The sequence below is a fragment of the Arvicanthis niloticus genome, chromosome 24, assembly GCF_011762505.2.
Source record: "Arvicanthis niloticus isolate mArvNil1 chromosome 24, mArvNil1.pat.X, whole genome shotgun sequence".
Lineage (NCBI taxonomy): Eukaryota > Metazoa > Chordata > Mammalia > Rodentia > Muridae > Arvicanthis > Arvicanthis niloticus.
In genome coordinates, this window is record NC_133432.1 from 6,081,468 (window position 1) to 6,553,511 (window position 472,044).

Below are 472,044 nucleotides of genomic sequence, written 5' to 3' on the forward strand. Positions count from 1 at the left end.
ATGAATAAAACAACAACAACAACAAAAAAAAAACCCAACACATTCCACAATTCCCTTCTCCTTCACACACATATACACACTCAAAAACACAGACACAACAATCCACTCATATTATTACACACTAATGCACAACATACACACTTCACACACTAACACACTCATACACACCGACACACATATTCTCACGTAACACATATTCACACATAACACATTCACACAACAACCCACTCACATAGCTACACACTAACACACAAACACATTTCACACACACTCACACAACATACACACTCACATACTAACACATAACACATATACAACCCATTCACATACTTACACAGTAACACACAACATACACACTCAATACACACCACACACACTTACACACTAACACAACAACCCAGTCACATACTTATACACTAACACAATATACACACTTCACACACATTCACACACTTAAACACTAACACACACCATACATACTAACACATAATACACACTCACACACTCATACACATTTATACACAAAACACACACTCACATACAGAAACACACCATCTTACTGGGCACAGTAGTGTACACCTGTAATCTCAAACTCCTAAATGTAAAAGTTGAACTGCCCAGACTTTTAGCTCTCTACCCCCAGGTCTTTTCGGTCTACACCACACCTGACCCAGTCATTCCTCTGGCAGTGGCTATTCAGAACCTTTGAACACTCAGTGTATCTCCATAGTGCGTCATCTGGGGGCTCGGCTACGGCCTTTGTGTCTTTTGATTTTTAACTTGCTATTTTATTTTATGTGTGTGCGTGTAGTGATCAGGGTTCTCTAGACTAGCAGGTCTCAACCTATGGGTCATGGCCCCTTTAGGGGTCGAACGACCCCTTCACAGGGGTCGAATATCAAATCAGATATTTACACTGCAGCTCATAACAGTAGCAAAATGACAGTTACGAAGTAGCAATGAAAACAGCTTTACGGCTGGGGTCACCACGAGTTAGGAAGATTGAGAACCATTGCTCTAGAAGAAAAGAACTTATACAATGAATCGATATTAAAAGGGGACTTATTAGAGTGGTTGTGATCCCAGGAGCCCAACAGTGACTGCCTCCCAGCAGAAAGTCCAAGGATCTGGTAGCTGTTCAGACCAGGAGACTGGATGTCTCCACGGTCCAAGTCTAGTCCTGGAGGCCCAGAGAGATGGTAGCCTGCAGCTGCTGCTGAACTTCAGTTTACGTTGGGATCCTGAAGAAGTGGGGTCTGATACCAGCAGAGGAGTGCCTCTGCAACAGGATAGATGAGCTTGCCAACAAGAGGGAGGGCAAGCAGGCAAAGAGCAAAAGCTTTTGTGAAGCCCTGGCTGCCCCGGAAGTAGCTCTGTAGACCAGGCTGGCCTTGAACTCACAGAGACCCATCTGCTTTTGCCCGTGTGTGGCCAGAGCTCACTGACAGGTGGCGTTCCTCGGTAACTACCCACCTCCAGTTTTAGTTTCATTCTTCTTGTTGAGACAGGGTCTCACATAGCCCAGGTTTGCCTTAAATTTGCTATGTAGCCAAGGACAGCCTACCCCTCTGCCTTCCCCTCTAAAGCGCTGTGGGTACAGGAATACACCACCATACACGTTTTACACGGTGCTGGGGATTGAACCCAGGACTTCGTGCGGCTAGGGAAACTGAAGCTACATGCCCATCAGTACCTTGTTTCTTGAGACAAGCGCTCTTGCTGGGGCTTGGGCTTGAAGATTTAGCTGTATTGGCTGGTAAGTGACCCTGGGTAGGGAGCTGTCGGTATTTTTTGTTTTGTTTTTTTGAGACAGGGTTTCTCTGTGTAGCCCTGGCTGTCCTGGAACTCACTCTGTAGACCAGGCTGGCCTCGAACTCAGAAATCCACCTGTCTCTGCCTCCCAAGTGCTGGGATTAAAGGCGTGCGCCACCACTGCCCGGCAGGAGCTGTCTGTTAATACTTCCTCAATGCTGGGATTGCAGATACTGGGCTCAGATCCCCCCCCCGCCCCCCATACACACACACACACACACACACACACACACACACACACACACACACGGTGGGTTTCTCTGTGTAGTCCTGGCTGTCCTGGAACCCGCTCTATAGACCAGGCTGGCCTCAAACTCAGAGATCTTCCTGCTTCTGCCTCCTGAGTGCTGGGATTAGCGATGTATGCTACCACAGTCTGGTGGCATTGTATATCCAAGACTGAATAGACACATATCCTGAGTGTGTATGTACGTACAAGCCAGAGGAGGATGTCGGGCTTCCTGTTTTGTTCCCCCACAGGGCCCAGTGAGCCCAGATCTCAGTCGGCAGGTAGATTGTCTGGTCAACATGCACAAGTGATCCTCCTGTCTCAGCCCCGGCCCCACCCCCAGGCTCAGGGTTCCAGGCACATGTGGCCTCCCCCAAGTTTTACTTGGATGGTGAGCAAGCCCTCTTACCCTCGGGCCGTCCGTCCTCTGATCTCCACAAAGCATCCAATTCCATTTGAAGAAATGTTCATTTTTCTCTTCCTGATCATATCTCAGCGATCTGTCATATACAGTTCCATGATTTAATAACGGGGGACTGATGACAGCCCAGGTTCAGCTGATTACCGGTAAACACAAAGTCGCATCTGAAATCAGCTCACACTGGAGATGAATCCATCAGCCCCTGTGGGCATCACTTCATCCTGAAATGTACAGGATACAGACAGGAGCCAGTGCGTGGTCTGACGTGCGGTAAGCAAGCCAGTTCTTTCTGTTGTCTTTCATTTGCATGTATTTCTTTGTGCACGTGGACCCGTAGAGGCGCATGCGCCGCAGAATGCGTGTGGAGGTCGCTTCTCTTCTTCCACCATGTGGGTCCCAGAGTCTTATGTAGCTGAGATTGGCCTTGATTGCTGGCCTTCCAAGCCCTATCTCAAAGGCTGGGATTACGTGTAGGAGGTGCCAGCACACTGGACTTACAACATCCATATCTTTGTTGTTATACCTTTAAAGTGGGTAAGAGTTTCGCCGGGCACTAGGGCTAGAAGTTAGGACACACACACCCTACCACAGATCCTAGAACAGGGGTTCTCAACCTGTGGGTTATGACCCCCTAGGGGGTCAAACGACCCTTTCACAGGGTCGCCTGAGACCATCAGAAAACACAGATATTTACATTTTACGTCATGATAGTAGAAAAATTACACTTATAAAGTAGCAACAAAAATAACTTTATTGAAAGGGTCACAGCTTTAGGAAGGTTAAGAAGCCCTGGAAGGTTTGGTTTTTGTTCCCTTCTTCTTCTTCTTCTTCTTCTTCTTCTTCTTCTTCTTCTTCTTCTTCTTCTTCTTCTTCTTCTTCTTCTTCTTCTCCTTCTCCTTCTCCTTCTCCTTCTCCTTCTCCTTCTCCTTCTCCTTCTCTCTCCTTCTCCTTCTCCTTCTCCTTCTCCTTCTCCTTCTTCTCTTCCTCCTCCTCCTCCTCTTCCTCCTCCTCCTCTTCTTCCTCCTCCTCTTCCTCCTCTTTGTCTCTTTCTGCTTTTCTTTGTAAAGACTCTAAGGCTACAGGATCCTATAAGCTGAACGCCAAAAGGAATTATAATAACCTTCCAATTCCGGGAGTCCAGCCTTTTCTAACGGGTTGGGCAGGACACAACCTGCCTAATTGGAATAATGGCAGTGGGGAAATCTTGGTTGTCAGGCAACTCTCAGTATTCCTTGGGCCAGTAACAGCAACATGACCTGGGAATTGGTGAGAAATGTAAATTTTGGGGCTCCACCCCAGGCCTGCTTCCTCAGGCACTTTGAAGGGGGGTGAGCCTGGCAGCGCAGCGTATGTCCCAGCATGCCCTCTGAGCATTCTGGAGTGCCCTCAAGTTAACGAATGTTCACATCCTAGGCTTAGGTACCACTTAGGGGCTGTGTGAACTTGGACAGGTTGTTGCATCTCTCTGGACCCTTTTTCTCTCTAGAAAATAAGAATGATAACAAAAATAAGACGGTCCATGCAAAAAGTGGGTGCACCCAGCTACAGGCTGGGGGTATTTACTGTTAGGAGTTTGGTACTGACATCCGAATTTTGGCAATAAATATTTGAGAGGAAAGCGAAAAGTATTTGAGAGTTAATGTAATCTCAAGCAGCCATCTTGACGTCTTTCTATCTGCTAATAAATGGGCCAGAGCAGAAGGCCCTGGGATAGAGTCACGGGCCACTTTACAGACATGGACACTGGAGCTAACAGACAGCTGTGAAGCAGCATGGTGGGGACCCATCCACACCCTGCACCCACCCCGCCCCACCCTGTCTCAAGCAGATGCAGGCCGACTGTCTGCTCCCCAGGGTTCTCTCCAAACCATCTGCCCTGCAGAATCTGCCCATCTCTGCCCCTCGCCTGGACTTTGCTAACGCAATTGCAGCGGGGTTGTTTCCGGGGCTCTAGAAGTCACAGGTCAAAGATGTCAAGCCTTTCATGGGGCTGAGGTTCTCTTGGCAGAACACCTGCCTAGCACACACTAAGCCCTGGGTTTGATCCTGTGCATCATGTAAACCAGACAGGGTAGCTCATATCTGTAAATTCAGCCTGGGGAGACCAGGGTAGCTCATACCTGTAAATTCAGCCTGGGGAGACCAGGGTAGCTCATACCTGTAAATTCAGCCTGGGGAGACCAGGGTAGCTCATACCTGTAAATTCAGCCTGGGAGACCAGGGTAGCTCATACCTGTAAATCCAGCCTGGGAAGACTGAAAGCAAGAGAATGAGGGATTCAAGGTTAGCCTGGGCTACATACTGAGTTCAAAGCCAGCTTGAGCTTCATGGAGTCTTTACTTCTGCAAGGCTATTGTTGGAGTCTGTATGTTTTAGGGAATAAGATTCCAGGGAAATATTTGTTTTGTTCAAATGGGTTGACTCATTAGGCAAGACTGTCAAAAATTCCATGCCTGTACACATCTCTTAATCCCAGCACTTGGGAGACAGAGGCAGGCAGGTCTCTAGGGCTTTGAGGCTAGCCTGGCCTACATAGTGAGTTTCAGGTTCAGGTTCGCCAGAACGACATAGTGAGGCCCTGCCTGGATGAAAAAGTTTTATTTGTAACTATGTGTAAAAGGTTTGTGCTGGCAAGGGTGGTAAGCTGGGACAGGTGCTTGCCACCAAGCCTCATGTCCTGGGTTTGATCCTCAAGACCCACACGCTAGAAAGACAACCTGACTCCTGCAGGTTGTCTCTGGCCTCCACACTCAAAGCTTGCATGTATGCGCACACAAACACAACACATAGTAAATGTAGGGAGTTTAAGTTTTCAGGGTTGGTGGAAGAGCTCTGTTGGTTGTGCTAGCAGGGGCTTCATTCCTTGCACTGTGTAAACTGGGGGTGGTGTGACACACCTGTAATCCCAGCACATAGGCGATAGAGGCAGGAGGATCAGAAGTTCAAGGTCATCCTTAGTTACGTGGGGAGTTTGAGGCCAGCCTGGGCCATATGAGCTGAGCATAGCAGTACGCACACACACACACACACACACACACACACACAACACACACACACACACACACACACACACACACACACACACACACACACACAATCTTTCTTCCTTCCTCCTTCCTTCCTTCCTAGTACTTAGACAGTAGAGGCAAAAAGATCAGAAATTCAAGGCCAGGCTACTTATAGGAGACTCCATCTTAAAGAAAACAAACAAATAAAAAACCCAAACCAAACCAAAAATAAAACCAAATAAAACACTTCATACAAAATTCTCAAAGAACAGGCCAGGTATGAGGACACACTCCTTTAATCCCAGCACTCAGAAGGCAGAGGTAGGCAGATTTCTGTAGGTTCAGGACTAGCCTAGTCTAACCCCAGGATAGCCAGGGCTACAGAGAAACCTTGTACAGGGAAAACAAACACAAACAAAATTCTCAGAGAACAAATAAAAAAAAATTACAGAAATCATAAAGGAAAAATAACTTAAATGAATAAATAAAGCCAGGGTTCTTGGAGTAGGGACCTTTAGGACGTAAAATTCTCCCAGTCAGTTCTGTGAGTTCTGAGCCCTAATTCTGTGGGTTATCTTGGGGAAACCTTCCCCTTCTTAAGTCTGAGTTTCTGCATTCATAAATTGTGACCCCATTAACACACACACACACAAAGTTTCATTTGTTTATGAGTTTGTGTGTGACCCAGTGTGGAAGTTAGAACACAACTTTTAAGAGTCAGTTCTGGGGCTGGAGAGATGGCGGTTAAGAGCATCAGCTGCTCTTCCAGAGGTCCCGAGTTCAATTCCCAGCAACCACATGGTGGCTCATAACCATCTGTGCTGGGATCTGATGCCCTCTTCTGGTGCATCTGAAGACAGCTACAGTGTGCTCATACATAAAATAAATAAATCTTAAAAAAAAAAAAAAAAAAAAAAAAAAGTCAGTTCTGGTCTGTTTCTAACCTGTGCGGTCTGGGACACAAACAGGCTCGCCAGAGGGCACCTCTGCCCACTGGGCTATCTCACCCACCTGGAAGTTTATCTCATGTGCTTTCTCTCGTCTTTCTAGTCTTTCTTTCTAGTTTGTTGGAACTATTCCTAGTCAGTCTTTGTCTCTCTCTCTCTCTCTCTCTCTCTCTCTCTCTCTCTCTCTCTCTCTCTCTCTCTCTCTCTCTCTCTCTCACACACACACACACACACACACACACACACACACACACACACACACACACACACACAAAGACATTTTTTGAAGCCTCTTGTTTCTCAGAGGTTTTATTTATAGGCCGGCTCCTCATTGTGAACGTGAAAGGGAGAAATCGCAGCCCGGGGTAGACCTTTCATGTGTAAATCAGGCCGGCCCCGAGCGCGGGGTCACCGGGAGCGGGATTTCACTCTTAATTACTCCGAGAGAAAGCGGCGGGGCGGGCGGGAGCCCCCTGCTCCGCTCCCCTGGGCAGGGCGAGCCCCCGCCCCGAGCCTTGCTGTCTGTGAAGCCGGGCGAGCAAGGCGCAGCTGCCCCGACCGAGCTCCCAAGTGGCTTTCTTTGGGGGGCAAGAAGTTTGGAAGAGTGGGAGGTATCAATGGATGTTGCCAAGGAGCCAAGGAAAGGGGAGGCGTGTGTATGTGTGTGTTAATTACTGTTTTGTTTGTTTGTTTGTTTAAAACCTCTCATTGTTTCTTTTCCGAAGTACAAATAACATGTTCTAGGGAAAAAAAAAAAAAAAACATGGAAAGATTCCTATTGCACAGTTAGCATCCTTGACCCCGGGGTGAGTCTGGAGGAGCATCCTTTGAAAATTTTTGTTTTTAACCCGTTATTCTTTATTTTATTTTTTGCCATGCTGGAGAAGGAACCCGGGGGGCCTCAGCCCTCTACCACTGAGCCACACTGCCGTTCCTTTTTTTTTTTTTTCTCCCTAGATTTCTTTTTCTTTTTTAAGTTATGCGTGGGGGGCGGTTGGGCGGTTGTGCGTGTGCAGGCGCCCACAGAGTTCAGAACAGAGTGAGGGATGGTCTAGAACCGTAGTTACAGGCGGTTGAGGTTGTGAGCTATCGGATGCGGGTGCCGGGAATCTAATCTAGTCCTCTTCCAGAGGGGTCCTGGCTCTTACCGGAGAGAACCGCAGCTCCGGTCCGTAATCCAGATTGTGTAATGTTGAGGAACCTTATCTGCAGTAGGTAACACCATCCCCTCTTTTGCCTTTTCAGTTCTTTTCTGTTATGGTCCAGATCTACCCCAGGGCGCATGCTCTGTAGCAGCTCCATCCTGGGCAAGGATCCTGTTTTGAGATGGCATGTTTCAAGTGCCTCAAACCCTTTGCTACAGAATTGTATAGGGCAGCCTATTTGTGTTTTGTTTGTTTGAGACAGGGTCTTACCATGGAGCCTTGGCTGGCTTGGAACTTGCTATTTAGGCCAGGCTGGCCTTGAACTCATAGTTCCTGGCATCTGCTTCTGCTTCCAGAGTGCTGGGATGGCCGGTATGGACCACCGTTCCCAGCTACTTTTTAAATTGGCAGTTTTTAATTTTAAAGGCAGAGTCTTTAACGATGCTACCGTAGAAGACAAGAAGCCGCCCTCAGCGGTTAGGTGGTGGCTTTGGGTGGTAGTCTTGTTTGTTGACCTGTTTTTGAGACAGGGTATATTAGTTCAGGCTGGCTCCCCCAACTCAGTATGTAGCTCAAACTGGCCTTGACCTCTTTGTCTTCTCATCCCCACCCACTAGGTGCTAGGGTCACAGGCTTGCACCTCTATGCCCAACTCATCAGAGGGTTAACATTGAAGTCTGTATGTCTGTTATAACTTCACCAAGTGGATGAAATCTAGTTAGAACAAAAAAAGACACTGACAGGTAGGTAGATCAATGAAGAGTCTACCCAAGGAGTGATTGAGAACTGACACAGACAGACAAACAGACAAACAGACACACAGACGTTCAGTAAGGGACTGACACCACTGAGGTGTTTTCAGGATTTCTATATAGGCCCTATCTTTAAGTTGTAATTGACACAAATCTTTCAGTCGATATATATATATATATATATATATATATTTTTTTTTTTTTTTTGAGACAGGGTCTCACTATGTAGCACTGGTTGGAATAGAACTCGATATGTGGACCAGGCTGTCCTTGAACTCAGAGATCCACCTGCCTCTGTCCCCTGCCTCGCACACCCAAATGCTAGGGTTAAGTCATGTACCATCATTTCTTTCTTCCTGTAATAGTACACTTACTAAGTGGTTTTTATGTATGCAACGTTGGGGATGAAATCCAGATTTTATACTAGGCCAGGGCTCCATAGTAAAACTGCGTCTGCAGCCCAGTGTTTCCTCCTTCAAAAAGGAATGGGCCAGCTGGGTGCTGGTGGTGCACGCCTTTAGCCCCAGCACTCAGAAGGCAGAAACAGGGAGGTAGCCATGAACTGGAGGCCAGCCTGGTCTGCAGAGCAAGTTCCAGGATAGCCAGGATTGTTACACAGAGAAGTTTTGTTTTGAAAAAAAAATAAAAATAAAAATAAAAATAAAATAAGACAAAAAACTTATTTTTTTTTGGCATGGATTTGTTACATGGACCTCTTTCTAGATTTTTCTATTAATATCTCTTGCTGGGTGGTAGTACACACCTTTAATCCAAGCACACGGGAGGCAGAGGCAGGCGGATCTCTGAGTTCAAAGCCAGCCTAATCTATGTAACAAGTTCCAGGCCAGCCAGGATTTCATAGTGAGACCCTGTCTAAAAAAATAGTAAAACAAAATAAAGATATCTCTGTCTCTTCATAATAAAGAGAGTTTTCATTGCTAAGGGTTTTAATTTTAAAAACTATTATTATTATTATTATTATTATTATTATTATTATTATTATTATTATTATTATCATTATCATTATTTTGTTTGTTGGTGTTCTGGCCAAGCATGGCTGTGTACCCTGTACCTGCAGTGCTCCTGCAGACCAGAAGAGGGTGTCACATCACCTGGAACTAGAGTTGTAAGCAGCTATGTGGGTGCTGTAAGAACTGAACCCAGGCCCTCTGCAAGGGCAGCCAGTGCTCTGCTGAGCCGTCTCTCCAGCCCCACGACTTTTTACTGTAGAGAGGTATCATGAACTTGTAGCTGTTTTAGCAGCCTGCTGCACTGCTCCGGTTACAGCACCAAGAGCTTCAGGTGTAGTTTCCTGGAGAAGAGGAAAAACAAAAAAAATTGGCCCTGGTTGAAAACACCACATTAGCGGGTTTTAAATATTAATCATTGTTATTTTCAGTTCCTAGTTAGAGAGTCATGAAACTGTGCTGTTCTCCAGCCTCAGACTGCCTCCAACTTTTCACATGCCTTGTAGTTTGTTGTTGCAAACCACAGATCTTCAGGGCAGTTGTTCACAGAAAGGTCTCCGCTGTCCTCATGGGTGAGAGCAGCCCCCAGTGTCCAAGCTCTTTGTGCAAAGGATGTTTTGAGTTCACACTTGCTTTCCTCCCGGGACTCTAAAATTGTGGTCTGCACCAGGTGAGGCTGCCTGTGTGACCAGCCTCCAATAAAAGCCCCAGGAGAGAGAGGGTGGCTAAGGAGAGCAACCGTGGGCAGCCCTTGCTGGGTGAGTTGATGCCTCTATGACTTCCCTGGGAAGGGGCCTTGAATGTGTGTGTCCTGTTTTCGCTGGATTTTGCCCAGTGTGCCTTTTCTCTTTGTAGATTTTGCTTTGCGTCTTTTCACTGGGACAGTCATGGTGACTTATCAAGGCTTGGAGGCACAGGGATGGAAAGAGTAGTAATTGAAGAAAGTAAGGTTTCTGCCTAGGTAGGCGTAGCGTCCGCAAAGCCTTGCATATGGGCTTGTAAGGTGATTTAAGGACTGCATGGGACAGAAGATTCTAGATGTACGAAGTAAGACTGGCCACGTGTGGCGGTGCACATCTTAAATCCTAGTACTTAGGGGCAGAGGCAGGTGGATCTTTGTCAGTTGGAGGCCAGAGTTCCAGGTCTCTAGAGTTCTACAGAGTGAGTTCCTGGACAGCCAGGGCTACAAAGAGAAACCCTGTCTCAAAATGAAGAGATGGGGTCGGGGGGGGGGGGGTCTGGAGGGACTGGAGACAGGAGTTTGTGTTTAGGAACTTGGCTGCTCTTACAGAGGATGTCGGTTTGGTTTCCGGCGGCCAACACAGCACCTCACAATAGTCTGTAAGTTTCATTCCGGGGATCTGACACCCTCTTCTGGCTTCCACAGGAAACAGACATGCAAGTAGTACATATGCATACATGCAGGTAAAACATCCATAAATAATAATAATAATAATAATAATAATAATAATAATAATAATAATAAATAATGAGAAGAAGAAGAAAAGAAGAAGAGGAAGAAGAGGAAGAAGAAGAGGAGGAGGAAGGGGGAGGAAGAAGTAGAAGAAGTAGTAGTAGTCAGGTGGTGGTGGGTAGGTATGTCTTTAGTCCCAGCACTCAGGAGGCAGAGGCAGGCAGATCTCTGTCAGTTCAAGACCAGCCTGCTCTACAGAGTGAGTTCCAGGACAGCCCAAGTGACACAGAGAAACCCTGTCTCAAAAAAACAACAACAAAAAAACCAATAAAATAAAATAAATTAAAAAGTAGATTGATGGGCTGGAGCGATGGCTCAGTGGTTAAGAGCACTGACTGCTCTTCCAGAGGTCCTGAGTTCAATTCCCAGCAACCACATGGTGGCTCACAACCACTTGTAATGGGATCTGATGCCCTCTTCTGGTGTTCTGTCTGAAGACAGCGACAGTTGACTCACATACATTAAATAAATAATATATATATTTTAAAGTAGGTTAATCCAGGTGTGGTGATGCATGTCTTTAATCTCAGCACTCTGGAGGCAGAAGCAGGTGGGTCTTTGTGAGCTGGAAGCCAGCCTAGTTTATATCTCAAGTTCTAGGCTACTGTCCCAAAAAGAAAGAAAAAAAAAATTGAAAGAAAGACACGATAAACAAATCTGAAACTTAGAAGGTCATGTCATGGCCGGCAGGAGACTGAAGGCAGCAGTGATCCTGTCCAGGCTGTTTCTCCTTGAAATACCACCAACAGACTATGGCTTGGTTTGTGTCGACCTCTACGGAGCCTACACACTGCGTTTTTAAGTTAAGATTCTCCATTTCACAGTTAAAATTTACGGAAACCTTTTTTTTTTTTTTTTTTTTAAAGTATGGAATAGAGTTTATTTAGGGCATGCGGAGGGGAGCTGAGGGGGAAGTGGAGACAGAGAAAGGCAAAGAGAGAGAGAGAAAGAGAGAGAGAGAGAAAGAGAGAGAGAGAGAGAGAGAGAGAGAGAGAGAGAGAGAGAGAACACGCCGGCCAGGAACACTTGGAGAGAGGAGGGTGATGGGAATGGGGAGAGAAGGGACAGAGAGGGTAAGGGAACAAGGAAAACTTAAAAGGCCCGATGAGTCAGAAAACCCTTGGGAAAAATGAGTCCTGTCAGGAACCTTAAAGATAAATCTTAATGATGTCACGCGGGAAGGAAGAGGGGGTATTTACTCCAACAGAAGGACCAGCGGAGGTGATACTTAGCAAATGGTACTGATGTCAAGCAGGGACATGAACTTAAATACATGTTGTACAGGCAATCGGAGGATGGGATAAAGTTTTCTGTCTGACAATAGCCAGATACTAAACGGGTTCAAGGTGGAATTACGGATTTGTAGACATGGCACTGAGTCTGGGGCTGGGTCGGCTTTTACCCTTCCTCCGTCAGGAAGATGCTAGTGAGACAAGAGGAGGCCATTCGGCCAGACCAAGGCTGGGGCGGACAGTGAAGGCTCCTGGCTTGGTACTTACGGCCTTAGCTGCCCTTTGAGATGTATCACATGTAGGTGCCTACCCTTCCAAGCTTTGCCATTTCTTCGTTTTCTCCTTGGCAGGGTGGCTATGTATTGCCTTCTTAAGTTTAAAATGGGGTCTTTTTTTTTTTAAAGAAAGAAAGAAAGAGAGAGAGAGAGAGAGAGAGAGAGAGAGAGAGAGAGAGATAGCCATGCTTTTCCAATTACAAAAGTAACTTAGGGCTGGTGAGATGGCTCAACAGGTCAAGACACTTGGCACAAGGCCAATGACCTGAGTTCAATTTCCGGGATGGGAATGGTAGGAGAGGACCAGTCAACTCTGGACAGTTGTCTTTAGACCTCCAAATATGAGCCATGGCGTGTTTGTGCCCACACACATGCACAATAAACAAATATTGAAAACAAAGTGTGCTTAATTTTTTTTTTTTTTTTTTTTTTTTTTTTTTGGTTTTTTGAGACAGGGTTTCTTTGTAGCCCTGGCTGTCCTGGAACTCACTCTGTGGACCAGATTGCCCTTTTGAACTCACAGAGATCCACCTGCCTCTGTCTCCCAAGTGTTGGGATTAAAGGCTTGCACCACCACTGCCAGGCTTCAATTTAAATTTGTTTTTGTTTTTGGTTTTTGGTTTTTTGAGACAGGGTTTCTCTGTGTAGCCCTGGCTGTCCTGGAACTCACTCTGTAGACCAGGCTGGCCTCGAACTCAGAAATCCCGCCTGCCTCTGCCTCCCAAGTGCTGGGATTAAAGGCGTGAGCCACCACCGCCTGCCCGGCTGTGTTGTGCTTAATTAACCCCGTGGGCCCCAACAGCTTGAGTGTAAGATTCTGGTCCACAGATACATTTATGTAGGAGGAAAAGGCCACAGCGGAGCAGATCTGTCACCACTCCAGTGTTTATAGCAGCTGCAAGCGCTAAGGCTCCACCAGCAGGGGATAATTAAAGTACTGAGTAACATTGTATCAATTCAGCTTCTACTATTGTAAGGCCCGGAATAGTGGCACACTCTGGTAACCCCGATACTCAGAACGGGAGACAGGAGACTACACTAGGCTACATAAGGAGACCTTGCCTTAAAAAATTTTTTTTTAAAAAAAAAAGAAAGACAGAAAGAAAGAAAGAAAGAAAGACAGAAACAAAGAAAAGGAACGTGAAGAGAAGAGAAAAGAAAAGAAAAAGAAAAACAGGAGAAAAGTATCTGTCAAAAAGCTGGGAGTCTGGGGCTGTCAAGATGGTTGTTCTTCCAGAGGACAGGAGTTCAATTCCCAGCATCCACATGGCCGCTCACAGCTACCTGTGTCTTTGGCTCTAGGGAATCCAATGCCTTCTGACCTTTGAGGGTGCCCATACATCACACACACACACACACACACACACACACACACACCGTTTAAAGAAAGAAGTGTAGGGTGGGTCTTGCCTAGTGGCAGAGCATATACTCAGCACAGACAGACTGAGGGTTCACTCCCTAACACCCCCACATCATATGTCATAGATAGACATCAGGAGATTCAGAAACCTTTACCACATTAAATAACAAATCACACATCAAAATAAGTGATTTTACAGCTTTTATTAAAAGCATGTTTATGCGGGCAGTGGTGGCGCACACCTTTAATCCCAGCACTCAGGAGGCAGAGGCAAGGGGACCTCTTGAATTTGAGACCAGCCTGGTCTACAGAGCAAGTTCCAGGACAGCCAGGACTACACAGATAGAGCTTGTCTTGAAAAACCAAAAAAATAAGGTTTTTTAAATGTATTTTTATTGTATTTATGTGTGTCTGTGTGTACATAGGTTCAAGTCAGGGGGCTTATTACATTTATATGTGTGTGTGTCTGTGTGTACACAGGTACAGGTCAGAGGACAACCCATGAGAAGTGCCTAGCCACTTCTAGTTCAGTCCACTTTCAGGGACTGAACTCAGGTCACCAGGCTTTGCAGCTGACATTTTATCCACTGAATGGTCTCCCCAGCAGCTCTCAAACAAAGACTATTCGTCCATTTTTTTAAAAAAACACTTGTTTGCAGAGGGCCTGGGTCCAGCTCCTAATACACACATGCTGGCTTATAACCATCTGTACCTCTAGTTCTAGAGAAGCTGGTGCCTTCTTTTGGCCTTAGAGCAAACATGTAGTATATAAACGTATGTGGATACAAACCACTTACACACATAAAGATCAATAAATCTTTATACTATAAATATGTATGTGTGTATATATGTATACACATATTATGTATGTATATATATGTGTGTGTCTGTGTGACACACACACAGACACACACACACACACACACAGAGAGAGAGAGAGAGAGAGAGAGAGAGAGAGAGAGAGAGAGAGACTGCTCTTGCAGAGGACCAGGGTTCTAGTCCCAGCATCACATGGTAGCTCGTAGCCACCTATAACTCTTCTGGATTTTTAATACAGTGTTGATTAAAAGAAACAATGTCCCTCTACCATCAAAGACATCCACTGTTTTAATTTATTCCCTTCTAGCTTTATATTGGAAACGGCCTCCCCCTGTCACTGAACCCTCATATCTTCACCCCCGCCCTCTATACATGTATATGTGTATACATATACATATATATTTAAATTTTCATTTATTTTATGTGTATGCGTATTTTGTCCGTGTACAGTTCTGTGCCCATCAAAGCCGGGAAAGAGCATCAAATCCCCCGGGACTGTTGTGAGTCTCCGTGTGGGTCCTGGGAAAAAAAGCATCCGGTGCTCTTAACCACTGAGCCACCTCTCCAGCCCTTCACATACACTTTTGTGAGGAAGGGTCTCATGTAGCCTAGGCTGGTTTTGAACTTGGTATGTAGCCAAAGATAACCTTGAATTCTTGATCTTCGGTCTCCAAATCCCAGGTTTTGGGATTTATTAGTGTATACCACAATCATGCCCAATCTCTCTCTCTCTCTCTCTCTCTCTCTCTCTCTCTCTCTCTCTCTCTTTCTCTCTCTCTCTCTTCTTATTCTTTCTTTTTTTGGGGGGTGGGGGAGATTCAAGACATGGTTTCTCTGTGTCGCCCTGTTAGTCCTGGAACTCACTCTGTAGACCAGGCTGGTCTCGAACTCAGAAATCCACCTGCCTCTGCCTCCCAAATGCTGGGATTAAAGGTGCGCGCCACCACTGCCCAGCTAAGAAAAAAATTTAAGGAGTGTTTTATAGTCTTAACTCCCTAGATCCATATTTTGGGAGTAGACTGTGGAACATAAGGGGGAAGTCCTCGTAGGCTGTGTTATTTCCCTGACTTTGAACCACTTTTCCAGGCCTCAGTATTTCAACCTGTAAAACAGGAGTCTGAACTTGACAATTCATAAAACGGGAGTTGGATTGCCTGACTGTAATCTCCACTGTACCACTTGCCTGCCACATGATTTTGGGAAAGATGTTTCGCTCTCTGCCTCACTTTCCCCATCTTTAAAATGGGGATAATAAGATCACCCACTTCATAAAGTTTAACTTAAAAAAAAAATAGAACTTCTTCTCTAGGGCCTAGCCTGATAAATGTAGTTCTCACACTGCATCAAGTAAACATCTCATTGCAACAGAGAGAGGCCATTACAGAAAATCACAACCAATCAAAATATAAAGTTGTGGAGCCCAGTCCCAATGGATATATCCAAAATACAACTCCTATACCTGAGGCTCAGAGGCTCAGGGATCATCACAGAACGAGGGACAGGAAAATTGTGAAAGCCAGAGGAGCAGGGAGTTTTCTGTGAGACTGCTCACCAGCAAAGTCAGAAGCTACGTCCACAAAGTCTCACCAACATGGCTGCCTACACTCAAGGTGAACAAGGAGCACATTAACAGCCAGGCTATAGAGGAGGCAGGAAGGCACATGGGGGACCAGGAGGCCTCAACCCTACAGGCAACTAAGAAACTCAGGCTGCGAGCAAGAGAAATGGTCTTCCCCAGGGAAGAGTCCACCACTGAGTAGGTTGTTGCTTTTTTTTTTTTTTTTTTTTTTTTTTTTTTGTTTTTCGAGACAGGGTTTCTCTGTGTAGCCCTGGCTGTCCTGGAACTCACTCGGTAGACCAGGCTAGCCTCGAACTCAGAAATCCGCCTGCTTCTGCCTCCCAAGTGCTGGGATTAAAGGCGTGCACCACCACTGCCCGGCGGTTGTTGCTTTTATATGTAGGAATATGTATATAGATTGTATGTATATGAGTATGAGTATATGTATATAAACATATAATGTGTATCATTTGATATACATACATGTGATATGTATCATATGATGTATATACATGTAATGTATATCATGATATATACATGTGATATGTATATACATGTGTATCATATGATGCATATACATATGATGTGTATCATATATGTATATGCATATGATGTATATCAATAGATATATATACGATGTGTATCATATGATGCATATACATACGATGTGTATCATATGATACATATACATATGATGTGTATCATACGATGTAGATACATGTGATGTGTATCATATGCATATACAAGTGATATATATCATGATGTATATACACATGATGTGTAGCATAGGATGTAGATACATGTGATATGTATCATGACATATACATGTGATGTATATACATATGTATATCATATGATACATATACATATGATGTGTATATGATGCATATACATATGTTGTGTATCACATGATGTAGATAAATGTGATGTATATCATGTATATGCATATGATGTGCATCATATGATATATATACATACAATGTGTATCACATGATGCATATATATATGATGTGTATCATATGATATATATATACATATGATGTATATCACATGATGTAGATACATGTGATGTGTATCAGATGATGCATATACATGTGATGTATATCACATGATGTAGATACATGTGATGTGTATCATATGATGCATATACATATGATATGTATCATATGATGTAGATATATACAATGTGTACCATATGATGCATGTATATCATATGATGTATATATATATGTATATATATATATATACAATGTCTATCACATGATGTAGATACATGTGATGTGTATCATATGATGCACATACATATGATGTGTATCATATGATGTAGATACATACAATGTGTATCATATGATTTATATACATATGATGTGTATCATATGATGCATATACATATGATATATATCACATGATGTAGATACATGTGATGTGTATCATATGATGCATATACATACAATATGTATCATATGATGTATATAAGCAGTTAATGAAAAGAGAGGCCATGGGCTTTAAAAAGAGCCAGGAGAGGTATATGGTAGGACCTAGAGGGAGGAAAGAGAAGGGGAAATTACATAATTATCATCTAAAAAAAATTTTTTTTAAAAAGCAAATGGAAAAAATGTGCATAAATAATCTCAATGCAAAGTTAGAAGCCTAATGCTACCGACGCCTTACCAGTTACCAGTAATCGCTGTTTAAAATGTTTGTGTATAAATGGAACTTTCTTCTGAGGTTTGGGGTTTTTTTCTTACGATTTTATTTTTAATTACGTGTGTACGTGTCTGTGGGTTTGTGCAAGGCGAGAGTATTGCCATCAGATCATGTGGAGCTAGCCTTACAGGCGTCTGCAAGCTGTGTGGTGTGGCGCAGGAGACGGAGCCCCGGGTTCTCTGGAAGGACAGCAAGCACTCTGAACCCCTGGGTTTGTGAGAGAGTTAACTTTTTGCTATTTATACAACCTCTTTTGCACACATACATAGTTGCTTTGTACTTGCTACTGTAGGTCCTTTGATATTTTTTTAAAATATGTTTTTCAGTTGTTTTATAAGCAATTGGGAAACAATTTAGTAAATCTAAGTCAGGGCTGCAAAGGTTGGAGCTTTACTTACGTGTCCTCCTGCTAATGAACCACCAAGCTGCTTCCCAGGCTTTGTGACTACAGACAACTCAGGGGACTGTGTCCACTTAGGTTTTCTTCATGGCAGGCAGTGTCCTCCTAGAGGACACTGGGCTAAAGGGATTAGGGAAAAGCTTTTGCTTTTTTTGAGACGAGGTGTCTTACTTAAGTCTCATCCTGGCTTTGAACTCCCTATGCAGCCAAGAATGAGCTTGGACTACTGACTGTCTTGCTTCCATTTCTCACGTACTGGCCTCTGGGCCGCCTATCTTACGTACAGGCAATGCTCTTTCCGGGCTTCTGAAAAGTGTCGTCCAGTTTGGAGTGGTTGTCATTCGTGCCTGTCTTAGACACTTGGGAAGGCGAGCCAAGCTTGAGGCTGGCATATATATACATAGCCAAACGTTATCCGTGGGGGATGGGGGGTGGGGGGCGGAGGGCGAGGGGCAAGGGGGTAGGGGCTGGGGGGCTGGGGAGAGGAAGTAAAGCAAAGGAAGCTGGGCATGGTGGTGGGTACCTGTAATCATAAAACTTGCAAGCTACAAGCAGAAAAAGGTCGGGAGTTCAAAGTCATCCTTGGCTAGGTATTAAGTTCAAGACTAGCCTGGGGTACTAGCCCAGTGAGACCCTTTCCAAAATCATTTCTCACACATATTAGACTTTGTAGCTGAGAGGCAGTAGACCAGAGAATTGCTGAAAGTTCAAGGCCAGCCTGGTCTACATAATGAGTTCCAAGCCACCTCAAGAGGAAAAGAAATTAAAGACAGGGAGGTCAGGTTGGCATGCTAGAGGGAACACTTAATATTTAAATAATCCCCTCTGCCAGCCAGCTCGCCCCATTTCCTCTTCTCTGACTCTGCGGCAACCGCCACCAATTACTGGGCCTTTCCTCGGCTCCTGGCTTGATGCCTTCTGCTCCTCGTGTACAAAATCATTTGTTTCCCACAAGAACTCTGTGAAGTTGGAGATCTTATCATCCCCATTTTACAGATGGGGAAAGTGAGGCAGAGAGGGGAAACGCCTTTCCCAAAGTCATGTGGTTGGCAAGTGGTTCAGTGGAGATTAGAATCGGGCAATCCAACTCTTCGTTTTATGAATTGGCAAGTTCAGTCAGGTTGAAATACTGAGACCTGGAAAAGGAAGGGCTCAAAGTCAGGCAAAGAACGCAGTCTTTCTAAGTAGTCTGTAAAACACTTACTAAGAAAATGTTCCTGTGGGACCTTTGGGTTCCAAAACCAATCTTATAGCTTGGACAGTGGAGATTCAAGCCTTCAATCCCAATGCTCTAGCGGCAGAGGCAGGAGGATCTCTTGAGTCCAGCCTGGTCTACAGAGTGAGACCCTGTACTTGGGGAAAAAAAAAAAAAGTCTTTCAGAACCACAGCCCAGTGGTGCACTCCCCTGGGGCTGGGTACTGCCTGTCAAAAAAAAAAACAAACTGGTTTAAGCACCACATGCCCAGACAGGGAGGAAATCTCAGAGCTAGAGACATGCTCGCCCACCGCCATCCCATCAGGGGGAAGAGAGCATTAGATGCCCATCAGAGAGATGAAGGAAGAAAGAGGAGAGACCTGGGGCAGAATCCTAAAGCCAGGAAGAGGCTGGAGAAGGTTCCCGGGAGATGGGGGCTGGAGAAAAGTTGGCCGCACACAGGGGGAAAGCTAAATTCCTGGCCAGAGATCCTTCCAAAGAACTGTAGCGCGAGTGTCTGGCCTGGAAGTTTCTACTCCTGGTTACTAATTGTTTTGAGGCAGGGTTCCATGTAGCCCTGGTTGGCCTCAAAGTCACCATACCCTGAACTTCCCCAGTGCTGGGATTATAGGTCGTGTATTACTACCTCCGATTTACACTTGGCCACCTGAGCTACGCGCTCAGCTTTTGCAGTGAGACAGAGCAAGCTTCCCCAGGCCACGCTGCTGGCAAGTCTGGGGTTCCACCATTGCCTCTAAGCCCGGTCCCTCTGTCCTTTCATCCTCCCTGGGCTGGAGGTCAGAGCTCTCGGAAGGTAAGATTCTCAGTCCTCACAAGGACGGAGCTGCACTCCCAGTAGATACAGATATGGACCAAGTTGCTCTTGTGTCAAGGATGGATGGGCAAGCAGAGGTTGGAAAGATCCAGGAACCTAGGTTCCCACCCATTGTCTGTGGACCCACCCATCCTTCTGATGCTTCTCCCACTCATGGATTCACAGGAGGTATCCACCATCAGTGATAACGGTCATCACAAACGCAGGCTGATTAACACACTTCCTTTTAGGCTGAAAGGGATGGCTCACTGGGTAATGGCATCTGCCATCTGCCTGACAACCTGAGTTTGATCCTCAGAACCTCAAATGGTAGAAGGAAAGAACCAGCTCCTACATGCTGTCCTCTGACCTCTACACATGCACCATGGTACACTGACCCACTTACATCTCTCTCCCTCTCTCCCGCTTTCTCTCTCCATAAAAAAGAATCTTCCTAGGCTCCGTGGTTACACACACTTACCCATTTTGCAGAGGACCGGAGTCGGTTCCCAGCATGCCCATCAGGTGGTTCACAACCACTTGTAACGCCAGCTCCAGGGAATCTGATGCCCTCCCGGACCCCAGGACGCCTGTACTCACACATGCACATATACACATGTTGGGGTTAGTGTTGTATAACATGTATTAGAAGCTGGGTTCTGTGCCGTGGATGGTCCAGACTGTAACCTGATCTTTATTAATTAATATTATATATTAATTAATTAATATATTAATTAATATATTAATATTATATATTAATTATATTAATATATTAATCTATATACTGTAAAGAATGCTCCCCTATATTCTCTGATTGGTTAATAAAAGGCTAGAGCCTGTGATTGGCCTGAGACATAGAGGAAGCTGGTAGTATGTAACAGGACCAGGTCAATAAACTTGTAGCAGAACTTAGAACAGAATAATAGGATGATTAAATTATAAACCAGTTGGAGAATATAGCTAGCTATGTGGGCTAGGTTTTTGTAAATATATTTGAGTCTTGGAGTCATTATTTCCATAAGCTTGGGGCTGGAAGAAAAAATACAAAAAAACTCCCCACTACATACACATAATTTAAAATAAAATAAATCTTTTTTTTTTTTAAAAAGTTCTTAGCTAGGCATGGTGGCGCACACCTTTAATCCCAGCACTTGGGAGGCAGAGGCAGGTGGATCTCTGAGTTCAAGGCCAGCCTGGTCTACAGAGTGAGTTCCAGGACAGCCAAGGCTATACAGAGAGACTGTTTAACAAAAGAACCAAAGTACTACGGCCACCAGTACTACTAAAGTTCTTCCTCTCTTTCTCTCTCCTTCCTTTCCTCTCTCCCTCCTTTCACCTGTTGCTTTCTTCTTAACCCCTAGTTCTGTTTTGTGACACTATGTAACCCAGGCTGGAAGCCAGTGTTAACCTCCAAACACTGAGATTACAGGCATGCACCGCTATTCCAGGCCGGCCTTCCTTCCTCCCTTAAATTTATTTTTTTATGCGTACCAAATGTTTTGCCTGCATGTGTGTCTGAGGAGGCCAGGAGAGGCACCAGATCCCCTGAAACTGAAGTCAAAGACAGTTGTGAGCTGGTTGTGAGCTGGTTGTGAGCTGGTTGTGAGCTGGTTGTGAGCTGCCCTGTGGGTGTGGGTGCTAGAAATCAAATCCATGAGCAGCCGGTGCTCTTAACCACTGGGCCATCTCACCAGCCTCTTTCTTTGCTTTTCTTTCTTTTACTTTTGTTCTTATTTTTAAGATTTATTTTATGTATGCATGCTCTACCTGCATGTACACCAGTGTGTCAGAAGAGGGCGTCAGATCCCATTACAGATGGTTGTGAGCCACCATGTGGTTGCTGGGAATTGAATTCAGGTCCTCTGGAAGAGCAGCCAGTGCTCTTAACCGCTGAGCCATCTCTCCAGCCCCCTTTCTTTCTTTTTAAAGCAGGGTCTTATGTATCCCAGACTGGACTTGAATTTGCTGTGTGTCACAGAGAATAACCTTCTACTCCTGATCTTCCTGCCTCCGTCTTCCAAGTGCTGGAATTGCACTTGGTGTTTCCTGTCTGTCTGTCTGTCTGTCTGTCTTTTTACAAATGGGATCTCGTGGTTTCCCAAGCTGGTATTGCCTGCCTCTGCTTCCCAACTAACTGGTACTCTGAATGAACACCACTGGACCCACCCAAGCTGAGTTCTGCAGCCAAACCATGTGCATCATAGTCCTGGGTCCGGGGCCTGCAGGAACCACCAAGTAGGTAAGATCAGGAATTTACGACTTTAATCCCAGCACTCGGGAGGCAGAGGCAGGTGGATCTCTGTGTGTTCTAGGCCAGCTTGGTCTACAGAGAGAATTCTAGGACAGCCAGGGCTACACAGAGAAACCCTGACTCAAAGCCACTTTGGGGGGGGGGGGGTGGAGAAGGAGGAAGGGTGGGAGGGAGGAAGGGAGACAGACAGACAGACAGACACAGAGAGTAAGAAAGACAAAGAATCAGAGAGACAGACAAAGAGAATCAGAGAGACAGAATCAGAGAGGCAGAGAGATAGGCAGAGACAGAGAGTAAGAGAGATAGGCAGAGAGACAGGGACAAAGAGGCAGAGAGACAGTCAGAGACAGATTCTGTCTCAAACAACCTTTAAAATCCCTCAACCTCCTTCTCACATCTGTCTCCTCACCTGTAAAGCACAGACAATCACACAAAGTCCATCTTGCTGGGTTATTGTAAACTTTGAAATATGTATAGTACATTTAATATAATATAAAATATTTAATATTTCATATTTATATAAATATACAAATAGAAAATATCTAAAGTTAATCCTAATTGGATCACATCTATGGATAAATGCTTGTTAATATTGTCAATTATCAATCAAAATTGTCCTTTAATGGGATCCTGGGCTTGACACAAGTTGCCATCACGGACTAAAAAGGCAGGCCCAAAGAGCTGTGTTGAGAATCGAGTCTAAGAACACGGGGGCTCCTGTTCCCTGACTCTGTGTTTAAGGGACACTAGCACCTGAGGAGACTCCATTGCGGAGGGGTGGAGGGGGGACAGAGCCTGAGGTATCATTTAGACCGAGAGGAGACGCGTATTCCTCACTTCCTGGAGGTGCTGCTGGTCACTGACAGCTCACACAGGTCAATATCGCTCTGTGACTCAAAAGCCAACCACAGAAAAAGCCACGCCCCTTGCTTTCTGTCACTCACAGCCATGGACTGATGAGCAGAAGTCTGATCACTCAGCCCCCTCACGGCGACTCAGGTCAACCCTCATGGACCCATCGGAGCTTCAAAGCCTCCACTGGGACTTCATACAAGCCCACTCTTCCCTCCACTCTATCCCCTTCCTTTTCCCTCCCTCCTCCCCCTCCCCCACCCCCTCCCCTACTATGTCACCTCTTTAGAGAAGGTCAGATCTGGACTCTTGGAGCATCGTGGTCTCTATTGACCCATGGTGTCATGCGGACTGTGGAGTGAGTCATTTTCAAGCAGATAGCAACCTTAGCCTCTGGTTCTATCTGGCCTTCCACAAGGGTGGCTGGTGTCTCCTACCACAAGGAGGCTGTGTAATTATAGTTAAGAGAAATAAATTATGGGAGAATCCCTCCCATCATGCATGAGACCATGGGTTCAATTCCCAGAACAGTACTTAAAAGGGGAGAGGGGACGAAATCGTGGCAGGCATGCCTGTAACGGCTTCTAAATTTTTATTGTATTTATTATTACTGTATGTATAAATATGGTGTGCGTGTGCATGTGCGTACTTACACGCGTTGGTGCCACGGTTTGCATGTGGAGGCTAGGAGACAGCTTTCAGCAAGGCAGTCGTGGCGTACGCCTTTAATCCCAGCACTTGGGAGGCAGAGGCAGGCAGATCTCTGAGTTTGAGGCCAGCCTGGTCTACGAATGTAACGAGTTCCAGGACAGTCGGGGCTACGCAGAGAAACCCCCATCTCAAAGAACAAAAACAAAATAAAAGAGACTCTGAGAAACATTTCCTCCTTCCAACCTGAATTCCTTATCAAATTCAAAGGTTGTTGGGAGCCATCCCCCTACCAACCTATCCTGCCAGCCCAGAGGCTTAGGATGCTAACTCATGTCAGGCAGAGAGAGAGAGAGAGAGAGAGAGAGAGAGAGAGAGAGAGAGAGACAGACAGACAGAGACAGAGACAGACAGAGACAGACAGAGACAGACAGAGACATCGAGAAATGAAGAGACAGAGAGGAGAGGGGAGTAAGAGTGTGGGAGGAAGAAGAGAAGGAGGAGGAGGAAGAGGAAGAAGAGGAAGAAGAGGAAGAAGAGGAAGGAGTCTGAATCTAGCAACAAACAGAAGCTGTTGGAATGAAAATGTTGGCTTCAAATCCCCGCTTTGCTCCTTAGCTGTGTGATGTTCAGTTGCTTGTTCCAGGAAAAACAATGTATTGAATAGTGTACAGGGGAGGTCAGGCTGGACGCAAAGAAGCACACAGATAGCAAACCTGAGCCGTGACCTCTCTGATCCAGTCCATATAGTAGGATTAATATACGTTGACTTTGTTTTGTTGCCTGAGACGGGGGTTTCTCTGTGCATCCCAGGCTGTTCTACAACTGTAAACCAGGCTGACCTCAAATTAGGATCTGCTTGTCTCTGCCTCCAGAATACTGAGATTAAAGATGTGCAGGACTACCACCTGGCTTATATTGTAGTATTTCATTGCATTTATGTGTGTGTGTGTGTGTGTGTGTCTGTGTGTGTATGTATGTGTGTATGTATGCATGCCAAGGCTCATGTGCAGAAGTCAGAAGACAACTTGTAGAAATAAGTTCTCTCCTTCTGCCACATGGGTCCTAGGAATTAGGTCTTTAGGCTTAGTAGCAAGCACTTTAACCAACCGAGTCATTTTTGCGGTTCGTGTAAGGTGGGATTTTTATAGCCTAATGTTGAAGGGTTTGTCGCAAGGCTTCAGTACCTCTTCCCGATGAGCGAAGCTCAGAGAAGCTTGATTTCAAGCAGTGGTTCTCAGCCTTCCTGACGCTGCCACCCTTTAACACAGTTCCTCGTGTGATGGTGACCCCCAACTCAGCCTTCCTGACGCTGCCACCCTTTAACACAGTTCCTCGTGTGATGCTGACCCCCAACCATAACATTATTTTCATTGTCAGTTCATAACTGCAGTCTTGCTACTGTATGGAATTATAATGTAAATATTGGTTTCCCAGTGTTCTTAGGAGCCCCCTGAGAAAAGGACTGGTAGGCCCCAAAGGGGTCACGACCCACAGGTTGAGTGCGACAGATCTAGAGGAAAGTGCTTTTGTTAGACACTGGCCTTAAGAAGTAGGTGCTGGGGGCTGGAGAGATGGCTCAGTGGTTAAGAGCACTGACTGCTCTTCCAGAGGTTCTGGGTTCAATTCCCAGCAACCACATGGTGGCTCACAACCACCTGTAATGGGATCCGATGCCCTCTTCTGGTGTGTCTGAAGACAGTGACAGTGTACTTACATACATTAAATAAATAAATCTAGGAGGAGGAGGAAGAAGAGGAGGAGGAGGAGGAGAAGCTATCCCTACCGTTTTATAGACACGGAAACTGAGGCCCTGCAAGGGGAAAGTAACTTGCTCCAAGTCACACAGCAAAATCATATTTGAGATGCTGACCTGATTCTGGTCTTCCTTGCCACCCTACAGCCGCCCTTCTGTCTGACCCAGGAACTTCTGGGTTGGGACAACTTACCCCATACACTACTTTATACAGATTTACACTGCCTTCATCGGTGACTCTCCAGGCACCTAGAGCATACATCTGGGTTTGCAGGTGGCCAGAATTGAAAGGGGGAACGAGTGTTTCTCTTTGTGCAGAGAGAGATAGCTAACCTGGTTGAGTGGGGACTGGGGGGCAGGGAGTCTTAGAAGGAAGTCGGAGATGCTAAAGGCAGCATGCTTCTATCTCAGACCATAAACAAAGAGTTAGGGCCCTGCCAGTACCAGCCGCACAGACAAAAGGCAGACAGAAACAGCTCACACAAGGAAGCAGGACAGAGCCTACGCCCAGAGTAGGAATTAAATGTTTTCCTGAGAGCCGAAAGAAAGACCGTGGTCAAAGCCAAGCCGGGCCTGAGCCCAGTGACAGCATGTGTTAGTGAGTAAAGGCCCTTAATTTGTACCTGTGCATTGTGAATTCTTTCTTGACCTGACTGTGGGAAACAAAAGTAATAGTTAGGACTGAGTCGCCAACGCACACTGTTATTTGAAAGATACGTGCATGGCTTTTATATTTAGATCGATCTGTTTCTGGAGAGACTCTGAGAGACTCTGTGCTGGCTCAGGTATATTCGTCAGAGCTCTTGGTTGGCTGAGAGAAAAAAAAATAACTCAAACAACAACCCCGTGTGGTGGCCCATACCTTTAAAAGTCCCTGCACTCTGGAGGAAGAGGCAAGCAGCTCTCTGTGAGTTCGAGGCCAGCCTGGTCTACAGAGTAAATTCCAGTGCAGCTAGGGTAACATAGTGAGACCTTGTCTCAAAAACAAATGAATGATGTGATAATTATTCTGTCAAGTGTGGCACCACAGGATTGTGGTTCTGGCACTTAGGATATAGAAGCAGAAGAGTTAACTGTTCAAAGCCATCCTCGGCTTCATAGCAAGTCTGAGGCCAGCCTTGGCTACATAAGACCCTGTAATAATTATTCCTTACTAGCCCACACCTGGATCCAGGAGCCCAAAGATATGAATGTCCTTACCGGATCTGCCCCTGCTTTTCCCAGTGGGAAAATTGCAACTCCCAGGAGCTAAATCCCAGGCTCCCTGTCATTGGCTCTAACTAATCACATGCGACAAAGTCTCCAACTTTGTGTCTCAGTTGAGCTATCCAACCTAGATACAGAGGTTGTGAAGAGGAAGCGCCATTGAAAGCAGAGGGGCTTGGCACAGGGGAGAGGGGTTTCCTAGAGGAAATAGCAGGGCTGATTCCGGAAGCTCATTCCTGTTAATCCTCCTGAGGAAAAGCTATCAGTAGTGATGATGATGACAGTGATGACCTCATTGAGCATCTACTATGTGCAAGGCACCCACTGTGTGCTAGGCATGCCAAATACTTAATATGAATTCAAGGAATTGGCCCAAGTTCATGTAGATAGTAAGTCGTGGAGTTAGGTAGTCATTTTCCAAACCCTAAACTCTTAGCTTCTCTGGAACCACACAGTCTCTGGTCTGTCTGTCTCTCTGCCTGTCTGTCTCTGTCTCTGTCTCTGTCTCTGTCTCTCTGTCTCTGTCTCTGTCTCTGTCTCTGTCTCTGTCTCTGTCTCTCTCTCTCTCTCTCTCTCTCTCTGAATTGATAGCTTCATGTTGAAGGAGATGCCCAGGGCCTGCTAAGAGGTCACTTTGCAAGCCTATAAGGAATGTGAAGATGGCAGACCTCATTCTGATGACCACAAAGTGATTTATGATCCCAGAGTGTTTGTCTTGAGGAGGCACCTGCACACCTGAAGTTGACACCAAGAGAAGATCAATCCGAGACCATGAGGACACAAGGTCTGCATGCCTTGTTACCATCTCACTGACCACCAGGAGCAGTGGCCAAGGGTGTGCCACGCAGGGATGTGCTCAGGCTGACTTCCCGTTCTACTGACCAGTTTGCGTCCTCCAATAAACTCCCATAAGGTCTGCCAGACTCAACTCCCACATCCACTAAATGGGCACAGTGGCATCTTCCTTAAGGGTTATGGGAATCTCTTATTATTATTTTTCCCCCACTCTCCTCTTTCTCTCTGGGGTCCTGGAGATTGTAGGCTGATCTTTTTAAAATAAGAGTTTCTTAGGTAGGTGTGGTCACTCCCATCTGTAATCCCAGTACATATGAATCTGAAGCAGGAGGATCACCATAAGTTTGAAGCTAGCCTCAAAAAGAAGTTCCAGACCACCCAAAGCTATACAGAAGAGTCTTTGTCTCAACAAGTTAATAGAGTCTGCCAATCGCCCCCCTCCCCACAACCTCCCCACCTCACTACTGCCATACCATCCCTTTTTCTCCTCCCTAGGAATACTTAGCAAGAGCAAGCAGAAATGGCTCAGTACCTTTTGCCTTTTGAGGCAGCCCGCTGGACCTTTTCTCCGGCAGCTATACGTGACCACAGTGCCATCGGATCTCTGAGCTCTGAGTTCAAGTCCAGCTCAGCCTCTCTCTTCCTAGCCTTGTCTCTTCCTAGCCTTGTCTCTCTTCTTCCTTTCAGGTAAGAAGGCAATCCCCACCCCACCCCCCACCCCCCACCCCCGCGCCCCATGAGATCTGATGCAAACCCTGACTAGAAAGCTGCCTGCCCCATGGGGGTTTGTTTATTCACTGGGTGAGGGGACAAGGCTGAGTGAGCCTGGCGGTGGCGGGCAGAACCAGAGAAGGGTCCAGTAAGCAGAGGGGCCCTCCGAGGCTACTCCACTTCCCATCTCCTGAATAATTCATGACAAAAAAGATGACTGGGCCAGACCTGGGCCCTCCCTTCTCCTGACAGGGAAGGGAGAAAAGTTTCTAATTACAGATCAGCCTGCCTGGTTCCCCCTCCCGCCCGGGCCCCTGGGCGCTGCACACAGGGGGTATTTATGGGACGAGACCCGAGGGGAGGGGCTCTGTCCCTGCCCCTTTACTGAAAGAACTCAACCCCGTTTGAAATTGTAGCTTTGCCCAGACAAACTGCGGGGAGGGCCGGGGGTGGGGTCGGCGAGGAAACTTAGAATCCATGGGCCGGAAGAGGAAAACCTTTGGAGAGGAGCGGTCCGGGAGGATGCCTCCAGAAACCAGCCCCAGGTCAAGGGGGAGCTCTCGGGAAGATCCCGGGAACAGGAGGGAAGAGATTTGCCCAAGTCCTTTGTTAAGCGGTGGCATCTGCGTGTCCTGCCAAAGCCAGTTCCTTCACAGTGACCTCACCTGTAAAATGGGAGCGTTTCCTTCTTCACATCCTGCCTGGGGAGTTTACAAGAGTTGATGTAGTGCAGTGCCTGGTACTCAAACTAAAAATATACACCTCTGGGGAGGTGGCTTAACGCGTAGAGTGCGTGCCACGGAAGCATGACGACCTGGGTTTGGATCCCTAGCACCCACGTAAAGGCTGGGTGTGGCGGTGGTTGCCTGTAATCCCAGTGCTGGTGTGGTGGTGGTGCAGGAGGTGGTGCAGGAGGTGATGCAGGAGGATGGGTGGAGCCTGGTGGCTGGTAAGTCTAGCCAAAATGGGTTTGCTCCGGGTTGAAAAGGAGAAACTGTTTTCTAAAAAGTAAGCTATCTAAAGCCACCTCTGACCTACACACACACACACACACACACACACACACACACACACACACACACAAACGAGCAGATGAGCCCACCTCCCAGAACACGCACATACATATACAAGCATGTATATTAGCAATAGTATAGTTACATGTTAGTGCATTCATGTAACAGTAGATGCCTGTGTATATTACATTATACTACATCCCCAGAGAAGACGGAGAGATGACCAAAGGCAGGCTGAAGGGAGTTGTTGGAGAAGACAAGGCATGAGGCAGTTAGCACGGTGATTCAGCTCACGGTGGGGCCTCGGTCAGAGTAGAAGTTGAGACCAGTGTAGATGAGTACAGTACATTCCTGGCATGTACGCGGCTCTGGGTTCCAACCCCAGAAACCCCTTAAAGAAAAGGAAAAATGATCTTCACCCAGGCATGGAGGCACATACCTTTAACCCCAGAACTCAGGAGGCAGAGGCAGGAGGATCTCAGTGAGTTCAAGGCCAGCCTGGTCTACAGAGTGAATTCCAGAACAGTCAGGGATACACAGAGAAACCCTGTCTCAAAAACCAAAAAAAAAAAAAAAAAAAAAAAAAAAAAAAAAGAAAAGGATAAGGAGAGGGCTGAAAAAAAAAAAAAAGATAAGAGGAGGGCTGGGGAATGTGGCTCAGCTGATAAACAAGCACAAAGCCCTGGATGGATCTCCAGCACCATGCCATGCACATCAGGGATGGTTGCCACACGCCTGTAATCTCAGAACATGGGTGGTGGAGGCTGGAGGATCAGGAGTTCAAGGTCATCTTCAGCTACATACCAAATTTAAGGAGACCTTGTCTTTAGAAACAAGTAAACGAATCTGTTCTCCAGGATTAGGCTGCCTGGTTCTTCTGTTAACTCTGACTTTTTCAGGCTGTGTCATCTTGGGGAAAGTTACTGTCTCTCTGTGTATCTCTGTCTCTCTCTCTCTGTCTTTCTCTCTCTCTCTCTCTCTCTCTCTCTCTCTCTCTCTCTCTCTCTCTCCTCCACCCTCCAAATCTTGATTCATGGAAGACAGAACAAAACAAACATGGCTCTTCCCTAACTTAAAGTCTTTAGCAGAAGAGTTATACTTGACGGGCAATGGTGGCACACACCTTTAATCCCAGCACTTGGGAGGCAGAGGCAGGCGGATTTATGAGTTTGAGGTCAGCCTGGTCTACACAGTGAGTTCCAGGACAGCCAGGGCTACACAGAGAAACCCTGTCTTGAAAAACAAAACAAAACAAAAGTTATACTAAGCAAGAACATTTATTGAGCACCTACTGTATACAGGTTCAGTGCTCCCCGTAAGCCTGTTCTCAACTAAATCAGGACATGTCCACCTTCTCTGTCTGCATGAAGAAGCTGAGATTGAACAAGCACGGGCAGGGCACTACACTGAATTCCCAGAATGAACCAGACATGAAGGGGTTCCTGTAGGATTCTGTGTCTCCAAAGTTCTAGAACATGCAAACTAATCCATAGTGACAGAAAACAGATGAAGGGTTGCCTGGGAACAGGAGGGAAGGACACAGGCTGTCAAGGGCACGTGGGGTATTTTCAAGGAGATGGAAATGTTTTTCATCTGACGGTGAGCTACTCTGGAGGGTGTGCTTGGTGCTTGTCAATGTTCATCGAACTGGACACTCAGAATGGGTATCTTTCCTTGCTTGTAAATTATACTTCAGTGAAGCTGTTTTTTTTCCCAACAAGGAAATATATATATATAATCCCTGCAACGTATTTTGCACTATTTGAGAGTCTGATTTCAACCTCATTTTCGGGCAGAAACTGTATTAGATTCCTCCTCATTGCTCAGCAGAATTCTTTTTTTTTTTTATTTTATTTTATGTGTGTGTGTGTGTCTTAGTTAGGGTTTCTATTGCTGCAATAAAACACCATGAGCAAAAGCAAGTTGGGGAGAAAAGTCTCCCTGTGTAGACCAGGCTGGCCTCAAACTTACAAAGATCCAACTGCCTCTGCCTCCCCAGTGCTGGGATTAAAGGTGTGAGTCACCATTCCAGGCTCAGCAAAGATTTTACCTCCAACCCCACTTTTAGTGCTGAGGACAGAGCCAGAGCCGGAGCCGGAGCCAGCTAGGCAAGTCATCCACCACTGGGCGACATCCTCAGCCCCTGACCCTCACCCTCACCTTAGTTCTTAAACCCAAGTTAAGAGCAGGAAATAGCTTACAGCCACCCAAGTCTTGCTGGGTGCCGAGGTCACCGCTTCGGCATTGTTGGAGAAACAGACCAAAATGGACGCATGGACCCAGCTAGTTGTAACAGATTTGCCCCTTCTTGGCTATGTGGCTTTGGGTGTCACCCCCGCCACACACACGACTCCAGCATACCAGCCTTCATTTCTGTCTCTCAAAAATGGAGGACATCCCAACCCAAACCTGGAGGGATGTTTTATGAGTTATAGGAACCCTGGAACGGGGCGTATGGTAAACGTCTTCAGAACAGGGGGATTACTGCTTTGAGGCCAGCCTGGGCTACAAACATACTAAAGTCCCATCTTAAAAACAAACAAACAAAAAAGGAGCTAGCCACGTCAAATGCTTGGGAGCTGTAGGCATAGTAAGTGCTAGGTAATTGTTAGTTGCCCCCATGGTGACTGAAGAGAGGAAGCCGCCTGGGAGGGCACAAGGTGACGGGGTGGGGGTGGGGGGGTGGGGGGGTGGTGTCTTCCCAACCTGAGGTGGGAGATGGTCCAAAGATGCTTTCCCAGAGAGGTGATACTTTCAGAAGGGACTGACCAGTTCAAGTCGTCTTGGGTGTGGGGGGGGGGGGGGAGGGAGGAATGGGAACAGCTTGGAGCAAACGCTCAATAAATATTTACTCAATAAATAAAAGTAGAGGATTCAAGGAGGCCTTGCCAGTAACCAGGGGGACAGAACAGACCTGCTAGCTAGAGCGGACTGGGGGGTCCTCAGGAGGCAGAGTCTGGGTGGCTGCACTATGGACACTTTTCGACCCCACCCTGTCCCCAGATAGACTCGGGACCCCCACCTCCACCCCCAGACCCGCGTCTCAAGCCTATAGAAGAGATGCTGCCGAGGGCTGGGGACCAAGGGTCCTCAAGGGCCTTCGCCCCTAATGAGAATAGGCCGAGTCCCCACGAGGCGCCTCTCCCGTTGTCCTCAGCCACAAAGGAGAGGGATCAATGCGAGGCGGGAGCGACCGAGGGGCCTCCTCTTTGTGCGGCTGTCTCGGGCCTGTTTGCGCCGCCGTCTCCGCGCCCCCATTGATCAGGCATGTGGAAAGATTCCGCCTCCCGGGTTCCCTTTGTGGCCGCGTTGCCAGGCTGCGGCCGGCGTGACTGCGGCGCTGCGCGGGGCGCTCCCCCTGCGGTGGGCACGGGCTTGCGACCGGGCGGCGTCCCGGGAGGGGTCCCCGGAGGGTGGCGATAGCCAGATTTTAGTATGCGAAAATCGAGGAGGCCCTGGATTAAATTCCTACTTACGACAGATAATAAAAGAAAAGAGGAGTCCCAAATATTGTACAGGGGATGCTTACACCACGTGTTGTTTGTCTGACATTCAAACTTCCAGTATCTTGGATCTTATTTGGCGTCCTAGGAGACAGGGAGGCCGGCATTTACCAACATCCTGTGGGATTTTGTTTGTGAGCTTGCTGTTTGTTTTGACCACTTGGGCACACACCCTCTGAACTCCACCCTCGTCCCACCCTCCACTCTCGCCACCCTCCAGCCAGGCCACTCCATGTAACCCTGGCTGGCCTGGTACCTATAGTGTGATCCGGACTGGCTTCAAATTCAACTTCCTGTCTCAGCCTCCCAGGAGCTAGGATTACAGGCCTTCGAACAGTACCTAGCGAGACTAAATCCAGCTCAAAGTTTTTATTATGCTGCGGATTGGAGGATCGAACTCTTCTCTCTCCCTTTCTCCTTTCCCCTCCCCCTCCCCCCCACCTCCCGCCCCAAAGCCCCCTGCACTGACGTGGTCATATCAAAGGATGCCTTTGAATTCCTGGTCCTCATGTTTTCATCTCCCAAGTTCTGTTTTTAACTTTTTTTAAAAAAATTGTTGCTGTTTGACACAGGATCTCACTATGTAGCATGTAGCCCAGGCTGGCCTACGATTCTCCATCACCCTGCCTCTGCTTTCCAAGTGCTAAAATTATAGAACATATTTATAACAACAACAATAATAAATAACAGCAACTATCGTTATTATCGTCGTTGTTTGTTATTGAGACCAGGTCTTACTATGTAGAGCAGGCTGGACTCTTAACTCACAGAGATCCACCTGCCTCTGCCTCCTGAGTGTGAGGATTAAAGGTAGATGCTACCACATTTGGCTAGATTGAAATATTTTTTTAATTTACCTTATTAACAATATAGTAACATATATGTATATGTTAATGTGGATCTCTCTCTCTTTCTTTTTTTTCTTTTTCTTTTTTTTTTGTTTTGTTTTGTTTTGTTTTGTTTTTCGAGACAGGGTTTCTCTGTGTAGCCCTGGCTGTCCTGGAACTCACTCTGTAGACCAGGCTGGCCTCAAACTCAGAAATCTGCTTGCCTCTGCCCCCGAAGTGCTGGCATTAAAGGCGTGTGCCACCACTGCCCGGCAAAGATTTACTTATTTTTATTTTATGTATGAGTGCCCTGATTTCATGAACACAAGAAGAGGGCACTGGACTCCATTACAGATGGTTGTGAGCCACCATGTGGTTGCTGAGATTTGAACTCAGGACCTCTGGAAGAGCAGCCCAGGCTCTTAACCACTGAGCCACCTCTCCAGCCCGTGGATGAATTTTTAAAGAAAGATTTATTCTTCATTTACGCATATGTGTGTGTGCGCGCGCGCGTGCGCACGTGTGTGCTCACACACATGCTCTAGGACCTAGTACAAGTTCTCGGACACCGGAAGAGTACATGAGATACCCAGGAGCTGGAGCTATGGGCAGCTGTGAGTAGTGTAATGTGGGTGCTGGGAACTGAACTTGGGTCCTCTGGAACAGCAGCAAGCACTCTTAACCGTGGAGTCCGTTTTCTAAACTTGGATAAATTTGCTGGCAAGATTTTACCTGCGGGGACTGCTGAGCGACTGCATCCACATCAGGATATTATAGAATGTTCCGGTTGTGCTGGAAGGTTCCCTGGGACTTGATTGGCACTCCCTTCCCAGGTAACAGTCACTGGCGTGACGTCTGTGCCAAAGTTCCCAGTAGATGTTCTCGAACTCGAGAACTCGATCCGAATGGAACTGCCCAGTCTGTAGCGCGAGTCTTGCTGTTTTTCCTCATGGCCACCTCTTAGGCTTTATGCGAGCCGAGGGTTGGAGCCACCTCTGCGGTCACAGTTTGCTTTCCCATTCTCCAGGTGAGGAATGCCTAGCCTCAGCTCTTTCCAGGGCGGTTGTCTTTTTGAGACAGGGTGTGACTGTGCTTACGTAGGTTGGTTTCAAGCTCGGAGATCTGCCTGCTGGATCAAAGGTGTGCACTACACCGCCTCAGCCCTTTCCCGTTCGTTCGGCTAGGACTGCGTTTGTACTAAGTCGCTGCAAGGACTTCACCGAAGCCAAACGGCTGTTCAAAGACTCCAGAGCCACTTTCATTTCTCCGCCTGCACATGAACTCCGCCCGAAACTGTAACAGATTTATGTGAGTTCTGAGACTGCCTTCTTCTGTAGAGCCACGGTCTTACTGGAGATTAGAAGTTACTGGAACAAACAAGACCGGAGATCCAACGTTAGAGCACTTGCCCAGTGCGTACAGAGTCTCGGCTGGCACAGATGTGGGGTGAACCCCAAGCAAGAGAGACCCTCCGCTCCTAGGTTTGTCCATTGAGTGAAGGTGTTAATCTTCTCCCTAGGTGGCTAGAAGGTAAGATGGGGTAATGCCTAGGAAAATGCACAGCAGGGCATGGTGCTGCTGTAATCCCAGCATGTTGGAGGCCCGAAGCTGAAGAAGTCCATCCTAGACTTCTGAGCCAGCCTGGGCTACATAAGATCCTGTTTCAAATCAACAACAACAAAAAACCAAACCAAACCAAACCAAACCAAAACAACAGCAACAACAAAAAAAGGAACAAGGCTAGCCAGAATAAGAGTCACTATCAAGTTTTTATTATTGTTTTCAATAATTACATTTCTTTGTTTAATTATCACGGGGGGGGGACACTTACACACCCACTCGTGTGCTGTGGTGTGCGTGTGACAGAGGAAAACTTCCGGGAGTTGGTTCTTTCCCCTCACCACTGGGATCTTGGGAGTGAAACTCAGGTTGTCACCCTTGGTGGCTAGAGCCTGCTTGTTGACCCATCTTGCAGGCCCTTATATCAAAATTTCCATCCCAAACTGGTGAGCTGGGCTTTATCCCATCAAGCCTTTTTGAGGTAGATATTATTTTCACACTCCCATTTCACAGATGGGCAAACAGAGGCAGAGGGAGGTCAAATCACTTGCTAAGAAGGCATGATAAAGGGCACAGGTACCTCACAATGTGGTCTCCTAAGCCAGGTGCCAGAGGGATATGGCTCCTACTTACAGAATAGAACAGGTTATAAGGATGAGCTGTCTACTTCCTTCCTCCCGCCTCTGTCCCCTACTGGTACCTACCTCAAAGGTGAGTGGTTATTTGGAAGGTGGGTGGAACTTTGATAGACTTTTTTGGGGGTAGGGGGCGGCAGACTACAGGATAGCAGGTAGGTGGGAAGACTGGCTGGAGGGGAGGACGCAGGAAGCAGGAAGCAGGAGGGAAGCCTATAGAAGCCAGGCCCTCCTCCAGTGGCAGCCGCTCAGAATCTACCTGCTACCTGAAGGACACAGAGCACAGGGCACAGAAACTGATGATCTCAGCGGATTAGCGGAACAATCCCGATCCGATCCTGCATCCCAGCGCTGGGTCTGCACAATCCCATTTCAAGCCAGCTTTCTTTAGCTACTTAGGGAGGGAACATGGGGCCACAACCTTCTTAGAGGACCTCTGCGTCCAAGGCCCTGTCTGGAGCTCCGGGCTGAAAACAACCTGCTGACAATCCCTTCAGCCTGGGGGCACCCCGAATTCTCCCCCTCAGCCCAGACAGTACAGGGCACCCCAAATCCTTCCCCAAGCTGAAGTGAAGACATGCTCCCACCACAGAGTTCACTGGGTTTTCTCTTTCCGTTACCTTTAGTTCTTCTCTGGCACAACCATCAGATCATCAAGACAGAAACACCATAGTTACTAGTACTAGTAACCCCTGTACTAGTTAGGGGTTTGGACACACTTCTCTTTTCCCAGGCTGACCTTCAGTTCCTAGGATCAAAGGAGTCTCCTGCCAACACAGGAGAGACTCTGAAATAAACTTTCTTTTTTTCTCTTGACACGGTGTCCGTAGCTGCAAGCTGGCCACTAATTCCCAATAACGCCAAAGATGACTTTAAACTCCTCGGGGCCTCCTCAATGCTAGGAAGGCAAGGATGCGTCCCCAGGACCTCTGGGTTTATGCAGCGCCGGAGATTAAACTCAGGGCTTGTACATACTAAGCAACCATCTATACCCTTAGCCTCAAATGTAATTTTTCAAAAATATTTTTTACTTTTAAATTCGTTTTTTAAATTTGTGTATAAGCAAGTGGAAGGAAAAAAAAAATCCTGAGAGAGGGTCTCACTATATTGTTAGTATCAGGCTCCGAACCCAGTGACATCACATCTAGGCGACCCCCACATCGTTGCCAAGGCAACCGCCACACATTCCCAGAATCCACCTGGCTACCTCATCTTTACCTGGGAGAGGATACGTCACCACCCATATAAAACAGGCAGAACCCCCTGACCTCACTCACTTCTTCTCCCGCCCCACCCCTACCCCATCTTTGCCCTATCTCCTGAATAAACCCTACGTGGAACGTTTGGTCTGGTTTGGTCTGTTCTAAGCCACGCATGGACGTCTAACATATATAACCCTGCCTGTCCTGGAACTCACTACATAAACCAGACTGGCCTTGAACTCACGGAGCTCCTCCTGCCTCTGTGTCTGAGTTCTGGGATTAAATGTGTATACCCACGAGACTTGGTCTCAGTTACAAACTTTAAAGGTAATGAAACCACAGAGCCGGTGAAATCACAGAGCCGTTGGTATAGAAATCGGCGCTCTATACTATAATAAGGCCTCGGGCCAGATGCTGATGCAGGGAACTGGGGTAGCCCCTCCAGTTCTTCCTCGTGAGACTTGGGTCTCAACACATGCTGCCCCTAAGGCTTCCAAGCGTCAGAAACCAAAAAGGGCACCAGAGTATAAAGAAGCAAAACACAGGCTTTGGGATGAGAGAGGCAGCTGCAAATCCTGTGTCTGTTCCTTCCTTCCTCAGATTACTTTATCATCTGTAAATAGGGTCGATCAAGCCACGCTGGGGGCCGGATGGGATTGGCTGTATAGTTTACATGGTAGTGGTAGAGTACTTGCCTAGTGTACTCAAGACCCTAGCCTGGGTCTCCAGCATCACAGGTAAACAAACAAAAAAAAAACTGATTCAGAAATTACCTACCAAGCCAGGGTGTTCCACATCTGTAATCTCAACACTCAGGAGGCTGAGGCAGGAGGATCAGGAGTTCAAGGCCAGATTAAGCTGTATAGCTAGATGGTGTCTCAAAACAAGGGCGAGGGAAGGAGGAAGAAGGGGAAATGACGTCAGAGGCTTGCCCAAGACACCCACCTACAAAGTTTCAAAGACAGGGTCAAGTCCACCTGACTCTAAAAACAATGGCTTTTCCATGGAGAGCCATGGAAAGCCACCACCCTTACCCCACTTAGCCAGGCATGCATGCATCCATGCATGCATGCAGGCAGGCGGGCAGGCGGGCAGGCGGGCGGGCGGGCTCTGGTGTGGTGTGTCGATGTGTCACCACTATGAGAAGCACCGCGGTGACCTCTGGGAGAGAGCTAGGCACAAGATGGATGAAGCATAGCAGGTTTCTCTCTTCCCTCTGAGGGGGTGGCGTCTGGGATTACCGGATCAGTGTAATCCTGTGGGTGGGTGGGAAGCAGGTCAGGTGGAGGGAAAGGGCAATGGCAGAGGCCCAGAGGCAAGATCCAGCTCGGGGCTTAGAGGACCTGCAGGGCAGGCAGCCATTGGTGCTGAGAAACAGGGCAAGCCTAGGCCAGGCAGGATGGTGGGTGCACTAAGAACTTTCTAACCGTATTATTTAGCTTGTCTTCTCCTTTCTCTTCTCCCTTTCAATGCCTTCTGTTTCTCAGGCAGGGGGCCCCAGTTCTTCTCAACACCCCCCCTCCCCTCTTCATCCTCTTCTGAACAGCTGCCCCGCCCCCACAGGTCCAGTTCACACCCACCCCTTTTCCCTCCCCTCCCTTCTCCCCCCCTCCCCCCACAATGAGGACTGAACCCTGAGACCGGCTAACCAGGGCATTGTCCCTTTAAGGAATCCCGAAATCCGGACACCCCTCTCCTCCCCCACCTGAGAACCAATTTGGGTTCCCGAATTCAAGTAGAGGCTTTTGTGTGTCACGTGTTTGGGGAACAAAGCCCTGTGCGGCAGGAATAAAAGCGCCCATTCAGGAGCCCGTTTGTTCTCCTGCTAAACGGTTCCACTCCAGCCTCGCCTCTCTCCCGGGTTCCCAGGGCCGCCCGGCTGGGCCTCACCTTCCCGCCTCAGCTTTAATGCCCTACCCAAAGCAGGTGGCCACAGACCCAGGGCTCTGCCCACCTTTTCTTCCCGAGAGATCAGATGACACCAGCTGGCCCGGAGCTGTGTCCTGCCTGCTCTGTGCCTCTCTCTTTCTCTGTGAACCTCCTCAAGGCATCTGAGGAGACTGAGGCTCACAGGGTTTAGGTAGCTGCCTGAAGTCCTGCAGCTGGCCAGAAAGGGAGTCTGGACACTTAGCTGGCCCTGAAAGACAGGATGACTAAGTCAAAGCAGGCAGCCTGTGGGGTCAGTCGCCTGCTGGGAGGTCACAGTCACAGGCAAGCCTTGAGGTAGATAAGTTGGAGCCTCATCTTTGAGGGAAATAGTGGATCGTTCGGGCGGGACCACTGTGGAAGAGCCAGAGAGAAGAGGAAGAGCCAATACTTGAGGCATCTTTAACCCCAGCACTCAGGAGGTAGAGGCAGGTGGATCTCTGTGCAGTTCAAGGCTAGCCTGGTCCACATAGCAAGTTCCAGGCCAGCTGTGGCTACATAGTGAGACCCTGTCTCCAAAGTAAAACGGGAAGGGGGAAATATATTGATCTGAGATGTTCATTGATACATTCCCAGGAAGGTTGGTGAGTATAGTGTAATCCCATCTGTGTAAGGCAAGGAAGGGGCTGGAGAGACGCCTCTTTCCGACTCTGTTCTAGCAATCACATCAGACAGTTCACAACTGCCTGGGACTCCAGAGAGCCAATGCCTCTGGCATCTGTGGGCACCTGAAATCACATGTACACATTTTATTTATTGTAATTCTTCCCGCTTCCTGCTGCCTCAGCCTCTGTTGCTGCGGTTGCAAGTATACCTGGCAAACAGGATTTCTTCCCCCTCGTTCTGGTACTGGGTGTTGAACCAGGGTCTTTCACAGGCTAGGCAAGCCTCCTACAGAGGGGCTGCATGCCCAGACCCCATCAGCCACCTCAAAGTGTGTATCTTAGGCTCTTTCCAGTGCCGTGTAGCACCAATTCCTTCCAGTTCTGCCTCTCTTCACCTCAGGGACAACTATGGCTCACTTAGTCATCTCTCTCTTCTGCACCCTGTCACGGCAGCTCCTGACCTGCCTTCTGCTTCTCGAGATCTGGCCCAGTTTTGATATTTCAGGTAGATGGAAATCCGTGGCATTTTTCTGTCTAGCTAAGCAGATCTGTGTTTACTTAGCATGGGTTTTTTGTTTATGTGTGTATACATGTGTGTGCATGTATGCGTTAACAGTGTGTGTAGGTGAGAGGGTCCCCCCATGCTGAGTGTCTTCGTCAATCACTGTTTTGTTTTTATTTCATGTTTTGTTTTTATTTAGTTTTAGTTTTTGTTTGGGCTTTTTGGTATATGTGTGTAGTGTGTGAACATATGTGTATGTGTGTGCTCACAAATGTGTGAGCTCACATCTGTGCTTGGGTGCATACGCATGTGTGCACGCATGTGTGTATGTGTGTGTGTGTGTGCATGCATGCGCATGTGTGTGTGAATGTTCATGTGTGTGTGCACACCTGCATGTATGTATGTGTGTGCATGTGACTGAGTGTGTGCACACACATGTGTGCATGTACGTCTGTGTGTATGTGTGTGTGCACACCTGTGTGTATGTGTGTGCATGTCTGAGTGTATGCATGCATGTGTGTGTGTGTGTGTGAGCCTATGTGTATGTGTAGATGTGTGTGTGTGTGTGTGCGTGCATGCTTGTGTGTGTGGGTGTGTACTAACGCTAACATCAGATGTCTCCCTCAACTGCTCTTCACATATTTCCTGAGTCAGGGACTGCGCATGAACCAGGAACTCACTAGTTCTGGCTAGTCTAGCTAGGCGACTTGTCCAGGCTCGCCAGGTTTTATGTGGGCTCTGAGGACCTTACCTCCAGTCTTCACACTTGCATTTGTGAAAGCAAGCGTTTGATGCACTGAGCTGTCTGCTGAGTCCCGCTGCCTCATTGAGAAGGGTCTCTCGCTGAACAAGGAGCTTGCTGACTCAATCAGATGTGCTGGCCAGGAAGCCCCAGGCATCCTCCTGTCTCTGACTCCCGGCACTCCAATTCCAGGCAATGAGCCTCTATGCTCAGCTTTACATGGGTGTCCTGGCTCCAACTCGGGTCCTTAGCTCGTGAGGCAGACACCTCCTGGGCTGAGTCTTCTCCGGAGCCCCCCGGCTTATGAGTAGCGAATACAGCACTCTGTTCTCCCCATTTTTTAGCCTTCTCATGCTGGGACATAGAATTCAAATCAGACAAAACTTTTGTGAGGCTGTGAGCTCAATCCCCAGTAAGTACCACAGCAACCAAGTTACCTTAAAAAATTAAAAACAAAACAACCTAGTGGGGAAAGAACCTTTTAAGTGCTAGGGAACCAAACCTAAGATCTTTTTTAAAAAATTGTTTATTTATTTTATATATGTGAGTACACTGTCTCTCTTCAGACACACCAGGTCAGGGTGTCAGATCCCATTACAGATGGTTGTGAGCCACCATGTGGTTGCTGGGATTTGAACTCAGGACCTCTGGAAGAGCAGTCGGTGCTCTTAACCACTGAGCCATCTCTCCAGTTCTGCCCTAGTTCTTTTTGTTTGTTTGTTTTTGTTTGTTTGTTTTTTGAGACAGGATTTCTCTGTGTAGCCCTGGCTGTCCTGGAACCCACTCTGTAGACCAGGCTGGCCTCGAACTTAGAGATCCACCTGCCTCTGCCTCCCAAGTGCTGGGATTAAAGGTGTGTCCACCACTGTCTAGATCAACCCCAATTCTTGCATAAGCCAATGAGCAACACTCTGAAGTTGTTTTGCACTCGCATGCACACAGGTATGTGTGTGAATACAATGTGCATGTATGTGTGGTATGAATAGGGTGTGCATGTGTGTGTGCGCGTGTGTGTGAATACGATGTGCATGTGATCATATTGAGTGTGAATATGGTGTGCATGTATGTGATGTACTTGGACATGGGTTGTCCACATGCCACCCCTTGTCTGAGGGCAACTTAGATGTGAGCCCTCACCTCCCCTTTGTTTTAGACAGGGTCTCTTTGTTGCTTGCCCACTGTGTGTGTCGGGTTAGCTGGCTCTCCAGCTTCCATGGAATCCCCTGTCTGCACCTCTCATGCTGGGATTACAGATGCTTCTAAAAACTCCCAGGTTTGATGTGGGACCAGCGGACTTGAACTCTGGTCCTCACACTGTCAGTTAAGCGCTTCTGTGCAGTAGGCATCTTTCCCAGCCTACAGTTTTGTCTGGTTTTGAGGTAGCGTCTTGCTGTGTAGCCCAGGCTGGCCTCAAACTGGCTATCTTAGCTGAAGGTGACCTTGAAGGTCCTGGTCTTCTTGCCTCCACTTTCCAAATGCTGTAATTACAGATGTGCATGCCCACACCCTAGTCAAAACAAAACAAAAGAAAACAAAATAAAGAACTGGTTTTCGTTTGTTTTTGCTTTTTCATCAAATGTGAAGCCTGCAAAAAAATGTATGACTGTGTAAACTTAAAAATAAATAAACAAATATAAAGAATACGTATTGATGACCTAGGCTTTTCTTACTGGATCGTTCTGAGTGGCTCCCAGGGACTCTGGCTTCTCCAGAGCCTGCTGATGCTGATAGCCCAGCAAGATCAGCACCACTCTGGGGACACCTGGGTCACTTATAGTAAAGAAGAATCAGGAAGTCTCCGCTTTTCCAGTTCAGCCTCTCTCTTCTGGGCCACAGTCAGAAGGACGGGCGTTTGAACCTGCTGCCTGCTCTTAGTGCTATGATACTAAATTAAGGAGTTGCTCTCACAGGCTTGCAGATCCCGAGATGGCAGCTCTAGAGTTCAAGGCAGAAACCCCTGGGTGGAGGGAGCTAAGGGAAAGGACAGTGGAGGACAGCATGGACTCAAGCAGCCAGCCCCACCCTCTGTGAGGTGGCACCAAACGACTGGCAGAGTATAAAGGTGTGGGAGAGCCCTAGGCAGAAACCCCACTCTTCTCCTTAGATGCTTTGTCATTTTAGCCGAGGGGTGGCATGTCTCTGAACCTCAGATACTCATCCATCCTATGGATATACTAGTAATTAAGACGGCATCATAAGTTATCCGCTGAGCCAATGAAATAGCATGAGAAACTGCTTCGGCTCCTCCAAGAGCTCAATAAACCACAGTGGTCATTATTATTATGTCCAAAGGCTTAAGGAGGGCAATGTGTCTCCCGCACTGTGCTTTCAAGATGGATAGAGTGCCTCACGAGCTAGCCCACGCCAAGGGGAGTGAGAGAAAATAGCCCTAACTTTCGGGAAGGAGTTAAAGAGCCTGAGATGTAGCTCTGTTGGTGGGGCACCTGTCTGATGCCAGTCCTGGGTTCCACCCCCAGTGGTCCATAAACTGGTTGCGGCTGTCGTGGGGAGATGGAGATAGAAGGATTCCAATCAAGTTTGTCTTCAGCTACATATTGGGTTTTAAGCTAGCCTGGGCTACATGAAACTGTGTCTCAAGGAAGAAAAGAGCGGAAGAGGTGGAGGGGAACAGGAGGTAGAGTATTTCTGACATCCACCGACCATGTGACATATGCACACACTCACACAGGTACCAAAACACACAATTGCAGCAAAGGCTTCTGGGAAACCAAAGGGGCAAAGGAAATGGAGCAGAAGGGTGGACCTGGGGGTGTCTCTGTGGGGGAAGTGACGTTCATGGAGGACACTGAAAAGGCAGAGGAAGTTTGTGAGGCACAGCCTGGGGACGAAAGCTCAGGCTGAGGCAGGATGCCCAGGCTACTGTGAGTTTGTCCATAGCAGGAGGATATTGCCACATGGGGAAGAATGCCCCAGGCCAGCAGTTGTCAACCTGTGAACTGTGACCCCTTGGGGGATGGGAGGCTGAACGATCCTTTCACAGGGGTCTCCCCAAACCATCAGGAGATATAGATATTTACATTACGATTCGTAACAGTAGCAAAAGTATAGTTATGAAGGAGCAACGAAAATCACTTTGTGATGGGGGTGGTGGTGGTCACCACAGCACGAGGAGGAACGAGGAGGAACTGATTTAAAGCCTTTGTGGCGTGGGGAAGGTTGAGAACCCCTGCTCTAGGCAGACAGAAGAAAGCTCCAGAAGAAGAGTTGTCTACCTTAAACTTAAGGGGCGAGGGTTGTTTAAAGGCCCTGTGCCTAGGATGAGTCTGGTGATTTGGTGATTTCCAGGCTCGATTAAAAGGCAGGGGTGCGGTAAGGGGGGTTGGATCAACAGCTGTAGGGCAGATAAATCAGGGGTCAGGATGGGGGCGGGGCGGGGCGGGGCGGGGCGAGGGCGGGGCTTTGTCTACTGGCAGCGTTGGGGATTTGTTCTATCAGTGAAAGGGAGCTACAGAGGAGTTTCAGGTAGACACACGAGGACACTGGAAGGTCGCCTATTGTCCAATCTCACTAAGTAGTCTTTTTACTTTTCTCTCTGTGTGTCTATGCCTGTGGTTATGCGAGCGTTTGTGTGTGCACACGTGCGCGTGTGTGCGCGCGTGTGCAGCCGAGAGGCCCATCTCAGGCATCTACCTCTGCTGTTCTCTATCTTATTTTTTTTTTTAATGTATTTTTATTTTATGTACGTTGTTGTCTGACTGTATGTATATCTGTGTGTGGGTGTAGGATCCCCTGGAATAGGAGTTACAGACAGTTGTGATCTGCTATGTGGGTGCTGGGAATTGAACCTGGGTCCTGTGGAAGAGCAATCAGTGCTCTTAGCCGCTGAGCCATCTCTCTAGCCCTCCATCTTAATTTTTGACTCAGTCTTTGCACAAAACCCAAAGGTCCCTGAATCAGCAAGACTATCTGGTCAGGGAGCTCCAGAGATCCCCATGTCCCTGTCTCCCTAGTGCTAAGATTACAGGTGTGCACAGCCAACTTTGATTTTTATTTAGTAGCTAGGGAACAGACGAGAGGTGCTCACACCCTTGGCCCTTTCAGGGACCAAGCCAAGTGTAGCCACACTAGGCTAAAATCACTGAAGGACCGAAGCTCCTGGATTCACTAGACAGACAGACAGACAGACAGACAGACAGACAGAAGGGATTGGATTCACGTGTGACTTAGAGTCTGCATCCAGATCCAGGCACCCTATTTCTTTGCTATGTGGTCTCAGGATTCTATGCTTGCTCTCTGGGATTGGCTTTTCTCTGTTGTGTGAAGTTAACAGGAGCTGAGGGTGTCAGTTCCTGCTGGAGAACAGGCTTGGTATACTGGGGTCTGAGTCCCAGACCCCCTTCCCCAAGCCTTTGTTTGTTTGTTTTTGTTTTTTGTTTTGGAGTGACTAAATGATTCAGTTGGTGTAAATTGCTTAGCGAGCCCATGGGATATTTTATAAATGTCTGCTGTAGTTACTTAAGTCAGGAAGAAGGGAGGCCAAGATGGGATTGGTGGCCATTGGTGGACTTGAGTCAAGTCCCAAGGATGGCACTTAGTAGCAGCTCCTCCCCACAGGTAGGCCTGGCAACAGCCAGGTAGGCCTGGCCCACTATAAAAGGGGCTGCTTGTTACTCTTTTCTTTGTTTGTTTGTTTGTTTTTTGTTTTTTTTTTTTTTCGAGACAGGGTTTCTCTGTGTAGTCCTGGCTGTCCTGGAACTCACTCTGTAGACCAGGCTGGCCTCGAACTCAGAAATCCACCTGCCTCTGCCTCCCAAGTGCTGGGATTAAAGGTGTGCTCCACCACTGCCTGGCTCTTCTCTTACTATCTTGCCTCTAGCTTCTCTGTCCCCTCTCTCTCCCCCTTCTCTTCCTCTCTCTCCACGTGGTCATGGCTGGCCTCTACTTCTCTTCTTCCCTCTTCTTCCCCCCACCTTTGCCCTATCTCTTGAATAAACCTCCCCCCTACCCTTGGAACCGTGTGGTCTGGAGTGGTCTGTTCTGCGCTCCGGTCAGACTTCTAATGCAGCCGACTAACACAAGGAGTGCTCTGTTCTCCATGTTTGCCTTTCCGAGTCTGCTCAGATGCCTACCTTCTTTCCTCTCCATCCCAGGGTCTTCTCCTTCCTTTGAGTCTTCAGGTTCCCCGAGGATTCCATCCTCCGTTATAATTTATACAAAGTGTTCTTTAATTGGAGATTAAGCTCGGTAAGAACCGGTGGGAAGATAATGGGGGTGGGATTCTGCTAATGTTAACTGTCATGGTGTATTGAGAAGGTGAAATCGGTCCACTGAATGAAAAATGGAGCCCCACAACAAGCTAGCTGTGCGACCTTGGACTGAATAAACACTTCTTCAACTGGGTCTTCCTGTAAGTCAGGGGAGGTGGCAGAACCTCTCCCCGTGGTCATGGCTCAACCATTTTGAAACTGGTACACACACACACTGCTGGGTGGTAGTGGAGCACGCCTTTAATCCCAGCACTTGGGAGGCAGAGGCAGGCGGATTTCTGAGTTCGAGGCCAGCCTGGTCTACAGAGTGAGTTCCAGGACAGCCAGGACTACACAGAGAAATCTTGTCTCGAAAAACCAAAAAAAAAAAAAAAAAAAAAAAAAAAAAAAAAAAAAAAAAAAAAAAAAAAGGAAAGAAACCGTTACACTAAAAACTGACAACCTTCCTTGTGATACAGGTCCATGGGTATTCCAATAAGGGAACCGGAAGTTCTAAGTAACCCCAGATCCATCTCCCCGCCAGAGAGCTGTCTAAAGGCCTGGCGGCAGGCAGGAGTGACGTCGGACATAACCTCCACCCCCTCCCCAAATTTGTTTCTATTCCTCTCTCTCTTTCTCTCCCTTCTCTCTCTTTCCCCCTTTCCCCTCTCCCATCCTTCTTCCCCCCTCTTTATTCTGTCTTCCTTCCTTCTTTCCTTCCTTACCTTTTCAATATTCATCCTTCTTTCCTTCCTTACCTTTTCAATATTCAGCAGAGGCAGTGACTTTAGAGAGATTTTTTTTAGGGATTAAGGGCACTGGCTGCTCTTGCAGAGATCCAGAGTTCAGCTCGCAGCACCCACACGCTGGTCCACGACCACCTGTAACTCCAGTCCCTGTAGATCTGACACAGTCCACTGGCCTCCAAGGGCATAAGGCACTCACAAGGCACACGTACCTACCTGCAGGCAAAGCCCGAACACACATATAATAGAAATAAACTATCTTTTTGTTTTGGAGACAGAGTCTCCCTATGCATCCCTAGATGACCTGGAGCTTGCTGTGTAGACCAGGCTGGCCTTGAACTCACAGAGACCAACCTGCCTCTGTCTTCTCAGTGCTGGGACTAAAGGCATGCACCACCACACCTTTGTGTGTGTGTGTGTGTGTGTGTGTGTGTGTGTGTGTGAACTGCCTAGGTTTTTTTGCATGTGTGCATATGTGTAGGCCAGAGATCTGGTGTGTTTTTCAAACCCCCCCCCCATCTTGTACTCACTGATACGAGTGTCTCCCAGCCTGGGATTTTATGTACATGTGCCCAGGGTTTTCTATGAGCAGAGATGATTCAAAGTTAGATCCTCATTGCTTCGTGGAAAACACTACCAACCGAGCCGTCACCTCAACCCTGGCGTCTTACTATGGAAGAATACTTCCCACCCACAGGTGGTACACGCCTGTGATCCCAGCTCTTGAGAAAGTGAGAGGGAAGGATTGTAAATTCCAGGCTAGCCTGGGCTACATTGTAAGATCCTGTTTCAAACATTTTCCTCTGATGGAAACTTTTGCCTGCTTCCAAGCCTGTGATACCTGCTCCTTCCTCCACAGAGGTAAACAGTACCTCAACTTCTCTTCCATGGGTTAGTTTTGTCTGTGTTAGAACTTCACACGAATGCCTACAATTGACGCTGATCATGTATGGTTCTATACACCGCGGATGTACCCGGAAAGGTTTATAATGACTGACAAACCCATCAGCATAGGGTTGCAGATGGTAAAATGGACTTATTTTGTGTTAACATAAATATGGATTTTTTTTCTGTAAATACGAATGCATCTTAGCAACCAGAAAAAAAAAAAACCATAATAAAAATGGTTTGAATCATACTGTGAAAGTGTAAAAATTATACTTGATTTTTTTGCAAGTTTTTCCTTTCTCTTTCTCTGGTGTGTGTGTGTGTGTGTGTGTCTTGTCTGTCTGCCTGTGTATGTCTTCTTTTGTTTTAAACATATTGTTTTGTCGGGCAGTTTCGGCGCACGCCTTTAATCCCGGCACTTGGGAGGCAGAGGCAGGCAGATTTCTGAGTTCGAGGCCAGCCTGGTCTATAGAGTGAGTTCCAGGACAGCCAGGACTACACAGAGAAACCCTGTCTTGAAAAACCAACAAAACAAAACAAAACAAACAAACAAATAAACATATTGTTTTTGGGATTTATCTGTATTGTGTGAACCAGTCAACTCTTTTTTTTTTTTTTTAATATTTATTTATTCTATGTATGTGAGTTACACTCTAGCTGTCTTCAGACACAGCAGAAGAGGATATTGGATCCCTTTAAAGATGATTGTGAGCCACCATGTGGGTGCTGGGAATCGAACTCAAGAAGATTCAAGCAAACTCAGAACCTCTGGAAGAGCAGTCAGTGCTCTTAACCGCTGAGCCATCTCTCCGGCCCCAACTGTTTCTTTTTCCTTTTGTGTAGTATTCCATTGTATAAGAACATCATTCTTTACTTGTTCTGCTGCCGATGGACACTTGTAATGTTTCTGGTTTCCGGCTTTTGTGAATAACGCTCCTGTCAATGCTTTTAGACAGTCTTTAAATAGCCCGGTTCAAATCATCTTCACTATGGATTTTTTTTCTTTTCTTTTTTTTTTTGGTCGTTAAGATGAATCCATATTTACAGAAAAGAATCCATATTCATGCTAACACAAAATAAGTCCACTTTCCCTCTGCAGCCCTATGGTAATGGTTTGTCAGCCAATATAAATCTCCCCAAGTACTTCTGCTGTGTATAGAACCATATATAATCAGTATTAATGAAATTATCACTCTGGCAGTTCCTCCCTCGGCTGCGTGATTCCGGGGGTGCTGGTTTACATGTTCGGAGGTTCAGTTCTTTATCTCCGTGGTGGGAAGCATGGCAGTGCCTAGGTAGACATGGTGCTGGAGGAGCTGTGCGTTCTCCATCTTGTTCCGGAGGCAAACAGGAAGAGACTGGTTTCCAGGCAGCTAGGAGGAGGGTCTTAAAGTCCACACCCACAGTGACACACCTACCCCAAAAAGGCCACACCTCCTAATAGTACCATTCCTATGGGCCAAGCGTATTCAAACCACCACAGTGCACATGTTGAAGTCAGAGGACAACTTCTGGGGTCAGATTTCTTCTTTCTACCATGTATTCCAGGAATGTCAGCCTTGTGGGTCAAATGCTTTTACCCTCTGTCTTAGGTAGGGTTTTACTTCTGTAAACAGACACCATGACCAAGGCAACGCTTAGAAGGACAACATTTAATTGGGGCTGGCTTACAGGTTCAGAGGTTCAGTCCATTATCACCAAGGTGGGAACATGGCAGCATCCAGGCAGGCATGGTGCAGGAGGAGCTGAGAGTTCTACATCTTCATCTGAAGGCTGCTAGTGGAAGACTGACTTCCAGGCAGCTAGGAGGAGGGTCTTAAAGCCCACAGTGACACACCTCTTCTAACAAGGCCACACCTCCTCCAACAGGACCACACCCACTCCAATAAGACCACACCCACTATAACAAGGCCACACCTACTCCAACAGGGCCACACCTACTCTAACAAGGCCACACCCACTCCAACAAGGCCACACCTTCTCCAACAGGACCACACCTACTCTAACAAGGCCACACCCACTCCAAAAAAGGCTACGCCTACTCCAACAGGGCCACACCTCCAAATAGTGCCACTCCCTGGGCCAAGCATATTCAAACCATCACATCTGGAACCATCTTATCAGCCCAAACCCTGTAAGTCATATTTACCCCTAAGGGAGCTGTGTGTGATGACTCTTGCCTATAATCCCAGCAATTGGGAGGCTGAGTAGGAAGACTGCAGAGAGTTTCAGGAGCGTCTGGGCTACCTAGCAAGTTCAAGGCCAGCCTGGGCTACAGAATGAGACCCTTTCTCAAAAAGAAAGGATGGGGCATGGAGGATGCATGTGGCACGTATGAGTGCTTGCTTAGTATGCACGAGGCACTGAGTCTAATTCCCAGCAACAACAACCACAACAACACACACACACTCACACACTTTTAGACCACTGTATGTTAAATTCATGTAAATCCTTTAGCTACTGAGGGCTCACCGTGTTTAGGGACATCTTGCCCTATTCCCCAATTACCTGTATCCATGGCAGACATTGATAATCAATCATAGATTTCCATCCCCACCCAGCTGCAGCCACCGCCAGTTAGTAGAAAAACCGAATTCAATTTCCCATCTCCAGTATAATTTGGCCACTTTCCATTTTGCACATGAATAAACTAGGACTCTGGGCGGGGAAGAGCCTGCTTCAAGGTCAGAGACAGAGCCCCAGGCTCCGGCCTTGCTGTCAAATGCTTTTTCCACTGTGTTCACTGACTCCAAAAGCTATTTTCCCTGGGACTACTGAAAACCTGATCTCTAGGGAGAAGGCAGAGAGTAGGGGACCCTGCCCTCTAGCCAGCCCTTCATCTCGGTGCCCCAAAGTGTCATGGAAGCCCCTGCCAACAAACAGCCTGGCAGCCCCTCCCCCACAGGCACGGGCAACAGACCTGTGGTTTCTCTGTTCGGTTTCCCAAAATAAACACTGATTTTTTTTTTTTTTTAAATAAAGGAAGTGTGCTTTTAGCATCTTCTTGTTCAGACCCTGAATTGTGGGATTATTAATTGACTAGACTAAATCAAATAGTTAATTACAGGCAGGAGGGCAACTTCAGTTGCTGAAAACAGAATTCTGAAAGTACACACACACACACACACACACACACACACACACACGCTCTCACCAACACATCACACTCGCTCCGGTTGTCATTGGAAGCGACGGTGAGAAAGTGAGAGTCAGCAGGTCTGGACAGACTGGGTGTCCTCAGCTGGGCAAGCAGAATCATCTAATTCCCTCATGTCAGGGCGGGGCAAAAAAGCAAATATTTGTGATGTTTGAGTCTGGTACACATGGGCTTTTGAGGGGGCCGGCCGGCTTTGTGACCTTGCCTGGCTTGTCATTCCAGTTGTCTCAGCCTCAGTTTCTTTACCTGTAGAATGGGCACAAGGATATAATCTGTATATGCTAGATCCCCAAGGGATATGTAGCTATAAACCAGTGAGACAGCTCAGTGGGTAAAGTTGCTTGCCACTAAGCCTGACCAGCCTGAGTTCCACCCACAGGTCCAACATGGCAGAAGGACATAAATGACTCTTGAAACTTGCCCTCTGACCTCCACATGCACACGGTGGCACAGGTGCCGGCATGCACACATAAACGTGTAAGGTATGCACAAGTGCTGTGTATCAATTAAAGCTACAGTGACGAAGGGGGGATAATGGTCACTGATGGTATCCTGTGCTTCTCCCAGCTACTGATGATGCTACGGCAGGAGGCTTGCTTGAGCCGAGGAGTGAAAAGCCCTCTGAGCAACAGGGTACAGCCTCCCCCATCTCAACCAAACTTAGACGTGCACATGACACCTGAGGCTGCGGTATACATCAGTGGGACAAAGAATGCCCAGCGTGTGTCTGTCTATGGATTTGGTACCCAGAACCAATCAAATAAGGTAAACATAAAAAAATACTTTGAGAGAGAGGCAGGAAGACGGAGAGAGGGAGGGAGGGAAGGGAGGGAGGGAAGGATGGAGAGACACTGTATCTATTACATTGCAGTGATTTTTAAATGACCTTTTTTTTTTTTTTGAAAAAAAATTATTTGATATTTTATTTATTTACATTTCAGATGTTAACCTGGTTTTTGTTGTTGTTGTTGTTGTTTTGGCTTTTTTGTTTTTCTTTTTTTTTAAGTACAGTTACAACTATTTAGGTGACATACCCTACCTTCCAAGCCTATAGGAAGCTGAGGTCGGAGGACTGGGATATTAAGGTCAGCCTGAGCTACACAAAGAGAGACCCTACGCAAACCTGGCTTATACAAACAAGTACTGTCAGGTTCTGCTTGCTTTATTTATTTGTTTATTTGTTTATTTATATGCTTTATTTTGTTTTGTTTTGTTTTTCTTTATTTTTTGAGACAGGGTTGCTCTGTGTAGCCCTGGCTGTCCCGGCACTCACTCTGTAGACCAGGTTGGCCTCGAACACAGAAATCTGCCTGCCTCTGCCTCCCAAGTGCTGGGATTAGAAGCCACCACTGCCCGGCTTTATTTTGTCTTTGTGACAGGTTCTCGTGAATCCCAGCTGGCCTTGGACTCCTGCCCGCCCTGCTGCCCCTTCCAAGCAGTGAGATTACAGGTGTGTGCCACCATACCCAGAACTGTCCTTACGGGCTCATGGCACAGTCATACGGTACATGTGTGTAGCATACATGCTTCCTAGGCAGGCTCACGACAGGCTACTGGCATGCTGGCCCCTAGGATGCACTGTACCTCTTGCTGTCTTTGGTTATTCACTCATTTCCTGGTATTAAAGACTGAACTCGGGGTCTTCCCACCCACAAACACTTGGCAACTGCGTTACTGATTAATCTAGTTTATTTGTACGTTGGCGTAGAGTTATCTAATGGATCATGGGCAACTTATCAATAGCCACTGTTCTCTTCCTGTCCCCAGCACCAGCCAACTGCCTGTAGCTCCTCAGCTTGGGGTGGGATTTCGGGAGCCTCTCCCATCCATGCTGGGTTGGATGTTCCAAGATGTTCCCTGAACCGTGTGTATGTGTGTGTGTACATGTGTCTGTGTGTCTGGGGCGGGGCGGGGGGGGGGCTTGTGCATGTGTGTCAGTGTATATGTGTGCGTGTGTGTGTAAATGTATGTCTCTGTGTGCGCATGTGTGCACATGTATGTCTGTGTGTGTCTATTTGTATGTGCCTGCCTGTGTGTCTGTGTGTGTGTGCGTGTGTGTTTGTGTGTATCTATTTGTATGTGCCTGCTTGTATGTGTGTGTGTCTGTGTGTGTGTGGTGTGTGTGTGTGTTTGTGTGTGTGTACATGTGCCTGCGTGTCTGTGGGGGGCTTGTACATGTGTGTCAGTGTGTATGTGTGCATGTATGTGTGCATGTGTGTGTAAATGTGTGTCTGTGTGTATGCATGTGTGCATGAATGTATGTGTATTTGTATGTGCCTGCCTATATGTCTGTGTGTGTGTGCGTGTGTGTCTGCGTGTGTCTATTTGTATGTGTCTGCTAGTGTGTGGGTGTGCATGTGCCTGCGTGTATGCACATGTGTGTCTGTGTGTGTAGGCATGTGTATGTTTGTGCCTGTGTGTGTGTGTGTGTGTGTGTGTGTGTGTGTGTGTGTGTGATAGAGAAGTCCCGTTTAGGAACAAGCACTTACTCAGCAACCACTTTGACCAGTGTGGATGTCTATTGTAACTGCTGAAACAGAAATTTCTCTAAGAACAGCACCGACCTGTGGATATAGACATACGTGTCTTGAAGGAAGTTCAGCAACACGCATTTAATAAAACACCAGCAATGGTTTCCCTCTAAGGACTGTGCTCTCCCCAGCACAATCAGATCAGAATCACAGCAGGAGGCATAAATGCCCTCCTGTGGAACACGCCTCAAAGCCAATCAGGATGTGACTGGTCGCTCTCTGGACAGTAGAACCACTATTGCACCTGGCCTGTGCATCTTGCCTGGCGGTGGGTGAGTTTCGGGGCATGCAGGATCCACCCCTGAGTAAGACCACGGATGACTTCTCTTCCTGAAGTGACTATCATCTTCCAGCACGATGCAGGCTAGCCCACAGGGAGGAGTCTCGGTCAGCTCCAGGCTAGCCCGCAGGGAGGAGGCATCTAGGTCGGCTCCAGCTTGATTTCTCTGTGCTCTGTGAACAAATGTGTCTTCAGCAATAAGGTCTTACCACCTAGTTCTGGCGGGTGACCCAGAACAGGAGCAGTGGTCTGTATGTTTCCTAGGCCTTTGGTGTTTCCCTGGGTGACAACTCATAGAAAGGTATCCAGGCTTGATATCAGAATTTTTGTTTAATAACTCGTATATTATAAACAGTATCCACCCATACAAAAAACTTCTGTTCAAACTTCTTTGTATGTATGTACGTATGTGTGTGTGTGCCTATATACATATATGTATATGTGTATATGTATGACTTAAAGGAAGTTTGACATGCATTTAGTAAAACACCAGTATATGCACATATATACGTATACATATGTGTGTGTGTGTGTACAAACTCCATACATCTTTTTCATCCATCCTTACTTCCGCTTAACCCTCCTGACTCCCATCTCGTTCTTGCTTAAACCTTCCATCTCCAGTATTTTCCCCTTCTCCCTTTCCTTGCATCCCCTCCCCCCACAACTGGTATTTCAGAGCCTATTCCTTCTACACACATATAAATATGCATATAATTTTTGGGTTTTTTTTTTTTTTTGGTTTTTTTTTTTTTTTTTGAGACAGGGTTTCTCTGTGTAGTCCTGGCTGTCCTGGAACTCACTCTGTAGACCAGGCTGGCCTCAAACTCAGAAATCCGCCTGCCTCTGCCTCCCAAGTGCAAATATGCATATAATTAAGGAGTCTAGAAACTTAGGGCTGGGTGGTAGTGGCGCACGCCTTTAATCCCAGCACTTGGGAGGCAGAGGCAGGCGGATTTCTGAGTTCGAGGCCAGCCTGGTCTACAGAGTGAGTTCCAGGACAGCCAGGGCTACACAGAGAAACCCTGTCTGAAAAAACAAAAAAACAAAAAACAAACAAAAAAACAAAAAAACAAAAAAAAAAAAAAAAAAAGGGGGAAGAAGGAAGAGGAAGAAGAAGAAGGAAGAGGAAGAGGAAGAAGGAAGAATGAAAGAAATTACACACATATATGCATATTAACTACTTTTATAGTTTGCTGTGAAACAATTGGCCGTGTTAAGCCATCAGGACCCTCACATGCAGTGTGACCTTGGTCACACCAAGGAAACTCACCAAATGATTGGCTATACCGTTAAGATCAGTAGTTCTCGACCCCTTTGGGGTCCCATATCAGATAATTATGATTGGTAACAGCGGCAAAAGGACACTTACGAGGTAACAATGAGAATAACTCTATGGCTGTGGGTCGCCCCAGCCTGAGGCGCTGTATTAAAGGGTCTCAGCGTCAAGAAGGTTGAGAACCACTGATTTACGTTGTCACTCACACAACGAACCCCTTGACAACTCACTCCTCAGAATGTATCATCGCTGCCGTGAAGCGACACGTGACCGTACATAAACCTGTGCTTTCGTTTGGGAACGCAGCGATAGCGGGCTCGCTCGCCATCCCGAGATGACCTTGAACTTCAAATCCTCCGGTCTCCACTTCCTGAGGGCTGAGATGGCAAGCATGTGCCATCATGCTCTGTTTGTGTGTGTTTTGGGGGGGATTAAACCCAAGACAAGTACTCTACAAACTGAGCCACACCCCTACCTTCAGACCCTGAACTTGTGGTGCTCTTGTCTGCACCCCAGCATGTTGGGGTGACAGGAAGCAGTACCATGCCTGGCCTCTGGGCTATTTCATAATGAAGTATATTGCATTAAGTGCACGGGTCTAAAGGGTGGAGAGAGGGAGGGAGGGAAATTCAGAATTCAAAGAGGCTTCGCACAGGGTCCCTGATCTCACTGGCTCTCATTCTAGCACAATAAATAGACAATCCAGAACCATCTATAATTAATAGGTTTATTGTGTGTTCTTTAAAGAGGTGTGTAACATGGTATAGCGCTTTATGCCGGAAATAATGACATTGTGAATATGTCTGACATCCTCAGCTCACCCACTTGCTGTCAATCTGACGTTTGTTTGTTGTTTGACGTGAGGTCTCACTGTGTAGCCCAGTCAGGCCTCAAGTTAATGATCCTCCTGTCCGGGGCCCCAAAGGGCTGATGCTTGGTTCCTCTTGATGGCTCAGGACATCCTTGCACTGAGATGTTCTCGTTTATTATATGACTTTTTGCACCTGTTCAGTAAAATAAAAAATAGAGTGGCCAGGAGGAGGGAATTGGAAAATCCTGGGAGGTGCTTCATACCATGTCTGGCAGGTGAGGAAGTCACATTCAGGTAATGACAATGAAGAAGAAAGTGTGTCATGGTAAGAGTGCCGCACATCTGTCCTGTGGATAGGCCCTGGATTAGGGAAAGGGTCACCCTAGGTAAAATGACAGTTTTTGGCAACATCTTTACTGCAGTGTAATTCCCATACCATCCAATTCACCCACTTCCATTCTTAAAATAGACTCATGGAGTTTTAAAAACATCACCATAATCAATTTTAGAACATATTCCAGAAAGGAAGCCCAAGCCAGGTGTGGTGGCACAGCCCTGGAATCCCAGCACTCTGATGTGAGAACCAGGAGCATTTCAAGGTCACCCTCAGGGACAGAGTGAATAAGAGGCCAGCCTGAGGGCCAGTGGTGCGGCTCAGTGGGTAAGGATGCCTCCCGCCATGGTCAAAGATGAACTGTGATTCATCTCCAGAGATGAATCTGACCCACAAGGCAGAAGGAGAGAAGTAGCTTTTGAAATTACTTTTACATTACCTCTACATATTTGCACACACACACACACACACACACAAAATGTAAGAAATTATAAACAAGAGGCTAGCCTGTGCTACATGAGTCCATGTCTCAAAAACTATGATAAAAAACAACCAGAACAGAACTGAGGAAGTGGCGGCAGGTGGATGTCTATGAATTTTAGGCCAGCCAGGGCTATATAGTGAGATCCCTTGTCTCAAAGACAAAACAAAACATGTGTCATATATCCCAGCACTCAGGGGCAGAAGCAGGACCCTTTGAATCCAAAGCCAGCCTGATCTACGTAATGAGTTTTAGGCTAGCCAGAAGTATATAGAAAGTGTATTTTTTTTTCCACGAGACATCCTCAGCTCACCCAGTTGTGGTCAATCTGACGTTTGTTTGTTGTTGTTTGACACGAGGTCTCACTGTGTAGCCCAGTCGGGCTTCAAATTGATGGTCCTCCTGTCTCTGCCCCAAAGGATTGACACTACAGATGTAAAACATCATACAACTGGCCAGCCAGAGCTATGGGGGTACATTTCCTCCTCCTCGGTGCTTCTGTCTCTTGGTCTGTAAAATAAGAGTTTTATTCCATCCCAGAGCTGAATGAATGTGCTGGTGGGTCACTGTCAGCCATAGATGGATGGATGACAGATAGAAAGTCCTAACCTAACTGTTCCAATTGTGTGTGTGTGCACGTGTGTGCATGTGCACAGGAGGTGTTACAGAGGAGAGAGAGAGAGAGAGAGAGAGAGAGAGAGAGAGAGAGAGAGAGAGAGAACTTGCTTTGCAGGAGTCCCTTCTCTTTCTACCCTTAGGTCTGGAGAATTGAACTTTGGCCGTAAGGCTTGGCAGCAAGCTCCTTTACCTGCTCACCCACTGTGCTGACCCAGGGGTTCTTTGTTTGCTTTTTAATGCTGAGGTAAACCCAGGATTTCACCCACTCTGAGCACATTCTGTAGCACTGAGCTTCGAACCCCTGAACAAGGCAGTTTCGCTAGTGGCCCAGGACCCTCAGTGCCTCCCAGGAATCCATCCATTTCCATCACTCACTGCCCCTAAGGAGCTCAGGGGCTGGAGTCTGTTGTGGACCCTGCTGTAGGCGATGTGGGCCGGGTCTGTGATCCATTCTGAAATGTCTGCCTGCTGATGGGTGCTCAGGAGGTTGAAGTCCTGGTCCACATTAAATCATTCAGGATGGCGGTTTGAATTCTCAAACTACGGGACCACCGTCCTCACGAGCCCCAAAGCTCAGATGGTATCTTTGAAATAAAACTGCCCAGAGATGGCGTTGTGACCTTCCAGCTCCTTCTTCAAAGCCCTTGAGTTTGACAGCCCTTGGCCCCGCTCCTCAGCCCTTAGCTCCTATGCTTTGCCGGCCTGTTGAGGTAGGCAGCATGTGGTGGCAGAGATGGCAAGCCCCCCGGGGCACGCAGAAGCCATCCTAGGAGAGGACTTGCCTATTTTTAATTCTATTTTTAATTGAGCCATTTACTTTTTGGTTAATGAGTTGCCTGGGTTGTATATGCATTCTAGACATGAATCCTGTATTACATAATTATTTAGTGTGTATGTGTAGTGTATGCATAAACGTGCATGTATATGCGGGTGTGGGTCCATATGAAGGCTTGGTGTCAGGATGCTTTCTATTGACCTTCACCCTGTCTCTCTCTCTCTCTCTCTCTCTCTCTCTCTCTCTCTCCCTCTCCCTCTCCCTCTCCCTCTCCCTCTCCCTCTCCCTCGCCCTCTCCCTCTCCTTCTCCCTCTCCCTCTCCCTCTCTTTCTCTCTCTTGGACAGGGTTTCTCCATGTAGCCCTGACTGTCCTCCTGAAGCTCACTGTGTAGACCAGGCTAGCCTCAAACTCAGAGAGATCTGCCCGCCTCTGCCTCTTGAGTGCTGGGATTAAAGGCATGTGATACTGTGCCTTGCCTGCTATTCACCTCTGATTTTGAGGCAGGGTCTCTCTCTGAACTTGGAGCCCCCTCTGAACTTGCTGCCATCTCTCTCCAACCCCCCCATGGGGGTTACAGAAGCAAGCTGCCACACCTAGCTTTTACCTGGGACCCCTTGATCCAAAATCAGGTCCTCTTATGCTTACATGGCAAACCCTATCCACCGAGCCATCTACTCAGCCCCTCCCACTGTCTTTCCATTTCATTGATGGAGATCTTTGAAACACACACATTCTTTTAAAAGTGAAAATTAACACCGGGCAATAGTGACCCACACCTTTAATCCCAGCACTCAGGAGGCAGAGGCAGGGGAATCTCTGAATTTGAGACCAGCCTGATCTACAGAACAAGTTCCAGGACAGCTAGGACTACAAAGAAACCGTCTCAAGAGAAAAAAAAAAGTAAAATTAAATTTATGTGCGTGTGCACAGCTATGTACTTTCCTCCCGTTTCATACGTGTCTGCCATGGTGCACAAGTCTATAATTTTAAATTTTGATGTTGTCCAATTGATCTCTTTTCTGCCTAGTATTTAGTTCCAGCATTAGGCTTTTGATCCATTTGGGTTCAACATGTGAGGGTGGAGTGGGGTGAGGTATAACTTCATTTCTTTGCTCGTGGATACCCAGTTGTACAGCATCATTTATGGCTGCAATAATCCCTGTCTCAATACCCTTGTCTGATCTGAATGGACTATAAATGCAAGGGCTTTAAAAAAAATAATATTTTATTTTTAATCTGTGTGCATGTGTGTGTGCATGTGCGCACATGTATATGGGGTACAGGTGAGTGGGGGTGGCCTCAGGGACCGGGGATGTCAGATCCCTAGAGCTGGAGTTACAAGTGGCTTTAAGATGCCAGATGCTGGGAATCGACTTCAAGTCCTCTGGAAGAACAGTGCGGGTCTTTAATGGACGAGCCCTCTGTGCAGCCCAGAAGGGCTTATTGCTAAATTGTCAGTTTTCTCCTATTGATCTGTATATCTTGAGGCAGGCTAACACTACACATGGTTCCTTTCTCTTTCCTTTCCTTGTTTTTCCCCCTCGGTGCTGGGATTGAATCCAGAGGGCTTCCTGTATACACTAGGACTCCTGAGAGCTGTCCACTTCCATCTTGACAATAACTGAATATGAACTGGGCCAGGGAATGCACAGAGCGCTCCCTTATCTTTCCACACAATTCAGAGTTTCGGGTTGCTTCACCGCCAAAGCCACTCTGAGAAGACACAGCTCAGAAGGCTTCCCGGTGAAGTCCTAGACCCATCCAGGGCAGCTGAGACCCTGGGACCAATCTATGGGGTCATCTGACTCCCAGTCAGCTGCTGTAATTAACCGGGCTTATTAATTTCTGGTGGAGTTCAGAAATTTGAGAAAAGGAAAAAAAAAAAAGGAGAAAAAAAGTTAGAACAACCACCCAAAAAGCAGATTAAAACCTGTGTCCGCACACCGGAAAAGTTACACACCACTAACTTGGCAGCTTCATTTATAAACTGCCCAAACTTAAAAGCAGCCACAAGGAATAAACAGGAACACGCAAGAAATGGAATATTACTCAGCACTGAAAAAAAGTGGGCTAGGCATGGTGTCACATGCCTTTTCCTGAAGCTCTCAGGAGGCAGGCGGGGCAGAGATATCTAGGAGTTCAAGGGCAGCCTGGTCTACAGAGAAATCTATGTCAGGTGAGCTACGTGATGAGACCTTGTCTAAAATTAAGTAAGTAGATGAATGAACAAATGAATGAATGAATGAATGAATGAATGAATATCAGGAAATGAAAATGAATGGAGGAAACTCAAATGTGTACTACTACTCCAAGGATAGCAGCATGCCTTCTAGAAAGCACTAGGCATTCTAGAGGAGAGGCAGTGGAAGCAGTGAGGAGATCAATCGTGTCTGGAAGGGAGGAGTAAAGACCAGAACTTGGAGGACTCTTGAAAGCAGCAAAACTACCTTATTTGATACAATGCTGGAGTCCCACGGATACTGTATCTGTACACATTTGCCTGTTGCTACAAATGAAGTTGGTGGTGGCCATGTTGATGTGGGTGCTGGGGTGTGTGTGTGTGTGTGTGTGTGTGTGTGTCCTCCAGGCATGTATGCCAGTGTCCGTTCCTTCTGATCGGCGTCGCTGTGAACCCAAAACCAGTCGGAAAAATCATACTGGTTTTACTTTTTTTAGATGAGGCGAGGTTGCTAAAAGGCCTGGTCCTATGTACAGGTACGCCAGCACACCTCTGGAATACCGGCACCTGGGAGGTGGGGTCGGGCTGATCAGGAGCTCCAGGCCAGCCTGGGCTCTAGGAGCCACTGTCTCCAAACAAAACAGAGCAGGAGAAGAATTAAAGACAGGAGCTGGGAAGATGGCTCTGTCAGTAAAGTGCTTACCCCTGAGGATCTGAACCTTGCAAAGATGCCAGATGTGAGGGGCAGCGATCAGGATGTAAACTGAACAAATAAATTAATTAGTGAGAAAAAAAGGTGCTAACCTCTGGGCTAGAGAAGGATCAGAAATTCCAGGTCATCCTTGCTCTGTGGGCTAGCCTGGACTACATGGAAACTCTTGCCCAGAACACCCACCCCCAAAGTTGTCCTTCGGCTTTCACATGTATGGCACAGTGTGCCCACACGATCCCACCGGACACAACAAATCAAAACATTTTAAACTAAATCCTACAAAAACTAAAAGCAAACACATTAAAATTTAGCCTTCAGTTTGGCAGTTGCTCTCAGAAGCTCGTTAAGTTTATTTTAAAGTCGTGTTTCCCTAAAAACCCGCCTTAGGGAGACCTCAGCTACTAGCGTCATAGCAACCTCCTTAAAAGCTGCAGACGTTGCTGGGTGGTGGTGGCGCACGCATTTAATCCCAGCACTTGGGAGGCAGAGGCAGGTGGATTTCTGAGTTCGAGGCCAGCCTGGTCTACAGAGTGAGTTCCAGGACAGCCAGAGCTACACAGAGAAACCCTGTCTCGGGAAAAAACAAACAAACAAACAAACAAACAAAAAAAAAAACCCTGCAGATGTCAGACTTCTACCACCAGTCGTGGTAGAAGTCTCAATAGATGGTAATTTCTTGTCTTATACGAAGCCCTGGGTATGATTCGAGAAGGGTCAGAAATTCCAGGTCATTTTTGCTCTGTGGGCTAGCCTGGACTACATTTGAGCTCTTGCCCAAAAGGAAAAAAGAAAGAAAGAAAGAAAGAAAGAAAGAAAGAAAGAAAGAAAGAAAGAAAGAAAGCTGTATGGTTGTGACAGACACTTTAATCCCAGCACTTGGGAGGCAGAGGCAGGTGGATTTCTGAGTTCGAGGCCAGCCTGGTCTACAGAGTGAGTTCCAGGACAGCCAGGGCTACACAGAGAAACCCTGTCTCGGGAAAAAACAAACAAACAAACAAAAAACAAACAAACAAACAAAAAAACAAAAAACAAAAAACCCTGCAGATGTCAGACTTCTACCACCAGTCGTGGTAGAAGTCTCAGTAGATGGTAATTTCTTGCCTTATACGAAGCCCTGGGTATGATTCGAGCACTTGGGAAGAAAGTAGAGAAGGGTCAGAAATTCCAGGTCATTTTTGCTCTGTGGGCTAGCCTGGACTACATTTGAGCTCTTGCCCAAAAGGAAAAAGAAAGAAAGAAAGAAAGAAAGAAAGAAAGAAAGAAAGAAAGAAAGAAAGAAAGCAAGCAAGCTGTATGGTTGTGACAGACACTTTAATCCCAGTACTTGGGAGGCAGAGGCAGGCAAATCTCTGAGTTTGTGGCCAGCCTGGTCTACAGAGTGAGTTTCAGGACAGTTAGGGATACACAGAGAAACTCTGTCTGGAAAACCAAAGCCAAAACCAACCAAACCAAAAAGTTCTGGCTAACACAGAAGATTTCTATAGTCCACTCTTCCCTTACGAGTGCTTTGCTGATTTAAAATTAATAAAAAGAGACAGTAAGACAGCAAAAACATCTGCTGCCAGACCTGACTTTTCCCAGTTGGGTCTTAAGGATCCACACGATGAGAGGAAGTACTAACTTTTGAGAACGGTCCCCCGGCTCCCTTCTGTGGACCACAGTGTGTGTGCTCAAACACTAAATCAAATACAGAAATCAAAATCGGACATCAAATCAAGTGTGGTGTCTCATACCTGTAACCCTGGCACTTAGGAGGCTGAGGCAGGAGGATCATGAGTTCAGAGCAGGCTGGACTGCATAAATAAACACACCTGCATCTCTCCCCTTACCCTCAACCTCCCATTCCTTCTCCTCAACACTTAACGGTGCCCCTACGTATTTATCTGATTCTTGTCGGCACAAATCAACCTTCATAATCGTGGCTGTGGCGCTTACTGTACCTGGGGTAGTAGCTAGAAGGTAGGTGTTCTATAGATACTTGATACAGGCTACGTCATCTCTGGTCGGTTGCTGGGTGCAATGCCACTTGTGCGAGATGTCTTTCTCAAGAGGACTGAAAGGCATCAGAAAGCAAATTCTTTCATTTGTGGGACGAGCTTGTGTGTGTAGTCCTGGAGAGAAGGAGCTGGGCTGCTTCTTCTAATCTCCCAATTCGAGTCTGGGCCCCAGTGATTGAAGGATTGTTTTTTTCCCCCTTAAAACTGCCCAGATCCTCAATTTACTATGAGGATCATGCATTGTTCCAGGAGGGCCACCCCAAGAAGGATTTGTTGCCCCTTGTGAGCAGAGCGAACTGAACCAGTTAGGTAGCAATGAACCCGCTGTGGGAGTGGACTTGAGTCCCTCAGTACCACTGTGCTACAGGCTAGTTATCGATACCAGGTAATATAAGCTTTCCGCTGCAGGGTACTGAACGAAGATACCAATAAAAGGTGCTATCTCAAGCTGCTACTTACAGTCTTGGCTGGCTCTAAGCAAACCATATCTACTTTTTCCCAGCCTCTGAGCCACCTGCCAAAAGCCTGGGCCCACAACACTCACAGATCCGCCCTTCCCGGTGTGTCTCGGAACAAGGAACCGGAAGTTCTAGGGAGAATCAGGTCACTCACACTGGGCACAGGGAGTGGTTACCCGCTGACCCTCATCTCTCTCTCTCCCACGACACACCTCAGGTTCCAGCTTAGGTTGAGATGGTAAGCACACGATGCTCTCCATTCCACCTCCCAATCCAGGGGATGCTGAGAACCTGGGAGAGCCTGAGAAGAAAGACAAACAGGGAAAAGGCAAATTTGTTTGTACCCGGTGACAGGATGTACCTGCTGGGCTTTCCCACAAGGTTCCTCAAGGAAACTTAAAAGGGGCTCACTCTCCCTGGTGCTGTGATGGATGGGGGAGGGGTGTGTGTTAAGAGGAACAGGGTAGCACCTCTAGGTTGGGATCTAGGATGGGGCACCCATGATCACAAAAGTGAACTGAGTGCAGGATGGGTACACAGGTGGCTACGGGGTTACACTGGGTGGAGAGATAGGGATGTGGGGTAAGGTGGTAGGGAGGGGCTTGTAAAGACACCTTAGTCTCCTGTTTGGACCATTGCTAAGGTGGTTTCAACCGGGGAAGTGAGGGCATTCCTTGGGCTTGAGTGAGGAGGGTGGACCTGCCTCTTGTCATATATGAGGGACTTTCTTGGTCTTCCCAGGTTGTAGAGAAGGAGTTTGGGGGTGAATGAAGTGACATGGGGATAAAGTACTAAGAGGAGATGCTAGAGAGCCGTTAGAGTTAAGAGAGAAGGCAGGAGTTTGGCTTCATAGAGGGAAATGAGTTACAAGAGAAGTTAACTCTAAACCCGGTGGTTAGGCAGCCCAGGTTCTTCTAAATCAGATTGAAGGGAGCTAGGACCCCAGATGACCGGGGTCATTCGGAGGGGAAGGTGCAGAGCCGCGTCACAGGGACCCCTGCACTGGGACTTCTGAGACACAGACTTCTCTTGCCGCTTCATTGGGGATCCGGCCGGCGAGCGTCTGGAATCAGGTTTTCCCCCTTCTCCAGACAATCCGAAAGGGGCTGGAAGTGAGACAGGAAGAGGTGCCCTCAGAAGGGCGGGCAGGCGACAACCTGAGAAACCTGGCTCAGGGCTAGGCATTCTCTCAACAGACCATAGGGGTCCCAGGCGTGGAGAGAAGAGATTTAGGGAGTGTCGAGGCACGCTTAATTTGGACAGCAAGGGGCGAAGAGAAGCAAACAAAACTGGGAAAGATTCTACTGTGTGCAGATAGATGCTCCCCACTCGGGACGGGAGGCACTGCGAGGGCTCCCCAGATTGGACGTGGGAAACTAGGAGTGGACTGGAAGACTGTTGTCAAGGCAGTCTAAATTAGGTTCAGGAGAAGCTGGGGGGGCTCCAAGGGTGGCTTCTCACTCGGACTGGGAAAAAGAGATTCTTACCAGTTGAAAGATGTGGGGATTGGGGGGCACTGGGCTATCCCCAACCCGACCCAGGAAGATTGGGGGCATCGTCTAAATTCTCAATAGCGGGGACCTGGGAGGAAGGACTAGGGAGGGTTCCCCGATCCGAAGCCGAGCTACCTTGAACGCACCGGGAAGCGCTTCATCCCGGGAGGGCGTTCCCCGTGGCTGGGCCCCCCGCGCCGTGGGTGAGGGGTGCGGCCGCGCCCCAGGCCCGAGCCCGCACCCGGAATCAGGGGACCTCGCTCGCCCCCCGGACACACAGGAACCCCGAGGGAGGGGGGGATCCCGGCGCCGCCGCCTCCGCGGGCGCCCGGGCGCGCGCCGGGCTTTATGCGCGCAGGGCGGCGGGGGGAGGAGCCGGCAGGTCGGCCCCCGGCGGGCCCTCCCCTTGGCCGTCCCCGCCCGCCCGCCCGAGCGGGGTCGGGGGAGGGGGCAGCATGGCCTGTCCGTCCGGCCCCCTTCGCCGCGCTCCTCATCTGCCCCGCGCCGAGCGCCGCCGCCGCCGCCGCCGCCGCTCCGCTGCCCGCGCCGCCCGCGGCTCCCGATGGAGACTGACGCGCCCCAGCCCGGCCTCGCCTCCCCGGACTCGCCGCACGACCCCTGGTACGGTCCGGCCCGGTCCGGCCCAGCCTGCCCAGCCCGCGTCCGCCCCGGCCCCGCCAACATGGCCGATCCGGGTCGGGCCGGGGCCTCCCCGGGGCCCGGGCCCGCGCCCCCTGCTCCCTGGCGCCCGGCGCTCACGCGGGCCCTTTGTGTCTCTGCTCCTCCCGCAGCAAGATGTTCATCGGAGGACTCAGTTGGCAGACCACGCAGGGTGAGCCAGCCCGGGGATCGCCCGCCGGCCCCCGCACCGCCACCCTGCACCCCTTACGGCGCCCCAACCCCGGACGCCCCTGCCCGGCCCCGCGCCCCGCTGACCCCGGGCGCCCTCGTGCCCTCTTCCGCGCCCCGCCCCGGGGACCCCGAGAGCGCAGCACGCTCGGCGAGCGCGCACGGCCCGGCGCGGGTTGGGGAGCAGTTGGGGGGGGTCCAGGGGGCATGGGGGGGCGGGCTGGGCCCCCGGGACCCGCCAGCGGCAGCTCCAACTCCGCTCGCACCTGCGGCTCAAACTTTTGTTGAGGCTGCTCCCGGAGCGGCGGGAACCCAACCGGAGCGGTCCCCCACTCCAGCCCGGCCCCGGCCCTTGCCTTTCAGAGGCCCCGGTGGGCGCCAGGAAGGCTCCGCGGGAACCCCCCGGCGAGGGCAGGGGTGGGGGGGGGCGGCCGCGGAGAGCGCGCGCGGGCAGCTCGGCGCGGGGGCGGCGGGGCCGCGCCGGGGTCACCGGGGGCAAAGGACGGGGGAGGAGGGGGAAGGGCTCCGGGCCTGGGCTGGTCCGAAGGCGAGTGTGTGGTTACAGAAGGGCTGCGCGAATACTTCGGCCAGTTCGGGGAGGTGAAAGAGTGTCTGGTGATGCGGGACCCCCTGACCAAAAGATCCAGGTGAGTCCCGGAGACCTCTCCTGCCACCGGGCTCGCCCCTCCCGCCGAGGCCACTCGCTGTCCTTGTAACCATCTGCCTCTCCCTCACTACGCGGCGCAGGGGTTTCGGCTTCGTCACTTTCATGGACCAGGCGGGGGTGGATAAAGTGCTGGCGCAATCGCGGCACGAGCTCGACTCCAAAACAGTGAGTGTGGCCCTCGGGGTTTTGGGGGGGGGGTGTCCTTTGGGAGAGGAAGGCTGCCGGAGGAGAGTGATCCGGGACTCTCTCTCGTGGGGACAGTTGGATGCAGTTTGCTGAGTGCGAGAGCTGTCATGCCCTGAAAGTTTGTTCGTGGAGTTGGGGACAGAGGGAGGAAAGGGGGGGGGGGAATCTCAGGCCTGGGATAAGATGCCACACACCCTACCTCGAGTATTGGTGAGGGACGCAGCAACTACTACCCTTTCTCTGTGAGTACTAATCTTGGTACTTCTGGCTTTGGGGTGGAGCCGGGTGCCTCTCCTACCCCAGATTGGGTGAGTCAGGGCTACAGTTACCCACTGTGGCTTCTCTGAAATCTAACTACTATTTGACTCTGTGACACCCCCTTTTCCATTCCAGACCAATGGTAAAGCATCACAGAGCCCCCCAACCCCCGCCCCCTTTCTCCTTCCCGGACTTTGGTCAATGAACTCCTTGCTTTTATAGAAGACACGGACCTTCTTTATCCGTACAGGGGATTTATGAACAGGGAGCTAGCATACGTGGAAAAAAATAGTACTCTGCGGACCAGCTCTTAGGAGACCCTGCCTGCTTGGCATTCAAACTCCTGGAACATTTTGCTTCTTCCCGGTGTTCCCAGTGACTTGGACCCTGCAGGGGGCGCTGGCGGAGGCCAGCTTGGGGGTTCCAGAAGGAAACAGAGAAACCAGAGGAAGGCTCACTTGATGAGGGGGGGTGTCTGTCTGCCAGGGGGGGCCGGGACAATGTGACCTCTCTCCACACTCCCCCATTCTTCCCCAGTCCTGGGCCTCCTTGCTTGGGCCAGTTACTGGCTCCTGTTTACCTGCAACAATGGCTGGTTGTGCCCAAGAATTTGTTAAATTACCGTCTGTCCCCAACTCCTGTTATCTCTGCCCAGTGGCTCCCACTCCTTCACACAGTAATGAGCAAATGAGGCCAGGCCTCTACTTTGCCTGTTCTGAAAGGATCTTCTTGGCTCAGCCCGACTGACCCAGGCTGGGAAAGAAGAGACAGTGGCCTATTGTTTTTGACGATTATCTGCTGTCAGGCTGCCTGTTCTCTTATACCCTACCGTCCCCCTGTCCTCAGAGTGCACCGATGGCTTCTGCTGCTCTCAGGAAGCTGAGTGCTGAGGTGGGGGGGGCTGGGGGCTGGAGGTTGGAGGTGTCCAAGATTGATAAGGGGGTGGGGGGAGGATGCTGAGATGGGCATCCTTACGATACGGAGACTGCCAACCGCAAGGGCTTTGTCTGTGTTTAGCATCTCTGGGCTGGGGAAGGGGGCGGGAAAGAGTCTATTTTGGGTTCTGAATTTCACCTTTTATTTACTTGTTGGGTTTTATTTATGTTGCCAGCTGTGAGTCAGAGTGGAGGTGGAGTGTGTGTGTGTGTGTGTGTGTGTGTGTGTGTATGTGTGTGTGTTGGGGATTTGCTGTATGTGGGTCTGGGGGACCTGGGTACTGTCTCTCCATTGGGGTCTGTGCAGGAGGCTGTTGAGGTTGGTGGCTGGGGAGGTTACATCTGGAAGAAGGAGGGTGAGGCTATATGAAATCACAACGTCAGATGAGCAGTGGGTGGAATTCGGTTTCCCCTAGAGATCACAGGACCTTGCTACAGGAGGGACATTACCCTAGTGTAGGCTTTGGAGATCCATCTTTGGGCAGACTCCAGGGGGGGAGCTGGCCGAAGGCAGCTTCCTGGTTCATGCCATGTGGGCAGAGGGAAGCTGGGGCCAGTTGTCTAGAAATCTGAGTTTTGAACAGAAGGAACTTTGTGAAAAAGATAAATCTCGCCTGTGATTGGCTGGTAACTTCTAAATGATGTCCATCTGTGTGAACAGCAAGAATTGTCATGGCCAGGCCTCACGGTTCCTGTCTCGGTCACAGACTGTCTCGTGTTCTGTTTCTTACTGTCTGTCAGCACGGCTAGAGTGCCTAGGAATGGTACCCAGGTGTGTCCTGATTTCGTCAAGGGCAAAGGTAGCCTGGTAATGGCACCTTTGTTTGTGCAGTGGAGGGACGTTGACAAAGGGCTGCTTTCAACCTTTATCTCATTTGAATCCCCCGCAGCCGCCCTCTGCAGGAGTGGGTGTGATTGTCCCCACTCTGCAGATGCGTGGACTGAGGCTTAGAGAGGCCTGTGAACCTACCAAGATTACAAGCTTGGCCTGTAGCCCAGCGTTTCTAAGTTCTCATTCCCTCTCACACCACGAAAGACTGCACTCAGCCTCACCTGGAGCCTTGCTGTCCAACAGGAGCTGTTGGCTTGCAGCCCCTAAGGAGGTTCTGTCAGCGGTTGGAGGTAGTAGGAAACAGTACTGAACTTCTTCCTGGTGGGTCTGGACTCTGACCTTCACATCCTTTTCAGGCAAAGACTAGATAGTCTTGCAAAAGTCTTGTTTGCAAAGTTAGAATTACACGTGCCACCTTAGGCGGTGGGTACCGACGCTGACACCCTTGTGGGGTCCGTTTGGCGAGGCCTTTGGTGTATCTGATACTTGGTGAAATCAGATTTAGGTTGTTTTGGGTTTTTGGTTTTTGTTTGTTTGTTTGTTTGTTTGTTTGTGTTTGTTTTGTTTTGTTGCTGTGGGCTAGACACCAGGTTACATGCTCTGTGGGCTTTATCTGAAGTGATCTGTGGACGGACCTTTGGGGTAGGTAGTGGTTGTCGGGTTATCAGGTGAACTTGCCTTGAAGCTCTGAGGGTCTCACAGTTAGAAAGCTGTGTGTGTGTGTGTGTGTGTGTGTGTGTGTGTGTGTGTGTGTGTGTGTGTGAAAGAGAGAGAGAGAGAGAGAGAGAGAGAGAGAGAGAGAGAGAGAGAGAGAGGCTTGCTGTAACCACTCTGTTGTCTTACCTAAAGTTGTTGTGGTTTCTCTTACTTCTGCGTCCTGGCATGAAGGAAGCTGGAGGTTGTGTGGCCACCCAGACTATATGTGATACTCAAGACTACTAATATGTCCCTTCTTTTACAGATTGACCCCAAGGTGGCCTTTCCTCGGAGAGCACAGCCTAAGGTAGGTGTGTGATGGGGGATAAGGAGCAGGGAGGGGGTTGCTGGGAAAGTTCCTTTATTCTGGGCAAGTTGGGGTAGTGTGGTTTTCCCAGCATGCTCTTCTGTGGCAGATGCTTCTGGAGCATCTGTTTGGAGTGTTTCTTGAATGGGCAGGGGTAAGGAGAGAGAATGTCTGTTGCATAGAATTAAGACACTACTCTTCCCACCCATGTGCTGGGGTGGAGAGCAGATATGGAGGGATTGGGACTTGCTTTGTTGTTCTGTGTTTGAAGCCAATACAGTTTGGATCCAGAGTATAATTCTGGCCTGGTGGACCACAACCTCTGGATGTTGAGCCTTGCAGGGGCAAACACAGGGTGGGCTTGTCCTAGGCTTTGGTGAGGGAGCTTGCCTCTGACTCCAGATCACCCTCTTGTCTCTGGTTTGAGGTGTGTTGGGCTTTCAGAGGGGAAGGGGGGCAGAAGCTTTTCAAACCTACCTGTTGGGTTTTCACGTGAACCTCTGTGGCTCCGTAAAAGATTTCTGAGTGGTTGGCTGAGCAGAGGGCGGGCAGGATTTGTGATGCAGGGCAAGGGACCTTAGATTTGATTCTGGACATCATGGCAGCTGGCCAGATCTTAGCTTTTAAGCAGTTGACTTATGAGGACTGGAAGAAAGGCCAAGTTACAGTACCAGGAGTCTAGACCTCCACATTTGTTTGTTGAGATCATCCCAAGTCTGGATGTTCCTTCTCCTGGAGGTCTCAGTTTCTCCCTTTGATGGCAACCAAGGTGCTCTGAGATTCTGAGCCATGAATTCCATCAAGGCTGCCAGCTCCTACTGGGGCAGAGGGAAAGGACCAAGTTCTAGAAGACAAGAAAGGGGCATCCTTGGAAAGGGTCCAGCCTGAGGTTCTGAAAGCAAATTATGGAACAGGTATTCGAAGGAAGCCACACCAGGGAGCACATGGTCAGAATTGGGTTAATTCCATTAAGCAGTTTGGTGACAGAAGGTGCCTCAGTGTTAGGACGGGGCTGGGAATTGCCTGGGATTAGCCATGCCGCTCCTGGGGTAATTAGGACCATGTGGTCTTCCTAAAACAGGGCTGGGGGCCACAAGGCTGCCAGAGGTTGGTTTGGGAGGGAGGTTGAGAAGAATGTTGGTGTTACGTTTGGTGACACCCCGTGGTAGCTTTGGTGTCTCCCAAACTGGTGCAGTCTTCATGGTAGGCAGAGAGTCTAGGCTGTTGGCATGCCCCCCTCTCCCTTGTATGGTTCCTTAGGAAAGGCATTTTCCATACACAGACCCCAGGGAGGGGGTATACTCAAGCCAGCCAGGGTGTGGGGCACACAGCTGCCTATGACAGCCTTGAGGCAGGAGTCCAAGGGGGAGCTTGGAAGGGGGCCTTGGTGAAGCTGGGGCCACAGAGAGCTTGTCAGCTGCCATCCTGGCAGGGGGGATCCCCCCTCCACAGGCCCTGCTGGTGGCCGTAGGCCACGGGACTCAGATGCCCACTTTCTCCTTCCTCCCCCTGACAGATGGTCACTAGAACGAAGAAGATCTTCGTGGGGGGTTTGTCTGTGAACACCACGGTGGAAGACGTGAAACACTATTTTGAGCAGTTTGGAAAGGTAGGTCTTTCCCTGTGGGTGGTACTTTGCCTGGCCTGGGAAAGCACCAGAGTATATAGATCAGGTGGCAGTCAGATCACCTCAGTTACTGTGAATGGCGAAGAAGGTTCTGGGCCTCTTCAATAGAGTCTCTCATCACTTTTCTACTCTTCCTCTGTATTTTTCTCCTGCTTCTCATCACTCTCCCGAGGGAGGAGGTGCTTCTGTAGCCAGTTCAATCCAGCGCTCCCCTCCCCTTGCCCTCTTGGGAGTTTGCACCTGTCCAGACCACAGGCAGCTGCACCTACCTTCCCCTCCCCTCCCTTCCTAGGGAGACCGATAAGAAAGCAATAAATAAGGACCCTATTGCGTTTGGGTACCCTGCTTAAACAGGTGGGGAGCTAGGGATGGCTGCCGATCCGATCCCCAGGTATTGGAACTGAAGAAAACGCCCTCGAGTCTGCTCCAGCCCCTGAGAGGTCACTAGCTCTCAGCTCTTGGGTGTGTCAAGATTTAATTTCTGGGCCTTGGGAGACGCAGTCTGTCAAAGAGAGATGGGTGTGGTACCACCCAGACAATAAAGGTATCCATACAAAAGCAAGCAGGGTAAACCTCACGGTTCTATGGGGGCATGGCTAAGGGGTCTGTCTGAGGTGCAGGGATGCAGGAGGAATGATTGCCCGCTACAGTGTTTCAGGTGGTCTGGGTCCCGTGCCCACTCCATCATGGTATGTGAATTCCCCATCAGGCCAAGCTGGACCAGGCTTGGGAGATGGGCAGTGAGCGGTGGCTGGGTGGGGGGTCTGCAGGCCAGAGGATGCTGACGTGTTGAGGCCAGAGGCCTTGGCTCAGGCGCCTCCTTGGGGATCTGGGTCCAAGACGCAGGGCAGGCAGAGCCTGGGCCCCAGAGGGAAGGGCGCTCCTGGGAAGCTGCAGGCCCGGCTCGGCTCCGGCGGGGTGTCTTTGTGTCTGAGCACCGAGCATTAGAGCCCGCACTAATCTGATCCAGCAGCTGTGATTGGAGGCCGCCTGCCCCCGGGGCCGGCGTTGCCATGGCAACCGGGCCCCAGGAGAAGCCGTCAGCGGCCGCGTCTTTTGTTCGGGCCTAAATCGGCGTTGGCATGTGAAACCGGCCCGGGGAGGCCAGGGGGAGCTGGAGAATAGGCTGCCAGGGAGCGAGGGGGACAGCCGGGAATGCCAAGGGCCCCGCGGCTGCCCCCCCACCCCGCCCGGATCGAGGGGCCGCCACCGAGGGGGGAAACAATGGTCAGCCGCCATGGCTGCCACTCAGGCTTAGCCGCCGCCGAACTTGGCGGCTCCCACTGGTCAGCAGGCCTCGGTCGCCTCCCCTCCCCCCTCCGGAGCCCCCCTGCCCCCAGGTTCCCATGGAGACCAAAGCCTATTAAGGACACTGGGCTGGGAGCCTCCCTCCCCTCAGCCGGCCCCAGGAGGGGACACCACTGGTGGGGGTACCCCGACCCCTAGCCACTTTCCTCCGGTGGGAGGGGGGCTGCCCTGGCCACAACCCCACCACAGCGATGGGGGTCTGTCCAGCTAAGCCCAGCTTGGAGGATGTTGGGGACCAGGGATGTTGTGTGGAAGGGAACCGGAAGGACTGGATTTGACCTGAATCAGTTTGTGGGTCAGGCAAGAAACTCAAAGCTAGCAGGATTAAGGAGGAAGGTGTGGCTGGTTTTTCTGTTCATTCACTCATCCATTCAAAAAATAATTAATTGAGCACAAGTCAGGATGCTTGGTAGAATAGTGATGGCTATTACAACTGAAGCAGCTGTCCTGGTGGGACCTGGGAATCCTCCCCTGTTGGGACTGTGGGCAAGTCCCTCCATAATAAAGATACCAGCTGCTATTTATTGAACGTACCCTGAAACCCAGCCCTGGAAGTCGAGTGTTCTACTTACGCCTTACACCTAACTCCTGTAGGAAGTAATCAGTATTATACCCATTTTACAGACTGAGGGATCAAAGCCATAGAAACCTAAAGCCATTTACCCAAAGACCTCCAGCCAGCAAACACAGTATCAGATATGCTAGCTTTTAGCTCGCCCTATCTTCGATGGTAGACCCACCCGGGTTTCCATTTTTCAGTACCTGAGACGTGCTGAGCCTAAAGACGCTCGGCCTAACTGGCTGTTTGGGGTTAGGAATAAGAGTGTGGTCATCCATCCGCTTGAGAGCGGAAGATGGCATTCTGGTGCAGGAAGCCATCATTTCTCTGAGATTCTCCAGGAACCCCACTGCCTCTTAGTTCAGGGTGGCCTGGTCTAGATTAGTCCCTAAGGAGAGCTTCCAGGTTCTCCAAAGAGATCCACTCTAGTTCTGGGTCTGCTTTAATGAAGAATGAGAGACAGATGGGGAGCCTGGGGTTCTGAGGGGCTAGGCTATGCCTCCTCCTAGTCTGAGGACTTCCCCCTGACATTTGGAGTCAGGTCAGTGGTTGGAGTGGGGTGTGAAGACTTAGGGGGTCAGAGATAGCCCAAGAAGGATGCAGAGGGGATGCCCTTGGTTGTCTCTGTGTCTGAGAGGATTCCTGGAGGGAGTAGCCAGGAGCCACGGCTGGGGTTCAGGGGAGTGTAGCTAATGTAGACCCTCCCCCTCCCTCCCCTCCCCCAGCCAGTGCAAGGCAAGCAACCCAGGCAGTGAACTCTGCTTGGTTTAATTACAGCCTCTAGCCAAAGGAAACCTCAATTAGAGCACAAGGCTTTAACAGAAGGGAGTCTGGCTGCTGGCCTTTTCCAAAAAGGGAAGAGGCTTTGGTTTCCCCACCTCATAATCTTGCTCCCCGTATTTCTTTCTCTAGCACCTACTTCTTCTGTGCCTTTTTCTCCCTGGCTTCATGCAGGGCTTGTTGTGTGACCTTGGGCGGGCGACTTCACCTCTCTGAGCCCATTTCCTCAGCTATACAGTGGAGACGAGCATGTGCAAGGAATGTTGGGATGATAGAGGCAGAGTGCCGGGCATATATTTGGAGTTTAGTAAATACAGACTGATCTGTTAATAATCTGATGGTTGTCTCTGGTGTGCTTCGTGTCTAGGATATCATCTCCTGGAGGGCAGACAGGAGGGGTGTAGGTTTTGGGGTGTCTGGTGTCTGTGGGGCTAACACAGAAGTCTGTGTTTCAGGTGGAGGACGCCATGCTAATGTTTGACAAAACCACCAACAGGCACAGAGGTGAGTGCGGCCCCTCCCCCTTCCCAGGCTGGGCCCAGGACCCTGGTCAGCCAGGGGGCTGCAGGTCACAGCTGCCCTTTCATGTTGCCTCCTGACATGCTATCCCTGAGGGTCTGCATCCTCTCCAGGGCCTGGCTTACAGAAGGCTTTTGTCTTCTCCTCCCCTGCGTCAGAAACTTTGCCAGTTGCAGAGGAGCCGAGGACACCCCCAACTTTACCCTGCACCCCTCCTTGGCTCAGTGTCTGCTCCGGCCTGGGCTCACCTTATCCCTGGAAACCAGAGCTGAGGCCAGGCTGCCCCAGGGTCAGACTGACTGTACAGCCTCAGGCAGTCTGGTTCACTACTGCTTCCCCGCTAAGCCCAGGCTCTGCTGACCCCTTCCTTCACCCTGAACCTGGTTGCATCTGGGCCTCTATACTGTGTGTGTCCTGCCTGGTTGTTTTCTCCCAGCACTTTCTCAGTGACCTCGGGGTTTCAGGGCTTTTAGCTTCTTTGAGCAGAGTGGTGTGTGGGTCATGGTTGTGTAAGAGGTGTAGTGGAGGTGGGGGGTGGGGGGAGGAAATGTGCCAGGTACACCACTGCATGGGTACATAGAGTGCCCCCGAGTGTCTGTGAAATGGGGTTTGCGTGTACACTATAGAAAGGTTTGTGTGTGTGCAATGAGGGGACTAAAAGGCCTGATAGGTGTGAGGCCATCCTTCTGTTTCTGTGGAGTTTGCTTTTTTGGGTTCAGGCAACCTCGGTTTAAAAATGATTCCCCGCGGCCCCCCCCCCAAAAAAAAAAACGATATCTGAAAGGCTGAGGATGGAAGAGATACCAGACCCTAGTTGTATCTTCAGCACAAAAGGAGAAAGCTCCCAAGTCCTGACTTACATCTGTACTCAGCAGGTACAGATGTTTTCCTCTCATCCATTCTCTGGACCGCAGAGTGTAATAGCATGTATGGACCATTCGCAGAGTGTAATAGGATGTATGGACCACTCGTGTTGAGGATGAGAAGTTCACAGGAGGACATGAATGGATTCTATGCAAATATGCCGATCTGTATAAGGAACTCGAGCCCAGCATAGATATAGATTTGCAGGGGTCTGGGCAAGCACCTAGGACCCTTAGTGCTCTGATTCCAAAGGATGGCGGCTCTGCCACTTTAAAAAAAAAAAAAAAAAAAAAAAAAAAGATTTGCCAGGCAGTAGCAGAACAAGGCTTTAATCCCAGCAGAGGTAGGAAGGCAGATGGCAGGCAGATCTCTGAATTCAAGGCCAGCCTGGTTTACAGAGCTGAGTTTCAGGACAGCGAAGACTACCCAGAGAAACCCTGTCTTGAGAAGCTAAAAAAAAAATCTTATGTATGTGTGTGCGTGTGTGTAAATGTGTGTGTAGCTATGTAAGTGTGGGAGCTCTCAGAGGCCAGCTAGAGTTACAGGCTGCTGTGAGCTGCCCCACAGAAGCGTGGGGGAAGTGAGCTCTGGTCCTCTGGAGGAGCAGTAAGTGCTCACAGCTACTGAGCTGTCTGTCCCTCCAGCCCCAGTGGTACCCGTCTCTAACTTGTGTGACCTTGGACACGATAGTTCACCTCTCTGAGTCTCCGCCTGTTCATCTGTAATTTGGGACTTGAAGCCTTGACTCAGCCAGTAGTTGAGATGCTCTCAGGCTACGGGCAGAGCCTTTCATTAACTCTCAGACATTTGCCCGCAAGAGATGAGCCATGGTGTGTGTGACGAGGGGCTGGGTGAGGACCATGGCCCTGCTTCTGACCCTGCCCCACCCTTGTCCAACCTCTAGGGTTTGGGTTTGTCACGTTCGAGAGTGAGGACATCGTAGAGAAAGTGTGTGAGATCCACTTCCATGAAATCAACAACAAAATGGTAAGCTGGGAAGGGTTGGAGGTCGGGGTTCTGGGAGACTGGGACTCCAGGAAGATGCGGTCAGGGAAGCTCTGGGGTTCTGTAAATAGGCAGAGGTGGGACTCTCCCAGAAATCAGCAGAGTCTGTCATCCTGAACCTTTCAGGATGCAAACATGAAGTGAGTGACTTGGGATGGTCCCTCTCAGAGCCCAAGTGTCTGCTTTTATATGGGAATCCTCGGCCTGGTGGCAATGGCAGTGAATGCCTTTTGTCCAGCCTGGTCTACAGAATGAAGTCTAGGACAGCCAGGGCTACACCAAGAAACCCTACCTAAAAAAAAAAAAAAAGAAAGAAAGAAAGAAAGAAAAAGAAAAGAAAAGAAAGGAAAAAGGTGAGGGGAGATGGGAATCTTAGCCCCATGTGATAGAACACACCTATAAATCTCAGCTTTCTCGGCAAGAGGATTGTCACAAGTTCAAGGCTAGCCTGGTCTGTATAGCAAGTTGCAAGCAAGCCAAAGCTACACAATAAGACCCTATCATACAATAATCAAAGTTAATTAAAACTAAAAGTAAGTCAAATAGGAATCCTAATGCTTGTTCACGGTAGGTTTGGTGCGGTCACTCAGCGACCGGACTAGTGTATGTAAAGCCCTTTTAGGCATAGCGAGCATTCTGCAAGCGGTAACTGGAATGAGGATAAAGAGGCCTGCCATAGAAAACGGAAACTCTGACCATCAGCCTTCGTTACAGGTGGAATGCAAGAAAGCACAACCAAAGGAAGTGATGTCTCCGACTGGCTCAGCCCGGGGCAGGTCTCGAGTCATGCCCTACGGAATGGATGCCTTCATGCTGGGCATTGGCATGCTGGGTACGTGCCAGGCCTACACTTGTGGCTTTTTCCTGCCTAGTCCTGCCCCTGGGGTTTCTTGAGGGGGCTGGGTGGGTGTGACTTCTCCTCCATGGTTTGCCCTTCAGTCTGAGTCAGAGTAAAGGCAATACTGTGCTTCAAATCCGGCAGACCAGCCCGAGGTGGACAGATTGGTGTGGAGCACTGCCCCCTTGTGGTTGTCGCCATGCACTGCAGCCGCTTTGTATTATTTGGTCTGTGTCTATTCAGGTATATCTGTATCTGTCCCGTGTTGAGCACCTTATGCGTGTCAGGAATTCCAGCAGTGATTTTCCTGAGCTCAGGATGAAGTATAGGCTACCAAGAGAGTGTGGCCATAACGAATTGGAACCAGAAACTACATAGAAGTTACTCTGAGTCTGCAGGTTGGGTGTGTGCCCGAAGCTGGTGGTCATGGGGAGGAAGGCAAAGTGTACCAGACACAGGAAGTAGCATTTACAGAAGCCCAGAGGCCTGAAAGAAGGCTTCCTCGTCTCACTTAGCTAGTTTTTACATTGTTGTTTTTGTTATGTTTTTTGAGGGGTAAGATCTGCCGTCACAGGGCTATGGTCCAACTGAAAGACAGGAATGTCTCCATAGAGGGACTGGAGGATGTGGGGGGATCAAGGAGCCATCTACACAACCATGGGAGGCTCCCTGGAGTAGGGGACGGGACTGGCCATGAGCCTTGGGAATCCGCTAAGAGTCAGCTGCGCCTTAAAAAGCACCTAAGGGACTGGGGCGATGGCTCAGTGGTTAAGAGCGTTAGCTGTTCATTCAAGGGACCCAGGTTCAATTCCCAGCACCCACATGGCAGCTCACAACCATCTGTAACTCCAGTTCTAGAGGATCTGACCCCTTCAAGCCTTCATGGCATTGTGCACCCGAGGTGCATGGACACACATGCAGAGAAAACACTCGTGCACACCAAAGAAAAATCAAATTTGCATAAAAATATTTTCTAATTTAAAAACGGAGGAGGCTAAAGAGACAGCTCAGCGGTTAAGAGCACTGACTGCTCTTCCAGAGGTCCTGAGTTCAATTCCCAGCAACCACATGGTGGCTCACAGCCATCTGTAATGAGATCTCAGGCCCTCTTCTGGATCACAGGTGTATGTGCAGATATACATTAAATTTTTTTTAAAAGTGATTTTTTTAAAAACAGTGCCTAGATCATGAGGTGTTATATATAACATACATGGTCAGCCCTTAGGGAGCACATGTGAGAGGACACACACACACAGAGACACACATGCATACATACAGAGACACACACACATGCTCACACATACATACACAGACACACACATACACATATATACATATATATGCAGAGAGACACACATATATACACAGACACACACATGCACATAAATACATACTCAGAGACACACATATACATACATACACACAGAGACACACATACTCAGACATACACATACATACACAGACACACAGAGAGACACACACATACTCACACATATCCATACATATATACACATAGAGACACACACACAGACACACACAGAGAGACACACACATACTCACACATATATATACACACACAGAGACACATACATACATATATACACACAGAGACATACATACACACACACAGAGACACACACATACTCACACATATATATACACACACAGAGACACATACATATATACACACAGAGACATACATACATATACTCCCACATACACATACATACCTATACACACATACTCCCATATACACATAACACACACACCGGGTAAACAGGGAGCAGAGAGCTAGCTCAGCTCTCCCGTATTAGCTGCCTTTGTAGAGATCCTGGGTTTCGTTCCCTGCCCTCACACGTGGCCTCACCTCCAGTTACAGGGGACCCTGCAGCTCCTCACCTTCTGTGCAGGTGGTGTGCACAGAGCAGACACACACACAGACACATACATAAAAATACAGTGAAAAGATGAACATGCAGCCCGGGGGGGAGTTAGTGGCTAGCCTGGTCCAGGACGAGGCCGGGGAGATGGGTGTGTTGCTATGAGTTCAATCGTCTTACAGAGGACCTGAGTTTGGTTCCCAGCACCTGTGTCTAACAGCTCATGCCTGTGAATCTGACCCCTCTTGGGGCCTCTGTGGGCATCTGAGGGCTTCCACACACAGTCACGCTGCATTCATGCTAATTAAATTATAATTTTAAAATATAAATTATAAGTATAAATACAAAAATAAAAATTATGCCGGGTGGCGGTAGTACACACCTTTAATCCCTGCACTCAGGAGACAGAGGCAGGTGGAGTTTTCTGAGTTGGAGGCTAGCCTGGTCTACGTTGAGTTCCAGTATTATAACCAAGGCTACTACCTCAAAAAATTTAATAATAATAATAATAGAATAAATTTTATAAAGAAAGTGCTGAACCATCTCTCCAGTCTAGTATGTGTGAGTTTTTCCTGAATCATTTGAGGGAAAGGTCTTTCCTTAAAACGACAGGGGTTTTTTTGTTTTGTTTTGTTTTTTTTTGAGACAGGATCTCTTTATCATATAATTATGGGTATCCTGGAACTCACTCTGTAGCCCAGGCTGGCTTTCAGCTGATAGAGATCTGCATGCCCCTTCCTCTCCCTCCAACTGTCTAAATGGTTTTTTTAGTTTTTTTTGTTTGTTTGTTTTGTTTTTTTAATCTTTAAAGTGTGTTATTGTGAGTACATGCAGGGTGTGTTACAGATTACAGTTTTATGTTGATGAAATATTTACATCTAATGTACTATTTTCTACTATTATTAGTTGACTGAAATTTTTTTTGCTATTGCCAGAATGTTTGTTTGTAGCCTTGGCTGTCCTGGACCAGGCTGGCCTCTGATTTACAGAGATCCACCTGCCTCTGTCTCTCAAGGACTGGGATTAATGGTTTGTGGTATCATGCCTGGCTCTATTTATTTTTATTTTTTGAGATGGACTAATGTAGCCCAGGCTGGGTCTAGAACTCACTTCGTAACCAAGGATGACCTCGAACTCCAGATCCTCCTAAGGTGACCAGCAGGCTTGTGGTCCCGCCCCCACCCCACCCCCAGCTCCAGGGCTGTTCTCTAAAGCAGATCTTGTTCCTACTGGGGCTGGAATGAGGTGGTTCGCTGTCTCCAGCACTTTGAGAAACATCTTTGTCTGTTGTCTGTCATTTTTTTGGCTAAAGTAATTTCAAACAACTAAAGAAAAAAAAAGTAATAAATAGTGCTGTCAGTCGGGAGCTGGGGAGCTGGCCCAGTGGGTAGAGCGTCTGCTGCACAGTTACCTCAAGTTCTTGTACCCAGCGCCAGCCTGAAAGCATGCGTCTGGAACCTTGGTGCTGGGGACTCACTGGTCACCCAGTGTAGACAGTGAGGAAGCTCTAGGTTCTGTGAAAGACCCAGCCTCAAAATAAAATAAGGCAGAGACTGGCAAGAAAACACACTCTCGCTGGGCAGTGGTGGTGCACGCCTTTAATCCCAGCACTTGGGAGGCAGAGGCAGGCGGATTTCTGAGTTCGAGGCCAGCCTGGTCTACCGAGTGAGTTTCCAGGACAGCCAAAGCTATACAGAGAAACCCTGTCTCAAAAAAACCAAAAAAAAAAAAAAAAAAAAAAAAAAAGAAGAAGAAAAGAAAAAAAGAAAACACACTCTCGTGAGCGTTATACACACAGACACACACACACACACACACACACACACACACACACACACACACACGCTAAACCTCCGAGGCTGGTGAGGAAGAACCAGGGAGCTAATGGGATCTGAACTGGCACTCCATTGGCACTGACAGAGGGGTTTTCTTCTGGGCAATAGAATGTCCGCCCTCAGAGGAATTATGGGATGACACAGGAGAGACTGTATCCTCCGTGCAGAAGGACTCGTGTGGGGAGACCTGTCTGACGGTAGCGTAGCAAGCCCTCAGTGGTCTCGTGCAGAGATCGCAGTGTGCGAAAAGGCCCTGGGCTGCATCTCTTGCATCCCGGAGAAGCAGCAAGTCAGGGCGTAAAGGCGGGAAGAAGCAGCCCAGTGTGAGAGACGAGGAGCAGAGGAATATGGGAGCCAGGGTGGGAAGAGTTGGGCAACAGGGTTGTGTTACTCTTGTCTAGTGTCTGTGCCTCAGTTTCCATGTCTGTTCATTGAGGCCCCTCACCGGGCCTCCCTGTTACAGCATGTCTGAGGTTTAATGAGGTGAGAAAATGTATGCCCTGCCCAGCTCTGGGCTTGGTGCACAGAAGACTTATGGAAACCTGAGGATTATCTGTGACAAGCTGTAGGGAGACTATGAACACCTCAGATCCAAGCTGGCCGTGCCCCAGACGAGGGCACGGTATCTCATATTGTCCCTTCGTCCCATCAGGTTACCCAGGTTTCCAAGCCACGACCTACGCCAGCCGGAGTTACACAGGCCTTGCCCCTGGTTACACCTACCAGTTCCCCGGTAAGTCCCCCTGGGTGACTCTCCACCTCCAGCATGTCCCCAGTTCCAGGGTGTGACTCCTCCAGGTGGCAGCATGTAGAGTGCATGGCTGAATGCTTGGAAGGAAGGGGGGTGTCTGAGGACAAAAAAAATCCTCTCGCCCCTTTCTTTCTCCCACCCCCTCCGTCGAAGCCGGGAGTGTGGGGTTCCTGGTGTGGCCCTGCATGGTAGTTTCCACCCGGGGCCATTCGTTCTCTGCCTGTCTTCTGACTTTCTCCATCCCTGCTGCCCGACTCCAGAATTGCCAATCCCTCCAAAGACGTCACTGGACTTGGAGTGGGGGCTACCCCAAGGGCCAGTGGGAATCACCTCCTCACAAATGTACTTAAAGGTGCTGTACTGAGTCTTTCCGAGGTACTGAGAACTTCCAAATATGCCGAACCTTAGAGCTGCAGCATAAAGATAGCACCAGACCTATTTTTTAAACAGAAATTTTAAAAAGAAAGAAAGAAAGAAGAAAAGAAAGAAAGAAAGAAAGAAAGAAAGAAAGAAGCCAACCAACCAACCCTGGGCTGTCCTGTTACTGTTTAGTATTGTTTTCTGTTGAGTTTCAAATCATTTTCAGGCCCTTGTTTGTTGGTCTCTGTATCGCCAGGAGCGGACTGGACCTCATACATGCCAGGTCAAAGCTCCTGCAGAACCACACCCCGAGTATTGTTCCTTAGTCTTTGAAACAGAGTCTAGGCCTTAAGTTCACCATGTAGCCATGTACTCCTCTTCCGTGCTGTGACTGGTTACAGGCGGGCATTGAACCCAGGGCCTCAGGAATGTTAGGCGAGGGCTGTACCACAGAGCTACACCTCCCAGTCCATTTGGGTCTTATTTACTAGAGAGATCTCTAAGCATTTCTGTCCCCTGCCCTTGGGCTGTTGAGTTTGAAGTCCTCAGCACACACGACGCTTAGACTCTAAGGTATCCTGTTGTGTAGACTGAGAGAAACCGGAGGACAGAGACTTGCTACAAAGATTCAGCTGGGAGGTGGTGTCACAAGGAACTAACCCCACTTAAGAACACTGGCTGTTGCAGAGGTGGAAGCTTCAATCCCCCAGCACCCTATGGTGGCTTGCGACTGTCTTTTGGCTCCTTTTACAGGGGATCTAGAACACTCTTCTGAACTTCAAAGGCCCCAGGCATACACATAAAATAAATAAACCTTTAAAAACAAGACAGCCGGGGCCCCGGGTTCAGATCAGTAACAAAGTGCTTCTCTGGCTTGTGTAAAGCCCTGGGCTCAACTCTCAGCAGCAGACCTCGGAAATCCCACTGCTGGCATTGATTTGTGCCCAGGATTAGTTTCGTTCGTTTTCCCTTTCATTGCCTCCCTCTTTCTCTCTGTCTGTCTGTCTGTCTGTCACCCCTCTGCCCCACCTCACCTACTGGGACTGTGCACTTTCCAATCCCAGTTCTTGAGTCCCGTGCATGGCCTGTCCCCTCGCCCATGGTCCCTGTGGGTGCATTTCTCCCCGCCCCCCCGGTCATGCCAGAGGGGTTCCCGTACGATTTCCTAAGCTGTTTTACGTTTCATTTTAGAATTCCGTGTAGAGCGGACCCCTCTCCCGAGCGCCCCAGTCCTCCCCGAGCTTACAGGTCAGTGGCTCGGGATTTTGTACATCTCATAGGGCCACGTGGGGAGAAAGAAGGGGAGAGGGACCTTCCCGGGGTAAAGGTGGCAGGATGCGGCAGACTGTACCTGGGCTCTGGCCAGTTGCTTCAGTTACATGGCCCTCGAGGGTGGGACCGGAGGCCAAGCCAGGCAGATGGAGATAAAGTCACTCATTCATCCATTTGACAAATATTTATCTAGTGTCTCCCATGTGTCAGGCACCATGGAGGCTCTGGTGCCCAGTGGTGAACAGGCCAGGGTCACAAACTTGGAGCCCAGTGTGGGCTAAGAGGGATTTTATCAGCAGAACTGGGGGTGCCTGTATCTAGTGCCAGCCCACTCTCAGGGGTCCAAGCATCACATCCCATTTCTCCCGAGAAGCTAGAACCCCTAACTTCAGTCTTGTAAGAACGGTGCAGTCACACCCCAAGTTATCAAGATACTTGGGGCCCAAGTGACACGATTCCAATGGCCCCATCTGACCCCAGGGATCCCCGTGGGCTCCTTCTAGGAAAACGAGGCCAAAGCGTTTGACCTCAAAGGAGACACAACTCCTCTCTGGAGCTGGCCGGGCCTAGTGGTGTGCACATGAGGTGGGCCACGAGGGGCTTCTCTGTCCAACCCGCTTCTCTTCCACCCTACCTGCAGACTCTGTCCCCACCCTGGCTATGTGTGGGGAACCTGCTTCAGATCTTCCTTCCAAGGGTGCAGCGGGAGAAGAGAAACACGGGTATAGGAAGGGGAGGAGGGAGCAGGGGTCGGGCCTTCCTCTCTCCTCATGTAAGACCTCTGTGTGAGGACCTACTGTGTGCAGCATGTACCACCAGGCTACCGGGCATGAAAGCAGGAGTGCCCAGGCCCTACTCTTAGCCAAATGCACAGGCCAGCGAGGCAAATATCTGTTATGCCAAGAGTAATTATTTACTCTGCGATAAGCGCTCAGAGAGGTTGGCTCCTTAGGGTTTGCTTTGTGAAGGGCTAGAACCCCAAGACCTTAGCGCCCAGTGTCCACCCTGTAGGCCTGCGTCAAGAAATGTCAATGCCGAAGGCGTCTTGGCGAGGAGCACACGGACTCCAGGACTCCCAGCCTCTGCGGCCTTTTGGAGTCTGAACTTTTTTTTTTCTTGGCTTGGAACGGAGATCTGAGTATTTCTTTTATGTGTTCGGTACATATTTATCGTGCCGATGCTTGGCCAGGCACTAGGGGTGAGGGTGGGGGGGACACACACATAACCGAGCAGATAAGGCCCCCCCTTGCTGGTTTCTAATAGAGGCGAGTGGATTAATTAAGTCAATTGGAGGTGGGAAGATAAAAGAACTGAAGGGATAGGTCAAAGGTGAAGGGGCGGAGTCTCAGTGAGAAGAAGCCCATTGGATGGTTTAGAAAAAAGTGGATCCAGAACTCAGGCACCACAGTGTCATGGGTTTGGGTCTTCTGCTGGACAACTTGGCTAAAGGTCTTCAGGGTTTGGACCAGGGATGTGTTTATCTGGTAGTCTGCCCCCAGCACTGTATAGTACCAGTTTGTTACGGTGGAGCATGGCTATACCCTGGCACTTGGGAGTTGGAAACAGGAGAATCAGAAGTGAGTTGGGGACCAGCCTGGGCTACATAACAAGGCCTTGTCTCAAAAAGAAGACCCCCAAAGAAAGCAGAAGTCTCTTTTACCTTTTTAGTGCAGATATTTATTTAAAGTACCTACCTTATACAGAGCTGCAGAACTGAAACAGGAAGACAGAGGAGGAGCTGGGGGACTTGGAGGGGACACTGGTCATTTTTAGCCTGGTAGTCAGGGAGGCCCTGGGGACCGTGAGAGGATGCAGGACACACAGCAGCAGGATGTTGCTGAGCTGAGCTGGGGGCTCGTCAGCCTGACACTCCCCCCCACCCCCACCCTCCCAACCCCGACCCCAGAAGAGCTCTGTGGCTCACAGTCCTCAGGTGGCCCTGCCTTGAGACAACCAGCCTGGCTTCTGTGCCCCGGGCCAGTTAGTAACTAGCTCCAAAAGGGAACAGACCAACAGAGTCAACTAACCTGGACCCCTGGGGTGCTCAGAGTCTGAACCACCAACGAAGGGGCCTACCCGGGCTGGACCTAGGCCTCCCCGCACATATGTAGCAGATGTGCAGCTTGGTCTTCATGTGGGTCCCGAACAACTGCAACGGGGGTTGGGGGGAGGGAGTATGTCCCAAAAGCTGTGGTCTGTCCGTGGATTATGTTCTTCAGTGGGAGAGGAAGTGCCCAGCCTCACAGAAACTTGAAGTGCCAGGATGGGGGGGGGATACCCAGGCTGTCCTCACCCACTCAGAGGAGAAGGGGAGGCTGGGGGAAGGATTGTAGGAAGGGAGAAGTGAGCAGGATTAAACTGAATACATAAAAAATAATTTAAAAAAGAAAAGGAACCTAACACCCGGGCCCCTCTAAGCCAGACAGCTACTGTCCTTCCGAGGGCCCTGTGGAGAGGTTCTAATGCCCTGTCCACTGGAGGTCAGGACTGTTTTCCTCAGGCTACTCAGGTACGTTCTAGGGTCCCATATGGAGACTGAGGCTGGGCTGCTCCCTGGGACACATTAGGTCAGGGTGCAGAGTGGCTGTCCATTCTGTCTGTGCTTTGATCCCCTCTCCACGCTAGGCCTAGGCAGGAGAAGTGCTACCAGGCAGTAGGGTTCTTCCCCTCATCCGCTCTTCCTCCCGCTCAGTGTGCCCCCACTTTGTCTTCCAGCCATTCCTCTCACTGCTTATGGGCCGATGGCGGCGGCGGCAGCGGCGGCGGCTGTAGTCCGAGGGACAGGTGAGGCCTTCTGGGAAGGGAGCACAGGAAGGGGCCAGAGGAGTCCAGAAGGAAGAGAAGAGGTTCCTTCCCTGCCCCATGACAAAGGGGTTTGCTTGTTACCCAAGTATTGGCTGAATTGAGCCTACGAGCCAGCCAGGAATGACACTGGCCGTGTCCCCAGAGCACATAAGCTGTGGGGTGCCCGCGTGCAGGGCGTCACCACCCTGCAGATCACTGCTGCGGCTCTGGGGACACTGGGCACTAGAAGAGTTGCCAGCTGCTGCTCTAGGGAAGGCTGAGCAAAGGCTTATGGGAGAGACATGAAGGAAACAAGGGTTGTAGGCCAGGGGACAGCCAGTTTGCACTGGTCAGTTACAGGAACAGGGAGCGAACAAATGGAGTTTCAAGCAACATTGACCATAGGCCAGCCTTAGAAAATGCACTAGGCCGAGAGACAGAGGAAGACTTGGGTGGGCTCAGAGGGAGGGGAGGCCGCCCAGCCGTCAGACAGGACATGGTGGAGGCCACAGAGGATGAACTAGGGCAATCTCCAGGGAGAGGAGTCTCAGGTCCAGGGCTGGGATGGGAGGGAATTGGAGTGGGTGTGTGGGGTGGCCTTGGGCACCCGGGCTATCATTCTGTTCTTTCTGGGTTGCTAGGCTCTCACCCCTGGACGATGGCTCCCCCTCCAGGTTCCACTCCCAGCCGCACAGGGGGCTTCCTGGGGACCACAAGCCCCGGCCCCATAGCCGAGCTCTATGGGGCAGCCAACCAGGACTCGGGGGTCAGCAGTTACATCAGCGCCGCCAGCCCCGCCCCCAGCACTGGTTTCGGCCACAGTCTTGGGGTGAGTGGCCAGGCCCGATGGCCTCCACCTCACCCCCTTCATTCTGGGAGACGTTGAAAACTAGGGGCGGGAGAGGCCTTGTCTATCTTGGGGGGGGGCTTGAGGAAGGGTGACAGGAGGAAAGTAGCTATAAGGACAAGAGGGTGTCCTATGATAAGCTTTACCCTGGATGCTGTCCAGTGGCTCCAGGATGTTGTACAGATGCAGTACCATGTCCTTTCTGTGTGGTCAGAGTCCGGCTCAGGAGCGTCCCAGTTTTAATGAGGGAACTGGCTCTACACAGGTTCCCAGCCTTGCACACGAGAAGATCTGTACCATTAGCCAGTCGGTACCAGGGAAACCCATGCCAGCCAGAAGAACCTGTGTCTCACCATAGGAGTCCCACTAGGATGGCAGGAGCCCCCAGTCTGTCTGAACACACCCCAGGATCCTAGGAGTCTAACTCTTTTCTTTTCAGGGTCCCCTGATTGCCACAGCCTTCACCAATGGGTACCACTGAAGCAGGGAGGAGGTGGCAGGAGGTGAGGAGATGGGGAAAGGGGTGGGGGGCACTGGGCCACCAACCCTCAGCTATGCTATCAGGAATTCGAGCCCCGTCTCCACTTCAAAGACCATGGCAGGAGACAGGCCTGGATGCTTAGCCTGCCACGGTGTGATTTAAGTTAAACCAGGCATGGTGGCACATGCCTGCCTATAATCTGAGGCCAAGGCAGAAGGATTGCTTTGAGTTGTGAGCCAGCCAGGGGTACATGGTGAGGCTCTGGGGAGATGTCTGAGTTGGTGCAGTAACTGCTGAACAAACAAGAGGACCTGAGTTCGGATCCCTAGACCCCACAGACAGATGAGCACAGTGGCCCGGACCTGGGACCCCAGCCCTGACATGTGAGTCCCTGACATTCTAGCCAGCCATTCTAGCCCAGGTTCACTGGGAGTCCCTGTCTCAGAAAGTGAAACTGGAGAAGGCAGTTACTACCATTGACCTCCACATGCACGTCCACATACATGTACATACATCCTCACGTGTACATGCGTACACCACAGGCATCTGCACAAATAACCTTTATAAATTAGCCCAGCACAGGGGAGGCAGAGGCAGGTAGATTACAAGTTCAAAGCCAGACTGGGCTATGCAGTGAGCTGCCGGTCAGCCCGCTGTGCGTAACAAGACCCTGTGTTAAGAAGCCCAGTATTAGCGAGACACAGAGGTGGTGGTACACACCCTTAATTCCAGCACTCGGGAGGCAGAGGCAGGAGGATCCCCCTGAGTTCAAAGACAGCCTGGTCTACAGATTGAATTCTAGGACAGCCAGGGCTACACAGAGAAACCCTGTCTCAAAAAACAAAAGAGAGAGAGAGAGAGAGAGAGAGAGAGAGAGAGAGAGAGAGAATGTAATAAATATGTAAATGAAATACAATTAATCAATATTTACAAATTAGTCCAATATTTCATTGGACTAACAAAGATTTGCTGACCTCGAACTCAGAAATCCGCCTGCCTCTGCCTCCCAAGTGCTGGGATTAAAGGCGTGCGCCACCACTGCCCGGCCAAAGACTTTTTTAAATGACACCCAACATTGCTCTCTGTAAACTGGCTCCAAGTTCCCAGGGGACAGTTATGGGCGGAGATTTTTAGTTTGTGCTGGCATTGAACCCGGGCAGGGCTTGTGTGTGCCTAGCATGGTCTACACTCAGTCACAGCCCAAGCCCCATGTGGGGGTGTTTCTGTTTAAATTTATCATATCTGTATGAGTGTCTTAGCTGCATATATGTATGCCCACTGTGTGTGTGTGTCTATGTGTGCGCATGTCTGTGTGTGTGCATGTGTGTGTATGCGCATGTCTGTATGTGTGTGTCTGTGTGTGTGTGCGTGTTTCTCTGTGTATGCACATGTCTGTGTGTGTGCACGCGCGTGTCTGTGTGTGTGTGTGTGTGGTGCCTGCAGAGGCCAGAAAGGGGCACCAGAGCCTCTGCAACTGGAGTTACAGGCAGTTGTGAGCCGCCACGTGGGTGCTGGGAACCCAGCTCCTCTGCCAGAGCAACAAGTGTCCCTAACCACTGAGCCAACCCTCCAGGCAGGTCTTTAAACATCCATATCTTTTGACGCAGTAATAACCGCTTCTGGGCATTTATCTTGAAAACTGCAAACTGGCCTGCAATGGTGGCTCACACCTTTCGTCCCAGCACTCAGGAAGCAAAGGCAGGTGGATCTCTCCGAGTTCAAGGCCAGCCTGAACTACAGAGCTAGTTCCAAGCTATCCAGGGATACACAGAGACCCTGTCTCAAAAAAGAAAAAAGGAGGAGGAGGAAGAAGAGTGTAGCTAGACACACACACACACACACACACACACACACACACGTATATCGGCATACTATATATGCATACTATAGGAAATTACACAGCTTCTAAAATAGGATATAAATTAGACTTATTATATGTGTAATCTCAGTGCTCAAGAGGCTGATGGTGGAGCCCAGCCACGAACACATAGTAAATCTTTTTAAAGTTGTAAAAGCAATGGCCCAGGAGAGATGGCTCGGTGGTTAAGAATGCATACTACTCTTGCAGAGGGCTGAATTCACATCAGGGGCCTCAAGACCTGTAACTCCAAGCTCCTGGGAATCCAGCAGTGCTGTCTCCTCTCCACAGGCTCCTGTACCCTTGCACATACGTGCGCACACACACGTGCACACACAAATGAACATCATTTTTTATTTTTTGAGACAGAATCACACTGTAGTCATGGCCGGCCCGGAACTTGGTGTGTAGAGCAGGCAGAGCTCAGATCAGAGATCTGTCTAAAGGACATCACCGCCACACCTGGCAGTGTGCATAGTTGAACACATAATAATAAATAATAATGAGGTATATGAGAACATAATAAGATTAAAAGTAACAAATGAGATAACTTCCAAATAGTTTACATGGTGCCGTTTTCAGTGGGGCTCAGATAAAGCTTCCCAGGGAACATGACATAAACCCAGCCATTCAAGGTCTGGGGAAAGTGCCCAATGCCATCCCTGCATGTAACAGGAAGCAGAAAATCTGAACAAAATTCATCTAGGAAGGGAATAGGAACGGCAGCGGGCATGCCTGGTCTGTGGGCCCTAGAGACCGAGACCGAGACCGGGTCGGGTCAGAGCCCCCCAGTATCCTGTGTATTGCCTTTCAGCGCCCCAGCCTGCAGCTGACTGAGGACCAGAGTGAGCCAGCAAGGGGATTGGGACACCTCAGCCGCAGCAGCCCAGCCCCTTGGCTGCAACTCGGACCGCTACTGCCTGTCCCTCAAACCCTGGGCCCAGCCCCCCGCCCTGTCGTCCCCACGTCTGGCCCCGCCTACTAACCTCCCCTGTTCGGACCTTGCCTCCTCTTCCCCACCTGCCTCTCTCCCTGTTCGCTTTTATTTATTTTGGATTAGCCAGTTGCCCTTCCCCCACCAGATCTGCCCTCTCGGGTCTGCCCCATCCCTCCCTGCTGCCTCCTTTAGGACACCCCCCAGGAAGGCTTTTGTATCTGCATAGCTGGAGGGCGGGCAGAGGGGGCCTGCTACAGAACGAGGCCCCAACCCGGTTTTGTTTTTTGTTTTGTTTTTTTTTTTAATTCTGGCTTTTCCCTCTTTTGCTCTTTACTTTTTTTTTTCTTTTTTTTTTTTTTTTTAAGAAACTGTTTTTAAACTATTTCTAGGTTTGTGAATGTGAAGCCCCGAGGCCGCAGGGGTCAAGGGGCCAGGTGCCCCCCCACCAGCTGAGAACATAGTGTCTATGTGGGTGTGGGTTCCTGGCCTCCTCCCTCCAGCCCTGGAGAGGAGGGCAGGGCTGCGGGGTAGGCCAGGCCGAGCCCCTGGAACCATCCCGTCCTGTATCATATGTAAATACTGTGAGGTGAAGTCCTACCCCCACCCTTCTCTAAGACCCCTTGGGGTGACAGCGTTTGCCTGACCCCACGGGGCAAAGGTACCCTCCCCCTTCTCCCTGTCTCTGTCCCTTCCTCCTCAGACACCGTTACTGTAAGCTTACAGACCTCAGCCCTGGCCACGGCAGGCCCACACTCTCAGGCTCTCCCCGGGTTCAAGGCCTTGGGCGGACTCTTCCCCCAAAACCCCCCAACTTGGGGGGCAAGGGGCCAGGGAAGAGAAGGGCTTGCCTAGAGCCACTGCTGGGAAAGAATTGGCTCTCCAAAGGCCCCTCCTGGCCCCTGCCTAGGTGGGACCTTCATGGTTTCTGCTCTGAGCCCCCCACCATGAGTGGGCATTGGGAAGCGCTTCAGCAAGGAGTAGATACCAGGAAAGCAAAGGGCTTCTCAGGGAACCCCCACATTCTCACTGAAGTGTCCCACCAGGATAGTCCCATGACCAGAGCCCTTGGTAACCCCCCCTACCCTGGAGCCCCTTTCAGAGAAAAGAGACAGGCTCAGGGTGTGAACTCGAGGTGAGACCTGGCATGGCAGGGCCGAGTCTACCTGCCATCGCCCCCTCTGTCCTTCCCGAGGCTGGGGGCTCAAGCTCCCTTCCCCAGCAGAGCCCCCCACCCCGGCCTTCAAAGCCCCCTTGGAGAGTTAACTGTCCGTGTGAGGCGCTCACTCAACCAATAAACCCTGAGAACTCAAAGCAATAATCTTCATCACCGAGATGTGCGGCTGTTTGCGTTTGTTGTTGGGTTTTTTGTTTTTTTTTTTGTTTTTTTTTTTTTTTAATATTTCCTAATAAAAGAGAAGCTGCATTTTATTGGATTTTATCTTTAATTTTTCTACACTGAGCTGAGACCCAGGAGACTTTGGCTTCCTTTTCTCCCCCATCCCTGGACCCTCTCACCCCACTGGGCCTAACTGAGGTTTAGGGACCCGGATTTACATTTTTACATTTCTGATTCCTTTGAGGAAAAAAAACAAAAAACAACAACTTTTTTCTTTTTAAGATGTTACATGGTGTTTTGAAGCCAGCAAGTACCACCCTCGGTGTCTTTTCCCTCCGCATCTGTAACTTCTTTTCCAGGTTTTATTTTGTTTTAAATTCCTAATAAATTATTTGAAAATACTTTGCCTTTATTCATGTGTACATGGATGCACACGCGGGCACACACAAAAACAATACAAAAAAAAAAAACATGTTTATGAATCATAAGGCCAGGTTTGGTGTGTGCCTATTATCCCAGGAATCGGAGACCAGAGCAAAAGAATCATAAACTCCAACTAGCATGACTCCATAGTGAAACCCTGTCTCAAACCAGCAGGAAAAAGCCAGGCACAATAGTTTGACACCACAGTCCCAATACGTGGGCTGAGACAGGAAGATCACTGCAAATTCAAGGTAGGTCTGGACCACATAGCTCCAAGCCAGCCAAAGGTACACAGGTCCTGCCTCACCTCCCACTGCAAACAAAAGCCCCAACCATGAAACATTTTGGTAGCAGGGCATGGTGATACACATCTTTGGTTCTGGCTTCCCGGAGACAGAGGTAATCAGAGCTTTCTGTGAGTTCAAAGCCAACCTGGTCTACATGTTAAGGATCCCATCTCAAAAAACAAAACCCTCTTTGGTTAGCCTTTTTTTTTTTTAACTTTTGTGGTTTGTGGCGGTTGGACTCACCGCCACATCAGGCTGATATGTCAAGCGTTTTGACTCTGTGAATTCTCTCATTTGCCCAAATGAAAACTTGAAAACATTAAATGACTCAAGTGTGTCAATGGGTAAGGGTGCTTGTTTCACAGGCCTGGTAACCTGAGTTAGCTCCCTACAGCCCACGCAAAGATGGAGGGGGAGCCGACCCCATAGGGTTACCCTTTGACCTCCAAAAGTTTTCCGTGGTAACACACACTTTCTTTTTATTTTTTTAAAGGCTTATTTAATTTACTTGTATAATTAAGTATACTGTCACTGTCTTTGGACACACCAGAAGAGGGTGCTAGATTCCATTACAGACGGTTATGAACCACCATGTGGTTGCTGAGAATTGAACTCAGGACCTCTGGAAGAGCAGTCAGTGCTCTTAACCACTGAGCCATCTCTCCAGCTCCTAACACATGATTTTTTTTTTTAACTACCCTTGTCCTGACCTATTTTCCTCCTGGGAATGGTCCTGATTTTCCACTTGACCCAACTTTGTTTCCAGCTTCTTGACCAACCTCAGAAATTAAAAAAAACAGGAAAAGAGCTGGGCAGTGGTGGCGCACGCCTTTGATCCCAGCACTTGGGAGGCAGAGGCAGGCGGATTTCTGAGTTCGAGGCCAGCCTGGTCTACAGAGTGAGTTCCAGGACAGCCAGGGCTACACAGAGAAACCCTGTCTTGAAAAATCAGAGAAAGAAAGAGAGAGAGAGAGACAGAGAGAGAGAGAGAGAGAGAGAGAGAGAGAGAGAGAGAGAGAGAGAGAACTAGACAAGCCCTGGACCATTTGCATCTCTGATGGGAATGTTAGCTGTGTGGCTGGGCTGGGGGGAGGGGGCTAGCCTATTCTATTTGGTAGAATCCTATATGAAGGATCTTAATCAAATCTGTTGAAATTGCATAAATGGGTCCTGTGGTATAACTCAGTGACAGAGGACATGCCTAGCGTGTGGGGCCTGGGAGCTCTTTCCCCAGGTTCACAAAGACAAAAGCAAAACCCCTCCAAGACTACGGCTATAATAGTTGTCCGTGGCTAGGAGGGAGTGAGAGGATTTCAGAGGTGTGGGGTGAAACCTTAACAACAGTGAGTAGGCTTCGTACCTTTGAACCATCAGACTAGAAATGAAGATGATTTTTTCCTCCCCCCCACCCCATAATAAAAAGGTTCTTGAGTTAAAGAGGAGTGGGGATCCCAATGGCTAAGAACACTGTCCCTCTTGCAGAGGACCAAGGTTCAACTCCCAGCACCCACCATGAACCTCCTACAACCTCCTCCTCACCGCAGTCCAGAGCATTTGGCATCCTCCTCTGGCCTCCGCCGGACTCCTGCATGTGCCTGGTACATGAACAGATGGGCAGACGCGCACACATGCGTACAAATAAAAACTAAACAGTCGATAAAAACGGAAGCAGTAGAGCTACCAAGGGTGGCAGTGGGTACCACACAAGTCTGGGGACCCCAGTTCTATCCCTAGATGCCTGTGAAAAAGCCAGATATGGCTGCAAGGGTCTGTAATTCTGTAATCTAGGCACTCCTACCTCAGGAAGAGCAGTGAGGAGACCAGAGAATCACACAGAGGCAGGAACAAGATGGAGGAAAAGAACCAACTCCAGAAAGTTGTCCTCCAACCTCCACATGTGTCCTGTGGCACACGTGCAATCTCCCTCCTCCCTCCCTCTCTCCTCCCTCCCCTTCCTCTTCCCCCTCCCTCCCTCTCTCTCTCCTCCCTCCCCTTTCTCTTCCCCCTCCCTCCCCTTTCTCTTCCCCCTCCCTCCCTCTTTCTCTTCCTCCCTCCCTCTCTCTCTTCCTCCCTCCCCTTCCTCTTCCCCCTCCCTCCCTCCCCTTCTTCTTCCCCTCCCTCCCTCTCTCTCTTCCTCCCTCCCCTTTCTCTTCTCCCTTCCTCTTCCCCTTCCCTCCCTCTCTCTCTCTTCCTCCCTCCCCTTCCTCTTCCCCTTCCCTCCCTCTCTCTCTTCCTCCCTCCCCTTCCTCTTCCCCCTCCCTCCCTCTCTCTCTTCCTCCCTCCCCTTCCTCTTCCCCTTCCCTCCCTCTCTCTCTTCCTCCCTCCCCTTCCTCTTCTCCCTTCCTCCCTCTCTCTTCCTCCCTCCCCTTCCTCTTCTCCCTCCCTCTCTTCCTCCCTCCCCTTCCTCTTCTCCCTCCTTCCCCCTCTCTCTTCTTCCCTCCCCTTCCTCTTCTCTCTCCCTCCTTCCCCTCCCTCCTCTTCCTCTTCTTCCTTCCCTCCCTTACCTTCTCCCTCACTCCCTTTTCTTCCTTCCTCCCTCCCTTTTTCTCCCTCCCTCTCACCCCCTCTCTCTGTCTCCCTCTCTGTCTCACACACACATACCCTTACACAGCAATAATAAAGGAAAAGGACGTGACTGAGGTGTGACCCCGCTGGAAGAGGGTTCCATTAGCCTGCATCTGCTGCAGTGCCAGGTACCTACTAGTCTAGAACCTGAGAGGTAGAATTGGGACAATCAGAAGTCAAAGATCATCATCCCTGGCTGCGTGCGTGTCAAGTCACCTGGAGATACACTGAGACCCTGTCTCAACAAACAAACAACCAAAAGTTCAATGTGGAGAAAAAAAATGAAGAAGAAACAAAGGAAGAAGGAAGATTGGGAAATATTGGCAAGAACTGAGTTTGTTTTGCTGTCTTCTCCTCTGCATGCTTACATTGCTTTGTTCACTGAATGTTCATGCGTATGCAACAAAAATTAGAGAAAGATGGATGTTCGGCTTTATTTTGGAGATGGAGGCCTCACTATGTTGATGGACTTTTTTTTTTTTTTTTTTTAACTCCTAGGCTTACTGGAGACTACATTAGCCTGCCAAATAGCCGGGACCACATGCGTGTCATACCACCACTCTGTGTGTGTGTGTGTGTGTGTGTGTGTGTGTGTGTGTGTTCTTCTGTGAGTGGAGTGGACACATACACGTGTATGGGTGTGCAATTGTATGTGAAAGCCTGAGGTGACAGTCTCCCTCCTCTGTCTCTCTCTATTCATTTACAAGGGTCTCTCAATTGAGCCCAGAGCTCTCTGATATAGAATAGCCAAGCTAGCCAGGTTGCTGGGTGGTGGGGATCCCCTTTCTCCAACTGGCTGTGAGTTGCAAGAAGGCTATCATGCCCTCCCCCACTGCCCCCCAGCATTGAATGAGCTCTGGAGATTTGAACCCTGTTCCTCTTGCTTGCAAGCAGTTATTTTATTCACTGAAGTGTCTTCCCAGCCTTTCCCTCCCTTTTCATTATTTTTCTTAGTTTTACTTTATATGTAGAAAAGGTCTTTTGCCTGAATGGATATATGTGGGCCAAGAGCATGCATGCCTCGTGCCTGCAGAGATCAGAAGAGGCCATACGGGTATGGGAATTGAACCTGGGTCCTTTGGACAGTGCTTTTAAACTTCTGGGCCATCTTTCCAGCCCCTGCCCACCCACCTTGTTTTCAGACCCGGTTTCACTCTGTAACCCAGGTTGACTTGGAACTCACAAGTCCCCTGCTTCAGCTTCCCAAGTGCTGGGATCTCAGGCCTGCAGTACAACCCCATCACTCTTTCAGCCTCCATCACTTTCAGGCTGTTTGACTTTGAACAAATTATCTAACTTCTCTGAGTCCACTTCATCCTGTCAAGTGGGGACGATGACGTCCATAATACTGTCAGGAGACCTGTTGTTGACCTTCAGGGGCAAAGTCCACCGCCTTCGGTGCCAAGCCTATGGGAGTGCCTAGCCGTGGCAGCATGCAGCTCTTTTAAGCATTTCCAGGAAGCAGAACCTTATCCTTTGAGGGTGCAGCAGATGTGACCTTGACCTTACTGGAGTGTGGGTATGCCGGCACCTGAAGGAGTCAAGAAGCTATCAGAGGCTGTACTTTCCACTTGAGATTGGTCCCCCACCACCCCCGGGTGGGGAGAGGCAGTGTTTCACACACCTGTGCGTGGATCTCGGCCAGCAGAAACCAGAGCACAGACTGCAAGAGCCTTGGAGGTCTTCAGGGAACTTCTGCAGGGACTGCGAATGATGGCTGTCCCTTATCATGGCCTCTCCACTTAGTGTGGCCAGGAAAATTTGTCCAAAAACCTGCAACACTCACTGCCTTGAATATAGTGACTCTGGTAACACACACACACACACACACACACACACACACAATGTGCTCCTGCTGACTACACACACAGACATTAACTAACCAATTAAAAATCAAATTTTGGGGCTGGAGAGATGGCTCAGTGGTTAAGAGAGCTGACTGCTCTTCCAGAGGTCCTGAGTCCAATTCCCAGCATCCACATGGTGGCTCACAACCATCTGTAACGGGATCTGATGACCTCTTCTGGTGTGTCTGAAGACAGTGACAGTGTACTCATATACATAACATAAACAATTCTTTTGAAAAAATAGAATTTGTAACTGGATCTACCTCAAAGGCTGGATCAGGTTCTTAGGAAGACTTAGCACTTGGTAAGTGCGGTCAGCTTGGAGGACTGTGGTGCCAGCTCCCTGTGCCTTGGACCACACATTTGCTTCCTTTAGCATCTTCCACTCCAGGAGCAACGTCTACCTCTCTATCTTCTTTTGATCTCATAGCATTCACAGGGGAAGGAGTTGGCACTTTGCTGGTCCCTGCGTTTGAGATGTCATGGGGTCTTGAGCTAGCCCCTTTTCTTTTTTTTCTTTTTTTTTCTTTTTTGGTTTTTCGAGACAGGGTTTCTCTGTGTAGCCCTGGCTATCCTGGCACTCACTCTGTAGACCAGGCTGGCCTCGAACTCAGAAATCTGCCTGCCTCTGCCTCCCAAGTGCTGGGATTAAAGGCATGCGCCACCACCGCCCTGCGCTAGCCCCTTTTCTTTGCTTTATCATCAGCATGGATTCAGGCTTCGTGGCCATCTTCAGTAGCTCTGTCAGTCAGCACTGTCTGTGCAGGTGTATGCATTCTATGTGTGAGCTATGCACACAGTAACCACGGACTGCACACTGTCAAAGCACAGCTGGAGGAGTAGGAATGGTTCTGTAGCCCAGGCTAGCCTGGGACTCTCAATTCTCCTTCCACAGGCTCCTGAGTGCGTGGATTACAGTTACACCCACCTTGCCCATTTGATTTTCTTTGTGTTCATCTTTTTTTTTTTCTTTTTCTTTCTTTTTTTTTTTTTTTTTGTTTTGTTTTTTGTTTTTTGTTTTGTTTTGTTTTGTTTTTGTTGTTGTTGTTGTTTTTTGGTTTTTCGAGACAGGGTTTCTCTGTGTAGTCCTGGCTGTCCTGGAACTCACTCGGTAGACCAGGATGGCCTCGAAATCAGAAATCCACCTGCCTCTGCCTCCCAAGTGCTGGGATTAAAGGCGTGCACCACCACTGCCCAGCTTTGTGTTCATCTTTGTGTGTGCATATGTTTGCATGAGTGTGAGCGTGTATGTGCATGTGTGTGCATTATGTGAGGATGAATGTGTGTGCATGTGCATGCATGTATACATGTATGTGTGCACGTGCATGCATGTATGCATGTCTGTGTGCGTGTGCATGCATCTGAGTGCATGTGTATGTGCACATGTGTGTACATTATGTGAGGATGAGTGTGTGTGCATGTGCATGCATGTATGCATGTGTATGCACATGTGTGCATGTGAGTGCATGCATGTGTGCATGTGTATGCACATGTGTGCATGTGTGTGCATGTGCATGCATGCATGTGTGCACATGTGTGTGCATAAATGCATATGAGTGTGTGTGTCCAAGCACACGTGTGCACATGAGTGCATGTGTGTGTGCATACAAGTATGTGTGTGCATGTGTGAGTGCATGTATGTGCACATGTGTGTGTGCACACAAGCCTGTGTGTGCATGTGTGCACACGTGCATGCATGAGTGTGTGTACATTGTGTGAGTATGTGTGTGTGTGTGTGTGTGTGTGTGTGTGTATACAATGCTAGGGTTGAACTCAGAGCCTCACACAGGCTAAGCAAACACTACAACACTGAGCTTAGCTGTCAGCCCTGGCGCATCCTCAAGGGCTGGGATCGCAGGTGGGCAGAGGTCAGAAGAGGATTATCTCTCACTTAGATGAGGGTTGATTCTGCCATGACTCCCACATGACAACCTCGCTCAAGGTGGAGGAGGATGGTTCGGTGAAAGCTGCAGGTATGGCTATTTCTAGCTCTGCCCCATGCTATGCCTGCTTCCCCACCTGAAAGCAGTCCAGCAGAACATGTCAGTGTGCTTAAACAGTACTTGCTCCCACATCTCATCTCCTGGTGCATCCTACAAGATGCATCCCTGCCTGACCGGAGCAGCTCAGAACTATCAACGCCACAGCATGAGAAGGCTGGGAAGCTTCCACGTTAGGATAAAGCACACATAAGAACCTGTGGGAGGATAGTGCCACACATCTGTGGTCCATCGTTAGGAGGCAGAGGCTGAAGGACCACTACAGGTTAGGGCCAGCCTGATCTACATAGATGGTCCATACCTATAATCACTCAGTAGGCTGAGGCAGGAGGATTAGGTAGTTCAAAGCCAGCCTTGGCTACATAGAAGACCCTGTCTCTAAAACAGAGAAAGGAAAAAAAAAGAGAGAAAGCCTGGGGAGATGACTTAGTCAGGAAAACACTTGCTATATGGGTATAAGGTCCTGAGTTTGGGTCCTGAGATCCATGGAAAAGCTGAGCATGGGACACAGAGACAGGAAGATCCCTGGAGATGGCCACTCTAGCCAAACCGGTGAGATCCAGGGTCAGTGAGAGACCATGTCCCAAAGCAATAAAGATCAGAGTGACTGAGGAATTTCTGGTATCCATATACACATGCGTTCATACACATACAACATACACAGTTCATACACACACACACACATGTGCACACCCTGGATGCAAAGTACACACAGGCAGGTGTGGTAGTGCATGCCTGTAATCCCAGCAAGCTGGAGGAGGGGGAAGGGGATTGGAAGTTTGAAGCTAGCCTGGACTACACAGTGACCTTGTCTCAAAGAGAGAGAGAGAGAGAGAGAGAGAGAGAGAGAGAGAGAGAGAGAGAGAGAGAGAGACTGGAGATGTAGCCCAATTAGTAAGGCATGTTACTAGCAGCTGCAAAGCCCCGTGTTCCATCCACAACACCACTGGATATGGTGGTCCACACCTACAATCTCAGCACTCCAGAAGTGGAGGCAGGAGATCAAGAGTTCAAAGTTAGCCAGCCAAGGATGTGTGTGCCAACACATCTTTAATCCCAGCATTCAGGAGGCAGAGGCAGGAGGATCTCTGTGAATTTAAACCCAGCCTGGTTTACACAGTGAGTTCCAGGACAGCCATGGCTACATACATAGTTGCGAGGCTGTAGCTCGTGCGCACACGTGGGTGTGGGTCCTGTTGGGCTGAGTTGTGGTTCCCGAGTGTCTGTCAAGGCTCAGGGTGGCAGAAGCACGGGAATTTGACTGAGTTCACTCCACCCAGCACCGGGTGGACACTGGGCTGTGAGAAGCTGCCGGACTTCGCCCGGATGTGGAGAGGTCTCAGCCTGAAGTCCAGCGGGGGTAGACCTCCTGAGTGGGGGTCTCCGGGCCGAAGCGGCTGACTAGGAGACCAGTGGTCTCTGCCCTTAGGCTCCCAGCTGCTGCTAGGAGCTGCAGAAGAACTGAGATGGAGGGCATAGGAGAGGAACAAGAGAGAGAAACCCCCGACAGCGCCCCACAGGGTGAGAGACTCTTGGTTTCAGCACTCACTTGGCTGGGTCAGCTAGCTTGCTTGAGTCTGCAGGCCTCCGCAGTGGGAACGTAGAGGGGAGATTAAGCAGCAGCTTGGTAGTCAAAGAAAGGCCTTCTCCACAGTTACCCACGCAGAGCCCCAAAGACACGAGGAAGTCCATGGTTTTAAAAGGTTTATTGTTGGGCTGGAGAGATGGCTCAGATGTTTAGCAACCATATGGTGGCTCACAACCACCTGTAATGGGATCCGATGCCCTCTTCTGGCTTGCAGACCTACATGCAGGTAGAATGGTGTATATATAATAAATAAATCTTTTTTTAAAAAAGGTTTATTGTCATGGTGGAAAGTGCCCCCTCCCCCAGACCTCAGGGCAGACCTTTGGTTAAATACCATTTGTAAGGAGGAGGGTCTGGGAAGGAATACTTAATTGGCTATGCCCTGTGGCCTTTAGGTATCTCATTAATATGGAGATCTCTTGAGGTTCTGAGGCCTGTAGCCACGCCCTCTACCTGTGGTAGGTGACACAAACTTCTCTTTGGGAGGGGCTGTAGGGGCATTGCCCTACCTGACTGAAAGGCGCAGATCAATGGAGGTCCTCGGCCGCGTGTCAGGAGCCTGGAGTCTGGGAGTGTGGCGAAATGTATGTTGCCCCTGGTAGGGATACCCACCGGGTCTCCGGTCATCTCTAGCCAGTGCTCCACCAGAAACCAAGCTATCCTTTCACAGTCCCACACATAGTGAGACCCTGTCTCAAGGAATAAAAATAAATAAAAGAGTTTGAGGCCATCCATGGCTAAGTCCTGAGTTTGAGGCAGGCTTAGGATACAGCTTGAAACCCTGCTTCAAAAAAATAAGGATGGGGAGAGGTTAGAAAGATGGTTCATTAGTGACCGTGGACTGCTCTTCCAAAGGACCCAGGTTCAATTCCTAGCGCCCACATGGCAGCTCACAACTGTCTGTAACTCCAATTCCAGGACACTGATGCCCTCTTGAGGCCTCCCGGGGTACATACACCATACACAGATAGATGCAGGCAAAACACTCACACTTATCAAAACAATAAAATTTAAATAATAAGAAAACATTGATGAGCTTGCTTGTCCGTTTAATATACTATAGTTAGCAATATAGTTATGTTTCGTTAATCGTGGGATGCATAAAAATCTAATGTAAAATTATGATTAACTAGGGGAAAATGTTGAGGGAAATCTCTGCTCAATAAGAACGATCAACTGAGGAGATAGATAATGTGATAAGGTAAAAAGGCCCAGGCTGGGGAGATGGCTCAGTGGTTAGAGCCGCTTGCTATTCCTGCACAGGACCTGGCTCTGGTTCCGAGTACCCACTCGGCACCCTTGAGCCATCTATTTTTTCAGTTCCAGGGGATCCCCCAACACCTAAAATATTTTGGTTTCAAATATTTGGGGTAAGGGACACAGAAACATGTAATATGTAATATCATCGGGGGACACTGTCCTCCAGGCAAGACAGAGCTAACACCATTGTGAGTTCAGAGCAGCCATGACTACCCATAACTCAAGAGAACTTCATGAGATCAGGCCTGGATGATGATAGAAAGGACATTGGACCCTCGTCTGCAATTCCAGCTTTGTGTTCCTCCCTCCCTGTCCCCAGAGGTGTGTAACCCTGTCTGCTGTATGTGGTCTCCAGCAGTCCAGGGGGGTGGTGTGTGGGGGCACGGTGGGGACTGGGACCGGATCTATGGAACCTTTGAAGATCATCACTCATGCCGAGGTGGGAGGTTTTGATGGTGTAGTTGTTTGGGGGCGGGGCAGGGGACACCCAGGTTCCTGTAAGCAAGCCTTGTGAACTCACTGGCTCACCATGCTAGCCTCAGGCTGAATCATTCCTACAGGTTGTTGTTACTATGTTACATAAAGTAAAGAGATGTTAGTTCACAATGCCCCAAGAAAATCATGTGACATTTGCAATGGATTAACTGTGCTTTTCTGCACTACCAGTCCAGGTGTTTTTCAGGTTTTGAGTGTGTGTGTGACAAGGTATCTTAGGTATGGAACCCAAACCTAAAAATAAAATTCATGTATATGCTATAAATACTCATACATGTAATCTGGACGTAATAAGTAATTGTATACTATATTTCTTGTGCACCTGAGAAACCAGTACATACAGTGAATTTCCTAATTGTGGCCTGGGGTTGGCTAGTGCTCAAAGTTTTGTATTCCGTTTTTATTTTTGTTTTGTTTTCAAGACAGGCTTCTCTGGGTAGCCCTGGCTGTCCTGGAAACTGGTTCTGTAGACCAGGCTGGCCTCAAATTCAGAGATCCGCCTGCCTCTGCCTCCCAAGTGCTGGGTTTAATAGCGCCACCCACTGCCTGCTCTGCATTTTGCATTTTAGACATTTTTATATTTATTTTTGTTTATGTGTTCTGTGTGCATGTGTGTATGTGCACCGTGTACATGCCTGACTCCCTTGGAGGCCAGAAGAGGACATCAGATTCTCTGGAACAGGAGTTATAGACAGTTTTGAGCTGCCATGTGGGTGCTGGGAATTGAACCTGGGTCCTCTGGAAGAATAGCCAGAGCTCTCAACCCCTGAGCCATCACTCCAGCCTGTAGATTTGAATACAAATATTCAACATGTATGCAGAAATTGCAGAAGAAAGAAGCCCACGGGGACAGCACACAGTGGATTAGTTGGGAAGGCAGGGGTTGGGAAGAAATAATTTATCAGGGAGAACAAGATTTCTTCTTGTGATGATTGACATGGAAACTTAAGAGTTCTTCGGAAAGTTGGTTGGATGCTGTTTTGCTGGGGCAAACAGGTGAAGGAACGTTTAGCTGAAGTGGACACAGCTGTGAAAGGCTAAGGCAAACTTGTGAAGGAACGTTTAGCTGAAGCAGACACAGGAGAGAGGATGTTCTGCTAAAGCAAGCATGTGAAAGGACACGTGATGAAGGATTCTTCGATAACAACACGAAGGCATTGGTCCGCCTTACTTTGTGTAGTTGAGCTGCGTTTGTCGGGACTCCATTGAGAGAAAAAGCACTAAAAAAAAAAAAAAACCTTCCTGGTGGTGTGTTGTAGTTTCTTGCTGCTCTCACAGACTCAGGCTGATTGGCAGAGTGACGTCAGCTGAGACAGACACACGTGCTGAGGCAAGATCCGAGGAGGACACGCAATGTTTGGAGGGTGTAAAAACAGAACCCAACGGACAGTGACAGAGGCTGAGCTAGGCTTGCTTGTAGAGCTAGCTGTGCGACGCTTGTGTGTGTCGCATCTTTGCTGAGAGAGGCACAACCGAGAGAACTTCTCCTGGCATTACTGCTAGTCCCTCCTGCTGACTGGTGGCAAGGATGAGACCTGGCTGTGTCTCTGGGTGCTGCCACCGCTGCTGATTTGCTGATTCGTGCTTGCTATCCGGAATCTACCGCATTGGAATTGGACTGCAGGTGTATCTGTGAAGTGTTTGTGAGCGGACCAAGATGCCGCGGCCGACTCCTGTGAACTGAACTGCCGATTTCCTGACAATGCAGATGAGATTTGCTCCAAAGAACCTTCCTAACCAGGCCCCCTCCCCCATATCCTTTCTTTCCCACTACGTCCTGCGGGCGGTGGGCTACAAGGGAGGTTTAAGCGTTTAAGAACCACCATTAAAAATAGGTTTTGAAAAAAACTAAAGTTACAGATTCTAAAAATGTTCTGTAACTCATTAAAGGTTGTGGTTACACACATAGTGAATGCAGTAAGTGCCCCTTATACACGTATAGCAGCTTATGTTACGTTGTGTTGTGTTATATAAACTGTGACCCGAAGTGTTTGATATTGGGACCGGTCAGAAGGCTCAGTGGCTGAACACACTCTGGGCCCGGACTCTACCTCAGTTTGATCCCTGGAGCTCACATAGTGGAAAGAGACAACAAATTCCTTTAAGTGGACTTCTGACCTCCACATATACACCATAATATACATGCACACATAATAAACAGACAAATAAATGTTTAGAAAATGTAATGCCACACACGTATTTGACGTAACTGTACTAGAACTCTTGAGTAGTCTGTAAGTCACACGCGCGCGCCTTTAGAATTCCACGTCTCCAAAGTTTTCTCACAAACCTGCCTATTTCGGGAAGGTGAAAAGATGATGTTTTCAGAGTGTGAAGAAATTAGGATTCGCGCCTTGGAATCCGACAGACCTCAGCTTGAGCCAGCCTTGCCTTGCCTTCTCACAGTCTGTGTGACCTCAGGCAGATGATTAAACCTCTCTGAACCCCTTTCCTCATCTGTAAAGGGAACGGGCAGATAGAATCATTGAATGACACCATCCATGCAAATCCAAGACGCAAAGGCAGCGGTCATCTCCAGCCTGGTTCCCCTTCTCCCGAGTGTCCAACAGGAGAGTTGGCCCAGGAGCGGTGGGTAGACGCAGGAGTGTATCAGAAGCTCAGGGTTAGGCTTCAGGTTAAGATTTTACCGCTGTGGCAGAGTCCCAAGTTCCGTTCCCAGCACTCACGTCTGTGTCTCACAACACCTGTAACTCCGGTTCTGGGGACTCTGACGCCCCCTTCTGGCTTCAGTAGCATCTGCACTCACACATGCGCATACAAGGGGGCTAGTGAGTTAGCTCAGCTGTTAGAAGCATCGGGTGTGCTGAGGCTTTGTCTTTTACCATCTGTTGTAACGCTAAGTGTGAGCCCCCAAGACCTGGAGTCTGCGCATAGCCCCTGTGACCCTGCCTCAACTTATTTCTGATTGGTAAATAAAGATGCCGGCGGCCAATAGTTGGGCAGAAGAGACAGGTGAGGGTTTAGGTTTTAGACTTAAGGTCAGAGAAGAATGTGAGGAGAGGAGGAAGCAGAAGCTATCCTGGGTCAGGAAAAAAGAAAAAACGTCATCACCAGGCAGTGGTGGCGCAAACCTTTAATCCCAGCACTTGGGAGGCAGAGGCAGGTGGATTACTGAGTTCGAGGCCAGCCTGGTCTACAGAGTGAGTTCCAGGACAGCCCGGGCTACACAGAGAAACTCTGTCTCGAAAAAACAAAAAAAGAAAAAATAAAAAAAAAAAAAAAAGAAAGAAAGAAAAGAAAAAGAAAAAACGTCATCACGTGGGCTGGCCAATTGGAGCTAAGAGCAGCCCAGATGAAGCATAGTAAGTAATAACTCGGGGTTATTGATAGGAAATTAGATTTTAATAATACAGAGGGTAGGCAGCTGCCCAGCACCTGTGCTGCTTGGGGCTTATTGTAAATATAAAGGTTGTGTGTGTCTGAGAGTGTAAATGGCCTAAGGTGGCATAGAAACCTCGGGCCGAGAGTTTTGTTTTGTTTTGGGTTTTTTTGAGACAGGCTTTCTCTGTGTAGTCCTGGCTGTCCTGGAACTCACTCTGTAGACCAGGCTGTCCTCGAACTCAGAACTCAGAAATCCGCCTGCCTCTGCCTCCCAAGTGCTGGGATCAAAGGCGTGCGCCACCACTGGCCGAGATTTAAAGTAATTTCTACAACAGGCTTTTCTTTCTTTTTTCTTTTTTCTTTTTTTTTTTTTTTTTTTTTTTTGTTTTTTTTTTTGTTTTGTTTTTTGTTTTTTGTTTTTTGTTTTTTGTTTTTTGAGACAGGGTTTCTCTGTGTAGCCCTGGCTGTCCTGGAACTCACTCTGTAGACCAGGCTGGCCTCAAACTCAGAAATCCACCTGCCTCTGCCTCCCAAGTGCTGGGATCAAAGGCGTGCGCCACCACTGGCCGAGATTTAAAGTAATTTCTACAACAGGCTTTTCTTCCAGAGGTCTTGAGTTCAGTTCCAAGCAACCACATGGTGGCTCATGACTGTCTGTAATGGAATCCGATGCCCTCTTCTGGCATTCGGGTGTACATGCAGACAGAGCACTCGTACATAAATGAATAAAATTTTTAAAAATATATTATTTTTAAAAATCTAAAAAAGAAGTTCATGGTTATCCTCGGCTACACAACAAGTTTGAGGCCAGACTGGGCTAGAGACCTTGTCTCAAAAAAAAAAAAAAAAAAAAAAAAGTAGCCGGGCGGTGGTGGCGAACACCTTTAATCCTAGCACTTGGGAGGCAGAGGCAGACAGATTTCTGAGTTCGAGGCCAGCCTGGTCTACAGAGTGAGTTCCAGGACAGCCAGGACTACACAGAGAAACCCTGTCTCGAAAAACCAAAATAATAATAATAATAATAATAATAATAATAATAATAATAATGAGTTCAAAGCTTTTCTCAGATACCCCATGAATTCCAGGACTGCCTGAGACTTGTCATTATGGAGCGGGATTGGGGGATGGGGAGTAATAAAAGATTCCAAGATCTGAAAACCATCCCCTTGGGGAGGAAGTGCCAGGCACAGATCTGTGACATTATTTTCAGTCATCTCTTACAGGCAAATCCTTCTAGGGATTTGTTGTTCCCTGATAGACCCAAGGCCAGCCCAGAATGGCTAAGAGCAAAGCAAACAGCCTTATCTTGCCAGCGTGGGGCCCCGACTATAAAGAGGGAAATCGCTGAGCCCTCCACTAACCCAAGATGAAGCTCCTTCTGCTGGCTGCTCTGCTCACAGGTAGGACCCTCCGTCGCCTTCCTCCGAGTACCTACTTCATAGTCTCCCCTTCTCCAATGCCTCCTTCCCGCTGCTCATGCTGGAATTGTTTGGGGTTCCCATTGGGGTTGGGGTCCCCTCCTCACTCCAGTGTTTAAGGCATTTGTTAGCTTCTAGGTCTGAACTTAGATGACCCCTTCGAAAAATCTCCCCTATTTGCCTACCCAAGCAAAGAAAGCCCCCTTCTGCCTCTGACGACTCACTCTGGCACCACTTTCCTCGGCCTTGCCAGTGTCCTAGCAACGTGTTCTTTCTTTTTCTTTTCTTTCTTTCTTTTTTTTTTTTTTTAAAAAAATTAGCTGGGCAGTGGTGGCACACACCTTTAATCCCAGCACTTGGGAGGCAGAGGCAGGCGGATTTCTGAGTTCGAGGCCAGCCTGGTCTACTGAGTGAGTTCCAGGACAGCCAAGGCTATACAGAGAAACCCTGTCTCGAAAAACCAAAAAAAAAAAAAAAAAAAAAAAAAAAATAGTACGTGCTTTTAATCCCAGCACTCAGAGGCAGGAGGATCTCTGTAAATTCAAGGCCAGCCCTGTCTACAAAGTGAGTTCCAGGACAGTCAGGGCTACACAGAGAAACCTGGTCTCAAAAATATGTATATTTTAAAATTTTGTGTGTATGAGAATTTTGCCTGCACGTATGATATAAACTCTGTGAACAGTGTCTGCAGAGGCCAGAAGGGGTCCGATCCTGTAGAACTGGAGTCCTAAAGAGTTGTGAGTGGCTTGACATACAGGTGCTGGAACCAGACCTGAATCCCACACACGAATAGCAAGTGAGCATGACTTCTGAGCCATCTCTTCAGCCACCCTCTCCCTCATTATCATCGCCATCCATATTAATTATTAGTATGTTATGGGCATGACCTTGCTATGTAACCCGAGATGTCCTCCTCTCTGTAGGATAGCCCAGACTTGAGACCGTCCTCTCTCAGCCTCCAAAGTGTTAGGATTCCATCCATGCCTCGTGCCTGCCTTGAGTCTGAAATTCTCTCTTTCTTTCTTTCTTTCTTTCTTTCTTTCTTTCTTTCTTTCTTTCTCTCTCTCTTTTAAAGATTTACTTATTTATTTTATGTATATGAGTACACTGTATCTGTTGTCAGACAACTAGAAGAGGGCATTGGACCCCATTACAGATGGTTGTGAGCCGACATTGCTAGGAATTGAACTCAGGACCTCTGTAAGAGCAGCCCACTGAGCTACCTCTCCAGCCCCCAAGTCTGCAGTTCTTATCTTGTTGATTCATTTACATTTTCGGGCACCATTGACACGCAGGCATTACATTCCGGCTCCATGAACATAAACAGACATTTTTGGCATTGTGCACTGAGTCAAATATATTTGGCATGTAAGCCATGCATATTCATCCAATGATGATTGACACCTGCAAGGAGTCAGGTTGTAGACTGAGCCTCAGAGATGAAAGAGCCGTGAAGCACATGTGTGTGCACACACACGCACACACTGTGCATTACTTATGACCGTGAAACTAGCTTCTGCAAAGCATATGTCTAGGTGTGTCACAGAGGGATACAGCCCCTATTGACTACCACCACAGGGGTCGCTCACAGTGTGAGGCAAGCCAGCTGCTCGCTCCCTCTCTTTGTCCCTGGGTTTTCCCCTCAAATGCTTAGCCAGAATGAGCCCCAAAAAATGGAGAAAAAGAAGAGTAAACTGGGCAGGGTGGTACACGCCCTTGATCCCCATGCTCAGGAGGCTGAGGCAGGGGGATTTCTAGTTTGATGCCAGCCTTGTTTACATAGCAAGACCCCGTTGTGGTGCTCACGCCCATAATTCTAGCTCTCAGGAGGCTGAGGCAGGAGGATTGTCATGAATTCAAGGCCAGCCTATTCTACAATGTCAGAACCTGTCCCAGAAAGAATGAAAGAAGGAGGTCAAGCATGGTGGTGCAGGCCTTTAATCCCAGCACTAGGGAAACAGAGGCAGGCTAATCCCTGTAAGTTCAAGACCAGCCTGGTCTACATAGTAAGTTCATGCCTGCCAACTCACTACCTAGTGAGACCTTGTCTCAGAAAGATAAAAAAGAACAAAAGAAAGATTAAAAGGTGGAACCGGACATCGTGTGAGATGATAAGGCAGTGCTGGTGACTGAGGAGACAGGACCCCCAAAGTCCCTTGTTCTCTGTGTTCTTTATGAAGCAGGACTCGATGCAAGCGGGTGAAGGGCTCTACTCCCCGAGCTTGCTCTGCCAAGCCTGTGCTTGCTTTGGGGAAGCACAGTCATGGGACAGGTGTGCTCACTCATTCAACAGAATTTTATGGAGCATCAACTATGTACCAGACACATACTTCCCTCACCAAGTTTATTCATAGTTTATCTATATTCTGCTCATCACATACACACACACACATGCATACAAACACACACAGATATACAAACACATCACACATACTACATACACACAAACATACAAACACAGATATGCCACACACATGCATACAAACACACACATACAAACACACACAAACACATACAAATGCACATACACCACACACACACCACATACACACAAACACAGATATACCACATACACCACATACACAAGCACACACACAAACATATACAAATACACACACAAACACATACCACACACACAAGCACATACACACAAACATATACAATGCACACACATATACATGACACACCACACACATAGACACACATACCACACACAAGCACACACACACAGACATACACAACACAGCACACACAGACACATACATACCACACACAAATACATATAACACACAGGAAGATCTCTAGGGCTTGCCATTCAGTCACCATAGCCAATCGGCAAGCTCCCAGCTCACTGAGAGACTCGGTGTCAAACATAAGAGAGTGGATTAAGATTCCAGATGTTGCAGGGCGGTGGTGGTGCACGCCTCTAATCCCAGCACTTGGGAGGCAGAGGCAGGCGGATTTCTGAGTTCGAGGCCAGCCTGGTCTACAGAGTGAGTTCCAGGACAGCCAGGGCTACACAGAGAAACCCTGTCTCGAAAAACCAAAAAAAAAAAAAAAAAAAAAAAAAAAAAAAAAAAAAAAAAGATGTTGAACTCTGCCCTCCACCTACACATGCACACACACACATATATGAATCCAAACACAAACGGAAGTACTATGAAGCAAAAGAACATGCGAGAGGCCACAGCAGAGGCACTGCTTGGGTGTGTGGCCCGGAAGGTCCTCTTTAATGGAGAAGCATTGGGGCCAAGCTCTCTCTAGCCATTTAGGAGGTCGAGGCAGGAGGATTGAGAATTTAAGACCAGCTTGGTCTATATAGACAGACTTAAAAAGAAGGAGGAGGAGGAAAAGGAAGAAGAAGAGTAAGAAGAAGAGGAGGAGGAGGAAAAGAAAAAGATTAAATAAATAGTAACAATTCAGTATTTAGTCCAGGAACTCTCGGAGAGTGGCTCAGAAGAGGTGAGCTTGCAGTACTTCTGGCCACTTGTCCATTGGTGACCTGGGCAGGAGTGGAAGCAGAGAGAAAGAAGAGATGAAGTGGAGTCCAGACCTTTGGGAAGGAGAAGCTTCAGGCTGAGGTTCAGGACCAACACTGGGACTGAGGGAAATCCAGGGCATCCGTGTATTTATGAACACAGTCCTGAAGGGCACAGTGAGACGAACTCAGAATTGGCCCACACTGACCCAGTCTCCGCATGGACCTGCTCACCTACTGATCACCTTCTTGTTGGCAATTCGTGGGCGTGGGAGGCCCTGAGCACCACACCTTCTGATCATCCTTGCCTCCTCCACCATGAGAAACATGTAGCCCAGGCTAGCCTCATGCTCACCATTCAGTGCTACAGAGGGAAGGAAGCCAGGAGTTTGTGCATACCTGGCAGCAGGCACAATACCAATGGAATCCAGTCCCCAGCCCTTGTCTTGCTTGATTGAAACAGGGTCTCACATAACCTGAGAAAGCCTTGAACTTGCCTTGTAAGGAGATAACCTTGAACTTCTGATCCTCTTACCTCAGCCTCCAGAATGCTGGGATTACAGTGTGTGTACCACCATACCTGGCTTCTCCTTCATTCTAATGCCCTTCAAGAATCCCACAGTAGGCTGAATCCTGACATTCTTAACTACTCCTCAGCTGATGAACAGTATGTTATGTCAATATGCTGACATCACAGAGGATGATCTGACGATTAAACTTGTATATTAGCTGCGTGCGCCCATGCCACAGACTCCTTCTAAATCTGCCAGTGTAAAACGGTAAGCATGGGTGTGTTGGCTTCTTCTGGGGCTCAGGGTTCCTGCTAGGGCCATGAAGAAGCCGAGTGCTGGCCAGGGCTAGGGTTTCACCAAAGTTTGAACAGGGGTAGAACTGCTTTCTGCTGTTGGCCAGAGCAGAGCACAGTTCTCCCCTCTTCCAGAGACCACGGGGCAGCTCACGGTATGGTGGCTGTCCTCCCTGACAGTAAGAAGGCAAGCAAAGCAAAAGGCAATCTTTATATAACTTGATGTCGGAGGGGTATCCCAGCCCAGTTCAGTGGTGTTCATTTATTTATAATCCTACCACTCGGGGAGGTTGAGGCAGGAGAGTTGCTACGGAGCCCGAGGCTAGCCTGAGTAACAAGGCAACTCCCTGTCTCAAAAAAAGGTAGACACCTTCTTGCTCAGATCTGACGACTTAGCTCCAAGACCTACATAATGAAAGGAGACAACCAACTCCCTAGAGCAATCCTGATGAGGCGCTCGCACCTATTCATGTTAGTAGGCTCCTGGGAACTGATGCAGCAGCTGATAGAAAGATAACAGACAGGCATCAGACTCCCAGGTAAAGCGATGAGGGATGGATTTGAATGTGCTATATACTCTTGCAGCAGGCGCTACTGCACACAGCATCAGCCCTCGGGCTGTGTGGCAGTTCCGCAATATGATCAAGTGCACCATCCCCGGGAGCGATCCCCTGAGGGAGTACAACAATTACGGCTGCTTCTGTGGCTTGGGCGGCTCAGGCACCCCAGTGGACGACTTAGACAGGTGAGTGGTCCACCGGTTGGGAGACTGGAGTGTGGGCACCGGGGTGGGGCCAGAGAACAAGCCAATCACGTCGGATAAGCAGGGAGGGGAGACATGCACAGTCACTGAGCATCGTGTATTTTCATTTTGTTTAGTTATTCATTATTTACTTTTGCTTGTTTGTTTCCAATCAGGGTTTCTCTGTGTAGCCCTAGCTGTCTTGAAACTCTCTCTGGCTATGAACTCAGATATCCTCCAGCTTCCGCTTCCTGAGTGCTGGAATTAAAGGCGTGCATCACAACGCCCAGCATATGTTTTTACCTCTTGTCATGTAAAAAAATCGGTCCAAGAGGACCCCCTGTATCTAGTGGTCCCAGAAAGTGGAAAGTGTGAATGTAAAGTGTGCGATGCTGCCATCTAGCGGCAGAGCCGGGTACTGCCAACCATCTACGTGTCAACCTTGGCTTTAAAAAGTCATGGCAACTTCAGAACTTAAAATTTCACTGTATTCCTGCAGCTTAAAAAAATATAATATATATAATATATAATATATAATGTATAATGTATAATGTATAATGTATAATGTATAATGTATAATGTATAATGTATAATGTATAATGTATAATGTATAATATATAATATATTGAGACAGAGTCTTGATATATACTACTGGCTGATCTCAGACTCAGAGATCCACCTATCTCTGCCTTCCAAGTCCTGGGATCGAATAAAGGCGAGCGCCACCATACCTGGCAAAAGTTGTTCTCAATAAATATATGCTAATAGAGATCACAGATTCTCGAGTCATTCTCGAGCCATTGCTTCTGGAACATTGTGTTCAAGTTAGCCTCGCGTGTTTGAGAAAGACTGCAAGTGAGAACCGACCTCCAGCGGGTCCGTATCCCTCCTTCAGCTGTTCCGTCCTCTCTCCAGGTGCTGCCAGACTCATGACCACTGCTACACTCAGGCCAAGAAGCTGCAAAGCTGTAAATTCCTCGTAGATAACCCCTACACCAACACGTACTCATTCAAGTGCACCGGGAATGTGATCACCTGCAGTGGTAAGGTTACCTTCTGGGACGTCTGGACTCTGCCTGGCCTTTCGCAGGTTTGGAAGGGGGAGAGAACAGGGACTGTCACCGTTTAGTGCGCCAACATTTAAAAAAATGTTTCTGTATTTATGGGAGGCATGCCTATGACACAACACACCTGTGGGGGTCTGAGGACAACTTTCAGGAGTCAGTTCTCTCCTTCGACCATGTGTCCTGGGGATGGGACCCAGGCTCAGACTTAGCACCAAGCCCCTTTATTCCCTGAGCCAGTTTGTCTACCCAAAGTGTCTCCCTTTAACTACTATGTTATCCTGATTCTGTATTTGCTAAACACGTGGAAGCTGTACCATTGCTTACAGGCCAAACACTGAACAAAACATCTATTCAGGGGAAGATTTACCATTCCCATTTGGTGAGGATTCAGAGGGCTGGGAGTATAACTCAGTTATAGATGCTTGTCTAGCATCCACAGAGCCCTGAGCTCCGTCTCCGGAACCCATAAATTGACATGGTGGTGCATACCTGTAATCCCAGCAAGTAGAGGGAGGATTGCATTAAATTATAATTATGTAAGTGGTAGTTGATGTAACAATTGATATTATAAATGAATTCGGGAAATTAATACAGCGGCAGGTTTTCTTAAACCTAGCTAGTTCCCCAATTATGACATGGAGACTAGGATTTATTTGTGATTTAAAAGCATAATAACTAGACATTAAAATTCTATTCTAACCCTCTGGTCTAACCTTGCTACCTCCCAGCCAAACTCCCCAATCCTTGTACTTAGGGCCTTCCATGCTCCATGTTGAAGTCTCAAGCCATCTCCTTCCTCCTGCCCAAATCCCCCTGCCTCTCTGAATCCTTTCTCCTCCCACAAGTCCCTCTCTGTTCTCTCTGTTGCCTAGTTATTGGCTTCTCCAGCTTTTATTGACAAGTCAGAGACTAAATGGTGACCCTTGTTTACACAAACTTGAGACGGGATTCTTTTTTTTTAAGATTTATTTATTTATCTGATGTATATAAGTAGCTGTCTTCAGAAGAGGGCTTCAGATTTGATGTACAAGTATCTGGAGGGCCTTAAGATCTCATGGTTATGAGCCACCATGTGGTTGCTGGGAATTGAACTCAGGACCTCTGGAAGAGCAGTCAGTGCTCTTAACCACTGAGCTATCACTCCAGCCCCCTGAAACAGGAGACTCTCAATATAAGCCTTGCAGTACCGGCTCCAGATTGATGGTGAGATAGAGAGACCAGCATTTGAATACTACTATGAGGGTCATCTTTGCACAATTCACAAAAACATTATTACAGCCACATATTTGTACTTTTCTGATTTTTAGGTTTATATGCGCATGCTTGTTTATTTTTCTTTTCTGTTTATAATTTTTCCTCTTTTTGTTGGTTTTGTTTGTTTGTTTGTTTGTTTTTTGAGACAGGGTTTTTCTATGTAGCCCTGGCTGTTCTGGAACTTGCTCTGTAGACCAGGCTGGCCTCAAACTCAGAGATCTACCCACCTCTGCCTCCCAAGTCCTGGAACTAAAGGTATGCGCCACCACACCTGGCAATGTTTATCTTAAGTTGGCATCCCGGCGTCTTCTTCAATCACTCTTTGTCATATCTTTAGTGACCGGACCTCTCAATAAACATGGCACTCACCTGTAGCTAGCCTAACTGACCAGCAAGTATTGGCGATCTGGGCTCTTCACTTACTGATAGAGTTACAGGTGCCCCAACCATACCTGGCTCTTGTGTGGTAGCCAGTTTACCCACTGAGCCCCACACAAGAAGTAAATTTTTATTTTAATTTGGCAACACCAACGTACTTTTTTTTTTTAGTTTTTCGAGACAGGGTTTCTCTGTGTAGCCCTGGCTGTCCTGGAACTCACTCTGTAGTTTTGTTGTTGTTGTTTGTTTGTTTGTCTCTCAACCCTACGTCTGCAACCCATGGGACAGCCAGCCACCCGCTTCTTTCCGTTCGGTCATGTGGGGTCATGGGCTCCACTCGATTCTCTGTTCTTGTTTCTCTCCAGACAAAAACAACGAGTGCGAGGCGTTCATCTGCAACTGTGACCGCCAGGCTGCCATCTGCTTCTCGAAGGCCCCCTACAACAAAGAACACAAAAACCTTGACACCAAGAAATTCTGTTAGGCTGTCCCCTCCCTTCCCTTCCCGCCTACGCCGTCCCCGCCTACGCCGTCCCCGCCCACCTTGCTGTCTTCACACCGCGCCCTGTAATAAAGTACCTGCTGAAAGAGCCTGGGTTTGGTGACTGTAGTCTCTGTCCACCGAGCATAGCTAGATAGCTAGATCCTCAGAGGAAAGCAGTCTATCTAGCCTTGGAAGCTGAAGATGAATGAGAACAAGTTTCCAGGAATCAAGCACCTTGTAGATAGAGTGAGCAATTATCCCGGTGATGGTAGCACACGCCTTTCAACCCGCCACACAGGAGGTAGAGGCAGGAAGGCCTCTGTTGAGTTTGAGACCAGCCTGGGCTACAGACTTGAGTTCCAGGGATAACCATCTATCTTGGAACAAGATGGTAGGATGGGGGTGGCCTCTGGAAGTGGGTTCGATTCCCAATATTGAATAAAATTGGGATGGGCGCACGCTTATAGACCCAGCACTCAGAAGGCGGGGACAGGGGGATCAGAAGCTTCCGGCCGTCCGCAGTTACATAGTGAATTAGAAGCCAGTCTGAGATACACGCGGTCATCTAGAACTTTTATATCATGCAATCCTATGATCCTGTGCGCACAGCCAGGTTAATCTCTGGTTCCCTAGTCAACAGGTTTCGGAGTCAGATGTCTGATTGGCTGGTGTGAGGTCACGTGGTTCCTGATCTCTCATTTTCCCTTAGTTACCCACCCCTTCCTTCCCAAAGATCAGATCCCGGCGCCCGCAGGTGCTGCTACAGCCGCCTGCGCAGGCGCAGTGACCGGCAGTAGCTTGTAATGGCTGTCCAGAATCTGGCTGGAAGGGTAATGGAAACTGAGCATGAACCCCTACATGGTTTTTATCCTGGTAAGAGGTGAGGAATGGAGGAAGGAGGTGCTGTAGCGTCAGGGTGCTGCATGAGAGATGGTTGAACGCACAGGCAAAGGCGAGAGGGCATTGGGCCAGCAGACATTGTTCGCCAGCCACTATATGGGTGCTGAGAATTGAACCCAGATCCTCTGGAAGAGCGGAAAGTGTTCGTAACTCCTGAGCCAGCTTAACATACACTAGGGAAAGGAAAACCCTCTCTAAAGGACTGCCTCTATCGTATTGGCCTGTAGGAATATCTCTTGGGCATTTTCTTGATAGATGAAGGAGGGCCCAGCCACTGTGGGCGGTGTTATCCCTAGGTAGGCGGTCTTGGGCTGTGTAAGAAAGTATTCCTCCGGAGGCTGGAGAGATGGCTCAGTGGTTAAGAGCACAGGGTGTTTTTCCAGAGGTCCTGAGTTTGATTCCCAGTAACCACATGGTGGCTCACAACCAACTGTAATGGGATCTGATGCCCTCTTCTGGCAGGCAGGTGTACATACAGATTGAGCACTGATAGAAAGTTAATCTAAAAAAAGAAAAAGAAAAAAGAAAAAAAGAAAGTATTCCTCCTTGGCTTCTGCTTCAAGCTCCTCTCCCGGCATCCCTTAGTGGTGGGTAGTAATCTATAAGGTAAAATAAATCCTTTCTCCCCAAGTTGCTTTTGGCCATGGTGTTTACCACAGCAACAGAACGCAAACTAGGACCATGTTTCAAGATTCTTGCTTTTCAGGGGTTTGTTTTGTTTCGTTTATGATGCCATCAATGAAACTTACCGCTCCACACACCTGCCCTCAAGTAATATCTTTCAAAAGAAATAATAGTATCTGTTATTATATATATATATATATATATGATATATGATATATGATATATGATATATGATATATAAATTATATAGCATGGACTTGTAGGGGCTGGGATGTGAGGAGATGGGTCATAAAATGCTTCCTAAATGTGTTGTAAATGTTGAATATTTTCCTAAGGGGAGGGGTCTTCAGTTTGTTTTGACTCTTTAATGTTTGTATTTGGTGCTGTTGTTGGTTTGCTTTGCTTTGCTTTGCTGAGGCAGGGTCTCTCTGTATAGCCCTGGCTGTCCTGGAACTCACTCTGTAGACCAGGCTGGCCTCGAACTCAGAAATCCGCCTGCCTCTGCCTCCCAAGTGCTGGGATTAAAGGCGTGCGCCACCACCACCTGGCTGTGACTTGTTTTTAACTAAACTATATAAAAAGGAAATGAAGGGTCTGGAGAGATGGCTCAGGGGCTGAGGGCATTCATTAGCTGCTCTCCCAGAGGTCCTGAGTTCAATTCCCAGCACCACATGACAGCTCGCCATCTACAATGGGATCTGATACTCTCTTCTGGTCTTCACATGTACATACAGACAAAGTACCCATATACTAAAATACATAAATAAACGGATCTTTAAAAAAAAAAAAAAAAAAAAAAAAAGGTTGGATGGATATGTAGTACATGCCTTAATCCCAGGAAGCAAAGGCAGGCAGGCTACAGAGATGGCTCAGCAGTTAAGAGCCCTGCCTATGCCGGGCAGTGGTGGTGTATGACTTTAATCCCAGCACCTGGGAGGCAGAGGCAGGTGGATTTCTGAGTTTGAGGCCAGTCTGGTCTACTGAGTGAGTTCCAGGACAGCCAGGGCTACACAGAGAAACCCTGTCTCGAAAAACAAAACAAAACAAACAAACAAACAAAAACAAAAAGCCCTGCCTACTCTTTCAGAGAACAGTTTCCCAACATCCTCATTTGGCAGTTAAGAGTTGAGATTGGTCGCAAGGCTGGTGCAGGATAACTCTGACATGAATCTTTCTGAAGTACTTAGTGTGCCTCCCATGTGGGGGGTACACTGATTCTATCCAGTGAGGTCTGTAATCAAAAAAAGTCAGCCAAAGAGCCCACAGGGAATTAGCTGTTCTCTCTACAAACCAGGTTCAAGGTAGGCATCACCTTTGGCCAGCTAACATCAAGTAGAAATCTCTTTCTATAGCACAGAAGCATAAAGCCCGCTTCCTTCTTAGCTGGTTAATATATATATATATATATATATATATATATGTGTGTGTGTGTGTGTGTGTGTGTGTGTGTGTGTGTGTAAGTTCACAGTCCACACACTTGGTATGCTAATAAAATAATTTATTATTTGGTGAATAAAAAATCCGTGTTTGTTCTTGCTCATGTCATCAAAAATATCAAAGTGCTTCAGCCAGACACGACCCATTTGGAATTATGAATGAATTATAAATGCCCTTCTGGTTATGCCAGAGTGAGTGAGATCTTCACGTTGCCCCTCACAGACTGTTGTGGTTTACAGACTTCTGACTGATCCTTCTTCCTGGTGACATGAAGGTGACACAGCTACTCCATCAAGAGCAGGTACTTCTTTGGAAAAGTCTTTCTTTAGGGAGCAGCTCTCATCTCTGTGAATAGGAGGGTGCAGAGATGGACTGGCCTCTGGGCGTGGCTCTGCCACCTCTATAGATGCAGATAGATGCAGTCAGTAAGCTTCCACTAGTTGGAGGGGGGAAGGGGGAGTCCTTAGGGATCTGAAAAGAAATGAAACAAGTTAATGCCAAGATAAGTAAACTGGAAATGGAATAGAAGAAACATCCATCCACCTTCCCATTAAAAACCAGGTGGCCAGGCTGGAGAGATGGCTCAGTGGTTAAGTGCACTGGCACCTCTTTCAGAGGTCCTGAGTTCAATTCCCAGCAACCACATGATGGCTCACAGCCTGATGCCCTCTTCTGGTGTTCTGTCTTGACATCCCCCCCCCCCCAAATAAAACCATCACTGTATTTTTTAAAAGGTCATTTTAATTAAAAAACAGTCATATGTTAAGAAGTGTAGAATCTGGTCTACAGAGTGAGTTCCAGGACAGCCAGGGCTATAGAGAGAAACCCTGTCTCGAGAAAAAAAAAAAGTGTACACTTGTCTCTTTTGTCTGGCACCTGACTACCCGGTGGGTGCCTGCCACCTGGCTTTTGTTGCGTTGTTTGAAGTTAGGGTGTCATGTCTATGGTCAGATCTACTGGCCTTGAGCTCCAGGTCACTCGCTTTCATCAGCCTCTGAGGGCTGGGATTACAAGCAGGAGCCACTACACCTGGCTAGACCCTTTCGTATGAGAAGGTTTTCTTTACCTTTAGCAGCGGGAATCAAAGGAAAGTCCATTTCCAGCTTTTGAACATCAGAGTGCTGTCTCTGCGGGTCTATTAACGGCAGCAACTCTCCACAGCGGGAATCCAGCTTCAGGCAAGCTAAATCATCAGACCGTGTGGGTCCGATGTTCAGAATGGCGATCGGGAGCTTCTTCTCCCGGGCAGTGAGGATGAACCTGTAACCGGAGTACACCTGCCCGGGCAGATCGGAGTAATCGCTCTAGATTGGGGGAAAAGAACCACCCCGCACCCTCAGAAACAAAATGAACAAACATAAAAGGATAAAGAGGAACCGAGGGGCTGGTGAGACAGCTCAGCAGGGAAAGGGGCTTGCCACCATGCCGGCTAACCCGAGTTCAATCCCCCAAACCCCACACGATGAAAGGCGAGAAGAGGAGCCCTGACCCCCACCAAGTTGTCCTCTGACCTACACACAAACATACACAAACATACACATACGCATGCGCACACAAGCACACAGGCGCGGAGGCTGAGAAATGAAACCCAGATAAGAGGGTACCTCTAGTTCTCACACTGTAAGATGGGTAAGGGCAAATGCCACCCTGACAGAGTCAGGTACCTGCAGCGACGATCCCACCACCAGCAGGGAGTCGGCCTCTTTCACGCGCTGGTGCACGAAGTCAACCTTATCTGGGTTCACTGTGTCCCCAAAGAAAACGACGTCCGGTTTCAGAGGGCCGCCGCATCGATCACAGCACGGGACCCGAAAGCTCCGGACCTGCTCCTCAGTGAGGAACACGTCGCCATCGGGGGCCACCCCCTGCGCCTCAGCGCTCCAGCTGGGGTTCAGGGCTTGGAAGCGGTCCTGCAGCTCCCTGCGGGCAGTCTGCTCCCCACAGTTCAGGCACAGGACTCTAAAAACAAATATGAAATCCGCTGAATATAGTTCCTGGGGGATACGAAGCTGACAGAGCAACCCGACCATTTTCAGCACCCACCCCACATCCCCCGCGGGTGTGTGTGTGAAACCAGTCACTTTCTTTTCCTAGTGCCAACCTCCAAACCCGCCCCATCTTAGGGCATCCAAGTGTTCTCCTTTCTCTCCTTTGCAAGCTTCTAGAATAGTGGTTCTCAACCTGTGAGTGGAGACCCCCTGGGTCACCTAGGACCATCAGGAAACGCTCATAGTGGGCTAGCCAGATGGCTCAGCGGTTAAGAGCACCGGTTGCTCTTCAAGAGGTCCTGAGTTCAATTCCCAGCAACCACATGGTGGCTCACAACTATCTGTAATAGCATCTGATGCCCTCTTCTGATGTGTCTAAAGACAGCTACAGTGTACTCATAAATAACAAATAAATAAAAATTAAAAAAAGAAAGCATGTATACTTACATTACGATTCATATCCCCAGCAAAATTACAGTTACAAAGTAGGCTGCACCATAACCCAATGTATTAGAGGGTTGCTGTGTTAAGGTTGAACCCCACTGTTATAAAACAATGTACTCCATTTGCATGGTTTTGTACAGAACATATCAACATATACTCTACACTCATCCCCTTAGTACACAATCCCCTGCCTCCCCACACTTGCTCTGTCAATTACAGTAACTGTCACTACCACTCCATTTAAAGACACTTTTTGAAGGGTTGAGATGCCATTAGGTTGGCAGCATTCTTACCTACTATGCACAAAGAAAGCCCTGGGTTGGATCCCCAGCACCCCCTAAAAGCTAGGTGTGGTGCCCCACACTTGTAACCCCAGCAGTCAGGAGGTAGAAGCAGGAGGATCAGAAATTTCAGGTTACCTTAAGAAATTAAAAGAAGACGGCTCACTTGAAAAACTGCTTGCTGTGCACACAAGAACCTGAGTTCAGACCCCAGCACCCATGTAAAAGGAAAGGCCTATTGCCTCAACTCTGGGGAGCAGAGACAGGAGGATACCTGGGACTTGCCAGCTGGTAAACTGGTGGAGACAAGGAAGGAAGACATTTCCACCTCTGGTCCCCACACGTGCTCACATACCAGAATATACACAAATACAAAGTGTCCAGATCATCCTTAGCCATGAAGCAAGTTCCAAGGCAGCCAGGGATATATGAGGCCCTGCCTCAAGAAAGGGGGCCAGGAGTGGTGGTGGCGAACACCTTAATCCCAGCACTCAGGAGGCAGAGGCAGGAGTAACTTTCTGAGTTCAAGGCTAGCCTGGTCTACAGAGTGAGTTCCAGGACATCCATGACAGAGACACTCTGTCACAAAAACAAACAAACAAACAAGAAGAGGAGGAAGAGGAGAAGGAAGAAAAGGGAAGAGGAGGAAGAAAAGAAGGAGAAGGAGGAAGAGGAAGGAGAAGAAGAGGAGAAGGAGGCGGTGGAGGAAGAGATAATTCTTTTTTTTCAAACCAAACTCAGGGTTAACAACACTAGCCACCATCCTCACGGTGGCTCTTTCTGTATAGATAACTCTGAAATACATTCTAGATGGAGAGTCACCACAGGATGCGGCCCCACCCACTTTATTATCTCCCTAGTGCTGGGAGACTGAGCCCAGAGCTTTGCACGTGTGAGCACTGCACCAGGGGCCACGAGCCCGCCAGAGAGCATCCTCTCCTGGCTTGCTCTCTCTCTCTGCTTCCGTCCCTACTTCCTCTCTCAGTTCACTGGGCCTAACTCCAAAGCCAACAACTTGCTCAGGAAGCTTTTGCTCCAGGTCGAAGACAATCTAAGTCCAGACAGCCAGGGGCCGTTCCCCTGGGGGACCACACGTCTTCTTCTGGCCAAACCCTGCGGACTTTTGCACCTGTGCATGCATCCGTGGAGCTCCGTCAGCCTCTGATTCCCGGCCTTGGAATGCAAAGCATCCACGTTCTGGGTCACCAACCAGTGTAGCTTCCCAAGTTTCTCCCAGTTGCTCAGGGCCCAGTGTGCTGGGTTGGGTTGGTGAGAGGAGAACTGAGGCCAGCCCACAAAGTTTCGGGCCCAATACCGCTGGCGGACCGGAGCACTGCGGATGAAATCTATGTGCTGGATGGGTCTCCGGTCAGTGCGGGCGTAAAGTCCCACCTTTTCTGACCTGTAGTCTGGGATCCCGGACTCGGTGGAGATTCCGGCGCCAGTCATCACTAGCAGTCTCTTGGAAAGGCTAATAAAGCGCTGTAACTCTTTGATCTTTTCAGGGTCCAAAGGAGGGCTGGGCGGTACAAATAACCCCGTGGATCCATGAGACCGCGGCCGGCTGAGGTGGGTGATCCAACGGCCCTTTGTCGGCCTGAAAGTCAATCCACTCATTCTTATTCTGGAGAAAAAGAAATCCATGACAAAAGCTGAGTTTTACAAATGGACAGATGGACAGACAACCTATCCACTCAAGGGAGTACCATTCAACTATGAAAATTTTGCCACGGGGGCCCATGTCTGGAATTACAACACTGGGGAAATAGAAGGGAGGTTCTTCCAGAAGACCAGGTGCTGGGCTCAATCCTCAGCGCCTGAAATGGTGGCTTACAACCATCTTTAAAAAAAGATTTATTCCTTTATCTCATGTATGTGGGTACACTGTCGCTGTCTTCAGACACACCAGAAAAGGGCATAAAATCCCATTACAGATGGTTGTGAACCACCATGTGGTTGCTGGGAATTGAACTCAGGACCTCTGGAAGAACAGTCAGTGAGTGTTCTTAACCACTGAGCCATCTCTCCAGCCTGCTTACGGCCATCTTTAACTCCAGTTTCAGGTCCTCTTCTGTGCTCTGCAAGCAACGTTAACAAAAGTGGTGTGCAAATACATGTGCAGGTAAAATACCCAAACACGTAAAAGAAAATTTAATTTAAAAAATGAAGTATTTAAAAAAAAAAAACAAACTTTTTAAAATGTCTGTTTATTTTATGTATATGAATGCTCAGCCAGGCAGTGGTGGCCCACGCCTTTAATCCCAGCACTTGGGAGGCAGAGGGAGGCGGATCTCTGAGTTTGAGGACAGCCTGGTCTACAGAGTGAGTTCCAGGACTACACAGAGAAACTCTTTCTCAGAAAAACAACCACAGACACCTGCATCCCAGAAGAGGGAATCAGACCTCATCAGAGATGGTTGTGAGCCACCATGTGGTTGCTGGGAATTGAACTCAGGACCTCTGGAAGAGCAGGGAGTGCTCTTAACCGCTGAACCAGCTCTCCAGCCCTAAAAAAACACGCTTTTAATAGCCCATTATTTTTCACCTGTTACTATGTAAACATGTTATAGTAATATTTATACTTTTGTTAATATTATCCCTCAAGGGACTGTTAGTTCTATAACTCTACTTGGTTTAAATCAGATGATGATGGTAATTTGAGACAGAATTCCCTGTAGCCCAGGTCAAGGAATACAGGGCACACCCAACTAAACTGAATTATCTCATTTCTCCAAGAGATATTGGAATTCTAATATGTCAGGGTTTTTTTTTTGGGGGGGGGGGGTTGTTGTTTGTTTGTTTGTTTGTTTGTTTCTACACGGTGCTGGGTATCAGATCCAGGGCCTCTGGGACGCTAGGTAATCACTCTGTTTATCTTGCATTGTAAATTCTGCTACTTGGACACAGAAAAAGACAAGGCACACACACTTGCCTGTCTGGTTTTCTAGTTGTAAAAATAAGCCTTTGACACAGTCTTTGATAGAATGCAGGAATTATCTGGTTGACAGGCACACGTTTTAGGCTACCCGTGAGCTCAGGACCCTGTTTTCTCCATGACACTCCCCAGCTACACGGGAACAGCTAAACAGTCGGGTTTTGCTGAGACAAATCCTCCGGGTCCCCTCGAGAACAAAGAGGACAAATGAAATCCCTTGTGAGAATGCTCAGTGGGAAACCAACAGCCAGATCAGAACACTTACCTTCTCACCCAACAGTGGGACTAGCTTCTCACATGTGCATCTTGGGAAGTGTAGTCCACGAAGCCGATATAATTGGAGGAAAACTACAAGTCCCAGAATCCTACGTGTCTCCCACACCAAGATTTTACAGGCGCTTCTCCATCGACTTCCGTCTGTCTTTCCTGCTCAGCTCGGTTAAGGTTTCGAGTGTGCTGCTGACACCTGAGGCAATGATTGCCTTTTGAGGTTTTTGTGTTTGTTTATCTGGCTTGGGTTGTTTGCTGAGAGAGAGTTTCACGTGGCCTAGTCTGACTACAAATTCCTGATCCTCCTGGCTCCACCTCACCAGTGCTGACATTAGAGGCTTCTGCCACCATGGCCCGCAAAGAAGTGGTTAATATTTCCCGTGTTCTGTGTGCAAAATAGGATCCAAACGGACCTAATTTAGGAATTCGCTCTCTTAAAGAAATTCTTTTACTGGCAGCACAGGACAATAACCTCTGCAATTCAGTAGGCTGAGGCGGAAGAATTACGAGTTCAAGACCAGTCTGGGTAATTCAGTGAGACTTGGGTCTCAAAATAATACTGTAAGAGAGCTGGGGCTATAACTCAGGGGTAGCGCGTTAGCCTAGCCCTGGGTAGGTCTGAGTTCATACTAATGGGCATTTCTCCACCAAAGACGCTTTTTTAAAATAGATTTTTTTTTAAATGTGTGTGCGTGTTTTGCACACAGGAGCTCCTAAAGGCTGGAAGACAGCGTCAGATCTCCTGGAATTTGAGTGACAGCCGGTTGTGCACTGCTATGTAGGTGCTGGGGATGGAATCTGAGTCCTCTGCAAAGAGCAGTGGTGCTGTTAACCTGTGAGCCGTCTCTCCGGCTTCCCCCTCTCCTCCCCAAAAGACCCTTTCTTTTTGTTTTTTGCTTTTCGAGACGGGGTTTCGCTGTGTAGTCTGACACTTTTAATAATAAATAATTGCCCCCTTTCTGTTTTGTTTGTTTTCTTTTGTTTTGTTTTTAAGACAGGTTCTCACTGTGTAGCCTTGGCTGGCCTGGAACTTGTAGACCAGGATTGGCCTTGAACTGATGGAGATTCGCCTGCCTCTTCTTCCCTAGAACATCCATGAACAGTGTGTTCATCTGTCACCACGGTCGGCAGATTTGACTTGTTTTCCTCTTATAAATACCCATGTTCTCTTCCATTACAAAATAATTAAATTTCCTGCTATAAGTTAAATATTGATAGGGGCCTGCCAGGTGTCTAGGCAGGTGAAGCTTTGACAGGAGCTTGACAACCCAGCTTTGATCCCTGGGACCTACATAAGTGTGCGAGGAGAGAGCCAACTCCGCTGTTGGCCGACATGCACACACAGTATTTTTTATTCTAAAAAGCAAAATAGATCATGGGTGCTAGAGAGATGGCCTTGAGGTTCAGAAATAAACCCAACCATGAGAATACGTCTGGATTCCAGTACCCGAGCAAGCACAGAGAGATTGGATGGCTGGTGCTTGCTTGCTCTCAGCCTGGTGGAAGAACTGGAGCTCTGTGTTTCTAGAGATGCTGTCAGATTCTGTCTCAGAAAGAATAAAGGAGGGAGTGATAAGGGGATCCCTGACACTCCCCTCTGGCCTCCGCTGATTCCCCAGCACATACACAGTACACCCCCCAACACACAACCAACTTGGATTATGAAGAAGTGTGTCCATGATTTGAAAATGGATGCTTTGGCAGCCAACACGAGCAGAGCCAAGTTTAAAGTACAGAGACTGGTACGTTCCCTCTCTTGACTTCGGAATTCTTTTTTGGCTTGCAGAGGATGACCTTCAGTTCTTCATCCTCCTGCCACCACCTTCTGGGTGCCAGAATCACAGGTGTGCACCAGCTCAGCTTTTTAACATTATTTCTTATGCTTTTTTTTATTAAATGAGCAACACAATGACTTGGTCTCGCTTACAGATTTTTATTTTGCTTTGGTTATTTACTATTATATTATTATTATTATTATTATTATTATTATTATTATTATTATTATTATTATTTGGTTTTCGTTGTTATGGTTGTTTTGGTTGTTTGTTTTGACAGTGTTACTCCACAGCCCAGGCCAACTTAGAACTCACTCTAGACCCAGGCCAGCTTCCAGCTTGCAGCTGTCCAGGCTGCCTTGCCGGGTTCAGGATTCTGACGTCATTGATTTAAAGGGAGGTCTGGGAATCTGCTGACTCATATTTTGGCCGCTCCTGAAGTAAAGCCAGCAAAATCTGCCGCTTTGTAACATTACTTTAAAATCAGACACCGCTAAGCACTTACCTTTAAGAATGTGAAGTGGCAGGGACCTTGTTAGACAGCTGCAGGACCCTTTCTCCCTATTCAATAGCTGATTGGGTGGGTCTTTATACTCAGTCGGGAGCTACGGGAGGAACTTCTGGTTTTCCCTGCTGTCTTCTGTCTTCATTGTCCGAAGGTGACTTCCCCTCCCTGTGAGATAAACTATGATCTCCAGAACAGGGGGCTTTGGGACCTGGAAGCAGACAAGTCCTGAGTCCCAGACAGGCTCTATTGGTGATGTTCATTTCATTTAGAAAACCGGAAAAAAAAAATTGGCCTTGAACTTTAAAATTCTCATAATGAGGGGCTGGGGAGATAGCCCAGTGGTTAGAGCACTAGCTGTTTTTCCAGAGGTCCTGAGTTCAATTCCCAGTACCCACATGGTGGCTCACAACCATCTATAGTGGAATCTGATGCCCTCTTTTGGCACATACATTGTACATGCAGAGAGAGAGAGAGAGAGAGAGAGAGAGAGAGAGAGAGAGAGAGAACTCATATACATAAAATAATAAATATTTTAATTTTTTTCTCATAATAAAACCAAAGGGGATGAGAGTGCCACTATCTTAATAGTCTCATAGATTTTTTTAAATATTTATTTACTGACGGTGGGCGGGCATACACATGCTGTGTGTTTCATCTGCACAGAAGTCAGAGGACTACCATCGAGAGTTGCTTTTCTACTTCTACTGTGTGGGACCCAGGGGTTGAACTCGGGCTTGGCAGCGGGTTTCTTTACCCATCTAACCACCTCACTGGTTTTCAATTTCCTGTTTAGTTTCTTTTTTGAGATACTTGAAATTGAACTCGGGGTCTGAAACATGGGATCTGAAGCATGCTCCCCAAACACTACCACGAAAGCTTCATCCCATGGGGGATTTGTTGTTGATTTTTTTTTGTTCAAGACAGGGTTTCTCTGTGTAACCTTGGCTGTCCTGGAACTCACTTTATAGACCAGGCTGGCCTTGAACTCAGAAATCTGCCTGCCTCTGCCTCCCAGGTACTGGGGTCAAAGGTGTGCGCCACCGCCCGGCTGCTCTTGAATTTTAATGAACAGCAAAGGTCAAGATCAAAGTGAGAAATATTCCTCGGGAAAGAAGTTCAGACACAGGGTTTGAACAGCTTCTACTTGCCAAAGTGAAAACAAGGCGGAGAAATTTACTTCATATTTCATCTGCTCAAGCATTGCTGGGTAATGAAGCCTTCTAGCTTCGGTCCTCAGAATTAAAGTCTTTTCACGGAAGGCTTAGGAAGCCCTTCATGTACAAACGTACATGGATTTAATTTCGTATACCACAAAAGACGTTGGGGTTGGTTTGGAGGCCTTTAATCTTCAGCCCTGGGAAGGCAGAGGCAGGAGGACAGCCTGGTCTACATAGCAAATTCCAAGCCAGTCAAGGCTACACAAATAGACCTTGTCTCAAAGCAATAAACAGAAACAAAAAAATCTTCACTTAGAATTGAACATAGAACTCCTATATAAGCCAGCGACTCCACTACTAGTATATACCCCAACAATTGAAGACAGCCGCTGGGCTGGTGAGATGGATTATGGGTAAGGCTTCCAAGCCTCCCCTGAATTCAATCCCTGGGACCCACATGGTGGAAGGAGAGAACTACTTCTCACAAGTTTTCCTTTGACCTAGGCACACTTACACACACACACACAAATTTAATAAAAAAAAAAAAAAAAGCCAGGCGGTGGTGGCGCACGCCTTTAATCCCAGCACTTGGGAGGCAGAGACAGGCGGATTTCTGAGTTCGAGGCCAGCCTGGTCTACAGAGTGAGTTCCAGGATAGCCAGGGCTACACAGAGAAACCCTGTCTCGAAAAACCAAAAAAAAAAAAAAAAAAAAAAAAAAAAAAAAAAAAAAAAAATTGGAGAACAGGAACTCAAACTGATACTTGGGCATCAATATCGGCATTATTTGTATTAGACCAAAAGTTCAAACAATCCAAGGGTGCACAGCCAATGAGTTTTACCTAAGGCGCCATTATCGCCGATTGAAGAATGAATGGTAAATAAAATTCCATTAGACGGAATATTATTGAACCATAAAAGGCATGAGATACCAGTATGGTCAAGTCATAAAAGGCTGAAGGGGCTGGAGAGAGACGCTCAGTGGTTTATGGCTGCTCTTGCAAAGAACCTGGGTTGGGCTCCCAGCACCCATATGGTGACTCACAAACGTGTAACTCCAGTTCCAGAGGATCTGATACCTTCTTCCGACTTCCACGGACACCAGACCTTCACTTGAGGCACACATGTACAAGTAAAACTCATACACATGAATACATCTTAACATAGGGTCTCTCGCGCGCGTTCTCTCTCTCTCTCTCTCTCATTTCTCTCCCTGTAGACAGGGTCTTTGCTGGCCTTGAATTCAGAGAGATTCATCTGTCTTTGCCTCCAGGTTCTAGCTCTTAAGGTATGTACCACCACGCCCAGCTTTTTGCAGCAAGTGAAACATAAACACTATGTGTTTTCAATTGTGTAAAGTCTCTAGTGTGAGAGCCTTTGCCACAGGCTGGCCATGAAAGTGGGCTAGGGAGCTCAGAATTTAATGCCTACGGAGTTTTAGTTAGGGAAGATCAGAAGGTTCTTAAGATGAGTGTGAGTGTAGGCAACGACACTGAAATTACCCTTAAGATAGTTAAAACTGTACATTTTATGTTATCTAGACTTTACACGCATATTTTCTAATGTATAAAGTCATAAACAAGAAAGCCTGCTTGGAAAAAAAGTGGTAACACTGAGCCAACTTAACTCCTTGACTCGGGCAGTTGCCTCCGGTTTCCCCTTTGCAGGCTCTGAGCCGAGTCTATTAGCATGTTCGCTCCCATAGTGCTTTGCTTCATTTCCTCCACGTAAACCTTAAATAAAACCAAGCACCTTCCTCCTTTCTATCACATAAAGAGCGCTATAAGATTGTATTTCTCGTTCTCATTTCCAGTGTTGCGATCATTGAAGGTTTTCCCGGTCGGCCTGAAACCCCCTTTTTGAAATAGGATCCACGTCTCCTAGGAACGCTGCGCTGGCGGGCCCGTTCTTCAGCTTTGCGCAGTGGCAGTATCGTAGCCAATGAGGTTTATCCGAGGCGCGATTATTGCTAATTGAAAACTTTTCCCAATACCCCGCCGTGACGACTTGCAATATAGTCGGCATTGGCAATTTTTGACAGTCTCTACGGAGACTGAATAATTGTGGTTAAAAAGAAAAAACCATTTATCTTACAACGTTTATCTGCATTCTCTTCTCTACCTGAAGCTTGAGCCTTATTTCGCTAGGTTTTTCTTTTAAGTCGTTTTTACTTTTACTGTAACGTTTTGTACTCGCGGTCTTCCGAAGGGTTATTTCCTTGAGATTTCCTCTTTTCAGTTTGTTGAGAACTTCTGTTATTCCTGGCTGCAAACAGTCCTATCTGCCTCCACCACTTTGAGAGACTCAACTTTGTATCCACGACTGGCCGGACGCTCGCAGCAATCCTCCTGCCTCCTTCCCCGGAGCGCTAAGGTTACAGACACACACCCGAAATCAGCTTCTGCATCGGACCACACATCTCATCTCATCCCTTCTGACTTACCCTCCTCCCGCCGCGGTTGCGCCTCCACCCGGGCCATCGCGATGACGTTAGCTCGATTTGCATAAGAGTCCCCAGCATCCCCAGCGACTGCCGCGTTGTTTGCAAAAACACGGACGTTCGGGCGCGAGATAACCCACGGACAGGAACATGTCCACGCAGATGACTTAGATGAAACAGCTGGGCTCGGTCCCCGTCACGGGGCTGAGCGTGGCGGTTGCGCGTGGGCTGACGCTCACCGTGACTGAGATAAGGGTTGTCAGGCCTGGGAGGCTGAGCGAGCACGTTCACTCGTCAGCTTTGCGCAGTGGCAGTATCGTAGCCAATGAGGTTTATCCGAGGCGCGATTATTGCTAATTGAAAACTTTTCCCAATACCCCGCCATGACGACTTGAAATATAGTCGGCATTGGCAATTTTTGACAGTCTCTACGGAGACTGAATAATTTCTGTATAAAAGTTAGGTTAGAAGCTTATTTTGCACCAATCTATCCTTTAAGTGATATTTCACTTTATATGGGTCTACTGTATTGATTACTTTAAGGCATTGCTTTGCTTTTTAGAGATGATGTAATATATAGTAAATATTATATTACAAACATATGAATACTGCAAGTAGTAGGACTTCTTATATCTTGTGTTAGCTCTTCCCGTGTGGACGCCGTTGTTTTGTGGTTGTACGTGTGTTGTTCTCCCTTCTTCTTCATTTGGGGTGGTGGGGATTGGATTGTATTTGTGTTCATCCCCCTGCCTCTGCATTCGTTTTTGGGGAGGCTTGTATTTGGCTTTATTCCTCTGCTTCTGCAGGCGGTAGGAACTGAGCCACCGGCTTGGTTTTTTTGGTTTTTTGTTTTTTCTTTCCACAATGCTTCCTCGCTAGCCAGATTTCCTCTACCTTTATTATTATCTCCTACCCCTTCCTCTTCCAAACCAGACCTGTGTGGGACACTGGTGTCTCCCATCAGGAGACTCCCGGGGTGTGGACGTTCGTGCCTGTCATCTCAGCACTTGGAAGACAGAAGCAGGAGGATCAGGAATACGTAGCAAGTTCGTAGCAAGTTCGAGACTAACAACAAACAAAAGACGGTCCTCTGACAAGCAAGTATTCCAGAACCAGCCAAAGTAACACTGCTGATAATTTTAAAAGTGATTAACCAAACTAAATGAGCATCCCGATCTGGTACGATGGCACAGCCTACATCCCAGGAGCTCGAAGGCAGGAGGATCAAAGCTCAAAGTTGACCAGGTAAGAAGAGTTTGCGTCAGGCCTGAGAGCCTGAGTTCCATCCTCAGCTCCCACAATGCGGCGGGAAAGAATGGGTCTTGCAGTTGTCCTCTGAGCTCCACATACGGACAGCGACGCAACGGCGCTTACAGGCATGTGCACACACACAATAAAGAAATAATCGTATGCTTAATTTTTTTTTTTATCTAAAATAAAGAACTTCATGAACACCAGTGCTTCTCACAATTAGGATAAAACATTGATTCTGGTGCTTTAGACTACAAATGTCTTCCTGACACACTCGAGTATTGGGCTCGTTGGATGTCAGTGAAGCTCTGGGACGGAAGCCCGAGTTTTAAAAAGAACTCGACAGGACCTCGTCATGTAGCCCTGCTTGATCCGCCGGCCTCTGCCTCTCAAGTGCTCCACCTTGAACACATTCTTTTTTTAAAAGAGATCATTAAAAAAAAATTTTTAAGACGTTATTTAAAAACAAAATATGAAAATACAGAGGTAACCGGCGAGGTAGCTCAGTGGATAGAAGTGCAAGCCTAATTAATGCCTGGAACCCATGGAAGAAGAAACTGGCTGCAGCCAACTGTCCTTTGACTTCCACACGTGAGCACCTGAACTCACACACTGATAATAATAAACAAAATTAGTAATAGTAACAGAGAGGGCTGGGCTATATCTCAATGGTAGAACACTTGTCTCACCTGCCTCATTAGCATATCACTGCTAAATATGGATATATAATTAACATATGCACCTAAGGCTGTCTCTGGTGTCCCACACTTTCAATCCTAGCACTGGCAAAAGCAGTCAGATCTCTGTGAGTGCAAGTCTACAGAGTGACTTTCAGTGAGATCCTGTCTCAAAAAAAAAAAAAAAAAAAAAAACAAACACGGGCTGGAGGGATGGCTCAGTGGTTAAGAGCACTGGCTGCTCCTCCAGAGGTCCTGAGTTCAATTCCCAGCAACCACAAGGTGGCTCACAATGGGATCTGATGACCTCTTCTGGTGTGTCTGAATAGCCACCGTATACTCCTATACATAAAATAAATAAATCTTTAAAAAATACACACACATGCGTGTGTGTGTGTGTGTAAAATACAAATACACATATAATACAGAAGAAAAACTGCTTGTGGAAGGAATATAGAAAAACCACCTTGGAGAGGAATTTGCAATATCACTGAAGGATCAATGCAAGGACCCAGGTGAGATGTTTTTATTTGGGGTACATAACTTAAGGGGTGACAAAACGTTTCTCAGTAATATTAATAATATATTAATAATTAATATATTGTATATCAATTGTTTATATTTATATGTAATTAACAATATTTACATATAATTAATTATATTAATAATATAAAATATTAATAATATTTTTAGTAAAATGAGTCGAGGAGGCTAAGGGCTAGATATGCAAGGACAGAATAAGATTCCTTGAGAGGGGGTCTCACTACAGCCTCCTCAGCCTTCCAAGTGCTGAAATTTAGAATTGTGCGAGCTTTTTTTTTTTTTTTTTTTTTTAATTGTCCCAAAGGACACACGGTTTACTAGGCAGCTGCTGGGACATGAGCGGTTAGACTTGGCCACACACTCCTGCCTGCTTCTTTCCGGCGTAGGCGTCGGAGGAGTCCTCGGCGGCCCTGCTGAGCTCATCCTGAAAGCACTCCGCAAGGGTCTGGATGTTCCGGAAAGAGTCTGAGGAGCACCTGCGCACAGCAGCCAGATGGCCTGAATCACCAGGCGGGGACACACCCACAGCCCGCAGCCTCCGGTCCCGGCTCATCCAATGCCTGTTGAGTCTTCCCCAGGGGCCACTGCGGACGATGGCATTCATCAGGACCTGCAGAGGGATTTTTACCAGTGAGCAGGTGGGTGATCTCAAAGGCATGCTTGATTATGTGCACAGTCAGGAGCTTCGTGCATCACCACGGAGTTAGGGAGGTGCTACAGGATGGGAGGGGGTTCTGTGCTTTACATACCGCCCTCCCGTGGGGGTGGGGGTGGGGGTGGGGGTCTGTGCTTTACATACCGAGTGTGGGGCAGGAACTTTTCCAAGGCAATATAATCCTGAAGAGGATTGTGGATCTGCGCGTCATAACTGTTCCGTTTCCCAAAGAGCTCAATGCCCAGCGTCTCCCACTCGGTCATTCTGAGGACATAGACTCACCGTCCCATGCTGGCAAAAGTGGCTTAATTTACTATTAATTAGGGCTCAGCCTCTGGGAAGTTCGAGTTATACTATAGCAGATTGAGAATTCCAAATTACCTCTATCCACCTCAATGTGATTTCATTTTATATTATATTATTTTTCACAGGACATTAACTAGTATTTTGGGGAGGTGCTTTTTTTTTTTTTTTTTTTAAAATCTTGTTGCTAGCCGGGCAGTGGTGGCGCACGCCTTTAATCCCAGCACTTGGGAGGCAGAGGCAGGTGGATTTCTGAGTTCGAGGCCAGCCTGGTCTACAGAGTGAGCTCCAGGACAACCAGGACTACACAGAGAAACCCTGTCTCAAAAAAACAAACAAACAAAACAAACAAAAAAATCTGGCTGAAGGCAAGCCTACAGGGCATGTTCTTAATTAGTGATTGATGGGGAGGGCCCCGCCCATTGTGGGTGGAGCCATCCCTGGGCTGGTGGTTCTATAAGAAAGCAGGCTGAGCAAGCCATGGGGAGCAAGTCAGTAAGCAGCACCCCTTCATGGCCTCTGCATCCGCTCCTGCCTCCAGGTCCCTGTCCTGCTTGATTTTGTGTTAATTTTGTTTTGTTTTCTCAAATAAGAGACGGGGAATGAGATTCCCTGTTAGGAAGACAGGTGGGCCATGCTAGGTGATAAAGACAGCAGAGTTCCAAGATGGCGGATGGCTTCTTCCTCAAAGAGAGCAAAGTATGACAGCTTTTTGTCTCCCATCAGCAGGGGCTGCCCATAAACTGCCTCCACAAGTTTAAGGACATATCAAGACAGGTCACACAACAGTCTGGGGCAATCAACCATCCTTGCTTTCTTCAAACTCGGGAACCCTGAAGTAGGAAGAATCTTCTGGGGTTCTTTAAAACCCCCAGTCCTAAAGAAGACTGGAGTTTTCGGCTTCCGGAGTGGCCCCTCTGCTTTGCAGGGGTAAAAAACCCTATGTCTGCTGATTCCTCGATGCCCACGCGTGTGCTTCTGTCCGGGGTGCCTGAGTTCTCTCTGATTCTACCTGCTGTACTTCAGTTTTTCCTGCCTTTGAGTCCTTTAACTTGCAGAGAAAACAAACCCGAGCCAGACCTGCCCCCACCCCCAAGACTATCATTTCAAGACTATCAGTTTCACTATGTGGTTCTGGCAGGCCTGGGACTCACAGAGCTGTCCTTGCCCCACCTCCTACCCCACCACACCTGCCTATGGCTGCTAATACATGTTGTTTTACAGTGTTACAACTTCCACTCTCTTCCCACCAAGCCATGTGTCTTGGACACATTTTCCGTGTCAGCAACCAGTTTGGCTTTCTTCCTCTGTGGCTGCATCCTGCCAAGGTTAATCCATTCTGTTGATGGACATTTTTGTTGTCCAATGGGAACGTTGTAAGCAATGTTACAATGAATATCCTTGTGGCTACGTCATCCCTATGAGTCAGTCCCTCTGTGTGTGTGAAAGTGTGTGTGTGTCTCCTTCTCCCCCCTCTTTCTCTCCCTCTCCTTTTCCCTCCCACACCTCCCCCCCCACACACACACACAGTTTCTTGTAGCCTAGGCTAGCTTTGAACTCTCTATGTAACTGAAGATGGCCTTGAACTCCCGATCCTCTCACATCCATCTCCCAAGTGCTGGGATTACACACTGCGCCGGGCTTCCTTGTGGGACATTTTGTGAGGAATTTTCTATACCCGAGATTGCCACTTTAAGGACCATGTGGGGTTTTTTTGTTTTGTTTTGTTTTGTTAAGGCAGGCACACTTCCAATTTGGCATCTGAAAGCTCTCACTGATATATTTGGGCCAAAAGCCGTGAATGGAGAGATAAACACGGATATATAACACATATGGTTTTGTGTCTGTTTTAAAAGCCAGGGTCTTGCTATCTAGTCTAGGCTGGCCTTGAACTTCTGATCCTCTTGCCTCAACCTGCCAAGTACTGGGATCTCATGTGTAAGCCGCCCCCCCTCCCGCCCCCACCACCATTCTGACAGATCTGGGGAGGTCCGAAATGGAAGTTTTCTGTAGCTGTAGCACCTTCCCCTTGGAGAGTGGGAGAGCGAAGAGAACTGTACCCTTACTGTACCCGTACTGCCGCCTGTGAGATTAAGATCCCTTATCTGTTTGTCCTCCAGCGCCTTTCCAAGCTGGGAGCAGGGAGGAAGGCTGCTGGATTGGATGAAGTAATCTTTGTCTCTGAGGGAGGAGGAGGAGGCTTGGACCCATCCCAAACTGACCCTCTCCCCTTCATCAGGCACACACACACCTCCCACCTCCCACCTCCCACCTCCCACCTCCCACGCCGCTGTCTTCAGAGCTTGCCTTGGACCCACTGACTGACTCTGGGAAATGGGAACGGACTGGCTCCAGGGCTACCTCAGCGGAAGAAAGGGCCCAGCAGCCCCCAAACAATTTGCTCAGTGTTTAAGTGACTGCAGGATGTTTGCAAGAACCAGCTTCTAGGTTAAAAATATCCCATGCTGGAGGGGGCCTGAGTCTGTCCCAGAACAGAGCTGCCCCACAGCCTCAAGGCTTCTCTGTCACTCGGGGGAACTGAGGAGATCAATTGACCCCCGCCCCCCAATCACACTTTGAAGTCAGACTTTCTGTGTTCTAATCTGGCTCCATTATTCACTCACTCAGTGACCCCAGGCCACACAATTAGTGTCTCTGTGTCTTGGTGCCCGTGGCTATAGAAGGAATGTCCTGGTTCTCTCTCAGAGGCCATGGGCCTCTACCCTGTCTGCCAATTGCCTACAGGGCTTTTATTTTTTATTTTTTTATTTTTTTTAAATCCTGAGACACAGAAGAAGAGGAGGAAGAGAAAAAAAATCCTAATACCCAGACTACATTCCAGACCAATTAACTCAGAGTGTCTGGGGACTGGGTCTGGGCAAATAAGATACAGATAATAAATTTCCCAGGTAGTGATAAGGTGCCTCCAAGGCTGAACCATGGTGTGCTGCATAGGGAAGGAGCTTGCAGGAGCCCTGCCTAGCCCAGTGGAGAGATCGAGGAGCCAAGAATTCAAGTTCCAGTGGAAGTCCCAGAAGGCTGCCTGGAGGAGGGGGTAGGCAAGCTGTGAACTGAAGAAGAAGAGGGAGTTACCAGGACAAAGAGAACAGGGTGGATTCTTGCAGGGTTTTAAGCGTCTGGGGAGCCAGGAGTCTGGCTCTGGGAGGAGGTTCGTTCCTCTGTACTGGGCTCGAGCTTAGGGATAGAATGAAGTCTTTCTATGTCCTAGGTTCCAGATTCAGATCCTGAGGCTGGAGGTAAAGCAGAAGAAAGAAGGAAAACAGGGAGGAGGTGTGAGCCTCCGGTCTTCTGCTGAGGTCAGAGGTCATTGAGCATTACTGAGACCTGCTCTGGAAGCACAACAGTGATGTAGACCAGGGTTTTCAGGGGAGCCAAGCCCTTTCCAAGTGTGAGACAGCCTGGACTTTAGCCCGGCCTTCCCCCTTGTCAGCTCCGTGGCTGTGAGCAGGTGACTTCACTTATGAGCCTCAGTTTCCCAGTATGTAAACTAGGTGTGAACTGGGTGTGAAAGCCCAGGCCTATGGGAGACAGAGACCCTTGTGCTCAGTTAGGCTCTAGGGGAACCTGCAATGTTAAAGGGGGGGGGGGGGGAAGGACAGGGGGCGTGGTGTGGAGAGATGGGTCAGTGGGTTAAGAGCACTAGCTGCTCTTCCAGAGGACCCAGGTTCAATTCCCAGCACCCACATGGTGGCAAACAACTGTCCGTAACTCTAAGATCTGACACCTTCACACAGACATACATGCAGGCAAAACACCAATACATATAAAATAAAAATAAATAAATTTAAAAAACAACAACAACAAAAGAAAATCCACAAGCTTGTTTCTTCAAAGGAAGGGATGCACAACCGTTGTCCACCCATAAGGCTGGGAACAGACATGGTTAGTAGCCTGGTGACTTTTGCCCTACCCTCTGCTACACAATTATCACAAGCTTGTCAATCTATAGGCTCTATCTATATGTGATATATCTATCTATATCACATGTGGTCAACCTATATAGAACCCATCTCTATGAAGGATGCCACATGCAGTTTACAAGTTTTTGGGTTTTTTCTTATTTTATTTTCATTTGTTATTATTTATTTTATTTGTATGAGTACACTGTCGCTGTCTTCAGACACACCAGAAGAGGGCATCAGATCTCATTACGGATGGTTGTGAGCCACCAGGTGGTTGCCGGGAATTGAACTCAGGACCTCTGGAAGAGCAGTCAGTGCTCTTAACCTCCGAGCCATCTCTCCTTCCCAGTTTACAAGTTTTGATGTAGTCATGTCTTTGCTTTATTGTGCATATGGGATTGAGTTAACTGTCAACAGAGATGTTCTCATCAAACTGTGCTGTGCCTAAATATTCCTAAAATAGACTACTCGGGGTCAGACTCACAAAGCTTGAACCAGCACCAGCTACTTAGTCATGTTGCTTGCCTTCCTCAGATTGTTACTCTGCCGCCGGTGTGGCTGTCATGGTTACAGAGACCCCTGAACAGGCCTGTGATCCAGCATTTAGGAGGCTGAGGCAGGAGGATTGCCTGGTACAGAGAGAAGCTATCTCAAGAAGCTCCCTCTACAAAACAAACAAAGGGTATAAAACCTCTAGTAGATTTACATATTTATTCATTAGTTTATTGGTTGACTAATTTTTTTCATATGTTTAGGGTGTTTGTTTGCTTGTTTGCTTGTTTTTTTGAGACAGGGTTTCTCTATGAAGCCCTGGCTGTCCTGGAACTTAATCTGTAGGCCAGGCTGGCCTTAAACTCAGAGATCTGCCTGCTTCTTCTGCCTCCCAAGTGCTGAGATTAAAATTGTGTGCCACCATGCCTGACGTGTGTATAGGTGTTTTACCTGCATGTATATCTGTGTAATATGTGGGTTTCTTGGTGCCCACAGACATCAGAAGCAGGCCTTGGGTCCGCTAAAACTGTCGTCATGTATGGTTGTGAGCCACCATGTGGTTGCTGAGAATCAAACCCAGGGCTTCTGGAAGAGCAGCCAGTGCTCTTAGCCTCTGAGCCATCTCCCAGGACCTATAAGAATGTTCGTCTTTGAAACAGGAACTTCAAATAACTCAGGATAGCTTCTAATTCCGTGTAGAGAAAGACGACCTTGAACATCTGATCCTCCTGCCTCCTGCACATAAATGCTGAGATCACACAGGTCTGTGCCACCCAGACCTGGTTTGTGCGTGATGTTAAGGATCAAACCCTGGGGCTCTGTTTGCTCTGGAGGAAGTACTTTCTCTCAACTGAGCTACATCCTAGCTGGGAAGGAGGCTTTTGTAATCTCTAAGATTAAAGCAAGCCAAGCGAGACAGAGAATGTTCACACCATGCAGCTGCTGAGTCACCGGCCTGCCAAATCTCACTCCCACTGTGTGGATGAGAAAGTTGAGGCTTGCATGGGGGAGGATGTACAGGCTTATGCTTTTGTGGGGTTGGGGAGGGGGAGGATGCACAGGTGGCAGGCTCAGAGCCAGGAATCGACCCTGACCTGACATGAGTTTTCCAGACACTAGGGGATTCCTCCAAAAGTCAAAGTCTCCATTAGAATCTACCCTTTGAGTGACAGGGCTCCTTCTTAAGATGAAGATATATATTTTTCTGTCTGTCCCTCCCTCCCTTCCTTTCTCCTCATTATTGTTGTTGTTGTTATTTTAAAGATCTATTTATTGGTTTTACATACACAAGTACACTGTCACTTTCTTCAGACGCACCAGAAGAGGGCATCACTGGATCCCATTACAGATGTTTGTGAGCCACCGTGTGCTCTTAACCACTGAGCCATCTCTCCACCCCAGTACTTGCATCTCTTAGACCTGAGGTGGGACTTCCCAAACTCCAGCCTTAGCCCAATTCTCTTTGTAATCTCAGCTCTGTGGAAAAACAGTCTTGGTCTGTCCACCGTGGCCACTCTGCTTCCTGTCGTAGCTTTTGCTTTCCCTGGGCAGACAAAAGGTCCTGGCCCTCGCACTGTGCCGTTTAGTGGTGTGATATGTGGCTTGCTGCTTGCCACACTTCTTACAGACAGTCTGGCAGGCTTTAGGAGCAGTCCCCATGCCCTCCTCCCCTTCCCATGCCCTCTTTCCCTTCTTCAGGAACTCTCTCTTCCAGTATAAACAGCAGGAGTTCCAGTGTTTCTAGAAAACATTGCTTTTACCTACCCTGTTCTACCTGGATGGCGTCTCCCACCCCACCCCCACAATGCTGGGAATTGAACACAGGACCTTACGCATGTTAAATATACACCTTCCTGGTGATCTGGGACCGTTGCTGTTGTGCTGTTTAAAAAAAAATAGTGGGCTGGAGAGATGGTTCAATGGTTAAGGGCACTGACTGCTCTTTCAAAGGTTCCGAGTTCAATTCCCAGCAACCACATAGTGCTCACAACCATCCATAATGGAATCTAATGCCCTCTTCTGGTGTATCTGAAGACAGCAACAGTGTACTCACATAAACAAAATAAATAAATCTTTAGAAAAAAACAAAAAAAATAGTTTCAATTTATTTTCAAAGTATGTAGATTCATGTCAGGAACCAGTGACAAGGCTGGGCAGTGGTGGCGCACGCCTTTAATCCCAGCACTTGGGAGGCAGAGGCAGGTGGATTTCTGAGTTCGAGGCCAGCCTGGTCTACAGAGTGAGTTCCAGGACAGCCAGGGCTACACAGAGAAACCCTGCCTCAAAAAACAAACAAACAAACAAAAAAACAACAACAACAAAAAAAGAAGGAACCAGTGACATAACATGTGTGGCTCAAAATTGAAAGGATTCAAAAAGCTGTTTCCCAGCAGGCCTGGCAGCGCAGGCCTATGGTTTCAGAATCCCAAGGCAGAAGGAAGAGGGTTTTGAGTTTAAGACCAGCCAGGGAGAAACAGCAAGACTCTGTCCCACAAGCAAACCGAATCAGGATAGAGTGAAAGATGTTTAGTGAAGACTCTTTTCTACTCTGACCTTGGGCCATTCTGTCCCTAAGCCCTACCGTGTGACTTCACTGTTTCTACTTTCCTAGCCAGGCTGCCTTCCGGTGAGCATTACTTATATTTAATATATCATACTCTTCCTGTCATATTTATATACACTTTTATATACGCTTCCCCACTTTCTCTCACAAATGATTCAGATAGCATTACCCTGCTCGTGTGTATGTGTGTGTGTGCATGTGTGTATATATATATGTGTGTGTGTGTGTAGATGTATATATGTGTATGTGTGTGTGTGTGTAGTGTGTGTATATATATGTGTGTGTGTATGAATATATATGTGTGTATATATATGTGTGTGTGAATATATATGTGTGTATATATATATGTGTGTATGTGTATATATATATGTGTGTGTGTGTGTGTGTATGTATATGTTGGGGTAAATCTCCAACCCAAATAGGACTGACCAAAGAAAACACAACTCAATGATTATGAATACAAACTGCACACCTAGATTGGGCAGATTTACCACTACCCTATTTTATTCCCCATCTATGAGAGCCCTTATAACTTGTGGTTTTTCAAGGCTAAGTCCTTTTCCTCCATTGTCCTAACACCTCTCTCTCCTCTGGTCATCTTCCACCTTCTTTCCAGTCACCTCCTCCCCTTCCTCTCATTCTTCCCTCCCCTTCTTCTTTTTCTCTCCTCCCCTTCCTCTCTTCTTCTCCCAGCTCCACCTCCTCTTCTACTGCCCAATCACGGAGCTCCACTGCGAATACAATGTAGCAGAATAAGTATCTTGCTACATGTATGTATGTGTGTATGTATGTATGTGGGATTATTTCATTTCAGAACATAACAATCTTCCTGAATCTTTTGTGTGGCTGCATAGTTGTCCATTTTGGAACTATATGTCATTTATTTGACCAATCCTCTAATATCCAGGACTGATAGATATTTGGATTGTTAATATATCCATTCACTTTTTCTGAGGCAGTATCTTTTTATGTAGTCTATGTTGGCTTTCTCCCTCAGCTTTTGTTATACTGAGAGATCAGATCTTGGGTTCAGACTCCATCCTAGAGAACCTGACCTCAGGTTGAACTCTCTCGCACCAGTTTCCAGGTTATCGCGCCCCCCCCCCCCCCAAACTTGTGCTTCCAGGTTACAAGCCTGCCCCTGGCACTTCACTTTCTAACAACCACCAATCAGAAGAGCAGAAGTTAAGTTTATGGTTTGGCTCCCAGCACCAGCCAGTTATGTTAAAGGCCAACCAAGTTCCACAGTGGCCCCTCCAATCAGATGTGCGCCAGGATAGAACCCCCTGCTTACTCACCAGTTCCTATAAAACCTTACCCTGCTGAGAGCTCAGGCTTCACACACACACACACACACATCCCCCTGCCCCTCCAACATCCTGCTGTGTCAGAGAAGGCAGTGTATCCCAAGCTCAACGATTGCACAGGACCCAGCTCCTTGGTGGTCTTTTGGGGTTACGAAACGGGCACAACAATACTGGAGTTACTGACCTTTGCCACCATGCCCAGGTTTATCTTTAGCTTTTAAACACACTAGGAGCACTGGCTGCTTGCTCTTCCGGAGGACCTGGGATTGATTCCCAGCACCCACATGGCTGCTTACAACATCTGTAACACCAGTTCCAGGGGACCCAGTGTGCTCACAAAGGCACACAGTGAAAGCAAAACATCCATGCACATAAAATAAAAAGAAAGAAATAAAAAGAAGTTATATATATAAAAAAAAAAAAAAAAAAAAAAAACAGTTGAGCAGTGAGTAGTGGTGCATGCCTTTAATCCCAGCAGAGGTAGGTGGATGTCTAAAGAGTGAATCCTAGGACACCCAGGAACACATTCTTCTCAGAAAGAATGTCTCAAAAAAAAAAAAAAAAAAACCAAATAAATAAAAAATAAAAAAGCCAAACAGATTAATTAATTAATTAATACAAGACATGTCAGATGATGAAGGTAAACAAGCCAGGATAGGGAGGTGTGTCTAGTGAGGAACACAGACAAGAATCTTGAGGTAAAACATCTAGGATTAGAATGGCAGGACATGAGCAGCCAAGCAAGATCTCTGAAGAATATTTCAGAAAGAAAGTGCTCAAAGCTTTGAAGGCACTAAGTTAGAGCAAGTTTTCTGGGCTGAAGCAGCAAGACACAAACCAAGTAAGACAAAGAGTGCTTTCGTATACACGCATGGTGACGTGGGATTCAGCGCCACCAAAAATAAAACAAGAAAAGGTTATGAACCCAGAACTATGGCCATTTTAAACTAATATTGAGGGATTCTGCTACCTGATGGGAGAGTGTCATGATGGGAAAAGGTATGAAGTCTGAAGACATTGCTTTGGTCCTTGGATCAATCCACGCCTGAAGCCGTCTGAGGGGAATAGTGTCCTCTATAATAGATTCCTGCCATAATGTATGTACCTGGAGCAAGAGAGCAAAGCAGCCACACAGTGAAGATTTTTATCCCTTCAAGAGATCCTGGGAGCAAATCTCCCCCATGAGGAACCTCCAGATGAGGATATGGGCAGTCAGTACCCACACCCCAGCAGAGGTCACACACCCTGTGTTCCGCTCCTGAACACGGGAAATTGGGGTTACCCATCCTATGACTGTAAACTGCTAAGTGTGTGGTAATTTGTTGCACAACTGTAGAAATCAAGCCAAGGGATTTGAGGCCTGATGCCAGAAAGAAAAAAAAAAAGAGAGAGAGAGAGAGAGAGAGAGAGAGAGAGAGAGAGAACTGACTTGCTGTGTTTGAGAGACGTCAAACAGGATGAAGACCTGGTTGGCCCCAGCATAATGAACTGGGGAGACAGGATAAAGACCAGGTTTCAGATGAAACCCTGTGATCAGTTTGGGTTTTATTCCAAATGTAATGGGGGGGGGCTACCAGAGTAGAGCTGCTGAGACCTAATTTGCATTTTTCCAAGGTTGCATTGTAAGCCAGTTGTTTCAGTCTTAGGGATTTAGCTGAGAGAAAGGAAACCATAGGTCCACACGGAAACTTCAAATGGGATAGCAAATTTACTCCTAGTCGACCAGGCTGGAAAAACCACCTCAGTGTTCATCAACGGCACAGTGCAGAAACGGGTTCTGGTATGTCCATACAATAGAGTACTACTGAGCAATGAAAATGAACAAACCACTGATCCCTAACACAGATGAAGCTCACCAACATGCTGTGCCCAAGAAGGCAGACCTCCCCCCATGAACCCCAAAAAGATACCCACCTGAAAAAACATAAAAAAGAGAAAATGCAAAGTGGACACGGAGGTAAATTCAAGAGATGGAGAGGCAAGAGGCTCAAGAGGTCTGGGTCATCATTGGCTACATGTGGAGTTTTGAGGCTACCCTTGGCTACGTGTCTGAAAAACAAAACAATCAGAATATTCAAACTAATCTATAAGGACAGAAAACAAATCAATGATGATAGCGGAGAATGGGAGAAGTTGATTGCAAAGGAGCAGCAAGGGCAGATGGAATGTTCTAGAACTTGACTGAGATGGTTACACAAAGCTATACTCTCACTGAGCCCCGTGCACTAACAATTGCTGTTTGTTCTGAGACAGGGTCTCCCGATGTCGCTGAGGGCTGACCTCCAATTCACGACCATCCTTTTGCAGGGTTGTTTACTGCATTTACTGCACTTATTACTGCGCAAATTACATCTCATTAGGTACAAATTATACCTCAGTAAAATGGCTTTTAAAAACGATGACATTGTGGGGTGGGCGTGGTGGGTCACGCCTTTTAATCCTAGCACTCAGTAGGCAGAGGCAAGTGGATCTCTGTGAGTTCAAGACCAGTCAGTCCAGTCTACGCAGGGACTTCCTTCAGGCCAGCCAGGGCCACATAGTGAGACTTTGTTTCCAAAAAAAAAAAAAAAAAAAAAAAAAAATCGTAGGCAATGGTATCCTTTAATCCCAGCACTTGAGAGGCAGAGGCAGGCAGATCTCTGTGAGTTCAAGACCAGCCTGGTCCACAGAGTGAGTTCCGGGACAGCCAGGGTTTCACAGAGAAACCCCGTCTCAAAGAAACAAACAAGCCAAAAAAAAAAAAAAAAAAAAAAAAAAAAAAAAAAAAAAAAAAAAAAAAAACCAAACCAAACCAAAACGAAAATAAATAAATAAGAGCTATGGTGCTGGCTTCTTGCTGGGAAAATAAATAAATAAGAGCTATGGTGCTGGCTTCTTGCTGGAAGCATCCAGTTCAATTTGAAGGTTAATTAATTGCCCACGCAGGAGGATGACAGAATAGTTAGAGAGAAAAAACAGAAAGTAGAAGTAGAAATGGCGGAGCGATAGAGGCTCAGGGGCGGTGTGCCTGGCAAACACGGGGGCCGCTCTGATACAGAGGCGACTGAGGATGGAGTGTTGGAGGTGACTCATCTTCCCTCATAGGGCCATGTGATCCTTTTAAGGATTCCACTGTTTGGTCTTGGGCATGCTAGGCAAGCCCGAGCTATCTAGGTCTCCCAACGAGCCACACATCCACACCCCTTACGTATAACTTCTGACCCAGCATTTCCGCTTGTAGGAATCAATGACCTTCTTGAAGACTATGCTCCAAGATTTAGCTACAGGGGAGGTCTCCTCAGCCTCGTTAATTACGGAGCCGGCGAGGAGAGAATTCCATTTAACCAAGGCGTTGGTTAAATAAATGCTGGCTCAGGCACACCCCTCAGCACTGCTAGGTCGCGTGCCCAGTAAGCCCGATCTACAGCGTCGTCGGTTCTCAACCATTCGGAATGCAGTTAACCCTTTAACACAGTTCCTCATGCTGTGGCAACCCCAGCCATAAAATCATTTTCTATGCTACTCTATAAACTGTAGTTTTGCTACTGTTATGAATCAAAAATAACTGTGTTTTCCGAGGGTCTTAGGCAACGCCTGTGAAAGCGTGCCAAACGGATCGACGAGACCCACAGGTACTGTTGATCTAGAAACTGGAGTTGGGGGTTGGGTAGCTCAGTTTATTTTATTTTATTTTATTTTATTTTATTTTATTTTTTTGGTTTTTCGAGAAAAGGTTTCTCTGTATAGCCTTGGCTGTCCTGGAACTCACTCGGTAGACCAGGCTGGCCTCGAACTCAGAAATCCGCCTGCCTCTGCCTCCCAAGTGCTGGGATTAAAGGCGTGCGCCACCACCGCCCGGCTGGGTAGCTCAGTTTAGTGTTTGCCCAGCGTTTACGAAACTCTGGGTTCAGTCTTCAGCACTGCACAGACCCAGAAATGGTGCACCACACCTGCATTCTTAGCACTCTTGCATAGCAAGAGGATCAGTGTTCAAGGCCATCCTTGAATACATGTTTGCTTTAAGGCCATCCTGGGATACATGAGACCTAAACCAAAACAATAACAAAATAAGATAATAGTATAAAAGCCTACTGGTCACATTATTTGATTATAAATAATTTTAATTTTGTCTCTTAGTTTATTTTTTTTTTTTAAGATTTATTTTTCGGCTATGTGTGTGTTTTGCCTGCATGTATGTGTGTGTATCACCTGCATGCAGTGTCCACAGAGGCCAGAAGAGGGCAGACAGATATTAACAGCCATGTGAGCATTGAGACTCAAATCTGGGGTCTCTGGTGGCCCCCTCATCCTGCTTGCCTAGCATGCCCAAGACCATAATCCCCAGCGGGATCCTTATTGTTGAAACCTTTTCCCTACAGTGTGTGACTTCCAGGAGTTTACTCTCCCAAATTTTTTTTCCTTAATTCCCTCTGTCTTCCCAGAGTCAGTTAGGACATTGCTGATGAATGGGTGTTTAATACATGTAATCCATACACTCATTTAATACATGTAATTCATACTCTCATCAGCTCAAGACAGATGCTCACTCTGTAGCCTTGGCTATCCCAGAAGTCACTACATAGACAGATCAGGCAGCCTGTGTTTGCATTGCTCCTCCTGCCTGCATCTCCTGAGCTGGATTACGGGTAAGCACCACTCGGACCACTTTTTAGTTTAAGAATTTTTATTTATTTTATGTGTATGAGTGCACTGTCGCTGTCTTCAGACACACCAGAAGAGGGCATCGGATCCCATTACAGATGGTTGTGAGCCACCATGTGGTTGTTGGGAACTGAACTCAGGACCTCTTGGAAGAGCAGTCAGTGCTCTTAACCACTGAGCCATGTCTCCAGCCCCTAATTTTAACTTTTTAAAGATAGCAGTTTACAGCCAGGCAGTGGTGGAGCACACCTTTAGTCCCAGCGCAAGGGAAGCAGAGGCAGGCAGATCTCTATGAGTTCGAGGCCAGCCTGGTCTACAAAATGAGTTCCAGGACAGCCAGGGTTACACACAGAAACCCTGTCTTGAAAAACCAAAAATCAAAAACCAAACCAGTCAGTGAAACAAACAAACAAAAATAAAACAAAGACTAGCTGTGTGTTGTGATCCGTGCCTTCAAGCTCAGAACTCAGGAAGCAGAAGGAGATGAATGTCTGTGAGTACGGCTAGTCTGGCTACATAGTCAACTTCCAGTCCAGTCAGAGTTATAAAGTGAACCCTCCGGAGAGACAGGGTTTCTTTGCAGCCAGTCAATTACAAAGTGCACCCCCCACCCCCCCAGGGTTCTCTGTGTAGCCTGGGTTGTTCTGGAACTTGCTCTGCAGACCAGACTGGCCTTTAACAGAGATCCATCTGGCTCTGTATCCCAAGGGCTGGGACTAAGGTCTGTACCACCACCACCCCGCAACTGTGGCTCACACTCTGTGGTTAGTGGATGCTGTTTAGTTCCCAGTGCTCACTGGGGATCTGGGCTGTGGCTCAGTGGTATTGTTGGTCTCCAGGTCTAGGGTCAGCTCAAGACACAGGGACTTTGAGTCGAGACTGCATCTTTCTGAGTATTCCCGAGGCAGGCAGTTTCCAGACTGGACTTCTGCTAAGGGATCCAGGTGTCCAGGCTCTCTGGTGGGCTGCTCTGTGTTTGTGGGCTCTGAGTTTCTGCTTGCCCCATCCTGTTTACTTCCTCCTGGTCTTTCACAAGCATCGAATCCTAATTTGATCTCTGTCTGCCTGGAGAACCTGGTCTGACGCAGAAGGACTTGGTGTCTTCATTCCTGAGAAAGAAGAGGGAGCTGAACTTGTGTGTGCGGGAGTTTTCATATACAGTCCACAGGCTACTACCAGCCTCTCTCCTTTATTTTTATTTAAATTACTTGTCTTAGTTACCTTTTCAATTGTGACAAAACACCGTGATCAAGGCAGTTTATAGAGCAGTTTATCAGAAGCTTGCAGTTTCCATGGGTGTGCCCACGATCATCAAGGTGGGTAGCATTGGCAGCAGGCAGTTGGGCTTGGTGCTGGAGCCATAACTGAGAGTTTGGGTCTTGATCTATGAAAAGGAAGCAGACAGAGAATAGGCTGTTGAAACTTAAAAGCTTGCTTCCTAGTGACACGCCTCCTCCAACAAAGACCACACATCCCAGTCCTTCTCAAACAGTTCCGCAGGCTAGGGAACCAAGTATTCAAATATACAAGCCTATGGGTCCAATCTCATTCAAACCACCAGAGTACTCTCTTTCTCTCTATTATTAGGAGTGGGAGTACTGCAGATTAAACCCAGGGCTTCAGGCATTAGGCAGGTGCTTTGTCACTGAGATAAAAAAAAAAGTTTTTGTTTTGTTTTGTTTTGTTTTTTGTTTTGAGACAGGGTTTTTCTGTCAGTCCTGGAACTCACAGAGATCCACCTGCCTCTACCTCCTGGGTACTGGAATTAAATGTATGTGCCATCATGCCTGGCCAAGAGTTTAAATTTTTATTTATCAATTATTTCAGATAGAGTCTTATATAGCCCAGACTAGCCTCATAATTAATATGTAGCCAAGGATGGCCTTGAATTTTTTATTCTTCTGCTTCTACTTCCTAAGGGTTAGGATTAAAGTCCTATGTCACTATGTTGGGCTGGTCTTGCTGCATGCATGTAAATATGTATGTATGTATGTATGTATGTATGTATGTATGTTTTGAGACAAGGTCTTATATAGCCCTGGCTGGCTTTGACCTGAACTGACTGTGTTAATAAGAACGACCTTGAACTCCTGATTGACAAGAGACTCTAGCTAGTAAATTCTTGGATTATAGCCTTGTACCACCACACTCAGTATGTGTGTGTTTATTTTAAAAAGTTTTCAAAGTTTTGAAATTTTAAGACAGGTCTCTCCATAAGTTGCCCAGGTTGGCCTTTACTTTTTCTGTAGTCCAGACTAACCTTTGAAATTTTGCCTGTCTCTCAACTAGCTGAGATTATAGGCCTGAGCTACGACACCAGGCTTTTATCATCCAGTTTCTAAGAGTAGCGGACCAGAGCCCCCTAGGCAGCCTTGCCAGGTTCCCGGAATGACATTTTGGTAGTTTTTGCTTTTCTGTAATGTGGGGTATCTCTGTCCTGTGCAGAATTTTGGCAGTCTCTAGGAAGGGAGAAGCGGAAAAAGGGGTAAAATGAAAGGTTTTATAACCTCCGAAGTACTGGATCTGGGGTCAGACTTGGTCGCAGACACTGTAGATCTTAGCAGTCAGGAAGCCGGGGCAGAAAGGTCTCAGGTTCCAGGTCGGCTGGAGGTACAAAGAAATCCTGTTTCACAAAAACTACGTCTCGGATTCTACTCTGGGGTGATTGTCACTGCCATCAGTACAGAGGGCAACCCAAGGATCGTCCCAAGGCTCCAGGCAAGCCTATTTAATCCTCCTGGGAGGTGACCTACGGGGACTCTAATAGAGGGACAGGTGGACAAATCTGACTCCCTCACCGAGTGACAAATCTGCCAGAAGGTCGGTCAGACTGAACAGAGGTTCATGGCCCGGAGAAGCCTCCAGCCCGTTTAGCCGCCAGGGGGCGCCACCATCACGCTCAGCTTTCGCCCCCCACCCCCCGCGGGATTGGGCGTGCTCCCGGTCGGCGGCGGGGCGTGGCCAGCGTGCGCGCGGGGGCGTGGCCAGCCTGCCTCGGGCGCGCGCGGCGGCTGCGGCGGCAGTGGCGGAGGAGGCAGCGCGGCAGCGGGTTCCGTTCCGGGCCGAGGCTGGACGCGGAAAAGTTGCGGGGCGGCGAGGAGCAGCCCCGAGACGGGCAGCGAGGGCGACATCGAGCCGGGGACCGGCGTCTGAGGACCAGCCATGGACGACCTCGGTGAGTGCCGGAGGCGGAGGGCGGAGCGGCCGGGGCCCGGCGGCCGCCGATCCCACCCTGGCGCCCGGCTGGGCTGCGGTGCTTGCAGCCCGGGGCTGTGCGGGCCGCTCTTCGCTGCGGTGCCTGAGGACCCCCGATCTCACACTGGGGTTCAGGGACCCGCCTTGTGGAAAGGCGCCCCGCTCTCCGGGGCAGACCTCCTCAGCTGCGGGACCCTCAGTTTGCTTCCCCGCTTCCCCACCCCCACCTCAGAGCGGCTGCCTACGGACTCGGTCTCAGAGGCTGTTTCTTCTATGAGCCCCCTTCCCCCGCTGTACCCTCCAGGCCACCTCCTACTTTACAGACCGCCCCCGCTTCAGGGATATAGCCCACCCGTTTCATATCACAGCCCACGGAAGAGCTTGTGAGGACCACACCCCCATTCTAATGACAAGTGTCCCGGGCTACTGCATAGACACCCCCCCACCCCACTGCTTCAAGTCTAGTCACCTTGTATTACAAGATCAGTCCTCCTCCTTCAAGTCTAAACTTAGAAAGGCAAGTTTGGGGGGTGGTGGCTTATGACTCCCCGCCTCTCACCCACCTTTCCCAGACCCTGGTGAAATGCCAGAGGAATGAGCAGGGGAATGGGCCTCAGGCAGTGGCCATCACTGAACGTGTCCTGGCTGGCAAGGTCCCCCACCCCCAGCATCAGGACTGCTGGAAGTCGCACAGGTAAAGAGGACAGGATACCCAGAACAGAGTTTCACTGTCCTCGTGTTATCAGAGCCCGATGGCTGTTCTTTTCAGTCCACACTTGGTCTGCTGTTAGGACAGAGGAAAGAAAGACTCTCCTGGAAGTGGATTTTAAACCCAAGGGAGTTGATTCAGGGGTTCTAGGAATGCCCTGTGTATCCCAGAGTGAAGGAGTTCCCTGTCTTTCTCTCCCAGTAGTGCCCCTCAGTTGAGGAGGTGTGTGTGGGATAAGTTCCTTCTCTGTAGGAGCCTTGTCTTCACTCTCTGGACTGTGGATGGCTTGTGTGGCCACTGGTGCCATCCGTGTCCCTGGCTCTGAGGAGCAGATTCACTAGATAAGACTGAGGGGTCCTCTCAAGCAGCACAGGGTACCAAGTTAAGACCGGGCGTTTCTAGTCACTGGCTGCAGTTTTTTTGTGGGACCAGGGAGCCCCTGAAACATCCTGGAGCTAGGGGGGAGGGGGTTGTTTGGTCTTGCTTGTTTCAGGGAGTGGGCCCGCTGCCAAGCATAGTTACGCCTTTGGGTCAGGCTTGGCACATACATTCCGAACGCACTCAAGGTTGGCGTAGCTTCCAGGCAGGTATTTTTCATTTTTATATTCTTCCACATAAAAATACCTAAGCCAAAAAGAGGCCGGGGCGGTGTGCTGTGGAGGAGGCATCTGAGAGCGACAGTGTTTCCCCTGGTGGGAACTAGAGCTGAAGCCTCGTCACAGCACCTCAGATGCCTTGAGGACCCTGCTTGCTTCTGGACAGTCCCCGTGCTGTTTGAGGGACTGAGAAAGTCTTTGTAGTCACTGCAGAGTCCGGAATTCCCGGCTTCTGACTGACTGTCTTCCATTTAGGGCCAGCACACTGAGTTGTCTTTGAAAGGAAAGAGTGTGTTCTGGCAGACTGGGGACTGCAGGGAGCGAAATGGGCTGTTTATGGAGTGAGTACTTACTTACCCATGCCTGGCTTTGTCCTGTCCCCACAGCCATTGCCACCACCATTACCTCTTTTTAACAAACCGAGAAGGAAGAGACCAAGAGAGGCTGATTCTCTGACCCAAGGCTGCACAGCCAAGAAACAAATAAGTCTGTGCCCGGAAGGGAAGCCTGGTCCCTGGGCAGCTCCTGTGTACAAACATATACATTCCTTCCCCCCCTACCCCCCCCAGAAGGGGGCGAGCAGGCGCTGGCAGTAGAGGTGGCAGCTGGTGGTGGCTGCCACCTGTGACTTCTGCTGCCTTCTCTAGACTCGCCAGTTGCTTGATCCATGCTACTCCACTTCCTTGGTCTGAGCTCTCAGGGGGCCGTTCTGCCTGGCTGACCGGAGCTCAGAGTTGGGGGAGTTGATGTGCAGGAGGGGAGAAGAATTTGCTTCTCAGCCCAGGCAGTCAGCTGTCTGGATGGCTGCTCGGCTCCCTGCCCCCCTGCCCGTCAGCTGTTTTCCTAAGTTAGGACGGGCTACGATGACCGGCCCTCTTGTTTTTATTTGTGTCTCAAGAGAGATCTCAACCCCGAACCTCCTGGTCACTTCACGTGGGGCGATAGTTTAAGGTGATCTCCCTGTGGCAAGGCCGTGGGGTGTGTACCTCCATGATAGCTCTGTTTTTTGGCTTGAAGTAAAGACAAAAAAAAAAAAAAAAGAAAGAAAGAAAAAAAAAGATAAACTGAAGGATTCTTCCCCTCTTCATAGTGGCCAGTGAGAGAGTCACCATGTGCTGTTTAATAAGTTACAAATTTATAGCTCATTTTGCAGGAAAAAAAAATGTAAACACAGCGAGTCCTGCCCCCTCCGCTCGTTCCCTGCGTTTTGAGCTCTTTGGTGGCTTTTCTCATTAGAACTTAGACGCTGGTTTGGCCCAGAGCTCATTCTGTTCAAGTTCTGGCCGGAGTTTCCTGGACAGAGTGCTCACAACACAGATGCACTCGGGTTCTGCTTCCTGCCCTGGTTCTCCTCTCTCTCCATGTTCACGTTGGTAATGTATTTGGGGAGGCCGTGACCACAGTGAGGCCTGACAGTGATCCCTCCTGCTCCGCTGGAGACAGGCCCTGTGCACAGCACTTTTTTTTTTACTACCACAGTTGAGAGGGAGTTTTTTTTTTTTTTTTCCTCTCTCTTTCTCAGATGGAGAAACCTGAGCTGGGATGTTCTATGGCAGAGCTGGCTGGGGTTTGAACCTAGACTGGTCCAATTCTGGATCTGGTTGTCTTAATCAGTAAAGCAGCAGCAGGAGCTGATACTAATCAGGGAGTGAACCCAGAGGCCTGCTGAGTAACTGATAGTTACCTCTAAAGTTTCTGTCCGGCTAGGCTGGGAGGTCCCCAGGAAATGGCTTGATAGCTTGGCCCTCTCCTCCATGATGGAGGACACAGCCAGCTGTTGGCAGTGTCAAGTCTGCTGGAATCTGGACATGTCTCATTTCAGCTCCTCAGCAGGCTTGACCCTTTGGAAAACAGAGCCTCATTGTGTTTGGGGGTGATGCTGGGGGGGGTCAGGGAGCTGCCTGGGGCATTCCGGGCTACAGAGCTGCCTAGTCTCCATGGAAAATCTGGCCTTAAGGCTTGCCTGTATGTGGTACCTCTGTGTGTTAGGCCTGGGCCAGGGCAGAGGCTAGACCTGTGACATCTAGTGGTGGGGCAGCAGTGCCCTGCTGGTAAGGATTCCCGGCTTGGATTCAAACCTTAGGTTCTGTTTGATTGCAGATAACCTTTTCTGATAAGGGCACCACAGATGGGATGGATAGGATGGAAAGCTGTGGGCTCTGGGCGGGGCGAGGCTATCACCACGGCTATCATGCAGAGGGTGATAGTTTTCTGATGGAACGCTGCGTGTTCCTTCTTTCTGCTTCTTCAGGGGTGGCCGTGTGTTGCAGAGACCGGGCCAGTCATTGGCTGGAAGGGTCTGACAATGGCCAACACTTGCTGCGGCCCTGTGTGGCCTCTTTCCTGTGTGCTCATCTCTGGTGGAGCGTCTTGTGGTCTTTACCTTGTCTCGAGGCCAGAGGTGTTGAAGAACTTCTTCCAGGCATCACACAGCCTTTTACTGAGGCTGCTCTGGGCTCAGGGCCTTCATGAATAAAAATAACATCTATGGGGCACATTTAAAAAAAAATTGTTTTTAAAGTCAAGGTTTCTCTGTGCCGCTGTAGCTGTCTTGGAACTTGCTATGTAGACCAGGCTGTCCTCAAACCCACTGAGATTCGCCTCAGCCTCCCAAGTACTGGAATTAAAGATGAGTGCCACCGGGTCTCACGTACGGAACACTTTAAAAACCACGTGCACAGCTCTGTGACAACGCAGAACGCTGTTTTAAAATCCACACGTGCAGAGCTCGCTCCCGAGACATTTCTTTTGTACTTTCGTGCAAGCACAGCTGGGCATCTCGCACCAATGTCTGCCACACAGCTCCTACGGAATAAGCTCTCTTGTTCTTAGTAGTTACCACTACCCACTGCTGAAGGAAGGCACTGACACGGGGGGGTGAGCCCCTCGCCCGGGTGCTACAGGTAGTGAGGGGCAGGATCAGGAGTCGAGTCCAGGTCGACTGACTGTAGAGTAGAAATTGTGTTGATCGATTGATCTACCATCTATCCATCTATCATCTATGTATCATCTCATCTATCTGTCTGTCAATCATCTGTCATCTATCTGTCATCTATTTGTCTATCATCTATCTACTTATCTATCATCTATCTATCTATCTATCTATCTATCTATCTATCCATCCATCCATCCATCCATCCATCCATGTAGATAACTGTTTTGAGATAGGGTCTACCTTGTCTTGGTTGTCCTGGGAGTCCCAGAGATCCACCTTTCTCTGCCTCCCAGTGCTGGGACTAAAGTTGTGCGCCACCATCGTCTGACTTTCTTTTCGTTTTGTTGTTTAGATAGGGTCTCATCCTGTTGTCCAGACTGGTGTTGAACATGTGAACCTCCTGCCTCAGCTTCTGGATTAGCTAGGATTGTAGGTCTGTGTCCCCAGGCCTGGCTCCAGAAATCTTTTCTGTTCGTCTCTTCCCTCGGTCCTTCCATGGGGACTCAAGAGGAGCTGAATGGCACTGGTGGCTGTTGCTAGATAGAGGCCTCCATTCAGCCCTCGCCAGCCACCGTCCCAGTCACCTGTACCCTTGACACAGAGCTGTGGGCTTAGAGTCCAGCTGCCAGAAGTCAGTGTCTCCGGGGCAGCAGCTTTTCTCTCTGAGCCACAGGTCCTGGCCTATCCTGCACGGACACATTCTCTGTCTTCATTCGGGTGCACACACTCTCTGTCACTTGACACACTTGTTTCTAGTGGGCAAGCTGTTAACAGTGTCATGGTGGGCTTCGTGTGATGACCTAAGCCTTTACCATAGTAATCTGGAGGCCGAGGCAGGCAGCTCTCTGTGAGTTCCGGGCCCGCTTGGTTTCCATAAGGCGCTCCAGGCCAGCTGGGGCTCCGTAGTGAGACCCAGGCTCAAAAGGAGAAAGAAAATGCTGAGTGAAGAAAGAGAATGGGGTGTCTGTGGGGATAGGAGAAATAGGGGGGTGGGTGGGAGAATTACAAAGCTGAGATGTTGACTAAACAGCTCACTGGAAGGAAAGGCTGAGGTTTGTTTCTTCTCCAAGTGTAAGCCCCTCTCCGCTCGCCTCATGGCTGGCCTCAGTAGACAGTCACACCCGGTAGGTTTCCAGCTGACTGGTTGCCTAACCAGTGGGGCTTAGCGCTGGCTTCCCTAGAGAGGCCTCGGACACCGGCCAGTAGCAGGCAGATATGCCATTGGGAAGGCCTCCCACAGCCCCAATGGCCCCATCTTCCCTTGAAGATGGCCTTTAATGCTTATTTCTGGTGTGATTGTGGTATTGTGGTTTGTGGGATCATCTTTCTTAGGGGAAAGTAGGAGTGTCATGAAGCCTACACTGTTTGTTTGTTTCCTGGAACTTACTATGTAGACCAGGCTGGCCTTTGAACTCAAAGAGATCTGCCTGCCTCTGCCTCTGAGGGCTGAGATTAGAAGGGTATACAACTACACCTGGCTTTAGTTTTAAATGATATAGTAAAAACAAAACAAAACAAAACAAAACAAAACAAAACAACTCAAAGTCTCACATATCCTTGGAATCTGTAGGGGATTGGTTGGTCCAGTGCATCCCGGCCCCTCATCCTCAGGTCCAGTGCGTCCCGGCCCCTCATCCTCAGGTCCAGTGTGTCCCGGCCCCTCATCCTCAGGTCCCTATAAATGCACCTTTGTACGCTTTTTCTAAAAATACATTTGTTAGCATTTATTTACTTTATGTGTATGAGGGCTTTGGTTACATGTATGTCTATGTGCCATGTACGCCCTAGAAGTGAGTTACAGGCTGCCGTGGACTGACGTGGGTACTGGGAATCGAACCTGGGTCTTCTGTAGGGACGGCCAGTGCTCCGAACCTTCAGACCCCGATGTGGTTTTTTTTTTTTTTTTTTTTGAAGATAGTGCCTTATAGTCCAGGTTAGCTTCAGAATTCAGCCTCAGGTCCTACGTGGTACAAGGAGAGAGCCCCCTCTTACAGATTGTCCTCCGAGCTCCACAGATGTGTGGCAGCATGTGTCTCAGTGTACTACCCCCTCCCCCAACAAATTAATGTTCAATTTAAAAAAATAACGGAAAACCCCACCCTGTTCAACCTCTGATCTCCACATGGACTCAGACCCTTGCACGTATGAACATATATTTGCATGCATGGACCCTTCCCCCAGCTTAAAGCATTTCTGGATTACTTAGAATACCTGATTGATGTCAGTGCTTGTAATTGGTGACTGTACTGCCTTGTTTAGGTTGTTTAGGAAGGAAGAACAAGAAAGAATTCTGTGCTCAGTTAGCAGATGCAGTGTTTTCCGTATTTCCCTGTCCTCCGTTGTTGAATCTGTAGATACAGCACCCATGCAGGGGGCCGATTGTACATGGGTTTATACCTGCACGTATGTGGATATGTGTGCACGTAGAAAGCATGTCCCATACATTTGCATGGGGTGGCCGAGTGTTCATGTCTGAATCTGAGTGGTAGGTACACGCTTGTGTGGTTTTCAGTTTCTCCGCGTGTTTAGACACAGATGACAGGTATTGGAAAAGAGTTCAAAGGCACCTTTTCCATGGTGAACTCTGAGTTGTAGGGCAGTGGGGGGTGCTGGCTTGTGTCTGCCTGTGTTGGCCTTCTGGGCCTGTTGGTGGTGGGAAGAGAACCAGATAGGAGGTATATTGTCAGCTGGGGAGGTAGGGCACAGCGCTCCCTCAGCTGCCTCACATGGTAACGTCTTTAGCCTGTGGGCATGGGGCCCTAGCTTTTACTTGCAGCTTAGTCTGGCCCTTCCGGTTTTCCAGCAGTCTCAGCTCTCCTGGAATCTCCATTCCTCAGGTCCCTCTTGTGTAGTGTACTGAGTCAAAGTTGGGCCCCTTGGGCCTCTAGCTTCTTGGCTGGTGACAGTGGTAGTGTGGATGACTAGAGTCTAGCTCTAGGGGCCCTGTTGGCTCAGAGGCAGAGCTGAGGCCCTTGTGCCTCGCCAAAACCTATTGAGCTATCAACAGGCCCTCTGGAAGTCAGTGGCTCATGGCAGGAGGTGGGGTAGGACTGGGTCTTTGTCCATCAGCATGACTGCTTGGGAGGGGATTGTGGGGGCGTCCTAACCAGGCCTGGATGTGGATGAGGCCTCATACTGCCGATCTCCCGAGTAGCCCTGATGTGTGTTTTATGGGGGAGGGGATGGGGCCTGGAGGAAGCTTTATGTAATCCTTGGCTGGAGCTCAGGTAATTGTTTTAATGAAATGGAATGCAGCTTATTCAGAACTTGCTTGGCAGAAGCAGCCATGTTCTGGTCTGTTTTCTTGTTGAGGAGCTCGGGGTATATGTTTCCAGCTGTTTTGAATCATAGGCTCTGGGTGAGCTGAGCAAGGTGGGCGGAAGCCACTGGGGCGCTCCTTCCTCATGGAGGTCAGGGAGCTCCGTTCAGGCTGCCCCAGTCTTTCTTGGGTATCGGTACATCTCCTGTGTTATTGGGGATCCAGCCTGTGGCCTTGCCTTTGCAAAGCATGCCCTCTGCTACTGAGCTACCCCACCCCAGGGCCAGTGTGCCTCTGTGAATGAGCCATGGAACTTCTGACCCTGAGATAGAGAAACCCTGCTGGAGGCCGGCTGTGGAGGACATGCCAACAGAACACAGGGTGGATGCTGCGCACACAGCAGAAGGCCCTCCGAGAACACTTTGTTTACAGTTTACCCTCACAGCCAGCCCCCCTCCCCTTTTTAAGCAGGTTGATTATTATTTTTTATTTACCGTGTGTGTGTGTGTGTGTGTGTGTGTGTGTGTGTGTGTGTGTGTGAGCGCTTGTGCTTGTCTGTATGTACACCAACTTTATGCAAGTGCCTACACAGGCCAGACGTGGCGGTCACATCCCTTAGAGCTGGAGTATAGGCCCCTGTGAGCCACCTGATGTCATTGCTGGGAATTGAACCTGCATCTTTTGGAAGAGCAGCCAGTGGTTTTAACTGCGGAGCCTCCTATGGGCCCCTTCTCAGGGAAGTGCCTTTAATTTTAAAATCACTCTTATTCATTTACTTACATTTATTCATAAATACATACATTTACTTATTGTGTGTGTGTGTGTGTGAGAGAGAGAGAGAGAGAGAGAGAGAGACAGAGAGACAGAGAGAGAGAGAGAGAGACAGACAGACAGACAGACAGACAGACAGAATGTGTGTGGAGGTCAGAAGATACCTTGCTTGAGTTTTGAGTTTCCCCTTTCTTTTGTGGGTCCTGCGGATTGAACTTTGGTTGTCCGGCATGGGTGACCCTGACCCCACCCAGTGGCATCAGTTTGGCCTACTGTCCCTTGGGACCTTTCGGTCCCAGTCTGTCTCTGTCTTGGCCCCTGATCTGGTTTCCTCTTTTTCAGTTTTTGACACAGCCTGGGACATCCTTGCCCACTTGCTGACACACTTCCTACCCCAGTGGGTGTGTTTTCTTTGCCTCCCCTTCGGTTGCACGTGTCTCTACAGAACCTTCCTGGTCACTTCTCTCCGTAGGTGCCTCTTGAGTGGGAGCACCTCCCTGCTTCCCCTGAAGATTTCTCTGGGCTGGTTTCCCCTTGTTTATCTGCTTCCATGACCCCTTTTAGAACTTTTGTGCTGGCAACTCCCAGAGTTCTGTCTCCACCCCTGACGTGGATTCTATTGTCCAGATTCTTCCGGTTTGCAGGCCAGCAAAGATCCAGCTCATTTCCTTTCCAGTCTCTCTCTCGGAGGCCTCAGCTATTGTGGGTGCTGTGTGCATGGCCCTCTGCTCTGCTCTGCTCTTGGCCTCTGTTTAGACAGTGGACATAACATTTGAGGTAGGAGGCAGTTATCCCAACCTACAAATGAGGAAGTGGAACTGAAGCTTACAGGAATTTGGGTGTGGGGACACCCTCAACCCCGTGAAGACCACAGGAGGGAACTTGACCTAGGCTAGGGCTTCTGGGGCTCAGCCCTCTCCTTCTGAGCTCCCCTCCCGTGGGGGTTGGGGTGAGACAGAATCTTGACGCTTAGGCCAGTTTCAGACTTGCTCTATAGCCAAGGATGACCTCAAATTTATAATTTCCCTTCCTCTGCCTCCTAAATGCTGGGATTAAAGGCATGCTCTACCACCAACTGGCATAAAACCCTGCTTCTTTGTCCCCCCACCCCCCACCCCACTTTGTTTTTTCAAGACAGGGATTCCTTATGTAGCTTTGTAGGCTCAGGCTAGCCTTGAACTCAGAGATCTGCCTGCCTCTGGGAATGCACCACCATCAGCTGCCATAAACCGGGGACCACCACTCAGGAGGCAGGCAGATTTCTGTGAGTTCAGAGTTCCAGGCTAGCCAGGACTGTTACTGTTATACAGAGAAACCCTGTCTCAGAAAACCCAAAAAACTAAACCAAACCAAAAAACAACAGCAACAAAAACAACCACAAACAAACAACCAAAAAAAAAAAAAAAAAAAAAAAAAAAAAAACCAACCAAAAACACAAAACCAGAAAAACAAAAACAAAAAAATAGCAACACCCCCCCCCCCCCCCGACTTCTTTTTGTCCTCCTCCTGTGAGCTTCTCAGGACAGGGCGGCCTGCTGCCTGTCAAGTGTGCCAGCCACCACGGCCTGCTCTGTGCTCCCTGCAGTTGCTAGGTAGATGAGTATCTGACGGCGATGGATGATTAAATGGGCAAGAACTGCAGGTACCCATTGTGAGTCTAGACCTCCAGCAAACCGCTTCCTCTCTGGCCCAATGGAGTGACCTTCTCTGGGTTTGGGGTGGTGAGACTCCCCAGCCTCGTCTGGATTTGTGGTGGTGGTGCTGCTGCCGCTTCAGCAGGTCACTCTGTACCTAAGCCTCTGCCCGCACATCCAGAAAACAGGAACTTCCCCTGAAACAGCACTTTATTCTCTGTTGAGACATTTGTTTTTAATTTATTTTATTTATTTTAGAGTGCCGGGGGTTAAAGTCGTGTTCTGCCTCTACCACTCCAGTCATTTCTAATGTTTTAAATGTGTGTGAAGGTTTTGCCCATGTGTATGTGTGTATGTGTGTGTGTGTGTGTGTGTGGTGTGAGTGTGTGTGCGCGCGCACACGCGCACTTCATGCCTGCAGAGGCCAGAAGAGGGCATTGGATTCCCTGGAACTGGAGTTATAGATGGTTGTGAGCCCTCATGTGGACTCTAGGATTCGACGTCTGGTCCTCTGGAAGAGCAGCCTGTGCACTGAGCCATGTCTCCAGCCCCCATTTTTTTGTTTCTTGAGACAGGGTCTTGCTTTGTAGCTCTGGATGACCTCAAGCCCGGAGTAGTTCACCTGCCTCAGCCTCCTGAGTCCTGGTGTTATAGGGGTAGATACTCCACGGCACCCGGCTTAAAACCCTCTTGAGTGTTGGGTCAACGGTAACGATTAACTTTGGCTCCTAGAGGCGTCTAGACTCTACCCCAGGGTTTGGCCCTTGGCGTTACCCTCAGTGTTTTAAACTTCTACCACACATCTGTGGCCTTGGCAATGGGCACCAGTACGCCTGTGCCCACTGGGCTCTCCAGCTGCCTGGAGACTGTGACTTGTGGTTCCCTAAGAGAACATAACTTGGCCACCTCCTGGCTCCATGGTGTTGTGCCCTGGAGGTGTACAGGTCTCACCTCAGTGCTGGCGGTGTGAAGTTGGTTTCCTTATGTGGTGCTTCTGTTCTCCTGTTCTCCTGAGCCTCTTTGGTGGCTTAGAGGGGAAGGGAGCAGAGAAGGACGTTGTTCCTTAGCTTGGCTAACCCCTCACCTGACGTTGGTTTCTGAGAGCTGCTACAGCTAGCTGTTCCTGGGATCCATTTCCGGCTCAGCCTTGGGCTGTGACATCCATGAAACCTCCCAGAGTATGCTGGCCACCGAGGCGTCTTAAGCATAGGGAGGGCAAGGGAGCCATCAGCTGGGTGTGGTGCATACAGCATTATCCTAGCATTGGGTAGCGGAGGCAGAGGCACTTCCGTGAGTTCCAGGCCAGCCTGGGATACAGAGTGAAACCTTGTCTTAGAAAGAGCAAAACAACACGGTCTGAAGAGACAGCTCAGCAGTTGAGAGTGCTGGCTGCTTGTGCACAGGACTGGGGTTTGGTTCCCAGAACCCCCATGATGGCTCACAGCCATTTGTAATTCCAGTTCCAAGACACCCAGTGTCCTTTTCTGGCCTTCATGGGCACCAAGAATGCAAGTAGTGTACATACATACATATATACATACATACATATATACATCATACATATATACATACATCATACATACATACATACATACATACATACAGGCAGAATAGTCATACAAATAAATAAATTTTAAAAATTTTAAAAGGGGAAAGAGGGCATGCTGTTTTCAGGACAGGCACTTAGAATGGCTGTGGGTGGCTGGACACAGGCCTGACATGGGTGCTGGCCCAGGGGCCATCTTATCTCAGGGCAGTTGATCTTCTTGGGGGCTACCCTGGGCTCTGTTCAGGTTTAGAGTGGTGTAGCATCCTGAACAAGCTTTTCCTGTCAGTTCCTAGGAACGTTCCTCTTCCTCGGGTAGAAATGGGAGTGTTGGTGGTCACACTCCGTGCCTGTGGCCTCCTGGCTCCTCGGCTGCTCAGGGCACCTTCTCGTCCCGATGAGCTCTGGGGCAGCGGCCTTGCTTTGGCTTCTCTGGGGCTGGTGTGAAGGAGCGGCTACGGTGCCTGGACCTCCACACTCATTCCTTGGCTGCCAGTCTGAGCTCTTTTGGTCGTCCGCTGGCTGTCCAGGAAAGTTCTCTGCCGCAGGAGTGGATGTGTGGTCTCTTCACTCCCCTGAATGTCAGCCGGGCTGCATGCTTGGGCTGAGGCAGCTGCTGCACTACCCGTGGCAGCTCTCTCCTGCCTTTTTACCTCAGATGGCCTTTACTGCTGAGTCCTGAGCTGTTCAAGAACTCCTGCCCCTTCTCGGTCTTTAGAAGTTGGTTGGCTGAAGGGGTCAGGCCGGAACAAGCAAGTGACACCTGGAGGTGGTTGTCACGGCTTCCTGAGGTCTCTCTAGTCATCAGTTTCCAAACATCCTGTTTGTGCCTGTGGAGTACAACCATTGGCCAGGAGGCAGGTCATCTGTTCACTGCCTCACCCATCCTCAGGCCAAGTGTGGGCCAGGGTGTCAAAGGTCATCCTCTCACAAAAGGGCTCGGTGTGCAGGTTGTGGCTGTGGCAGACTGTTGAGCATCATCCTCTCCTTGTTCAGTGCACTGGTTCAGTCCTCTCCTGGTCCTGTACACCCTCCTCTCCCTACTTTGCCTGCCTGGGACATTTTCCCTGAATATTGTGGCAGCTGGATGCTGACAGCCCTTCTCGGCTCCCAGAACTGGGAGTCACTTGGCTTCGCCTTCTTAAGTCAGAGGGCCTTAACTTCTCCTTGTGTATGTGTTGGGCTTCAGAGGGGTTGGTGGATAGTCCTTCTGTTTCTGTTTTTGAAAGAGGATCTTCACGAGTCACAGGAGTCACTGTGTGCCCAAGGATGACCCTAACCTCCTGATCCTCCTGCCTCAGTGTTGGGATTACAGACTTGACGGACTTATGTTGTGTCTGTTGTTGGCGGTGCTGAGAATTGAACCCATGGCCTGACAGCACTAAGCCGGTGCTGGGATACATCAGCTGCTGTTTGTTACTTTTATTCTTTCTTTCTTTTTTCTTTCTTCTTCTTCCTTTTCCTCCTCTTCCTCCTCCCTCTTCCCCCTCCTCCTCTTCCTCCTTGTCCTCCCCCCCTTTCTTCCTAGTCCTTCCATCCGTCCCCCTGCCTTCTGCCAGCTACAGGGTTTCTGTGTGTAGCCCTGGCTGTCCTGAAACTCACTCTGTAGACCAGGCTGGCTTTGAACTCACAGAAATTCTCCGGCCTCTGCCTCCCAAGTGCTGGGATTAAAGCCCTGCACCACCACCACCCAGCTTGGGGATTGTGTTTTAACCTGCAGGCCTACACAGACCCTCTCTGCTGTCACAGTGTGACCTCTGGTCACACTGGACTTTGATTCCCACTTGTCATGAGGGAGGGGGTGGCTGGCGTTGGGGGAGGACATTTTGGGGCGCATGCACAAGTATATTTTGTGCATGTGAAAGTCTTCTGTGGGTCGATTGGAGCTTGCCTGGCAATGCTGCCTTAAGGCAGGGGCCCTGGCAGTCACAGGAGGGAGAAGGGAGTGTGTCTGAACCAGGTTATGAAGTTAGGAGGGAGCAGGACACCGGAAAAGTCAAGTGTGAGCTGCTGGGCCTGGGGGTGGTGCTGGGTGGGTGGGTGGGGTCAGCTTTTCTGCTGCCAGCCGGCTTCCTCCCCCATGCCTCAGTGAGGAAGGCACTAACAACCCTGTCTTCTTGCCAGTTCTTGAGTCCCTTACTTTTTCTCTCTGACTTTGTTTCTCTTTCCCTTTCAGCTCTGAGACTTCTTGCTTCCGCTGCTTGGAGCCCTGTTATTGCCTGACACACATGTAGAATGGTTACTTCTTCAGGTTGACATAATTACAGTGTGTCTCTTTACGCTGGAGTCTTAGCTTGTGTGTGACTAACAGAAGCTCCTCGGGCTTTCTGTCCTTTTCCTTCCCCGTCCCCCTTCTTTCTTGCTCCTCAGTTTAATAAAATAGTTGTTGGGTGCACCTGCAGAGATGACCTCAGCCTGGACGCCTGGCTCTGCAGATGGGCATAATGTGTAGAATGTGTCCCACAGCGAGGGGACAGCGGATCGGGGCCTCGGCTGCAGACCCTCATCTGGAAACAATCCCACATCTGACAGCCTTTCTCACAGGGAGTTTCCTTTGTTGTGGTAGGCTTCCAAACTGATCCTTGAACTCGAGAGACTCTCCAGTCTCTGAGTAAGTCAGCCCACGCCTCCTCCAGGGTGGGTTTTTTTTTTGGGGGGGGAGGGCATTGTGGCTCATAAAGTCATTGTCACTGGATGAGTTGTCACTCCTGTTCCGTGCTGTCTCTCACAGCCGGCTGCAGCATGGCTCTCTGAATGACCTGTTCTGGGCCGCAGTGAATGACTGCAGGCAAGAGCTCCCTCCAGCTGCCACTGTGTCCTCCTCAGAGGGCCACTTTAACTTTTTCTTTTGGAAGACAGGTCCTCCCCATGTTGCTCAGGCTGGCCTTGCAGTCCTAGGCTCGAGGGACTCCTCTGTATCAGTCTCTCAAGTGCCAACCTGGGTTGGACACAGGTCGTGTCAGTTATACTCTGACACGTTTGGAGGGAGGAGCAGAGTTGTGTTAAAAATAATTTGGGTGTTAGATCATTTTGTTCCTAAACAAAAGACATATGTATAAGAAGCCTTAGCAGCGCCGGGCGGTGGTGGCGCACGCCTTTAATCCCAGCACTTGGGAGGCAGAGGCAGGTGGATTTCTGAGTTCGAGGCCAGAGTGGTCTATCGAGTGAGTTCCAGGACAGCCAAGGCTACACAGAGAAACCCTGTCTTGAAAAAAACCAAAAAAAAAAAAAAAAAAAAAAAAAAAAAAAGAAGCCTTAGCAGCACTGGAGCTGGGCAGATATCAACCCTGGGCAGATATCAACGCTGTTTGTCTTTCCTGTCAATAACCCCAAGATCTCCCTTGCCCCATTCTGATAGGCTGACCCTCATGGCCGCCCTTTCCTTCTTTTCTCCCTGAGACTGGAGACCTGGGGTCCTTCAGCACCACCTTCCTCTCCTCTGCCCAGCTACACAGGCTGTAGGCATCTTTATTAACCAATCCTGGATAACTTGGGGGTAAGGTCTACACAGTAAAAGCTGGTATCTAGAGCATCCAGGTCGGGATACAGTATCACCAGCAGACCCACCCACTGCTGCCCAGGGCTTCCACCATGGACTGTCCTGGCCGCCGGCCTGTCCAGCGTGGGAGTTTCGCCACGTCGCTTTTGAATCTGTCTTTATCTTCAGAGTTTGTTTCTTATAGCCCGCATAATTAAAGTCGAGTTTTAATTAGTCTGATGACATTTAACTTTATGTTGTAGGCTTTGACCTCTAACTAACTGTCAGTAGTGTAAGTCCCTGTCTGTCTGTCATTTGTCCTGCCTGTCAGTGGTGTAAGTAGGTCCCGGTCTGTCATTTGTCCTCTGCTCATACCTTCTTTCTTTCTTTCTTTCTTTTTTTTTTTTTTGGAGACAGGGTTTCTCTGTGTAGCCCTGGCTGTCCTGGAATTCACTCTGTAGACCAGGCTGGCCTCGAACTCAGAAATCTGCCTGCCTCTGCCTCCCAAGTGCTGGGATTAAAGGCGTGCGCCACCACTGCCTGGCCTGCTCACACCTTCTGTTCCTTCTTTTTTCTACCTTTCGGGATCATTATTTTTAGGATTGCGTTTTCTCTTCTCTAGTCTTACTTAGCTAGAACTCATTGGTTTATTATTTTAATTATTTGCAGGTTTAACTTATCAGTTGCTTTTAAACCATATTCATGTTGTTTAATCTAAAAAATGTCTTATTATAGTAGATGTTCATTTCTCTCCCTGTGCTTTTTTGTTGTCATAATTCTGCCCCTGCATACATTATAACACACACACACAGTGTTGTCTGCCCTTTGAAATTTGTTCTCAGTTGCCTGGTGGTGGTGGCGGTGGCCGCATACACCTTTAATCCTAGCACTCAGGAGGCAGAGGCAGGGGGCAGGAGGCAAGTAGATCTCTTGGTTTGAGGCCAGTCAGGTTTACAGAGGGAGTTCCAGGACAGCTACCTAGTGATACCCCCTCAAACACACACATGCACACACACACACACACACACGCACACACACGCACGCACACACACACACGCATGCACACATACACAAGTGTGTATTTGCACGGGTGGGCAGCGTGGGGGCGGCTGGTATCGTACCTCATTGTAGTGTGCAAGTTTGGCACCTGTAGATCTCTGGGTGCAGTCCTCCGCACCAAAACCAAATAAACAACAAAACATTCTAGAGAATTTAGCGTTTTTTTTCTTCCTATCCTTTCCAGTTTCTGGTGTAAAACAATGTCTTCCTCCCTGGTCGAGGCCTCCGTTCACCCAGACCCACCTTCTGGGGCAGGCTGGGCTGCACAGCCCTCGGGAGATGCAGGCATTCCAGCAGCGTGCGGTTCCTAAAACACAGTTCAGCCACCGTGTTTGCTGTCCTCTGCCTACCAGGATAGGTGTGACCAGCCCCTCCGGACGCTAGGCTGCCGCCGGGCAGTGCCCTCCCCCTCAGCGCCAGGCCTGTACCCACATTCCTGAGCATCAAGCTCCCCTCCCCCACTCTGAAGGAAGCCAGGCAGGCCACACAGTGAGCTGAAACCTTAAGTCCCCACAAGGGGCTATGGTCCGGCCGCAGAGGCTTGTCAAGTGGTCCTTGGCTTTTTTTTTTTTTTTTTTTTCCGGTTTCCTTCCTCTTTTTTTTTTTAGAGTGAGGGGTAGTGTGGTTGGAGAGAGTGAGTAGTCCTAGATCACAGTAGATGGAGCATGTCCTGTATCAGGACGGAGAGACCGCTTCTCTGACGCTCCCCTACTCTGTGCTTCATGTATCCTGAGTGCTCACGGAGAGTCGGGGTGGGGTGCTCACAGAGGGTCAGAGGGTCAGGAGGTAGGGTGCTCATGGAGGGTCAGAGGGTCAGGAGGTGGGGTGCTCACGGAGGGTCAGAGGGTCAGGAGGTGGGGTGCTCACGGAGGGTCAGGAGGTGGGGTGTTCACGGAGGGTCAGGAGGTGGGGTGTTCACGGAGGGTCAGGAGGTGGGGTGTTCACGGAGGGTCAGGAGGTGGGGTGCTCACGAAGGGTCAGGAGGTGGCCTGAACTGAGGTAGAAAGGGCAGACGTCTGCTGCAGCAAGAGGCTTGGCCAGGGTCATTAGCTCCTTCCTTCTGTGGTGTTCACTGAGCATCTGATTGTCCTAGGCTCTGCGCAGTGCTCAGGGGGCCGAGGGATGTGATGAGCGTGCTGCCCCTGCCCTCCCTGGGCTGTTCAGGAGCTGAGGGATGTCAACACACAGTCCATACTTTTAAGAGCTGATGCTTTGGGAGAAGCAGGGCCTTAAACCGAGTACAGAGGCAGGTCAGGGACGAGTGGCTCTTTCTGCTACTTGTTCCAGCTCATTTACTTAGCGTGGACGTTTAGAGGAAACAGGTTGTCTTGGGTGGCATTGCTGTAACAAACATGGACATTTAGAAAGGCTTTCATCTTTTAAGGAGATGGCCGTTCCGGGATAATATTTGCGAGCTTCTAACAAGACGTCCCCGGCCAACACATTCCTGTTCCGTTAGGTAGACAAACTGAACCTTACAGTCCTGTGTTGCCAAAGGAAACCGAGGTGTGAGATTCAGCAGATAAGACAAGCTTTCACCTGGTAAACAAGATTGGAGGGTGGTCTGTGGAGGAGGGTGGCAGACACAGAGGCCTGGAGGGAGCTGGCACATGTATGTACCTGTGTGTGCTTGAACTCACTGTGCGATTTGGTCACTCACTGTGACTTGGTACCCTGAGTCCTCCTGGTTGGATCTTTCTAGCAAGTCAACCAGCCTGAATCATGAGGCTGAGGACAGTCTATCGGTCTATGCTTCCTCTACAGAGTGGCCTTTTAGGGGTAACCTTGTTACAGCAGCTGAGCTGAGGCTTGGACATGGGTGTCTGTCAGCCATGGGGGGCTGAGATTATGTCCTGGAAGGGCCTCTGGGGTCAGCTTGTAGCAGGAAGGACCTGGCCCCCGATACCGTGCTTGGCTGAGCCTTCTTCCTGGAAGAGAGCCTGTGGACTACTGAGACTTTCCTCAGTGTAGTTGGAGCAGGCAGAGAGAGGGGACCCTAGTGTCCCTGTGTGCTCTGAGAGTCCTTGGAGCAGGGCACGCACAGCCTCTGGAACTTTCCCAAGGCCTGGCAGTAGAATGACCCATCTTCAGCAGGAGACAAACTGGTAGTAGGGCACCATCTTTTTCCAAATTACTGCCCAGGCCCCTGGATCTGCTTCCTCCTGTTTTTTTCCGTCTCAGCTGGTGGCTGTCTGTCTGTCCTCCTACAGGACACGTGGGGGAGGCATCCTTCCTCCACACCCACCCAGTCAGCAGGTCTGGTTGATTTCTTGTTTCATTTAGAGCACGGCAACGTTTGTTCTTCCGACTGTGCCCTGCCTCCCTTCCATCCTGTACACACTGGCTGAGCAGTCTTAAGGCAGGCCTGGGCCTGCCTGCCCCTGCCAACTAACTACCCTCTGTGGAAGTCCTTGGAAGTCCAGACTCTGCAGGCTGTGGTCCTTTGACTCTCCTCTGCCATGCTGGGACTTGCACTCTGGGCTTCATTCTCTGTCCTGACCCTTTCCCAGGTTGTTCCTACCTCTACCTGGATTCCCCCCCCCCTTCCCCGCTCCCACTACGTAGTGCTGTCTGGTGCAGACCCTGTGTCTTTATTCTTCCTGTGCTCAGTGGAAAGTATTGGGGCCACCAACTGAGTATTGAGTTACTGAGGCTGCCTCCTGTGAGGGATGGAAGACCTCAAGCAAGCAGGTCAACCAGGTACCAAGAGCTCTGTGTGGACACCCTGTGGGATTGGGGCCATTCTGTGCTGTGACCTGTGGTTGCTTGTGGAGTGAGCTCTGCTGGACATGTCCCATTCCAGGACTTCCCTTCACCTGGGGGGGACATGACACTGGATCAGCGTCAGCCCCAAGCACGACGCTTGTCCTGACACGTGTAGCAGTGAGGTGTGAACACAGGGCCATGCCGTTAGCCAGGCCGGTGCTTTCTCATCTCCTTTGCACTGTGACTACTGGGAGCTTCCTCCCCAGAGTAATGTGGTGGGGACCCACATACAATATGGTTTACAGATCTGGGGGTCATCACGATGTCAGTTGCTGTTGTAAAAATCATCTTCCTTTCTGGTCTCTGGGGGAGGAGCTCCATCCTTTCTCTGCATGGAGCTGTGTGCAGGCATGCACCACATTCAAACACACACACTTGTGCAACACACACACACACACACACACACTGTGCTACCCTTGACTCTTAGGATAGAAGTCACTGGTATCTTTGTTTTTTTATTAGCATACATTAAATATACATACTATGTTTAGCTATGGCATTTTATGTGTATATAACATCTTATCAAATTCCCCCTATCTCCCCTCCCCCCCCCCCCTTGCTGACTCCCACTGATCTCCTGGTGTTTGTTAGTCTTTCGGTGAGCTACCAAGTTCTAGCAGGCTTGCTTACAGGAGCGCAGGTAAGGGGTCGTTTACTGGGGCACGGACACTTTCTCAGTGGCTCCACCGTGGAAGAGTGTCTTTCCCTTCCCCAAGCATTGATTACCTGTAGATCCTCAGGGGAGCGTGGGAGCCTCCTTACCCTATTCCCATAGTGCCTTTTGACAGAGGACCTGGGTACTGGTAAGGCCAATGTTACGGTTCTTTGTGTCTGGGTTTGAATTTGTCCTCATTTGGAACAGGAAATCTTGTTTACGGTCAGGGAGTTTGGACCACTCTTATCCCAGCTTGGGCATCATCTAGCTGTGTCTCAAAAATTGGAGTGGGCCCTCCACCAAGGGATAAGATCCATGCAGGCAGGTATCATAGTTTGGGGTAGAGCATGAAGGAGACGAGGGCAGAACCTTCCCTGCTTCGTAAGGGAGACATGACTTACCTCAGACAGGTCAGTAGTGGAGCAGGTGACTGATTGATCAGCTCACTGACTTGTGTGGTGACCATTTCCTGTCTCCCACCAGGGTGGGAGAAATGGCTGCCCTGGCTGACAGCTTTGTTCTAACAGAGGTCACCTCCTTAACTGCTGGGCCCCTGACTCACACATGCGAGGGAGTTGTGGGGTTCACAGTTGTCCCATTTGTCCTAGAGTTTACCAGGAGTTCCACACGTGGCTGAGCCGGCAGTTCAGGTGCTGTAGGTGTAGTCCAACCTGGCCCAGCCCCAGGTGAGCTGTCACTTCCACACTTCATTCTGGACAGCATGCTGTAGGACACAGCTGTGGGTCAGGTGACGTGACAGCCTACCTGGACAGTTGCCCAGCTGCCCTTCAGAATGTGGCTTCTTTTAGAAGACTGCCCCTATGGTTCAAAATCCAACATACAAACAAGCCTTTGGAATGCTCCCTGTGTGTACACTGGGGACTTCCTGTGTGATATTTCTGGGCAGGCGCTGCTTTTACCATCTGTCCTCGTTCTGCTGGGTTGGGTTCCCTGAGCCCCAGACTGTCTCCTGCAGTAAAATCCAAATTGGGGATGTGGTGGGTCCCACCCTGCTCTGCCCCCGTTGATCTCCTGGGGTAGCCAGCTGGGAGGGCAGGCTGGCTGAGCCAACCCAAGCAGGAACCTTGAATCTGCCTCTGAAGCCGGTGCACAGACTCCCTCAGTCAGAGTATCCATGAGGGCTGGCATGTGCTTGGCTTGAGGCTCCGGCTCTGGGTTGGTGGGCTTCTTGTAGGCTGGTCACATGACCTTACTTCCTCCTCCCCTGCATCTTCCTTCCCCCGGCATGTGAGCCCTGTCGGCCAGGCTGAGCCCACAGGTCCCTGATACATTTTGTTTCAGGAAAGCCTATTTTCCGTTTTCTCCTGCGTGACTTTGCAGCCACCATGTGCTTCCTCCCTGTCCAGGAAGAGGCAGATTTCCCACTGTGAGAGTTGGAGAAGATCTGCCCTTCTAGTGGGACCTGCCTTACCCCTTTCAGGACAGGGACAGGCTGGAGCTGTCCCCTCTTTGTGGGAGGCACTGTCATCCCACCAGGGCCTTACACTGAGTTTGCAGGTCACCTGTGAGCAAGTGAGGTGCGCCTGTGGGCAGGAGACTGGGAAGAGTCCCCAAGCCTCTGTGCGTGGGATGGCTCTTTTTCAGGAGGTGCCAACTGTCTGTGGTGACACCAGCTGTCAAGGGGCCCCGGCATTTCCTGGAGTTCTGAGCTCAGCAGATGGCTTCCTAAAATTGCAGGCGAGGAGACCTGGGGTCGGATGGTGTCAGTTCCTCTAGGGAAGCAAACATGTCATTGAGGGTTGGTGAGGGAATGCTGGGGCAGCCGGGCCGCCTCCTCCTCTGCTTCCTCATTTCTTAGAGCACCTTGGCTATCTAAGATGGCTGTTCCAACTCAAGTCGTGACGCCGAGGGTGTGTGTAGGGTCCTGAGGTCTCCGAGCTCTCTCTTATTCCACACTGAGGTACATATGAGGAGACTTGATGGTGCCATCTTGAACCCACTTATTGTCACATAAGTCAGTACTTGATGACTATTGGCCAACCGTGGGTGACGCTGCACCGCTTCATTGATTGTGCATCAGGTCAGGGTCGAGGCCAAGGTTAGCTCTCGGCTGAGTCCTCTCTTACCCAGGCATGCTTGTGACCTTTCGGGAACAGCATTTATAGAGGACAAACCCAGAACTACCTGATGTGTGTGTGCGCGCGCACGCGTGAATGCTGCGTGCTTGTGTTCAGGCCAGCTGTCTGTCTCACCCTTCTTTGACTGGTGTGGCGTATATAGGAGAGCTCTGTCTGTCTGCGTCTGTCTGCCTGTGGACCGATTGATCTGTGAGGCTGCGGGTCTGTGCCTGGGAACCTTGTTTTGCTTGGCAGTGCTCAGACGGGAGCAGCTGCAGTGTGATTGGGGGCCAGGAGGAAAATGCTTGTGCAGGTTGACCTGGTGTACTGTGGATCAGGCTGGGTGTGCTGAAGGGTTGTTCTCCCTTGCTGAGCAGCTGCTTCGCCTTGTAGCCCTGCCCGTGCTCCCTCTGTGGCGACTCTTCCTCCTGCTTCTTCCTGACTCCCTAACTTCTCAGGGTCTTTGGAGCTTAGGCAGCTCCAGTTCAAAGTCACAGGGCTCCCAGGCCCAGCTGCAGTGGGGAGGAGTGGGGAGGAGTGGGGAGGAGTGGGGAGCACTGCAGCCCCCCCCCCCCCGGCCCTGCCTCTGCTGGGGAGTGAGTTGGAGACTGCTGGGCTCAGCTGATGTTCTCTGAGGAGGACTTGGAATGAACCCCAGGCATAAACGGGTGAGGTCAGTGGTTTGCTCAGCAAGAAGGCCCGTTAGTGACGACCTGCCACAGCTCCCAGGATCCCTGGCTGCCGGCCCTGGCTCCAGCTCCTTCCCTGTGCTGTTCCAGGGGACATGGCCATCAGTGATGCAGATTTATGTACCGTGTGCCTCTCTGTGAGAGTGGGAGGCCCACATCATCTTACCGCCAGCCACCATGATGGCTTTCTCCAAGCCTCCCACCCATTCTCACAGTGAGCTCTGTGAGGTAGGTACCAAGTGGTAAGCGGAAGCTCCTAACAGTCAAGTAAACTGCCACCAGGCTGGTGAGCAGTGGACCCAAGTCAGCTGCTTTCCCACTGGGGAGGCTGTTACCTCCATTGTGGCACAGTGGGGGGGGGGGTACCAGAAGGGTATACAGAGAGCCACGTGACACCAGAACAGCCCAATCTGTGACACAGTGTGTGGCTTTATCTGTGGACAGTGGGGGCCTTGTGGTGCTTCGTAAAACTGTGCACTGAAGGCCCCAGTGTGTGCAAAAGACTCTCGGAAGCCTCTGTCTGTCTGTCTGTCTATCTGTCATCTCATTGCCTTTAGAACCCAGCCTGGCTAGTTTGAGTCAAGGCAGTGATTTCAGCTTCTTGTTTCTGGGTTGACTTGGTCCCCAGAGGGCCTTCTGGGTTTCCCTGAAGGTTTCGTGGGCTCCTGTCTCCCCTTTGTCTCCTGGGGGTATTTGTAGGGAGAGACCTGGCAGGGAAAAGGCAGGGAGGGGGCGTCAGGGGGGCTGGGAGGTCCTGGTCCTGCTAAAGAGGAAAGTGGTGATGGAGGCCAGAGCAGGGAGTGAGGGCCCTTTGGTTTCACTTTCTGAGAGGCTCAGAGATGGGACTGTCAACTCCAGGGCTTGTCCTTACACTTGGCAAAGGCGACGTTGGTGGGAGGGTGTGTCCTCCATATCTGTGGCCTTATACTTGAGGGTTCAGAACTATCTGGAGCCAGAAATCGCAGCTCAGTGCTGCTGGTCTTGCGTTGCATGAGGTCCTGAGTCCTGCACTGGGGGAAAAGAGGAAAAGAAATATTTTAAAATCACATCTATTGTATCTGGAGAGACGGGCTCAGCACTTAAGAGTATGTACTGCTCTTGCAGAGGACCTGAGTCTGGTTCTCAGGACCGTCCCTCAACAGCTTCCCACCACCTGCAACTGCAGCCCCCCGGGGAACCTGACGCCCGAGATGGACTCTGCAGGCACATGCACTGTGACCAAGCCTGGTTCCCTAACTTACCTGCCACCCATATGGTGAGAAGAGAGAGGGACTCCACAGTTGTCTTCTGACTTTTACGTGTGCATGTGCGCATGCACACACACATGATATAAAAGTAGTAAATAATTTTTAAAAGGTTTGTTTTATGTGTGTGACTATTTTGCGTACGCATGTATGTGCACCATATGCATGCCTGGTGCCTGAGGAAGCCAGAAGAGGGACTCAGGCCCCTTGGGATTTGAAACCTCACATGGGTGCTGGGAGCTGAACCTGGGTCCTCTGCAAAAGCAGTGCACACACTCTTAACTGCTGAGCCGTGTCTACCATCCTTTAAAAAAATGTAAAGCAGAATAGTATTTAAGTCTACTGGGCATGGTGGTTCAGGCTTGTAATCCCAGCTACTCAGGACGCTGAGTCTGGATCGAAAGTGGATGGCAGCCTGAGGAAGACAGAACCGTCTCAGGACAGAAGCGAAGCCAAACCAAACTGTTACATCCTCAGGAAGGTGTGCTTGGGCTGTATGCACACACCACACCATTCCGTATAGAGGACTGAGCACACACTCTCCCCAGCCCTTCCCTGAGAGGCCAGAAAGGGTGGGAGGAAGTTCACACAGAGAGCCCGAGTCTGGGGAGGGAAGGAGGGAGGGAGGGGTGAGGGTGAAGTGTGGACCCACACGGGAGGGAGAGGTGGGCTTTTAGTTGGGAGTGGTGCTGTAGGCTTGCTATCCTAGCACCAGAGCAAAGCAGAGCCCAGCTGAGCCAGGGCTCAGGGCCAGCCTACACTGTGTAAGGAGCCGTAGCCTCAAAACAGTGTGTGTGTGTGTATAGTTCAGGAAGTTCAAACCATTTCATCTACTGGAAGTGGGCTTAGCAGAACCCAGAGAGGTGACGGAGACTCTGAGAAGGGACTGAGCCTGGTCTCTGATGTTCTAGACCATATTGTTGGCTGCAGATGATACAAAGAAGGAGGGACTGTGACATGGGGAGGCCCAGCGGGGACCAGAGGAGGGTGGCCAGGTGAGCAGAAACCTGCCACTGGCAAGCGGGGAAGCCTTTCTCAGTTGTTTCGGGCTGCATTCACCAGTTAGAATTTGCTGAGTAAAGAAAGCGCAGAGGAACTGGTGTCTCTGCGTCGTAAACACTGTGGAGAGACTACAGCTCATCCCAGAAACAGGCAAACTTCTGAACTTTCTGTTCAGGTCTCCATGGGGCCAGAGATGACTCACATCGGAGAGAGCCCCTCCTAACCTCTGTTGGTGATTAGCAGGGGGAGCAGCCGAGGAGCCGCCCTGCTCGCTAGGCTGGAGACTCATGTGCTTGGAAGAGCCCACATTGCAGGAAGGGCCTGGAGTCATACTGGAACAGACCAGGGACATTTCCAGAACAGGAATCCCCTGGGCGCCAGTCAGCAGCAGTGCACACCTTTAATCTTGGTACTTGGGAGGCAGAGGTCGGCAGAGGTGGGCAGATCTGAGTTCAGGATAGCCTGGTCTACATAGTGAGAGCAAGTGCCAGGGCTCTACAGAGAAACTTTGGGGGGGCGGGGGGGAGAAGAGTGTGTGTCTGGGGGGTGGTGTTAGAGTCTGTGGGTGAGTTGAAGAGGTACATAAGATCTGACCAAGGAAGTGTGTCTAGGGCATATTCTGGGGCTGAGGAGGAGGGACTCTCAGGATGAGTTCTTAAGGTTGCTGCTTCCTCACCTGGGTGTGTGGCTGGATCTGGCTCCAGGCCACGTACAGACACTGCTGCAGTCTGGGGTGTGTGTGTGTGTGTGTGTGTGTGTGTGTGTGTGTGTGTGTGTGTGTGTGTGCTGAGTACCTACTTCCTAAGAGCCCTGGTAGAGTTGGGCTTCTGCCTAGAGCTCAGGGGAACCTCACAGAAGCCCTGCAGCTTTTGTTGTCTTCTGTCTCCTCTCACCTGAGCCTTGTGCCCTTGAGGACAGTATCCAATAAAGGGGAGCTGCCTGCACACTCCGGGATCTGCCTCTGGCAGACAGGGCTCAGCTGAAAACTGGAAGTGCGCCTCTGGCACGCGGGAGCTGGGAAGAGGCAGCTGTACCAGGCGGCCCTGCCTGCTGCAGGCTGGAAACCTCTAGACCTTTTCCCCTGGTTTCCTGTTTGTCATCCAGCCCACACTTCCTTCAGGGCAGCTCCTGTTGAGCAAGGCATGAGTCAGCTAGGGAAGTTTGGTGGGGCGGGCGAGCCTTCACAACCTGCAGGCATGGCTGTTAAATATTCAAATGGCTCTATGGTGTGGAGCTGGCTCTCCTGCCCTCTGGGGTTCAGATCACAGTAATGCCTTGAGTGAGACAAAGTCTTGAGGAACCAATGGCTGTATAGATCTCATCTAATCCCGTTTTCCTCCTTAGAACCTGCCCAGAAATGGGGGCAGCTCAAGACTGTCATTTTACTCGACAGGACCCTGGCCAGGCAGACTGCAGCAGGATGGCCCAGTTCCTCCTTTATGCTGGCGGTCCCGGTCCTTTCCCGAGCAAGGTTGTCTGTCTCTAAGAGATTAATTCTCCGAGAGGGGACAGTTGATGAGAGTGTAGAGGGAAACTCGCTCTAGAAGGTTGGATTCCTACGGAGTGTAGAGGCCTTAGGTCCCTAGGCTGGGTAGGTGCAGAGATCTGACTTCATTGTGTATTGGTTCTTGCTGGTCACAGCCGTCTTCCCTGAGGATAGGACAGACCAGGATAAATATACCCAGCTCTCCATTCCTGGGGAGTTACTCACTGAATAAAAGTACCCCGCTGTGGGTTAGATTACCTCTGCTCTAACTGTTCTTGGGCTCTGGCGGCTTGAGGGGACAGGGACTGGGTGGGAGCCACGGGCGGGGGGAGGGGCGGGTCCGCCGCTTGCTCCTTCCTCCTTCCAAAGGAAGAAGTCTCACCCGAGGGGTGAGAAGGTGGATGTCCCCTCGCTCCCCCTCCCCTCGCTAGCTCCTTCCTTGGTAAGGCTGGGCCCACCCACTGCATACATCCCTCTGTCTGAGCAGCTGTAAGGGCCCTTAGGTTACTACCTGGGCTGCCCAGGTGACCAGCAGGGGACTGAGCCCTTTTTTGTGCATAACAAGGTAGACATGCTGTTCAAGCCCCCTCTGGATCCAGACAGCAGGTACTTAGGAGCCTAATTCTGTCTGGCTGAGAGTCAGGTCTCACACAACACTGCAGGCATGGACTGCAGGCCCCTGGGAAAGCCCCCAGCTGTGCAGCCCCTTGCTGCCCAGGCACTCAGGAGGCAGGCACGTGACTGCTCCTTCCATCTGATGCAGGAAGGCCTTGGGAAGAACCGCCATGGATGCCCCCTGGCCAGGCCTCAGGGGTACAGGGCATGGTGAAGTGGGCCTGCCTGAGAATCAGCTCTCTGCTCCAGCATGGAGCTGTGGACAGTGGGCCCTGGCGCGGCGAGGGCCTAGGCAGGGCAGCCTAACTGGAAAGGGATGAGAAAGGTGGCTCAACGCTTGCGGTTCTAGCCGTGGGCTCAGAAATAGAGATCTGATGGGAGGTGTCAGGGTTCTCCAGAGGAACACAGCTTGTCCAGTGAATATGAATACTCACATATTCAGTATATATGAATATATAAGTCTACATATATATTTATTCTTATACTTATTAGAGTGACTAACAACCGTAGTCCTGCTAGTCTGACCATGGCTGACTACCATCAAAAGGTCTAGGAATCCAGAAGTTGTTTAGTCCACAAGGTTGGCTACCTTAGCTGGTCTTAGGTATACATCAGTGTGGGGGTCTCTGCAAACACCGAGGCAGGCAGAGTAACTCTCCTAACTGTTCTGTAGCTTAAGGGCCTAAGGGAGGATCTGGTGTGGTCTAGGTCATTGGAGAGGCCACCAAATTACAAAGTACATGTGACATCTCCCCTAGGGATGGGTTTTATTGACTGAGAAACAGAGTTCAAGATAAAGGCCTAGAGAGGAAGAGGCTGGGATAGGTATAATAGTCTGGGGGATCCGGGTATGGGCTGGCCTCACAGATCACCTGGATGTTAACTACACCCACCCCCAGCCTTCTGGGTGGAAAAGAGTCACACATCCCTTCCCTTGCCGAGATGAACCTGTGTGTGTAACATTCCTGGCTTCCCTGGTTCAAGGACCTTGTGTCCTTTACACGCCAGAATCCCCAGGAAGAGTAATGCCAATAAGGAATGGACTTGCCAGCAGGCGGGGGCAGGGGAAGAGGTGGTGGGGGCGGGCGGGGGAGCCTCCTTCCTCCTCCTTCCTTATATAGGCTGCCAGCAGATAGTGTGGTCCAGGTTAAGGGTGGATCTTCCCACCTCAGAAGATTGAGGGGCTGGAGAGATGGCTTAGTGGCTAAGAGCACTTCCAGAGCCTACTGGTTCAAAATTTAAAAACAAACAATCCAGATTAAAACTGGGTTTTTCTACTTCAAATCATTTAATTGCGGGAAAATTCCTCACAGGTGTTCCCCTGCCTGGGTTTTAGTTAATTCCAGTCAAGGTGACAACCAAGGACAGCCACCGCAGGTCTCTCCCTGAGGCCTTGTTTTGGGCAGAATGATGCCCTGATTGCTGTCCCAGCACCAGATAGGACGTTCTTTGTTCTGAGTTGAGGGTCCTCTAGCAGGCAGGGAGCTCCTGCCTGCCCAGTACCTCCCCAGTGCCCAGTAGGCACTTTACACTGGTTTTCTTTGATCCGAATCCTAAGCTTAGAATTCCTGGAAACGTGGGGCAGGTGAGGGAGCTGAGGCACAGGCCCCTGTCCAGGCAGTTCAGCCAGCAAGCAGTCAGCATGTCTAAATCCCCGAGGGCAGGCTGTAACAGCCAGACACCTGGGGAATAGCTGGGGCCCCAGCTCCGGCCACTTGAACCACGGTGGGTGGACCTGGAGCTTACCGCTTTTGGCACCTGGCCAGCACCAGGACACTGCCCTTTGACAGATTTTATTACATACCTAAGATGTGCCTGGGGACAGCCAGGACAAAGGGGCACAGCTTGGGGAAGAGCTCTGCATGGGTGTTGGGGTGGGAAGGCTTCGCAGAGTCTCCCCTTGGCTGTCCCAGGATGGAAGGGAGGGAGGGGTGCTCCAGACTGAACCGAGGCTGTCAAACAAGAGTTCTGAGGTGCTTACTACCAAGTCTGACAACCCAAGTCCAGTCCCTGGGTGCCATATGGTACAGGGAGAGAACTGCCTCCTTGAAAGTTGTCTTCTGGCCTGCACGTCACCCCTCAGCATGCACATGCTCTTCCTCCTCCACTGAGTGCCGTGCTCCAGTGCAGGCTCCCGGCTTGAAGCTGGTATTGTTTCAAGCTGTAGACTGAGCAAGGCACAGCTATAAAACAGAGCTGGGCTGCTTGTGCCCTGCGTTTGCAGAAGAGGTGGTGGAAGACACTGAATGTGTCCCTCTGGGTCTGTGGGACTCCTGAACTTGTGCCATGCTTAGACTGCACCTCCAGATGTCCCAATTTGCATGCCCAGGGTCTTGGCACCCAGGCTAGTTTCTATGCCAGCTCGGTGCCTCAGGCTCTAGTTTTTCTTGAGACTGAAACTTCCCACTATGGCTGGGGACTCCCTAGTCTTTCCCCAGCTCAGCAAGAAAATTCTGCGGTTACATGAGGTTACCCCCATGGCGGGAAGATGGTGGACCAATGGCTCCCTCTGGTGGTCAGCAGCAGGTGGCCTGCACGCTTACTCAACAGTGCATAGCGCTGTGATTTTTGTGCCCCTGGCTGGTACTTTGGACCCTGCCCTTTGCCCATCCATACCCAGGGCTGCAGCGTCCTGCCTGTCCTCTGCTTTTCCCCTCCAGTGGGTTCAAGCCTCTGGCTCAGGCTTTAGTTGAAATGGTGTCAAGTCCGGACCCAACAATTTAGTGGCGTGACGCTGAGGCACTTTGAGGCGCCCCAGCACTGGGTCCTTTAGCATGGGAGAAGCAGGGTGGAGGTGGTGGTGGATCTGTGTCTGACTTCTGTACTAAAGGAAGGGGCCATTTCGGTGTGAACTGTCTGTTTAGAGCCAGCAAAAGGTGGCAGCCATGGCTGAAGTCGGGAGTCCTGGCAGGTAGGGAGGCTGCTTCCCGAAGCCCCATCCTGGCTGTGTTTACTCAAGCCAGGGGAGGAGTTTGCTGGACTTTAGCCTTTACCAGTTTTCCACCTATGGGAAATGCTAGGCACTACAGCACAGGGCCCAGAGCCTCAGGGTCTATGTTTCAGCTGCCTCCTGTATTGCCTGAGCAACTAGTGAGGGACCCTGGGGCACGGGGACACCAAGTCCTATTCAAGCCACCGGGTAAGGACTAAGTAAGGGTACAGAGAGAAGAGGAAGCCATGTCAGAGGTTGTGCTTGGGTAAGCACCGGCTAAATTTCCTTTCTCTCAGGTAGTCAAACATTTAGAGGAGATTGGGGAATAGTGTGCTTTCTTCTTGGCACACGCACACGCACACGCACACGCACACGCACACGCATGCGTGCGCGCATACACATATATACGTAGCGTTTTGAATGGTCCTTTCTTTTTGTGTTTTGTTTGCTGAGGCAATGTTTCTGTGTATAATCCTGCCCTCCTGGATCTTGGTATGTAGACCAGGCTGGTCTTGAACTCGGATCCTCCTGCCTCTGCTTCCTGAGGGCTAGGATTAAAGGTGTGCACCACCACACAGGGCTTTGAATGCTCCTTACTTACTCTGTGGCTCTGGTCCAGACTGTTCTCATGGCTGAACCCGGTTTTACTCAGGAAAGACTTGTTTTTAGATGTCACAGAGTAACTAGGTCTGACGTTTGGCAACTGATGCATGTTTACCGTGGGCCAGCCCTCGTAAATCTCACTGATACTGCAGGGTGAGGATTATTCACAGCGAGGGCCAGAGAGATAGCTCAGTGGGTAACAGCATTTGCTAGGCAAACCCGACATCCCCAGCTCCTGTGTGAACCCGGGCAGTGGTGTGTATCTGCTGCCCCAGCACAGAACCTGACATGGGAAGGGGAGAGCGGGCGCTTGTATGCAGTTCCCTGACCGCCACACTCATATACAAATGCACACGAAAAAATAATAAATAAGATAAAATTGAAGATTGTTTTTACGTGTATGAGTGTCTTGCCTGCATGTGTATAAGTGGATCAAATGCACACAGTGCCCACAGAGTCTGAGAGGGTGTTGGATTTCCCTGCCACTAGAGTGACAGGTTGTGAGCTGCCTCGTAACTGCTGGGAACTGAACCCAGGTCCTCTGCAAGAGCAACCAAGTGGTTTTACTATGGAGGTATCTCTCCCGACACAGATACCTGACTGATTAGACTGGGCCTTAAAGACAAAAGGTCAGTAGTCCTGGAGTGGAGCTGGGCCCGAGTTCAGGGCCCGCTCCTTCCATCTGGTACTCACATGGCAGACGCTCTTCTGTAAACTCTGAGTGAGTCTTTTTCCTTGTATTTAAGATTGAGTTTTAAGTATGTATATGTCTCTGTGTTTGTGTGTGTGTGTGCAGGTGCCTGCAGAGGCCAGAGGCTTTGAAAACCCCTATAGCAGGATATAAGCTGCCTACTGTGGGTGCTGGAAACCAACCTTGGGGCTTCTGCATGAACTGTCTGTGCTCTTAACCCCCAAGCTGGTTCTTCAGCCTCCTCTTTTTCTTTTAATTATATTGTGTTTAATGTGTGTGTTTGTGTGTGTGCCTGCATGTGTGTGAGTGTGTGTGTCTATGTGTCTGCGTATATGTATGTGCATGTGTGTATGTGTGTTGGTCAGAGGACAACATTCAGGGGTTCTCTTTCCTTCTCCCATGTGGGTTCCAGGGATCCAACTCAAGCCATCAGGTTAGTAGCAAGCATGCTAAGCCATCCTGCTGGCCCCAAACCTTTCTCTCTCCTTCATAAATTGGAAGGGAGGGAAGAAGGAAGGAAATAAGCAATCTGGGGAGAAAGAACTCAGCGGCTAGACTGCTTGATGTGCCACCCCAAGGACCAGAGCTCCTCAGCTCCCACTGCAAGCCTCATGCGCGTGCTGACCGATGCACGGCTGTAACGTCAATGCCATGCAGGTGGGAACAGGTGGATCCCAGGGACTCGGTGGCCAGCCAGTTTAGCGAAACCCCTTCTCAGAAAACAGGGTGTGGAGGCTAGCCTGGTCTACATAGAAAGCTCTAGGACATCCAGGATTACCTAGAGTGTCTATATGTATCTTTAAGAACAACAGAAGCTGAGTGGTTGAGAATGGGAAGGGTAAGCCTGGTGACCCAAGGTTAACCCGGAACCCTACAAGAGTGGGAGGTGAGGACTACCTCCACAAAGTTGTCTCAGGAGCCAGGCAATGCTGGGGCATGACCTTAGTCCCAGCACTTGCAAGGCAGGTGGATCTCTGAGTTCAAAGCTCTGGTCTACAGAGCAAGTTCTAAGACAGTCAGGGCTAAAGAGAGAAACCCTGTCTCAAAACAAACAGAACAACAAAACAAACAAAAATAAAAAGTCTCACTGGGCAGTGGTGGCACACGCCTTTAATGTCAGCACTTGGGAGGCAGAGGCAGGTGGATTTCTGAGTTCGAGGCCAGCCTGGACTACAGAGTGAGTTCCAGGACAGCCAGGGCTACACAGAGAAACCCTGTCTCGAAGAAAAAAAAAAAAAGTCTCAGACACATACAATATAAAGAAACAAATCTTTAAAAAACCAAAACAACAACAACAACAAAAAAAACCCAACCATCTACAGAAACAAAATGGAACAGGATAAAGAACATACCAGACCCCCGACTTCCAACCTCCACACGGCTCGAGCTGGTGAACACAGCAGGTGTGCATGAACACACCCACACACACCACACACACAGGAAAGAAAACAAACACATGGAAAAAGCTCGTGGAAGCTGAGTGTGATGACTGAGGCAGGAGAATTGAGTTTGGGGCCACCTGGCTCACATAACCAGGCTTTGTCTCAACCCTAAGCGTTAGGCTGTACCCTTGGGATACTGCTGGAGTCGACTATGTATGGGACTCTAGGGTCCATCTCTAGCATCATAAAAATAGAATAGAAAGAAAAAAAATCAAGCCAGAATCCAGCTCATACAGTAAATCCAGACACAGGATCCCAGCAAGGTGCCAGGCACAGGGAGGTGGTACGGGCAGCGGAATCCCCGATTCACTGTCTAGCGGGGTAGCTTTTATCTGCCTTGGAGGGTTCAGAGCCCAAGGAACTGTTAATGGAGAACTTGGGAAACGGGGACTCAGCTTAGCCCACTGTGTCACTGTTGGGGAGGATGACTGGTCCCAGAGGTGACGCTCCTGGCCCTGGTAACGGTTCAGGACTGGAGCTGCTCTTGCCAGCCCACCAGGGCTGTATCTGTTGCCTTCTCTGTGGCGGACTGCGGGGTTTCCCAGTTGCCTCAGTCCAAGATGGAGAAAGAGGGGTTCCGCCTACTGTGGGTTGGGCCCAGAGGAAGTGGACAGCAGGTGTGGCCCTAGAGACACCTCTGGGATTGGCCCTGGATGTTAGTTCCTTTTATGCCCTTACCTAGACGCATATAGACTACCCCGTACTTCCGGTTTGTTGGAGGCAGGAAGTCAGAACTCCTCCAGGGGACCTGGAAGGGGAGGGGCCTCAGGAACCGAGTATTTCCAGCAGTAGGAAGCTGGGACCCAAGGTCTGGGCCTCGGAACAGCTTCTCTTCCAACCGTACGGCAGGAGCCAGGGGTAGGTGTGCCCACCTTGTGATGTTGGTAAGCAGGGCGGCTGGGAGAAAGCATGGTCTCACAGGCTTCATGAGTCCTTTCCTCTGAGTGGGAATGGGGCCAGGGACAGGGCTGCAGCAAAGGTCAGACTGACAGCCCAGCCTCCCTAGGCTTGGGGTCTGGAACTTGGGGAGTCTGAGGAGTCATGTGACCCTGTCCTTTCCTGCCCTGTTATCTGGGGCAGGTACCCAGAGCTTCCAAGTCCACTCCTCAGCTCGAAAGAGAATACTTGTAGCTTTTTAGGTCACCAGAAGGGTCACCTGTGACCATGTGTAAACACCTCACATGGTGCCTAGTAGACGTGATGAATGCGGTCACTGGGTTTGTGATTGTCACTCAGGAGGGCCAGGGAAGCTGGTCACTAGAGGTTGAGCGCAAACAGGTCAGTGAGCAGTCCAGGAGGAGGAGGGTGTGGCATTCGGGGCTGGACTCTATCCAGGCCATAGCCCTGTGGAGGGTTTCAGCGCAGGAGGAGTAAGGCTGGAAGGTCAGTACTTCTAGCTCCTGCCTCTCTAGCTGCGTTCTTCCTGTCAAGAACCTGAGCCCCTGTAGGGCTACCGCATGCCGGGGCAATGGTAGCTTGCATTTGAGGGCTGATTGGGCCCCTGTGTTACAGTTAAACAGTCTGGGGCCCTGGAGCCTCTAGGGCTGGGCTCTTTGCCAGTTGGCAGAGGCAGTCAGCAAAGCTGCCTTGCCCCCAGTTGAGGGGGTGGTGAATGCTGAGCTGGCTTCATGCCAGCCCCCCAGCCTCTCTGCATACCTTACCCGTAGCCTGGAGCCTAGGGAGGGGCTTAGGGCATGGAATTCTGCTCTCCCCCTCACCCCCCCCCCCAGGACAGGTGTACCCTAGGTCCACCTCCTGGCCTGGCTCTGTCTGCACAGCCCCTTCCTGTGCTGTAGTGTGATTTGGGGCTCCCCCTGTCTGATTCCCCAGTCACCCTGTGGTGTCAAGAGTTCCAGGTGGGCATTTCTAACTTACAGCAGCCTCAGCAGAGCCTTGTCAGGAGGGATGCAGAGCCAGGCACCTAGCCCCTGAGGGAGGAGCCCAGAGGGAGCCTCCGGAGCAGATTCAGTCTGGGCTGGGGACAGGGCAGCAGATGTGAGGACCTGAGGTTCAGGAAGGCAGGGCACTGTCTGTTCCTGGGAAGTGCCCGGTAGGGCCGGCTCTCACTGGTGGGCACCTCTTCTTTGCAGATGCCCTGCTGGCAGACTTGGAGTCTACCACCTCCCACATCTCCAAACGGCCAGTGTTCTTGTCAGAGGAACCTCCCTACTCCTACCCAACTGGAAACCACACATACCAGGAGATTGCAGTGCCACCTCCGGTCCCACCACCCCCATCCAGCGAGGCCCTCAATGGCACGGTCCTGGACCCCTTAGACCAGTGGCAGCCTAGTGGTTCCAGATACGCTCACCAGCAGGTAAGGGGTGGGCATCTGAGAAGCCCTCAGGGACTTAGGGGTAAAAGGAGCTGACCTACCAAGGACTGTGTCAAGCCACTGGAGAAATGAGGCCGGGGGAATGGGCTGTCCCCAGGCATACACAGTCCTTCCTATGTTCCATGTGAGAGACCAGTGACCAAGTATTAATCACCTGACCAGCCTGCGGAAATTCCCTGGTGAGACAGGCTGTAAGCAGGAGCTGCCTGGGGGCCGGCTGCTCCTGGCTCCTGTTCCTGTCTCTCTTCAGGGACAGGCCTGATTGCTCTTCCCTCCGCAGCCTCCATCCCCGTCGCCCGTGTACAGCTCCAGTGCTAAAAATTCCAGTGCCTCCAACCCCCAGGACGGCGTCGGCTCCCTTTGTTCCCGGGCAGGCGAGGAAGAGCACGTCTACAGGTACAGAGCCAGCGCCCACACCGGCCCCGCTTCTGGGAACCTGTAGGTCATTGGCTTAACTACAGAGATCCTGAGGCCTCTACCAGGCCCTGTGCTTGTCAGCCGGCTCCCTCTGCCACCTCACAGGGGTGGGCTGGGCTATCACAGCATCTGTGTGGTTGAGGAACTGAAGCAAGGCTTCCTTCCTCCTCACTCACCACATTCTTTCCCTGCCTTCCCTCTGCCTCCTCCTTGCTGAGGAGACTTGTGACGGTCCACCTCTTGGGCCTTGAGTCTGGGGCCTGCCGCATCCAGTGTAAGGCGGAGAGGTCTCACTCCTCTCCTCTGCTTCTTGAAGCTTCCCCAACAAGCAGAAGTCCGCGGAGCCTTCGCCTACCGTGATGAGCTCCTCGCTGGGCAGCAACCTCTCTGAACTTGACCGGCTGCTACTAGAGCTGAACGCGGTGCAGCACAGTCCCCCCGGCTTCCCTGCAGGTACGGCTGAGTGTCCAGGCCGTGTGAGCCTCCGGGTCCCTGGAGGACTGAGGGATGAGCAACCATGTTGTCTCCTTTTTTCCAAGATGAAGCCGAATCAAGCCCCCCATTGCCCGGAGCCCTGAGCCCCCTTTATGGCATCCCAGAAAATAACAGTCCCCTAGGGGGCAAAGCGGGGCCCCTGATGAAAGAGAAGCCAAAGCGGAATGGAGGCCGGGGCCTGGAGGATGTGCGGCCCAGCGTGGAGAGCCTTTTGGATGAACTGGAGAGTTCGGTGCCCAGCCCTGTGTGAGTATTCACTGGGCTTTCCCCACGGGGAAGCTCTTGAAGGTCCTGCCCAGACAGGCTCTGGGCTGTAGTGCCCGTCACTTAGTCCTAGAGTCACCTGGTCCCCTTAAGTGCCTGTTACTTGCTAGGCCCTAGGGATACAGTGAGTCACCGGGTACCACCCCTGCCGCACCAGCCATCAGTCAGCACTGAGCTGGAAGCCATCTGTGGCTCAGACTGTTAGCACAGGTTTGCTAATGCCCCAGCGGGCTTAAAAATCTTGGCTGTGCCAGTCACTACTTCCAGCTCTTGAGTCTGTCTTTCCCTCCGTAAGTTGGAATAAGCTAACTCGAGGTGGTCACGATGCATGGTCACAATCCCAGCATTTGGGAAGTCGGGGCTTGGGGGAATCTCGTGTTCAAGGCCAGTCTAGGCTATATAGTGAGTTGCGGTCAGTCTGAACTGCATGAGAATGTAAAGTAGGTTAAAGGACAGGGGTAACGGGATGAGATGACACAGGTAAATTGATTGCACAGGTAAATGTCTGCAGAGGCCTGGCTCACAGCTCTGGTGCCCACAGGACACACCTAGTAATGTTAGGTCTGGTTTGTTCATTCTGAGGTAGGGTCTCACTCTACGGCCCAGACTGTTTTAGAACTCAATATGTAGTAACCCTCTTGCCTCAGCCTCCTGCATGCTGGGTTTACAAGTGTGAGGCACCGCACCTGCCTGTGTATGTGCTTACTGATGTCATTATGTATAATAACCTCACGTCTGCGTACAGTGCTGTAGAGGGGACCTAGTGGTGCGCCCTGTGTTTAACTGGTGGGCTTGCCCTGCCCTGGTGGGGTGTCTTCCTGTAAGGGTGCTGTCTGAGCCACCTGCCTTTTTCTCTGGTTACCTCCCTTGGCACAGTCTCAGCCAGTTGTACTGGCCAGGGAAGAGGGTCCCTAAGGTAGTGGGTGCTGGAGACCCGATTCCCTATTTAGCTTGAGTCTGGCCCCCAGGCTCCCCACTGACACAGTGTGCCTGCCTTGCAGCCCGGCCATCACTGTGAACCAGGGAGAGATGAGCAGTCCCCAGCGAGTCACCTCCAGCCAGCAGCAGACCCGGATCTCGGCCTCCTCTGCCACCAGGGAACTGGACGAGCTCATGGCTTCACTGTCAGATTTCAAGGTGCCCTGTGACCCCTCTCTTCAATTGCCGCCCCCCAATCCATTATCCGACCTCAGTGTAGCTGGCCTGTGGCTCCACGGCGCCCTGGGGGAGAGAGGCCAGCTAGGAGTGAGACTGAGCTTCTTAGCAGCCAGTGAAGGCAGAGAAACCAGAGCCTTTTAGCTGGGACATTCCTCCCTCTCCTGGTGTTCCCAGCCACCCAGGTCAAGGGGATCAGGAGGCATGGACACAGGGACAAAGAGCCCCTGTGTTGATAGCTGCTCTTGCTGGAGGAGGGTGTGTCCTGCTGGGCCTGTGGGATCAACATCCCATGCCTGAGAGGTCACTTGCCCCAGAGCTGTATCTCCCACGCTAGCTGTCCTCAGAACACCGCTTTCTTTCTGCCAGTGGGGATGGGATTTACAGACCTCTGCAGCCAGCCTCCGTCCACCCTCCAGTGTTCTCCTGGGGCCTGAGTCCCCAGAGCCCGTCTTTGGGAAACCCAACCTTCCAGGCCCTTGGCCCATCAGCAGGCAGTGTCCCACCTTCTCCTCCCAGGCTCTCCAGACCCGCCAGTCCGTGGTGTTTTATTTAGAAAATGTATTGCCTTGATAGAGCTTAATACTGACAGAGCTCTCCAGTAGTTGCTGACTTCAGCTCCGTGTATGTCAGCCAGAGACTTCTGGGGCGCAGCTTAGGGAATATGAGAAGGGAGCCAGGCGGTCTGTCCATTCTTGGCCCAGAAAGGTGCCTCCTATCTCTCGTCAGCCGGACTCGTGCTTGGAGCGCAGAGGCGGATACTGGGTGCCCGCTCAGTCTGGGCTTGTAAACCTTGTTGCCATGGTTCTGAGCAGTGGGAAGCAAGTCGGGATCCACGCTGGCTCTGCTGGTGCCTATCCCAGAACGCTGAAGTTACTTCCTTAGACCGTGTAACCCAGGCCCCTCAAGGAAAAGCCACACCGCTTCTTGCCAAGCACTGGAGAAAGGACTTTCGATAGAGAGGAGCTGGGGTGCACTGGGAGGGACAGCTGCGTGGGTAGTGGCCAGCTTCCCCTGGGTGTGCACCTTGTTGTGAGTCCCCATGCTTAGTCTGGGTGACTCGGTGAGCATGGCTTTGTGGCTGTCTCCTAAGGTGCAGAGGAGACCCAGACCAGCTCAGACAAGCATTCCTGGGGTTGGAGCCTTTCCAGAGACCCTGCGCCTTAGTATTGCATGGGTGTAGATGGCAGTTCTCAGACACTAGGCCACACCTGCCCCTGCTCACCTCTCCCCGTTTTTCTCTTTCTCCCTCTGTCGTTCTCCTCCAGACTAGCTCTTCCACTGTGGTGCTGAACTCCCAGGGGCTGCCGCCCATCTCCTCTCCACCCCCACCCCGCACCCTTCCTCCTCCTCCTCCTCCTCCCACTAAATCCTCCTCTGGAGACCACGCCCCAGAGGCCCTCTGCACAGAAGGAAACAGTCAGGTCCTTTTACCTTCTGTCGCTCCCAGATGGCTTGGTTTGGGTAGTCTTGAGGAGACATCTGACACCCAAAACTTGAGGTATCCTTCTGTCACGGCTTCTCAGCAGTCATGTGGTGCGAAGAGCCAGGCTCAAGTGGGGCACGGGCCGATGGACTCCATGGGTCCCCCCTGTGGGGCTTCCCCATGCCACACTCCACCCCCTGCTGGGAGCACAGGATCCCAGGGGCCACAGGCCAACCATGTGTGTTCACAGGAGACCGGGGCTCCCATTTGGAGACAGCCACAGGCTTTGACAGCGCCAAGGCCTGAGATTCCCCATGGAGTGACTTATAGCTTTCAGGAAGGGCTTGAGCCTCCTGCTGTGGCAGTGGACCGACAAGCTGTCCTCCCTGACACCTGGGCTCTCACTAGGGACTGTGCCCTGCAGGAGAGGGCACAGTCAGAACCAGGGGGCCTGGGAAGCACTTGTCCTGCCCCCGGGGACAAGGAGCAGCTAGGTGGGAAGATTCCCCAGAAGGGAAGCCTTGGGGGACCCACTGGGGCACTCGAGAACCCAGGGAACCTAGAAGGTGCCACTGAAGCCGCTCTGGAGGCCAGGAAGGAGCAGCCGGAGCTTTCTCATGCCATGGCCATGGGGACACCCAGCACCACGGAGAGGATTTCCACCTCTGGCCAGGCAGGCACCAGCTTGTGCGGTCACTAGGCATGGCTCTGGCAGGACTTGAGTGTGGGCCACTCCTTGCTAACTGCATGCTGCCCTTACGAATGTCTGCCTGGGCAGAAAGTGCCAAGGGACGACGGCCCTGAAGGTGCGTCTAGCAGTGATCCTGGGGGACCAGCTTCCTGTCATGCTCAGCCTCCTGCTTCTTAAGATGTCCCTTAGAGGAGCTGCCCTGGCATTTCAATGTGCAGAGCAGTTAAACACGTGGATTTGCGACCCAAGTGGATCTGCACAACACTTGCTCCCTTTGTGAACTTGGGGAACCACCCAGAGGCTCAGTTTTCCCTTCTGTAAAATGGGAGCACCAATAGCGCACTTCCCAAGGTCACGCAGAGGTTAGCTGAGATAATTCCTGGAAAGTGGATAAAACATGTACATGGTTTTCCTTCCGTTCCTGGCTGTCCATCCTGCCGTAGCCTCCTCAGTGCTGGGATTCTAGCCGCGTGCTACCATGCCTGGCTCTTATTTGTTTCCTGTAGGATTCTGACTTTCTGCCTTCTTCACAAACCGTTTCCCCCAACACTACAAACGAGTAAGCTTAATTATGAGTAGCGCATAATCCATAAACTACATACAAACACGGGCTAGAAGGTGTAAAGGAAAGAGGAGCCCCCATCTTTCTATGTAAGTCGTGAGAGAGTGAGGAGCGTCAGATAGTTGCCATGTGAGTCAGGAGAGTCCCCCTGCCTCTGTTAAGGAGAGAGCAGCTGGCGGCTTCCAGGTGTTTTGTCCATGGTTAGAGGCTGACTTGGGAGTGAGCGCTGGGCCATAGGACCCTCATCAGCCTGTCTGCTTCCTGCTTTTACCTGCCTCAGCTTGCCTCTTGGTTGTTCTGCTTTGACCTCGTGTGACCCCTAGGGTGGACCTTACCAGGAATGGGATGGTGACGGCTTTATCCTCCTCCCCCAGATCCGCTCTGTGATCAGGAGGAGCCGGGAGACAGGCCACGCACATCCCATGTCCCGGGAACCCTCCCCTCGCCGCAGGCTGGACCCTGCCACCCTGAGCAGGAGCCCGTCCCAGGAGCAGCTCATTGCAGAGCTGCAGGGCCGGCTGGGCATCCGGCTGGCGGCGGAGGAGGAGGCAGGGCCCTCTGCGCAGGACTGGCTGACGGAAGGCGTGGTTATCACCGTGCAGCCGCGTGGGAGGCGGGCCGGGGGGCAGGTGGTAGAGAAGGTAGCCAGCCGGTGTGGCCGAGCCGGGAAGTGGGGGTCTGGAGGTCCCTCAGCCCTAGTGCTGGCTGAAAAAGATTTTGGGGCGGTGGGGTGGTTTCTGCATTTTATGGCCTGATGACAAGGCTAGCCACATCACCCCCTCCACCCTCTACTGCATGCTGGATTCTTACCTTTCTCTGTCTTTACCCTCTCTTCTTCCCAGGTTGTCTACCCTCCTGACTCCCCCATCCCCCTGAGAAGAACCATCTCTGTAGTGGCTCCTTCTCCTCCTCCTGTCCCTTTGCTCCAGGATCACCCTGACACTCTGGCCAGCAGCTCTCCTCTCCAGCCCAGCTTGCCCACTCCCTCCTGTCCAGGGCTCTTGGCTGGTTCTTCTGCTTCTTCTGGGGTCCAGACTGCAGGGGAAAAGCCCCAGGAGGAGGGTGGGCGTGGCCCTCCTGGTCTCACTTCTGTACCCCACACCGTGAGGTCTGTGGGCTGCCAGACCAATGAGGACCCACTCTTCCACCCGATGCAGGCAGGCCTCCTGGTACCTTGCCCTACCTGTGCCCCTCTCATCCCGAGCCACCTCCCAACTCTTGAGGATGCTGCAGAGGCATGCATTCACACAGGCACTGAGGCTCTGTCCTCCATCCTCAGCCCTGACAGTGTAACTTGAGCCCCCTTTAGAGCCTGACCCTGCATCCTTCTGAGCCTGCTAGCTAGGCACCACCTCAGCAAATCACTCCGGCCCATTCCCTCGGGTTCCTCAGCCGAGGAGGCCATTCCCACACTTGGAAACTCCTCCATCTCTGCCCTTGTTGGCCTGGGCCTGCTGTTGTCAAGGCCTCAGTGTTTACCTGTGTGGTTCACCCCCTCCCTCCCCTTCTCCTAGGCCTCTATCTTCTGTTCTCTCTCCCCTCTCTCTCTCCTCCCCTCCCCTTTCTCTCTGTCCCTAGCCCCTATCGTGTTTTTTTTTTTTTTTTTGCAATTGCCAGTAGGGAGAGATCCTCTAACTCTGTGTGAAATAATCCAGTGACGAGGCCTCTCAATCTTAGTTTTAAAACAATGTCTTCTCCTCCTCTCTTTCCCACCTAAGATGCAGGGCCTGGAACAGAGAGCGGATGGAGAGCGGCCGTGGGCAGCCGGCTGTGCCCCCAGCAGCAGGCAGAGCAGCCCTGAAGGGCAGGACGAGGGAGGGGTCAGTGCTTGGGCTGGGGGCTGAGTTCTTCTTTGGCATGTTGTCCCTGGGCTTGGTCATCCAGCTGGGTGCTGGAAGCCCTCCTCAACCTTTGGACTGCCTGCTGATGTTACTCCCCCACCCCCCCCAAAGGACAGTGTGCCTTTTGCCTCAGTCAGCCCGTCTGTTCAGGACAGAAAGCCTCATGGGTGTTACGCTGTGAGTTGCCCACATTAGGCCCTGGACATCTGACTGACTCTCTCTGTGTCCACAGTTCATGGCCCAGGGGAAAACTGGGAGCAGCTCTCCTCCTGGGGGACTCTCAAAGCCGGGGAGCCAGCTTGACAGCATGTTGGGGAGTCTGCAGTCTGACCTGAACAAGCTAGGGGTCGCCACCGTTGCCAAAGGGGTCTGCGGAGCCTGCAAGAAGCCCATCGCTGGGCAGGTAAGCACAGGAGGTAGGCACTGCGACATAGACCTTGGCTCCTGACCTTACCCTGAGTGACTTTGTGTCTGTCTTGTCAGGTTGTGACCGCCATGGGGAAGACATGGCACCCCGAGCACTTCGTGTGCACCCACTGCCAGGAAGAGATTGGCTCCCGGAATTTCTTCGAGCGGGACGGACAGCCCTACTGTGAAAAGGACTACCACAGCCTCTTCTCCCCACGCTGCTACTACTGTAACGGGCCCATCCTGGATGTGAGCACACGCGTGGCGGGCAGTGGGCTGTGGTGGCTGGGCTGCCTCTCTGGGCCCTGTCTGTCCCTTTCATCGCCGGTGGTCTGCAGTTTTCTTTCTAAGGAGGGTCAACCCCAAGGCTTACACAGGCAGGAAATGGTAGGGCAGGGCTGAGAGTCTGACCTGGTGACTCACAGCAGCCCAGATGTGTGTTAGGTGGCTCCACCTCCATCCTGGAGTCCTGGTGTGGAGGCCCAGGCATTAGGAGCCTTGACAGACAATGGGCTGGGTGCCAGGTGTCTCGCATCCCCCAATCTGCAATGTTAGGGAGCCTCTCCAGAGTCTGTTCCTTTACTTATAAAGTAGGAATCACAATAAAATCGGTGAACCTGTAAGTTTGACCGGAAGTTTGAGGAGAGAGGTGGGTGTATCGCATCCCTCAGCAGCTCTGAATACTTAAGTGTTTGCAGTTAGGAGAGAGCTCTCTTTCCATCGGCTGTGAGCAGGGTGAGGTGGGAAGGAGAGCCTTTGGGAGTGCCCTGCTCCTTTTTTCTGCTTCCACAGAAAGTGGTGACGGCACTGGACCGCACGTGGCACCCGGAACACTTCTTCTGTGCCCAGTGTGGAGCTTTCTTTGGTCCAGAAGGTACGACTGGGCTGGAGGGCCTGCCTGTCATGCTCTGGGATGTCTCAGAAGGAGGTGGGGTGACCTCACCAATGGTGGACTCGGGGTGGCTCTGTGTCTCGCTCTGAACACCACCCACTTCCGGCCCTCAGGGTTCCATGAGAAGGACGGCAAAGCCTACTGTCGGAAAGATTACTTCGACATGTTCGCACCCAAGTGTGGCGGCTGTGCCCGTGCCATCCTGGAGAACTACATTTCAGCCCTCAACACCCTGTGGCACCCTGAATGTTTTGTGTGCAGGGTAAGGGGCGCCTCCACTCAGCCGGAGAGCCTGGGAGCAAGCAGTGGGAGAGGGGTCTCCCTTGTAGTGCTTGTGTTTAGGGCTCTCAGAAAGCGAGCAGGGCTGGGGTATGTATGTATGCTTCTTCAAGGCCCAAAAGTGCTCAGCTGGGGTTGAGACAAGGAGCAAGGTAGAGGTGTCCTACGCGCCAGTGTGCGGGCCTCAGGACTGGTCACACTGGACAGAGCATGTGACAATCAAATGACATGTAATAAATCCTGGGGCTCCATAGGAGTGGACAGTGCTCCTAAGCTGGTTTGTGGGGTAACAGGTCTCCAGCAAGGGCTTCTGGACAAGTAAACCGGGGAACACTGCTGTAGGCCTGAGCCTTTCATACCTGCACACTGATCCACAAGTGGGGCTCCAGAATGTGAAGTTTAAGCTCCGCTCACCCCTTTTACAATTGTGTCTGTTTCTGGCAACAATGATACGGCCACCTGCGTAGATCCAGAGCCCACCCCTCTGACTGTAGGCTGTCCACTTAGCAGCGAGCATGGCATACGTACCTCTTCTTCCTCCAGGGGAAAGTTAAGCGTTTAGCCTAGCTCCCAGGAAATGATGGGCAAACAGGGGTCATTACAAGGGTGACAGTCCTTGGAGCCTCGCCCGGGACGGCTCCTGAGCGCTCTCGTCTTCTGCCTGGCAGGAATGCTTCACTCCCTTTGTCAACGGCAGCTTCTTTGAGCACGACGGGCAGCCCTACTGTGAGGTGCACTACCACGAGCGGCGTGGCTCGCTGTGTTCTGGCTGCCAGAAGCCCATTACCGGGCGCTGCATCACCGCCATGGCCAAGAAGTTCCACCCCGAGCATTTTGTGTGCGCCTTCTGCCTCAAGCAGCTCAACAAGGGCACCTTCAAGGAGCAGAATGACAAGCCCTACTGCCAGAGCTGCTTCCTGAAACTCTTCTGCTAGGCCACTTCTGTCACCTGCCCTCTCCAGCCAGCGCCACCAACGGCTACTGTGACCCAGGGGTGTCGGGCCCATCAACAGAAACTGGAACCTTATCCTCAGCAGGTGCAGGTGAAGGGCAGGACACTGTGGCCGTCCTGCCTGGTTCCCATCCCTAAAGGGGCCTCTTCCCCCTTCCGTGGCTCTCCTGGGCTCTCCGTGCACTTCATCTTCACCAGAGGTGGGAACTGCCGCCCAGTTGTCCCATGTGTGTCCCCAAGAGCCAGCACCCCACACTGGAGCCGTTCACTGTCACCCTTCAGCAGTGTGGTCACTGGGAGGGCAGAGAGGGTCAGCCAGGGGCTTTTTATCCTTCTCCAAACCCAATTACCCTAGTGTACTGGGGACACCAGGCCCCTCTAGACAATGCCAGCATAAACTCACCCATACACCACCAAAGGCACTTTGGGTGCCACCACCCAGTCTCCCAGAGTCTGGGCGGCTGCCCCATTCATACCCACCCCGGGTCTCTGAGAAAGGCTTCTCCAGCAATAACATTTTATATAGACACATGCTTCATCTCTGGGGACGGCGTGAGGTGGGAGTGTCACCCACACCTCAATCCTGTACCACATTTGATAGATTTCTACACTGAGGGTCAACTTCGTATTGCTCAAGTTGCTTTTATGTATCTCTACAAGATGATTTTGAAGAGATTTAAAGAACGCCCCCTTTTGTACTCTTGTCTGTCCACTGCCGCTGGCTCAGCCCGTGGCCTTGGTTTTGGTATGGACTTTGCTTTGTACTGAGGGCTTGGGACGGGGAAACAATTTGTATCTTATTTTATTTCTTAGCACAATGAACTGGGAGCAGCTCGGTGATGACTTCTGTAACCTCCCAGCTCCCAGGACTGTTTTTAAACTGCTGTATTTTCAAGCCCTTCCCTTACTGCCCAGGCCAAGGGGCTCTTCACTAAGAACTGGTCTAAGAAGGTTCAGCCCTTTGGACCTGGAATTTTGAACCTCATGTGTCCTGTTCCCAAGGGAGGCAAAGGGGAAAGACATAGTTGGGGTCTGCTTCCTGCCTAAGTAAGCCATCAGGAGCCAGCCTCCGCTCCCTGTGAACTTTCTGGCAACAAGGAGAACCCACTGACCTTCTCAGCCCCCTCATTGCTTCTTTGGGGCTCCCTCTTCTGCCTTCTCAGGAAAAGCTGGTGTCTGATTTTGACTAGGAAGACCGTAAAGGGTCTCTGGTCTCCTTTCCACTGGGTGCATCTCTCCCTCAAACTTCCTGGTGACCTGGGCAAAGGTTGTTCCCTTTCACAGGTGGGATTCATGTTTGTGGTGGAGGGGGTCTGAGAAGAACGCCCCAAGTTGGTACAAGGGAGCTCAGTAGGATTTAGGGCAGAGGGTCAAAATCCTGTTAGAACAACAGGAAGTCCCGGAGCTCCCATTCCAAAGGACGAGACGGGAGCAGCCAGCTTGGAAAAGGCTGGAAGAAAAGCCCCTGGAAAAGGCACTCCAGGGGATTCCATAGGCCAGGGACCTACACATTACATCAGCTTCCGAGTAGCGGCCCAGTGTGATGGGGTCCCAGATCCTCAGTCAGGGCTGGGCTAGCAGCAGCCCAGGACAAGGTCAGCTCTGGCGCTGCAGACACCTGCACTTCCACCCACAGGCCTTACTGCTCTGTTTACAGTGACCTGCTCCAGGCCCCTCCAAGAAGAGACTGGGGTATCTGGAGCTCCATTCTCTGGGTCAATGGATATGTGATCATTTGATATATATATATATATATTTTTTTTTCCCCTTATAAACTTCTAACCTGGCTTTTCCCATTTCAACTCCTGTGATTTATGCCAATAAAGTTTGCCATGATTTTCACCCGAGGTGGTGTTATTTCTTGGGAGTTGGGTCTTAGTTGCCACAACAGAGAAACGAGAATCTCTCTAGACTCAGAAGAGTCATACAGAGAAGGCGAATAATCGATGTTTTCTTCCTGGGGGCAGAGAAAGCCAGAGAATGGGATCCTGGAAGTTTGCTTGTGGCCATAGGTCCTACTGAATCCAGCATGAGCTTTACTAGGGAGTACTGTTGACTAGGCCCACAGGGGGCAGGTCCTGCTCTAGGGCTATTATGTGGATTCACCGAGGGTATCTCCCTGTGGGCCTGTTGGGTGACCTTTCTTCACCCACTGACCATGGAGAAAGAACAGAGTGGAAATCACAAGTTCCAGAGAACACCTTGGTCTAAACTATAATCCTTTCCCTATGGAATGCCAACAACTTCTTGCTGCTGGTCAGTCTCTACTGCCCCCTTGTGGTCATGTCCATATATGCATGCTTTCTCTTGTCTGAACTCGGGACCCCCAAATTGGATGGATGGTTTCATTCGGCCAAAAGCTGCAGCTTCAGTCTCCCTGTCCTTTTGAGCAGGCTTCCAGGCAGCACTGTAAATGGTATTCTGGATGACAACTCTATTACGGTGATCTTGGAAGTGGCCGTGACCTTTGACACCCACTCAGAGAGAATGACCTGGTTTCTTTTCCCAACCCTCATGTCTCATCCTTACAGAAATAAGTGTAATTAGCTTTCTCGGTAGTGTTGTGTGGATACCTTCCCACGCCACTGGATATAGATTTGCACCATTTCTGATGGCTTCATGGCATGATGCTATATTGGTATATTACAATTAGAGAGGGTATTTATATTGTCAGAGTCAGGATGTCTTTGGAAATGTACCATAGTCGTATGTATGCGCTTGGAAAAAGAAAAAGTGCATTTAGAGAAAGACAGACATAGGGTTTGGATTTGACTGAGTAGCACAGTGGGGCCCATGGCTTTTGAACCTGTTCCTAGATCCTTCTTCTGAAGTTGTCAGATGATTTAATCTCTCTGGGAGCTTTCTTGTGGATAAAGTACTGCACCTCAGGACTGAGGGAGACGGTAACATCAGGAATGTGCACACACAGTGCTGAGCGTGCAAATCTTTGTCATTAAAGAACCACCTCAGCAGCCACACCGATTCCAGCAGTTCTCAAACTGGGCTGGTCTTCAAAGGCTCCAGGAAGCTTTAAAACAATGGACTGCTTGTCCAGCATGAACAAGCCCCTAGGTTCAATATCTTCCCCCATATATACACATTTATTTATATATGGATATTTATTTATTCATGGGTCTGGAAAGATAGCTCAGCAGTTAAGAATAAGTGCTGCTGTTCCAGAGGCTCTGAGTTCAGTTCCCAGCCAATGTTGGATAGCTCCCAACCTGGGGCCCCAGTTCCTCCTGTCAAAATGTTCCCTTCCCCCAGGCTGGCAAGGGTGGTTCTGATATCCAGTCCAGCCAGTTTACTGCTGCTTTCTTGAGCAGGAAGACACCTTTTTGCACTGCAGTTCCCAAACCCGAGTGAAAGGTCTGGGAGCTTCACAGACGTGTGCATTCCCAGCTCCTATCCAGCCATAATCGGCTGGAGTAAGTAGAACCCAGCTGCGGGATATCAGAGAGAACATTAAAAAGTAGGCCTCAGCTTACTGTGATGGGCACTTGGTTACAGGGGAGCTTGAGGGAGGCACGCCCCAGAGTGAGACTGTCTCAAAGTAAACCGATTATCCAAATAAATGTTGAATGAATGTACACACACACACACACACACACACACACACATATATAATACAAGAGGCTTACATGTATCGATTTTCTCCTGTATCCCAGGAAGGGAAAGTAGATGGTCAATAAAGTGGAAGTCCTTCTGTAGACAGCATAGCAAGTGGCAGAACAGAGTTATGGATCTGGGTCTCATCTGGCCGCATACCACTCACTGCCTGGCAGGCACAGAACAAAAATCTCTGCCATTGTGGCGCTTACATTCTTGCAGGGAGAACCTGACAAACATAACGTGGTGAATTATACAGGGAGTTAGATGTGTAAGGGCTGTGGGAGAAGGAAGGAGAGTGAGGGAGGGTGGGTTTGGTTTTACCCCCGCCCTTAAAATTAGAAATGTACAGTCAGGCCGGGCGGTGGTGGCGCACGCCTTTAATCCCAGCACTTGGGAGGCAGAGACAGGCGGATTTCTGAGTTCGAGACTAGCCTGGTCTACAGAGTGAGTTCCAGGACAGCCAGGACTACACAGAGAAACCCTGTCTCGAAAACAAACAAACAAACAAACAAACAAAAAAAAAAAAAAAAAAAAGAAAAAAGAAACATACAGTCAGGGCGGGTCTCCTTGAGTAGATAGCATTTGCAGCAGGACTTGGAGGAGGTGAGTTTCTCTGGCCGGCACTGGCCAGAACTTCCTGGAAGATAAAAAAGTTGTGAAAAAAAAAAAAAAAGCCCTAAAATAAAGGCATACTCTGGGTGGGGGTTGTGGGGAAGGTTGGAAGCAAAAAGATCAGTAGGAAAGCAACGAAACCAGATGGCGACAGTGGAAACAGTCGTGCAGGACCTTGAAAACAGTCTACGTTTTAGGCTTTTACTCAGTGAAAACGGGAACCTTTGATGAGTTTTGTGCACGTGAGGATGTTACAGGAGGAGAGTGGAGAGCTTCTGCTAGGGTTTCCCGGAAGTTGGTTTTGCTGTGCCTTGCTGTACTGACTTAGTGACGCTGCAGGGCGGCTCCGAACCAGCAGAGGGCAGCAGCTCTGGGAGCGCTCCTCACGCAACAGGGTGCAGTCTTTACTTCCCCGACTTGCTGGAGTGGCAGCGGTATCAGCCAATGGATGCGTATATTAACTGAGCGAGGCGGGACGGCTGACGGCGCCAGCCAATAAACATAGACGTCGTCCTCGGTTTACGAGGCCGCCCGGTTCTCCTATAAAAGGCACGCGCGGGCGCGCGGCCCTCCTCTCGCCAGGCGTCCTCATTAGAGGTTAGGGTCGCGCGTGTGTGATTGTGGGAGGGCGGCAGGCGCATGGGGACGCTGGGGTCGGGAGCGATGGGCTCGGGCAGCCTCGGGGCTGGGCTGCCCGTCCCGTCTGCGGCCTCGTCTGCTCACCCGCCCGCGCTGTCGGCAGCGGCTGCCCGGGCCCAGCTCCCGCGTGGCCGGCTTGGCCTAGGCCTCAGACCGGGGCTGGTGTTGGTGTTACCGGGCTTACGCTGCCCCTCTCTCCCCAGTGACATCGTCTTTAAACCCCGCGTGGCAATCCCTGACGCACCGCCGTGATGCCCAGGGAAGACAGGGCGACCTGGAAGTCCAACTACTTCCTTAAGATCATCGTAAGTGCGGAGCGGGCCGTGGACGCGCCGCTTCCGCCCCGGTCTTACTGGGGCGGTCATTTGCTAGGCGCTTTAGCAGAACTAGTCGTCCTGGGAAGTTCTGTCATCTTCGGCTCCTCTGGTACAGAACTAGCTCACTCACCCGGAGGCTCGTCTCGTAGAGCCCTTCCCGTGTGTGCAAAGGGCTGAGACTGGAGCGAGTCATCTTAAGTAGGCATCTTGTACACTTGAGACCTGCCCGTCAGGCTGGTATCCAGTGACTTGATTACAAAAGGCCTTCGAGGCGGCTTTTAACCGGAACTGCCAGGCTTTGTAGGCATGAGTCTGATTTAGTTAACTTTCAGACACAGATTTTGGGTACGGTAGTACCTTTTATACTAAACAACCTAAGGCCCCCCCATCACCTCTATAACTCGTTCTCTGTGCTTTTAAGTGTGTCTCTCATTCTGATCACAGTCACTTTGGTCAGCCAGGCCCCTATTTAAAAAGTAAAACTAAGTTTTGTGTGAGGTAGGGCTTCCCCGTATAGCTCAGGCTGCCCTGGAATTAGCAGTTAGGCTTCACCCACCATCACAGGTGTGCCATCACACCCAGCAAAAAGTTCATTTTCGGCGGTGACAGGAATTTGTGCTGTTCAGAACTAGCCAGTGAGTTGGGTGAGGTAAGACAGGTGACGCTCAGGTGACTGGCTCCTAGTAAGAAGTGTCACGGCTAAGCCTTGGAAGCATGAAGCCGCAGTGTGGAGCTAGTGGCTGCACAGTTTGGGTTTTGTTTCCCTCTGACTTGGTTTCTTCCTGGCTTTCTTCATAGCAACTTTTGGATGATTACCCAAAATGCTTCATTGTGGGAGCAGACAACGTGGGCTCCAAGCAGATGCAGCAGATCCGAATGTCCCTCCGGGGGAAGGCTGTTGTGCTGATGGGCAAGAACACCATGATGCGCAAGGCCATCAGGGGCCACCTGGAGAACAACCCAGCTCTGGAGAAACTGCTGCCTCACATCCGGGGGAACGTGGGCTTCGTGTTCACCAAGGAGGACCTCACTGAGATCAGGGACATGCTGCTGGCCAATAAGGTGAGGGGACAGATGGGCAGATGATGAGAGGATTCAGCTATCCTCGGGTGTACCAGTGGAGAGACTTGACCGTTGAATACCTTTGTTTAGGTGCCAGCTGCTGCTCGAGCTGGTGCCATTGCCCCGTGTGAGGTCACTGTGCCTGCTCAGAACACTGGGCTGGGGCCTGAGAAGACCTCTTTCTTCCAAGCCTTGGGCATCACCACTAAAATCTCCAGAGGCACCATTGAAATCCTGGTGAGTGGACGTGGCTTGCAGTGGTGGGGCCTTTGGACTGGGCCTTCTGAGTGTCTAGAGTGTAACTGCCTGCTGTTCCCTTCCTCAGAGCGATGTGCAGCTGATAAGGACCGGAGACAAGGTGGGAGCCAGCGAGGCCACCCTGCTGAACATGCTGAACATCTCCCCCTTCTCCTTCGGGCTGGTCATCCAGCAGGTGTTTGACAGTGGCAGCATCTATAACCCCGAAGTGCTGGACATCACAGAGCAGACCCTGCACACTCGCTTCCTGGAGGTACGTCCCAGTGCCTCCCTCCGACGCTGAGTGAGACACATGTGTACTGAACATCTTCTGTTTGTCCATTGTCTCATCTGCAGAAAACAGAAGTGACTCTACAGTCTGGCGGGGAGGTTGGTGGTTCAGTGAGTTGCTTGTGCTGGGAATCTAAAGGTTGTTACAGCCTGTTGTAACCAGACACTGGCTGTGGGGGCCGTATCTTTATTCCCTGCAGAGGCAGGGATTGTGAGTTTGAGGCCATCCTGGCCTACATAGTGAGTTCTGGGAGTTAGAGGATGGTCAGGTCCACTTAGACACTGGCCTGAAACAAAACTAGTAAAACAGATCTGGGGTTGAGATTTTGAGTAGTGAGTCTATAAAATTGATTACCTTTTTAAGGACTGTCATTTCCCCCACCCCAGGCTCTTGCCAGATACTGCCATTAAATTGGCTTTTAAGGAAAATTGTTTCACTGAGTGAGTAACTTACTGAAATTATATAACTGGATTTAGCATTTTAATTTTTTATTAGCATTTTTTGAGATGTTTATATAATTTATACTTCCAACTCCTACCATGCCTGCCCGCAATCATATTTCAAGATTTAAAAATGTTCCATCACTGGTAAATCACATCTGGGGATAGGTCAATATTCTCTCCGCAAGTGCTCAGTAACTATGTTAACAGCTTAGGCTGTCAAGTCATAGGGTGTATTGAACACCCAGGGCTGGAGGAAGGCTGAGCACAAAGTGATGGCTCTTGGCCCTGCCCAGAGCATCTGGTGAGCTGGCTGAGACTGAGGTGAGCTAAGATGTCATCTGTCCCCCCTGCAGGGTGTCCGCAATGTGGCCAGTGTCTGTCTCCAGATTGGGTACCCGACTGTTGCCTCAGTACCCCACTCCATCATCAATGGGTACAAGCGTGTCCTGGCTCTGTCTGTGGAGACTGATTACACCTTCCCACTTGCTGAAAAGGTAAGGCTGTCCTTTGAGGACCTGACAGGTTGGTAAATGGCAGTCTGCTGAGTTGGCGTGTTCAGACTCATCCTTTCACACCATGTGAGAAAAGACAGGGTTTCATGTAGCCAAAGTGAGCCTTTTCTAATGGGGAAACTGCATGTTTTAGTGATGGGGACAAGGGTATGCATGCTCTCATTAAAGGTGTCCCAGCTGCCTGGGGGAGGGGGGGTGGCACACGCCTTTAATCCCAGCACTTGGGAGGCAGAGGCAGGAGGATTTCTGAGTTCGAGGCCAGCCTGGTCTACAGAGTGAGTTCCAGGACAGCCAAGACTACACAGAGAAACCCTGTCTTGAAAAAACAAAACAAAAAAAGTGTCCCAGCCAACAGGCTGTACCCAGACCTGATGGGGAGCTTCACACTGGAAAGCTGTCACCAGCACTGGCCTTACTTAGGAAGGGTGCAGGTGGTAGAACAATGATCACCTTGACTGTCTTTTCTCCCTCAAGGTCAAGGCCTTCCTGGCTGATCCCTCTGCATTTGCTGCTGCTGCCCCTGTGGCTGCTGCCACCACTGCTGCCCCTGCTGCTGCAGCAGCCCCAGCCAAGGCTGAAGCAAAGGAAGAGTCGGAGGAATCAGATGAGGATATGGGATTCGGTCTCTTTGACTAATCCCCCTCAAAGCAACCAAGTCAGCCTGCTTAATTTGAGAAAGATGGAAATAAAGGCTTAATTCTCTTAAACCTTTGTCTGCATTTATTTAGTTCACTTAAGCAGTGCTAAAAGACAAAAACATGGCCAGGCAGTGGTGGTGCACACCTTTAATCCCAGCACTTGGGAGGCAGAGGCAGGTGGATTTCTGAGTTTGATCGGCTGGTCTACAGAGTGAGTTCCAGGACAGCCAGGGCTACACAGAGAAACCCTCTCAAAAAAACCAAAAGACAAAAACATTACTATTTAAGGATATATTTTGTGTTGGCATCTTTGTTTCTAAAAATAAAGCTACTAGTGGTTTTGTGGAGGGGGGTTGGTTTGAGACAGGGTCTTTTGACCTCGTAGCCATGGTAGGCCTGGGACAAAGATTTTCCTGCTGGGAATTAAAGGTGACCTTTATTAGGTAGTTCTTGTTCATGGGGGATATACATTGTATATATTCTGAAATCACTGGTTAAGAGACCTCTAAGTCATACCAACCCTGTTCAGTTTAACCTTGGTATCTAGGTTCAAGCCAGTGTTTGTATCAAGTACCCTTATTGCTCCAAGCAGGTCCAGAGCCCCCTTGCTTAAGGCTGAGGCAGCGTTAGAGTTGTTTTAGTGAGGGATGGTTAAGGTCTGAAATCCCCTGAACATCCAGGTCAGTCATGGGGACTGAACTCAAGTGCCTGATTGTGCCGTTTGAGATGAGAGTTGGTTTAGCAGTGGATCTGCCTCAGCCTTCAGGGTGCAGTAACTACAGTCACTGCTGTGTAATGATGAAGTTAAAACTAATTTAGATGTGCAGTTGAATCTCCATTTGGAGACAGTGGTTTTTTTTCTAGTTAAGAGTATGGCTTACTTGGATACAGTTAACTAGCCGCTAAGGTGTGCACAAAGAGTTGCTTCATGTTCTAGTAGGAAGGGTGCAAACTATTCAGAATAACGTGCTATGGAAAGGCGGTTGTAAGACTTCCTAAAATACGTTTTCAGTCCTGGAGACGGCATTCTCAAAGCATACTCTAGAGTCGTAGTAAAAATTAAATCATTTCTCCAAAGCCACGAAGCTCTTCCTCACCCCCGTCCCCAGCGGTCTGCAGCTGAGGCTCCCAGGAGGACCTCGCAGCAATCCCAGGGCATCCCTGCATCCCTGCATCCCTACCCCGTGCCTCATCACCTGTTCTAACCCCCAAGTCTTCTCTAGACTGCAGCCTCCTGGGTTCATTCCTGGAGCCTAGGAAACAGCATTCAGTGGCCTGGAATGGGGGTGTCGGGGCTGGACCCGGGGATCCCCAAGGATGCCGGAGCTGCAGGGCGTCGCCCGGGAGGCCAGGCTAAGGAGAGCCCTCGTCCGGCGGCTGCAGATCGCGACCTGCGGCCGCCCTCCCGCCCGGGGGCGCCAGGCCTCGCCTTGCCGCGTGGGCCCCGCTGTGACCCGGAAGCGCTCCGGAAGCGGTTCCGGAGTGGGCGCCGGCAGGATGGCGGCGGACACGCAGGTGAGGCGGGCGGCCGCGGGGCCAACGCGGCGGTCGGCGGGGCCGGAGCGCGGGCAGCGGGGGCGGGATGGCCCGGGCGGAGGCCGCGGCGCCCACGGCCGTGGAGGGCGCAGGAGGAGGCGGCGGCGGTCGGGGGCGGGCTCCTCCCGGCTCGAGGCTCGCACCGGCCTGGGCGGGCAGAGCGACCCCGGGCTCGAGGATCTTGCCATCGGCTTGGCTTCGGGGCAGCCGGCGCCCTGTTGGGTCTGTTCCCGTGCGGGCGGTTGCAGAGCTTGCACTCGGAATCTGCCACGGTTCTCCAGAGCCCGCGGGGCGATGCGGAGGCCCCCCGACTCTGTGCCCGCGCTTGGTGTGTAGCCTTTATGTCCATACGCGTTCGGAGTTGAGTCTCTGCTCGTTGGTTTCGCTAAGGCAACTCGATAAATGACATCACCCCTCCAAGTCTCAGCCCTTTTATATAGAATGGCGTTGATAATACATATTTCATAGGGCTCCTGGGAAGATTTCGTGAGACAAAATCGTAGGGGCCCATGTGGGTGGCTGGGTGTTGCTGGACCCTGGATGAGATCCCAAAATGTCTTCTTCACTGGGAAGAAGGCTTGACACCTTTGTGTGTTCACACCTGTGGGTACATTGCAGTTCAGGGAGGCGTTGAGGATACCCCTTCTCCATCGCAGCCTCGTTTTGTAGCCTCGTGGGAGAGTGAAAAGGCTATAAAATAAGAAACGTAATTTTTTTATCTCCGTGTCCGCATCCCACCCTCCCTTTTCAAAAGTGTAGATCAAGGCCAGGCAGTGGTGGCACGCGTCTTTAATCCCAGCACTGGGAAGGCAGAGGCAAGTGGATTTCTGTGAATTTCCCAGGTCCAGCCTGGTCTACAGAGTGAGTTCCAGGCAGCAATAGGCTACACAAACCCTGTCTTGAAAAACATCAAAAAAATGTACCGTGAGTTGGCCATGAACTTGGCCACGTTGCCTGTCCACCCCCCCCCCCCCCAATGCGGGGGTGAGTGGGGGTAGGGGGGTTACCCTGCCTGGCAGGAATGTATTTAAAAGACAGGTCTCCTAGGTGAAATTAATTGATTTTTTTTTTCGTTTGATCCTTAAGGCTAACCAGAAGGGGGCCAATTAACCTGAACATTAAAAAGATATTTTGCAAGGGTTTCCTGTACAAGGGTCTGGTAATTTGTTTAGTGAACCCTAAGAAGGGAATTTACTTGGTGTTTCTGAACATTTAACATCGATGGATACTCACGGGTTTAAGAACCTTCTCTAGAGACAGGCAGTGGTGGCGCACACCTTTAATCTCAGCACTTTAGGGGCAGAGGCAGGTGGATTTCTGAGTTCGAGGCCAGCCTGGTCTACAGAGTGAGTTTCAGGACAGCCAGGGCTACACAGAGAAAACCTGTCTCGAAAAGGAAAAAAAAAAAAAGAATCTTCTCTAGGCTACTCTTAACTGTGTTATCAAAATAGCCATAAGGCTATTAAGTTGGTCAGAATTACATGAAATTAAGAATTCAGTTCTTCACTCGTGCTTCAAGTGAATTGCCCTTTGCAGCAGTCTCATAAGGAGAGTGGCTGATGTGTCACCCTGTCATCTCAGAAAATCCTCTTTTCTTGGGCAGTGATGTCTACAGAGACACCTGTGAACTTGGAGGGTGTGACAGTTGATCTTTCCAACATCCAGTGGGACTCTTAAAGGATCTTAGTATATTCCTCTCAGTTTTGTTGTGACAAGGTTTCATGTTTTCATGTTTCCCTTCGAGATGAGGCTGGGAATCCAGCCCAGGGCCTCATGCTTGCTGGGCAAGGGCTATACTATAAGCTACTCCCAGCCAGGCAACTTCCGATGAAGAAACAGAGAAGCCTCAACTGCTTTTTCAAATATGAAAAGTTCCTGCATGTTTGTGAGAGAGCTATCAGTATGAATTTAATGCTATGTTATTACCCAGTGTAGTGGCACAAGCCTTTTAGTCCCAGTACTTGGGAGGCAGAAGCAGGAAGATTTCTGTAAGTTCCAGGCCATCTAGGGTTATACTGTAAGAAGACCTGTCTCAAGAGAGAGAGAGAGAGAGAGAGAGAGAGAGAGAGAGAGAGAGAATTTTAATGTTAGTGTTAGTGTTAATATATTGGAAGGCAGAGAGTAGTATATACATGTATCTATTTTTCCTATTTTCTCAAACCTCACTAAGATTGGTAAAGGATTTAAAAAATTATAATATGGGGCTGGCAAGACGGCTTATTACTTGGGATGTACAAGCAAAATGGCCTGAGTTTGACCCCTGTATCCCTTGGTGGAAGGAGAGAACTGATTCCGGAAAGTTGTCCTCTGACACGCACATGCACACACACACACACACGCTCTCTAGGCTGTGGTTGCCTCAGTGGTAGGGCATTTGGCCAGCATTCACGAGACCTAGGTTCTATTCCTAGCATCCTTCCTATAAGCTATTCTAGGGCTGAGGGCAGGTCAGTGATAGAGTCTGTGTTGGCATCTACGAAGCCTTGTGTTTGACCCCAGCACAGCAGAGCCAACCCAACAGAAGGCTGTGGGTGGGGATGAATGAGGTGATCGATGCAGACCATAGGCAACTGTAGCAAAGTCTGGAAGCTAGGAAGTGAGAGGCGATACAGTTTGGGTTCTCTGTGGAGCCCTGGCTTTACTGGAACTCTATAGGCCAGGCTGGCCTCGAACTCACAGAGATCTGCTTCTGAAGCCTCCCAACCCTGGTAGCAAGAGTGTGTACCACCACCGCCCTGTGAGATACAGATTTTTGAACACTGAAGGAAATGAGTCCTGATCCATGAACTAGGAAACTCAGGATGCAACCTGAAATACACTGCAGAGTCTCTGAAAGTTAGAGTTCATGCGATCAGGTTTCCCCCACTGATGGAGAGAGATGTTGCTAGACCAGAGTCCTCAACACAGTGGATAAAATAGACTTACAACAAAGCATATGACTATGAAATTTCAGAATCTTAAAAAAGAAAAAGAAAGAAAAGACCTAGAAGCTTCTAGAAAGAAAATCTGGTGCCCCTTTCAAAAGATCAGAGCAGAACCAGGCATTCTTAGAACCCCAACCCAAGAGCATTAGAGTTGGAGGCCTGCCTAGATACACAGTGAGACCATGTCTGAACCAAACATGTTAGGACAGCTTGGGTCCTCACAGCCCTAGGTAAAGGTTAGCGTTCAAGTGGAGAAATACAGTTGCTTCAGTATTCTGAAGGACAGTGACTTCAACATAGAATTCTGGGTCATGACAAACTTGAACATGAGGCTAGAACCTTTTCACGGATACTGGGGCACTTGTGATGGTTACCTTACACACCTTTCCTCCCAGGGGATCTCCAGCCAAACTGGGGAAGGACAGACAACTCAGGGAGACTCCGGACGTAGGGCAGAATTTTCCGGAATGGAGACACACAACCAAGAGTTTGAGTTGAATAATTAATAAGATTAGGAAGAACAGAGCAAACAGGATCGTGGGAAGGGCAATTATTAACTCCAGGGAACTAGATATGCTGGGCGGAATGAGGAGCAGCGTCGTTAAATGGAGGTCGGCACTGTTTACGTACAGTTCCAACGCTAACCACCGCAGCTGGCTCCTTATAAACCTGAGGACTGCTGTTGGTGGGATGGAGAGAGAGTGTTAGGGTTAGGGTACAAAGGCCATATGGTGGTAAAACAAACATCTAGAGTCCCAGTGCAGGCACCTGCCTCCATGTTTCCAGATGGTGGAGTGCTGGCCAGGTCAGGTTTGGGAGACAGACCCAGAGCTGGGCTGTTTACCTGTGTGAAAGTGAGAATAAAGGACACTAAAATAACCAAAGCAAGCCAGGCGTGGGACACATTCCTGTCCTTCCAGCATTTGGGATGCAGGCAAGTCTCTGAGTTCAAGGCCAGCTTGATCTGTATAGTGAGTTCCAGGACAGACAGGGCTATGTAGAGAGTCAGTCCATGTCTCAAGAAAACCAAACCTAACCAAAAAAACCACATCCAAAAAAAAAAAAAAAAAAAACCCAAGAAATAATAAGTTTGGATGCCACTGTGTTCATTGTCTAGAAAATTAGGCCAGGAATTTAAGCATAAAAGAAAAAGCAGGACTGGTAAGCCCAATCCTGGGACCCACTGTGTAATCTCCACACTCACACACGCCCTTCTTCAAAATACATGTGAAAAGAAAGCATTGTTCTTTGTCTGCGCCCTTGACTCAAGTTACTGATTTAAACTTCCTGTGAATGAGCTCCCCTCAAAAACAGTGTCCTCTTCCTGGACCCGCAGCCTGCCACGGGAAGTTTGCAGACTGCTGCTCTGGAGCAGTTTTCCCGGGTTTCAGAATGTTCACTGAATTGCTCAAAACCAAACGCATCTGTGCTGACTGAGGTGAAGGAGGCTGTGGACCTGTCGGTGCCCTTTTATAGATCTGATGAGCCGGTTTCAGGGTTAGTTTTGAGAACACAGGTGCTGTGGCCCTTGGCTCCACTTTGAGGCAGAGACTAGTGTTGTGGGAGTGGGAGACGGGTCTGCTGATGCTGCCCTACAGCATCATTCATGGTGGTAGGCAATTTTCTGCTTGCAATGAGAGCGAATTAATAGCCATACTGGTCCCATGAGGTAAGAGCTGTTAACTGCCTTAGTTAGAGAAATTGAACATTAGAACTGACAGTGTTTGACTTGGTGTCCACAGCTAGTGAGGCAGATCTGGGGTCCAGCCTCAGTCTTCCCCCATTAGCGAGCGGTGTGTGCTTCTCTTCTGCCAGGATGGCAGGGGCCTGGCGTTCTCCCTTGGAGGTCAGAGTGTGACTGTGGGAAGGGAGAGCCTGCTGGGTACATAGTGGGTCTTCTCTACACTGCACAAACTTGGTTTGCCCTGTCTTACCCAGAGTTTGTTTTTTTTTCTCACGTAAGAGATTTATTGGGGGTGGGGAGTACAGAGAAAGTTGCCTCTGAGAAGGGATGGAAAAGAGCTTACCTATAGTTCTTAAATTTACTCAATTTAAAATCAGAAATCAACATTTTAATTTCTGCTTAGTTCTAGATCTCTGCCTAACTAAACAATTGCCTGTTTCCTGGGATTGTGTCCAGGTGTTTGCTTTATTTTGGTTTTCAGGATTTTTGAGGTATAGTTTACATGTTAAAAAAAAGTACTGCTATGTATATATGTATGTACGTACGTATGTATTTATTTATTAATTTGAGACAGGGTCTTTTAATGTAGACCAGGCAGGCCTTGAACTCACTGAAATTCTTCTGCCTTCTGCAGAGATTAACGGCTTATGCCACCACACCTGGTTTGTATTGTCTTTTTAAATTTATTTGTTCTGTTAGACTGTTGTAATCTAGTGAGTGCATCTTGGTCATACCTACCCCTCTCTCCCACTCACTCCTGAGTGCCCCAGGACAAACCCCTTCCACATTCATGTTCACTTAAAAGAAATCTTATTTCTTATGTATGTGTGAGTGCCTGCCTGCCTGCCTGCCTGCCTGTGCACTCTGTGTGTCTGCAGAGGCCAGAAGAGGGCGTCAGATCCCCTGGAACTGGAGTTACAGATTGGCTGTGAGCTGCTGTGTTGATGCGGAGAACTGAACCTCAGTCTTCTTTCTGCCCGAGCTACAAGTGCTCTGGACCCCTAAGCCACCTCTCTAGCCCCTCCCCCTTTAATACATGTATTAAATACATGTATTCATTTTGTGTGGGTGTGTATGTGTGCGTGAATGTGCTCTTGTGCACCCATCCCTCATTGTGTGTGTGGAAGTCGAAGGACCGACTCGTGGGTCCGTTGTCTCCTTTAGTGTTTGGGTCCTTAGGTCTAGCGTTTGGTCCAGTTAGTGCTGCGGAAGTGCGCATGGGCGTGGGACCGCTGGAGCGGGAGCAGCTTTCCAGTGCTCACCTCTCTTAGGAAAATGGCTCCCCATTGCCTACAGTCATCAACCAGGGGTGGACATTTGGGGTACTTTCTGTCTAGAGGTTTTTGGATTCTGCCTTGCCTTGCCTAAGTTCAAGAAATACATGTTGACTGGATTAAAACAGTGTATCTAAACTGAGAGTGATTTTTGTTCCCCGTCCCTGGAGGTTTTATAATGTCTGGAGACTTGATTGTCACAACTGGGGCAGGAGGAGGATGGGCTGCTACTGGCTGTGACTAGTGGGCGGAGCTGAGAAATGCTGCTAAAATCCCATAATGCACAGAGGCGGCTTCCTATGAGTCGCTGTCCAGCCCCAGCTGTCAGGAACGCGGCCGCTCTGCCCGTGCACACTCCGTGCACACACACGCCCTCAGCATTTGTCATGTCTGCTGAAACTTTCTGTGGGTTTGGTCTTCGCAGGTTTCCGAGACACTGAAGCGCTTTGCTGTGAAGGTGACCACAGCAAGTGTGAAGGAGCGGAGAGAGATTCTCAGTGAACTGGGGCGATGCATTGCTGGGAAAGGTGTGTATTTGCCCGTTTGCCTGCGCTGCGGCGTCTTGTGGAAAGTCAGAGTGAGCTGACTGAGCTGACTACACCTCTCAGTCTGCTTCTGCTGGTGCCTTTTTTTTTTTTTTTTTTTTTTTTTAATGTGCTTCAAAACAGTTGAAACATTTTGGTCAGTACAGGTAGGTTTGTTTTTGTTCTGTTTTTTTTTTTTTTTTTTTTTTTTTTTTTTGAGACAGGGTTTCTCTGTGTAGCCCTGGCTGTCCTAGAACTCACTCTGTAGACCAGGCTGGCCTGGAACTCAGAAATCTGCCTGCCTCTGCCTCTGCCTCAGGAGCACTGGGATCAAAGGTGTGCACCACCATCACCTGGCTGTTATTTATATTTTTAATTATGTTGATTCCAGATGTTTCTAAAAGATACATCAGTCTTTCTTGAGTGGTACACTGGGGACACAGATATTTTCTTTAGATTTGGGGCACTGCTTTTTGTATGAGAGGATGGTAGCGGGTGGTTTCCAGCTAAGGACCCTAAGTCTTGCTGAGATTGAGAGATCTGTGCTTTCTAGTGCTCCCTGAGAACATTTACTACAGGTGTTTGAGGTTTACTAACTTCTCTTTTTTGGGGGGAAGGGGGTGGTGGTTGTTTGAGAAAAGGACTCCTTAGAATGGCCTTGAGTTGCCAGTTGCCTTTCTTAGCACTTAGTTCCGGAATTATAGGTGTGCACTACCACACTAAACTCGCCTACCTTCCCTGCCTTCCCTCCCTCCTTCCCTCCTTCCCAGACAGGGTCATGCTGGATGGACCCAGCTGGCTTGTAGCTCATGGGTGTCCTCTAGCCCCAGCCTCCCCAGTACTGAGCTTACAGATGTGAACATCTGGCTTTTCCCACCAGTCTTCCCTCACATTCCCACCTGTTATTCAAACCTACTGTTGCCTGGGTAACAGCCACGCTTGTTAAAGCTGTAAGTGATGGCAGTGCGGCATGAGCTTCTCCACTGTCCTGTGGGTGAGTGCTGTAGTGTATAATTTTATGCTCCTCGGAGGTGACGCTCCCAAGGCCCCTGTCGGTTAAGGCTGCTGTGCAAAGATGCCAGATGCGTGTGTGTACTGAGCCGTACTGGTTGGATTTCCCTGCAGAATAACTGCCAAGTACTGCATCCCTCATCCCCGTTTATGGAGTAAGTTTGACTTGTGCGTCTCAGTTTATGAACCACTCTGAGTCTTTAGAGGGTGGTTTTGCTTTCCTGGCACCCTGAATGTACAGTTCAGAGTCAGCTGAACTTGTGAAGTGCTCTGCTGTGACCACCCAGCCTCCTTCCTGGGACCTGGAGCTTTCAGTCCTCTAAGACTCTGAGCCCGAGTTGAACATGAGCTAGTGATGCCTCTCAAGGGTTGGTGAGATGGGGAGAGAGCATCTGCAGCTCGTGGCAGTGGCACACTAGCAGCAGGTGTTTCCTGTCATTGTCCCTGGCCCGACTGTTTCCTTAGTGCTGAGAGCTCCGCAGGGCCTGGGTCTCTGTGCTGTCCTTGTTTCCTCCCCATCTCTGGGCCCCTGAAAAGGGAAGTGCTGAGAAAGCTCCTCCTGGACTGGATCCATCTCACACAGGCTGGGTTTCCCCAGACAAGCTTCTCTCTGCTGGCTGCATGCTCTGGTCTGGCGGGTAGTGCTTGTCCCAGCTGACTCTCCAGCATGCCAGGGCATTCTTGTTCTGCCAGGCTGCCCCTCTGGCTGGCCTGCTTGGCATCCTGTTTATTTCTTCCTTGGGAGGTAGGTTTATGGCAGAGCCCACCTTGTGGGTCAGGTGCCTTGATGAACAGGAGTCTTAGAACAGCCTGAGTTCTGGGAGCTCTCAGCACACCCTGCTGACTTGTCTTCTGCCCTCTCTGCATTTCCTGCTGTTGACAAATATAAGTTGAGACGTTCAGAACCCGTCTAGTTACAGGTGCCTTTCCCGTCCTGGCTCCTCGTGGTTCTTAATCCCCCCCCCCCCCCCCCCCGTTTATACTCCCACCCCACCCCCCCCCTTTTTTTTTTTTGAGACAGGGTCTCTGTGTAGTTTAGGCTCTTCTTGAGCTCAACTATGTAGACCAGGCTGGCCTAGAATTCATAGAGATCCACCTATCTCTGCCTCCCTGAGTGCTGGGATTAAAGGCATGCATCACCACTCCTGGCTTATGGTACTGTAAACATTTTTAATTGTTATTTTGTGTGCATGCCTGTTTGTGTATGGTATGTGTTGAGATGCACACATGAAGGACAGAGAACCTTTTGGAGGCAGCTCTCTCCTTCCACCTTTACAGAGGTTCCAGGGGTCAAATTAAAGTCAGGCTTATAAAGTGTGTACCTTTGCCCACTAAACCACCCTGCCCACCCGTCTTGTTTTGTTTAGTTTATGAGACATGGTCTCTGTGTCACCCAGGCTGCCCTCAAACTTCTGGGATCCTTGGACCTCAATCTCCTGAGTAGCAGGAAGGGACTGCAGGCACGTGCCAACTCATCTGGCTTATGCTGTCTGTCTGTCTGTCTATTTCTTTTTGAGGCAGTTTTCACTGTGTAGCTTTGGTTGGCTTGGAACTCATTATGTAGGTGATGCTGGCCTTTAATTCACAGAGATCTGCTGGCCGCTGCTGGGATCAAAGATGTGTCTCACTACCTCTGGCCTTTATGCTAACTTTTAGACCACTTATTAGGCTGTATGTGAGCAAATACCTGCCAAGCATCACAAACTAAACAGCTTAGTGTGAAGCCAGTGCCCAGCCATGGAACAGAGCAGCCAGTCGGAGCCCTCCTGGTCCTGCTCTGTAGCGAGAGGGGAGGTACTGAGGTCTGTGCTGCTTCCTTCTCATTGGTTTAGCAAATGCCTCCTGTACTCTAAGCCTTTCTATACCATGTGTCTTGTTTCTCCTTGAGATTTTACAATGATACGGGCCTTACTGGGGTGTCTGGTGCCAGGATCCTGTCTGACAGGACTGATGGAAGCGGACGCTCACCACTGTGCTTGTTGTTGAGTTTCTGTAAACTGTGCTTTCAGATCTGCCAGAGGGAGCAGTGAAGGGGCTGTGCAAGCTCTTCTGCCTGACACTGCATCGCTACAGGTGAGTCCCACAGACACCAGGGTTGCCGTGAGCCGCCTGCTGTGGGTCCTAGATGGCAGTGAGTAGAGCCAGACTCTTAGGTCCATGCTCTTAACTACTGGATCCTGGGCAAGTTACTTAGCCTCCCTATGCCTCAGTTTCCCCATCTGCAGAATGGGGATGGTAGCATTTTATACCTCATGGGAAGCCATTAGTGAAGGCCTGGGACAGTACCTACCTTATTATAATCTCTCAGCATATGAATGCAGTCATTGATTGCACTTATAAAGCTGTGAAGCCATGGGACTACACCCTGAGCATAGATTCTGCCCTTCTTGTCATCCTGTGCTCTTTCTGGGATGAGGTGTATTTATCTGGTTCATCTCCATCACCTAGGACCCACGGGAATGTAGGACCATGAGTTTTTCCCCAGGAAGAGCAGGGCTTGGCTTCAGCAGTCCTGTCTCTGCCGAGGTCACATGTCGCTCCCCGCTTCCTTCCTGCTCTAGAGACGCAGCCTCTCGCAGGGCCCTGCAGGCAGCCATCCAGCAGCTGGCTGAGGCGCAGCCAGAGGCCACCGCCAAGAACCTCCTGCACTCTCTTCAGTCTTCAGGGGTCGGCTCCAGAGCATGTGTTCCCAGGTAAGGGCTTAGGGCTGCATACCTCCAGGGGTTGGTGCAGTCTTCCTCAGGTAGGCTGCTGGAGAGTGCTGTGAGCATGCCTGGCTCGCTCTGACCTTTTCACTCTGAATGGCACTAGAGAGTGCCCCTGTGTGGAGACAGGAGCAGATGAGTGGAGAGAGCACCTTTACCTGAGGAACAGGGCTGAGCCAGTGGGCACTGGATGGGGAAAGCCTCATTTGTTTATATGAGTCTTATGTGTGTGAGTGTGTTACCTGCGTGTGTGTCTGTGTACTGTGTGCATGCCTCGTACCTGAAGATGCCAGGGGATGCTGTCAGGTCCCCTGGGACAGAGGGAGCTGCTGTGTGGGTGCTGGGAATTGAACCTGGGTCCTTTGGGAGAGCAACCAGTGCTCTTAACCCCTGAGCTGTCTTTCTAATCTCATCTTGTTTTTATTGTTGCAAATGGCAAGTGATGGGACTTTAGCCAGTGAGGCCTGGACTCTTGTCTTAGTTGTCACTGGTGATGTTGGGGGACATGTTTCTGTACCATTAAGATGAAGGAGGGTTCACACCCCATGCTGTGCGTCGGGATGCGTGGTTGTCTCCACATGGAGGCTGGCACTCTGCACTCAGCTCTTCTCTCTCTCCTCCCTTTGTAGCAAAAGCAGTGGCTCGGCCGCCTTGCTGGCTCTGACCTGGACCTGCCTTCTTGTGCGAATCGTCTTTCCCTTGAAGGCCAAGCGGCAAGGAGACATCTGGAACAAGCTGGTAGGTCGCTTACCTTTGGAGCCGTGGGGGTCGGCTTTTCCCATGATGTTCAGGCGCCCTCCCATCCAAGTGCTCTCCAGAGGCAGAGGCACGCGTCTGCTGGTGGGCAGAAGTGCAGTAGGAGTCACATTCTGTTCACTAACGTTCCCGGGTGGCTCTGTGTCAGGCATGATGCTAGGGCCGTACCTTCATGAGAAGCCAGACTAGGTGAGACAACCGAAAGGCAGGGTGTCAGAGGCTACAGTGACGTCGTCTCTCACCTGTGTCTGGATTTCAGGGTGGTAGAGGGACACCCTGGCTGCTGTCTTGGCCATCTGGTCCCCTCCTCTTTCTCTGCCTGCACCTTGCACATTCTCTGTCCCTCCTTCCCACCTGTCTGCTAACCTGGTAGGCCTTCTGGGAGCTTCTCTTGATGTCTAGGTATGTTAGTACAGGCCAGGGGGAGTGGTCGATGGTTCTGAAGGAGGCTTGGAGGTGATGTTATGGGTCTAATATCTGGCCATGAGATTGACAGAGCCACTTAGCTGCGCACCTCAGAGAGGTGTTCCTGAGAGCCTTGCAGTGGCCATAGACGCTGTTCAGTGCATGTACGTGTAAATGACTAGTGTATTACAAACCTGAAACCATCTCATGGTGAAGCAGCCAGCCCGCCCGGCAGACAGATGGCCTTCTGTCTGCTTTCCTACCTTGACTGTTCTTTCCGTCCCCTTAGAGACAGCTGTGGAGTGGCCTTTAGCAGTGGATTAGCGGTGAGCTAGAGCTCTGACATCTGGTAGTGATTGGGATGAGTTTGACTCTGGAACCCTCCAGAGTGTGGCTTTCCTTGTTCGTGAGTGGCTTTCCACTGAGGTGGTTAATCACAGGCAAGGACCCTGGCTTATCTCTGTTGAGTACTACAGCAGTCACCTGTGCGACGTCACCAGCTTAGTGAGTAGGAGGGTCGGCCATAGCGTGTTGTATTGTAGGACAGGATGCATCAGTGTGTGACTTGTTGCAGTGACTAGAATCTGGGCTTGTCCTCTGCTGATCCTGTTGTCTGTTAGACACGTGACTAATGCAGCCATTTACTGGCTGGCCCTGTGCTAGAAGCCGGGCTGCTGCGTAGGTCGTAGGTCGTAGGTCGTAGGTCGTAGGTCGGGCTGAGGAGCCCTTCCCTGCTGTCGAGGAGCTGCTGATGCACTGCTGGAGAAGACACAGGTGTGGAGCGGGCAGTGCTGAGGAGAAGTGGGGTGGAGGTGGGGAATGTGGCCGCAGGGGGGCGGGAGGGGGGAAAGCAAGGCTTTGGTGAGGAGAAGGTGACTCTCAAGCGAGGGCTGGGTCATCTCAAGAGGGAACCCAGCAGGATTCTGAGTGATGTGGGCAAGCTTCCCTGGCTAATACAGCAGGTGGAGAGGGTGTGCTGTGAGCACAGTACATGAGGAGATACTGGATAGAAGGTATGACTCCCAGCCGCTGTGGTCTCTGGCGTTACTAGTTTTTGTAACTGTAGAAATGTTTTCTCTGATCTGATCATTTATGGCCTAGTAGTGGAGATTTCCCTGGTTGCCCTGGAACTCAGATCCGCCTGCCTCTGCCTTTTGAGCGCTGGAGTTACAGGCGTGTGCCGCCTGCCCACTGTTACTCTACTTCCTGCAAGCACTTAACATACCTGGTATTCAGTTGCTGTTGGCAATATCTGTAATATCTATGCTTTTTAATTTTTTAAGATTTATTCATTTGTTGTTTTTGAGATGTCGTCTCACTTTGTTGGCTGGCCTAGAACTCACTGTGTAGACCAGGCTGACCTGGAACTCACTGAGATCTGGCTGCCTGTCTCCTAAGTACTGAACACAGGAGTCCACCATGCTTGCCTGTAGAATTTGGTCTTAATGAAGGACACGTCTAGGCAGATAAGCACATTAACTCGGACCGTCTGTTCTCTTTGTGAATGGTAGCTGTCTTACTGACATTTGTTGAACATTGTGTCTTTCTAAAAATTGTTTTTTTTTTTTTTTTTTGGATTTTTTTTGAGACAGGGTTTCTCTGTGTAGTCCTGGCTGTCCTGGAACTCACTCTGTAGACCAGGCTGGCCTCAGAAATCCGCCTGCGTCTGCCTCCCAAGTGCTGGGATTAAAGGCGTGCGCCACCACCGCCCGGCCTTAAAAATTGTTTTTGTTGTGGGTGAACTTGGGGCTTCATGCTGCTGCTCTGAGCTACATCCCCACTGTGTCTTTATTTGTTTAGTATAATTCTCTGAACTAGAGGGTGCACGAAAGCACCTTTTCTCCTTGCTCATAGTAGGTAAATAAATGCAAGAATGAGCAGTGTAGGTAAAAAACAGGATTTAGAGAGTTGGGGAGCTGGCTCAGCAGTTAAGCGCACTGGCTGCTCTTGTGGAAGACTCTGACTTGATTCCCAACACCTACATGGTGGCTCACAACTGTCTGTAACCCCAGTCCCAGGGGATCTGATAGCCCTTTCTGTCTTCTGCACACATAGATGCAGCGTACAGACAGACAGGCAGGCAGGCAGACTACCCATATCCACTAAAGAGAAGGGGCGGGGATGTCGGACAGGGTTGGTAGAGAGAAGGGGGCGGGGATGTCGGACAGGGTTGGTAGAGAGAAGGGTGGGATGGAAGAAGTCTAGTGGAGATGAAGCTGGATCTCGAAGCCTGGTGTCTGTGGCAGACTGAAGGTCACAGGAGGCCTGTGTCTACGTCACCCTGATTAAGGCATTTCCTTGTCCCGGCAGGTGGAGGTGCAGTGTCTGCTCCTGCTGGAGGTGCTGGGCGGCTCCCACAAGCACGCTGTGGACGGCGCGGTGAAGAAGCTCACTAAGCTGTGGAAGGAGGTGAGGGAGCTGGTGGGAGGTAGGCAGTGCCTTGTCTGCACCTCGGCTGCCGTCTGGCTCACCGCTGTCTGCTTCTCTTCAGAACCCTGGGCTGGTGGAGCAGTACTTCTCAGCTATCCTGAGCCTAGAGCCCAACCAGAACTATGCTGGCATGCTGGGGCTGCTGGTGCAGTTCTGCACAAGCCACAAAGAGATGGACGTGGTCAGTCAGCATAAGGCAAGTGTCCAGCGTGGTGACAGTGGGTCTGCTGCATCGGGGTCTGGAGGGAAGGAGCGGGAACTTACTTTGTCCCGCATCCTCTAACCGTGGCTCCTGTGAATCTTGCTGTAGACACTGGGGTGATAGTTTACTCTTCAGCTCTGTGGGCCTCTCCCATGCACCAAACACTGCAGAAGACTTGTCAAACTGAGTCAGAGATTGTTACCTAGTTAATCCCACCTGATAAATGTGTCAAAGGAAATAGGCAAGTTGGAGGCCCTGACTTAGACTGCATCTCTGCAATGCAAGGACTGAGGGGTAAAGAAGCCGGCCAGGAAAGAGGTGGGCAGAGCCAGCAGGAGGGAACATCGGGAAGGCGAGTGGGCTGGTCAGTGAGTGGTGAGGACTTCCTGATGAGCAGGCTGGGCCGGCAGAGCCCGGAAAGGACTGTTCCCCCCCTTCAGTGGCCAGCACAGGAGGGTGGAGAGCCCTGGGAGTGGGACCTCTGCCTAACGGAAGCCGTGGACCTTCTGTTCTGTAGAGCACCCTGCTGGAGTTCTACGTGAAGAACATTCTGATGAGCAAAGTGAAGCCTCCCAAGTACCTGCTGGTGAGTGGACCGCACACCTGCCGCCCAGACCCTGGCAGACCCGGCTCCAGTCTGGATGCTGCCCCGCACCTTATTCCTCCCGTGAGGCCGGGTGCCTGACTCTCTGTCTTTGTAGGACAACTGTGCCCCCTTGCTCCGCTTCATGTCCCACTCGGAGTTTAAGGATCTGATTCTGCCCACCATACAGAAGTCCTTGCTGAGGAGCCCGGAGAATGTTATTGAAAGTAGGTGCCTGCTGAGTAAGAGGTTGGGAGTGCAGTCCTGTTCCTGTTGGCCTGGCAGCAGGAGGGCTTGTGCTGTGTGTGTGACATGTGGTCACTGTTACCTGGTGTGGGCCGGCTGTGCGCACGTGCGTGCGTGCGTGTGTGTATGCACGCGCGTGTGTGTGTGTGTGTGTGTGTGTGTGTGTGTGTGTGTGTGAGAGAGAGAGAGAGAGAGAGAGAGAGAGAGAGAGAGAAAGAAAGAAAGAAAGAAAGAAAGTGCACATGCCCACAGAGGCCAGAAAAAGGCATCAGATCCCCTGGAACTGGAGTCCCTGGCAGCCGTGAGCCGCCTGCTGTGGATTCTGGACGAGCTGCTGAGCCGGGGCTGTAGCCCCAGCAGGCGCTATCTCGTTAGAAGACTTTGGAAAAGTATCTACTTAGATAACTTTAATTATTGAGCTCATAATTGTCGAGGCTGGAGAACTTTCTGGAGACCGTCGAGAGTGGTAGCCCTTTCTCCAGACAGTTCAGACTTGATGTGAAGAGCAGAGCCTGGCTCCAGGGTGTGATGACTTTGTGGCCTTGTCGAGGTGAAAGGCAATCCTGTTACCACACAGCTAACCAGGCTGTGGCGTTTGAGGGCGGGCTGGGCAGAACGGGCACCAGCACTTGAAACTGACAGCTCGTGCTTTCTGTCCCCTCAGCTATCTCCAGCCTGCTGGCTTCAGTGACACTTGATCTCAGCCAGTATGCTCTGGACATCATGAAAGGCTTGGCGAGTGAGTGTGCGGCAGACCTCTGCAGCCCCAGGCCCTTTCCGTCTGCTGAACTTGACAGTTGTCTGTTGAAAAGGGAGCGGGCAACAGCTGCTTGGGTTAAAGGTGGACTCTGCCAAGCGTGCAAACCCCATGATGAAAGGAGAGGACCCACTCCCACAGATGGTTCTCTGACCTGTACGGTGTGCAGTGGCAGCCCTGTCCCAGACAGCACACAAATGTTAAAAAATGAAAAAGACAAAGGCTTTTACTGCCAACAAGGGAAGGGGGTTCTTTTCTGAGGTTGTGGATAGTGAGGCCAGAAAGCTGGGGGTCAAGAGCCAGGACCACTGGGAAGAGAGTAAGGTCTGCACACTCGGCTACTGCTACTGCCCCTGAGCTGTGGCTCTGTGTGTCCAGATCAGCTGAAGTCCAACAGCCCCCGCCTGATGGACGAAGCGGTCCTGGCGCTGCGCAACCTGGCCCGCCAGTGCAGTGACTCCTCCGCCACCGAGGCCCTGACCAAGCACCTGTTTGCAGTCCTTGGAGGTGAGCGGGAGGCGGGCACAGGAGGTAACCAAGGTTGGAACCAGGTGGGGTGGGAACTTGATCCTGAGCCTGCTCCAGGAGAAGCTGTGGATAAGGGCACATCTCTGCACATGTGAGCAAAAGCACACCACACAGAATGGAGGGCAGTGTCCGTGTCTTTCAGACTTTCTGTTTTTGTGTGCATGTCAGAAAAGAAGGAAGGAGACATGGTGGTGGTAATGATGCCTTTGAGTCGTAGGACCATGGAATGTAATGCTTTATTTTAGTCAGAAAGGTTATAAAATGCTGTGTTAGACCCAGTGTCGCACCCGTGTCATCAAATGGGGGCAGTATGAACAAGCACTTCCATTTATCTCCTTGCAGGCTCAGAAGGAAAGCTGACTATCATAGCCCAGAAGATGAGTGTCCTTTCAGGTAGGGATTCTTCCCAGGTAGTGGCAGTGTTCTGTAATAATGGGGGAGGCTTAACCTGACTCTCAGGTAAAGTACATCCCAACAGGAGGCCTGGCCTCTGTCAAGGACAGTCTGGAGGGAAGCAGAAGGAGGGTCTCTTATGGCCAGGGTCTCTTATAGCTGCTGGCCCCACATGCCCATGTGGCAGTCGCAGGAATGCTTGTCCTATGGCTTTGTGCAGGGGTGAGACCAACCAGAAAATGTGCCTTTCAGGAATTGGAAGCCTCAGTCATCACGTGGTATCCGGGCCTTCCAGTCAGGTCGTGAATGGGTGTGTGGCTGAGCTGTTCATCCCCTTCCTCCAGCAGGAAGGTACTTCCTCGTGGCACGGGGAGAGGACAGCTTACACCATTCTCTTACTCACTTTACATCCCCATCACAGCCCCCCCCATAAAGCCCTCTCCCCACCGCCTACTCCCCTTCTCAGAGAAGAGAAGCCCCCTTTTGGTACTACTCCACCCTGGGGCATCTAGTCCTCTCCTAATGAGGCCCAACCATCTTGACCTGGTTTTCAGTCAGCCTCCTTGAGTTAGCAGGGCTGGGATTGTCTGATGTGTCACCGTCTCCTCCCTTGGGACTCTGGCTTACCTTGTCACACTGCTTGTACTTGTTTGATGTGGTTGTAAGACATGAGACCGACTGGACTTGTGCCGCTTGCCCTAGTGCACGAAGGCACCTTGGTGCACGCCGTCTCCGTCTTGGCGCTCTGGTGCAGCCGGTTCACTACAGACGTGCCCAAGAAGCTCACTGACTGGTTCAAGAAGGTTTTCAGCCTTAAGACCTCCACCTCTGCAGTGAGGCATGCCTACCTGCAGTGCATGCTGGCCTCCTTCCGAGGTGAGCTGCCCTGCCCGCCCCCTTTGAAGATGACTGAGCCCACTCCCCACAGGGCTCTCTCTTTGTGTGAACATTCATGACGATAATTCCCAGATATCACAGTAGTGACCTCTTCCCTTGTTGGGCTTTATTCAGACAGGACCTACAATCAGGACCTGTTGTACTGAGACCACCAATGCTATTGTAAACTTGACTTTGAACCTTGTTTAAAAAAATGGCCACTTCCATCTCTATGTGTGCTAGCTCTCCTCCTGCTTTAGAGGTGGCGTCATGGTTGGACATTGTGGCTCAGTCCTGTAATGCCAGCCTCGGGAGAACTTCTAGGTCATCTTGAGCTGTGTACTGAATTTGAGGGCAGACTGAAGTATATGAGTAGTTAAAATAACAAAGTGACTGTGTTTAGCTCTAGTTGTAACTGTTTTGTAAAAGTTTGCTTATTTATTTTGAGATAGGGTCTCTACATAGCCCTGTCTGTCCTGAAGCTCACAGAGATCAGCCTGCTGGGATTAAAGGCCTGTGCTACCACAACCAACTTATTTATTTAGTGGGTTTATTTCACAGGTCAGCAGCTTGGTTGAAACTTTGGGGTTTGGGTCTAGAGGTTGTCTGGTGTGGGAATAGCAGACTGGAATTGGTAGGCTTGAAGTTAGCGGTGGTTCTTGGTCAACCAGCTGTTGACAGCTCTGCCGTTCACTTAGCCTCCGTGTCCCTGTCCAGGGGAGGAGTAGCTGGCAGTCAGATCAATAGAATTCTTTTGTCTTTAATTTTTTATTTGTTTTGATTTATGCTTATAGAATGTAAGTTACAGATTCTTCTCCTGTTCTTTGAGATATTTGGCAAGTTAACTGGAGGATGTTAGCGTGTTGACACCTAGGGGGATAATGTCTTCTCAAGTAATGGTGTCACCCCTGTAGACCAGGATGTCCCTAAGGTGCTTCTCTCCACAGGTGACACCCTCCTGCAGGCCTTGGACTTTCTGCCCTTGCTTATGCAGACAGTAGAGAAGGCGGCCTCCCAGAGCACTCAGGTTCCCACGGTTACCGAAGGGGTCGCCGCAGCCCTGTTGCTCTCCAAGCTTTCTGTGGCCGATGCACAGGCCGGTAAGGGTCCCAGGTGACAAGGCTCTTTTCATAGTCCCTGATCCTTCAGCTTCAGGGCTGACTGTTGTCTGCAGGAATGAGCTCAGGAGTGCAGCCAGGGAACCCCCCTCACCCCCAACTGTCCGTGGTCGCGACTCCAGTCCTCCAGGCTGTGGGCTTGTTTATAACATCGCTAGGTAGGACTTTAGGCCTTGTTCCATTATTGTTTTGTTTGTTTATTTGTTCCTGTTTGTGTGTGAGAGGCTTTTCCCTACATGTGTGGGCATCACAGGCATTCAGTCCACAGAGGTCAGAAGAGGGTGTCGGATTCCCTGTCACTGGAGTTACAGACGGTTGTGAGTTGCCATTGAGGTACTAGGAACCCGGGTCTTCTGCAAGAGTAGCAAGTGCTGTTAACCACTGAGTCATCTCTCTAGACTCTGTGTCTTAATTACTGACATATTCATAGGATGTTCTAGTTCATTTCTGTTGCTGAGGGAACACACCCTGACAAAAAGACTCTTAGGGAGAAAGGAGTTTATTTCAGCTTCAGTTACATCACAGGCAGCTAGTTACATCACTTCTGCAGTCAAGGGCAGAGAAGATGTGTACATGGTCACTTGCTTGTCTTTAGCTGGATATCTTCTTTTATATAGGTCAGGATCCCCCAACTAAGGAATGGTGCAGCCCACAGCGGGCTGGGCCATGTCCAGTCAATTAGGAGAGTTTTCTGCAGACAGGCTGCATACAGGCCACCCGACTCTAGACAATCCCTCGTTGATTCTCCTGATGACTGTACACTGTGTCAGTTAATGATGAGAGGTGACCATTGCATGGGGTGTAAGATTCATAAAGTTGGAGCTAGAGAGGTGGCTCAGCAGTTAAAAGCACTGACTGCTCCTCCAGAGGTCCTGAGTTCAATTCCCAGCACCCGCATCGTGGCTCACCTGTAATGGGATCCGATGCCCTCTTTTGGCATGCAGATAGAGCACTCACATCCCTAAAATAAATAAATAATTAAAAAAAGAAAAGATTCATAAAGTCCAGGTGGAAGGATGGCTCGGTGGTTAAGAACACTTACTGCACTTGTGCCCACGTGGTGGCTCACAAACCGCCTGTAAGTCCAGCTCCCGGGTTTCCTGTGTCTCCTGACCCTGCTGGCATTTACATAGTACACATATACTCAGATATGTGAAATAAGTAATCTTTGGAAAAAAAAATTATAAAGTACCAAAAAAGTAAGTTGTGAAGTAATAGTTTTCTTTCAGCCCTGTGTTCCAGCCGATCAGCTTCCGTGTGGATAGGAGTGGCAGCTTCGTGTCTGTATACAGTTGGTGTATAATGAAACAGGCTGGATAACAAACATACTGTATACAGCATGTCACCTACTAACCACGTGTGCAAACAAAAGTTCAAGTCAGCGCCTTCCGTCCTATGATCCTAGAATCCTACCCGTTTTGGAGCCCTCTGTGTCAGTTGGTTTTGTCAGTGTGACAGTCCTTGAGAAATCCAGCTTACAGAGGAAAGATTTGTTGTGGCCCATGGTCTTAGAGGTTCCAGTCACATGGGCGGGCGGGCGGGTGGCCCCTTGTGTTTGGATGGATGAGTGTTAGCTATGGAGTATGTGGCTGAGCACAGCTGCCCATCTCCTGGTGGCTGGGAGACAAAGAAGAGAGAGACATGTCTGCTTCTCTTTCAAAAGCATGTGTCTACCGACCTGATGCACTCCCACCAGGCCCCCCTCCTGATCTGCCACCTGCCAGTGGTGCCATAAGCTGGGGACAGGTGTCTAGCATAGGAGCCTATAGAGCCTCCCTCCTTGCGCGTGGCCTTACCTGGCCGTGCGTCCATGGCAACAAGTAGGATTCTTTGTCTGTGTGCTGCTGCCTACCACTGTGTGTGCCAAGGCCCTCAGCCACCTCATGTGGAGATACTGTGAACACAGCCTCAGCTCTCAGCTCATTCCGGAGTGCATCAGGGTGCATGCCCTCTGGTAGGGGTGTGGATGTCTGGTCACTTGAAGGAGCATTTGATGTTTGTTTGAGGAGAGAGTGAGTGAGTGAGTGAGTATTGAGGGAGTTTTAGATAGATCCCTGAGAGCCTGGGAGGACGAGAGTCTCAGGAAGGAATGACCCCAATTAGAGAGAGATGTGTTATGTGACCCTCGGGTGACCCAGCCAGGTCCATGTAGGTGGACATTCCAGAAGACAGGCTGCAGGCAGAAGAGAGCCCTAATGTTTTCCAGACTGCAGGTGAGACCAGAGGACTGACGTTTGGTTTCAGACTAGGAGAAGAGTGAGCCTAGGAAGGACCCTCCATGGAGGGTCTCACAGAGCCTGCCTAGCAGCTTCAGCTTGGAAGGCCATGACGTGGGGAACGATGCACTGTGTCGTGGGGTGACCTTTGGTTTTTTTTACAGAGACCAAACTGAGCAACTTTTGGCAGCTGGTTGTGGATGAGAAGAAGCAGATCTTCACATCTGAGAAGTTCCTACTCCTGGCTTCAGAGGAGGGTGAGTGTCTGGGTCTCCGACAGGTCTCTGGGCAGGACCCGCTTCGGAGCGCCTGCTTGGCCAGCAGCTTGGCTCTTTGGTTTTTGGTTTTGTTTTTTTGAGACAGGGTTTCACTGTATAGTCCTGGCTGTTCTGTAACTCTCTCTGTAGACCAGGCTGGCCTCAGACTCACAGAGATTCACCTGCTGCTGCCTTCTGAGTACTGGGATTAAAGGTGCAGGCCACCATCGCCTGGTTAACGTGGCTGTTTCTGAATGAAATCATTCGTGTGGGCGAGTCAGACTCAGTAGAAAGGGGGTTTGGGAGGGCTGTAGAGACAGAGGTGCCGCGCGGAGCCGCAGCGCAGCTGTAATTACAACTGAGTGGGTAATTGGTGCTGTCTGGGTGGAGTTGTGGCAGCTCTACCCCCACCAGGCGACACAGAAACTACTGGTTTCTATCCTGGCAGAAAAGGAACAATGATCTCCAACTGTATGTGCAAAATTCTAGGTTGCCTCACGTGAGTCTGCTGCTAATTAGTGATTTGAAAAGTCTTTTGACTCATGAATCACAACATCCTATTAATGAGCTACAACTATTAGTCACTTTCTGGCTTAAATTTTTTTATAGTTAGGTTTTGATTAAGAACGACGTTCCGATAGTTCAAAGACAAGGTAGGAGGGAGTGTGCACTGAAATCTCCTCCTCGATCCGTAGTCAGGTTCTGCAGCTTCTGGGTCCTTGAAGTTACACATGCCCGTCCCTCTGTGTGTTCTCTCCCTCTGTCCACAAACAGCTGTGTGTCGGTCGCTGTCACTGCTGTGCTTCCCAGGCTGGGAATCAGCCCCTCATCCCTGGACTACAAGTCCGAGCCATTGACTCGATGACCCAGCTTTCTTACAGTGAACTTGTTTTTTTCTTCTTTCTCTCTCTCTCTCTCTCTCTCTCTCTCTCTCTCTCTCTCTCTCTCTCTCTCTCTCTCTCTCTCTTGGTTTTTGAGACTGGGTTTCTCTGTGTAGCCCTGCTCTGCCTCCTGAGTGCTGGGTTGTAGGTGTCATCATCACCACCATCCAGCTGTAACTCTTTTTAACATTTATTTTATGCGTATGAGTTTTTGCTTTCATGTTCCTGGTACTCTTGCAAGGTCAGACGAGGGAGTTGGATCTGGAGTTAGAGATGGCTGTGAGCCACTGAGTGGGTGCTGGGAATCCAACCCAGGTCCTCTGCAAGAGCAACAGTTGCCCAGGCAGCCTCTCTTCTTTTTTCTTCAGAGATAGGATTATATTGTGTAGCCTAGGCTAGCCTTAAACTCCTAATCTCCCTGCTTAAACCTTTCAATTACTAGAATTATAGGTATGTACCACCATTCGTAGGTGGTAATTTTTAATAATTAAAATCAGTATATACATATACATATACTATATATATATATATTAAAAGAAAGTAAAAATGAACTATAGTTTTATATAGAATCACATTTAAATTTTGCTGTTAAATTTTTAGTTCATTTTAATTTTCGGGTTTGTGAAAAGAATACATTTATTTAGTTACTTAATTTTTGTGTGTATGTATGGTGTGGTGTGTTTATGTATGGGTGCGCTTGGAAGTTGGAGGACAACTTTCAGGAGTGGGTTCTCCTTCCGCCCTATGGGTTCCAGGGACTGAGTTTATGCCATCAGGTTTGGTGGTGACTTCCTTTACCCACTGAGGCCCCTCACTGACCTCGTTTACTTGTCTTAAATAAAGACTTGCATTGTCTCTCCTTACAGCCCTGTGTACTGTGCTGCATCTGACTGAGAGGCTTCTTCTTGACCACCCCCACAGGCTCACCAACAACAAAGTCCAGTATGTGAGCCCTGTTCACCTTGTCTTGGGTGTGTGGCAGGTGTGGCTGTGGACAGCCCTCCCCGGCTTCCCAGGAATGTGTGTGTGTGCGCAAGTGTTTGCTTGCAGGCAGTACTATCGGGTCCACCATGGCTGTGGACAGCCCCACCCCGGCTACCCAGGAACGTGTGTGTGTTTGTGTGTTTGCAGGCAGTACTATCGCGTCCTGGTGGCTGTGCTCTTGAGCCGTACCTGGCATGTGCGCAGGCAGGCCCAGCAGACAGCTCGGAAGCTGCTGTCCTCTCCCGGGGGCACTAAGCTGGCCAGCGGCCTCTTGGAGGAGCTGAAGACTGTCCTCAACTCTCACAAGGTGAGGGGTCCAGGTTCTGCAGTGACTCAGTCAGCCTGTTTGCACTGTACAGTGAGTTTTAGCTTGGCCTGTACTGGGATGTTATCTCAGGCTGGATGATCCCAGGACTTACTGCCCTACCTCAGGCTGTGAAAGCATCTTTGCCCTTCTTCCCTTTGAAGTAGTTCAATCGAAATATTTTTGGATATTTCTTTCTTTCTTTCTTTTCTTTTTTTTTAATTTTAAAACTATTTTATGTATACTGTAGCTATCTTTGTACACACGAGAAGAGGGCATCGGATTTCATCACAGATGGTTGTGAGCCACCATGTGGTTGCTGGGAATTGAACTCATGACCTCCGGAAGAGCAGTCAGTGCTCTTAACCACTGAGCCTTCTCTCCAGCTCCTGCAGCCTTCTTTTTTACACTAGCTTTCTAGGCCCTGAGATGACCTGTCTAGATTGTCTCATGCAGTGCAGGCAGAAGCCAGAGACAATAGAGGCCTGGATCATTTGAGTCTCTAGGTGCCAGGTGTCAGTGATTTTTTTTTTTTCCCCTCAGTGGTGTATACCTGCCCTCCACATCCAATCCCCACTCATTCTCGTTCTTTAGGTCTCTAGGTGGCCTGTCCTGGGCACTGTCTTTCCAGGCATGTCTCATAGGCAGGCATGACTCCTGGGCAGGAAACGAGGTATTGGGTTGCACTCCAACAGGGAGTCCCATTAATTGCAGAAGAGGTTCAGGCTGTCTCTGTGCACTGCCCTGCACAGGGCTCTGAGCCCTGACAACTCATTTGTTCTCTGTCTACAGGTGCTGCCCCTGGAGGCTCTTGTGACAGATGCTGGGGAGGTAACTGAGATGGGCAAGGCCTATGTGCCTCCTCGAGTTCTGCAGGAAGCTCTGTGTGTCATCTCCGGGGTTCCAGGACTGAAGGGTGACGTCGACAGCACTGAGCAGCTGGCCCAGGAGATGCTCATCATCTCCCACCACCCGTCTTTAGGTCTGTGGCTACGGGGGAGTGGGAGAGGTGGGAGACAGTAGTCCAAGCAGAAGGCTTCACGAAGCCCCTCTCCTTCAGTGGCAGTACAGTCTGGACTCTGGCCAGCACTTCTTACCAGGATGAAGATTGACCCTGAAGCCTTCATCACCAGGCACCTGGATCAGATCATCCCCAGGATCACTACACAGAGTCCCCTGAACCAGGTAATAGGTTGGGACTTTGGGATTCTCCTTCCAGGGCATAAGATGTGAGGGCTCAAAGAAACAGGAGGAAGGAAGGTGAAGTGTAGCCTGCCCTCTGTCGGGAGACAGATGGGTACTGTTTGGAGCACAGAAGGGAGCTCAGGGCCTCATTTACAGGCAGTGTCTGAGGAGGTGAGTCCCTTGGACGGTGCTGTCAGGTCAGCTGGGGCCCTTAGGACAGGAGAGTTGCTGCCTGTCCTCCTTCATGAAACGTGTCTGTTCTCCCAGTCACTCTCTCTGCTTTCTAGTGTCTGAGCCACATTTTCAAATTCCTGCTAAGAAAGAGTTTTGGGCTCACACCTTGTCCTCCCAGCAGTTCCAGTGGGGAAAGTCTATATTTTCTAGTAATGTCTGCTGACATGGGGTCTCATTGCCCGCCCCGGACCTGTTCCCAAGACTGTCCTTTTGGTTAGGGCATGCGTGCCTGCCTTTGCATGGTGCCCCTGGACCATGGAGTTGAGTGGAGAGTGCAGGCCAAGTCAGTGTCACAGCGGAATGAGGGAAGGCATGTGTGGGAGTCAGGCTCCGACTGCAGTGAGCCCGGTGCTGGCCGATACTCAGAAACACGGGCAGAGAGGGAGAACCTGTTGCAAGGGTCATTTGGGTGATGTAGAGCCTGTTTCTGACGCTGGTTATAGTATGTACTGATGGTGTCTGTCTGTCTGGCAGTCTTCGATGAACGCCATGGGCTCCCTTTCCATCCTATCCCCTGACCGAGTCCTCCCTCAGCTCATCAGCACCATCACGGCCTCTGTGCAGAATCCTGCACTGTGCCTTGTGACTCGGGAGGAGTTTGCCATCATGCAGACCCCTGCCGGAGAGCTGTTTGATAAATCCATCATCCAGAGGTGAGACTTGGTTGCTTGATGGTTGCTCTGTTACTTCTCCCCAGCTCTGTTTTTCATGCGTGTTTGATGGGTGTAGGGTTATTGCGAAAAATAAGCAAAGCAGCCTGTCTGTCCCTGGTAGAAATGCCTGCTTGTGTCCAGGTCTAGTGCTTAGGCCTAAGATATCGGTGAATCCACTAACCTGGCACATGGCACTGAAACGATACTTAGGAGCTGGGTGTGGTGTTGCACGCCAGCCTAGTCTGTATTGAGACCCTGTCTGCAGAAGGCTGAAGAGATAGGTCTGAGTAAAAGTCTTGCAGGCCAGCCAGCCTAGTGAAAACTTCAAGCTGGATACAGGTTCGTTGAGATTACTTGTCTCAAAAGATACAGTGCAAAGTGATAGAGGGGGATACTGGAAATTAGCTCTTGGCCTCCAGTCTCCATATACATGTGTGAGCGCGCGTGCTCACACACACACACACACACACACACACACAGAGGAAAATAAAACATTAAAATTTCAGCAGGACTTGGTGGCTGTCATGAGGGCGCGGAGACCGGTGCCTCTTTTTAAGCTGGATAACTGCCTTGCCTTCCCTATATTTCAGTGCCCAGCAGGACAGCATAAAAAAGGCCAACATGAAGCGAGAGAACAAGGCCTACTCTTTTAAGGAACAAATCATCGAGATGGAGCTGAAGGAGGTGAGTCCATGGCGGTGTCATGCACTTGGCTTAGTGTATGAGGTGCCGTGTTGAGGTTCCCCTTGGTTCTGAGGCGTTCCTCTGTTCCCCTGACCTGCCTCTGGTCCTCTCCAACGTTCTGGTCTCTCTCACGTTCCTCTGTGGCTTCCTCTGACCCCGCTCAAAGGAAACCAGGGTTTTACTGGACATTGCTGCTCTGTCCTGCCTGCCCTGACTTTGTAAAGACAGGCCTGTTTCTACTCTTATAGCAACTGCAGGGCCTGGGCTCCTAACAGGACAGACAGAGTAAGCTCTAAGCAGAACTGGTTCTGACAGCTCTTGCCTGTCAGCCTTTCTCCCTCTGTCTTCCCCAGACTGAGTGTTATTGCCTTCCACATCTTATCTCCTGCCCTTGCCTGCCTGCCTGTTCCCGTCCATAGTATGCGTCACTGTGTAGCTTGTTGCTTTTGCAATAGTTAGTGCTCCAACGTCATTTTATTAACTATTTGTTTATTGTCTAACTTTACTTGCTAGATTGTGAGCTTTGTGTGGGAGAGGTTTCATGTATGTGCGCGCGCACACACACACACACACACACACACACACACACACACATACATTGTGTCTGTAGCATCTCCTACAGTTCCTGGCATGATGTAGGTGCTCAGTAAATACTTACCGGAAGACTCATTGCTCTCTCTGTACCCAAGCTATTCTGAAAGGGCCTTAAGTGTGTCTGAGGGCAGGCTAAAGTCTTCGCTCTGAGGCCATGTGGCCACAGGAGACCACTGAAGGAGCGGTTGTTTCTCTGACATTTCTCCCCTCATCTTTTGTAGCAGGGAATCCTGTTTTAAGATTTGCTTCTTTACTGCTCTCCGTTTTGAAGGCATCCAGGGGCTGTGGCCTTTATAGGGGTGAGGGTGGGCATGGAGTGGGCGTGGGGGCCCTGGTCCTAGACTTGAGGCTGGCCTAGAATTCTTGGAAGCCAGAGAGCTTTCCTCCGATGGGAAGGTAGATCTGTCTTGTGGATATAGAGCTGTTTTTTGACCCTGGTCCTTCAGGAAATAAAGAAGAAGAAAGGCATAAAGGAGGAGGTACAGCTGACCAGCAAGCAGAAGGAGATGCTGCAAGCCCAGATGGACAAGGAGGCGCAAATCCGGAGGCGGCTGCAGGAGGTAAGAGGCCGCCACTCACCATGTGCCACATGCCGATGCTGGGAAGATGCTCTGCCCCCGCCCTGCTTTTTGCTGTCTCCGTGGATCCTACTGACCGTTTTCTGCTGGCTCTGCTTGCAGCTGGATGGGGAACTAGAGGCGGCTCTCGGACTACTAGATGCCATCGTGACCAGGAACCCATGTGGTCTGACTCAGTACATCCCGGTTTTGGTTGACGCCTTCCTGCCCTTACTGAAGTCTCCCCTGGCTGCTCCCAGGGTCAAAGGCCCCTTCCTGTCCTTAGCTGCCTGTGTCATGCCCCCTAGACTCAAGACCTTGGGTTAGTCCTTATTTGCTGGCTGTGGGGTTATCTCGGGTGTTTGTGCAGTGGGCTGAGGTGCCTGTGGGTGTTCTGAGGAGACACGGTGATCTAAGCTGCTGAGTGTTGTTTCCACATGGAAGCCTCCTGTGGAGCTCACACTGGATGTGCCTACGACAATGAAGTGGAGGCTCTAACCTCCACGTATTTTCCATGAAGTCAGGTTCAGTGGCAGTGAGCGGGGCTGGTGTGCTATGCTGGTCTTTGTGCCCAGAGCTTGTAAGCAGCATGTGCCCGTGGTTTGTTCTCTGTTGGCTCTGAAGAAACGTTAGCCAAGCAGGAGAGGTGGGAATTATGGTGGCCTTACTCTTCTCTTGATGGGGCTGTAGTCTGCAAGCTGTTCTGAGAGGAAACATGAGCCGTTGTGTAGCCTGCCAGAAGCATTAGTTGTGTCTGATGAAGGAACTCTGTCTGTAGCTGGAGCTTCACTGTGGGGTGAATAAGTCTTGGGTGGCTCGTGCCTCGGCACACCGAGCTCTTAAGTATCAAAAGTATCAGCCAGGAAGTGGTGGCAACGGCGCACGCCTTTAATCCCAGCACTTGGGAGATAGAGGCAGGTGGATCTCTGAGTTCGAGGCTAGCCTAGTCTACAGAGTGAATTCCAGCACAGAGAAATCTTGTCTCAATAAACAAACAGACAAACAAAAAATATCAGCTCTGTCAGGCAGACATGGTACTGTAAGCCTGTAATCCAGAAATTTGGGAGGTGGAGGGAGGAGGATCCTGAGTTTTAGGCCAGCCTGGGCTATGTCATGATACCACCATGTCCCTAAACAAACATCATCCCCCCAAAACCAAAGGGCAGCTGCTGCCTCCTCCTCCTTCTTTTGATGCTATCATAAAGTCTGAGAAGTTAAGACATTTTGGGTCAACAGTGACAGAGACAAGGCTGCCTCTGTCCAGAGCATCTTCTGTGTCTTTGTGGGTCATCTGCTGCCTGTCTTCTCTCATAAGGCACCTTGGTGAGTCATGTGACCCTGCGCCTGCTGAAGCCAGAGTGTGCTCTGGATAAGTCCTGGTGCCAAGAGGAGCTGTCTGTGGCTGTCAGGAGGGCTGTGTCGCTGTTGCATACACACACCATCCCGAGCAGGGTGGGCAAGGGTGAGCCAGGTAAGGGACAAGGAGCCACTCCATCCCGGGGCAGTGTGAGCTGATTCAGAGGCAGGAGCCAGAGCATCCCTGAGCTTCCTGTACCTTTGGTTTTGGGAGAGTCCTCCTGCCCCCTGCCCTCTCCCCCCACCCCTTGGTTTTCCTCATTTGCTTCTGTTCAGTGTCACATTCTGGAACTGGGCCAGACTGTGGGGTAGAAGCAGGGCTGGTTTAGCAGCAGGCTACCCACCACTGTCCCCAGCATTGTGCTTTGTGCTGGGAAGGTTGCTAGCCTCTTCTGCACCAGCCCTTGGCCTGCTCAGTTGCCCCAGCTTGTCTGCTGTGCTTGCTTGTCTCCCAGATGCTGCACCGCTGTCTGCACCGGCCTTCTCCTTGGTCTTCCCCATGTTAAAGATGGTGCTCACTGAGATGCCCTACCACAGCGAGGAGGAGGAGGAGCAGATGGCCCAGATCCTTCAGATCCTCACTGTCCATGCCCAGCTGAGGGCTTCCCCTGACACGCCACCTGAGCGGGTGGATGAGGTTGGCAGCGATCTCTGTTATCCGCGATTTAAGGGTGTGGGGATGCAAGGGCTCCCGTGTTTCTTTGGGTTCCGGTGTCTTATCATAGCAGCAGTCCACATAAGACAACAGGCTCTGCTGTAGAAAGGGGTCGTGCTGCTGCATTCAGACTGTTCATAGGTCTCTGTGTGGATGCTTGAGATCCTGTGCCTGCATACACTGTGCTTTATTTAACTCGGTGCCTGTTCATGGCTGTGTCAGCGTCGTGTCTTTTCCTTGACCTGAACAGCACTGTGTGTGTTTGCACGTCTCTTGCATATCTAGTATATGTTGGTTTGCAGTTGCTAGGATACATGGCATATACTGAGCCAGCCTCTTACCAAGTTCCTTCAAAACTAACCTAGGCTTTGTATGAGTCTTAGTGAAAGTCTTATTGTATAGCCTGCTGGCCTTGAACTCACAGAGAACTTCCCACCTCTGCCTTCAAGCACTGTGTAAAGGTGTGCACCACATACGACATCCATGAGTGATGTTTTATTTGGCATTTCTTTTCTTTCCTTGTCCAAGTGAGTTTCTCTTCTTGGGCTCTTTTGGTCTATCTATCAGTTTACTCTGAGAATCAGGCAGCTGCACAGCTTGTTAGCTAGGTTAGCACCTATGGGCTTGCCTGTAAATAAACCCAAGGAAGTTTCTACAGTGACTTAAGTCAGTTCTGGGACCCAGAAGGTTCTCCCATAGGTGAGGAAAGGCCAGCAGACTGTCTGCCAGGCATAGGTACCAACTTTCCCTTCATTATTTTAACTTCTTTCTCGTTCTCTTCCAGAATGGCCCGGAGTTGCTGCCCCGAGTGGCCATGCTGCGTCTGCTGACATGGGTGATCGGGACGGGCTCCCCTCGCCTACAGGTGATCCACTTTCCAGTTGGCCTGTTCTGTGGCTTTTTGTGACTCTGCCCTCAGGATGAGTAGTCAAGACCTAGTCACTCTTGGCACTCTTGTTAGAAGGGTTGCCAGTGCCTGGCTTGACTGTGGAGTCTTAGCCCCAAGGCGCCGTGGGGTGGGTTTTTAAGTGCGCCCATGCAGCTCCCTCTGAACTGAGCTGCTGGGCTGACCCAGCGTATTGATGTCGTCCCCAGGTTCTTGCCTCAGACTCTCTGACCGCCCTGTGTGCCAGCAGCAGCGGGGAGGATGGCTGTGCCTTCGCAGAGCAGGAGGAGGTGGACGTGCTGCTGGCTGCCCTGCAGTCCCCGTGTGCCAGCGTGCGCGAGACTGCGCTCCGGGTGTGTTCATGCTTCCTAGTTACTCTGGGCAAGTGTAACATGATGAGCATTGGGCAGTGTCCTTTACCCTCAGACAGGGCCAAGAGGCAAAGAGAGGAAGGAGGTCATGGCGTGGGTTAGGGTCCTGAGCTTGTCATGATGGAGCACCAGGAAAGACTTCATCTGATTGTCATCAGTTAGGTTGTAGCTGTAGGTGCAGCTACAGATAGCTTTTCTGTTTTTCTTTCTTTCTGTGTATTGATAAAATATTCTGACAAAAGCAATTTAAGGGATTAAATTTTACCTCGTAGTTCCAGGTTATAGTTCACTGTGGCAGGGAAGGCATCAGGAGCTTGAAGCAACGGGTCACATTACGTATGTCATCAGAAAAAGAGAGCAGTGGATACATGCATGCCTGTGCCCAGCCTGCTTCCTCCAGTTCTCCAGAGTCCAGGTTCCCCTGCCTAGGGAATGGTGCCACCTGCAGTGAGCGGGTCTTCCCACAGCAACTAACATAATCAAATGATCCCTCACTGGCTTGCTCAGAGGCCCATATTCCAGGTGATTGTAGATTCTGTCAGGTTGACCTAACTGACAGGATTAGTGCATTTGTTCAGCTCTCTACCTCTGTGTAGATTCTCCGGATGGCTTTTAGACTTGGTTTCCTCCTCCTGCTGGCACTTGGTAAAATATGGGACAAATAGTGGCAGTGTGGTTACTTTTTGTATTTTAATTAATTCAGCAAACACCATTTGAGCTTGTCTATCATGTTTAGAGTTAAATTAGTGATTTTTACCTTAAAAAGTTCTTAAGCTGGGTATGGTGGGTATGGGATGTAGAGGCAGGCAGATTTCTGTAAGTTCAAGGCCAGCCTTGATAGCCAAAACTGTCATAGCTATATAGTGAAACCCTGTCTATAAAGAAAAAAATAAAACAAAATTTCTATCACTGTTCACCCTTCTTTCTATACACAGAAAGAGCTGGTTTGGGATGTGTGGCACATGCTCTGAACCACTGAGCTAGATTCCTGGGTCCCCCAGGGTGTGTGGCACATGCTCTGAACCACCGAGCTGGATTCCCAGGTCCCCAGAAAGCTATTGGAGGAGGCTGAGCAGTTGACCAGTTGAGCTGACTCCCAGCACTGTTTAGAGCAGCTCTGTCTGTGTTTGCAGCGAGTAGGATGCTTCCCACCTGTGCTGTCTAGTGTGGTAGCCATGAGCGTAGTGTTTTCCGCCCAACTCTCCGTCACATGCAGCTTCTTTCCCTTTAAGTAGCCACATGCAGCTAATGGTGGTTCTTGGGATGGAGGAAATGAGGAGACAGGGCACGTGCTCCTGAGACGTCAAACCTCACAGTCTGATCCTTGTTCTCACAGGGGCTGATGGAGCTCCACCTGGTATTGCCAGCACCCGACACTGATGAAAAGAATGGTCTGAATCTGCTGCGGAGACTCTGGGTGGTTAAGTTTGACAAGGAGGACGAGATACGGAAGCTGGCTGAGAGGTGACAGTCATTCTGGTGGGGGTGCAGGGACACGCTGCAAGCCCTTGCTTGCCCAGTCCTAACTTTGGTTTGCTGCAGGCTTTGGTCGACCATGGGCCTTGATCTGCAGTCAGATCTCTGCTCGTTGCTGATTGATGATGTGATTTACCACGAGGCAGCCGTGAGGCAGGCCGGGGCTGAAGCCCTTTCTCAGGCAGTGGCACGATACCAGCGGCAAGCTGCAGAGGTTATGGGCAGGCTCATGGAGATCTACCAGGAGAAGCTCTATGTGAGTGACCTGGGGCAGGGTAAGCGGGTGGGTAGTCTGGTGGGTGGTCCTCTGTTCAGCTCCTCTCATGGTTCAGGGACCAGGCCAGTGATGTCTGCCCCTTGGGCAGGGGAGCGCACTGCTGGGCCTTTAGCTAGCCTCTTGTCTGTTGCAGCGGCCACCCCCAGTGCTGGATGCTTTGGGAAGAGTGATTTCAGAATCCCCTCCAGACCAGTGGGAAGCCAGGTAAAGCCCTGCTGGTCTCATCACCAGGCTTTTGGAGATGCACCAGGGGGCTGGGGCAGGGGCCGCAAGTAGGTGGCATGTCCTGAAGTTGAAAGCAGAAGGAGAGGCAGGTCACCATGGTCAGAGAGGCCTGTGTTCAGTGCTGACTCCACATGCACCAGTCTGCACCCTTGGACATTTGTCCTCTGTTTCTCCAGGCTTGTTTCCTGATCTGTGTGAGGGACACAAATCTAGAACCTGCCAGGAAAGTGACTGGCCCCAGCACACTAGCAGTGTGAGATGCTCGCAGCAGATGGTAGTAGGGTTGTAGCTGGAGGGCTGTAGGTGAGTAGGAGCAAGAATGGCCTTGAAGAAGACACTTGTCACCTAGAGTGGGCTTTCAGGAAACAGTAGAGCTAGCTTCCTGAAGGCAGACCACTGTCTTAGGGTCACTATGCTGTAATGAGACACTCTGGCCAAAGCAAGCTGGGGAGAAAAGGGTTTATTCGACTTACACTTCCACATTGCTGTTCATCACCAAAGGAAGTCAGGACAGGAACTCACACAGGGCAGGAACTTGGAGGCAGGAGCTGATGCAGAGGCCAAGGAGGGGTGCTGCTGACTGGCTTGCTTCCCATGGTTTGCTCAGCCTGCTTTCTTATAGAACCCAGGACCACCAGCCCAGGGATGGCTCCACCCACAATGAGATGGCCACACCCTCATTGATCAGTGCCCTACAGTTTTGCTTACAGCCCAGACTTATAGAGACATTTTCTCAATTGAGGTTCCCTCCTCTCCGGTGACACGGTGACACTAACCATGTCCAGTTGACATAAACAGCCAGCACAGCCGCATTCTCCACGCATGACTGTGCACTAGTGCATGTGCTGTATGGAAATATCCCTGCACTGTATTTGCCATTCTAGACCATCAGCTGGGAATAGGATGTAGGTTTTTGGGGTTTTTTGTTGTTGTTGTTTGTTTGTTTGTTTGTTTGTTTGTTTTCCCCCTCTAAGGGATTTCTTATCTCTGTAGCTGAGAATAAGTCCATTTTGCTTTGTTTCCAGCTAATGGCTGTCGCATCTGGTTTTTTCTTTCTTTTTTTAAAGATTTATTTATTTATTTTATGTATGTAAGTACAGTCACTGTCTTCAGACACACCAGAAGAGGGCATCGGATCCCATTACAGATGGTTGTGAGCCACCATGTGGTTGCTGGGAATTGAATTCAGGACCTCTGGAAGAGCAGTCAGTGCTCTTAACCGCTGAGCCATCTCTCCAGCCCAGCATCTGTTTTCTTTAACACCTTTCTTCTAGCCTGTCTGAGACAGAGGGTGCTCATTGTCTTTCATAGTCAGGGAAATGGGGGCACAGGATCTGTATTTCACAGGCAGCTTGTTCCGAACACCCCGGGCAGTTGCTTCTTGGTAGTTTGCATTTTGCTCCCTGACCCAAAGCTGTGTTCGCAGCTGTCCTCCATTCACACGGGGTGCCCTTGGCTGTGACCCTGGCCAACCCACAGGCTCCCGTTTCCTTCCTAGGTGTGGCCTGGCCCTGGCCCTGAACAAGCTCTCCCAGTACTTGGATAGCTCTCAGGTGAAGCCGCTCTTCCAGTTTTTCGTCCCGGATGCCCTCAATGACCGAAACGCAGATGTGCGGAAGTGCATGTTAGATGCAGCACTCGCCACACTCAATGCCCACGGGAAGGTGAGCAGATTTCCGCAGCTGAGGAGGCCATACTGAGCAGATGACACAGAGAAGCCTGTCTGACAGGCACCGGCACCTCCTGGCAAATGTCATTTATTGCAGAAAGACCCTGAGAAGGTGTAATTCTTAGGGCTCTGCTATAGAACTGTGGGGAAGCCGGGGAGCAGCCAGCATTGCAGCCCCAGCAGCAAGCCTGATGTTTTGATGGAGCCTGTCCAGGCTGACGTGTGGCTCCGGGGTCTGCTCTTTTCAGGAGAATGTCAACTCACTGCTGCCAGTGTTTGAGGAGTTCCTGAAGGATGCGCCCAACGATGCCAGCTACGACGCCGTGCGGCAGAGTGTGGTGGTCCTCATGGGGTCTTTGGCCAAACACCTGGACAAGAGTGACCCCAAAGTAAAACCCATTGTTGCCAAGCTCATCGCTGCCCTCTCTACACCTTCTCAGCAGGTACCTTTCATCTTGAGGGTCCAGGAGTCTCTGGGGGGGGTGGGGTGGGAGTCTATTGTGGGTAGGCTGTAGCATGCTAGCAGCTGAGTGGAATGACAGAAAGCAGCCATCTCCTCTCCAGGGAGAACCCAGGTACTTGCGACTCATTAGCTGGAGGTTTGGTTTTGGAATGTGTATGTGCGTGTGTAGAGCAGCTGTGTGTGTGACCAGATAGGGCACATAGTGAGACCGGAATGCAAAACAAGCCAGCCACACTACGGAGAGGCTCCGTCTGTGCTATGCCTCCTGGCCTCTCAGTGCTGGCTACACATTGCAGGTACTTTTAAGGTCTCTTCGAACCATGCTGTAAAGGATTTTTCTTTTCCTCTTACCTGAAAACCATGCATTTATCTAATTCCTTGATTGACATAATGGATCTTTGACACCCTGAGTGCCCTCATGAAAGTCACTGTTGGAAACAATTCAGAATTGATCAGAGTCTGACCCACCAGAGAGCCCTGTTTAGGCAGCTGGCAGCACAGTGTTCTATGACTGGAAGGTAGGATTCAGCACATCTCTGTCTCCTGACCTGGATCTGGTGTTCTTAAACTCAGCACAGTTCCCTGGTGACACTGGTAGGGAGGGAGCTAGACATGCCTGTGTAATCCAGACACAGTACCATAGCACGCTTCCACGTGCCCCCACTCCACACTGCCTGGGCCTCGGCTCTTTGTTCAGACCAGGGTTTCTTAAACTTCTTTGGTTTACAAACCCTTTTTGTCACAGACATAATTACTCAAGGTTGAATATTTATGTATATAAAATAGGTGTGCAAATCAAATGTCAGCAGTAATAAACCATAACATTTAAAAATAAGTCTTTGGTATATGTATTATCATTTACTGGAGATGAAAACAGATTTACATACCAACGAGATAGGTGTGCTTCTCTACTCTCTCTTTCTTTCTTTCTTTCTTTCTTTCTTTCTTTCTTTCTTTCTTTCTTTCAAGACAGGGTTTCTCTGTGTAGCGCTGGCTGTCCTGGAACTCACTCTGTAGACCAGGCTGGCCTCAAACTCAGAAATCCGCCTGTCTCTGCCTCCCAAGTGCTGGGATTAAAGGCATGCGCCACCACTGCCCGGCACTTAATTTTAAATAAACAAATTTTGCCTAAATAGTTGATACTACTTAGGATGTAGAATTTCAGTTTGAGTTGATTTCTGACTTTATAATCAGCGCTGAGAATGCTACTTTGCTTAAATACATGCCACACAGCGGCAAGCACACGTCTATTTTAAACTGACATTTTTCTTATTACTTTATGTGGGAGGAGGCGCAAGCCTCGGTGTATGGAGGTCGGAGGACACTTGCAGGAGTAGTTCTCCCCATGTGGCTCCCATGATGGAACTCAGATCGTCATGCTTGATGGCAAGGTTTGTCTCTCTGGCTGAGCCATCTCCTCCATCTTCCCTTTTAGATAGATATGTAATTGTAAATCAGAAATTCTGTTTTAGCCCCAAGCCAAAATTCATAGAATAATTTTTTTTTTTTTAAATGAAACTCAGGTCATCGGCCCAATCAATTTGGGGGCTGACGAGGGTCTCACTGTGTAGCCCTGGCTGGCCTGATGTAGACCAGTCTGGCCTTGAACTCACAGAAATTCACTTGCATTTGCCTCCCAAGTGCTGAGATTAAAGGTGTGTGCCACTACTGACTAACTCCAACAGTTTTTAAAAAATAAGTGTTTTAACCCAATGGATCCACAGCTGTAGTGATCTGACACTCACACAGAGGAACGATGAGAGGAAAACATGAGAAGTCTCTTGTTTTCTGCATCTATGCCATGATGGTTCTCAGTGCAGAAAACCTATGCGCAGTGAGACACTGCCGTTCCGACACAGTGGCCTCAGAGCGAGAAGAGGGGCTGATGTTCACTGCTGTTGGTGTGACAGCACGCTCGGGATAAAGTGCACTTGTGCAGTCAGACCAAGGCCTCAGTGAAGTACAGGAGGCGACACTCCTGAGCTGTCAGGAACACCTCAGAGTGTTAAGTGTTTGATTTTTTTGAATTAATTTTTGGTTGTTGTACATTCAGAAATCATTACTGTTTGTTAATGCTTCACAACCCCTACATTGACTTAGGATGTAGCCCCATATAGGGTTGGGACCTCAGTCCAAGGAGCTGTGGTTCCGACCAGAAGCTGCGCTACGGGGTTGCTGCGCCTGTCGATAGTTGCACTCTATGGCGCATGCGTGATGACTACAGAACACACTGCTCCTCTGGTGCTGTGACACTGGAGCAGTTGTCACTAATGAGAGGGCTGCTCCCACAGGTCCAGGAGTCTGTCGCCAGCTGCTTGCCCCCTCTCGTGCCTGCCGTCAAGGAGGATGCTGGGGGCATGATTCAGCGGCTCATGCAGCAGCTCTTGGAGTCAGACAAGTATGCAGAACGTAAAGGGGCGGCGTACGGGCTGGCGGGCCTGGTGAAAGGCCTGGGCATCCTTTCCCTGAAGCAGCAGGAAATGATGGCTGCGCTGACCGATGCTATCCAGGATAAGAAGAATTTCCGAAGGCGAGAGGGTGGGTTCTCTGGGCCCAGTGCTGACAGCACAGGAAGTGGGTGCCCGCGCACGCCGAGAGAGGGAGGGCGTGTGTGACCCATCCCAGCCCTGTCCATGGTAGGGCTGGCCTGCACTTTGCCCTTATTCTTTCTTGCACTGCTCGGGCTGAAGTCCAGGTTTCACCTACGCTAGGCAGACTGCTCTACTGCTGAACTGCATGTCGGCCTTTATTTCCATATTTCAAGCTAAGGAGTCCTTACGTTACAAGCACAGTCTAGAACTTGGTGATCCTCCTGCCTCAGGTTCCAGAGTGCAGGGATTATAAGCTTGTCCCCGTACCTGCTTTCTAATGTCTGATAGAGCACCCTAGCTGAGAGACGCTTGCTTTTCTAGTTGGTGGGACTGGAAAGCGATGGAACCCCCCTGCCTTCTCCTCTGTCACGCTCTGCCACATCCCTGCCCAAGTACTGAGACAGGTGGCTGCATTTTACTCTGTCAACGGCCACTGTAGCCTGAGGAGGCACCAGGAGGGTGCTGGCCCTGGTGTTCTCAGCACTGTCTGCCATCCTCTTCCCCAGGAGCTCTGTTTGCCTTCGAGATGCTCTGCACCATGCTGGGGAAGCTCTTTGAGCCCTATGTGGTCCACGTGCTGCCCCATCTGCTGCTGTGCTTTGGGGATGGCAATCAGTACGTCCGCGAGGTAAGTCTGGAGGCAAGCGTGAGCTGCTCCCAGGCAGGCTTGGTCGCGGGGTGTCTAGGGTGGGTTCCAGCTCCTACTTCCAGAGGCCCTTCAGCTCCTGCCTGGGTTACTGCTATGAATTTCTCTCTGGTTCCCTGATGCATTGAAGATTTTATTTGTGTGTGCATGTGTACAATGTGTGAGCACTTAGGCAGATACCAGGAGCTAGAAGAGGGTGTCAGATGCCCTCTGTCACCTTTCACCTGGTCCTCTTGAGGTAGGGCCTTTCCTGAACTGGGGGTTCATATATTCTCAGCTGACCTGGAAGCTGGCAAACCCCAGCAAAGGAATCACCCTTCGTATGGGCACATACATCCTGGGCTTATTACGTGGTACTAGCATCCAGGGCACATGCATGAAGTCCTGGGCTTATTACGTGGTTACTAGTGTCCAAGCTCCCGTCCTCATGATTGCTAATGAGTGGCTTCTCTGTGTAGCCCTGGCTGTGCTGTAGACCAGGCTAGCTTTGAACTCAGAGATCTGCCTGTCTCTGCCTCAGAGGACCTGGGATTAGAAGCCCAGTCAGGTGCTCTTAACCACTGAGCCATCTCTAGTTCCTAGGACCGAAGCTTTTAAGATACGTTTTATCTGTCTCTCTGGACTTGGCACAGGGTCTAGCGAAACTACAGTCTTGGTTACTGTAGGGACACGAGGGTTGGTGTCAGGACTCGGTGCTTGCCCAGACAAGGAGGCCCCTGAATGTCTTCTCTCCTCCCTCGAGGCTGCAGATGACTGTGCCAAGGCTGTAATGAGCAATCTCAGTGCTCACGGTGTGAAGCTGGTGCTCCCGTCCTTGTTAGCTGCCCTGGAGGAGGAGTCCTGGAGGACCAAAGCTGGTGAGGCCATTCCCCTCCGTCTCTGTCTCAACTTCCCGTTCTGAAAATGACCCTCAGTTAGGTGTGCAGGCAATCGCGCTCCTGTTTATAGACACAGTGGGCTGCAGAGTAAGTGCTCCGGCTCGGAACAGGCTTCACACAGAAGCCGCAGCTTTGGGGAAATCCCGAGCCTGGAAGCTGTGGTCTGGAACCTTCCAGACAGACAGACGCAGGTTCTGGTGGGGAGGGTCAGGCCTGAGCCCTTCCTGCACAGCCTCCCTTTCGTTCCTTCAGGCTTTGTCTTACAGTTTGAAACAGCACAGTGAATCTCCTCACTTGTGGATATGGAACCCAAGGCCAGAAAAACCCAGTGACTTACCCTTGGACCACCTGCAGGTCCAAACTAGGTCCTCCTATGCCCTAGTTAGGTCTCTTCTATAGTGATGAGCACCATGGCCCAAAGAAATTTGGGATCGAAGTCCATCACTGAGGGAAGTCAGGGCAGGAACCTGGAGGCCGCAGCTGATACAGAGGCCATGGAGGGTGCTGCTCACGGCTTGCTCCTCCTGGCTTGCTTGGCCTGTTTGCTTATACATTCCAGGGCCACCAGCCCAGGGGCGGCACCACCCCCATCAATTACTAATTATGAAAATATGCAAAGGCTCACCTATGGGCAAATTTTATAAGGCATTTTCTCAATTGAGATTCCCTCTTAGCAAATGATTCTTAACTTGTGCCAGGTTGACAGTAAACCCGTCATGGTGTTGTCTCTGTACACCAGGCTACCGGCTCCTCACCTGAATCTCACAGAGTAATAGGCCTCTTTCCAAGGAGTGAAGAGTCTGCAGGGAAGCAAGCTGGTGCCTTCCCCCATGTCCTGCATTTGTCTTGCTGGCCAGTGCCGAGTGGCTCAGTGCTGCACATGTGTCTTCTGTCTGCAGGGTCAGTAGAGCTGCTCGGGGCGATGGCATACTGTGCGCCTAAGCAGCTCTCATCCTGCCTACCCAACATCGTGCCCAAGCTCACAGAGGTGCTGACGGACTCCCACGTCAAAGTGCAGAAGGCCGGACAGCAAGCACTCAGGCAGATTGGCTCTGTCATCAGAAATCCGGAGATTCTCGGTATGCTTTTCCTGTGAGGCGCTTACCCTGGCTGTACCCCTCTTCCCTTCTCCTGGATGCTTCTCCTGTTGCCCTCTGAGGACAAATACATCCATATTGAAATAACCTTTACTTCTGGGAAGCCCCTTTCTTAGTTAGACTAAACGCTTGTTCTGGAGTGTGCCACCAGCCTCACGGTTAGGGACACCGAGTCACTGGCTCAGGAGTAGGTGGGCTCTGAGAGCCCCTGCGCACTTGGCTGAGCTGTGCGGTCTGCAGACTCCCCGCAGCTCGGAGCCCGTCAGCACCGTCTAAAACCCTGGCTTCCGTGCAGCTTTCTCTTCCGATGAAGGCCATCAGGCAAAAGAATTAACCAATTTTTTTTTATTAAAAATTGTAATTATGTTTATTGTTTTAGCGTTGTATGTGTGTATGTAGACACAAGTATACAGTGGAAGCTAACAGACAGTGGGACTTGATCTCCTTCCACCATGGACATCCTGGGCATCACACTCAGTTCAGGCCTGGTGGCAAGTGCTTTTACCACAGAGCTGTCCATTGGCTCAGATGTATTCTTTACTGTGATGGCTGGTCTCTAGCAGAGTTGGCCTGTGTGTGTAGCCTAGTGTCCTAAGATGCTTGTGACTTTCTGATCCTCTTGCTTCTAGCTCCCAAGGCCTGAGATTACAGGCGTATTTGGCCATACCTGGTTTAGGCAGTGTCGAACACTGAGCGCGGGGTTTACATGCTAGGCGTGGACTCTACCAGCTGAGGCACAGCCCAGCCATAGTGTGTTTCTTTTCTGAGGGCTGATAGAGGTTGAGTGCTGGCAACAGAACCTAGACAGCTACCTGAAATGGGTAATATTTTAAAACAGCGCCTGGTCCGGCTAGTTTCCAGGCAGCTGCCATGAGATGCCAGTGTGGTGGTTGGCTTTGCCAGTCCACCATGCTGTCCCCACAAAGCTCTGCTGAGCCTCTGGTTATATCTTCCATACTCGAGATACCCGGTAGAATGAAGACTCTTAATGTTTAAGGATTATCCAAGGGATTTATATATTTAGAAATGTCAATTAACAAAATGCTCACACAACTAGAATTATTACCCAATTATCTAGCCTAGATAGTATAACTACCTTAGACTGCTAGCGATACCCGTACATCCACAGCCATCTTCTCTTCTCCTCTTCTTCCTCCTCCTCCTTCTCCTCCTCCTCCTCCTCCTCCTCCCAGCTCCACCTCCTCTTCTACCTGCCCAGTCACTGAGCTCCACAGCGAATACAATGTAGCAGAATAAATATCCTGCTATGGCCACCTTGTCTGGCTTCCTAGCTTCATGTCACATGTAGTCTATCTCACACACACACACACACACACAGAGCGCTTCCTGGCCTTTAAAATGTACTTAAAAATTTCCAGACCTTTTGGGGCAATATTGTTAGGTAAAATCTGGACATGTTTACACATGCATTGATTTAGGTTTTGCTTTGTTTATTTTGAGACAGTGGCTCATTCTAGCTGAGGCTGGCCTGGAGCTCCCTATGTATCCCAGGATGGCTTTAAACTCTTGAAAATCTTCCTTAACCTGCCATGTGCTGGGATAATAGTTGTGAGGCTGTAGGCGTGAGCCACCACAGCTGGGCACACATGCTGCGGGGTGTGGTGTGTGTGTGTGTGTGTGTGTGTGTGTGTGTGTGTGTGTGTGTGTAATAGTCATGACCAGACTGATTAACATACCTGTCAATTTTCATAGTTTCTTTTAATCATGACTACATTTGGAATCTACCCACTCAGCAATTTCACATATTTAACAGAATATTAGCTAAGTATGCTGTACTTTTATCCTCAGAAGATAATCATCCAGCCAAAATGGAATGTTTACCCTTTGACCAGCATCCTTCCCCACAGCCGCTGGCCCTGTCTTCTGTCTCTGTCCCACTCTGAAGCCCATTAATCCTGGGACTTCTAAGGCACAGAATTGTTTTATGGTATTCGAGATACGGTTTGCACTGTGTAAAGTTTGCTTGTAAACCATATAGTTCAGGGTATTGAGTGTGCTCAGGGCATTGTGTAGCCACCACTCCTGTCTGACACGCTGTAAAGACACTCCGGCCACCAACAGCCACTCTGGACTTCCCCAGACCCTGACCTAATGCTTGGGTAGCGCTGGCCTAGATTTTCTTTCTTTTGCACATTTCCCATTAGTCATGCCTGTGGCCTTTCATGTCTGGTTTCTTTTACATAGCTTGTTTGCAGGGCTCATCTATGTCATAGCAAACACAGGTGTCTTGTGCCTTTTATGGCCGAGCCCCATTTTGTGTGAAAATTTGGGGTGATTCAGCCCTTGACTATTGTCAGTAATGCTGCTGTGAGCCTCTGTGTAAACACTTGTGCAGACGTGTGCCTCTTAAGTTTCCTAGATACAGGACTCCAGTCAGTGACAGTTGTGTAACTTTAAAACGACTGCAGCCGAGTGTGTGAGGGGCTCAGGTGCTGCCAGCACTGTTGTCTTGTTTAAAGTGGACTTTAAGTGAAATGGAATGATTAGTCTCTGTCTCTGTGTGTGTGTGTGCGCGCGTGCGTGTGTGTGTGCGTATACACAAATATATAAATGCAACCTGTTTCCTTTTTTATTATCATCATTCTTGGGGGTTTGAATGGCATCTCTTTGTGGCGTGTGTTTATCTTTATTATTTTTGAGAGAAGTTCTTGCTCTAGAGACTAAAACTCACTGTGTAGAACATCCTGTCTGTTTGTGTGGTTTTGGTTCAGTGACTTGAACATGTTCTCATGTCATGGTCTGCTGTCTCCGTATCTTCTGCAGAATCATCCATTCTTATCGTTTGTTTGTTTTACAAGTGGGTTATTAGCTTCTTAGTGTTGACCACTGCGTGTGTAGTGGCTGGACTGCCTGAGCCGTGCGTCGGCCTGGGGTCCTCCTGCTGGGCTGTCTGTAGGAGAAGTCGGTTTATGTGCTCTTGGCTGCTCCAAGTACTCAGGGCTTTATTTTATCACTGGGCCTTGAGTCTTCTGTGTCTTAAAACTTTTTTTGTTTTTGTTTTCCATAAAATCTCCATTTGGGTACTGATTGCAGAAAATGTCCCTAATACCCAGGAAGCTTGGCACTGCTGCAGCTCATCCTGTTGAAACTAGCCCATTCGCCGTGCAGAGGGTGCTAGCTGCCACCTCGGCTGCTTGTGGCACAGGGATTGCTCTCCCAGGCAGGCTGGCTTCCCAGTCTTCTTGCCCTCCCAAAGCCCTGCCACTTCCTAGACTTGTACAAACCAGCATCTGTCTTCCTGTGACATGCAGCCATTGCCCCAGTCCTGCTGGATGCCCTGACGGACCCATCAAGGAAGACCCAGAAGTGCCTACAGACCCTGCTGGACACCAAGTTTGTTCACTTCATTGACGCCCCGTCCCTGGCACTCATCATGCCTATTGTCCAGAGAGCCTTCCAGGACCGCTCCACGGACACACGCAAGATGGCAGCGCAGATTATCGGCAACATGTACTCGCTGACAGACCAGAAGGTAGTAGCCCACCTGGCCTGTAGCAGACAGGGCTGGATATGGGCATTGTCTCTGCTTGGGTTTGCAGGGAATCCTGGGACATTTAGGGTGAGAGGTGAAAATCTGGGCATCTCCCAGAGGGCAGTGGTTCAAGCACCACTCATTGAGTCCTTGGTGGAGGTCTGTCTCCACGGGCCTGTTCTCCTGTGACCTTTCAGGAGTGTTCACCCAGCAGCTGCAGTTTTCTCTCACTGGAGTGTCTGACTGGGCACGTGCGTCTTTCAGGCTCTTCGGTCTTCCAGGACTGTGTGTTGATTTCACCTCCATCACAGCTCTGTCATGATAACCAAGGGAAGATAGCGTGGAGTTACTGCTATTTCAGATAACTTAAGAAATTTAAAAAACTATTGAATCTTGGCCTGGTGAGTTGGCTCAATGGTTATGAACACTGACGACTTCTCCTGAGGTCCTGAGTTCAATTCCCAGCAAACACACGGTGGCTCACAACCATCTGTAATGGGGATCCAGTGCCCTCTTCTGGCATGCAGGTGTACATGTAGACAAAGCACTCCTATATTTATAAATATACATAAATAAATACATTTCTAAAAAAGATCTGGATATAAAGTGAATTTTAAAAGGAAATGAAAAGGAGAAAGCAAGAGGAAAAAAGATTACAAACAAAAAGGGAAAAAGCCCTTGAAAACTATATATGTGATGTGTGCCTGTAATATCTGCACTCAGGAAGCTGAGGCAGGAGAATTACAAAATCCCAGGGGCTAGAGAAAGGGCTAAGCACAGTGGTTTTCACCTGTGGGTCAAGACCCCTGGGAGTTGCGGGGGATAAATGACCGTTTCACAGGGGTCGCATGTCAGACGTCCTGCATGTCAGGTGTTTACGTTGTGATTTGTAATAGTTGTAAAATTACAGTTATAAAGTAGCAGTGAAATTAATGTTATGGTTGGCGGTCACCACAGCATTAGGAAGGTTGAGAACCACTGTTAGCACTTAAGAACCCTGACCCAGGTTTGATTCCCAGCACCCACAGGGTAGTTCACAAACACCTAACTTCAGCTCCAGGGAGCTTAGTGCTCTCTCTTCCGTTGTATGCAGATGTACGTGGCAGGAAAACATAAATACACATAAAATACCGTCGTTACTTTTCAAGACTAGGTTTCTCTGTGTAGCCCTGGCTGTCCTGGAAGTCACTCTGTAGACCAGGCTAGCCTCGAGTTCAGAGGTGTGCCTGCCTTGCCTCCTGAGTGCTGAGACTAAAGCTAAAACTAGGCACTATGGCCTGGCTTCCAAAAGCCCCAGGTCTCCTCCAAATCAGAACAGTTAGGATTGATGTTCTCAGATCACAGGCCAGGCGAGGTGGCATGTGCCTTTCCAGTTAGCACTCATGAGGCACAAGTGTGGGATTACCACAAGTTCAAGGCTAGCATGGGCTACACAATGAGTTCTAAGCCGGCCCAGGGCTACACCACAGGACCCTGTCTCGAGAGAGAATGGTTACATCATGAACGTTATTTCTTACGTTACAGTTATTCCCCCCAAAGTGATAGTTTAGTAGTATATAATGTCTGGACAAGTTGGTGTGCTATAATTTACATATTTGTATATAGTATCCCATGGTGGGCTGCTTTTGTTTTTTTCTATTTTAAGAGCTATTGCAGGCTAGACATGGAGACACATGTCTTTAATCTCAGCACTCTGAGTTCAAGTCCAGCCTGGTCTACAGAGTGATTTCTAGGCCAGCCAGAGCTACATAGTAAGGCCCCCCCCCCCCCTTTTTTTTTTAAGCTATTGTAGGGATTTTCTCTCTCTCTCCCTCTCTCTCTGTCTCCCTCCCTCCTTTCTGGCTTCCCTCCCTCCCTGTTCTGACTCTGTGTGTCTATGTGAGGGTGTTAGATCCCCTGGAACTGGAGTTACAGACAGTTACAACCTGCCATATGGGTGCTGGGAATCGAACCCAGGTCCTTTAGAAGACCAGCCAGTGCTTTAAACTGTGAAGCCATCTCCAGCCTGCCCCCGCCCTCTCCACCCTTGTTTTAACAGAGTCTTACTAAGTAGTCCTGGCTCTTCTGGAACTTACCTTGAACTCACAATGATCTGCCTTTGCCTCTCTGCCTCTCTGCCTCTCTCTGCCTCTCTCTGCCTCTCTCTGCCTCTCTGCCTCTGCCTGAGTGCTGGGATCACAGCTGTGCACCACCATGCCTTACAGTTGGAGTTTTATGTTTTGAATTACATTAATACAGTGTGTGGGCACACAGCTGTGTGCACATGGGGCCAGAGGATGGTTTGAAGTAGATTCTCTTCCACCATGTGTGTCCTGGGGACCAAATTCAGGTATCAGGCTTGGCAGCAGTGTCCTTACCCACTGAGCCACCTTGCTGCTCCCATGAAGCATTTCTGTTTTGAAGATTATTCCCTAAATCTGAATGCTGCATCAGGAGCCATAAACATTTGAAGGTAAAGAAAGAAAAGATGACAGTGAAAATTTGACAGCAAAGTGCCAGAAGTAACTTCCTTAGGATTTGGGGCCTGGGTGGTCCCAAGAAAGAGATGGAGGGCTCCGCTGGCCTGGGCCCGTGCCACCGGCTAGGCAGGCTTGCGTGTTTCCCTGAGCAGTTTTGCCAAGCCTCAAGGAAATACTCAGAAGAGGTGTCCGGCCCAGTTACCAGATGCTCTGTGAGCCGGGAAGCTCTTCCTGTCTCTCTTTGTTGTCAGAATGGTGGTGTCGGGGTCCATAGCAGAGCAGGGCCTGAAGGAGACCCTGCTGACTCAACGTCTTGTGTTGCTACAGGACCTGGCTCCTTACCTGCCCAGTGTGACACCTGGCCTGAAGGCTTCACTCTTGGACCCTGTCCCTGAGGTGAGTATGAACATAGCCCAGTATCCGGAAACTTCTCCTGGAAAGTAACCCCAAATCACGTGTCTGTCTCCCAGACAAAGGGAAGAAGGTCAGGGGTCCTTCCTGCTTCTTTGTGGTCCTCACTGAGCTGTCTCCCCCCCTCCATGTCTGTTCTTGTTTATATGACAGGTGCGCACCGTGTCGGCAAAGGCTCTTGGGGCCATGGTGAAGGGCATGGGGGAGTCCTGCTTTGAGGACTTGCTGCCCTGGCTCATGGAGACCCTGACGTATGAGCAGAGCTCTGTGGATCGCTCAGGCGCTGCCCAAGGTAAGACCTAAACAAGCCCAGAGGCCGGACAGGGAGCCCTGGAGCGGCTTTTGGGTCCAGTGGTTGATTCTATCCTTGTCCTTCAGGGTTGGCTGAGGTAATGGCTGGCTTAGGAGTAGAGAAGTTGGAAAAATTGATGCCAGAAATTGTGGCTACAGCCAGCAAAGTGGACATTGCGCCCCATGTCCGAGACGGCTACATCATGATGTTCAACTACCTGCCCATCACCTTTGGGGACAAGTTTACCCCTTACGTGGGGCCCATCATCCCTTGTATCCTCAAAGTAGGTACCAGTGACAGTGCCGAGGCGGGAGCAAGAGGGGGGGATGCTCACTGCTGTTCTCCCAGGCTTGCTCGGGGCCAGCTGGTGGGCTCCTCATCCTGCCCTTCAATAAGGCCGGAGAGGCAGCCTGGGCTGACCGCCCTCTGCATGTCTAGGCTCTGGCTGATGAGAATGAGTTCGTTCGTGACACTGCCCTGCGTGCCGGCCAGCGGGTCATCTCGATGTATGCTGAGACGGCCATTGCCCTGCTGCTTCCCCAGCTGGAGCAAGGCCTCTTTGATGACCTCTGGAGAATACGGTGAGAAGCAGGACCCAGAGGACCAGTGACCCCCACTGGGAAGTCTAGTTGAGAAATTCGTGCTGCAGAGGACTCTCAGCTCTGTCTACACCATCGCCTCTTGGCCATTTTGTCATCCTTATTTCCTGTAGCCAAGGTGGTTCCCTCCCCTGTATGTGGGGGAGTGTGCACACACATGCATGTGTGTGTGTGCGTGCGTGAACGCGTGTGAAGTATGTGCCATCATGCCTGGATCACATGTGCTCTTTTATGTTAAAAAAAAAAATTTACCACCTGGCAGTGGTGGCACACACCTTTAATCCCAGCACTTGGGAGGCAGAGGCAGGCGGATTTCTGAGTTCGAGGCCAGCCTGGTCTACAAAATGAGTTCCAGGACAGACAGGGCTACACAGAGAAACCATGTCTCAAAAAACTAAAAAAAAAAAAAAAAAAAAAAAAAAATTACCTACTTTATGTGTACAAATGTTTTACCAGCGTGTGTCTCTACACCATGTGTGTGTCTGGTACCAAAGACATCAGAAGAGGACATTGGATCCCCTGGAACCAGAGTTACAGATGGTTGTGAGCACCATGTGGGTGCTGAGAACTGAACCTGGGTCCTCTGCAAGAGCAGCCGGTGTGCTCTTAACAGCTGAGCCTCCATACATACTTTAAAAATAAGTTTACTCTTTTGTTTTGTTTTATGGTGTGTGCGTGCATGCGTGTGTGTGTGTGCTGGGCTGCTGAATGGCACCCGGCCCTTTTCCTCATGACTGAAGTAACACACTCACTAGTAGAAAATGCTCAAGGCATCAGGCATAGTTGTACAGGCCTTTAATCTTAGCACTTAGGAAGTAGAGGTGGGTGGATCTCTGTGAATTTGAGGCCAGCCTGGTCTTCACAGTGGGTTCTAGGACAGCCAGGGCTACACAGAGAAATCCTGTCTCAAGGAAGGAAGGAAGGAAGGAAGGAAGGAAGGAAGGAAGGAAGGAAGGAAGGGCAAAATGAAGAAGAAAACGAAGATGCAGTAGCAGCATAAGACACTAACCACATGAAGCTTGTCTTAAGATAGCTGCCTTGGGTGTTTGGGGTACATTTCCTTGCAGTCTCCCTTCTGTGTAGCACTGTACCACCATACCCTAACGCTGTCCCTTGAGGCTGTGTGACTCTGCTCTTGGCCTCAGGTTCAGCTCTGTTCAACTCCTTGGGGACCTCCTGTTCCACATCTCTGGGGTCACTGGAAAAATGACCACAGAAACAGCGTCTGAGGATGATAACTTTGGAACTGCTCAGTCTAACAAGGTGAGGACCTGGTGTTGGCTTCCTTCCTGTGGTTATGGGATTACAAGCCCTGAGGAGGCTCTGGAGGCCTCACCCTGTGTTCTCTGTTTCCCTGTGGGTTACAGGCAATCATCACGGCCCTAGGGGTTGATCGGCGGAACCGGGTCCTGGCAGGGCTCTACATGGGCCGCTCAGACACCCAGCTGGTGGTGAGGCAGGCGTCGCTGCATGTGTGGAAGATTGTCGTTTCCAACACTCCCCGCACCCTGCGAGAAATCCTGCCCACTCTCTTTGGCCTGCTGCTGGGCTTCCTGGCTAGCACATGTGCAGATAAGAGAACAGTGAGTTTGCTGGGCCTGGTGCGACCCCAGCCCTAAGGTTGTCCTTTCAGAGCTTGGGAGCTGGATCTGCAGAGCTGGAGGGAAACACAACCATGTTCCCTATGTAATGGGAACATTTAACTAGTTACTCAGTCATTCAGCAAACACTCACTGTGTGCCACTCCGGGGCCTACTCTCATGGACACATTGGCAAAGGAAAGGACCCGTCCTTTTTGTTTTTAATGAGATGCATATCAATCTGATAGTCACAGGCTTGTGTTAAATGTACAGCTCACACTCACACCCACGGTAGGACACATGGCCCAGCCAGAGCGCACAAGTGCTTCTCAGAGGTGTGTGAAGATGAACAGTGAGCACTGACCAGCTGGGAGGCGGGAAAGCAAAACCAGCTGTTCCAGATGGGACCTGCGTTAGATGCACAGGCCCCCCCCCCCACCGAGGAGCTCCTGAGGAGCAGGACGTGGTTTAGGGAAGCCAGGGCCAGGCCGTGGTAGCTGGAGCGATCCATGGGGAGGAGCCGCACTGAGAGAGATGAGCTGGCCGCTGGGTGGAGAGACAGTGGCAGTGGTGTGGAGGACGTGCCCAGGCTGGACTGATGTTCACCTCGGCCTGTCCCCTTTGGCCCACTTCCAGTCCCTGGCCTTGGAAACATTGTGTATTTAGCTTTAAAGAAGAGTTGGTATGATGCCTCAGAGACAAAACTAATCTTTTTCCTTAAGTCATTGGTTACAAATTAGTTCCTATGAGCAAAAGCACTGGGAGCCAGGAGGGTTGACCTTCCCTCTGCTCTGTTGAGCTTCCTGTTCCTGTATGAGGCTGACACTTGCCGTGTGCTGTGGGTGCTTGTGAGGCTGACCTAGTCTTTTTTGTTTATGTAAGTATGGTTTATTTTGGGGACGAGGATTGTGTAGGCTAACCTCTAACTCTTGGTCCCCTCCCTCAGCATCCCCAGTGCTGATGACAGCATGGGCCACCATGCCTGGTCTCTACCACACTGCCTGAAGGATCGGGCTGTGGTTTGTTTTGTTTTTAAATAATGTGTAAGTGATAATGTCTGTGTGTGAGTATGTGCACATGCGTGTAGGTGTCCACAGAAGCCAGGTTAGGGTGTTGGGTCCCCTGGAGCTGGGCGCCAAACAAGGGTCTTTTGGAAGAGCAGTGAATCAGGGCTCTCAGCACTGAGCCGCCTTCCGGCCCGTTTTGTTGTATTCTCTTTTGTTTGGTTTAGACAGAATCTCTGTCTCAGGCTGGCTTTGAACTCATGGCAGTCAGGCCCCTGCTCTAGCCTCCCGCACACTGGAATTATAGGCTTGTGTGCAGTGGCAGCAGAAGCCTCATTTTCGCTGTGATTTCAGTGTCACTTGAGAAGGTGAGGCCTCAGGTGAGGCCTGTGAGCTTCGGAGCCTCGTTCTGGAGTTGCTGTGTGGGCTCCTGGGTTTGCAGACCCTGGGTGTGTGGCTGACTCCCTGTCTGCTGACAGATCGCAGCGAGGACGTTGGGGGACCTCGTCCGGAAGCTGGGGGAGAAGATCCTTCCTGAGATCATCCCCATCCTGGAGGAAGGGCTCCGGTCTCAGAAGAGTGACGAGAGGCAGGGCGTGTGCATCGGGCTCAGTGAGATCATGAAGTCCACCAGCCGGGACGCAGTGAGTACCCAGTACCCTGCAGGCCCTGCAGCCCATGCAGCCGTGGGGGACTGAAGGCTTGCTCTGGGGACCGCACAGCCTTACTCCGGAGGGTGCAGTTACCAGCAGTAAGTTACCCACCACGTGCAGAATATCTCCTCAGCTAAAATCTCAAGCAAGAGGCCTTAGAAAACTGGAGGGAACTGTCCCCATTGTGTCCCTTTGTGTGTTATATCCGTGTGTGCTGCCTCAGTGGGGGAGGGTGGCAGAGGCAGGAGGGGGTGTTTCTCAGGGCACAGAGCCCTCACCTGGCCTAGTGGAGATTGAAGATTTTTTTTAGCTGAGGAAGCATTTGGTTTACAGCTCAGACCGGAGAACTTGTCTTTCCTAGAAAATGGAGCAAAAGAGTCTAGAAACTGGAGGGCAGGTCTTGGGGAGTCGGGGACTTAGTGATTATGTGAGTGTTTACTTACTAAGTCCAGGTGAGGGCTCCTGGGTGCTCAGGCGTACTCTGCCTTTTGCATACCATCCATCTAGTGCAGGGAGCCTGCTCAGATGCAGCCCCTGGCTGCATCCTCAGGCTGGGCTTCACACACCTGGGTCCAACTCTGCTTCCTGTTCTAGGTACTCTATTTCTCTGAGTCCCTCGTGCCCACAGCACGGAAGGCGTTGTGTGACCCCCTGGAGGAGGTCCGGGAGGCGGCGGCCAAGACCTTTGAGCAGCTGCACTCTACCATTGGCCACCAGGCTTTGGAGGACATTCTCCCGTTCCTGCTGAAGCAGCTGGTGAGTGGGTCTCCCACACACCTACCAGTGTGGCCTTTACTGTCTGTGACAGTGAAGCCCAGGGGGAAGGGGGGTAGATTGCAAGGCAGCAGGAATTTGGGCTCTGCAGGGGAGTGGGTGCCACAAGATCTGATGTGGCTTTGTGCCTGTCCTTGAACAGTAAGTAAATGTAGGAGACAAGGAGGTGAGTGGGGGAGGCATCCATGGCAGGGATACAGTAGGAGCCAGCTCCTCAGTCCTCCCCATGCTCCTCCACAGGATGACGAGGAAGTGTCGGAATTTGCCCTGGACGGTCTGAAGCAGGTTATGGCTGTTAAGAGCCGTGTGGTGCTGCCCTATCTGGTGCCCAAGGTACATCTCCACACATGGCACACGCCCTATTCCAGGGCCTCCTGTGCACGTACAATGTTGGGTCTGGCAGGAAGTGGGTTCCCTTAGACAGAGCTGGGGTGGGGAGCTCCCCTCCCTTAGACAGAGTGGGGGAGTAAGCTCCCTTGGACCTTTCTCCTAGAACCTGGGCCTGGTACTACGGTGTAATCGTCATCAGGTTGACACTGTCTTTCTTCCCCAGCTGACGACACCACCTGTCAATACTCGGGTGCTGGCTTTCCTCTCGTCTGTGGCTGGTGATGCGCTGACCCGTCATCTCGGTGTGATCCTCCCAGCAGTCATGTTGGCACTGAAGGAAAAGCTTGGCACCCCAGACGAGCAGCTGGTACGGGCGACACGGTTGCTCCTCTAGCTTTCCGTGGCTGCTCCAGCCGCCCTTGCTCACCTGGAGATGACTCCACGCTCAGAGCACATGTGTCCCTGTGGCTTTCAGGAGATGGCCAACTGTCAGGCTGTGATCCTCTCAGTAGACGATGACACTGGGCACCGGATCATCATTGAGGACCTGTTGGAGGCCACGCGCAGCCCTGAGGTGGGCATGAGGCAGGCCGCTGCCGCCATCCTCAACATGTACTGCTCCCGCTCCAAGGCTGACTACACCAGCCACCTTCGAAGCCTGGTCTCTGGCTTGATCCGCCTCTTCAACGACTCCAGCCCTGTGGTTCTGGAGGAGAGCTGGGACGCTCTCAATGCCATCACTAAGGTGAGGGCTGCCCACCAGAACTGTCTTGTGGTTGCCTGGTCTGGTCTCCTAGGTTCAGACCTCTGGTGATGGGACTGCTGGTTTGTGCCACTTTGTGTGCCTGAGATTGCAGATATTTGTAAACATGGCTCAGAATGAAGCTTCTGCTGCCGTCACTCAGTTCTGGTGACTCGTGGTCAGCCTTTCTCACCGGCGTTGCCCCATGTCTTGAGAGGAAGGGCTGGGGCCTCATTGGTGCTTTCCCCCAACTCTCACAGAAGCTGGATGCTGGTAACCAGCTGGCCCTGATCGAAGAACTGCATAAGGAAATCCGGTTCATAGGCAACGAGTGCAAAGGGGAACATGTGCCGGGCTTCTGCCTGCCAAAGAAGGTGAGCCGGAGCACCTCACAGTGTGTCGCTCTGTGGTGGCCCTCTGCTACCAGGTTCACCATGCTCTTGGTTTAAGCTCTGAAGCAGTCTCAGCTAGAGCCAGTGAGTGGGCCGGAGGTGGCGGCTGTGCAAATCCCCTGTCATCCGCCTGTTGGGTCCCTTGCCCTCTAGTCAGGTCACACTCTCTTGGCAGTGGCTCTGGCTCAGCCACGTTATGAACTCCGTGGAGTTGGAGAGAAGATGGCTGCCGGGAATGCCTTGCTCTGGGTGGGAAATTTGTAGGCCTGGGGTGTTTGAGACTAGACTCTGAGCTCTGGTTCTCTTGTCAGGGCGTGACCTCCATTCTTCCCGTGTTGCGGGAAGGAGTCCTCACTGGCAGTCCTGAGCAGAAGGAAGAAGCTGCCAAGGGCTTGGGCTTGGTGATCCGCCTGACGTCAGCTGATGCCCTGAGGCCCTCTGTGGTCAGCATCACTGGTCCTCTGATTCGCATCCTTGGGGACCGGTTCAACTGGACTGTGAAGGCAGCTCTGCTGGAGACACTCAGCCTCTTGCTGGGCAAGGCGAGTGAGTTAGGAAGTTTAGGATGCCATTTAGATCCTGGGGAACAAATCTGTCTACTGGAGACCAACCTGGGATGTGCTATGGAGGCGGAGGGACCAGAGACATGGAGCTGGCTTAGTGCCAAGTCCTGCTGTAGCTCTGTGACCAGCCCGTAGAGCCTGCTACCTCACCATGCGACTCCTAACTCTGGTGATCTGCTGTGGGTGTCTTCAGAGCTGCTTGTGCTCGCGGATCAGCCGCAGCCTGGTGTGGCCGGGCTGGGAGAGCTCCCTCTTATGGTGCCTGCCACTGCGGCCACTACCTGCCTCCTCTATCACCGTGTGACAGAAGATGCAAAAAACTAGCGGTTCTCAGCCTGCAGACTGACTCCTTGAGGGAGAGGGTCCCAGGGATTATATCAGATATTTACATTACTGTTTGTAACGGTAGCAAAGTTCCAGTTATGAAGCAGGAACAAAGAATTGTACAGTTGGGGTCAGCGCAGCATGAGAGGCTGTTGGAGGCCGCAGCCTTAGGGAGGCCGAAAGCCTCTGCTTTAGTGGATGCAGCCAAACAGGGTTTCCTGTGTGTGCTTAGGTCTTCTCTGCTTTGAGCTGTCCGTTCCTGGCTCTGTGAGCTTGGCTAGCTCATGGTGGGTTTGACCCTTATGTTCAGTCAAGGTCAGTCTACCCCGACCTTGATGTCTATCGCAGTCCTGACTTGTTGGGATGGCAATTCTCCCACAGGTTGGGATTGCCCTGAAGCCCTTCCTGCCCCAGCTTCAGACCACCTTCACAAAAGCCCTGCAGGACTCCAATCGGGGTGTGCGCCTAAAGGCTGCAGATGCTCTGGGGAAGCTCATTTCCATCCACATCAAGGTGGACCCCCTTTTCACAGAGCTGCTCAACGGGATCCGCGTGGTGGAGGACCCGGGGATAAGGTGCGTGCTGTGTCCGTAGGCCGTGCCCTAGCAGGTGGAAGGCAGCAGCCGGGAGCCTGGGTCTAAGCAGTGCATTTCTTCCATAGGGACACCATGTTGCAGGCCCTGAGATTTGTGATTCAGGGTGCAGGTGCCAAAGTAGACGCTGCCATCCGGAAAAGCCTTGTCTCGCTCCTGCTAAGCATGCTGGGCCATGACGAGGTATGGCGTGGGTCAGGCTGCCCTGCAGAGTCCACTGCTTTTCATCTTCGCTTGTTTTCTCCATGTTGTGTGGGCGACTGGGTGGGGGCAACCATGCCCTTACGATGCTCTGCCTCTGAGGGAGTCAGGAAGTGTTATTGGTGCTGATTTCTGGGGTTCAGGTGTTGTTGTCTTGACGGTGCTGGGGTCAAACAAAGCACGGTCTCATGGGCACTGCGCATGTGTCCCCGTGTCCCCACTGCATCCCAGCCCCGTGTTGTGGATGAAGCAGCTGGGTCACCAGGCCTTCCCCAGTCGCTTCAGCATCAGTCGCTCTCCCTGTCTGTCCCCTGATGGAGCATGGCTTCCAGAGCCGTGCAGAACCCTTTTCTTCTGTGGTAGCTGCTGTGGAGGGCGAGGTTGCCCATGGCTGTGCTTTTACCAAGTCGCAGAGACCCGAGACTCCGGGTTGTACCCGGTCCCGTTAGTCCTACCAAACCGGGGAGCGTTTGCTCAGCTCCCATTGCTCTCCCGACTCTGACAGGACTCTGAGGGCGGGAAGGCTGTGGGAAGACTTCCGTTTCCCTCCCACAGACAGCCCTTTGGTGTGGCAGCCTTATGTGTGGTGGGGGCATGAGGGGTGCAGGTGTGTTCACCTGGGGAGGTCCTTGTGGAGGGATTCAGCAAGGTCCTACTTGGGGGGGGGGATGAGACAGGGTTTCTTTGTGTACCCCTGGCTTTCCTAGAACTCGCTCTGTAGACCAGGTTTGAACTCAGAGATCCTCCTGCCTCTGCCTCCACAGTGCTGGGATTAAAGGCTTGAGCCACGTCCAGCTCAGTAAATCCTTAATCACACCTCTGCCTTCCTTCTTCTGAGGCAGGGTCTCTCACTGCGCGCCTAGAGTTCCCCTTTTAGGCTTGACTGACTGGCCAGTGAGTCCTTGGGTCTACCTGGCTTTTCTGTGGGTATCGGGCGTCTGAGATCAGATCTTTAAGCATAGTGAGCTTTTCACCCACTGAGCAAACTTCCTTTCTTTGATACAAGGCTTTCTGGGAAGCCCAGGCTGTCTGCAGCTGTGATCTTCTTGCCTTAGTCTCTCTGATGCTGGTGCTGCCAATCTGCGCTAAGTCTGGCATTTGTGGCATCACTCTGTGCACGCCCATGCTGGGTACCGGATTGCTGTGCCCGTGGCTCTGTAGGCCTGCCTTGGGTCCTTGGTGGCCTGCTCTCTGACTACATCTGTGTGACTGTGCCTAGTTGTAGTGGCCACAGCCTCTGTCCTAGAGCCTTTACGGGACCATGCAGAGTGCAGCAAGGGTTCATGGTGAGGCAAGCTTGCATTTTCCACAGCAGACCTTCAAGTATGGAGAGAGAGTGTCTGAGCTAGTTCTCACTGTGCATGCTGCTTGCAGACCCGCATTGTGGACGGCCTGTTCTCAGGGCTTATTCTTATTGAAGATGGCAGTCAAGAGCCAGCCTGGCTTCAGCTTCCTAGCCATCTAGTCTGCCCTTGTTGGTCAGGTTTCTATGGCTGTGATGAAGATCACGACCAAAGCAGGCTGGGGAGGAAAGGGTTCATTTGACTTACACATCGCAGTCTGTCATGGAAGGAAGTCAGGGAGGAACCTGGAGGCAGGAGCTGACGCAGAGGCCATGGAGGGTGCTGCTGACTGACTTGCTCCCCATGACTTGCTCAGCCTGCTTTCTTATAGAAAAAAGCTGCCGACGAGCCAGCTCAGGGATGGCTCCACCCACAGTGGGCAGGACCCACCTCTGTTGATCACTAATCAAGAAAATACCCTACAACTGGATTTTACAAAGGCATTTTTCTCATTGATGCTCTGTTCTCAGATGACTTTAGTTTGTGTCAAGTTGACTAAAATTAGCCCATTTGGTTTGGAGGGATGGGGTCAAAGTGGGACTTAAGAACAAAACAGCACTTACTTAGGGTCATTTCTCTTTATATTTGGAGTAAGCTGGCCATGGGGCAAGCAAGGAGCCTTTTGTGTATCCTGCCTTGGTTTTGTCAGAGACCACTCACCATAGGGTGCTGTGGGTGCCGCTCAGTGGAAGGGCATTTGCCTACCGTAAGATTATGTAAGGTTATGGCTGCTGTCGCTGGCACTGCCCCTTCCCCTCCAAAAGAAGTGTGTGTAGGGCATGAGGACACCCCTCCACACCAGTGGCTTCAGCTTGGCTGTCAGCGTCAGGCACTGACCGAGCAGAGAGAGCAGGTCACTAGACATGGGGCTTGTAGGTGGGAAGAGTTGGGCGCCATTGCTGTGTCTGTCCTGTGTGTGCTGAGCTCTTCCCAGCTGTGCGCTTGTGTCTGGCGCCCTGTGGGTGGCAGCGGAGATGCTAACCGGGAGCGGCAAGGTGTCATGAAGTGTGGTGCTGGTGGCCCTGCTGCTCCCGTGATGGTGGCTGCCATCCGCACACACTCCAGAGTTCTCTGTAATTGAGTGCAGTGTGTCACTTGTAACTCCCCAGCATGTCACAGTTGTAGTGAACGGGAGGTCCTGGTCAGGTGCTGGAAATGCGGGCACCTGGCGTTCCTGAACTGGGGTTGTCTTTCCCTGCCCTGCACTCATTCATGGGTTGCTAGTGGTGTTGGCCACACTCCCTGTCACTCCCCTGTCTATCCTGTCAGGATAACACTCGGATCTCTTCAGCTGGGTGCCTCGGGGAGCTGTGTGCCTTTCTGACTGAAGAGGAGCTCAACACTGTCCTTCAGCAGTGCTTGCTGGGTAGGTTGCTACAAGGCCTCCTCCCTGAAGGGTCTTGGAGCCTCTGGACTGCCCTTGCCTTTAGGCACCCAGGGGACACCACAGACTGGCGTCTCCAGTACTTAGAACATAGCTGTTTCCCCGTTCCCCTGTCTGCACCCTGGGCTTGGTGGGAACACACCCCCTCTGTGAGGTTGGAGTGGGGGGCACGCCCCCGTTGTGAGGATGGAGTGGGGCACGCCCCCGCTGTGAGGTTGGAGTGGGGGACACCCCCGCTGTGAGGATGGAGTGGGGGACACACCCCCGCTGTGAGGATGGAGTGGGGACACCCCCGCTGTGAGGATGGAGTGGGGCACGCCCCCGCTGTGAGGATGGAGTGGGGGGCACGCCCCCGTTGTGAGGATGGAGTGGGGGACACGCCCCCGTTGTGAGGATGATGTGGGGGGACACCCCCTCTGTGAGGTTGGAGTGGGGGGCACGCCCCCGTTGTGAGGATGGAGTGGGGGACACACCCCCGCTGTGAGGATGGAGTGGGGACACCCCCGCTGTGAGGATGGAGTGGGGGACGCCCCCGCTGTGAGGATGGAGTGTGCTGTGAGTTCACCCAGTTGTGTCCTTCTGCTCAGCTGACGTATCTGGCATTGACTGGATGGTTCGGCATGGCCGGAGCTTGGCGCTGTCTGTGGCTGTGAACGTGGCCCCCAGCAGACTCTGCGCAGGCAGATACAGCAGTGAGGTTCAGGACATGATCCTCAGCAACGCCGTGGCAGACAGGGTAAGGCTCAGTCCTGCCCGCCCCGCACCCACCCTAGCCCTGTATGGAGGGGCGTGTCCAGCTGGGGCTCAGCCCCGGGTCTGCTGTGGCCGGCCAGCATGTCAGGTGCGGAGTTGTATCTGAGCCGAGCCTTGGGGAGAGGAGCTCCAAGTGTGTCGTGGTCAGGGGCTCTCGGATCCTCGGATCCTCGTCCTGGGGCCGTTGTATCTGAGAGAGAGCTGCTGCAGCCCGGGATAGGGTGGGCGGAGACGGGCTGCGCGGCGGGGCAGTGACAAGGCTCCGTCCTGTGGGGCTCTGCTGTTCTCCGCAGATCCCCATCGCCGTGAGTGGGATTCGGGGCATGGGCTTCCTCATGAAGTATCACATCGAGGCAGGAGGTGGGCAGCTGCCACCCAGACTCTCCAGCCTTCTCATCAAGGTGAGGGGGCGTGGGGGGCGGTGAGGAGGCGGCCCAGGACCGCAGCTCGTGGGTTTGAAGCTTTTGTGCTTTTGTAGCAATAGGTGGGAATTACTCTCTCCTCCCGGCTGGCCCAGTCTGCAGACTCGAGGGGCCTGCCTCTGCCTCCCTCCCTCCCGTGTTTGATGCCCCCATGCCCTGGGGACTGGGTGAGCTCTAGTAACCTCCTCACCTGCCTTGCTCCCTTAGCTGGCAAGGCACTTACCAGTGTGACCATTGTGGAGGTGACCCCAGCACTTAGGAGTCAGAGGCAGGAGAACTGAATTTATGGCTATCCTGGACTACAAAGTGAGTTAAGAGAAAGAAGTGGGTGAGTGAGGCAGGTAATCAGTCAGACATGACAGCAGGGTCTCCCTCATGACAGGCCCCTTCCAGAACATTAGTGTGTGGTGTGTGCAGGGGTCAGGACCAAGTTCTTTTTTTTTTTTTTTTTTTTTTTTTTTCTTTCAAGACAGGGTTTCTCTGTGTAGCCCTGGCTGTCCTGGAACTCACTCTGTAGACCAGGCTGGCATCGAACTCAGAGATCCGCCTGCCTCTGCCTCCCAAGTGCTGAGATTAAAGGCGTGCGCCACCACTGCCCTGCAGGACCAAGTTCAAACCTGCCTCTGTGACCAGCTCCTAGGCAGTTTCGGTGCTGCAGTGCTTGGACCTTACTGAGTACCGAGGCTCCAGAAAGGAGCTGCCCTCCCTGAAGATGCCTGTCCCACTCGGAGTGTTTAGAAAGGGTGTGGTTAGGCAGATGCTGTGACCGGTCAGCCTACACCCACTTGTTCACAAAGTGCATGTTTACTGAGGGCTGCTGGGTTTGACCCTTAGCAAGTGGAAGTGAACAAGGCGGGCAGGCTCCCCAGAGCCTGGATTAAGTAAAGCTGAGGGCCCAGGAGGAACCATCTGAGAAGATCAGGGATGAAGACATCCCAGGCAGTGTGAACACCAACCAAGGCCTGAGCACAAAGGAACGCGGCCTGTGTGAGGCTGCGGACACCTCTGGACCAGGGGTTGTGAGCCAAGGGACTCAGCACCGTGGGAGACTCGGAAGGAAGACATCTTGTCACTTGTCAAGGGAGGGGCCTTGTCACACTGTTACTTTAAAGGAGGAAGCAGGGCCCCCATATCTGTGCTGGAGGAGAGTGTCCACTCTGGAAATCTAGGCTTTGCTGATCATGGACTGAATGTTTCCCTCTGCACTCCTCTCCCAGTGTCTGCAGAACCCATCCAGTGACATCAGGCTGGTTGCTGAGAAGATGATCTGGTGGGCAAATAAGGACCCCCGGCCTCCCCTGGAGCCCCAGACCATCAAGCCCATCCTGAAGGCTCTTCTTGACAACACCAAGGACAAGAACACTGTAGTGAGGGCCTACAGTGACCAGGCCATCGTGAACCTGCTGAAGATGCGGCAGGGCGAGGAGCTGCTCCAGGTGGGAGCCGGGCTCAGGGTGGCAACGGCACACACTGCCGACGTGTGTCCTGCTGTCTTGTACAGCGGTCCAGACGCCCTGTTCTCTCTGCCAGTCCATGTTAGCTGACAGGGTGGGGGCAGAGACTCTGCCTGGAGCACACAGACTTTGTTCTCCAGACCTGTTTCAGCAGCAGATGCAGTCCCTGGTGGGCCCCAGGCACAGGACAGGAACCCGGGCGACTGTGCCCTCAGCCCTTCCGCCGGCAGCCTGTGTTCCCTAGCTTAGGAAAGGCATGAGGAGAGGTTCTCTGAGCTGTCTCTGATCCGTCTGAGGCTGTGCTCTGACTGTCTCCCCTCCTTTCACAGTCACTCTCCAAGATCCTGGATGTGGCCAGCTTGGAGGCGCTGAATGAATGCAGCCGGAGGTCACTGAAGAAGCTGGCCTGCCAGGCGGACTCCGTGGAGCAGGTGGATGACACCATCCTGACGTGACAGGCTGGGTCCGCCGTGACCACGCTGCCCCTCGTCTGTGCGCACACTGTTTTCATTTTTGAAAATACGTTTATTCCAACGGGGAGTCGAGGAGATGGTGTTCCCAGAAGTATTTTAGTATATCAGCCAACCAGAGCCAAAGCCTTAAATCCAACCTACACACGACTGAAAATCGCCTCCTCCGTCTCTCGCCCTTATCTCTGGAGAAGAGAAAGAGAAGCGCGCACACCAGCCCCAGCTAGGGGAGCCCGACTCGGCTCCACCAGGACGGGTGAGCTCAGATCCCTCTGTGCTCGGGCGGCCTGTGTGGGCTCTGGGTAGGCGCAGCCGCAGAGCTCCGCCGGGTGCTGCGGTTTGTGCGGCCTGATTGCACCTGTCTGGAGGTGGTGCGCATGCGCAGTCCTCTGCAGTTCCGGGTCTTGGGGGTACAGGCTATTCGAAGGAGGTTTAATAAAGGCTTTGATTTCATCTTGAAAGAAGCGGGGTTTTGTCATTTTTTTTTTTTTTTTTGAGACAAGGTCTCTGACTATGTGGTCAGGCTGACCTTGAACTCAGAGATTCGCCTGCCTTTGCCTCCCAGTGCTGGGATTGAGGGTGTGCGACCGTGCTCCAGATTTTTATAATTTTAGAACATCCGTCAGACGTGAAGCTTCCTGCATCAAGAATAAGGGACGTTTGTGCTCTTGGTGAGGTATGAGCCTGCTGTCTTCCTGCCCCGCCCCCAGAGCTTCTTTCACTGACTTGCCTGTCCTGGCTCACTGCGCAGTCAGACCTGAGATCTCCCTCAGTGAGAAAACCAGGGGCTGAATGGTGTTCTTTCCAGCTCTGTCCTTGTGGGAAGGTGACCTTCTGGTGGTCAGGCTCTAGAGACATCTGTCCCCTCTGGAGCAGTGTTGCTCTCGCCCAGGGATGTGCAGAAGGGAACCAGAGCTGTATGCAGCTCGGCATCTGCCTGGCTTGTGAGTGACTTCCTCCTAATTCCTAGAAGGCTCACGACACACCCCCTAGTGATGCAAAGTTCTCTGGTCCCCGTGAAATAAACCAAGTTTATTGGCCAGTTGCTGGGCCTGGTGGCCTAAACCTTTAATCTTAGCACTCAAGAAGGCAGGGGCAGGTGGTCTATGTAATGGGACCCTGTCTCAAAATGGGGGAAAAAAAATTACTGACTAGAGCTGTAAAAGAAACAAAAGGGGGGGGGCAATTGTAGCCAGATGTGACATAGGTCTGTAATCCTAGCACTTAGGAGGCAGAAGAGCTGTGGTTGGGGAGAGGGGGTCCTTGGTTACATAGTTAAAGCTAGCCTGGGCTACATCAGACCCTGTCTCAGGAAAAAACAAACAAACAAACTAAAGATCTGTCTCACTAACAGTGTAGCAGAAGTAGGAAGTGGGCTTTTGACTGAGGGATGTTTAAGGCAAGGTGACCTCTAAGACGTGTCTGATGGAATCCTTATTCCTCAGCTCCATATGTCACGACTTCTTATTTCACAGCAGACCCGGTGTCATCTGGCTGGGGGTAACCGTAGAATCCTAGGGCTGGAGGAGACCTTGGGAGGTCAGCCGAGTCAGTCCCCATAGCGGAGCAGCCAATGCTTTCAGCTTTTGGTGGCCATGGCAACTGGGATGCAGATGGTCACCAGTGTCCTCTGAGCTGCCTAGGGCATTTGTCTGCATGTGTGTGTACCTCCCCCGGCAGCGTGGTAGGTGCACAGCCTGGAAGCCTCTTTGGGGCAGCTGGCTGTCCTGTTTCCTCCACCAGCTTGGGTTACATCCACTCCAGATTCTCAGCCCCAGCCTGGCGAGCAGAGGGCGGAGGACACCCAGGAAGCAAAAGCTGAAGGAAAAAACAGCTTCCAGTTCCAGAACCCGGAGGAGGAGCAGACAAGAGATCTGAATAGACACGAGTCAAGGCTCTTGGAACACACTGAATTGTATTCTAGTCTGCGGGGCGGGTGTGAGCTCTCAGAAGTCCCCTGGCCAAGTCCCAGTCACACAACACAGTAGGGTGAGCCGAAGGGACCCGTCCAGGGACACGGCAGCCCTGGAAGAAGTGGAGCTTGGATCCACAGGAGTGAAAAACTGTTTGTCCTGCTTGGCCTCTGACGGAGTTTTAGAGCTCCCAGTTCCTCTTTCTGCAAATGAGGAATTTGGAAAGACTCAGAAATCGACTCTTCTACGTACGCCTTTAGGTGTCAGCGATCCTTGTCCTGTTCAACATTTAACTGAAGCAGCCTATAAATAAGGGTCTCTCGTTACTGTTTGTTTTAAAAGTTGTGTGTGTGTGTGTGTGTGTGTGTGTGTGTGTGTGTGTGTAGTGTTTTGCCCTCACATATGTGTATGCCGTGCATTCCTGGTGTCCCTGGAACTGGAGTTGTGGATGACTGAGCTGCTATGTGGGTGCTGAGAAGCAGGGTTCCCTGGAAGAGCAGTCAGTGCTCTGAGACCCTTGTCACTGTTTGCCAGAGGAGGGAATCACATGCCAGGGAGTGACCACATTCTCGACACTACACTATAAGACTAAGAAATGGCAGTGCTGCCCTCTCACCTCAAGGTGGGCTAGGCTTCAGAGCAGTGCTCTCAACCCTTTCCTGTTTGGAGCTCACAGGAGGATTCTGGGTAACCGCATAAGCCAGCTCCAGATGTCTGGCCCAGAGCTCCACCCACCCCAGGTCTTGCCTAGCTCCACAGATGCAAGCTAGCAATTCCTCACCTCACTTGCTGGACACTCACTGTCCAGGAAAGTCTTTAGAGAGTCAAGGTCCCCAAATCAATGACAAGAGGTAACTGTCTAAACTGAGTGTTCAACTTGGAGCTTCTGGAACCGGTATCAAGCTGTGACCCGGACTGGTATGATGAAGGAGGCCGGGACACTCCTAAGAACCAGCTTTGCAGGGAAGTCCTCTCTACCTGGCTCACAAGCAGGGCCAGGAAGCACAGGCTCGGCAGAAATTCAGACTTGCGTTTTGGGGATGTTTTCCTGATGGACTTTGAAACAAGGTAGGCATTTGGAGACGTGTGAGTGTGTGTTGCTGCTGTTTGAGGCAGGGTCTGTGTCCTGACCTCACTCTGTAGACCATGCTGGTCTCAGATAATCTGTTTGCCTTTACCTCCGGAGTGGGATTCAAGGCGTGCACTGCCACGCCTGGTCAGGGATGTTCTAAGTTTAAGTTCTGATTGTATCAAATTACATCAAGTCTTCCTAAAACACAGCAATAAGTTGTAATGTAGAAGCTTATATCCCTAAACTCAGACTGAACTACAGAGTAAGATTATATCTGTCTGTCTGTCTACCTACCTATCTATCATCTATCCATCTATTGTTTTTTGGTTTTTGTTTTGTTTGTTTGTTTGTTTGTTTTTTTTTTTTTTTTTTTTTTTTTGAGACAGGGTTTCTCTGTGTAGCCCTGGCTATCCTAGAACTCACTCTGTAGTCCAGGCTGGGCCTTGAACTTACAGAGATCACCTATCTCTGATATTCAAAACAAAGCCAAAAAAAAAAAAAAGACCAAAATGGAATTTTACTTTTACTTTTGTTGTGGATTTGTATATGTGTTTGTCTCTATACAGGCACGGGTGACGGGTGTGTGTGTGTGTGTGTGTGTGTGTGTGTGTGTGTGTGTGTACAGAAACAGGTCAGTGTCTTCCTAGATTGCATTCCATGTTATCTTTTGAGACAGGGTCCTGTCACTGAACCTGGAGTTCTTTGATTCAGCGGGACTGGCTGGGCATCGGGCTCCAGAGATTCTCCAGTCTCCACTTCCCCAACGCCGGGGGTGGGTTATAGCCACGAGCTGCCACACCTGGGGGCCCTTACACTCGGGTGGTGGGCACTCTGCTGACAGCTTTCTCAAACCCCCAAGCCTTAAGTGTCTGCAGTGCCAGAGAAATAACATGAGGCTACCCCCCCCCCCCCAGGCCTGGGGCCAGTCTGCATGGACTAGGACCAGGGGCTTATCTAAAGGACTAGTTCTAAGGTACGCTGAAGGAAATGCCCTACTGTTGCATACACAGGAGGCACAAGGGGCTATGAGGTCAGATTCAAACCCTCCCTGCCCTGCTTGAGATCCAGCTCTGTAATAAGGGTGGCGCGTGGCCACCACAGGCTTGTCCTCCACATTGGATGATGATGGTGTGCCCTTCGTAAAGCTAGGTGCACAGGAGGTGCTCCTTACATGGACAATGTGAGAGACTTAGGGGAAGAGCCAGTGTGGTGGTTTAAATGAGAATGGACCCATAGGCTCATAGAATTGAAGGTTTGGTCACCGCAGAGTGACAGTATTTGAAAAGGTGTAGGAGGTGTGGCCTTGCTGAAGGAAGTGTGTCGCTGGGGGGGTTGGGGGGTGAATTTTAAGGTTTCAAGGACCCAAGCCAAGCCTAGCATCCTTTCACCCCTGGATCCCGATGTAGACCCCTCAGCTCTTCCGGCACTATGTCTGCCTTCGTGCCACCATGCTCCCCACCACGACCGTGGACTAAACCTCTGAAGTTGTGAGGTTAATTAAATGCCCAATTAAATGCTTTCTTTTATAAGAGTTGCCTTGGTCATGGTGTCTCTTCCCAGCAACAGAACACTGACAAAGACAGCCAGCCACCGGAAGGTGGAACACAGGTAGGCATAACGCTCTTGTGGATGCACCTTCTTCAGTTTCTTGACCCTGTGGTTTGAAGGGGTGTTACCTTTAGATCTGGAAGCCAGGATTCTGATGGTGATGGCTGCCTTTGCCAGGACAGGGTAGGAAGGGCCTGGCCACTAGTCACTCCCCATGGCACAGAGCTCTGTCCTGAGGAAGGGTAGAGCCGAAGTGCACATGGGAAGGAGGCCTTGAAGGTTATTCAGACAGCTGGCAGAATTGTGGGAAAGAAATCTGTATTTCTCTAGTCACCAAGTCCCCCAGTCTAGTCAATAAAAATAATCTGGAAAGTGATTTTTAAAAAAAAGTTTACTTATTTATTTTATGTATACGAGTGCTCTATCTGCACGTACACTGGCATGCCAGAAGAGGGCATCAGATCCCATTACAGATGGTTGTGAGCCACCATGTGGTTGCTGGGAATTGAACTCAGGACCTCTGGAAGAGCAATCAGTGCTCTTTAACCACTGAGCCATCTCTCCAGTCCCTGGGAAGTGACTTTAATAAAAGAAGCATCAGGGTTTGCATGTGGCTCTGTAGAGGGATTGGGTTCCACTTTGCAGAAGAGGCAGGACTGCTTGCTTCCGTGGATGGTTCTGAGCTGCCCCTCCTCCCCCAAGTTCTGCTGTGGGAGGGGCTCCCCTCCTTCAAGGTGGGATAGAGCCGGTCTGAGGAGTGTTGTCAGTAGGATTTCTGGGTGAGACCTCACTGAGTGTGACAGAATGAGTCCCCGGGGCCCTGTCTAGTGCTTTTCTGATGTGGTTTCTCCTAAGACGGTAACGGAAACAACCCACCCATGGACGTCTCTCAGAGCAGTGCCTTATCCCCTTGAGAGAAAGCTCTGGTTGGGCGATCCTTCCTGCCACGTAAGGTTCCCCACCTCAAAGGGAGGTGGGCAGCTAGGACATCGTTCCTCAAACAGCTCGACCTCAAGACCCACTTACACTTAAAAATTATCAAGGACTTCAGAGAATGCTTGCTTGTGTGTATGTTATCTGTGGGTGCTTGCTTTCTAGAAATCACAACAGAAGTACGTGTTAGAAAATATTAATTGAAGCATAAATTCAAAGCATCATAAAGTCAGTGTTGGCAGAGGCAGGTGGGTCTCTGAGTTCGAGACCAGTGTAGTCTAAAGTGAGTTCCAGGACAGCCAAGACCACACAGAGAAACCCTGTCTTGAAAAACCATATAGAGCTGGGCAGTGGTGGCGCACGCCTTTAATCCCAGCACTTGTGAGGCAGAGGCAGGCGGATTTCTGAGTTCGAGGCCAGCCTGGTCTACAGAGTGAGTTCCAGGACAGCCAGGGCTACACAGAGAAACCCTGTCTCAAAAAACCAAAAAAAAAAAGAAAAAAAAGAAAAAAAAGAAAAAAAGAAAAAAAAGAAAAAAAGAAAAAAAACAAAACAAAACAAAAAAAACGAAACGAAAAAAAACAAAACAAAACAAAAAAAAAAAAAACAAAAAACAAAAAAAAAAAAAAAACCATATAGGGGGCTGGAGAGATGGCTCAGCAGTTAAGAGCACTGACTGCTCTTCCAGAAGTCCTGAGTTCAATTCCCAGCAACCACATGGTGGCTCACAACCATCTGTAATGGGATCCGATGCCCTCTTCTGGTGTGTCTGAAGACAGCTACAGTGTACTCACATAAAATAAATAAATCTTAAAAAAAAAAAAAAAACATATAAAATAATGATGGTGATGGTGATGAAATAGGAACTTGGTGATGACCCTGGCACGCACGCAGCCCCTGGATCTCTGTAGAGCCTCCCTGAGCTTGTGGTTTTTATGTTCGCTTCCACTTTCTTGCATGACCACAGCCTATGGCCCTCGGATTTACCCAGATACCACAGGTCCTTCCAGTGCTGACCTAAACCCAGCACTGCTGACTTCCCCAAGTCTTCAGGGGCTCCCTCTTCTCTACCCTGCAGCCTCACACCCCATCCCTCCTTCTGGACCCCTGAGGAGCCTGTTCCCTGGCTCCCTGCTTCTTACTTGCTTTTTGTTCACTGCCAGGGTTGAAGAGCAGAGGCCCACCACCCTGAGCTTCTTGGCTCCCAGTCTCTTTTTTTTTCTTTTTTTGTTTTTCTTTTTTTCTTTTTTTTTTTTTTGGTTTTTCGAGACAGGGTTTCTCTGTGTAGCCCTGGCTGTCCTGGAACTCACTCTGTAGACCAGGCTGGCCTCGAACTCAGAAATCCGCCTGCCTCTGCCTCACAAGTGCTGGGATTAAAGGTGTGCGCCACCACCGCCCGGCTGGCTCCCAGTCTCTTAAGTGCTATACTTCTGATGTCTCTTCTGACATCCCCGGGGCCGGTACTCACAAGCACGAAGGTAGGTTTTTAAATTTTGCTTACTGCTAAGTCTCTGGTTGCTGAAGCAGCGCCAGGCATGAAGTAGGTCCCAATAATTGTGGTGGTGGCTTTTTTTTTTTTTTTAATTTAAAAAGATTTTTTTAAGATTTTTTTTTTTTAATGTACAGGAGTGATTTGCACCACATGCATGCCTGGTGCCTAGAGAAGTTAAAAGCAGGCATCTGTTCTCCTGGAACCCGAGAGTCAGAGACATTGTTAGCTGCTATGTGGGTGTTGGAGACCAAACCTGGTCGCCTGCAAGAGCAAGTGCCCTTACACTCCAGAGACACCTCCCCAGCCCCACTAACTGTTGAAGGGATTACTGACTTGCTCCCTACTATGAAGAAGCTGTGGGTGGTGTCTGGTTTTGGGGTACATCTAGTAAGCACACCCTTATTTATTGAATTAATGAGTCAACTGATTGAACTTGTTGTGTGGATCCAGCTGCCAGGTGACGTGGAGAAAGCGGCTTTGTCTGGCTGCCTCTGTTTGTCCTCATTTGTTTTGTGTCTGCCCCGTCCCGCTTGCCCAAAAGTTACCAATGGCTCTGTGGCAGGATGCAGCGCGCTCCTGCCGTGGGTCGGCTACACAGCCTTCCAGTTCGGCTCCTCTGCTGGGGATCTCCCAAGTTAGCTCTAAGGTTGGAAGATGAGTTGTAGCTCAGGACACGGGGACAAGGTCTCTAGCTGTGGGCTGTCCTGATCAGCCCTGCAGCAGTTCACACACACACGGGCACACACACACACACACACGACATACTGCACGCGTGTTTTTGGAAAGAGCTCTTCGTTGACAGCAGCTGAGAGAACGTTATGTTTTCAGAGTATGTGCTGGGAGACTCATTTTGGGATTCCAGAAGCATACCCTGGCCTCAGGGAATCCCCCCCTCCAAGCCAAAACGGATGATTCTCACAGGGTGTGACAACCGCTGTCTGAATACATCTGACATTCAAAGTGCACCTCTGTTCTGACGTCACCATGAAATCTTCGTGACTGGCTCTCTCCCTTCCCTCTTGCTAACAGAGGCAGTCTGTGTCCTCTGAAGTCTAGGCGGGGTATGTGGCAGTCATTCTATCTGCTGGATTGTATCTGGGCTCTGTTGAGTCTCTAAATTCTTGGAAGGAAAAAGTCACTATCGTCTACGCCATGAGGTATATTAAGAAGTCATTAAATAGTTACAGAATTAACACACTGCATTAACGCCCACTGGGTTCCAGGTGATACCTGGGGCAGAACTGGGAATCTCATCTTCCTAGGGCGGATTCTGCTTCACTCCCCAGAGTGTCCTGTATTGACAGGCTGCTGCTCTGACAATCCCGGAAGTCCCCCATAGGAAACTGCTCAGAGATGAAGGAGTCCTTGCAGAATGACTAACATGGTCCCTGTGACTGACCGCACACACCCTCACATTTACAGAATTCTGAAGAAGCAGGCTCTGTGACAAGGCTCCATTATCCAAAAGCTTTTCAGGGGTGGATTTCAAAGTTTGCACTGAAACTGCAATCTTTTCAACCTTGGAGCAGGCATGATGGTGACCTGACCTAACACTTCCTGAGCCAGGGAGACTTGGGAGTGTTTATTTGAAGTCTACCCTGACCCTAAGGCTTCTTGCTTTCCATCTGTCTCCTCTAAAATTTTTTGAGGTTTTTATTTTATGTATCTGAATGTTAGTCTGAGTATATGTCTATACACCACATGTCTGAAGTGCCGGCCAAGGATGGAGGATGACATAAGTTATCAGATTGAGGTTACAGATCGTTGTCAGGCACCATGTGGGGGCTGAGGATTTAGCCAGGTTCCTCTGGAGGAGCAGTCAGTGTTCTTAACTGCTGAACCATTCCCTCAGCCCTTCCCCGTTTCTTAAAATTGCCAATCAAAGGAATGGCATGAACCTGCCCAGACCCAGGAGTTTTCAATCGAGAACACACGCCACAGCGTCTCTCTTCAGCCAGTACCTTCTGATTCTAGGCTCCTGTTTACCTGACATCACCGGGCTTGCTTCTGGATGAAAGAGCTCAAGGCCTGGATCAGACACTCTGTGTGCCGTTCAAGGACCTTGTCTGCAATACCTTGAATAACAAGAAAATTATGAACTGCATAAATCTACCAGCAGCTGAGTCGTTAAGAAATAGCACAGCCATCAGTTGGAGTACCACGTGATGAGGGAGTTAAAATGACTGATGTGGTGTACGTGAACGCGCGAGGCACATGTGTGCTTAGATACTCATAGAAATTTATGGGAAAGCATGTATCCATTCAACTAGTAAGTGTTTCACGCTGTCCCTGAAACTTTAATGGGTTACTATGAGGTCTGGTTCAGAAGGAAAACTAATGTCCATTCTGAATTCAGTAAGCATCTGTATTTTGTTGTTTTAAACACTAGCACTGCTTCTTCTTCTTCTTTTTCTTTTTTGTTTTTTTTTCAAGACAGGGTTTCTCTGTGCTATCACTGCTTCTTATGGGGAAAGATTAGGAGGCAGTAGCATCCCAACAGGTGCTCGACTGGCAAGCACTAGAAGCAGTGACTAGGAGACTGGAGGTGGAGCTCGGTTTGCAGAGCGCCCGCCTAGCATCTGCGAAGCCCTGGGTTCGAGTCTCAGCACCACACAAAACCGGACTCAGGAGGTACAGGAAGGATCAGTCGGCTACTCGAAGAGTCAGGGGGCTACTTGGGAACGTATCTGGAAATGCCCCCCCCCAAAAAAAAATCACAGGGATGGGGCAATCCCTGCACACTTGCAGGGAGGACTGTAGTGGCAGCGCACGGACACGGGCAGGTGGGCTTCCGCTCGAACTGGGAAAACCTGGGGCTGGTTCCGCGCTGCGTACCGCAAAACGGCGCCCCGGGAAACTGAGGCAGAAGGCACGGACGCGCAGGCGACCAGGGTGCGCCCCACGGAACCGCTACCCGTGCCGCCAGGAGGTCGGGCGCCCGGGGTCCTGGGGCTTGGAGGCGACTTCCGCCCAGCGCTGACCTCCAGGCCTCAGCCCCGCGGCCGGCCGTCGCCGCTCTTCCGTCAGGCAGGCGAAACGGCCCGGTTCTCCCGAGGGCCGCGGAGACCGCGCTCGCTCGTACACTCGGGACTCGGTCGGGAAGCGTGCGCACTGCGCGTGCGCAAAGAGGGCGCGGCCGGCCCGGACTGCGGCTGCGCAGAGGCGGGTCCAGCCGCCGCGCCTGCGCAGTGGCGGGGCGGGGCGGGAAGGAGGGAGGCGGCGGCACCGGCGGCGGCTGCTGAGGAGGAGGAGGAGGAGGAGGAGGAGGAGGTGGGGGGAGCGGAGGGAGGTGTTTCTGTCAGTTCCGGCTGTTTGTTCGGGAAGTGGATCCGCCGCTGCCGGAGCAGCCGGGAGGGAGCTGCGGATCGCGAGGCCAGTACCGACCCCGCCCGCCCGCGCGCGCGCGCCGCCCCCGCCCGCCATGGCCCGGGACTACGACCACCTCTTCAAGCTGCTCATCATCGGCGACAGCGGTGAGGGCCGCAGGGGCCGGAGGCGGTGCGGGCCCTGCCGGGCGCGGCCCGCGGGGGCCTCGGGGCGGGCGGGAGGGCGGGCGAGCGGGCGGGCGGGCGAGGAGGCGCGGCCCGCGCGGGGCGGGAGGCGCGGAGCTCGGTGGCCGCAGGCCCCGGGGCCGCAGCGAGGGGGCTCCGGGCTGCTCGTCGGCGGGTCGGGGCGCCGAGCGCGCGGGCTGCACGCCCCGGCGCTGGCTCCTGCCTCACGTGTGACCTTGGTCAAGTCGCGCGATCGCTGGAGTTGGAGAGACCCGGGTTCGAGTCCCGGGAAGGCAAGGTTTCCCCCCCCACCCCCCCACTCTGTGACCTTGGGCAAGTTGCTTCGTCTTTCTGAGCCTCAGTTCCTGCATCTGAGAAGTGGGGACTTGTTAAGCTGAGCGGTGTGAGTATCCGGTGAGCTAAAGTAGGGAAAGCGCTTAGCGCCTGACCCGGCGTAAACTAACCTCTAAGTAACTAACAGTGTTGTCAGCATGAGTCTCCCTTCGAACACTCAGCCCTCTGTGAAATGGGGCTATTTCCAGGACCTGTCTCTCCGGGTTGCTGTGCACTTAGATGAGGTGCGGCAGGTACAGCCGTACGCGCCTTCCTGCAGAGTCCTTACTAAGTCTCTGCATGGTTCAGGTCTCATCTGTACAATGGAGTAGTAGATTTGTCTGACAGGGCTGATGTTAGCAGCCAGTGAGCACGCATAGTGAGGGTAAGAGTGCTTGGCACACAGTAGGCGGGCAGTTTGCTGTTGTCTTACCCGGGTGCTTCATCCAGTATTTTAAGTGCTTTGTGTACACACACACACACTCTCTCTCAGTACTACTCCTGCACTAATTCATAGATCAGTTTCTGGTACCCAGTGCTTAGGTGCATTTGGTCCGTGAATGAACACTGAATAGCCTTAAGAAAGTCACAATGGTGTCTGGCCAAGGATGAAGCATTTTAGAGGTGTTTGGAGTATGGCAGGTGACCAGATCAGTGGGGTAACGGTGAGTGCAGGGAGGCAGACCCAGGATGTTTATGGGAGCTTAGCTGAGGTGCCAGGATTATGTGATGTTTTAGGAAGGAGGCTGGGGGAGCAGCTAGGTTTGTACATCAGACTTGAGTGTGGAGTACAGGGTCATGTGACATGAGACAGCCAAGTTGGTGGTAGAGCCTGTGGATTGTTAAGGAAGTAGAACACTGGGTCCCCTGAGACTCAGGGTATAGGCTTGTTGGGTGACACTGTCATAGGTGGGTCATGGAAGTTAGTGGGTTTTGCTGTCATGGGAGAAGCTGGGTTGGGATGTGGTTGGTGGTTTGGATCCAGTGGAAGGAAGCTGGCTGAAGTCTCAGGGGTTGCTGGTGGGGGGAAAGTGTAGGGAAAGGCTAAGGCTTCACAGTGAGGTAGAAGAGTGTCTATGACTTGGAGTGGTGTTGGAAAAGCTGGAAGATTGACCCACTGTGGTTTGAATGAACAAAAACCAGACAAGCTGTGTAGATTTGAACCTGGACCCAGCTGGTGGCATTCCTCTGGGCTCTGAGGGTTTGCTGACATTGTGGTGCTCTCTCCTTTCAGAACTAAAGTCAGCCCACATGGTCAGAGGTCTTTATCCCTCCTCAAGACATGGCCAGTGTTAATATCCAAACTCAAAAGGCTAAACTCAGCAAGAAGATGTAGCTTGTTGGCTTTCTCTCTTCTGTGAAAGCCAGGAGATGGTTTTGGTCTGTTTTCTTACGGTGCACCTTGCATGGGGTATTAATGTTTCTGCTTTAGAAGTCAGGTGTGTGAGAAGACTCACTGGTCAGTATATGTATGGTCTGGCTCCAGGCTCAGTGTGATCGTGGAGGCGGGGTTATGGAGAAGTAGGAGATACTGTGCTGTTGTTTCTCCTGTCACTGAGCTGACACGCTGAAGCTGAACATTTAAGAACCTGGGAGATGGTAGCCAGGGGAGGAGGAAGCGTGACTTCACGGCCCGGCTGCCTCTGCCTCTTAAGTGTGTGCTTGTGAAGGAGTGTCAATTGATTGACACTTTGTTATCTGATTCTCACCCATGGTCTCTCTGCTTTGTCAGATAAGGAAACCAGGGCTCAGAGGAGAAGCCTTCTCTGCCCCAAGTCTCACAGCTTCAGCAGCAGAGCTGGGAGTCCATGCACATGTGTGCTAACTCTGAGAGCAGGCCGTGCTGGGCTGCCAGGCCATGGGCCTCACTGGATCTTAGCGGCTTTCCAGGTCTAAGTGTTTCCCACTCACCCACATCGTACACACTTCTGGAATGCATTTCCTGGGCATGGGCATCTTTTCTTCATACCTGAGATCCCATCCTGTCAGCTGTCCTGACGTTGGCTTTTGGTTTGTAACTGTACCCACTAATGCCAGTTATAATACCCTCATTCTCAGAGCCTGGAGGCTAGTGTGCTGCTAGACTAGTTAAAGCCTCCTCTTAGCCGGGCGGTGGTGGCGCACGCCTTCAATCCCAGCACTCAAGAGGCAGAGGCAGGCGGATTTCTGAGTTCGAGGCCAGCCTGGTCTACAGCGTGAGTTCTAGGACAGCCAGGGCTACACAGAGAAACCCTGTCTCGAAAAAAACCAAAAAAAAAAAAAAAAAAAAAATCCTCCTCTTAACAGTTGAGTAGACGGGGTCTGGGAGGTGGACATGGTTTGTCTGCGGACACAGGAGAACGTGGTCACTGAGGCAGAATAAAAGTTGATACCACTTTCCCTGAGTTTACTACAGCAGGCTGGCCAGGTCTGTAGCTTCAGCAGTGGGGCAGAGCTGGGGAAGGTCCGAAGTAGCATGCGGGGGGGGGGGGGGGGGGGTGTCACGGCTGATGGTCAGCGGTGGTAGCCCTGCCTGTAAGAGACATCAGGTGTGCTGGGGCCTGTGCCCCTCACAGGGTAGCAGACCTTTGGGCTAGGTGGCTAGAAGAACGTGTCGCTGTGTCGGACGGAGGTGGGCCTAGGCTTTTTCATTGGGTGCCTCTGTAGGTTAGATAGCAGCTGGGATATTTGGGAGGTGGCATGTCTTGGTTTCTGTTCCTCTCAGGAAGAGCAGAGTAGGGGCTGGTATCAAGTCCATGGCAGCAGACCATGTTGTGACTAGTAGTTTTTCTGCAGCCAAGGATTTCCAGTCTTTGCTGTCCCTGCGGATGGTACCTCTTTCTCCCTTGGCTATTACAGATACATGGGATTTGGATAATTGGTGGTGGTGGGGGTGATGATGATGATGGTGGTGGTGGCCAGATGTGGTATTGCACATCTTGAATCCCTGCACAGGCAGATGGCTTTGTGAGTCTGAGGCCAGTTTGGTCTACATTGAGAGTTCCAGGCTGGCCAAACCCTGTCTAAGTGGGGAAAAGATTTTGCTGTCTCCTGCCCCTGAGGTTTGAGAGCTGCTTCACTGGCAGCTGGGGTGCTGCTGTAATAGCGTCGTGCAGCATGGCTCTCACTGAGACTGGCAGCTTGTTAGTTGGTACCTATTAAGTGCTGGGCTCAGCTCATGGCTCTCAGTGAATGCAGAGGGTGAGGTCTAGGTCCTAGAGAACTTGCCACTCGGTGGCTAGAATGAACTTTTTAGCTGAGTACGGTGGACTTACTTAGAAGGCTCCAGGAGGAAGCAGAGGCACCAGTGGGCCAATGGGGTGTCAGTATCAGGCAGACACTGTGAGGCCCAGAAGCTGGGCTTCTTTGGGTTTAGCAGGAAGCCTCATGGCAGAACAATGAGGAAGTGGGGTGAAGTCAGAGAGCGCTGTGAGCAGGAGGCCGAGCTACAGGTGCTCTGACTGCCATTCAGCAGCAGGGAATCCTTCCCTTACCCTCCTTGGGAAGGTAGGACCCTGCTGGACTCAAGTTCTTCACTGGAGAGGAAGTCGGGTTGGGTTAGAAACACAGCTCTGCAGCTGTCTGCCTGAGTGGTTTGCAACCTCGGTTACTTGAGGGCTGGGGTGGGACAGCGCTGTCTTTGAGAACTGGAGCCAAGCTCTGGGTTTCTCTCATAATAGGCATATGTGCTTGCATTTTGATTTTAGTCACAGGGCATTTATGGGGTTCTAGGGTATGATTTGGTACCTCTGAAGGCATTTCTGTTGGACATAGAACAGAAGAGACGTGTATGGGAGCCGTGGGGTCACTGTGCCGCTCCTGTAACAGGTGCATGAGGCGGATGGGCCGGCACTCAGAGCCTGCTCTGCTTCTATGGCTTTGGGCGCTGCTGTTTTAAGTCATGCTTCATTACTGGGATACACAGTGTTTGTTCGTGTGTAGCAGTTCCACAGAAGTGAGGGTGTTAGGTCACAAGGTCTGGGGTATTTAAATTTTTCTTGGTATTTCAAAATTGGCTTTTCAAAGAAACTGAGTCATTTGCATTTTGACTAAAGGGGCTGAAAACCCTCATTAAGGCTGGGAATACAGTTCAGTTGGTAGTGTTTCACATGCATGGAGTACGGGGTCGGTAACCCCAGTAAGAACCGGATTCAAGGTCATCCTCTACTACATACAGTGACTTCAGGTCTGACTAGGGCTATGTGGTACCTCTCCCCCTCCACCCCCCCCCCCCAAAAAAAAAAAAAAAGAAAAAGAAACAAGAGGGAGAAGGGAAAGGCAGAAGGACAGAAGGAACAAGCTGGCAGGACCTCAGCTGAGGTGTCCAGCGGGGCTCCACAAGCCTGGATTTGAATCTGGTTTTCCTTTCCTTTGGAAGCATCTTAGGTCAGCTGCTCATTCTGTAAGTCCTGGTTTTCTCATGTGAGGGGATAGAGTTGGAAATCTGGGAGCATCAAGAGCCACCACACAGACTTGAGTGTGCGTCAGTCTTTATTCTGAGCTTGGCTGACTGCCACTTTGGGTTGGTGGAGGCAGAGGACAGAGGCAGGTAGGTGTTGTGGTCAACCAGAGCCACTGTGTCTGGTGGTCACGGAGAAGCCAGGTCTACAAGGCACAGCCAGGAACTGCACTGGCAAGTTCAGAGGCCCAGGCACTCATGGGGTAGAGTAGGTGTCCGGCGGGATCCCCCGCCTCAGTCAGTCAGCCACACTGACTTAGAAGGGGTTCTGGTCATGTGAGCCTCAGTTTCTTCACCTATGGAATATCCCTGATAAAATTTGGTTCTCGCCGGGCAGTGGTGGCTCATGCCTTTAATCCCAGCACTTGGGAGGCAGAGGCAGGTGGATTTCTGAGTTGGAGGCCAGCCTGGTCTACAGAGTGAGTTCCAGGACAGCCAGGGCTACACAGAGAAACCCTGTCTCAAAAAACCAAAAAAAAAAAAAAAAAAAAAAAAAAAAAAACCTAAATAAATAAAAATAAAAATAAAATTTGGTTCTCTCTGCCTTTCCATTTCCTTGCAAACTAAAGTGGCATGATGTTTGCTGAGGATGCCTGCACAGGTCCTGTTTGGTTGACCTTCCTCTCGCTTGTCTGTTGTCTGGTATCTTCCTCCAGGCTGCTGGGGCAGCCCTCAGAACAGGGCCTGGGCATGAGTCCCTCTGTCATCTCCCCCAGAGGATTTGAGAGCAGCTTGTCTTACACGAGGACAGAGGAAAAGGTCGGCGACTTGAGTGGAAGATGTTCTTGGTGTGTGGGGAGACAGGCCGCCCTTGAGGAAAGTCCTGGCCTCACTGGGCTTCCGAGGACGGATGGGCTGAAAGGAGGCTCCTCCCCGCTGCTCATCTTCTCCCTGTGCTCTTGTTGCAGGTGTGGGCAAGAGCAGCTTGCTGTTACGGTTTGCAGACAACACCTTCTCAGGTGAGTCCTCCCTGGGTGCTGTTGGGGTTTGGTTTTGGAATCCCCTACCCTGTTCCAGAACCCGTCTGCTTCTGTCTGAACCCAACTCATTCTGGCTGTTGGATGAGGGAAAGTGGGCTCTGAGGGCTCAGGACAGAAGCCTCTGTGCTTCCTGGTCCATCTCTTCACAGAAGCAAGGCCGCTGCTGGCCCCACATCCCTGCACAGGATGCCTTGTGTCCACATTCAGGAGTCTAAGGTCCTACTAGATACACTGGATAGTTCATAGCTAATGGGAGTGTGTCCATGATGGAAAAATGGCAGTTGTCCCTGCCCAACTCCTGGTGCTCTGGGCCTCTGTTTGGGGTGGTAGTGCTGTGTGTGTGTGTTTGTGTGTGTCTGTGTGTGTGTCTATGTCTGTCTTTTTCCTGACCCCACTAGCTGTTTAGAACTCTGCTTGTCTTTGTCGAGAAACATGCTTCAGCCTTGCTGTCTATCCACAGCCCTGTTCTGTTTTCAGGTGGAGTCTTCCTATAGATCTCTGGCTTGGCCTGGAACTTGCTATGTAGACCAGGTTGACCTTGATTTTACAGAGATCCACCCCCTGGGTAGTGGGATTGAAGGTGTATGCCACCATGCCCAGCCTTCCTTGGCTCTGTTAATGACTAAAAAGTTTGTCTGTCTGTCTGTCTGTCTGTCTGTCTGTCTCTGTCTCTCTCTCTCTCACTCACTCACTCTTCTTTTGTTTTTCAAGACAGGGTTTCTCTGTGTAGCCCTGACTGTCCTAGACCTCACTCTCTAGACCAGGCTGGCCTGGAACTCAGAAATCCGCCTGCCTCTGCCTCCCAAGTGCTGGGATTAAAGGCGTGGCGCACCACTGCCTGGCAACTAGGAAGTTTCTTATGTCTAGATGCACTGTCCTTCATTGACACCACCCTGGTCATGTGGCTTCTGGTTGCTTCAAAGAAGCAGCGCTGGATACATTGTTTCTTTTTGTACACCTAGAAGTGAGGTTACTAGGTCATAGGGTCTAGGGTGTTCAAACTTTGGTACTGCCAAATTGTTTTTTAAAAAACTTATTTGACTGAAGCTGAGGGCAAAGGGGACCTGCCATGGTTTATGAGGGGACATGCCATGTGTCTTGATCACTGTTCCACTGCTGTGAAGAGACACTGTGACCACCACAACTCTTATAAACAAAAGCATTTAATTGGGAGCTTGCTTGGGATTTCAAAGGTCAGTCCATTTTCATCATAACAGGGATGTTGGCAAGCTCAGAGCTACATCCTGAAGGGGGGAAGGGGAGCCTAGCCTCAAAGCCCACCCACAGTGACACATTTTCTTCAAAAGGCCACACCTCCTAATCTCTGTAATCTTTTTAAACAGTTCTACTTCCTGGTCACTAAGGGTTCAAGTTTATGGCCCTCTGGGGGCCACTCTCACTCAGACCACCATGTGTAGGACAGAGGACATTCGGGAGTGAGTGCCCTCTTTCCATCCCATGGGATTGGCCCAGGTTACCACACTTGGCAGCAGCACCTTGACCCACTAGAGCCGTCAGGGAGGCTGTGCTCACCTACGTCTCATCAGTCTTTCCTCTTTAACTCTCTCTGGGTGTTTTGTCTGCAAGTGTGTCTGGCTGTGCGTTTCCACGTGGGTGCTGGGAATTGAACCCAGGCTCTCTGTTGGGGTGTGGAGCAGCATCTCCCTAGATGCCAGTTGCACTGTGACGACTGAAATGGTCTCTAGTTACTCCATGTGTTCTTTGGGGAACAAAGCCACCCTGGTTGAGAACCTCTGTTCCTCAGAATCCATTCCTAGCGTTGTTCATCCTTGTGTTTTGTTTTGCTTGTTTGCGTGTGAGGAGCTGCTGGTCCTGAGGGCACAGATGTGGCCTTGTGTCTGGGTGCTTGCCCTGCTGTGGCTGGCATCCCTCTTACAGCTCTTGCTAAGCTTTTCTGCTAACTTCTGCTTTCATTTCTGCCTCACCTTGCTTGAACTTTGGCCTATGTCCTGTGTCCTTGCCACACTTCACAAGGTCATCTGTCCTTTGAAAGAGTTCTTGGTGTGTTCTGATGTCTTAGGCCGTGTTTGTACACCTGCATACAGTGGACTGCAGAAATAGGCGATGTGCAAATGCGGCTTCCACACAGATGGCCTACGAGCCATTCCAAAGGTTTCTTTCCTGTGAAAAGTTATTGTCCCACTGTGTCACATACACAAAAGACTAGAAGTTCTCAGCAGTGCACAGAGGCCTGGAGACCGACCTGACTCTTCACTCAGCTCTCACCTAGGGCTTAGCCTCACACGCCCCAAACCTGCCATGGAGATTTTGCTGCTGTCTCCCTCCAGAAAGTGCAGTGTAGGATCCTATTAGTCAGTTTTGAAGATTATCCTCCATCCCCAATAAAAAGAGAAACGCAGGATGAATGGGTGTGTTCTGTTCTCAGGTCACCGCCGACATGCCCCTGTGCTGCCTGTCCTCAAAGGCCTCCTCTGTCTCCTCAGCCACTTCATAGTTTAATGTCATGCGTAGCATATGTTTCTGAAAATGTCTTACTCTGTGTCACCATGTCCTGCCTCACTTGCACTGTGGCCTGTTAGAGCAGGTGAGCTCTCTCTGCTCAGGACTCTGTCCTTCGGGCCTTGACAGATGGGACACATAGTGGGGTGGGGTAGGCTGGGGTCTGGGGACCGAAGGGCTCTGAGTGATGGGCTGCTTGCGTACAGGCAGCTACATCACCACAATTGGAGTGGATTTCAAGATTCGGACTGTGGAGATCAGCGGGGAGAAGGTGAAGCTGCAGATCTGGGACACGGCCGGGCAGGAGCGCTTCCGGACCATCACCTCCACGTGAGTCCCTGAGCCCCTGGCCTTGGCTGTGTGCATGAAATTGAGTGACACTGCTGAATGGAAAGTGTGGTAGAGACGTCCTGGGTGTGAGGAGGTCAGGCTGAGGCGGCAGCTGTGTCCATCTCCTTTCCTGAAGATGCCATGGTGTGTGGTGTTGGCCACCAGGGCCAGGGCTGTGCAGTGGCGGGGCGCCTGGCGCCAGTATCCATCGGGTGGAGACTGGACAACCTGTGGGCACTCACTCAGTTCTACCTGCTGCCAGATCCTGTGTCCTCAGGCGGCATTAGCAGCAGTATCTGCCTCACTGGGTTAGTGACAAGCCTTTCCCTGGTGCCCAGTGAGCCACTGACAGGTCTTGGTGGTGTCAGTTTGTTCTGTGCAGCCTCTGGTCACCCATTCCGACTCCTCAGAAATGGCTCTGTGGGAGCCTGGAGACCACAGGCGTGGAGCCCTCCCTTCCTTCCCGTCCCCCGGCCTGTTACCCCCTGGAGATCAGTTGTCTGGCAGTGTCTTTGTAGAACTCAAGTGCCCACAGGAGGAGCCCGCACCAGCATGGAGTCTTGCGGAGTCTGAGTTCTTAGGTGCTCATGACACTGGAATGTGAACGTTTGTTCTGCTGTGTGTCCTTGGGCCAGCTGCCTAGCTTCTGTGCCTGCATGCAGAGGTTTCTGCTTAGGATTTGCCTGAGTGCAGAGGCTCGGGTCCTGGTCTCTAGGTCTAGCTTTCATGGGTCACTTCTGACTTTCTCTGTTCTCTATGCTATAATTCCATTTTCAAGCTAAGGCGTGTGTGAGACGGGGCCTCACTGTGTAGCCCTGGATGCCCTCGAGCTCACAGATGTCTACCTGTTTCTGCTGGGACTGAGAAATGGGACGGACCATTTCTCACGCTAAAGGTGCTTCTGGGAAGCGGGCTCCATAGTTCCTGCAGGGTTGGCCTCTGTGGACACATCCCTGGCCTTCTCGTTTAAACAGTTCCAAATCTCAGTGGAATGCTCCCCATTTCGTGGGCCCTGGGTATCCTTTGAGGGTGTGAGTGTGAGGGGTTCATGTATTAGGGAAGCAATGGGGGCTACTCAGCTGAGAGGGTTAGGTTGGTGTGTGTGTTGTAAGTGTCTACACTGTAGTGGATATGAGTGCCACGGTCCAGGACTCCCGTGGCACAGGGCCCTGTTCTGTCTGGGAAATCCAAGGTTAGCCCTTGCCTTGGAGTCGTAGGCTTGGCTAAGTAGAAGTAGAATGCACTTCAGGGCCTACCAACGGGGCCATGGAGAGACCCATCACCTTGTTGACAGTGTCTGGTGAGGAAGAGGGGCTCTTGAGATAGCTGAATGTTTTGGAGGTGTAGGAGTAGAAGTGGCTGTACACGGGTTGTCTGCTAAAAGAGCCCTTTCCTGAGGGGCTTTCTGACCCTCGGGTGGCTGGGAGGAGTGAGAAGAGTGGAGCCTTGCACAGGCCTAGGAAACAGACCCGGGTGCTGAGGCTGCAGCTGGGTCCAACTGGGGCAAAAATGAGTAAGGCAGGGATGGATGATACCTGAGTCAGAAGCCCTGGTGTCCTGGTGTCCTGCCAGCCGGAGGCAGGGGCCACCCAGCCCTTTCCTAGAGTGGCAGGAGCAGGGGCAGTGGTGTGCCATTTCTTGTGTCTTCACAAAGGAAAGGTTACAGGGGTGTTCTGCTGTTTGTACATCTGCTAGCAGGAGCATGCGTCTGTCCGTGTGGCTCTCACACTGCTCCAGAGGTGTCCACCCAGCTGTGCTGGTGAATTAGTAGTGCTCAGGGTAGTAGTTTGCTGTGGGACCAGGCCCAGGTTGTTACACGTCCTGACCTGAGACAGTGGGACTGCCAGGTTCCCTCAAAGCCAAGAAGGCTGAGCAAGTCAGGATACTCTATGGTGTCCTGCCCTTGGGGCTGCCCTGCTCTGCCCACCTACCCCCTCTTGGTTCTGCCACCTTCATCTGGGACTCCAGATTGTTGTGGAAGAACACTTGTCCTGATGCCGTCTTTGAACTATTCCCAGCCTTGGGTGGCATCTGTGATCTCGTCTTCACAGTCTCTCTCAGAAGTCTGTCCTTGCTTCCCCTATTTTATAGGAACTGAGATAAGGGGAAGGATACAAGCAGGGATGCTTCCAGAGTCCATGTCTTTCAGAGACATGACCAGGTTCCACTTTTCAGATGTGTCCTGACTATGGAGAGTAGACAGCAGGGTTCCCTTTACCAGTCTGGGCTGTGATCCTGGTGTAGCCATCTTGAAACCTGGGACAGGAGGCACCCTGGCTTCTGGGTTTGTATTCTAGGTGTTTAAGACCTTAGTGGTCAAGAATAGGTAGCTTTAGAGACAAGGCTTGGAGGGACAGTCCTGGGGTCAGAGTGGGGCCATGGGTGTTGCTTGGTCTCTGGCACTGTGAGGCCCAAGGCCTTGTGCTGCAGGGTTGGTGCTGTCTGGCTTTCTGGGTAGCAGATATTGAGAGAGGAATGATGGCAGCCACCTACCTTCCAGACCTTTGGCTGCTTTGGGTCTGCAGGGTTAGTTGAGTCCCTTCTACAGTTGCTGGAGGCCCGTGTAGCCACCACACTCTTCCTCACTGGCATAGTCAGCCAAAAGCAGGAAGAGAAGTGTCACCTGCCCACCGGGGAAAAGGGACACACTTTGCCATGGCTTTATGTAGGTGCAGCTTCTTGGGATGGCATTTTACTACTGAGATTTGAGAGAAAGTTTGAACATTTAAACATGGATGGTGATAACATGATGTCAGACACAGAAGCCGCCTGAATTCTAAAAATAAAAGGAGAACTTGAAAGGTGTTTCCAGCTTATGGCACTCTGAGTCAGTAGGGTGACTCTTCAGGCGGCCTGGTCCACCTCAGACTGTTACCTGCCCCCTCCACTGCTGCCAGGGCCAGGCCTGAGAAGCCAGTGCTGCTGGAGCAGCCTGTCCTGCTGGTCAGGCTTGGCTCTGGCTGGTGGTCAGGGCTGGGTGCGGGGCTGGGTCTGGCCCTGGGCACTTGCACCTTCCCCAGCCACCATCCTGCAGTAGGCAGGTCCCAGGGAAGCAGCTCTGTCCTGGGCCAAATCCCTGATGCACATCTTGGCCCTACAGGTATTATCGGGGGACCCACGGGGTCATTGTGGTTTACGATGTCACTAGTGCTGAGTCCTTCGTCAATGTCAAGCGATGGCTTCATGAAATCAACCAGAATTGTGACGATGTGTGCCGGATATTAGGTGAGGCTGGGCCCTGAGGGTGGGGAGGGCGGGAGAACAGCACAGGGTGCTCTTGCGGGCAGTGACCATGCTTTGTCTTAAAGTGGGCAATAAGAATGACGACCCTGAGCGGAAGGTGGTAGAGACAGAAGATGCCTACAAATTTGCTGGACAGATGGGGATCCAGCTCTTTGAGACCAGTGCCAAGGAGAACGTCAATGTGGAAGAGGTAAGCTCTGGTTGAGCCCCGGGCAGAGAGCCGGTGAGGACCCATGGACTGTTGCCCACCGCAGGCTTCTCCCCACTCCAGGCCTGCGAAGGCGCCCGAGTGACCACCAGTCATTCGGTGCACACCGTTGGCCGGCTGCTGGGCAGGCCCTCTGAAGGTCTTAGCCCTTAGCCCAGCTGGCCTCTGGGGTGGGTCCCATTTTTCTTGGAGGAAAACTGTAGTGCCTCTTACTGAACATGAATAGCCTTAGGAACTGTCCGGCGAGAGGTGCAGTCACCTGGCCTTTCTTACCCCAACGCCACGCAGTCTCTATTCCAGCCGCTTCCCGTTGGCCCTTCCTTGAGCCCACCATTTCCTCTTCCCTGCCCCTCTTGGTGGCTCCCTTTCCTGGCCTCCAGATCCAGAGTGCAGGGCACCTGCTGAGAAGTTCCTGGGTTATGGTTGGCATCTCCACCCAGGCAGCTCTTCATCTGTAGCTGCATAAAGCAGCTGTGTGATTCTAAGGGCGGAAAGCTGAAGCTTTTGCCACAAGCCCCACTTGGCCCCAGAGAGTCTAGAGGAGCTGGGGGAAATTGGGTTCCTACTGTATTGGGTACACGGGCTCCTCAGAGCCAGGCCAGGACCAGCCGACCTCTGAATTCCTGTGCTCATGTGTACACAGGGTTGGGAGTTGTTTCCCAGGTAGGGAAGATCAGGTGAGCTGAGGCGTGCTGAGTATTCCGTACAGCAAGCTTGCTAAATAGGTGGAGCTGTTAGCTCAGCTCTCTGTAAAGGCTTTTGCGTGTGTGTGCGAGGATGTGCTTGTGCACATGCAGAAGCCAGAAGAGGGCATCAGGAACCGTGGACTGGCGAGAGGTGCCTGTCAGATGCTCTGCTGTGGTCCACCCGTGCCTCGTGGCACGTAAGAGCTCTTGAGCACCGAGCCGTCTCTCCGGTTCCAAGGACATCTGACTCCTAGTTCAGCTTTTCTGCCTCCTTCCACTGCTGCAGCTGCGCCTGCCTTTTGGGGCAGAGTGGGCCTGTGGCTTGGTGGCTTCTCTCATGAGGACACTGGGTAGTCAGGAAAAGGTTTTAGCAGTGTCTGGCCCCACTGCAAGGAGGTGGTGACAAGTGGACAGGCAGCGACTTCCTCCGTCTACACACAGAGCAATATCCCTTTGTCTTGCCAGAAGTTTCTAATTGAAGGCTTCTAACTATGTGTTAGAAAGGACTGGAGAGCCGGCTCAGCGACTGCGGTTGTACCGCTCGTACAGAGGGCCTGGGTTCAGTTCCCGGCATCTTTGCCCTGTCCGGGACTCCAGTTCCAGGGCCCTGCCTCTGTTTCGATACTTGTGCACAAACCCACATACAGGAAGAAAGACTGAAGAGATTGACTTCCCAAGACAGCTACAGGCTTTCAATGTTCTCTTTAACTGTTCACTCCACTACCTCTGCCTAGAGTAGCAGGTCTCAACCTGGGGTCGTGGCCCCTTTGGGGGTCAAATGACCCTTTCACGGGGTTATATATCACACATTACATTACAATTCATAACAGTAGTAAAGTTACAGTTATGAAATAGCAGTGAAGTGTTATGGTTGGGGTCACCACAGCATAAGGAGCTGTATTAAAGGGCTGCGGTGTTAGGAAAAGTGAGAACTCCTGTACTAGAATGTGTTTTGAGGGTACACAGTACACACCTGCAGCCCTAGCACTGGGGAGGCAGGAAGAGGATTGTGAGTTAAGGCCAGGCTAGGCTACAGAGCATGGCAAAACACCCTGCACCTTGTGTGCACGCACACAGAAGGTTTTGAGGACATACATGCAGTTCACAGAGGAATAGAAATGGCCTGGGGAGGTGGCTGTGCTAGCTGGGGGTCAGCCTTGCCCTGTCGTCTCTCCAGATGTTCAACTGTATCACAGAGCTGGTTCTACGAGCAAAGAAAGACAACTTGGCGAAACAGCAGCAGCAACAACAGAACGATGTGGTGAAGCTCACCAAAAACAGTAAACGAAAGAAACGCTGCTGCTAATGCCCCAGCCCACTGCAGAGACTGCACTGCAGAGACTGCACTGCAGAGACTGCACTGCAGAGACTGCACTGCAGAGACTGCACTGCATCCTCCCCAGCCTGAGGCCTGGAGGCGCTCGCTCGGGGACAGTCTCAGTTCAGTGCCGTTATTTAAAGAATTCTCTCCACGTTTTTTGTATCGGGAGGCGCCATCGGCACTTCCTCCCCTTTTCCCCTTGAGTGCCAAGAAGGTGTTGGACGAGCCCGCCCTTCCCCACGGTGCCCTTTTCCCTGCCGAGGCGCCTGGACCTGGTGAGGACGCTGCCAGCTGAGTGGACTGATTAACCAGTTTGTACATAGTGTATATTGCATTAACCAGCTGCACACCCTCAGCCTGCTCTGGCTTTTGGCTCCTTCCTGCCAACCTGCTGCAACAGACCCTCCCAAGCCCTCCAGTCACATCTATCTCATCGGCAGCTCCTGAGGAGCCAACCTCGTGCCCTAGCTGAGTCTTTGGCCATCCCTGGGCCATGGAGTGCACTCCACATGGCTCCTACCCTACAAGCTGCTCTGGGAGCTGGGGAACTCGGCCTCCACACAGGCCCTGCCCTCTGCTGGCCCTAGGCCTTACAGAGGAACTCAGTCCTGCCCTTTTGGACAACAGGTGTCTCATTCTGCCTTCTAGATGCCTCTGCTACAAACCCAGGGGAGCCATGGCTTCTCACTTACCCAACATGTTTCAGTTCCTGCAGAAAGGTAGTGGTATATCTGTAAAGAGATGGAGCTTGCAAGGGGAAGCGATATTTTAACAAATACAACCAATGAAGCCAAATCAAACAAACTAAGTTCTTCACAGTTATTTCCTTGAGATCTGATTGGCTCAACAGCAAAAGTCGTGACTGTCCCACTTTGGGCTCGTATTTCTAGAAAAGATGTATGGCTTCTGTTCAGTGCAGGGCTAGGCTCTCTCCCTTCCGTGGGAAAGGAAGCCTCTGCACCCTCATACCTGTGCGCGAGGGCCTCCCGCTGGAGATAGTTTGTAAAGTGGCACCAGGCACCTGTGGCAAGCTGGGCTATGACACCTCCAAGCTGGGACAGGCAGCTTTTGCATTACTGACAGATCTGTTTTTAGTATGAAGGTGGTAGGAAGATTTCTTAGCCACTGGGAAGAAGTGGCAGTGGGGTGGGGCAGCCAGTATTCACCTACCCACCCACCCGGGTAATCTGCATTTGATTACTTTCTCCTTCTTCCTTCCCCCCCCCCCCCCCACTTGGTTCCCCTTTCCCCTAAAGGATCACGTAACTCGGAAAAACTGATTTGGACACCATAATGTGTTTTAGATTTTCTTTCCTAGGCGATTTCCAGGCACAGTCCTGACTGGACAATCATCACAGAATACTGCAGATTTTCCATGTTAACACTGTGGATGGGTTTTCAATCAATAAAACTGGGGCTTTATTCTCACCTGTCTCTCCGCTTGTCCGAATTGTCAAAAGCTGGGGTTGTGTGTGACAGGCCTGTCATTCTGAGCATCAGGCTGGGTTTGGAGCTGTGGACGACACTTCAGGGTCAAGCATTAGGCGACTCCATATGGCCCAGGTGAGCTGGGAGTTAAAGCAGAGGCTGTTTTTAGCCTGCCTTGGCTGACCAAGCGCCTGTTGTTCCTGGGCAGGTGACATGCTTCTGAACACGTGGGAAACCTGTATGGGAGTGCTTGCCAATTCAAGCAATAAGAGGGTGGTCGTGGAGCATCCAGCCCAGGTTGGACGCCTCTGTGGCTTCTGACCCCTGCTTAACAGCCCAGGTGGTGGGTGGTTTTGGTGACAACAGTGTGCCTGTCCTGCAGTGTTACATGCATGAGTGGGGTGGGGGTGGGGGGGGACTCAGGGCTGAACTGGTGTCCTGGTGGACCTGACGTGAAACTCCTGTCAAACAACAAACTTTTAAATGGTTTGCTAGGATTATTTCTGTATTGAAAGTTTCTAATTATGCTTTTTAAAAAAAATACTAAAAATAAAGGTTCGAGCTGCCAAATTTCCTTCCAGGGTCTGTCTGCTCTGCTTCCCCTGTGCTCTGGGTGCCTGGCTCCTTGCACTGTTGGTCCAGCTCTGTCCTGGGGTGCTGCACAGGTGCCCATGGACGGCCCTGGGACATTGTCAGGGGCCAGGTCTGTTCTCCGTGAACCAGTAGTTCAGGTGGTGCTTCCCCTCTGGGCCCAGAGCACGTGTGGGAAGACGCCAGGAGAAGCTCCATGTTTATTCTGCACACACCGGAAGGATGCGGTGGAAGCTTGTGCTGGCAGTAAGCTCTTCAAGCTGGACACTGGGGATGACACTGCCACTTTTACAAGTGCCCCTTCCCTTCTGGGGCTGGTACACCAATAGCCAGTGGTGGCTTTTGACACGTCACAAAACACGTTCATACCAAACAACCCTCCATATACCCAGGAACTGAGGCAGAAGTTCTGTAGAAATTCATTTTATTCTTATTCAGACTATTTTCAAAAGAAGCAGTGGTGCGCTGTTTTTCTAAAAATATGCCTTTATAGATTTATATGTGTGTATTATAAAATCCATACGTGTATTTACACAATTGCTACATACAAAATTACAGCACTGTGGTATGTACATATCTATAAGTACATTCTTTCCGCTTGGCCCTGCTGTGCTTTTCCCCATGGAGGGCAGGAGGCTCAGTGAGTGGGAAGCAGCTGCAGGCTGGGCCCACAGAGCCTCTGAGCTGGGGCTCGGCAGAGGTGGGGGTGTCTGCTGCAGAGGGAGCAGAAGCAACAGGCTTAGGCCTTTGTCCCGTAGAGGCCTGGTGGGCAGCATCTGGATCCCAGCAGCCTCACCCCATCCACCCCGTGGCACCCACGCTGCCCTCAGTGTGAGGGTGGTAGAACCAGGCCCCTCAGAGGCCGCTCTTGTGGCCTGAACTTGCTCGGCTTGGCCAAGAAGTTGCACTGAGGTGGGAGGGAGCTGTGGAAGACAAGTGCCCGCCCAGTTCCATCCCATGAGGGGGAAAAGTCTGGAAGGCTAAAGCCTATAGGGGCCAATGGGAATGCTGCCCGGCCCAGGCCTCCCCAGGGTAAGGACTGCACTGGAGGAAGCTGAGTGGTGGTGGCAGCCAGAAGATGGCCTTCCCTGGGGTACAGGATGGCCTCAACAGAGCTCCAGTTCTTAGGCCTCGCAGCCTTAGGCTGGGCCCCCTGCTACACAGGGGCTCCAGCAGAGGTGCATGCACATGGGTGAGGGGCCACGCCTCCCCTTACTCCAGGCCAGTGGCTGGGGCAGGAATGGAGGCTCAGGCCTCCTGAGGCATGCACAGGAGGCCTCAATCTCCTCCCCATGTTCAAGATCCAAGGAGGCAGCAGATAGGGTAGGCTGTGATCAGCTGGGTCTGAGTGGCAGAGGCCATCAGTGGGCTGCATGGGAAGTGGCTGAGCCCTGCTCACTAACAGGATCCTGGGGAAGCCCAGGCTGAGGTTTGGCTTGGGCAGTGGGGACAGGGTTCATTCCTGTCCTTTGGGGGACAGCCTTCAGAGGACAAGGCAGGCCCCCTACCTCTCAGTCTCCATTACACTGACATAAGGAGTGAGTTCTCTGGAGCTTCCTGGGCCCCAGGGCAGGTGGGCAGGCAGGGTGGCTGCCCGGCTCCAGCTAAGGGGGGACCCTCTTCAACTGCCACTAGTCCCCCCTTCTCAATGGCCAGACTCCTCCCCACTTAAATTTTCCTGAAGAAGGAGAAGAGCCGTTTGCTGTCTGTGGTGCTGGGTTCCTGCCCCCGCCCTACGCCGTGGCCCCTAGGGAAGGCAGCAGCAGGCCGGCTCTGTTCCTTCAGGTGCGTGTCCATCAGCTGCCTGTCAATGACCCTGTGCATGTCATCCTGCAGAGAGGGAGAAGGGGCGGGGATAAGCAGCTGCTCTTACCTGGTCCTGGGGCTGGACAGGGAGGTGACAAATGTGGGCAGCAGGTGAAGATGAGGGATGAGATGAGGAAGCACTGTGGTTTGCTGAGATGGTGGTGAATGTTGGCACCACGCCAGGACACATACGGTGCCATGTAGCTGGTGCTCAGCCTCATACTAGCTTATGGGGCTGCCTGGATGCCCACCGTCTGGTTTGCCACCCAACCCTCAGCCTACAGTGACCTTGGCTTGTGAGCTCTGTAGCCCAATGATGTGCCCAAGGTTATTTGTGTCCCGATTTCCCCTTCTGCACGGAGCCCTGGTGATTGCCACCCGTACACAACTGCCACCACTTTGTCTCCTTCAGCTTTTAACCCAGCTGTGAGCTATGTGATGTTCTGACAGAAAGACCCTAACAAACCCATGGGGACTCAGTTGCTTGAGTCCAAGCACAGGGCAGGTGAGGCCAGGTTAGGGCGGGCTCCCTGCAGCATGGAAAAATTGGGCTGTGTGGCTCAGTAGGCACTCATGAGACGAGGGCAGACCTGGGACAGCCTGGCTCTGCTCCGTGAGCTCACTCAAGTATCTCTGAAGGTCTCCAGATGAGAGCAGAGGACCTTCCTGACCCCTCCCCAGGTGGCGAGCACCTGTATTCCTATTCTCTCCCCTGTCCTAGTTGTCCACCACATTCACCTTCCTCCCTGGCCCTCTTCCTCTTCTTCCTCCCCTCCTCCTCCTTTCCTTGCCAGCTCCACCTTCCATCCACCTCTGAGATTTGACCCTGCGTCACTGGTGTCAGCACACCGATCCATGGCACTTAGGACAAGCGCCGTAAACTGTTGTTCCCCACCAAAGGGAAAAGCCGTAGAGCTTTAGGAAAAAGTCCTCTCAATGCTGCCGTTTTCTCTGGCACAGTCACGTCAACCGTCAACTGTGCTCTTAACCTGTGACTAACCAGGTCCATCACGGGAACCCCAGGGACATATCTTCTTGGAACTTTACACGCGCACATGCACATGTGCACGAGCTGCTGCTATTCCTGCAGTGAGAGCCCATCTACGGTAAGGCGGCATCAGTCTGCCCGGGCTGCAGTGTTGGGAGGAGGAGGCTGGGACTTGATGGTACACCACACGGCACAGACATGAGGCCAGGCTCCGGCACACGACACAGTGGGCCATGGGGAAATGGCAGATGCAGGACAGATGGCAGAGGACAAGAGATGGATGGACGCAAGGCTCAGTCATCTCACCTCAGAGGCAGGAGGGTTGTACAACTAAAGCTGTTGGCACAGGACTGAGAAAGGCCACTAGATCAGAAACCAAAGGAGCCAGATAGTAAAAAGCCCTGAGGAAGCAAACTGCAGTTGGGAGAGAAGAGAGAACAGCTCTGGTAAGCCATGGTTCCGGCTGGCTGGAGCCAAGGCCCTGATGCTGCAGCAGTCTGCTTGCCAGCCCCACAGCGCAATGGACACTGCCGTTCTAAGTCACAGGTGACATCAGTCTAGCAGGGTAGTTACTAGACCCATATTCTGAACCAGCCTACCTCACCCTCATCCACGAGTCACACCCAAGGGCAGTAGGGAGTTGGGAGACCCTGAAAATGGGGGTCTTAGAGACAGATGCACTGACTTGTTCTCTCCAGGACCCGTGCCAGAACAGTGCCCTTGGGGAGACTGCTGAGCTGAACCCAGTTCTGAGTTTTCAGTCAGCTTCCTGGCCCCACATTAGTTTAAAACAAACAGAATGACCAGCTGAGGGGGACCCCACTCCACATCTGGTGGACGCACATCCCTAACAGAGGCTGCCTGGGCTTTCTGTCTCAAGGACACCAGAAAGCATTATGCCCCGGGGACTGTGAGCCAGGGGCTCACAGGAATCCCGTCAGAAGTCTCCTTATTTATACATGCCGACTCTGAGTGAGCGTGCTCCACACCTAGGCCTCAGGCTGCTGCTTACCTGCCAAGCCTCAAGCTGCTGTGAGAGGTTCAGCTTCTGCTGAATGGCGTCCAGTAGCTGGCTGTTCAGAGACATCATGTCCATCTTGCACTTGGCGAGTTCCAGCTCCATGGCGTTCTTCCTGCAAACATGGGCCACGATGAGCACGAGCATGTGCACCCTGTGCCAGAGGCGTCTGCTGCTTTACCAGGATGCCCAGAGTCTAAGGGTAAGGAAAGGGCTGGCCCACACCAAAGGGTCCCTGTAGCCATGCTTCCTGAAGGACTGCAACACGCTTCCTAACCAGCCACAGGTGTAAAAGATGATGTCATCACCAACAGGAGTCACAGAGGGCAGGGAAAAGAGGACAAGTCCATTGGGACCAGGGCCTGGAGAGGATCAAAGGCCCCTCAACAAAGGCGCTGCTTGCTGACCCTTCACTAGAGGCAGTGCACACTGCAGGGTGGGGACCTTCTCCTGCTGCTACGGGAAGGTACTCCAGTGAACCAGCTACTGCACCCTTAGAGAAACTGTTCCAAAGATAAGGGTATTCAAAGGATGCTGGCCACATAAGCACCATTCGTTTCCAATAATTGGGAAACTTTGCAGCGAGTGGACACACAACACACAGAGATACACCGGGGTTATCTCTGGAGGTGCCACTAACTCTCCCCCCACTTCAGTATTTTCAAATTTCCATGTCTCTGGCACTATTTTGCTCATCTTCCCAACATTATTACAGTTTAGCTCCTCAATGCAAAAAAGCAGAGCGGCTGGAGTGGGTATGAGAGGAGGATGCCGGTAACCGAGCCGCCTCTGCAAAGGCAGCACCGCTGCTTGAGAGGCCTGGCCTGCAGTGGCCGCCGTTCTGCTCTCAGAACACCACACTAAAGGAGCAAAGCCAGAACGAGTAAGTGATTCTCGTTTGTGTAGAACTCAGACCATACTTCCTCCCCGCCTTGCCCTCTACCCAGCAATTAGTCACCCACTCCACACCCAGTGTGGAGCGCTCACCAGCCACTTTGCCCCAGAAGCAGCTCCAGACAACGCTGGGCTTATTCCGGCCCCGCCCACTGCGGCTGCAGGATAGGACCAAGCCTGACCAATCAGCAAGGGCTCAGATGCTGCAGGTTGCTTCTGTCATACCCACAGCCATTGGCTGTTAAAGAACAGCGGAAATCCTCCTGGCAGCGGTTGCCATGGACGCGATTTGCCTGCCGGTTCCCAAACCGCAGGCGGCTCCCCGCTGCTCTAGCTTCAGGAAGTACCGTGTGTCTGCCAGCAGATGGCGCCGCGAGCAGCCCAGAGCCAGGAGAATGTGCTGACTAACGCCAGGGCCTAGCACCCCAGGGCTGCAGTGTGAAAGGAAAGGGGAGTCTTCAAATGGAACCCCAGATCCAAAAGGCATAACCACACAAATCGCTTATCATACATGAATCCTAGTCTTTAAAAAAAAGAGTATTTCCAACGCCCAGAAGAATTCCTTATATAAATAAAGTCACTAGTTTTCCTTTTGTTTTCTTCTAAGGCAAATTGCTAGTTCTGGAATAACTGGTGGTATCCACATTGGTGTGGTTTTAGCAGTACATTTCTCACCTGACTGATTAACTTCTGTTTTTAGTGAGTGTTTTTTAATCGTGAGGTGATACATTGCTAGTGGCTTTCCCATTGTGAGCTGAGGAACACATTAAGGTCTCTGCAGCTCAGTTTGGTGAGGTGTGTCTCCCCCCCCCCCCCCAATACACATGACAGGAACCAGGTGAAACAGCAGCTGCACCCCAGCCATTCAGACTCAACTGTTCTGGGGAGGCCCCAGTGATTATAATGTGTGTGGGTGCCGTGTACCACAGATGAGGGACCATTCAATGCCATTGCTTTAAAGTACAGAGTGTACTGGGAATCCCGTGGGCACACGGGCCGGTGACACAGACAGGCCTTACTGAGAGATATATTGTACTCAATTCTGGAGAGTGAGCTAGAAGTGACAGGCAAACCACTGTGAAAAAGAGAAAAAGTGTACCCAAAGGTAAATCAAGACGCAGGTGGCAGGTGATGGGAAAATGGAAGGCTCAAGAAGCTGCCGCACCACACTGCTCTAGTTTAAAGGCACAGGTATCACTCGGACCAGAGGTGCAGCAGACTGAAGGCAGCAATCCTGAGTCTGTGTCCTAGCCCTTTAAGGTCGGGTTTAAGAACTTCACTTCCTTTACCGCCTACTGTGGAGGCAACATTCATCTCCTCCGTGAAGGGGGCGGCGACTGAGGCCCTAGGAAATATTCTTAGGTCAGTTGGGTGTGCTGGTGCACACCTGGAATCTCAGTACTTGGGTTTGAGATCAGGGAGTAATTTCAAGTCAGAGGCCAGCCTTCGCTGCATAGCAAAACCAACCAACCAACCAACCAACCAACCAACCAACCAACCAACCAGCAAACTAGGGACTACAGGAACGACCCCTGTGTACTTCCAACTCGTCCAATGTAAAGACATGCATTCACACACTTCTCTGCTAACAACGATGATGACCTGGCTTACTGGGAAAACACAACAGTGGAAACTGTGAAATGCTATGGAATCAACCCAGTGACAAAAGTGCAGACAGCCATCCGGCCTCCCGGGGTGGCTCAGTTAAGGGAGTAGAAAGTGTGGCTGACTTTCAGAACATGCCAGTCAGGTGAACTCTCGGGCTTCAGAGCCAGATTCTAAGCAACTAAAATTACATTTATGAACTAATGTGTAAGCATGGGGGGGGGGTAAGAAGACTGACTGGATACTTAGTGTTTTCACAGTGGAATATAGTTTATTGGGAAAAAACTTGCCTACCATACATGAGGCTCTGGCTTACTCCTCAGCATAAAAAAATATCACAGACAAACACACACAACCATCTGACCAACTAACCCTCACAACACTGTGCTGGTTAGGGAAGCACACTGAGGTATACCATGGAGGGGACAGAATCCAGTCCCCACTGGATCTGATCTGAGGTTACAGATCAAAGAGCCCAGCTACAGGATTCATGCTAAGCTGATGGATGGGTAGATGAGGGTTCCTGTCATGGTTCTTTTGTGCATACTTGAAAATGTCTGTAATAAATGAAAAATAAACTAAAAATAACAAAGCAGTGGTTGATGCAACAACGACTATGGGAAGCTAAACTGTACATGGGATAGTCTACACCACGCGTAGTAGCAGGAAGACAAAACAGCCAACTATGCAACAAATATATTACAAATACACAAACACACCCACAGGAAACGCATCAACAAGTCATATGACAACCTTCACTAGCACTTTCCAAAGTGCTACATGAGTACAAAGCAGCTACGTGTGTGTGTGTGTGTGTGTGTGTGTGTGTGTGTGTGTGTGAGAGAGAGAGAGAGAGAGAGAGAGAGAGAGAGAGAGAGAGAGGAAGAGAGAATGAGAAAAAGAAAGGAGAGAAAGAGAGAGAGAATGAGAAAGAAAGGAGAGAAAGGCTGGGCGGTGGTGGCGCACGCCTTTGATCCCAGCACTTGGGAGGCAGAGGCAGGCGGATTTCTGAGTTCGAGGCCAGCCTGGTCTACAGAGTGAGTTCCAGGACAGCCAGGGCTACACAGAGAAACCCTGTCTTGAAAAAAACAAAAAAACAAAAAAACCAAAAAAAGAGAGGAGAGAAAGAGAGAGAGAGGAGACGGGGGGGGGGGGGGGGTGGGGAGAGGGGGGAGGAGGAGGTCTTGCTATGGAACCTAGGCTGGCCTTGAACTCGATCTGTGGTGCAGGCTGGATTATCCTGAGTCCCTTCTTGTTTGTATTTCTTAAGTTCTGGATCACAAGTGTATGACATTTTGCAGGCTCATTATAGAACTAACTTCCTCCCTTCCTCCCTTCCTCCCTTCATTCATTCATTCATTCATTCATTCATTGAAACAGGATTTTCCCTGTGTAGCCCTGGCTGTCCTGGACTCACTCTGTAGCCCAGGCTGGCCTGAAACTGAGAGATCTGCTGCCTCTATGTCCTGAGTGCTGGGATCATAGATAAGCATGCACTGCTGTTTCACTGGAGGCTGAGAGATGCCTCAGTGAGGAGGGGCATCTGGTGAACCGGTGTGAGGACTGAAGTCTGGAGCCCGGCTCTCATGGAAAACCTGTGTCCTGCATCCGCAGTCCTCAGTGCTACAAGGATGGAAATGGGCCACGCAGTAATGCATTCACCACACATACATACACCACACATAATACAAACACTGACAGAAGTAGGAGTGAACCGTCCGTGTCACTCACTTGGCAATGGCCTCGTCACGGTCCCTGATGGCCTTCTGAAGCTGCTCCTTTGGCTCCTTGTCCTCAGATGTCACTCTGAGTCGGTCCCTTTCTTCCTTCAGTGCAGTCATCTCCACGCTCAGCAGTGTCACCTAGCAACAGATCAAAGAGAAATGTGTCTGCTGCTGCCGCTAGCCTGGTTGCTTTCTCAAGGAAAAGGCACCCAGAGGCCAGCAAGATGGACCAACAGGTAAAAGAGCCTGCATGTGTGCCTGACACCCTGAACCCACATAAAGATGGGAGGAGAGAACTGACTCTGACAAGTTGTCTCCTGACTTCCACCTCACTCTCGAGGGGCTGGAGAAACGGCTCAGCAGTTAAGAACACTTTGTGCTCTTTCAGAGGACCCAAGGGTTTTTGGTTTTTGTTTTCTTTTTTTTTAAATTACCCTCAGTTTATAGCTGGCTCTAACTCCATCTTGAAGATTTCCAACATCCTCTTTTGATACACACAAAATTAAGGATAAAGTAAATCCCTAAAAATAAAAATTTAAAAAGATGTCCACAGGTCCAGGGGCATGTATGGGGAGTAGGCTGGTCCTGTGGTTCCATAACAAGACCACACACGCACACACGAGCACACGCGCGCGCGCGCGCACACACACACACACACACCCCATAGGGAGGCATGGTTCCAGTCTCCCCGTGTCCTCAGCACATCATAGCCCTGCTTTGGCTGAGAGACACTCCAGGTAAATAGTGAGAGATCCCCCATCTGCATCAGGGCTCTGGAACATAGTTTTGGAGGTAGGGTCTCAATTTCTGGCCCGGTTTGATCTCCTCATTCAGCTCCACAGATCAAAGCACATGGAATTTCAACATGTGTCATCTGTCAGCCTGGCTCTGTTACCTTTTCTGTAAATGGCACCCGCTGAGTCCTCACAACTAACCTGGGAGTCACCGTCTGGCAATGAAGGGCCGCTCCGTGGCTGCACCAGCAACACGTTCCATTCATCCCACAGCAGTACGACCTCATGCACAGCACAATCTCAAAAGCATGTCCTCCCACCTGTCCATCCCAGAGTGTGGCTGCCAGTGGTACATCCTAAAGCACCCGTGTACTGATCAGCTGACTTTCTGAGGTAGTCATCAATCCAAACCTTTTCTATGTGGGGACATCCCTGATTGTATGTCCTGCTGGGGGGTGGGGACAGAATATGACCTCACACTAGAAAAGTTAGATGAGGAAGGCATCTACTTCCTTTTGCAGTCTGGCGTGAAGTAGAGGTCTCCCCCAATCCCCCCAGTGTAGACCTGGGAGACGCAAAGCTGCACCTGAGTAGGGGTTGGTTCTGCGGCTGTCTTCCCATGACCCCCCCTTTCTGTGTGGGACCTGAGTTATCCTTCCAGCTGTTCCTGCTGTTGATCCTACAAGCCGTCAGATTTAATGCGGTGCATTCGTTCTCCACTTAAGTTACACAAAGCAAATGTGTTGTGCACAACCAGTCTCTAGAGATTTCAGTGACTGTGAACAGTAACTGTGTGAGGCAATAGAGACCGATGGAATCAGGCATGATGGGAAGCCCAACCACACCCTCCTGTAAGTGTTACACACCCACTGACATCTTTCCAAGGGAGGGTCCATCCACCCAGAGCCGCTCCCTCCTGTTAAGGGAGCAGCTGCCATCTTGACTCCAAGACTAGACTGAAGATCAGGGTCCCAGACAGAGCCAGCAGCTACTTAGCATGAATGCAGAAGACACCCAATGATGAGGCCGGGAGACAGGAAAATGTGATGTGTATGGTGGGTGTTTGCTGCTCATATGTCTGTGAATCAGGCATATCTATCCTGTGTCCACTCAGGCCAGAAGAGTGCTGAACCCCTGCAACTGGAGTCATGGACAGTTCCAAGCTGCCATGTGGGTGCTGGGACTCAAACCCTGTCCTCTGGGATAGCAGCCAGTTTTCTTAACTGCCGAGCTGCTCTCCTAACCTCACACGTTGTGTGAAGAGCCCGACAAGGAATGTGAGAGCCTGGGCCTGATGATCTGCAGACTGTGGAGCTCCAGCTTTCCCAGTGCTATGATGTGGGAGCTCAAGCGTTGGGAATTTCTGCAAACTCTCATTTGCATATGCATCTAGCTCCAAGGCAGAGGTGACTGGGGAGAGGTTCAGCTTTGCCCCAGGTACCAGCAGCTCTGGCAGCCTCACTGCCTGCCCCACGACCTAGAAAGTATGTAGCAAAGACAAACTTCTTCAGCTCAAAGCAGTGTGGGTGTGGCTTCAGGATAACTGTGTAAGGGGTAGACAGGTTTTGAAACCACATGCTGGGCGTGATACTGGACAGCACCAACCAACACCTAATATTTGTCAAACAAAACTCCAGAAAAGCTTTCCACTGTGGTCTAGAAAACCTGAAGAAGTCAGAGCCCAACAGCCAACTGCTTAGAAAGGGCCGTAGAAATCAGGCAAAAACCCATCTCCCAAAACGAGTATGTGAGGCTTAACTATGGTGACGGTGCCACTGCAACGTCTAACTGTGGCTGTGGGCTGTGCTCTTCCCTCTCCTCGCTAAGGCTGGATCTGATGGCTGTCATCCAGGTGGATCTGGCTCATCTAGGCAGGCACTTAGGCTATACCCTCCAGAGGCCCTCATCATTCAATAGCACTTAAGAGCCCACCCACCCTTAAAGCCATCTAACTTGGTCTTGCCTTCAACTACCATTTGAGTCTCTGCTAGAGCTTTGTCCAGTGGCCTGTGTGTGTCCAGGAGAAAACGCTGAGTTAGCACTTGCGCTGGTCATTATGGGGTCTGTCATCTGCCAGACTGGAAGATAAAATGGTGATGTAGTCATCACGGTAAGGTGGAGCGGTGGGTCCAGGAAGATCAGTACCAAGAAGGAAGTGAAATCTGCTCTGCAACTGAAGGATGGGCAGGGTGGAGGCCAGAGCAGCCAGGAGGGCATCCTCCAGACAGAGGCCAAGCTGGAGGGGTCACACCCACGAGTGCACACAGCTCCTCTGTGATTGTGTAGAGGAGCTGAGGAGTTAAGACGAAGGAGGCTGGCAGCGTGAGGGAGCATACAATGGCCAGGACCTGACGACTTCTGTCTGGATATGGACGTTGCCCACGACTCATGAGGTCCCCTGTTCTCAAGCCACACTACAGGAAAACGGCCACCATGTGAAGGTGGCTGGTTGTTGGTGTGTGCACAGTGTGTGTGCCAGGGGCCCATGGAGATCAGGACAGAGTGTCAGGAACTAGAGTTATAGTAGGCTGTGATCCACCACGTGGGTGCAGGAAACTGAATCTGGGTCCTCTGCAAGAGCAGCAAGTGCTCTCAACTGTGAGCCATCTCTCCAGCTCCTGGGTGCTTGTCTTTTATATTCTGTGATTAATCCTGAAGACGCAGTCCATCTGCTGGTGTCTGCTCTGTACCCGTCAGTGCCAAGAGGGAGGCTAAGAACAGAGGTCTAGGGTGGTGAGCGCCAGGCAAGTCTTCATGCTGGTTATAGACTCTTGCCTCAAACAGATAAATTACCAGTTAAATAATCTGCACTCTTCTACTTAAAAGTCTGGTTAGTTTTTGAGGGTGCAGCATGCAGCATCTACACTGACTTCTGGCCCAGTTTCCTGGGATTGTAAAGAACACTCCCAAGTGGGAAAGCAATGGGCTTAGAGACCAGATCACTGACTGGATGAGGCTCAACCTTTGGCCTATCTGTTTCTGGAATCTCAGTCCCAGCTAACCTTGTCTGTGCCTCCCAACAAAGAGCACAGAGACAGTCTGTCCTCCCGACACCGTGAGAGACTCTAGGTGCAGGTGTTCCACACAGCTGTCACATGTGCTTACTGGCAGGCTCAGTGCCACACATATGGTGGCCATATGTGAACCAACCCTGCATGAGGCATATCAAGCCCTTGGTGTTTGCTGCTATTTTTATAGTCATCCTGGACTACAAAATCCCATCTGAAGCCCAAATCCCTACCTTGGGTGCTAGTGGGACTCCTATGAGTGTCCATTAGTGGGTGCAGATGTGGCTGAGGGTTTTTTTTTTTTTTTTTTAAAGTCCTCTGGAAAACAAGTCCAAGTCTACGCTTCATATGGAACCTAAATTCCATATGAGTTCAGAGCCTAGAGCACTCTCTGAAGGGAGCTCACAGGAACTGGACTAAACCAGCCATCAAACAAACTTTTGTTTTTCTTTTCTTTTCTTCCTTCCTTTCAGAGACAGGGTTTCTCTGTATAACAACCCTGCCTGTCCTGGAACTCATTGTATAGACCAGGCTGGCCCTAAACTCAGAGAGATCCACCTGCCTCTGCCTCCCAAGTGCTGGATCAAAGGTGTGCACCACCACTGCCCGGCTATCGACTTATGTAGTACTGATGGCTTCCTAAAGTTCCATACCAAACTCTGGACAACCTACATTTAGATTGTGTTTCTCAATAAAATAATGCCCTCCAGGGAGTTTTTAGTTTTAAAACTCTGATGAGCGAAAAAGCCAAAGTAAAATTTTTAGAAAATTATCAAAACACTAATAAGCAAGCACTTTTTAAATAAGTGGGAACACTGAACCATGCTTGGGAGGCTGAGGAAAGAGGATTTACGGAGCCCAAGAGTTCAAGGCTGGCAAATGCAGAGCAGCGGCACTCCGTTTCCAAACCCACCTACCAACAAGACAAGTTGTAATTAATCTAAAGAACACTGAGACAGGTGTCAAGTAGCCTAGGCTGGCCATGAACTCGCTATATACCTAAGGATGACCCTGAATTCCTAATCCCGCGGCCTTCGACTCCCACGAGCTTCGATTTCATGCCTGTGCCTCCGACTCCAGGGAACCTCTAAACAAGCTTTTCTTCTCCTTTTGGGAGTGCTGGGGACTAAAGCCAGGGCCCTGCAGCTGCGTCAACACTCCCACCACCGAGCTAGACCTGCTTAGAGAACTTCCGGATCCAACGTCTCTTGTATTTTACTCCCTCAGTTTAGAAGATCTGTCCTTAAGACTGAATCACTCTCTGAGGACTGCAGACTTTAAGTAGGAGCAAGCCTTGGGCAACCTAGCCCAGTCCTCAGTATGTGGCCAGGAGCAAGCCGCAGCTGGGACCTTCATCCTTGCTCTCTGGCCTCTCACAGGAGAGTAGTGATGGCTGTAGATGGGCCTCCCCAAATTCATCCCAGAGGACAGTGAAAGAGACAAGGGTTTATAACGAAGGCATCTTAAGTGTAAGAACATGTCACCAAGGTGAAAGCTGTGTGTCAATCCCACACAGAAGGATGGATGCAGTGGCCCAGGACAGGTGGGGGTCTGAGTGTGACTATTTGTAGGTGCTCCCCAAGTTGTCACTCCTGCATGTGAGTCTGGTCCAGAGGAAGCTTGTCTCAGGACAGACCTCAAAAGCGTCTTTCTGGGTGGAGCTTCTAAGTTCTTTAACATTTTTCAGATCAGAACATCAGTGTCCTTGAGTGTCCACAAGAGAGAGAGAGAGAGCGTCGTGGTCGAACAAGGAAGAACAGTAAGGGCAACAGAAGTGTCCAGAGCTGAAAAGCAGGCTCCCAGAGGGATGAAGCCGACACCTTAAAGACCCATTGCTCCTTGACCTGACAACTCCCACAACACAACCTGGGAGCTGTGGCTGTCAGCGGTCAGCACCCACTTCCTCACGGTTGGGCCCAGTCCCCTGGAACAGGGTGGAGAAGAGCTGTGTCTCACACAAGTGGGCGCTTTAGGTAAAGGCCCTATACATGGTCTGCACTGTGAAATGGGGGTGCTCACCTGACTGTGGAGTTGCTGCAGCTCTTCTAGGCTCTGCCTCAGTTTACCCCTCTCTCCCTCCATGAGCTCCCTCAGGGCTCTTGAGTCCTCACTGGTCTGCCTTATTTGTTCTTCTAAGGACTCATCATCCATCCTCCGGGTGCCCTGACAGAGAGAGGTGAGCCAGTAGTGGGTAGTGAGGAGCGGGACACAGTTAGTGGGAGAGCCACGGAGGAGACACGATGCGGAGGACAGAAAGATGAAGAGGAAGGACGGACAGATGGACAGGGAGGATAACACAGGTCAGGCAAGTGGGCATGTGTTTAATTTTATCCTATAAAAGTTTGTTTTTATTTCAAGCTTTGGGAGAAGCAGCTGCATACGTTAGGAATGGCACACGCCACTGACATCTTCCTTATCCCACAATGGCTTGGCCTCTACAAACAACCCAGGCTGATCCGACAGAAACATCTGCCCTTCATCTTGCTGCTCTAATATAACAAAGACGTAACTACTCTGTGGAAGGGTGCGATGGGAGAGACGTCAAGGAGAACCCATCATGACTGGACATGCCAGGCCACCCTGGGAGCAGAAGAAAATCCCTCTTCTTCCCACGAGGCTTCTCTGGGATTCTCAGAGTCCTGTTCACCTCCTCAACCTTTTGTGCTGAGATTTTCCTAGAAAGAAGCCTCAGGGTTTTTGTTGTTGTTTGTTTTGAGGCAGGGTCTTACAATGCAGCTCTGGTTGTCTTAGAAGTCACTATGTAAACCAGGGTAGCCTCAAAGTCACAGTAATCTGCCTGCCTCTACCTCCAGACTGCAGGATTAAAACTGTGAGCCACCACGTTTGGCACACCTTAGTTTTAAGTCTTGCCTACTTACAGGTATCCTATCAGGACCAGCCACAGAGAACAGCTTGGGAGTTTACCTAGAAATGACATTTCTGAGCGAAACCCTCCAACTCAAGGCTACTGGTGCCTTGTGCAAAACTCTTATGGTGAACAGGACCATGCTGTGGTTGGTGCTCATGATTCTCAGAGTGGGGATTGCAACCCCCTTGGCTAGCATCTATCTCCAAAAATATTTACACCACAACTCATAACACTAGCAAAATTACTGTTATGAATTAGCAATGAAAATAACTTTACAGTTGGGGTCACCACAACGTGAGGAACTGTATTAAAGGGTTGCAGTGTCAGGAAGGTTGAGAACCCCTCTCATGGGTAGTACTTGCAAGAAGGGGACCATGGAAGCCCAACTTCCTGGTTACTGGGACTCAGTACTCTCAAACTAATGGCTCAGGATTCTGGCAACAAGTTATGAGGGTGGTCCCAGCTCAGGCTTCCTCCACCATCTACACTGAGCTCTCCCGCACACGGACCACATCTCATAGCCGGTCCTTACCGTGGGCTCCATGCCATCCACGATGCTCTGGATCAGCCTCTTGAGATCGTTGAGGGCAGTGCGCAGGCTGCCGGCGGGCACGTCCTTGGCGGATGAGGTCTCTGAGGACTCATCCATGGAGGAGTCTGTGGATACGGCCGAGTCGGCGCTGTCATTCCCTCGGAGGTGTGAGCACAGATAGCGAACCTGGCAGTAGGCTTCCCAGAGCTGCAGCCTCAGCTGTGTCACAAAGTGTTACCATCACTACAGACTCTAGAGAAGACTTGGTCAGCCAGTACCTAAGCCCAAAACACAGGTACCTGAAATCCTGTGTTTAGGAGCAAGGGTTCCGTTTTTTAAAACATCTTAAGAAATAATACTTAGTGCTGAGCAGTGGTGGCGTATGCCTTTAATCCCAGCATTTGGGAGGCAGAGGCAGACAGATTTCTGAGTTCGAGGCCAGCCTGATCTACAGAGTGAGTTCTAAGACAGCCAGGGCTACACAGAGAAACTCTGTCACAAAACATGCCCCCCCCACCCCCCCAATAATACTTAGTTTGGAGTTAGTATATCTCCTTAGACCTGGCTGTCCTAGAATGCACTCTCTATAGTAGGCTGGCCTCGAACAGAGATCTGCTTGTCTCTGCCTCCTGGAAATAAAGGCGTGCACCAACCCCGCCATGCTCAATTCTTTTAGGGATTACTAGGTAGCCCTGGCTGGCCTGGAACTAGCCTGCCATAATTGTTCTGCATCAATCTTCCTTGTGCTGGTGACCAGCTATTCCCAATTCTTATTTTCCCTGTTCTCTCACTCTCTACCCCACTAATCTGCCACGTAAACTAATTCTGTCACATGTAAGTACTACACAGGCTGAGTCAGAGCCTGGGTGGGTAGGAGTGGGGATGGAGGCACAAAAGAGATGGGCTCTGGATCACCTCAGAGGCCGAGGGGAGAGACTGAGCAGGACACTGTGCTCTGGCTGTTCTGCTCAAGGTTTCAGTGGCTGACCAGTGAGCGAGTCTCACTCGAGCCTGTGGCCATCGGAACTCATGCAGGGGCAGCACAGCTGAAGAGGATGGAGAGAACCCGGGGGTGGGGGCCCACTTCTTCCAGACAGTGGGGGGGGGGAAGGCGTGCGCACCTGCTCTCTCTCCTGCTCCAGCTCCTCGGCCTCCATGCTCTGCTCGATCTCGGACAGCAGGGACGTGCTGGTTGCAGCCGAGCTCTGCAGGCTCCTCTCATCGGTGAGCTCCTCCACCTTGCCCTGCAGCTGACGGTAGGACAGCCGGGCCTCCTGGAGCTCCAGCTGGCTTTGGTGCAGCTGCAGGGAACAAAGCACAGGCTGGGCGGCTCAGCCACCGCACAGAGTGCAGGGCCCAGGACTTGACCCTGGGGCTACACCTGCCAACAACTCAGAAAACACAGGCAGGAGGAACACGGATCAGGTTGTATGGGGGATCTAGTCAGCAACAAAAGCTCTGGGAAATTCAATAGAACACAACAACTCCAGTCCTTCAGAAATCTCGGGGGAAAGGTTAATGGAAGAACCTAGTGATTCAGAAGGCTCAAGGCGGGCTGGACCGCTGGCTCAGTGGTTAAGAGCACTGCACTGACTGCTCTTCCAGAGGTTCTGAGTTCATTTCCCAGCAACTACAGGGTGGATCACATCCATCTGTAATGGGATCCGATGCCTGATTCTGGTGTGTCTGAAGAGAGCGACAGTGTACTCACATACTTAAAATAACTAAATCTTTAAAAAAAAAAAAAAAAAAGTCTCAGCCGGGCAGTGGTGGCACACGCCTTTAATCCCAGCACTTGGGAGGCAGAGGCAGGTGGATTTCTGAGTTCGAGGCCAGCCTGGTCTACAGAGTGAGTTCCAGGACAGCCAGGACTACACAGAGAAACTCTGTCTCGAAAAACCAAACCAAACCAAAACAAAAGACTCAAGGAGCCACTGTGATGACACGCAGCTTAGTTAAAAAGACATTGTCTCAACAGCAGCAAAAACAAAACCAAACAAAAATCTCAAGATATAAGAAAAATCTCAAGTATAAGAGGTTTTGTATCTTGATTAAAAAAAAAAATTATGCCAGGCATAGTGGTGTGGGCCTTTAATCCCAGCACTTGGAGGCAGGTGGATCTCTGTGAGTTCGAGGCTAGCCTAGTCTACAGAGTGAGTTCCAGGACAGCCAGGGCTATATGATGAGACCCTGTTTTATTTAGGTGGGGAGGGGAGAAAAGTATGGCATTATGCAGTAATGGTTAATTTAAATATCGTAGATTTGGGTGTTTTTAAATTCCTCTCCTTCCCTTCTTGTGATAGAGCCTCTCTGTGTAACTCAGGGTGATCTGGAATCTGCAATCTTACTTCAGCCTCTGAAATGGTAGCAACCTTGGGTGACTTTCCCTGGGAACCTCTGTGTTTTGAGGCAGGCTTCCACTGGTTTGGAGGACTGCTGATTCGGCTAGGCTGGCTGGCCAGTGAGTCACCGAGGTCTCAGGAGGATTCAAGAGTGTCCCACTGGGGTGGAGCTCAGGTCCTCATGCTGTACAGCTGGGCAGTGGCAGGCATGGCTGTGCATGGTCGCTGCTCTACTGAGCTCTCCACAGCCCCTTAGGGTAGAACACTGACATCGAAGCAATGGGGACCTCAGTGACTACATAACTGGGAACATGGAGCACTGTTGTCGGTGGGAACAGTCACAACTCTCACTCCCAATGAGAGCAGAAAGCTCACACTTAGCAAAGTCCCTAGCAGTTCCTTTAAAAAAAAAAAAAAAACCTGAAATTTTATTCTATGTGTTATGTATGCTGTGTGTGCAGAAATATGGATATGACCTTACCATGACACTCATATGGAGGGGTCAGTGCTTTTAACGGAGTCATCTTGCCAGCCCTCCTTCGCAGTTTTTTAAATGAAGTTAAACATGGACTCTTCAATGACCCGGCAACTCCGCTCTGAAGTGCACATTCCCAACAGAATGAGAGGGTCAGTAAGAGATGTTGTCTCAAGCAATAAAGTGGAGGGGTCTGGAGAGATGGCTCAGTGGATAAGAACACCGGCTGCTCTTCCGCTGACCCAGTGATTCCCAACATCCACATGGTAGCTCACAGCTGTTTGTAACTCTTAATCCATGGCATCTGATGCCCTCTTTTGGCCGCTGAGGGCACTGCATACACATGGTATACAGACACGCAGACACAACACCCATACACATAAAATAAAGGTTAACAATAATTATTACGAAGATGACACAGAGGGTGCAATCTGGCTCAGCAGATGAAGGGATGTGACATACACGTCTGACAGAAGTGAATTTGATCCCAGAACCCACATGGGGGAGGGGAGAGCCAACCCCTGGAAGTTGTCCTCTAAGCTCTATACGAGTTGCATGGCAAATGGGCTCGCACACTCACACACATAATAAATAAGGGAAGGGCGAGGAAGACTACCAGTGCCAATTCAGGTGTCCCCCTCCCCCACAACACAGTGGACCATGCCAAGAAACTTGGTACGGTTGAGTGGGTTCGGAGGCCCTGAAACCTCATACCAGAGGATGGAGGTGCTTCACCTGCTCCTGACCAGGACTGTCATGTGACCACAGCACCCCATGGAGAGGATCGAGACAGTCAGTCATTTAGGGGCAGCGCCCCAAGCTCCTCTACCCATCTGTTGTCACACCCCAGCATTTATCTAAAACTCTGTCCAGAAGGAATAGACGGGTGAGAATTACCCCATCAACGATCGCCTGAGAGCTTCTGTCACAGAAAAGCTGAAACATTTCCTGGGGAAGAGTGTTCTCTCCTGAAGCATTCACCCAGGCCCACCATGGTCACTTCCTGCCCAGTGACCCTGACCTTGGTTCCTAGCCACTGCACCTCACTTGCGGCCCTGCCTGCTCACACCAGCCTGCACACTTTGCAGCAATGTCTCACTACAGCTCTAAAGTAGCAGCAGCTGCAGAAGAGAGCAGTGACTGCCTTGATCCAACTCCCCCCCCCCCCCCCAGTGCAATTCCTTGACCACTCCAGTGGGCCAGAGCCCCTGCAGATCTCCTCAGACAGCGACTGGTATACAGACCAGCAAACACAGAGATTTTTCTCCCTACAGGTAGGTGTGGGTGAAGAACTCCTGGGGTTTCATTAAAAAGAACAAACAGCTGTCTGTGGTGCTGCACAACAGGAACATTTCCCAGGCTCAGGTGGCCATTAGTTCAACAGCCAGGGCTTGGCTGGCAGCAAAGCTCCGTGCTGGAGGGACAACCCTGAATGTCCAAGGCCTAGGGATCCAGCAGCACTGAGGAGTGGGCTGTGCTGCTTTCTTCAGACTTCCCACTAAGCCGCTGTGCCTCCTGCAGATGCAGGGGCTCGGGGAGGGGGGGTGGGGCGGGGTGGCAACTCAGAGCTCCGGTTCTCATGAAAGGAGCCAGCGCTTCAGAGACTTGAGCCTTGACTCTAGATGCCTGGAGCCTCGCCTTCTGCCCATCGCTACCAGGGAGTGGCCTGAATGAGCCCTAACTAGAAAGGGCTGGAGCCCAACTGCTGAGAGGACAAGACCTGGCAAGCTGCTTGCCTGTCCCTGGATCTGCAACACCTGCTGCTACAGTGGGATGTCCTCCAGCCCCAGCTTTGGGAAAACTTGGAAGGAAAGAAAAAGAAAACAAAACAAGGCAGGGTTACAGGGAATAGAGACATTCCTAGGAAGCGTTTGGCACAATTACAAGCAGCATGCTAAGTTCCAAGTGCCTCACAATTATTCTCTAGGAAACTCCACATGCATCTCAGCAGGAGAAGGTCCCACAGTTAAATGCAGGCTCTTACACACTGGACACAATTAGTTCAATTACTCACGCACCCAAAGAGATGTCATTAACTGTAACAGCAAGAGAACAAAAGGCCAGGAAGGGCCTCGTTCTCTGCTCGGTGACTGATTCACCAACCACCTGGACAGAAGTGCAGCAAACTCAAATCAAACCAAGGAAGAGCCTGGCCACTGCAGGAGTCCTGTGATGTAAAAATAGTGTTAAGACAGGCATGGCTGCATACCCCATTCACTAACCACCTCACTCAGGAGGCAGAAGCAGGCAGCTCTCTGAGTTCCAGGCCACCCTGGCCTACAGAGCAAATTCCAGGACAGCCAAAGCTAGACAAAGGAACTCTGTCTCAAACAGAAAAGAAGAAGGAAAAAAAAATAGTATGTTTGTATAAGAAAGACGGCAGTGTGTTTCTACGTCTGAAAAAGGATGACATGAAATGCTTTTTGGTTAGTACATGTGGTCAGTCTAAATTCACAGTACTGAGGCACAGAAGTGAGGAGGGCATCCTCTGGACACGGAGGGGCTGAGATGGCGTGAGAAAACATGATTTGCTTAACTATACATGATCAGAGAGAGTCAGGGCAAAGTCCAGTCCCCAGGACATATATGCTTTATGAGTTACCATACAGTGAGCTGATGAAACCCACCCATTTGCCAGGGTCAGGCCCTATGCACTTCTGGAAGGGGCTGAGTGCCCCTTGGAAGGACAACTGATTCTTTATTGAGGATCAAAGCCAAGTGTTTCACTGGGTTTAGCACAGCCAGGACTGGATGCGTGTACCTGTGATTTCAGCACTTGAGAGGCAGAGACAGGAGGCCTAATCTGAGTCCAAGGCCAGCCTGGTTACCCATCGAGATCTAAGACACCCAGGACTAACCTGAGACGCCATCTCAAACAAAACGAAAGCAAACGAAAAAAGTTCAGCAAAATGCTTGTTATGAAGTGAGCAGTGAGTTTTAGTACCTATTATAAGGCCTTAGAACAAAACAAAACAAAACAAACAAACAAACAAAAATCACAGCTGAATTTCATCAGTGGCTTAAAAATCTGTTTTGGAGTGGGAGAAATGGCTCAGTAGGCACAAGCTCTTGCTACCAAGACTGATGACCTGCATTTGATCCTGGAGATCCACATGCTGGAGGGTGAGAGCTGACTCAGAGTAATTCTCCTCTGACCTCCACATGTGCACTGTGGCATGTGACCCTATACAACACCCCCCCCTCCACGTGTGCACCTACAAAACACACACACACACACACACACACACACACCACACACACACACACACACACACACACACACACACACACACACACACGTAAAGAAAGGTTTCTGACAGCAAGACCAGTCAACTCTGAAGCAGATCAAAGGGGCTCTCCTGCTGATGGAGGCCTTTGCCTTGCCTGCTCAGCCTCTTACCGCCCTTATCTGAGGATTTTAAATCAAGGGATTAAACACATTCCAAGGCCACTGAGTCAACACTTTACAAATCTGGGTTAGGACTGTGCAAGTCTACCTGGGTCAGCTGGATTTTTTTCTCTGTCATTTAAGGCCATCTTGTGGACTCTTTCTGAGGACACTAGTAACTAGTGACAAGGAGATTTTACATAAACGGAAGGCACAGACAGAAGCAGTTACACAAGTAGGAAAGGTGAGACCAAATATGATTCTCCAAAAAGGGTGGAATGTCCTGCCTTGCTGGAGGCCCCGTGTGAGTGTGACCTCAGGTTCCTGATGCTACAGGACACTGCCCACCTGCACCAGGCAGCACCTGAGGGTCCCAAGGGTTCTGGCTCTTTCCCCTCATTTCCAGGTCCCCGGTTAGGGAGTGGAAATAGTTTTGATTTGCAAATTCATGCTAGGCTCAAAGTTTCTTTTTGGCAAGGACTGTTTCTGTGTTTGTACTTCTTTTCCTCTCTGTATTCTGTCACAGAGATCCAAAGGTTGGTCCACGGAGGGCTTGCAAGGGCAAGTGAGCAACAGGCAAATCAGCTGCCATTCTATCTATCTCATTCTATCAAGGACTTGGTATAACTCTAGATAAGTGATTTGTTTTCTGTAGGCTTTAGAGATGTGTATGAAAGCTCTCCATTCCCAACCAAGTGACCTGTACCTCTCTGCTGTTCTTCACCAGCAACCTTAAACATTTCTCTCCATTTCAAAACCTGCTGGAAGGCCTTAGGGCCTTTTCTCCATCCCTCCCGCCTCCACTCTGTGGTGCTGGGGATAGAAATGAGGGTGTATGCTTGCTGGCCATGCTCCCAACAACAGAACTACACCCTAGACCCATTTTCTAGTCAGCATTTGTTGGGGCCCTAACTATATGGAAAATTATTAGTTGAAGGAACAAAACCCACCAAGGTTAAACAACAACAACAACAACAAAAACTGCTAAATGAGCCTCGAAGAGGCAAACTGCTTAGGTGCCAGCTGAGCTAACAGAGGCAGTGCCAGTGCTGTTTGTTACTGGACTCCAAACTCAGAAGATGTCTTCTTTTATGACATCTTTTTTTGAGACAGTTTCAATACAGCCTACCCTGGCCGGGAACTTGTTACATAGCCCAGGCTAACTCTGAACTCAAATGCCTCCTTATTCAGCCTCACAAGTGCTAGAATCACAGGCATGTAGCATGTACCACCATGCTTGGCTTCAGTTAAAATGTCATCCCGCATCAGAACCTCTGAAGAGCTTTCCTCTTAACCCAGTGGGGTCTCTGTGGCCTGGTCTTTGGGTAGGGACTCACCTGGCATTCAAGTATTACCTGCCCAATCAATTACCCACAAATGATACCAACACAACCCACAGTACTCTCCCCACCCACCCAGAGGGAAATAATGGTCTCCCCTACTGTACAGAAGCAGCCCAGCCCAGCAGAGCACCTTCGGATATAATGCTGCCCCATATTTCTGGGGAGACTGGGAGATTATTTGTCTGTTCTTTCTTCCAAGTCTGAGCCTGGATTTTCAACTGCAGGCTAGAGGCAGTTCCCAAACAAGGGCAGTCATGATTAAGAAGCAGTCTGTCTTAGGAAGTGAAAAATATCAGGTAGTTCATGAAGGGGCTGGCCTCAGCCCTTTCTGGCAACAGGCAGAAGCTGTGTATGCTTGCTGGGTTCTTGGGGAGGTTCTTGGTTTCTGCTTTGTGCCAGGCAACTAAATCCCTGTGCTGGGCAACAGCGGAGAACACTGGAGCTGAGAACAGGGATGCACGGGCTCCCTCTGAAATCTTCTAGCAGATTTAGCTAGCTAGGGCAGGAGACTGAGTGCTCCAGCATTAACTGCCCAGAAAGAACTGTATGACACTGCTCAGGGACCAGTGGCTCAGAGCACACAGAAGGAGTGATCTGAGAACAATTACTTACCCAGTTATAGGCATGCTAGAGTCCCCTGGGGAGGTATAAGACGCATGTGGAGATCTCAGGGTCACCTACTTGGCCACCAACAGCGGTGCTGGCCTCATGGCCTTTCTTTTTTGGCTAAGCACTCTCCCCCACCCCCAAACCCAGTCTGGCCCTAGCTCTATGCAGTAGCCTCTCTGTCCGGTACCTGCAGGTCTTTGTCATGGCCCTGCCTTTCTAGAATCAGCACCCGGTCCTGTAGCTCCTCCACAGTCCCTTGAAGCAGGTCATTCTCCTCTAAGGTGGCGCTGAGCCGATGCTCCAGCTCCCGTTTTCGATCTGACAGCATCTTGATCTGAAAAGACGGGAGAAGCACAGGATGGTGTAGAGTTCTATCTAGCTGAGTGCCGGAGGGACTATCCCCAAATATGAAGGTATGTGTCTCTGGACATTGTGCCTAGAGACTTGGGGCTCATCTTGGAGAATAGAGCTGTACAATCCTGGGCTGAAGGGAAAGCTGTCTGGGAAGGGGCAGGAGTTTGCCCAGGGGAAGCCAGAATGTGGGCTGCCAGGCAGAGGAAGGGTAGTCAGTGCTCTGTAAATTCCAGAGATAAGTCAGAGATGGCCCCACCTTGCCTGACCTCAGCTCTGCCTGGCAGAGCAGCACCTGATCTGCCTACTCCTCAAGTCACAGCACCAGGGAGTTCCCTGAGAGTTGTGTTCTTGCAAACAGGTTCTCCACCTTCTCTTCCCACTGCCGATTCCCCTGGTGCTACCATCACAACTCAGACCCTGGGCCCTGGCTAATGAGATGCCAGAAGGATACAGAAGGTAGTGTCTACATCAGCCCATGCCCTGGAAAGAATGAGACAGTGGCCTCATGGTTAACTTGAACAAGTAAATCTGTGAAAAGAAGCGCAATCTCCCCTATAGAAATGCTGAGTTTGTCTGCACAGTGAAGTCAGTGCAGAGACACACAAATCTCTTGTAAGGTATGTCCGCTCTCTTCAGTGTCAGGGAGAAAGCTGAGGAAGAGAGGCCTCGTTTTTTCTGGCTTCCAGGTTTCCAGTGAGGAAGCTCAGTCAATGCTCCTCAAGTCCAGGAATGCCTTACCCAGGGCACGCCATGCCCAGGGCCTCCAGAAAGCTTGCCCAAGTAGCCTTAGCTTTGTGGGAAGGGAAGGCCTCTGGAGTCCTGAAGGTCCTCACCCACTCTGCTTCTCCCATGTTAGTTCCCTGACATAATTATCTGTCATCCACCTGCATGCTCGTAAATACTCCCCTGCCACGGTCAGGGTGTTCTCTTTCTCTGTGGTCTAACCTGAGAATGTCTTAAGGCTCTTCCTTGTGTAAAATCTGGGGATCAAATTCAGCACTTTTCTAGTGGAAATTTAAAAAGTGACTTGTTCTATGTCTTCTGGGCTCTGCCTTTCCTTTCCCTCTGCCTCTTGGCTGCTCCCACTCTGCATTAGAGTTGTGCTCAGGGCACAGATCCTCCCTGGCCACCAATCAATCAGATAGGATGCTGTCCTGGGGAAGTGAGGTATATGGCCTTTGTCCAGAGAGATCGGGTGTCTGTCCAAACAAAGACATATTGTCTCTCAAGTGTGCACCTGGGTAAGAGACCAAAAGGAGCAAGCCCCTGTGGTGAATGGGCCCACTATTCCTCTCACTGAAGGAGGCTGACCCATGCAAAGGGAAATTTCACTGTAGTTCATTTTCCCGTAAGTGCCCTCTGACCTTTCAATTCTCCTTCTCATGGATCATCTTTGTTTCCCAGTTTCCAGTAAAGTAACGGGTAATAGGGTTCTGATAGACAATGGCCCTTAAGATACACTTACATTTCCAGGTTTTATGAAGTTACTTATTTAAAAGGAATTATCTCACAGCTTGCCTTTCAAACAGCAGTGTCATCAGAGAAAGCCAGGGTTTGGCATTAGGGTGCCAGCTTCCTCACCCAACCCCTATATACCCTAAAACTTGTGACCAAATCTGGCAGTAAACATTCCTGGGAACCTTGTTCCTGAGGGGCTAGAGAAAGTGAACAGATGGAGCAAAGAGGAAGGCAGGCAACTTGAAGGAGTGAGCGCCTGGCAGGTAGTAGAATGGCAAGTCATGCACACGAATGGTCACAGACAGGCATGCCGAAACCCCAGGAGCAATCTCTACTTACTTCAAGAACCTGCTGCTCAATATCGGTAGGAATTCCAAGGGAAAGGAGGAAAGAGGGGAATAGGAGGCAGAAAAGAGAAGATATTGACAGACTTTAGGAAAAACATCCTCAGGTCACTTATGACACAGGGAAGGTATCTCTGGACTGAGCACAATGGCTGATCCCTTAATCACAGAACAGGGGCTCCTGCTGTCTGCTGTCTGCTGTCTGCTGTCTGGCTCTACACTGTTTCTCAGTCTCACTAGCCAAAGGGATGAAGGTCTCTAGAGTGGATCAGGTGGGAGTCTGCCCTGGGAAGAGCCCCCTTTCAGCTGGTATGACTCTTGCTCTGTGTGCAGACCCCATGCTGCTCACAGGACCACTCCCCAAGCACTACAGTTTTCTTCCCCTGGTCTAGCCAGTTGCACAGACCCTTGCTGCCAAGTTCTGGCCTTGAACAGGTTACATTACCACCACGTTTCAGGTATTATACAAAGTATTTTCATTATTAACTCTTCAACAGCATCTGCTGTACCCTCTTCTATAAAACAGAAGTTTCTGTTCTACCCTGTGAGGCTTTTCATGAGTTAGTACTGAGAGTTCTTTGTATGATACTTAAAACATGATGGTATACGGAGATAGACCTAAGAGGAATGAAGGAGGGGACAATGGTCTTCGTTAGTTTCTGTGTGGGGCTAGCAAGGCTGATTCTTGTAGCAACTGTTCAGTAAAAAGTAGGTTATTCATGATTTCAACTCCCTCACTGTAATTCTCAACAGCTTCATTTTTCCAGACAACACCCTACCCACAGGAGCAAGGATCAGGTGTCCCCACTTCGGATCTCCCAGGGACGTCTCTTTAGATGTTTCAGTACGTCTTATCGAGCAGGGGGTTTATTCCCAAGCTCAGGACTCTTTATCCAAAGACCCAGTGCACAGTTTCAAGTGTGGCCATGCAGAAGTCTCACTCACCTCGGCCTGAAGGCTCTCCAGCCGGATGATATGCTGGTTGGTGGATGAATTTTTCTCCCGAAAGTCTTCTCTGAGAGCATGGACCTGCATGGAAAGCTGTCTCTCAACTTCAGATGCCTGCAATAGACAAGAAGTTTTCAGATGGATCAAAGGGAGTGTGCAAAGGAAGCTGTGATTCTCAAATGTCTATTTGCACGTGTCCCACAGAACTTCAGGGCGAGTGTTGGTTTCCACTTTCACCGTAAATGACTGCCTAGGTCTGAGGCTACTTCACTGACCAGAGGAAACAGGTCCAGAAACAAGAAGGCCCCCGAATGCTAGCTATCACCAGCATCATTCTGTATATAGAAGCTCAGCAAGTATCCACTAAATTAAGAAAGTCTCAGTATTTTAAAATGGCTGTACTACCTTCTGCCCTGGGCTTTTGTTTGTTTTGAGACAGGCCTCACTGTGTAGCCCAGGCTGGGTTGAACTTGCAGCAATCCTCCTGCATCAGTCCTAAGTGCTAGGATTACAGGTGAGAGATGCCGCCCTCAGCGTCTTTAGGAATTCCTCTATCACCCCCCTCCATTTCCTCAGCCATCACTAAAGACAGTGTTCATCGTTGTCTGGTTTTCTATCACTTCTCTTCAACATGAATGCTGTTTAGAGCCCCACATCATGTATGGTGTGGCTCTGAACATGGATTCTTTCCAGCTGTCTGGGCACTGCGTGGGGCTGGGGTCCTCGTTCCTACTCTACTTGTTCTCTAGTGCTACAAAAAGTGACCTGAAACAAAGTCTACCTGGTCATCATGGACCTCTCACGAGGGTCTGAGGCCGCCATGGGAAGCCCAACATGCTGCCCCGTAGAGAGGAGAGCAGAGCAGAGCAGAGCACTGCACTCTGTGATCTCTCTGCGGCCACGGGAGCTGAGGAAAGCTCTAGGGAAGATCACTGTGCTCTGAAATAATTAGGAATTATTTTCAGAGAAGGTGGGATGATATTGCTGAGGTGTCTGGTGAGTTGTTCAGTGAGACACTCTCCATAAAGGGTTTGTCTTCAACAGCTCTTTTACTTCAAGAAGAATGTAACCAGTTGTCTACCTCGGCACTGCTTAGTTCCGTAAATGCATCATATATTACTTCACGGGACTAGAGAACCACATATAAATCTTAACCCGTTTCTGCTAAAAGAAAAAAAATTTTGAGAAAGGGTCAGGTTCTATAGCCCAGGCTGACCTCTATCTTACAATCCTCCTGCCTCAGCTTCTTGAGTGCTAGGGTTACAGGTGTGTGTCACGTTGCCGTATTTTACATAGTAAATCATAAAACACAAAGCAGTACAAATCCAAACCAAACCACTTTTCCTTTACAATTCAAGCTTACTTTTAGTTACTGTTAGTTTATTTTAGATTTCCCAAACACAATCAAACATGTAGCCATCGTCATTCTTATCTAAGTCACAACAGTAACCTGTACCAAGTGCTTTTTCTAGGCAGGAGGGGCGGCGACACTTCCTGTGCTGAGTGTTCGGTTTTCTGAGGAGGAAGACACACAGGGAAGGAAGGAAAGGAGCTGCCACAGACCAGTGCCAGCACAGGGACAAGTCCTGGGCTCCCCTCAGAGTGGGGCCGCAGCCCTGCCTCCAACAGTTTGAAGCAGCTCTTCTCCCCTCCCCTCCCCCCTTGGCTCACAGGAGCAAGCCATTTTTAAATGCTAAGAGGTTTTATTTAGTACACCTGAGATTTCTTACAATGGAATGGAGGGCCCATCGTTAAAACTCTCTCACATTCTACAGTTTGACTGCTTGTTGTGAATTCATTAAACTTGGAGGCTTGAAACATTCAGATTTAAAAAAAATACTACTTAAAGACTATACACTACTGGGCTCTTCACATCACTTTCGTGTGTGCTTATCATGTGCTTTGTACAGATCCACACCTAGGGCCTTCCCTTGGCCCCTTTCCTTAAGCAGCCCCCTCTGTTCATGCCATGTACACACACATATTTAAATCAGGTTTTGCACACGAGAGAGCATGCCTTCCTCTTTTCTCTTCTTCCCCTGGAACACATTTAGCTCTGTAAAGCTCTGGGTAACTCAGGTAAGGATGATTCTGTCACCTCCTTGACACAACTCACAAAACGAAGCCAAAGAGAAGCCCGTCTACAAATATGGTCCAGCCGGCCTGAGGAATGCTCCTGAGGTAACCTCCTCCAACACCACTGCCCTAGAAAAGAAGTTCACTCACCCTTCACCATGTGGGTTTGCAGGGATTGACGTAGGCTGTTGGGCTTGGTAGAAAGCACCTTAGCCCACTGAACAATCTAGCCTCCCTATTTTAACCAAGTTCAGGCCTTGAGGTCCCACTAAATGAACATTAGCTAATTTCTGCACATATATAATCATCTCTCAAGTGTGTACACACATATACTCCTCTCTAGGGCTGCAGATGTCTTCTGATCAAAGTATCAGGAAGCATCATGAAAGCCTTAGCTGCACAGTGAGCTGTGACATCCCTGAGCCAGGTACTAGCAGGTTCTCTAAAGAGAGTCACTTTGGCTCCAAGGCGACAGAAGGTAACATGGAAAAAGTAAAGAGACAAGAACTTTTCTTTCTTTCCATATGATGTCCACAAGTTAAAGGAATCATTTAATCTCTGTGTTTCTTTTCTAAATTATAAACATATTCAACTGGGCATGGTATGCATGCCTCTGCTCCCAACACTCAAGAGGCTGAAACAGGAGACTCATCTTCAGTTTGAAGCCAGACTGGGTTATATGGTGAGATCCTGTCTTCTCAAAAACAAACAAACAAACAAACAAACAAGACCCAAATTATTAAGATGTTCTTCTTTTAACTGTTATCACAAAAGGGCAGTTCTGAAGGGACATCTATTTCTCTATCTCTAGTTCAGGACACTGGGAAGTAGAGTAAGAGACCCTCCTCTGCCTTCTGAGACCAAAGGCATTTATCGCCACAACCTGCCATCTACCTTTTTAAACAAAACCAAACCCCAGGTACTCAGAACATCATGTATGTTATAGAAGCCTGTCACACACTATGGTGCTTTGAATAAGAAGGGCCTCCATAGGTTTATATATTTTAATGTTTGGTCCCCAGGTGGTGGAACTGTGTAGGCTTAGAGTTTTCAAAACCCACTTTTAATAAGGGTTCTTAAATGCTTTAACCTCCCTTGTAGCCCACCACCCAACAGAGGTGGTGGAAAAGAAAGGTTATTAGTATATGGGGAGGGAAGTGGACCTATTTAGAAATAGTTCTTTGGAACAAATCCAATCTGCACTGTAAACTAAGAGGCTCTGCTGTGTGCTGTTTAGAAGTAGTTCCTCGGGGTGATTTCAGTTCAACAGGATAGCAATCACAAATCAGCCGCAGTGGCATGACCTAGTGGAAACAGGCAGGCCTCCACCAAATCTGCACAAGTCAATAGGAGCGACCAGGACCAGCAGGGAAGCCAGGAGAGGTTCTCCACAGTGGCCCCCCCCTTTAGATTTATTTATTTTTATTTATATGAGTACACTTTAGCTGTCTGCAGACACACCAGAAGAGGGCATCAGATCCCATTGCAGATGGTTGTGAGCCACCATGTGGGTGCTGGGAACTGAACTCAGGACCTCTGGAAGAGCAATCAGTGCTCTTAACTGCTGAGCCATCTCTCCAGTCCAACACAGTGCCTCTCTCAACGAAGTGAAGATCAGTGAAGCCACAGACTTGAGACCAATGAAGTGTTGCCCAGCCAGCTATGCAAGTGTGCAGTCATTGTCTGCTGAGTCCTATTTATACTCCCTCCAAACATCACGGTCCTCCCAAGGGTCTTGCCTCAGCAAACACCATGTGAGCTTATCTTAGCAAAACTCCACATGAGTCTATATCAGCTGACATGTCCAGAAACTTCCAGTGCACTCTGTCAATCAGCCTGAGTCTGTGGAAGTGGCAAGAAGCCGCCAGAACACCACCAGAAGCTGTTTGGTGGTGTGTTTCTTTCTATGAAGTTATGACAAGTAACTACCAGTACAGAATGACAAGGCATACCGTTCACCTGTTTGCTTCTACAAAACATCCTCTCACCTGGGTGCCCCGGCAAAACATCATTTGACATAACTGACTTTCCAAAGAAACCAGAAGTTTCCACTTGAGAACTGTTTGGTAAGGATTATTAGGCTGGCCTTGCTGGAGGAGGTGTGTCATGTGGGCTGGGAAGCTTTGACGTTTTAAAAGCCCTCACCAGGCCAGACTCCCCCCCCCCCCCCCCTGTTTTCTGCTTGTGGGTCAGATGCAAGCTCTCAGCGACTTATTCAGTGCTAAGTCTGCCTGCTGCTATGTTCCCTTGGTGGGATCTCTAGCCCTCTGCAACTGTGAGTCCCAAATTAAATGCCCCCTCATTAAAAAAAAATTATCTTGTGTTCTCTGAGAGGAGAACCAGGCAAACGTTTCTCCACTTTTAAAGTATTAGATATGTTAGAGCAACAAGACAAGAAAAATTATGTACATCAAATAGAAAGAGAAGAGGTCAGTTCATTCCTGTCTTCAGAAGACAGATTTTTATACACAAAAAAAACCCTCAAAAATACCGTTACAACTACTCAGTGAGATTGTAGGATACAAAATCAATGTACAAAAACCAACAGTTTTTACTATAACACTAACAAAATTTCCGAGAAAAAATTTTAAAAGAGCAATCCTGCTCACAGCATAATAAAAGACTAAATAAATAAAGGAATAAATTTAAGCAATGAAGTAAATGATCTCCAAGATGAAAGTTATAAAATACTGATTAAAAAAAGCTAAAGAAGATACATATATGCATGTGTGTGCGTACGCTCACACGCGCGCGCACGCGCACACACACACACACAGAGAGAGAGAGAGAGAGAGAGAGAGAGCTAAACCCCATGTTCGTGGATAAAATGGAAGATGCTGATACTGGTCAAAGTGTTCTACAGATTCAATGTAATTCCTATCAAAACACCATGGCATTTTTCATAGAAAAAACCAACCCTAAAATGTGTATGGCACTCTAAAAAAGAGGTATGGAACCAGCAAACCCAGGGAGGCAGATTATAAAGCTGGAGACAATACAGTATTCAATTTCAAGATAGACCCAGAAGGCATGGTACTGGCGTAAGAAAAGTCTTTGGGCCAAAGAGAAAAGAATATAGAAGGCAAGTTTTTGACAAAGACAAAAATGCTACACACTGGAGAATATAAACTGGACAGGTGTATGCAGAACACAGAAGCTAAATCTTTACCTCCCACACACATAAAAATCAATTTAAACAGATCAAAGGTTTAAATGTAAAATCCCAAAGTTAAAACAATTCATGTTCTTACTCTGCAAAGATTGTTTTTTTTTAATCTCCAAAGCACAGGCAATAAAAACAAAAATAAAAATAAAAATAAAATGGGCCAGGCAGGTGGTATAAGCCTTTACTCCCAGCACTCAGGAGGCGGGGCAGGCAGAGATCTGTGAGTCCAAAGCCAGCCTGGTCTAAAGAGTGAGTTCCAGGACAGCAGGAGTGGAAAGATAATCTATAGAATGGGAATAAATATCTGCAAACTATTAATCTGAGACAAGACTAATGTCCAGAATGTATAAGAATTCAAACATTAATCCCAGCACTTGGGAGGCAGAGACAGGTGGATTTCTGAGTTTGAGGCCAGCCTGGTCTACAGAGTGAGCTCCAGGACAGCCAGGGCTACACAGAGAAACCCTGTCTCGAAAAACAAAACAAAACAAAACAAAACAACACAATTCAAACAACTCAGCATAAATAATCTGATTTTAAAAATGGCAACTGACACAATTCTCAACTGAAAGTCAGAGTCACTAATTATACTAAACATCAAAATCAAAACCTGAGAGAACCACACACCTTGGTTAGAATGGTTATCAAAAAGACAAGAAAGAATATTCCGTAAGTACCCCTAACATCTCAGATACACAGGTCTAGCTCCAGCCCACAGCTTTGCCTGGCTTGGGTCCAATCACACAGCTCATATAGCAGCTTCACTTGGTCTAGCTCCAGCACTGGCCTAATCCACAGAAGACTAGTATTAGACACAATCGAAGGAAGGAATCTACAAGTCCAGGTCACACCGCAGAACTACAACAGTGTGAAAGGCCAGGCCAGCATGCCTCTGCCTCTCATCCCACTCACTGGGCCACAGAATGTTTTCTAATCAAATGTTTCAACAGCCTAGATGAAAAATGACAATAATCATAACCTTCGTCGAAGAACTCAAAGAATTTAAAAAGACAGGAACACCTCACTGAACCTCAAGAAGGAAACAATAAATACCTGAGCGATGTTCGAGACAATTCAAATACACAGCCGAGAGAAATGATGCAGACAACAGGGTTTGAAAACCGATTTCAGTAAAGAAAGAGAAATTCTGAAGTGAACTGAAGCTGAAACTGAAGTGGAAAAGTTAACAAGCCAACTAGAAAACCCAGCGGGAAGCCACGCAAACAGAAAGGATGGAGGAGAAGACAGACTATCAGAATGTGAGGATAAAACAGAGGAAGGAGATCTCACAAGCAAAGAATAGGGAAGCCTACAGGGGCCTAGCGGTGACTGCGGGTGTGACACCAGGGACAGACGAGGGAGAAGAATCCCAGGTTAATGGCATAGACCAGATCGACAACAAGATCATGGAAGAAAACTTCCTCAAACTAAGGAAAGACACACCCATACAAGAACACAGAAGACCAAACAGACAAGGCTGGAAAACTCCACATAGCGTATTGCAGTTGGAACACTAAGCACACAGGGCAAGGCAAATGTATTGAAAGCTACAAGTCACACACAAAGAAAAACCCATCAGAGTAATACTGTTTTTTTTTTGTTTGTTTGTTTTTTTTTTTTTTTTTTTCTTTCTTTCCCCGAGACAGGGTTTCTCTGTGTAGCTCTGGCTGTCCTGGAACTCACTCTGTAGACCAGGCTGGCCTCGAACTCAGAAATCCGCCTGCCTCTGCCTCCCAAGTGCTGGGATTAAAGGCATACGCCACCACCACCCAGCTACTGGTTTCTAAATGGAAACTTTAAAAGCCAAAAGAGCCTGGAGCTCCAGATTCTAAGAGACCACCAGCCGAGACTGGTGCTCCTACCATAACACCACCTACCATAACAAAGGACAGAGAAACCTTCCAGTGTCCAAACAAGCTAAGAATGCAGATCCAGCAGGCTAACACTGAACAAAATACTGGAAGAAATGAACATTCTAGACTGAAGAGGGGAAGCACAGCCAAGAGACTGTAAAAAGAAAAAAAAAAAAAAAAAGGAAGCTATAATTTCTGAAACATAAAAAGAACAACTAAAAACAAACAAAACCAGAAAAAACCCACAAGATGACTGCAGTCAACACCTTTCAATAATAACTTTAAATATGAGTAACGTCAGTTCTCTAATCAAAAGACAGATGGCTGGACGAGTTAATCCTCTTTCCAGTGTCTACAAGACACTCAGCTTTAAAGATCAGCACCACTCCAAAGTGACAGGATGGGAAAGCGCTCAGATGTCATCAGGTGGAGGCAGGGGCCTGACCTCCTATCTGACAAAACAGACCCCAAGCTAAGCTCATCACAAGAGAAAACCTTTCTAATCAAGGCAACAGTGAACCAAGAACACACTCGAGGTCTGGATGAGAATGGTTTCTCTAGCCTCATGTTTTGAGTATCGGATCTCCAGCTGGACCATCTGGGAAGGATTAGGAAGTCACTGGGGCAGGCTTTAAGGTTTCAAGAGATCCACACCAGTGTGCCTTCTGCTTCAGTTGGAAGTTGTGGGCTCTTGGATGTTCCTGCCGCCATGCCTTCACTCCGCCATCATGAAACCACCCTCTGAAACCACATGCCCAATCAAATGTTTTGTTTTGTGTGCCACCACTGCCTGGCAAATGCTTTCTTAAGTTACCTTGACCATGGGGTTTTATCACACTAATAAGAAAGTAACAAATACAACATTACAATCAAATGCTGGTGTGCCCAAATTCATAACAGTGTACTACTGGAATTAAGGACACAGAGTAACGTCAATTCATAAAGAGTAGGTGATTTCAGTATTCCACTTTCTCCAAAAGATAGGTCATCTGAACGAAAGACAATGAGAGAAACATCAGAATTAAGTGATATTACTATCAATGGACTTAACAGGTATCCAGGGTATTTCACCCAAACACCAAAGGCCATAAACTTGATCAGCATCCAAAGATAAAAGAGACAGAAAGAAACCCCTCTCATAAGTGCACAAAGTTGTGAAGAATAAACAACTCATTACCGAAGAAATCAAGAAAGAAAATACTCTTGAACTAAATGGAAGTGGTAACACAACACATCAAGCCTCTGGGGCACATTAAAGGCAATCTAAGAGCATGCAAACTTACAGCTCTAAGTGCCTGTGTTAAGAAATTAGAAAGAGCACAAATAAATGACTTAATGATAAAACTCAAGAATCTGGAAAAAGCAAAAAACAAAACAAAAACAAACAAACAAACAAACACCAAAACCACAAAACCAAAATCCAGTGGATAGCAAGAAATAACAAAAACAAAGAAAGATCAATGACTCTAAGATCTGGTCCTCTGAGAATATAAATAAGATTGACAGACTGTTAGCGTGACTAAGGTAAGAATGAGATGCCCCCTCCCCCCAATCAGCAATTTAATATTTAATACAGACACCAAGACATTTGGGTTATAAGGGAATATTTTACAAACATGTACTCCCAAGCTGGGTATGGTAAGCACCACACACCTTTAAACCCAGCACTAGAGAGGCAGGCAGATCTCTCTGAGTTTGAGGCCCGCCTGGCTTCCACAGAGACTTCTAGGCTAGTCAAGGATATACAATGAGACTCTGTTTCAAAAACAAAAACATATATTTCACTAAGTTGGAAAATCTAAAAGAAATAATCTAATTTCTAGACTTACCCAAACTACTACAGTTAAACCAAGAGGAGAGCAGCAATCTAAACAGACCAGTAACAAGAGGGGAGATTCAGTCAGCAATAGTCTTCCCACTCAAACAAGCGCAGGGCCACATGTATCCTCAGCAGAAGTCTACCAGACTCTCAAGTCCTTCTTACAGTAGTCAAACAAATAGAAACAGAAGGAACACTTCCAAACTCCTTCTACAATGCCAGTACTGAACTAATTCCAAAGTAAGGCAAAGGATTACAGACCAATATCCCTAGTGAACATACATTAAGAAATTCTCAATAAAATGCTTGTAAATCAATATAGACATAAATAAAAAGGATTCTCTACCATGACCAAGTTGACTTTATCCCAGAAATGCAGGGATAGTTCAACATACTGACCAACAAGTCAATAAATGTAATAATAACTCAAAAAAAAAAAAAAACCCAAACAAACAGGACTTCAAGACTAAAATCACATTATCAACAGAGGCTGAAACAGCCTTTAACAACATTCAAGTATCTTCATGGTAAAAGACCTAAATAGCGCAGGGCTGGCAGGAACACAGCCTGAGTAGCAAAGGCTGTACAGGCAAACCCATGGCACCACCACCTGAAATGAAAAAAGACTGGAATCAAACCATTAGAACCAGAATGAGGCAGGGCTGTCCAACATTCCTAGCCCTTGCCAACACAGTGCTCAAAGCATTAACTGGAGCAATAAGGCAAGAGAAGGAAACTAGAGAAAGTCGAATAGTAAAGAAGAAATCAAAGTATTCCTGTTTGCAGATGATATAATACATGAGAGATCCCCAAATTTCCATCAGAAAGCTTATAGAAATGATCAACAACTTGAGCAAAGTAGTGGGATATAGAATCAACTGGCAATAATCAGATTTTCTATACACAGGCAACAAATACTCTAAGGAAGAGCACATGCTCGCACTCCCATTCACAACAGCCTAGAAGAAAGTAAAATACTTCATAAATCTAACCAAGGAGATAAAGGAACTCTACAATGAAAACTTTATATCTCTGAAGATTGAGACAGATACTAGAAAATGGAAAGACCTCCCATGCTCATGAATCAGTGGAACATTGTAAAACTGAGCATTCTACTAAAAGCTAGTTACACTCTTAAACCAATCCCATCAAAACCTGTAACTTATTATTCACAGATATAGAAAAAATTATCCTAAAAAATCATCTGGAACCACACAAGATCCTGGCTAGCCAAAGCAATCCTGAGTAAAAACTATAACACTAGAGGAATTACCATTCCAGATGAACACATATTACAAAGCCATAGTATTAAGCAGTATATTACTGTCACAGAAACCAGACTGGAGACCAACGGTACAAAACAGGAGACCCACATGTGAGAACACATAACTCTAGGTATTGGATAGTCAACAAAGATCCAAAGCATACACTAGAGAAAAGATCATCTTCAACACAAGGTGCTAGGAAAACGATCACATGTAGAAAATGAAATGAGACCCATACCCATCACCTTAAACAAGAGTTAACTCAATGGATCAAAGTGCAACCTCCATGTGAAACCTGAAACCCTCAAACTGCAGAACATCCAGGCAGTACCCTCCAGCTCCAAGGCTCAGCGGGGGCTACAACACAACTGAGACTTCACATCTCAAAAGCAAGAGGCAGGGAGCACAGTGGGAATGGTCTGAGTCTCCTGACACCCCAAAGCCTGCCCACAACTGACACGCCTTGTACAACAAGACCACACCTCTTCTGTCCCAACAGGTCTACCAGTATCCAAACATGAATCTATGGAGCCACTGTCATTCAAACCACGACAGCAGCAAGTCCCTAACGATGCAACAGTGGCACTCATCTCGGCAGTAACCAATACCTATCTAACTGAATTTAATGTCTGCTCAACAGGAGGGAAATCATTTCTGGAACTGCAAACCTAGTGAACTACCCAGGGCCGGTGAGGTCCTGGGTCTTAGAGGAGAACCATCACTTTTCTAATCCAGAATGATTCCAAACTGCATCCTAAATACTTACCCTTAAACCCCTAAGTACAGCTCTAACCTCTCATCAAAAACCTTCTTTTCAACAGACAGACTGTTGCAGAGAACAACTAATCATGGGGTGCCAAGCCCCAGTGGGTGTATCTACAGCACAACCCTACACCCAAGACTCAGGGGACATTTCTGAAGAGTTAGATGCAGGATTACGAAGAGCCATCTGCTGTGGGACTGTGTCTTCTAGAAATGACACGGGAGCTTCACTTATACTGCAACAGTATGCTCATCTATACACGACCTAATGGGGCAACATCAACAGAGGTGCTGATGTGGAGAGGGGAAATCTCCTGAGGCCCCACCCCTAGATAGGAAACTAAAGGAACTAAGGACTTCTGGGAACAGGAAAATTAGTCTTCTCTAGGGATAAGCCCCTTTATTGTTTATCCAACACCAAGTGGTCAGGCCTGTAACCCTATACACATAAGCAATGGTAAACAGACTCAGCAGGATGTATTTGTGCATGTGTGCATGTGTGCATGTGTGCATGTGTATGTAATGGGGACAGAAAGGGAGACTTTGATTTTGAGAGATAGTAAGGCAGGGAGACATGAGAGGAGCTGGGGGAAAAGGAAAGAAGGAAATGATGGAAATGTATTTCAATTACTACCATGATTGTGTCCAGTCTTGTCTAGATTTGACTTCCAGCATATCAAAACTAAAGAAAAAATTAAAATGCATACATGACATAGTATTCAATATATAATAAAATTCTGTCATCGGCAGTAATGGAGAGAGAACTCAAACACTTAAGTAAAGGGAGTCGGGTACAGAAAGACAAAGATTAAGTCATTCCTATTTTTAAAAAAGATCGATTGATTGATTGTATGAGTACACTATAGCTGTCTTCAGACACACCAGAAGAGGGCATCAGATCCCATGACAGATGGTTGTGAGCCACCATGTGGTTGCTGGGAATCAAACTCAGAACCTCTGGAAGAGCAGTCAGTGCTCTTAACCGCTGAGCCATCTCTCCAGCCCCAGACAGCTATTATTATTAAATAAAAATTTGAAATAGAATAGTGATATTTCATATAAAGAACATATATAATTTGAAAAAGCTGAAACCTTGATAGGGTCTGATTTAAGTCACTAATTTAAATTTGCAAGTGTGGAACTGAGGCACAGTGAAAAGAGACAGACTTATCAGGATGTGGCATGCACATGTGTGAGGGCCAGGCTAATAGACTCTTGGCTTCCCTTTCAGGCTTTTTCCTCTTGGGGTAAAAAACAAATAGCCACGTTCTAGATGATTTTCAGGGCCGGTAGGAATCCCTGCTCTAGAATAAAGTCCGATGTTCTAGCCTATGAACTCATGTGAGTTCACAGAAAAGGCCTGATGAAGCTGATGTGGACTGTGGTCCTGTTTAGAAGCGGGATGTGTAAAAGTCACTCTGACATTTAAGACGTGTACACCCTGGAGAGAGAGAAGGCCGGTCTACTTTTGTTTGATTTGAGCTAACTTCAGACCTAGAACACAGTAGTACTCTTGTTATGACCCTTCTATGACTCCCCGTCACTAACGTAACCCCTCAGTATCAGAGACTAGGAACCACAGCAGTCCAAGCACTCACAGAGGAAGAAGGGACACGAGTTGATCTGCTTTCACTTATCAAAGAAGACCATCATTCAGTGTCAGACCCCTATTGCTAGTTTATAAAAATAGATAGATAGATTATATAGATAGATAGACAGACAGACAGACAGACAGACAGGAGTTTAGAGAGAAGGGACTGGGGAGCTGGCTCAGTGGTTAAGAGCACTTGCGGCCCTACTGATGTTTGGTGCCCAGAAACCACATGGTGGCTTATGACCACTGTATCTCCATTTCCAAGGGATATGATGCCCTTTTCTGACCTCCATTGGCACCAGGCATTTATGTGGTGTCTACACATATATACAAACAGGCAAAAATTCATACAAGTAAGTAAACCTTTTTAAAAAAGGTTTGAGAGAAAAGATTTCCAAGTGTTCTGAGAACTTACATAATAAATAACACACTCCTTTATGTTAATCTGATGGTCTGTGAATGCCTGTGAAACTTTATTTGATTCCAACACAGACAGATTATTTATTTATTTACTATGCTTCCCTTGCAGACAGAGACAAATTATGACTGAATTCTAATGGGGATAATGTCTTCCAAACTCTGTATTTAAAAAGAATGTGACTTTTCTTCTGTAATGGTTACTGTACTGTGTAACGTCAGGAATTCTGCTAATTCTTCCTGATCCTGGCTGACGGAGCACCTCCTGAGGTTGTGCCAGTGAGACAACCTAATGTTAGCTGCGGCTGTTACTGTTTTAATCTGCATCTTTATTAAATGCAGATGAATCTAACAGTTAACGGAAGCAAATGCAGGTCTTACAGAGCCCAAGTAAGCCATGGCAATGTGACAAAGGGACCAATAGAGGACAGAGGGAAGCAACCTCAGTTCCAACTGCTGCAGCGCTGCTGCAGGGAACCCATCCTGGCTCTTCTCTGCCAGACCCGACACAGTCAGAAAAGAGGAGCCCCAAAGTATCAGAAGGGAAATAGAAGGAAAGTCCTCAGAATACAACCTGGTGCCTCAGTGTTGAAAACACAGTGGACTTCCTGGATCATGCATGGTTTGCGCCTTCAGAAGACAGTATAGAAATGCCTGTGAAACTTTTCAAAACAAACAGTAAGGCTGGGGCAGGGTACCCCACAGATGAGATCTATGGAGCACACGTTCAGTTAGGACTGTGACAGGAATAGACTGGGGCACACAGGAGGCCCTCAACGGAAGACAAATGATGTCACAGAGACACGGCTGTGTCGGAGACTAAAAAGGAAAATGAGAGGATTTAAATTTTCTCCTGCATTCACATAGGTTTTGAGGGGACCTAACTAGACCTAAAAACTGGCTAAGGAGTAGGAATATGTCTTTACTTGTTTACTTGTAATTGATATTTTTTAACCTACAGCATAAATGCAGAGACTATGTCTCTAGTTCACCTTTGCTTCCTTAATCAAAACAGATTGTGTGAGACAAAATGTCAACACTTTAAATGAGTCAGTCCAGCTATGACTGTAGAACATAGAAACAGGATTAATCTAAGTCCCAGAAATGCTCCTTTAGCAAGGTCCCAGCAGTATCCCCAGGGTATTAAAGAGCTAATTCCATCTGATTCCAATGACCCGTCCCTGGTACAGGGTACTGTTTGTCCTTATAGGCTCCAGCCGACTTTCTCCAGGCTTTGATGTAAACTATCCATGACTAATCCATGGATTTTCTGCTTGTGCCTCTCCCTGTACCCTCACACTGCTCTTGTATGTGGAAACTTTTAATACTTAGAACCCACAAATTCTTTCCCTGTGCCCTCTAAAGAAATTAAAATCCTTTCTTTTATAAGGTCATTATCATTTGAAAGAAGGTGGGAGTAGAATTTTGGGGAAGGGGGAGGAAGACCATGTATTAAGGTCTCAAGCATGCTCTACCACTGAGCCACACTCTCAGAACCCTCACCCATTTTGCGTCAGGATCATGCTATTGTTCAAGCTTGCCTCAAAATCTTGGAGCTCAACTGTTCTCCTGCCTCAGCCTCCAGAGGAGCTGGGGCAACATGCACTCACCATTGTGCTGAGCCTCAATTTTTTTTTTTTTTTTTTGAGCCTGTCATTAAACAAACCAAAGAGTGTGTGAACAGGCTGTACATTTCAGACATTGTTCATACTATAAGCACAGATCATGTTGCTAGTCTCAGTTGAAGGCAACAAATTGAACCCAAGGAAATGCTTTGAAGCTAACACAGCTTTGTGAGGTATTTTCCATGTCCGAGCACCGATCTACTTAAGATTTGTTATTGTATCTAAGGATTCTATGGAAAAAGTAGAATTCATCCTGTTTTATAAGGCCTAAGATAATGCAACCACAGGGTGGTGGCCTAGGAGACAGACTGCCCTCATATTGGCCTCTGGTTAGATTTTCGGTAAGAACAAATATCGGATTGGTATTTCTTCCTGAATGCTTTGAAATCTCTTTTGCAACTTATCTCAGCTTTGCCTGTCCCTTGAAGTCAGGTTCCCTTACCTGAGACTGTCTAGGTAACATAGCTGCTTGACGGTGTTCAGCATGCTTAAAATCCAAACTCCTGACTCTGGGGCCTGCACCTAGATATGCTGCTCCCCCAGCTTCCTTCTTGGCACAAGGTTTTTCATTCTTGGTAGTTTTAGGCTGTGCCCGCACAAAAATTATTCTTGGTTCCTCTCTTCTCACACCTAAACCTTTTACCAATCCTGTTGTAGTAAATGTCCAACCCCAATAAGCCCATGTAAAAACCATACAACACAACAATTAATTGGGCGTATAAACTATACGCCTAGATTGGGCAAATCTACCACTACACTCATCTATCCACCAGCTATGAGATCCCTTGCTATTTGTGGCTTCTTCACAATCCTGTGAATTGAATCTCTGACATTTACCTCAGAGGTGTGTTGACGTTAAAAAATGACAGGGTATTTATTACTGCTGTTATAACAGTGCCTGGCGTGTTAGGACCCTACAAGTATTTATTGAGTAAAATAAATATCTAGCATCCTATGCTTCCTCACTGCTCCACTCTCACATCCTGGTCTCAACCAGCAATGTCTGGACTACTCATCTAGACTGCTGGCTACAGTCACTTTACTGGTCTCCCTGCTTATTTGCTTGGGCCATAGAGTGAGCTGTCTGTCTGTCTGTCTGTCTGTCTGTTTTTCTCTCTTTATTTTTTTTTTTTTTTTTTTTTTTTTTTTTTTTTGTTTTTTTGAGACAGGGTTTCTCTGTGTAGCCCTGGCTGTCCTGGAACTCACTCTGTAGACCAGGCTGGCCTTGAACTCAGAAATCCACCTGCCTCTGCCTCCCAAGTGCTGGGATTAAAAGTGCGCCACCACTGCCCAGCCGATAGAGCACCTTTCAATATCCACATCAGATCATGTGACTGCTTCAAGACCTCTAGAAGCTTTGGTTTCAGAATAAATACAACACACTTCTTATAATATTTTGTTTTTCTTTATGTGTGTGTCCTCAGGGACTAGAAGGAGGCATTGCATCCCTAAACCTAGAGTTAGAGGCGGTTGTGAACTGTCTGATGTGGGTGCTGGAAACTGAACTCTGGTCCTCTGGAAGAACAGCAAATACTCTTAACCTCTGAACCATGTTTCCAGGCTCTTACAGTATTTTATGACTACTTCCCCATCTTAAGTCATCTTTTTAAAAAGTTATTACAGGGCTGGAGAGATGGCTCAGTGGTTAAGAGCACTGACTGCTCTTCCAGAGGTCCTGAGTTCAATTCCCAGCATCCACATGGTGGCTCACAACCATCTGTAATGGGATCCGATGCCAGGTCTGAAGACAGCGACAGTGTACTCATATACATAAAATAAGCAAATATTTTTTTAAAAATCCATTTTTATTTCTTTCTCTGCATGTATGTGTGTATGTGCACACACCTGTCTGTATGTGGGGTCAGAGGTCAGTTGCAGGGAGTCGGCTTTCTCCTCACACCACCCTCACCTGCTGAGCCTTTGTAGCGCCCTCCCACCCCACCCCGTTTGCCTTTCATCTCTTTTGATGGGCCACATTCTCTCAGTTGTTGTCCTGACACTGTGGCCATTCTACCACCATCCTGCTTGAAATGTTCTTCCTCTAATATTCCCAAGGCCCATTCATCACTCAGGACTCTCCTGAAATGCTGTCTTCCCAGAAAGGCTCCCTTCATTTGCTATCGTTTCAATGTGGCCCTCTCACAACTCGTACGTTGTAAAAATTAATCTCCAAATTCACATTGATGAAAGTTATAAGCTGAGTATTTGAAAAGTAAAATCGGATTAGATGAGATCATGATGGTAGCCCTAAGATGGGACTAGTGGTTTTGTAGGAGAAAGAGACCTTTTCTCCAGTGGTTTTTTATATCTATATCTATATCTATATCTATATCTATATCTATATCTATATCTATATCTATATCTAATCTATAATCTATCTCAAGTCTCTGCAGTTGCCTGGATCTTCAACTCGGTTCCTCGATCAGTGTATCTGCTTTTATCCAGTACCGTGCAGTTGTTATTACCACAGCTTTGTAGCACATGCTGAAACAAGGAGTGGAGAGACTCCAGCAGTCCTTATTGTTCGGGTTGCTCTAGCTGTCCTGAGTTTATTTTTCCATATGAGGTTGAGCTCTGTCCTTTCATGGTACATGAAGACTTATGTTGGAATTCTGATGAGACTTACATGGAATCTGGAGATTGCTTTTGGCAGGACGGCCATTTTCACTGTTAATCCTGCTGATCCATGAACACGGGCGGCCTTTCCATCTTCTGAGATCTTCAATTTTTTTTTTCTTTAAAAGACTTGAAGTTTTTATTATACAGGTCTTTTACTTGCTTGGTAAGAAAAAATACCAGTGTCTTGGAAACACCCCAAGATATTTTATATTTCTTGAGGCTACTGTGAAAGGTATTGTTTCCCTGACTTTGTTCTCAGTTCACTTGTCATCTATATATAGGAAGACTACTGAGGTGTTTTTTTTTTTTTTAATTAATCTTGTATCCAGATACTTTGCTGAAAGCCAATTATTTATATTATCAATATCAAATCATCTGCAAATAACCATACTTTAACTTCATTCTTTCCCATTTGCATCCCTTTGATCTCCTTCAGTTGTCTTATTGCTCTAGCTGCAACTTCAAGTATTACATTGGATTGGAGAGTGGACAACCTTGCCTTGTTCCTGATTTTAGTGGAATTGTTTTGAGTTTTTCTCCATTTAAACTGATGTTGGCTATAGACTGCTTTACTATGTTTAGGTATGGGCTTTGTATCCCTGATCTCGCTAAGACTTTTATCACGAAGGAATTTTGGATTTTGTCAAAGCCTTTTCAGCATCTAATGTGATGATTATGGTTTTTTTTTTTCTTTCAGTTTGTTTGTATGGTAGATTACATAGATGAATTTTAGTATATTGAACCATTCCTGTATTCATGGGATGAAGCCTACTTGATCATAATGGATGACGTTTTTTGATGTGTTCTTGGATTCAGTTTGCAAGTATTTTATTGAATATTTTTGCATCTATGTTCATTGTTGGGAGCTGACTTTTAGCAGAAAGCGGCTATCAGCTTTGCAGCCATCTTGAGCCATATACCCTGACGTGAGACTTGTATTACAACAACCTACAACAGCTGAGCACACTCTGATAACATCTTGCTTTAGATACCCAGGACTTTCCTTGGGTGTGTTAGATTAAAGGTGTGTGAGATTAAAGGTGTGTGACTTAAAGGTGTGACTTAGAGATCAGATTTAGAGACAAGACCTTAAAGGCGTGACCAAAAGGCATGGCTTAGAAGTGAGACATATAAAAGGCAAGAGGCAGACAGAAGAGACATCAGAGAGAATCAGACACTTTAGAGAGTACAACTTAGAGAACAATTTGGAGTAACAGAGATTCAGACACTAGGAGTAGGAGTAGACATTAGACACTCGGAAGAGAACAAGAAGGAGTACAACTAGGAACTAGGAACTAGGAACTCAAGACTTGGGACTTGGACTAGGAAGAGAGACTGAAGAATAAACGGGATTGAATCACACTCGTCTAGTCTCCATTCTTCGAGTCCGTCCTCACTCTCTCTCTTGCTGAACCCTGACCTGCAGACCAGAGCAGCAGCTTGGGCCGGGAAACAGTAGCCGCCAAGCATGGAGTGGAAAGGGCCGCAACATTTTTGGCCGCCCAAAGTGGGGCAGCTTGGGCCTCAACATTTTTGGCGCCCAAACGTGGGCTAGTGCGGTTCTCAACCGTTCATAAGGGAAACTGGCCTGCAATGGTTCAGTCTTTATGTGGTTTGGGTATCAGAGTAGCTGAGGCCTCATTAAATGAATTGGGCAATGCTCCTTCTATGTCTATTTTATGGAATAAATTGAGGAGTACCGGCGTTAACTCTTTCTACAAATGGTGCTGGTCAAACTGGAATGTCTGCAAGTAAAACAATGCAAACTGATCCATGTTTACCATCCTGCATAAAACTCCAGTCCATGTGGATCAAAGACCTCAATTAAAACCAGATACACTGAATCTGATAGAACAAAAAATGGGTAACAACCTTGAATGTATTGGCACAGGAGACGACTTTCTGAACAGAATACCAAGAGTGCAGGCACTAAGATCAACAATTAATAAACGGGACCTCATGAAACTGAAAAGCTTCTACAAGTCAACAGGACAAAAGAGGAGCCTACAGAATGGGATTACTGTTTAAAGTTTATCCAAAACTAAGAATTCAAGAAACTAGATATCAAACCCCCAAACAATCCAATTTAAAATGGGGTACAGATCTAAACAGAATTCTCAATTCTCAGGCTTGTTCTCCCTTCAACCTGTCTCTGTAAAACTGTCCCAGTAAAACGGCCTGCCTGCCTGCGGCCTCTCTCTCCTTCTTCCCTCTTCACTGTTCTCTCTTAAGTAGCCTCTCTTTCCTCTCTGTTCTCCTGAGAGTTGGCAGATCCTATTCAGTCAAATCTTTCTCTGATTCGTCACATTGTCTGCCACTCAATTAGAAACCACTTTCAAACACAGGTGCTTCCTTCTACAATCTAAGGTTACCTTCACTGTTTGGAATTAAAGGTATGTGCTAAGGGTTGAGCTGTACCACAACTAGAAAACTTTTTTTTCCAGTAAGTAACACAATCTTGGGTTCACAGTGTCATCACATATTCTGCAACAGGGGGACACATGGATCTCCCTGGAAAAGGAAAGTAGATATTGTGAGTAGACTGGGGCAAGTAGGGATGGAGCAGGAGGAACATGAAGGGGAGAGAGATGGACAGAGAGAGTGGAGGGAGAGATGGCTGGAATTGAGGGGCACCGGGGAAACATATGGAAACCCAGATCAGAGGGAACTTCCTAAAATACATGAAGATGATTCTAGTGAGGACTCCTAGTAATGGGGGATACGAAGTCTGAAGTGGCCGGGCAGTGGTGGCACATGCCTTTAATCCCAGCACTTGGGAGGCAGAGGCAGGCAGATTTCTGAGTTCGAGGCCAGCCTGGTCTACAAAGTGAGTTTCAGGACAGCCAGAGCTACACAGAGAAACCCTATCTCAAAAAACCACCACCACCACCACCAACAACAACAACAAAACCAAAGTCTGAAGTGGTCATTCAGTTGAGTTGTTGGCTGAGAGAGGGTACTGTGGATCCCCAAACAACCCAGGCTGATGACAGGACAGAGGACTGCCCCCAGCAGACTCACAGCAGGGGCCCCAGGTCAACATCCACACAGCTCACTGAACACAGAAAAGTCAAGCTAGTGCCTGCTTGACCCCTGCATGCTAGGGGAAAGGTGTGGAAAGGTACTCTGCAGGATACTGAAAGAGAAACCTGAACACCTACTCAGCCACAAATCCTTTGACCTACAATCTCTTCTGCCTGCCAGATGTGCTGGGGCAATGGTGGTACAAAACTTGGGGGAGTAGCCAACCAATGTCTGATTTAACTTGATGCTCCCACTGCACGAGAGGGAGAGCCTATGCCAGACACTGCCTGGAAGCCAGCATGGAACCAGAGACATACATACATATATACACACACACATATATACAGAGAGAGAGAGAGAGAGAGAGAGAGAGAGAGAGAGAGAGAGAGCGAGAGAGCGAGAGAGAGAGACTGTCTAAACTAGAGGTCTCCATCAGGTCGTGTGTCCCCCCCCCCCCCCAGAGCTCAGAGATTCCAGTGGAAGAGGAGATGGGAAGACTGTAGGAGTCCTAGGGGACCGAGGGCTCCAGGAGAACATGGCCCACTGAATGTCCTAAGCAGGGCTCACATCTGCTCATAGAGCCTGAAGTGGCAGCACAGGCCTGCAGGGGTTTACACCATGTCCTCTGTGGCTGATGGCTTGGTGTTTCTGTGGGACTCCTAACAGGGGAGCAGGTGTGTCTCTGACTCTTTTGCCTGCTCCTGGGACTCCTCTCGTTGAGTTGCCTTGTCCAGCTTCAGTGTGAGGGTTTGGCCTTGGTTTGATGGTTGTCTTTTGGCAGCCTGCTCTTTTCTGAAGGGAGTCAGACGGGAGTGGACACAGGAGAGAGGAAACGGGGACTGAGAAGAGTGAAGGGAGGGAAACTGTTGGAATGTATTGTATGAGAGAAGAATATTTTCAGAAAGAGGGAGATTGGGGAAGGAGAGAGACCCTGCCTTGAGCTAGCACAACTGCCCTGTGATACCCTCTGCAGTTACAAGGCTGCCAAGAGCTTTGTCAGATGCTAAGCTGATGCTGACACTATGCTCTTGGACTTCCCATCCTCCAGGACTATGTGGTAAATAAACTTCTGACCTTTATTAAGCAAGGTCATTTTGCAGCAAAATGTACTGAATTCATGCTATCCTCCTCTGTTTAATTTTTCTCTGCACCACTTACTACACCTGATGTACAATTCTTTGTAGACTGAATTGATATCTCTCTACCCTTGACTAAGTTCCAAAAGGTTACAATCCCAGGCCTCAGACCTGGGACAAGCCCAGACAAGACACATTTTTTTGGACACAGAGAAAACAAGTATACGAACTTATTTTCTATTTAGGTTTTTTACAATAGGGGAAAAAAACAGAGTGCAAACAAACAAACAAACAAACAAAAATCTCAAGGCTACAAAATGGATTCCATTTTTAGCAAGAGAAAATATATCTTTAGATATTAAACATTTTATCATTAAATCCTGCGGCCAATACTTGAATAAAACTCCCCTCTTTTTTTTAACCTCTGTCCCTAGATATCAACCATCACAAAACTCTATATAAAGTTAGATCTGAAGCTTTTTGTCATATTTGTTATATCCATTCTGTACAAAATAATCAGAATTTAAACATAATGCTATTTTCTTACAGGGATAAAAGGGGAGCCCTCCTCTTTTTTTTTTTTTTAGTAAAGTATTTTCTACTAAAATGTTCAAACATGCAATGTGAAAAAACCTTAAACTTTGAATACAGCAGCCAAATAGCCTGCTAATACACCAATGGGGTATTCTACCAGTAACACTGGGTATTTGTCAATGAAAATATTTCTCCCATCTTGTCTCACACAGACTATGGTTTATCTCATGTTTACCATGGAAACAATAGTACTGGAGCAAGGATCTGTCCTGTAGGCTTTTACCACTGGTTACAGAGCTATTTTCTAAGAAGTCACTGGGGAAGCCACACAGTATGCAGGAATAAGACTCTGTTGAGGTTACTTAGTTTCTTTTCCTTTCTGTTTGTCTGTCTGTCTATAAGACAAGGTCTCTGTTTGTCTTATAGTCCTGGTTGTCCTGAAACTCACCATGTTGGCTGCCTCTGACTCACAGAGCTCTACCTGCCTCTGCCTCCTAAGTACTAGAATGAAAGGTGGGCACCACTGTGTGCCCGGCTAAATGTCATTCATGAAGCCCTAGCATCAACTCTTGGTCCCAACTCTCAATTCACATTAAACAAAACAAAACAAAACAAAACAAAACAAAACAAACCACCTTCTTCAGGGCTGGGGAGATAGAGCAATCAATCAACAGGACCTGAGTTAGATCCTTAGAATACACATTAAAAAAAAGAAGAAGAAGAAAAGAAAAGAAAGAAAGAAAGAAAAACAAAAGAAAAAGAAAGGAGGGCAAGGCAGGCAGGTGGGATGGCTCGGTGACTAAGAGGACGTTTTGCTCTTGTCAAGGACCCAGGTTTGATTCCCAGCACCCATGTAACAGCTTACTGCTGTTTTCAACTCCAGTTTCAAGGGATCCCACACCTCCTGCAACCTCCAAGAGCACTGCACACACACACACACACACACACACGACATAAAGTCATACATGGCACGTGAAATACTCAAATATATGCACTAGATCTAAAAGATGTGCTGGGCTGGGCACCATAGCTCATCTTTGTAATTCCAGTGCTGGGGAGGTGGAGACAGCTGGATGCCTGCAGGCTTGATGGCCAGCCAACCCAGCCTACTTGCAAATTCCAGGTTAGTGAGAGACCCTGTTTTAAAACAACAAAAACCGAGGTGGGTGGTAACAGAAGGCTGTCCTCTGGCCTCCACAGACAACAGCTGTGTATGAGCACCACCCTACCCCAGGTCTTCATGTAATTTACGTATCTACAGACAGCACTGAGTGGCTCTCTAGATCCATGCTGAATCACTACCTATCAAGTACACTGGTTGTCACCATGCTTTTCATTAAATTCTCAAAAATATTTGCTAGGTTAATTAACCTTCTATTTAGATGACCTTGGAAAAGGTCAGGTCATTTCCCCAAGATGGTAAAACTGATTTTCCCCAAACAGCATTAATTTATATGCTTTGTAAAGAAAAGGGTCTCTCAAGTTATCCTACTGAATATCCTCCAGTATTCAGAAAGCTCTGAAGTCAGTTGACAAGAACGATTTACAGAAAACCAACGATGAAAAAGGAATGCTGGTAAGCAGGCGGGGAGAACTGATTGTTGAAATTAAAAATCCTGGTATTTGGTCATCGTCAACCGAGGTAGCCAAGGTATTTTGCAAGTCATTTGCTATTACTGATAAAGTAATAAAATAATCCTTACCTACAAAGCAATTAGTGGTAAGAGTAAAGTCCAAATGGCCACTACTGCTTTCTCTAGCTGCAGAGAAAAGGTGTGGCTGCGGCTCGTTTGCTCTCAGCACAGCGTGTGGTGAGCACGACTGGTGGAGAATGAGCACCAAGAGGAATCCTGTCTGTCACTGTCTGTCACTGGACTCCACTCCTGACTGTTGGGGATTCCGAGGGTGAACAAGAGCGACATGCCAGCAATCTGGCCTCTGTTTTCTAACGCCTTTAAAACCAGGGCCAAATGACTTGCCTGCTGCAGACTACACTTCTGGGGCAAGGGAGCACTCTGTGTCACACCAGCGTCTGTTCTGTTTTTCTGGTTTCTCCAAGGATGGAGACTTCCTAATGGATTTGTCTTGTGGAAATGAAACCAACGGCTTTGATGTTTACTCAACTGTTTTCTGAGAAAAAGGAAAGGCCACAGGACGAGACTATTAAAGCACACACAGTTGAGTAGAAACTTTTTTAAAGCTGATTTTTATTTTATGTGCATTGGTGTTTTGTCTGCATATGTGTCTGTGTGAGGGTGTCAGATCTTGGAGTTACAGACAGTTATGAGCTGCCATGTGGGTGCTGGGAATTGAACCTGACTCCTTTGTAAGAACACTCAGTGCTCTTAACCACTGAGCCTTCTCTCCAGCCCTACAAACTTTTTTTTTTTTTTTTTTTTAAAGTAGAAACATATTGGGTAAAACAGGCTACAAAGAATGTCTCTATGATTTTAAAAAAAAGTTGTTTCCACATGAACTTCTACTTCTCGGGAGTAACTAACAGATTAAATGCCATCTCCTCTTCTCAGCTATTAAATACAATGTGAAAACTCATTTCCTATTTTTCCAAGATGTTGGCAGGCAAGTCAGCCAATGGCTTCAAATACTTTCAGGTATAAAGTGCTGTTTCCCTGCTAAGAACTCTTCTGTTTACCTTATCTCTGCTTCTTTTCTGTCAGTCAACTTCTATGTCTATCTGGGACGCCATGCCAGAGACTATTAATGAACTGTAGTCTTGTAAGCCTGAAAAGTCGCAAGGAATCTTAGACAGAATTAAATTTTAGAGCCTCCAGATTAAGGTCCATTTAGATGCCAGGGTAAATGTTGCAAACCCTGAAGAATCATGTTCAAGTAAACTGCCATCTCCTATGTTAAAACACACTTTATAAATCAAAGCAAGTGTTCATCCAAAAGCTTAACACACCAGAGCAGAGTACAAACACACAAGCAAAGGCAACCATTCACAAACGCACGCAGCACCAACCAGCACCCAACATAGGTTACTAATGACCACAGCCAGGCAATGGTGTGCCAGGGCCGGAGGAAGACACAGCCCTTACGTAGAATGAGAAACACAGAAACGAGAGCCTGAGGATCAGATCTGATAAAGAAAACAGCAACAACACGGGAACACGTAAGTCAAAGGTTCAGTGACTGAAACTTCCTCAAGTCATGAATCATGGGTCATATCATCACACAATTTCCCATGGTGAATTTTATATATGACAGTTCTCTACAGTGAGACTTGCCAACGGTTCTGTCTAGGAAGTTAGCCATCGTTACTATATAAACCCAAAAGAATGGCTTGTGAGCAACATGAAATACATTTCCAGAGAAAATAAAGCCGCTGATTCCCAGCGCAAAGAAGCAGTGTACTGCTCTACAGCTTGTGCTACAGACTGCTCCACACAGCAGCAAACTTAATTAGAAACCAAATGTGGGGAGCGGATCCATGATCTCAGCACGAAGGAGGTGTAAGCAGAAGGAATAAAAGTTAAGATCAATGTCGGCGCCAAGGTGAGTTCCAGACAGCCGAGACTACAGGGGCCCTTGTTGTTTTAAAGTTGCATAAAGACTCTGTTAATGATGATGATGTTCAAGGAGATTCTGAAATCACCTTACATGGTTACGATTTCTGAATCATCAGTTTTACTGCTAGGAATTGATCCTCTCAGGAATTAAGTAGAAAGGTAGCCTGCGATTTACATACCCAGCAATCCCAAGGCCCATCCTACAGAAATATGTGTAAGTGCACAGGAAAATGTGTGTGTGTGTGTGTTTACACACACATGTTCAAGACTTGTTCACACTACAGCATAGTAGTAAATACCCAAAATGAAACCACTACCACAAGTAGATTAGATAAATTAAGATTCATTCAGTGCAATGTAATAAACCAAAGCAAATAAATTTATTCCATGCATTAATGTCAAAGAAACCACAAAAGAACTTGTATACTGTGATTCTACTTATGTAAAATTCCATATTAGGCAAACAAAATAACATCATTTGTGGGTACATACTTGGCAGGTAAGACTAAGTAGGAAAGCAAGGCAAGGAATGGTTACTATAAAGTCAGATGTGAGGGCCCTTGGGGGACAAAGAAGGCTGTGCTGATAGAGACAACTTCTCTAAGGCTGAGGCTGGTCTGTTCCTTCGTAGTTACACGGATGCTTGACGTAACTGTAGCATTTTGTCATGTGTATGTCATGTATGCCTACATTTTAGGTCCCTTCTCTGTGTTTCACAGTATTAACAAGGTTTTATTAAAAAGATTTTAGTGAAAAGGTATTCTTCAAGGTTTGTAGTAAGTCAGGATTTAAGGGGAAGGTTTCGGGGTCGGCCACCTTTGATGTGAAAGCTCAGAGACTGTATGGCGACCTGGGGTAATGCATTTAGCATTTCTGAGACTCATCCATTTCACTGTGAAGAAATAGGAGGTGACTTCATACCACACAGGACCAATATAGGAGCCAAGGAGAGGAAGCACGACACAGTACAGGGTACACGGGAGGCATGCAACACCTTTTCTGCTGGGAAGATGTTATGTTACCTAATCCTGTAGCAGTAGCACAGAGAGGACCCATCTGACACGAATTTCTTCTGCACAGCATAGTTATGCTAAGATCTGGGATCCACACAGGGCCAATGCAGTCAGGGAGACAGACAGTAATCTAAATAAATGTTGCCAAATGACACTGAGGTGCTGGATATGAGACAGAGGCCTGGAGAGAGCCAGCAGCTGTGCTGTGGACTGTCTGTGTTTCGGGAGCAGCCTCTAGGAGACAAGGGTGTGAGCCCTGCAGAGGTAAGGAAAACAACCAGCTGATGAGCTTCGGAGATCTTGAGCTCTAGACCAGAAGCCTTGACTTCCTTGTGAGCCCTCAAGCAGAGGGCTCAGCTAAGCCGCGCTGATCCTTGACCTTTTGCAAAGGTGAGATAATAAATAATAAAAAGTTTGCTGACCTACATCCCTTTGAAAGAATTGGTGAGTGAAGCCAAATTCTAATAATGGAGTCTCAGCATGTCTGGAAGATCTTACCTCACAAACGGGGTCAGAAAGTCCTGCCTGCCCAGTTCAGGAATCAGCTATACAGGTGTTTGTCCAAACTTAGTGCTCCACCTGAGAAAGAAGGACCTGTGCCAGACAGCGGCTCTCAAACCCTTTTGCATTAATTTTAGAATCAAAATCTGAGTTAAAAAGCATGTTCAGTCATGCTTTCCTGAGTTACTCTCAAATAACCTTGATTGCGTCTGCAGGCTCTAAGATCCATCTTCATTAAAAAACTGTCTTTTCGTAAAAACCAGTTTTTAGTTTGTCCTCTCCCCTGACAGTAGATCTCACTGACTACAGGTGCAACTCCCTCCATTTCATTCTTACAAATAAAGCATAATTCCCAATATCCCACAGCAAACACCGGTTCATTTCCTAACACCCGAGCCCAAGCTCTATAGCCCCAAACCACACCCAACAGTCAACATGTCAAAATGTTGTTGGTGATATACCATTTTTCGGAGAAATTTTCTTTCTTTCTTTCTTTTTTTTTTTTTTTTTGTTTTGAGACAGGGTTTCTCTGTGTAGCCCTGGCTGTCCTGGAACTCACTCTGTAGACCAGGCTGGCCCTGAACTCAGAAATCCACCTGCCTCTGCCTCCCAAGTGCTGGGATTAAAGGCGTGCGCCACCACTACCTGGCTTCAGAGAAATTTTCAAAAGCCAATCAATTCCCCATGTTGTCCAGCTTAGGGAAGATGAGGTATAAGCATGGAGGGCGTCATATCATCACAGCCCAGGGCTGATCTAAGACCAACTAGGGAGAAAGCCAGCTGCTTGTCATCTTGTATGCCGGGCATTAGGAGGGGAAATCTGCTGGGCAGAGATGACTAGCCCAAATGCATTAAACTTACACATGATCTCCAGCTAACACGAACAGCTAGGGGATAGAAGAGTGAGCCAGATGTCACTACGAGGAAGTGGCCGGCAAACACAAATCTGGAGCTGTCTGCAGGAAAACTGGCCCAGTTTTTCCAGTTTGCCATTAGAACAGAAAAAGAGTGAACTCGCATAACACCTGAGGGACCAGACATAACACAGAGTGAAGGACAGGAAGCTGGTTTGTAAGCCAACTAGAAAAGGCATCTTTTAAGGTCATTTGGAGGAAAGATGAATGAGATTTGAATTTCTATACATATAAAAAAAATCACTAAACTGTAAAGTGTGAATATCTGTTTTAAAACACATTAGTACACAGTATTAATACATAGCAGGTTTGTGCACCCTACTATGATTTTAAGGCCAGGCTTGGCAATATAACTTCAAGACTCAGAAGCTTCAGATAGGGAGATACTGAGTCTGAGGCTACAGGTTTGTTCCAGGCCAGCCTGGAATATACAGCAAGTCTCTTCAAAAACCGCTAATATTTTATATGGTTTTATCTTTAAAAAGGCACAGACATATTTATATGTGCCGAGAGGATCCCTAAATATTGACTACATTTTTCCCCCAGTGGTGATCTTCACCTAAAAGGTGGAAACATGACTATTTTTAAATTACATGACTTATATTTCTCGTTCACTTTTTCTCAATGCATGTATACCATTTTTGTAATAATAAAAAGTTAGTTTAAAAAAAAGAGAAAGAAAACAAAATCTCTGGAAGCATTATGTTATTGGAGCCAAGCAAATGATGAACTCAGAAAATGAAACACTCCCACTGGGTGCTAGAGCAGAGCTTATTGAGAGGGCCTTGGCAAACGGGAAAGTCTGGTCAGACAGAAACTGCCGATTCATCACATTGCCCGTCAGTCTGAAAGTGACAGAGCCGTGATGGCAACAGCTTGGCAAGGCCATGGCACACCTGAGACAACCCCCAAGCTTTACTTTAACCCCTTTCACATTCGCCGAGTGTGGTATGTCACATCTGTAACACATACTCAGGAGGCTGAAGAGGGAAAGTTAAGGCCAGCGCAGGCTACACAAAACCGAGGCAAATCTCCCTTTCAGTGACAGCCAGCTGTCCCTATTTCTGTCATCATAGAATCATTCCAAATCCATCATTACTAGGAAGAGGTAACAAACTGATTTTGGCCTCCTAAGACTCTTTCTCTTCCTGGCTTCTCAGAATGGAATGCTTCCCCTCTGAGAACGGAATGTGTACCACAGGTATGTGTGGGGGCCCCTGCCCACGCAATGGCCAGAGTGAAGGGAAGCTATGAATTTTGAGGCCATCAGGACAGCAGGCATGAACTTGTCTTTTTCAAATAGCACCGACTTTGACTACTTTCATAAACGTACAGATCCCTGTCTCCCCTCTCATATCCAACAGACGTTTAATAAGCATGTATTATGTGGCTGGAACACACTGTGAAACTTACAAACAACAGGAAACTGTAAATTGAACTCTAATGAAATACACCCTGAGTGTTGAGACACCAGATTTTAGTTTTAAAAAAGCCAACTTGGGTAGGATGCCTTCAATTTACACTGAAATGTATAAAAATCAGATGGAGTTGAGGATGACTGTATATAAATGGGCAGGTATATGATAAAATGAAATGATAGAAAAGAATGACAGACTATCTATAAACAAAAGACTTTTTTTTTTTTTTTTTTTGACACAAGACTCTGTGTTCTTGTGGTGTTCTCTGAATAAGTCTTTTTCATTTACTGTGTTTTTCTGTTTTGGTTGTTGAGACAGATTCTAGGCAGGGTTGATCTCAAACTCCTGATTCTCCTGCTTCAGCCTTCTAAGTACTAGGATTATTCAAATGTGCAACACCAACACCAGGTTTGAGCATTTTTGGAATAAAATCCTAGGAGAAAGTAAGATAGATCCTTTCTAGTTGGGTTTACACATCTGCATCCTGCTTCTTACCCTGCACTGTGTCTGGCTTCTTACATACTAAGTTCCATCCTTTTTATATCAGTGGCATGTTGAAACCTGGGCCAGCTCCAGTTTCTGAACTTGCCTGATTGCTTCCTCATGATGCCTTCTTGCCTTCTTGCCTGTAGCTGTAACCCCTCCTTAGTCAAAACCAAAACAGGTTTTAAATTCAGGCTTCGAAATGTGATTTATAAGAGAAATTTGAAATATAGTCAAGCCCAAAGATTGTGAAACTCTCAGACCAACACAAGCCTAGAGATAACTGTGACATCTGTTACATCTAGACCATTTGAAGAGTTCACTTGCTCTGGGACGCAGTGAAGACAGAAAAACTTGGGAGGAAGTAAGAGAAGCGTCTCCTTCTGTAAAAGAAGCCTTCAGTGTAACGGAGATGAGCTTGAGTTCTGGACTTGGAGGCTGAAGCTCAAGGCTCAGACCCGGCAGCTTTACAACATGGGAGTCATGCCATGAGACTTTGGGCAAGGGGCTCATCTTTTGTGAGAGAGCAGTGTTTACTCTTCTACCTCAGAGTCCTGCAAGCCTTAGAGCACAAAACCCCTGTGAGGATCCTCCTCCCGTTCCACATCCCAGGATCCCTTCAGAAAGTACAAGCAGGGGTCCATCAGCTCCTCTCTTGGTGGCTCTCCCCCCCCTTTAAGAGAGGTCTGAGCTTCCCTCTGCTGTGCCAGCATTAACAACAACCTATACCCCCCCCTTCCTGTTTCTAGTTCTGTTCACTTGGCATTTAGCTATGATTCCAGGACTGTGTTCTGTTCCCGTTGTTCAAGAAATACAGCTAATAATACAATATTGTTTATTTGAAATTTTCTAAGAGGGTAGATTTTAAGTATTCTGTTCTAACACCCTCAACACAAATAGTAGCTAAATGTGATGATGAATGTGATAATTAATTTGATGGCGGTAATCATTTTGTGCACATATTAATTCAGTTTTTATTTCTCAATTATTTTCCATATAGTTTGGGAAAAAACTCAGATTAGTGGGTATTGGCAACAACAACAAAATAACTCTGGGGTAATAAAGAAAACACTGGCTTATAAAGGTTCTTTGTAAACTAGTAATATGCACTTCGAATCTCCAAGAGAGAGGCAGAATATTAAATGTTTCCTGGATTCATTCAACCATAGAACCTCTTTTATTCTGAGACAATCACTTTCAACTGATGCTAATAAAGGGCACGCTTTGAAAAGAGGTGCAATAAACACTTGAACATTCTAAAAAGACCCATCTTTTTATGCATAATTCATTGATAGAAAGCAAGTTAAAATGAAAAAGAACATTTGGTTTTAATAATCACAGTCAGTCTGTGTTCTATAGAATGAAACCAAAGGAGCTTGTCCAACCTACTGAAGTTAAAATAGGGTGCTAACCCTCAGGAAAATTTATAGCTATGCAATCCCCAGCACACAACAGAACAATGCCCTGGGCTTCGTGGTACGTTCTGTGTGTACCCACAGTGATCTGCTCTCATTTTTATTTTGTTTTGAGATGAGATGTCATGTGGCCCAAGCTAGTCCCCAACTTGCTACATAACCATGGATGACTCTTAGTAACTTTTCTATTGCTGTGACAGAATTTCACAACCGAGACAACTTATAATTCGGCTTCCTGTTTCAGAGGGTCAGAGCTCTTGATGGCGGAGCTAGGGGACAGCTGAAGGCTTGATCCACATCCGTGAGACAGAGAGTCTTTTGAAATGTCACACCCACCTCAGTGGCACAGCTCCTACATCAAGACCACACCCCTAATCTTCCCTAAGCAGCTGCCCCAACCGCAGCCCAAGGTCGCAAAGACAGGAGCCTATGGGGACCATTCTCACTCAAAACACCACTGCCCCAACTCCTCCTCCTCCTGGCTCCAGCACCTAAGATCTGGGATTATGGGCATATGCTGCTTGTGGTGGGGATCTTAATACTATATCCTGGTATCATTCAGAGGGGGTAAAAACAGAGAGGAGGGAGGAGAGAAGGGAAGAAGAAAGAAAAAGATTGAAACCTGCTCCTAGGGTTCTCACTATCGATGGCATTTCACTGCCTGCAGGTCCCCTGAAGACCGATCAGGGAGAAAAAGTCTGAACTGTCATGTTCTGACTGATGGCAGCTTACCTACCCTGCTTTGACCTGTTACTATACTGAAGGCTGCTCTTTTCAGCTGTCCTTCAAGCCTATTCCACTGCTTACACTGCATTTGCTCTAACTAAGGAAGCATCTTTAGCCAAGTACCAAGGTGCTACTATGCTTGTCTCTGGGTTTTTACAACATTGGATGACTTTGACCACGAATCTCATACAACAAAAACGAAAGGCTGTGGCATTAAAATGATGTCTAGCATCATTTAATTAATTACTGAGCACTGATGTTATAAATCCACACATTAATCATTTAACTAGGACATCAGCCACATTGAAATTTTGTTCTGCTTTCTCAGTCATCACATTTTGTAATTTCTGAGTCCAGGAAGCTCTAACTGGCACTGCAGATGTAGAGTCTTCAATACAGTGTCTCCCTCCAGTCCTGAGGCTTTAACAGCATGATGAGGGCAGTGTATACAACTGCACCCACTGTCTGAAGTCACAGGGCTTAAGGACAGTGTGCAGTTCTAACATCCCAGACAGGTACGAGTTCCTGTCTTTTGTTTCGTGATCTCTATTTCTTCAGATGAGTCAAGTATGCGATTTCAAACTCCCCAAATGGCAACAAACACAGTTATCAATCAACAGGTTCTAAATAAACCAAGATTCATCTAGCACCATTTCCTGGAGCCAGAATGCTTCCGAGAGAGTGAGCGGTGGGTGCAATGGCCCTGACTTTAACGAGGTTCGTTTGCTTTCATTTCATACGACCTTCCCCCACGCTGACTGAGCCACGGAGGTAAAGGAAAGGCTTGTCTGAGAGGGCCCAGTGATGTGGCAGAAGTCTAACCAGAAACTGAAGGCAAGTCTACTTTGCTCCTTACTGAGGAAGGAACAGAGATACTTTAGTCTCAGCTGCTGATACTAAATTAGGGGAGAACAGCTGCCTCCAATTCCAGGTCCACATTAGAATAGTAACACTCATCCTTGGATACACTTACTAATCAACTGGTTTAGAACACCCTGGTGCCTGGGTCTTCTCCCAGGGGAGACCTCTGGCCTCTCTCTCAGGGGAACCCAGGTATCACCATGTGTTTGTCCGACAGCTGCCCAGGTGCTGCTGAGCAGCCAGGGATGAGGCTATGAACACGAGACTAACATTCACCGAATGACTTTGATAAGACAGGGATTAGGAAGAATACGGTTCCTTTCTTGTCCCCTTCCCCAAAATGACACAAAAGGAACAAACAATAATCTGAAGTCTGTAAGAGTTAGGCATGGAAACAGATGTCTGCAATTATCCGTAGTCTCCATTGCAAAGAAGACTATTAACCTAACTCCAGTGAACTGGAATGCATGCCCCTAAGGCTTCTCAGCCCATGCATTTTCTAGTAAATTACACCACTACTTACCCCAGCTGCTGTTAACTGAGCAACTATGACAGGGTCAAAGTTTGACATTTTCATTTAGTCGTCACATGACTTTACAGGTAGGTCTCTGTCTTACAGACAGCGCATACACAGACAACAGGGGTGGAGATTTCCTCAGTGACACAGTGCTTGCCTCACCTGCACAAGGCCCAGGCTCCATCTCCAAGCTCATGTTCTTACTGCTTTTGGCTGTTTGGCTTTGAGACAGACTGTCATGAAGTCCTGGCTGCCAGGAACTTGTAGTGATCCCCCTGCCTCTGCCCCCTCAAATCTGGCACCACAGGCACACTCCACTATACCCAGAGAGCTTGCATGCTTCCAGTGTGCCCAATTTATGAATTCTATTTGTTTATTTGTTCTTTAGGTATGAGCGCTCTGTCTGCATGTATGACTGCATGCCAAAAGAGAGCACCAGAGTCTACTGCACATGGTTTGTGAGCCAGTGGTTCCTGGAGACTGAACTTGAGACTTCTGGAGGAGCAGCCAGTGCTCTTGACAGCCGAGCCATCTCTAGCCCCAGTGCGTCCAATTTATAAGTCCTGGATCCTCTGGGATAAGTAGTTGCTATGGGTACTCACAAAGTACTGGGAACCAACCTAGTCCCTGGTGAAGGAATTTGGCACGAGTGTGTACAAAAGAAAACAAATCTTAATTCTGTGGAATGCAAACATTTTAGTAAACGGTCACATGTGGTACATACTTGAACCACAAAACTATGCAACACACGTTCACCTTAAAGTCTAGTTCTGATACACACTAAACTTTCAGAAAGACATTCAGCCCCCTATAGGAAGTGCCCTGAGAATACATCCTGACCACACAGAATCAAGGGGTAAAGTAAACACACTAGATAGAATGTGCAAGCAAGATACTTGAGTACTGTTGACTACTAGAAGGAGGGATTAAAACTGGAGGAAGAAATACTGCAGAGTCTGTGTAACCCTGGTACATGGAAGGCTGAGCCTGGGGAATGCCGAGTTCAAGACCAACCTGGGCTACATGGTGAGTTCCAGGTCTGCCCAGACTATCAAAAGACCCTGTCTCAAATACAAAAACACACAAGCAAACAAAAACCAAGGCTTCATGAAGGAAGTGGCAACTGAGCTTGTCCTTACAGGCCTAGGGAAATTACAACAAGTGGCAATGGGAGGGGGCAGTGCCAGATGGAAAGTACCAGCCTTCACAGGAAAGAGGCTCACCTGGTTGACACGTAGGCACAAATACACTGCTGAGAAAAGACAGAGTTGGAAATGAATGCCAAGTCCAGATGGCACAGGGCCTTCCTGGTTATGCAAAGGGGACCTCCCTCCTGGCACTAGATCTGCTCTTCAGAGGTTCCAGAAAGGTTTTCCACAGTAGGAAAAGGCAAAGGGCAGAACGTCAGGATGGAGAGGAGGGAAAGGATGGGCAGACTCTTCAATTCTTTAGTTCTCATGGGAGGGGAGGTTCACCCAGAATCAGCATCCCTGTCTTCTTCAGGGTTTCTGCTTTCCCACTTTCTGACTTTGAGGGTTATTTCCTCTCCCACTTACAGTTAAAAGTGTATGCACATGTGTGCCTGCATGCAAGGCGGGGGGGGGGGGGAGGGGGGGAAGACACACTGAGACTGAACAGACAATGAGGGAGCCCACATGGGTTTGCCTGGTCCCTCTGCATATGTTATGATTGTGTAGCTTGGTCTTCTTGTAGGATCTTAACAGCAGGGGTGGGGACTGTCTGTGACTGTTGTCCGCTTTGGGACACTTTCCTCCTCCTGTTTGGTTGGCTCATCCAGCCTTAATGAGGGCTGTGCCTAGTCTTACTGCAACTTGCTATGTCATGTTTAGTTGATACCCCTAGGAGCCTGTCCTTTTCTGAAGGGAAAGGAGGAGTGGAGGATCTGGGAGAGAGAGGAAATTAGGGTGAGGGACTGGGAGGAGAGGAGAAGGGAAACTTTGGTTGTTGGGGATGTAATATATGAGACAAGAATTTAAAAAAAATGTGTGTGACTGTGTCTGTGTGTCTGTCTGTTTTTCAAACAAAAAGGATTCTATTTGGTAAATAAATTCCTTCTTTAAGAAAGTAACATCCCATGAAAAGAACGTGTTTTTAATTAAAATCTTGCCAGTTTGGAGACAGGATGATAATTTCAAAGACTGGCTGCTATTTTATGCTGTGTTTAATTTCAGTTTGGTTTTGAGGAATAAATCAAATATTTCTCAGAATAAGTCAAAATAAATGAACTCTGGGGTGACTTGACTCTTAACGCTCTCTGAAGAGCGTTCATCAGGACGCTCCTCTTCAGTACCACGGGTCTGTCTGTCAGCCTTTACCAAACAGACTGCAAACTACACCACCTTTGGCTTAGCAGAATCATCTTTATCACAAAGAGGGTTAGCCTGGCTTCTCACCAAAGTTTGTTTTGTTTTGTCTTTAAATAGTACTTGTCCTAGCCACAGCTCACAGATCTCTGACTTTAGATGAGTCCCATCTTCTGACACCTTAGTGGTTGCTTTAAGTGTGAGCTCAAAAAGGGTCAGATTAGGTATCATGTGTTAACATCACTTTATCCACGGTAATTCCTAGGGGTTCTACCTTGATACAAAGCTTTTCCCCCACAACTTTTAAAAAACACCTGGGAGGAGGAACATATTCGACAGCACAAGTGTAGAGATCAGAAGACAATTAGCAGAAGTCAGTTCCCTCCTTTTACCACATGGTTTCTGAGATTAGAACTTGGGTCATCAGGCTTGGTGGCCTGCACCTTAACCTGCTGGGACATCTTACCAGACAGACCATCTTGAAATCTTAAGTCAAAATAGCAGTCTTCAGAGCAAATCAATAAGCTTTTTTTTGAAATTTCTGCCTACTAGGTGTATGTATGGCACCAAACACCACTTGGGAGTAGCAGCTCACACCTGTGACACCAGCTCTTTGATACAGAGGTCTCTGAGTTTAAGCCCAGCCTGGTCTACACAGTGAGTTTCAGGCCAGCTAGGGCTACACCATGAAAGCCCTTTCTTCTCACAGTGTGGGGTGAAAAACTAACCACAAGCTCAAACAAAAATCCCCAAAGCAAGCTTCCAGTTAGACACAGTGTCTGCCTTCAGGTACCCACAACCTTGCTTGAAAACAAACATAATCACAAACAGCAAGTAAGATTCTGAACGCAGGCTTTACTGTTTCAATGATCTGATAGAAGGGGCTGGAAAGATGGCTCAGAGGTCAAGAGCCTTTACTCTTGTGGAGGCCCTAGATTCAGTTCCTGACACTACCAACACAGTTCAGGACTCCCTACAGCGCAGAGTCGAGGGATTCTGACATACTGGCATGTGGTTATGCACACACATGGCGTACATACACTTACACGGACAAACATGCATACACATAACAAATTTATAAAAATAACTTTATAGAAAGTATCCCCAATTTCCCCTACCTCTAAGGTAATGTCAAGGATAATGGTTCTGCTTCACACTCAGCCTAAGCACAGGAGGTGCAAAGTTGGGTTGTGTGGATCATGGGCTGGACCACAACAGCAGCTAGCACTCACATTATCATGTTAGTTTTGTCTCTGAATCATACAATGCAGTTCAGGTTTTAAGTGACGGATTCTGTCAAGCATTCAGCTAATGTATCATTTCTTAAATTCAGATAATATTACAACATACAGAACCTGTATCAGCCAATGTTAATTTTGTAAATGGAAGACCTTACGCTAAAACATCTCTGACATCACAATGACATGTTTTTGCATTCTGAGCCTTATCAGAACAGTGTCATAGAAAGAGAAATCACTGGTATCCATAGCAACATCAGCAGATTGGGACAATGTAAAAAGCTGTAACCTAGCAACTGATGACTAGAAGTGTGTAGGGGGAATTCTCCCGATTCTGAACATGCAGCCAAGAATGCAACTAATCACATAGGGCAACGTGGGACTGACGTACTTGTAGGAAGCTGGAGAAGGGCACCCTCATGCAACCCTGGTTCTTGTGCAACCCTGGCTCTACGATGCCTCGTTTTAACCGGGAAAAGCACGGAAAGACTCCACTCCTGATACCGCTAGTGGTACGCAGGGAAAGTACCTTATGTATTTTATTTTACTCACAATGGAAAATCAATGTTGTCAGGCTACCTACTGAAAAAGCTGTCACCGTTCCAAAGGAGGAATATTTTCTACATGCAAAGAAGGAAGCATTACAAGGCCCTACCTGACCCCCGGATTCACAATGTACCACATCCTGTGAGTTTTCCCCAAGAACTTTCTTTCTCATAGAGATCACACACATAGATGAGAGGTTCAGAGAGGAGGGAGCCAGCCAGCTCAGCTCCTCATTTGACTAACACAGAAACTGAGATCAGAGTCACTCAGAATCAGAACAGTGCACATAGGTTAAAAACCCAGTTCTTCTCTTTCCCAAGTCAGTACTTTCCTGTAAAATACAGTGTTATTTTCCCTTTAGGTTAAACAGAATACTTTATCAAAATGAGAAATAAATTTCCATTATATGAAGCCACTGACATCAGTGTTTGGGAGCTGGAGAGATGGCTTAGCAGTTAAGAGCACTGGTTGCTCTTCCAGAAAATCTGGGTTCAACGCCCAGCACTTGCTTGGCAGCTCACAACTGTCTATAAATCTGGTTCCAGGACATCTAACATTCTCACAGACATGAATGCAGGCAAAACCATCAATGTGCATTAAAACCAAATAAACTGTTGGGGAGAAAGCATGAAAAAAAGAGAAGAAAACTGTGTATCTGTCCTAGCAGTCATTGTACTTAACACGCCCATGAATGGATTTACCTTTATCATAAAGCAATCTAAAAAACACCCTAGGCAGGGGTGGAGGGTTAGGTTGGTGTAAGGATCAATTTCAAAACAATTTCTCTCATTATCATAGATATTATCTGATGTAAAAAGACCAAGTTTCCCTTTGTGGGATAAAATGGTAAACAAAACAAAACAAACAAACAAACAAACAAAAACAAAACAAAACAAAAACACCACAGGGTTGAGTTTTAGCTCAGTGGTAGAGAATTTGCCTAGCAAGCACAAGGCCCTGGGTTAGAGTTAGGGTTAGCTCAGATCTGAAGGGGGGCGGGGGACACAAAATAACGATGACAACAACAAACCCCACAACATAACACAGCCAAAACAAATCCTGCAATCCTGTTAGACCTATTGGTGCGTGGAACACCATCTAACTAGACGAGAAGAGTCATAGCCAGTTAACTCCAGAAAACTCCAAGTCCAGGATCCTCTCTGCGGACACTGAGGACTGTCTGTCTGTCTCTCCAGCCCTCCTTCTCCCAGGCACAGAACTGGCCTGTGCATCCCAGCTCCCATAGGAACTAAATGTGTTCCCTGTTCCTGAGCTCTGAACATCCAAGCAATAAAAGCAAGATGCCTATTTCCATGTATGGTCCAGAGAAATCTTCTAGGCTTTCCCCCTCTGCTGTGTATTTGAGAACAACCTACGGAGAACATGGTTACAAGACAGAAGGAGATGTCTAGAAGGTTGGATCCTTACCTGAACTGTGTGCTGTACCCCAGAGGATGCCTGACAGACTCAGGGTTTATATGGTGCATCGATGCCAGCATTAACTGACGAAGCTGTGACTAGAGTGACTTGTCTGCACATACTAAGTACAATCCCTGCCTTTTCCCCCTTAATTGCTATTATTTATCCCCCAAAGAGGTGGCTTATTTTACCTGTGTAGTCAACAGTCCCACTGGAAGAGCAAAGGGCTGGGACCACAGACGTCTCCAAGTCATTTAGCTTTCCTGAGGATGCTTCCTTTACTAGTAATGGGTCAGTGACTCACAAGCCATGTTTCTCTATAATTATCAGCTGAAAAAAAACTATCTATTTCTCCCAATAAAAGCTATTACATAGAACCTCAATATATAAAAGAGAAAAATGCTCAGGGTGAAACTGAAACGTGGGAGAAGAGCATCAGATGCCTTCAGGTACCCTCACCATGCTTACTGAGCACTCTTGGCGATCAGGGGCTCCTGAGAAGCTCTAATTTAAGCAATGGTTTTCTTAATTACGTGGTGGAAAGTAGAGTAAATCTGATGAGATGTTCCAACAAACAGAACAGGTAAAGCAATCTTACACGAATGCAAAATAATTCAAAATTAAAACACATTTAAATGTATAATTGCAATGAAAACAGGTCTTTTAACAATAATTTAAAATCTAAGGATAAGAACAGTGGCAGTCTCAGTAGTGATCCTTGTGGATTTAACTTTGATTTAGAATACTTAATGCAATTTAAATAAGTAGCTACAGATGCAACTGGTTTTTCCACAGCCTACCTACAAAATTCTCCCTAGTTAACAGAGATGGTGAGAACGGCTGCCGGCCAGTGTCTCTCTACAGGTGACTTAAAGAGAAACAGCAAAGACAGGATCCGTATGTCAAAAAATTACCTGCTTTTCTAATGATTGTATCTATTCACCAAAGACACTGTTTTATCTTCCAACGTGGCAAGTATCTTATGACTGGAACCAATGGCCTAGTGGCACAGATAACAAAATAGCACATAGTTTGCTATCAATGTCACTTAGTCTCCTCTGCCGGCAAACCTGCTGCCACTTAAACCCAGATGCCAGGTGCAAAAGGTTGTAGGCTCCACCTCTCAGCGCCCAGGCAGGCACTTAACTAGTTTCACCTTTCCATGACAAGAGACAAGGAAATCCACATTTCAATTTCAATAAGGTAAAACGATAGTTTATCAGGGAAAATCTAGCAACACTGTGCTCCTTCAGTACAAAAATCATCTGACCCTTGAGCCACACAAACTCCAAATCTTAGGCTTCATATACTAGAACCTAGGCTCTCTCTTTTTCTGAGAAATAACAAAGTTAGAGCTATAAACAGCTATATTCAATAAAACCAACTTGGAATCCTCAGATCAGGCATGACTCTCCCAATGTAAATAGTTAAGAACAGACTCCCACAGTTAAGCCAACACTTACCAAAAGAAACACCCATGGACTGAAAGAATCCACAATTACCACCCCATGCTTAACTAATTAGCAACAGCATTCATCAGAAATGCTGGGACTGACTTCAGAGATGAGCCTGCTTTGTGCAAACCTGTTCTCGATTAGCTGATGTGACCAACACTTTCCAATCCTTTTAGAACATCTGTGATACGATAGACAGAAATTGTTAAAATCAAACCTGAGACCTTTGCCTCAGAGTCTCTGAAGCCAAGGCAATACAAAACAGTATTCATCAACAAGGATCACCGGAAATGTCAAAGAACTCAGTAAAGGTAGAGATACACATGAAGAGGTGATTTCTTACTGACTCTCCGTCCCTGAAGAGATATCAAAGCCAATTTCAAACCAGCTGTTAACTGGGGAGCAATGTGAGGCTTTAAGTGTCAAAAAACCAGGCCATCCTCAGATCCTATAGAAAACCCACACACAGTTCTTCCATCCAGGTGGGATCAGAGCAGAGGCATTCAAAAGAAAAGTCCCCTTTGAAATTTAAATTACTGCTATTTGGATTTACTTAGTGTGGGTGCTGCATTAAGTACTGGTAGAACCTGGGCTCCAGGCATGCTAGGCAAACACTTCATCTCTGCTGCAACCCTAACCTAGTAAGTTTGTCTAAGTTCTTACATGGAGGGTGACTGAAAGCTGGCTGCAAACTGTCACGTCTTTTCCTACACCACAAAACAAAACAAAACAAAAACCTGCTAATGCAACAGGTGTTTGTTGTTGTTACTTGTCTTAAAACAGGGTTTCACTGTGGCTGTCCTGGAACTGACAGATCCACCCGCCTTCTGAGTGCTGGGATTAAAGGCAAATAACACACTCCAGGCCAGAAAGAACTGACGTCTGCTCAGCACTGACAATGATTCTAACGAGCAGCTGCTGCTCACTGTAAAATGTTCCAAGAACAAGGCCGGCTACGTATCACCTGACACAGACTGACTCCTACCACAACCACTGTGTTGAAGACTGAAGTCCTGAAAAGGGGACCTGGTAAAGACTTGTTTCAGGGAATGTACCAGAAGCTGCTAACCTCAAATCAACTGTTCATTTTTCAGAGAGAACACAAGTCTTTTCAGGAAAGATTGGTTTTGGCTCGTGTGCCAAGTGCATGTTTTCTGTAGGAGTGAGACAGGAAAGCTGACCAAGGGCGGCCTCTCCCAACAGGCCAGAAACAGACAAAGCATCTGCTTGGTCAGCTTCCTCCTAGACACCTCACATCTCTGACAGCACCTCACAAGAGTAGTTGCTCTCTGTAGGGGTGGGGTGGGGGGGATTAGGGCAATCCTGTAAGAGTAGGTGAAGCAGTAAGGACCGAACATGCTGGAGTCCTCTGAGCAGACTGCGGCTTACTCTTAGTCTGCTGGGATAAAACACTAGCACCGAAAGTAACGGGGAGGGAAGGATTTATTTAGCTTACAGTTGTACTCCATCATGAAGGGAAGTCAGGGCAGCAACTCAAGTCAGGAACTGAAGAGAAGACCATGGGAGAACACTACTTACTTACTGGCTTGCTCAGGTTGTTTTGTACAACTCAGGAGCCATCTGCCTAGGGATAGCACCACCCACAGTGGGCTGGCCTCTCCCATGTCAATCTTGATTAATCAAGACTGCCTATAGATCACTTTTACATCGACCCTGGGTTTAATCCCTTTAAATACATAAAAATAAAAATCTATAAAACTTGAGAAACTTGAAGCCACCCCACCCTTGCTAGTTTCAACACAATGCACTAACACCCTTCAGGTGCTGAGACCTCTCAGACACAGATTTCACACCGTCCGGCTTCATTCCTCTGCCTATCTGTCATCATGGTCCCTCCAGTCCAAAAGGAAGCCTTTGACCCACCTGACTACCTCAGTGAGCCCACAGTGATGGCCTCTTTTGGCTTCATGCAGCCTATGGAACAGCTCTTTTGTATACTGTCCCAAATACAGCTGTGAACTTTGGCACAGTTAGATCTGCTCACAGAGCAACTAGGTGCATGACGGGTCCTGGTGTGAGAAATTGGGGAGGTGCCTGTATGGTTCCAGTGAGAAGAAACAAACAACTTACAGGGTGTGCCCTGTGAAAACGAGACTGCAGCTCAAACGCAGAGCAAATGAGAAGGACAAACGTTAAGGTGAATTCTCGGGAGTTTTACTTGAGGAAGAAGCCATCAGGGTTGCACAGGAAGGAACTGCACCACCTCAGTGAGGCAGCTGCCCCCAGGTCACTTCTGCTGCTGCCTCCTCCAAACCACAGACCACTGTGGTCTGTAAGAATGGTGAACACAGTCTAGAGCTGGGGTGTTCTGTGGTCCACAGTACATGCTCCAGAGAGGATGGAAGACAGCACATATCCAAACCAAAACAAAGGCCAAGTCTCCCATAGGACAAAAACATTTTGGTGAAAAGCTAGAATGTTCATTTCCCACATCTGCCAGCAATATGAGAAGGCTACAAGCACTCACCCAGTGAGCGACTGACCTGCAGAACAGAGGCACACCACTGTTCAACTGAGGGCCTGCGGCCGCAGCCAGCACCACAGTTCACAGCAGCTTTAGGTATTTCACAATCCCCCGAGTACTTAGGAAGACCGCACTATCTTTTTTTGCTTGTTTGTTTTTGTTTTTTGTTTTTGTTTTATTGAGACAGAGTTTCTCTGTGTAGCCCTGGCTGTCCTGGAACTCACTCTGTAGACCAGGCTGGCCCTGAACTCAGAAATCCGCCTGCCTCTGCCTCCCAAGTGCTGGGATTAAAGGCATGTGCCACCACTATCTCCAACGGTTTACTGGCCCAAGTACTGACATCCATGGTTCCTCTGACCACTGGGTTTCAAATATAATTGTGTGAATATGAAATGGCTCACAAGAGTCATAGTCTATGCATAGGGGTTAGTCTTCAGAAAAGTACAGATCTAAACATGCCATTTATAACCTATTTAAAATTATTTAACAGCAACCAACAACCTTTTATTGACTGCCCATCCTGATGGATACTTGTTTACACAACAGCAAAGTAAACAGAGTCCTGTTTTCAAAGGCAGCCATCCAAGAACACTCTTCCTCTGGCTCTTCTGTGGATGCTGCCACTTTCCTCAGATGTCCTCTCAGATATAACCTCTGACTGAACTAGAGACTGATTTAAACAAGACCCCACCACCAAAAAGAACCCATTCACTTTAACTCAGGAGTATAGAATGTAGGTAAGTCTTTAGACAACTGAGACTGGTGGACTTCGAACTTTCCCAAGGGGTAACGTATTCTAGGTATCTCTCCACTGGACACTAGTTCCTTAGTTGTGTAGTGTTAGAGGTTTGAGTCTTTATAGTGTACGAATGTGTTAGAAAGAGAATGGAACCCTCCAGGAAAATGGCATTACCAAGACTATCTCCCTCAGACAGCACCAACTAGGATCCAGTAAGTGTGTTATTGGCAAAAACAAAAGTACCCCAAAATGTTATTATGGGTTGGATTGTGTCCTCTTTTAATGTCCAAACACCATTTTGTCAGAATGTCAACTTATTTGGAGACAAGGCCTTTACAAATGTAGACAAATTAAATTTTACTTTATGCATACACATTTGTCTGAGTTCCCATGCATATGAACCACTTGTATGTATGGTACAAGCGGAGGCCATAAGAGGGCACCAGATGTCCTGGGACTGCAGTTGTGGATGATTGTGAGAAGCCATACAGCTGCTAGGAATCAAACCTGGGTCCTGTTTGAGAGCAGCAAGTGCTCTTAACGCTGAACCATCTCTCCAGCCCCTTTATAAATGTAAAAAAACTAAAATGGGATCCTAAGTCAATATAACTGGTAATCTTATGTAAGGAGAGTAGATCTCAAAACAGAGATGGGCTGGGCATAACACTGAATGCCTTTAAACCCAGCACACAAGAAACAGAGGCAGATAAAGGATCTCTGTGAGTTCAAAGCCAGCCTGGTCCATATGGTGAGTTCCAGGACAGCCAGAGCTAGCTACACAATAAGACCCTGTCTCAAAAATGAAACAAAACAACAACAACAGAGACAGAGGGAAGACAAATACCAAAAGGCACAAGGAGGCACCCTCTATCAGCCAAAAAGACAGGACTGAAAGAGACCCCCTTGTCAGAAGGAACTAACTGACCCTGGCCACTCTGTGCACTTCAGCCTCCAGCACTGGGAGCCAATGGGTCTGTGAAATGACGCTATGTCAGCCTCAGCAAACAAGTTAGATTTCTACAAACTTCTAAAATTTTAAAAAGTTGGGTGTGGCTGCATACACATTTAACATCAACATTCCTTTGGAGGCAAAAGCAGGTGGATTTCTGTGATTTCAAGACAAGCCTGGTCTACAGAGAAGGAACCTGTCTTAAAAACAAAACAGAAAACCCTCCTCCATTTTGTTTTCAACTTTTAGTTGGCAAAAAGAAAAAAAAAAATTCTTATAAATTTATTCCAGGTAGATTAAATCCAAACATTAAAATGTGTTTATGTTTTTATTAGAATATGGAGAGGGCAGCTTTATACTAGGGAATAAAATTAATCAAAACACAAAAGAAAAACTGTTTAGGGAATGATAGTTAGTTATATTTGACTCTACATACCTGGTGCTGGCTGGCTGGCTCAGCAGTTAAAGGCATATTCTGTTATCCAGAGGACACGAGTTCAATTCCTAGCTTCCACGCTGGGCGAGTGACATCCATCTCTCCCCAGGCACTGAACTCTCATGCACACGACCACACACATACACAGGTGACTAAAATAAAATCTGTTTTTAAAAGTCTACATAATTCTTTTTAGCACAAGACCCCTTTCAAAGAAAACTATCAGAACATCAAAAGTTAAAAACAAAGACAAACAAAAACCAGTCTTATTTGCCAACAGAGTGTGTAAGGAAAGCAAACAAGTAATCAACAAGAAAGACAGAGTAAAAGATGTCCAACCTCACAAGTAATTCATGAAATGCAGTTAAAACAATGACATTTTCATCCCGCACACAGGGGATTGTGGGAATATTTAAAATCTGATGACGATGAAGAGTCAGGTGCAGACAGAACCATATGCCCTGACTCCCACACACTGCTCATCTGTAAGAATGCAAATCTGTACCTAGGCTTTCAAGAATTTGGCAATATCGAACAAAGCTGAGACGGGTCTACATTCAGATGCAGTAACTCCTGTTAATAGATTCATCCACAGAGAAGTTAAAATATATGTGCATATGAAGAAAAGATGCAGAAATATTCACAACAGAAAACTGTAATAGTGGGAAAACTAGAAGTTAAATCTCACCAATAAAATACACATATTTTACTGTATCTGCATAATGAATACTAAATAACAGTTAATATAAATGAACTGAAGCTATATTATCAATCTGTGTAAAACTCAAGAACACAGTTTGAATCCAGAAAGGTGTTGCAAATCATTTTACATTATGCTTCCATTTGTCAAATGTCTAAAATATGGAAAAATTATACACTCTTAACAGGTGTGTACGTAAACATATAATGACATGTTTATACATACGAATACATTAACATCCATGTATGTGTATATACAAAATTGATTAAAAAGCTGATACTAAAAAAGCAGATAGCAGTGAGAGATAGATGTAAAAATAGTATTTTAACCTTCTAAAACCTTCTTTGACACACAAACATGTTTTCTTTGTATTTAAAACAGGCACAGATGTGAGAGGCCCTGGGATCTAACTTCAGTACTACAAAAGAAACATATACACACATACCCATAAGTAAATCTCCACTAAGGAAAGCAAAGTGCTGAGATGTGGGTGGGTGGAGGGTGACAGGGAAGGCACCGCTACAGTCCAAGGCTGACCTCAGCCTTCCAAGCCCTGATATTATAGGCATGTGTCACCACAGCTGGCTTCAAAATGTTACAACATTTTAAATGCTGACTTGTACTTTTCTCTGCAGTTTTCTGTATCACTGTAATATTTTGTTAAGTTTTTAAGTAGACAAAGCAAACGTCTATATCATAATTCCACCCAGAGTCACTACTACCACATAATTCGGTCCTGTAGAGAACTGAAATCCTGGATGGGCCCTAGTATGTAAAATAGGTCTAGACCTAGCTTGTTGTTCTAAGGCTGGCGGTACTCATGACAGGAGAGAATGATGCAGTTGATATACTGTGTATAAAACCCAGGCAAATGTTTAAAGTGATGACCTAACCAATTTCTCCAAACTCCAGAGCTGTGCATTTGAGGATGGAAAGGCTCAGGATCCCCTAAGCAATTTTAAATCTCATTCTCCGGAAAAAATCAATTGGTTTTTCCACTCTTTGGTCAACAGGTACTCAAGCCTGTCGCTCATGTTTCAGATCTTGTGTGAGCAGTGTTTAATATAAATGTGGGAATGCCTTATTTTACCTCTGACTAAAGTTACCAACCCCACTGAGATTCATTTTGAAAATAATATCTTACTGCGAGGGCTTCTGAAGATAGAGAAGGCTAACCAGCAGCCTGCTATTACTGCTGTCACTGTTATTAGAAACCAGGCTCCTTCCACATCCTTCAAACCATTGCTCTGGCTTAGGAACATTCCATGGAGCCTCAGCAGAGGCTCGATACAGACTTATCCAAAGAGCAGGACTCACATCTTTGCTGCTGCTCTCTGGGAGAGAAGCTCTAACACCAGACACTATGTAGTAGCATTTCCAACAATCCACCAACTTAACCTTAGAAGATATTAACCCAGGCAAAGACCACTGTTTGTGTCGCTCCTCTCCTGAACTGCAAGTCCCCCTATACTCTTTGGGCTGTGGGTAGTTATCATGACAATATCTACCTACCAGGCTCTATTAACCAGTGGTTCTCAACCTCCCTAATGCTACGACCCTTTAATACAGTTCCTCGTGCTGTGGGGACCCCAACCCCACATAAAATTATGTTCTTGCTACTCCATAACTGTGATTTTGCTATTGTTATGAATTGAAATGTAAATATCTGTGCTTTTCTGATGGTCCTGGGTGACTCCTGTGAAAGGGTCAGTCAACTCCTAAAGGGGTTAGGACCCACAGGTTGAGAACCACTGTATTAAACCTACTGTCAACTGATACTGTGGTGTCACTTTCTAATTTAGAAAGTGAATTTACACTTTGCTCAGATATCTCAGCCTGAGGGGGAAAAAAAAAAAAAAAAAAAAAAAAAAAAAAAAAAAAACAGAGACTCTTAGCAATTAGAAGAGAACTCAGAGGAATATTTTGTCCAAATGACCAAATAATTGGAGAAGACAACTCCAGCATATGAAACAATGCCCAGCAGATTCAGGGTATCACAGAATAAAATACAACCAGTTCCTACCTCACTTTTAATTTTGAAGATCAGTATTATCACTAAATATTGTAGGCAATGGTAAAATTAAAAAAAAAAAAAACAAAAACAAAACATCATGACAGAGCATGCTTAGATTCCCAGTTGAGAGGCTGAGGTGGGACAATCCCAAGTTCAAAACTCACCTGAGTTACATAGGCAGACCTTTGCATTTCAACAACACAATCCATACCAGTTATGGATTAAAATGAGAAACTCTCATGAACTTATAAAATAGCTGCCAGTTATCAAGCACTCACCACACACTGGCCACTGTGGTTTGAACCTTACACACTTAGTACCTATTCATCACAACATGACCTGGTTAATAATATCATAGTTGTCTTCATTCTATGAAGGAGGACACTGAAGGTAAAATAAGTTTCCTACATTAAACTGCCTAGTAAATGCCAGAGTTGGTGTTTGGTCCCAGGGCTGTCTGGCTTCAAAGCCTGTGATCTTAACTGCCGCCTTAGAAGTCTGGAATGGAGGGTACAGAAAATCTAATCAGTCCTGAATTGAAAGAAACTTAATCAAGTCATGTATCTTTCTTCCCTGAAGTCTTCCCAGATGTAAAATGAGAGTGATATCAATTCCTTTCCTCATAATAATGAGGCGCTAGAAGCTCATGGGCTATAGACTGGTAACATTCCATTTCAGCTACAAAAGATCTGTGTACAAATAAAATAGGTTCATAAGCATTCATAGCAGCCTTGTTCACTCGAGCCAAGAATAGACACAGGCAGTGTGCATCAGCTTGTGAATGTGGATGGGTAAACAGACCGCCACACACAACAATGGGCTACCTCTCCGTCATAACATGGGTGAAGCACTGATACATGCTTTGACATGGATGAACCTGGTAATACAACACTAAGTAAAAGAAGGCACGCACGAATTGCCACTTACAGTAGAACTTTACTGAATAAAAAGTCTAAAGCAAGGGAAAGCACAGGGAGCAGGGTAGATTAAAAGTCGCCAGGGGTTGAGACATGGAGCTTTTGAATTATAACAAAAGTGGTTGCTAATTGCTACAACATTTCTTTTGGAAAGGTGAAATGTTCTCCAAATAGACAGTAGTGATGGCTGCATAACTCTGTAAATAGTAAACACCACTAGACTGCACACTTTTAAAGGGTAACATATACGGGTATGAATTACATCTCAATACAGCTGTTGTTTTGTTTATTGTTAAAAGCAACCTTGGAGACTATGGCAGCCAAAACACATACATTGAAACATGTTAAAGACATATATTATATTTTTGACACTATATATTTATTACGGTTACAAAAAGACATGGTGGCACATGCCTATAGTGCCAGCACTGGGAAGGCAAAGGCAAACATATCTCTAATTTCAAGGCCAGCCTGGTCTACAGAGAAAATCCCAGGATATCTAGGGCTACACAGAAAAGCCCTGCCTTCATAGAAAAAAAGCAATCATGCAAACTTCATTACACACATTCATTGCAAAAACAAAAAAAAAACAAAACAACAACAACAACAAAAACCCCATGGTCTTCTACCACTTCTGGTGGCTGCTCTCTTGTCCTATGAGAATTTAACTCCCTTCAAAGTACTTAGCTCCTCTGGCTCCTGAGCACCCGGTTAATAAAACAATAATAAAATGCAATCTAAACTCGCTGCTGCTGAAAACCTCAGGGACTTGTCCTGCTTCCAAGAAGAAAGGAGAGGAAGCCACAAAACCACCAGGGCCTACATTCAAGGCCAGGAGAGGATAACAAGAATCTAGATCGAGTGGAAATATCTGGAAGCACATCATCAGGACTTTCTACAGAAATCAGACAACAGACAACTCTAAAGATGCTGCTTTAGTAAACAACCTGCACCTGCGTGTGCAGATCAACACCCCCCCCCCACACACACACACCCACACTGCATTCTCCTCTGCCTCCTCTTTCCAGACAGAGCACTGGTTCTCAGCCTTCCTAACTCTGCAACCCTTCAATACAGTTCCTCATGCTGTGCTGACCCCAACCATAACATTGATTTCCTCGATACTTTATGATGTAAATACCGGTGTTTTCTGATGGTCTTAGCCACCCCCCCACCCTTCCGTGAAAGGGCGTTGGGTCCCAGAGCAGTCATAACTCACAGGGCTGAGAACCACGGCAGTGGAAAGTGAACATAGAGCCTCTCTGGTGAGCCAGGCAAACACTCTACCACTGAGCTATACCCACAGCCCACACTTCAACAGTATTGTCTGTGGCACAGATTTTAACTTCACTTTAATAAAGTTAAAGAAACTGAGGCACAAACAATGAGCAGAGTCAATCCCAAGTTCTGCGCCAGAGCGCGTTAGCGTCTGTTTTCTGACTTCCTCCATTCTGCTCACCTGTTTCTCACCAGATCACAGAAAAGCAGGGTTGAGTCCGCATTTGTCGCATGAACTTGGCCCAAGAAAATTTAATTTCTCTTTGGTTGCTCTTTTTTTTTTCTTTCTTTTTTCAATTTAGAATTCCATTACATAAATATCATTCGAAACACTTGCTCAGAATTATATTAAATGTTTTTAAACAAACAAAGCAATCTGGCCAAACTTCTCTGGTTAATCTTTCATGAATAATGAATGAAAGACTCAAAACCTATAAAATTTTTACAAGGATAGAGATTCCCTTCCCAGTTACTAAAAAGGGTTTCAGAGCTGATCCAGAAATGCTATAAGCTGGCCCGTGAAATGCCTTCTGAACTACCGCTACTCTCAATACTGCTGATCCAGGGTGACAGAGAGAGGTGATTTCTATGACATCAGGGAAGCCACTTGGCCCTCATACTGCTGCATCCTCATCTTTCTCAGATTGGCTGGAATTTCTCTGCAAGTTGCAGTTTTTCAAGTTACCAGGTATCATCTCTGTCTTCTTCCTCTCTCCTCACTAATGGTATTTAGCTCACACTTCTTTAGAAGTCAACAAGATACTCACTCCTGTCTCACAGAAATCCCAAAGCAAAGCAAGCAACTGTGACGTAATCAACAAATACCATCCGAGCAGTCAACTATCACCTCAGTGCAGGACCTGGGGATTTACCACAGCTGCCTTTGGCCTGTCTCCAAGACCACGGAAGGAAGGCACAGGGCTTAGGACTGGGACCAGAGGCCACAGTTTTCCTAGTACCTAAAGAATAGCTTGTTTTGTTTTTAACCTACAAGAAGGACTGAGGTGCAATACTAAACCCACAATATCTTTATGATTTTGTTTGCTTAAGACAGGGTTTCTCTGTGTAGCCCTGGCTATCCTAGAACTTGCTCTATAGACCAGGCTGGCCTCCAAGTCAGAGATCTACCTGCCTCTGCCTCCCAAATGCTAGGATTAAAGATGTGCGCCACAACTACCTGGCTTTACTATGTCTTAATTGATGTTTAAAAAAATGTGAATTTGTCCGGGCAGTGGTGGCGCACGCCTTTAATGCCAGCACTTGGGAGGCAGAGGCAGGCAGATTTCTGAGTTCAAGACCAGCCTGGTCTACGGTGTGAGTTCCAGGACAGCCAGGACTATACAGAGAAACCCTGTCTCGAAAAAAACCAGAAAAAAGTGAATTTATAGGCCATTCCCATATTTATTTAAAAAAAATATACTTTTTAAGAAATTAGATTTCTGGGCTGGAGAGATGGCTCAGTGGTTAAGAGCACTGACTGCTCTTCCAAAGGTTCTGAGTTCAATTCCCAGCAACCACATGGTGGTTCGCAACCATCTGTAATGGGATCTGATGCCCTCTTCTGGTGTGTCTGAAGATAGATACAGTGTACTCATATACATTAAGTAAATAAATTTTAAAAAAATTAGATTTCTGGTAACAGGCTGGAGAGATGGCTCAACAATTAGGAGCACTGACTGCTCTTCCAGAGGTCCTGTGTTCAATTCCCAGCACCCACATGGTGGCTCACAACCATCTGTCATGGGATCCGATGCCCTCTTCTGGTGTCTGAGGACAGCTACAGTGTAGTCACATAAATAAAATAAATAAATCTTAAAAAAAAAAAAAAAGGAATTAGATTTCTGCTCACTCAACTCTCAACCTCCTCCTTTGCAATGATTAGGCCTTGACCTCAATTAACTACAGTTCTGACACTATCTTATAAACATGTAAGGGTTATTATTTACTTGATGTGGTGATAAAACTTACATATAGACCCTCCTTTGGTAATGTACACTCATTTTTCCAAGCTGTTCAGCTAAAGAGAGCACCTCTAAGTATTGAATTAACGAGCTAACCATTCCACAGGTGATGATGGACTCTCCCTGGTACAGCTCTCTAAGGCTCTAACAGATGCAGACAGACATAATCAAGTGCAGATGAGAAGAGGGTTAAGAGACCATGTCTTACAGGTGGCCTAGTCATGGGCCTGGCTCCAGACTCCTTTAGTATGCTTGTTTATCACCTGGGCTCCATGCTCAAAGGCTGTAGTCCAATTCCCTAATCTATCTGACTCCCTAATCACCGACTCCAGCAAGTTCTACTGCAGGGAGGGGATCAGAACGGCTCCAAGTTTCTCTTTTACTATTTTATAATTGAATTCGTGTGACTCACCCTGCTGAGTTGATCCAATAGCCTTTGGTTCTGTTCTGACAGTTCCTGGACGGCTCTTGTTTTTTCTCGATCTGCTTCCCGAAGATGGACCTGCTGTCTCTCCAGCTCATCCTGGAGTTGCTTCACGTCCGTCTCCAGCTCAGACACCCGTCCTTCCCACTCCCCTTCTCGGTTCTCAAATCGCCTTCTCAGTTCATGCTTCTCTTGTTCTAAGTGCTGGGGAAAAAAAAAAAAAAAAAAAAAAAAAAAAAAAAGAAAAAAGAAAAAAAGGATTAAAAAAACGTGAAAATCCCTAGTCTTTTATCTATTCTGTTTTCACACTTTTTTTTTTTTTTTTCCCAGACAGGGAACACAACAAAACACCCTGCCACACAGGGCATGTTGCCCAATTCACAGTTACAAAAATATTCTCTTCTTCTAGAACACAGGGCTTGTCTCACAAAGAAAACATCATTCCTACTAGAAACAATGTTTTATTGATTTTCCCTGGGCAGGACCTGGTTCTAGACTTGGGGATTCACTTGACATTTAACAAGTCATCTTTTGATTAAACTATATATTTAAACAACAAACAATGAGACCAACAAATCAAAATACTCAGTACCTTTTAAAAAGAAGCCTCTCCTGGGGCCATCTTTTTATGCTTGATGGTTATAAGCCGTGAAGTAACTAGTTCAAGGTCAGGACTAGAAAATGTGGAAGCTGATTTGTGTTTAAGATATCTGATGAATTTAGTGCTCCAAATCACAGCTTATATGTAATATGTAATATACTACTACACTTCAAAAGTATTAAGGCAAGTTCAGTTTCGGGCCTGATTTTGTGTATGTGTTGCCTGGGTTGTACGCCTGGCGCTGGGTGTGACTAAGTGTTGGACTCCCTGAACTGGAGCTACAGATGGTAACGAGGTGCCATGTGGGTGCCAGGAACCAAGTCCAGGTCCTCAGGAAGAATAGCCAGTTCTCTTAACCACTGAGCCCTTTCTGCAGCCCAGTCAGACAACTTTCAACCACACATTAGTAATAGGTCCCGTGTGCTGAGTTCTGCCTCATCCACTCATTAGTGGTTACTAAGGCAGGGAAACTTTACTGGAGACATTGGTGATGGACAAGACAGACATAGTCTTTGTCCTCATGGGCTTTCATGCTAAGTGGAGGACATAATAAAATGGGGTGACAGACAAAGTAAAGACGTTCTGAAGTAACAACTCAATCGAAAAGGAGTCTTTTGGCTTGAAGGAAACAAGCACACCTTTGCATTTGTGTGAGATAAGTGTATCGATTCAGAGGCAAGTGTGTCCAATACCAAGCAGTGTGTCCAATACCAAACGGATACTTGAGTCTAATTAAAGTAACAAGTCTCAACCCTTGGTAAGCCTAGCAAGGTTCTAGTGTAACTCTTCAAAATACACTGACTTAAGCTGAGCACAGTGGCTCATGCAATGGGAAAGCTCAGGCAAGACTTCCATGAGATGCCACAGCCACCGCAGGCTACAGTGAGAGATCCTGTCTCAAAACACATAACAATGCTGTCTTGGATCCCATCTCCTAAGGCTGAGATTCAGTGAGGGCTGGAGTCCAGTCATGAGTAGTGTTAAATTAAGCTTATTAGTAGTGTCTTCCTTCCGAGTACTCGGTCGTCTCTTCCTGGGAAAACATGCTCTTAATACAAGTTCTTATCTTTCAACACTTTTTTTGGAATGTTTCTTTTGGCAACCTCAAGTATCAGCTTACGGTTATGTAAGAGAACCAGCCCCTCTCTGTCAAACCTGAGGTGCGCCTAAAGGACAAGATCACCCCATTCCGCCCTGTCATCTTACTCCTCTTACTTGGCTGAGGGACTTGTAAGTATCTCTAAAAGCCAAATTGATAAAAATGTATCCCCCCAAAATGAAAATGTATCATGCTTCTGAGGACTTGTCAAAGATTAAAAACAATAATCCAAAATGTAAAATTCTGAGCACCTTGGCGAAGGCAGTGCTCATGAAAACATTCAAACTGACTGCACTGAGGGACCATTCATTTGGTTAATCGATCTAGTCTACAGGCTGGAAAAGTCACACAGCTTTGAAACTCAAACCCTTACAGTCTGGAGCATATGGGAGAGGGAATAACAAGGGAGAAACCTCCACTAACTAGCATGTAAACAGTTTGTCCTATGCTATCCTGATACTGCAGAATTTTCCAAACCGAGGATGTTTTAGTCATTCTAGAAATTTCACAAAGATAGAAGGTAGAAGTAAGAGCTGACTGCCATCCGAAAAGTGTGAAACTTAGTTTTACCCAACATGTAAACAACCGAGCAGAAGGCAGAAGCAAGAACTCAGTCACCATAGTGGTACTGGGAGGCCAGATAAATTAGGCGTGTGCTCTAAAAGAACAGAGAGACTTAAAAATATTCAGCAAGCAGCTGCTAGTGAGCAGCCCCTGTAAGCAACTGAAACAGCCCAAGTCCTCCTGGAGGACGGGGTTGAGACAGGTGGTGCTGACTGATCTAATCTGTCCTTGTATTTAACAAGAGACACAGTCCCCATTTCAGGTGTCCCAAGCCTTTGATAAAGGACAGGCAGACGCTGACCTTTTGGACAGAATTCAACCTTTTTTGGTCTACTCTAAGAAATTTCTCCTAGAATTGTATTTTCACTTAAGCTTTAAATTAACCAGTAAAGTGTCGGGAGAATTTTCAAATATATAGGTCTCTACCTGTGCTTTCGTATTTTCCAGGGTTATATGGTACTTTGAAAATTAACACCAAACTTATCAAGAAAACTCTAAGAGAAGCCTAAGAAGACATAAAAACTAAATGTAATATGGGATTCTGAAATAGAAAAAAAAAAAAAAAAGACATTTGGTACAGACTTAGGAAATGTAAGGACTTTATTAATTATGCATATGTTAATGTAAAATATTAGCAGAAAGATGAGCTTGGATGTAGAAAATATGGATACTCTATTATGATTTCAATTTTTCTCTAAAAATAAAATCAACCATTAAAAAAACACAACAAATCAATCTACTTTTAAAACAAAAAAAATCAGCATTACTAATCTAAGTAAAACAGGTACTTGTTGAAATGGATTTTGCACAAAAATAAATAGTAACACCATCCACATAAGTCCAGGCCATGGCTCACGAAAACTACCAGAGAAAAACTGCTTCTAGAGTAGCAGGCATTGAGTGCACACCAGGGTTCCTGGGCCTCTCTCCAATGTGACTCCCAGACACTCATTTTCATCTCCCTCCATCCCTTACTGGAAAAAAAAAATCTGTACCATAATCCTCAGAAGACAAAAGTATGTACGTTAGTAAGGACTTGGGTAGATATATGTTTTCAAATCGTAAGGGATAATTATAGATACAGAAGAGACAACCAAAAATGCCTTTCAACTAGACTTTTAAGCGTATGAACATAGTCTAGCAGAGCCAGAAACATCTCCACATATGCTAACCTTTAAACAATTAAAGGCCATTAATATGCCTTTAATGAATCGAATGCTTTTACATTAAGGAAAAACTAATACAGTCCTAGGTGTGACACACAGAACTAGAAAGATACTAGGCGGAAAAGATCTTGAAGATGGGTTGTTTGTTGTAAAATTAGAATAACAATTTTGATGAGACCAATATAAAATCAGTCTCTGAGACCACCACCACCATTACTAATCTTCTTTATTAATTTTTGGATACGGAATCCCACCATGTGGCCCACAGTGCCCGAACTAGAACACATACCACATGTTTAACCTCCAAACCAATTTGTCGGAAAATGTGTTTGATGTCAAAGTCTGATAATAATAAATCCTCCTTATTAAAGTAGACTAGTTTTCCACTTCCAAGTATTCAGTTAAAAATACAGCTGCTACATTAAACTTTAGATAATAGTTTTGTCTAAACAGGTATTACAGTATCTAATTTTTTTCAAAAAAAAAAAAAAAGATACAGTGGTGGTGGGGTGTCTGGGGAGATGGCTCTGAGGTTAAACTCACTGACTGTTCTTTCAGAGACGTGGGTTTGGTTCCCAGCTCCCATATGGTGGCCCACAACCATCTGTAGCTCCTGTTCCAGATCTGATCTTTGTGGGCACCAGGCATGCATGTGGCACACGTACATACGTGCAGGCAAACACTCATACACATACAAGTAAAATAAGTAAATCTAAAAAGAATGAGCTATGGGGAAAATTCACTTGTATGCATCATGTGAAACAGACCGCAATAAATTAGCTATCCTCAATTAGCCCTCCAAGAACTAACTTGCACGCAGACAGTACATGCTTAGCGGTGGTTCAATCCTCAACACCATCAAATAAATACATTCATCAGTTAACAAGCAACTAGTGAATATGTTTTCAAGTGTACATGAAAAAAAATTTTATAGTCGGGTAAACTGCACACCTGTAGTCCAGCTAGTTGGGGACTGAGGCAGGAGAATCTCTTAAGTACAGGAATTCAAGGCCAACATGGGCAACACGGTGAGACTCTATCTCAGAAGAAAAAAAAAATCAGACTTTTCAAATATATATAGAAGAAGCAGGGTAAATAAATGCAAGCTTTTGTTTTTAAGTTGTGGTAGAGTACACATGACATATAACCTACTACCTCGACCTGAACCACTGCTGTCCAGGTCAGTAGTGCTGGGTATGATACCTCGAAACAACCTCCCCCGTCCCCCTACTCCGAGTTTTAAAAGTTTACCACTGGCACTCACAGGCAAAACTGCGCAAGAGTGAAGATCTTGAGAGATAGCATCTTAAATGATAGTTTAAGCAGGTTAAGCTATTTTAGTCTCCCCCATGGAGTCAGTTACAAAAAGTCAAAGGTCGTTTATTTATCCCTTTACAGTAGAACCTTTTTGTTGCTCTGGAATTTTTAAATCCTCCCTTTACTGAAAGCGCCACATGGAGACCAGGATTTGTGTAACTGTATACCGTGAAATCTGTCACTCATCAAAGCGATAGGACGCTCTTTTCAAGCTCGCTGTTTCTTCACTCAAGTCCCTCACTGAAGGAATTTCAAATCTCCAGTACACATCTCCGGGCTAGTGCTCCCTTACAGTGTCATGTAACTCGATCGACTTGGAAAGAAAGGGACGCCCTTTTATTTCCAGACCTCTACTTCAAGTGGCGATTAAACAAGTCAATTCATTAAGGTAGCAGCGCCCTGTTGCATTCTGGCCATCCAGGCCCAGGTTTCACAGACAACTTTTCAAGCTGTGTATCAGGAGTCCATCAACTGGCAGGCCTTGATAACAGGCCGGCTGAGACACAGGCCGATCCCTGGTTTCCTTTCTTCTTCTGATTTAACTTGATAGGTGACTAGACTACAGACGTGCATCAATCCCACTGCAGAAGTGTTTCTCCATTCATATTCTGACCAAACAGAAGCAGTGAAGTAGAGCCTTACGAGGGCTGGTTTCGGGCCTGGTCACATCTGTACTACGATGTTCTCATAATGAGAATGAGGAGAACTAGTCCAAGACAAGTGGGTAACGATACTGAACGCAGGGGCAGAGAAGCCTGGCGGTTTGTTTCTACCACCAGACATGAGTCTGCTCTCCTTTTTTATTTTGAAAATCTACGACTTTAGAACTGCTATCATTCTGTACCTTTTTCTAAGTACTCTCCCTAGGTACTTGAATGGTAATTCAAGACTCTTTCTGCTTAAGAGTAAAAACCCAATAAACATAGTTGTAGAAGATTGTGTTGAATGCAACTGACAGAAATATTACTCATTTGACAATGTACTTAGGATTATTTACTAATTGGGATGTGTGTGTGTGTGTGTAGGTCAGACGACACATTGCTAGTGCCATCCTCTTCTTTTCCCCATGTGGGTTCTGAGGATCTAATTGGGGCAAGCAACCTTACCCACTGAACCATCTTGCCAAGAACTCCCACACACCCCCCACACACACACGGGGGTGGGGTGGGGAGATGTTTTTAATAGTGGTTAAAAGTAACATGGCTCTTAGATGCTTAGACCCCAGGACACAGAAAACTACTACTGAAATACACAAAGCTACTGAAGCCCAAACTAATCACATGTTGAGCCCTGCCTTCTCTGATTTCTGCAATGGAACCGCATCCCCTAATCCCTAAGCATTTGAAAGCTATATAAAGCTCCTTTCGAGGCACTGGTTTCCCAGAACACTCTGCCAGGAAGTTAAGACAAGGGCATCCAGAGGCCTTAATGCCCGGACTGGAAAGCTCTGGGCTAACACCCTGATTAGAGATTAACTGTTTCTCCGAACACCTGAAGCATATTTCAGATGCTTCTCGATGTTCTCATTGCTGTGTGCAGATATCGCCCCAGTGCTGTATAAATTAGTCATACTGTAAGCTCTATTTTAGACTCTGTACAGTATATATAGAACGGCCCACAACGGTGGGAGACGTGCATGGACCCACAATCTGAGCTGGGTGGGAAAGTCAGGTGGGTTCAACGAATGCTCGGATGATCAGGGAAACTAGCCCTCCTGCCTCCCGTGCTCGATGATTCTCTTCGAGGTAGAATTAGGCACGGAAACGGGGAGGATAGGCAGGCACCCAGCTCCCCACCCCATGCCGCCGGAAGGTCCTCACCTCCAGCTTGTCCGTCAGCTCCTTGTGCATCTGCTCGTACTGCCGGCTCATGTCCTGGTTCCTCTCGAGCAGCGCCTTGCCTAGCCGGGCCGCCAACACCAGGTCCTTCTCCTTCTGTCGGATCACCGACAGCAGCTCGGGATCCTGGGTAGGCAGCGGCGGTCCGTGTCCCTCCGCCGGAGACTCCGGCTCCGCCTGAGGATGCTCCCCGGGGTCGGACGGCCGCTCCCCGGCCGCCAGCAACGCCAGCTCCTCCTCTAAGGCCAGTTCCAGTTCCCCGGGAGCCCCGGGGAAGGAGACGAGGGCGGCGGCGGCGGCGGCGGCGGGACTCCGGACTGCGTCCCCGGCCCCAGCGGGCAGCTCCATGCAGCAGGCGCTGTCCGGCTCGGCGGGTGCTGAAGCTCGGCCGGCCAAGCCCAGGCAGAAGGCGGACATGGCCCGCGCGCGCCGAGCCCGCAGCGGTGCGGCCCGGCCGGCGCGCGCCAGGCTGCAGGGGGGAGGGGCCCCGCCGCGCCGCCCCGCGCTTCGCCCCGCGCTTCGCCTCGCGCCGCGGCACGCGCCCCCCGGGTCCCCGCGAGCCCTGGGCGCGGCGCGCGCGGGCGGGCGGCCCGCCCCTCCCCCGCGCCGGCGGCGGCACGCGCCCCCGCCCCCGCCCCCGGGCTGAGCTGCCGGCGCGCGCCCGGGACGCGGACGAGGGGGTGGGCGAGAGCGGCAGAGGAAGGGGAGAGCGAGAGGGGGCGCGGGGCGGGAGGGGAGGCCGCGCTGAGGGTCGCCGCCGGTGCAGCCGGGGTTTCAGCCGCCCTGCTGTTGCTGCTGCCGCCGCCGCCACCGCCGGCCGGCCGGCGCCTCACGGGGAGGGCTGCGCTCCGCTGTCGCTGCGACGCTCGTTGCTGCTGCTGCTGCTGCTGCTGCCGTCGGCCGCTCCCTGCAGCCGCGCTCCATGTCCCCCGGCTCGGCGGCAGCAGCGGCGGCGGCGGCGGCTGCTGCTGCAGGAGCCGAGGCGGCGGCTCGACATCGTTAGCCGCGCAGCCCCGGAGCACTCCTTCCTGCCTTGCCGGCCCCGCAGCTCACCGGGCCGAGGCCCCCGCCCCGCGCTTCCGGCCGCGCCCCTCTCCCCGCCCCTGGGCGGGCGCCTGACGCGCGCGGGCACCTGTTCGCCGCGCCCGCGCGGGATTCGCCGGCGCTCCGCTCGCCTCAGCCGCGCCCAGGTGGCGCCGGCCTAACCCCGACGTGGCCTCACGCGTCGCTAGGCGGATGCGCGCGCCGCCCGTGGGGGACGCTTGGCGCGACCCGAAAGGCCGGAGTCTCTCCCGTGGGGACGGCCACGCCCCCCCGGCCTGGAGCCCCTCCCTCAGCCTCGTTCTCAGCGAGAGGTGTGGCCACGCCCCCTGCGCGCTCACCTCAGGGTGCGGCTCCACCGCTTCTCCCACCCCCTCGGTGGACACTCGGCCACGCCCCCTGCCTCGGTTTCGCCGGGGCCGTAGCCACGCCCCCTGCACTCGCACCTCTGGGTGTGGCCTCCTGCAGACTCCCACGCTCTCACCTATCAGGTTAGGTCTGCGGGGCGCGCATCCTCATCGTCGTCTCTGCGGCCTCCCGGCCCGCAGTCTCATTTCAATTTAGGGGCCTGGCGCGAGCCGGGAGAAGCTGGGTCTCATCCTGGTGTCCTAGGTGGTCTGTAGGCCGAGGGAGCTGCGGACAATTCTGTGAGTCAGGGAGCCGTTTGCAGTTCCGGATTTCTATCTGGACCCCTGCAAGAGCAAAGCAGTCGGGAGAGGGAGCCCTAGAGAACAGGAGGCAGAGGAATGACTTGGGGAACCCAGCATCTTCATGCTGATGACTCAGGGATATGAGAGAGAAGGTTTTGGGGGGGGGGGAAGAACCCTGCTCGTAGATAGGGAATAAGAAACAAAGATATTCCCCAATAACTACCCGAGCCATGTTCAGCTTTCTCTTTGTTCGTTTTGTATGCATTATCTTAATCTCACAAGGGTTTTATAAAGTGGTGTTGTTCTTGCTGTTTTACATGGGAAGAAACTCAGGCCCGAGATTCGGGTTCTGCCATGCTGACTCCGGGATTCCCAGTAAATCATTATTCTTTCTTAACATATGACCCCCATCTGGAGAAAGATAAGCAGTGATTTACAAAGAAGATGGATTGATTCCGTAGTCAGGGGATGTTGCTTCCTGCAAGGAGGAAAGAAGAATGACGCTACAGGGTGACTGCCGGTCTGTTCTTTCTTTGACAGAGATGGTGATGCTTTGTGCCTCTTTTTTTTTTTTTTTTTTTTTTTTTTTTTTTTAATGAGGTCATACTTTGGCTCTTTTTATCCCGGTGAAATGGAAATTTTAGGACACCCAGAATTCGAAACGTTTCTCGAGGGTTTGGTTCTTTATTAAATACAGAGCCTAAACAATTATCTTGTATGACGATCCACTCTCAGACCCAAGGCAAGAATGCGAAAGTTCTCCAGCCTCGGGGCTGGCTTTGGGGGAAAGACAGGTGAAGTGTTATCACATCAGATCTTAGAGCTAAAATAAGCACTCAGCCGCAGTACCATTCAAGCAACGGAGGGTGCCAGCACATTGTTATGCCCTGTCACACATACCCTGGTCAGAATCGGTGGACCCTGGACTGCAGATTAAGCTCTCTTTTGTCATGATTGAAGCTCGAAAGGACGAATCTCTTCCTAATCTACATAGAGACTGCAAATGGAGAACAACAGGATTTCCTAATTAAAGGAAGCTTGAGTTATTTGCTTTTCCTTAAGGCAGATAGACACCTAAAAAAAAAAAAAAAAAAAAAAAAAAAAAAAGAATCAGGTTAAATACGGAGAACTATCCAGAATAATGCTTCTTAAATTGGTCTCAGAATCACTTAACACTCTTAAAAATTACTGAAAACATTAAAAAAACATTGTTTAGCGTGGGTTTAGATATTAATATTTGCAGTGTCAGACATTTAAAGGCAGAAAAAAATAATATTTCATTTCTTTAAAATACTTATAATAAACATGTTATAAAATGTACTTTATGAATAACCATCATATATCTCCAAATTAAAAAAAAATTAATGTTGCCACATACCTTTATTCCCAGCACTCAGAAGGCAGAGGCAGGCAGATTTCTGAGTTTGAGGCCAGCCTGGTCTACACAATGAGTCCCAGGATAACCATGGCTACACAGAGAAAACCTGTCTCAAAAGAAAGTGTCTGTGTGGGTATGCGATCATGTGTGCAGTTGCCCAAGGAAGCCAGAAGAGGGCACTGGAGTCCCTGAAAGCTGAAGTTACAAGCAATTGAAAGCCACTCAGTGTGAGTAATAAGAACTCAGGTTGTCTAGAGGAAGGCTTAGCCACTGAGCCATCTCTCCAACTGGCAATGTTTTATTTTGATAAAAATGTATGAATTAAAATATTTTCTCATTAAGGTATATTCTGGGGGAAAAGAATATTTTAATAAACTTTTTTTGTTTTCTTTGATAGGGGCCAATACTTGACAAGTGGAAGTTTCTTAAAGTTAGTTGCAACGTGGGATCTGAGACATCTCAGAGTGTCTACTAATACTGAGATGATCCCGTGGAATGGACTGTTGACCAATATATGACTAATTCTGTAATCACATGCTTTGGTCATTTCGAAAAAGTTCATTGAGTTATGCAAACTTTCCAAATGTTGTCACATGTCATTTAATACAGAATTAAAAGAATGGGATTTGTTTCTCAGATGGCGACTAGAGGAGCTCAGTTGGCAAATGCAGGAAGGTTGCTGCAATTTTGAGGCCAGCCTGAGCTACGTAGCAAATTCAGGGTCGTGCCGGGCTACTGTGTGAGATTCTGACTCAAAAACTACTATATCAATACTCATTACTAAAGTCTTTAAGTACTGAGACACCATCAGCTCACGATTAGCTCACTGAGATGGATGTGACTTTTCCAAAAAGATTTACATCTGCTATAAATTAGGGAGTATAAGTTATCGTTGATAATAGACATTGCCAACTGTTTTTCTTGAAATGATATCTTATTTTTATTCTTGAGAAAATCTGAACGCTAATAGAGTATCACTCTTTTATTTATTATTATTATTTGGTTTTTCGAGACAGGGTCTCTCTGTATAGCCTTGGCTGTCCTGGAACTCACTCTGTAGGCCAGGGTGGCCTCGAACTCAGAAATCTGCCTGCCTCTGCCTCCCAAGTGCTGGGATTAAAGGCGTGCGCCACCACTGCCTGGCTAGAGTATCACTCTTTCAGTTCAAGTAGAAACGGTGTTCTCTGAAAAATACGGGGCTGGCTTAGCTCAGGACTCACATAATGATGTACCTGATCTCAGGACAACCATCATGCCCCGGTGTGTAGCAGAAATGCTTTGTTTACTAAAAATATCAGAAGGAGAGGTACTCAGGTCTACATTTAATAAAAATGTTGCCTCACCAGAGATATTCTTGAAATTAGGGCTTTTTTTCTTTACATGAAAACGTGAAATGGAAGGATAAGTAGAATGCCTACCAGTGTACTCCGAAACCTGCTATCGTTTGGATCTTAACATCCCCCAAAGTCCATATTGCTGGTCCCCATCATTCTGCTGTTGGGAGATGGTGGGACCTTTAAGAGGCGGAGCCTAATGAAAAGGAGTCCTTAGGTATTATGCTCAAAGGGGAGCATAGGGCCCTAGACTGTTCCTTTTAACTTCCTAGCCATGTAGTAAGCAGCTTGAGTCCTCAGTCTCTTCTTGCCACAGTATGCTGCCTTGCTCAAAGCAACCAGCCAAGGACATCATGGATAGACCCAAACCTTTCAAATTGGACAAAATGAGGCCTTTGTCCTTATAAGTTGGTTCTGTCTGTTTTTTTTGTTTTGTTTTGTTTTATTATTATTATTTTAAATAATAGTGTAGTGGGTTGGCCTAATGCTACTTGTACTCTAATGCTAATTTAGGCCCCTAAAACTGGTTGCCCCAGAGAGGAGAGTCTGCATGTAGATGCTAGCTAGGTGACCCTGCCCCCAGCTAATTGTGATTGGTAAATAAAGGAGGAGGAGGAAGAGGAGAAGGAAGAGGAAGAAAAGAAGAAAAAGAAGAAGAAGGAGGAGGAGGAAGAGGAGGAGGAAGAGACAAGACCCCATGGGTTGGCTAAGCCATAAATCATGGCCCTGTGGGCTAGCCAGTTGGAGTTAAGAGCAGTCCAAATGAAACATAGTAATAACTTGAGGTTATCCATAGGAAAATAGATCCTAACAGCACAGAGGGTAGGCAGCTGCCCAGCTCCTGTGCTGCTTAAGGGTTATTGTAAATATAAAGGCTGTGTGTGTGTCTTTTATCTGGGATCTCAGTAACCAAGGTGGGGTAGAAACCCCAGGCAGAGATATTTAATAATTACTACATAATAGTAACAAATAGTTACTATTTTGTAATAGTAACAAATCTGGCAGCGCCACCTTCTTATCACCCATGCTAAGGCATGAGTGGTGTTACCTTACATCATCAGTACAAACAACTCCACAGTTAAAACCACAGCCCAGGGTTAGACAATTAACATTTTAAAGTTAGCTTCGTAATTATAAATGAGAGTTACTATCGCTACAGTGATTGTGGAAATAGTTTGAAGTACCTCCAGAAAGGCTCTTCACAATCTCCTGCAGTTGGTTGTGCCACCTTTTGAAACTGATTTGGGACCCTTCAGAGCCATTATTAGGTCAGTAACAGCTGCCTGCTTACAGACCAATTAGTGCTAGGATTTAAGACTCAGCAAGGCAAAGATATGTCAGCTCTCAGGTCTGTAAGGACCTTATTATTTAGTTCATTCTGCTCTGTGCGAGAAGCAGGCAGCTAAAAGATACTCAGCACCATGTTCCAAGAACTTTATATAAGGTGATCTCACCTGAGCTTTACAGTAACCATGGAAGGCTAGTGTGTAACACCAATATCCCAGTACACGATAAGATGTGCATCTCACGCCTCGATCTGAGATGCTCGTTACATGCTTTTGAAAAGATTTGTTAACTGTTTTCATTGACGTATATGTACGTGCGCCTTCCTGAGTTCATGTGCAACCACATGTGTGCAGGTACCCATGGAGGCCAGAAAAGAGCATCAAGAGACCCTGAAATTGGAGATGCAGGGAACTGTGAGCTGATTAATGTGGGTGCTAACAACTGAAACAGAATCTTCTTGCAAGATCAATACATGCTCTTAACCACTGAGCCATCTCTCCAGCCTCGTGTCTCATAGTTTATCCTTTAAAATCCATTAAAATTTATTTGTCTTGCTGCCTGGTTATGCTAGTGAACTTGCCTTAGGACCCACCCCCCACCTTAGCATACCAAACACCATTATATCACAGAGGGAGAACCATGAAATCTTCCTTCTTAGAAATCCCCATATTTCTAAATATGACAACACTCATTCGGTTTTTCTATGTTGTTTATTTTCTATTAACATCTTGGTCTGTAAAAATCCAGAAAGTGTAAAAAAATAAAATAAAATAAAATAAAACATCTTCCAGGGGAAAAAATTCTTTCTGAAAAGCCAAGAAGCCAAGTGTTGAAGAAATATGAAGAGCCGGTGAAATGTGTGATGAAGCATTTCTACAGTTGGCATTTCCATGCAGAGTGGGGGTGTGTGAGTGTGCTCGCGCATGTGTGTGTGCCCGTTTGTGTGTGTGCGCCCGCGTGCCTGCGTTTCCAGTTGTATATCATCTTTGAGAAGTTATGGAAGCATCACAGTCTCCAGAGATTCCTAAAATGCTATCCAGCGCTCGAACACCTTTGGAGTTGAATTGATTCAACATTTTGCAAAATGCAGAACATCTACTCGGGCTGCTTCCCGAGTCGGTTTTTAGGATTTTAAGAGAGAAGCATTTACCTTTGGTGACTGGTGCTCGCCAGCAACATTCTTTGTCCAGATGCCTTTCCCTGCCTGGAATAGAAAATGAATTCTTGGCTACCTGAGAGCTCCCTCTTCTTTGGGGACTCTGACAACTCTAGTGTCAAGTCGACAGAAGACCCTTGTTTCCTTGTTCAATTCTTGGCCATCATAATCAGCTTTGTCCACTACGGGCCTCCATCATGATATACTAATTGTGAAAATAAAGCTTTCATTAGTTTCCATCACCGGAAGGCAGAGGCAGACAAGCTCTGTGAGTTTGGGGTCAGTCTGGGCCACATCAATCAATCAATCAATCAATCAATCAATCAATCAATCTTTTAAAAAAGGAAGTAGAGTCTAGTGGGAGACCTTCAGCTGAACTGAATGTGTGCCTGTGAAGGGGACTATGGGACCTTGGCCCTCTCTTTGGTTTTGCTTCCAGGCCATGAAATGAATAGTTTTGCTGCAACTGTATCTTTACCAAGATGGCCACCTCACCACCCAAAGGCAAGGACTTGAGGATGAATCAACATAACCCCTTTTCTCTTTATAAGCCACCTATCTCGGTATTTTGTTGTAGTGTAGAAAGCTAATTCACAGAGGCTGCAATGTAAGTCAAGGAGAGTTTTTGTCTACTCCAGGTGTTTCTTTGTGTTAAAACGGGCCCTTAACAAAACCATGCCACTTAGGCAAACAACCAACTTTTGTGCTTGAGGGGAGTGGCGCGTGCTCATAGCCACGCCTCTTCCGGGTACTCATCCGGGTGCTTGGGTTGCGGCTGGGCAACATGGTAGCCAGAAAGATCCCAATGATTGTTCTGGATTGAGGAACAATCATTTGATCCAGAATATTGAATATTGATCCAGAATATTGATTGGTAATACTGAGTAAAATGCTCCCTCCTTCCCGGCCCTCCTCCCTGTTGCGATGATTTGGCTCCATTGCCCCAATTCATCAGGAAATGACGGCTTTATACCCACATTGGCTATTTTTCGTTTCTTCCAATGCCCACGTGTAGAAAGATTTGTGGTTTAATTTTCTGCGTGTTCACGTTCTCTTCAACAGTCTTGGCCCTAAACTCATTGTTGTGTGCTTTGATGCATACATCATTCATCAGAAGCTTCCTAGTTTTACTTCGTTGTAAGAATTTGCCAAACATTTGCTGTGTGTGTCTCTTTGCTTTCTGCATTACGTTCTGGCTTAAGCTTTTGGCAGGGAAGTTATTTATATCTATTGATACTGCTTATGCTAACACTGCGTTTTTGAGTGAAATTCCTCCCGGGTTTTTTTTTTTTTTTTCCTCTTTATTTTTCTTTGTCAATTTTAGAGTAAACTCAGACTTTACAGAAACAGTCTACCATCTTCATTTCCAGAATATTAAAAATCTCCTCCATTTTTTTTCCTGTCTCTGCAACCTGGAACCTCAGCGTGTCTTTTTATGCACAGTTCAGGAGCAGGAGTTGGCCAGGCTTGGTAGGAGGTCTCTGGAGGTGAGCAGTCTCAGGATGAGGAAGTATTATTAGTGGCTAACTTTGGTACACACTCGTCACTTGTTCTCACAGGGACCCCTGAGGAAAACTCTGCCATTCCTGAGCCTGGCTCATATGGAAAATAGTTCTGCCAATTCCCCATGAGTCCAAGGTTTGGAGTCCTTGGCATGGTCATACCCATTTGAACAGCACAGATTCACTCAGGGGTACACTCACTCGGGGCTTCCTCTATTCCTTATTCTGGGACAGCAGTCAGCAAATAAAAGTAACTTGATTTATATTTGACAATGACTGGAATAAATACATTTTATTAGTAATACAATATTTTGTGAGCAAATTAAATTTTGTTTTGCTCTTTTGAGACAGGGTTTCTTTGTGTAGCCCAAGCTGTCCTGGAACTCACTCTGTAGACCAGGCTGGCCTCGAATTCATAGAGATCATCCTGCCTCTGCCTCCTGAGAGCTAGGACTAAAGGTGTGCACCACCACTCCTGGACACAAAATAACTTTTTAAAAAAGATTTATTTATTTATTTTATATATGTGAGTACAGTGTAGCTGTCTTCAGACACACCAGAAAGGGGCATCAGATCCCATTACAGATGGTTGTGAGCTGTAAGGCCCCCACAAAGGGAGGACATCACCCAAACCTCAGGAATTTGTGGCCACCCATTAACTCATAAGACACCTAACTTGATGCAATCAGCAAGAGGTATATTTTGATCAACATGTTGAGGTCAAGACCCATGACCCACGCAGGGGCAATGGGGTCTGACCCCGGGGCTTTGGAGACAGAGAGAATTTAAAGCCAAAAACCACAACTCAGGGGGGAAACCACAACCTAGGGGGAGTAAAGGAGGGCTATTGGAGAGTACCTGTGGAAAGTCCCAGCCCATTATTCACTTTGTGACAGGGTCCAAGGAACAGTCATGGGGAACATTTTGTATAGGCTATTCTCTAAGAGCCTGTATGTAATAGCCATCTATCTTGTGGTCAGCCAAGTTCCTGAAACACAGAGCTCACGGCCAAGCTGACCTGCACTCTTGGTTCTGTTCAGTCTGTTAGGAGTTTTTGAAATTTTTTAACCCTTTCAGAACCACCATGTGGTTGCTGGGAATTGGACTCAGGACCTCTGAAAGAGAAGTCCTCTTAACCGCTGAGCCATCTCTTCAGCCCCCAAATTAATTTTTTTAAAGCTCCTATGTTATAAAGGGAATCCAGCAGAGTATACAAATGTCTGGGTAGCTGCACAGTAAACATTTGTTGAGGAATCCTGAGAGACTGGTATGGGATAGCATGTCCTGTGACTATTAGGGATTAGAAATTTTTCAAGCCAGGCGGTAGTGGCGCACTCCTTTAATCCTAGCACTTGGGAGGCAGAGGCAGGCGGATTTCTGAGTTCTAGTCCAGCCTGGTCTACTGTTGAGAGCCGACTTTTAGCAGAAAGCGGCTATCAGCTTTGCAGCCATCTTGAGCCATATACCCTGACAAGAGACTTGGATTACAATAGCCTACAACAGCTGAGCACACTCTGATAACATCTTGCTTTAGATACCCAGGACTTTCCTTGGGTGTGTGAGATTAAAGGTGTGTGAGATTAAAGGTGTGTGACTTAAGAGTGTGACTTAGAGATCAGACTTAGAGACAAGACCTAAGGGCATGATTAAAGGTGTGACCAAAAGGCATGGCTTAGAAGTGAGACATATAAAGGCGAGAGGCAGACAGGAGAGAGATGAGAGAATCAGACACTTTAGAGAGAACAATTTGGGGTAACAGAGATTCAGACACTAGGAGTAGGAGTAGACATTAGACACTCGGAAGAGAACAAGAGGAGTACAACTAGGAACTAGGAACTCAAGACTTGGGACTTGGACTAGGAAGAGAGACTGAAGAATAAACAGGATTGAATCACACTCTGTCTGGTCTCCATTCTTCGAGTCTGTCCTCACTCTCTCTCTTGCTGAACCCTGACCCGAAGACCAGAGTGGCAGCTTGGGCCGGGAAACAGTGGCCGCCAAGTGCGGAGTGGAGAGGGCCGCAACATTTTTGGCCGCCCAAAGTGGGGCAGTGCAGTTCTCAACAGTCTACAGAGCGAGTTCCAGGACAGCCAGAACTACACCCTGTCTTGAAAAACACACACACACAAAGAAAGAGAGAAAGAGAGAAAGAAAGAAAGAAAGAAAGAAAGAAAGAAAGAAAGAAAGGAGGAACAGAGGAAAGAAAGAAAGAAAGGAGGAACAGAGGAAAGAAAGAAAGAAAGAAAGAAAGAAAGAAAGAAAGAAAGAAAGGAAGAAAGAAAGAAAAATTTCTTTTTTAAAAAATATTTATTTATTTATTTATTTTATATATATGAGTACACCATTGCTGTCTTCAGACACACCAGAAGAGGGCATCGGATCCCATATCTCCGGGAAGCTTTCGTCAGTGTTTGTGAAAGAAAAGTATAGTGTTACAATGTCATTATTTTTAAGATTACTTTTCCTTTCATTCATGAGCCTGTGTATGCGCCTTGGTGTGTTTATTCACAACACATATATGCAGAGCCCCACAGGGGCCAGAAGAGGGCATCAGATTCCCTGGAGCTGGAATTACAAGTGCCTGTAAACCACCCAACCAGGGTGTTGGGAAGCAAACCCAGGAGCCCTGGAAAACTGCCATGTGCTCTTAACTGCTGAGTTCCCTCTCCAACCTCTAGTCTTATCTTGTCTACAATCCTCACTGTAAGGAACATAAATTGTTTAGAAATATGGACTCTACCTTAAGCACTAGTTTCAAGTTGAGGCTACCCCAATTATTAGCTAAAAAAATCATGGCCCTGTTTGTTAATCTCTCTGATAATAGGCATGTGTAAGTAAATATTTTTATTCACTAATGGATTCTTGTGACCTTACAGGGTGGCGTCTATTACACAAGTAGGAACTTGGCATATTTTAATAATGAATGCGTGATTATGAATACACAGCCAGTGCTTGTTACATAAGATATTTAAAACAGAAACAAGCAGGCAAAGCAGTCCGTCGGCTTCAGAGTGCTGGATCTGCTTCGTATTAAAATGGCCTATATTGTTTGTGCTAACCTCTTCCCTATGCAGGACATTTGTCACAAAGAAACCACCGTGCTGGATACTACACAGCGAGAAGATGAGGATGCTATGAAGCTTGCCCTCGAAGACTTGATAATTTACTAAGAGTTAGACAACATAAACGGAAGTAGCTATAATTATAGGCAGTGCTAGAATTATATTAAACAGTATATTAAACACCTTATAAATTATGCAAAGCATATTTTAGAATCCAGAGGCAGGAGGTGCAGTTAGATACAGTCACATGAAGATAGATAAGGTGGGACTGCAGAGATGGCAATAAGAAAATTTGCTGCTCTCGAAGAGGACCTGGGGTCAGCCCTGGTACCCTTATCAGGTAGCTCATAGCTATCTGTAACTCCAGTTCAGGGAGATCGGATGCTCTCTGCTGGCCTCCTCAGGCGCTGTACACATGTTACACACATATGTTCTCATGTGCACACAGACATATGACTAAAAGAAAAAAAATCTTTAACACACATACACACACACACACACACACACACACACACACTCCATACACACACTGCCAAAAGCCTATTGGTGGCTTTTCTAAACATTGTCAGGAGCAAAATACACATCTCTCCACCTGCCCTTTACCTTTAACATGCAGAGTCTGTGTAAGAGAGTGCAGCCAGACTGGAGTCACTAGTCTCAGCATGGCTTGTCCCCTGCCCTCTTTAGGACAGAGCTAGGGGTGAGAAAAGCTCTCATCTATTGGACCAGCGTGGATATGTCCATTTCTCCATAACCCGACCTCCCTGCCGCAGCACTGGGCTCTCTTGTTGATATAATGTGCCGCCTGCTGCCTACTTCCTGATGGGCTTAGAAAGTAACTGCTGTGTGTGTGTTTCATTTTACATTTGCATTTGCAAAAATCAAGAATTTTCAAAGGCATATTTGAGAAGGTATTCAGAACCACCCAGTTAAAAGAGAAGATGGCGAAGACAGGAGGGAAAAAAAAAAGCTGGTTATATAATTTCATTTAATTGAAAGAAAACCAAAAAGGAAAGAGAGAAAAAAAAACCCAAAACATCAAAGATATAAATCTGCATTTCCCCGGGGGTCTCAATGGAATGATTCAGCTTTTTAAAGTAAGTGGGTCAGAAAACTGCTAATCCTGTAATGATTTTATTCAACAGCATTCAGCTGGTAGATGTATTTTTCGCGGATCTAAAATTACAAGTATGTTAAAATTGTCAAAGTTTGGAGTCCTTCCAGCACCACACTGCTTGGTTTACCAACCATGAATATGATATCTCTGGGCTTGATTGCGCTCTCATGGCTGACTAATTTAACTCGGTATAATATCCCCGAGGCCTTCTTTCAAATAGCAAAACGTGACAATATTGTTTGCGGCTTTGTTTTGAAATTCTGCGTCCTATTTTGGACTAGCCTGGTGTATCGACACTGTATCATCGAGAGCCTCACACAGAAACAAACCCAACAGGACAAGCCAGTTGTACCATAATGGGAGAAAGAACTCTATAGATTGGTTTTGTAGATACAGCCCAAGCTTAAAAATACAAGCTGTAATTAGCTTGGGAAAAGCACCTTATTGTCCAGTTGGGGGGAAATGCATATAATGTGAGATTTACTGCCCTGGCCATTTTTGTGTGTCATTGGGTGGCATGTTCTATATCTGTGTTGCTGTGTAACCGCCCACACCACCACCTTTGTCATCTCATAGGCTGACTTTATAACCATTAAACAACAACTTCCATCTTCTTCCTATACCAGGCTTCTGGTGATTTCCCCGACTGTTTTGCATCTCTTTGCCTCGAAGTGGGAGGGAAGGATGCTTTTTAAAAACATTTATTGCCCAGCAGTGGTGGCGCTCGTCTTTAATCCCAGCACTTGGGAGGTAGAGGCAGGTGGATTTCTGAGTTTGAGGCCAGCCTGGTCTACAGAGTGAGTTCCAGGACAGCCAAGACTATACAGAGAAACCCTGTTTCGAAAAACCAAAAATAAATAAATAAATAAATAATTTATTCAGTATGCATGCGTGTATGTGTGTGTGTTGTTTGTAATGTATACATCGTATACACACATATACATCATATACCCACACATACATCATATGTGTGGAGGTCAGAGACAACTTTTGGAAGGCAGGTCCTCTCTATCTAGCATTGTGGGTCTCAGAAATTAGATTCAAGTTGGCAGGTCGCGCTGTCTTTTCCACTTGTTTTTTAAAGTTTATTATTTTATTATTTGTGTGTGTGTGTGTGTGTGTGTGTGTGTGTTTCCAGCACGGATGTCTGTGTACCACAGAGGAGGGCTTCAGATCCTCTGGGACTGGATAGTTGCTAACTGCCTTGTGGCTCTGGGAACTGAGCCTGGGTCGTCTGAAAGAGCAACAAGTTCTCGTAACTGCTGAGCAGCTCTCCAGCCCCGGGGCTGAGCCATCTTGCTCGCCCAACAGTTCTACTTTTCATGAGAAACTGACTAGGTGTTTAACTATTCCTGCCCTCATAGAAGTAGAATCACAGGGTGTTTGTACTCTTGTGGCTGCCTCATTTTACTCAATAGCCTCGAGCTTCATATTATAGGGAGAATTCTCTCGTCCTAATGGGTCTGTCTGTCTGTCTTTCTTCCTTTCTTTCTTTTGAAGTAGAAACTTCTGGTTTCTTTGGAAAGTCATTTATGTCGAACGATGTTTTGCTGAAGCAGACACAGGGGAAAGGTTGTGTGTGAGGATTCTTCTATAACAACATGCTCCTGTTGGTTCACTTTACATCGCATTCCTGAGACCCCACTTGTCGTCACGGCATAGAAAGAAACATGTAGCGCGTGTAGTTTTATGCTTTACCTGAAGTGACTGAGCTACCAGCCCCCACCGGTTTCCCTTGAATTCGTGGATAAAAGACACACACACACACACACACACACACACACACAGCTGTTCCTTTTCTTTCTTTCTTTCTTTCTTTCTTTCTTTCTTTCTTTTTGTTTTGTTTTTTGTTTTTTTGTTTTTCAAGACAGGGTTTCTCTGTGTAGCCCTGGCTGTCCTGGAACTCACTCTGTAGACCAGGCTGGCCTCGAACTCAGAAATCCGCCTGCCTCTGTCTCCCAAGTGCTGGGATTAAAGGCGTGTGCCACCATCGCCTGGCCAGTTGTTCCTTTTCAACTTAACTTCTTGGCACAGTTTCTGGGTGCTACTATCCCCTGCCTGGAAAAATGTTCCCATACCAAATTCTTATCTCTGCCTTTCCCACCTGCCCTAAACTTTAGTTGCTAAACTCAGGTGACCACCGGCCTGTAGGAGCGGCCTGTGTGGCCACTCTGTTTTGAAATCTCACATGGCTCTTAGATCTCTCTCCACAGCATGGCAAACCCCTTTCTCCTTCCTTGCATCTCCCCACCTGCCTCCAGGAAAGCAATTGGCCACGGCTTTCTTTACTAACAGATCAAGAACCAATTGAGGAATAGGACCTTAGCATCAGAACCACCCCCTACAGAAATGCGCCAAAAAGCTTCTGGTGGTGTTCTGGTGGCTTCTTGCCACTTCCGCAGACTCAGGCTGATTGGCAGAGTGATGTCAGCTGACATAGACTCACATGGAGTTTTGATAAGACAGACACACTTGGCAAGACCCATGGGAGAACCCGTTAATGTTTACAGGGTGTATAAATAGTACCCAACAGACAGCGATAGTGGGCTTGCATAGCTAGCTTTGCAACGTTTCCTGGTCTTGCATCTTGGTTGATCTTCACTTCTTTGAGAGAGGGATGACAAGGAACTTCTCCAGGTGTCCCTGCTAGTCTTGGTCACTCCTTGTAATGATAATGCTACCCCCCTCAGTGGTTTATGTTCCTGAATGAAAGAGACACACAGCCTTTATATTTTAATATGCCCTAGTTACCACAATAACTGGGTGACTGCCTACCCTCTATGTTGTTAGAATCTACCTCCCACCAAAATAACTCCAAGTTACTACTTAGTAATTTCTGTGTTCTGTGTTCCATCTTGGTTGCTCTGAACTCCATTTTGTCAGCCCTCTGGACCTTGCCTTCTCGGCCCAGAGGCCAGGGTGCTCTCCTTGCTTCTCTACCCCATGGTGGCTCTTGTCTTTGTCCTGCACACTCCTAAAGCCTGGTGTCTCTCTTCTCTCCTGCCACCTCAAGGTCCCAAGCCTAGGAAACCTAACAACCCCCCTGGCTATGTTTCTCTTCCCCAGCTATTGGATGCTGGCATCTTTATTTACCAATCAGAACTAACTGGGACAGATTCTCAGAAGCTATGTGCAGACCTGTAGGGGTGATATTTAGAAAACGGTGCCTGATCAGACTTGTTCCGGGGCAGCCACCATGTTCCTGCTGTACCTAGGCTCTGACCAGGGCTCTGACTAGCTAGATGCACAAGCCCTAGCACCCACGAGACACCAGTGGCATCCACAAAACTCGGCTGAGCCCCAGACAATTTCTGCCATCCTTGCGGTACCCGGTAGAAATGAGACTCTTAAAGCTTAATGATTATCTAAAGGATTTATATATTTAGAAATGCTCAATCAACAAGATGCCCACACAATTAGAGTTGTTACCCAATATCTAACCTTTTGATAGTTGTTACCCAGGACAGCTTTTGACCCATCCTCGGTTCTCTAAGGCTGATAGCCTCCTTCTTCCTCTCGCCTTCCTGTGTTTCTCCCCTCCCCTTCCTCTCTTTTTCTCCCAGCTTCACCTCCTCTTCTACTGTTTAATCACCGAGCTCCACTGTTTAATCACCAAGCTCCACCGTGAATACAATGTAGCAGAATAAGTATCCTGCTACACAGACCCTCTCCTGTAAGCAATTTTGGGGGGATCCGATTACCATTAGAATATAAACAGCTACAGATCTTACAAATTCTTACAGAATCAATGGAGGCCTGGCTGTTTCTGCTAGGTCATGCCACCACTACTGATTGGTGTTTGCCATCCTGACACTACTGGACTGCTGGTGTATTTGTAGTGTTTTCGGGAGGATTAAGCTGCCATTGCTGATTCCTGTGAACTGAACTGCTGATTTCCTGACAACACAGATTAGATTTGCTCCAAAGAACAATTTCTAAACAGGTCCACTTCTGCTGTTTTCTAACCACCTTTCTTTTCCACTGCCTCTGGTGGGTGGTGGGCTAGAAGGGAGGTTAAAGAATTTAAGATCCCATATTAAAAGTAGGTTTTGGAAAATTAAAGTCTCATATTTTAATTTTTTTATTATTTTAATATTATTTTTGAGATTATAGTTACATCATCAATTTCCCCTCAGTCAGTCCCATATGCTCCTCCTTGCTCTGTCTCAAGTGCCTGGCCTCTTTTCCCATGAATTGCTGTTATATGCACATATGTGAATGCACATATATACATACATACATATTTCTAAATGTAACCTGCTCAGTTTGGATGCTACTTTATGTATGTTTTCAGGGCTGACCATTTGGTATTGGATGCTTGTTTGATGAGACAAGGTCTTGCTGAATAATCTTGGCTGGCCTGGACCTCATAGAGACCTGTGGACTGGCATTAAAAGCAAGTAGCATCTCCCCCTACCCTTTACTGCTGTGCCTTTTGAACTTTTGTATAAAGACTGAATAATATTTCATTGTATCGATCTATATATCAGGTGTTGTTTGTCTTTCCATCTTTTACTAGACAATGGATTTAATTAATTAATTAATTAACTTATTTATTTATTTTTGGCTATTTCACAGAGTACACCTATAAAGGAGGAGGTACAAATACCCATTCCAGTCCCTGCTTCTATCTTTTTGGGGGTGTGCACCAAATGGCTGCATCATATAGTAATTCTGAGTGTGACTGTGTGTGTGTGTGTGCTCACACTCATACAGGAGGTCACTGGGAGGTCAGAGAAGGACTGCTGGTATCTCCTTCTTCCGGGCTACACCTTTTTTGCCTTGAAGCAGGGTCTCTCACTGAACCAGAAGCTCCTAGTTTTGCCCTGCCCAGTGGGCCAGCAAGCGATGTGGACTCTGCCCTTCTTTATCCTCCAATGCTGGGGTCACAGGTGTTTTATGTGAGTGCTGGGGATTTGAATTTAAGTCCACATTGCTTGCACGGCAAGCACTATTATCACTGATTGGTAGCCCCCCTTCCCCCCTCCCCCAGTTTTTGCATTCCAAGGAACTGTTCTCTTTAAAAGCTCCCCCTGTATCTTACAGAGTGGCAGATCTCTTTCTTTCTTTCTTTCCTTCCTTCCTTCCTTCCTTCCTTCCTTCCTTCCTTCTTTTGGTTTTCTGAGACAGGGTTTCTTTGTGTAGCCCTGGCTGTCCTGCTGGCCTTGAACTCAGAAATCCACCTGCCTCTGTCTCTTGAGTACTGGGATTAAAGGTGTTCACCACCACTGCCTGGCCAGATCTATTTTTGTTAACTATTTTTAAAAACGACACTCATTTATTCACTTATGCGTGGGTGTGAAGTCGCCATGGCACACGAGTAAATGTCAGAGGACAGCTTGCAACAGTTGGTTCTCTTCCTGTCGTGTGGGTTGCAGGAATGGAACTCAGGTCATCAGTCTTGAAAACAAGCACCTTTACCCTCTGAGTCATCTCCTTGGCCAAGCACAGCTATTGGTAAAGTACCTGGTATTCGGATGTGCAATAGTTAATTTGATTATCAGCTCAACTGCATTGAGGGAGCCCAAAGAGAGAGAGGCAAAGCCCACTTCTGGGCGTTCGTAACAGAATTGGCATGTGGAACCACAATAGGATGGGAGACCCCAAATACAGGTTATACCATCCAATAGATAGAGACCTAAACAGAATGAAGGTGGAGACATGGAAGCCAGCCAGGAGACAGAAGCTTCATTGTTCTTGAGCTAGCGTGTCTGCCAATGTCGCCATCACCCACAGAGAACAGATTCCAGCCTCCTTGGCCTTTCAAATGTGGACATATACCAGCGGCTCTCCCAGGCCCTTTACCTTCATATTGGGACTCATCACAGGTTCCCCTTATTCAGACATGTCCAGCTTCTTGGAAATGGCAGTAACTGGGGTCTCTTGCTCTGCAGGGTGTAGAAGACCATTGCTGGACTACTTAGTCTCTCTATGTTAGGCAATCTAATAAATCCCTCTCTGTAGCTGGTCTTTGCTAGTCTGTGAATTCTTCTTTTTCTTCCACTTAACCCCCCCACCCCCCATTTCACCCTCACCCTCATCACTAGATAGGAAAGAAAGAAGGAGAGAGGGGGAAAGAGAGAGAAATCCCTGAATCTAATTTCTTTTCTCTTGTTCTTCTTTGACCATGGCTACTAACAAGCCACAGCCAACTCCACTAGATGACCAACAACCACCGACCCCGCCTCTCAGGGCCCTGACTGTGGGGAGCCGACAGAAGGCGGCTATCATCCTTGCAGCCCTCTTGAGCCATATACCCTGACAAGAGACTTGATTACATCAGCCTACAACAGCTGAGCACACTCTAACATCTTGTTTTAGATACCCAGGATTTTCCCTTGGGTGTGTGAGACTTAAAGGTGTGTGACTTAAGGGTGTGACTTAGAGATCAGATTTAGAGTCAAGACCTAAAGACATGACTTAGAGGCGTGACTTAGAAGTGAGACATATAAAAGGCGAGAGGCAGACAGAAGAAAGTATTATTAGGTATTAGGCACTTGGCACTTGGAGGAAGAACTTGGAAGTAGTAGTAGGCACTTGAGACTTGAGACAGGCAACTAGGAATTAGACACTTGTACTTGAGTCTTCAAACTTCGAAGAAGAACTTGGAACTAGGGACTAGGAACTAGGGACTAGGAACTCAAGACTTGGGACTTGGAGAGAAGAAGAGAGACTGAAGAATAAACGAGATTGAATCACACTCTGGTCTCCATTCCTCATGACCCGAGGACCAGAGCAGCTTGGGGCAGTGCAGGCTCTAACAGTTTAGCCCCCAAGGCTTTTAGGAGTAGGGGTTCCAACACTGATAGATCGGTCCGAGACATTTTTGGCCCCCAAACGTGGGGCAGCTCAGGCCGCAACACCTGACATTTATCTACCCCCTCAAAAGTTCCCAGAATTTTAAACATCACACAATTGAAACGATCTGCAGCTGGCCGAATCATGCCCCTGCTAGTGCACGAGGCAAATCATAGTAGCTGTGGACAGTCCCAAGTAGTCCATATCCCACACCTGGGACTAAAATGAAAGCAAATTCTTATATTTCATGTTTTTTAAAGAAACCAGAATTCCAGAGCTGTCACTACACTGCTTCTTATCATTCTTCATCTCTACCGGTTCAGTTCCTCTGGAGACCCCGACAAGGCGCATGCGTTTGTTCCTCCATCCATTCCTATTCTTCCAACACCCCCCCCCCCCAGGGGAGTAGCTGTGAGTAATGAATATACTACATGCTGTGTTCATAAAGAAGACAAATTTGGTGGCACCAAGGAAAGATTCCTATAAAATAAATGTCTAAGAAGAGGAGAAGCGCCTTTTCGCCAAGATGGCGCCGAAAGCGAAGAAGGAAGCTCCTGCCCCTCCCCCCCCAAGCCGAAGCCAAGGCGAAGGCCTTGAAAGCTAAGAAGGCAGTGCTGAAAGGAGTCCACAGCCACAAAAAGAAGAAGATCCAAACGTCACCCACCTTCCGGCGTCCCAAGACACTGCGGCTCCGGAGGCAGCCAAAATATCCTCGGAAAAGTGCGCCCAGGAGAAACAAGCTTGACCACTATGCCATCATCAAATTCCCACTGACCACTGAGTCAGCCATGAAGAAAATAGAGGACAACAACACGCTTGTGTTCATCGTGGATGTCAAGGCCAACAAGCACCAGATCAAACAGGCCGTGAAGAAACTCTATGACATTGATGTGGCCAAAGTCAATACCCTGATAAGGCCTGATGGAGAGAAGAAGGCGTATGTTCGCTTGGCTCCCGATTATGATGCTCTGGATGTTGCCAACAAGATTGGGATCATCTAAACTGAGTCCAGATGACTAATTCTAAATATACACTTTTTTTTTCACACACACACACACACACACACACACACACACACAAAAAAAAAAAAAAAAAAAAAAAAAAGAAGAGGAGAGGCATTCCCAAACCGAGTGAGGCTGGAATCCAAGGGTTCAAAAAAATAAGAACTTTTGGTGCTGGGGGCTGAGCCTAGAGCCTCAGGCATAAAGTATTTGTCTATCAGAAAGGGAGCTGCTAGACTGGTGAGATGGCTCAGTGGTTAAGAGCACTGACTGCTCTTGCAGAGGTAATGAGTTCAAATCCCAGCAACCACATAGTGTCTCACAACCATCCATAATGAGATCTGATGCCCTCTTATGGGGTATAAGACAGCTACAGTGTACTTACATGTAGGAGGAGCTAAGGTGGCAGGGCTGGACTGCGGCACGCACGTGGCCTCTGGCCACTGAACATGGCAGCTGAGCTAGCCAGAGCCGCTGCAGCTTAGATAGTTGGCTTTACCAGTGGCCATTTAAAAAAATAATTACTACAACACTTACATATAATAAATAAATAAAAACCTTTGGGCCAGAGTGAGCAGGGCTTTCTTTGGAAGTGAAGGACAATAAAAAGAACTTTGAGGAAGGTGGGAGTCCTGAGAAAACCCACTCAGCAATGGCCTTCTAACACAGCGTCCTGACTCACTGACAACAGGAACAGAGTGTACAAAGAGCCAAACTGAGAGTCTCAGCTCACTCATCGAATTCTCCGGGTTCTAATTAGTGTTCCTTTTTCGGTGATCTGGTTGTACTTTGCCTCTGTCCCAACAAGGGAGGATGCTTTTGGTCCTGGAAACATTAGCACTTTCATACTCTTACTTTAGTTTTTAATTTAAGTCATCATCATCATCGCCGTCCTCACCAGTGGCAGTAGTATTTGTGGAATATTCAGGCTGTTCTAAGCCACCGTACGTGAGTGATGGAGACCCCAACTTGGGTCCTCTGCAGGAGTAGTAGACGTTTGTAGGCAACTGAGCCATCTCTCAGCCATTAACTGTCTTCTCCTTTTAATCCTAAGCACTCCAGTGTTTCCTACAAAGTGAGACAAAGGTCAGCATCCCACAGGCTGTACTTCCAGGTGCGAGCATCTCATACCCAGATACCATGACCATGACACCTGTGGGAATCTTTTCCTTCCTGGAAATGTCTCACCTACATCCAAAGGAATACTCTCTAATTGTTGATTGACAGGGAGGGGCCTGGCAGGACAACACAGATAGGAAATATGTTCTGTCTTTTCAACTATTCCGTCTAAGAATTCTGGGCCCATAACAGAGAGCTCCTATTACTGTTCCCTCCCCTTCTCCTCTCTTCTTTTCCTCTACTCCTCCTACTTTCCCCCCTCCTTCCTCCTTCTCTCTCACCACCTGATACCCCCCTCCCCCAGCAGCCCCAATTGTCCAGGTTGGCCTTGAACTCCTAGACTCAAGAGATCCTCTAGCCTTGGTCTACCGAGTACTCAGTGTTAGCATTCTGCCTAAGCTCCTCCCCACAGTTGCCTGGCAACAGCCAAGTATGCTCCGCCCCACAGTTACCTGGCAACAGCCAAGGTAGGCCTGACTTACTATAAAAGGGGCTGCTTGCCCCCTTCTCACTCTCTTGGTCTCTTGTTCTCTTGGTTTTCCCTTCTTGCTCCCACTCTGTCCCCTCACCCTGCTCTGTCCCCTTGCCCCTTCCCCACTCCCTTTCCACCTCTCTCTTCCCATGCTCATGGCCGTCCTCTACTTCTCTACTTTCTCTCTGCTTCTACTGCCCTCTTAACTCTCCTCCCCATGCCCTGAATAAACTCTATTCTATACTATACCGTCCTGTGGCTGGTCCCTCAGGGGGAAGGGATGCCTCAGCATGGGCCCGCAGAAGCACCCCCTTCCCCCACCCCTCACCACATACCCATAGAACATAGTCCCCCATTTCTTTATCTTTTTATAAACACATCACCCAACATTACCCGTTGCGCCACCACATCCAGCCGAGCTTCTTCTGAGATACGACCTCGAGGGTTTGGGTGAGGCTATGGAAATCTGAGCATAGACTAGAGTGTGGATGCGGGCGGGTGACTGAGCAGCAAGCATAAGGTATTTCAGGGACACAAAATGGTGAACGGAAACTTGCAACGGTGTTGATCGGAACCAAAGGACAGAGAGCTGGCTTTTTTCCCTACAAAATCGGACTTGGTCCACAGGGAACTGACGCAGGATCCCACACTGAATACCCTTACATTTGTAATTACATCCCGGTGTGTCCTGTCAAAACCAGCTGTCGGTGGAGAACTTCTAAGTTTGGGGCTTTGTGGGAATGGAGTGATAACTCAATGGTGGAGACACTGGTTGCTTTCCCAGAGGACCAAGGTTCTACTCCCAGTATCTACACAGCAGCTCATGACCATTTGTAATTCTCGTTCTAGGGGACCTAAAATCCTCATCCATGGAAATCAGTCTAGCACCTGCCAGGTGAAGACGTGGGGTAAGCGCAGTCAAATTCCCCTTGCTCTGCCTCCCCAGGCTGCCGAGCCTTGTTGCCGAGGAGACACAGGACCCACAACTCTACAGGGGTGCTTTTGGCGGGGACATCCAAAACCAGATCTGGATGGTTTGTTTTGACTATGGGAAGTTCTGAAGGACGTGGTTTGCTATTGAAAGCAGCTGTTGGCTGATGGGATGGCTCCGCAGGTAAGGCTACTTGCCACGATCCCAAGGACCTCAGTGCAGTCCCTGGAACTCAGGCAAAGGTAGAAGAAGGAACTGACACCATAATCATCTGACTGCCACCTAGGTACTGTGTAGGATTGCCCCTCCGTTATACCTATGAACATGCAGTAATAAAATTAAAACAAAACCAACAAAAACAGCTCCCAGGCTGGAAAGATGATTCAGCACTTGAGTACTTCCTGGTCTTTCAGCAAACCAGAGTTTGGGTCCCAGCACCCACAAGGGTGGCTCACAACCGCCTGTAACTCTTCAGCTTCCGACATCTGTCGCCCTCTTCTGGCTTCTATAAAAACTGCATTCATATATGCCCTCACTCCTCCATCCCCCCATGCACAGAAATAAATAATAGTGTATATATTTTTTAAAACAGCTGAAACAAATTTTGCCTGTAAGAAACAAACCCATGGCCATCTCTTCAATTAAGACAGAGAAGCTTTGCTATGTTGACACCAACCAGAAAAGAGTGGAAAAATAACAGTGTTCACAGGGTCTAAGCCACCTGTCTTACACTCGATTCTGTCTTGACATCCTTGGTAACCAGGAAGCTGCAGATGTAAGATCCAAAAGCCACAGATACTTACAGAAATAATTTGAGATGAGGGGGCGGGGGTTAAATAGGATATAGTAAGGTTTGTAGAGTCTAAAATTTAAAACCTGTATCACTCAACTGCTACCCCCAACTCCCCACCCCGGCTTTTCTTCACTTTGGTATTATTTTGTTTACTGGTGAATTTCTTTTTGAAAATGACAGATGGTCTCGTCTTTGCTGGAGGTAACAGGGAGATTGGATTTCATGATGGTCTGATTCTACGAATCTTTTGAATAGAGAGAAGTTCATGGAGACAGTGAGGGGTGTGTTGGGTTTTGCTTGGTTGGTATTTTGGTTGTAATTTTTTTTTTTGCTAGTTTCTCTATCTGTTCAAATGAACAGTGTCAAATCATTGAAGATGTAGCGTCACAGTAGGAAACGTCCCGCATTCTTGTGAGCTGCTGTCACAAGAATGGATGCAGTCAGCAATTTTGGTATCCCAAGAATTGAAAGTATAGCGGGGCGTGGCAGAACACACCTGCAAGCCAAGTCCTCGAGAAGCGGAGACAGGAGGACATCTGTGTGTTTGTTTACACAGAAAGTTCCGGACCAGCCAGGGTTACATGGTAACAGCCTGTCTTAAAACAAAAACTGAACTACAGTGACACAGTCTTGAGGTTGATCAGCTTCTTCATCACACTAAGTGGGGCTGGGTGGGGCGGCTAAAAACATTTCTTCTAAAGTCAGGGACAAAATGAGGGTCCCACTTTCTCTACTCTTTTTTTTGGTTTTGTTTTGTTTTTTGTTTTTGCTTTTTTGAGACTGGGTTTCTCTGTGTAGCTCTGGCTGTCCTGGAACTCACTCTGTAGACCAGACTGACCTCGAACTTAGAAATCCACCTGCCTCTGCCACCCAAGTGCTGGGATTAAAGGTGTGCGCCACCACTGCCCGGCTTCCACTTTCTCTACTCTTACTCAATATCCAGATTTAATTCCCAGCCAAAGCAATAAGACAAGAGAATTAAATAAAATAGGTATCCAATTGGTGGTAATGCTTGCCTTTAATCCCAGTACTAGATCTCCTGAGTTTGAGGCCAACCTGGTCTATGGAGAGAGTTCAAGGACAGCTAGGGCTACAGAGAAATCCTATCAAAAAAAAAAAAAAAAAAAAAATGAACGAACGAAAGAAAGACGAAAGTAAGACAGTAATAAAGAAAAGAAAGAAAGAAGGAAAACAAGAAAGAAAGAAAGCCAACCAGGCCGCATGGCTCAGGTTTGTAGGCTCAGCTACTTAGAAGGCTGAGGCTCGAGGATCACAAGTTCAAGGCCAGAGTGGTTTAGCCATTGCTCCCATTGAAAAAAAAAATGGGGGTATTGTTACTCCAGCCTTCTATGACCCAAGAAATACGGAAGTTTTGTGCAAGTCTGCTCCATTCTTTCTGCAGGGCCAACCCATTTGAAAACAAGCCCTCCCCGCTGAAGTTCTGGTGCCATATTACACCCAATGGAAAAACTAGGGTGACTGGCAGACCCTGCCAAGCTTTCTGAAGCAGGACTGGAACTCCCCATGAAGTGTGGTTACAGTTCTTCCTGACATCACTAAAGATGAATGCCTGAATGTTCAACACCTGAAGGACGAAAGGCAGAATTTCTTTGCTCTGCTTCCTGGATGGGTGATGAACATGGCAGATAAGAAAACTCTAAAACCTACAGTTGAGAATCAACTCAGACCTTACAACTCTCTCTCTCTCTCTCTCTCTCTGTCTCTCTCTGTCTCTCTCTCTCTGTCTATCTCTCTCTGTCTATCTCTCTCTGTCTCTCTGTCTCTCTCTCTCTCTCACACACACACACACACACACACACACACACACACACACACACACACGTAGTGGGTTGGCCTGGTATTGCTGGTATTCTAAGGTTAATACTGGTCTGCACATAGACCCAAGTGACCTTGCCCCTAGGTTATTTTTGACTGGTGAATAAGATGCCAACAGCCAATAGCTTGACAGGAGAGACATAGGTGGGGTTTAAGGTTCTGGGACTTGGGGGTCAGAGGAGAACCACAAAGGGGAGAAGAAGAAGGTGCAGGAGGAGGAAGGAGAAGCCACCATGGGTTGGGAGTCTAGAAAACATGGCTCTGAGGGCTGGCCAATTGGAGTTAAGAGCAGCCCAGATGAAATATAATAAGTGACAACTCGGGTTTACCGATAGAAAATAGATTTTAATAACATAGAGGGTAGATGTCTGTTCAGCTCTAGTGCTGATTAAGGCCTATTATAAATATAAAGGTTACCGGGCGGTGGCGCACGCCTTTAATCCCAGCACTTGGGAAGCAGAGGCAGAGGCAGGTGGATTTCTGAGTTCAGGGCCAGCCTGGTCTACCGAGTGAGTTCCAGGACAGCCAGAGCTACACAGAGAAACCCTGTCTCGAACCCCCCCCCCAAAAAAAATAAATAAATAAATTAAATAAATAAATAAATAAATAAATAAATAAATACAAAGGTTATGTGTGTCTTTTATCCAGGAACTAAATATGGTCAAAGGTGGGGAAAAAAAATGCCAGATTGGGATTAAAAATTTCTACAAAACCCTCTGAGGAAAGCAGACCTGTTAAGCGTTCCAGATGGGGGGAGGGAACAGTGAGCAGACCCCTGCCCCCCGGGCTGACGTCAGCTGTCAGTCATTGTGAGCAGATCTCTTGCTATTTCCCACCTGAAATAAAATGACAAGAAGAAAGTAGGGTGGTGGTGATGGCAGAGAATGAGTTAAGGTTAACCTGAGCAATTTAGGGAAAGCCTGTCTTTAAAAAAAAAAAAGAAAAGAAAAGAAAAAAAAAACAGGAAAGATGGGTTGTGGCTGTGGTGTTGTTGGGGTTCAGGAATCACCCTACAGACCACACCAACACCGATCTCAGTCAGACAGGGATAGTTTATTGAACATGTACCCTAATACTGATCGATCAGGGTTGTAGTTCAGAATTGGGGGGGGGGAGAGAGGCTACAGCCCCAAACATTTCTCAGGGCCAGCTCATAAAGGAAAAAAAAAAAAAACTACAATGAGCTCACGTGCAGGTTCAGGAAGTGCTGCCCAATGGTCAGCTCTACTGAAGCTATCTTGGCTAACTAGACAGAACAGTTCTAACAGACCTTTATTCTGATTGGTCCTAAGTGGAGCTTACGTTTGAATTTCCTAACATCAACGAACCTCAGAACATACAGAGCATAACAGGGGATGTGGTCAGCATGACCCTGCTCTGAGTCAAGTTATTTTTCTGAGTTGATGACTGTCAGGCCTATTATAGCAACAATATGAAATAGATGGCATGGAACAAAATGGTCCCAGCTATACCGGGGTGGGTCAGACCTCATAGTCGTAAGGCCCTAGGCTCCAATCCCAGTGCTTCAAAAATAAACAAACAAGCAACTGACAAGGGCTTGGGAGATACAGGGGGAAAAGTAACCTTATATACCTGCATCCCAACCATTGTGGGAATTATCATGGAGACTCCTCAAAGAAAACATTGTAGCGCCGTTAGATTTAGATTCAGCTTCCGAAGCCAGAGGCAGCCCACCATAGAGATGACCACACATACCCACAGCCCGACTCACAGCAGCCACGTTATAGAATCATCTCAAGTGGCCATTGAAGGATGAGTAAAGAAACACAAGCACACTCACGTTATTTACGTAAAGAACCACGAAGTGTCACTGATAAGGAAACAGAAACAGGCAGAGTTGACAACCTTCATAGTAAGACTCAGACCAAGATGGCATTCCCCCAAATCTAGATAAGATGGGGAGGGGAGAGAAAGAAGAAGGGAGAGAAGAATGGAGAAAAAGTGAGAGAGAGAGGAGATGGGGGAGGGAGAGAGAAAATCGGGAGAGAGGGGAAGTGGGAGGGAGGGCTGGGGGAGGGATAAGGAAGGAAGAATGAGGGATGAGGTAAGAGGAAAAGGAGGGAGGGAGGGAGAGAGAGAGAGAGAGAAAGAGAGAGAGAGAAAGAGAGAGAGAGAGAGACTACAACCATACACAAGTTCCTATGTTGGATTCTCAGCACTGGAGAAAAATATGAAAGTAGAAGCTCGATTATTAGGAGAGAAGATATGACGAGAGGGAAGGGGGAGGGACAAGGGAGAGGAAGAGAGTGAATCCATTCTTTTCCTGTAGCTCCGATAAAACAGCATTACCAAATCAACTTATAAAACAAAACACTTACCAGGCTTATGGCTCCTGAGGGTTAGAGTCCCTGTTGGCTGCACAAAGGCATGATAGCACGAGTGGGAGCCGAGGGCTCACATCTTGAACACAGAGCAGAGAGAGCAGAGAGTTTTGTGAGGCTTGGAAACCTCTAAGCTCGCCCCCAGTGATGTACTACTTCCAGCATGGCAACGTCTTCCAGGCCTCCCCAAACAGCGCCACCAACTGGGAACCGAGTGTTAAAACACCACAGCCTATGGGGAACATTCCATTCAAACACCCCGCTGAGGCTGAGGGTGACCCAGGTTCATTATATGTACATCTGAGAATGCCACAGTGAAGCCCATCATTTTACAAGATTGACATACACTTTAAAAACTGGGTGTTGGGGCTGGAGAGATGGCTCAGTGGTTAAGAGCACTGATTGCTCTTCCACAGGTCCTGAGTTAAATTCCCAGCAACCACATGGTAGCTAACAACCATCTGTAATGGGATCTGATGCCATCTTCTGATGTGTCTGAAGACAGCTATAGTGTACTCATACACATATTTTTTTATATATAAAAAAACCTGGTTATTTATGGCTTCTGACTGGAGCTCAGTGGTGGCATGCACAAGAACCTGAGTTCATCCCAGTACCTTCCCTCGGAGAGTCTGGGTGCTAGGAAGCTCTCTGATTTGTTTTTTAAAAATTTTCTTCCCAGCCATCCCTGGTAGACCTTGGCTTATTTCAGGAAGCATGAATATGCTTTCGCCTTTAATGTATTCGCTATCAATTATCCACTTGCCTACAGCTCTGTGTGGGCGAGTTCCAGGGCTGGAATTCCCTCAAGAAAATGAGTTCTGAGTTTTAAGTTGACTTTGATCGCTTCTCTGTTGCAGCCGGCTACCTGTGGCGAGGAGGACTCAAGAGAGCAGATGCCAATTTTAACTTTTGGGTTGAGTCATGCTGATAAGGTTTAGCATAGAAACAGAAGAGCTAAAAAACCCCGGAGCTTCTCTATGTTCCTTCTAATTTATTGGTCTCAGACAAGGAGACCGAGCTGATTTTAAAAATTCATAAGGAATGCGCTTTTCAGTTTTGCTGTTTGAAATCTCAGGTATTGCTCAGTCTGAGCCTCCCAGCCAGCCAACAAAATGATGCATTTGGCAACATTTCTTTCAGCTGCCCAAACTCCCCTCCCCCACCAGCTGCCATGTCTCCTTCTCTCTTGCTGGCCCCTCGTCTTCCCCTTCATTTCCACAAAACACCCTCAAGGACGTCAGGGGCCCTTGGATGTGATGGCTCCCTGCCAGTCTCCCCGCTCATTCTTGTGTCCGGTTTATCCCGTTTGTAATTAACTAACCCCGGAGGCGGGGGAGGGGGTGATGACAATCGAGGCAGGTTCAAACTGCCCAGGGGAAATTGCCTTCCCAGATGTTTACTTTCTCCCTTTGGTGAGAACACTGGGTGGCATGGCATGGCATCCATAACTTAACATTCCCATCATGCATTGGTCCAAGATGAAATCATGAACCAGGTTTAATATCAGCGTTTGGATAGAAAAGACTTGCCTCCTTGCGTCTGTAGGGGACCCACCTTCAAGATCAAACTGGATCTAGAACAATGGTTCTCAACCTGTGGGTCGCAACGGATGTCGGCCAAAACTTTCACAGGCGTGGCCTAAGACCATCGGAAAACATTTCATTGGCAATGAAATAATGTTATGGTGGGGTCACCACAGCATGAGGAACTGTATCAAAGGGTTGCAGCGTTAGGAAGGTTGAGAATCACTGCTCTAGAAGAAAATAAGTCAATGAGACACATTAGTCCATTTTAGACAAAACAAACCAAAAACATCCCAAACTCTAGGTCTGAGTGAACATCCAGAGGAATGAAACTGTTTGCAAGTGCTTTGCCCCTCGGAGGTTCAGAGGCTGGCGGCTGGGTTCCCCAGAATGAAACCAAGAACATGGGAGGTGAAGTAGGGAAGCAGCAAGGAGAGAGAGAGAGAGAGAGAGAGAGAGAGAGAGAGAGAGAGAGAGAGAGAGAGAGAGAGAGAGAGGATTACTTTATTTCTATTTGCTCTTGTTAATTTTATTTTTACATTTACTTCTTCATTTTGTGAATGTATATCTGTGGACATTCGGACGCTGTAGCACACAAGTGGAGGTCGGAGGACAACCTGCCAAGAGTGAGCTCTCTCTTCCTCCCACCCATGCAGCTTCTGGGGATCGAACAGTGTTAGACTTGGCAGCATTTACCTCTACCCACTGAGCCATCTTGCCAGCCCCTGGTTTTGTTTTTAGAGACTCAGTGTGGCCCTGTATGGAAGGGCATGAACGTACTGAGTGGTTCCCCAGGGGGCTGCAATGACCACCTCAGATCCTCTATTTTCTTCTGTCCGCAGTTTACCTACAGAGTTGCCCCTCCCCTTCTGCTTGATACCACATCCTGCTGGTAGGCCAGCCCAGGTGGTAAGTTACAGAGCAGGGAAGTTTAAGGATGGATCTGGACCACAGATGAGTGAGAGCTGGGGATATAGGGTCCCTCTTCTCTCACCCCCCCGCCCTCCCCATCACGGACTCTCCTAAATGTGGCTTCTTCTGTGTCCTCTTGTTCAACCATTTCCTCTGAGTTAAAACATCCCCTCCAAGTGGCTCATGAGACTCCAGAGGTAAACAAAGGCCACATGTCTGGGAAAGTTAAAATTCGGAAGATGATCCTTGTTAACTCCACTGTCTAAACTCCACTCCCACAGTTACCTGGCAACAGCCAGGTATGCTCCTCCCCACAGTTACCTGGCAACAGCCAGGTAGGCCTGGTCCACTATTAAAGGGGCTGCTTGCCTCTTTCTCCCTCTCTTGATTTCTTGCCTTCTTGTTCCTACTCTGTTCCCTTGTCCCTTCCTCTTCCCTTTCCCCTCTCTCCACATGCTCATGGCTTTCCTACTTCTCTCTCTCTCTCCTCTCTCTCTCTCTCTCTCTCTTTCTCCCTCCTCCCTCTTAACTCCCCTCTCCATGCCCTGAATAAACTCTAGTCTAGTCTAGTCTAGTCTAGTCTATACTAATAATATACCATGTGGCTGGCCCCTCAGGGGGAAGAGATGCTTTGACATGGGCCCGCTGAGACATCCCCTTCCCCCACACCTCACCACACCTCCATAGAACATATTCTTTCTCTCTTTATCTTTTTATAAACATGTCACTCCTGATCCCATCCTGTCTTCAGCTTTATCTAGAAGCAGCAATCAACTGCCGGGACAGGAGACCCTGAGCATCGCGGCCCAGGGAACTCTCTTGGACCTGGGTATCTGTGGGTGTGCAGCTTTGGGGTGTGGTCACCACACACCTATATTGGGTTGGGCCTTTTAGCTTTGCAGTTGCTTTAGAGTCACCCCTGCTCCTGTAAAGAACCCCTCACCCCTAGCCTGCCCCTGTAAGGATCCCCTCACCTACACTTCTGGTAGTAACCCAAAGAAACTCATTGGTTCATCAAGTTGGTCTTGGAAGCAATCGTTACTTTGAGCTGTTGTGGGCTCCCTTCTGGGATGAGTGGGGGTGTGTGTACTCACATGTGTGTTGCCTTCAACGGAAGAGTCTCACACAACAGTCTCCCCTGGAAAAGAGTGTGTGTTCAGCAGGCAATCCTGCGAAGCATCCCGCCATGAACGGCTGGGCTCCGTGAGCTCCATGCATCCCGCCATGAACAGCTGGGCTCCGTGGGCTCCGTGGGCTCCGTGCATCCCGCCATGGACAGCTGGGCTCCGTGAGCTCCGTGGGCTCCGTGCATCCCGCCATGGACAGCTGGGCTCCGTGAGCTCCGTGCATCCCGCCATGGACGGCTGGGCTCCGTGCATCCCGCCATGGACGGCTGGGCTCCGTGGGCTCCGTGCATCCCGCCATGGACAGCTGGGCTCCGTGGGCTCCGTGGGCTCCGTGCATCCCGCCATGGACAGCTGGGCTCCGTGGGCTCCGTGCATCCCGCCATGGACGGCTGGGCTCCGTGGGCTCCGTGCATCCCGCCATGGACGGCTGGGCTCCGTGGGCTCCGTGCATCCCGCCATGGACGGCTGGGCTCCGTGCACAGTGCAGAATTTCCTCGTGTTGCTTTACATTTTCCTTCAACTCCTTCCTGTGTTTCTTCCATCTGCACCACCACGGGTCTTTTACCTCCTGAATAAAGCGCCAGTCATTGTTATAACTCTGCCTTCTAACCAGAAAGTCCCCCTCCCCCCAGCCAAGGAATTTTCATCGTCTTATACTAAAGGGAACTTCTAGCGTATCCAGCTTCTGCATGCTTAGGGAGAAGGTTACGTCATTACAGAAGGGAAGGAGGAACACCTGAGCAGGCCATGGAAAGGGGAAGTTGGCCCAGTCATATGTGATGGTGACACGGAGTTCGGACAATAGGAATTCAAAACCCGACTGATGGTGGTGTGTCAAAACAGTTCCCCGGAGGAACAGAATCAAAAAGAGTAGGCACATTTATTAAGGGCATTTATGAGAATCATTTATGTGATTCTACCTTTCACTGAAGAGGCTGAGAACCATGAAGCTGGGTGCTTTATAACGGCAGTCATAATCTGATGCTGAAAGTCCAAAAGGCTGCTGGAGAGTCGCTGGTCTCCAGTCCATGACAGATGGCTGAACTAGACGCCACTGGTCGTCTTCCTCCTTTCTGTTCTTACTTCCTGAAGACTTCCTGTGTGTCAGACACCATGCTAGGTTCTGAGGACCTAGCAATGGAGACAGATAATGGTCTCCATGGAGCTCGCTGCTTAAGGAAGAGAGGAAGCATCTAAATGAGAAATACAGGATGTAAGAGGAGAGCGTGTTACCGGAGGTTTCGTTGCCAAGAAGCAAATTGCCTCCTAGAACTGTAGGATATTAATGGAAACAAGGAAGGCGGGGATTTCAGAAGGCTCCCAGGACCTACTGGTAAAAACTTACAACCCAGCCTGCCTGGATGTATCGGAATCCATCCCAATGGGTTTCCAAATGACTATATTGTAGAGAAGCACTCTGAGCTCCCCAGAGTCAGCTCTGAAATGCCAACCAAGTCTCTTATTTCATGGATAGGTTCCTATAACAGTCAGCCACTCCCCCAATAAAGGGACTTAAACAAGTTAGTTTCTCCCTGCATTGTGGTTTAGTCCATATATTCGTTAAGGTTAGTTGAATGGCGGGCAGTGCTCCTTCTGTGTCGCTGCTTTGACATTGTAACCTTTGTCTATCCAGGAAAGAAATGAAGCCTGTGTGGGCAGACTGCTCTGAGAAACACATCATTATGCCCCGTCTCCGTATGAGGCGTGTTGAGAGTTCAGCAATGAATCACAGAGAAGCAAGCAGGAGACACCAGATTCCTGCCTTCCCCAGCGAGCGGCTGGCACCAGGGTGCTGTTCAATTTATCTTAGGGTTGAAAAGTTACAGTTGGTCCTATCACTGAATCCACAGATCAGGACAGAGTTAAGGAGAGGGTGCTCAAGCCCCAGAAGGATGGAAAAACTTGGGATGGAGGGAATGCTATACTCTGGGAAGAGTGTACCACCCTGAAAGACTCAGCCAATGAGGAATTCAGGAAAAAGTCAATGGGAATATGAAATTCACTTTCCCCCCCCCCCCCCCCCCCCCCCGACAAATCAGTGCACCAGCCATTTTTACCTTCTCTCTCTGTGGATTGATGCCTGGCTTTGTAATGTCTTTAATAAACTTCTTTTTTTTTTTTTTCACTCCTGGGCCTCCAGAACTCCCAACTATGAGGTGAGGATCTTGGTTTTTCACAGGGATGCTCTTCTATTCCTTTCTTTTCTTGCTTTTTTTTTTTTTTTTTTTTTTTGAAAGATTTATTTATTTATTTTATATATGAGTACACTATTGCTCTCTTCAGACACACCAGAAGAGGGCATCAGATTCCCATTACAGATGGTTGTGAGCCACCATGTGGTTGCTGGGAATTGAACTCAGATTCTCCGGAGGAGCAGTCAGTGCTCTTAACTGCTGAGCCATCTCTCCAGCCCTCTTCTTGCTTCTCGTTCACTTGCTTTAGATTGATGAGAATGTAGGTGCTCGGCCACTTCTACAGCAGGGCAGTGCATCTCTCTCAGTGTGGTTTCCAGCTAGGCTCACATGCCCGGGGTGGAGCTGTTAGTGACAGGAAGAAAGGGGGACCAGATCCCGCATGTATCCTCAGACTTAGCAAACAAAACTGTGGGCATCCAGTTAACTTTGGATTTCAGATGTGTCTTAGTTAGGATTTCATTGCTGTAAAGAGACACCATGACCAAGGCAACTATTATGAAGGACAACGTTTAATTGGGGCTGGCGTACAGGTTCAGAGGTTCGGTTCATTACCATCATGGCAGGAACATGGCAGCATCCAGGCAGGCACGGTGCAGGAGGAGCCTAGAGTTCTACATCTTCAGTGAAAGGAAGGCAGGAGCAGACTGTCTTGCAGGCAGCTAGGAGGAGGGTCTTAAAGCCCACCTCCCAACAGTGCTACTCCCTATGGGCCAAACATATTCAAACCACCAGATGAAAAAGGAATATTTCTTTAGTATAGCTACTTGAACGTAGTCCCTGTTTATCTGAGAAATGATTCTTTGCTTTTCTGAAGGTCAAAGGTAACTGGGATTCCTGGAACAAAGTGGGGTTCCTGGCAGTGAGACTCATGAGCTGCCACTGAAGTCTCCAAATTTACCCTTGTTTCTTCTTGTTACAATTTTTTTAAAAATGGATTTATTTAATTTTAGTTTCTACAGATGAATGTTTTGACTGTGTGTAGTGTGTACGAGATTTATTTAATTTTAGTTTCTATGGATGAATGTTTTGACTGAGTGTATATGCTGTGTGATGTGGTGTGTGTGTGTGTGCGCGCACGCATGTATGTACACATGCACAGGAGTGTGTGTAATATGTGTAAATCTGATTCCTATGGAGGCCAAGAAGAGGGCACCAGTTCACCTGGACCTGGTGTCAAAGACTTATGAGCTGCCCTGTGGTTGTTGGAAATCGAACCTGGATCCTCTGCAAGAACAGCCAGCATTCAAGCTCTGAGCCATCTCCCCAGCCCCCTTTGGAAAGCTTCCAGACGTCCTCTTCGTTTACAGCATAAATTATCTCTAACATCTTTTCTGTGTCTTCTGGCCTCCCTCATCCCCCACCCTCCACGCCCCAGCCACTCTTATCGGTTCACAGGATGTCTCTGCAAGACAAAGCTTGCAAATAAAACGTGGCATAAGCCAAAGTCAACCTTGAACAGTGCATGAATGGCAGTGAGTCTTTGGGGAGTGTTTACCGGGTCCTCTGAAGCAGCTACAGGAGCCATTGGATGCGCTGCTGTGGCTCGCACTTTGTGGCCATGGTTGTTTTTGCCTAAGGCCTGTGCTATAAATAAGACAGCTATAGCTTTATATGGATACCTGTGTCCTCAGTATTACAAAGGGACAGTCTGCTACTGGGCTGATCAAGAAAAAATTGACAAATGGGAATTTTATTTTATTCTTCTCCCTAAAGGGAAGATAACTCAGTCAGTAAAATGGAGTAGAGGCATTGACTTTAATCCTCTGTATCCACGTAAAAAGCCCAATAGAGTGGGGTACACGTATAATGTCAGAGCTGGAGAGACAGAGACAGGAGGATCCCTGGGGCTCACTGATCAGTCGGCATCATCTTATCAATGAACTCCAGGTCTGTTTCAAACAAGATGCTGGCTCCTCCAGAATGGTAACCAAGGTTGACTCTGGCCACCACACACATGCATTTGCACACATACAGGCCTCTGCATGTGTAATCACACTCGCATGTACACACACACAGACACACACATGCGCACACACACACACTCACACACTCACACACACACACACACACTCACACACACAGACACACACACTCACACACACAGACACACTCACACACACTCACACACATACACACACATACACACACACTCACACACACAGACACACACACTCACACACACACACATACACACACACACACACACACACACACACACTCACACACACCATGGAGAAAATACAAAGGGAATGTCTATGCAAAGAGCCTGTCCCTCAACAAGCAGCTTCCCTTTAATGACAGCAGCTGTGGTAGAAAGCTTTGAAAAGAAACACAGAAAGAAAAAAGAAAACCTCTAACCAGGTGGATGTGACACACACCATTAATCCCAGCACTTGGGTGGCAGAGGCAGGACAATCTCTGAGTCTGAGGCCAGCCTGGTCTACAGAGTGAGTTTCATGATAGCCAGGGCTACACAGAGAAACCCTGTCTTGAAAAAAAAACCACATAGATAGATAGATAGATAGATAGATAGATAGATAGATAGATAGATACATACATACATACATAGATACATACATACATAGATACATACATACATACATAGATACATACATAGATACATACATAGATACATACATAGATACATACATAGATACATAGATACATAGATACATACATACATAGATACATAGATAGATACATAGATACATAGATACATAGAGATAGGTCAGAAAGATAGATAGGTAGATAGATAGATACACACATAGATACATAGATACATAGATAGGTCAGAAAGATAGATAGGTAGATAGATAGATAGATACATACATACATAGATACATACATACATAGATACATACATACATAGATACATAGAGATAGGTCAGATAGATAGATAGATAGATAGATAGATAGATAGATAGATAGACAGACACATAGATACATAGATACATAGATAGGTCAGAAAGATAGATAGGTAGATAGATAGGTAGGTAGGTAGATACATAATACATACATATATAGATACACAGATACATAGATAAATAGACAGACAGACAGACAGACAGACAGACAAAGAGAGATTTTGATAAGACTTAGAGACACAGCGCTGGACGCTGGAGCGGTAGGATCCAGTGCAGGAGAAGATGGCTGTACATCTTTAGATTCTGGGAATTGAAGGAAGGAGAAGATTTCTTGTATTCATCTGAACTCATGGTGAGCTCATTGGATCCTTTGGAGCCATCCTTGGGGTTTCTCAAGGCTTCACCCCCTCAATCATTTCAACGGTTCCTTTAATATGTGTTAAACCAACCTGGCACCTGCCTTCCATGAACTTCTCTCTCCTCTGCTACTGTTGGGAAGTCAGTTTTGGAAACAGAGAGGACAAGCCTCTGGATGCTTCATGCCCTTCAGAAAAGCGATTGGAGAATGTAACGAGCTTTAAAACGCAGTCAACCTAACAGGCCTAATCGTGCTGTTACGGTGGAACGCTAGTAATTGGATTCATGGCTAGCTCTCGTGAAATAGAAGCGTGCCACCTCAGTGGCTGCCAGGTGGTGCTTAAACAAACGGGGACGTGTCACCTTGAGAGCTTTTGGAGGTTGCTGGGCATCCAAAGCAAATATGGGTTGGAATCAGCGGGGGCTTCTGCATATAAATGACCATGTTCGATGTCCTGCACCACTATCGTCAGGACCACTCACACTGTGGCTACAGCAACTAAGGAACGGAAGTTGTAATTTCAGTTAAATTTTGTTAATTTAATTTTTTCCAACATGCTAAAAAAAATCAACCTATTCATTAACCATTTTTAAATGATCGATTCAGCTTAGTAATTCATTCACAATACACTATTTCTGTATAATTGAACACACGTTGAAATGAAAGTATTTTGGCTCTATTGGGCTTAATAAAATTTACCACCTTTACTTAGTTCTGGAAAACATTTCACCCAAAGGGAACCCCTTACATAGTTTCTCCCTATTTCTTCACCTAGCCCCCATTAGTCATTAGCTTATGGTCCGTCTCCTAGGAATTTATCTATTCTGGATATTAAAAAACAAAACAGACAGATTCAGAGCTGGTGAGATGGCTTACTGGGTAAAGATGTTTGTTGTCAAGCTTAGTGACCTAGTTTGATTCCCTGGATCCACACAGTAGAAGGAAAGAAATGGCACCCACAAGTTGTCCTCTCATCTATGTGTGCACATGGCTGTGGGCACACACACAAATAGATTTTTTTAAATGTAATAAAAACTAAAAACAAAAACATACACAATACTCTGCCCCCACCCCACTGCCACTCTTGAATAAAAACCCTAGAATCAGGAGGCTGGAAAAATGGCTCAGTGGTTAAGAGCACAGTCTGCATTACCAGAGGACCAGTTTGATTCCCAGCACCCACAGGGGAACTTACAACCATCCCTAACTCCAATTCCAGGGATTCTAGCGCCCTCTTCTGGCCTCTGAGGCTACTGCACACATGTGGTACACAGCCATACAGACAGGCAAAATACTTAAATACATAAAATAAGAGTAAATACATTTTAAGAAAAACTAGAATCATTAACTATGTGGCATTCTTTATCTGGCATCTCTTAGCATGCTGCACTTCATTTCCATTCTAAAATTTAAAACTGACTCTGGGGTTTTTGGAAAACACTAAAGTATTTGGAATGCATGTAGGTATGAATCCACATTTCTATTCGTAAGTTTTATGAAATTCAAATATACAGGAATTATTTTTCAACTAAAATCTGACAGCCCAATTGAGCTATGCTATAAGTGGAATTTTATCATATTTTGTGTGGGGCTTGGGATTGAACCAGGGCCTCTCATGAGAGAGGTGAGTGTTTTGCTCCCAATCCTGCTACAAGTGTAATTTCACATTTTCATTTCAAAGACTGTATATAAAAGCAATGTAAAATATCTCCTTAGGGGGCTGGAAAGACTGCTTAGTGGTTAAGATCACTGATTGCTCTTCTAGAGGTCCTGAGTCAAATTCCCAGCAACCACATGGTGGCTCACAACCATCAGTAATGGGATACGGTGCCCTCTTCTGGTCTGTCTGAAGACAGCGACAGTGTACTCATATATACAAGTAAACATTAAAAAACAATAACAAAACCAAAATCTCCTTAGTATTTTTTGTATAGCGACCACATTTTAAAGTATTTTGGCTATATTTGGCTTAATTAAATGTACTCTTAAACTAACATTTACCTTTTCGGCTTATTTTGTTTTCATTTGGGATAACTAGAAAATTTGCAGTCCAGCTGTGGTTCACATTATATTTCTGTTGGACAGTGCTGGTCTAATCATAAGACCTAACTTACACTGTACATTTTTTTTTTTTTAAATCAGAGCAGGTATAGTAAAACATGCCTTTAATTCCAGCACTCAGAAGATAGAGACAGGCAAAGCTCTGTGAGTTCAAGACTAGCCTGATGCACATAGACTATTCCAGGAAAGACAGGAGTACATGGTGAGACTCTTGTCTAAAATGAAACAAAACTTTTTTGAGTATCTACCGTGAAGTTTCCCCTCCCCCTCTTTTTTTCCTTCTAGCCTGTGGAAGAATTAATTAAGAATACATTTGCTGCTTTCTAGTTAAAAGAAAAAAAACTTAAATTAGATTTATTTATTTTATGTGTATGCGTGTTTTGCCTACACACACACACACACACACACACACACACACACACACACACACACTACCCGTGTGCCTGGTAGCCACAGATGTCAGAAGAAGGTATTGATCACTGGAAATAGAGTTGTGGATGGTAGTGAGCCTCCGCGTGAGTGCTGAGAACTGAACTCGGTCCTCTGCAAGAGGAACGAGTGTTTTTAACTGCTGAGCTGTATCCCCAGCCTCGTTTTCCATGCAAAAAGTACTTATCCTTTTTGTTTTCTGTGTCTGAAGTGTCCTGCATGTTGTTCCTGGGTCATGTGTGTGCAGTACCTCCAGAGGCCAGAAGAGGGCAGTGGAACCAGAGTTACTTGATGGTTTATGAGCCACAGCGTGGGTGCTGAGAACTGGATCCTGGTTCTCTACAAGCGCCCTTAATGGCTAAGCGGTCTCCGGCTCTCACCAACTTAACAGCAACCTTTCTTTCGCTTTGGCCTGGTACAGAAATTGTTCGGCATTGTATGGATTGGTGACTTGATCCTCATTCAGAGTCAGAATCTCCAGGGAAAAATCTTAGATAATTATTGGGGAAATAATTAATAATTACTGGGGGTTGAATTATTGGAGATTGCCTCTTTGACTGTTAAGGACACTCTCTGCCCTTGATTTATAACCCTAAACTCCACTGAAATGTTTTAGAAGAGAAAACAAAGGCGGGGTGCAGGCATACCTACTACTGTTTTTGTCTGCCAGCTAGGCAGTTTGATTTATGATTTAGGAATATACTGTCAATTTTGGATGAACCAAAAATATGTGCCTTTTGCTATCCAACACAGAGATAAGTACTTGCTTATAACCTATTCACTTACTGACATTTGTACTGGGTACTGTGCACTCACTAGGTGCTGGATTTTTAGGTGCAAGAAGTCAAAGCCTCTGTCCTCTTGGAGTTTATTGTTAGTGGAAGGATGCAGGAGACAAGCAACAAGACTGTTGATTCATTCCATGGAAAAGCAGAGTGGCTTGAGGATCACAAATTTGATTATCAAATAGCAGGTACCTTGGTACCTGTACTTCAGATAAAGTAAGCGTCTGGGCTGATGTCTAGAGAAGTGACATTTGAGTTGACATTTAAATCAGGAGTCAGTCATTTTAAAAAAGAGCCTTGGGAGGAGTACTCTAGGGAGAAGGGGTGACAGAGGCAAAGGCTTTGAGGTGGAGGGAAGAGTGTGGTATTTTTGTTTGTTTGGTTTTGTTTTTGAGATAGGGTTTTCCCGTGTAGTCCTGGCTGTCCTGGAACTCACTCCGTAGACCTGGCTGGCCGCAAACTTAGAGACCCTCCTGCCTTGCCTCCCGAATGCTAGAATTAAAGGCGTATGCTACCACTGACTGGCTCAGTGTGGTACTTTTAAGGAATAGAAAGAAAACCTCAGAGCTGAGACAAGTTGAGTAACAGGAGAGGAATAAGAGATGAGGCTGGCAGGCTTGTGCCAGGAGGGGGCCAATAGGTCCTATCAAGAAGTCCTAGTTTAGCTGGGCAGTGGGGACACACACCTTTAATCCCTGCTCTTGGGAGGCAGAGGCAGGAGGATCTCTGAGTCCAGCTGCATCTACAGAGCAACTTCCAGGACATCTAAGACCACACCGAGAAGCCCCCATCTCGAAAACAAAACAAAACAGGTCCGAGTTTTATTTTACAAAATATGGACCCAAAGATGGTTTTAGAGCACAAAAGTAAGCCTGTGCATGAATCACAAAGGCAAGCCCAGAGATAGCTTGGCAGATAGCTAATATTAGCTTCACAGATAGCTAATATTTCTAGTATACCTCCCTAAATGCTGCCAGAAAGAAGACCGAAGAAATGGCTTGCTCTGTTAGTATTTGCAAACAACAACCCAGGGCCTTAGGCATGTTCTATCACGGAGCTGGGCCCACATCCATTAGAAATGAGTATCGTGGTGGATGGCCTTTAATATTCAACAGGATTTTTAATGAATAATCCTCTATTCCAGGACAGCTCATACATTTTTCATGGATCCTGTTTGCCAGAAATACCCCGGGGCATCCCAGGGACAATCATCAAAAGGCAAAGCCAAGGTTGGTTAGACAAGTTTAAGTTGAAACAAAGTTTATTTGGATAGAGTTTTCATTGGGGGTCAGGGGCACACGTGGTGTGGAAGGGATGGAGTTCCGGCACTTGCCTGTGCCAGGTAGTCAAACACTCTAGAACTTAGTCCCACCCCCTAGCTTGGGGTGGGTGATTATTGAGGATGGTAGGACAGTCTTCACTGAAATTAAGTTTCAGGACCATCATGTATGACTGACTGACCATGCCTGAGCCCGTTGTGCTGATGGGTATAGACAGAAGTCAAAAGGATTTTTGGAGGGATGTTTACTGAAGAATGTTGTTAATACCTTTTTGTTGATGTTGTTTTGGTCCCTGAACAGCATGGCGGAAACCAGAGTGGATAGGAGGTAGTACTCTTGCCTGCGTATGACTAGTAAACATCAGACAGCTTTGATACCACAGGTATATTGGCATCCAGTCAACAGCAGCGATTGATGGGAAGGATGATGCTCAGTGGAACAAGACGGAGATGTCGCTTGACTAAAGTAGATCCAACCAAGTCAACATGTTGTGGTTGATGTCTGGGAACAAAGGATGTGGTGTGGTCTGAATAAGAATGGCCCCCATAGGCTCATGTGTTTGACTGCTCACTCACCAGCAGGTGGCACTGTTTGAGAAGGATTAGGAGGCGTGACCTTGTTTCAGGAAGTGTGTCACTGGGGGTGGGGCTTGGAGGTTTGAAGAGCCCACATCCAGCCCAGTGTTTCTCTCTCCCTCTGCTTGCCAGTGGATCAGAAAGTAAAGCCCTCAGCTACTTCCCCAGTGCCCTGTGTGCCACCATGCTCCCGGTCAGGATGGTAAGGGACTACAACTCAGCTTTTGTAAGCAACACACCCAACTAAATGTTTTCTCTTTAGAAAAGTTGCCTTGGTCATGGTGTTTCTGAAATATGATAGAGCACCCGCCTAAGTGCTATTGCAGAAGGGAGAGGAGCTGGGTCACATTAGCTTCTATCTGGACCATTCTCCAAAGGGCGATGTGGTAAAGGCTTGCTCCTCACTCTCTGGTGGAACCTTTAGGAGATGTGGGGTCTGATGGGAGAAGGAACTAGGTCACTGGAGACCCCAAGTCACTTCTTGTTTCTTTGTGCTTTCCTGTCACAGCAGTAGAAGTCGCCTCTTCCACCTCATGCTCCAGCCATGATATACTACCACAGGCACAAAGAGATAGAACCAAGCCAGCATCTGTAATATGTAGTTTTGTCTACACCACTCTGTGTTCCAGGCTGGTTGCATGCACTCACCCTCCCTGGAGCTATCTCAGATCTTCAGATAAACACACACACACGCACACGCACACGCACACGCACACGCTCATTTTAAAACTGACTTATTGGTGCTGTGGCTGGCCTCTTCTAAGCCTTCTGCAGCTAGTGTGCCTTCACCTTTTCTCCTAGATCAACACCTCTAAATCTCCCATTGGTCTTGTTGCCCAAAATGCCTTCAGGCCACTTTCTCTTTCTGCCTACATTCTGGAAGATCCGCCCCCTGGAGCTCCAAGTCTGTTCATCTCTCTCTCCCAAGTACCTCGATTCTCTTCCTCTCTCCTAGCCTGCTGGAACTTGAAAGTCCCGCCTCTTTCTTTCCACACAGACATTGGCCACCGGCATCTTTATTGATAGATCAAAAGCCAATTGGGGGCGAGGACCTTCAGCGTTGGTAAACTCAGATTCCCTATCAAAGCATCAGAACCATCCCTCTACAAATATGGACAAGACCCTCTGACATCATGAGCCAAAATCAACCTGTGCTTCTCCAGCCTGACAGTCTCAGGTAGTTTGGCATAATAGCAGGAAGCTGACTGACACAGGTATTGATCTGTCAGGTATTGATCAGCACTCATCTATCGCTAGCTGAGGGCTCTTTCTGGGGCTATGGACTTGCAGGCACTTTGGGGACACATGGCTAGGTGTACTCCCACAGAGAAAGCACCCGTCCAGGCCACAGTGAGCATTGTTTAGTGCATAGTCTGAGCACTGGGGGGCTCTAGCAGAGATCCAATACCACCTATTACACCAGCAACCGTCCAGGGCTGTTCACACGGGAGAACCGACCATATCCCTGTCTGAATTAATCTTGTCTCTGGCCCTGTCTCTGTCCTCATTCTTGATTTGTTTTTCTTCCTTCTTTCCTATATATAATTTCCACTACCCGGCCATGTGTTAGATCCTAAATAAGGGTAAATAAACCGTTTTAATTCTTTTCTGGAACACAGAAGACTATAAATAAATAAGTCCTAATGGAGATATGTTTTGATTTTGGTTTTGAATATTTTCTTCCTAGTCTAAGGCCTCAGCGTGGAGCATTCTCTCTTGTTTTGTTTTGAGACAGAGTTTACATAGCCCCAGCTGTCCTTGAACTCACCTCTGTAGACAGGACTGGCCTTGGACTGGTTATCTCTGGTCCTTTTTACCCCTGAGCCCAGTACCTGGAATAGCCGCATAAAAATTGCTCCGTAAGTATGAATCAAATGTATTAATGAGATGTATAAGACCTATGTACAACAAAGCCCCTCATGGACCCACCTCCTCAGTCAGAAATCTACCAACAGGCTGGAATTATGTGTTTCATAAGGTCAAGGCTGCCCTCCAAATGACTGTCATGTGAATGTGCTTATTTTCATGAACACAGCTGTGAGGTAGAGGCTAAAGATAGCGGCAGCCGTCGTGTTGGGGAATGCACACCCAGCAGGCTGTACGTGTGCATCTGAGAACACCCAACGGCAACTCAGATGAAGGCTTGTTTATGAGCTTACTCTTTGCTTGTAGGTGTCCTGGCAAACTGTTCTTAATAACAACCCTGTGGAGAAAAGAATTACCAACAACGCGGGAAGCCGGGCTCCCTGGAAGCCTCCAATGCTAGAATTCAGAGTAACTGTTTTACGTTCTATGAAACAGAAAGAAGTTGTTTAAGTGGTGAGTCACAGGTATTTAGATGTCTGGGGTCGGGGGGAGGGTTGTGCTGTAATATGTTTCCCTTAAGAGGCAAACGTAATAGTTTTGCTTCATTAAAAACATGCACGAGAGGCTGAAAATGATCGCACTTTAAAAAAATATTTTTATTTATTTATTTATTTATTTTATGCATCTGAGTACACTGTAGCTGTCTTCAGACACACCCAAAGAGGACATCAGATCCCGTTACAGATGGTTGTGAGCCACCATGTGGTTGCTGGGAATTGAACTCAGGACCTCTGGAAGAGCAGTCGGTGCTCTTAACTGCGGAGCCATCTCTCCAGCCTGTAATTATACTCTTTTACAGATAACATTCTTGGAATTTTATTGTGACCAAACTTCCCAGAGACACTCAACACACATGGCACTGACCCCATATCGGGATCCCATGACAAACTAAAGTATGGGCACCACCAAAGTCCAAAACCAATGAAGGAATAAGTTTTACTGGGGTTACTTATACGAATATGGGTGAGGAGCTACTTAGAGGAGCAGAAATGTGTCAAAGACAGCTGCATCACCAAAGCCTTCCCCAGCATGGGTGACAGCTCACAAAGCTGACACCTGGAACACACTGCACAGCCTGCAGGCAGCTCAGCAGGTTGAAGAACACCCTCTCCAGTTGTTCTAAACCTCTTCCAGGCAGCTTGGTTGGTTTCTGCTACTTCCAGGCAGCTGGTTTAGCTGCAGGAGTCTTCCTTGCCGCTTGCCTGCCCTTCTCTGAGGAGGGTTCTCAGCCTTTATTGTTTACCTTGGCAGGGAGCGGATCTAGCAAATCTGTTCAGTTTCAGGGACTTCCTGAAGCTATTTTGAGGTGTATAACTTTCCTGTGTAGAGCATTCCTGCAGGAAAGAACATGTCAATCTCAGAAGAAACCATTACACACTGGATTTCACAGATCACTGTTACCCATATACACTTTTGGGAAGGTCCATGTTCATATTTCTCTGTAGTTAGACTTGATAGTCATCCTTCCTAGATTTGGAACCACCTAGGAGACTGGTGAGTACATCTGTAAGTTTAACTGTGAGTGTGTTTTCAAAGAGAATTAGCTGAGGGTGGGTGAAAGACACCCATTGTGAGTGGCACCATCTTATGGCCTGGACTGAATGAAAGACAGAAAGTAGAGAGTCAGGAGCGAGATGCTGGAAAGATGGCTCAGTGGTTAAGAGTGCTGGTTGCTTCCAAAGGTCCCAGGTTTGGTTCCCAGCACCCATGCCAGCAAACGGCTACCTAAAACTCCATGCTCAAGGGATCCCAGACCCTGTTCTGACCTCTTTGGACAACAGGTAACCCCCCCACCCCCCAAACACATATGAATATATATTATGTAAGGCATTCATATAGACACAATAAATCTTATTCTTTTTATAAAGAACATTGTCTTAGTTTGAGGGTTTTTTTTTAAAGATTGCTGGTATCTTTTTTGTTTGTTTTTGTTTTTTTGTTTTTGTTTTTGTTTTGTTTTTTGTTTTTTGTTTTTTTTGTTTTGTTTTGTTTGTTTTTTGTTTGTTTTTTTTGTTTGTTTGTTTGTTTGTTTGTTTTTTTTTGAGACAGGGTTTCTCTGTATAGCCTTGGCTGTCCTGGAACTCACTCTGTAGACCAGGCTGGCCTTGAACTCAGAAATCCGCCTGCCTCTGCCTCCCAAGTGCTGGGATTAAAGGCGTGCGCCACCACTGGCTGGTTTGGTCGCTGGTATCTTTACTGATTGCTCAAGAACCAGCTGGGGAACAGGACCTCAGCCTCAGAACCACCCCTTACAGTTGTGGATTTATGTCATGGTCTCTGTCTTAGTTACTTTTCTGTTGCTGTGAAGAGACACCATGACCAAGACAACTTATAAAGGAAGAGTTTATTTGGTGCTTACAGTTCAGAGGGCTAGAGTTCATTGACCATCATGGTGGGGAGCATGGCAGGAGGCAGGCGTGGTACTGGAGCAGTAGCTGGGAGCTTCCATTGGATCCACAAGCATGAGGCAGACAGAAGTACCTGGGAACGATGTGGGTGTTTGAAACCTTAAAGTCCACCCATGAAATACACCTTCTCTAACAAGGTCACACCTCTCAATCCTTCCCAAACAGTTCCAACAAATGATAGCTAAGCATTCAAACTCGTGAGCCCATGGGGACCATTCTTATTCAAACCACCATATTATCCATCTGGTGCAAAAAGAAGCTTCTTTGATGATGTGGTGGTTTGAATGAGACTGTCCTCCATGGGCTTAGATGTTTCAATTCTTGGTCCCAAGTTGATGGTGCTGTTTGGGAGGTTCAGGAGCTCTCATTGGAGGAAATATGTCCCTGAAGCTGGCCTTCAATGGTTTGTTTTTGTTTCTTTGTTTTCCCTCTTGAGACAAGGTTTCTCTGTGTAGCTCTGTCTGTCCTGGAACTCATTCTGTAGACCAGGTTGGCCTCGAACTGGGAGATCTGCCTGTCTCTGTCTCCAGTATCCTGGGATTAAAAGTGTGCACCACCATGCTGGTACCAGGTATGAATTCCCTCCTACGGAGTGGGCCTTAAGTTCAACTGGATGTGTGTGGGCTAGCCCAACAGTGTAAGTGCGGTGACTGCAGCCCTGGGCTGTCTTGCAGGCTGGTCGTTGTTAGGTCCATGGGTTTGCAGCTGCATAAGACAACTGGTTGCTTTTCTACTTTGGCAGCTTACATCACACTTGGGATATGAGAGCCACCCATACTCTCACCAGCTGTCTCTCTGAGCCATGGTTCCTTATTCTCTTAGATATGCATTGTTTACCTCCCAAAGAAACTACACAAACACAAATCCTTGTCTCAGGAGTACTGAACCCAAACTTATTCAGTTCACCTTCAAAATGTATCCTAGGGCCAAGTTTAGGGGTTCTCAGTTTTGTAAATTACATCTTTCTATATATTTATATCTGTGTCTATATCTGTGTCTATGTCTATATCACATTTTAAGGGTATGTGTGTTTTGCCTGCATATAGGCCCATGGAAGCCAGAAGGGAACGTCAGATCATCCAGAATTGCAGTTACAGAGGCTTGAGAACTGCCATGTTGATGCTGAGGATAAAATCTGGGTCTTCTCTGGAAGAGCAGCTAGTTTTCTTAACTGCTGAGCCATCTCTTGGCAAATGAATATTTGTTCCTTGTCTGCCTGTCTGTCTGTCTATCTGTCTGTCTGTCTTTCTCCTTCCCTCCATTTCTCCCTCCCCCTTTCCCTTCCTTTTTCAGAAACAGGGGCTTCGTGCGTGATATATGCAAATCTTTTTATATATAGGAAAACTTCAGTACCCCGGATTGCTCAATATAATTTCTATATAATCTATTGTCCTACGGTTCTGTCCTGGGACAGTCCTTTTTTATTTTAAAAGCATTCTAGTTTTCTGGGGTAGGGATGGGGGAGGTATGGCAAATACCTCTAAAATCCTGTGTCCAAAACAGCAGCAGCAACAAAAATCTAGATTGCATGGTGCACTGTACCACTTCTGGAAGTGAGTGAATGGGAATGGGCAGGAAGGCCTGGCCAGTGTTTATCTTGAATGACACCAGTTCGATATTTACATTGGGTGAATCATTGCCTCTCAGGGCTGAGGCAATTCTGGGCACTGGCTAACCTATTGATTTTTTCATGGTTTATTTTTTTTCTGTGCTAGGGAGCCTGTCATTGGACCTCCAATGTACATTACCCTCCCAGGAGGTTTGCCAGTGTGCCAGCTATAACTCTGTTCCTTTTTCTCCTATTGGTAAGCATGTTACACATTGGCAGGGATCAAGTTGTTAGAGGGATAATACATTATTTACAAAAAGAGCTAAATTATTCTCAGGCTTCAGAACTTCAGCCGTTAGAGCCAATTCACTCATGGTGCAGCTCGAGACCAATTGGATCTGGGAATTGCTTTTCTCCTTCCAGACTCCTGAATTGCATTAAAAAGTCATTTAGCCTTGTGCTGTCTTCATTTTCTCACCTGGCAATGGCAGTGGCAATGGCATTGTCTCCTCTGCCTGGTTGAGTGGTGGTGGAAGGCAGATGTGGTAATGAGTGTCAGATTTTGGGGAAGTCAACGTCTTCCACAGTACAGACAGCTGAGGTGGCTGTCTGTTCTAATTTTACTTCTCCTGCTGTGATAAAGGACTCCGACAGAAAAAGTGACTTAAGGGAGATGGGGGTTCATTTCAGCTTGCAAAACATCATGGGGAAGTCAGGGCAGGACTTCAAACAACAGCCAGTCACATCTCTTTCTGTTCTATTTCTCCACTCATAGAGCGGGCAGGAAACCCTGCCTAGGGGATGGTGCCGCCCACAGTGGGCTAGGTCCTCCCATCTCAGTTAACTTAATGAATTGATTCCCCCAGTGACATGCCTCTAGGCCAACCCAATGCAGCCAATGCTTTGCTGAGACTCTCTGCCTAGGTGATTCTAGGCTATGTCAAGTTGACAATTAAAATTGGCCTCACATATTTATCTTTACCAGTAGGCAGCTGCATCTGCTGAGAGCTTTCAGAAGCCACATAAAGTTTTACAAAATAGGCTCACAGGTAAATTTGCATGCGTCTTATTTTCACAGCTATTCTTTCCTTGGGATATTTACAAGTCAAAAAAAATCTCACCAGTATTCTTGGTCATTATGTGAATTGTCTATGTCTATGCCAACGTGTATTAGAGTCCCACTGTCACAAAGGAAAGTAATCCAATCGGAATTATCTGCAGTGAAAAAAAAAAAGATGAAAAAAATCCTGGCTTACATGAGAAAACCATGAGAATGTCCTGCGTGAAGGTAGCCATAGAAACAACTAGAACTTTGGGGTTGGGGAAACAGTTGTCAGTAAGCACTTAGCTGAGCTTAGATCCCCAGCAAGGCACATGTCTGCAGCCCCACAGCTGGGGGGTTGTGTAAATGGGGATACACAAGTGTATTACTAGACCTTGCTGGCCAGTCAGTTCAGAAGAATCTGTGAGTTCCAAGTTCAGGGGATGCGGTCTCAAAAAAAAAAAAAATGTGTTAGAGAGCAACTGAGGAAGATACCTGCTGTTGACTTCCCTTCAAACTCATATGCATGCATGTGTGCACTTGCACGACGATATACACATGTATACCTCACATGCACAATGAAGAGGAGAAGGAGGAAGTGGAGTGGGGGTGGAGAGACCAGAACTCCAGACTTACATACTGTCGAGGGAAAAAAAAATCTCAGGTATGAGAACAAGTTGCCCAAAGTGGAAGATGCTGAGAGACCACAGGAAGAAGGGAGACAACCCAGTGTGCTCTGTTAGGAGCAACATTTGGGCAAGCAGCAAGATGTGGAGCTTTCCTGCACATGTAAGCACGAAGTAGGGGCTTTGTATGCTAATCTACATAAAAGTGGGCTACTGCCAACTGGAGTGTCCTTGGGTGTTTTCAGAAGTGACTGACCCATCCAATGTCAGAGCATCCGTGGCCAGCACAAGATGCCTGGCTGGCTCTCTTCCTACATTTGGTTATCCTATATTGTTTGAGATGTATGTTAATGCCACCTACCTTGGGTTCTATCCAAGATGGCTGTCTCCATGTGAGCTGGATTCCCACAAACATCAGAGAGATTCTAGGCGTCTGTTCCTCACGTTGTTCCTTAGGCGGGAGCAGGTGTGCTGGACAGAGGCCACATCCTTATGTCCTTGAAACCAGAGAAGAAAGAGAATCCCTTTGCCTGACTCACCTGCTCAGGTTAATTAAGATACCTAGGAGGTGCTATTCCTCAGTGTGAACTGCTATCACAGAATATCTTGTACTGGGCCACCTTGATGGCTCAGTGGATAAAGCCACTTGCCACAAAACCTGGCCACTTGAGTTTGATCTCAGACCCATCTAGATCCCCCCACCCCCCGCTCTCCAGCCTCTGAGACAGGGTTTCTCTATGTAACTATGTTGGCTGTCCTGGAACTCACTCTGTAGACCAGGCTGGCCTCAAACTCACAGAGATCCACCTGCCTCTGTCTCCCTAGTCCTGGGATTAAAGGTTATGTGCCACCACTGCCCAGTGAGATCCACACGGTTGAAGGAGAAAACTGCCTTCTACATGTTGTCTTGGCATGGGTGTGTGCACACATGTGTGAGTGTGTGCATGTACATTTGTATGCACTTGCACGAAAACACAGGGTGAGTTTAAAGGCCAATACTTTAGACTGTAATCAATACACAATAGAATGTATTGATCAGGGTTCTGTAGGCTTGGAAGTCAAAGGTCAAAGTGCCCACAGATTTGATGAGGGTATGTTGCTCACAAATGAGGGTGTTTGTGTTCTCATAGAGCAGCAGACAGAGGAACCCCCAAGGATCTCTTTTGTCAGGGCACAAACCTATTTAGGAGGGCTCCATCTTCAGGATATAACTGCCTCTCGCTGACACCATCTCCCAACACCATCAGTTTGATGAACCTGGGCCAGCCACTGAAGTCTGAGGAACCCTGTGTAGACTAAGCTAGATCACCAATGCCTAGTTGGACCACGTATGTCTAAGCTCTCCCATGGATACCGTTGCCTCAGAGATTGCAGGGAGCTGGCAGTCGCTGAATCTGTGTCTATCACTTGAGGAAAATACAGCCTTATACCCTGTCAAACCCCGATTCCTAATGAATCTATTACACTTTCAGGGCTATAAATAATAGATCCGTTCCCTCCCTTCCAATGCAAATATTTTGAATATTTTAACGATTGCTTTCCAAAGCCTGCTTTTGAAATCACCCTCCTAAGGTTTGTGCCAACGTATACTCCCACAAACAGATGGCGGTGGGCACTCCTGAAGCATCAACTGTCATTGATCTATACTGGTGGCTCTCAGATGGGGGTACTTCAGTGGCCCTCCTAACCTAGGGGGCTATGGCAAGGACTGAGATATTGTTAATCATCACGGGCGAGGTGATGCAGATTTTTTTAGTCAGAGCAGGATGGAACGCTGCCTGGAACCATATATGGAGCAAGCCCCCACAACAAAGGATTACCTGGTCCCAGAGGTCAAGAAACCCTGACTTACACAGACCTATTCACTCTGTTTTTAAAATTTTTATTTTATATTTTTAATTACACATGAGTGTGTGTGTGTCTGTGTGTCTGTGTGTGGTATATGAACATGTGTATGTGTAGGTTCAGGTACATGCAGATTCCAGATGAGGGCATTGGTTTGCATGGAGTTATAGGTCACTGTGAGCCACCCAATGTGACTTCTGGGAATCACATTCAGGTTTTCTACATGAACAATGTACACTCTTCCCTGCTGAGCCATCTCTCCAGCCTGTGCGATCCATATTGTTAGACTATAAATTAGTCTCTGCAAGAAGAAACAGAAAGACCTGGGCAACCCACTCTGTGGTTGGTCCAGAGGCCTCAAGTGCATATGAGGTCCTTTTTCCCCAGTTGGGAGGATGACCAAGTGCTGCAGATGGAAATTTCCAAGGTGGCTAGCTGAACTGTTTCCAAAACTCTCTTCCTGCCCTGGTAGGCACTTGGTGTTAAAGCCAGTGGTCACTGTACTTCAGCAAAAAAAAAAAAAAAAAAAAAAAAAAAGGATATGGCTCTGAGGTGAGACTCACCAAGGTTGACTTTATTTCCATTTGTTCCTATTCTTGACTGTGTGAAGCAGAAAACTTCTAGTTCTTTGGAAAGTTAGTTACGTCAAATGATGTTTTGCTGGGGCGCACAGGTTGAAAGGATGTCTTGCTAAAGCAGACACAGGAAAGAATGCTTTCCTGAAGCAGACACGGGTGAAAGGATGTTTGGATAGAGCAAACACATGAAAGGACCCGTGATGAAGGAGTATGAAGATGACCCACAGACAGTGGAGGGGGGGCACTGAGCATTGGTTTGGTTTGCTCCGCCTCACTATTCTTCACTAACAACACACATGTATTAGTTCACCTTAGATAGCATTGTTGAGCTTAACTGGTGGTAATGCTGATATTGAGAGAAACTCACCCAAGAACTGTGACATTCTTGCAGCAGCTTGTCACTTCAGTGGCTTCGGGTCAGTTGGTGAGCCTGGCGGTTTCTTCAGGATTGAACTGAAGCTGCTGGTTTGTGTGTGGTGTCTGCCTGCCAAGAGGACTGGAGTGTGTGTAGCTGCTGATTCATGTTTTGTGTTTGCTACAGGACTGAACTACCAATGAAGATCAAACTCACCCCCAAAGAACAATTCCTAAACAGGTCCACGTCCCCCATATCCTAGTAACTTTTCTCTCCCATTACCTCTGATGGGTGGTGGGCTAGAGAAGAGATTGAACCCGTATTAAAGTAGGTTGGAAATAATGTATGCCTACAGCCATGTATTAGTCAGGGTTCTCCAAAGTAACAGAACTGATAGGGTGAATATATACATTAAAAGGGGGGTTACTAGTTTGACCTAAAGAATGTGGTTTAGGCAGTGCCACAGTGGCTGTCTCCTGACAGAAGAGATGCTACAGCAACAGAATAGATGAACTTGCCATCAAGAGTAAGGGCAAGCAAACAAAAAGCAAAGCTTCCTTCTTCCTTGTCCTTCCATGGGGGTGGGAGGTGCCAACAGAAGTGCACATTTAGGGCGAGTCTTCCTGCTTAGAATAATCTTGTTAAGAAAATGCCTCACAGAAGTGCCCAGTAGATCGGGTTTTTATCGATTCCTGATCAAGCTCAGTCAGCCACAAAGATTAGCCATCATGGACACTTGAAGAATAATGGTCACAAAATACAAGAAAATTTAATGCCTGGCAGAATAGGAGAAAAACCACTATTAACAACATCTGTGTCTTACTTAGGTTTCTGTCGCTGTGATGAGACACCGTGTCCAACGCAAGTTGGGGAGGAAAGGGTTAATTCAGAATTCACACTTCCACATCACTGTTCATCATTAAAGGAAGTCAGGAAAGGAACTCAAGCAGGACAGGAACCTGGAGGCAGGAGCTGATGCAGAGGCCATGGAGGGGTGCTGCTTACTGGCTTGCTCCCCATGGCTTGCTCAGCCTGCTTTCTTATAGAATCCAGGACCACCAGCCCAGGGATGGCTTTAGCCATCAATCATCCTGTAGGCGAATACAGAGGAATTTTTTTTCAGTTGAGGTTTCCTTTCCTCAAATGACTGTAGCCTGTAGCCATCACAGTCTGGTTTACAATTTAGCTTTTAGATTTCTAACTTGGTATATTTCTCTACACATTCACAAGTAAGCACAATGAGTCGACTCTCTCCTTGCTGTAGCAAAACACCTATCTTGGTTTGTGCCTGTCTCTGTGAGAAAATACCCACGATCAAGAGCAACTTATGGAAGACTTTATTTTTCTTTATGGTTCCAGAGGGACAGAGTCCATCATGGTGTGGCTGGGCACTGGGAAGAGGTAGGCAGATGGTTGTGGGTGATAGGTGTCAGGAGCCATCATAGGACAAGCTTGTAACTAGCAGGTGATCCTCCTGAGATGGTCTGCCTTGCATTATAATAATCCATGACAGATTTGTTCCTACAAACAAGGTCCAAAAGAAAATCCTTTTGGAAAAGATTCCCTCTATTAATAATTCTTGTTATTATTAAACATATATAGCAATCTCTAGGTATTAGCCCACCCCTTTGAGAAGATTTCTGCAGAACTATGAAGATGTACTGTCTTATAGTGATGCTATGTAGACAAATAGATGACTTCTTAAGTCTTAATGCTGATCCTATAAGAATTCCTAAAATTATATCAGGATGTATAAAGCTCTTTTATAGTGAGATTGCTATTAGGTCCTTTTCTGATAGTCAAAACTGTAATGAGAACTCTACCAGTCTCCCATGTGTCACCAGTTGATTGCTTCTACTATTTTGAGTGAATCCCAAAATGTTGTAAAACCATTAACCAAAGTCATAAAAAGGGAACTACAATTTATTGTAGGTGCTAGGACAGAAGATAAAATATTGACTGGATTTATTTATACAAAACTTCACTAATAACTTAGTTATGTCTTTAACTCTCTGTGAACCTGTGGAGCTGTGACAAGTGATGAATGTTTAGCCAGATAATTACTCTTAATGGATATGCATGTAAACATTCACTGTTGTAAGCTTCTTATTCAATTTATGATTTGAATTTATGTGCAAACTTGCAATGAACTTTTTACCATATGATCATGTATCCTGGAAGATGTGTAAGTGCTGAGGACAAAGAGAAGAGTCAGAACTGAGCTGAGGAGAATTTTTTGGACAGAACACTTTTTTAGATAAATTGATGATCATTCCACTTTCCCCCTTTTTCTTAGAGAGCTTTCATAGGTAACTTTTTACAACTTAGAAATAAACGCTAAATTCACTTTTCGAAGTGTCCCCCTTTCTTCCTGCAACTTCAAATAGCAGGCTGAAAGCTAGAGCCAGCAATTCTGTGGAGATAGAACAAAGACCACATTACTTAATCCCCCACTGTTAGGCTGCAGGTGTTAACAGCCTAAGCCAGAGGCTTTTAACCCTCAGAGTGGGCAAGAAAGTTTTTTAGGACTTTAGAAGTTATCATCAGCATTCAGTACAGTTAGAGAGCTAGAATGTCTGGAGACCATCAGTCTTTAAAGCCACACCAGAGTCCTACTCTGTGTCCCTGATTCAACCGGATCCAGGCCGGGAGGCTCCTGACAGATAGGAGAAACAGAAAGCTGGATGATTATATTTCATTTTTTTCTTTTTACTCTTCTTCTTCTTCTCCTCCTTCTTCTCCTCCTCTTCCCCTTCCTCCTTCTTCTCTTTCTCCTCCTCTTCCTCCTCCTTCTTTAAAGATAGGGTCCCTTTATGTAACCCTAGCTGTCCTGGAGCTCACTATGTAGGTCAAGCTGACCTTGAACTTACAGAAACCCTCCTGCCTCTGCCTTGTCTCCAAGTGCTTGGAATAAGGGCATATACCACTATACCTGGCTGATCACATTTTCATCCACACACAGAAAGCAAAGAGAGGCAGAGACAGACAGAGAGACAGAGACACAGAAAGAGAACAGGTAAACTGTGCCCCCTCACCAGTGACATAACTCTCCCCACAAGGCTCTATCTCCTAAAGTTCCTAAAACCGTTCCCCAACAGTACTACCAACAAGGGATTAAGTGTTCAAATACACAAGGTATAAACGGACATCTCTTATTCAAATGACCATATTACAGGACAAGGACAAAGAAAGAAAGATTGCACTGGAGAGATGGCTTACCACTCTTGCAGAGGATCAGAGTTCAATTCCCAGCACCCATGTCAGGTGGCTCACCACCACTTTGACTTCAACTCCAGGGAGATCTGATGCCTCTATCATGGGCCAGAACCCTCATACATTGTGCATATCTATACATGAATGCACACATACATGTGCATAATTTACCAAAACAATAAAAATAAACAAAATGTATTTTTAAAGGATTTATTTTGGCTCATGGTTTGAAAGAATACAATCCATGAGAAAGAATATCAGAGGGAATTAGGAATTGGAGATGGTATTACACTCTCTGTGTCTGTGTGTCTCTCTGTCTCTCTCTGTCTGACTCTGTCTCTGTCTCTCTCTCTCTCTGTGTCTCTCTGCCTCATGTTTCCCCCCTGCAACCCCCATTACACTCATATTTCTCCCCTTTCCCTTTTTAGCTTAGTATAGAATACCTTCATAGACACACCAAGAGTGTCTCATAAATGATTCTTTTGGGGGTTGGTTAGGTGTTGCTACAAATTCAAATGCTAAATGCTGTCCCCCCCAAGATCTGGTTGCAGTCTAGATGTACATCCTCATGTGCACCAGATGCTGTTGTATAAACTTTGCTCACCTATATTCTCTGACTAGTTAAAGAAGAGTGGCTGATGGCCAGTTACTGGGGGAAATAGACGTGGGTGGAGCTTTGGTTACTGGACTGGGGGTTGCATGATACAGAGTCAGAGATAGAGTGAAACACAGAGAGATACAGAAAGAGGGAAACAGAGAGACACAGAGGCAGAGAGAGAGAGAGACAGACAGATACAGATACAGAGACAGAGAGAGAGGCAGAGAGAGACAGAGACCATGACACACAGAGATAGAGAGAGAGAGAGAGACACAAGGAGATACTCAGAGACACACAACACACACACACACACACACACAGAGAGAGAGAGAGAGAGAGAGAGAGAGAGAGAGAGAGAGAGAGAGAGAGAGAGAGAATGGGAGAGAAGGAGAAGGAATGTGGAGAGAACAGGAGATCTCCATTAGACAGGATGGACCAGGAGCACAGGGCCGAGAGAAATGTCCCCTGAGGATGGACTGCTGGAGCAGTAATAACCCAGGCAAGACTCAGAGAGCAAATACTGGGGGGCACAGCTGGGAAATGGTCAGTCTAGTGAGGAAAAACAGTTTAGGGTAACTGCCCAGTGATTGTGCTAAAGCTAATTAAATAAATAGATACTCAATGATTGGGTAGCCAGCTGGGTCATAATAAGAACTAATAGAGTTATCAAATATCATACAACCAGGACAGCCAGGGCTATACAGGAAGACCATGCATTGAAAAAAAAAAAAACTAAACTAAACTAAATTATGAGAGTTTCCATGGTCCTAATGTCTCTTTATAGCAATAGAAGCCCTAACTAAAATGACAAACTAGAATCATCGGAGAGGAAGGAGCCTCAATTGAGAAAATGCCTCCCTAAGATCCTGCTGTAAGGCATATTTTAATTAGTGATTAATGGGGAAGGGCCCCCCCCCCATTGTAGGTGGAGTCATCCCTGGGCTGGTGGTCCTGGGTTCTATAAGAAAGCAGACTGAGCAAGCCATGGGGAGCAAGCCAGTAAGCAGCACCTCTCCATGGCCTCTGCATCAGCTCCTGCCTCCAGGTTCCTGCCCTGCTCAGTTCCTGTCCTGACTTCATCCAAAAATGAACAGTGATGTGGAAGTGTAAGTCAAATAGACTCTTTCCTCCCCAACTTGCTTTGGTTATGGTGTTTTACCAGAGCAATAGTAATCCTGAGACCCCTGTTGTTTGGCAAATCCAGCAATCCTCCTGTCTCAGTACTTCCCACCCCCCAAATGCCTAATGTGAGAGTAACAAGTTTGTACACAGCCAGGTCTAGCTTTTTACATGGCTTCTGGGATTTGAACTCAGTCCCACAGGCTTTCACAGGAAACCCTCTTGCTGTCTCAGAATCTGGAATTTTTTTGTTTGTTTGTTTTGTTTTTCGAGACAGGGTTTCTCTGTGTATCCCTGGCTGTCCTGGAACTTACTCTGTAGGCCAGGCTGGCCTCGAACTAAGAAATCCGCCACCACTGCCCGGCTCAGAATCAGTTTTTTAACAGAACCTCATGTGACGTGTGTACACAGTGAGAAGTGCTCACTGTGTACAGGACTTTATCTTGCAAGGAGGAATTCGAGACTCTGGATCCCCTTGTCCTATCAAACTCTAAGTGAAGAAATTAATTGATTCTTGTCTGACTCGACCCTGAGGTTGGGGACATCGCTTAAAAATCAACCAATTCTGAGCTTGAAAAGACCCTTAGAGATAGAATTTCTTCATTTTCTTTTTCCCTTCTCTTGGTCCATTTCTTTTTTAAAAAAGATTTTTATTTTATGTGCATGTATGTGTGTGTATGCATACCACACGAGTGCAGGAACCTGTGATGGTCAGAAGAGGGCAGCAGACCCCGTGGAACTGGAGGTGCAGGTGGTTTGTGAGTTGTTGTGTAGGAGCTGGGAGCTGAACCTGGGTCCTCTACAAGAACACGACGCATTCCTAATGACACAGCGATTGTCTCTTTAGCCATTTATTTATTTATTTATTTATTTATTTATTTTGCTAAACCAAAATGTCCCCTTTATTTGTTTTATTTGTGGTGTGTGTGTGCACATGTGTACACTTGAGCTTACTTATGTGTTCATGTCACTGTGCATGTGTGGAGGTCAGAGAACAACTTGGAGGAGTCAGTTCTTTCTTTCCCTCCATGTGGAGTCCAGGGGTTAAACCCAGGCACTCAGGCTTGGTGGCAAGCCCCCTATACACTAAGCCATCTTGCTGGGCTCCTCTTCTCTCTTCTCTTATTCTTTTCTCCCTTCCCCTTTCTTCCTTTTTCTTGTCTGTGAATCCTGTGTCAGGGTCTACCTGCTGGGGGCTGGAAAATATATTTTTTTCCTGTCTTCTTCACTGAGGGAAAACAAGTCAGTAATATATGTTTTGCTGTAGTTTAAGAGCCAACACTTAGCTTTGATCACCTGCATGGTTGTTGTAAGCTGACCCTCAGTTTCCTTATCTGTAAAGTGGGAATAATTTCACCTGGTCAGTGTCAACGTTGGTAAGTTGACATAAGAATGAGTTTGAAACATTGTACGTGAATATGTTTCCTCACTGACGAAAGAATATTAAAATCTAAAATGTTATTATTTACTTGCTTGCTGCCTACCACGGGAGGTTGAACACTGTAGGTGTGGCAAAATTAGGTAGAGGCCACAGAGCTTGGTCCTATGGGAACGGCTTTAATTGCGGCCACCAGGTGGCAGCAAAGAGCAGGTTTCCCTATGAGGCTTCCGCTCGCTGCCAGCCTAAGGAATCCAAAGGCCGAATAAAATGGTTGATGGCGCTCCCTATCATGATCGCCACCCCTCACGTGCTCCTCTCTGCGTCCCCAACCCTCCCCTAGTCCAAAACCACTTAGGTATTCTTCTTCAACCAATTCTTTCCATGGGAATGATTTTTAAACACACATTCAAGGGCAAATTAGAATTAATGGCAACCCCTGTGTTTACAGCCTGTAGTTAATGTGGACCGTCAATGAAAATTAAACCTGGGGGGGATTTATGAAATACATATTTATGAGGCAACAGGGGAATATGAAAATATTTAAACAGATTATTTACGATCCAGGTCCCTCTCCCAAGCAGATGTATCTGGGATCTATCCATTACCCATTCGATAAATATTTATTCCTGGTTTGGGAATAAAGATACATTTTTTTTTTAAAGACAGTTTCTCTCCATTATGTAGCTCAGGCTGTCCTAGAACTTAACTATGTAGACTAGGCTAGCCTCAAAATCCCAGAGACCTCTGCCTCCTGAGTGCTGGGATTAAAGAAATATACCACCACGCTATTTTTTTTTTTTTTAATATTAGTTTTTGGTATTAGCTAAGACACGAGGGGAACCATGGTGGTGTGTTATGGGGTGACAATATTTGGAGGGGTCAGCGTAAGTCTCCCTGTCAATGTGTTCCTTGAGGTAAGAGGCAAGGGTTAGCTATGCAAAGGAGCACACAGAGCCCTCCAGACCGAGGGAACGGAGCCTTCGATGGGCCAATGAAGCCCGTGTAATTTTACATTGGTTTGATTGAGAAAATAAATAATGAAAGACCCAAATCACGACTCAAGGACACTTAGCTGCCACCACACCACCTGCACCTATTTTGAAGACTCCTCAAATGTGTGCTCAGAGAAGGAATCATCCATTTCTTCCGAGAGTGCTGAGTGGATTTCACGGAGTCCTTATGACCATGCTGTGACCACCACCCACCGGATCACACAGAGTTTAGTTATTTTCCCAAGAGGCTGCTCGTGGGACAATGGTTCCTTCCCCAGAGACTCTATCTTAACAGGTCAGGACAGCCTTTCCGAAGCATGTCTGTTTTAACCATGGCTATGTTCCTATTCTCTGCCCTCTGTGTTCGTGACACTGAGTGCTCCGAACCTGGAGCCATTGTGGTGGTTTGAATTAAAATGGCCACCATAGGCTCATAGGGAGTGGTGCTGTTAGGAGGTGTGGCCTTGTTGGAGGGGTGTGGCCTTGTTGGAGGGGTGTGGCCTTGTTGGAGGAGTGGCCTTGTTGGAGGAAGTGTGTCACTGGGGGTGGGCTTTGAGGTTTCAGATGTTCAAGCCAGGCCCAGTGTCTCTCTCTGTCTGTTGTCTGGGGAACCAGATGCAGAACTCTCAGCTCCTCTCCAACACCATGTCTGCCTGTGTACCGCCATGATGATAATGGACTAAGCTTTTAAACTGTAAGCCAGCCCTTTATGAGAGCTGCCTTGTTCATGGCATCTCTCCCCAGCAATAGAACACTGACTAAGACAGCTGAGGACCAGAGGCACTGTGGGTAAAAATTCAGGAATCCGTGAATTTGGGTGGAGGAAGAGAAACTCGTTTCTTTGCACCAGTTTTTTAGCCGAAACTTGAGGTTTCTCTTTCTCTTATGAATGCAGACTGCAGATCATGGGGTGTTCTCAAGGCCTGCGTCTTTGCCACCAAAAGTCACAGATGTTTGTGTGTGGTGTGGCTAGCTGGTACTGACATCTCAGAATTCAGTCATCAGCACTCAGAAATGATGTTGGTTTTTAGATTAGCACCTGTAAAATTTTTTTTAGGGTTTTAGTAAAGAAAAATGTATTACTACATCCCAATTTGGTTTTGTAAAGATTCTGGATTTTTAACGTAATTGCCTATTTGTAACCTTGTTTTAGTTCAGACATTGTAGAAGAATTTTAATCTAGCAACATGGCTGCTCTGGCAAGGAATCACATCTAAAGACCTCGGGCTGTGTGATCTGGCTGGAATAGCACACCTTTAACCCCTCCAGGTGGCATACAGACACACCCTTAGCGTACACTTTTGATCCCAAACAGTGTAGGTAAGATTAGTTTTTAGAGGGCAGAGCCATGTTTGAACGTGACTTCTAAGTGGAGTGCAGTTCAGTTTGTAGAACTCAGAGGCAGTTTGTTCCAAGCAGAGCAATGCAGTGAGAAGCCGAGAGAAATCAGTTTGAATCTGTCAGTTTGGAAAGGAGTTTGGGCCAGGACAGCTGAGTTAAACCAGTTGACCATAATTCAGAAAGAACTAGAAAGGACGAGCTTATTCAGCAGCAAAAGCCTCCAAGACAACAACTACATCTGGTGAATAAAAGTTACTTATAAAAGGCATTTAAAAAAAATCTATTTATTTTTATTTATCTGAATACAGTGCAGCTGTCTTCAGACACACCAGAAGAGGGCATCAGATCCCATCACAGATGGTTGTCAGCCACCACGTGGTTGCTGGGAGTTGAACTCAGGACCTGTGGAAGAGCAGTCAGTGCTCTTAACCACTGAGCCATCTCTCCAACCCCTACAAGGTGATTAAACCATCGTTCAGAGGACAGTTCTGCAACTTCACGAGGTACCAAAGGAGCACCATGTCTAGAAAAGGTGAAGAGACTTCTGGGTGGCAACTTTACCTCAGGGTAGAATCAGAGCCTCATGGCTTATGCACCTGGGGACACCTTTCATCTCTGTGGGCCCTTCTTCCATACATGCTATCTAAAATTATGTCTTATAATTGTGTTTGTATGCAAAAAAAATGTATGTGTAGTGGTTACACACCTTTAATTCCAGCACTGGGGACAGAGGTAGGCAAACTTCCATGAGTTTGAGGCTAGCCTGCTCTACACAGTGAAACTTTGTCAAAAAAAAAAAAAAAAAAAGTTAAAAGAAGGCAAATGCCACCCAGACTGGATCCACTTTGTTTCGTTTGTTTGTTTTCTCCTGTTCTCTAAAGCAATTAAAACATTTTTGTTGTCTCTCTGCATCTGCTTTGCCGGATGGAGAACTTGGCCTTGAGTGAACTCATTCATTTCCAATCCTTCAATGATATATCCCAGTGATGCTTGTATCTCTGTCCTCTGTCCTCTGTCTGTCTGTCTGTCTGTCTCATATGTATGTGTCTGTGGTGGGAACCCTTCTATATGCTTAACAAGTGTTCTATCAGTTGACTACACCTCTACTCCTTTGGTTTTTTGAGATGAGCTCTGGGTTATGTAGCCCAGGCTGGACCTGAATTTACTACCTAACACAGGATAGATCCTCCTGTCTCAGAATCCTGAGAAGCTGGGATTATATAAGTAAGTACCATCATATCCAATCCTATCATCTGTCTTGAGTGGCAAACTGGCCACTCAGTCACTACCCAAAAAAACATCCCTGCTGATTGTCCCCTAGGCATCTTAAATCCAACTGATAGAGCATGCTGTCTAACATATTGTGAGTAGAGATGGACCCGAAGGCCATGTGTGACTCCTTCATCCCTCCCTCCCCCTCACTTTCCATGTCAGCAAACAAGTTCTGTTAATTCCACTGTCAATGCCTTGTGCAGGCCCTGTGTAGCTTACCCATTCTCAGTCCCACTGGCCGACTTCAGGCTCAACTCCCTTGCCTGGAATTTTCCCATGGCTGCTTCTGGAGGCTTCTCACCGCACCTGTCTCCAGAGCCATTACACTGGAATCCCAGGTTGATCATATCCCATCCTTTCTTGGACCAATCTCTCCCATCTACGTTGTCAAATTCTTCAGCTTCAAGGTTTGTTAGAAGCACAGGCTTATGGAGCTGAATTCATTTGCTTCTGGGTGGAGACTTGGAGCCTGCTTTAAAAGCAAGTTGGTAGACAACTCCTTGTGGCCAGTTCTTCGTGGGGATAGTTCATGGAGAAACGCAGAGATGCCAACTAAACACAGTACTGTGTTCAATGTTTTTCCTGGCCTGGCTCCTATGTAAATGTTTTCTTTGCCTCATCCATGTACCAGCTTTTCTATATACCACATGTATCCACCTCTCCACACACTGATTTTTACCTCTCCATCTTTATTCATGCTCCATGTCTCCAATGTCTTTATTTCCCTACCTGATAAAGACCTTACCTATTGGGGTTCAGTTCAAAGGCTACATATTTCAAGTCACTCTTTGACCCCCTCCAGATATAAATCATTGTTACTATCTCTATATCTCTATACCACTATGTACAGGCTTGATATAACATCGTTACCTGTAGTTTTCTGCTACCCTGCCTAAGCTCCAGTAAATGGGCTGTGCTGCCAAACCCCACCCAGCTTCCCTTGGATCCATTGATAAAAGGCACACACACGGTTGTTCCTTTTCAACTTACCTTTGGATACAATTGCTGGGCGCTACTATTTCTTGCCTGGAAAAACTTGCCCTTAATAATATTCTTATTTCTGCTCCTCCCACCTGCCCTTAATTTTAGTTGCTAGGATACATCTAGTCCCTGCTAAACATCCCTGACCACCCACCTAAAGGAGCAGCCACAGGCCCCTGCTCCTCCTGAGACCTCACATGGCTGCTTGGTTTTCTCTCCAAAGCATGGTGAAGTCTCCTCGCCTCCCTTGCATCTGTCTCTTTTTCTCCAGGGACCCAGAAGTCCCGCCTATTTCTCCCACCCAGCAATGGGCCCATGGCTTCTTTACTGAGAGATCAAGAACCAACTGGGGAACAGGACCTTAGAATCAGAACTGGCCCTACATAACATTAACATTCTTATTATAATTAGGCAGATGAGTGAGATACTCGAACTATGTTGACCAGAACTCTGAAGACTGAAATTCTGATAGTCAAAGTTGATTGTCAACTTGTTTAGATTGAGAGGCACCTTCGAGCTTACTAAAAAACACTTTTAGCATGTTGGTAACTGCAGTTCAAGTCTTCCCAGTGTGGAAGACTCATTCTGAATGTGAGCAGTGCTCCTGCACAGGCTGGGGGCCTGGGTGGACTTAAAGTATGAAGGGAGAAAGCCAACAAACATAGCATGGTGGTGAGATTTGTCAACTTTGTCAACACAACCTACAACGATCTGGGAACAGTCTCAGTGAGAAGTTACCTATGTCGGGTTTGCCTGTAGGCATTTCTGTGAGCCATTGTCTTCATTAAATCAATTGATATGGGAAGACCTAGCCCACTGTGGGTAGTATCATTCCCTAGTGGGGGGTGGATCTTAACTGTGTGTGAGTAGAGATATGGAGCTGAGAACAAGCAAGCAAGCATGCTTACATTCCTTTCTCCCTGTCATGATTGAGGATGGGATATATCTATTTAAAGTTTCTGCCTTGACTTCCCCATAGCAGCGGAGAACCTGGAGTCACAAGCTGGAATGAACTCCTTTATCCCTTACAATGCTTTTTGTCAGGGTATTTGATCACAGCAGAAGACACCAACCTAAGACACACAAGCTTCCACTCTCTCTGCTTCCTGGCTGTTGTGAAAGCTGCTCTCCCTCCTCAACTTAATGGGCGGACAACTCTGAAACCGTGAGCCAAAATAAATCCTTCTTGCCTTAAAGCGTTTGGATATTTTGTCATAGCAACTAGAAGTCTAATTAACTTAGGTTCTTTTTGTTTGTTTGTTTGGTTGGTTTTCTCTGTATGGACAGGGTTTCTCTGTATAGCCTTGGCTGTCCTGGAACTCACTCTGTAGACCAGGCTGGCCTCAAACTCAGAAATCCACCTGCCTCTGCCTCCCAAGTGCTGGGAATAAAGATGTGCGCCACCACTGCCCAGCTCCTACATCCTTTTATACTTACCTTGGGGAGAGAGTTCCTTCAGGAGGAACAGGGTAGTTGAAGTGTGTGGGTAGATGGAGAGGAATAGCCTTGAAAAGGACAGCGAGTATTGTCTGCTATGGAGCACTCAAGTGTGTTTATAACTAGTATGGATGTACTAGCTGAAGAACAGCTATGTGTGAGATGGTGTGCGCATGTGTACCTGTGTGTATATTGGTCATGTGTATGAGTGGTGTGTGTGCGCACATGTGCATGTGTGTGCATGTGGTGTGTGCACGTGTGCCTCTGTGTGTGTGTGCCCTGCCAGGCTGCGGGCACAGGTAACTGTGATCTGCTTCTCTTCTAAAACCTCTTTTTTGTCACTAGCTTCACCCAGTTTCTTCACGGTTCTTTGGCCCATCTCTGAAACCAGTGAAGACCCCCATACTCAGGAGACCCTTCCTCAAGTCTCAGGAAATCACGACCACCCAAAGATCACAAGAAACCATACCTGGATTCAATCAGCAGAGGCTTTATTAGGGAAGTTGGCCGGTGGTCAAACCACAAGCTCTCTCTCAAGAGCAAGGTTTAGCCTCGAGTGTTGGGCTAAAGGGTCTTTTAAAGAGGAAAATCGCAAACCAGGGGAGTGAGGAGGGCGTGAGGGGTTGCCAAGGATACATAACATGAGAATAGCGAAACATTCCAGAGAAACCCACCCTGAATGGTTTGCCATGTCACTATGTCCCAACCTGTCATTTACCAACTATTTCAGATTAACTATCTTCACTTCTTCCGGCTATAGCCCCACCTAGGTGTCTTGCATGGTCAGGAATGTGTCTTCCTGCCTTGGGCCTCTCCCACCCATAGGTGGGCCTACTGCCTGAGGCTTGAGGAATGTAATTCATCCAGCAAGTGTCCTGGGGTAGTGAAGGCCTGAAATCTTATTTTCAGTTCTGCATTCTGGGACCTGCATTTTTCTGCCCAGGTCTAAGGGCAAAGAAATCTACACATATTTCATAAAATGGCCTTTATAATTTTTCACTCTACACCAGTAGAATCAATTCAACTTTCTTTTCATTCCCCTTGCTTCCTCTACACCTATTGTAAAATATGACCAAGGCACATTTTTTTTTTTAAAGACCTGAAAAATAATCAAGGAAATTAGCATTTGGACTTCCCTGGACTGATCTTTAGAGAGATGCCCTGTGGCTAAGAGTGAGTACTGCTTCTCCTGAGGCCTGAGTTCAAATCCTACCACTACCATGGGTGGCTCACAACCTCCTATAACTCTGGCTCCAGGATATCTGATGCCTTCCCCTGGCCACTAAGAGCACCAGGTGTGCATATGACACATATCCATACATGCAGGCCACTCACATAAAAATAAAAACAGGAATTGTTAAAAGTAAACAAATGGTTTTATTAAAAGAATTCCCTAGACTACTAGGTTAAAAATGTAGATTCCAGGTCCCCCATGATAAGCCTACCAAATTAGATTCTCTGGGTGGGACCAGAGCTTTGCATGCTTGCTAAGGTCCCTCACGTAATTACAATGCACTTATCAGTTCAAGCACATTGCATTAGGTTAGTGCTTCAAGCTTGGTTGCTTATTAAAATTACCTGGAGAGCAAAACAAAGCATCATAAAACATAAGAGTCACACACACACACAAATTAAAAAAAGAAAAAAAGAAAAAAAAGAAAAGATAATTTGTCTCTCCTATCACCGGTGTCTGAACACTTCTTCTTCGTGGTTGCCATTTGTAAAAAAAAAAAAAAAAATTCTCATCCTTTTTAGCCATTGTGCCAAGGGAGAGATGACATCACATCTGAAAGCTGACATTTTGCCAAGCATAGTAAAAGTAAACCCAGTACAGTACATGACAGATCGATTTTTGGATCTCATGAGCTGATTGGTCCTGGTAAAAGACTAAAACCAGACACATAAAAGTTCGGGTGTATCTCCGTGCTAGAGCAGCTGCTGGAAAATGCTGGCTGGCCGGGTTAAGTAACAAAAGTAACAAAACCTGCCACCCAGGGGGTGTAGGTGTGGAGCTCCAGGAGATCCCCCCCCCCCAAGGCTTGCAAGACTCTGGGTTCAACCTCAGCACTAAAAGTGAAAGCACATCTGTAGTGTTTGCAGGTCTCTCTGGTGTCAATCTTCCTGGTGCAGCCAGTTTCAATTTAGCCATTCGATGCTACAATTAGCCGTTCTAGATAGTAACATTCAGCCCTCCACCTTCTAGTATGAAGTTGAAATGACTATTTAATTCAGGTCCAGGTCTTATTTCTGATGGTAAGAACTTAACTCATTCCCACCAAGTTGATGTATGTTAGCAAACGAAACAGTAAGCCTGGCCTGGAGTCCAGCCTCTACGATGAAATAAGCAAGGACAGCAGGTGAGGCAAGGGTTCATGTCACCCCAAACTTAGGCTAAACGCCCAGCTGCCTGGAACAGGACCAGCTGTTCCTTTGGTGTCACGTGACTCGGCTCTTTACCCTTGCTTATGACATTAGTAAGACCTTGAGCGACTTCCCTTAGATTTATCTGCTTTATTTTTGTTCTCTCTCGTGAACTGGCAGAAAAAGAGGTCGGTTATATGACAAGGGGGCTGTGCTGAACAGCCCACGGAGCTCAGGTACCGGAGAGTGGCTCAGAGCCATCTGCACCACTGATTAGCAGGCGGCTGCTGAATACTAAGTTGCAGACAGCAGCCCGGTGCGCACTCCAGACCATCTCAAGACCTTAATTAGCATGGTGCAGGGTAGAGATGCAAGAGCATCTTGCTGCGGTTTCCCACTGACAGCAGTCAAAAGAATGAGGATTTTTTTTCCCTCTCAACATAAAAAAATACAACGAATTCCAGAGATAGAGATAGATAGATGGATGGATGGATAGATAGATAGATAGATAGATAGATAGATAGATAGATAGATGGGTAGGTGGGTGGTTAGTTAAATGTATACATAGATGGATGAATGGGTGGGTGGGTGGATAGGATAGAACAGATGGACAGATGGATGGATGGATAGATAGATGGTGAGTTGAATGTATACATAGATGGATAGATAGATGATGGATAGATGGATGAATAGATGGGTGGGTAGATAGATAGTTGTATGCATACATGGATGGGTAAATACGTGGATGAGTGGGTGGATGGATGGGGAGAAAAATTACCTATTAACTACCGTCAGCAGATAAGGGTGTTTAGGGCTTGTTTAATTTTAACCAGTTAAAGAATGCTTCGATTACAATTTAGCTCTCAGTACCAACTGAAAACCTTGGGAAGCGACCAAGAAGACATTCTCTCCAGGCTGATCTGGTTTACACAGATTGGATTAGAATCCAGTAATCATCTTTTTTTCTTTTTAAACTCTCCAAGTAATTGTAATATTCCTAAAAACCACCAACCTAACGCAATGGTGCTTGAACTGATAAGTGCCTGGTAATTACTTGGGGACCTTAGTAAATATGCAAGGTCTCCTGTTTCCCACCCAGAGAGTCTAATTTGGTAGGCTGATGGTGGGGGATCTGGAATTTGCATTTTAACCTAGCAGTCCAGGGAATTACTTTTTAATCATTTTTTAAATTTATCAAGGATTTTTTTAATGTTTAATTTTTATGTGTATATGTGAGTACCCGTGCGTGTGTGTGTGTGTCTGTGTGTGTGTGTCTGTATGTGTGTGTCTCTGTGTGTGTCTGTCTGTGTGTGTGTATGTGTGTGTGTCTATGTATGTGTGCACATGCACATCATGGCTTCTTCAGAGGCCAGGAGAAAGTGTCAGATTCCCCTGGAACTGGAATTATAAGCAGTTGTGATCTGGGATGTGGGTGCTGGGAACTGAAACTGGGTCCTCTGCAGCAACAGGAAGTACTCAACCGCTAATAGGAAGTACTCAAATGCTGACAGGAAGTACTCAACTGCTGAGTTGTCTCTCTGATCCTTTTTTCTTTATTTGATATTTTTTTAATTTACATTTCAATTGTTAACCCCTTTCCAGGTCTCGCAGTGTCAGGGGCATCTCTGCTTGTACACTGAAGGCCTGGAATCAGCCATAGGCTTAAAGCCAGCCTGTTAGCACAAAGTCTTGGGTCTCTGTGAAAAACCCTTGAAACAGATGGCTAGAAGCTATTGTAAACAAGCAGCTTTGGTGGAAAGCTGCCAGGTCTCAGTCATAAACCTCATAGATAAGTAACCTTGATGGATAGTACCAACTTAGATAGGGACAAGTGAATCATAGGTGGAGTCAGAATGACCTGTCCCCTGAACCTTCACCCAGCTGATACTCTGTTCTGGAAGATATCTGTACTCCCCCTAAACACTTACGCTCCTGTGTCATCCCCTTCCCCCACATCCTACCTTTTTGTGTATATAACCCCTATGTGAAAAAGTAAAATTTGCGATTTGATCAGCCTATAGACAGATCGCCGTTCTTTGCATTCACCTGTCCCCCATCTTCTCTTTCAGGTGACCTCCTCAGACCCCTGTTTAATGCCCTGCTGGCCAGGACATCCCAGAACCTCCTATTCCATCCCCCTCCCCCTGCCCCTTCACCACCCACTTAATCACTCTTGGCTTCCCGCCCTGGCATTCGCTTACACTGGGGCATCAAACCCCCTCAGGCCCAAAGGCCGCTCTTCCCACTTATGTCCAACAAGGTCACCCTCTGCCACATATGTGGCTGGAGCCATGGGTTCCTTCATGTGTACTCTTTGGTTGGTGGTCCAGTCCCCAGGAGCTCGGGGGGGTGGGGTGGGGGGGCGGTCTGACCTGTTGACACTGTTGCTCCCCCAAGGGGCTGCAAACCCCCTCAGCTCCTTCACTTCCTTCTCCAACTCCTCCATCAGGGACCCCACGCTCAGTGCAATGGTTGGCTGTGAGCATCTGTATTTGTCAGGCTCTGGCAGAGCCTCTCAGGAGACAACTGTATCAGGCTCCCATCAGCAAGCATTTCCTTGGCATCCACAATAGTGTCCAGGTTTGGTGGCTGTATATGGGATGGATCACCAGGTGGGGCAGTCTCTGGATGGCCTTTCCTTCAGTCTCTCTCCACACTTTGTCTCCATATTTCCTTCTGTGAGTATTTTGTTCCCCCTTCTAAGAAGCACTGAAGCATCAACACTTTGGTCTTCCTTCTTCTTGAGCTTCATGTGGTCTGTGAGTTTTGTATCTTGGGTATTTCCAACTTTTGGGCTAATATCCACTTATCAGTGAGTGCATATTATGTGTGTTCTTTTGTGACTGGGTTACCTCACTCAGGATAATATTTTCAAGTTCCATCCATTTGCCTGTGAATTTCATGAAGTCAGTGTTTTTAATACCCGAGTAGTACTCCACTGTGAAAATGTACCACATTTCTTCTGTATCCACTCCTCTGTTGAAGGACATCTGGGTTCTTTCCAGCTTCTGGCTATTATAAATAAGGCTGTTATGAACATAGTGGAGCATATGTCCTTATTACATGTTGGAGCATCTTCTGGGTATATGCCCAGGAGTGATATAGCTGGGTCCTCAGGTAGTACTGTGTCCAGTTTTCTGAGGAACTGCCGGACTGATTTCCAAAGTGGTTGTACCAGCTTGCAATCTCACCAACAATGGAGGAGTGTTCCTTTTTCTCCACATCCTTGCCAGAATCTGCTGTCACCTGAGTTTTTTGATCTTAGCTATTCTGACTGGTGTGAGGTGGAATCCAGGGTTGTTTTGATTTGCATTTCCCTGATGACTAAGGATGTTGAACATTTCTTTAGGTGCTTCTCAGCCATTCGAGTTTCCTCAGTTGAGAATTCTGTTTTGTTCTGTTCCCCATTTTTTAATAGGGTTATCTGATTCTCTGGAGTCTAACTCTTGAGTTCTTTGTACATATTGGATATTAGCCCTCTATCGGATGTAGGATTGGTAAAGATCTTTTCCCAGTCTGTTGGTTGCTGTTTTGTCCTATTGACAGTGTTTTTTAAATTTATTTTTCATGATGCATATATGTGTACTATTGTGTGGGTTTATGCATGTGAATGTGAGTGTCCACAGAGGCCAGAAGAGCGCAGTGCATCTTGGGAGCCAGAGTTCTGGGTGATACTGAGCCACATGATGTGAAGGCTGAGACTGGGATTTCCATCCTTTGGAAGAGCAGCAAGTCGGCCTAACCACTGAGCCACCTGCAGCCCAGGATGTTCCTTTTAAGGACATGACAAAAGTATGTCAGAGGCCTTGGGGTGCATATAACTTTGGGGTTTATTCTGAGGAAATAACTGGAGGTATATGCAGTGCCATATACTTGAAAATAGTCACTGTCACACTATATCTACCAGTGATTGAAGTGGAAACTTCTAGGTTTTTTTTTTTTTTTTTTGGAAAGTCAGTTATATCAAACGATGTATCACTGATACCCATGGGTGAAAGGAAGTTTCCCTGAAGCAGACACAAGTGAAAGGGTGTTTGGATATAGCAAACACATGAAAGGACGCTTGATGAAGGAGTATAAATATGACCCCACAGACAGTGGGAGACAAGCACTAAGCCTTGGTTCGGTTGGCTTGGCCTTGCTACTCTTTCTAACGGCACTCATGAATTGGTTTGCCTTACATAGAGTTGTTGAGCTCGGCTTGTGATAACATTACCATTGAGAGAAACTGACCCAAGAACGGCTCTTAAAGTTCCTGGGGGCAGCTTGCTGCTACAGCAGCCTCGCCTCAGGCTGGTTGGCAAGCCTGGTGGGTCCTTCAGGACTGAACTACAGCTGCCTGGTGTCTGCTTGCTGAAAGCACTGGACTGGAGCTGCCGGTTCGCGCCTGGTGTCTGCCTGCCTAGAGGGCTGGTCTGCAGCTGCTGAGTTGTATTTGGTGTTTGCTACTGGGACTGAACTGCAGCCAAACAAGATGGAGCTCGCCCCCAAAGAACTATTGCTAACAGGTTCACTTCCCCCACATCCTAATAACTTTTCTCTTCCACTACCTCTGCTGGGTGGAGGGCTAGAGGAGAGGTTGAATCTTTATTAAAAGTAGGTTGCGAAAAATGTATGCCTACAAGCAGTCTCTAACATTAGATTGACTGGCGAGTTAAATGCCATAGGCAAACGGTTCTCATTCAGGTTGCAATGGGAGGACAGAGTATAGTGAATCTAAGAGATATTTTAGCAATGTCTAGAGAGATTTTTTTTTTTATTGTCACAACTGGGAAAGGGAGTGACACTGGCACCCAGAGAACAGGAGCCAGAGGTTAGCTAGTATCCCACGGCACTCAGGATAGCTTCCAACAACAGCTGATGCTGAGAAGACCTGCAGCATCCAGATGCTGGACTCCCATCCCCCAGCTAATGATGTGAGAGGATTTCTAAGGGAGACGCCGTGGTATGTTAGGAACAGCCACCCCTGGATGGGTCTCCCTGGTGACTGGGCTGAGAGACTCCAATTTTCATTTTCAGAAAATTGAAAATAACTTTATTTGATCGATAACAAGCCATGTTACATAAACTCTCCACTTTCATAATAACACCTGATTTCTGAGTTCGGCAAGGACTCTAGACATCAATAAGAAAAAGACAAAACAGTGGGAATCGGCTTGGAGGATGGAAAAGGGCAGTTCTTATAAACACACGGCTGAATGTGGCAGTGTATACCTGTAACCCCAGCACTGGGGAGGCAGAGGGGCAGAAGGGTTGGGAGTTCAAGGTTAACCTCAACTACATGAGATCCTATATAAAAAAAAAATTAAAATCAATCAATAAACAAGAAAACGAATCCAAACAAGCAAAATATTCACTCGTTCAAGTTCACTAATAATTAGATGCTAACTAACAATGACTGTGGAATATTTGTTCACCTTTTAGATGAACAAATATTTTAAAAATTGAAACTACCTGGTCGTAATCATTTGTTTCTGTCAACTGGACACAGCTAATCATCTGGGAAGAGGAACTTCGATGTAGAAAATGTCTCCAACAGATTGGTCTGTAAGCACAATAATGACTGATTTGGAAGGGTCCAGCCCACTGTGAGCAGTGTCATTCCTAGACCCAGCCCACCATGGGCGGTGTCATCCCTAGGCCCAGCCCACTGTGGGTGGCATCATCCCTGGGCTGGTGCTCCCTGGTGCTATAAGAAAGCAGGCTGAGCAAACTGAGGGGAGCAAGCCAGTGAGCAGCATCCCTCCATTGCTTGTGTTCCAGTTCCTGTTTGAGTTCCTGCCTTGGCTTCCCCTGGTGATGTACTATGACCTATAAGCCAAATAAACATCCAATAACCCATGGCGAAAGGGGGAGTTGGCACAAAATCAGCCAGTTGGTGCTATTTCACAAACTGATGATGGATTACTTGTAAAGTCAAAAGACACAGAATTAAATCCTTAAGAAGTATTTAACTAGTTTATAGCATGTGAATAAACACATTTGTGTTAGTAATAACTAAATAAAAATGTCACTCATAATACTACAGAGAAAAAAAATATATACTCCAACATGTTTCAGTTTCAATTTTAAGATATTCATAGAAGGAGCTGGGAAGGCGGTTGGTTGGTGGAGCATTTGCCTTGCCTTGCAAGTGTGAGGACCTGGGTTTCGGTTCCTTGAACACACAGCCAGGCATGGCAACACATGTCTATAATTCCAGGGTCCTCACAAAGCAAGGCTAGGCAGGGACAGGGCAGTTCCTGGAAATTAATGGGTCATCTAGACTATCATAAGCAGGAGTAAGACAACGGGACCCAAGCTGAGGACCCAGCTATCCTTAGACAGCGCTCACATGTAATGGTATATGTGCACCTGCACTCACACACACAATTATGCAAACACACATGAACACCACATATACACATATACCACACACAATCACACACAGACATACAAACACACATACACCCCACAGACAGACACATGCCACACACACAAACATGCCACATACATAAACATGCAAACACACAAACACAGATGTGCAAACATACACCCCACATGCATACAAACACACACAACACACACACATATGAATGCCACACCCACATATATACCACATACCACATACACAAACATGCAAACATCACACACAGACATGCATACACACAGATATCACATACACAGACATACAACACACATACACCACATACACACACATGCCAGACACACAAACATGCAAACACACAAACACAAATGAGCAAACATACACCCCACATACATGCAAAAACACACCACACACACATATGAACAACATATCAACATATATACCACACACATCACATACTCATACACAAATGTGCAAATACCACATGCAAACATGCTAACACATACACACCGTGTACACACACACACACCAGATACACACGCCACACACATGCACAGAAACATGCACATACACACACAGACACACACACACACACACACATACACATTTACAGAAACAGCCTGGAAGATACATATGTTTTCCTTTCCTGAAGTGGCCTTTTTGTGTGTTTCTCTGTTTTCAACATGTCTGCAATGAGGTTATAATTCTTCTGAAATTAGAAACTGAAAAAAAATCTACAAGAAATGTTATTTCCCCCCACAGCACATCTACCTATAACTGAGGTGCTATGCGTGGCTCTGGAACAGGGGTGTGCAAACAGGATTTGGCTGTAAGTGTGACATTTTGCCAGGGATCTGAGGCAAAGCCACTGAGAGGATCCGCTGGAATGGTGACCCTAGAAGACCTCTGTTAAAATCAGATTTCCTCTGCCTGGGGCACCTGGTGGATTTCATCTGGGGATAATTTATTTAATATGAAAAGTCTTTCTGCTATCAAAATTCATTGTTATCTTCCATATATACATATGTAATTATTATATTACATAATATGATTATTTATGTCAACTAACATATAACATAATAATGCAATCACTATAATTATACATTAATATGTAATTACATGTTATATGTTAACTAATTAACATATAACATTCAATGTTTATATTAATATGTTATATATTAATTATATAGCATATAATTATATTGAATACATAAATTAGATAATTGCACACATGATCTATAATTTATACATATTATATAATTATATGTAATTGAATATATTATATATTAATATATAAGAGAATGTATAATAGAAATATAATATATGTACGTGTGTGAATGTGTGTGGGTATGTGTGTGTGTGAGTATGTATGTATTCCCACAAAACAAGTACCTCTGCCCCCAGAAGGGAAGCAGAACTCTGCATTCTTCACTCAACAGATAATTACAGGACTTGGGCTTCTGCCCTGACTGGTATTCTAGAGGGTTATAGGTACCGGAAGAAGCTATCCAAGGTCCTGGCTGTTAGGAAGTTGGCAACTGTTTAATTTTTTCTTATTGATTTGGTATGTGTGTATCCACATTTGCTTTTCTGTTGGTGTGATAAGATACTGACCAAGTGTGTCTTGTAGCAGGAGAGGGTTTATTTCAGCTTACAGGTTACAGTTCGTCAGTGAGGGGAGCCAGGGCAGGCCCTCAAGCAGGAACCTAGAGGCAGGAGCTGGAGCAGACCACCCCTACCCTGGGGTCGCTCAATTAGCCTTCTTATGTAGTCCAGCTCCACCCACCCAGGGTGATGCTACCTATAGTGGGCTGGACCCTATACATTGAGAAGCCATAAAAAAATTGTGAAGCTCACTCACTCACTCATTCATTCATTCATTCATTCATTCATAAGCTCATGGGTATCCATTTAAAACGTCCTGTGCTAAACTGGAGAGACAGCTCAGGAGCTGAGAGAGAGCATGCTGCTTTTGCAGAGGACCCAAGTCCAGTTCCTTGCACTTACTCTGGGCAGCTCAGAACCACACCTATGTAACTCCAGCTCTAAGTGACCGGATACTCTCTTCTGGCCTCCTTGGGCACCTGCGCTCATAGGAGCGTGCACATATATGCACCTATTTTTTTTTAAATCTTTTAAGAATAAGAACTGCTTTGTGTTGGGGACAAAGGGGTACACAGATGGAGCTCTTGCTCCTGACTCCCACAGACCGGTGATTTCTGCTGTCACAGAGCTATTGGCTGAGGGAACTTTGACTTATGACTCGAAACCAGTGCTCACATGGTTTTGTGCAAGCCACATTAACAACATCAAGAAACATCTTAGCAGCTGGGTGGTGGTGGTGCACGCTTTTAATCCCAGCACTTGGGAGGCAGAGAGGCAGAGAGGCAGAGAGGCAGAGAGGCAGAGAGGCAGAGAGGCAGAGAGGCAGAGAGGCAGAGAGGCAGAGAGGCAGAGAGGCAGAGAGGCAGAGAGGCAGAGAGGCAGAGAGGCAGAGAGGCAGAGAGGCAGAGAGGCAGAGAGGCAGAGAGGCAGAGAGGCAGAGAGGCAGAGAGGCAGAGAGGCAGAGAGGCAGAGAGGCAGAGAGGCAGAGAGGCAGAGAGGCAGAGAGGCAGAGAGGCAGAGAGGCAGAGAGGCAGAGAGGCAGAGAGGCAGAGGCAGGCTGATCTCTAAGTTCAAGACCAGTCAGTCTGGACTACAGATTGAGTTCCAGGACAGGCAGGGTTGCGCAGAGAAACCCTGTCTTGGAAAACAAAAACCCCAAAACCAACCATACAAAAAACCCCTACCTTGACTCTCATTGATTACAATGCCCTCTGAGGGGAAGAACTTGGGGGTGACACCTCAGATCTTATCTTGGTAGATAGACTTGCACTTTCAAGCTCGGAAAATGAAGCCTTAAAGGGAACAAAGTGTGTGTGTGTGGTGGGGGTAGGGGGGTTGTTTAGTTCTATAAGGAGACAGGAGAGTCAGGGAGCCTCCCCTGTTGGCAGCAGGGGTGGAGGTTGGGGAGGAGAAATGACTAAGGAGGTGAGGAGAGACCATGATGCATTTGTACTATGCAAATCCTTCTGCAAATAGCCTGGGCTCCCCTACCGCCCCCAGCTGCTGGCAGCTACAGACTGGTGATTCTCAGCCAGTAGCCCCCTACGGTGAGACTGCCTCCCTTAAAGTCAGCTGTTGTGCCTAGGTCACCATCTCCGCCAAAAGAGTTACAAGTCCAATAATGACAGGGGACCTGAAGGCTTTCAGAGCGGGGAGGGTCAGCTCAGGTCTTCTCTGAATTACGCCGGCCTGCTACCTTCCAGAACATTCCTAGGGATTCACTCACAGAGCAGTCTCTCATCCACACAGACCCCTGGACACCGATCTCCGTCTCAGAAGTGAACTTTCCCAGGAATCCCGCCTGTGGTGGGGACCCAAAGCCGTCTGCAGTAGGGAGAATGATTGAAATAAAAATGGTGAAATTAGCATCTTTCTTTGGTGCTTTTGAGACTGTGGTTGGAGGCAACTTGAGTCAGCCTCCCCATGGGTGCCCGGCACCTGTTCTTAGAGGTGGAAGTCTCCAAGTTCCTCCTCTTAACTTTTCCATAAACGTCCTTAAACAGCTACGCCAACCAGGGGCCAAGCATTTAAATACCGGAGCCTGTGGAGGGTCAGGTCTTATTCAAACAGGACAGAAACTTGGGAGGGGGTTGTAAGGAAGGGTCTGGAGGAGTCGGGTGGATTTGATCAAAATAAAAACATTAATGTGTAAAGAAAAAATAATTCTCTTTGGATTCGACTCTGGTGATTTCTATGCTTCTTGGGGTTTTTGGCTCTACAGGCAGGACTGCGGAAATACGAGCACCATTCCTGGACAACTGTACTTCCTCTTAAAAGTCAGTTGTTAGTGAGGTCCCTGTACTGTGCCACCACAATGCAAGACCTGCAGGACCACATCACTTTAAATTGATTTATAATTTTAAAATTATGCCTCTCTCTCTCTCTCTCTCTCTCTCTCTCTCTCTCTCTCTCTGTCTGCCTGTCTCTCTTTCTTTTTCTGGCTGCTCCTTCTGGCCCTCGGAAGCCCCCTGTTCTATCTTTAGGTGTTTAAGGTAGGTGAATCAGATAGAAGCTACAAAGGCAGCTTTAGAACTCAGCATAGCATGGACCCGGGAGTGCCCTCGGCTCTGCTCTTTTCCTTCTATTGCTGGTAAACCTGGCCTCAGCTTGCCCCAGAGGAGGCAACATTGAGAATGAATTGTCTGAACAAATGTTTCTAGCTCAGACATTCTCTGATCACAGCTAAAGGGTTGGTTTTTTGTTGTTGTTGTTGTTGGTGGTGGTGGTGGTGTTTTGTTTTGTTTTAGACTAGGTTACTCTGTCTGTAACAACCCTGGCTGTCTCAGAACTCTCTTTGTAGACCAAACTGGCTTCGAACTCTCAGAGATCTACCTGTCTCTGCTTCGCGTGCTTGGGACTCTGAGTACCTCTGTTACATAGAGTTGGAGATTCAAACTCACGCCTTTTGTGCAATAAGAACTTTACCGATAATTTCTCTGATCTTAATAAAGGACACCAGAGCCTCGCAATAAAACAAAACAAAAAACAACAACAAAAAAAACCCTTTACCAACTGAGCCATTTCTGCATCCCTGAGTCAGCATTTTGCACAGCAAAATTGTGTTTATCAACAGCTAGCAAACAATCAACCCCCCCCCACATATATGGAAACACACACACACACACAAACACACTATAACAATAAAGTTTCCTTTTATGTATACACACAAATCTTATGTATATACATTGTAACAATTATCCTTTCTTTTATATATATACACATAAATACACACACATACACTTCTGATCTTCATGTGGGTTTTAAGAGCTGAGACTGTATCAGGCAATGGTAGCATATGCCTCTAATCCCTATCTGATACCCTTCCAGAGAAATATCTGTTAATGTTGATAAGAGATGGTTGGTAATGAAGATACTTTGCTAGGCTGCTCAACTCCCAATAACTTCAATGATACAAGGAATCAATTGCCTGTATTTTCATATGGCTAAAAGTATATATCTAGCTCTTCCTTCAGGTAAGGCTTGATCAAACAGCAATAAAATGTCACCAAGCACATGCTTCTCTACTGTAACTTCCCTAGCACAGACAGCATCTTTATAGTGTTTCCAATGTCCTCTGGAGGCTCAGTTCTTTGTCTTTTTAGCACATTAAAAAAAGATTTATTCATATATTTATGTATATGAATACCCTGTCTCTATACACCTGCATGCCAGAATAGGAAATCAAATCCCATCACAGATGGTTGTGAGCCACCATGTGGGTGCTGGGAATTGAACTCAGGACCTCTGGAAGAGCAGCCACTGCTCCTAACAGCTGAGCCATCTCTCCAGCCCCAGGACATTTTGCATTTTCCTATTAAACCATCTAGAGTAAAACAACAACAGCAGCAGCAACAACAACAACAAAATATATCTTCTGATATCTTGTAAGCAAGTTCTGGATCAGATAAGTCAAAAGACTCTTAGGCTGTCTGTAGTAGTTTGAATAGGTTTGGCCCCCAAAGACTCATGTGTTTGAATGCTTGGGTCACAGGAACTGACACTGTTAGGAGGTGTGTCCTTGTTGGAGTAGGTGTGTCCTTGTTGGAGGAAGTGTGTCACTGTGGGGTTGGGCTTTGAGGTCCTAAGCTCAGACTCCTCCCAGTGCAGAAGAATGGCTCCACCTGGCCACCTTCCCATCAAGATGTAGAACTCGCGGCTGCTCCAGCACCATGCCTACCTGGATGCTACTGTGCTTCCCGCCATGACGATAATGGACCGAACCTCTGAACCTGTAAGCCAGCCCCAATTAAACATTGTCCTTTATAAGAGTTGCCTTGGTCATGGTGTCTGTTTGCAGCAATGGAAAGCTTAACTGAGCCAAGTGGTGGCTTTTCCAAGCTGCCACCAATCTCGTTCCTTTCTTCCCAGTGCCACCACTGTCTCAAGTGCTCTCTCTCTCTCTATTTTTCTCTGCACGGAGGAGGTGAGCACCCTTGGTTCCTTAGGTCTTGGGTTTATGTCACAGTGGAGCCCCTTGGGTACTCAGGCTGTGACTCCAAGTTACTGGTAAACTTCATTTTGATTGGACTCTGTGTTAGTTCCTGTTCGGTTAGACATGGGCAAAGGGAGCTACCAATGTAGCTGGGGCGGAGACAAGTCACATCTCAAGGGTTTAATATCGCCACCTGATAACCAGGACAGTGAACACATTCTTAGATGTCAGAACCTAGGAAAAGTCCTCTACTTAACAGGCCTGATATGTGTCATTTAATTTACAATTCTTTGGGTATTAGTAGTAGACACCAGCTTGGCCATTCCGGGACAAACACACACCTGTGTAGAGTTGTGTCCACCTCTGGGGTCCTGGCACTGGGTTGCATTGGAGTGGCCAGGGGGTCACATGCTTATTATAATGATCCTTAGTAAACCACCTTACAACCACAAATCACTCATGGAAAGCTTCCAGATTCTACATAGCTTGTTATACAGATATAGATAGTAGTTGCAATCCTTGCCCGCCTCCTGGGCCTGGCAAGGTGGTATGTGCCAGGAGGGGCCTCCTGAAACCTCCTTGGACTTCCACCGTGTGAAGACTACATACTGGGATTTTCAGTCTGCCAGTGGCCCAGAGCAAGAAGCTAATCTTCAATACCTAAAGCAAGGTACTGTTTGGAAGAGAGAAAGAGATGCCTGGAAGTTCAAAACAACAGCCATTTCTTCTGCTTGGTTTTTTCTGCTTCTTGTGTGCAGAACTGTATAAATACTCTGGGTACCTATCGCATGTTGTGTTAAACTCTTCTGAAATAGATACCACTAGGACGGGTTGGTCTGAATTAAACAGGCAGAGACTACAGCCTGTGCCATCTGCAACCCCCCACTTTCTCTCTTGGCCCAGTTTGAGAACAAGCACGCACACACACACACACACACACACACACACACACACACCGATCCACAAGAAAACTACTGATTTAGAACACATTAAATAAAGCAATATGTAGGATGCAGAACACTCCAAGATGGGGGAGCCCCCAGCAAAATGGCTCCCCAGTACATGTGGGGGACAGGCCAGCCCCATGTGCTCAACGATTGAATCCCCTGCACCAGGAACAGGGATGACATGGTTTCCATAGACTGAGTGAACTGTCACTGCTCGGGGATTCTCATACAGGGGCGCTCTGCTCCTAGGACACATTTGGAAATATCTGGAAACTTTGGGTTGACACAGTAGATGTTGGGGATAGTCAGTATCTACCAGGTTGAAGCCAAGGATGCTTCTTTGCATCTCATGGTACCCATGGGGTCATCCCTTCATGACAATAAATTATCTGGCTTTGTGAGTAGGGGCGTTGACAGGTAATAGAGGACCTGCCTAGTGGATATAAGATCCTGGGTTCAGTCCCTAGCATATGGAAGAAGAGGGGATGAATTATTTTATTTTACTATTTCTGTGTATGTGGTACCTGTGTGTGCATGGATGTGTGTGCAGGAACATATGACCACATGCATGTGTGTGCAGATGCCAGAGGAGGATACTAAGTGTCCTCTCTATTGGTCTTCAGCTTATCCTCTTGAGGCTGGGTCTCTCACTAAACCTGGTGTTCAGTATTGTGGCTCCCAGGGCTGGCTAATGAGCAAGCTCCCAGGATCCACCTGTGTCTCCTCTCTCCCATCGCTGTTTTTAACGTGCATTCTAGGGATTCAAACTTGGGTCCTTGCAGTTGATGCTCTAACACACTGCACCATCCCTCAGCCCAGAAAAGAAGGATTTGACTTAAAATACCAACAGTGCAAAGACCAAAAGCCCTGACTTAGAAGAAATAAGTGGTTAATAGAATAAGACTCTTAACCATAGCTTTGGTCCTGAGAACTGTTACTTAGTCGAGCACTGTGGATAACACCCTATCTTGACCTACCATCCACTCATCCACAGAGACACGGAAACATCTGCACACACAGTCTTGTGTGTAGGTCTTCACAGAAGCATTGCTCCTATGGTTCAGAACATACAACCAGAGGCTGGAGGGATGGCTCAGAGGTCAAGGGTACTTGCTGTTCTTTCAGAGGACCCAGGGTTTGGTTCCCGGCACCCACACTGGGTGACTCATAACTGTCTGTAACTCCAGCTCTAAGATCTCCAAGGCCCCTTCTGGCCTCCGCAAGCTCCCCCACACACATGGCATTCCCTCACAAAGACACATATAGAAGTAAAAACAAATGTTTAAAATATTGAATCAACCTCAAGTCTGGCAACTTGCCAATAGCTAAATAGGGAAAGGCCTGTCTGCACTTAAAGCCAGAAACCAGAAGGAGTTAAGTGCCAACTCTCGATACAACAGCCGTCAATCTCAAATTCACGATTCTCCCTGAAAGAAGCCAGCCTCGCGACACCACGTATTGTTTGAGTTCATTTATACGAAATGTTCCGGAAATAGGAAAATTACAAAGACAGGAAGTAAAGCAGGAGCTGTCTGGGGCTGAGGACGGGAATCAGTGTTCACTCTAAATGGCTGTAAGAGATCTTATTTGGGTAATGAAAGCCTGCCCAAACTGGTTCAGAGTGGTAGTTGTAGAGCTTAATGCTCTCAAAAATACGGAACTCAGGGCCGGAGAGATGTCTTAGTACGTGAGAGTGTGGGGTCCCCTTGTAGGGGACCCCGAGTTCAGTTCCCAGCATCTGTGTCAGGAGCTCACAATCACCTGTCACTCCAGCTCTAGGGCACTTGGCGCTGTCTCCTGAATTCTGCAGACATCTGTGCTCACACGCACACTCACACATGCACACATGTAATTAAAAAGTAAAAAATAAAATCTTTAAAAAACACCAAAGTCTGGGGGCTGGAGAGATGGCTTAGCGGTTAAGAGTGCTGGCTGGCTGCTCATCCAGAGGTCTTGAGTTCAATTCCAGCAACCACATGGTGGCTCACAACCATCTGTAATGGGATCCGATGCCCTCTTCTGGTGTATCTGAAGACAGCTAATATCTTTTTTTTTAAAAAAATCAAATTCTACACTTGGAGTGAGTAAATTTTATGTTCTATAAAACATAATTCAATAAAACCTTGTGGTTTAAAGTGTGTCTGTAGGCCAGAATGTCTGTATTACTTGGGAGATGGTTAGAAATGAAAAAAAAAAAAAAAAAAAAAAAAAAAAAAAAAAAAAAAAAAAAAGCCAGGCATGGTGGCGCATGCCTTTAAGGCAGAGGCAGGTGGATCTCTAAGTTTAAGGCAGCCTGGTCTACAAAGCAAGTTCTAGGATAGCCAGGACCGGTACAAAAAAAAAAAAAATTAAGCCTCAGCTTAGACCTGCTGATTTAGAATCTGTGTTTTATAGTTTGTTTTTTTTTTTTTTTTTTTTTTTTTTCTTTAAGTTCTGGGGATTGAACCCAGGACCTTCAGCATGCTAGCCAAGTGTGCTTTCACTGAAGCTATCACCCATCTGCCATCTACATTTTAAGTGTGATCCATGGGCATCTTGCTGTCACATTTTGTGTGTGCGTGAGTGTGTGGTAGAAGAAGCTGGATCTCATCAAAATGAAGGGGAAAGTGTTGTGTTTTATAAAAAAAAAAAGAGAAAGAAGCCATGGATATGTTTGGTGGAGGTGTGGTGTGGTGTGTGTGTGTGGGGGGGGATGGGGTGCCTCTGCAGGCCCATGCTGAGACATCTCTTCCCCCTGAGGGACCAGCCACATGACAACGGTATAGTATAGAACAGAGTTTATTTAGGGCATGGGGAGGGAAGTTGAGGGAGTAGAGACAGAGAAAGGCAAAGAGAGGGAGAGAGAGAGAATGCATGTGGAGAGAGAGTGGAGGATGGGGAATGGAGAGAGAAGGGATGGGGGGGCGGAGGAGGAGAATGGAAGATAGCAAGAGAGTAAGGAGCCGGCAAGCAGCCCCTTTTCTAGTGAGTCAGGCACACCTGGCTGCTGCCAGGTAACTGTGGGGCGGAGCCTAGAAGGAATGCTAGCAGAAAGAACTAGGTCATGGCTCCAGGACCCCTCCAGAAACAACTCACAGTTACCTGAACCACCATCTAGGCCATAATTTCTGAAGGTTCTGTTACCTTCAGTAGTGCCACAGGCTAGGTTAGGCCTCTGGGGGTACAGTCTAGATCTAAACTTGAGCATTCCAGTAACTTTTTTTTTTTTTACCATGATACCAATGTATATAATAAAATCCAGGCCTACTGCCTGTTGCTTCTGCCAGTGTATAAGAGGAAGCATCTCTGGTGAAATGTGAACTTAGATCTAAGACAGATGGCCATTATATTCACGCATACAAAATAATAACTGCTACTACACAGAGGACACTTCTAATGAACCAATGCCTAAATAGAACATTCTAGAACTTTTATCTGTTCTACATTAACTTAATTATGGATTTTTTGTTTTGATTTTTCAAGACAGGGTTTCTCTGTGTAGCTCTGGCTGTCCTGGAACACACTCTGTAGACCAGGCTGGCCTCGAACTCAGAAATCTGCCTGCCTCTGCCTCCCAAGTGCTGGGATTAAAGGCGTGGGCCACCACTGTCCGGCTTGGATTTGTTTTTATTTACTAATGATGCAACATAGCTCTGGGAGGTTCATGATGTACTTAAAGTCACACAACTTTTAAGGTCACCTGTCAAGTGGCCCTAGGAGAGGAAGAAGTGGTCATAACTGGCCTAGACTGGAAACCTGCAAAGGCAGGGTTCACATCACTTTCTGTGAATGGACAGCAATCAGCATTGAACCTTTTACTTTTAACATCCGTCAATAGCGACTCTAATGGATGATTTTTGAATGCACCAATCAGACAAAAAAAAAAAAAAAAAACCCTAGAGATGAAGAATACAGAAGGGTTTAGGCTGTTCAGTGACCTGATTTGGCTGGGAAGTTTCATGACGTCAGCCACAGCAGCTCTGCGCTGGGCATCTGCAGTGTTGGAAACTGTCCACGGTGGTTACAGGGAGCTAGGAAGCAAGCATCAGGTGGGATCTCTCAACACGGCTGGGGACTCAGGTAATCCCGGCAGCCTGCAGAATAGAGGGAGGCACAGGAACTTTCCACGTCAAGAGGGGATGACTAGCTCAGGACTGGGTCCAGTACTTGGAAATAGGGACGGGGCTGGTGAGATAGCTCAGCGGTTAAGAGCACTGCCTGCTCTTCCAGAGGTCATGAGGTCCTGAGTTCAAATCCCAGCAACCACATGGTGGCTCACCATCATCTGTAATGAGAGCTGATGCTCTCTTTATGGGGTGTGTCTGAAGACAGTGACAGTGTATTTACATATAATAAGTGAATGAAAGCCTTTGGGCCGGAGTGAGAGGGAGAAGGGAAGGAGTGGGGGGGTGGGGAAGGGGAAGCACTGGTTGCTGTTGTAGAGACCCAGGTTTGGTTCCCAGAACCCATGTCTCAAGGCTCACAGTCTCCTGTTACTCCAGTTCTAGACAGCGGGACGCCCTCTCTTGCCTTCGTGGGACACCAAGCACGAGTGTGGTGAACACGTGTATACGGAAGCACTCAGACATAGAAAAATAAAAATAATTACTTTTTAAAAAAAGAAACGGATAGGGACAAGAACATTTCCACATCCTGGCCCCCTTGTGACAGATCTGGGCTCTATCTCCCAGGCATCGTTTGTGGGGTACAGCCCCAGGGTACCCATGATTGGGAATTGCTAGAAGGATAAACTTGGCGTGTGCCGTGATGTTTTTGAGGGACATGAATTGGAGGCCTAAAGGCAGATACTGGCAAGAGAACAACAACTTGAAGGCAGGAGATGAATACGTGCAATTAGATATGTGCTCTTGAGGACCTTGGTGTTCTTTGGCCAGAGGAACTCTTTAAAAAAATTATCTTAGTTGGGCACGGTTGCTCACACCTTCAATCCCAGCACTCAGGAGGCAGAGGCAGGCGGATCTCTGAGTTTGAGGCCAGCCTGGTCTACAGAACAAGTTCCAGGACAGCCAGGGTGACACAGAGAAACCCTGTGTTAAAAGCACGAAAAAAAAAAGAAGATAAAAGTAATTATCTTTATTTCTGTTTATTTAGCTTTAAGACTAGATGTAGTCATTTTATGTCATGTGTGTTTTTGCCTGTAGACATGTTATGTGCACCATGTACATACATGATGTCCACAGGTCAGAAGAGGACATCAGATCCCCTGGAATAGGGACTACTATGTAGTGCTGGGACTTGAACCTGGGTCTTCTTCAAGAGTTCTTCAAGTGCTCTTAACTGCTGATCCATCTCTCCAGCCCCCACCTTTATTATTTTAAATTGTGTGTGCGTGTGTGTGTGTGTGTGTGTGTGTGTTCGCGCGCGCATGCGCGCATGTGACTGTAGGTGTCCATGGAGGCCAGAAGAGGGCGCCAGATTCCCTGGAGCTGGAGTTACAGATGATTATGAATCACCCCATGTGCGTGCTGAGAGCCAAATTCAGGTCCTCTGGAAGAGCACCCACGGAATCATTCATCCTTCCAGCACTCATTCCTTTTTAAAATTCTGGGTCTCACTATGTAGCTCAGGCTAACCTGGAACTGGGGCCCCTCTGGCCTCAGTGGTGGGATTACAGATGCACATAGCTCAGAGGTGTTCCTACTCGAATATCGTTGTAGCTGCTCTCACTTTTGAAGGGACACCAGCACGAATGCTGACATCAGAGACACTCTAGTGGACAATTTAAGCTTACTGATATATTTGGAGTAATGACTCCATCTTTACTGTGACTCAGTTTAGTTTTGTTTTTTTTTTTTTCCCCTCTTCCCTTCTCCCTTTAGATCATAACTAAAATAACATTTATTTTTAACCTACTTTCTGCCATGTGGCTGGTTACCTGTGCTCAGGCACCGTGTGTCCATCTCCTCACATCTTCCCAGCTGACTCTCCCTTCTGGCTTTATCCCAGAATTCTTTCGGCCTCCTGAATGTCCCGCCTTCTATTCTACCCTTTCCTATAGGCCAGAGGTTTTTAGATTGACAGGTGACGCATCCATACAATACATAAGATGTTCTTATGTATTATGGCAGCACTCATTCCATGGAATGTTCTTGAATACTAAGTGACCTCGTGTACACAGGCAGTGTTCTCAGCACCAACTCCCAAAGGAAAGCACTAGAAAAAATATAAGTTTTTACAATTGGAAAGAAAGCAGCTGGGCGGCACACGCCTGCCATCTCAGCACTAAGGATCATAGATCTCCGGGAGCTCAAGGCTAGCCTGATCTACATAGCAAGTTCCAGGTTATCCAGGATTAAAAGGTGAAATCCTGTCTTGAAAACAAAAATTAGCCGGGCGGTGGTGGCGCACGCCTTTTAATCCCAGCACTTGGGAGGCAGAGACAGGCGGATTTCTGAGTTCGAGGCCAGCCTGGTCTACAGAGTGAGTTCCAGGACTGCCAGGGCTACACAGAGAAACCCTGTCTCAAAAAAACAAAACAAAACAAAAAAACGAAACAAAACAAACAAACAAAAAAAAACCCCAAAATTAATTGATGTGAGAAATAAAAATAGACAAAAAATTGTAAGCCAGGTGTGGTAGTACACACCTTTAATTCTGGCACTCAGGAGGCAGAATCAGGCAGGTCTTTGTGGGTTCAAGGCCAGCTTGATCTATCTTGTGAGTTCCAAGCCAGTCAAAGTTGCACAGTGAAACCCTGGCTAAAACAAAACAAAAACAACCCCCCCCATAATAAATAAATAAATAAATAAATAAATAAATAAATAAGGCCAGGAATGTGGCAGGCACCTGTAATCCTGGCTACTCAAGAGGTGTAGGTAGAAAGACAGTGAGACCTTATCTCAAAATAAAACAGGCACAGTGGTGGCCATCTTTAATCCTAGCACTCAGGAAGAGGATGCTGGCACATACATTCAAGCCCAACCTGGTCTACCCAGTGAGTTCCAGGTTAGCCATGATGACAGACTCTGTCCCAGTTCACCCCCCCACACACACACACAACTAGCAGACACCCTGAGGCTGGAGAGATGGTTCAGCAGTTAAGAGCATATACCACTCTTCTAGGGGACTGGAGTTGGGTTCCCTGAACCCACATTAGGTGGCTCACAAGTCATATAACTCCAGTTCCAGGGGATCTGACACCTGTCCCTGGTCACTGTGGGCCCCTGGACCCAGAAACACACACAGATCTAAATAAAAGTAAACTTTAAAAATACAAATATGTAAACAAATCAGTGAGCCCATAAGTATTTATTGAGAAAAAAAACCAAACAAACCATATTTAATCTCCAACCAAGTCCCATAGAGTGGTCCCACAGTAAATGTCTCTGTGTATATAATATTTCTTCTCTTTTGAAACGAGCCCTTAACTCTTTGGGGGCTATGGAGGGCAGGGCAGGGAAAGCATCACAAGCAGAAACTGACTGCTGGGTTCAGTATTGACTGTCCTTCCTCTGCTCTGCCTGGCTGTGACAGAAAGAAGTCTTTGTTTCCCCCTTGTCCAGCTGACCGGTGACGCGTATGGAATTGGCGTCCAAATACTCCAGAGAGTGTCCAGCTACAAGAAGTGCGTGTCTGTCTTTCCTCATCTTTTCCTTCCTGTTGGGTTTAGTTGGGATGGTGGGAGCTCAGTCTCTACTGAGTGTGAGGAGCCAGTAGGAAAGATGGGCAAAGGCTGATAGCAACCTGTGTGATGAAGAACGGCTGAGGCTGGCTGTGGCGGCCCATGGCTGTGGCTGAGGCCCGTGGCAGTGGCCCGTGGCACGACACGGGTGGCTGCCCGTGGTGGCAGCACGCGGCTATAATTCTAGTGCTTGGGAGGCCTGGGTGGGAGGATCCTGAAAGACAGGAGCTTCACAGACAGAACCTGCCTCATTCCCCCCAAAAAAAACCTCTCCCCCCCCCCCGGGAGTTTGTGTTCTATAAAAAAACAAACAGTCTTCTATTTTTAAAAAATTACTTTTTTTTACCGGGTGGTGGTGGCCACACATCTTTAATCCCACCACTCGGGATGGAAAAGCGGGCGATCTCTGAGTTCAAGGCCAGCCTGTTCTATATAGTAAGTTCCAGGACAGCTAGGGCTACGCAGAGAAACCCTGTCTTGAAAAAACATCACCAAAGCTTATTTTATTCATGTTGTGTTTGTGTGTCCACCTGTGTGGGGGAGTGCCACGGTACACACATGGAAATCAGATGACACCTTGCAGGAGCTGGTTCTCTCTACCATATGGGTCCCATTTCAGGCCATCAGGCTTGGAGGCAAGCACCTTTACTCAGTGAACCAAATTGTCAGCCCTCGAAATAGTCTTCTAAGGAGGCCTGGTGGCTTAGGTAACACTCTGTGATGTAAGGGTTTGCATAAGTACACTGTCGCTGTCTTCAGACACGCCAGAAGAGAACATTGGATCCTGTTACCGATGGTTGTGAGCCACCATGTGAATTGAACTCAAGACCTCTGGAAGAACAGTCAGTGCTGCTCTTAACTGCTGAGCCATCTCTCCAATCCCCCAAGGCAGCTCTTAAAAAGGAAAACCTGGCTTACAGGTTCAGAGGTTCAGTCCATTATCATTATGGCAGGAAGCATGGCAGAGTCCAGGTAGGACTGGTGCCAGAGAAGATGCTGAGAGTTCTACATCTTGATCCAAAAGCAACCAGGAGGAGACTGCCTTCCAGGGAGCTAGGAGGAGGGTCTCCAAGACCACCCCCTACAGTGACACACCTACTCCAACAAGGTCACACCCACTCTAATAAGGCCACATCCGAGAGTGCCACTCACTCCCTAGGCCAAGGATATTCAAACTGACATGGGCAGTTCCTGCGTACCTCAATCTCTGTTGCACATTACTTAACACGGTAAGAAAACAGCTCTCACAAATTTGTGTTCTTAGGGAAGTGTAAAGCAATATTTTTGTTTAAATAGTATATTCCCTTTATGGAAGAGCTCAAACATGTACAACTTAAATTTGGCCGGGCCGACATGAGCAGCCACAGTTCTCCTCCTGGGCTCACCATGAGCCTGTATTAATACTAGCTGCAAGCCTAGGAGAGCCATCCCATCCCATGGACTGAGTGATGCAGCCTTTGCTGGGACTGACTGACTTTCTTTCTTTCTTTCTTTCTTTCTTTCTTTCTTTCTTTCTCTCTCTCTCTCTCTCTCTCTCTCTCTCTCTCTCTCTCTTTCTCTCTTTCTTTCTTTCTTTCTTTCTTTTTTCTTTCCTTCCTTCCTTCCTTCTTTCATTTATTCGTGTTTTTTTTTTTTTTTTTTTTTTTTATCTTTTTTTGTTTTTTCAAGACAGTTTCTTTGTGTAGCCCTGGCTATCCTGGAACTCACTATGTAGACCAGGCTGGCCTTGAATGTGGAGATCCATCTGCTTCTGCCTCCACAGTGCTGGGATTAAATGGGTGTACCACCATGCCTAGCTTGCTGGGGATTTTCTGAGCTAGGCAGAAGGGTTACAAATGCATTTTCTGTGTCAGGGAATGGCCAGTGATTGCCTTTAAACATCTCTATTCTGCTAAAGTTTCTTCTAAAGTGCCCGCTTCCCCACCATATTCTTTTCCTCCTGGTCTGTCTTTGTTATATTACAGCCTAAATTTGCTTCAATCCTGTGGAAATTCTGACACTTATCTGGCCTGTGTACTCAAAAGGACAAATGCTCTTTGGTGGTTGGTTGGTCTCCCATCCTTTTCTGAGGGGTCAGGGGAGGGAGGAAGAGACAGAGAGACAGGGAAAGGAAAAGGGGGTAGCCACCATTTATCTGTTAAGAATGTCTGGGTGCAATTTGTCCTGCCTGTAAGATGTACAGGGATAAAGATGGAACAGAAATTGAGGGAACGGCCAACCAATGACTGGCCCAGCTTGAGACCCATGTCATAAGAGATTCCACCCCTGGCACCATTAATGATATCCTGCTGTTCTTGCAGACAGGCGCCCAGCATAACTTCTATTGGAGAGGCTTCACCCAGCAGCTGATGGAAACAGATGATGAGACCCACAGTTGAACATTAGGCAGAGCTCAGGAAATCCTGTAAGCACAGGGAGAGAGGATGGAGGGAGCCACAGAGGTCAAGGACCCCACAAGAAAGCCCAAAGAGTCAACCAACCTGAGTTCATTGGGGCCCACAGAGGCTGAACTGAACAACCAGAGAGCGTGGTGGGATGGACCTACAAGTTCTACATATAAATAACCAATGTGCAGCTTGGTCTTCGTGTGAGACCCCTAACAGCAGAAGCAGGGGCTGTCTCTGACTCTGTTGCCTGCCTTGGATCCCTTTCCCCTAACTGGGCTGCCTTGTCTAGCCTCAGTAGGAGAAGATGCACCTAGTCTTACTGCGACTTGACAGGCTGTGAAGACTTGATATCTATGGGAGCACTCCGCTTCTCTGAGGAGGAAAGGAGGAGGGGGAGGTGAGAGGTGAGGTGAGAGGGAGGGACTGGGAAGAGAGGGGGGATGGGAAGTTATGATCAGGATGTAAAGTGAATGAATGAATGAATGAATGAATGATATAGAATGGTGGGGTATAGCTTAGTGGTCTAGTACCTGGGATGTAGCGTGAGACCCTGAGTTACCTCCCAGAACCAAAACCAGCCAAATAAAGAAAATGAGAAAACTGACAGTTGCCTAGTGGTGAGTACAGCCATAGAAAACCTTTTATTAATTTATTTTGATAAATTGGTAGACTGTGTGCCAGGTTCATAACTAAGTCTAGAAGTGGGGTTGAATGAACCCAAACATTACAGTTGGGGAATATGAGAGAGAGGGGGGATTCACAGAGAATGTTTGTGATTCTGTTTTTGGAAAGCAGGAAAAGGCTTTCTTCTGTTCCCAAGTCTGGGCTCTGAGTTCTCTCTCTCTCTCTCTCTCTCTCTCTCTCTCTCTCTCTCTTCCTCTTCTGACAAGTTCTCCCTAGGTAGACCAAGCTGTCCTTTCTTTCTTTTCTCTCTTTCTTTCTTCTTTCCTTCTGTCTTTCCTCTCTCCCTCCCCCTCTCTCCTTTCTCTTTTCTCTTTCTCTCTCTTCTTTCCTTCCTTCCTTCCTTCCTTCCTTCCTTCCTTCCTTCCTTTCCTCCTCCTCCTCCTCCTCCTCCTCCTCCTCCTCCTTCTTCCTCTCTCTCTCTCTCTCTCTCTCTCTCTCTCTCTCTCTCTCTCTCTCTTTCTTTCTGTCAAGTTCTCCCTAAGTAGACCAAGCTGTCCTGGATCTCCCCCATGTAAATCAGGCTGCTTAACTCACATTGGCCCTCTTCCCTCTGCCTCCACAGTGCTGGGATTAAAGGCGTGCACCACCGCAGGCTTCAGCTCAGTAGTGTCTTACGCTTTTGTCGATTACACACGTAATGAAGCTCATCACGCAAAAGTCCAAGCACAGTGGCTGAGAGCCACGCACTAGGCCTTTCAGGTTCTCAGCTCTGCATCCCTCTTGGGTATGACCATCCGGCCGACAATGAACATCTTTAGCCATTGCATCAGACAGTGCTTTGTCCAGAGGTGGGGATCCACTGTGACAGTGATAACGGAGACTTCCTGTGCACACAGCGACATTTTCTGAGAAACACACTGTAGGCATACGTGTTTTGCAACCTACTTTTAATAAGGGTTCAACCTCTCCTGTAGCCCACCACCCAGCAGAGGTAAGTGGAAAAGAAAAGTTACTAGGACATGGGGGACGTGGACCTGTTCAGCAGTAGTTCTTTGGGGGGCGAGCTCGATCTTCTTTGGCAGGAATTCAGTCAAATAGCAAACACCAAATCCACCAAATAAGACTCAGCAGCTGCAGACCAGTCCTCTAGGCAGGCAGACATCTTGGCGAGTTTCTCAATGGCAGCGTTATCACAAGTTGAGCTCAACAATACTATGTATGTCGTTAGTGAAGAACAAGGCAGAGAAAACCAAACCAATGCTCAGTGCTCCCCCTTCACTGTCTGTGGCGTCATACTTACACTCCTTCATCAACCGTTCTTTCATGTGTCTGCTGTATCCAAACATCCTTTCACCCGTGGCTGCTTCAGGAAAACATTCTTTCCCCTGCCTGCTTTAGCAAGACATCCTTCTACCTGTGTGCCCCAGCAAAACATCATTTGACATAACTGACTTTCCAAAGAAACTAGAAGTTTCCACTTCAACACACTGTTAGGCAATTTTGCCACTGTATGAACCTCACAGAGCATGCTTACTGAAGCCTATGTGGTTAACTCAATCACCGAATCAAGGCATGTGATTCAAGCATCAGCTGTATGGAGCTCCTGCTGGCTTAACACGGCACACTGTTTTACAGACAACTTAAAAAAAAAATGAGTAGAAAGGCGTAGCCTGTCTTGGGGTTCTGTTGCTGTGAAGAGAAACCATGCCCACAGCAACTCTTATAAAGGAAAATGTGTTATTGGGACTGCCTTACAGTTTCAGAGGTCCAGTCCATTATCATCATGGCGAGAGTGTGGTGGTATGCAGGCAGACAGACATGGCGCTAGAGAAGGAGCTGAGAGTTCTACATCTTGATGCACAGGCAGTCGAAAGAGACTGTGTGCTGCACTGGGCGTAGCTTGTGCATAGGAGACCTCAAAGCCCGCCCCCACTATGACACACTTCCTCCAAGAAAGCCACACCTCCTGATAGTGCCACTTCCTATGGGCCAAGCATTCAAACTCATGAGTCTACAGGAGCCAGTTCTATTCACACTACCACACACCCTAACATGATCACCAACAGCAGTATAATCAATGCATAACCCAGTTACATACTTAACTGTTATCATTATCATTCTGCCTTGATGTTTTGAGGCAGGGTCTCGTGTAGCCCAGGTTGGCCTCAAATCACTAGGTAGCCAATGATGACCTCGAACTCCTGATTTTGTGCTTGTATCCCTTCAGGGTTGGGATCACAGCCTGCATCACTATGTCCAGCTCATATGGTACCAGGGATTAAACCCAGGGCTTCAGTCACGTAGGTGAGCATCCTACCCCTGATTCCCCTGTATTGTGCTCTACACATAGCTCATGCATATATATACTTTCCTGTTGATAACCTGAGTTACTACCTACTATGTTTCATCTGGACTGCTCTTAACTCCAATTGACCAGCCCTCAGAGCCATGTTTTCTTGACTCCTAACCCATGGCATCTCTGTCTTCCTTCTTCACCTTCTTCTCCATCCCTTTGTGGTCTCCTTCGATGCCCCCTGCCGGGAACATCAAGCCCTACCTGTCTTAATTCTACCCAGATATAGGCTGTAGGCATCTTTATTTACCAATCAGAAATAACTTGGGGGCAAGGTCACACACATAGCGTCTCTTGGGTCTACATGCAGACTCTCTCATCTCTGGGATGACCAGGTCTTGGGAGGCCCACACTTAGCCTTACAATACAAAGTGAAAGACCAAGCCTCGACAGTCATCGATACCTCCCAAGATGCAGTTCACTGCAGATGCAACACCTGTCAATCAAGGGGATGGAGAAACATAGTGGCTCGGGTAGCTTGTAAGACGTGGAGGACCATTCCACTGTACCTTCTGTGATCCCCACCTCTGGGCTCACAACCTTGTGTGACACTCCCCTCTCCTCTAGTGCAGCTGCCATCTGTTTCTTGCTTCTCACTAGTAGACTATGCGGCTGTTTCTGGTATTAGACCATAGTCGACTGTCGCGTCTGTCTTGCTGAGAGAGTCTTCTCTTTGCTTGTGGTAGCTGCTCGGTGCACAGGGCTACATGACAAGAAAATGAACTTGGCTTCTACTGATGGAGAAAAAACAACTCCACATGGACTTTTCAAGGAACTAAGTGCTGCCAGCGTTGACATGCGCTCAAAGCAAGTCCTTCCCAGTCAGTTCCAGAGACAAAACACCTGTTCCATATTAGTTAGGGTTTGCAGAGAATCCATCTAATCTGTAAGATAACACGTATTTTAAATAGAATTTTAATTTTAGTGGGTTTGTTGTTGTTGTTATTGTTTCTTTGTTTGTTTTCAAGATAGGGTTTCTCTGTGTAGCCCTGATTGTCCTGGAACTCACTCTGTAGATCGGGCTGGTCTTGAACTCACAGAGATCCTCTTGCCTCTGCCTCCCGAGTGCTGGGATTAAAGGCGTGCGCCATCAACACCCACCCAGCAATTTTAGTGTTTTAAGTTACGTATATATGTGTGGCTGTATGCAGGTGCTCTGGAGGCCAGAAGACTTCTTGCAGCTGGAGCTACAGGAGATTGTGAGCAACCCAGTGTGAGTGCCGAGATCTGACTCAGGTCCTCTGGAAAAGCAGCAAGTGCTCTTAACTGATAAGCCGTCTTGCCAGCCCCAGCATAGGGTGTTTTATGTGTCAGTGGCAGCGTTATACTGCACACAGTAACGGACACAGACTAACCTGAATGGTGCTCAGATCACTTGTTACAGTTGCCCTCATTGTGCTGGCTTGTATTGTTGACTAGAGAGCCACCGGGGTAACTCAGAAAGCAAAGACTAAACACATAAATTACAGCGAAAGGTAGGCCCCCTATGTCCGTCATCGAGAGGCTGATGTAAATATTTTCAATCGCAATGATTTCTTGTTCCTTAAATAATCCTGGTTAGGCAGGGTGGGGAGTGGGGTGGAAGGCCGGTAGGGAATCTCAGGTGTCTTACCTCTCCGTGCTGGAAGTGGTTTTTACCCAGCAAAGCAAGCGAGTTGACGGTTGTGCTCTTGAAGCCGCAATAACCTCTATTTTTTCAAAGATGGCTTATTTAGACCCTGCTAATGGGGAAGAGAGAGCAAGCTGGGTTGGAAGAGCAATCATCTTCCAACCACACCACCCCTGAGCAAGACATTTCAGTTCTAAAAATACGCCAAGCGCACCAATTCAGAGAGCAATGTCTCACTGGTTGTGGGAAATCTCTGCACCCAGAGAAATTGGTCACATTAAGTCATCTCGATTTTTTGTCTGTACCGTGCATAAAGCAAGCCGATACAGCCACTCATTGTTTGCTCTTAAGAGCTTCATCTGAAGCACCGTGGGGGCTCACAGATCAATTCTCTGCTCTTCTCGTATTGCCTGTGTGGAGTGGCTGGCCTGAAGCCTTCTAACTGAGGCTCACCCGTTTCCCCTGCTTAAATCTCCAGAATTTATCTCAGCTTGTAGGTGGTCTGTGTCTATGCGCTATGAAATAAAATATCCTTGGCAATCTCCATGGTTCAAATATAAAATCTTAAAGGATCTGGAGCCTTCTGCTCATCTTCTGTCAACAGGACTGCTCTGGAGGAAGCAGCCAAGGCTCAAAGACGAGAGTAATAATATAATAATAAAGAAAGAAAGTCATGAGATCCCCCTCTTCTTTAAGAAAGAACAAGAGAGGGCAGAGGAGAGGTGGACATCCCCCAGAACCCACATACCGTGTAAAAACCCCAGCTATGGTAATGGGTGTTTGTAGTCTCAGTGCTGGGGAGGCAGAGACAGGCAGATCTCTGGCAGGCAGCTGGGCAGCCAGCCTCTACCTGGCAGAGTGCCAGGTCAACAAGGGATGCTGTTCCAAACAGAAAGTGGAAGGCGGGAGGTGAGAAGGCTGGATGGGCAGAAGCGCTTGCTGCATCTGCTGGTTTAAATGGGAAATGTCATGGGTTTGAACACTTGATCCCCAGTTGGGGAATGTTACAGAATGTTTTGGGGGTGTAACCAGGCTGGAAGAAATGTGTCTACTGGGGTGAGCTTTGACCTTTTAAATTTTTTTTTCAATTTTTATAATTTATTATATGTAAGTACACTGTAGCTGTCTTCAGACATCCCATAAGAGGGCATCAGATCTCATTACAAATGGTTGTGAGTCACCATGTGGTTGCTGGGATTTGAACTCATGACCTCCGAAAGAGCAGTCAGTGCTCTTAATTGCTGAGCCATCTCTTCAGCCGGAGTTTTGACCTTTTATAGCCTGGCTCCTCTTCCTGTCCTCTCTGTCTCTCTGTCTCTCTCTGTCTCTCTCTTTCCTACCTGACAGGCAGGCTCACACTCCAGCTACCTTGTCTTCTCACCATGAAAGACTCATCTCTCTGATCTGTAAACAGAAACACTTTCCTTCCTAACTTGCTTTGTGCTCTTGGCATTTTATCACAGCAAAAGGAGAGTAACTACCATACCACACAAGCCTGTCATCCAGTGATCAATCCCCAGAACCAAGGTGGGAGGAAAGGAGCAACTCCTTCAAAATGTTCTCTGATCTCCATATGCTCACCCCATTTTGTGTATATGCACACAGACAAACACACATACACACACAGAGAGACACACACATACACAGATACACACACAGACACACACAGACACACACACACACAGACACACACACATACAGACACCATGGGATGAGGATGCAGCTCGGTTGTTTGTGCATGCATATTATATACACTGTATCCTGGGGTGGATTCCAGCCCTCAAACCACAACAATATGAACAAGTTATTGTTTTGTTTTGTTTTTTTTACATCACCCCTGGGAAGCCTTTTTTAGAGATGGAAGGTTCCTGGTAGCAGAAACCCACTACATTGTGGCGTCTTTGCAGTCTGCCACAGAACTGAGGGACTCGGCTTATGCTCTCAGCTGATCCAATAACTTGATTTTTCCCCCAAATAAATTTATTCTCAGTGTCTCAGTCTCTGCCCACCTTCCTCCTAAATCCTCTATTTGGTGAATTTCTTAATTGCATCTCATTCCCCTCCCACCTTCATTGAGACCTAATTAGCATGTAATAAAACGCAACACTGTGGGGACCTATTTAGATAAGGATACACTAAGATACATTGTTTCTTTTTGAGACCGAGTCTTGCTATGTTGGTTCCAGTTCTCAAATCTCTTGCCTCAGTTTCTTGCCCGCTGGGATTACAGGCAGGCTTCACCATGCCTTGTCATTTAGATACAATTTTACAAAGTTATATACCCTGAGCCACTTCTCTGTGGGTAAGAGCAGAGGCCATAGCTTTACTTAGACCTGGAGTATTGTCCCCAGCATGTCAGGTGGCTCAAAACAGCCTCTGACTCTAGCTGGAGTTATCAGATGCCCTCTTCTTGTCTTCCAGGACACTGCACTCTTGTGCATATACCCACATGGACACACACACAAGTACACATAATTTAAAAAAATAAATTTAAAAGTCATAATTAAAAAAATAAAAACATTCTCACTAAGCCCCAATTGTCCCCTCATACCATTTAAACTATTGGTCCTCGTTCTCATCTTCCCTTGCTTTATTTCTTCCCTTTTAAAACGATATATAAATCCATCTGTACAGCCTGCATCCTTTTATGTCTGGCTTCTTTTGCTTAGCGTGGTATCTCACATCATAGCTTGCCTCACCACACATGTCTTAATATAGAGTGGAGTCTTACTCCAAAGACAGGCCACCGATTTGTTTATCTTGCTTTTCCGTTTCTAGATTAATGCGGGATGAAAAGAAATCCCTGGACCATTGTCTGTGCTTGTCTGTGCTGTGTCTTGCTTTGGTGCCTGTAGTCAGCGTTCACAGTTTTCATTGTGTGAGCCCTGATCT

The 472,044-nt window shown here is 48.3% G+C and overlaps 9 protein-coding genes, 1 long non-coding RNA gene, 2 other non-coding genes and 2 pseudogenes across 30 annotated transcripts; 9 read left to right on the forward strand and 5 right to left on the reverse strand.

The window, feature by feature from the left end:
• Positions 1–34,133: 34,133 nt before the first annotated feature.
• On the reverse strand, positions 34,134–37,151 carry LOC143437630 (uncharacterized). The gene is made up of 2 exons (XR_013106992.1): positions 35,944–37,151; positions 34,134–35,046 (listed from the first exon to the last, which is right to left on the reverse strand). It is a non-coding gene; the product is annotated as an uncharacterized LOC143437630 (long non-coding RNA).
• Positions 37,152–55,652: 18,501 nt separating this feature from the next.
• LOC143437508 (uncharacterized) lies at positions 55,653–65,292 on the reverse strand. The gene is made up of 5 exons (XM_076922282.1): positions 64,945–65,292; positions 63,518–63,606; positions 63,392–63,436; positions 62,791–62,903; positions 55,653–55,943 (listed from the first exon to the last, which is right to left on the reverse strand). Exons 1-4 carry the CDS (start codon positions 65,290–65,292, stop codon positions 62,819–62,821), a joined length of 567 nt encoding a protein of 188 aa, XP_076778397.1. The 3' UTR covers positions 55,653–55,943; positions 62,791–62,818.
• Msi1 (musashi RNA binding protein 1) lies at positions 65,293–91,770 on the forward strand. Of its 6 annotated transcripts, none has more exons than XM_076922528.1 (15): positions 65,293–65,419; positions 65,590–65,630; positions 66,213–66,294; positions 66,395–66,479; positions 69,487–69,528; positions 71,045–71,137; positions 74,258–74,306; positions 76,090–76,172; positions 76,905–77,022; positions 81,396–81,476; positions 83,046–83,102; positions 85,842–85,910; positions 86,552–86,739; positions 87,197–87,260; positions 89,911–91,770. In XM_076922528.1, exons 1-14 carry the CDS (start codon positions 65,361–65,363, stop codon positions 87,236–87,238), a joined length of 1,089 nt encoding a protein of 362 aa, XP_076778643.1. In that variant the 5' UTR covers positions 65,293–65,360; the 3' UTR covers positions 87,239–87,260; positions 89,911–91,770. The 6 variants fall into 6 exon arrangements, with proteins under 6 accessions (XP_076778643.1, XP_076778644.1, XP_076778645.1 ...); XM_076922529.1 differs by having other exon boundaries at positions 86,585–86,739; XM_076922530.1 differs by lacking the exon at positions 83,046–83,102.
• Positions 91,771–106,500: 14,730 nt separating this feature from the next.
• Pla2g1b (phospholipase A2 group IB) lies at positions 106,501–114,924 on the forward strand. Of its 2 annotated transcripts, none has more exons than XM_076922535.1 (4): positions 106,501–106,576; positions 111,466–111,622; positions 112,535–112,662; positions 114,684–114,924. In XM_076922535.1, the coding sequence occupies exons 1-4, from the start codon at positions 106,543–106,545 to the stop codon at positions 114,800–114,802; spliced, it is 438 nt and encodes a 145-aa protein (XP_076778650.1). In that variant the 5' UTR covers positions 106,501–106,542; the 3' UTR covers positions 114,803–114,924. The 2 variants fall into 2 exon arrangements, with proteins under 2 accessions (XP_076778650.1, XP_076778649.1); XM_076922534.1 differs by having other exon boundaries at positions 111,463–111,622; positions 114,684–114,923.
• A 2,883-nt stretch (positions 114,925–117,807) lies between these two features.
• Positions 117,808–129,675, reverse strand: Sirt4 (sirtuin 4). 6 transcript variants are annotated; one of them, XM_076922537.1, is made up of 6 exons: positions 129,564–129,597; positions 125,962–126,172; positions 121,606–122,100; positions 119,428–119,722; positions 118,830–119,067; positions 117,808–118,234 (listed from the first exon to the last, which is right to left on the reverse strand). In XM_076922537.1, exons 3-6 carry the CDS (start codon positions 122,091–122,093, stop codon positions 118,227–118,229), a joined length of 1,029 nt encoding a protein of 342 aa, XP_076778652.1. In that variant the 5' UTR covers positions 122,094–122,100; positions 125,962–126,172; positions 129,564–129,597; the 3' UTR covers positions 117,808–118,226. The 6 variants fall into 6 exon arrangements, with proteins under 6 accessions (XP_076778652.1, XP_076778655.1, XP_076778653.1 ...); XM_076922540.1 differs by lacking the exon at positions 125,962–126,172 and having other exon boundaries at positions 118,830–119,040; positions 129,564–129,675; XM_076922538.1 differs by lacking the exon at positions 125,962–126,172 and having other exon boundaries at positions 129,564–129,630.
• Positions 129,033–129,173, forward strand: LOC143438308 (U4 spliceosomal RNA). The gene has a single exon (XR_013107249.1). It is a non-coding gene; the product is annotated as a U4 spliceosomal RNA (small nuclear RNA).
• On the reverse strand, positions 129,294–132,949 carry LOC143437509 (small ribosomal subunit protein uS7 pseudogene; annotated as a pseudogene).
• LOC143438301 (U4 spliceosomal RNA) lies at positions 129,857–129,997 on the forward strand. Its single transcript, XR_013107242.1, has one exon. It is a non-coding gene; the product is annotated as a U4 spliceosomal RNA (small nuclear RNA).
• A 15,955-nt stretch (positions 132,950–148,904) lies between the features above and the next one.
• Pxn (paxillin) lies at positions 148,905–194,859 on the forward strand. Of its 4 annotated transcripts, none has more exons than XM_076922542.1 (15): positions 148,905–149,090; positions 183,391–183,617; positions 183,916–184,031; positions 184,369–184,505; positions 184,592–184,793; positions 185,813–185,948; positions 187,235–188,065; positions 189,020–189,286; positions 189,488–189,802; positions 190,364–190,465; positions 190,719–190,889; positions 190,970–191,143; positions 191,687–191,768; positions 191,900–192,048; positions 192,734–194,859. In XM_076922542.1, the coding sequence occupies exons 1-15, from the start codon at positions 149,078–149,080 to the stop codon at positions 192,998–193,000; spliced, it is 3,189 nt and encodes a 1,062-aa protein (XP_076778657.1). In that variant the 5' UTR covers positions 148,905–149,077; the 3' UTR covers positions 193,001–194,859. The 4 variants fall into 4 exon arrangements, with proteins under 4 accessions (XP_076778657.1, XP_076778660.1, XP_076778659.1 ...); XM_076922543.1 differs by lacking the exon at positions 148,905–149,090 and adding an exon at positions 182,006–182,158; XM_076922544.1 differs by lacking the exons at positions 187,235–188,065; positions 189,020–189,286; positions 189,488–189,802 and having other exon boundaries at positions 148,913–149,090.
• A 2,876-nt stretch (positions 194,860–197,735) lies between these two features.
• On the forward strand, positions 197,736–201,450 carry Rplp0 (ribosomal protein lateral stalk subunit P0). The gene is made up of 7 exons (XM_076922546.1): positions 197,736–197,838; positions 198,084–198,185; positions 198,996–199,259; positions 199,350–199,496; positions 199,585–199,770; positions 200,585–200,725; positions 201,218–201,450. Exons 2-7 carry the CDS (start codon positions 198,132–198,134, stop codon positions 201,377–201,379), a joined length of 954 nt encoding a protein of 317 aa, XP_076778661.1. The 5' UTR covers positions 197,736–197,838; positions 198,084–198,131; the 3' UTR covers positions 201,380–201,450.
• A 1,369-nt stretch (positions 201,451–202,819) lies between these two features.
• Positions 202,820–263,172, forward strand: Gcn1 (GCN1 activator of EIF2AK4). Of its 2 annotated transcripts, none has more exons than XM_076922548.1 (58): positions 202,820–202,896; positions 209,224–209,326; positions 212,344–212,407; positions 212,896–213,027; positions 213,669–213,777; positions 216,511–216,609; positions 216,692–216,826; positions 217,350–217,418; positions 217,534–217,642; positions 218,326–218,400; positions 218,797–218,925; positions 219,289–219,339; positions 219,592–219,690; positions 220,042–220,215; positions 221,163–221,315; positions 223,714–223,806; positions 225,554–225,629; positions 225,819–225,978; positions 226,768–226,957; positions 227,036–227,160; positions 227,869–228,047; positions 228,638–228,731; positions 229,772–229,885; positions 230,006–230,204; positions 231,198–231,353; positions 231,694–231,875; positions 232,678–232,758; positions 232,989–233,132; positions 234,487–234,614; positions 234,693–234,882; positions 235,037–235,107; positions 236,627–236,792; positions 237,046–237,240; positions 239,552–239,798; positions 240,358–240,479; positions 241,240–241,354; positions 242,275–242,454; positions 245,745–245,965; positions 248,752–248,820; positions 248,989–249,127; positions 249,214–249,410; positions 249,566–249,708; positions 250,872–250,989; positions 251,094–251,309; positions 252,790–252,954; positions 253,558–253,719; positions 253,978–254,070; positions 254,291–254,434; positions 254,543–254,812; positions 255,070–255,183; positions 255,513–255,743; positions 256,470–256,663; positions 256,750–256,864; positions 259,495–259,591; positions 260,197–260,345; positions 260,656–260,763; positions 262,002–262,220; positions 262,568–263,172. In XM_076922548.1, the coding sequence occupies exons 1-58, from the start codon at positions 202,879–202,881 to the stop codon at positions 262,691–262,693; spliced, it is 8,016 nt and encodes a 2,671-aa protein (XP_076778663.1). In that variant the 5' UTR covers positions 202,820–202,878; the 3' UTR covers positions 262,694–263,172. The 2 variants fall into 2 exon arrangements, with proteins under 2 accessions (XP_076778663.1, XP_076778662.1); XM_076922547.1 differs by lacking the exon at positions 202,820–202,896 and adding an exon at positions 202,949–203,245.
• Positions 263,173–272,931: 9,759 nt separating this feature from the next.
• Positions 272,932–289,179, forward strand: Rab35 (RAB35, member RAS oncogene family). Of its 2 annotated transcripts, XM_076922551.1 has the most exons (6): positions 272,932–273,139; positions 278,837–278,887; positions 281,596–281,719; positions 284,820–284,944; positions 285,028–285,152; positions 287,034–289,179. In XM_076922551.1, exons 1-6 carry the CDS (start codon positions 273,088–273,090, stop codon positions 287,160–287,162), a joined length of 606 nt encoding a protein of 201 aa, XP_076778666.1. In that variant the 5' UTR covers positions 272,932–273,087; the 3' UTR covers positions 287,163–289,179. The 2 variants fall into 2 exon arrangements, with proteins under 2 accessions (XP_076778666.1, XP_076778667.1); XM_076922552.1 differs by lacking the exon at positions 285,028–285,152 and having other exon boundaries at positions 272,963–273,139.
• A 424-nt stretch (positions 289,180–289,603) lies between these two features.
• Positions 289,604–374,773, reverse strand: Bicdl1 (BICD family like cargo adaptor 1). 3 transcript variants are annotated; one of them, XR_013106994.1, is made up of 11 exons: positions 374,295–374,772; positions 367,716–367,931; positions 315,633–315,749; positions 312,719–312,865; positions 305,496–305,675; positions 304,375–304,593; positions 302,993–303,136; positions 297,239–297,369; positions 293,003–293,123; positions 292,297–292,404; positions 290,891–291,026 (listed from the first exon to the last, which is right to left on the reverse strand). XR_013106994.1 is itself a non-coding variant. In XM_076922549.1 (10 exons), the coding sequence occupies exons 1-10, from the start codon at positions 374,727–374,729 to the stop codon at positions 290,865–290,867; spliced, it is 1,872 nt and encodes a 623-aa protein (XP_076778664.1). In that variant the 5' UTR covers positions 374,730–374,769; the 3' UTR covers positions 289,604–290,864. The 3 variants fall into 3 exon arrangements, 2 of the variants coding, with proteins under 2 accessions (XP_076778664.1, XP_076778665.1); XM_076922549.1 differs by lacking the exon at positions 292,297–292,404 and having other exon boundaries at positions 289,604–291,026; positions 374,295–374,769; XM_076922550.1 differs by lacking the exons at positions 292,297–292,404; positions 302,993–303,136 and having other exon boundaries at positions 289,604–291,026; positions 374,295–374,773.
• Positions 374,774–394,148: 19,375 nt separating this feature from the next.
• Positions 394,149–394,673, forward strand: LOC143437640 (large ribosomal subunit protein uL23 pseudogene; annotated as a pseudogene).
• The last annotated feature ends 77,371 nt before the right edge of the window (positions 394,674–472,044 follow it).

Bases quoted from the DNA above. Each gene is read 5' to 3' on its own strand.
- LOC143437508 (XM_076922282.1), bottom strand. From the start codon at position 65,292: ATGAGGAGCGCGGCGAAGGGGGCCGGACGGACAGGCCATGCTGCCCCC. The intron at 63,607-64,944 runs GTGCGTTCAAGG...CTTTCTTCTCAG, and splicing joins CCGGGATGAAGCGCTTCCCG to GCTCTCCCAGGTTCTCAGCA. The intron at 63,437-63,517 runs GTGTGTCGTGGG...GATTCTCCCTAG, and splicing joins AACCTAAGCTGGAACCTGAG to AACTTCCGGTTCCTTGTTCC.
- Msi1 (XM_076922528.1), top strand. From the start codon at position 65,361: ATGGAGACTGACGCGCCCCAGCCCGGCCTCGCCTCCCCGGACTCGCCG. The intron at 65,631-66,212 runs GTGAGCCAGCCC...GTGTGGTTACAG, and splicing joins CAGTTGGCAGACCACGCAGG to AAGGGCTGCGCGAATACTTC. The intron at 66,480-69,486 runs GTGAGTGTGGCC...CTTCTTTTACAG, and splicing joins ACGAGCTCGACTCCAAAACA to ATTGACCCCAAGGTGGCCTT.
- Pla2g1b (XM_076922534.1), top strand. From the start codon at position 106,543: ATGAAGCTCCTTCTGCTGGCTGCTCTGCTCACAG. The intron at 106,577-111,462 runs GTAGGACCCTCC...ATACTCTTGCAG, and splicing joins GCTGGCTGCTCTGCTCACAG to CAGGCGCTACTGCACACAGC. The intron at 112,663-114,683 runs GTAAGGTTACCT...GTTTCTCTCCAG, and splicing joins GAATGTGATCACCTGCAGTG to ACAAAAACAACGAGTGCGAG.
- Sirt4 (XM_076922538.1), bottom strand. From the start codon at position 122,093: ATGAGTGGATTGACTTTCAGGCCGACAAAGGGCCGTTGGATCACCCAC. The intron at 119,723-121,605 runs GTGCAAAAGTCC...ATTTGTTTTTAG, and splicing joins CTCCACGGATGCATGCACAG to AGTCCTGTGCCTGAACTGTG. The intron at 119,068-119,427 runs GTACCTGACTCT...CCCCCAATCTAG, and splicing joins TGGTGGGATCGTCGCTGCAG to AGCGATTACTCCGATCTGCC.
- Pxn (XM_076922542.1), top strand. The intron at 189,287-189,487 runs GTAGCCAGCCGG...TCTTCTTCCCAG, and splicing joins GGGGGCAGGTGGTAGAGAAG to GTTGTCTACCCTCCTGACTC. The intron at 191,144-191,686 runs GTGAGCACACGC...CTGCTTCCACAG, and splicing joins GTAACGGGCCCATCCTGGAT to AAAGTGGTGACGGCACTGGA.
- Rplp0 (XM_076922546.1), top strand. From the start codon at position 198,132: ATGCCCAGGGAAGACAGGGCGACCTGGAAGTCCAACTACTTCCTTAAG. The intron at 198,186-198,995 runs GTAAGTGCGGAG...CTTTCTTCATAG, and splicing joins ACTACTTCCTTAAGATCATC to CAACTTTTGGATGATTACCC. The intron at 199,497-199,584 runs GTGAGTGGACGT...TCCCTTCCTCAG, and splicing joins GAGGCACCATTGAAATCCTG to AGCGATGTGCAGCTGATAAG.
- Gcn1 (XM_076922547.1), top strand. From the start codon at position 202,964: ATGGCCCGGGCGGAGGCCGCGGCGCCCACGGCCGTGGAGGGCGCAGGA. The intron at 225,979-226,767 runs GTGAGGGGTCCA...CTCTGTCTACAG, and splicing joins CTGTCCTCAACTCTCACAAG to GTGCTGCCCCTGGAGGCTCT. The intron at 256,664-256,749 runs GTGCGTGCTGTG...TTTCTTCCATAG, and splicing joins GTGGAGGACCCGGGGATAAG to GGACACCATGTTGCAGGCCC.
- Rab35 (XM_076922551.1), top strand. From the start codon at position 273,088: ATGGCCCGGGACTACGACCACCTCTTCAAGCTGCTCATCATCGGCGAC. The intron at 278,888-281,595 runs GTGAGTCCTCCC...GCTTGCGTACAG, and splicing joins TGCAGACAACACCTTCTCAG to GCAGCTACATCACCACAATT. The intron at 284,945-285,027 runs GTGAGGCTGGGC...TTTGTCTTAAAG, and splicing joins CGATGTGTGCCGGATATTAG to TGGGCAATAAGAATGACGAC.
- Bicdl1 (XM_076922549.1), bottom strand. From the start codon at position 374,729: ATGTCCGCCTTCTGCCTGGGCTTGGCCGGCCGAGCTTCAGCACCCGCC. The intron at 304,594-305,495 runs GTGCGCACGCCT...TTTGTGACACAG, and splicing joins TGGAGCAGGAGAGAGAGCAG to CTGAGGCTGCAGCTCTGGGA. The intron at 303,137-304,374 runs GTAAGGACCGGC...TCTCTCTGTCAG, and splicing joins TGGATGGCATGGAGCCCACG to GGCACCCGGAGGATGGATGA.